At 40.1% G+C, this 576,716-nt stretch overlaps 1 protein-coding gene across 3 annotated transcripts; it reads right to left on the bottom strand.

The window, feature by feature from the left end:
* Positions 1-90,442: 90,442 nt before the first annotated feature.
* rbfox3a (RNA binding fox-1 homolog 3a) lies at positions 90,443-567,954 on the bottom strand. 3 transcript variants are annotated; one of them, XM_072242701.1, is made up of 14 exons: positions 567,832-567,954; positions 259,687-259,935; positions 207,508-207,648; positions 177,590-177,643; positions 171,166-171,258; positions 158,151-158,211; positions 150,086-150,139; positions 132,877-133,009; positions 127,325-127,364; positions 117,916-117,980; positions 100,726-100,804; positions 100,119-100,196; positions 99,369-99,441; positions 90,443-91,522 (listed from the first exon to the last, which is right to left on the bottom strand). In XM_072242701.1, exons 1-14 carry the CDS (start codon positions 567,919-567,921, stop codon positions 91,509-91,511), a joined length of 1,224 nt encoding a protein of 407 aa, XP_072098802.1. In that variant the 5' UTR covers positions 567,922-567,954; the 3' UTR covers positions 90,443-91,508. The 3 variants fall into 3 exon arrangements, with proteins under 3 accessions (XP_072098802.1, XP_072098800.1, XP_072098801.1); XM_072242699.1 differs by lacking the exons at positions 100,119-100,196; positions 171,166-171,258; XM_072242700.1 differs by lacking the exons at positions 90,443-91,522; positions 99,369-99,441; positions 100,119-100,196; positions 171,166-171,258 and adding an exon at positions 97,253-97,428.
* Positions 567,955-576,716: the final 8,762 nt, after the last annotated feature.

Raw genomic sequence — 576,716 nt, 5'->3', positions numbered from 1 at the left:
TCCTTGGCTCTGGTCCAAGCTGAACTGTTATTCTGCCTAGTCCCTTCTGCACTTGGATCATCGCCCTCCATACCCCACCCCTCCATCCATGTACCTATCGAAATTACTCAAGCTTTGTAATCAAACCTGCATCTACCACTTCCACTGGCAGAAATATTATTAGTTGGTCCTTATCACATTTCTCTTTATTGAATATTGCTGTGTGACGGTTAGCTGCACACCTACGGTAACTACAATTTCAAAAGTATTTAACTGTCTTTAAAATATTTGGGATAAAGTTGGCTACATAAAGTTAGACTTTTGTTTTTCCACCTGCATGTCAATCTTTAGTAATATAATCCAAAGACAAGGGTCCAGTCAGTTTCAATTCTCTGTCGGCTCTCTCAACCTCTGTCGCTGATTTCACACACCAGTTCATTGTCTGAGGTTGAAGCAGAGAGTTTGTGACTTTGGTGATTTACTTAACACTAAGCTGAGCTTCTATCTCTACATCCACTTCTCATGCGGCACTTATTTCTGTCACCTCATCATTTCTATCATTCTCATGTTTGTCCTCACCTGGCATGCCTATTCAAAAGGGCCTATGCGCCTTCTATTGTCGGTAAACTATTCCCATATATCAAATTCTGTCCTGCATCATTCACCTCCAGCCACTCACTTTTCTCAGCCCTTTGGGATTGTAGCTATATAATCCATTGTATTATAGTAACTTCTGTGCTCTCCTATCTTGTGTCTCCCCTTGAAAACTTTATAAGTTTGATTCTGGCTTTTTGTTTGAGCACCTACTTTGCCCAGCAGTGATGGCCAGCTTTCAGCTGTCTCTGCGTCTGCACTTCTTTCTTCTTCAAGGCTTCCGGTAAATTCTACTTCTTTTCCCCAGTTTTTGGAGATCCTCCATAATATTTCTGCCACTTGCTCAGTACTAACTTTTGTCTGATTTCACAAATGCTTCCTCTCGATTCACAATTACCAGATCAGATTAGAATGTTATACTTTTATTGCCGGGACTTGGGTCAAAACCCACAGAAAATAAAAGACAATGAAGTTTTACTTGTGTTCCTTTGAGGATCTGGAGAAACAGTCTGCTGTTCTCTGAGTTTGAGTCCAGCACAGATGGCTTTTTTTGTACCTGCAGTGTGACGTGTGACAGAATATTAAAACAGTATTGTTTACTATTGAGGATCCAAATCCAAACATGGCTTAACAGGGGACGATGATTGTCTTAGCTGTTAACAAGCAGACAAGGAATGAATCTAGCAACAATGGGCACAGTGAAACATTGTTTGCTACATCTGTAGTTAGAGACCAAAACTGGGATAAACACAAGCTCAAAGACAATGCTCTTCATACAAAAACAAAATAGTGGTTCATATTGATGCTGGTTATTTTAAGTCCACTTGGACAGTTTCTGATTACAGGGTCTTGCGATTGGCCATCAATAACTCCCAAATTAATGAACAACCTTTAATTACCATTTACTGGCGGTTTGTCAAATTTCATTTCATAAATCGCTTGTACTGCACTTTTCCAAATTAACTCAGCTGAGAGTCATTCTCTGACTGCTATCAAAGCCAGCAATTACGCATTTTACAGATTAATTTCTTGTCAAACACATGCCGATGAGTTTTATTCTCTCCTAGGACACTTCAATCTATTAACTGCAGCTTTAGGCACACACAATTAAGTCCAGTTCCTATGCTGAAGGTCTCCAAAGCATGTCGCTGTGCACCAAAGCCACTCAGTCATAGAGCCACCATCTCCCAGGAGTTTTTCTTATGAACAGAAAAATCAATTAGAAAGTAACCTGGCTAAGCTGATTCTTCACTTATTAATGGTTCCACATTTTTAACCGCTTACTGACCGTTATTTGTCCTACAGTGTGCTGTGTTTATGTTATTCATGGATATCAGAGTACATTACACACGTTGCATTCACTGACTGGTTATTGACATTAAAATTAGAGCTCAGTTATAATAAGTTGACAGATTGGTACTTGTAGTTGAAGTTCTTAGCTAGGTTATATCTGCTATTAACATCAGTTTAAACTAATGAAGACATGTCTCAATTAATAATTTCTTACACTCCCTGGATGAGGTAAATGGGCTGTATTATGCCAGAACTGACCTACAACATGCATCGTTTTTGTGCCTCATCTACTGCCCATGGGTCTGTGGTTCCAGGTGAGCCGATCACAGCCAGACCTCAAGCTGCAAGAAGTCCCAAAATGCTCAGATAGCCTATTGATATCTCATCAGTTTTTTGAGTTGCTTTAAATATTTCTAATAATATGAGACATTAAAAATGTTCAAATATTAAACCACATTTTAAAAAAATGCTTACAAAATAATGTTATATAGGTAGAAGATAGGCCACAAACAAGTTTTCAGGTGGATGGGTTTGTGTAACTTAGGTCAGCAATTGACAAGTGTATCGGACTCCAACACTTAGGACCTTTGTTTCCACACCTGGAGTTGGTGGAAAGTCTAAATTCACCCTGACTTCTGTGTTGCAATGCTTGCTTTGATGAGAATGAACAAATTTTCAGACTGTCCTTCCTTAACTAGATATCATGTGTGTGTATAGATATATATAGATATTAGATTAGATTAGATTATGAGGACACGCAGTCCTCTTTTATTGTCATTTAGTAATGCATGCATTAAGAAATGATACAACTTGTTCCTCCAGAATGATATCACAGAAACACAAGACAAACCAAGACTAAAAAAAACTGACAAAGACCACATAATTATAACATATAGTTCAAAACAGTGCAAGCAATACCGTAATTTGATAGAAGAACAGACCATGGGCACGGTAAAAAAAATCTCAAAGTCTCTCGAAATTCTCATCGTCTCATGCAGACGGTTGAAGGAAGAAAACTCTTCCTGCCATGAGTTCCAGCGCTGCAAACTTGCCGATGCAGCATCCTGGAAGCACCCCGACCACAGTATGACTCCGAGTCCATCCGAAAACTTCGAGCCTCCGACCAGCTCACCGACACCGAGCACCGAGCACCATCTCCGCCGAGCGCTTTGACCCTGGCCCCGGCAACAGGCAATAGGCAAAGCCGAGGATTTGGGGCCTTCCCCTCCAGAGATTCTCGATCACACAGTAGCAGCAGCAGCGAAGCAGGCATTTCAGAAGTTTCTCCAGATGTTCCTCTGTTCTTCTCATGGCTGTCTCCATCAAATCAGGATTGTGCACGGCATCCTACTTCACAAATATGGTATCAATTTTTCAATATCAATAGGATATTTGTGTCCTACTTGAATCTATTCTTGTTATGCATATTATACATATAGTATGATTAATTTATATATGTTGCTTTAATGAAATTGCCTTCCCAATCAGCTTATTAACACTTTGGCTGCTGGAATAAGTGTCAGGGATTCCTTAGATAATCTGTCATAGATTAAGCATAGATTACAATAGGCCCCAATTCTAAGGAATCCCTGACACTTATTCCAGCAGCCAAAGTGTTAATAAACTGATTGGGAAGGCAATTTCTCAGCTCAGGAGAAGTGTAAATTTTAGATGATGTAGTGAATAGACAAACAAGGGTAGTATATAAGATTAAAATGGAAACAGAAATTTCATTAAAATTTAAATATTAAAAACATTTAACCCATTATATTTTGAAATTTTTATGCATAGAAATTACATTTAATCCACATCTACAAAATTATTCTTTCTGACTATACTTTGTGAATGAGCACTGAATCATTGACAACTCCATGATTTCCATGGTAAATTACATATGCATAGAAGTCACTAAGTTGTTGCCAGTTTCTCGGCTCTTCACTCAACCCTGAAACATCGGGATCGTAAAGGTGCATACGCCTGGATGCTCTTTATTGGTTACATCTCGGCATTTGATACTACCTTCCCCTCAAAACTAAATAAAAAAGCTTCAAGACCTTAGCCTCAAAACCTCCTTGTGCAATTGGATCCTGGATTTTCTCACTTACAGACCCCAGTCAATACGGATTGGTGACAATATCTCCTCCTCAATCTCCATCAGCATAGAGTGAAACTCAATATCAGCAAGATTATTGACTTCAGGAGGAAACTAGAGGTTCATGGACCAGTCCTCATCAGAGGATCAAAGATGGAGAGGGTCAGCAGCTTTAAGTTCCTCATGTTATAATTTCAGAGGATCTGTCCTGCGCTCAGCACATAAGTGTAATTAATAAGAAAGCACAGAAGCACCTCAACTTCCTTAGGAATTTGCAAAAACTCAGCATTATATCTAAAACTTTGAGAAACTTCTATAGATGTGTGGTAGAGAGTATATTGACTGGTTGTCTCATGGTCTAGTGTGGAAACACCAATGCCCTTGAATGGAAAATCCTGCAAAAAGTGGTGGATATGGCCCAGTCCATCAGGTAGAGCTACTCCCCACCATTGAGCACATCTACATGGAGTGCTGTTGCAGGAAAGCAGCATCCATCATCAAAGACTCCCAGTAAGCAGACCATACTCTCTTCTCACTGCTGCCATCAGGAATAAGGTCCAGGAGCTTCAGGACCCATAACAGCAGGTTCAGAAACATTTATTACCCCTCAACCACCAGGCTCGTCAATCAGCGGGGATAACTTCACAGAACTTCACTCACCCATCACTGAACTGTTCTCACAATTTATGGACTCACTTTCAAGGACTCTTCATTTTAGGTTCTTGGTATTTATTACTTATCAAGTCAAGTCAAATTTATTGTCATTTAACTATACAGATGTATACGGTTAAAAGAGGCAATGTTTCTCCAAACCAGGGTGTAAAGCACAGTTGTACACACAACACACACAACCAATCAGTAAGGATAACATATAAGTAAAGATAAAATCTACAAATAGATTATACATAAATTAAAATGCATAGATTAAATATGGTAAGGTACAGAAGAAATTAACCCGTGACACTTTGTATGTGATGTGGCAGGGAGTTCAGAAGGCTTGAGGGAAGAAATGGCAAACCCATCCTGACCCTTCTCCTTTTTATGCGTCAGAGTCTCTGCCCTATGATAGAAAGTCAAAGAGGATGCTGGATGGATGGGTGGGATCCTTAGTGATACTAAGGGCCCTACATACACAGCACTCCTGATAAATCTCCCCGATGGATGGTGATGGACCCTGATAATCCTCTCAGCCATTCTCACAGTCCTTTGTCGAGACTTAGTTATTATAATTATTTCTTTTTTCTTTTGTATTTGCACAGTTTGTTGACATTTGCACATTGAGCATGGTCTTTTGTTGATTCTATTACATTTCCTGGATTTACTGGGTATACTTGCAAGAAAACGAATGCTCGGGTTGTATATACTGATATAGGATACTGTCTATAATTTGATAATAAATTTACTTTGAACTTTGAGCTTCACAATACAATGACAACAAAACGAGTAGTTGTTCAAAATGGAGTCCTGACCTATCCTGTCCCTGGAATGGTGTCACTAATTATTTTCATTCATCTAACCACTGAATCCCTGCTCTCAATGTGAGGGCGGAATCTCAAGCTGCCTCTTCATTGCCCAGCCTTCTGCCACTATTACCACCTCTCCTCAGAAACTCTTTTAGGTGGAAGTAGGAGATCCAAAAGCAACGATGGAAGATGAATAGGAGAACTCTCCAACAACAGCTCTCAAATGTCACCAGCACAACAGAAGACCTGGTGAATAATTTCATTGCAGATATAGCCCCTCCATTTCCCAACTCTTCAGATGGAATTCATTGACTGTGAAGTGTTTTGTTCAACTTCAGAACAGTTGATATTAAAAGCTATAGGCATTCAGGTTTCAAAGACTATGTTGTAACCATTAACTAAATAAATGGATTCATTTTGCTATTAAGATAAGTTAATTTATGTCTCAAATTCAGCTGTTGCCTTATATGACAGTTTTTGCAATAGAAACATGCATAATAAGTTGTCCTTCTAAAACAACGGCAGTGAAATTTACATGTTGAAGTCACAATGACTAACATCTGAAATTGATACAACTGTGGAACTATGCCAGAATTGATAAAAGGTTGTGAATATCTTCAAAAGGCTCAAAGTTCAAGGCAAATTCATTAGTAACATACATGCAGTTTATGTCACTATATACTATTTTTGGATTCATTTTCTTCCAGGCGTTTACAGGAAAATAATAAAAAATGCAACAGAATTTATGAAAGATTATAAAAAGAGTGACAAACAACCAATGTGGAAAACAGAACAAATTGCGAAAATAATTTTAAAAAAGTAAATAAATAATACCGAGTTGTAGAGTGCTTGAATGTCTATAGATTGTGGAGTCAGTTCAGTGTTGAGGTGAGTGAAGCTATCCACACTCATTCAGGAGCCTGATAGCTGTAGGGTAGTAACTGTTCCTAAACCTGGTGACACAGGACCTAAGCGTCCCGTAGCTCCAGCCCGATGGTAGAATTGAGAAGAGAGCATAGCTTGGATTATGGGGGTCCTTGATAATGGATGCTGCTTTCTTGTGGCAGCTTTCCTTGTAAGATGCTGAATGATGGGGAGGGTTCTTTGCATCAAGGATATGCCCTCTTCTCATCACCACCACCAGGGAGGAAGTCCAGGAGCCTGAAGACCCACACTCGGTAAGTTATGAACAGCTTCATCTCCTCTGCTATCAGATTTCTGAATGGTCCATGAATCCACGGACAATACCTTGTTACTATTCTTCAGAATTATTTCTTTATTTATCTTCATTGTATAATTTGTTATGCCTGCGCTGTACTGCCGCCACAAAACTACAATTTTCATTCCTTATGTTAGTGACAATAAACCTGATTCTGATTCTAAACTAAGACCCATCCTTTGAGTCAAAGCTCCTTGTCAGCTATTTATATTTTGGCCTGCTTGCAGTAGTAATAGATTACACCTTCACAAATTGACGTTAAATGAATGACCTTTTCTGTTTTATTTTCAGAACAATGGGATTGTCTATTAAAATCACCATCTTTTCAACGATGTGTCTTGCATTAATGCAATATCCTGATTGCCTGTGCACAATGGGAATCTGCGTATGAGCACCAACTTGCAGTGCACACTCTGAAGCATATAGAAAGCTAACCACTCAGCTGCTGTCAGAATGGCGAACACATATTTGTCTGGCTTGGCTGCCTCATTGACTTTCTGGCATTCCTGCATGAGACCAATTTAAAAATGGGAATTACGTATAACTATACTGGCTTGTAAAGGTTTTATCACAGATTTAAGGCTACTTAACCTTAATAATAAATTTAGCAAGACAATTGTTCCAACTGTAGAGAAACAGGTGGTTGGAGGTTCTTTTGTATTAATAAACATGTATTATAAAAATATTAATAAACATAAGTATTATAAGTTCCAAAAGGCACAGATTCAAGTCAGGTGGAAGATTCTTTCACTCATTGAGGGTGAAACAGATATTAAGGTAAAGGTCACCTAATGAAACTCTCTGAGTACTTTACACTCATTACTGGCCATGATCAGCCACCTTATTATTTTGTTTGGTCTTTGTGTTTTCCATTTCCATTCACTACATTTCCTGCCATCATCGAGATCCTCACTTCCGACTCCTGTCTTTTCAGTTCTCTGGCTCCTGTTACCGTTAGACTTGGTAATTCCAGTGTGCTACCGGGTTGGCCTTCCTTGCTCTACTCTTTCGCTTCCTGAGGACATCCTAATCTCTATTGTCTTTGTCTAGTTTGTTCCAAATCTTGTTCATCGACTAACTGACTTACTGCAGCTCAATTTTTCAGTTTCAGAAAGCTCACCCTTGTTTTTAAATCCCTCCATAGTGACTCATTTCCTTGCTAGAGTTTCTTCTAGCCTTATAGCACTCTGATATAGCTGTGTTATTCTATTTCTGGATTCTTGATCAGACTTCAGACTTAATGGCTCCACCATCATTGACTGTACATTATCTTCCAGATCTTTAAGCTTTGGAAATCCCTTTCTAAATCTCTATGTCTCTCCAACCTCTGATTTGGCTTTCATTGCACTCAGTACCTACATCTTTGACCAATATTTTGGTCATCTGCCAAGTTATTTCCTTATGTAGTTTTGGAGACATTCTCTCTCAGTGAACAAGGAACCTTTCTGAACCTTGCTTCATCCTATGACAATTAATTGGATGTCATCATGTCTACATCCCATTTATATTGTAGAACAGACTTCATAGGCTGCTGAATTAGATTAAACCCACCACATGCACCAATTCATCACTGTGCATACCCCTTGCTCAGCATTCACATTTTTTGGGTAACATTCCTGTGGATTAACTATGGACATCGTGTTAGTTTAGCAATGCTACAGGAAAAGATTTTTTTGTCCTATTGCCACCCTATATTATTTCTTAAAATTCGCTGCAGCATATACAGTACATGTAAATGTTATAGTCAAGTTACCAGATAAAGAAATACAGAAAATTAAAAGCAAACAGTAGCAGCAGGGCATGTGTGTGATCCTGTTTCCCTGCCTCATTCATCCCTATCTCCCCTGTCCTGGTGGGTGGACATGATAGGTTCTCATCTATTGCAGTCATGGGAATTTAATTCCAAGGATGATAGATGAATGGAGGTTGATGAGGCAGGATATAGGAACAAATGTGTTTTCCAAAGTCTTACTTTAATTGCCTCAAAGGGAAGAATTTTAAAGATCTTTTGTCTTTGATGATGGATTAGATATGTAAAAAACACATTTGTATACCAGGGCTTATATTAAGAAAAGTTTTCCTTGCAATATGTCAAACGTGTGGTCTGCCTTCAAAGAAGTAAGCCAAGCTCTAGTGCACTCGCTTAAAACCAGTACTATTTTGTTATGTTACAGATCTATTCAATCCAGACCCAGTCCAGAGTTTTCAACTGACCTCAGGTGAACAAGCGGATTAACGCATGCAAGGCTAAATATTTTACCAAGGCACTTCCCAGGGCCTTTCAGTTTAGTTGTGGTCAATGATGCATAAGGCAAGGCCTAGTCTCTCAGCCAAAGACTGTGCTTACCGAAGCAATGTGAATACCTGCCTCTTACATTACAGTATGATTGGACTTAGAATCAGAATCAGAATCAGGTTTAATATCACTGGCATATGTTATGAAATTTGTTATGAAATATGAGAAGGAGGGAGAAGAAAATGGTGACACGACGCAGCGCGCGGCCGTTCCGAATGAATATCGTATGTGTTAACTAGGGGGCCGTGCACAATCCGGATTTGATGTAGACAGCCGTGAGAAGCACGGAGGAACACCTGGAGAAACTTCTGAAATGCCCACTTCGCTGCCGCTGCTACTGTGCGATCGAGAATCTCCGGAGGGGAAGGCCCCAAATCCTCGGCTTTGCCTATTGCCTGTTGCCAGGGCCGAGGTCGAAGCGCTCGGCAGAGACGGTGCTCGGTGTCGGAGAGCTGGTCGGAGGCTCGGAGTTTTCGGACGGACTCGGAGTTGGACTGTGGTCAGATGCTTCCAGTATGTTGCATCGGCAAGTTGGCGGCGCTGGAGGGTCACCGTCTGTGTGAGATGATGGGACTTTCGAGAGACTTTGAGACTTTTACCGTGCCATGGTCTGTTCTTATCAAATTACGGTATTGCTTTACACTGTTGTAACTATATGTTACAATTATGTGGTTTTTGTTAGTCTTAAAGTCGGTTTGTCATGTGTTTCTGTGATATCATTCTGGAAAAACATTGTATCATTTCTTAATGCATGTGTTACTAAATGACTGTAAAAGAGGACTGCGCGTCCTCATAATCTAATCTAATAACCTAATATAACTTAGTGGCAACAGTACAATGCAATACATGATTATGTCGAAAAAAAGTAGATCAATTACAGTAAGTGTATGTATATTAAATATTTAAATTAAAAATAGTTCGAAAACAGAAATAATTTTAAAAAGTGAGTTAGTGTTCATGGGTTCAATGTCCATTTAGGAATCGGATGGCAGAGGGGAAGAAGCTGTTCCTGAATCACTGAGTGTGTGCCTTCAGGCTTCTGTACCTCCTACCCGATGGTAACAGTGAGAAAAGGACATATGCTGGGTGATGGGGGCACAACTCAATGGAGTCAGGCTGTACTGATATTTCATGAGGTATCATTAGGGAACAACATCACCTATCAGGCAAGCACTTTACCACACAGCCAGGTTTAGCAGGGAGATCTTCCTGGGGCAATGAACATTCAAACTGAATATAGACAAAATACCAAGGGCTAATAATTTGAAGAAAAATTACAAAACTAATTTCTGAGCATTGTGCTTGGGTTGATTCAGTGTGTATTTCATACCATATTCCGTATACAACCTTGAGATTTGTCTTCTTGCAGGCAGCCTAGCATAACAAAACAAAGAAACATAATTTAACCCACCAAAAAAAAATCCCACACAACGAAGTCTGTCAAACATCCAACATGTGAAAAAGCTGTAGCTGGCCCAGGAACCTGATGACTGCAGGCCCCAACCATGGAGCCAGTTTGATGCTGCAGTCGGTCCAGGAGCCCGATGACTGCAGGCCACAGCCTCAAAGTCAGTTCGTGCTGAGGTGAGTGCCGATGGCTGCAGGCCACAGCCCCAGAGGCAATTCAGTGCTGAGGTGAGTGCCGACGGCTGCAGGCCACAGCCTCGAAGTCAGTTCATGCTGAGGTGAGTGCCGACGGCTGCAGGCCACGGGCCCAGAGTCAATTCGGTGCGTAATTGAGTGCCGACGGCTGCAGGCCACAGCCCTGGAATCAATTCAATGCTGAGGTGAGTGCCAATGACTGCTGGTCACAGTAGGGTTGCCAACTTTCTCATACCCAAATAAGGGACAAAAGTAGCAGTCAAATACAGGACACTTGTGTTTACCCCGAGAAAGACTACCATGTCCATGAAGCCTTGCGCGGGCACCTGTGTGCGCATGCGTGTACGTGTCGATTTTTTTCTACAAATCAGTTTTGGTTTAATCTTCCTGATTCTGCTTTTACTACATGTTAGTGTTGTTCTAGGTTTTATGTGTTATTTGGTATGATTTGGTAGGTTATTTTTTGGGTCTGGGAACGCTAAAAAATTTTTCCCATATAAATTAATGGTAATTGCTTCTTTGCTTTACGCCATTTCGGTTTACGAATGGTTTCATAGGAACGCTCTACCTTAGTGGGGGAAATACAGGATAAGGGTGGTTCCGTATGGGGCAAACCAATTTAGCCCAATATACGGGATGTCCCAGCTAATACGGGACAGTTGGCAACCCTACAGGCCACAGCCACAGAGTCAGTTCAGCGTTGAGGTGAGAAAAGCCTCACAGAGAAGTGAGCTGAACACCTGAGACCGCCTGCAGAATCACTCCGTTGTCACCTCTTTGGGTGAAGAGCAAGGCTTACACGTGGACTGTGCGCTGGGGGGGGGGTATCAGATGCTGTGCGTTGGTGGACACTAGGTCAACCATCACTAACTTCCGACTGCGTGTCCTCTCCTGCACAGCCCAGTCATCCCCGCCTGGGTGGTAACGATGACCGTCCAGCTGGCTACGGTCACCGGCGACTGTGCGACAATGCAAGGGAAGAAGGGGCTGCACATTGCCGTGGGGAGAAACACAGCGGAGCTCGAGGTGTGGTTTGCTGACATCCGAGAGTCCTGCATCATTGGCCTGGACCCGCTGTCCCGCTGGGGGTCCCGTGGGGATGTGCCAGGGGCAACACTCTACCTTGGTGCTGAAGCCGTGGCTCTCTGGCAGGGCAGCCCCAGAAAGCAGAGCCGGTGGGAGCAGTGACAACCACCACCGGTCTCACAGCAGCCGGCCGCAGTACAGCACACCCCACTGTGGCCCAACACAACACAGTGGAACCAGGGGCAAGCGGTGGTGGCAGCGCTTCAGGTGAGCTAGACCTCCCCACCATTGACCTGCAGCGGCACAGCAAGCAGGTGAGCGATCCTGTTACGGCCCGGGTGTAGGGGATGGCTGAGCATGGGACCAAAGCCCCATGCTCTCAGTGGGGCACGCTGGAGAGGCGCGGCGGGTTGCTGTTCCAGCATTTCCCGACAATGGCAGACACCTCCAGCAGCTGGTGGTCCCCTGGTGCTGCGGTTAGCGCACGGGCTAGTGGGGGCCGGCCATTTGGGGATCGCAAGGATGTTTGGCAAGCTGCGCGAACACTTCTGCTGGCTTGGGTACAGGCAGGACGTCCATGCTCTGCTGTGATGCTTCCACATCCCAGAAGAGGCACCCGTGCAGCAGTACCTGATGTGGGCCCCAGTATGAGTGTACTGCTCCACGTGGAAGAGGAACTATCCCTCAGGTTTGGAAGTCGTTGGAAGGGGCCAGGAGAGGTGCTCGACTGCATCTCCGATGTGGGATACTGGGTGCAGTTGCCTGAGTCGTGCTGTACTGGGACCAGCTGGCATCATATCGGCCTCAGCACTGCCAACCCAGCGAGGCTGAAGGAAGGAAGTGACACTCCGTGTGCCCTGCCTCTTGCCTCTTCAAACCTCCCATGGGGTGGAGCGGCGGGAGGTACGGACACCACCGGGTCTTTTGGACTTTGTTGTGGACACTGTGGTTGCTGGGGACGGCTGACCCCTCAGGTCGGGGGCAGTGTAGTGCTCTAGGGGTCAACAGCCCACCCCAGCATTCCTAGTGGCCAGCGTTATTTATTGTTCTTGTTCTAAAATGTTTCCATGTGATTATGGTGGATGTTCAAGTTCATTTATTGTTACATTTTAGCTTGGATTATACAGTTATTTGCGTGTGTGTTTGTGGATCACCCTGACTGTAACCAGGGTGTGTGATCGCCATCTCCTCCATCTGTACGTGAATGAGGGAGTTCAGTCCCCGGGTCAGAGTGCTTGGTCTGCCTTCGAGCTTGTCGCAATAAAATCGGCAGTCAGATCCCTCCTGTACGCCCGGAATGTCGTCTCCACGCCCCGCTGCCCACGGGAGGATTGCAGTGAGGGGGAGTCTGTGACCCACCTCTTTGCAGACTGTCAGTTCGCAGAGAGGGTGCAGAGGAGGATGGACGGGCTGGTGTCACATTTCATCCCCAGCAGCTGCGTAACAGAGGACTCTCTGATCTACGGGCTGTTCCCGGGGACGCACACGGAGACCAACATCCAGTGCTGCCGGCAGATCATCAACTCGGTGAAAGACGCTCTTTGGTCGGCCCGAAACTTGATGATCTACCAGCACATGGAGATGTCCGTGGGAGAATGCTACCGACTGGCACATTCTCGGCTGCAGGAGTACGTGCTGAGGGACGCACTGAAACTTGGTGCCGCCACCGCAAGGGCCCGGTGGGGAAGGACCACAGTTTAGGGTTCTTCTTGCGCGGGAGTGGGAGGGAGTATACCCCTCAACAATGGTGTGGAAAGAGAAAACAACAGAGTGCCACGTGGGTGGCTAAAAGTGTGGAAATGTAAAACATGTAATGGAAACATCTGTGAAGGATTGAGAGTCATTGAATGGTTTATCGTATATAATTTTATTTTTGAATAAAGTATATCTTGAAATAAAAAAAGTCAGCAGTAGAGCTAAACAAGTTTCTCTCGCCATCATGGACCAAAGGCTCATCACACTATAATTAATGGTTAGTAGTTTTGTTTGCTGCCCACAAATACCACTGTTTGTCACCAGCGCCATCTTGCTTCACTATCCGCCATCTTGATTCACCATTTAAGAGCTGCATGTTGTTGTAAATTATAACTTTGGACTCTTGATGAAGCAAAGGTCTGACAGGTAAGCAAGGAAGAATTCTATATATAAAAAAAAAAAGAGTATAATGAACCTGAAACGATGTTATTTAGAACTGGAGCAAAGCAACTTATAATTCACTGTTTGAAATATCAAAGTTCTTAGAAAAACAGCAGAGAATACATTAATGAGGATTTAAGATGAACCTTAAATATTCAGTATAACTAGAAATATTTGAAAAATCTCCACTACTTAGATATTGACATGGTTACTGCATCAGCTTCCTACACAGTTCAGTGATCAGATCATTTTGGAAACAGAAAACCATCATGGAATATGTTCAGTAAATAGCTGCTATTCCACTTTACCTTTGAAAGCAAAGTTGGCTTTAAAATCTGCTGTCTGTGTAATAGGCTGCAGGATGTGATGGAAAGTCATCGGTACAGGAAAGCAATGTTGTGGAAAACAAATAAAACAGTAGATATTGGAGTCGGAAACAAAAACAGAAAGGCTGGAAGAAATTGAACATTCTGAGATGTTGACTGATTTTGGTTCCCACAGATGCTGCTTGACTGGCTGAGTTCTTCCAGCTCTGCTTTTTCTTAAATCTAAGAAACAGGCTGCAGCATGTTTAAGCCGGGGTGGAAATTCAGAGTAATTTCTGACTTTTCTAATCAAAGTGAAACTCCCAAATCTTAAGGAAAATTAATTCTAAGGAGGACTTAGAAGATTATGAGAGAAAACTGGCGGGCAACATAAAAACTGACTGTAAAAACTTTTATAGATATGTGAAAAGAAAAAGATTGGTTAAGACAAATGTAGGTTCCCTACAGACAGAAACAGGTGAATTGATTACGGGGAGCAAGGACATGGCAGACCAATTGAATAACTGCTTTGGTTCTGTCTTCACTAAGGAGGACATAAATAATCTTCCGGAAATAGTAGGGGACAGAGGGTCCAGTGAGATGGAGGAACTGAGGGAAATACATGTTAGTAGGGAAGTGGTGTTAGGTACATTGAAGGAATTAAAGGCAGATAAATCCCCAGGGCCAGATGGTCTGCATCCCGAGTGCTTAAGGAAGTAGCCCAAGAAATAGTGGAAGCATTAGTGATAATTTTTCAAAACTCTTTAGATTCTGGACTAGTTCCTGAGGATTGGAGGGTGGCTAATGTAATTCCACTTTTTAAAAAAGGAGGGAGAAATAAACCAGGGAATTATAGACCGGTTAGCCTAACATCGGTGGTGGGGAAACTGCTGGAGTCAGTTATCAAAGATGTGATAACAGCACATTTGGAAAGTGGTGAAATCATCGGACAAAGTCAGCATGGATTTGTGAAAGGAAAATCATGTCTGACAAATCTCATAGAATTTTTTGAGGATGTAACTAGTAGAGTGGATAGGGGAGAACCAGTGGATAGGGTATATTTGGATTTTCAAAAGGCTTTTGACAAGGTCCCACACAGGAGATTAGTGTGCAAACTTAAAGCACACAGTATTGGGGGTAAGGTATTGATGTGGATAGAGAATTGGTTGGCAGACAGGAAGCAAAGAGTGGGAATAAATGGGACCTTTTCAGAATGGCAGGCAGTGACTAGTGGGGTACCGCAAGGCTCAGTGCTGGGACCCCAGTTGTTTACAATATATATTAATGACTTGGATGAGGGAATTAAATGCAGCATCTCCAAGTTTGTGGATGACACGAAGCTGGGTGGCAGTGTTAGCTGTGAGGAGGATGCTAAGAGGATGCAGGGTGACTTGGATAGGTTAGGTGAGTGGGCAAATTCATGGCAGATGAAATTTAATGTGGATAAATTTGAAGTTATCCACTTTGGTGGCAAAAACAGGAAAACAGATTATTATCTGAATGGTGGCCGATTAGGAAAAGGGGAGGTGCAACAACACCTGGGTGTCATTATACACCAGTCATTGAAAGTGGGCATGCAGGTACAGCAGGTGGTGAAAAAGGCGAATGGTATGCTGGCATTTATAGCAAGAGGATTCAAGTACAGGAGCAGGGAGGTACTACTGCAGTTGTACAAGGCCTTGGTGAGACCACACCTGGAGTATTGTGTGCAGTTTTGGTCCCCTAATCTGAGGAAAGACATCCTTGCCATAGAGGGAGTACAAAGAAGGTTCACCAGATTGATTCTTGGGATGGCAGGACTTTCATATGATGAAAGACTGGATGAACTAGGCTTATACTCGTTGGAATTTAGAAGATTGAGGGGGTATCTTATTGAAACGTATAAAATTCTAAAGGGATTGGACAGGCTAGATGCAGGAAGATTGTTCCCGATGTTGGGGAAGTCCAGAATGAGGGGTCACAGTTTGAGGATAAAGGGGAAGCCTTTTAGGACCGAGATTAGGAAAAACTTCTTCACACAGAGAGTGATGAATCTGTGGAATTCTCTGCCACAGGAAACAGTTGAGGCCAGTTCATTGGCTATATTTAAGAGCGAGTTAGATATGGCCCTTGTGGCTAAAGGGATCAGGGGGTATGGAGGGAAGGCTGGTGCAGGGTTCTGAGTTGGATGATCAGCCATGATCATGCTGAATGGTGGTACAGGCTCGAAGGGCTGAATGGCCTACTCCTGCACCTATTTTCTATGTTTCTATGTTTCTCAATCCTGTTGAAAAATTTGAAGGATGCATTTAATGCTTAAAGATTGACATCAGTGCAACATGGGAATGGCTCTTACTGGCAAATCTTAAATCAAGGTGCAAGCCACAGAATAAATCTAGTGCAGTGTCAAGCCACATTTGTAAGGACTAAGGGCATCTATTTGATCCTGCATACTCTTTCAAGATAGCTCTTCCCTCCTTCACATACACTGAAACTTGCATTTCTGGTTCCAGTTAGGTTAGGAAGAGTTTGTTAAATACTCCCTAGAAGCGTGTCAAAAGACAGAGAAAAAAAGAGATCAAAATTACCCTCTTTTATTTGTGTATATTTTCCTTTCATGGATGAAATAAAGCAAAATACGAAATTATTGCATTCCATTATTGTCCTCAAGTGGATATCAGTGAAACAAACAAATTTAAACAAAATTGCTAAAGTTCTATCTAATACCCAATACAAAATGTAACTAAACACTGACTCCATTGTGAGTGGCAATGGTATTTCTGATGAAAAGGCAGGCATAGCTGCAGCCCATGTAAGTGCCCATGGCTACCCATCGAGTTTGGAGAAAGTGGGAGGAGCTGAAGGAAAAATTGTTCAGGATGAGGACCAGTTCTGCCAGATAGAGGAGGGTGATGCTGAAGGGGGTTTGATAGGTTCCTTTTTTTCAAGAAAGAAGCGGAGAGCTTTGAGGCCTTCCCGATGGGCGTTAGAAGTGTATAGGGGCTGAACATCCATGGTGAAGATGAGGCATCCAGGGCCAGGGAACTGAAAGTTACTGAGACGATCGAGGGCATGAGAACTGTCGCAGATGTAGGTGGGAAGATACTGAACCAAGGGGGATAGAATGGAATCGAGATATGAGGACATGAGTTCAGCAGGGCAGGAGCAGGCAGAGACAATAGGGCCACCCAGAATGTCCAGTTTGTAGATCTCGGGTAGGAGGTAGAAGCAAGCAGTATGGGGTAAGGGATCTACGGCTTTGGTGGCAGTGGTTGGGTATTTCTCCAGATGAGGTCAGGAACAATGTGAAGGTGTGCAGGGCTGAGGAAAGGAACCTGAGAGTGTGGAGCCCATACAGCTGATCAGACAGTTGTCAGTATTGCAGTGATTAAGATCAGGGATGTTATGAGCACTGGAGGAGCACCAATATCTCAGCACTGCAGTGGTGGAGGAGTTTGCAGCAATGGTGAAGGGAAAGACAATGAAAGGAATGAAATGCAGGATATAAATATCAAGGGTCAAATGTCTAGGCAGGCCAATCAGCATGGGGTGCTGGGTAAGTGAGTCTTGGTATGAGTTAGATATTGTAACTGACTGTTGGATTATTTTAATCTTAGGGTGTATGGGGTGTCAGGGAGGGGTAGCACCTCTGGTGGGGGAACATGTCGCATCCTTTTCAGGGCGGTTAGTCCACCTTTGGTCCCCACCTGGCACTCAGCTCTCACCTGTGGCTCCCCGTAGCTGTTTGCATGCGACAGCGGCCACACCCCGGGCAACGGCTTCAACAAGCCGGCTAAACCAGTTGAGGGTGGCCGATGGGTCTCAAACCCTCGGTGAGATAGGGAGTTGTCTATCCCAGCATGTGAAGACAGACTCCGGTGGATTGAGCGGACGAGACCTATGGAAGGTCCAACGGTCAAGAAGGCAGTCTCTGCAAGCTTCGTGGAACGTGTAGAGCAGGACAAGACACAGAAGACGTCCCGGTCATCCACTGCGCCTAGTCCCATCTCCAGCCGTCTAGACTCTGTCTTGCCACTGGATCCAGATGGGAATTGGGAAGAGAGAGTGAGGCTGACGCTGCGCAACTCTCCCTCACTTAAGTCCAAATCACGCGCTAGTCTTGACACCATCATAATGGTGTCGAGGTCCTCATCGATGTCAACGATGGACGAACAACCATTTTAATCTTATGGAAGATGAAAAATAGGAGCAGATAAGCTGAGTCAGACTATGTTGGATATCGGAGGGACTGGAAATAATTTCCTACTCTCCGGTAATATGCTTTTGAATTGTATAGCTGCACTTAAATAACATTTTCATGCTCTCAAGACATCCCGAGATATATTTCACATTCAAGTATGCACATGGATCTGGTAGGCGCAGGGGCATCTGGTCAGGCAGGGCTGGGCAGCTTCTTTTCAACCTGCTTCAACAGAGTCCAGTGCAGAGACAGATGCAAACCGTTCCAGGAAGAGGTGTCTGCAGCTGCCAAGGAAGTGTGTACCACCAGGGTGGTAGGAATGGGGCAACAGGGAGCTTGGACAAGGTGGAAGGGTGTGCTGAAACGGAAGATCTCCTGGTCCAACATCTGGCAGGCAGAATCCCAGTGCATCGAGTTCATGATCCAGGCCGTGCACAGTGTCTTTCCTAGCCCAATGAATCCTTTTGCTTGGGTCAAAAGTGGAGCACCATCAGGTCCTCTCTGCCCTGGCAGAGGGACCATGGAGCACATCCCCAGCAGCTGCCCAAAAGTCTTGGCACTATGAACAGGTGCTGAAAGCAGAGGCAGAAAATATCTGCTCAGCCATTAACAACAGTAAGCACCTCTGCCAACCTAGAAAGCCCATAGCCTTTGTTGAAGCTGGAGACCAACCACAGCCTCAGCCCAGATCACCAGCAGGTTGCTCGCCACGGCGTCTGACTAACAACTGAAAGTTGATCTTGGCAAGCAGTTAAGGTTCCCTGAGTTCATTGCACCATCATCATTGAGGACTATCATGGCCATTCTGTCTGATCCAGACTTCCCAAGGGAGGCATTCAAGCACAAGCCTACCAAATACCAGGAACTGGTGGAGCAGTGTCAAAGACAGGGGTGGAAGGCACATTGTGAGCCTATAGAGGTGGGGTGTAGAGATTTTGCTGGATCTTCACTCTGCAGAACCTACTCTTTCCTTGGCATTACAGGGGCTACAAAGAGGAGGGCCATCAGTACCATTTCAGAGGTTGCTAAGCGAGCCTCCAGATGGTTATGGGTCAAGAGATATGACCCATGGACCAATGCTGCTGGGACACAAGCCAGGGCCGGATCAACCCTGGCCAGGTCACCTGAGGAAATGTGTCTGATGTTGAAAGATCCAAAGCACCCATGACATCGCTGGCATCCTCTTCACGGCTGGCTGGGCAACTTCTGTTTAATTTTCCTCACACTGAATAGTGGTGAACCCAGTTGCAGAGAAAAGTCACACAAAATCAGAGGGAAAAAAATCCATCAGGGCTTTACTGGATTCCTTAGCAGGCAAGGCACAAGCAGATGGTTCAAAACCTCACAAAGTCAAAATCCCAAAAAAATAACTAGAGTTTTTGAAACTCGAGAGTCTTACAAAGAAAGACTAGGTTTCAATTTCAAAAAAAAAGATTTAAAGACTAAACAAAGAACCAAGGGACTGGAAACTTATATAAGGCTACAAACAAGACACAGGTGATAACACTGAACTAATAATTAGCCTAATAGGCCCGTGGGCACAGTGGGGTTGGCCTACTCATCTCTGCCTCCCTCTGGTGGCCAGTTCGAGGTGTGACAGTCCTAGGATGTATCTCAGCATCATGAGAGGCAGCTGGTTTTGTAAAGTGAGACATTCTGATTCTCAATTTGTCCACAGAATCAGAATCAGATTTATATTCACTGATTTAAAGTGTGTTGTGAAATTTGTTGTTTCGTGGCAGCAGTACAGTGCGATACAAAATAAATTACTAGAAGTTACAATAATGAATATAGAAAAGATAAATATTGCAAGAAGGGAGTAAAATAATGTGGGTTCATAGGTTCATGGACCATTGAAAATCTGATGGTGGAGGGAAAGAAGCTGTTCCTAAAACGTTGAAGATGCATCTTCAGGTTCCTGTACCTCCTCTTTGATTGTAGTAATGAGAAGACAATGTCTCAGATGGTGTAGTTCCTTATGATGGAGGCTGCCATCTTTTGAAGCTGCCCTCCATTATGGAGAAGCTAGTGTCCATGATGGATCTGGTTGAATCTATAACCACTATGTTTTTTTTCTGTCCTGTGCATCGGGGTCTCCATACCAGGTGGGAACGCACCCACCGAGGTCAAACCAGGAGAAATATGTCAAAAGATGAATGTTTTTTAGAGGTTGGTTGTACAACGATTGGTCAGGACGTTTGCAGCAAATTTACCTGCTCTTTGCCTAATGCAAACAAAACATACCTAAATGAGCTCTAACATTTAATATCTCTTTTGAAAGATGCCATCTCCAACAGTGCAGCATTTCTTCGTCACAGTGTTGAGGAGTCCACTAGATTACTTGCTCAACTTTCTGGAATGACAACAGACTCAGAGGCTCCTGACCTAGAGGCTGATGCCATTGAGCTAAGGCTAACTGTGTGTGAACTCTACTAATGTCAAGACGAACTTAAAAAATAAGTACGTGTCATAAAATAACTTTCCGGTACCTACTTTAGGAGCCACAGTAAGTTAAATAAATAAAAGCAAAATACTACAAAGAGGCTGAGTGAGTGGGGCCAAATTTTGGCAGGTGAAGTCCAATGTTGAGAAAGTTTCTTTCTTTTGACATCAAGAGTTGTGGAAGAACAAATAAATGGCTTTGGTGCTCATGTACTCATATCACTAAAAGCTATTGCGCAGGTATGAAAAGAAATCAAAAACTTTAATAGATTGTTGACTGTTATCTCAAACTGGCTGAAATAGCAAAATGTCAGAATGATGTATCACAGTTGCAGAGAGCATTGGTCAGGCCCCATCTGGAGTATTGCTTGTGCTTTACTGCACGTTACACCAAAGATATATTGGTTTTGGAGGGGCATAGTTAAGATTTACCAGGACCCACAGGAATCAGCTATGAGGTTAGGTTGCAAAAGCATGCATTATGCTTTCATGAGTCTAGATGGTTGAGAGGTAATCTTATCAAGAAATGATCTCTTCTGGCAGAGGTATTTAGAACTAAGTCTTACAATTAGAAGTGGGTAGGTTCAGTTGTAAGTGAAGTCAGGAAACAATATTTTTCATACAAACAGAGTGTGAAACATTTTGAAATTCTTTCCCCAGAATGGCCACAGATGCAAGGTCAGTTGAGTTTATCCAAAGCCTTGATTGACAATTATACGTGAGGTGAAAATGTTAAGAGATATTACAGATAGATGGGAATTAAATGCAAAAAATGCTGGCTGCTGGTGTCGTGGCATTCGTACCAGACTTCGAGGCAAGTGGCCCCGGGTTCAGATGCTTTCCATCCGTGCTGAGTTGAGCATTGAGCTAGCAACTCAGTATCGTAAAAATCAGACAAATGCTAAAGAAACGGGAAGGTTGCAGTCTGATGCGCCACAAGGTGCGAAGAGGAACAACCACAACAACAACAACAAATGCAAGAAGGCCATTTTCTAAAAGAATGGGTGAAGAGGCTTGAGGAGCCAACAACCTTATCTTTATCCCTGAGTGTTATTGTTCCTATCTATAACAGTAATGTCAAATGGATATAAATTAGCTACAAATCTGTTGTAGTACCCGTGTTCTCATTAAAATTAACTTTGTCTGAGAATGTATGAGCAATCCGACTACAAGTAACTCTTTTATTCATGCGTGCATTTGTGTAAAAAGTTGCCGAGGGACTAGCATTCATGATGTAGCATGATATCAGGATTACAAGGTACAGGGAAGAAAATGAGAATATTCAACATTATTAATGGGCTGATGATTATGTTAGTTCTTTAAAGTTTGAAAATTCGGGGAAATATGATACTGAGGTGGATACATAATATTCCATCTTGAAGTCTTAGGAAGAAGTAGAAGTATTAATGTTCTGTTAACTCTAGTACGTGGTAAAGTACTGAACATTTTCATTATAGAACAAACTCAGAATATGGAAACAAATGAAAAGAAAGAAGTAAAAACTGGGGATACTGGAAATCTGAAGTGAAGGAGGTACATTGCCATGTTCACTGAGTATTTTCAGTGACTCCTATTTTATTTAAGAGTTAGTTAAAAGAAGGTATTTGATTTATAGTATAAATCTGAAAACAGAAAGGAGAGCATGCAAATAAAACTTAGAAAATAAATGAATAGATATTATATATTTGAGAACAAAGCATTGTTTATATCTGCAAACCAGTCTTCTCCATTGTTACAAACAAGAGTTCTTCCAGCATGATGTTGTACTATTTCTCTATTGTTGTATACGTGATGTCCTTTCTCTGCCTTTACTTAAGTGCATGACACTATCTAGTACGGCGGTAAATTGTAATATATTTTCCATCAAAGTTTAATTCAGTCTGAATCGAGGGCTGACATTATTGCTGACAGCCATTGACATTTTAGTTAATTTTCAATTCTTTGGAAATAGTTGAAATTTTGAGTGAATTTGAAAAAGTCTGTCTTTGGCAGTTTACATTTACTTAATTGTGTGTGATAGATTTGACTCCATGGTTCTGTTGTCAGATTTTCACTTGTAATTAATTAGGCGCACCCTGAACAATGACATTTTAATTAAAACTGAACTGGGGGGAAAGAAGAAGAAAAAAAAATCCAGCTGAGACCTTTACAAAAGGTTTCAGTAGAAGATATGTGACACACTTTATGTTTGAGAGCTAAGGATTTGCTTCCCTTAAACTAGGTAACAGGTAAAGTATTTAAGTATAGTATACAGGAGTAGCAGTAACTGGATCAAAATATTATTAACCATATGATTGCTGAAACTGTCCAATAGAAAGAAGTCGTCAGTTATATTTTGTACTCAGTAATCTCAGTAAGTTAGTGCAGGCAAATAAAAAGCTTCTATTTTCACCTGTGCTAGTGTCTCTGAAAGTGGCTTGGTGTCAAATTTTGTTTGATGATACTCCTTTAAAGTGCTTTAGGTTGTTTCACTATAAATGTAACTTGTCAGCTTCTGCATTCCTACTTTCACTGTGTACATATATATATATATATATATACACACACACACACACACACATATACATATACACATACACACACATATATACATACACACACACACATATATATATTCCATGTTGTTCAGTCTTGTCCAATGAAAAGCTGGAGAAATCCCAGGACTTGAAAGAGCAGATAGAAAGGATGTGGAAGGTTAAAGCCGGAGTAATCTCGGTGGTGATAGGAGCACTTGGAGCTGTGACACCTGGAAAGGGAGGGTGGCTCCAACAAATCCCAGGAACAACATCTGAGATCTCAGTCCAGAAGACACACTGCTAGGAACAGCAAGGACACTGTGCCAAGCCCTCAAGCTCCCAGGCCTCTGGTAGAGGACCTGAGATTGAGGGAAAAATAAATGTACACACCACCCATAAGGCGAAAAAATATATATATATACAGAATATATAAAACAAAATTATGGGTATCTCAACTTCTTGCCCGATGATGGATGTTCAGTTTGAATAGCCTATGACTTTTTATGACCTTCACTCAGTTACACAGTGCATGTTGCTATTTGCAGCTCATCTGAAAGTCCACAAAATCTCTGCAGCTGCAAGAACAATGCATTTCTACTCATTGTCCTGCATAACATCTCTTTGCAGATATTGTGAATATATTTTCATAATGCATTGACTTTCAAGAGTCAGATTAATTGAAAGTTTGCCAACGTTATGCAGAGGCTTGCCAATCAGGTGAAATTCAGACAATAAAGGCAATGTTGCAAGTATGCTCACGGCAGTCTAAAATGAAATTTAGATGATGACTGTTGCTTCAAAGTGCTAATGTCTGCCCTGAGGTAATCAGTAGATTGTTCCTGAACAAGATAATGATTTATTTTTTGTGTTTGTCTGGTAACATACAAATGATGCAAAGCTTCAGAGTTCAAAATGTGTTAATTAATGTATTATAGATAGATATATATGAAAATGGTTTATAGTTGTGAATTATGTGATTGTTAGGCACTTTCTGCTGTGAAGACCCATCAGAGTATTCATCAAATGGTACTAAGTAATTACTTGCTCTGTTTTTATTTGCTCTCATTTGTGATTTCCCAACGCAACTAATGCTGATTGGCCTACAGTTTAAGAACATAGAGCATGGAAAGAAAAGCAGAAATAGGATTCTTCAGCCTTTCATCATTATCACAGCTGGTCCTCAACTTCCGCACTACCTTTCCACCTATAATTGCCTGCATTCCTTGTGTCTCTTGGAGTAAGATGATCAATCTTGAATGTACGTAATCCTTGAACGTCTCAGCCCTTTAGAGAATCAATAAAGCAATACCAACTCCGATAGATAGGTCATGACGAACTCACGTCTCTGCAGACAGATACTTTACTCCCAGCAGAAGGAAAATCGGCCAGCCGCTGGTGGGCTTCAAAGACAACATCAAAATCAGCCTGAAGAAATTCAACATTACATCTAAAACCTGGGAAGAAATTGTACTCAACAGATACATCTGGGGGAAGTCTGTTCACGAAGGAGCTGCGCTACCTGAGAATGACCTCTGCTGTGCCGTAGAGAACAAGTGACAGCTGTGAAAGGAGAAAGTGAACAACCAAAAGACCAGACCACTATCTGTAACCGCTCTTGCCCTCACTGCACCAGAATATGTGGATCCCCGATCGGCCTCTACAGCTACCTGAGGACCCAGCAATTGACAACCCCTTTGAAGAGCACCATATTTGATACAAGTGATCACACTACTACTACTACTTCAGAGAATGGAGATTTCTGAAAGTTGTCAATGCCCATCTCAGTTCAAAATATTGGCCCAGACCTCTTACTGCCACCCCACTCCCAAACTTTTCAGGAGAAAGACAGCATTTACCACTTACATTGTCCAGCCTTCTCTGAATCTTACATTTTGCTGAAATTGCCTCAGAGTTCCCAAATTTTCAGAGAGTTTTTGCACATCATGCTTGATGTGTTCTCATGAACAACCCTTTCACTACAGGAAGAAACGTAATGATGCTTTGCTGTACCACCTCTGCACTTCTTCACTGGGGCGGGAGACAGAACTCCAGGTTTGGTTTCACTAACACGCTCACAGTTGCAGCAAATCATTCTCATTTTGATATTCTAGCATCCTGGCTGAAAAGGTTAACAATATTCCATTTTACAGCTTAATTTCTTGCTAATATGTTAACCTTCTGTGTCCCATGTGCAACACCACTGAAATCTCTCTGAATCCCATTACTTAATAGTGTCTTGTCATGTATAAAAAGATCACTTTCCATTGTGCTTACAAAACTAACCTCGCCTTGCCTTATTGATGGACCTGTCCCCATTCCTTCTTCTGGCCAATTCATTATCCCATTTAAACCTGGTCCCTTCACTGGAACTCTTATTTCAATACTGAGATCTTCAACATCAATCTTTGTGACTCATCGGTAGTTACAGGATGAAAAAGACCTGTGTAACCCCACTCTTTCTGTCCTTTCGCAGTCAACACTATCTTGACCTCTGAGCCTTTACTTATACAACAATCCTTCACTTTATGCATTACATCAAATGTATGACAGAGTAGAAGGCCTCATTATTCATTTTTTCCACTATTTATTTACTTTTCAGAATCACAATCGGGTTTATTGACATATGGGTAAGTAGCCCCACTGCCTTGTGGGCAGCCTTGGGAGAGACAAGGGAGTAAACCCAGACAGCAAATCCAGAGAGAAGCCCCTAAGGTGGCTGAATGTCACTGAACATCCTTCTGGCAGCTCCTGCAGCCAAGCTGGTGCCAAACGTATTGCTTCATAAGCTTTCCTTTGGACTACACTAGTGAGGCCGAGAGAGGGACCTTGACGATACCTTCCGTCCAGCCTTATTATGATCGTCATCACCCATTGTCCTTCGAGACAGATGGATGCCAACCACCACTTTCACATATGTCATAAAGTGTATTGTTTTGTGGCAACAATACTGTACAAGATATAAAAATTATTCTAAATCACAATAATAAATAAACACAGTAAATAGCTCAAAGGAGAACTATGGGTTCATGGACTATTCAGAAATCTGACGGTAGAGGAGAAGAAGCTGTTCTTAAAACATCGAGTATGGGCCTTCAGGCTCTCCGATGGTAGTGATGAGAAAAGACCGTGCCTTCGATGGTGAGGGTCCTCAATGATGGATGCTGCCATCCTGAGGCACAGCCTTTTGAAGATATCCTTGATAGTGGGGAGGCTTGTGCCCGTGATGGACCTGGCTGAGCCCACAGCCCTCTGCAGCCTTTTGAAACCCTGTGCATTGGAGCCTCCATAGCAGGTAGTGAGGCAACCAGTCAGAATGCTCTCCATTGCACATTTATTGAAATTTTCTAGCTAACATTTGGTACGTTATACTCCTTGGTGACATTCCAAATCTCCTCAAACTCCTAATGAAGTATAGCTGCAGGTGTGCCTTCTTCATCATTGCATCAGTACCTTGGGCATTGAACAGACCCATTCTGCACCTTACAGTAATTTTTACATCTTGCACTGGAGCAACACATTTAATAACTTATGTTAGTAATAATAAACTTGACTCTGATTCTGATTCAGCCCAACAAAAGATGCCAGTATTTCTGCTTTACTTTAGCCTCCTATTCTCCTTCATCTAACCTATCAGTGTAACCCCATTATTCGCCTCATCAAATGTTTTTGAAAATCCAGATATACTACATCCACACCTGCCATTATCCTGCTCAGAACAGTTTCAAAAAGGCAAATACAAGTAGTCAACACACTAATTTTCCTTTCATAAAAGAATGCCCAACTCTACCAAATCGAATAATAATATTTTGATAGACTTTCTACCACTTCCTTAGGAATAAATTCCAGATAACTGCTCTGTTGTTTCCTACATTCTGTTTCTCTCAATGTTTGCATAGCAGTGTTATATTGCTGCTTCCTAATCCACAGGGATTTCTCTAGTTTCATGAAGATCTTGGACAATCTCTATTAAGCAACTTTGAATGTCTGATGTTGCCCTACCTTTGGTCCATTTCTGGTTCTCTTCTTATTCCACTAGAACGTGTTTATAGACCAGACCACTCAGTTGAGGATGTAGATAGTTTGTGCCTTCATTACATTGTTCAACATTTGGACTCACCCAACATCTATGTGAGGATCTTATTTGTGGGTTTTAGCTTCGCCTTCAACACTATTGTTCTGAAAATTCTCCACAGCAAGCAAACTTAACTGGCTGTACCTTACAGCATCTGTCAGTGGATTACAGGCTTCCTGACAGGAAGGAAGCAGTATTTGAGGCTGGGCTCCTACTTCTCCAATCCAATGTCTTTAAGCACAGGCTCTCTCCAGGGCTGTGTTCTTTCACACTTCCTGATCTCACTTCATACCTATGACTATACCCCCACAGACAAATCCATTAAAATCCTAAAGTTCATGGATGCCATGACTGAAGTTGGTCTTATCCCTAATAATGATGTGAACTGCTGTCAAAGACAGCCCCTCTTGCAGTATGGTGTGCTCATTAAAAACTTGAAGTTTAAGGCTATAAGAGAGTGGAAATGAGTGAATCTAGCACTTTGCTGTCTCCAAGCATTTAATCAGGTTGGGATCTTGATGAAGCGTCTCGGCCAGAAACATCCACTGTTTTCTCTTTTCCATAGATGTTGCTTGGCCTGCTGAGTTCCTCCAGATGTTTCTGTGTAATACACACACATACCTTGATAATAAATATATTTTGAAACTTTTAATTTTGTTTAATCTCTGCAATGACCTCCTACCTGTCCCTCCTTCTCTTGGAAATTAATGGTCAGGCTGTGTCTGTGGTCAATTCATTCAAATTACCAATACATTGAAGTGGGACAAGCACGTTATGCTCATCACCAGGAGAGCCCAGCATAGACTGTTCTTTCTGCAGCACCTTAGGAAATCTAACAAATCTGGCTGTATTCTGATGAATATCTACTCAGCCATCACCAAGAATGTTGTGACCATCTCTATTACTGTTTGGTTTCCTGTCAGCGTCTCCCGCTGCAAGGCCAGCTTGCAGCGAATGGTCCACTCAGCAGAGAAGATCATAGGCTGTCAACGACAGACATTAAAAGACCTATTCATTGCCAGAGCGAAGAAAAGAGGAATTACTGCTGACTCCACCCACCCTAGCAGTCACCTGTTCACCAAATTGCCATCAGGGAGATGCTACAAGTCCATCACCACCAGGACCACACACCATCTCCGAGGCTTCTTTCCTGTAGCTATCCAGCTTCTCAACAAAGCTCACTCAGGTGCAATACCCTGACTGTCACTACACAATGGCCTTTCCTGCTCTCCTTTTCTGTTGATAACTATTTAGTCTGTTGATATGTTGACATTTATTTAAGTGTAAAGTGCTGTAAGGTTTCACTGCTAATGTAATAGCTGCTCTGTAATGTTCCACTGCTAAGGGTTTCTCTGCAGCAGCAATGTTTGGGTTATGACGAGAGATAAACAGGCCATGGAATGTGTGTTAGCCAATGAGCGGGATGTTGTTCTTTCTAGTGGGTCTGGGAGCAGGGATTTTGTGGATTTTGTCAGCAAGAGATGAAGAGGGAAGATGCGTGTGGAAAGAGCTGGGAGACCACTGGACGGAGTGGACGAGGAGCGAGGGTCCGAAGGTAGGCAACGCTCGGAGGTGGTCGATGGCCTTAGCAGTGAGCTCCAACGTGCACATTTGACTTTTTTTCTTAAAATGGGCCCTTTTTCTTTTTATTTTCTTTACTAACCCTGTATTCAGTTTAAGATTTATAAAGTTCTATCATTTAATTGCATATGGTGTACTGTCTGATATTTTGCAGTTCAGGTTTGTAACCGGGCAACACATCACGCAGCATCCACACAAACGAGATTTCACAGTTTGGCGGGGCCAGAGGCTGTCTTCCCCTAGACAAACACATGCTGGCCGAACCTGACGGTTGCATTAGTTTGATTATTGATGTTTGCACATGCAACCGTTTTGCTAATTTTTGGTTGCTCGTGGTTTTGCCTTGAAAATTGTTGGTTGCTACTGTGTTGTCCATTACGGTATTGCCCTATGTTTTATGCTTGGCACCGAACCACAATCAATTCTGGTTTGATTCACATTTTGGCAATAACATGATTCTGATTCTGAACAGATATAATTTATGTGCACTTAATTTTAAAACCCTCGATACATGTTGGCCATCCTTCCAGGGAGATGGCCATGTAGTAGTCTCATGATAAGATTTTGTGTCAGCTAATTAATTTCTAGACTTTGAGTTTTAAACAAGGTCTGCTTCTGTGAATCATTGTAAAGACATGGAGAGAGGAACATACAACTGCAACACCCTGAAACAATAACCTTTGCCTAATCAGTCAGTCCCTCATGAATCCACACTTAGTTAGAAACATAGAAACATAGAAAATAGGTGCAGGAGTAGGCCATTCAGCCCTTTGAGCCTGCACCGCCATTTATTATGATCATGGCTGATCATCCAACTCAGAACACCGCCCCAGCCTTCCCTCCATACCCCTTGATCCCCGTAGCCACAAGGGCCATATCTAACTCCCTCTTAAATATAGCCAATGTACTGGCCTCAACTGCTTCCTGTGGCAGAGAATTCCACAGATTCACCACTCTCTGAGTGAAGAAGTTTTTCCTAATCTCGGTCCTAAAAGGCTTCCCCTTTATCCTCAAACTGTGACCCCTTGTTCTGGACTTCCCCAACATCGGGAACAATCTTCCTGCATCTAGCCTGTCCAATCCCTTTAGGATTTTATACGTTTCAATCAGATCCCCCCTCAATCTTCTAAATTCCAACGAGTACAAGCCCAGTTCATCCAGTCTTTCTTCATATGAAAGTCCTGCCATCCCAGCAATCAATCTGGTGAACCTTCTTTGTACTCCCTCTATGGCAAGGATGTCTTTCCTCAGATTAGGGGACCAAAACTGCACACAATACTCCAGGTGTGGTCTCACCAAGGCCTTGTACAACTGCAGTAGTACCTCCCTGCTCCTGTACTTGAATCCTCTTGCTATAAATGCCAGCATACCATTTGCCTTTTTCACCGCCTGCTGTACCTGCATGCCCACTTTCAATGACTGGTGTATAATGACACCCAGGTCTCGTTGCACCTCCCCTTTTCCTAATCGGCCACCATCCAGATAATAATCTGTTTTCCTATTTTTGCTACCAAAGTGGATAACTTCACATTTATCCACATTAAATTGCCTCTGCCATGAATTTGCCCACTCACCCAACCTATCCAAGTCACTCTGCATCCTCTTAGCATCCTCCTCACAGCTAACACTGCCACCCAGCTTCCTGTCATCCGCAAACTTGGAGATGCTGCATTTAATTCCCTCATCCAAGTCATTAATATATATTGTAAACAACTGGGGTCCCAGCACTGAGCCTTGCGGTACCCCACTAGTCACCGCCTGCCATTCTGAAAAGGTCCCGTTTATTCCCACTCTTTGCTTCCTGTCTGCTAACCAATTCTCCATCCACATCAATACCTTACCCCCAATACCATGTGCTTTAAGTTCTATATTTTTCTTTCATAAATTAATAATGATCCGGGGAACAAATGTTAGGCAGTTACTGAAGTAATTAGGTGATGATTGTGCTAATCATTTTCTTTGGGGGCTGTTTGGAAGTTTAACGTTAAACTGTAGCTTGTAGCATAATCTTACAGACTTGAGCCACATCGAGACACAACATTGTCAGTCTGTGGAAACAGGTTATAATGGAGGAAAACCTAATCAGTTCTTTCAATGGGACTTACAAAAAGCTATTAGAAGTTAGAAACCTGCTGTTCCGTTGAGTTGCTGACCTTCTACTTATTTAAGAATTGAACCACGATTTAATTATTTTCCTACTTTGTTTTGCTCCGTAAACCGCATGCGAATAAAGGAAACTTTACCGATAAGCCAATGAAAATCTCCAAAGAAGTTGAAAAGGCTGATACCAACTTTATTAATTTCCTGTTACGATCATTGCCCCATCTCTTGAAATAATCAGTTCTTGTAATTAATACGTACTTGCATTTATGTCCCTTTTGATTCATTTGGCCATGTGCAATTATGCTTTACGTTACATCTCTTCTGCCTCACTTGACTTTTCTTCAGTTCTCTTCTCTCCTCACCGTTACCTCTTTCCCCTTCACCACACTGATATAAGACCAATTATTTCACCAATTTTCCAGTTCTGACAGAAGGAACATTATCTGCGATTATCATCCCATAGCTTCTGCATGACTTGCCGTATGTTTCATAATCTTCTACGGGTGTCATTGTCGAGTAACAGTTAGTGAAATGCTATTATGGTGCTAGTGATCAGTAATTGAGGTTCAATTCCCACTGTTGTCTCTAAGGGGCTTTGATAGACACGTGATAAATATCGCTAATATTTATCTCTGTCTTCTATTTTTATTTTAGAGTTCCAACGTCTGCAGTAATTTTCCTTTGAATATTTGCTGATAGACAGATGGAGTTACATTTAACAACAGTATCTTCCTATGGTTATGTTATTTTAGAGTTTTAAAAGCTACTTCACAATTATTGTCAAAAGAAAATCATTTGCCAACAAATTAATTCCAAGCTGGTATCACTTAATGCCCAGTTTAATAGTGTCAGCTCATTGTGCTGTGCCTCAACATTCATTACTTGATTTTGGTGGATTGAATTTTGGAGTCAGAATAAAATGTGCTGACTTCATCATGTAATACATTTAGTGCTACCAACCAGGGATCAATTTCTAAGCCTTTGTCCTTTAACACAACCTCAAATCAGCGCCAAGAAGAGACTGTTCAAAATCAAAAGAATGTTTATCGGAAGAATGAAACCTTTCATCACTTTTCTTTGGCTGGATTGAGACATCAGCTTTTCTAATGCAAAGGTCATCCTTTGACAAAAATGTTTTTTTTATAATCAATTATTATAGGATCTAATGAGAGGGTTGTGAAATGTACAATTTATGCTGCTCTAACAAAACAAAATACAGACCACTTGCTGGTTTTGAAAGTTTTCTGGCTGCTTTAGAAAAGGCTTGGGCTAGTATTCAAACAGTCAAGATGCAGTTGTGTTTGAAGTATAACAATCAAATGTTTTTGTGGATATTTTTATCCCTTTAGGATCACATATTTACTTTGGGTTTGAACTAAAACTCTTTTGATTTTTGTGTTTTAACCTAGTCCTTTCATTGCCTTTAATCTCAGAATTCCACTGAGTGTTTATAAATTACTAAAGATGTAATTTTTTCTCTCTTTCAACTATTGGTTCTGTTTCAATGAGGTGCCTGCAGCACAGTTTATTTATTAAATAGATATTTAAAAAATGTGTATAGCTTATTTATGAACAATGCTTACACCAAAATATTCAGTTTCACTCCGATGCTCGTTTGAAATGTGCAGTATATTATCGGAGACTTGACACACCCCAGTGCTGGTGACAGTAAAATTGTGAAGAAAATGAAAGCGATACAGCTACTGATGTTTTTGTTTATAAATCCCTTTAACTCTGGGTTTTAATTTAACATGCTCAGGATGGATGAACTGGACCTGCTCTAGGAATGACTAAACCAAGTAAAGAGAAAATCCGAAGTAACACACGCAAAATGCTGGAGGAACTCAGCAGACCAGGGCACATCCATGGAAATGAATTGGGCTGAGACCCTATTTCAGGACAGAAGAGGGGTCTCAGCTTGAAACTTTGATCGTTTATTCCATTCCATAGATGCTTCCTGACTTGCTGAGTTCCTCCAGTATTTTGAATGAAATGCATCGTTTGTGTCAAAGGACGTGGTGGGGGCAGCTTGCAACTGTTGCTGTGCTTCTGGTGGAAGTATAACATGTCCACAACTTACTAACCCTTTGGAGTTTGGGAGGAAACCCAAGTCTCCACAGGGAGAATATACAAACTTCTTACCAATCGCGGAACGATTGAACCTGGGTTGCTCGTGCTGTAACTGGGTTATGCAAACTGCTAAGTTACTGTGCTAGTTGGTCTGTAGCAAAATCAAACAAGTAACAACAAGATCACAATGGAGACACGGAAAACCACAAATGCTGGAATCTGGAGCAACAAAAACGGTCTTCTGGAGGAATTGAGTGTAGCAGTTGTAATGCAGCATTCTGACCCTTTCCCCCATAGCCACTGGGCTCACTGAGTTCCTCCAGCATGTTGCTTGGTTTAACAGGCTGACAATTATTCAACTACATCAGGAAGCCCTCATATTACATAGAAACATAGAAAATAGGTGCAGGAGTAGGCCATTTGGCCCTTCGAGCCTGCACCGCCATTTATTATGATCATGGCTGATCATCCAACTCAGAACCCCGCCCCAGCCTTCCCTCCATACCCCCTGACCCCCGTAGCCACAAGGGCCATATCTAACTCCCTCTTAAATATAGCCAATGAACTGGCCTCAACTGTTTCCTGTGGCAGAGAATTCCACAGATTCACCACTCTCTGTGTGAAGAAGTTTTTCCTAATCTCGGTCCTAAAAGGCTTCCCCTCTATCCTCAAACTGTGGCCCCTCGTTCTGGACTTCCCCAACATCGGGAACAATCTTCCTGCATCTAGCCTGTCCAATCCCTTTAGGATCTTATACGTTTCAATCAGATCCCCCCTCAATCTTCTAAATTCCAACGAGTACAAGCCCAGTTCATCCAGTCTTTCTTCATATGAAAGTCCTGCCATCCCAAGAATCAATCTGGTGAACCTTCTTTGTACTCCCTCTATGGCAAGGATGTCTTTCCTCAGATTAGGGGACTAAAACTGCACACAGTACTCCAGGTGTGGTCTCACCAAGGCCTTGTACAACTGCAGTAGTACCTCCCTGCTCCTGTACTCGAATCCTCTCGCTATAAATGCCAGCATACCATTTGCCTTTTTCACCGCCTGCTGTACCTGCATGCCCACTTTCAATGACTGGTGTATAATGACACCCAGGTCTCGTTGCACCTCCCCTTTTCCTAATCGCCACCATTCAGATAATAATCTGTTTTCCTATTTTTGCCACCAAAGTGCATAACTTCACATTTATCCACATTAAATTGCATCTGCCATGAATTTGCCCACTCACCCAACCTATCCAAGTCACCCTGCATCCTCTTAGCATCCTCCTCACAGCTAACACTGCCACCCAGCTTCCTGTCATCCGCAAACTTGGAGATGCTGCATTTAATTCCCTCATCCAAGTCATTAATATATATTGTAAACAACTGGGGTCCCAGCACTGAGCCTTGCAGTACCCCACTAGTCACCGCCTGCCATTCTGAAAAGGTCCCGTTTATTCCCACTCTTTGCTTCCTGTCTGCTAACCAATTCTCCACCCACACCAATACCTTACCCCCAATACCGTGTGCTTTAAGTTTGCACACTAATCTCCTGTGTGGGACCTTGTCAAAAGCCTTTTGAAAATCCAAATATACCACATCCACTGGTTCTCCCCTATCCACTCTACTAGTTACATCCTCAAAAAATTCTATGAGATTCGTCAGACATGATTTTCCTTTCACAAATCCATGCTGACTTTGTCCGATCATTTCACCGCTTTCCAAATGTGCTGTTATCACATCCTTGATAACTGACTCCAGCAGTTTCCCCACCACCGACGTTAGGCTAACCAGTCTATAATTCCGCGGTTTCTCTCTCCTTCCTTTTTTAAAAAGTGGAGTTACATTAGCCACCCTCCAATCCTCAGGAACTAGTCCAGAATCTAACGAGTTTTGAAAAATTATCACTAATGCATCCACTATTTCTTGGGCTACTTCCTTAAGCACTCTAGGATGCAGACCATCTGGCCCTGGGGATTTATCTGCCTTCAATCCCTTCAATTTACTTAACACCACTTCCCTACTAACATGTATTTCCCTCAGTTCCTCCATCTCACTGGACCCTCTGTCCCCTACTATTTCCGGAAGATTATTTATGTCCTCCTTAGTGAAGACAGAACCAAAGTAATTATTCAATTGGTCTGCCATGTCCTTGCTCCCCATAATCAATTCACCTGTTTCTGTCTGCAGGGGACCTACATTTGTCTTTACCAGTCTTTTCCTTTTTACATATCTATAAAAGCTTTTACAGTCTGTTTTTATGTTCCCTGCCAGTTTTCTCTCATAATCTTTTTTCCCCTTCCTAATTAAGCCCTTTGTCCTCCTCTGCTGAACTCTGAATTTCTCCCAGTCCTCAGGTGAGCCACTTTCTCTGGCTAATTTGTATGCTTCTTCTTTGGAATTGATACTATCCCTAATTTCTCTTGTCAGCCACGGGTGCACTACCTTCCTTGATTTATTCTTTTGCCAAACTGGGATGAACAATTGTTGTAGTTCATCCATGCAACCTTTAAATGCTTGCCATTGCATATCCACCGTCAATCCTTTAAGTGCCATTTGCCAGTCTATCTTAGCTAATTCACGTCTCATACCTTCAAAGTTACCCCTCTTTAAGTTCAGAACCTTTGTTTCTGAATTAACTATGTCACTCTCCATCTTAATGAAGCATTCCACCATATTATGGTCACTCTTACCCAAGGGGCCTCTCACGACAAGATTGCTAATTAACCCTTCCTCATTGCTCAAAACCCAGTCCAGAATAGCCATATTATTTCAGTTTTCTCCATCTTTGAATTAGTTTTAACATTTGCAGTTCTTCGTTTCTAAATTTTGCTTTAGATAAAGGCAGCTGATAATTTATGCACAGCAGCATGTTTCTGGTAGAGGAAATTTAGTATGTATATATCTTGCTTTGTATTTCCAGGCAAGTAACCAATCTAAAGAATGAAGACATGAGCAGGGAAATCTTCCATTCCAAATTGATCTGACGATGGCAGGTAAACCTAAAATGATATTGTGTTAGGACAGGAAATTGTCTAATACCCCCTAAACTTTCAATGGAGACTTACTGAAAAAGAATGTATTAGACACAATTCAAGCACAATGCAACCTCTTTCGATATGGAAACAGTTAATCATTTCCAGCAGTCAGAAATCAGGAACATCTTTTGAAATTTTCTTATGATTGTTGGCAGGAAGTTGGGTGGGCAGGTTGGAGGGACCCTTTCAGCAGCGAACAGGTGGTAGTTGATATCTAAGAGTTCAGCCTGAAGATGTGACATAAGAGTTAATTTCATAAAAGTGCACAAAGGCTTGCAAAGCTGCAGAGTTATACCAAAGCCAGTCTAGGAGAACCAATCTAGGCAGAATAAGGGAAATACAGTTAGACAATAGACAATAGGTGCAGGAGTAGGCCATTCGGCCCTTTGAGCCAGCACCGCCATTCACTGTGATCATGGCTGATCATCCATTATCAGTATCCAGTTCCTGCCTTAAATAGACAATAAAGATTTGAAGCTGCTTAGATATCGTAAGCACTAAAGATAGTAATATGGGATGATAAAGAAAGGGCCTTCATTTGGGGAAAAGTGCACATGATATTAATTAGGGAAGTATCACTAAAAACAGTCTGCAATAAAGAAGGCTTGAAGGTTCTTAGAGTGGACGGGATGAACCATGCAGAGACAGGGACAGCAGCATATTCAGAGTAATATTTGAAAGCTATATATCTTGTCCCAAATGACATTAATTCTGTTGAGAAAAGAACCACCACACGTGTCCCAAATACGGTACAAGAATAACCAGTAGCATTTCAACCTTACTCCTGAGCAACAAATAATGTCCCTCTGAAGCAAGCCATCAATTGGTAGGCACAGCAGTCATGAACTTTATCATGCTCTCTGGTTGTACAACAAGGCTATTCAAAAAGGAAGTGCTCACTGAAGGCAGAAAAGCCAAATAATCAAGATGATGTGATTTCATAATGGACTAGATGGATGTTACACTTGCACTTGGAAGATATACAGTATTGCAGATGGAACTAATAAAGGGACATTATGACAGGATCATGAAGATTGCTTTAATGCAATCAATTACTTCAGCTGCATAACTCGTAGATGATTTTGCAAATGTTTACAAAACAGTGAGAAACAGAAATGCAGGAGGGCATACTGAGGTAGCTGAACGATGAGCTCGGTAATGTGTGTAATGTATGGATCTATTTCTTTTACCACAATGACTCCCATTAGCACTACTTATTGACTGATAACTTACCATGCGCATTGATCTGTTGTTTTTTCTCTCTCTCTGCAAAGTGAAAATACCAGTTAACGGCACCTCCGTGTGCGTGCTTTTATTTGATTATGTAGTTGCACAGATACAACAAATTGGCGACGAGTACAAACCTGAATGTCAGTGAATATCACCAACTGCACTGACAGTTATGAGATGAATGAGTCCGGAGGAAGAGAGAGACACAGTGAAGGGAAAGATTGAATCAGTACGGGGAAGGTCATCACGGACACTAACAAAGGGATGTGTGAGTAATAGTGCACGGTACACAGTGAAAGTGAAAATTAAGTGACGACGGACTTAGTCGGGAAAGTTGATGAATTTAAAAGTGCTAATGGGGACTGCGAGTAACCTGGCCTCCACAGTTGCCTGTAGTAACAAATTCCACAAATTCACCACCCTCTGTTCAAAAGAAATTTCTCCGCATCTTGGTTTTACATGGACTCCACTCTATCCTGAGGCTATTCCCTCTTGTCCTAGACTCCCCCATCATGGGAAACATCCTTTCCACATCCACTCTGTCTAGGCCTTTCAACATTTGAAAGGTTTCAATGAATTCCCCCCTCATCCTTCTAAATTCCAGCAAGTACTGGCACAGAGCCAAAAACCATTCCACGTATGATAACCCTTTCATTCCCAGAATCATCCTTATGCACCTCTTCTGAACCCTCTCCAATGCTAGCACATCTTTTCTTAGATAAGGAGCCCAAAACTGTTCACAATACTCAAAGTGAGGCCTCACTAGTGCCTTATAAAGCTTCAAAATCACATCCTTGCTCTTACATTCTTGAAATAAGTGCAAACATTGCATTTGCCTTCCTCACCATCCACTCAACCTGCAAGTTAGCCTTAAGAGTATTCTGCACAAGGACTGTCAAGTGCCTTTGTAACTCAGATTTTTAGATTTCTCCCTCCTTAGAAAATGTTTTTCACATTTATTTCTACTACCAAGGTGCATGACAACGTATTTTCCAACATTGTATTTCATTTGCCACTTTCTTGCCCATTCTCCTAAACTGTCTAAGTCCTTCTGCATCCTACCTGTTTCCTCAACACTACCTGCACCTCCACCAATCTTCATATCATCTGCAAACTTGGCACCAAAACCATCTATTCCATCATCTAATTAATTGATATACAGTGTAAAAAGAAACAGTCCCAACAGTCACCGGCAGCCAACCAGAAAAGGATCTTTTAATTCCCACTTGTTGCCTCCTACCAATCAGCCAATGCTCTCACCATGCTAGTAACTTTCCTGTAACTTAGTGACCAGTCTCATGTGTGGCACCTTGTCAAAGGCCTTCTGAAAATCCAAATATATAACATCCTCTGCACCTCCTTTATCTATCCTACTTGTAATATCCTCAAAGAATTCCAACAGGTTCATTAGGCAAGATTTTCGCTTAAGGAAACCATGCTGACCTTATCCTAGCTTGTCCTATGTCACCAAGTACTCTCTAACCTCATCTTTAACAATTGACCACAATATCATCCCAACCACTGAGGTCAGGCTAACTGGCCTATAATGTACTTTCTTTTGCCTTCTTAAAGAGTGGAGTGATATTTACAATTTTTCAGTCCTCCGGAACCATGCCAGACTCCAATGATTCTTGATAGATCATTACTAATGTCTCCACAATCTCTACTGGTTCCTCTTTCAGAATCCTAGGGTACAGTTCATCTGGTCCAGGTGACTTATGTACCTTTACATCTTTCAGCTTTTTGAGCACCTTCTCCCTTGTAATAGTAACTGTACTCACGTCTCTTCCCTCACACTCTTCAACACCTGTCACACTGTCACCTCGTAGGCATTCAACAAATTCACTCTCTTGAGATCCTTTACTAACCTGATCTTCTCAATCTACCTGCATGCTAAAATCTCCCGTGACTATCATAACATTGCCCTTTTGACAAGCCTTTTCGATTTCCCATTGTATTCTGTAGTCCATGTCCCAGTTACTGCTTGGTGTATTCTGTAGTCCACATCCCAGCTACTATTTGCATTACATTGCAGACTGCACAAAATTTCCCAATACTGTGTCTTTGGAGTTGGACTTTCTGATGCATTAAGGGACAGGCTTGTATGTGGTATGCATAGTCAAGCACCAAAAAGAGGCTACTGTTAGAAAGAAACCTAATCTTAGAACAGGCATTGTCCATTGCAGTATCATTGGAGACAGCAGAAAAGGACGCATCAGAACTACAGAAAAAGAGCTTAGAACTTGAAGCAAACAAAACGTCCCTGAATTGTGAAAAAGGTCAAAAATGTTATTGATGTAGCAAATCCTCCCATGATGCAAATGACTGTTGGTTCAAAGAAAAAGTTTACAGAAGGTGTCATATACAAGGCCCCATAGAGAGACTGTGCAAGTCAGACAAAAAGCACAACCAAAGAGAAAAACCACACAGAGCGAAAATTTTCTAACACAAAACTAATCAAATGCACAAACTGACTGAATGTGAAACTGAATCAGACAGCGCAGATTCTGAGAAAGGAGCATTGTCATGCCTAGAACTGCATAGCATTACTCAAGCAGATCGTGAAATCATATGGATCACAACAGGTGCGCCTGGTGTAAAAATGAAAATGGAGCTGGATACAGGGTCAGCTTTTTCTGTAATTTCTGAGGCAGACTACAACAGACTGTTTTCTAAGCTACCGTTAGAAAAGATCTCAGTGATGCTAAAGACTTACACAGGCAAAAATGCATCTCCCAAAGACAAAATGAAAATAAATATGACATACGGAGGCAAAGCACAGCAGTTAGAACTTTATATGTTGAAAAGTGAAGGGCCAGCACTTTTCAGATGTGAATGGTTAAGAAAAATCCAACTAGATTGGCACACAATCAAAGCTCTCAATGTGGCATTCATAGGCAACTGCAGCCCCTATAGTAGCATTAACCAGAGACTGTCAAAGCTGCTTTACGCTAATGAGAAGGTGTTTGAGAAGGGTTTTGGTAAATTAAAAGACATGAAGGCCAACATTGAACTGGATGAAGATTCCATAAAGCGCATCCAGTGCCTTACACACTACGTCCTAAAGTGGCGGCTGAACTTCAGAGCTTGGAGACATCTAGCATTTTCTCCAAGGTTGAGTGGAGCAATTAGGCCATGCCCATTGTCCCAGTAATCAAGGAAGGGAACGCTGGAGCTGTTCACATGTTTGGGGACACAAAGTGAACATCAACCCTGTGCTGCATACTGTGCAGTATCCCCGCCACAAATTGAAGACATTACTGCATCTCTGGCAGGCGGGGAGAGGTTTTTAAAGATTGACTTGTCTCAAGCCTATCTGAAAATGGAGATTGAGGAGTCAAGCAGGAATTCCTCATAATCAACACTCACAAGGGACTGTTCCAGTATAATCTTCTCATCTTTGGGATTGCATCAGCTCCAACAATTTGGCAAAGAGCAATGGACCAAGGGCTCCAAGATGTCCCAGCAACACAATGTTACCTTGATGACATCATTGTGACTGGCGAGAATGATGAAGAGCACCTCCAGGACCTGGGTAAAATGCTTACCAGGCTGAATGCGTATGGTCAAAGGGAGAGAAAAGTGAGTTTTCCAAGAATGAAATCTCATATTATAGACATGTCATTGACAAGCATGGGTTACATAAGTCACAAGAGAAGATTGAAGCTGTGCTCCAGGCACCCAAACTGGAAAATGTGTCACAACTCAGGTCATACTTGGGCCTTGTAAACTGCTACCACCTGTTCCTCCCTAACATTGCTACAGTACCACACCCATTGAATACACTGTTACAGACGGGAGAAAAGTGCGAATGGTCAGAAAAATGTGAAAGTGCGTTCAAGGAAACAAAGAGACTATTAACATCAGATGAATTGCTCACCCATTATGACTCATCTCTGCCCATCAGACTGGTGTGTGATGTATCCGCTTATGGCACTGGTGCCACTGTCTGATGGCACTTGCTTCAGGATCCCTGACTAGCGCAGAACTCAACTATGCACACATTGACCAAGAGGCCCTTAGTCTAGTATGGGGAATAAAGAAGTTCCACCACTACCCCTACAGACAAAAGTTTACTCTAGTGACAGACCAACAGCCCCTTGTTTCCGCTTTCAACCCCAGGTAGGGAATCCCAGTGATGTCACTACCTGGTTGCAACGTTGGGCACTTTTCCTAGGAGTCCACTCTTATGACATAGAGTTCAAGGGTACCAAACAACACAGCAACACAGACGGCTTGTCACGTCTTCCACTGTGGCAACTGTAGAAGAAAAGTCTTCATTCTGTGACCCAGCATTGGTGTTCTTCATAGCAATGGTAGACCAGTTGCCAGTAACAAATTCTGAAATACAAAAAGAAACAAGGCATGACCTGACATTGTCAAAACTGCATGAAATCACCATGCAAGGATGGCCAACTCATAGTAACCCCATGTTTCCAGAGTATTCAGTGAGACAGGATCAACTGTCGGTATGTCAAAAATGCAGATGTATTGATTTTGTATTGTGGTTCCCTCTAAGTGCGCACTGAAGTGTTAGAAAATCTGCATGAAGGCCACGTAGGTAGAGCCAAGATGAAAAGTCTCGCCCGGAGCTAGATTGAAGACTTGACCAAAAGCTGCTCAGGATGCAAAATGCACCCCCACAGGCACCTGTTGGAGTGGGCGTCTTCACCATGGCAAAGAGTGCATATTGACTTTGCTGGGCCATTCATGGACTCCACGTTCCTGATTGCTGTGGATGCTCATTCAAAGTGGCCAGAGGTCATACCAATGAAGTCAATCACCTCAGAAAAGACTGTTTCAGCTCTGAGGGCTATCTTCTCCCGAAGTGGCTTACCGGAACAAATTGTGAGTGACACCGTAACAAATTGTGAGTGACAATAGACCACAATACACGTCAGAAGAGTTTAGACGATTCATGAGGAAAAATGGCATCAAGTATTTCAAGTCAGTTCCTCACCACCCAGCAATGAGAGGGTTAGTTGAGCCTTCAGGAAGTCTATTAAAGCTATGGAAAAGGAGGACATTTCTCTACAGCACAAGGTGGACAATTTCCTTTTTGTGTATCGGAACTCTGTTCACATGACGACAAATCAAACACCTGCAGTGCTGTTCATGAGATCTTGCATAGACCTTCTGAAACCAGATTTACAGAGGGATGTGCAGAATAAACAGTTTAGCTAGTTGCCAAGCAAATCTGCAAGGAGATTCAAGGTCGGACAGGAAGTTCTAGCGCATGATTACCGAGAAGACAAGTGAACACCTGGTAGGATAGCTACAAGAACTGTACCACTGAGGTTGGAGATCAGACATGGAGACATCATGTGGACTGGATACTGGATACTCAGCCAAAGAACACACCTGAGTTGACCGCATCCGACAAGACGGACACATTGCATCCACCGGACTTACCCCAGTCAGGACACCGGCTACCGAGAACGTTGTCTTTGACAAGACACCTACCAGACCTGATGCCACTCCATAGGTCCAGTGGTGGTGTCCTGAAACTAACAGAGCACCTCACAAAAGACTGAATCTTTAGTATAGTGAATATATTTATGGACAGTTATTATGAAAGCACGTTTATTTGAATATAGTTTGTTAAAGGGAAATTGAATGTTTTGTTACATATACAGTTATATGTTACATTAATCTAAAGGGGAAGGAAGTTTAATGTATGGATCTATTTCTTTTAGTGCAATGGCTCCTCTTAGCATTACTTACTGACTGATAATTTACCCTTGCATATTGATCTGTTGTTCTCTCTCTCACTGCAAAGTGAGTATACCAGTTAACCTTACCTCTGTGTACATGGTTTTATTTAATTGATATACAGTTGCACAGACACATCAGTGTGGCCCTCCACTGGTCAGGGTCGACCATGGATATCGTGTCTGGTACGCAAGCCAGGGCAGTATGATATGCAGAGGAAGCTGTTGCCCGTGCAGCAGGCTCCCCTTCTCCACACAGCAAAGCAATGGCCAAGACTGATACAGTTTGACACCACTGGTGTTGCAGGAGTTGTCAGTCAGCATTGAACTCAACATTGGACTGCCTTAGGGACTCCAGCTCCATATCTTTTCCTCAGGTTTTACTCCTGCAGCCTTCCCCAAGGGTGGGTATAACCGCAAGGCAGCGGAGGTCTGAGATCAGAGTTTTTACTTCTCCTTGGTGAGCTGCCAACCTGCTGATGAGCCCCATCTGCTGAAGTGACTGGTTTTAAGGCACCAGTAACCTGCCTTTGCCCCTTCTCCTGTCAGTAGAGAGGGTTCCGCCGGGCTTAGTAGCTAAGCCACACATGAAGGCCGGGAGCTGGACTTGGTTGTCAGAGGCTATTTGAGGTGCACACCATTGGGAGCATTTAATTGGTAGTGGGAGCTTCTTCCCATTACTTCCTCCGGCTATAACAACCTTAAGGAATGAGGCTTTGTAGTTGTAATCTATCTAACATCTGCTGGCATTGGGGTCGGAGTCAGGGAAGGCGAAAGCATTGTCAGAATGATACCAGGCAGTGGTGACTCAACAGATACCTCACTCCAAAACTGTGAGGTGATGATGGAAGAGGGTGTTCTACAAGAGAAGAACAGAGGAAGAGGATCTGGAAGGACAGTCCATTTGCACAGAGTATTGTTCAGCAGTCTTAGGTACTCTAGATTTTTTATATGGTTTCAGATCGTATGGCCTCCACCGAGCACCGATCTCAACGTCACCGAGGCTGCCAGGGATTACCTGGAGGGACAGAAGCAAGCAAAACAACCAAGATCTGCTGAAGAACTGTGGCAATTTCTCTGAGATGCTTGGAACAACCTACCAACCGATTTTCTTATAAAACTGCTTGGCCATCTACCTATGAAAATTGATGTAGTTTTAATGACGAAGTGTGGTCACACCATATATATTGATTTGATTTATTTTTTTTTAACTTGTTACTGCTCTTGATAGTAAATTTTTTGATATTTAGAAACTTCTCATTTCATTATTTTTGAAAAGCATCTTTGCTTTACAGATTTTCTTTTACCTAGACCGAAGACTTGCACAGTACCGTGTCTCGAAGACATTGTACTAAAGTAAAGCAGGCAGAGACTGGACATATTTCAGATCCGTGTTGGGATGTAACATGTTGCTTATATTTGATCGATGGACCTTCAGGAATTGAAACTTGCTCTCTGTATATTGAAACAAATACTTCAATGCAGAGTGTTATTGTCTTTGAAGAAGCTTCCATAAGATGTCTGTTGCTGTAAAACATGTTGTTTTGAACAGAGTACATCCTTCCATTTAATTACTATGAATTATCAACAATCTTTTAGTATCTTGGAGAGAAATACTGAGAGATCATCTATAATGCCAATCCACAGAATAACAGTTACATTAAATTCAGTTTCATAACTTGCCCACAGGGGTGTTTTAACTGATAAGTTACCCATTGCTAATGCAAATCACCAGCCAACTAATGTACTTAAATAGCTCTATCACTGACAATACTTTCTTGTTAATTAATTAAAGGTTAAAAGAACTCATAAAACAATAAGTAACAATGTACTTACTGATGTATGATCTATTTGTCAAGGTTGCAACCATGAAAACAACCTTTGATAATGAAAAATGAACATTTCAATAATTTAATATTGAACATTGTCAGGTAACATACTGCTAAGGTTAGCAATTATCCCCATGAATTTGCTTGGTGGCATCTTTCACTAGTATGTCATTTCCAAAACAATTTATATCTATGAATTTTGCTAAATAATTCAGGGCAAAAACATCATGTTTTGCAGAGAGATTTTTTTCTGTTCAAATTTTATGTCCAATACATGCTGAGATGAGCCTCCCCAATTTAATTTAACCAGTCTTAATAGCTAACAGGCATTAAAACATTCATCCAAGTTGCTCAGGATCCATTTTTATACCATCAGCCACAGTCCTCAGAAGAGAAACTGTGGATAATTTATTTCACACTGGTAATATGTTTTTAATATACTGTGCCACACTTCCTTTTCTTCCAAGGATGTTGTTTTTTAATCAGATTGCAAACATACTTTGAAGGCAGAGTAATCTTTTCTTGAAGGAATAAGAGACGAGTTTAACTAAATGGACGAGCAAGCAGCACAGGCTAAATCAAAAGCATTAGTAATAGTGTTGGGGCACAAAGAGGTGGGTTGTTGTCTTGTTACCCATGGTCTCTCCCTATGAGGAATCTCTGATCTGCCTTTCATGAAGCATTTATCAGAGAACAACTGGTTTCACAGGGACCATTTAGATTGGTCAACAATGAACATCTTCTAGCAGCAGGCTCCACAGACACGAATAATTAGTTCCTAAATATTAAATACCTCAAGTCACTTTCGTCCATTATTGTTTCCTGCAGCATTTAAAGTGAATATATTAAAAAAACCAACAGCAACCATTTTACCTTTTTATTATCTAAAGTTTATATTTACGTGAAGCATTGCTGCAGAAAAACAGCATCCACCATCAAAGATCCTCACCACCCAGGCCATGCTCTTTTCTTGCTGCTGCCATCAGGTAGAACGTACACATGCCTCAGGACTTGCACCACCAAGTTCAAGAACAGTTACTACCCCACAACCATCAGGCTCTTGAATAAAAGGGGATAACTACAGTCACTTAAGGACTCTTTTATCTTGTTAGTTCATGCTCATTATTAATTGCTATTTATTTATTATCCGCATTTGTACAGTTGGTGAGGTTTACAGTTTACAGATCCTGTTTACAGTGATACGCTGAGTATGCCTGCAGGAAAAGAATCTCAGGGTTGTATGTGGTGACACGTATGTACTCTGATAATAAATTTTACTTTGAGTGTTGAACAAAATTTATCTAAGCCTAGTGAGTGATTTAGTTAGTGTTCATTTTTCAATCACAGAACGGGGAAAACCAATTTGATCCAGAATACATTGGATTCATTAGTTTAGTGATCATTTGAAGGTGAAGGAAAACGTTGTAAAATTAATGTGGACATTTCTGTGTGCTGTTCCCATTAGCACATAAGCACATCCGCTTCTGTTGCTTACGATACAACCATTGTATGTGCTGCTTGTGTCTGGCTGCCCGAGGGATTGTTCCAGTAAGGGCAGCAAACTTCTATGAGTACTGCATAGCAAATTATTAACAGCTGTGTACAACTGAGCTGAACCTTTCAGAAACAATACAGGTCTCAGTTCAGTGCCTGTTTCTTAGTGCAAACCCACCATAAAATCATTTCAATTATCTTTTTAGGAGAACTTCACTGTGTTTTGCAAAGGACATAAATGGGTAAATCACAGTGATGGTTGAACACAGCTAAACAAAAAAGGATGAAATCTATTGTCCAGCATCTTTTTTTATTTTAGTAATCCAATGTGTGGAAAGGATCGTTCAACAAGTACAGTAGTCCATCAAAGAAAATGCTTCTTCGCGTAGTCTGTGACTGTAGACTTTGATATTACAGAGGATTACTTTGGCTACAAGCTATCATGATGCATTGGTCAAAGTTCATGAATGGTCTTTGCTCGGTTCCTTTTGAGAGCCCGTAAACACTGGAGTGGAAGGTCAAAGTGTAACAAATGAATGTTATTCCACAGAAGTTTTAAGAAAATGCAGCTGTTGTCATGCCAACGAGTTTGAAAATGATGTGCTTTTTTTTACAACAGGCAAAAGCAGTGTACAGTTGCAGTATGGGAAGGAACTTCTCTGTCTTTCTACTAGTATTGAATACTCTGTGTGCACCAAATGCTTCAGCGAGCATCTGGAACCCCCAGTTGGCCAAATATTTTAATTCTGATTCCCATTCCTGTTCTGACATATAAGTCCATGGCCTCCTCTTTTACAAAGGCCACCTGGCCTCACTGATCACCTTCTAGCTATACTTCTTTCCCACCGCCCCCACCTTTTTATTCTATCCAGTCCTCAAGAAAGGTCTCGGCCCGAAATGTTGCCTATTTATTCATTTCCTCCAGCATTTTGTGTGTGTTGCTTTGGATTTCTAGCATTTTCGGACTTTCTCATGTTTATGTTTTAAGCTGCTACTCTAGCTCTTCAGGGCAAGTAAATACATGCAAAGCTTTTGCTCTCCACTTTACCAAAAACTACCATGTAGGTGTTGAAAGCACTCACAGAAGAGATCCCATCGGTTCGCTGGGACTCCTGAGAATAAGGCCAAGCCTTAGCAGCCATCTTTTGTCAGTGTGATACAATAGTGTGCTATGCTCACGTATTCCATAATGCCTAATCATCATAATTTCTTTGCCTCTGTTTCAGATTCTTGGATTGTGTTCATGTATTGTCTTCAGATGAGTAATTTATTTTCAAAACATTTTGCTGATGTACTTCTTTACAATTCACAGCATCAATACAGTCTAATCAACAAACACATATCATTCACTTTGTACCTCCTGTACCTTATAAAGTAGCCACCGAGTGTATGTTTGTGGTCATCTGCTGTGTAGCCCATCCACTTCAAGATTTGACATGTTGTGCATTCAGAGATGCTCTTCCATATACCGCTGTTGTTTCATGTGGTTATCTGAGCTAATGTCATCTTCCTGTCAGCTTGAACCAGTCTGCACATTCTTCTCTGATCTCTCTCATTAACAAGGTATTTTCACCCACAGAACTGCCACTCACCGGATTTTTTTTGGAGTTTTTCACACCATTCTCTGTACGCTCTAGAGACTGGTATACGTGAAAGTGCCAGGAGTTCAGCAGTTTCTGAGATACTCAAGCCACCCAATCTGGCACCAACAATCATTCCACAGTCAAAGCCAACTAAGGTCACGTTTCTTCCCAATTCTGTCATTTAGTCTGAACAACCAAACTTCTAAACGAGGAGCTCCCAACCTTTTATTTAATATATGTCATGGACCCCTGCAATTAACCCTGGTCGAGACCAATACAGCATGCTTTTATGCACTGTGTTTCTGCCACATGATTGGCTAATTAGATATTTGCATTAACAAACAGGTGTACCTAATAAAGTGGTCGCTGTGTGTAGGTAAAGAAGCAATAGCCATTTGATCTGTGGAAGATCCTGCTCTATCAGAGCGTTGAAGTCATCCATACCAAAAGAAACCATATCGAACAGGACTGGATATTTGGGTGACTGGTTAATAAATGCAGTTGAACAATTGGATTGGCTAGAGGTCATATCTTCTGAATCTAAACTGTTGGTAATTTCAGAAGGAAGAATTAATGATTGGTGAGAACTATTGGCTCACTGTCAGCATGATGAAGGGTCTGTCTACTTTGCCACTGTTAGACAAAGTTCTGCACTCACTGCTTCTACCCCACAGAAATGTAGATGTGGAAAAGTAGCAACTGGGCACAGGCAGGAGTTACCCGAAAGCTCATGCTTAAGGGCTTCACTGAATGTGAACTTTAATGAGATTGATGATTAGTAGTTCTGGTTCAGGTTCTCAAAGGACATGCAAATCTCATAAAAAATACAGTAGTCTCTGAAGTGCTCATAAAATAGATCCCGGTACTTTGTGTGTGTTTTAGTTCACCTCTGAACTGAAGAAATAAAATCAGGTCTCAGACTTACAGTTACTTCTTTGACATTACCATTTATTATTTATTCAACGATTGTGCTATACTCAAACACGTTGAATCATTTTATAGATCTCATGATTCTCATAATATGCATTTGTCTGCATAGGAACAAAAGAAAGCATCAGCAAAATTCAGGAACAAGCTTAGAATGCATAGGAAATGCTTAGTTGATATTTGGGAGGCATTTTCTAGAATATTCTAAGATATCTCACTCTACTGCCATAAATAAATAAATAGGCATGCGTTAGTCTCGTGAGACCATGGATTTGTGCCTTGGAAGGTTTCCAGGGCACAGGCCTGGGCGAGGTTGTATGGAAGACCAGCAGTTGCCCATGCTGCAAGTCTTCCCTCTCCACGCCACCGATATTGTCCAAGGGAAGGGCATTAGGACCCATACAGCTTAGCACCGGTGTTGTCGCAGAGCAATGTGTGGTTAAGTGCCTTGCTCAAGGACATACACGTTGCCTCAGCCAAGGCTCGAACTAGCGACCTTCAAATCACTAGATGAACGCCTTAGCCATTTGGCCACGTGCCCACTGCCATATTCTTGCTGAATGTATTTGTTTTAAGGAGACTTGGAGCTTCTTTGGGATTTGAAAATGTTTCATTTCTAAATAATGCTGTAACATATTAATCAAGAATTTGATTAATTTGAATTAATTTGATGGAAGACACCAGCAGTATGGTGGAAGTTCCAGGTGTCAGGGTTCATGAAGTGTGTGAAGTTACCATTACTAGGAGAAGGTTCTTGGGAAACTGAAAGGTCTGAAGGTAGATAAGTCACTAGGACCAGATGGAATGCACCCCAGGGTTCTGAAAGAGGTGTCTGAAGAGATTGTGGAGGCATTAGTAATGATCTTTCAAGAATCACTAGAAGACTGGAAGATTGCAAATGTCACTCCACTCTTCAAGAAGGGAGAGGGGCAGAAGAAAGGAAACTATAGGCTAGTTAGTCTGAACTCAGTGGTTGGAGTCAATTATTAAGGATGAGATCTCAGGGTACTTGGAGGCACATGATAAAATAGGCCATGGTTTCCTCAAGGGAAAATTTTGCCTGACAAATCTGTTGGAATTCTTTGAAGAAATAATAAGCGGGGAGACAGCTGATATTGTGTACTTGGATTTTCAGAAGGCTTTTGACAAGGTGCCATACATGAGGCTGATTAACAAGCTACAAGCCTTGGTATTACAGGAAAGATTCTAGAATGTATAAAGCAGTGGCTGACTGGCAGGGCGCAAAGAGTGGGAATAAAGAGAGCCTTTTCTGGTTGGCTGCTAGTGACTAGTGGTATTCCACGGGAGTCTGTGTAGGAACCGATTCTTTTTAAGTCATATGTCAATGATTTAGATGATGGAATTGATGGCTTAGTTGTAAATTGGCAGACAATATGAAGATGGGCGGAAGGGAAGGTAGTTTTGAGGAAGTAGAGAGGCTACAGAAGGATTAGACAGATTAGGAGAATGGGCAAAGAAGTGACAGATGGAATATAGTGCCAGGAAGTGTATGGTCATGAACTTTGGTAGAAGAAATGAAAGGGGTGACTATTTTCTAGAAGGAGAGAAAATATAAAAATCTTTGGAGTCCTTTTTGAATCCATGGCGAGGAAGGCAAATGATAGAAAGGATGTGCTGAAACTGGAAAGGGTTCAAAGGATGTTCATGAAAATGATTCCAGGATTAAACGGTTTGCCAAATGAAAAGCATTTGGTGACTCTGGGCCTGTATTCACTGGAATTCAGAAGAATGGAGGGTGACCTCATTGAAACCTATAGAATAGTGAAAAGCCTTGATAGAGTGGATGTGGAGAGGATGTTTCCAATGGTGGGAGTGTCTAAGACCAGAGAACACAGCCTCAGAATAGAGGGCATCCTTTTAGAAAGGAGATGAAGAGTAATTTCTTTAGCCAGAGAGTAGTGAATCGGAGGAATACATTGCCACAGGCAGCTGTGGAGGCCAAGTCTTTATGTATATTTAAGGCAGAGGTTGATAGATTCTTGATTGGTCAGGGCATGAAGGAATATGGGGGCAAGTAGGAGATTGGGGCTGAGAGAAAAATGAACCAGCCATGATGAAATGACGAGCAGACTCTGTGGGCCAAATGGCCTCATTTTGCTCCTATATCTTATGGTCTTAACTAAAAATATTCTGTTTACACATCATAATCCAATCATTCTTTTGCAATCGACTATGTTGTTAGCTTGGACTTTTTATATTGCAGTTTTATTGGACCTCACATTAATAGATGTTATTGCTTAAACACTCTGACTCCTGTCACTCATTTGAAATACCTTTAAGTATTAATAGAAATGTCTAAGCTAAATGTAAAAATTTAGAACCCCTACTTTACTAAGAATTGACAGGGGTGAAAGTAATTTAAGTTTCTTATTGGTACAGTTGTATCAGTTAACATTGTTGATTTAGTCCCTATATGACTTATTTATTTATTGATTAATTGATTCTGCTGGGCACCTTTTTCTAACCAATAGTTCATACTTTCACCTTTGAATGGGTACTGAACATGAGCTCATTATTGCACTAGGACACTGCTTGAGGCACATATGTTTACAAAAACATATTTAAATTCGAGGCTTCATCAGGATGTGTGTGGCGCGTGGCCAAGTGGTTAAGGTGTTGGACTAGTGATCTGAAGGTTGTGAGTTCGAGCCCCAGCTGAGGTGGTGTGTTGTGTCCTTGAGCAAGGCATTGCTCTACACACTGTTCCAGTCCACCCAGCTGAAAATGGGTACCGCCAAAATGCTGGGGGTTAACCTTGCAATAGACTGGCGTCCTATCCGGGCGGGAGTCTCGTACTCTCAGTCACTTCATGCCACGGAATCTGGCATAACCACCGGCCTGATGAGCCTATAAGGCTCAGGACAGACTTTAACTTCATCAGGATGAGGCAATGCTGTTCCTATCAATGTTCAGCCACAAACTGATGCCGTAAAGGCCGTAAAGGAGATCAATGTCTTAAGGCTCTTTTTTCCTTCACTTCAATCTTAATATATTCACAAGCTCTTCTTTCACCTCTACTCCCTTCCACACTTTCTAACGAATCATGCGGACAGAAATCCTTCTCTGCTACTCATGCTCTATCAACTCACCATAGATGGGCCGGACCAAAACACCATCATTGCAATAACGAGAAGTGTATTCTAATGGGATAACATGAAAATATTCTGTTAATAAGCATTTTAAATCAATGCAGTGCAGCAATGGCATTGCGTCTTTGTTAGAGTTTTGATTGACACTTCAGTGCCCAAAAGTCATTGAACCTGGGAATAAACATGAGAGTTGCAGGCAATTGTTTTGGTTTCTTCCACTTTATTATTCAGCTCTCTGTTACTGGAGCAAGCCCAAAATCAATGGGCCACAAAACCCATACATGGCTTGTAACCTCAGTTAGAAGATTCTGATAGAAAGTACTATCAGAATTCAAATTGATTCATTATGTTGAGGTGAAAGAACAATTCTATTTAACTAATTACTATCTAATATACTATTTCTTCTTTGTAATGTTCTTTCTTAATGTATTTATTTTACGTTTGATCTGAAAAATATAATTTGTCAGTTCAGTCCCTTTGTAGGTAGGTAGATCAGGAGAGATGCTTATGGCTTCTCCAGGAGGTACAATCCCATTGTGAGGGTGCACCGGGACAAAGGCTGGAATTAAGAACCTGAGGAGACCTGAACAGCGCAGGGAATCCAGGGTCTTAATCCCAGAAACTGGGAGCTCTTGGAAAGGCAGCCTGTTGGGTTTAACTGTACAATATTCGCTGCTTTCACCTCTCCCAGGACTTTGTGCTGCTGAATGCTATCTTTGACTATGCGAACACTGCTTATATTGAACACCCCCCTCCCCTGGTGGCAAAGTTGACATGTTGGTCGAGGTTTCGCAGGACTCCTTGATACTATGATCTGAATGTGACATAGGTAATTTGTTTATTACTTATTGAGATACAGCGTGGAATGGGCTCTTCCAGTCCTTTGAGCCACGCCGCCCGCAACCCCCAATTTAACCCTAGCCTAATCACGGGTCAATTTACAATGACCAATTAACCTACCAACTGGTACGTCTTTGGACTACAGGATGAAACCAGAGCACCTAGAGGAAATTCACATGGTCACGGGGAGAATGTACAAAGTCCTTACAGGTGGCGATGGGTATTATAAACAGCTAGGACCCAATACAGATGCCTGTGGCACCAACATATCACAAACTCAAATGGAAAATGATCCATTCATTCCTTCTCTTTATTTACTCGTACTTTCTGTTATCTGATCCATTTGAACCGATGATCTATCTACCAGTTTTATATGGTGAATCAATTCCCTTACAATGCATGGGGTACATGCTGCTTTGTATAGCGCAGAACTGGATAACACATAAAATAAGCGTTGTTTTCATAATCCTTCAGTAGCGTATGTTTGTTTCTTCCTTTAAAGGTACCAAGTGTGACTACTGCTGCATAAATTCATGCAGATCAGTTCCAGGAATTCCCAGGTCCTGACTTCGCTATTTGTATAATGTTTGGAATTTGATAGCTGGGATCCCAAGAGCCACCCCTTGTGGAGGGTTTGAGTATGGTTACACTGTGTACCTGTCGACTCCGTACGGCTTTCATATTTGGTACTTCCCTAACTCCTAGAACTCCCAGAACTCCCCCAATCCTTCCCCTTCTTTCAAAGGTTGGGTCTATTGACTTGGTCTGGTCTGACCTCATGTTCAGTCATCTGATGACCAACATGTCACAGTTGTTCTGATGTTGGATCCCAATTGACTCAAGAATGCAGTTTGGATCCTAGTATGTCCAGTATTTTACATTCTAGAGGAAGTTTGCCTTTAATGCAGCAGCCAGAAGTTCCAAAACCCGAGTTAAGTTACAACTCCCAAAAAAGGAAGAGACCTGCACAAGCAGAGTCCCAGCCAAAGGGTTTCAGCTACTTTCCTGGCTGCATGATAGGATTTTGCTGTGAGTGTTTATAAAGCGTCATTATATGAACTAATAAAAGTTTCAAAAAATCTTCAGTATTTTCAATTCAGGTGAGCACAATGTCACACCCAGCCACTAAAATTTGACACTATAGAATAGAGTTTAATTAAATTATATCAAAATGCGTTCTCCATTTTAAATTTCTGACCAAAAGATACAACTCCAGAGATAATGTATGCTCATGGCTTCTGCAGCAAGCATACAAATTTTAGAATTAGTGAAAGGACAGAGTTGACTACTTTTTATTGACAGCATCACAATGAGTCACTTTCACAGCATTTCTTGTTCTTCCTGATTACAACAATAACCCCTCTGATCTCTCACATGCTCACTGTTGTGGAAAATTCCATTTTTCTACCTAAGTAAGCATGGGGAGGGGCAAGAATGCAACAGTAATGAGAGAATCTGTAATAACAAGAGGAAAACATCAACTGACATGACAGGGAAAATTTTGCCAGCTTGTTTGAGAGAAATTCTCCAAAGACAGGCAGAGAACAATTAAAACTCTCCAAATACGTCAATGATTGTATTTATTGTGCAGTTAAAAATAAAATCAAACTGAGATGTTGAAATTTGATTTTTGAATGACAGATTTTACTGAAGTCAAATGCTTCTTCGTCAGGAGCCTAACTAGGCCCTCAAGAGACCATGGAACAACTCTGTATCATATTGATTAACCAAGCTGATCGGACGATTGTCTAGAATCCCTTTCTCTTGATTGAACTACCTCGAGAGCTTGACCAAAACATTTCAACAATTCATTCATTTCCTGTCATTCTATAACATGATTATGTAAGCACCACTAAGAAGATAATAGGATATTTCTGATTTGTATGCTCTTAGTTTGAACAGAAGGGAAAGTGCTGACAATTGATGGATTCAATGATTTTACATAAATTACTGAACGACTTTTTTCCTAAGGCGAAAATGGCTAATACGAAGGTGCACTATTTTAAGGTGATTGGAGGAAAGTTATAGTTGTGAAATCAGAAGTAAGTTTTTTTTTACAGAGAGGGAGGTGGATGCATGGAATACCCTGCCAGGGGTGACGGTAGGGGCAGGTACATTAGGATCATTTAATAAGTTGAATGATCTTTTTGCAATATTACAGATGGCCAGGTATGATGTTGTGGCCATCACTGAATCGTGGCTGAAGGATGGTTGTAGTTGGGAAGTGAATGTCTAAGGTTACACAATATATCAGAGGGATAGGAAGGTAGGCAGAGGGCGTGGTGTGGCTCTACTGGTAAAGAATGGCATCAAATCAATGGAAAGGTGTGACATAGGATCGGAAGATGTTGAATCCTTGTGGGTTGAGTTAAGAAACTGCAAGGGTAAAAGGATGTTGATGGCAGTTATATACAGGCCTCCCCAAAATGGCTGGGAGGTGAACCACAGATTGCAACAAGAAATAGAAAAGGTGAGTCAAAAGGGCAATGTTATGGTAGTCATGGGAAATTTTAACATGCAGGTCGATTGGGAAATCAGGTTGGTAATGGACCTCAAGAGAATGAGTTTGTTGAATGCCTAAGAGATGGCTCTTTAGAGCAGTTTGTCGTAGAGCCTACTAGGGGATCAACTTTAATGGATTGGGTGTTATAGAATAGTACAGCACAGTACAGGCCCTTTAGCCCACAATGTTGTGCCGACCCTCAAACCCCGCCTCCCATATAAGCCCCCACCTTAAATTCCTCCATATACCTGTCTAGTTGTCTCTTAAAATTCACTAGTGTATCTGCCTCCTTCACTGACTCAGACAATGCATTCCATGCACCAATCACTCTCTGAGTAAAAAACCTTCCTCTAATATCCCCCTTGAAGTTCCCACTCCTTACCTTAACGCCATGTCCTCTTGTATTGAGCAGTGGTGCCCTGGGGAAGAGACACTGGCTATCCACTCTATCTATTCCTCTTAATATCTTGTACACCTCTATCATGTCTCCTCTCATCCTTCTTCTCTCCAAAGAGTAAAGCCCTAGCTCCCTTAATCTCTGATCATAATGCATACTCTCTAAACCAGGCAGCATTCTGGTAAATCTCCTCTGTACCCTTTCCAATGCTTCCACATCCTTCCTACAGTGAGGCAACCAGAACTGGACACAGTACTCCAAGTGTGGCCTAACCAGAGTTTTATAGAGCTGCATCATTACATCGCGACTCTTAAACTGTCTCCCTCGACTTATGAAAGCTAACATCCCATAAGCTTTCTTAACTACCCTATCCACTTGTGAGGCAAATTTCAGGGATCTGTGGACATGTACCCCCAGATCCCTCTGCTCCTCCACACTACCAAGTATCCTGCCATTTACTTTGTACTCTGCCTTGGAGTTTGTCCTTCCAAAGTGTACCACCTCACACTTCTCTGGGTTGAACTCCATCTGCCACTTCTCAGCCCACTTCTGCATCCTATCAATGTCTCTCTGCAATCTTCAACAATCCTCTACACTATCTACAACACCACCAACCTTTGTGTCATCTGCAAACTTGCCAACCCACTCTTCTATCCCGACATCCAAGTCGTTAATAAAAATCACAAAAAGTAGAGGTCCCAGAACAGATCCTTGTGGGACACCACTAGTCACAATCCTCCAATCTGAATGTACTCCCTCCACCATGACCCTCTGCCTTCCGCAGGCAAGCCAATTCTGAATCCACCTGGCCGAACTTCCCTGGATCCCATGCATTCTGACTTTCTGAATAAGCCTACCATGTGGAACCTTGTCAAATGCCTTACTAAAATCCATATAGATCACATCCACTACACTACCCTCATCTACATGCCTGGTCACCTCCTCAAAGAAATCTATCAGGCTTGTTAGACACGATCTGCCCTTCACAAAACCATGCTGACTGTCCCTGATCAGACCATGATTCTCTAAATGCCCAGAGATCCTATCTCTAAGAATCTTTTCCAACAGCTTTCCCACCACAGACGTAAGGCTCACTGGTCTATAATTACCCGGACTATCCCTACTACCTTTTTTGAACAAGGGGACAACATTCACCTCCCTCCAATCCTCCAGTACCATTCCCGTCGACAACAAGGACAGAAAGATCCTAGCCAGAGGCTCAGCAATCTCTTCCTTCGCCTCGTGGAGCAGTCTGGGGAATATTCTGTCAGGCCCCGGAGACTTATCCGTCCTAATGTATTTTAGCAACTCCAACACTTCCTCTCCCTTAATATCAACATGCTCCAGAACATCAACCTCACTCATATTGTCCTCACAATTATCAAGTTCCCTCTCATTGGTGAATACTGAAGAGAAGTATTCACTGAAGACCTCGCTCACTTCTACAGCCTCCAGGCACATCTTCCCACCTTTATCTCTAATCGGTCCTACCTTCACTCCTGTCATCCTTTTTTTCTTCACATAATTGAAGAATGCCTTGGGGTTTTCCTTTACCCTACTCGCCAAGGCCTTCTCACGCTCCCTTCTTGCTCTTCTCAGTCCCTTCTTAAGCTCCTTTCTTGCTTCCCTATATTTCTCAATAGACCCATCTGATCCTTGCTTCCTAAACCTCATGTATGCTGCCTTCTTCCACCTGACTAGATTTTCCACCTCACTTGTCACCCATGGTTCCGTCACCCTACCATTCTTTATCTTCTTCACCGGGACAAGTTTATCCCTAACATCCTGCAAGAGATCTCTAAACATCGACCACATGTCCATAGTAAATTTCCCTGCAAAAACATCATACCAATTCACACCCACAAGTTCTAGCCTTATAGCCTCATAATTTTCCCTTCCCCAATTAAAAATTTTCCTGTCCTCTCTGATTCTATCCTTTTCCAGGATAATGCTAAAGGCCAGGGAGCGGTGGTCACTGTCCCCCAGATGCTCACCACTGAGAGATCTGGGACCTGACCTGGTTCATTACCAAGTACTAGATCTAGTGTGGCATTCCCCCTAGTCGGTCTGTCCACATACTGTGACAGGAGTCCGTCCTGGACACATTTAACAAACTCTGCCCCATCTAAACCCTTGGAACTAATCAGGTGCCAATCAATATTAGGGAAGTTAAAGTCACCCATGATAACAACCCTGTTATTTTTGCACTTTTCCAAAATCTGCCTCCCAATCTGCTCCTCTGTATCTCTGCTGCTACCAGGGGGCCTATAGAATACCCCCAGTAGAGTAACTGCTCCCTTCCTGTTCCTGACTTCCACCCATACTGACTCAAAAGAGGATCCTGTAGCTGGAATAGTATCCCTGACCAGTAATGCCACCCCTCCTCCCCTTTTTCCGCCGTCTCTATCCTTTTTAAAGCACTGAAATCCAGGAATATTGAGAATCCATTCCAGCCCTGGTGCCAGCCAAGTCTCTATAATGTAATGAACTGGAGGCGATTAGGGAGCTTAAAGTAAAAGAACCCTTAGGAACCAGTGATCGCAATATGATTGAGTTCAACTTGAAATTTGATAGGGAGAAAGTAAAGTCTGGTGTAGTAGTATTTCAGTGGAGGAGGGGAAATTACAGTGGTATGAGAGAGGAATTGGCCAAAATAAATTGGAAGGAGCTGCTGGCAGGGATGTCAGCAGAGCAGCAATGGTGTGCGTTTCTGGGAAAAATGAGGAAGATGCAGGACATGTGTATTCCAAAAATGAAGAAATACTCAAGTGGTAAAATAGTACAACCATGGCTGACAAGGGATGTCAAAGCTATTGTAAGAGCAAAAGAAAGGGCATACAACAAAGCAAAAATTAGTCGGAAGATAGAGGACTGGGAAGTTTTTAAAAACCTACACAAAGCAACTAAAAAAGCATTAGAACAGAAAAGATGAAATATGAAAGTAAGCTAGCAAATAGTATCAAAGTAGATAGTAAAAGTTTTTCAAAGTATGTTAAAAATAAAAGAGGAATGAGAGTGGATATAGGACCACTAGAAAATGAGGAAGGACAATAATAACGGGGGACAAGGAAATGGCTGATGAATTAAATGAGTATTTTGCATCAGTCTTCACTGTGGAAGACAGTAGCAGTATGCTTGATGTTGTAGTGTGTGAAGGAAGAGGAGTGGATGCCGCTGCTGTTACAAGAGAGAAGGTGCTCAAAAAGCTGAAAGACCTAATGGTACATAAGTCACCCAGACCAGAGGAACTGCACCCTAGGGTTCTGAAAGAGGTAGCATTAACGATTGTGGTGGCATTCGAAATGATCTTTCAAAAATCATTGGACTTTGGCCTGGTGCCAGAGGACTGCAAAATTGCAAATGTTACTCTACTCTTTAAGAACGGAGGAAGGCAGCAGAAAGGAGATTATAGACCAGTTAGCCTGACCTCACTGGTTGGGAAAATATTGGAGTCAATTATTAAGGATGAGGTGATGGAATACTTGGTGACACAGAACAAGAAAGCACAAAGTCAGTGTAGTTTTCTTCAGGGAAAATCCTGCCTGACAGACCTATTGGAATTCTTTGAGGAGATTACAAGTAGAATAGATAAAGGGGCTGCAGTGGATGTTGCATACTTGGACTTTCAAAAGGCCTTTGGCAAGGTGCCACACATGAGGCTACTTACTAAGTTAAGAGCCCATGGTATTACAGGAAATTTGCTAACATGGTTAGAGCATTGGCTGATTGGTTAGGAGGCAGCAAGTAGGAATAAAAGGATCTTTTTCTGGTTGGCTGCCAGTGACTAGCAGTGTTCTGCAGGGTTCGGTGTTGGGACCACTCCTTTTTATGCTGTTTATAAATAATTTAGATGATGAAATAGATGGCTTTGTTGCTGAGTTTGCAGATGATACGAAGATTGGTGAAGGGGCAGGTAGTGTTGAGGAATCAGGTAGGATGAAGAAGGACACAGACAGATTAGGAGAACGGGTAAGAAAGTGGCAAATGAAATACAATGTTGGAAAATGCATGGTCATGCACTTTGGTAGTAAAAATAAATGTGCAGACTATTTTCTACACGGGGAGAAAATCCAGGAATCTGAGATGCAGAGGGACTTGATTTACTTGCAGGTTGAGTCAGTGGTGAGGAAGGCAAATGCAATGTTAACATTCATTTCAAGACGTCTAGAATACAAGAAGAAGGATATGATGCTGAAGCTTCATAAGGCACTGGTGAGGCCTCACCTTGAGTACTGTGAACAGTTTTGGGCCCCTCATCTTAGAAAAGATGTGCAGGCATTGGAGAGGGTCCAGAGGAGGTTAACAAGGATGATTCCAGGAATGAAAGGGTTATCATAAGAGGAACGTTTGATGGCTTAGGGTCTGTACTTACTGGAATTCAGAAGGAAGAAGAGGGATCTCATTGCAACCTTTCGAATGTTGAGAGGCCTAGACAGAGTAGATGTGGAAAGGATGTTTCCCATGGTGGGAGAGTCTAGGACAAAAGGGCATAGCCTCAGGATAGAGGGGCGCCCTTTCAAAACAGAGATGAGGAGAGATTTCTTTAGCCAAAGGGTGGTGAATTTGTGGAATTTGTTGTCACATACAGCTGTGGAGGCCAGGTCATTGGTTGTGAGTTTGAGATTGTTAGGTTTTTGATTGGACATGGCATCAAAGGTTATGGGGAGAAGGCCGGGAACTGGGGTTGAGGAGGAGATAGAAGAAAAGGATCGGCCATGATTGAATGGCGGAGCAGAATCAATGGGCCAGATTGCCTAATTCTGCTCCTATGTCTTGTGGTCTTATGGTCTTTAAGAGACTTTTAGATAGGTACATAGATGACAGAAAACTGGAGGGCTCTGATTGATTGATCTTAGAGTAGTTTAAAAGGTTGGCACAACATTGTGGGCCGAAGGGCCTGTATTGTGCTGTAGTGTTCTATGTTCTACTGGCTATTTCTCAAACAGAAAGGAAGCAGGTAATAAGGATATAATTTAATCCTTACAGAAGAAGGAAACAAAGGGATATACATACAAAATGAATGCAAGCTGTTTATACTCACATAATATGCATAATTGGAAAAGGTTGGCCATAATTGGGATGGGCTTTCTCGATCCAGGGCTCTCTGCACAATAAAGGTGCTCTTGCAAACCTGCGCGAAACTAAGTTCCAGGTTTTTAACCTCACTTTCAGCCACCTGGTGACCAGTATGTCACGATTACTCTGATGCTGGCTCCCAAATGACTCTGGACTGCTGTTTGGGTCCTGATATATCCAGTATTCCACCTTCTGGAGCAGGGGTTCCAAACCATTTTTTTATCCCATGGATCCCTACCATTAATTGAGGGGTCCGTGGACCCAGGGCTAGAACCCCGTTCCAGAGGAAGCTTGCCTTTTATGTAGCAGGAGAAGTTCCAATCCTCCCAAAAATGGCACAGACCCACATAAGCTGAGTCCCAACTACGTCCTGACAGTTTCAGCTACTTTTCTGACCGCATCCTGGGAGTCTGGCTCCACTATTTATGAAACATAATTATACAAATACAGTATATGTAGAGAAGTATATATGTACACATTGAAATCAGGAATTTGGTCACCTGGAGGGAATCATGAGGTTAAAGTGCTACCAGCTGCCCTACCCCTCGCTAATGGATGGCGTGTCTTTGGGACATATTTCAGTAGAACTCATGATGAGTTGGTTGGGTGTATTCTGAAGATAGAAGCCCTGAAACAATGGCACACCAGTGACAGGGTGTTGGATGCTGAGAGGAATTTCAACTAAATGGTTTGACATGGCTTTGCTAATGGTGAGGATCATGCTGGCTGTTGTACTATCCATACCAGTGGGGAAACAAACACAGAAACATAGAATATTTCAGCATAGTTACAGGCTCTTTTGCCCACAGTGTTTTGCCAATCTTTTAGCCTACTCTAAGATCAATCTAACACTTCCTTCCCACATAGCCCTCTACTTTTCTGTCATCCATGTGCAGAAGAGACTCTTAAATGTCCCTAGTGAACCTGCCTCTACTACCTCCCCCCTCAGAGCATTCCATGCGTCCGTCAACATGTGTAAAAAAATTACCTCTGACATTCCCCCTATACAATCACCTTAAATTTATGCCCCCTTCTGTCAGTCATTTCTGCCCTGGGAAAAAGTCTATGGCTGTGCCTTCAATCTACAGCATGCCTCTAATCATCTTGTGCACCTCTATCAAGTCACCTTTATCTAGTCACTTCTTATCCTCTTTCATCCACGTGCTTCTCTGGCTTTGGGAAATCTGCACAATGATCTCTTTTTCAATTGCTGACCATCATGGCACTAGTGTGTCTGATCCAGCTCAGGTTCTAGCAACCCCTCCTGTTCCGCCAACCCATACTTGCTCCCAAATCCTTGCCTATGTCTTCCCCTGCTACCTGGATATTGATGGTCAGCAAACTTATTCCATTGAATATCAAGAAAGATTATTTCCCTCTATAATTATTATTATCCTGCAGTTAACTAGTGTCTAGGACTTGCTACAAGCTGGCATGAACTCATTTTCTGAGAATCTTATTTTGCAAAAAACAGCTGAAGCTGTTTATGAATACAATGAATACATTAAATGTATTCAAGGTGAGATAGATTTTGTTCTCAAGGCCAGAAGAATCATGGGACATAGCAGTATGCCAGAAGACTAAATTTAGATGATCCACTATGCTCCTATTGAAGGGGAAAGAAGTTTTCAGGAGTTTTCCTGATTCTATTTTCTGTTTCTGTGAATGAATATTTCTGAAGAATGAATTAATAGTTATGTCTCTAGTCATGTTTAATAAATAGTAACTGTTTCACTGCATAGTCAAACTAAGATGGATAACAGCAACGTATGCTCAGTGGCCACTTTATTATGTACCTGCGACATCTAATAAAGTGACCATGAGTGTACATTTGTGGTCCTCTGTTGCTGTAGCCCATCCACTTCAAGGTTTAATGTGTTGTGTGCTCAGAGATACTCTTCTGCACACCACTGTTGTAATGCGTGGTTATTTGAGTTGCTATCGCCTTCCTGACCAGTCTGACCATTCTCCTCTGATCTCTCTCATTAACAAGACTTTGTTTTTGCCTACAGAACTACCACTCACTGGATATTTTGGGTTTTTTCTTTGTACCATTCTCTGTAAACTCTGTTGTGAGTGAAATTCCCAGGAGTTCAGCAGTTTCAGAGATATTACCCAGTCTGATGCCAAAAATCATTCCACGGTCCAAGTCACTTCGATCACATTTCTTCCACACTCTGCTGCTTGGTGTGAACAAGAACTAGCCGTGTCTGCTTGACTTTATGCATTGAGTTGCTGCCACATGATTGGCTGATTAGATATTTGGACTAATGAGCAGGTATACAGGTGCACGTACTCAAGAGGCCACTGACTGTATGCGGTATAGCCAACAAAACCTATTTGATCCTGCAGGCCGTGAGTTCCACTTTAGCTGTAGAAGGGGAGCCCTGCACTTGCTGGTGCTCTCTTCTGAGATCCGCTTCAGTCATCGAGTAAGCGCCAAAGCTCCGGAGTGTGAGAAATACTCCTGGAAGAGACCTCACCCTTCTCAGATTTGATGCAATTACTATCCGGCCAGTGACTGACCTGAGGACTCCGCTGCAGATTTTGCATCAGTTTTGCACCTTGAATTGCTTCTCCATGAAATAGCTGTACAGCTCTACTCGTGTACTCACTGAATTGACTTGCACGGATCTTTCAGTGACTAAGATAGTTGTTTATGCTGTTGTGTTTGCCAGCTGTATGCACGAGGGAAATCTCAGACTGTCAAGAGCATGGGATGAAAACCCTAGTCTTTAAGCTGGCTTAATTTCAAAGAAATATCAAACATTTATAGTGGTTCAATTTGAGACTTCTGTTTTGCCATCCCTAAACAGCAATAGGGAATTTATCAGTACAGGATATCAGCAGCTTGAAGTAATGAAATTACAAAACAACAAAAGACAGCTGCACTTGAACAGAATTTGCCTGCAGCATTTTATTTCAGTCCTTATTATTTCCATTTGTTAATTTTTTTTTAGGATTTAAAAGATGAACTTGTTTCAAATAAGGTCAAATGAGATTAGTGGCCGCTAAATAGTTTACGCTACATGACAAATGTTTGTGGTGATGCTAAAGTGGACTGAGAGTAGAATTAGGTTTGAAATGCTTTAATCCTGGGCTAGAAGTTTGTGAACCTTACACAACACAGAGGCGATCACAACAGTAGTGATCTCCTAGTTTAAGATAGCTATACTTGCTGGTTTAAGTGACGACTTCCTGGTAGCCAATGAAACAAAAGAAGTGACTAAATACTTCTTTATTCACACTTTTTCTGGTAAGCAATTAGTGCAGACCGTGGCCTGTGATCTCCTTGTTGGAGTCGAGCTGAATCATTTAGCCTCTTTGCAATGTGGCTGGAGTCTCGTTGGGGTATGATGGTTGCAGCATGTCTGGGCTGGAGTCGCTGGAGCGGATCTGGAGGCAATTTGATGCAGCGGAGCTGAGGCAAGATGAGGAACGGTCCAAGATTTGATTGACTTAAGAGCCGAGCCGAATTGGAAAGTGGGTACAAGCCGTATCAAGGTGGCAGAGACTGAGCCTGTGGGGGAAGGAACGACTCAAGGTTTGAATGATCTAAGTGCCCGGCCAGATTGAAATGGTTGGGGTGTTGGGATCGATGGCGAGAAATAGGCTTGCTGCTTCTTGGGGTTTGCCTGACTCTGTGCTGGACCCAGATTGTGGCTTGCAACTATGGGACTTCTGGATCATCTGCAGTGATACCTGGTGTTGTGAACCTCAGTTCTGAACGCTGTTCGCTTGCTTTTATTGTTTGTGCAATTTGTTATTTTTCTATCTCTCTGCACACTGGGTGCTTGGACAGTGTTCTTTTGTTTTTAATGGGTTCTATTGGGGTATGTTGTTTCGCGGCTGCCTGTAAGGAGACAAATCTCAAGGTTACATACATACAGTCATGGAAACACTAACTAAGTAAACCAGAGTGACTTGGCGTTTCGTTTTAAGAATTTATTAACATGATATCACGGAGAGTCTGCAGCAGTCTCCACCGCCACCAGAACTCTAATTTTTAGCTTATACTGAGCTCATATCTGTACAGCAAGACAAACAACTTCACATAACTTTGTTTGGCATCCCACCGTCAGTACCTGATCAATCGTTTAAAAGACATGTCAATTATCTTTCCGCGTGAGTCTAACGGTTCTTTCTGCTTCCTGTTATCAGGACTCATAATTTACCCCCTGAGATATCCTCCCTCCTGGATCCAGGGGCCTAATATCTTATTTATTGGAGTTCCTGGTACTGTGCTTATCGTCCAAGGTTATTCTCAACACGCATCAGCAGTCTTAAGCCCAGCTCTCCAGAATGGTCAAGTATCCCATCTTCCACTAGTTTTAACCATTTCTACCACACATACTTTGACAATAAAATGTACTTTGAACCTTGAACATGATTGCAAGTTTGAACATTACACAACACGCACTCGGTGGCCACTTTATTAGGTACACCTGTACGCCCACGCATTAATGCAGATATCTAAGCAGCCAATCATGTGACAGCAAATCAATGTATCAAAGCATGCAGACCTGGTCAAGAGGTTCAGTTGTTATTCAGACCAAACATCATATTGGGAATGAAATGTGATCTCAGTGACTTTGACCATGGAATGAGTCCACAAGATCCACAGAGAAGATCTCGGGCCAGCCATTAGCCTAATAGTTTGAGTATCGCAGGAGCTACTGACCACGTGGAATTTTCAAGCACAACATTCTCTAGAGTTTATAGAGAATGATGCAAAAATTTAAAAAAAATAATCCACTGAGTGGCAGTTCTGTGGGCAAAAAATGCATATTAATGAGAGAGGTCAGAGGAGAATGGTTAGACTGGTTCAAACTGACAGGAAAGTGACAGTAACTCAAGTAACCATGTGTTACAACAGTGGTGTGCAGAGGAGCATGTGAATGCACTTGAAATGAATGGGCTACAGTGGCAGACAGCCACAAACTTACACTCAGTGGCAACTTTATAAGGGACAGGAGGTACCTAATAAAGTGGCCACTGAATGATCATAACATATTTACAAGTTGTTGGCTGCTTCGTGAATGCAAAGAATTTTGCAAATGGAGAATAATGCTTGACCCTGTACTATTTAGTCCAGACTACTAAGGATCAATTTCTACAAAAGGATTTTAATCCAAAAGGTAGACTTTTTTTGTATTATTTATACACACACACACACACACACACACACACACACACACACACACACACACATACACACACTAAAGCATTATATTCAGCAGAGTATCCTGCAAATATCTCACTCCATACCAATATTTGTACATTGGTTACACTGGACAACAAATTTTTTCAAAAGTGTTGCTTCCTCAGAATTTTTTTTTTGTTTTTGATAGACTGCTTGAAGATGAACACAAATATAATTTCAGATTACTTGTATCATGTAGGAATTTGGAGAAACAACAAATTAACTTTTGTTGAATATAATGTGTTTAATTGCATAATGGTGCTGATGCTTTACAATAGTTAAAAATATTTTGTTGACGATTTTCATTTGTACTCAGTGTCTAAGGCTTCTCACTTAAGTGTCCAATAATAATTCGCCAGCATTGACGGATTCCCGTTGCCCTCATATCTTTTCTCCATGATTGCAATGTCCTGGTAAAACCTTTCACCACGCTCGTCACTAACAGCACCAAGATTTCCAGGGAAGAAGTCTAAGTGGGAATGCAGAAAATGAATCTTTAGTGACATGTTGCATTTCATGGTTTTATATGCTTGAAGCATGCTTTCAACCCGTTGCATGTAGTTTGGTGCTCTGTAGATGCCGTGAAAAATTTCAACAACTTCCTTGAATGCCTTCCACGTGATTTTCTCCGGTCCCACCAGAAATTCTTCAAGTTGTCTGTCATTGATGACGTGTTTGATTTGTGGACCAACAAAAATTCTTTCCTTAATCTTGGCATCAGTTATTCTGGGAAGCATCTGTCTCAAATATTAAAATCCTTCATAGAAATTTTTGTGCCTGATGATAGCAAATTCCATCCTTACAGTCCTGAACACAATAATTAGTACTAAAACCTGTCCTGCCATGTGGCAGCCGTGCTGCCTAAGCATGCCCAAGCACGCCTGGACAAGATAGGAAACTTTACAGCTTACATTGTAGGCAACATTTTAATTGACTTGAATTATGAATTGAAATAATAAACATGTTTATTTAAAAATGGTGTGTGATAGGGAAATTTCATAGTGATTTTCATGATCAGTAGCCCAAAATTCATAAAATACACCTAAAGGTATTCAGGAAGCAAAATCTTTGTTTCCAGTTATATATGCTTGAAGCATGCTTTCAACCAGCTGCATGCAGTTTGGTGCTTTGTAGATGCCAAGAAAAATTTCAACAACTCTCTTGAATGCCTTCCATGTGATTTTCTTCGGTCCCACTAGAAATTCTTCACATTGCCTGTCATTGATGACCTGTGATAACTTTAGTGAAGTTAGAAGTCAAGAAAAGTTTATGACATGGTTAGAATTGTGTGTACTGACACATGGCCTTGACATTGGTTGCAGTGTCACACTACCAAGGCTGAACAGAGGTTGGCTCAGAATAGGGGCACCCCCAGAATGGGTATCTGGCCTTCTGAGCGGGGAAGAGGATTTTCAATAAATGCCAGTCACATATGTTGTCCTGAGGTATGCCCAAGACTTTTATTTTTCAGAAAAGTATGAAACAAAAGAGGAAGATCATCAATTTGTCGCATTCCATGCTAAATCCATATGTAACTTTCCTGTTAAATTCAAGGAACAAAGGGCTTTTAATTTTAGTTTATCAGATTGAAGAACTTAGCTGCAAGCTGCAAAAAACTCTTTCAGTTTTTGGTGACCAGCATCAGCCTCAGGTGCATTCAAGTTAGATGTAGGAGAGTACAGCTTCCTTCACACGGGAGGATTCAATAACCAGTTGCAGCTGGAAGAGTGATCCTTTGAATGTTAAATTTTCTTTGCCTGCTTCCTGTTACTAAATAGCTCATTATATAATTACCTTGTTAGTGCTCAGGATGACTTTCCAGGATCAAGAACACTCATGGAGTCTGTGATAGAAGGGGACATTGATGCATTATATACAGAGAAATGTCATGCCAGGGAGTTGGCCCACTCCTGCCTGTGCTGTGGGCTGCTGCATTGAGAATCTGGGTGTTATGAAATGCTACATGTGGGGAAGCAATCTCAGGGGTTGTCTTGGGTAGGTGGGGGAATGTGGAGTGGCCAATCAGTGATGAGGGAATGTGGTGTGGCCAGTCAGTGATGGGGGAATGTGGTGTGGCCAATCAGTGGTGGGGAAATGTGGTGTGGCCAATCAGTGATGAGAAGTGGGGGCTTCAGCGTTGTGCATTGGCGGGGACAGTGAGTGTGGGCTTTGTTGGCAACCAGTAGCATCCGTTCCATGCTGCTCACATCCAATGGTTTCTCTCTTCAACCACTGTTTGATGTGACAGAAATCCCAGCTATTTTCCCAGCTTGGATATTTCTCTAGAGTTACAAATGGAGTTTGTGACAGTGGTAAAGGGGTGAATACTGAGCACATAGTCTCGAAAAGCTGCTGGTAAGCTTGTTGCCCTAAAGAGATCTCTGGGCTTGGGAACGACCATAGGATCAGTCCCTCATCACATAGCCAAATAAGTGCCAATGCCCAGCAATCACGCACATTCACCCATCAGCCAGTACAACGCCTAACTTCACATCAAAGCACTGAATGGCTACACCACTCACCTTTGCTCAGCTAACACAAGCAATCTCTCCACATCAAGCTGGAGCACAAACCAGTCTTAGATGTGTGCCAGGGACTTATGTCAGTTCATGCTGCACAGGGAATGGTAGGTTCCTGGAACATACTGCAAGGAGAGATGGTGGAAACAGGTACCATAGCAACATTTAAAAGACATTTAGATAGACATAGAATCACATAGGGAATAGAGGCAAATGCACCAAGGAATTGGTTAGATAAGAACCATAGATATGGGGGCTGAAGGGCCTCTACCTATTCCGTAATGTTCTATCTTCTATGTTTAATAGTTACACAATTATTTGAGCCTGCTATGTCTTTTTTATCCAAGAGAAGCATGATATTTTGGAGATACGGTGCAATGATAGATTTATGACCATCGATTATAAAAATGAATACAAATGGTGCCAGTCATAATTTCCAGCCCTTTTTTGTCAGTGGTGGGTGGTATAACGGTTATCAACCAGAATCTGTATGAAGTTAATGCATGCTGTCTCTTAAAGGCTATTAATTGTGATATTATATTGTTAGATGAATGAATTAATAATAATTAATTATAAGGAAATAACAGTGTATTCAGTCTATATGGATTAAACACTGCAATACTAGAATGAATATATGTGAGTACAGAGTATCATTGCTATTGTTTTACAATTACAGATGTTATTACATTTACAAATATTGTTTATTAATGCAATCTTTGGATAAGGGGTTTAATGTAACCAGGGGGTTTTTGCTCCTACTGAAGAAGAAGAAGGCCCTTAACTCTGAGTGGAGTCATCGGGACGCTGTCATGATGGTGTTTTTTTAGCAGGCTTTCTTATTTTTACGAGGCCAAATTGCCAGCTGGACGCTCAACCCAGCATGGATGGAAAGCGTGCAAGGAAGCCGGCTGGATTCGAACTCTGGAGCCTTCACTCCGAAGTCTGGCACTGATGCCACTACGCCACCAGCCGGCCACTGTTAGAGAAGGACACATAAACATTTACTTAGCATGACACCTATCCAGTGAAAACAGTAAGAAATTGGGCCTGCTAATACTCTGACCTGTTACCTCTTCTCACCTACCTATTACTTCTCCTGGGTCCCCTCCTCTTTCCCTTTCTTCTCTGGTCCACTCTCCTTTCCTAGCAGATCCCTTCTTCTCCAGCACTTGACCTTTCTCATTCACCTGGCTTCAGCTATGACCTTCCAGCTAGTCTCCTGCCCCCCCCCCCACCTGTTTATTCTGGCACCTTCTCTCTTCCTTCTCAGTCCTGAAGAAGGGTCTTGGCCTGAATTGTCGACTATCTATTCATTTCCATAGATTCCTCCTGGCTTGCTGAGTTCCTCCAGCATTGTGTGTGCGCTGCTTTGGATTTCCAGCATCTACAGACCTCCTCATGCTTATGGCCTGCTAATACCTGTTTTCAGAATACTATGAGTCCCCTAACCGCTTGAAGGCAGTAGTTGTGGAGACTATGTTCACTTGTGAGAGAACTGAATGGCTGCCGCATTGAGTGCAGCAAATAGCTCATAGCATAATCAAAACAAGATGCACAAGCAATCCAAGGACCTCTTAGCCTCTAAGATTGACCTCCCAGGATCAGCTTCCCTTGTAATTTGCCTTTCTGTACTCACCAGGTCATACCCTCTCTAGCTTTCCCCTGCAATGTTCTCTAATTTTTCTACTACCTATATGCCAGAAGGTAGTGGACTCTCAGCTTGGGAATATATTCAGGGCTATGGCTAATAGATTTTTGGAAGTCAATGAAATCCAGGACTGCATGGATTAGGAGGAAAAACAGACATTCAGCAGATTTAGCCACAGCATAACGAAATAACAGAGCAGGTCTGAAGGGGTTTTAAACTATTCCTCTTATTTCCAAAGTTCTATGACATGCTGTACCTCCACATATGACCACACCAGGCTCATTTTGACTGGGGCCCAGTTTTTTTTCTCTCAATTCTTTATTCTGCTCTTCAACTGACTACCTACTTTTTCTTCCGGGTTTCTGTCTGAGCTGACAAGACCAACAGCTTCCTCTCCCTCCATACTTAGTGAGAGAGAACAGTTAGAATTAGTGTTAACGTTATCACCTTCGCTCTATATCTGCCATTTTTTGCTCTTTCCCTCAAAAACTAAACCTTGTCTCCAATGTTCCCTCTAATTTGTAATGGCCAGTGTGCACAAAAATCTTGTGCTGTGCTATTTTTTGCTCAATGACAACAACATGAATGCACTGAATTTTATATATAGAGGTATTCATTTCAACAGCTAGCAAAACAGTCAATAAGAACTTCGATCTCCTGTGGGCTTGATTGTTTTTGCTCTTGTTCTTCTGCACTCTCACAAAACATTCATAGTAGGCCTGTAGTGGGTCATAAAGGATTGTCTCACCGGAGCTTTTGCACACTGTCCAAATATGATTTGCTTGCTAAATGACAATTCAAAAAGTCAACTTTCCAAATATCACTCCACTTCTTCCCACTTGCAAGTTCTCCAGCAAATTTTGCATCGTGACAATACATGTAGGTTACAACAGTTTTTGTATTGTACATAAATAATTCTCGTGGCTGCATATTCCTGAGCTCATGAGCTTTTGGTGTTTCATTAAACCATTCCACTTTAAATGAACTAGCAGTGGTGCTTCACGCTCTTTGCTTCTTTGGAATTCGACACAGTGAATCAATAATTTCATGAATAAAACCAATATTAATTGGCCAGTTCTAAAACCTGCAGACAAATCATCATAAGCTCCACGTTGTCAACACTGTCCGCATCAGAAACCGGAAAATGAAATGTGATTGTGTACGATCGTGAAATATACTTAGCATGCCAACGAGGTAGAGGGTGACACCTTTTTGTGTGCAGTTTAAATTCCTTTGTGCACTAGTAGCAAAAGATGTGTGCGTGCGCTCCTTAGAGGGAACACTTCTTGACTCCATTATTGAAAACTGTCATTCCATTATCTGCATGTCCTTCTCCAGTTTGTGAATATTTGTGAAAGAACTTTTCTTGAAATAAGTACTGAGAAAAATAATGCTTTTCTATTTAGTCCCCCTCATTAACACAGTCTTCCTGTGACTTCCTGAAACTCCTAACAATGGAGATTGTTAAAGGCTGAATCAAACAACTTAGCAAATCATAAAATGATGTGCTAGAGACATTACCTTGTAAAATTGGCAAATTGGTTTATTATTGTTCCATGTACCTAGGTGCAGTGAAAAACTTGTCTTGCATACTGTTCATATAGATCAGTTCATTACAATAGTGCATTGAAATAAAACATCCAGTGCAGAATAAGATGTTACGGTTACAGTTAGAAAGCTTCGTGCAGCTAGACAATAAGGAGCAAATTCATAATGAGGTAAGATTATCAATCACAGTGATATTATAGGTATGATACTATGAACTCCACCAGTCCAAAAGAAATATTCCAAGAAACTGCAGGAATCACAATGAATCTGACAGGAATAATAGAAGCAAACTCCACCAATCCCTGCAACAATGTTTGAACAAATACAAAGAAACTATAGCATTGAAAGGAGAACCATATGTGGCAATTTGCATTTTCCAAGGATGCAAGGAGGAGCATGTTTTGGGTATCTGAATCTGGAAATGAGATTTTGTGCTCCAGAAAGGTTGTTACATAAAATAAGGGTTTACCGAGCTTGGGAAGACGGAACTGGTTAAGGCACAGAAGGCAGTGAGTCAGAGTAAATTAGCTACTTTCAGTTCAGCAAACAGTCACCAGTTGAGCACACAAGGATCAGAGCTGGGTCCTCAGCTATTAACAACTTATATTAAAGAGCTGGATGAAAAGGTCTCTGGCAATGAGTCTAGCACTGTGGCTCAGAAGGGAAGGAAAAGGGGAGAAGGGGACTGCAGAAGAGATGGGAACTCAATATTTAGAGGAGTGGACACGAGGTTCTGTAGACGTGAAAGAGACATCTGGATTGTATGTTGTCTCCCAGGGGCCAATGTCAGGGACCTCTTGGTTTGGATCCATGCATTCTAAAGCGGGATGGTGAACGGCCAGAGGTCTTGGTACATATTGGCACCAATGACATAGGTAGGAAAAGGGAGGAGGTCCTGAACAAAGAATCTAGGGAATTAAGTAGAATGCTGAAAAGCAGGACTTCCAGCGTAGAAATCTTTAGATTGGTGCCTCTGCCATGCACTAGTGAGGGTAAGAATAGGATGAGTGCATGGCTGAGGAACAGATGCGGAGAGCAGGGCTTCAGATTTCTGGATCATTGGAATCTCTTCTGGGGAAGGTATGACCTACACAAAAGGGATTGGTTACAACTGAACCCGAGAGGGACCAATATCCTTGCAGGCAAGTTTGCAAAGCTGTTGGAAAGAGTTTAAAACAAGGGTTCCCAAACTTTATTATGCTATGGACCCCATCATTAATTGAGGAGTCCATGGGCCCGAGGTTGGGAACCCGTGGCTTAAAATAACTTGGCAGAAGAATGATAGGGCTGAGGGTGGGCTAATTGGTATACAAATGGATACAGTGTGTAGTGTGTCTGTGAGAAAGGACGGGCAGTTGATAGGGCAAAATTGCAGTCAGTGGAATGAGTTGCATTGTAACAAAGAATCATAGGGTAGTACAACACAGTAAAAGACCCTTTGGCCCATCTATTCTATGCCAAAATGATTTAAACTGTCAACTCTGATTGACCTGGACCAGGACCATAGCCCTCCATATCCCTACTATCCATGTACCTATCCAAACGTTGAAATCGAGCTTGCATGCACCATTTGTTCATTCTACACTGTCATAATCCTCTGAGTGAAGAGGTCTTCCTTCATGGTCCCCTTAAACTTCTCACCTTTCACTTTTAACCCATGAACTCTGGTTGTAGTTGCACCCAACCTCAGTGGAAAATGCTTGCTTGTATTTATCCTGCCAAAACCCCTCATAATTTTGTATACCTCTAGCAAATCTCCCCTTAATCTTCTACGTTCTAAAGAAAGCAGTGCTAACCTATTCAACCTTTCCTTATAACTCAGGTCCCCCAGACTCGGCAACATCCATGTAAATTTCTTTATGACCTTATCTAACTGTGACACCACTTTCAACTAATTATGGACCTGTATTCCCAGATCCCTTTGTTTTACCACACTCCTTAATGCCTTACTATTCACTGTGTAAGACCTACCCTGATTGGTCCTAGCAAAGTGCAAAACCTCGCACTTGTCTGCATTAAATTCCATTTGCCTTACTTTCAGCCCATTTTCCGGCTGATGCAGATAACTCCGCAAGCCATGACACTGTCCACTACACCCCCAATCTTGGTGTCATCCACAGAGATAACCACATTATCATCCAGATGATTGATATAGATGACAAACAACAAAGGACACAGCACCGATCCCTGTGGCACACTACTAGTCACAGGCCTCCATTCAGCTTTGTAGGAGCAGCCCTCTACTACTACTATCTGGCTTCTGCCACAAAGTCAATCTTTAATCAAATTTACTACCTCATTCTGAGTGCTGAGCAAATGAACTTTCTTGACCAGCTGCTCTTGTCAAATGTCTTACTAAAGTCTATGTGGACACCATCAACCACCTTGCCTTCATCCACTTTCCTAGTAACTTCCTTGAAAAACTCTATAAGATAGGTTGGACAAGACCTACCATGTACAAAGCCATGCTGACTATATCCCTAATCAGTCCATATCTGTCCAAATACCTATATATCTGGGCCCTTGGAATACTTTCTAATAACTTTCCCACAACTGTTGTCAGACTCTCTGGACTATAATTTCCTAGTTTATGTTTAGAGCCTTTTTTAAAACAGAGAAAAACATTGGTTATCCTCCAATCCTCTGGTACCTCTCCTGTCACTAAAGATATTTTAAACATTTCTGCTAGGGCCCCAACAATTTCTGTACTTGCCTCCCATAGGATCCGAGAGAGCATCTGGCCAGGCCCTGGGCATTTATCCATCTTGATTTGCCTCAGGGTAGCAAACACCTCCTCCTCTGTAATCTGTACAGGGTCCATGAACTTGGTTCTGCTTTGCCTTACTTCTATAGACTCTGTGCCTGTCTCTTGAGTAAATACAGATGCAAATAATTCATTTAAGATCTCCTCCATCTGTTCTGGCTCCACACATGGATTACCATTCTGGTCTTCCAGAGGACCAGTTTTGTCCCTTGCAATCCTTTTACTCTTAATATACCTGTAAAATCCCTTAGGATTCTCCTTTACCTTGTCTGCTAGAGCAACTTCATGGCTTCTTTTAGCCTTCCTAATTTCTTTCTTAAGTATTATCTTGCATTTCTTGCACTTCATAAGGACCTCATTTGTTCCTACTGGCCTATAAATGTTATGTACCTCCTTCTTTCTTTTAACCAGGGCCTCAATATCTCTTGAAAACCACGATTCCTACACTTGTTATCTTTACCTTTTATTCTGACAGGCACATACAAGCTTTGTACTCTCAATATTTTGTTTTTGAATGCATCCTACTTTCCAAGTACACCTTTGTCAGAAAACAGTCTGTCCAAATCCACACGCCAGATCGCTTCTGATATCATCAAAAATGGCCTTTCTCCAATTGAGAATCTCAACCCACGTACCAATCTACCTTTTTGCATATTTACTTTGAAACGAATGGCGTTGTGGTCACATGGGGACAAAATCTAAAAGGGCAATGAATACAGAAGAAAGGACATTGTAGGACAGTTAGCCTGACCTCAGCGCTTGGGAAGATGTTGGAGTCGATAGTTAAGGATGAGGTCTCAGGCAACTGGAGGCTCATGATAAAATAGGCCAAAGTCAGCATAGTTTCCTTAAGGGAAAACCTTGCCTGCCAAATCTAGTGGAACTCTTTACGGAAATAATAAGCAGGATAGACAAAGGAGAATTGGTGGATGTTATGTACTTGGATTTTCAGAAGGCCTTTGATAAGGTGCCAAACATGAGGCTAATAAAACAACGTAAGAGCCCATGGTATTACAGGAAAGATCATAGCATGGATAGAGCTGATTGGCAGGAGGCAAAGAATGGGGATGAAGAGAACCTTTTCTGGTTGTCTGCCTGTGACTAGTGGTGTCCTACAGGGTTCAGTGTTGGGACTGCTTCATTTTACATTATAGGTCAATTGTTTGGATGATGGAATTGTTGGCTTTGTGGCCAAGCTTGTGGATGTATGGTTATAGGTGCTGGGACAGGTACTGTTGAGGAACCAAGGAGATTGCAGAAGGACCTAGACAGATCAGGAGTATTGGCAAAGAATTGGCAGATGGAATACACTGTTGGGAAGTGTCTGGTCATGCACTTCTGTAGAAGGAGAAAAAGAATAGCCTATTGTCTAAGTGGGGAGAAAATTTAAAAATCCGAGGTGCAAAGGGACTTCGCACTTCTTGTGCAGGGTTTCTTAAAGGTTAACTTGCAGGTTGGGTTGTTGGTGAGGAAAGCAAATCCAATGTCCGCAGTCATCTTGAGAAGACTAGAATATAACAGCAAGATTGTATTGCTAAGGCCTTATAAGGCACTGGTGAGGCCACGCTGAGTGTGTTGTGAGCAGTTTTGGGCCGCTTGTCTAAGAAAGGATGTGCTGACAGTGGAGAGGGTTCAGAATAGCTTCACTAGATTGATGCCAGGAATGAAAGGGTTATTGTTTGACAAGCATTTGATGGCTCTGGGCCTGTACTTGCTGGTCCCTTCAAAAGTGGACAATTGAAACAAAAAAGAACAAGTATTTTTCAGTAGCAAGCAGGAGAGTTGAATAGATTAAAAGGAATGCCTCTGACTGGATGGAGTCCAAGGAAGTCTGGACAAAGCAGTCTTTCAAAGCCATCCAGTTAAAAGTTGAACATGGACAGTCAGGGAAAGAGAACAAACAGGTTGGAGCTGAAAAAGGCAGAACAGAGCTGTGGTAGGAAATCTGAAAGTATGTAAAGTCCATTCTATTGTGTTCAGCATTGAATGCTGAAGTTTGTTTTGTGTCTAGATGGAAGATGAGGTACTGGGTGCTAACTGTTCCTTGGATTTCCTGGAACAGAATTGAAGACATAAGATAGCGAGGTTAGGGTGGGACTAGCACATGGGTAATATAGGCAAGAGGTAATGTATGGAATGTTGGGTAGGGACGTGAGCCACTTTCCCACCCAAATGATGTAGACAACCTTTGAGAGGGTGTTGGATCTCAGCAGTTCAATAATGTGGGAAATTGCACATCTATTCACTTTAATAACAAGAATAATGATGAAAAGTCACTGAACTTTGGTTAATGCAGTAAATAGGGTGTACTGGGAATACAGAATGTGAAATGAAGGTACAGTGAATAAATAGAAAGGCAAATATGATGTTTATCTTTTGTACAAGGGGATTGGAGTATGAATAAGGAAGCCCTGCCACTGTTGTTCAGGGTACTGGAGAGTTGACATCTGGAGTATAATGTGCAATTTTGATCTGCACATCTGGGAAAGCATATTCTTGCTCTCAAAAGATTTATTCCTGGGAAGAATGAATTGTCCTATGAGGAGGGAGTGAGGGGAATTCTTGCATGATCAGTGGAATTCAGAAGGTGAGAGGTAATCTCATTGAGTTATCCTGAAAGATGTTATCAGCCCCCCTTTCCTTCACCATTCTCCATCCCCCATTTCCTCTCTCATTTTATCCCCTTGCCTGCCCATTGCCTCCCTCTGGTACGCCTCCCTTTTCTTTCTTCCATGGTCATCTGTCCTCCCTTATCAGACTCCCCCTTCTCCAGCCCTGTATCTCTTTCACCAATCAACTTCCCAGCTCTTTACTACATCCTTCCACCTCTCGGTTTCACCTATCACCTTGTGTTTCTCTCACCCCTCCCCCACCTTTTAAATCTATTCCTCATCTTTTTTTCTCCAGTTCTGCTGAAGGGTCTCTGCCCAAAACATCGACTGTAGATGCTGCCTGGCCTGCTGAGTTCCTTCAGCATCTTATGCAAGTTACCTGACCGCTGCTTACTCCAGAAAAAGTCCAGAAGCGGTGATGTAGTCTCAGGACAAAAGCTTTTTCCATTCAGGACTGAGTTGGAAGCAAGTTATTTGTGCAGACGTTTGTAAATCTTTGAAATTTTCTACCCAGACCCTGTGGGTGCTGAATCATTTAAGGCTGAGTTGATTGATTTTTGCACACTGAGGGATTCTGCAGATGTGATCAAGTGGAAAAGTAGATGCAGTGGAAGATGAGGATGAAGGGGAGCTCATGGGACCAGCAATAAAACGAGCAGCAGTGCGGAACCACGCCAAGAAGAACCTGAAACAATCAACGCAATTCACCATTCACCAGCAGGCCACACCTTTATCTGTCTTCGGTCATTGACCATTATAATGATCAATTGCAATTCCAATTTCCATTTTGCACAATGGAAATTTAATCTCTACAAATTAAAAATTTGAAACCAAATTTGTAAATGAAATCCCACAATACCGCATGCAGTGATTTTTTTTTTTAACTTCATGACTGATTTCCACGTGCTTTTGCTTGTCTTGGTTCACTTACCTCTCGCAGTGTCTGCACCAAGGTCCATGGAAAGCTGCTGACTTTAGTGGAAAAGGCGGCAGTGGGACTTGGAGGATGGCCTCGAGCCGTTCTGTGTCCGGGCAGCCTTGCCACAGGCTGCACAACATTGACCTGAGGTGGTTGCAGCTTGGCTGGTGGGCTGAACAGGTGGAGTGCCTTGATGGTGTGATGAATGCATCTTCCCTGAGATATAGCAGGAGATTCCTACTCCACTGTCATGATTCCAGCATGGTGTCACATCAAAATGAGCTCTCTCTTGCTTGGAAACTCTGAAAGATCTAACTCACCTGTCAATGTGAAAGCAACTCGAGTCTGTTCTATAACCTCAGACTTTAGATGGGTATTGCTTATGTTTACATTGGCTATCAAGTGCTGCTTTGGAAAGGAGTGGATTTCACTTTCACACTGAAATGCTGACCCACAGGCGCTGTGCAAAGCCTTGTGCTAAGCTGGTTCCCACATCATACTTGGTACAACACCAGCTTTCTACCAGGCTTTCAACTGGGGCAAGAATTTCAATGTGTATCTGTCGGCTTTCTTCAGTAGTCCTGATAAGCAAAGCCTCTACCTTAATCCTTTCAGTGTGCTTGTTAATTCCCCTGTTCAGGCTGCTGTGTCTCAGCACAATCCCGGCCTGTCACAACCCTAATCTAGAAATAAAATGATACAAAACTGTTGGCTTTTAGAGTCATCGAGTCATAGAGAAGTACAGCAGAGAAACAGGCCACTTGGTCCATCTAGTCCATGCCTAAACCATTTAAACTGTCTATTCCATCGACCTGCAACAGGACCATAATGCTCAATATCTCGACTATCTATGTACCCGTCCAAATTTCTCCTAAACATTGAAATCGAGATCATGTGCACCACTTGTGCTGGTGGCTCATTCCCCACTCCCATGACCCTCTAAGTGAAAAAGTTTTTCCTCATGTTCCCCTTAAACTTCTCACCTTTCCCCCTTAGCCCATGGAGTCAGGTTGTAGTCCAAATGAACCTGAGTGGAAAAAGCATGCTTGAATTTACCTTATCTATACCCCTCATAATTTTGCATACCTCTATCAAATCTCTTTTCAATATTCTACCTTCTAAAGAATTCAGTCTTAACCTATTTGATGTTTCGTTATAGCTCAGGTTCTCCAAACCTGGCACCATCCTTGTAAATTTTCTCTGTACTCTTTCAACCTTGTTTACATCTTTACTATAGGTAGGTGACCAAAACTGCACACAATACTCCAAATTAGTCCTCACCAATGTTTTATACAACTTCAACATAACAACTCATCTCCTTTACTCAACACATTGATTTATGAAGGTCGATGTGCCAAAAGCTTTCTTTATGATCCTATCTACTTGTGACACCACTTTCAATGAATTATGGACCTATATTCCGAGATACCTTTGTTCTACCACACTCCTCAGTGCCCTACCATTCACTGTGTATGACCTACCCCTGTTGATCCTACCAACGAGCAAAACCTTTGCACTTGTCAGCATTAAATTCCATCTGTCATTTTTTCAGTCCAGTATTGCAGCTGATGCAGATCACTCTACAAGCCACGATAGCCTTCTTTACTGTCCACTAAACCATAAATTTACAGATCCGGTTATCCACATTATCATCCAGATCATTGATTTAGATGACAAGCAACAAAGGACCCAGCACTGATCTCTGTGGCACACCACTAGTCACAGGCCTCCAGTCAGAGAGGCAACCCTCTACTACTTCTCTTACACTTCTCTCACAAAGCCAATGTCTAATCCAATTTACTACCTCAACATGAATGCTGAGCAACTGAACCTTCCTGACCAGCCACCCATGTGGGACCTTATCAAATGTCTTACTAAAGTCCATGTAGACAATATCCACTGCCTTGCCTTCATCCACTTTCCCAGTAACATCCTTGAAAAACTCTATAAGATTGGTTGGATATGACCTACTATGCACAAGCCATGTAGACTATCCTTAATCTGTCCATGTCTATCCATATATATATTTATACACACACACACACATTATATATCATTATATATATATATATATATATATATACACACACACACATTATATATATAGCCCCTTAGAATACCTTCCAATATCTTTCCCACAACTGATGTCACACTCACTGGCCTATAATTTCCTGGTTTATGTTTACAGCCTTTTTTAAACAGTGGAACAACATTGGCTATCCTCCAATCTCCTGGTACCTCCCCTCCGGTAAGGACGATTTAAATTTCTCTGCCAGGGCCCCAACAATTTCTTCACTTGACTCCCATAGGGTCTGAGGGAAATCCTTGTCAGGTTCTGGGATTTATCCACCTTGATTTCCCTCAGGGTAGCAGAAACCTCCTCCTTTGTAATCTGTACAATGTCCATGAAATTGGTTCCACTTTGCCTTACTTCTATGGATTCTGTGTCCATCCCCTGAGTAAATACAGATGCAAAGAATTCACTTAGATCTTTTCTATCTCTTTTGGCTCTACACATGGATTACCATTCTGGTCTTCCAGAGGACCAATTTTGTCCCTTGCAATCCTTCTGCTCTTAACGTACCTGTAAAATCCCTTAGGATTCTCCTTCACATTGTCTGCTAGAGCAACTTCATGCCTTCTTTTAGTCTTCCTGGTTTCTTTCTTAGGCATTCTCTTGCATTTCTTATACCCCAAAAGCACCTTATTTGTTCCTACTTGCCTATACCTGCTATGCACCTCCTTTTTTCTCTTAACCAGGGCCTCAATATCTCTTGAAAACCAATATCTCTTGAAAATCTTTTGTGGGAAATCAAGTGACTATGTGACTTTATCTCTGTGAAGTCTTGCCGTTCCTCCTTTATCTGAACGGGTTGTAGTTCTCGGGTATTTAAACAAAAAAAAAAGCACACTTGTATAATATCTTAGAGCAGAAGCTCAGCCAGGATTGGGGAGAAGGAGTGATGGTTGGGAGAGGTTGTAGAAAGGCAAAAAAAGAATATCATCCTCTTCATGAGAGTAGTCAGGATATGTGGAAGAATAGATATGAGAAGTAGATTGGCCAATAGGCTATCAGTCATATTTCCAGCATCTTCACATTTCCTACAGTGATACAAATAGGACTATGTCCTGCATTTGCAAGGAAGATTAACTGTCTTGTTTGAGTTTATGGGTCTGGCAATTAGCTGGGTTCTAGGCACTCAGGTCTGTCATCTGATGGACTGGTTCCAAGGCTAGCATCATCTTGGCCATTTTCCCTGTAGAATTAATAGACACCACTGGAACCAACTGACCTCGACTTCAGTGACAAATCAAGTCTTTGGACCTCATTTAATCTTTCTGGCTAAAGTCCAGGTCCAGGCCAATACCCAGCTCTAGATCAGTACAGCTTGTCACTGTGCAACACAAGAGTATTGATGGGAACAGGTTGCTAGGTGGTATTATCTGCAAGTTCAAAGAGCTCTTATCAAAGACACACTGAACCTTAAAATTATTTGAATTACCCCTATCTCCAGTTTTGACTCTTGTCAGAGGAAAATACATGTACATGAGCTTGTGCAATTCCTGGATAAAGATGATGCTGTGAATTACAGTGAGTGTGGAGGGGAAGTAATTTCCAGAACTCTTTGACTTGGTGGAGTGGGAAATGTTTCATTTCTAAGCAGAAGCTTTAAACAGCTAACTTTAAAAAAATGTACCCTTTGTGTATTTTTCCTGAGTTTAACTCTGAATGTAACAATACACGTTTTGAATAATTCAGTACCTTCAGAAGCATGTGAGTTGCAAATTCCATATTATATTTTCATTTTCCTCTTTAACTTCTTTAATATCAATTCATACAACATCTAAAGTTACAGGAGAGAGTATAAATTGCTATTTCTAGAATCTTCTGTCATACAATAAAACCTGTTTTGGGCCCACCTACCATATATCGCATATCATTGAAATACCATTATCTTCAATGTCTTCTGTTTCATCTATGGGTATCCAAATGAAAATCATCTGCTGTCTATTGTCTGATTCTTCATAGGAATCATCAGCATAGGACCATCACCTGATATAGTTTTCATACGGACATTCATTCCATTTTTGAGCAATAAGATGAGATTCCAATATGGCAGTGTGTGTGCTCACTCTCAGCTTCCAGATGTCACTTAGTATGTGCCTGGGGCTCTCCCCATCACTAACTTCTTCTTCTCCGTCTTGTTTTACGGTGGTTGGCACCCAGCTTCATGGTGCATTACCACCACCTTCTGCTCTGGAGTGTGCAATAGACTTGCATTCTAAATCCCTTCACCCAATCTCACATACACACATACCCTAACCTACACTTTACCCTCCCATATTTGGCCATCCTAGTACCCTATTCCTGCTAATCCATCATATCCTATTAAAAAAACCCTGTACTCCTTAAGAAAGCTAAAAATACCCTGACCTGTGCTCTCTCACCCATGCCCAGCAACCCTTTTAATGTGAATTCCTGCACCCCCAATTCCCTTAGGTTAATTCTCATCATCTCTCTCTGTATCCCATACTTCCTGAAACTCAGAATTACATGTTCTACTGACTCCTCTTCCTGATATTCCTCACACAATCCTGTCTGGTGTTTCCCTATCATTTTCAATGTTTTGTTTAATGCACAGTGTCCCAGCCTTAACCTAGTCCACACAGTTTCCTCTCTTCTGTATCCACTACCTACCCTAGTACCTGCAGCACTCTTTTGTACTTGATGTAAATGCCTCCCTTTCCCCTCCCTGTCCCATCTTTCTTGCCATATTTGGTTGATTTTTTTCCCCCAGATTACACACTTAACCTCTGCTTTACTGATATTAATGTGCATTTCTATATTTTCTTCCTTTAATACCCTCTTTGCCAACTCATCCATCCTCTCATTCCCCTTCACTCCTACATGTGCTGGAAACCATAGAAATTTTACCTGACCTCCCTGATTTGCAATTCTTGTGACTGATTGAAGGACTTCATAAAGTACATCTTGTCGACTGTTTGAATGAAAAGTCCTTAAACTTGCTAGAGCTGAGGATGAATCTGAGCATATCAACACTTTGACGTCTGGCTTTCTCCACCCATCGCAACGCAACCAACACTGCCAGCATCTTCACTGTATACATCCCTAACTTATTAGATGTTCTTCTGCTGATTCCAATTTCTCTTGCTAGTATAGCCACCCAAACCCTATCACTCCTGTTACAGGTTCTTTAGCACCATCCGTATAAATCTGAGTATAATCACTATACTTTTCCATTACATGACAGTTAAATGCACTTACCAAATCAATTTTATATTTGCCTTTCCTTTTTACACCTAACAAATGCCAGTCTGTGCCAGGCCATACAAGCTTCCATGGAGCTACAACTGGATAAACTACTGAAGGACTTATCCTTAGATTAAACACTCCACATTCTTTAGCAATATCATTCCCTACCCAACTGAAGTTATCCCTCTGAAACCTCCCATTTTCCCAGCACTCCTGCAACACTCCTTTTGCAGGGTGAGAATCATTGTGCCTGTACAAATTAGCCCAGTAGTTTGCCATCAATTGCATCCTTCTTAGTTCCAAAAGCATTACCCCATTTCTACCTGTAGGGCTGATACTGGTGATGTTTTAAAAGCCCCAATGCACACTCTCAAAGCCTGAGCCTGAATCACATCCAGTTTCCTTTTAAGAGACCTAGCTGCTGATCCATATGCTATATTTCCATAGTCCAACACAGGATTTACTAAAGCCACATACATTCTCTTCAACACTGAACAACGTGCTCCCCATTCCCTACCAGTCAAACATCTCATCACATTTATTACTTTTTTATATTTCTCCTCAACTTTCCTGATATGGTCTGCCCATGTTAATCCTGAATCAAATATAACTCTCAGAAATTTAAATGATCCAACTCTTTCTAATTCAATCCCATACATCCTTAACTTCCTCCCTACCTCAATTTTTTTCCTGGTGAAAAATACAGTTTGAGTTTTTTCTACTGAAAATCTACATCTTCAATCATAACCCTACTCTACCACTTCATCAATTGCTTCTTGTAGTTTCCTGATTATATGCTCCATGTTCCTGACTCTTTTCTACAAGGTCCCATCATCCACAAACAGTGACCTACCTACATCCACATCACTAACTTTTTACATCTGGGCCATTTTGAACCTAGTCTGTGAGGGACTGCAAGATGCATCACACTTGGGACAATTAGTGTTTGCAGGAGCAAGGGAATTGGGGGATTGCTTGATCACGTCATGCAAAAGATGACGTTTCATCTCAGCCTGCTGCCTGTCATGTCCCTGGTTTCACAAAATCATACAGAGCAGAAACAGATTCTTTTGCACGTCAATTGTGAGATGGCCACTTAGCATCCACTTACCTTAATTCAACAGTCAACTCTTCCCACCTCCCCCACCCACCAATTCTCCCATTCACCCCACACACTTGAAAAAATTTATTGTGGTAAATTAACCAATTACCCTAAAAGGGATGAATAAATTAAGCCCCAAAAATGAGGGTGGAGGTTAATATGCACTTGTTCAGTGGTCCAGCGATTGCACACTAAGACTGTGGTGCTGGTTGTTTTCAATGGTTTATGTTTCCTACAGTGACACAGATTATAGTGCATTAATTTTATGGGAGTTAAACAAAGGTCTAATAAGCAGACAGACTATACAGCCTTGTTTATTGTTGCATATATCATGAGCAGCTAATGATTTTTAAGGATTTCATGCCACCTCTTAAAGGGAAAGTGAAATGCAGCTGTAGAAACACTTTTGCAAAGTAATCAGGACGATAGACTTCAAGCAATGGCTTAAACTTGTAATAGTCTAAGACAAAACTGAGGAGAATTATCCGCAAAGGATAATTCCGGACTGCCAGATGGGAACCTATATTCTCCTCCTTCTTGAGCTTGTCTGACTTTGCATGACTTCTCTCCATTGTCCTGCCCGTGCTCGCATCCGGAGAAAGGTCTACCGGGCAAGATGCTTTCTAGAAGAAATTTTCTTCAAATAAAGTTTTAAAATAAATTCTTACGCAAGTATTGATGCTTGTATGGATTACCCAAACTGTAGTGAAATCTTGGGTTACGTCAACTGGCAACTGAAGATAGAGTTTGTGAAATAACTTACTGCTTTTGCTTCATTCTGTTCGATAGTATGTTCGGCTATGTGAGATTAAGTTGGCATTCAGTGGCAATATGCTGTGCGAGTGATAACACTTGAATGTCAGGTCAGTGTTGGCACCATAATTTACAGACTCACTTTCAGGGACTTTACAATTTATGTTCTCAGTATTATTTTTTTTATTAGCACAGTTTGTATTACTTTGCACATTGGTTGCTTGCTAGGCTTTATCTGTTTATGCATAGTCCTTCAAAAATTTCATAGTATTCCTGTAAATGCCTGCAATAAAATGAATCTCAGGGTATCATATGGTAACATACAGTATATGTACTTTGAGCATAAATTGACTTGACTTTGACTTTGAGTGCCTGCTCTGCCCAGGATGTGTATTTTTTAAATTTGTGTTTCAGGGTGCAGGGCTTATGAGCAAGGCTGTCAATTTTTGTCCATCTAATTTTGTCCTCGAAAAGTGCTGGAGAATTGATGAAGATACTTCCCAAGGGCCTGGGTAGGGTGATATATTTCCAATCGAAAATGGAGTGAGAATCGGAGGCAAAAATATATGTGCTAGTGCTTGCATGTGCCTGCTGCCCTTTTCTCCCTGATGGTGATGGTCAGGAGTTTGGCAGGAGCCTATAAAGTAACGAGAGTGTGTGCTGCAGATTGTAAACACTGCAGCAATGGGGGTGCAGAGAATGATTGTTTAACCTGCTGAATATAGTATCAAGCAAGGAAACTATCTTGTCCTGGATCACATTGAACTTCTTGGGTACTTATGGAGCAGTGCCCACCCAATCATTTACAGTTGGTGGAAAGGCACTGGAATAGCAGCAGTTGAAGTATTTACCACGAGATTCTCTATCTCTGACCTGCTGTCATTGCCACAGTGATTACAAGGCTTGGTTTGGTTGAGTATCTGGTCAATGATGACCTCAAGGAAACTGATGGTGGGACAGTCAGGACTAGTCATACCATTGAATATCAAGAGTAACTCATTGCCTGTCCCACGTGTGATGTGAATGTTACTTTCCTCTTTACAGCCCTTGTCTGAGAGTTGATTATGCAACGTTCAGAGAGAAGCTGCTTCATTTGCTGGGGAGTTATGAATGGAATTGATTATCGCAGAGTCATAGGGGAAATGCTGATCTGAGACAAGGATGGCCACTGATGAAGCACAAGAAAATGCTTGGGTGCAGGACACAGTCTTCCAAAACACCTGAGCAATGTCCTGGGATGATGCAAACTCTTTAACTACCAGGCTCCTGACCAGCATGGATAACTTCACTCATCTCAACATTGAACTGATTCCACAACCCATGGGCTCACTTTCAAGGATTCTACAGCTCTGTTTTATTGATTTATTTACAGAACTGTGCAAAAGTCTTGGGCACATATTATATAACTAGGGTGCCAAGACCTTTGCATAGTACGCTGGTGATTTTATGTATTGCACTGTACTGCTATTACAAACAAAAATACAGATTTCATGACATATGTGTTTGATGTTAATCCTGATTCTGATATGGGTCCCTATTGTGGGCTGAGAGTGGTAAGGGGGCAGGGAGAGGGGAATCATGGTTGGGAAAAAGGGGTGGAGAGAAGGGAGGAAGTGGGAAAGCACCAGAGAGATATTCTGAAATGATCAATAAATCAGTTGTTTGGAACCGAATGTCCTTGCCTGGTGTTTCAGGGCTTGTTGTGTCTGCACCCTGTGCCACCCCCCCCCCCCCCAAACCCTTGGCACTCCTTCTCTGTCACCTATCCCACACCCCTCCTGTGGTACCCCCTCCTCACCGTTCCCAATATCCTTTACTTCTGCCAGATTTAGAAACTTGCTCTTCGCTCCATGTTGACAAATATAGTACTGTGCACAAGTCTGTACCCCCACCTATATATATGTACCTAAGACTTTTGCATCGTACTGTATCTATTTGCACAGTTTATCTTCTTTTGCAAATGGTTGTTTGTCAGTCCTTGTTTGTGTGTAGTTTTTCATTGATTCCATTGTATTACTTTGTTCTACTGTGAATGCATGCAAGAAAATGGATCTCACGGTAGTAAATATACCTTGATAATAAACTTACATTGAATTTGTGGGCACGTAGCCAAGTGGTTAAGGCATTGGACTAGCAACCTGAAGGTTGTGAGTTCGAGCCCCAGCCAAGGTAGTGTGTGTGTCCTTGAGCAAGGCACTTAATCACAAAGTGCTCTGCGATGACACTGGTGCCAAGCTGTATGGGTCTTAATGCCCTTCCCTTGGACAACATCGGTGTCGTGGAGAGGGGAGACTTGCAGCATGGGCAACTGCTGGTCTTCCATACAACCTTGCCCAGGCCTACGCCCTGGAGAGCGAAGACTTTCCAGACGTCTCCATGGTCTCGCAAGACTGACGGATGCCTTCAACATTGAATTTGAACTTTCAGTAAGGTGGCACCCTCAATAAATGTGCATCTGCATCATAATGACTCAAATTTCAAACATTAGTTTGCTGTGCACTTCTACTGAATTTATGCACCAGAGGCTCATTTATTCCCCAAAAGTATTTTAATTTATAACCACATAATGTTTCTCCAGCTGCACTGAATCTGTTCTTCAAAAAAAGAATCCTGCAGTCTTTCATTCTCTGTGAGGACGGCACAAACCTCTTTATATCCATGGAAGTACTTTGTGAAATGCTGGTGTGGTGCAAGGAAGCACTGTGGATAATTTGTGCACAGCAACCACCTGCAATATATAGGTCCTCTGTTTAATTGTGATGTTGATTGAGGTATTGATAATGGTCAGCCCAGCATGAAGAGCTTCCCTGCTCTTCACTGAGCTAGTGCTGTGAGATTTTTCATATCCACCTGACAGCAGGTTGGGTCTCAGTGAATCCGCTTTAAATGGGATTTCATTTGGAATATTTCTCCAAACGTACAATAAGTGAAGCAGAGCTCACCAGTGCTGCAGAAAAAAAAGCTTTTCATGTGATCATAGATTTTATTTTACAGTATGAGATGTGAAATTTTGTTGAGTTGCTTTGTATAATATGATTTGAAATTCCAGCCATTAGTTCTACTAGAATATTAGGTTATTGAGAGAATATGGATTTGCAGTATATTTTGATTGCAAATGTAAAATATTACAATATAATTTCAAAAAAATATTGTAATTAATTCTTAAAATGAATTGAATCAAGTAAAATTTTAGAAAAGTTGTGCTTTCCTTTGTGTTTATAATTTCTTGTTGTATCTGTTTCATGGCCAATATCATTAAAAAAATCAGTACACACTCTCTGCAGGGATCAATCCTTTCTCAAATATCAGAATGGCAATAAACCCTGAGATGATGAGGTCTTCACTTCAAACAATCTTTAGGGACAACTTTAGATCTTTGTTGTCTTTGTCATTCTAAAAATTAATTGCATATTACTCAATGAATCAACAAAGAGCAGCTCACTTTAACTTCTGCAATATCAGTGAACTTTCCAAGTTTTTTTTCCTATTAGGAAAACATAAATAAGCCATAAACCTTATATAAACAATAGGAACTGAGAATTGGAGGATCACTGCATTCTGTATTCTTCGTCACTGATAGACTATTTCTTATTTAGGCTGAAGTGCACTCCATCATTAATTGGCTCCCTATTGTTGCAATTACATAAATACATTTACATGCTACAGGATGTTCATAACAATGTTTCAGAACATACTATTACATGATGGAAGATAATACCAAAGGCTTTTTCAGATATATAAAGTGTAAAAGAGAGGCGAGAGTAGATATTGGACTGCAAGAAAATTACGCTGGAGAGGTAGTAATGGGGGACAAGGAAATGGTGGACAAACTGAATAAGTATTTTGCATCAGTCTTCACAGTGGAATACATTAACAATTCGTGAGTGTCAGGGGACAGGAATGAGTGCAGCTGCTATTACTAGGAAGAAGGTGTTTGAGAAGCTGAAAGGTCTGAAAGTAGATACGCAAGTCACTTGGACCAGATTGTATACACCCCAGAGTTCTGAAAGAGGTGGCTGAAGAGATTGTGGATGTGTTAGCATTGATCTTTCAAGAATCAATAATTCCTGCCATGGTTCTGGAGGACTGGAAAATTACAAATGTCACTCTACTCTTCAAAATCGGAGGAACTTAAATAGATTAGGAGAATGGGCATACAAGTGGTAGATGGAATACAGTGTCAAGAAGTGTATGGTCATGCACTTTGGTAGAAGGAATACAAGCATAGACCATTTTCTAAACGGGCAGGAAATTCAAAAATCTGATGTGCAAAAGGACTTGGGAGTCCTTGTGTGGGATTCCCTAAAGGTTGCCTTGCAGATTGAGTCAGTGGTTAGGAAGACAAATGCAATGTTAGCATTTATTTCAAGAGGACTGGAATATAAAACCAGGGATGTAATGCTGAGGGTTTATAAGGTACTGGGGAAGCAGCACTTGGAGTATTGTGAGCTGTTTTGGACCCCTTATCTACTAAAGAATGTGCTGACATTGGAAAAATTTCAAGTGAGTTTCACGAGAATGATTCTGAGATTCTGTATTCACTGGAATTTAGAAGAATGAGGGAGGATCTCATTGAAATGTATTGACTGTTGAAAGGCCTAGATACTGTGGATGTGGAGAGGATGTTTCCTATGGTGGGGCAGTCTAAGACCAGAGGGCATAGTCTCAGAATAGAGGGTTGTCTGTTTAGAATGGAGATGAGGAGGAATTTCTTTAACCAGAGGGAGGTGAATCAGTATAATTCATTGCCACAGGCAGCTGTGGAGGCAAGGTCATTGGATATATTTAAGGCAGAGGTTGATAAGATTCTTGATTAGTCAGGCTGTGAAAGGTTACGAGAAGGCAACAGAATGGGGTTGAAAGCCATGATCAAATGGTGGAGCAGACTTAATGACTGAATGGCCTAATTCTGCTCCTATAATTAAGCAATCACATACTTTCAAGATGTTTCTCACTTTAATGAAAGAGCCTATACTCTAGAGTCAAAGACTAATATATTGAATAGAAAGCTTTTATCAACCACCATTCATAACTAACAGGTACCCTGACTTCTCCTGTTTCATCTTCTCAGTCTGCTTACCTATATCTTGTTGGGTAAGATAACTGATATGCCCCTCCCTCCCCATTCTTCAAAATATGTGCAAAAATCTCATGTAATCTTACTGCTTTCTAAATATCGTTCTCCATGGTTACCATGTTATGTATTGATAAGTCATTCACCTTTGACCTCTCAGCGACAGGAGATTCATGGAATAATTTTACATTGTGTTTTATTCTAAATGTATCAATATTGGACTGTGTGGCCTATCAAAGCTTCTAATGCTATCAAAATAACATTCAGAACAGTTGCTGTTGTTGAAGAAAGAAACAACCTTTATTAAGGATATTGTTAATTGAGTCACGTTAGAAGCTTACAGAATGACAGAAAAAGGAAGGCAGAGATCTAAACTACAGCTCTCTAATCAGCAGGTATCTACCAGAGCAGCAGCAGAGAGCAAGAAATTAGGAATCAACAGCATATAGACAGTTAAAAGCACATGAGGTACTAACAGGATATTAAACAACATGCAGTTCCAGGACTGAGAGGGGAATTGAAGGAATAAGGGTTGAGCAAAGTTATCTTTAGAATTAAGCAAAATATTCTCTATGACAGATGGAATTGCAGACTGCATGTTTTGGAAAAATGATGATATTGTGCAGTTAATTGAGTGATAAGCTAAAGGCCAGGCAAAGCTAGGGTTCCTCAAGCCAAGAGGATATTATAAATCCAAGTATGGGTCCTTGAACTAAAACTAGGAGATCAGAAACTCAGTGGCATAATAACCTTCTCAGGCCAGGACACAACACAGTGCCAAGGGCTGATCAGTGGGATAGTTCCACGGTTCACTAGGACACCACTGAGAGAAGATTTAGGCAAAAAGGGGGGATGGGGAAAGGAAAAAAAAAGGCCTCTAAGTCCTGAAACATCAGGCTGTTTTAAAATCTTTTACAACACAACCTGTTTCCAGTCTAGGACAGTGGATGTCCTAAAAAGGGATTTTTGTTCTTTTTTGGAATTTTTATGTTTTATTTTTGCTCAACTCTTTGCCACTATTTTGTTGAGAGCTGTCAGTCCTTCTTGTTCCCATTGAAGGCAACATGAATGAATCAGTGCATAACAAAAATGCATTTTGGACTGGGCAATAACACTGTTACTGTCCCAGAGGCATTCATGTTTGGTTCAATAGGAGGGAAGATCAGGATGTGTTATAATCTATTGCACAAGGGTGGCAGCTAAAGGGCTATTTACAAGTGGAATTATAAAAAGGAGGAGTTTGAGCGTACACATGGTATACAACGTACAATTCTTTTCCATATGGCAGTACTTGCGTACGTTCCACATCTTGTTTGCTGTAGGTGTGGCACAAGGTTCTGTATTCCCAGAATCCGGAGATGTCAGCTTCTGAGCCCTTCATTAAGTACAGTGCACCTGTGTCATGCCAGAGTCACTAGAAGATTAAGGAAAGAACTTGCACTATTTGGCTTGGTGACAGTTGTGATAAATACTTTAGACAACAGATCTTTATTAGATTGGAATAGCAATCTATCCCCAAAGTAACATGAAATCATTAATAATTCATCCTGTTTCAATGTTTCAAGATTGGTGATGTATGTGTGTGTGTGTATATATATATCTATACATTCTGTGTATATTTTTTTCCACATAAGGGATAGGAATATGCATCAAAGAGACTTCTTTTAACCAGCTGCATCCAGTGGACCTTACTGAATATTTTTAAGTTACATCAAGGTTAAGTTCACATGGAAAATAGAGATCCACAAATGGTGCATCTCAAATCAAGTCCCTCTATATTTTTGAGCGAGATCACGTTTTCAGAATTTATTGTGCTCTTCATGAGTTACAGTAGTCAAAGCCGGTTTGAAACTGACTGAATTCACTGTTCTTTAAGTTCCAAACAGCAAATTTATTTGAATCAGCACTTAGGTGCAACCTCACTGTACCTCCCAGCTACCGTTAGACAAAAGAACAACAGTATGCTGTTCCCAACACCAACTTCTGCCTGGGATTAATTGAACCCTAGACCTAAACATGAACAGACATTGTTTTAGCACACTACAATACATTGACCTCCATCTACAGAGTTGTTATATATTATTTTTAATAATGTAACTAAAACCAGGACATAGTAACTGTAGTCTTCTATATATAATTTTCTTTGTAGATTTACTGGTTTATACATTCTAAAGACAACAGAGAAGTTGCCCTAGAAGGGAATTTTAGCTACCAAGGACAAATAAATTCATATTAAAAATTGCAAATTGCAAGTAAATTAGAGGGGTGTTTTGTAACCCCATTTTCATTGCAGTTGCCTTTGAACACTTTACAGCAAGTAGATGTGACTGTAGTTTATCAAAGTGCTTAGCAAAGAAGTGTTTAAAGCAAACATATCTCAACATATTTATAGGAAATAGATATACAGTAAACTTTTTTTTAAAAAATAGCTTGAAGATGTAAATGGAATGCCAGTAAGGAAAGACTAATATCATAGACCCTAGTAGACTTATTATATTAGACTAAATCTATTAACAAGAATGATGAATTTCTGTACAAATCTGTTCCAATAAAACTATTTTTGTCCCATAATGAGAAAGGGAAAAACAAGTTTACAACAGAAATTTCAGTTACCTTTCTTTGTCATTTTTTGTAGCCTTTGCTATTTGCAACATTTCTGAAAAGGTCAATTAACTTTGGTGAATTTGACAAATTAAATCACACACTAGGATGCTTTTACTTCTTGCGAAGTTATAAAGGCAAACTTTATTGTTTGCTATGACACAATGGGGCAGTAATTTTATATTATACAGATATAATGTTGATGTATGTGAAAGGGATCAGGATGAATGGTGTGCTGATCAGTGGACTGAAATGTTAACACAGTTAATATTTGAGCAATTAGGCAAGATGTTCCTTGTATTACATTGTCCTTGTGTAAATGCCTTTCAAGTATGTGCAGGTACTTTGCCAAAAATTTGCAAATGTTTTCAGAAGATCAAATTATTAATAGATCTAGTTATGGTCAGATAATGGTATAATTACCCCTTTTTTAATGCAAATATGGGCATTTCTTCCAAAATGTGACACAATGTATGCCAACAGTCAGCCATCTGATTTGATACTTTCTCCATGAATAAGGATGCATGGAATATGCTCTTGCCACATAACTCTGATCAACACTCAAGGACAATAACTCATCTTAATACCAGACTTCTCTAAATACATTTTACATGGGTTTAGGTTCATAATTTAAAAACACTGTAGAGATTTTTTTTCTGTTTGGGATATACAAATATAAATAAAGAAATTGATTAAAAGTGCTAATTATGCTGTTAACATCGAAGAGTGTGATCATTAATTAGCCATGACTTCTCTCTACATCAGATTCTGAAGAGTTGGTTTGAAGACTGATAGTTTAACATGGGAACTCCTTGTGAAATATGTTCACTAATTTTATCTTAAGTCATGTATTGTTAAAAGAGCACGAAGAATGCACAATCATCCCGCAAATCTGAAAGTTGATTAAAAAATGTGTAGCCAATCAATCATTACATGTGGTATCATTACAGATGTACATGATTTGCTTTGGATATTTGCCGAGTAATTTAAATTTTGTCTCACCTGTGGCTGGCACTGAGAAAAGGCTCCTTACAGAAACACATCAGAGATTTTCCCAATTGCTTTAGTTACTGTTGTGAGTCGCTGACAAAGGACTTAAGGTCAGCTCACTGGGCCTTGTGTCATTGTGATGGGAACTCACATCCATTGAAACTGAAGTTGAAAAGGGATTTCTGAAACTTTTGCAGTGGGGGTATGGAGTTCTATCTCATGCCACAGATCATTTGTCCACTCCTGCAATGGTCATACTCTGGTATGATCACAAACATTGGGCTTGTATGTATGTGTATGTGTGTGTGTGTGTGTGTGTGTATATACATATATATATATATATATATATATATATATATTTGGTGGCATTGAGCAGCATATATGTGATAGTCATGATTATAATGCACCACACTGTGTGCACAAAAATGTAGAATCTGGGCATAAATATTCTTAACAGTGGGATTACTTTAAACTTCTAGCTAAAGTGTAAATCTAATGTATTGGTTTCCTGTTATACCCTCAGTTAATTCTCCTTTCCTGACTGAGTTGCATAAGAGGCAGCCAATTCAATATTGCCTGTTTTACAGTATTGGCCATGATCAATACGCGGGAAGATAAGACAATGATGGTGTAGCTCTGAGTACCATGCATATAAAAACATGTGGGTATAGACACATTGCTTCAAAAGTAGGTATTGATATGTTAGGGATAAAACATGAAAACTGTAAGTGTGGCAAGAGCTGAAAAAAAATCAGCTGAGCTGCTGTTGAAGCCCATTGAGTCTTGGCATCAAGATAAAAAAGCTGGAAAATAAGTTTAATTCAGCAATAGAATTATATTATGTTTAAGAATATATGGAAGAGCAAATCCTAAGTGTGAAGTAAATTTGTCAGAGATAATTTTAAAAGGTAATTAAAAATCCTGTTGATTGTTTTCCTGGTTTTAATTCCCCCATCCCCCACAAGCACACTTTGATGCTATCAAGTGGAATTTACAGCTACCAAATATATTCTACAGCACACAATTCACATAATATTTCATAAGTAAACATTTATAAAGATGATAGCTATTTACTCTTCCCCAAAAAGTATAAACAGTGCCTTTTTAAAGCTATTTTGCTTTTTTTTTTGTATTATAAAAATGATCCATGGAATACTTATGTGCACATATTGAAAGTGTATAAAAGGATGATTACGTTTCTTACTAAGTCTGTTCCTACTTATTTTTATCTGTGTATATGAAGACAATCATATGCTACTAATCATAATAAATACTCAGTTTTAAATACTTGAGTCAGATTGACCTATAATATGCCATACTGCAATGGTTTTTGGAATATATTTTAACAGAATATATTTTGGCAGTAAAAAAAAGTAAATTCAAAACCCAAAATAAACTACACACAAATTTTAGAAATCTGTGTGGCAAGCAAAACACAACATATATTAGAACAGCTCCTTAATACTGATTATGCTGCTTTCATCTGACTACAAAACCTACACAGCATTCAGAACAGACTCCACTCCTGCAAATCCTCAGAGATGTCAGATCTTGATAACATTACACAAAACAAAATAAAACGTGATTCCAATTTTTTGGTTCATTCACGCAGTCACAATCTCATTTCGTACTTAATAATCTAATCTCTTTACACAATTCACATTTTAGGAACCCTCCTTGGAGACAATAAATGATTAAAAATATATAAAAATCCTGCTCTGGAAAAGGTTGGGATTTTTGCTACTCCAGACAGACCTTGCAGAACTACTTTTTAATATAAAAAACAATACTTAAGACTAAGGGTATAAAATTCCAAATATGAAAGACCTGTTTTTAGCTTTCTTCCTATTTGAAATATTATTTTTTTAACATAATAATTATGGTCATAATATTAATCGCTTTAAAAGAAACAATATGTAGCTAATTTCTTTTCCAAGTGTTTTATCCACTACTTTTTAATAAACATGCCCATTACAAATGTTTGAAGTCTCGACTTAAGGTGATAAAGTGCTTATAAGGCAGATGCCTTCCATTTAGTAAATTGCAGTTGCATTGAATTTTTATAAGTTAGGCATTAATATTTGCATAATTGCTTGCTGTGAATAAGGGCCCAAAACTTCTGATCTTTAAAATTCATGTCTAACAAATCCCCCTGTGTTAGCTCAGCTGAGCAAGTCATATAATTACCTAACGTAAAGGATTGTATTATATATTTTACTGTATTATTATGTTAGCATATTAGAAACTTTTATGCATAATTTGAATTCCTTTAAAATAGTTAACTATACTGAAATATTAAAGTAAAAAGAATTACATTTCTTTTGAGTTGTTTTTGACCAGCAACTGAACCAACTTCAATTGCTGGGGATGGCCTTTTTATTAAATTTTGCTATTAGCAACTCCAGAATGAGCTGAGGAAATGTGATGACAATTAATGAGGTGATAGCTTAGGAGACATATATGGTGCGTTGAAGTAAATGAGGTTGGTTTCATTTGTAAAGCAGCGAGGAAAAGAGGAATGGAATGCACAACAAGTGGCAAAGCTGGGCTTGAGAGCAATGTTTCTTCCCTATCAGGCTACATTGTTCAAAATACCCTTTAAGCCCTGTGAAAATCTTTTCAGAAATGATTATGTCAGTGACGTGTCCCTGAAGTTGACTTTTACCTGTTTTCCCTGCCCTTGGTAACAGAGTGTTGTCTTTTGACTTCAAGTGGAACATAGCTGCAACACAGAAAGCCAACACTATCACTGAGTTGGGATTCCTCTCTAAACTTGCTCGATACGGTGAGAAATGTTTACCCTATGCCTCCACAGAAGAGGATTAAATGAAAATTTCACAATGTCAACTGGAGGTTTTCTTTTGTTCAGGGAGTGTGTAGTATTTTACCTTTTGATTTATAATGAGAATCTATCCTTGCACTGTAGCTGCAGTTAAAGAAGTTAGACTGGAGCTGTCTACAAGAATAAACTGTTTCCTTTCTCTATCAATCAAATGAGATGCAAAAATGAATACAATGGAAGGCTTTAAAAAGGCTCACTTCACACAATTATGGTTATGAGGGGCACGTTTCAATCACTGCTCTGGTTGATACTTCAATCCACCAGCCACAAGTGATGAGTTTTGTCAGGTTTCTTGCACTGGCTAGCTTTTAGGTGCTGATCATGTAATGATCTGCAGTGGGATTAGATGAGGAAAGATTAAATGTTGTGCAGTTTTTAACTTTCTGACTATCACCTTAAAGCTTTCATACAAACTTGTCTTCATTTAATTTAACTTAAAATCAACCATCCTGCAAATCTGACAGTCACTTAAAAAAAAGGGGGAAAAGTTTGGCCTAGGTCCAGAGAGATTTCTGGCTGGTGCAAATCTGCGAAATTGGCACAGCTGCCAATTTCAAAAGAAAACAATGCAGCTGTCCAGTCTTTTTTTTTCTGTTGTTTTAAGTTTACACATCAGAAATTTTCTTCAAAGTATATTATACTGAGCAAAACTCAAGAAAAAATTGCAGTAACCACAGATAAAACATGTAATAAACACAAAAAAACATCTGAGGTAAAAATATCATGTTAACCAAGAGAGCATCAGCACAAAACATTTCTGCATGTCGTGCCGAACCCCCCACAGTTTCTGAGAAGACGTTTCTAGCCCTGCTGGGTTTTAGTGTGTCTCTGAGTTTCTCTTGCTAGTACGGGGTGAAGCGACTGTACCCTCCTCTGTACAGGCTAGCCTGCAACATCAAAGATGAAAAAAAAATCAAATAAATATTTTTTAATGTACGAAATGCTACAACAAAAACAAGCCACAAATCTAATTAAGAGAATGAAGGGAGAAAAATCATCTTAATTAATGAAAGCTTTTAGCTAGCAGCTGCTCCGGAGATATGCAAGATTTGAAACCACACGCACGCCACCTCGGCAAATTTAAATCATTTGTCTAAACGAAGGCATTGCGCTGATGAAGCTCAAGGGAGTGGCAGCCTTTTCTTCCCTCTCTCTCTCTGCAAAACAGTTACAGAGGGCTTTGCTGCAATCACCATTCATTAATCTTAATGTTTTCCTTTTTTTTTGTTGAGGCTTTCAAAATGGAAAATTGAATTTTTTTTTCATCTGTGATGTTGGCTGCAAAGCTAGCTAAAAACCACGTGCATCGGTAAAAGTATCCACTAGATTGACTGTGAGAACTGAGATAGAGGAGGAGAGACAGAGGAAGAGACACACTTACAGAGAAAGGAAACAGCAGGAAAGAGAAGCAGCCTATATGTATATGAATTTGCCCCTGACATTAATGGTAACTGTGAAAAAAATATAAAGCCTAATCCCTAGGTCTTCATACACTGATCAGCTAAATATATCTGTATATCTCCTTATTATTTAAAAATACCTTACATTTTAATTAATTCCCTAGTTGCCTTCCCTTCCAATGTGGCCTGCTTACTGATGTACTGGGTATTAGGGGCCCTCACTTCCAGCTTAGCTCGCCTATCAATGGCACAGTTTTGGGTTGGAATTGAAAATTTTGAGTGCTTTATATTTTTGCCTTGCTGTGGTGAGCAGTCCCACTTGACTTTCAGTTGAAAGAACTCATCACTGACAAGTAGGCTGGATGGAGAGTTCACCCATTATTTTGTAAAGATATCTTCCAAAAAAATTATATCAGAATTTTTCCCATTCTAAACATAATTGCTGCAAATCTATATTATGAACATAGTACCAATGATGAGTTGCACCTAAATATGATAAGTAATGAGAAGTGAAATGAATAAGTATGCAGAAAAACATTCCAAACCAAAAGTTGCTAAATTTAGAGCAATTATATCTGTAGTTTAGGAGAAGCCATTTTGCCCACTCAAAAGTTTAGTAAATAGAACTATTTTCTGTTAGTGCTCTTGCTTCTTCTATGACATCATCAAACACTGTGTTAGGAGAGAAGTGTTGGTTAGGTCAGCTGTGAGGGATATTGCCTAGGTGGGGACAGTAAACTTTCACCTCTCACATGCACTTGTGAAACAGTAGAAATAACTGACCAGCCATAGTTTGCAGAATCAATTTAATTCATTTCTGACCTTCATGTTTCATTTGAACATGAAGCAGAACCAAGTCATGTGACAGTAATGTTAAATCCAAATAAATGCCGTAATCGCTCGCATTTGGGTTTTGAGCATTTGCATATTTCCACGTACTTGAGACCCTGAATGGTTGATCACGTGAGGTTATGTAGCTCACCTGTTCCCCTGGTAAAAGAATGAAGATTCTTCTTGGTGGCAACAACTCTAGTTTCCAAATCTACACACACAGTTTTGAATTATATCACTGGAGATCCAACCTGCCTAGATATTTGCACGCATTTCACTTCTGCAAGCGCAGCATTCTGAGATATTCAGTAGTCTACTTATTGTCCAGTATAAGCAATTGCTTGCTGCTTTATCTGGGCAGAGAGCTTGGAATTCAATGGGATTTGTGGGACTTTCCCGTAGCCTAAAGACAAAGGGCCTAATTATTCCATAAAAACGACTGAACTGTCATAGTCGCACAAAATTGAGAGTTCTTCAAATTTGACTTTGTTGGACTTAAAAGCAAAACTGATCCAAACCGGAGAAAGTTCTGATTGGATTTTGGTTTGATTTAATCCGTTTGGATTTTGGGTTCAGTTCAATGCTTTTTTCCCTACCTGGTAAGCCAACCAAGGACTGGCATTGACGGCATTCCTGGAGATATCTCTGAGATGAACCGTCCCACTCTCTCTAACGAGGAGGATGCCATGGTTGCAGGAAGTTAACATGGGGGAGGAAAGAAAATGGGGGAAAATGAGTGGGGAACAAGAGATTCTCTAATTGGACATGTTGAAATTACAAGACAAAGCAGGCAGGAGCTAAGAAACTTTCTGCTACTAATGATTAATAGAAATAATATAGAGAAGATCATTCAATGATGTCAGAGACGAGAGAGGACCAAGATTACGTTAGCTAGTCTTTTAGCAGCTAGCAGATTGTTTAATACCAGATTTCTCCCAAACTACATACTTTTTGGGTGCATCAGAATGTCTTATAATTACCTTTTTGCATCAAATCAATAGCTCATAAGAGTTTACAAAGCTATTACTATAAAAGCCTAGGCACAAATCCCCTGTTCAGGTTTAATATTTCACTTCCATTATTTTGTTGTATTCTTTTACCTATATTGAAATATGTGTGTTGTTTTGCTACATGTGTGGTCTTTTAAAGTGTGGGATACATTATCTGTCACCCCACTGCACTAGAATAGCATCTGTTGAAATGGCACCTTTGTCATGGGATATGAATAGCTTTCTCATGACATAAAAAAAATTCTTAACTGCTATCGGTATGTAAATGTTTCAACGTAATTATATTTAACATTTGAATAAATGTAACACTAGTTTATGAATCTATATTATGATTACCTGGTTGGTATAAACAAAACACACATTGGGCGTCAGTGAGGGGATGTAGTTTCTCCCAGTGCTTTCCTGTGTATATCTCTGCGGATAAACGTAGATATGTGACTTGGGCATCCTTTATGAAACAGATCTACAGATAGACAACCGCAGCCATTTTACCAGCAGAGATTTGTTTTTCCTTTTATCTGTAGGTTTGGTTCATATGTGTTTAGAGTCATGGACATCTATGGGTACACTACTATACTCTAGTAACTATTACAGAAACCAATGGCGTCTTCAGTCTAAAAGCAAAGAAGGGCTCCACAAACATGTGCTAAAGTGTGTTTCTCCTCGGTTTAAGGTTGAAGCAGTTTTAATTAAAGAGCTTGAGTTTTAGGGATGGTGTTTTACTTAAGATTAAGGCTGGATTTAAAATTTGAAGAGGTTCAGCTCTTTGTGCACAGAGGTTCTTACACTGCAATAAAAGTACAGCCTACTGTATGCACCCCTGTAAGTGTGTGCCTATGTGGGGATTTACATGCAAAGACACACGCTCACAAAGTACACGCCTGTGCTTTGTTATCAGTGCAGAATGCCAATCTTGACAGTAAGAGGGGTTATTAATGCTTACCATGGTGCCAACGCTGTACGTTGCAGCTGGTGCAATCGTGTGGTGGTACGGGTCTGCAGCTGCATAGACTCTGCCATAACTGGAAAACAAGGAGACATACTTTCAATTTAAATCCAGTTGAAGAGTCACCAATTAACTCATTTTAGGTAAGCCAAGAGTAGGACAAGGTACTCCCATTTTGATAACACTATGGTCACTTAAATATGATAACATATTCAGAGAGTCAGCCTACGACAAGGTTTTACAATCTACATACGAGCTGCTACTTTTCGAAGGTTGAAGTAAAAGTATGAGTACAATATTTCAAAGTATTTTTGTCAGGTAGAAGTAAAAGCAAAAATTCTTTAGACGCAGCAGTTAATATTTGGCATTGTACCCTAACTCTATGTACCCCGTAGTTAAAAATCACATACAGCTCAGATACATTGCTTGGCTATCTCCTCAATTGAAATCATGCAACAGTTCTGAACTAGATCTGTTCTTTTCTAAATTCAAAGTGTAGTTATTTTGTTTGTTAATTGGTTTCATATATAATTATAATATTTCTCAAGTAAGTACACCAGAGGCATGAAGAATTTTACCACAGAGCTCCAAGCACTGCTATAATACAGTAATCAAATTCAAGTGGTTAAGTATCAACTTTCTACTAGAGGGCACACCAGTGCAGAATTAGCGACTGAAGATTATTCCATGCGTGTATGGTCTGCCATTGAATGCTATCACTGGATTGTTTCTCATTGAGCTTGCTAATCTTCTGTTACTTCAACTAAAAGTAGTTGGTATATAAGCCACATTTTCAAAAAGTGCCACATCTTTCAGAAACCTGATTCTTTAAATTTTAAAAGGAGTTAAAATTTTCAAGAATCACATGCATGTGTGTGTGCGCGTGCACACACACACACACACACACACACACACACTTGGACATTTTCTCCTCAGTGGTTGCATGATCAAACTTAATAGGATTTGTCATGAGAAAAAGGTGCCCTCACATCCATCTACACCACAGGCATTTCAAGCACAAATACCTGGCTAATAATTGCTTGCACAGCAAATCCTATTTGTGTCACTATTGCATTAGGGTTTGAGTGAGTGACTGTTTCAAGGAGACTTTGAACAGTTGGACATGAGAGTTTGGTCACTTTGATGGCCTTACATTTTGTAAACTCCGGTGGAAACAATGCAAAGTCCATTTCATTTTATATCTAACCTAGTCATTGCCATAAATAATAATCCCAAACATGATCAACTCTAATTAAACCAGAAAAAACTTTTTGAGGCAGTCACAGGAAAGAAAAAAAAAACAAAGTCTTGCTTTTGCTACGATGCCATTATAAATCATTGAACTGGCCCGGCATGAATAAGACCTGAAAATGTGATGATAGAGCATAGAATCAAGCTGGCTTATTTATTTATTGAGATACGGCACAGAATAGACCCTTCCAGCCCACTGAGTTGCACCAGCCAGCAATCCTCTGATTTAATCCTAGCCCAATCATGGGACAAGTTACAATGACCAATTAACCTACCAACTGGCACATCTTTGGACTGTGGGAGGAAATCGGAGCAAATCTGCGCGCAGTCACAGGGAAAACACAGTGGCAGGAATAGAACCCGAGTCGCTGGTACTGTAAAGCATTGTGCAAGCCACTGTGCTACTGTGCTGCCCAGCATGGAGTTCAGTCCTGAGAGACACATGCTGGGTTCATGGGCTTTGTCATAGATGCTGTAATTTAACACTTGTGTGCCGATATAATATGAAGGAGATAAACTGTCCATCATTATCAAAAGCCATTTAAATGTACACGCCATATAGAAGAGGCAGATAGCTTGAAAAAGTGGGGAAATACGCGTAAAAATAAAATTTTGAAAGTGGAAGCAATATATGAAACAATTCAAGAATACATCAAGGATAACCTGGGAGCCAATTACATGTTTTACCTGGTTGCTAGGAATTTCACTGTTAAAGGAAAACCATATTGGAAAAACTACAAAGAAAATCTGAATCTGTCCATAGAAATCACATCATGAATTCAGTGCTGACGAAGCCAGACCGACATATAATCAAACAAGGAAATATTTATTTCAGTCATCCATCCAAACTTTCAGAAACACTTTGACTGCTGTAGAAATGAATGTTACTCAGAATTAAATACTAATGCTAATTTTTCCTCTCCGGTGAGCCATTCGCATTTGGTAAAATGATCAGCAGTGATGTAAAATGAAATGGGTTGAAAGAAACTTGCATTTAAATTCCTTTCTGAATATCCGAAGCTGTAGCTTTTAACCAGCTGCTGTAATATTCAAATACAGCAGCCAATTTGCTCTCAGCATGCTCCCAACAGAGCAACAATAGTGGCTAGTTACTGTGACATTAATTTACAGTTAAGCATTGCTGAGATTTATTTTGCACTCTGCTTTACACCTTAACCCTCCTCACTCGCTGTGTAGGATATAATGTATATGAGAACTCAGACATGACCAATAGACCCTGGGTGCTATTTCTTTCCCCGTCAAAATTAACCCACAAGGGTTAAGCCTTATGAGCTTTGCTGGAGACATAATATTCTAAAAGGGATGGGGAGATAAGATTTGAGGCAGACATAGTAAAGTCTCTGAAATAATCCCAGGTGTTAGTAGTGCCAGTTCCTCTTTAAGCTTTGAGTCTGATGTTCCTCTTTCCCTCAATTTTGAACTTGGACTCTGAGATTAATAGTCTAACCAGCTGTTTCTCTCAAATGTAACATGCATACATTTGAGGGAGCGATTGACCAGCAATGTACAATGTGTAAAACAGAGATTCAATAGATCTTGTTCTTATGCAACACACACACAAAATGCTGGAGGAACTCAGCAGGTCAGACAGCATCTGTGGAAATGAATAAACAGTTGATGTTTTGGGCCGACAACCTTCTTCAGGACTGAAAAGGAAGGAGGAAGCCCCCCAGAGTAAAAAGGTGGTGGGGTATAGATGCTTGCTGGAAGGTCATGGTGAAGCTAGATGACTGGGAAAAGTAAAGGGCTGGAGAAGAAGGAATTTGCTGGGAGAGGAGAGTGGACCATAGGAGAAAGAGAAGGAGGAGGGGACCTAGGGGGAAGTGGAAGGCAGATGAGAGGAGTAAATGGCTAGAGTGGGGAAAAGTGGAAGAGGGGAGGGGGACGGAATTTTTTTATTGGAAGGAGAAATCTTGTTTCTATGATCCTTTCTGTTCTGCCTACCAGGGGAATGTGGAAACAGCACCCTAAATTACTTGAGCATCTAGGTAACACACTTGTGAACTGTACTTTCAAACCTATATCAGAAATGACCAGGATTTTTTCACGTTCAGTCTTAGAAATATGCAGAATGAACTGCTGTTATCCAGACTGGTCACCTCTGGATGCCCGGACAACAAAGAGAAGCACGTCTGCCTGTGAAATCATTCCAGGGGCAGTTTGTTGGAAGTTAATTGTAAGTGTGAATCTGGAGACTACGAGACTGGGCTCCCAGTGAGAGCCCATGACCATTGAAACACACTGTCAAATGAAGAGTAACTACCTATGGGAAGCTTTGGAGAGAGACATTGGGATCTATTAAGCCAAGCGAAGAGTTTTCAGTTTCAGGAAAGCAAGGCAAGAGAAGGGATGAAAATAAATTAGATTGAAATGGAAAATAAGTGTAAATATTTATTCAAATTTGCATTGTTACTGAATCCTAATAAACGTGATGAACTGTATACAGTTTACGAACCATCATTTAATAAAACTTCTTCCCCCATTCTCTTGTCTTGGTGGTTGAATAGTTGTGTTATGAGCAGCTATGCACTGTTTAGGCCTTGTGTGTTCAGCTTTGCAGTTGCTTAAAGAGCTTAAAGAATTTATCTTTTCATTACGTTCTTGTTATGAGCTAATAAATAATTTTTAATCATACATTTGTTTCAAACCTATTTAAAAATTACAGCCTCGCCTTTAGCAAGGCTGCTCTGGTAGTTTCTCTTTTGACAGTCTCCTCTGACATATATTAATAAAATGAATGTTTGCTGGAAAGGCTCATGCCATCAGTTATAACTGAATCCCGCAGTTTCATCTTCTTTTGGCCAAAGAAAAACTTTTTAAAACTGCAAATGTATTGATCTGTGTGATTGCCAACAAACATCCAACATCTCAGATACTTCGTTAAAGTGACAGACTGCAAATGAGGTCTGTGTGCTGCAGATAACAAGGCTGCAGTGAGTAACAAAGCAGACTTAACCAGGAAAGGGAGAATTCTGAGAGAATCAAGTTGATCGTGCTGCAAATGATGTAATACCTTAAATGATATATCCGTTTAAATCTGACATCTTTCCACTAGAGGCTTTCTATGAAAGGACAAATGTCTGGGACATTTCAAAAGCCAGAAAGCATCTATCTTTGAATAAATTCACATGCTTTTCATCTGGGAGAATCCTTTAAAACTACACATACTACAAATTGACAAACTAATTCAGTGATGCAAACAGTGATTAGATCCCCTGAAGGAAGATGGCTGTCTTAAAAGGGAAAAAAAAACTGAAACATGCTAAAGAAAATGTCGAACATAGTAAACGTAATTTCCCGGTCTCTTTATATGCAGCATCTTGTCCAGAGCTGTATGGATATTCTGAAAAACAATAGACATGAAGTATTTACAGTGTTTAACAAACTGGAACTGAGATAAAATTGATTGACTACAATTTCCTGACTTACAATTTTCTTTTTCCTTTTTAAGCAGGAACATAATATTTGCTCTTTCTAGTGGTTTCAGTTTAGAAAAGTTTTGGAGAAGTATGGTAGTTATCATTGCCTTCCATACTCTGATAAATGAATGTGGGATTCATTTTTACTTCTATTAGCTGTTCAAAATATGTTCCTTCAGTAGTGACTGATTTGCTTTCCGCAGGCATTCCTTCTTTGCTGTTTTCACCTTCCACTTTTCCCTTGGGCAGTTATGTCAAATCTGAAATCTTCAGCATCATTACTGAGCTAGTTTTTACTTTTCATTCCAGATTTATTTAATTGACTGAATTTAAATTAGTGGAGTTTAGTTCCAAGTTTCTGTAAAGCAACCAGCCCAGTGACATCATCAGTTTGTTTCTGTACACTGAGCTATTTTGGCGAAGATATGGTTCAGTCATATTGGTAACGCAAAGAAACATATCAACCAAGGCCGGTGAATGGGGTTAAGGTGGATAATAAATCAGCCATGATGGAATGGTGGAGCCAACTTTATGGGCTGAATGGCCTAATTGTATTCCTATGTCTTATGGTCATTCTGGGACCCTGATTTGTGAAAAAAGATCATTTCTTCAGCTGGGACATTGGCATTGCAGTTCTGTTCACTGTTATAATGGTAAATCACTGAGGGTCAAAAAAATGGCCTTGGAACTATACTGGGTCTTCTCCAAAACAATTTTCAATAGGATGACAATTGTCAGTTCTTTGACCAAGTGGAGTGAAACACTCTACATCAGTATCATATCATAAACTCACATGTATCATAATGAAAATCAACCTAAAAAGGGAAATATGTACATGATGCAAAAAGAAGACTCTGACTATTGTCAGTTATGATTTTTTTTTCAAACCAGGACAAACTCCACCCAGTGTTTAATCCAATTTATTTAGCAAATCTTGAAAGTTAATGAGGTGTCCAAAAATACAGATACAGTACTGTGCAAATATCTTAGGCACACACACACGCCTAAGACTTTTACACAGTACTGTAATTGTATAGAGGAGAGTGGGTTTGTAAATCCGGTGGGAGCAAAGAATTTTGAGAATGGCGAGGGTAAAGCATTGCAGGAAGGATGTGGGACAGGGGGCATAGAAGGAGTGCCACGGGTGGGAGTGGTGTCTCAGCCCTATGGCAAGGACTTTTGATTCCATACAACTGGTTTATTGATCTTTACAGAATGTCTCTCTGGTGCTTCCCAATCCATCCCCTCTCCCTTCCCCTTTCCCAACTATGATTCTTTTCTCCCTGTCCCCTTCTCACTCTCAGTCCACAATAGTGAAGCATATCAGAATCAGATTTAACATCACTCACACACATCATGAAAGTTGTTTTTTTGTGGCAGAAGTATAATGCAATACATAAAATTATTATAGTACTCTGCAAAAGTCTTAGGCGCCCTAGCTATATATACGTGCATATGCCGAGACAAACGTTGGTGCATTTTATAAAGAATTTATGGAAATTCTTGATATGCCATAACCAACAAGACAGGACCAGAGATGGAAAATTGAATTGAGCTGGATACCTATGTTCATTCAGCATGAACAGTGAAGTGAAAGGCTTCCTCCCATTGAGTCCTATGCACCTGGCCATTTAAAGCTGTGTGTTTTATATAGGAGTATGGACAAAGGCACTGTATTAGTCATCCCCACAGCTTCCACAGTCTACTTGAGCAGGTCCCATTTTCCTGCATTTGGTCCATAGCTTTACCTATATGATAAAGAGTCCATAACAACAGTCACATTGGAAGATTATAACCTCAGCTTTAATAATTCCATTGTCACATGTCAGCTAAAACACTTAAATAGTCCAGAAATTTCCTGTCATCCTTCACCAAGAACTGGCATTGCTGTTTTCTCCAGTAAGTCTGAACCTATGAAGCAATTGAAATTGAAGATTCACCTAAGTTTCATAAAGTGAGCTGAAGAATTAGGTTTGAAAATATTTTTTTAAACACACCCACTCCACCCACTTCTCCTGCTGGAACATTCAAATCCCAAGCAACGATGTAGGAGAAAAGATTTCTCTAGGGATCAGCATTAGCTTTTGATTCCACACTGATTTAAAATGAAGCTTCACTTGCAATGTTCTCATTTGTAGTTTGGTGTCTGCTTATGGCACATAAAATGTTGCACAGAGGTAAAGTTTGCTACTTACATTAAGGGATGCAGAGGCATCAAGGTAAGGAAAGGTTTGGCCACCAAAGAAGGAACTTTTCAATCAAATAAGACCATAAGATATCAGAGCAGAATTAGGCTCTCTTAGCCCCAGTCTCCTGCCTTTTTCCCATCTCCCTTCATACCCTTGCATAGTGATCACTCACTGCCAAAAAACTTGTGCTTGGTCATTCCACTGTTGATAAAGTCTGGCAAAATCACTGGTTTGATCTTTATGATCCTGCTGCCCCCAGGGCATATAGAAAACATAGAAACATAGAAAATAGGTGGAGTAGGCCATTCGGCCCTTCGAGCCTGTACCGCCATTCAGTATGATCATGGCTGATCACCCAACTCAGAACCCTGTACCTGCCTTCTCTCCATACCCCCTGATCCCTTTAGCCACAAGGGCCATATCTAACTCCCTCTTAAATATAGCCAATGAACTGGCCTCAACTGTTTCTTGTGGCAGAGAATTCCACAGATTCACCACTCTCTGTGTGAAGAAGTTTTTCCTAATCTCGGTCCTAAAAGGCTTCCCCTTTATCCTCAAACTGTGACCCCTCATTCTGGACTTCCCCAACATCGGGAACAATCTTCCTGCATCTAGCCTGTCCAATCCCTTTAGGATTTTATACGCTTCAATTAGATCCCCCCTCAATCTTCTAAATTCCAACGAGTATAAGCCCAGTCGATTCAGTCTTTCATCATATGAAAGTCCTGCCATCTCAGGAATCAATCTGGTGAACCTCATAGACAGAGATGTCGGGGACAGAACTCTTTCCACTGGCCTTCCAACATGGCACACTTTCACTGATGATGCACAGCAAAGAAGGCATGGGCAAGTAGTTCTTGATGGCCTTGAAACCACAACAGAAGGGCAACATTTTCTAATACTCAATTGGTGGATCAGTTTTCATTGGCCTAATCCTCAGTCTTTCTCTTAACCGTAAAGGTATGAAGCAAGCTATCAGAAAACAAATATGGGAAGTATAACACAGAAACAGATCAGGAAAATCAAAAAAAAGCTGTAAATCTGAAATAGAAAATGTTGGAAACACTCAGCACATTTGGCAGCATGGTTTTCTATTGTTTGCTCTTTCTTAATTTTGAGAAAGGTCTTTAATTTGTTTCACTTTCTACAGATGCTACCTGACCTGCTGAGTGCTTCCAGCAGTGTTTTTATTGCAGAAGGTGTCTATTTGACCAGTGTTAATGTTTATTCTTTGCGATAATCTTGATCTATCCTGTTTCATTTAATCCTACCAGCAAAACCCTTTCATCCTCTATATTCCCCATTTTTCTTTTTACCTTACTTTATTATAAAAGCATCTGTAGCTCCTAGAATGAGGCTGGTCTTCCTGCTTTTATTTTGATCTCCAAACTACATTTGTTCTTTGAACAGAAACCAGGATAAGAAAGAATGGACAGAACCCAAGCCCATCCACAAGCTTTGGACCTGATGCCCCAGACAAAAGAATTTCACAGCACAATTCACATTACCAACAGATATCAAGCATATGGCTGACAAGAGAAATTAGGGATAGTATCAATTCCAAAGAAGAAGCATACAAATTAGCCAGAAAAAGTGGCTCACCTGAGGACTGGGAGAAATTCAGAGTTCAGCAGAGGAGGACAAAGGGCTTAATTAGGAAGGGGAAAAAAGATTATGAGAGAAAACTGGCAGGGAACATAAAAACTGACTGTAAAAGCTTTTATAGATATGTAAAAAGGAAAAGACTGGTAAAGACAAATGTAGGTCCCCTACAGACAGAAACAGGTGAATTGATTATGGGGAGCAAGGACATGGCAGACCAATTGAATAATTACTTTGGTTCTGTCTTCACTAAGGAGGACATAAATAATCTTCCAGAAATAGTAGGGGACAGAGGGTCCAGTGAGATGGAGGAACTGAGCGAAATACATGTTAGTAGGGAAGTGGTGTTGGGTAAATTGAAGGGATTAAAGGCAGATAAATCCCCAGGGCCAGATGGTCTGCATCCCAGAGTGCTTAAGGAAGTAGCCCAAGAAATAGTGGATGCATTAGTGATAATTTTTCAAAACTCGTTAGATTCTGGACTAGTTCCTGAGGATTGGAGGGTGGCTAATGTAACCCCACTTTTTAAAAAAGGAGGGAGAGAGAAACCGGGGAATTATAGACTGGTTAGCCTAACGTCGGTGGTGGGGAAACTGCTGGAGTCAGTTATCAAAGATGTGATAACAGCACATTTAGAAAGCGGTGAAATGATCGGACAAAGTCAGCATGGATTTGTGAAAGGAAAATCATGTCTGACAAATCTCATAGAATTTTTTGAGGATGTAACTAGTAAAGTGGATAGGGGAGAACCAGTGGATGTGGTATATTTGGATTTTCAAAAGGCTTTTGACAAGGTCCCACACAGGAGATTAGTGTGCAAACTTAAAGCACACGGTATTGGGGGTAAGGTATTGGTGTGGGTGGAGAATTGGTTAGCAGACAGGAAGCAAAGAGTGGGAATAAACGGGACCTTTTCAGAATGGCAGGCAGTGACTAGTGGGGTACCGCAAGGCTCAGTGCTGGGACCCCAGCTGTTTACAATATATATTAATGACTTGGATGAGGGAATTAAATGCAGCATCTCCAAGTTTGCGGATGACACGAAGTTGGGCGGCAGTGTTAGCTGTGAGGAGGATGCTAAGAGGATGCAGGGTGACTTGGATAGGTTGGGTGAGTGGGCAAATTCATGGCAGATGCAATTTAATGTGGACAAATGTGAAGTTATCCACTTTGGTGGCAAAAATAGGAAAACAGATTATTATCTGAATGGTGGCCGATTAGGAAAAGGGGAGGTACAACGAGACCTGGGTGTCATTATACACCAGTCATTGAAAGTGGGCATGCAGGTACAGCAGGCGGTGAAAAAGGCGAGTGGTATGCTGGCATTTATAGCGAGAGGATTCGAGTACAGGAGCAGGGAGGTACTACTGCAGTTGTACAAGGCCTTGGTGAGACCACACCTGGAGTATTGTGTGCAGTTTTGGTCCCCTAATCTGAGGAAAGACATCCTTGCCATAGAGGGAGTACAAAGAAGGTTCACCAGATTGATTCCTGGGATGGCAGGACTTTCATATGAAGAAAGACTTTATGAACTGGGCTTGTACTCGTTGGAATTTAGAAGATTGAGGGGGGATCTGATTGAAACGTATAAAATCCTAAAGGGATTGGACAGGCTAGATGCAGGAAGATTGTTCCTGATGTTGGGGAAGTCTAGAACGAGGGGTCACAGTTTGAGGATAAAGGGGAAGCCTTTTAGGACCGAGATTAGGAAAAACTTCTTCACACAGAGAGTGGTGAATCTGTGGAATTCTCTGCCACAGGAAACAGTTGAGGCCAGTTCATTGGCTATATTTAAGAGGGAGTTAGATATGGCCCTTGTGGCTACGGGGATCAGGGGGTATGGAGGGAAGGCTGGTGCAGGGTTCTGAGTTGGATGATCAGCCATGATCATAATAAATGGCGGTGCAGGCTCAAAGGGCCGAATGGCCTACTCCTGCACCTATTTTCTATGTTTCTATAATATTTAAAGCTGGATAACTGACAACCATGCAGTTTTGTAAATAAGGTGGACTTTAAATATGAACACTGGATAAAACCAGGGATGCCCATCCCTTGTGGTCAGAGTAATTTAAAAGATATTCAGCTTTTTGGCAGTTGGTAGCTGACTTGCAATTGAATATCTCACACTTGGGATTTACACAATGCTGACAGTTCTACTCTGGAGATCTAGTGAGATTGTCGGTCAGTATCTCAGCACTATCACCATCGAATCTTTCAGTTAGCAGCTCTCCAGCTCACCCTTCCACCTGTACGATTGGTTTGTACTTTGCTACATCAGCCTAAGCAACAGCCAACTGTTAGTCAACCTTTTGAAATCTACAAAATAGTGTGAAACCCTGGAAATTCAAATAGGCCTCTGCCCTACTTTAGGCTTGTTGCTAATGAAGTTGAAGGAAATTTTATTCGTTTAGGAACTTAAATTTTGATGCAGGTGTAGAAATGCATTCCCAATCAGTACAACTAAATGTGTTCCATAACTGTATCAGTTAGATCTCTGAGGACCTAACCCGGTCCCAACATATCGATGCAGTTATAAAGAATGCAAGACAGTGGCTAAACTTCATTAGGAGTTTGAAGAGATTTGGTATGTCAACAAATACACTAAAAACTTCTATAGATGTAGTGTGGAGAGCATTCTGACAGGCTGCATCACTGTCTGGTATGGGGCGGCGGGGGGGTGGGGGCGGGGTGTGCTACTGCACAGGACCGAAAGAAGCTGCAGAGGGTTGTAAATTTAGTCGGCTCCTAGCCTACAAAGAACCCAGGACATCTTCAAGGAGGGGTGTCTCAGAAAGGCAGCGTCCATTATTAAGGACCTCCAGCACCCAGGACATGCCCTTTTCTCACTGTTACCATCAGGTAGGAGGTACAGAAGCCTAAAGCCACACACTCAGCGATTCAGAAACAGCTTCATCCCCTCTGCCATCCAATTCTTAAATCGACATTGAACCCATGAACACTACCCCACTTTTTTAGAATATATTATTTCTGTTTTTTTGCATGATTTTTAATCTATTCAATATACAAATACTGTAATTGATTTATTTATTACTATTAATGTTTTCTTCTATATTATGTATTGCATTGAACTGATGCTGATGTTAACAAATTTCACGACACATGCCGATGACAATAAACCTAATTGTCATTCTGATTCTGAGTTTGTGAATAACAGTGTGAATTTCATTGGTAGAAAATTATGCGCCAAAGTGCCTATAGTGCATATAGTTTTTAACTGGTGGTGAAGATTCTTGATTTTTTTTCCATATTTTGTTTCCAGTGCGTAAACGAGAAAGAATCTGCGAGGAAAATGGACTCCCCAAAAGAGGCAAACTGGGAGAAAATACATATTTTAAATTCATTTGATTGGATCTGAATGTCACCCACAAGGCCAGTATTTATTATTCTTCCATGTTTTCCCTTAAGAAGCTGGTGATGAGCTACCTCACTGAACTGGTGCAATATTTGCATTGAAGGACCCCACTGAATTGTTAGATAGAGAGTATCAGGATCTCGTGCCAGTGATGGTGAAGGCACACTAGTGTAATTCTATGTCACTGTGACCTGATGACAGAGCTGCAAGTGTTCCCAAGTTCCGCAGCTTTGTCTGTCTTGGTGCTGGAGAAAGAGTGTGAGTAATTGAAGTGTATACTATGGATAATGCACAATGCACTGTGCTGGAAGCTGATGTTCCAACCAGCACATTGGAAGAGATGTGCTGGTGGCACGTGAGCTTCTCTTCTAAAGGGATGTGTCTGTTTCTGGATGGTTCAAGAGTCTTGGCTGGTTTTTTTGGAGTTGTGCTCATCCAACCAAATGGAAAGTTTTCGATCACACGCCTGACTTGCTCTGTATATTATTGAAAGGCTTTGAAGTCTTACAACAGGCTGCAGGATACCCAACTTCTTACCTACTCCTGTGGTTACAGTTTTTGTGTGAAAAATCCTGAATCTGATGATGGGTCTTTTAGCCCCAGTAACGCCATAGATCGTCAAGGGTGGGCAGTTAGTCTCCCTCTTGCTGGAGAAGGCTATTATCTGATACTTACGTGGTGTGAATGTTACTTGCCATCACCACTTAACTGAATGCAGACAAGTTCCTGTTGCAAACCTCCATGGACTCAGGCTACGTCCACACTAAACCGGATAATTTTGAAAACGCTAGTTTCGCGTAAAAACAATAGGCGTCCACACCAGGCGTTTTTCAAAATATCTCCGTCCCCATTAGAACGGATACTTGGGCGAACCTCCTCCTACTGAGCATGCACAGGACACACAGAAAACAAGCAAGGAGGAAACGGTATACTAGGTGCGCATTTGTCCAGTTACAGACTAGAAAAACTTAAAAGAAAATTTCCAAACAAAAGACCTGGTGCGTGTTCGTCCAGAAACATTTCCTACAGCCATAGTCTCTTCACCGATGAAAGGGACGACAGCTACAACTACATGCAATAAGGCTTGTTACTGGGCAAAAGTGAAATTTGCTGTTACCTTATTTGTTTGTCTTTACTTTTGCCATGTCTTTGTGTATTATTTTGCTGTATTTAACATGTGCAATAAAACGAGTTACTGGGCAAAAGTGACAATTGTATCTATTGAACGTTTGCACAAGCAATACATTAATAATGTTATACGAGCGTGGCAGTGGACAAACCCAAGTGCAGAACACGGGCGTGGAATCGGTTTCCAGGAGAGCCTTTACCCGAAGTCTTGGGTTTGGAGAGAATCCAGGAGCGATGCCAGACTGAGAACTAACAGTCCTAGGAACCATGAAACGAGGTTACTCACACCGGAGTCGACCAACGAACTGGCAGCTCCTTGTTGTGATCACAGGGTCTGTATCCTGCATTTTCTGATGGAAAGCAGGTGTGTGTAGTTAGTGGAACCTGGGAATGATTGGAAATTAAATGAGGGGATTGTGGCCCAATTCCTGAGGTAAATAGTAAGGTGGGGGATTGCCAGAAAGGACCATGACAAATAAAGCGCCTTGTTAAATATATAAAACATGTCTGCATCAGTGTTATCTTGTATTTCCATACAATGTTACATTAGGTTGTTACACATCTATTGTCAGATATTGTTGTTGTGGTGTTGGAGGTTGTGTTCAAGAAAACAATGAAATGCCGCGCTGCCACCATTTGTTTTGGCACGTCATGACAGTGGTTTTAAAAATAGCCGGTTACTCTGTACACACTACAACGGCTAAACAGCATTTTCAGATTTAAACACTCTGGAGAGTGTTGCAGAAAAGCTCCGTTTTCGGGGAAGGAAAACGTCGTTTCAGTGTGGACGGAGGGTCAAAACGAAGAGAAAGAGCTTTGGTTACGGATTTATCCGGTCTAGTGTGAACGTAGCCTTAATTTCTTGCTGATGCAAATAGATCTTTGGGCAATTATCACTGAAAGCCCCACAACTTATGATGGAAATGGTGTCTAGAACACGACCCTGAGGGACTTACACATTCACCTCCCCCTGTGCGAGGTGTGACTTCAGCCTTTGCAGCATTTTCACCTTAATGCTCACTGACCACAGTTAGTCAGTCAAAAAGATGCCTTAATGCTATAGGTACTCAATCTCCTGTCACCTTGAGAGTTCAGCTGTTTAGAACACATTTAGAATATGTCTGCGACAAAGTCTGGAGTCAAAACATGGTCCTGATAAAATCCAAACTCAGCCAATTATTGGTGAGTATGGACAGTTTGGCAGCATTGCTGACAACATCTTCCACCACCTTGATAATCATTGTGAATAAATTCATTGATAATTTGCTAGATTTTATTTGCCCTGCCTTTAATGGACATGAGCAATTTTCCACATTGTTGGTAGATAACAGTGTTGTAACTACACCGGAGAGAGAAGCACAGCTAGCACTTGAGAATGTCTTCAGAACTAATAATGGAACATTGTCTTATCCTACAACCTTCACTGTATCTAGTGCTGTGTTCCATTTCTTGATGTAACATAACTGAACTGACTGAAAACTTTCGGGACTTGGGAAGCTGAGAAGGAACATTTGGATGAAGATGGAGGTGAATTCTTCAGACTGGTTTTTGACTCAGACAAGCTGGGCCCTGCCATCATTGAAATGGAGATGTTCTTGGAGCTTCCTCCTCCTATGCAAGGCTTCATTGTCCAGAACCATTCAAGACCAGGTCTTTTATCTGGAGGCTCAGTTCTTTTTACTGCATGCTGCTCTTGCTGGATCACTTTACCGGGGTGAGACATCATTTTCAGGTATGCCTGAAATCGAATCAGGTTTGGTATCCTCGCTTGATAGTACTGGAAGTGAGAGGAATACGCCAGACCAGGAGGTTACAGATTGTGATAGAATACAAGACAGGTGTTCTGGTTCGGGCATGAGGGAGATGGTGAAGGTCACTGTGTTCCTCCAGCTCCCATCTTCTCCATCTATAGAGATCTTCACCACAGCGTTCAAGTGTCGGTACTTTGGAATACCTCCTTACATCTTAATATGAAAATGGTCCAGATTCTTTTAGAAAAGACAGGTCTCTTTACCTTTGAAAATCAAGCCCTGAAATGTATCAGTGACATTAGTGTGGCACATAGAGTCATAGAACACTACAGCGTAGAAACAGACCCTTTGCCCTATCTAGTCTATGCAGAATGATTAATCTGTCTTGTCCTATCAACCTGCACTTAGCTCATAGCCCACCATACCCCTCCTACCCACGCTATCCAATTTTCTCTTAAATGTTGAAATTGAGCCCACGTGCACCAATTGCGCAGGCAGCTTATTCTACGCTCTCGCTAGCCCCTGAGTGAAGAAGTTCTCCCTTCCTACTGGTGTCTCAGTCTAAAACATATAGTTGGAATATTTGTTAACGTAGCTCACTTGGCAAAGTGTAAATCAAAGCTGCAGGATCAGACTCAAACACACTGTGGAGTGAATCACGAGGCACTAAACCTTCTCAGGATTGAGATGACCATGATGCTCTGCTTAGGTTCTAATCCAGCTGCTTATGACAAATACACGCTGTTGTGGGAGGCCTCTGCTACCCGCCACACGTACTGGGAAACCATGGGCTAACTGCCACTACTTGTAGCGCATTAAAATTCACAGCTGGAATATTGCAAACAATAGCACCTACTTATCAGTGGTCAGTGCTACAGACTGCTTATGGGATGCCTCCATTCATATAACCTACAAGCAATACCTTTTTGATCTGCTCCAGCCTACAGTTCCTCATCTATCTGACACTAATTTTAATGGCCATAATGATTTCAGTATCATTCCCATACTCACAGCACGATACTTTTTCAGCAGAGATTGAAATATCAAACTTTTGCCTATCTCTATATTGTGATCCAATTATGAGGCCCTGAAGCATACACAGAAATTTACAATTGTTAGATTTTGGAGGGGCTCATATGGGTGCCCTCAACTCTTCAAGGCACTCAGTAACATTGTGTCTCTATCTTGGATGATTATTGAGAGATTTGTGCTTGCCCAACCACCCTTGAATATATCCCTATATGAACTCATAAAATAGCTTATTCAGAGCAGCACAGTAGAGTAGTGGTTAGCACAACACTTTGCAGTACAGGAGACCCGGGTCCAATTCCTACTGCTGCCTATAAGTTATCCCGTGACTGCGCGGGTTTCCTCCAGGTTCTCTGGTTTCCTCCCAGAGTCCGAAGCTGTACCGGTTGGCGAGTTAATTGGCCATTGTAAATTGTGCCGTGATTGGGCTCGGATTAAATAAGGTGATTGCTGGGTGACGTGGCTCGAAGAGCTGAAAAGACCTATTCCATACTATATCCCAATAAATAAATAAATAATAATTTTGCTCAATTCTGTTCTTATTTATAAGGAAATATATATTTTCATTAGATACAGTTCAGAGAGGGTGGACTAGAGTGGAATAGTCTGATGAGGAACAGGTGCATAGCAGGGTCTATATTCATTGGAGATTAGAAGAATGACATGTCCAGTTCTTAGAGGGCTTAACACGTTAACTGCAGGGAAGATGCTTCCTCTTGTGGGAGAGTCGAAGATAAGTGGGCAGAGTCTCAGAATAAGGAGGAGCCTAGAACTGAGATGAATTTTTCTCTCTAGTGGGTTTGAATTCCTTGCTGCAGAAAACCTCCAGTGGCTAAATCATGAAATATCTTCCTGGCTAAAGGAGGTTTTCAATCAATAAAGGAATCAAGAATTATTGGGAGGGAGCAGGAAAGTGGACTTGAGGAAAGTAAGACTAGTCATGATGTTATTGAATGTTGATGCAGACTCAAGGGGTCAAATGTCTACTTTTGTTCCGACTTCTTATGATCATACAATCAACTTGATAATAAATTTAAATCTTAACCCACAATGAGGAATGAATGGGTCAGTGGTTCCTAGTTTAAATAAATCCATTGTTACCTTAACATCATACAATAAACCTTAATTTGTTTACAATCATGCTTATATACACCAATATATAACCAACATTACTTTTGAACATGACTTTTTCCTGAGATTTTAAGGTGTGCAGAATCCAGGAAATTAAAATGCATTTAATAAACATTTGGCAAATAAAATAAAAACCAGGCCAGTAATAATATTGTAAACTTCACGGTAGGCAGGACTCAATGTTGTCATGGAGGCTTTGAGACCAATGTAAGAGGTGAATGAAGAGACAATTTCCACAACAAGAAGAAATGAGCCGAAAAGTTAAGCAGAGAGTCTGCTTTAGCTGGTCATACCTGTCACTGTACGCTGCGGCCGCAGCTGCTGCGGGCTGGGCATATCTGTATGCTGCGTAGCCTCCCTGCAACAGAAAGAAGAGCTCCGTCACATTCTATGTGTAATGGACTGGTACTGCCATAAATGATGTTTGCTCTGGAATGCAGAGGCGGTGAAATGTTCAGAAGTGTGGAGCAGCTTTAAGCAGTAGGAACTAGTGAGGCAGTGAACTGATAGTCACTACCTATAACTTCAAGAGCCAGTCAAAGCACTCTTGTGGCCATTTACTGTGATTCACTAGGTCATTATCAGTGTTAAAAGTGAGGCCAGGACAAATTCCCCATGAAAAGAATCCTGCTTCTTTAAGTAAGTGCCATGTACTAAAATGATGCGTAATTTCAAACTGCTTCAATAGGACGAAGATCATTAATGCGAAAAGTCTGTGAGACATGTTCACTGATATCTTGACATGACCGGCCACTGTAGTTAATTATCTATCCACATTCTCAGATGACAAGAAAATACAAGCAGACACTTTAGAAAACAAACAGAGTTAATCCTTGCCTGTAGAATGCTAAACCCACTTACTTCCCCTAGTGAATTACCTTGGCTTATGAAGATTAAAATCTATGTAAACACTGAAATCTAGCATCAGGGAATGTTTCGCTTTGTTAATTATTTGGGACTTTTCTAATTACTACACTATTTTTCAAGGACTTGCTTGGGATTTATTAACCTCATCTCCTTGTAAACTCTGACAGTGCTGAATTTCTTCCTTTTGCAAAGTTCCAAAAGAAGCTTTTAGCAGTGGTAAGATTTGTAGTTCTTTCAGATTCTTTTTCATCCTTGATGTAAAAAATAATCGTGTTATGGATTTGGTGCTGCTGCTTGGTGCTCAGCTTGAACTGCAGTTGTAGAGCTCTTAACTAACACATAGATGTGTTTATAAGTGAGACACGGGAGAATTGACGTGCCCTGTAACTATCCATCTTGCCCTCTCCAATACATTAATTGCTAACACTAGACTGAAGAAAACAATTTAAATGTTTTGTGGCACAGCTACAATCATGTTGCTGTCAGCTCTACCAATGCTGAAAATACCACAGAACCTGGCCTTGCTAGCTTGATGGAATAATGCTGCTGATATCGATAACAGTGAAAATAAGCCAGGGGATAATGTACTCGGTGTCAACTGTAGGGAAGACAGTGTGGTTGGGTTCACATTCTTCTTGTGACTTCTGTGACTACTGGGGACACTTGATGGAAGTAAAGCCTTCCCATTTATCAGGTGGTTCTATACGAGAATCATTAGCAGTGGGAATCCATTGGTGACGGAGATGCTTTTCTACAAAGGAAGCGGCTCGGTGTTGTTTTGAACAAAAGGACGAATTATATTGCGTCGTCAAAATTCCGGCAGTTAGAATTCACTACGGATTATGACAGGGATATGTGCTCGGACCCGGAATACTTGAATGGACATGCGTGGACTGCATTGCTGAAGCTTTGGGTGGGGGTTTGGGGGGGGGAGGTGACCTGGGAAAGTGTTTCGTGTCTCAGCAGTGCACGTTTTAAGGGAATCAGGCAGTACTGAGACTTGGATGAAAGATGCAGAGAATATGGCATTGACAGATCGATCTGAAATCTCAATACAGCTAAACCCCTCACCATGTAACGCACGGTGTTAATTAAAACACTGGGATGCAGCCTGGGCCCCTGGCATCATGCCATCCTATTCACTGTTGAAGCAGCAAATGAATGAATGGACTGGGTATTGCCGGGTCCCACTGAGGGCTGCCTATCTAATAAAGTCATCCCCTCCCTCCCCCTTATGGGAGTTTTTGGCTCATTAACATTCAGATGGGATTTTTTTTAAATATTAACCTAGAAATTAAATTAAAAGGTAAGAGAAATCATGCTGAAGATAGCTTCAATTATACAGCTCTTCAAATAAATCTCTCATAAACCTTTCACAAGGATCTTAAATGATTCCTAAACAGCGGCCCTCCTCCCGAAGGTTAATGGTTGTTTCTTCACAATCTACTGCAGACAATAAATCTAAGGTAATTTCCTCTTGGTACACTGATAATCTGGGTTCAGACCCCAATTCACAGCATATATAGCTACTTCTCTATGTCTCACTATCACTCTGTCTCTGTCTCTCCCTGAATGAGAGTTCCCTTTTAAAATACAAATTGTCCAAGAATGTTTTGGAATCTTTACTTGCTATAAAAGCAGTTAAAGTCTCACATTGCGATACTTTGTTGCTGTGGATTCCTTCTTCCACAGAAACTGAGTGGAAAAGCTTGAAACTTAATTCACTTTGCAACCTTGTTAGTCCTGAAAGGAAGAAATTGTTTGGATCAACACATCCAGGTCACAGCGGTCACGTAACCAGATGATATCATCCATTTCTCTCTGGGTGTTAATACGTTAAGCAGCCCTTCTGATTAATATAATTTTCATGTTTAACTGATTTCTTTTGTCTCTATTAATAATGTTCCAAATACTCACAGACAGTTTCTGTACCTGGAGACACCACTGTGAATTAAGTTATTTGGCCCCTCAGGCCGTGTACCACCATCCAGTTAGATTACAGCCAATTCATCTTAAAGTCTCTGAGGAACAGTAATCTGGTGAATGCTTTGGGAGCTGGTTACTGTCATGCACTGGTGTACATGACATCAGGATAAATGCCAGATGTACCTCACTGTAGAAGCGGATTGGGAAATTCAACCAAAGCAAAGAGTTAACCTACAAAATACACCATTAATCTCAAACATCTGTTGCATTTAGGTCACCTGACGTGTGTAACAGGGATGCAAATTGGTCACAGAGTGTAAATGTTCAGGACGTTTTAGGCGCAAGTATAATTTACATCTGGTGTAAATATATATACCTGATATACCTAAATCAGGTATACCTAAAGTCCCTTTACTTTCGGTGGTCGTCTTTTGTTTCATGTATCTATCAAAGTGGCTTGTCCCAAGTTATGGAGCCTCCTGTAACTATTCCCTTGATTGCACTTGTTCAGGGCTCTCTTCAAATCGCTAGATGACTTTGCCTACGAAACGCTGGAGAAACTCAACAGGTCAGGGCTCCTGAAGAAGGATCTCAGCTCAAAACGCCGACTGCTTATTCCTTTGCAACGATGCTGCCTGACCTGCTGAATTCCTCCAGCATTTTGTATGTTCTACTCTGGGTCTGCAGAATCTCTTCTGCGTATATGACTTTGCTCAATCCTTCTAGGAATTGATCAGTATTTTATCTCTCCTTGAATATATCTGAATAGCATAAAAATAAGCCACATTAAAAATCTATAAACTTCTTGAATTTGAGGTTCTTGAAAGTGTGCCTGACATGTCATAATTAAGAAAGTTTATTTTTTCTCCTAAGAACAGAGAGGTGCAAAGAGAGAAACTCTCTTGAGGTTTCATGCAGTAAATGCACAATACAATGACGTATTAGTGTTGAGCTTGTTGTTGAAATTCTGTTCCATTGAAATCATGGAAATGAACATTGGAAGTGGAGTAAAATGCACTAAATGCTACCACATCATGTATTAAGCATACGTACCCGAGGCCAGATTTTGTGACATCAGTGCTTTCTTTGGGCAAAGCAAAATTTTAAGTCCACAGAAATTTCACCAAACATTGTTAGAAGGATGGACACCTTCTATTTTATAACTCCCACGTTGTATCGAATGAAGTATGTCAAATCTAACATTCCATGCCCAATATAATGCAATTGTATGTTAAAAACTTCCAAGAACGCACAAATATTAAAGTTATGTACTTCAGCAACGTTTTGACCAGGGATTAATGGATGAAACCTTATTGAGAAACACAAGCTGATTCATTTATTGCACCATTGAAAACTGTATGGATAAATATCAGACACACTTTGATATCCAAGTTTAGGAATTTACTGTGGGGAGCATAATCAGTAATTTACATCAGAAATCACACCAAATTTCTGTCATTTTCCCAGAATCATAAAGCCAAATACGAAATGAGACTATTTGGCCCAACATGCCACACCTATATTTCATTCCCAATCTTGTAGGAAAGTGCAGTAACATTACAGTCAGTACTGTAAACAACTTTGCCCAAGGGAGGTGGAGAATTTGGACCATATTTCTTCCAGAATAAAAATTAAAGTTTGAAGCCATCTGATCCATTAGTCACGGACATTAGGCACAGCTTGTTTAAGAACCTGCGATTGGAGAGGCTTCCCAATTTTTCATGTCATTCTCACCGATGTCATTAAGATACATTCATAGGAACATGACACAATGCAAGACCTAGATCCATTCTAGGAAAACAGCAGAAGCAGAAACCAGAAATATGACTTTGATACCTGCATGCCGAAAATTTTAGGCTAGTTTTTAAAGAGGGCTCTGAACAAATGTACTTCTATTAAAATTCACATGTGCAGCTCTTTAGACTGGGGGAGTGGGGTGGGTGAAACTATTACTGTATAGTAAACCTTGGTGTGTACAAAGGCACTGAATTTGGGCATCTGAGCCCTGAGACACTTGCATTCAAGGCACAAAATAACCATCTGGCATACATGAGGGCTGAAATTCAGAACTAGTTTAATTAAGCACATACTGGCACATTTGTACTCATTTCCTTATCTTTTTTTATGTTGGAATTTACTTTAAGCCCTGCTGCCTATTTTTATTGGATGTACCAAGCAGAATGTACATCCATTTGTCCCTGGACTCCTTCATCATGTTTACACAACAGTTTTCATTCTTAATTAATTAATTTGTTTACAACCATTAACTTGCTGTTTTATATGACGTTTTACAGCATGGAAATGCGGGCATCTCTTTAATGCTGATGTGGTAAAAGAACTCAGTGCTTCACGAGCCAGCCTGAATGTGAATGGCAGCCCTTTGGGATATTGTGCTGTAGTGCAGCCCGAGGATACTTATTTCCATGAAACCATCATAGTATAAATACTGGCTGCAATGGAAGGCAGTGGCTTACCTAATAGACCCAAACTTAAAAATATATTTCACATTATAAAGTTGTGCAATAATTAAAGGTGGTCTTTACCCCTCTTCCCCACCCCCACCCCTATCCCCCAAGCCATCAGACTGTAGATTGCATATTGTGTGGCATAATGTACCAGCAAACCTTGCCCGGTGTCTCAAAAGGAGACACTGATGTCAACCGCAGATGTTCGAGATCTCTTTTTTGCCTACATCATTGACACTGTAGACAGCACAGCCTACAGCCCAATGTCACAGCCATAACCACCCTCCCATCTCCTCTCCCACTCTGACACACACATACACAACCGTGCTTCCCCCCCATACACACACACAACACACACACGCGTGCGCGTGCGCGTCCTGGAATTGCTTAAGCGATGGTGATATCTATTTACTTAAAGAAGTGCGTTTGTAGGTAAACTCATTTTGCCTTATAGTCCATGGTAATGATGAATATCTGACATGAACTGGACAACTGATGTCTCAACTCACGATAGTAGGATTAATTCTTACAGCAAAATGAGAAAGGCTGCTTAAGACAGTAAAATGTAAGTTAATGGCGACTGAAGCAAAATGAATTTGAAAGCAAAACTCTGACTTTACTGCAATCTGAAATAAAAACCATAAATTCAGAACCACTCAGCAGTTCAGGCAGCATTTGTGGAAAGTGAAACATAGTTTTAAGGTGAGAACCATTTATGGGATGAAGGCTCATTGCCTGAAACTTTCCAATAAAAGTTCATCAACCTGAAATGTAATCTCTGACTATCTCCTCATAGATGCGATCCAACTTGCTGTGTTTCCAGAAGTTTTGGTTTTTTGTTTTGTAAAAAAAAATATTGACAGGTTTTGTGAATTCCTGTACGCTAGTCACCAGCAGTCACTGCAACTATAGCTGAATCTGAAAGCTCCCTATTACCTTTTTAGTCGAATACACCTGTTTTGTGCATGTAGTTTGGTGTTCTGATCATGGCTAATGAATAACAATGAGGCAATCAAACAAACCATGAAGAATGAAGGCAAAAAGATTTAATAACTGGGTAATTAAAAGCTTTGTGAAAAATAATTGCAAATCTGCTCTAAAGACAGATCAACAATTTTTGCTAGACATTTTCAAAGTCTTCCCCAGTCAAGTAAGACGGTGAAGGTTTCTGCAAATTTGTGAAGAGAGGCATAAAAGGATGCAGAGTGCTAAAGCAAGCAAACTTTACACGTCTATTAAGTCCAAGAAATCTAACAGACTAGAGTTTCCTGAACTTGAGCTTGGATGTTGAGCATGGAGGAAAATTACATTTCAAAGATTGTACTTCCAACAAAGAATTCTTTTTTCCTTGGATTTTCCATTTGTTGGAGTTGAAGAGTATACCTGCTTTCCTAGCTGGAGAGGGAAGTCCTTACTTAGCCATTGTGATCTGGTAATACCAAGCACTGCTAAAAAAAAGTTCTTGGACAACCTTGCTGCATAAAATAGACTCAGTATTCATTGTCTTTAAATTTCAGAAGTTTAAAAGACTAGTACAAAATCTTATCCAACAATGCCATGAGATTCAATACTTTTGGGCAGTGTAAAAAGAACTGCACAATAATATTGATTGAGTTCTTCAGAATTAACACCAGCTTCAATGCAGTTGAAAACTACAACACTTGACATAAATCTGCTGGGTTCTGACCATTTCCAATCATGCTGCAACCTGGGGCTAAGGTCATTCATTTTTAACCAATGTCAGTTTTATCATTGTAATCACAGTGTTAGCACGACACCGACATGAAAAACATATTGTAACTACACCAGGAGAGCTACAGTAATAACTCAACCTTTAGTACTATCTTATAAACTTTTATTCTAGAACATGGGCCTGCCAGTGGTGTAGTGACATCAGCATAAGACTTTGAGGGAGAAGGTCCTAAGTTCAAGTCTGGTTGGGGCAGCAGCAGCTGCATGGAAGACAGGCCTGGGAAAACCCTATGGACAACTACACTTTCCATGGGGTCATCATGAGTCAATGAAAACTCTACAGCACTCAATAACAATTCCAGAACATAAAAATTACTGATATTAGTTATATTTCAGTTACAGTGCCTATAAAAAGTATTCACCACCGCCCCCCCAGAAGCTTTCATGTTTTGTTTTACATCTTTGAATCACAGTGGATTTAATTTGACTTTTTTTGAGACTGATCAATAGAAAAATACTCTTTCGTGTCAGAGTGAGATGGATCTCTACAAAGTGATCGAAATTAATTACAAATATAAAACAGAATAATCAATTGCATAAGTATTCACCCCTATTAACATGACACACCAAATCATCACTGGTGTAGCCAATTGGCTTTAAAGTCACATAATTAGTTAAATGGAGATCACCTGTGTGCAATCAAGATCTTCCAATGATTGTAGTAAAAATACACCTGTATCCAGAAGGTCCAACTGCTGGTGAGTCAGTAACCTGGCAAAAACTACACCATGAAGACAAAAGAACACTCCAAGCAACTCTGCAAAAAAGGTTACTGAAATCACAAGTCAGGAGCTGGATACAAGAAAGTTTCCAAGTTACTGAATATCAGCTGGAGTACAGTTAAGTCAATCATCAAGAAATGGAAAAATATGGCAGAGCTGTAAGTCTGCCTAGAGCATGCCGGCCTCAAAAACTGAGTGACCATGCAAGTAGGGGACTAGTGAGGGAGGCCACCAAAAGACTTATGACCACTCTGGAAGAGTTACAAGTTTCAGTGGCTGAGATGGGAGAGACTACACATACAACTTTTGCCCAGGTGCTTCACCAGTCACAGCTTTACAGAAGAGTGGCAAAGAGAAAACCACTGTTGGGGGGGAGAAAACTCACATGAAATCTTGACTAGAATTTGCCAGAAGGCATGTGGGAGACTCTGAAGTCTATGGTCTGATGAAACCAAAATTGAGCTTTTATCCCTCAGACTAAACACTATGTTTGGCGTAAGCCAAATATTGCACATCATCAAAAACACACCATTCCTACCATGAAGCATGGTGGTGGCTGCATCATGCTGTGGGGATGCTTCACTGCAGCAGGCTCTGGAAGGCTTGTGAAGGCAGGGGGTAAAATGAATGCAGCAAAATACAGGGAAACACTGGAGGAAAACCTGAGGCAGTCTGCAAGAGAACTGCGACTTGCTTTCCAGCAAGACAATGACCCCAAACATAAAACCAAAGTTGCATGGGAATGACTTAAAAATGACTAAGTTAATGTCCTGGAGTGGCCAAGTCAGAGTCCAGACCTCAATCCAACTGAGAATTAGTGCCTGGACTTGAAAAGGGCTGTTCACTCATGATTCTCATGCAATCTGACAGAGCTTGAGCAGTTTTGTAAAGGAGGATGGGGAAAAATTGCAGTGTCCAGATGTGCAAAGCTGATAGAGACCTATCCACACAGACTTAAGACTGTAATTGCTGCCAAAAGTGCATCTACTAAATACTGACTTGAAGGGGGTGAATACTTATGCAATCAATTATTTTGTGGTTTATATCTGTAATTAATTTAGATCACTTGTAGAGATCTGTTTTCACTTTGACACAAAAGAGTCTCTTCTGTTGATTAGTGTCAAAAAAGCCAAATTAAATCCACTGTGATTCAATGTTCTAAAACAATAAAACATGAAAAGGGAGGGGGTAAATAATTTTTATAGGCACTGTATGTTTGGTAGTAATTTCTGGTTCTATACATGTTAAATGTTTAACCCATTACCTAGTAGTGGTACTTGTATGCAGGAACAAACATGTTGTATGTTGAAGAATTTTCATTGATGCATTCGACTCCACACTAATCCTGGAACTAGCTGTTATTAGGAAATGCTTTTGCTAAAATTCTTTCATTTGTAAATTTATTAAAAAGACAGCCGTCTCTCATTTCATTACTACAAGATCGTGATAGTTCAAGTTCTAATTTGTAACTTCAAATGTTCTTGTTGAGGATTTATTTTGGCTTGGCTAACCTGCAACCAATGTACTCTAAGTTACTCAATAGGATACATTTGTTTAAAATGATTCCCTCTCAGCTTGATAACTGTTAATTTTCACTGGGTTTTTAATATTTGTTAATACTGGATTGAATTTCACTTCAGTTGGGTGCTTGCCAAAGTAATTTCTCATTGGAGCGATATTGTCTTTTTCCAAATATCAGGTGTATTAAATGAGTCGAACTGAGAACCACATGTCAACTTTAATACTGATCAAATACCCTCCTCCTCAAGAAGGCAAACTTACTGATGTCTTAGCGTATGCATGATTTGACTTCAACACACATATCCAAATGAATTCCCATAATCTCAATTTCACCTGTGCGACTAGACTGCGTTGCAGCCAAAATTACGCAACTCCAATAATAGTGACAATAGTCAGATGAGACTTTTGCTAACCAGTTGACAACATTTGGATTTTTAAACAATACTCACGTAAATTTCTGCCCCATAAAACCCATCCTGGTACACAACTCTGAAAAATAATAGGAACAGCATGAATTATCTTTTGCATTTTTGATTATAAAATGACACTCATCAACCTGGTTTGATCACAGAGTAATTTTCTACTAATGAGCAACAGCCATCAGTTGCAGTCTCTGCTCTACATTCACACCAAACCGACAAGAAGTAACAACCCTTTGTCATGTGAAACATGTTCAAATTGAACTTTTCTTAATATATACTGTCCCCAGAAGGCATGTAGAGTTCAAAATGATCAAGTATCTGAGATTTATATAGATATATATATAGTTTTCAACCTGTTGCGGATGTGATAACCAATGCCAAAAAAAAGGTCTCATGTTGGCAGCTCTTGACTGGAGATTGACATTCTCCAGGCTGTGTAGGAGCCTCTGCTCTTGTAGTTGCTCTGCACAGTGAGAAGATTTCTGAGGTTTTCACAGAGATGTCACTGCTTAAATCTTGAGAGCCTGAAGGTACTTTTTAATCAAGGATCTCCCACAACAACCCATACCACTCCTACTATCATCCTCAAAAATAAAACTCTCTAAATCTCAGATAGGTTCCACTAATTCATGGTTGTACTGCTGTACAATGAAGCAGTTTGCACTGGAATGGTGCTTTGACAGTGAAGCAGAAATAAAAAGCTCTCCCAGCTCAAAGTCCAGGATTGTTGATATCCAAACTGTTGTGAATTTGTGATGAGATGAGGTTTGTGTTGGTAAATTCTATTTCTTCTGTATTCTTCCTATTTGCATTATGATATTTAAGACTCATGGAGAGAAGCGGGGGTGGTGTCGGTGCAAGGTCATTTTGTATGACGGAAATTTTATACAAGGAATTCACCTCCTGAAAACAGCAAATCGTTAACTGAAAGCTCAACTCCCAGGACACTGTGCAATGAATATATTATTTGTCGAATTCAGCTACTAATGATTTTCTTTACAGATATTGTTAAGCTTTAGATTATATATGGAACATGAATAATAAACATAGATGATCTTAAGAGTTTGTTGGGGTCTGTAAGCATTTCTTTTATTCCTTGATAAGATAGTTGTTGTTCAAAAAATTGTTAACATTAATTTCCTTTCATGCAAACCCAATGTGAATTTGTCTGTACTTGGATTGATAAATATTTTAAAGAACTGCATAATTTAATTTTTCAAGGAAAAACAGAAATGAATCATGGTATTGTGGTCAATTATTAGTGGTTCAATTACAGACACCAACGATCGGTTGTTAATCTCTCAGTCAGCAGAATCAACATGCCACTTAATATGTGAAGTGAAAACTGAAAATGTGAGGAATGCTTGGGAGGTCAGGCAGTTTCAAGAGAAAAAAACATTTCAGAGGAAATGACTCTTCCTCAGAACTTAAAATGAAGGACAATTGAAACAGTGACTCTGTTTCTCTCCACAGATGTTCTTGACCTGCTGAAGATTCCCCGTATTTCCATTTTTATTCAATCATCCATTTGTCATTTAACCTCTCCACCACTGTGGATGAGATGTACTTTAATTTTTCATATCTTTTCTGTTCACACAATCAGTTCCAATTTCTAACCTTTCTTATCAAAGTTTCAATCCTAGTTTCGATTCTGAATGGCATAACTCTAATTTTATTTTGCCCTGTTGTTCTGAATTCATCCACCATCGTTAATAGTTTCTCTGTACCCAGCCCATGGAACCTACTTGTTATTTTATGCATGCCACTCAGATCGTGGCTAACCAAGCAAATAACAAATCAAATATATACCAGCTATTGCTATAATTTAACACTTCTGGCATTCTAATCAGTCAGTTCTGTTGTGTGTCCCCTTCAAGGCCAATAATTCTTTCCAGTGACTTGAGAACCAGCAATGCTACAGAACAAGGCTTAATACATGTTCAGTTCCAGATCAACGTTCCTTTACTTCTATTGATTATTTTTATACTTGTGCACTTTGTCTTGTAGAGTTGCCTTCCTGAACATCTAAATGACTTGTCCCACCATATCTCCTAATCTCTCATCATTGAGAAAATATCCCAATTTCTTTTTCAAGCTTTACTCCTCCTGAAGTTATTAGCATAAAAGATTAAGAAGAAATATAACATTATTAAATAAATCTACAAGTAGAGAGATTTTTTTTTGTCCCGGAGGGGGAATAAAAACAATGAAGCATAACCTTTAAAAAATGGCTATACATTGGGAGAAATTATTTCTTCACATAAACTATTGTGCAAATTCCTCATGTCTCTGCCCCTATCTCAAGCTCAAGCAAGTTATCGTGATTAGTTATATTGAAAAGTTCAGAAAACTCAGTATCATAATTATGTTAAAGTAAGGTTACTCTTCCTTTCTTTTTTTTCTGTTTTTTTTGGGTAGGGGTATGTTACGGGGGGTAGGGTTAAGGGGAGGGGGGAGGGTAGATATTATTCTATGTAATTAAATTTGAAAATTGAATTAAAAAAAATTTTTAAAACGTAAGGTTACTCAGGTTTCTGTATCCATGACTTAACTGAATCCGAGATATACATGAATTATGTATGGCTATTTCTGTAGAGATCGCCTTTCGGATTGCCCAGGTGTTCAGTCACTCTTTCCCTGATAAAAGGTTCAAGTAACCTACTGCTTTATCGACTGGTCTACAGTTATCCTGCCCTCTTTAACCAACAGCCGTTCTGGCAAATATCTGATCAAGTAATACAATTTCTGAATTGAGGGCACTTAAAGTGTAGTGACTATTTGTTCTATTACTTTGGGGTGGAAAGAGTCAGTTCCTGGAATATTGTACATCTGAATCCTATTGTTCTTTTCATTACCATTTTATTGAGATGAATATTGTGATGCCCCACTCCTTTGGTCACTTTAAGTTCCTTTCAGGTTAGTATTTTGCTTCCGGACAGTGACAAAGGATCCACAATCCCTGATGAAAGGTTTAAAACCAAGCGTCAACAATTCCCTTCTCCCCACAGGTGCTGCTTGACTCCAGCAGATGTTTGTTGATCCACAGTACTTGTTTGATAGTTCTCTATTGTTCATTATATTCTTAACTCCTGTTGTAGTTGTCATATTTACTTTTCGCCTGACCTACTCTGCATCTCTCAATAGATATTTAAAATAATTTGTTGTTAGCTTTACACATTCTTCTTTTTCACACCCCACGTTATTTGTTTTGCACCTTTTCATTGGTTTTAATTCTGCCCTCCACACCCCCACATTACCAGTCTGTTGGACTTCATTTTGCTTTGCATTTATACAATATTCTGTTCAATCTGTCAGGCCTCTCTAATTACACACAGTGTACAACAGCATCTAGACCCCCTTAGATACTATTGTCATAGTCATGGAACACTACAACACAGAAAATGGCCCTTTCGCCCATCTAGTTCATGCCAAACCATTAATCTGCCTCATCTAAAAATGCCACATATGTACTTCCCTGGTCTGGAAGCAGAGGGCCAACCTTGCTGGCCCTTCACATCCGGTATTCCAGCCAATGCAATGAATTCCTGCTGTTTTAGCAGCCTGCTAAGCCCTGCTCCCCAGTACAGCCCTTTGGAAAAGCGACAAATATTTGTTTCAATGTTTCAGATTTCACTGGTATTCAGTAAGATTTAGAAACCATTAAAATTTAAGTATTTTTAAAAATAAAAATAACTACTTTAAATAATATGCAAATTAATTTTAAACACCTCTAAACAATGTTCCCTCTAAGATGTGCACATGCACACATCTTTTGTCACTCACGCACAAATGAAATTAAACTGCGCACACAAGGTTGTCTCCCTCTACCTCGTTGGCACGTTAAGTATATTTCATGATTGTACACAATCACGTTTCCTCTTTCAGTTTCTAATGCAGACGGTGTTGACAACGTGGAGTTTGTGATGAATTGTCTGCAGAATTTAGAACTGACTTATTTATACTGTTTTTATTGAAGAAATTATTCAGTGTACATATGTTGTCATCACTGGGCAAAAAAACTGCACAGCACAAAGATTTTCGCGCACACTGGTCATTACAAATTAGAGGGAACATTGCCTCTAAAATACTCAAATAATGACAACCATTAAACTAAAGAGAAATTATACTTTCTCTTGACCTCTTGATTTTTGGGTCACCTTGTACAGTAATTGAATGGGTGGAAACGTGCTTAATTACAACCACCAACATTGACTTGGGGTTCACTTTAAGAGGCTGGTCTGACGTGATGATGCAATTACATGAAGTTTTTTTTATCACACCTTATGTTCTGTGTTTGGAAGACAATAAAGTTTCCCTTAAACATCAAACACCTCACCTCTGCCATTTTACTTATGAAAACCTACAACTTCATCACGATTAAAATCAATGAGCTTTGGATCCTGCGTGAGATGTGACTCACAGATGTGGCGATGTACCTGCAGGATGGGAAACTCAGCAAAACTGGGCTCCAGTACTTGGATATACACAGTCCAGAGGAGTTTAGTGCTGAAGTGAACTCTCAGAACCAACCTCACAAAGATATCTGTCAATATCTGTCAATAAGCCTGTAACTTCCGTGTGTGACTGCACATGCGAGAAAATCCTGGACTCACTGTCACTTAACTAGCTAAATGCTCAGAACCACTGGCATTAGCCAGCAAGATCTGGACAATTAATTAAGCACATTTATAGAGAAAAATAAGAACTTCAAACATAAATTGAGGACAAATAATTTTCCTATTAAAACTTTAATTAAAATGCTATCCAATTATCCATCTCTGCTGTGTAAAACAAACAATCTTTCAAAAGCAAATTTGTCCTCTGTTTCATATTAACTAGCTTATAACAGCTCACTTCCACCTTGTTACTGAACCATTTGCATTATTTTCTCAGCAGCTATTTCTTTATTGGCAGCAATATGTGTTGATTATGCTTTTCTTTAAATTAGGAAGAATCATTTCTAAAGGTTGTCCATCTCTGAAAGGGCACAGAAATACAAAAGTGAACTATTATAGCCTTCACTTTATGAGGATTTCAACTTCTGAGCCATACCCTGGGTTAATGATTGGAGTGGAGGGGCAATCTTTAAGTCTGTTCCTTGTAAACAATTTCACTACAATTACCATTTTGTGAAAACCTTTCCCCAACGTGCCAGAATTTTCATTATGTTTTACAGTTTCAAAGTCAAACAGTTCACATTAATAAGAACAGAACAATGCAAAAGGGAATGTCTTTCTGCAGAATCATGTACAGACTACTTATAGAATTTGCTTGTAATTCCTGTCAATTATACTTGGTGCTAGAGCATAACACCATCCACATATCAAAACACACACACACAGATCCACAGCATGTCTTACCATTACACTAATGGCACACAAAGCAAATGCAAATGGCATTTTATACTGGATCAGTTGCAGCTTGCTTGGAACAGCCTCATAACACTTTGCAAATCTATTATTTCATAAAATGTTAAAGAATTAAAATTCCCAGAATATATTTTGCTTTGGACTGCTGACAAAGGACAATAAAATACCAAAGCTTTAATAAGCGCAGAATGACTCTGTATTGATACTTACGCTCCATATGTGGGGATAGGTGGAGGTGGGGGTGCAGCGCGGAAGGTGTTGTAAACAGCACGACCTCGCCCCCGTAAATGAGCTCCTCTGTAAGCTACAGCTGCTCCAGCTGCTGGGTACGGAAAACCAGTCACTAGAGACAAAGAGGAAAATCAGGTTTACCAGTGGGCCATACATTCATTACAGCTCAATTAGAAGCTAAATTGATTAACAGCTTCATGAAAGTACTTGTTTGATTGAGCCCATTATGTAGCATATTGCAGACAAAGAAAAATATCCCAAACAAAATCATTCTTCATACTTACACCTTTCTAGCACTACTCATGTATAGAGAAACCTCTAAAGCATGCGTTGCCAACCTTTTTTATACCATGGACCCCTACCATTAATGGAGGGGTCCGTGAATCCCAAGATGGGAACCACTGATCAAAAGGCTTTAGAGTAAAGTAACGGAGAACATCCAGGAAAGGGAAAGGCAAAAGGGGGGAGGTGGAGGGAGGATTGAAAGTACAACTGAAGGGAAAGAATTTTAAGTGGATTCAAAAAGAGTTAGTTATTGTACAGGAGCATTCCAGATTGTGTAGGGATAAGGTGAATAGGTGCAGAGGCTGTGAGATATGGGGAGGTGAAGGATCAGGGGATTGTTTGTGGAGGGGATGGTAGGGAGATTTTTGGTGGAGGGGAAGGTGGGGGGATTTTTGTGGGAGGTGAAGGATGAGGAGATTTTTGGGGGAAGTGAAGGTTGAGTGGATTGTTGGGGGAGGTGAAGGATGAGGGGAATATTGAGGAGGTGAAGGATGAGGAAATTGTTGGTGGAGGGGAAGGTAGGGGCATTGTTGGTGGAGGGGAAGGATGAGGAGATTGTTGGAGGAGGTGAAGGATGAGGGGAATATTGAGGAGGTGAAGGATGAGGAAATTGTTGGTGGAGGGGAAGGTAGGGGCATTGTTGGTGGAGGGGAAGGATGAGGAGATTGTTGGAGGAGGTGAGGGATGAGGGGAATATTGGGGAGGTGAAGGATGAGGAAATTGTTGGTGGAGGGGAAGGTAGGGGGATTTTTGTGGGAGGTGAAGGATGAGGAGATTTTTGGGGGAAGTGAAGGTTGAGTGGATTGTTGGGGGAGGTGAAGGATGAGGGGATTGTTGGTGGAGGGGAAGATAGGGGGATTGTTGGTGAGGAGGAAGGTAAGGGAATTTTGTGGGGGATGAAGGTTGAGGGGATTTTTGGTAGAGGAGAAGGCTAAGGGGATTAACGAATCTCGGGGTTGTATGCCACATACATATTTTGATAATGAACGTAATGAATCTTTCAATCTTTGAATGTACCAAAATACAGTGAATAGCTTGTATTGCATACTGCTCATCCAGATCTAATCATTGCACAGAGTATTGAAACGAGTAGAACGATTATAATAGAAGTGGTCAGTAGTTATGCAGGGACACCTGGAGGACTCTAGTCTCCTTACTGCGGAAAGGATGACATGTCATGGAAGGAATGCAGCAAAGATTCACTTGGTTCAATGGCAACTTTGCTGCATTGTGATTGTAACTGGGACTGTATTCTCTAGAGTTTAGAAGAACAAGGGGAGATTGAAGCTGACAAAATTCTTCAATGGTTTGACAGGCTGGATTCAGGGAGGATGTTTCCACGGTCAAGGAGTCTAGGAACAGGTGTCTCAGATTTAGAATAAGGGGTGGGCCATCTGGGAATGTGATGAGGAGACATTTCTTCACTCAGAGCATGAAGAAGCTTTGGAATTCTGTACCCAGTGGGGTATTAGAGGCTTGGATATTGTGTTCATTCAAAAAATGATCAGCAGGTCTCTGAGGGTGATGGGAATCAAAGGATATGGGGATATTGTATGAAAATGGCACTGGGATAGATGAATAGCAATAATCAATAAATTTGTGGAGCAAGTTCAAAGGTCTAAACTTTAATTTTTTTATTTATTTAGCGATGTCGTGCAGAGTAGACCCTTCCAGTACTTTCAGCCACGCTGCCCCAGCAACCCCCAGACTAACGTGATTAACCCTAACCTAATCACGGGACAACTTACAATGACCAAGTAACCGACCCAGTACGTTTCTGGGATGTGGGGGGAAACTGGAGCCCCCAGAGGAAACCCACCCATTCCATGGGGAGGACGTACAAAGATGCCTTACACAACGGCACCTGAATTGAATGTGCAAATTCTGGAATGTGCCAAGCTGTAACAGCATCATGCTGATGGCTTCATCCTGCCCCCAATTCCAATATTTGTATGTATAATCTTACAAGGAGTGAGTAGCGCAGGGACGAGGGGTACTGTATAATGAGAGGGCAGGGTTCTGGGGTGTGGAAGGTGCAGGCTATGAAGAGTGGGTGAAGTGAAGTTCTTGCTGGTTTGGGGAAACAGGTGAGGGGTTAAAGAGGAGCCTGCTGGCTTAGAGAACAACTAATAATGGTGGAAGGCTGGGGTAAGCTGGTGCCTAACATGGTGCAAAGCGGAGAAGACTGCTACGGTGATTGAGGTAAGGATGAGATTTCTCCTATTAATCTTCTATAATATGGGGGGAACAAAACAGAATTTGTGTAATATTAGTTGAAATCCATCCTTGATAGATGGCATGAACAGCAAGTCCAAGAGCTGTTTTCCTGCTGTACAATTCTTTGATACAAGGAAATAAATGTACTGACCAGGGCATGGCTGACAGAAACCTTGGTCTCAACAGTGTGAGATGCTTTCGTTGCCCAAGATATCTATCTAGTGGCAAGCGAGGTTTCATTGAAAAATTTTATCTTGAAATAATAAAGGCAGAAATCAGAATTTTGGGAACAATAGGGTTAATGAGCTTGTTGGGGAAGTGGAAGAAAGATCTGCAGTAACACATGGAATGATGGGAATGACCTCCACTCCACACACCTCAGCACAAAGTGGCAGATCGGAAGTCCAAAGAGTTAGCGGTGGTGATTTTGTAGCTACAATTGTAAAAACTTTGTACATCAGATAAAACTGTATGATAAAAAGGAAAGTGATTCAAATCTCTCTTGCTCAGAATATAAGCCGTGAAGCTATCTGAAATATCCCTGCAAAGACTCAAATGATGGAAAATGCAATTAGTCTTTCGAAGCTGACTCTTTCTACCACCTCCAACCACACTCAACCCATTCATATAATAACTACCAATAAACACTTGATTAATACCACACCACTACAGAATAGTCCACTCCAGTGTTGAATCCAGATGCAGAACCCATCTACTGTCCAGTGAAATCTCATCAGGAAGACCCTGAACAGGTAACAGAACAGGTAACAAAATAAAACAATTTTGCTCTGTTTTATGCAGAAGGCAAGAAGTAACAGTGGAAGAACAAGGAAGAGTTTTTGCTTATCTCCTGATTTACTAGCACCTTCAACATTGACCTTCCCCACTATTGGATATTGTGGGCAAGCGGGGCACTTAACACCATTCAAAGAACGTGGGAGAACAGTTCCTAGGGATGTGATTGAATCCCCTTTGAATGGTTTTAAGGTTAAGGGAAATAATTTACATGAATGTGAAACTTGGATAAGTCTCAAGTAATAGTATAACAGTCTGAGCCGGAAACCAAATTGAATAATTACAGACATTAATGAGCAATGTTAAATGGAGCCCTTTGCAAACCTTCTGGCCTATAATATTAAAAAGAACTAATCAGTATGAAACATGTAGTAATAAACTTACGTAGAACTGGTGCCAGGATCTTAAGGGCTATATTGTTGGTCATGAAGGGAAGGACCTAGTGTTGGATATATATCGCAGATACAACTAGCAATGAAAACCAATGATAATTGACAAAGATATTGAAGAAAGCAACACTGCACACTGCCTAATGAAGCATTCAACTCAGCGCCAGTGTCTGAGAGTAAACTTGTTCACCCTTACAGACCAGAGCATAAGTAGCAGACAACTGACAGGAATGGGCTACTGTTATTGGCAAGTTATAATTCACTCAAGGAATAAAATACAAATTGTTCTATGGCGTGAACTGCATTCTCAAACACATTTAATAATTCTGAACTCAGTAGTGATTAATGAATAGAAGATGAGACTGAAATATTTTTTGATATGTATTAGACCTCAGCACACTGGAGGTCACCAATACAACATCCTGCTGCTTGTTCTGTCATTTAAAATAGAACTTGTTCCACAGTTATTGCAGTCACTTTTGCTGCCCGATAGTTCATTATTGTATTTCAATATAAGTAAAAATTGGAAGATGAATAATAGATAAACTTGGATGGTGCAATGTATTCTCACTCTTTCAAATTCAGCCCAGAATTTATCACAAAAAAATTGCTGTATTTTTTGCCTGTCACTGTCCTAAGTGGCATCAGTTTAATGGCCTGAATCCAACCCTTACTGGTTAAGGAGAAAGGGTACTATTTGATAATCTCACTCAGAGATCAGAGTTTGGCTGCAGGGAGGCTGGGGGAAATGACTGTACCGAAGAGCTTTATTCTGTACCTAACCATGTTGCTTTTGACCTAGAAGTGTTTTCCATAGACACTTGCAGCTGAGCTCATTTAAAAGATACTTCTGGAGTGAGAAATGATATTGAGAGGAAAATCATCTAATTTCTGTTGATGGCTTCTGGACATATGATGTTGGGTTAATGCTCCAGCAGTGATCTTGTTTCTTCTGTGCTTAAGAACACTCAATGGATTCCTTACAATGAGAGTGGCTATTGACCTAATGGCAATGGCACTGATGTGAAACCTTGTTGCAAAATCTATTTAAAATCTATTTGTATCAATATTTTCCTTCACTACTATAATAGAATCATAGTCATATAGCACAGATAGAGGCCCTTCTGCCCATTATGTCCAGGCAGACCTTTCTGTCTGTCTGTATTGATCTCATTAAGACAGAATCCTTACACGTCTTAAAATGCCTTATGTAGGCCATTCCGAACACTGACCTTGAAGAGAAAATTAGTTCGCAATCATAGTTGTGTGAACTCTACTAATTATTATTTCTAGAAATGTCATAGACTTTTAAAACATATTACAATTTTGAATGAAATAGTGGCTGGACAAAATTATTGTCCATTCTAGTGAGAATGAACTAAGTTCAAGTTCAACTTTACTTATCATTCATCCATACATGAAATATAGCCGAATGAAACATTATTCATCTGGGGCCAATGTGCAAATCATACACAGCACAACACAGCACTAGGCACATATAGCATATATAAGATAGCAAGTAAACATACACTTACACAAAAATAAATATAGCCTAAGTCCCTGAGTGATATGTTTTATAAATTGATGGTGCTGCGGTGCCATTGGCAAGAAAATGTAGTTCTAGGCAGTCTGCCAATAAATGTAGGCCTGCACACATGCAATTTAGCTCATCATTTCACTGACTGAACACTCGAGGGTAGCACTGATGGGAGGGGCCAACCCAGAACTGAGCATGGACACCATGCAACACTGCCTCTGGCATCTCTTCTCCTAAACTGTAGCAACAGGCAAGCTCACGGCTTGAGGCCTAATCCACACTTCAACCAAGGCCACACAGCTGTCCTGCCGTCTGTCTCATCAATAAACAAGGGAAACAGATTTGCAGCATTTTACGTGATTGCTGTCCAACAGGGTCTTCTTATTGCAAGAGAAATGTCCAAGGCAAGCACTCATTGTTACAGTACATGACGCCTTTGTGCAGCAACTCTGATGCTTCTGGTGCCTTCCTGTAGCAGGCAGTAACATGGTCAGCAGTGAGTCCAGCTCCTCTGCCTACGAGCAACTCGCCGATGGACTAGACCTGCAGTACTTAAAGTTCTTAATGTCCAGCATTATTTTGCAGTCGTAAAAAAGACATGTAAAAGAAACACCCTAGAAGGGACGCTGCATTCGAATATGCTGCTATGTTACTGGAATCATTAGCTTTAAAAATCAAAAACACTGGAGTAACGGGTACCACTAGTGCAAGGCAGTTTCTTGTAGAGGGCACTGGCAAGATTTGAAAATCCAAATTTGATAGCATTATCAACAGAGAATGAATCCTCTGGAGAAACAGCGGCATTGCTATTAGATCAATAGCCATTCTCATTGAAAGGAATCCATTGAGTGTTCCTCTGGTAGCAGATATTATTTATTATTTTTTAATTTTATGAAACTGTAGGCCAAATATCTTTGAAAGTCCACCATTATGGAAATGAAATCCCATATTTCCCAATGGATCTCACATGAGAAAGGTCTTGGGAGGGAGCTCCCACATAGTTTTTCTCGCCAGAATCTCACTAAATATTTATATAGGCATCCGTTAGTCTCGTGAGACCATGGATTTGTGCCTTGGAAGGTTTCCAGGTTGAGCAAGGTTGTATGGAAGACCGACAGTTGCCCATGCTGCAAGTCTCCCCTCTGCACGCCATGATGTTGTCCAAGGGAAGGGCATTAGGGCCGATACAGCTTGGCACCGGTGTCGTCGCAGAGCAATGTGTGATTAAGTGCCTTGCTCAAGGACACAACACGTTCCCTTGGCTGGGGCTCGAACTAGCGACCTTCAGATCACTAGACCGATGCCTTAACCACTTGGCCACGCGCCAACACACTAAACGCTAGGACCTTAGTAAAAGCATATTGATGACATTATATGGTGTCTTGGACCATACCAAATACCTTCTTCACCATCTCCTACACTGCCGCTTTCAGGAACTTGTAGCCCAAGATCCCTCCGTTCATCAACACTCCCTGGTGTCCTATCATTTACTGTTTGCCGTCCCAAAATACATCACCACGCAGATCAGGATCAGAATCACTTTATTGCCAGTATGTGAAACATACCGGACTTGATTGTGATTCAGTACCAAGAGTAAAACACAGGAAGATATCATAGCCGACAACAAAATAACAAACATCAATTTACAATGCAACAGTGCAAACAGACATGAGTAATCAACAATTAGCATAAATGCCAATAATCAATAAGTAAATGTGAACTTATAAACAGACTAAGTAATTCTAATCAGAAGAAAGAAAGCAGGAAAGACCATTCAATGGATGTTGTGTAGGGGCAGCTAGGGTATTGCACCTGACTGAGTTTTGTTGAGAATCTGCATTGCTACGGGAAAGAAGCTTTGGAGATGACATGTGGTCCTGGTGGTGATGAACTTGTAGCATCTCCCTGATGGCAATTTGGTAAACAGGTGACTACCAGGGTGGGTTAAGTCAGCAGTAATATTTCCAACTCTTTCCTTTGCTCTGGTGATGAACAGGCCTTTTGATGTCAGCATTAAATTCCATTTGCTATTGTTCTGTCCAAATTTCCGGCTGATCTCTATCACGCTGTAGACCTAAACAACCTTCCTCACTATCTGCAACATTGGCAATTTTTGTGTTATCTGCAGATCTTCTTATTATAATTTGCATATTCACATCCAAGATTTTAATAAACATCACAAACATAAAGGATCCCAGCACCAATCCTTGTGTCACACAACTGGTGACAGTCTTCCAATCAGAGAAGTAAGTCCCCACCACCACTTGATGCCACCTATTAGAAACCAATTTTAGATTCAACTTGTCCGCATGCCAAGTCATCCCATGGGCTCCAATCTCTTGATCTAGTCCACCAAGTAGGACCTTTTCAAAGGCATTAGTAAAGTTCATGCAGACAACATTTACTGCAATCTCCTCATCAAAACTCTTAGTTATGTTCTCAAAAGAGTCAATCATGTTTGTAAGATTGTATTTATCATAAACAAAGCCATGCTAATCCATTCCTGTCATTCCAAGTGAAGATAAATTCTGTCCCTTAATTTCTCTCCCAATATACAAAGTGCACTAGCAGCACCCAAGGTTAGGATAGATCTAGTGTGCCTGGCAGTAGTGTAAAGCTGGTTTGTACTAACTTTAGCACAATAATGCTGCTCTTGTCCCTAAAGCAAATTTAAATATATATATATTTTTTTCTTAATTCCTCAGATTTACAAACTAGTTAATGGTAAAATTCTGTCCTCCCTTCACCTAACATCACTTGAAGAAATTGTAGGTTAATTGTGTGAAGATATGAGGAATAAACAGGTTCAAGTGCAACAGTATCTGTGGAATAATCTACCAGTTAGTCTGGGTTAGGAAGGGGTAGGAAGGGTCACACCAGTGCAAAACCAGGTGCAAAGGGCATTTATCAGTGGCATGGATGTCTTTCTCCTTCTTGGAGTGAAGGTAACTTCAGAATTAAGCTTTTATTCTGCTTGCTGATTATGGATCAGTCCAAAGGCACTAGCTGATTCTAGCTATCTCTAATGCAGGCAAGATGAAACTAGTAATGTTTGCAAGGGAACAAACTTTCTGCAAGGCAAACAGTAAATAGTAGGGCCCCAAATGGTGTTGATAAACAAAGGGATTCTGGGATACAAGTCCTTGAAAGTGGCAGCAAGAAGAACAAGGTAATGAAGAAGGCATGTGGGAGATATTATCAGTGTGCTTTGAAAATGAAGCAAAAGTAGAAATTCAGAATTTAGACCTAATTTTAATAAAGTTCTCGAGTCTAGTGAGATTTTTTTGGGGGAAAATAGCTCTATGAGAGCTTCTCCCAAGTCCTTTCCCATGTGAGGTCCACTGGAAAATGGTTTACCTGATGCTTCATGAAATTTACAAATGTTTACAGAAGAGTGGAGGGGTGCTGAACCATCAGTGCGTGTCAGGGGCCTGTAGGGTGTGAAGTAGTATGGATGGCAGTTGTGCAGTAACGGGACAGCAGGTATATAAGAATGTTATCACTTGCAGTTCCTCTCCAAGCCATATCCTTTTCCAATTCTGAAATATGTCTGTACTAGGTACTGTCCCAGATAGACCAGATGAGGGTGAAGAGAAGTCATAAAGTGGTTGCAGTAGATGCAAAGGCATAAATGACTTGATTTGTGAGCCAGCAACCGGGCGGCCTATCAAGGAACTACTGGAATAGACATAGAAGGATAATTGAGGTGAAATTTTACAGCTTTGGCTTCTCCAGCCATGGTTGGAGGCAGTGTCCTAATAAGGGAGGAAGGTGTGAAAGTTAAGCACCAAAACAGGAAGCAACCAAAGTGGTGCCCAGTTCTCTGACTTGTCTGGCAACCAGTTCATAGAGCTAGTGAAGACAGCATCTAGGTCAGACAAACGTTTGGCCGCAGCCACCATTGCCAGTCATGCACACAGAGGGTTTATTAGGGGGCCAGCAATGTGATATGTTAGTGGACACAGTTTCTTCGGTATTAATAACTGAAGACGAGAAGGAGTACACAAAATTGTGAGGGGCATGGATGGGGCAGCTGGTGCCCTAGCTTTGGTGGCCGAGGCAAGGCGAGGAGAGACCCAAGGTTTGGATGATTTAAATGCTGGGCTAGATTGAAATGGTCGGGGTGTCGGAGTCAGAGGTGAGAGATGGGCTGGTTCAGCTTGCTGCTCCATGGGTCTGCTCGAATCTGTGTGGGACTGAGGGTATGGCCTGCAACTTGTGAACATCTAGATGGGTTGCAGTGATGCCTGGCATTGTGAACTTCAATTCTGAATGCTATTCCTTTGCTTTATTTTTGCACAATTTGCTTTTTTATCTCTCTCTCTGCACACTGTGTGTTTGACAATCTTCTTTTGTTTTTAATGGGTTCTTTTGGGTTTCTTTGTTTTGTGACTGCCTGTTAGGAGACGAATCTTAAGGTTGTACAAAGTATGCATACTTTGATAATAAATGCACCTTGAACTTTCTGAACTTTCAATCTAAAACATAGATTTAGGGTAAGTGGTAGGAGGTTCAGAGGGGATCTGAAGGAAAAGTCTTCTCTACCATACATGTGGTGGAGGCTGGCACTCAAACAAATATCTCAATGAGTACTTCTGGCAGCAAGATGTAGAAAGCTATGGACTAAGTGCTGTTCAGTGTGATAGTCAGATGTAGATGTAGATACAGATTAGAACAGACAAGTAGTTGATTCTCAACATGGACTTGGTGGGCTGAAAGACCTGCTTCTGAGGGGAATAACTTCTTTGATAATTGAGAAATGCAAATGTTTAATGAAGAATAAATAAAAATAAACTTCAGCTTTCCAGCCGAGAAAACTGAGTTAACTGATTCTTGGTGTCATATTAAAATCATTTGGTGCTGTTATCCTTCACCTTAATAGCTTTCCTAAATGGAGCATTCACTGTGCAGTAAACATCACTACAGAAAATGGAAGAAATATGATCAGTTTTCCCTTGAGCCTGGGATAACTTGAAGGAAGTCACCATTAAGAGGAAGGCAGCAGTTTGCGTGCACTGATAAATGGCCTAGTGCTTGTTTAAGCAAAATTCAATATCCTGGGTTTTGGAGGAAGTACTGCAACCTAACCTGTAGCCATCATGAAAAAGGGAACTTCTTTTCAACTTTCTGTACAGCCAGGAAGATTGGAGTGTTCCCTCACTTCTCCTAGCTCTCTTGATTTATCGCAGCCTGCTGCCCACAGATATCTCAACCTTTCTTTCCCTGTGACTCCCACATTCTTTACACAACTAAGAACAAGTTGTGGCACGTCTGTTATCCCAGTATTCAAATGATTTGTATATGTTGACCGATACTTCCCTTCTCAATCTTTACAAAGCTGGCCATCGCTGGGTAATGAATACCGGACTTTTGGACATCCATTACAAATGAACAAGCTCCCAAAATATTATTAAATTCCAAGGTATGATCTTTAATACATATGTTCATTCCTACAAATGACAGAACTCGTTTCATCTCACTCTCTACTTTTAGTAACTATTTTTTCTTATCAGCACTTTTGATGCCATTCATTACAATACCGTAGAAGTCTGGTTATTATATCAAATGTCTTTTTGAGTATTTTCTGACAAGGACAAAATTGACTAAAGTAGTTCTGTCAAAATAGAATCTGTTCATTACTCAGGGACGGCCCTTAATGCATGTTAGTTTTGTGGTTTTAGAAGAATGTCTTCCCATGTTTAAGGGTTTATGTAAATATGAGGTATTATGGATGATGTAAAAAATCAGAAACTTATAGCAGATCAGGCAGCAGCCATGGAGAGAGAAAAATGGAGCTAATATTTCAAGTCAATGACATCCCTTCAGAATCAATCAGTCACTTGAAAAGATTTATTTCAGAAATTAACCACCTTAAACGTAAAACAATTTAAGGTAGTTAATTTCTGAATTAAATGTTTTTATTTTATTCTTCTGATATCTGCTAACTCTAATTTTCAGAGTATGACCTTGTGAAGATGGCTATAGGAGACCATTTGGCACTGACCATTCCGCAAAACTGTTTATCCTATGCAAATATTGAATGGTTACTTTTAATCAGGTGCACATCATGAGAAATAGAGAACCTAAGGTTGCACATTGAATATATATATTGTGACCACTTTAAAGGATTAGATCATTATATTCTGAAATTGTTGAAAGCTACTATTTTGAGTAATCTTGATGTGGATTTCGTTCTGTGTGGCAGTAGATTTTACACTGAATGTGTCACATTGAGTTCAGCTCACATCAGCTGGACCAACTGATCCAATCCTTAAATTCATTTTAATGCCTCTGTTTCTGGCAACCTTGAAACAGCTACAACAGTCAAAACTATTTCTGTGAGTCAATCACACAGATTAAAAGCAATTTAAACAAAGAGCGAAACATTTCACACATGAAGAGTTCCATACACGCATCTTGCGGGCACTAGCACATTTGTACAGGCAGAACTTCGTTTCAGCTTTCCCAGAATTTGCATAACTCCTTAAGTCAGCCGATAAGATGAGTGCTTTAAATTTTTAACTCTCTTTTTTGAATTTCCATTCCAAATTCTTTCTACAAGGAGATTCGTTTAGAGTGCCTACTCTAAGAAATGGTCCTGGGTTTCCCCAGCTATCTTGGCTTCATGCTTCTTTGCCTCTGCCTTGTCTCTTCATGGCAAAGTTTGCTTGCAGATGCTTTTCAAATACGTGTATGTCATCCCCAATGTCAAATAAAGGACTCATGATTAAAATGCATTTCATAAGCTTACAATATTCCTATGTCCTTTTTAGTCAATGATCCACAATTTTTAAGTATAATTGATGTCATAATGAAGAGTAATGCAGCAGCAAATTTTGAAACAGCAAGATGCAGCAAAAAGCAAGGACCAAATAATATGCTTTTTCTGTACTTTTGAGATTTGATAGCTGGAAATCTCCCATTGAAATAGTGCTTTGCAACCTTTATATTTCTACTTGACAAGGAAGGTGATACATCTGTTTAACGCCATTTAAAAGATGGGACTCTTCAAAAATGCCGTGGATTGTCAATTCAGTTTTGTCTGCCTTTGCCCTGGACTGGAGTAAGGCTCTTGGTATTGACCTCATGATTTTGTTGCTGAGATCACTATTACTAGTGAGTGGCTTCAAAGTCTTTGACCTATCAACCCGACCTACTCAGGACACACCTGATTGTGACCTCCAGAGTTTGGAGCCCAGGGCAAGGGCACATCTTAGCATACGGTTCAATCACCATTGCGGATAAATTGCTGGAACCCGTTTGCCTCAGCACAGCAGAACTTTGCCTTAGAGTGCCTCAAACCCCTCAGGCTCCTTGGATTTCAAATTCTAACTTGGAAATATTCTTTTCTTTTCCCTCCCTGGAAGAAGGCCCCATGTATCATATGACCGCATGGACGCTGGCGTGCCTCTTTTCCATCAGTATGTTGAGGAAGCACTCTATCCTGGCATCTGCTGAAGGGTAAGTGTGAAAGAAACACGTCTGGTTAGGAATTCCTTATTCTTTGCTGTAGCTTGCTGGTTAATGGTGGTAAGTTCAATCTTTTATAGGCAGCGTAGAAAGACCAGAAATTTGGCACATAAAGTCTGAAATTGAGCACCACAGATTTTCTTTAGGAACAAAAAGAATCACTATGGAATCAGGCCTCAGTGATTTGACCATCTCTGGAGATGTAAAAGCAACAAAAATGGTACCTATGTATTACACTAACCCATCACCCTTCAATTTCTCTAACAATGTTTAAAATCCTCATTAAACTAGTGCACCTGTCCTAATCATGGTAATATAATTGGGCCAAAATCAAAGCGATCCTAACCGCCTTGGCCCCTGTATCTGGAGATGGCAGGATGCTGTTTCGGTGTAGCCTAACGTGAGGAGTTAACAGCTTGGGATCCAACACACATTTTGATGATGGACTATCGCATCTTTCACATCAAGCACTGCTTATATTTCCCTCTGGCACTGAACTGATAAGTTCATGCATTAGCAGAAACATGTACTGACCAGGGTACTAACGACTGTACATGTGTTGGGTGTTCTGGCCTCCAATAACACTTTGAGCACCACTGATTCTGCATGGAAGTATTCAGCTTATGGTGCATTCTGTATGTGTCTGCAACATATGGAGAAACTAATGCTTGCAGTTAATGTGTATTGTGCAATTAAGGTAATGTGAGTCAGTGTAGCTGAAATCACCGGATTGATGCTGATCAATCCCATTTATCTCAGTATTGCACAGGAGGTATATTTCAACCTTACACTCTGTCCTATTGTTGGGCACTTATTGTTCCAGACATTCTCATTCTCAATTTTGTTTTTATCTGTTTTCAGGGTAGAATTGTTTGGACGGGAACACACTCAATCATAATTACCTCATTGCAACCAATAATAAATGAATGAGCTATTACAGCTGTGCTGATTATTCAATTAAAATGCTAATCAACAGAAGATTAAACAGTGGATTAATCATCTTCTCTTTGAATCAGTCACACATTTGATCTGATATTGTTCTATGGAAGATGGCTGACATTAGTGTAACAGAAATAAAGAGCAACCTTTCCAATGTACTTTCAGCATTGGGTTAATTGACTAATTGATAACATACTGCACAATAATTATTGGTCCAAATGTTTAGTTAATCTTCCACTATTACAGATGAACCAGTACACAGCTGGACAATAATGGGCTCATGTGGGATAATGGGCATAAAGGGAGACACCATTACAGAATACATAAAACTGTTAGGTTTATGTGAGAAAGGGGTAAAAAAGAAAGAATTGGGCATACTATGCTTAATCATTCCTTATATCTTGTTGGGAAACATCATTCTGGGTTGTGTAGGTTCTGTCATCATTATGAAACAGTTGGACACATACTATTAGAGTGTGAAGCACATAAGGTTGAAATAAATCAAATGCAGGCTTCAATACCATCTTTGGGAGCTGATCGTTTTCATTTAAAAACTTAAATATTAAGTTATGGGAGTGACTTTAATTTAAGTCACAGTATTGCCTTTCACTACTTACAATCTGCGGGGCTTTTTGGGGTCATTTAGCTTTCATTTGTAAAAGAAGTAGTAAGGGTTGTATTCCCAATTCTCTGCACCACACTCTAGTCCATTTGGTGGTGGTAATGCAATTTAAGTTGGACTGCGAACGGCCATTAAATGTCAGAAGAAGCTAGGCAATAGTAATGAGAACAGATTGATCAGATCTGGGGAGGGGGAGTGGCATTAGAGGTTGAACTCAGCAACCCTGAGTCATGGAGGGGAAAGCCCTCACCTTCACTGTACTGTACAACCATTTGTACATACTGTCATTGGGCTAGATCGTTATGAGTGAGTAGATAAGTAGCCCAGTGTCACGTACTGTCAAGACTCTCAAAGTAATTGGACAAGGTAGTGGAAGACAAATTGCATGCTTCGTTATCCAACAAGGAATCAATGCCTGATGGACAGCAGACAAGCAGAAATATTGGCAAAAGAAGAATGAAAGAAAGGGGTATTTGACCAAGGTCCCCACTTCTGACTCTGTTGGAAGCATCAAAATGCAGCAACATCCCCTTAAGTTAGGGTTAGTCAACGTTTAGTATTGAGTGAAAGTTAGTCTGAGGTTGCCGAAAGCACCTCTGGAAACAAACCTCAGCAAGTAATCAGAGGTAGAGTAACCAGTTAAAGTTCCCTCAGGTAGATAATTCTAGCAACACAGTAAGTGTGATCAAAAGGATTTTCTAAGAGATATTGACAAGCAGAACATTTTAGGAATGCATCTCCAAAGTTGCTGCAAATTCAGCAACTGCAGAATATCTTACCCCTTAAAGGTGCATTGGTCTAGTTAATTTAAGTACAAGAACTTCTTCCAATGTAACCACTCAATGTATCTTTAGAGAGGATCCCTGATACTTCTGTAGTTATCTACATCCCTTCAAAATGTCTTAAAGTGATACACAAACTAACTCATAAAACTGGAGACCCAAAAGTGGAAGCCCATTTATGGCTAACTGCAAACAATAAAAGCATATTTATATAGCCTATTAAACATGGGAAAACTGCCTAAGAAACATTACTGAAGCTTTATCAAAACAAAATCTGCTCCAAGCTACAAGGAGTACTAGGACAGAAAACTACTCACGCACAAAAAGGCAAACAGTATTGAATCATCATCTTTAAGGAGGACAGAGAAGTAAAAAAAGGTTTGGAAATGAATTCTAAATTCAGCTCTGAGGCTACAGAATGTGCTGTCACCAGCAGTGGACTGATTAACAGCAATGAAGAGGGCAAAACGGGGGGAACTGGAGATACCTTGGAGAGATGAAGGACTGAAGGATGTTGGAGAGATATAATGAAGGATGAAGCTATGGGGAGAATTGAAAACAAATCCAAGGATTAGAATTATGAAGTTGCTTAATTAATGTACATTAGTTAACATTAGGGAACTATGAAAGTGGAGTTAGCAACAAGGGGATGTAAATTATATATAAATTAATTTGACATTTCCACCGAATAATTCCTTACTAGAGATGAGCTCCCAAGATTTTCAATGACAGGTTTTGACAGGCAGATTTGTTCTCCTTGAGATTTTATACAGGCAACAGTGGTCAAGTCTTAAACAGCTAGATAATGGCACTGAAGATATAAATTGAACCCCACCATAGCAACTGGAGATATAATTTCTAATAATTAAATAATTATATAATTAAAAAGTAGACAGGTTACAATGAAATTATCCGAATGTAATAAAATCTCATCTGTTCTGGATTATATATGACTCCAAACACACCTAAATGGTTAACTACTGAATTCATTCGGGAACTAGTAAAGGTCAATAAATGACCTTGCCAGCAACCACCAATTTTGCCTGAACAAATAAATAAAAAGAATAAATGTGTCTGGAGAAATGGCTTTAAATGGACTTTACCCACTGCACCAAGATCTTCAGAAAAGAAATGTTCTCTGTTGATATTTTATTCAATTTTAACATGATTTTTACAAGAAATTCTTAAAAAAGATGTAATTAAAATAGAGATGATTTTATTCTTTATCCTATATTGCCCACCAAGTAGATCATACATTTTGTAAGCTGGGTAAGAATTCAATAATATTTGAACATCGTTGCGGTGATCTGTTTTCAAATAACCCGACTTTCAAAGTACCTCCTGCATGCAAGGATCGGTCGGTGCTTCATTTTGAATTCATGGAACTATCTGAAAGTCGACAAGCAGATCATTGGATGCTGGTTACAGCAGGTTTAAAAGCTATACTCAGGAGTTTTTAAATCAATTTCTAACTGTGAGAAGGCTTCAGTAAGCAAAACAAGGAGATATTTATGTAAAATATTCGGCGGAAAATTGGACTATGCGGGGCAGAAGAAAAGGGATATAGTCCGTTTAAACAGGTTACTGGTCCATTTGTCATTGTGCTGAGGCAGATTTGTCTATAATAAAACTAAGCCTGGGGATGAATGAAGGGAGACTTACTTGTCATTGCCTTTGGATTTACTGTAACTGATAGCACTGAATTCCAGGATAGAGAGCCTGCTGATAAACAGTGATTAATTACTGTCTATCCAGTTTATTTCTTTTGAAAGTATATTAAATCCTTCTATAATTATTTGTGAATATATCCAAAGAATGTGGCCAGGCAAAGACGGCTATTTACTGCCTCTCCAGGGAAGGCTGAACATATGCCAGCGTTTAGACTTGGCAAACTGCAGCAGTACGGTTAGGGAAGAGCAAAGATTTGTGGTAAATTAATCAAGTGAGCTCGACAGACTGCCTTGCTTTGAAGCGAAGGCGGCATCCATTAAAGATGATTTGGTACAGAATCAGGAAAAGGAAATAAAAATGAAAAATGAGCTCTTTTTGTCACCTGCTTTCATTTCAATCATTCTGTTTCTTCTTTTCATACTGCTTTCCTGCAAGTTTCTTTATTGCTTTCACTTATTTTCTGACTTGTAAAATTATTTACCTGCATAAAACTCTGGGCCGTAGACAGCTCCGACGACTGGATTTAATTTCCAGCCTGAAAGAAGAGACAGGTCTGATGTGAAACAGCTTTGCAGTGGCAAACTTCATTCATCATAGCTAACCCCAGTGCTTAGCGCTTGCATTCATTCACAACTGAATAACCACTTCTACGCACCCAGGGCTGCTAATTACAATGGTGATGTAGCTTTGTGTTTGTATTTATCTATTTTTTGGAATACATAATCTATGTAGCTCAAAAAAGTTAAACAGCTCTGAAGACAAATAGAGGAGGAGATTTAGGAAAATAACAGTTAAGTTAACAAGATGAAGTAAAAATGAGTATAAACACATGAAGGTCATTTAGAAAAGGGGTTCCCAACCTGGGCTCCATGGACCCCTTGCTTAATAGTATTGGTCCATGGCATAAAAAAGGTTGGGAACCCCTAATTTAGAAGAAAACTATAAATCTTTAACACACAAGTATGAACACAGCCATTTATAGCTACTACATAACACAAACTTAATTCCGACTTCAGCACATGACCCTTTGTTCTGGATGTCTGCTCTGCTCCCATTTCATTTACTGTGTATACATTTAACCTGAACCAATACCTATCAGGGGGGAGGTGGCCTCTGTTCACTCGTTGCTGCAAAGCCATCAAACCCTTTTCTTAAATGGGATGTTCTATAAATTTTAAAAAAGCAGAGAATATCTCTTTACCTCTCCATGGAGACATAGGGAGTGTTTAAACATTATTGCAACAGTATTTATTTAAAAGAGAATCAATCTGCTTTTCAATTAGCCATGAAAGAAAATTGACCCGAATATTTCATTATTATTGAAAGTGCAGTGCAAGCCATGACATTAATATCCAACTGTTATTTTTAATGCATTTAAAATAATGCTGATCTGAAACTGCATATAGATAAGCGAAGAAAATGAAAACTCTCGATGCTGGCACATTTCAATGGAGTAACTAATTTTGATTAATAAGATTAAAATTAAAAACTTTTAAGGAAAATTGCAGAATCATAATATAAACTGCACGTGTAAGGAAAACTACTTGCAACACAAACACATTGGTGAAATAAAGTGCAACTGTCCACAGCTAACACGAATGCTAATGTCAAGTATCCTGCATGCAATGTTTTTGCTGCACTGGCTAATTGAAAAAGTGTTATATTTCTGTGTGATTTATCTTAACAATTACTGAGGAATTTCAGCAGCAAAATTGATATAAAATTATATGATGTATCATGTACTATATCATTTACATGCTTAAATTTGAGCTGTAAGAAGAAATTTAGTTTTATTAGTAAGAAACAGTAAAGTGATTATAATTTAATGGATTCTTCAAACCAGTGAAATTCTGAATTAGTATAATTCCCTTAATACATTCAAGACACCCAATAGATAACTAAACTCTTAGTTAGGTATTTGGATGCAACTCCTAAATACGTAATTAAAATATATTTTATGAATCAGCTGTTGAGCTTTTTAAATGCAACAATCTAAGCAACATATACAATTTTTTGTTTTCAGCTGGCAATTTTTGCTTGTGATAAACTCTTGAATAAGATTAAATTCTCTTGCAAAAATCAGCATCTCAGCACCAATTTTCTGATATTCTAAGCTATTTAATACTTGATTCAAATGGAGAGACCAAAATTTAGAGATGAAGGCATTATGTTTCCAGTTGACTATGTTCCTTCGCATTATATCAATTGAAGCATGGTGACGATTACACCTCAAAGTCAATTCTACCACTTGCTTCGAACGAAACAAACAAAAAGATAACTGTTTGTCTACCAGGATATAAGTGAAGGCATTCAAAATTCAGACACTAGCCACTAAGATTCTATTCACAGAACTCAATTTAGAAATATTTAATGAACCTAATTAGGGTGAAACAACAAACTTGAGATTGTTCTAATTTGAATTAATTAATAAGAAAAATATTTTATTACGTTTCATGGCATGAAACAACAATGACAAATGGAACGAAATATCATTAATGTTCAAAAGACTCTCTTGTCACTGGTAGCTGGAAGATTGCCAATTATCATAGTTTTCCATTGACAGTGGGAGTGGAAGGAAAGCTTTGGCACTTATTGTGAAGGACTCAGTAATCACAAGTTCTAAAGATCCTGGATTTTCAGGAACTCCTGTTCCACTAGTGTCCTTCAGAAGTTACTGGTTTCAGATTTGTACAGCCCATACAAGGCAATGTTACATTAGTCATGGGGGATATCGATATGCAGGTAGATTAGGAAAATCAGGTTGGTGTTGGATCCCCAGAGAGGGAATTTGTAGAATGCCTATGACATGGCTTTCTAGAGCAGCTTATGGTTGATCCCACTACGGGAAAAGGCAATTCTGGGCTGGGTGTTGTATAATGAACCAGTTTTGATTATGTTTAAGGTAAAGGAACCCTTAGGAGGAAGTGATCATAATATAATAGAATTCACCCTGCAGTTCAGAAGGAGAAGATACAGTCTGCTATATCAGTACTGAAGTGGAGTAAAGGAAACTACAGAGGTATGTGAGAAGAGCTGGCCAAAGTGAATTGGAAAGGGACACTATCAAGGATGTGGTAGAACGGCAATGACAGGAGTTTCTAGAGGCTTTTGGAAGGTGCGGGATAGATACATCCCAAAGATGATTAAGTATTCTAAAGGGTGGGTGAGGCCACCATGTTTGACAAGAGGAGTCAAAGACAGCATAAGAGGAACAGTGAGGGCAAAAATGATATAGCAAATACTAGTGGGAAGTTAGAGGATTGGGAAAATTTTAAAAACCAAGAGAAAACAACTAAAAAAACACCAAAAGAGAAAAGATTAAATCTGAAGGTAAGCTAGCAATAAAATAAAAGAGGATACCAAAAGTTTTGTTCAGATATACTGTATAAAGACAAAAAGAAAGGCGAGAATGTATATTAGGACCGCTGGAAAACGACGCTGGAATGGGGGAACAAATAAATAAAAACTTAATAAGTATTTTACATCAGTCTTCACTATGGAAGACACTAGCTGAATGCTAGAAATTCAGAAGTGTTCATTGTCAGAAGTTAGTGTAGTTGTTATTATTAAGGGGAAGGTGCCTGAAGGAGGTCAGATGGTTGATAAGACATCTGGACTACATGGACCACACGCCAGACTTCTGAAAGAGGTAGCTGAAGAGATTATGGAGGCATTAGTAATGATCTTTCAAGGGCCACTAGAGTCTGGAATGGTTCCGGAGAAATGGAAAGTTGTGAATGTCATTCCAAGAAAGGAGGGAGGCAGGAAGCCTGATTTCGGTGGTTAAGAAGATAAGACTATAAGACCATAAGACATAGGAGCAGAATTAGGCCATCTGGCCCATCAAGTCTGCTCCACCATTCGATAATGGCTGATCCTTTTTTCTATCTCCTCCTCAACCCCAGTTCCCGGCCTTCTCCCCATAACCTTTGATGCCCATGTCCAACCAAGAACCTATCAATCTTTGCCTTAAATACACCTAACGACCTGGCCTCCACAGCTGCATGTGGCAACAAATTCACCACCCTTTCGCTAAAGAAATTTCTCCACATCTCTGTTTCGAAAGGGCGCCCCTCTATCCTGAGGCTATGCACACTTGTCCTAGACTGCCCAAGATGTTGGAGTCCATTATTAAGGGAGAGTTTTCAGGTTACTTGGAGGGGCGTGATAAAATAGGCCAAAGTCAGAATGGTTTCCTTAAGGGGAAATCTTGTCTGACAAACTTGTTGGAATTCTTTGAGGAAATAACAAGCAGGATAGACAAAAGAAAGTCAATGGATGCCGTTTACTTAGATTTTTAGAAGGCCTTTATCAAGGTGATGCACATGAGACTAGCTAAAAAGATAAGAGCCCATGGTATTACAGGAAAGATAATAGCATGAATAGAAGACTGGCTGAGTGGCAGGAGGCAAGGAATGGGAATAAATGGGGCCTGTTCTGACTGGTTGCCGTTGACTAGTGGTGTTCTGCAGGGGTTGGTATTGGGATTGGCTCTTTTCACATTATATGTCAACAATTTGGATGATGAAATTGATGGCTTTATGTCCAAGTTTGCAGATGATACCATGATAGGTTGAAGGGCAGGTAATGTTAAGAAAGTGTGATGCTTGCGATAGACTTAGACAGATTGGGAGAATGGACAAAGAATTGGCGAATGGAGTATAGTGTAGGAAGTATATGGTCATGCACTTTGGTAGAAGAAATAAAGACATAGACATTTTCTAAATTGGCAAAAAAATTCAAAAATCAGAGGTGGATTTGGAGCCCTTTGCAGGATTTCATAAAGGTTATCTTTCAGGTTGAGTTGGTGGTAAGGAAGGCAAATGCAATGTTAGCGTTCATTTCAAGAGGACTAGACTATAAGAGCAAGGATGTGATGCTGAAGATTTATAAGGCATTGATCAGACTGCACTTGGAGTATAATGAGCAGTTTTGGGCCCCTTATCTAAGAAAAGATTTGCTGGCATTGGAGAAGGAGATGTTCCAGGAATGAAAGGGTTAACATATGAGGAGTGCTTGATGGCTCTGGGCCTGTACACAGTAGAGTTTGGAAGAAGAGGGTGGATCTCATTTAAACATACCAAATATTGAACGGCCTACATAGCGTGGATGTGGAGAAGATGCTTGCTACAGAAGGTGACTTTAGGATTACAGGACACACCTTCGTAATAGAGGGGCATCCATTTAGAACAGAGACAAGGAGAAATGTCTTCAGCCAGAGTGTGGTGAATTTGTGGAATTCGTTGCCATGGATGGCTGTGGAGGCCAAGAGCGGAGTTTGGGCAAGTTCTTAATTAGTCATGGCATCAAACGTTACAGGAAGAAGGCAGGAGAATAGGGTTGAGGGGGATAATAAATCAGCCATGATGGAATGGTGGTTCAGGCTCAATGGGCGAGTGGCCTAATTCTGCTCCTTTGTCTTACGTCATATGCCGACCTCTATCTGTTACCTCAGCCACTGCTCTGCACTGTAAATAGTTTAAGACACTATTTATAATGCTGTTTACAATGTAAGTAGATGTTGATATTTGTGTATATGCACATTTTAGTCTAAATCCATACTTTAACATCTAACGTTATTTTTATATAATTCTTTATTCTTTACAATTGTTGAATATCATTCGTTTTGCATGTCTTGCCAACACACCACAGCAAGTTCCTAATGCATGTTATTTATATGGTGCATAAAGTTGAACCTTTTTTTTCTTCATACTCTACACCTATTTGAAGACGTGTTCCAAGCAATTGGAATTGTACTCACTTAAGCACTTTAGACTTCTTTTAACTTAAAATTCCCATGAAAACAACTATTATTATTAAACAGCAAAGCACACATTTTACCTCAAATTTTAAAATTTATTTGCACTATTAGTAAAAAGCAAAACACTGAGAAATTGAACTACTTAAAAATCACTTGTATCATAAAATTACACCATGAGATTATGGTGCACACTCTTAATGCATTCCCTTAATGCATTCCTTTCTCTTTGCTGTTTTATTGACAGCATTAACCATTATTTTAAATAGGCTGACACCTCCTCCAAAGATGTAGAGAGGGGAATTGTGGATGTGCAAGTTAAAACACATCCCAAAGCAGAACTGGTAACACAATTGAAGTTAAACAGCTTTTTTTGTTCTCTAATCTCTTTAGTCTGCAAAATATACATTTTCAAGAAAATGATTGGGAAGAAGCAGCAAAAAAAAAGCTCAAGGAGGAACAATTTATTGATTTTAAACGCATGACTTATTTGCGGGAGGGCTTCATGATTGTAAAGAAGGGGAAGTCTCTCAAAGTCAAATGCTTAATCTGATCCCATTTTATGGATTTCACTTGCTTGCTTGCTTCAGCAGTGAGGCTGCATAACTCAAAACTAGACCCCTAAATACATCATGGACTTGTGAAGGAAGCTGCTCTCTCTAGCTGTAGTTACACTGCTAGAGGTCTGGCCATTTCTGCAAAAGCAGTGGAGGTAGGGGCTTAGTGATGACGTGTAGTGGCATTGCTGTTACTGACATGAACCTTTTGCAGGAAACCCAGCAGAAAACCCTCTTCATGCAGATACAAGGGGTGTCAATGTACCAAAGTGACACAGGCTGTTTATTTAGCAGAATGTATTGCTTAGTTTAGTCATTTATTAGTCAATATTGAGAATGATCTTGGTTGTAGATACTTAATCTTGTAGAAACAGTCTCTACAACTAATCTGTTAATTTTCAACACATGAACATACAAGGACTAATCTTTAAATAGATAAACCCAAGCTCCTAATTAATACGAGGAGAGGTTTTATCAGGTATCACTGTCAAAAGTTTAAGAATTAATCCACAACTTCTTTGGAGTTGCTGATAATAATAATAAGGCATCCGTTCGTCTTGTGAGACCATGGATCTGCGCCTAGAAAGTCTTCACTCTCCAGGGCGCAGGCCTGGGCAAGGTTGTATGGAAGACTGGCAGTTGCCCATGCTGCAAGTCTCCCTTCTATACGATACCGATGTTGTCCAAGGGAAGGGCAAGGGCCGATACAGCTTGGCACCAGTGTTGTCGCAGAGCACTGTTAAGTGCCTTGCTCAAGGACAGAACACACTGCCTTGGCTGGGGCTCGAACTCACAACCTTCAGATCGCTAGTCAAATGCCTTAACCACTTGGCCACGTGCTAAGGAGTTGCTGATAATCCTTTGGAACATGGCAGTTTAAATAGTTTGGCACAGACTAGATAGACCGAAGGTCTGGTTTCTCTGCTGTATTTTTCTATGGCTCTATGATTTTAATACCCAAAGAGTTTGTGAATTTGTGATTTTTTTTCATTTTGCAGCTAATCACAGTAGCATAGTGCTTTACAGTGCCAGTGACCCAGGAACAATTCCTGCCGCTGTCTGCAGGGAGCTTGTACATTCTCTCCATGACCGCATGCTTTCCTCTGGGTGTGCCGGTTTTCTCCCAAATTCTAAAGATATGGGGGGTTAGTTGGTTAATTGGTCTAATGGGTGGAAATGGGTGTGCACACTCATCAAGCTGGAAAGGCCTGTCACTGTGCTGCTTCTCTAAATAATAAATAAATATAAATATGTATTAAAATAAATTTATGTTCTCATTTTATTTAATAACATTTCTAACATCTATTCTTCTATAAAATCTGATTTTCTTTGTAGGTTTATTGTGAAGGCCTGAAGATAGCAAGCACTGACATGTTAGAACAATCTGATCAGGAGTATATCTAATTTGGATATAGTGCAGTTTGATTGTTAACTATGCAACGGACAGTCCCAAGCACAGATGGGAAAAAAAGGAGGTTTGGGCATGGGGCTAGGAGCCCCATCTCTAAAGACCTGGAACTACAGAGTTGCGAACAGAAGCTCCAAAGACCTCATTCCTGGGAGAGGAAGGATACATCAAGATGTTGGGCCACATCTTGGAACAACTTGATGCACTGGCCCAGGACAGAGGGTTCTGGCAAGCTGCTGTTGGCAGCCTACGTCCTGAGTGGGGCGATGGACTTAAGAAGAAGGAGACGTAGTTTAACTATTATTGCTAAGTACTTCTCACAGGTTTGAAAGTACCATAATCAAAATAATAACCCATTAACTTGTTGCTGCAGAAACTAATCTGTCAATGTTTAGACCTGTAATTTTCCTTGTACACTTATGCTTGGATATTCAAGGTTAATTTGATATAAAACAGGCAGCTCTTACCTCTGACCATCAACTATTTTTACATTTATTTAGCAAACAGATAATTGAACTATTGCACAGGCCAGAGCTTTTAGCTATGATTCTTCCGTACTTTCCCATTTTTTAAATAAATCTGTGAAACAAAACTGATTCACTTAATTTGTTTTTGCACCTACATAAATATTGTTTGCCAACGTATGCTCCATATCTAATTCAAAGTAGAATATTTAGCCTTGATTATACCCTTCACTGAGGTGACTCTATTTTTAATACTATTTCCTAAATCACAATCTGGTTGTATTTATCATTACGGTCAATGTTTTTTTTCCCTGTAAAAATAATTCAATCATTGGGTCAGCATCTGCTGGTTGCCTTACCATTTGTATATTGATTGGGGGTCTTTTTGTTCGTCATTACTCTTGCTGTTGCATTGTTTACCTGTGATTAAACAGTGAAACAAATCACATTCAGGAAATAATAGGACTTTCTTGATGTAAATCATACCATGCTGGATAACCTGCAGTTGATCGCGCACTAAAAAAATTCAAGAACTTTGGAATTATCTCTATTCAGTCATGTGAAATAATAATCTCATATTAATTATTTCACAGAGGACTGTAGCAACTTGTGTGAGTCCCATGATCTTGCTGTAGGCACTGTGCATTCTGCAGAACACTGCCAGGTTGTAGCAGCTCATTTGAAGCTAAAGCACTATATATTAATCATGATATATAATCGCATAATATAACAACATCCTTGAAAGAATGTTATTAGCTATAATCCACAGATGGCTTTTGTTGAATTGAGTTTTATCTCTCCATTTAAGCTGTTGTTTGAACCCATAGATTAGTTACAAGCATCCTGGTGTCTATGATTGCCTTGACTCTGAATATTAAGTGAACCATCTCAGTAATTGCACTAATACCTATGTTAAAATAGCAGGTAAAAAACTTCATGTCATTTATTTATATGCAATACTGCACAGCCCATTTTCACCTCATTTCTTTTGGCAGTGTAAGCAAGGCATAGATGACCTGTTCCTTTGATTTGGGACAGCATTACATACCAAGGTAATGTGTACCAAGAAGGGGCTTGTGATATAAGTATAAATCATGCTCAATTTGTCCTGTGCTGCTTTTCAATTCCATCTTCAGTAAATATTGTCTGTTATATCTGAGTAATACAGTATGTCCAAGTTCTCACTTCACTCATTGTACTAGTTCATAATCCCAAGATCCCAAATTCCATGATAACCTATTGGATGATAGCTTTGTGGAAACATCTTCCCGTGCTGTGAACCGATGCCCACTTGGGGGGGGGGGGGAAGTAATTCTGCCTTGATTTCATGGTTCACTCATTGTCCCCAATACCAAGACATAACAGGCAAAGACAATGAACCTGAAAAACTTACAAAATGAATCACTAAGACAATGTGAAAAAAACGAAAAGAGATTGAGAGAAGCTTTTAACAGGTCAATTTACATGCCTAGCTCATGTTACAGGAATAAATCCAGTGTTCTAAACAGTCAGCCGCAGTGTGGAAACTTACATACAGTGTTAATACCTGGAGAGTCCACATCTCCATTTTTCAGCATCATTGGCACTTTCTGATATTTGAATAGATTTGGCAACAAATGCTTTAAAATTACAATGTAGGTGTACATAACCTTTGATTTATTGCAATAAATCAATCTTGAAAAATGACTACACTTTTTGATCTGTTAAACTGGCTGGACAACACAGATGAGACATTATTATTTTAAATCTGATTTATAAAGAAACACAATTTCCTCAAATGTACTTTGTTCAAGTCCATCCTGTTAAGTTCATGACAATGATGGTGGTTTCTGTCTTAGTATGTAGTTCTGCAATCCTACGCATAATGCATTTGGATTCACATTTATGCAGTTTATTATTGACCTCAATTTTCACCTTTGCAAATGGAAATCCTCAATGATGCTCATTTAGATGCAGCAACTGAATGTGTCATGGTCCATTACAAAATAGTAAAGCCTGCTCTCTTTAAATGCAATCCTTCACGGCTTTCCACGACTTATATTTAATTATTAAGATCTGATAGCATTGTACAAAATGAATTAAGGGTTAAAGTCTTAATGACCATATTTCTGTAGTTCTTGTTTCAATTTTTTGGTTAGCATCATTCCTATTATATTCCCTGATCTTTTGATTTTATGCATCATTGATGCCAATTTACTGCTTCAATCCTTTCAAAGAAAGATATCTTGTCTTAGCTGGGATGCAGCTGTTGCCACCTGGGCCAATCTTCATTGTCCACTCACAGTTGCCCTTGAAAAAGCAGTGGTGAGCTCTAGTTTTGAGGTCTGCCAAAATGAATGTGCCCTTACTGGATTGATATGTAGGATGTTCCAGGACTTCAACTTAGCATTGCTGAACAGATGACAGTACATGCTCTAGTCAAACTGTGTGTGACTTGAAAACAATGTTAAGGTTTCCTTGTGCTTGCTCTCTAGTCCTTCTAAATACACAGTTTACAAGATCTTGTGGCAGAAGTTCCAATGAGTTGTTGCAGTACATTCTATTGTAAGCAAATGTTGAAAGCAGGCTACAAAAGTGCCAAAAGAGACTGGAAGGTAAAGTGCTGAAGAAAAAGCTGTTTGGTCCCTTTGAGTGTTCAACCTGCATACACCAAGCAAATTCTGGGTATTCCAACAGCTCCTGACTCAAGCAGTGAAGGTAGTGGTAAGGCCTAATTAGTTCAGAAGAAACAGTTTCTCCTTTCATTGGGCTGGTCCAGATTCTGGTTAATAGTCACAATGAAAATAGATCTGCCTATGGCACTTCCATTGATTACCATGAGAAGGTGGTAAGCCTCTTTCTTCTTGTCGCTCATACAAGCAAAAATGCTCCTTTCTACTTATCATCCTAAGCACATGGTTTGTTTCATTATTTAAACAATTAAAACTAAAGTTCCATCAATTTAATCTGAAATTAATTATAAGGTACATAAGGGTGAACCTAAATAGACTCTAATTTTTCATTCACCAAATTAACGGGAAGGCAAATGCCTCTTGATGTTTGCCTTGTCTCAGTCTCAGGCTCATTAAAAGTAGACTTCAAGAGATCAGCAGGGCTTGATGATTCACACAAGGTCGGAGTACATATTAAAGAGAAAAGATTTTCACTCAATGACTTTCAAGTACTACCTTACAAATTATGATTATTAGTTACATAATGAGAACCTGGTAGGCACGGTGTATTTGTTTCAACTTGTGGTGGATACTAAGCCTTGGTGGCACTATTCCATGGCATCATTAGTGTGATCCATCAAAGGTCAATGTCCAGGTGACATTGGCATTGGTTGCACAATTTCACAATTATTCAGTCACTGTGACATATCTGGCCCTGGAAGTCCCCATTTCAGGGAGCTAACTAATCTCACAGTAGGGCATTGATTGGGCTTCCTGGATGTGGTACTTTATCATTTCTGCTGTAGTTCTGAGGGAATGCAAGCAGCATGGGAAAAGTGCACATTGCTCTCCCTCAGGATAACAGCAACACAAATTGTAGCCCATTTCTTTGGCATACTTGATTTCCTGTGAGCTGTCAGCTCAGTCAATAAGTTAATCTAAGAAAATACCAACAGAGTTTCAGATATTAAAGGGATCAAGGAAAATGGTGGCTAGTACAGGAAAGTGGTGCTGAGATAAAAAGATAACCAATTGAAGACAGGGCACAGAGGGCTAACTGTCTTCTCCTGCTTTGACTTCTGATGTTCTACTGGATACTAATTTGACAGGGGGATGTAAACCAGAGTGATAGTGCTGAAGATGAGGTAGTTGGTTTACAAACAGGGGCAATGTGTAGTGAGACTCCTAGCAAGGAGAGGCTGATGGAAGGGCAAAGTTGCAGTCAACAGGATGAATTGCAATGTAAAAGGCGGTCAAAATCGAAAAGGGAGAATACAGAACTGAAGGTGTTATATTTGAATGTGTACCGTATATGGAATAAGGTATATGAACTTGTAGCACAGTTACAGATTGGCGGGGATGATGTTGTAGGCATCACTGAATCATGGCTGAAAGAAGATTATAACTGGGAGCTTAATGTCCAAGGATACACATTGTATCGAAAGGACAGGCAGGAAGGCAGAAAGGTGACATTGATCTGTTGGTGAAAAATGAAATCAAATCATTAGAAAGAGGTGACATAGGGTCAGAAGGTGTTGAATCATTGTGGATAGAGCTAAAGAACTGCAAGGGTAAAAGGACTCTGATGGGAGTTATATACAGAGCCCCAAACAGTAGCAAGGAGATGGTCTACAAATTATATCAGGAGATAGAAAATACATTCCAAAAGGGCAATGTTACAAAGTCATGGAAAATTTCAATATGCAGGTAGATTGGGAAAATAAGGTTGGTGCTGGATCTCAAGAGAGGGATTTTCTAGACTGCCTTCAAGATGGCTTTTTAGAGCAGCTTAGGGGTTGAGATGACTAGGGATGGTGCCGTGAACCCTAAGGGGCAAGTGATCATAATATGATTGAATTCACCCTGAAATTTGAGAAGGAGAAGCTAAAGTCAGATGTATCAGTATTACAGTAGTGTATGGGAATTACAGAGGTATGAGAGAGGAATTGGCCAGAATTAGTTGGAAAAGAACAATGGTAAGGATGATGGCAGAGCAGCAATGGTTGGAATTTCTGGAAGCCATTTGGAAGGCACAGGATATATCCATCCTAAAGAGGAAGAAGTATTCTAACAGCAAGATGACACAACTGTAGCTAACAAGAGAAATCAAAGCCAACATAAAAATTAAAGGGAGGGTATATAATACAACTAAATTTAGTGGGAAGTTAGAGAGTTGGGAAGCTTTTAAAAACCAACAGAAGGCAACTAAAAATCATTAAGCAGATAAAGATGGAATATGAAAGTATGCTAGCCAATAATATTAAAGAGGATACCAAAAGTTTCTTCAGATACATAAAGTGTAAAAGGGAGATGAGGGTGGATATTGGACCATTGGAATGTGACACTGGAGAGGTAGTAATGAGGACAAGGAAATGGCTGATGGACTGTATCAATATTTTGCATGTCTTCACTGTGGAAGACACTAGCAGTATGGTGGAAGTTCCAGATGCCAGGGGTAATTAAGTGTGTGAACTTACCATTACTAGGGTGAAATTTCTTGGGAAACTGAAAGGTCTGAAGGTAGATAAGTCACCTGGACCAGATGGTGTACATCCCAGGGTTCTGAAAGAGGTGGCTGAATTGATTGTGGAGGCATTAGTAATGCTCTTCCAAGAATCACTGAGTTCCGGAATGGCTCCAGAAGGCTGGAAAATTGCAAATGTCACTCTGCTCTTCAAGAAGGAAGAGAGGCAGAAGAAAGGAAAAAATAGGCCAGTTAGTCTGACCTCAGTGGTTTGGAAGATGTTGGAGTCGATTGTTAAGGATGTAGTTTTGGGATGCTTGGAGGCACATGATAAAATAGGCTATAGTCAGCATGATTTCCTCAAGGGAGAACCTTGTCTGACAAATCTGTTGGAATTGTTTGAAGGAATAACAAGCAGGAGAGTCAAAGGAGAATCGGTTGATGTTGTGTACTTGGATTTTCAGAAGGCCTTTGACTAGGTGCCACACATGAGGCTGCTTAACGAGCTACGAGACCATGGTATTACAGGAAAATTCTAGAATGGATAAAGCAGTGGCTAATTGGCGGGAATGCAAGAGTGAGAATAAAGGGAGCCTTTTCTGACTGGCTGCTGGTGACTCGTGGTGTTCCACAGGGGTCTGTGTTGGGACTGATTCTTTTTACGTTATATGTCAATGATTTGGATGATGGAATTGAATGGCTTTGTTGCAAAGTTTGCAGGCAATATGAAGATAGGTGGAGGGGTAGGTAGTTTTGAGGAAGTAGAGAGGCTACAGATGGACTTAGACAGATTAGGAGAACGGGCAAAGTAGTAGCAGATGGAGTACAGCGTTGGGAAGTGTATGGTCATGCACTTTGGTAGAAGAAATGAAGAGTAGACTATTTTCTAAATGGAGAGAAAATATAATAAACTGAGGCACGAGGTGACTTGAGAGTCCTTGTGCCTGATTCCCTATAGGTTAATTTGCAGGTTGAGTTTATGGTGAAGAAGGCAAAGGCAATGTTAGCATTCTTTTCAAGAGGATTAGAATATACTGTAAAAGCAAGGATGTAATGTTGAGACTTTGTAAAGCACTGGTGAGGCCTCACCTGGAGTACTGTGAGCAGTTTTGTGCCTCTTATCTGAGAAGGGACATTTTAAAACTGGAGAGGGTTCAAAGGAGGCTCACAAAAATGATTCCAGGCTTGAGCAGTCTGTTATATGAAGAACAGCTGATGGCTCAGGGGCTGCTATTCACTAGAATTCTGAAGAATGAGGAGTGACCTAACTGAACCCTATCAAATGGTTAAAGACCTTGATAGAGTGGATGTGGAGAGGATGTTTCCTATGGTGGGAGAGTCTAAGACCAGAGGGCTCAGCCTCAGAACAGAAGGGTGTCTGTTTAGAACAGAGATGAGGAGGAATTTCTTTTGCCAGAGAGTGGTGAATCTGTGGAATTCGTTGCCACAGACAGCTGTGGAGGCCATGTCTTTATGTATATTTAAGGCAGAGGGTGACTGATTCTTGATTGGTCAGGATGTGAAGAGGTACAAGGACAGGCAGGAGACTGGGGCTGAGAGGGAAAATGGTTTAGTCATGATGAAATTGCAGAACAGTCTTGATGGGACAAATGGCCTAATTCTGTTCCTATATCTTATGGTCTTATGGATTCCCAGCCAACCTTTAGAGTGGAGAGAAAAGGAGAGTGGCATGTTTTTGTATGCAAGTGGAAGATAACAGGTGTGGGTGCCTTGTACTGGCTGGGCTATTTGTTCCTCTGCATGATTTCTGGCCTTCTCCTGCAGCAACTGTAGGTGTCATGGTTAATTACAAAATAGTAAAGCCTCCTCTTATTAAGTGTCACCCTTCACAGCCCTCTACAACTTACATGGTACACAAATGGCAGAAAACTCATTGGAACTATTAGAAGTTTCAGCAGAGGGCTAATGCCCTGGCCTCCAGGCATTCACTGGACGCCTTCAGCCACTTCCAAGAGTCAAAGCACAGGGAGGTCTTTAAACAGCAGACATACAAATGAAATGGAGATGCAAGACACCACAGGTACTGGATTCTGGACCAAAAAACAAACCACTGGAGGAACTCAGCTGGTCAGGCAGCATCTGTGGAGACAGAGGGATAGGTGGTGTTTTGGTTCAAGATCCTGTATTGTGCTCATGAGTTTACTAATTTACTACTGACCATTTACCTGGCAGTGGCAGATCGTCTCCATTAATATTGCTCACAGTTCTCTTGCTCCACATATTTTTTTCGAGATTGATTTAGAATTGCTAGAGAACCAAGGGGCTGAAAGGGGGATTTTGTTTCCAAAGCACATTCAGGCCAATATTTCTCTATTATATGGGGAGTTGCTTAGCTGGGAATAGGGAAACTGGGGAGGAAGATCAGTAGAAGGCAAACTTTGTGTGTGATATGAATACTGGAATCATGATCCCACTTCCATTAACTTCCATCTGTCGAGCAATTCCAAATATATTACCAACACCACAAATATCTTTAAAATATTGGGGTTGAAAAGTTGATTGCATGGAAAGTTGTGTGCATCTTTTTTGGTGCTGTGGGTTGTAGTCATGCCTCACTGGATAACTTGAAAAAGAAATGTGATATTGGTGAAAGCAAGGTTAAAAATAAACTCTTGAGGACACCTACAGAAAAGTCACCTACATGTCTCCCAACACCTGCACAGCTCATAGATCATTGGATGCACGTCAGACTTTAAGGAACACTCTGTTTGGGAGAGTTTGTCCAACACCATAAATGGCACCAATGGAAGAGATGTAACACTGATGGAATGAGGGTGAAATGGCAATTCTCTGTTGTTTGCAAACCTCTCCGAGTTATACCAGGCCAATCGACCTCTGTGCTACTGATTGCATTGATGTGCAAAGATGACCTATTCATGTGGTACTTGTGGACAAAAATGAAATTCAAAGTGGCAAAATTTTGGGCAAAACATCAAATTCCAATGGGAGCTTAAACTTTGTGTCTCATTGTTGACATATCAAATGTTTAGTTCCACTGTGAGTGAAAAATGCAGGCTATAAGTTGCTCCGTTAAAAACCAGTTTCTTTTGGTGAATGTGAAAATGCCTATTGTGCACTAGGTGATGTCATTAGATGTGCATCTGATGCCAAGCAAACATTAGGATGATTAGGTGAATCAAGTTCAGAAGGGCCCATTCCAATTTTCTGATGATTCGAACCTATTGAGATATGATTGCAATCATAATCTAACATTTGAAGTAACTTTTATGAGCAAGTCATGCATAAAAAGCACATGCCAGTAAGTTCAGCTTCTGACACATAGTTTCAAAATCAACACAGTTGCTTTAAACATTAACCAGCGATGAGAAAAAAGAACAATTTTTGCGTTCAGAGCTAATTTGCAAAAGTGTCCCTGAATTATGCATTAATTAAAATCAAAACACTTTGGGGAATTAGCCTTCCATAAGCATGAAGGATTTTTAATTATTTTGAAGTCCGGTCTATAAGCTGAATTTCATGAATATAGTTCTCTTACATTGTGGACTGCTTGCATAAACTAGTGACAGTGATAGCTGACAAAGCTTATCTTGTCACAATAGATTATGGTGCAAATGAGAGACAGATGGAATCTTGGGCATATCTTACAGTACTATTGAGAGACGGCATTAAACAGTTATATATCGCTGCTTTCTAAAGGTTTTATACTGAATTCATTACCACCAGTTGCTCCTAGAAAAAAATCCTTGCATCCTCTATGAATCAAACCATACGTTTAAATGCCTGGTATTTAAATATGTCAAATACAACATCTAAGGATCAAGAAAATAAAACTTTGCCAGTTTAGTTAGGTTTGTTGGAAGATATTATATGCTATAGCTTGTGATTTCTTCTAATTTGGTCATTGAAATAATAAGCAATGCATTAGCATGAAGCTATTGCTATAGTCAGTATAATTTATTTACTTTTACCAAATAAAGGAACAGCAATGAGTAGAAATAATACATTTATAAATCTTTAAAAAAATATGAAAGATAATAAGGGAATCTCTATACTACTCTGAAAAATATGTGCCCTTGAAACACGGTCACTGATTTTACATGCTACCATTTAAAAAGCTACCACTTAAAGCTCCTGATTAGCTGATGACATTTCTGATGTCTTCAATCTAATCATTGGTCTTGTGCAACGCCTCCGAACCAGTGCTCCAAATTCCTTTGAAGATACCAACAAGAAGAAATTATGAAGCTGCGTTTCTCATCACTTTATCGGGGCTGTCACATATTCTCAAGATTCAAGGTGATGTTTGTCTAGACCACGATAGTTGCTAAACAAACCAGTACATTAAACAGCCCACCAGGGTTCTTATAATGGACTAGATAACATGATCCATTGATCACTTACAAAGACTTTAAAGCAAAGGATCAAAAAGCAACAAGCATATTAATATTAATATATTCCAATATTCTTGCATGTCATTTCCACATGCATATAACAAACTACTCCAATATAATCTAGGCAGAATACCAAACCATATGTAATCTCTAGAGAGGAGGTGTTGTGCTCCTTAATCTTTTATTGTTTTGAGTGTCTGTTGTACCAAAGTGTTTTCGCATTCTTTACACTCAATTCACCTGCGAACTGATCAGAACATTTGTACTATTCTAATTAATTAAGTGGGAGTTCTTGGTTTACCAGGACATCTATGGTTCTTATTTTGTTATTGTAAATGGCCTCAGGGATCTTTCTTTAATATAACATAAAGGCACATTGGATTTATAGAACCAAAACTAGCTATTCATTCCATTTGAACTTTAACCATGCTTCTGATCTGTACAAGCCTCTGTTTAACCCTGTTAACTGAGTTCTGATGAAGGGTCTTGGCCCGAAGTGTTGACGGTTTACTCTTTTCCATAGATGCTGCCTGACCTGCTGAGTCGCTCCAGCATTTGGTGTGTGTTGATTGGATTTCCAGCATCTGCAGATTTTCTCTTGTTTTTAACATTTCCTTCTCTTACTTTTTCCCTTGTATACTTACCTAGTTTCACCTACCCACATTCTTCCTAAGAGTGACTTATATGGTATTAGGTTCCAAATATCAACAAAGCTATAGGTTAAAAACAAAGGTTCCACTGTATTCCTTTTTTGATTTATTAGTGACTATTAAATTTTCATGTCACCAACTTTCACCTTCCTCAGGTGGAACCATCTTTTTCATGCCTAGCCTATCAAAGTAATTTTAATTTAAAAATTTTAAAATTTCAATTTTAAAAGCCATTGTTCTGTTGGGAAAAAAACTACTCTTCTAAAGGAGAGGGCCCCAGCTAGAGTGGCAGTTGTAAAAATAGCCTGTTCATTAAAAATGATAACGACAGCCCACTTATTAACTGTCTGCATTTTTCTCATTAAGTGGGTGGAAATCCTTTAACTTCTGGGATAGGTGCCTAAGGATACACTACCTTTTCGTAGTATAGTTCCAGTGGTGGTCAAGCGCCAATAATCTATTGGAGAAGAGTTTACCTCTCCCTGCATGTATGGAACCAGATTGGTGGCAGGAGGAGGGAATTAGCTATCTTATTCATGGGAGATTGGCAAACCAGAGCATATATGGAATAATTGAATTTTTCATGAATGATTCAATTTGTGACAACTGTACGACCTTTTTCATTCAATAAAAGGTGAAAGGATATAAAAAGAAATTAAGAATTTGATTGATGTGGAACATTTTATTCTCCTCCACAAACAATAAAACGTTAAGAAAACAGGATTTAGGTATTCAGTGATTGTGATAGCAAAATGTTCCATAATGATATATGTTTCAATTAACATTTTATGCTTTGATGTGAGATAAAATGTTGAACTGAAATGCATTATTTTAGTAACAAATGGAAAAGTTAAAAAGAAACAAATTACATCTTCTTGACATCTTTGAAAAATAAAACTTCCCAATAAAGGCAGCAGTGGAGATCTTAGAGCAGGGGTCGGCAACCTTTTTGCCTCTGTGGGCCAGATAAATGCCATAACAAACTTGAAATATGGGAATTATCCATTTAAATACCTCCAGTTATGTTTGGACTCAAATTAATGAATAACGCATGCTAGAAAATCATTTGTGTTTAAGGTTGCCTACCCCAGTTTAGAGTAACCACGAAATAGTTTCACTGTAAAGCACCTGCCTCCCACTATATTAAGCAAGGCTTTTCTTAGAAAATGCTTACCATGAAAATAAGCGAAAGGAGGAAGTGATATATTGCTTATGGCATGAACTTTGTAAATGAGAAGAGTTATCGGAAAGCGCACAGAAATGGCATGGATTTGTGAAGTTGGACTGAAGAGCCTAGGCAGTGTATTTCAGGTACTGAGCACTGAATCAGAATCATTACTCACTCTAGACCACTCAAGAATTGAAAAGCCTGTTGTGCACTTGAGAAATTCAGAGGACAAATTTCACTCTTTGCAAAGTCAATGAAATCTGCTGAAATGGGTGCATTCAGCTATTGCAGCCTTATCCCCAATGTGTGCTCAACATGCTGATACCCCATTGACTGAAAAGTGTATTTGGAACATACTTAGTGAAGTTAGACCATAGGACAATAAGATATAGGAACAGAAGTAGACCATTTTCCCCATTGAGTTTGCTCTGCCATTTTATCATGGCCGATCCAATTTTCCTCTCAGTTCCAATCTCCTGCCTTCTCCCCATATCCCTTCATGCCCTGACTAATTGAGAATCTACTTTAATTATACTCAAACACTTGTAGCAATGAATTCCACAGTTTATCCACTCTCTGGCTAAAGAAATTCCTCCTCATGTGAAACCTTTATATGAAAATTTTCCCAAAGTATTCTTATTTAAAATGAGGAAAGAAATCAAAGATTATTCAGGTTACATATAAATTGTAACATAATCTATTCAAACTTCAAAATCTAAATGTTGATTTATGACGACACCACGGCTGTTGTGTTTTATTTTCTCATGCCTACAGCTTTGACAAATGAGTAATTTTATATTTATGCTTGTCAATAGTTCTGAGCAGTGTTATGACTCCAACTCTGATAACTTGAACGATAAAGTATACAGTTTTATAATAAATATTTAAAATAACTTTGGTACCTTAACTTGGTTGTTCACTCTGAGTAGCTGCACATACTGGTCAATATCATTTGAAGCAGTATGGATTTCAATAAAAACTGCTATGATTTAGCAAATAACATAAGAGACCATGTTTATTTTAATCTTAAGGGCGTCTCATAGTTAAGTATACTTTCTGTGGTGTCAACACCCATACATTGTAGATGCATGTAGCACATTGCACATATCTCATTTCTGCAATTGTTTTAATCTATCATTAATGGCAAGGATACTGTTCCGTTGTATTTCAGAAGTCTCCAGCACTGTGATGCAGTAAAGGAAACAGCCCTAAAGCCCCAGGCGTTTATAATTTTCATGCTTGCACCTAAGCCTGGCAAATTTCAAGTTGAAGAAAATGAGTATTCTTCTTAGGCTGCAGAATTGAAGGCTAATTCCCACAGGATTCATTTAATATCTGAGTTCATTAATGAACTGTAAAGTGGACACAGAAACTAATGGGAATGAGCAGCAACAAAACATTACAGTAAAGATAGCTTTGAACAATTGCAGAAGTACGTTCTTTGTGGAAAAAGCTTCCCTCATACTGTTAACTGAATCATCACTTGCTCCATCATCTCAGCAAAGCAAGTGGCTGAGTTAGATGAAATCACATTTTTTTTTTGGAAATCAAGGCAGTGGGCATTTCAATTGTCCCCAGCACAGGAAGGGTTTGAACACAGTCCGAAATGACATCACCATAAATAGTAAAAGGACAAAGTGGCTATATTTTGTTTTGATAATGCATATTTTTAATTCCATAGACTTGATTCCTATTAGCATCAGTAGTTTACAAAAATTGAATAATACCTTGTCCATATGAAATTCAGATTTTCCAGAATTTAACATTCAGATATACCATGGGGAATGGTATTTTATTAAATCACAGTTACTTGACTAGTAAGTCATTATCAGCAGAATCATATACTTTTCTTTACATTGATCACCTTTAATACTACAGCATCCTCAGCAAAGAAAGAATAAGGAAGACCACTGTGACTCCTTTCCTCTGTTAAGTCACCTGTTTCACACAACATATGAAGATATGGAAGATGAGAGAGGAAGAAGTGGAAAACACACACTAACCGACCAATGGAAAATGATGAAGTGGACAATCAAAGGAGGGAAAAGAGAAAGAATTGGACCTGCACCTCTATTTTACGGCCTTCTACGATTGTTCCATTTAATTTCTCCCGTGCCCTGTCCGCGTCAGCACTGGTTTCAAAAGTTACGAAACCAAATCCCTGCATGCAGGTAAGAGAAAAGGAAAAGAGAGACATGCATATGATTATACAGAAAATAAGACTGTCTCCTGATGTGCCAAGTACACCAGCTAGAACAGCAAGGTTATAAATTCAATCTACAGAAGCACAGAACGACCAGGCCTCAGAGAATGAAAAGATAGGAAATCTCAGAGTGAAAGAGATGGGTCGACCAATTGAAAACATATAACTAGGTCATTCACACATTTGCAGTAATTATGCCTGCTGAGGTCCTTGTACTGGATAATTATTTCTACTACAGGTAAAAGTAGGACCATTGGAGTATGTAAGGAGCCAACTTGGAGTGGGATGATTTTCAGCCCAACCCCTGCTCAGAAGTTTCCTAACACTGCAGTCCTTCCCTTGGAACGTAACCAGAGAAATAAATTCTGATATGTAACAGCATAGTATTTAGTTTGGTTATTTATGAACTGAAATATAATCACATCAAGCTTTGGGGCATTTTGCAAATTTCAACAGTGATCATACGATATCAACAGTTTCCAACTCCCAGATTTTTTCATCCATTGAAACTATATAAAATTAGGGAAAATTATAGAGAAACTATATAAAATTAAATTTAAAAAAATGATGTAAATTTAATTTATCAAATATGAATTGAATTAAACAGGCTATTATTTGGTAGAGATAGGCCATTAGATAGCTGAAAGACTTGAGGAAACATGATTCTGTAAGATCTTATTTCCTATTTTGTAATAGCATTCTACATTGTGTGTGGCCCAGCCATGGAAGAACATAGGCAGAAGTGAAATTATATTTTGTCTTAGATTGGGTACCAGATAAATTCATAGCTCCCATTGCTTTTTATACCCTTGGCAATACTAGCTCAGCTGAGTACCTCTGTGTTTGAAAGTATGAACGAAGGAGAGACTCAACAGGCAAGCCTGTGTGTCAGTTTCATCCACAAGTACAGGGTGAAGCCTCACCATGGACATTGTCTGCGAATCACAACAAAGTGTGGGCTACAGTTCTGAACAAAAAAGGAATTGAGTTTAAACTTATCATGCTGCTCGGATCAAAATCTTTCAGGGAACTGACTGCAGATGATAGTTCTCCACCTTTGTAAAGGCTTGAGGAGCATATCCTGTCTGGCGCACTGTATGAATGGAAGAATGACAATAGTTCAGCCCGCTAAAGAAGCCTAGTGTTGAATCACTTGAGAGGATATTGGCTTTGTGAAACCCAAAACTTGACAACAGTGATGAGGAAAGCCAAGGGCTCTCCACAGTTCTCACTTCACTGCAAATAATTTCAATCCCCTCCTCTCCCCCCCACCCCGCACTAAATATACCCCACACCACCAGACTTTTTCAGGCCATTTCAATGAGCTGAACAGTTGCTAATTAGTGCTGTAAGCAAAGAGATTTTGAAAACTTCACAGAATTGAGATATATTTATTTTTAACCATGCTATTGATGTTCCTAAATGCTGAAAGTACCATGCCATTTGACCACCTACTTTATATTGTTACTTCTACCTTTGTTGTTATATTTTAAATCAGCCTTACATGTATAGATTTAATCACCCTGTAGTTGCCAATATTATCAAGGAAAGGATAATGTCACTTTTGATAATAGGTATCATTATTAATGGGGGACAACGCAGGACTAAATCTGATATGTTGCTTGTAGGATCTTGTAATGTCTTTACAAATTGAACTTTAGGACAGCATCAAGTCCAATTTAAGATATGAAATCTCATCTCTGTCTTGTGATATGAAAAAACATTAAAACTGGCAAGGAACACACAAAAATTGCTAAAGGAACTAAGCAAACCTTCAGCCCAAATTGTGGACTGCTTATTCATTTCCAGAGAAGTTGCCCAACTATTGAGTTCCTCCAGCATTTTGTGTGTGTTGTTTTGGATTTCCAGCATCTGCAGACTTTCTCAGATTTCATACTGGTGAGGGCTGCTGTTTTCCATGGGTTTTGGCAAAGGGAGAACTAAAACTAGTTAATTAAGGTTTCCACTTAACAGTCAGGGTTGAAATATAGCAACAACAACAATGGCTTTTGTATGCTTCTTTAAAAAGGTGGAAGAAGTTAAAGATGGGAGTTACCAGGGTTTATTTTAAATCTTTTCTTTGGTGTTATCACTAGATTTGCTTTTATAATCAGCTGAGTGAACTTCAGTTGACAAGATGGTAAAATGATGGACTGGGATCAGTTAGTTCCTCTGTCACATCATGGGTAGATAATACAAAATGTTTTAAGTATTAGGCTTTAAAAGGCAATTGGATAATTTTGTTATTACTTGGAAATGGTACACAATATTGGATTAGGACAACCTTTCAGAAAATCTGACACAGAACTGTTCAGCAATATGCATGTGAGACAAGTGGCTGCTCTTCTGCATAGAGTCTTCCATGCTTTCCTTGAAAATAGTACTAACGGTTCAGTTTGTCCGCTGAACAAATGCCATAATCTAACCAAATATCCTGTAGTCTTGAGCACATGACTACAAGCTCCCAGAACTTCATCTTTGTTTATGATGCTTATAAAGTTGCACTGTCCACTTTGCGTGACTTTGATAAGTTAATGAGGCTTCAAGATCACAACTGCATTCCATAGTGAAAAGTAACATTGTTTCAATGTTAACCTGTAGAAATTAGAATGGCATACTTAAAATCTCTATATATTTAAATACAATTAGCTCATCCCTTCAGTAATCAATCTAATATATTTTTGTAACCAGGTTCTGCTGTACTGTGAGTTTTATCATCAGAGAGTACAAGTAAAATTATATCAGATTTGCACAAATAGAAAAGAAACAAGGTCATTCGAAAAATAGTTGAGTTAAGACTTTTAAAAATATATTCCAGTATTCATAATTACATCATAGATTAAGATGTAATTATGCATAGTGCATTTCCTGTGTATAAGAAGGTTTGTATCCTTTTTGCAAATTAAATTGTTCGAACAAGTTTAGTCCTTCAAGCATTGTGCTAATCTTTTCAAGGGATTTTTTTAACTGGAAAGCGTAGTTCACATAGCTTTCATCTACTTAGTGGACTTTTAGGTTTTTATTTCTGATCATCATCTGTTGATGCATGGTTTATGTTGACACAAATAAATTAGATTAGTTCTCAGTGACTATTTCTTTTGGGAGGTATACAACATGAACATAACAGTTAGATCAGAAAGTAACAATTACTTTGTACCAAAGATACTATGTGTTTATCTTGAAAACAGCAATCACCTATTTCTTTCTTTCTTTTTCAATCTTTTTATTAATTTCACCTATTTCAGTGGAATTGTGAATTTGGAAGTTCTCTCAAGCTGATTCTAATTGTGCAGGGTAAGAAAGTTCAGGGTGGAAACTAGGTGGTCTGTGGTGAAAATCAGTGGCACATTAGGGAAGTAAGTGCACAGGACTTTGTCAGATAGCAGCAATCATATAAAGCGATGAATCAGGTTGATTAATTGCACATGCACACTGAGGCCCTGTTCTCAGTCATCCTTGCTCTGCTCAAAGGATGTTATAACTTCTATGCTGACTGTTTGGAACATCAATCATATTATTAGAAATAAAGTGGGCCAGTATTAAAATAAAAATGTAGGAGTCAATGGATCTAATAGATCCAATCTAGATCACACATTGTGCAGGCTAAATATGTTATTTATAAATTCTGAACTCGTTGTTTAGAAAATTGTGTTTGAAAAGTACTAACAGTTTTTTCAATGTACTGTCAAAAACTCTCAAGAATATAAAAAGGAATCTTATATTCATTTTGTGTGCTTTAGGGACATGCTGCAATAGTTTTCCAATTAATTCATGATTTAAAATAGATGCTGGTTGATTACAAACACATGGGCATCTTGCAACAAATGGAAAACTCACTCAAAAGGAGAGGAGATTGAACCAAAGTGTAAAAAATTATGAGAGGCCTGGACAGAGTGAGAAAACAGGACATATTAGTAGAGAGATCTGTGCTAGTGGCAAAGATGCAAATGAAAGGTAAAAGGATTTGAGGCAACTTGAAGGGAAGTTCTTTCACTCAAAGGATGTGGAACACCACCACATGAATGAGTGGTTGAACCTGCAGCATTCAATACATTTAAAGTGTATTATGATAAGTACTTGATTTGCCATTACCAACAAGAAATAGAATGTAGGATATGTCATTAATGCATTTTTTACCATCATGAAATGGTGAGATGAATGGCTTCCTTCTGGTGACATTTTTTTATGATTCCATTAAGTTGTAAGTTATTATATTGTCCCAGGGTTGGCAAAAGGCATACTAAAACTTTAGATATGTTCAAATGGTCCTGGAATATTGCAGTTAAGTCTTACTATATTGGGACCAGAAAGATTGCAGCCTTTTGATTTCTGTTCTTGCATATTATAGACACTGGTTCATTGGTTAACAGGCAATCATCCTTGAGACATAAAGATTTATACACAATGAGTATCTTTTTCATTGTGATAGTTATGCCACCAGCAAAGGGACTAGTTGTTGGCCCATTATCTATTAAAACTCAGTATGTTTTCCTCATGTTTAAAACTGAAAACTGTTTGTCACATTGTGGCATGAATTTCTGAAAACAACTATTGGAGCACAGTGAAAAAATTAACATATAGATGGAGTAGTACTTGATTAGAGTCGTGTACGACTGGTGAAAAGATCTCATCGCAAAGTCGCTGTAGTTAGGAAACAGTGCTGACAATGACAATACTTAGAAATAGCAAAATAGCAGAAATATTTGTAATAGCTGGCATAATAAAGTGATAGCAGAAGTAATCATGAAAATGGATAAGAGGATAGTGAAATAACACCAAAGTTGAAGTAGTTATGAAGGAATATTTGGGGAGAGAATTTAATAAAATAGAGATAATGCTAACTGTCGTTTTGTACTACCACTACAAGTTCAGCTCTCTCATTCCCAATGCAATCTGGGTCTAGGACCGATGCATTGGAATCAGCATGGTAAACACTAATGGATACTAGTTTCCTGGAATGCAAGACAAATAAAAGAACAATTAAAATCTCTAATCCTTGAATAGACTTTTCCCTTGTGACTCCAGCCAGTCCTCCACTTTACCACTCCACCATGGTGACCACAGGGTGAGTGATCAATCGTAATCATCAGCTTCCAGTTTGACCTGCTCTATCACTCTGTGTCCTACTGCTGGGCTAGAGTGAGTTTGGTTTGGTATTGATGCCAAACCATGTCCCGTTCCTATTAGCAGCACTGGTTTGTCTTTTTAATCCTTCTAAGCCTACTCTTTTGCACATTAACCCACTAAACCTGCTGCTTCATCCACTGATCTATTAAAACCTGTTGTTTTTGAATTAATCCTCTTTCCCTTCTGCTTCACATAGTAATCCTCTAGCCCTGCTATTTCACACATTTTAAACCTGCTGTTTTGCCCCACAACTCTTTAAAGATAACAGACCAACTTGAAGAGCACTCGAGGTCCGTGATGCTGCACATTCTCAGATGATCGTCTATGTAATTTTTCATTAGAATGTGATCAGACTCATTTAATTTCCAAGGATAGAGCAAATTTTGGTATGTGTGAACTTTAGCATTATTGGTTTAATTTTATGATGTGAATATATATGAACAATTAAAAGCAAAAAAGAGAATTAATTAATCCAAGGAACTGCTGCATTTCTTTTAATCGTCCAATTTAGGCTATTTTCAGGTTTGCAATGATATCACTCCTGCATATCATTCAGGGATCACTGAGTCCAGCTCACTGACATCATTCTCCCCATTTTTAAGGACAAATATCTTGAAGGGAATGTGATGCAATATTTAGAAATTAGAAATTGCTCATGACACCTTTGAAGGAGATATCATGTTGATGTTTCAGTCTGTAATAGTACAAAGCGGGATGCAACTACTGACTTATTGCAATTTTAACTCTATACAGTGATTAAGCTTCTTTACATTATGTACCTTGGAAGATCATCTAAGACAGTTTTCACAATTATGTTTTCAATGGGCATCACTGAAATACTCAGTGGATGGTTAAAATGGAGCACAGAATCCATAACCAAATGGAGATTTATGTTTATATATTTGATTCCCAATTGAACGCATTGGTCATTTATTTTACAGTGCACACATAATCCTGAGGAAATTATTGATACAGCAAAACTACCTGCTATATACACATGTACATGTAGTCATTCCAATAGAAATTCTATCTAGTATGAAGAATTACTTTATACTATAATGTATTATGTGCCTAATAGTTCTGTTCAATATACTCAAAACACATGCACAGTCTTAAAATTACTGAAATAGTTTGCATGAATTAAATTAAATGTATTGCTTACCTTGGATCCCCGTTCATTAAAAATTATTTCAACGTCTAAAATTTTACCAAATTGCTGTTAAGAGACAAGAGAGACAGTTATTAGAAATATTATACTAAAAATCACATTGTACAAACTTCAGAAGCAACTCTTCTCATACAGAGCTGAAAAGCTTCCTTGCAAACCTATCTTTTGTGCTGAAGGTAAGCAGAAAATTTAGTCTGTACAGGAAATTTCAACATGGAAGCATCGTGTGAGGAGAGGTATTGCACCTCATTAAACCATATCTCAGTATTCAGTTCTGTTCTGTTTAATAATAGGTTTGAAGATGAATTATATTGATAATAGGAGCATCTCTGCAAAACAGAAGTAAAGTGGTGTAAATTTCTCTTAAAATTTGTCAGGTAATTATTTATTTGTTCATTTAATTAAAGCAGAATGACTTAATTTTTTTTAAATTTTCAGGATAAACCATAAAAACCTTTTAATTATTAAGAATGTAAAATGTATTCCATATGAATGTATACATTTGGGTTATATTTATGAGCTTACTTTAAATTAGAAGAGAAGGTGTTTGCATGAGTCTTTTATAAGATTAAAATTAAAAGATTTAAATCCATGAGATAAACAAGATTTAAAGAAAAGTACCCCAAAATTTGTCTAGACAAGTGAAAAATACTATACGATCCAGGCGTAATTATAATCTTAAGTCACTTAATCGGCCTCAAAACATTAGAAAGTAACTCTCAGTCAAATATGGGGCAATTTTTTTAAGGAAGAAAATCAACAGAGCGCAAACATGATGGCAACAAGTGAGATAAGGAAAGCACACTCTCAGGAGCTGATAGAACATAATTATACGAGCTTGTGCTCGTAGATGAGACATAATCATTCAATCCACCTCATGTCCATCCATTACTAATTGGGTATGGTTTTAGCCATAAGACCATTTGGAAGAGTATGTGTGGAATAATGAATACCAAGGCAGACTGTTGATGTTTAAGTGGTTCTATAAAATAACAGTTAATTTCAAAGAAATCTGTAGGGTTTAAACCAATGAAGGTTTCCTTTTCTAGCTGATATCTAATGCATGAACATACAATTTTGAGAGTTACTTTTATTTATGAAAAAGCTTGGTGTTATATTCAGTAAGGCACTAATAAAGAACAACAAGTACAAAACATAAATGGAGCATTAAGCATGTGATACAGAAATGAAAAACACAGGGCAATAACTAGCTCCAGATGGAGATATTGGGTTTTGGTTCTTGCTGCACGTACAATATACTGCAATAATGCAGCTTGCAGATGTTATTATAAAGAGATCGAGATGCTGGTGTTCGAGTAAGTTGCTTTGAGTAAGTTGAGTAACTTAATCATATTTAAGTAAATTGTTTAGTTTGTGGAAACTCTATTAACAGTTGCAACAAAGTGTGACAGAGTCTCTACGCTCAAGGCTTTTTATTTCCAAGGTTTCTCTGCTCCCTGGGTCTTTCTTAAAAGCAATCTGCAGATCCAGCCATTGTGATCCAAGTTTAACTCCAATCTCTCCCTTGACCCAGCTTTTGTGACCTCTGGGTAATTCTCCAAACAACCTCCCTACTTCCATGCATGTTTTTTTTCCTGAGGTTAAAAATTACCTCATTTTGTTGGATCTGAAATACCACTGCATTTCAGAAATGAAATATATAATACTAATATGCTGCTAAGGATATTTCTCCTGAAGTAATTTTATCCAGGTAGTCTCATTAAACAAACATTAATGTACTGTGCTCATAACCGAGCATTGCGAGGAAGAGTGATTAAAAGACATAATCTTTTTTTATTTCCTTAGTTTTTATACCTAATTACAGAATATTGTTCTCTGTAAATTAATTTTCAGTGCCAGTATTTTATCGACATTTTATAGTCTCCAGAACTGCTTCTGTATTTTTTAAATTTAATTTTCTAATATACTGCGAGGTAAGAATGCTTAATATTTCATCATGAATAAACCTTTTAGTTAAAGGTACAACAAACAGACTTTACAGAAAACACAGTAATATTGCATTTGGAACTCCTGAATACACTTTCATTACTGAATACTGTTTTGTTTTCCCACATCAAACACATCATTAATACCTTCACTAATAAGTTCCTGCAGATGATTAATTGTGTTGATTAAACAAATCAGAGAAGTGAAAAGAGCAACAGATCATATCTCTAATTTGAGAAATTTGTGAATTTCTGAGTGAATGAATGAAACAGTCTTGTTTTTGGCTGGAATTAATGCTGCTGCCAGAGTTCTTATCTAATGATTACAGTACAGGATTCAACAACTACTTCTGATAAAGTGAATACAAATGTGGCAGAAAAATGTTAGCCCATAAAACGGTAACAGCTTCCAGAACTACTTTTGCACTCAATTACATTTGCACCTTTTGCCATTTTTATTACAATAGTATAGGAAGTGATTCCACAACAGAAAAACAAGGATTTCTGGAAATATGCTGTGAAACAGATTAGTTAAAAATAAATTTCCCACATTGAAGATCTTTACCCATTTATTGATGTTAAATGGGTGATCCATATTCAAGATGCCCAGGTATTAGTCCTAATCCCAAATTCCAGGGGTTAGTTTTTTTTAACCCAAACCCAAATATATAAACCAGAGGCACAATGGCTGCAAAATAACTTGTTATGAATTGATTGCTTCACAAAAGGGAATGGTTCAGGCCTTCACCATATATAAATCAATGGTCACTGGTCCAGTTTTGGAATTTGTTGAATGTGAACACCTCAAGAACCCAATGGCTATCCCTAATTCATTTTAAGAAGGTTGGGGTGAGGTGGCTTGAATTGCTGGAGCTTTCCTGGTGAAGGTACTCACATGTGCTATTGCAAGAAGTCAACAGGTCAGAATTTGGCATTGTTTGCTTTGCTGTTGAAACATTTACAGAAATATAGTTCACCTGGCCACGATGGTATTAGAATTGTTTTCTTCCTCCTGTAGTTGATACCAAATTCCTTCTCCTAGGACCTACCGGCAAGGCAGGTAATGGGGAACTGTGTTCTCCCGTGTCTGCTGAGAGGACAGTCAGTGCTGGGAAATCATCATCCCACACATCCAGGTAATGTTACATCTCAAAGATCTGGCCTCCACTGCAAAATTTGGACTCAAAAATGAATGCAAACTCAGGCTGTATCAGGTAGCAAGCCAAACATCACAACACTGCCATTATTATATCTTGCAGCATTTTTAGGCCATTTAGATTTTGGTTCTTAAAATAACAAGTTGAGCAGCAATTTTTTTGGGAAAATATATTTAAATAGTTTGATAGTTTCACATGTAAATGTTGAAAGAAACTTATTAGTTCCTCCCCCCGCCACCCTTATAGGGCTTTGCACAGGTAGTTACAATGTTGGAATAAAAACAGGGAAAAGGACTTATACGTGGGAAGCAAGGTTGGTGAAGAAATATTGCACAAGGCTTTGACGACAGTAAATCTCATCAAACAACCAAATCTTTGCCGTCTTCCAAAAATACAGAAGAAATAGGCCTTTACAAACATAAAACTCATTGATCCATTCAGACAGGTTCTTTTTGCTAAAACAAAAACAACTTTTGTTTTCTGTAACATTAATATTTTTCCTCTCCCTCCTCATTTTGTTTTTGAGGGCATCATTCTTCTGTCCAATTACTGTGTTATGTTTTAAATCTTAATGAACCCTTTGAGACAAGTTGAAATACTCATTGCAATCTCGCGTCTTTTCTGTCAGGACATAATAAGGGCTTTTATCATAAATGGCTAATTACTACGAAACTTGCATTTTAATTGCTGTGAAAAGTCCATGAATTCTATTTTCTGCTAGAGTAGCAGTAGGCTGAATGTGCTTAGTTGACACATAAGAACACAGCAGTGAAGAGACAGAAACCTCTGAGCCTCATTCTTAATGATTGCTATTGTCAAAATGCAGCTTGCAGATTGTTTAAGTGAGGTCCATTACAATTTCTTTTAAAGAAATGAAACCAATCAACCATTTCATGGTAACTGGAAAGGAATGTTTCCGAAGTAAAGGTTGGTTAGGTCATTTTATTACCAGACAATCCTTTTAGATACACATCAGGCCAAGTGGCAGCAGATTCATTTTTCTCTGATTGAAGATTGGTGTCATATGAATCTTTATGGGCACTAGTTTTTAAAATGTAGCTTTAACAGAAAGGATAATTGCATTGAACTATCAAATAAATTGTCATCTGTATGCCAAAGTGTAAACTATCAGCTGGGTGTAATGCAACATTGACGCTCCACACAGTCATTTAACAAAGTTACACAGGGGATGAATGGAAACTCAGCATTCTCCATTAAGAGATGTATCAAGAACATATCCAGTAAACATCTGTGAACATTTACCCAAGCCCTCGTAGGTGGACTTAACACTGCAGCAGCTGAGTTGTGGGACAGGTAACTAATCCCAACAACAATATGTACTGAATATGACCTCCTCCAAAAAACATGAAAGGTTCTAATCAGATCAGAACTACTAGATGTAGCCACTGTGGTTATGACAGACAAATGGTGTTTTGGCAGTTCCACAGAATATGGCAACTCTGATAAAATATAGAACACATCCCGGCCTGAAACAACAACTGTTCATTCCTCTCCATAGATCTTGTCTGATCTGCTGTGTTCCTCCACCTTTTTGTGTGTTTTTCTGAGCACATAACAACACCTGTTCCTCTAAAAATGTGGTTGTACCATTGCAGAAATATATTCCCTTTCCTTAAGAGCATAAAATCAAATCTGGACTTATTTCTCCAATTCCCACTCATGAAGGAAGTACCATGCAGTAGTGAAATTAGCAATAGGCACCACAGATTGGCCCTGGATGGTTTCCCTTCCATAACATGAGTACAAAACTAATGGCCAGGAAAGAACTTATCTGTCCATCAAACTTCTATGATATCTGCAGCACCATAACCGGACATTTCCAATTCCCCATCCCTAATGCACTGAAGGTAACAACAGGAGGGGAAAATCCCGAGCACATAGGGAATCAACATTCTCTTATTCCCTCAGCTGGTGTGAACAAGCCTTGGAGATCATAGAGATCTGTTACTCTAACTTTATAAATGGAATCATTGCCCAGATTGAGAATGATTCCAACTTTCTCTGGAGAATTGCAAAAAATCAGTACCTCCATCCCAGAGATTCATCATTTCCTGAAATGCTGCCTAACATTTAATCCATTCTAATCCTCAAATCAAGCTGTTAGTCCCTCTTCAATTCATATGAAGGAAATGAAGATCTTCCTCATCTCCTGGATGGTTGTAAATAGTCTTGGCATCAGCAGCACAGATCACAGTTCAACTCTTTGTACTATAATGATCTTAATTTCAGCAACTAATATTTGTTTCTATGTATTACAATCTAAACAGAGAGCATAGAGAAGAAAATATATCACACTAGTGCAAAGGGAGGAATACTATGGCTTTGATTAGTCCTGGGTGATGGAAAAATAAGAAGATATTAGTCCTGATGAAAGGTCTTGGCCCAAAATGTTGATTGTTAATTCCTCTCCTTAGATGCTGCCTGGCCTGCTGAGTTCCACCAGTATGTTGTGTGTGTTACTCTGGATTTCCAGCATTTTGCAGAATCTCGTGTTTATGATATGAGGGGCCATTAAGGGAGTAGGCCAAGGCTGAGGCTGAACAACTGTCAGTTGTGCTAAGAAGGTTTATAAATGCAGCTAACTCATGAAGTCCAGAATGATCAATCCCTAAAACTGTGCCCAGCTGGAAAGATTGTACAATTTCCAAACATTTACCTTTGACCTAATAAAGATCACTTTTCCCACACCGAACCAATGTACACTTTCTTCATTGTGACTACCACTTTTTGAATTTATTCCCCCGTGGTAACAACCAAGCTGCGTAATTTTCTTAAAATAGAAGAGGTGTGAATCAAATACTTTTCAGTGAAAAAATTCATAGAGTTTTCAAATGAACTGGCAGATAAACCACACACAGTCACAGAATTTAAAGTATTTTGATGCTTTTCACTGTGCAGTGGTGTCATGCAAGATATATCCATGTACATACATATATCATACATCAAAAATCTGCCAGCTTCTTAGTTCATGATAAATTCATATAGTCACATTAAACTTGCTGCCGTCATATCTATGCCTGCTGGTGTGGTCTCGTGTCATCAGTAAAGGAATGAAGCAATTACAGTTCCACAAGTTCACAAAGGCCAGTGTTGTCCAATATTTTACTGAGGCAGTCCCTTGGGATTGAGGATGACTTACACCCACATCAGTTTTGTGAGTTCTGAGGTGACTACTGAGGCTGATATATGTAGAAACTTCAGGCTCTTCAACCAATGGAGCAGGAGGTAGCTGAGGAGGCAGATGTTTCAGTAGTTTGCTTGTGTCAAGATTTAAGAGACAGCTCTGTAAGCAGCAACATTCTTTTAAATATAGCCTAAGTCCTTTGTAGGCAGCCTTTTCATTCAGTTTCCCTGAACTATTTTCTAAAGCTTCCACCGATGTGATAATATCTGTCAGAATCAGAATCAAGTTTAATATCACAGGCTTATGTCATGAGATTTGTTATTTTGTGGCAGTAGTACATTACAATACATAATAATTAAAAATATAAATTACAATACGAAATATATATAAAATATTAATTAAGTAGTACACCAAGAGAGCAAAAAAGATTAGTAAGGTAGTGTCCATGTGTTCATTGTGCATTCTGAAATCTGATGGAGTAGGGGAAGAAACTTTTGCAGAGATGTTGGATGTGTGTCTTTAGGTTTCTGCAACTCCTCCTTGATGGTAACAATGAGAAGAGGGCATGTCTTGGGTGATGGGTGCCCGTAATGATGGATGCTGCCTTTTAAGGTATTGCCTTTTGAAGGTGTCCTCGATGCTGGGGAGGCTGGTGCCCATGATGAAGCTGTCCAAATTTACAACTCTCTGCAGTATCTTCCAATCTTCTGCGGTGGCCCCTCCATTCCAGATGGTGATGCGACCAGTTAGAGTGCTCTCCAGGGTATAGCTGTAGTACCTTGTGAGTTTTTAGTGATGTACCAAGTCCCTTCAAACTCCGAATGAAATGCAGCCGCTGAGCTGTCTTATTTACTTAGTTAGCAATACAGTGCAGAGTATGATGTTCCAGCCCTTCAAACCTCGCCGCCCCAACAATCTCACAACCCTGATTAAACCTATGCCAATCACGGAACGATTTACAATCACCAATTAACCTACCCCGTGTGTCTTTGGACTAAAGGAGGAAAGCAGAGTAGCTGGGGAAACACACGCATTCCACGGGGTGGATGTACAGAGGCTCCTTACAGAATAGCGCCAGCATTTAACTCCGGACTTTGGAACACACTGAGCTGTAATAGTGTCACACTAACCGCCATGCTACTGTGGCACCCATCCCTCTGTAATTGCATCAATATGTTGGACCCAGGATAGATCTCCAGAGATGTTGACACCCAGGAACTTGAAAGTGCTCACCCTTTCCACTGCTTACTCCTCCACGAGGACTGCTGTGTGTTCTCTCGATTTCCCCCTCCTGAACTCTACAATCAATTCTTTGGTCTAACTAACACTGAGCGGCAAGATTGTTGTGTGACACCACTCAACCAGCTGATCTATCTTGCTCCTGTACGCCTCTTCATCACCATCTGAAATACTGCCAACAATAGTTGTGCCATCAGCAAATTTATGGACAGTGTTTGAGCTGTGCGTAGCCACACAGTCATAGGTGTAAAGAGAGTTGAGCGGTAGGCTAAGCAAGCAGTGTTGACGTGCACCAGTTTTCATTGTTAGCAAGGAGGAGATGTTATTTCGACCCACACTGACTGTGGTCTCCTGACGTGGAAGTCAAGGATCCAGTTGCAGAGGGAGGTAATGAGGTCCAGGTTTTGGAGCTTGTTGATCAGAACTGAGGGTATGATTGTGCTGAATGCTGAGCCGTAATCAATAAACAGCAGCCTGTCAAAGGTATTGCTGTTGTCAAGGTGATCTAAGGCTGAGTAGAGAGCCAATAGGATTGTATCTACTGTAGCCCTATAGGGACAAAAGGCAAACTGCAGCTGGTCCAGTCCTTGATTAGGCACAGGTGATGATTCTGGCCATGTCCAACCTCTCAGAGCACTTCATCACAGTAGATGCGAGTGCAAACCAGGTGATAGTCTTTGAGGTAGCTTACCCTGTTCTTCTTGGGTACTGGTATGATTGTCACCCTTTTGAAACAGGTGGGAATGTCCAACTGCTGCAGTGAGGGATTGAACTGAAGATTTGCCCATTATTCTGATCTGCAAGACATTATCTGAAAGTATGTTGGAATACAGTTTCAAAGAACTTTGAAAAGACATTGGGCATGTAGTTGTAGTGGAATGGTTTGCAAAGTTAAGCAGGCAAAGTTAAGCAGGAAAATTTGCGTTGAACTATATGTCAGGTCTTTGAAAGACCATCACAGCACTACAGGAATGATAGTCAGTGTTGTAAAGTCTTTTGTCTAGATATTCAGCCCTGTTTGTAATAGCATTAAGTATACTACTCAGACGCATCAGTATGTTTCTGAGTTTCATTCCCCGGAAATCAGTTTTAAAAGAATGTTAGCACCATTGAGCAGAGATGAGTTTATAGGCATGTGATTCTAAATACTGCTACATCTGTTTCTCCTCCTATCTTGAAACTTCACTGGAGCAACAGCAGATCTGGTACGGAGATGCCAATCGACTAGCTTCTTGGCCTTTGTCAGTTCGACACTGAAGTAGGTGTTGGGAAGGATGCTGGGATGACTACTGTCTTTCCTTTTACTTCTCGCAGAAGTCAATGACCTTCGCTCAGCATTTCACTGGAGCTGCCTGGCGATCATCAAACACTCAGCAACGCAACAGATCATTGGTGCAAGATTCATGTCTCATTATTTCATAGCAACACACATGTTCCTCACGGTGCTGCTTCACAGTAAGAGTTGTTAAATTATGGAACAGGCTGCAGCCTTGTGCAGCAAAATGAGATTTAGTTGACACTTTCAAAGGATTCTGTACTCAAACGGCTCTGAGGAGAGATGAGCTTGCTGACAAGGAAGACAAAAATGAATTTTGTTCTGAATAACCTTCCTGTTATCTGACCCACACCTTTCCGGTCAAACAGGAAGCCAATAACCAACTGGCCTTTAGATGGTTGACTGGTGGAGTGCGGAAAATGACTTCTTTTGTGCAAAGTAAAATTTGCCTTTATTAGTGGAGCTCAGCATCCCCCATTCTGCCACTCCCCTCTGTACAGTTAGGTTTCTAATTGGCTGACCTGTAAAAATAATCTTACCCCTTTATCCTTTCAAACACGTTAAGCACCTTTATTAGATTGCTCTTAACCTTCTCTGCTCTGGTGGCCACAGTTCTATTCTTCAAATCTCTCATAATTGCATCCGCTCATTCCTGGAGTTATCCATCTTTGAGATGTAACATTAAATTGGAGACATATTGGTCCTCTTAGGTAGAGATTAAATACTCCCTGCATTACTGAAGAACAGGCGAGCTGCCCTAGTATCTTGGTCGAAAGGGCAGGAGCATGACAATTAGCACGTTGAGCCTGTTCTGCTGCTCAGTTAACCCATGGACGATTATTACCTCTGCTGCATTTGTAGGAAAGTAACATCAGCAGAAGAGAAGCCCATATTTATCCACACCACCAACCCTCTAAAGCAGATTAACTCATCATTTATCTCATTGCCTTGTATTGGATTGAGTACAAATTGGCTAATGTGTCTGCCTAGTAAACAACAGCAAATGCACTTTAAGAGTAATTAATTGGTTGCAAGATGAAAGATACTATTAAAGTAAGTTTGTTCTTTACTAAATATATTGTACATCACAATTATTTTTCCCTTTAATATCCATTGTAAAGTGGTGTGTTTTCAGCACATCACATATCCCTATAGTATGTCCAGGCCAGTCTCTGTGAGAGCAGAAAATCCAATAGGCATGATTCTCAAATACATAGCTTTCACCAGCAAATTTTTGTTTTGTTTCAGACAACAATCGAAATGCTGCCCAGTTGTTCATATCGAAGAGGTTTGACTTTGTCAGAATCAGCGGGAAGCAGAAAGCAAAAAGGCCAAGATGCAAATTCTAATGGCCGGTCCCAGAAATTAAACATTTCATACTTCACAGCTCCTCCAGCTACTTAACTCTGCTCACTTCTGTTGACTTTGGCAACTGATGCACTACATCATGAATGGTTTACACTACCAGTGGCTCTAAGAATTCAAGAAATAGAAGTTCTATGACTCCGCGACTCTAAGTTGCACGGTTAATCATGGCCCCTAAAGGTGCATCATTATCTAGCACAGTCAAAGTTGATCCTCTATCTCATGTCCACTTGCCAGCCAGATGACCCCCATATCTAGATTCTCCAGGTGCCCAGAAATTTATCAATCTCAACCATGTATGTAAAGAGTTGGAGAAAAAGGACAAAGCTGAAATTATCAACACAAGAGATTCTTCAGATGCTGGAAATCCAGAGTGACACACATAGCAACACATATAAAAGTTGCTGGTGAATGCAGCAGGCCAGGCAGCATCTCTAGGAAGAGGTACAGTTGACGTTTCGGGCCAGGACCCTTCGTCAGGACCAACTGAAAGAGGAGCTAGTAAGATATTTGAAAGTGGGAGGGGGAGGGGGAGATCCAAAATGATCGGAGAAGACAGGAGGGGGAGGGATGGAGCCAACAGCTGGACAGTTGACTGGCAAAAGGGATATGAGAGGATCATGGGACAGGAGGCCTAGGGAGAATGAAAAGGGGGAGGGGGGTAAGCCCAGAGGATGGGCAAGGGCTATAGTGAGAGGGACAGAGGGAGAAAAAGGGGAGAGGGAAAAAGAATGTGTGTATATAAATAAATAAATAACAGATGGGGTACAAGGGGGAGGTGGGGCATTAGCGGAAGTTTGAGAAATCAATGTTCATGCCATCAGGTTGGAGGCTACCCAGACGGAATATAAGGTGTTGTTCCTCCAACCTGAGTGTGGCTTCATCTTTACTGTAGAGGAGGCCTATCCATTATTTATTTATTTATTTACAGCATCTCATATTCTCTCTGGACAGCCTCCAATCTGATGGTATGAACATCCATTTCTCTAACTTCCAGTAACCACTCCACCCCACCATCCCCTTCTCTTGTTTTCCTTTCCCCAGTCTCTTAACCCTTCACCACCTCACCTGTCCATCATCTCACTCTAGTGTCCCTCCTCCTTCCCTTTCTTCCATGGTCCTCTCTCCTCCCCAAACAGATTTTTTCTTCTTCAGCCCCCTTTATATTTTCCATGTAACGTTCTTAATTCATTCCCCTTACCTGGCTTTACCTATCACCTTCTAGCTTGTGCTCCTTCCCCCCCGCCCATCTTCTTTTCCTATCTTCTTCCCCCTTCCTTTCCAGTCCTGATGAAATGTCGACTATTTATTCCTTTCCACAGAAGCTGCCTGACCTGCTGGGTTACTCCAGCACTTTGTGTGTGTGACTCAAGAAGCTGAAGTTACCAATTTGTGATAATTTGGGTCTGTTTGGACGACTGAACAGATTATGACAGCAGTCAAAAAAAAGTTATTTTGTGATGTAAGGGATGTAGATTTTGGAAGCAAAAATTTCAGGAACTTCCATTTTGGGGGGACAGACTTTGTGGAGGCAGAAGTTTGGGTTGGCAGATTTCAGAGAGACAGGATTTGAGCAGATGATTTCAGTAAGTGTTTGGGAGGGTAATTTCAAGGAGACGCATTTCTGGGATTAGAATCAGAATCAGATTTATTGTCACTGACAGGGCAACTTGTTTTGTTTTGCGGCAGCAGTACAGTGCAAGACATAAATATTACAGTAAGTTACAAAAATAGATAAGTACTGCAAAAGACAAATATTGTGATGGCGTTCAAAGGTTCATGGACCATTGAGAAATCTGATGGCAGAGGGGAAGAAGTTGTTCTTAAAGTATTGATGGTAGTAATATCCTGTCAATAACTTCTGCCCACATTGTCACAATAGATTTTGACTGAAATCATGGTGAAAATTATCATGGAATCTACACTTTGAGATCTTTAAATAATAGAGTTATAGAATGACCACAGCATGGAAAGAAGCCATTCAGCCCATTGCATCTATGCTGGTTGTCTATCAGACCACCTTACTAGATCCAGCCTGGCCTATTTCCCACAGCCATGCCAACATTTTCTCACTATATTTTATTCAATTTCTTCTTGGATGCCACAAAAGATCCTTCCTCAGCACAAAACTACTTCCTCATATCACTATCAATGTTCTTCCTCTATAGTTTATACCTTCAGTCTTCAAGCCATCTACCAATGGGAACAATCTCTCACTGAACTCTCTATCCAGACCCCTCTTCATTTCGTACAATTTTTCAAATCTTCTCCTAGTCTTCTCTTTCCTACTGATACAATTCCCTGCTTCTTTATTCTATCCTTCTAGCTACAGCCTGTCACTCCATATGTATAAATCTTATTTGCAGCCTCCCTAATGTCTTCCCATCCTACCTCTAATGTGGTCACCAGAATTGAATACAAGACTTCAACTGAGGCTGGGAAATTATTGAGACTCAGTATGACTTCCCATCGAACGGTACCTCACAGGAACAGACCGTTTGGCTCTTTATTTGTGCCAAACTCATTAAACTAGTAATTAGACACCTAATTAAGCTGATTCCAACCCAATGTCCAAATCCCTCTGCACTTTCATGTACCTATCTAAGAACAAAAGTTTTCAAGGCTATGGAAAGGAGGTCATACTGGTCTCGCTCTCCTCCATGTCTTTATCCTTGGTAAATACCAACACAGGGTATTCATTTATGTCTTTGTCCAATCATCTGCCTCCAGGAACATGCTTTCTCCTTTACCCTTGAGTGGTTCTAACCAGCTCCTAGTTAACCTCTTGCTCTAGCTGTACGTATTGAATGCCTTGGAATTTTTCTTAATCCCACTTCGCTGCCTTTATATCCCATGCTTCTATTGAAATGAAAGAGAATTGTGTAATTGTAGTTATTGTACAGCTTATGGACCATCCCTAAGTGTATCCTTTTGCATTGCATCCTGGGTAATTTGCTGAGTATGAGGTCTGAAAGCCAACTGGACGCCAGTTATAAAATCCGATTAATCAAAGCCGTTAAAACAATTCTGTTTGTCCATAAAAAATGTTAGTATATTTTATTAATATCATTTTAAAAATAGATGTCACTTTGCTCTAGAAACTTTAGAAAGAACGTGTATGTCAGCGGTAAGACAAAGGGAACCACGCCTTGTCTGTCTGTAATAGGAAAGAGACACGGAACAGATTTCCCTCAAGCCCCCCTCCTCCTGCAGAGGTGGTAGGGTAAACGTCGAGAGGAAAAATTGAAGAAGATTAATATGGTCTCCTTTATATAGTTAATCAGGATTCAAATAGATATTGAAAAAGCCTAAAATAAGAGGCCTCTGCTCAGATCACATTTTTGCCTCAAGGAGTAGGTAAAAGGGCTCATTATTTCATGATGCCTAGAATTACAGAATGAAAAAAGGATATATTTCCTTTTCTACGCCATCAGCACATTGAGTGAAATGTGCAGTGTGGATTTGAATGGATAACTGTAACATCTTCCGATTTTCATGTGTGCACTCTTCCCCAGGCCAGGAATACTGACACTACAGAAGCAAAGGTTGAAATTGGAGTGTGGACACCATCTTCAAAAGAACTCATTTTCAATATGTGCATGCTGTGAGTCATTAGACATCTTGCTGCATAAGATAAACTACTGCTAATAAAACGCAGGGTCAATTCTGTGATGGTGGGTTAAAATAGAGTCATCGAGCACTGTTGTTCTGCCTAGTTCCACTGACCTGCGCCTAGAGCATAGATATCCATACCCTTCCTATCTACATCCAAACTTCTCTTAAATGTTGAAATCGAACCCACATCCACCACTTCCACTGGCAGCTTGTTCCACACTCTCAACACATTCTGAGTGAAGAAGGTCCTCCTCGGGCACATTGGCCTTCATAAGCCACAGTATTGACCACAGGAGATGGGATGTTATATGACATTCTATAAGACATTAGGTGAGGCGTAATGTGGAGCGCTGTGTGCAATTTTGATCGCCTACCTACAGGAAAGATGGAAATAAGGTTGAAGGAGTACAGAGGAGATTTACAAGGATGTTGCTGGAGCTGGTGGATCTGAGTTATAAGGAAAGATTGAATAGGTTAGGACTTTATTCCTTGGAATGTAGAAGACTGAGAGGAGATTTGATAAAGGTAAACATCCTTATGAGGGTTACAGATAAGGTGCAAGCAGGGTTTTTCCATTGAGGTTGGATGGAACTACAATCCAAGGTCATGGGTTAAGGGTGAAAGGTGAAATGTTCGAGGAAAACTCCTTCACTTCGAGGGTCATGAGAGCATGAAACAAGCTGGCAGCAAGCAAGTTCAATTTCAACATTTAAGGGAAGTCTTGGTAGGTATACCAAGGTAGGGATGTGGAGGGCTACGTCCTGGTGCAGGTTGATGGGAAGTTTAAAAGCAGTTTAAATGGTTTGGCACAGACTACATAGGCGGAATGCCCTGTTTCTGTGCTGTACTCCTCTATGACACAGGTTCCCTTTAAATATTTCACCTTTCATCCTTAACTTATGGCCTCTAGTTGAAGTTTCACCCAACCTCAGTGGAAAAAGCCTGCTTGTATTAACCCTATCTACATTCCTAAAAAATGCTCAGCTCCACCCCCGCGTTTTTATTTCCAGTGATCTTCAGCAGATAAATAGTGAACAAGAGAAAATCTGCAGATGCTGGAAATCCCAAGCATCACACACAAAATGCTGGAAAGAACTCAGCAGGCCAGGCAGCATCTGCGGAAAGAGTACAGTTGATGTTTCAGGCCCAGACCCTTCAGCAGGACTGCGTAAGGTGATAAATAGTGAAAACTGGTTGGATAAATAGCAAAGAAAGCATTTAATTCGAACTAACAATAGTGGACAGATCTACATACTGCATGTCGAAGGCAAAATTGCTCAGAGCACCTTAAAGAGTTAGAGCAGAATATTAGTTAAGATGGGACTCTACTTGCTGGTGTACAAAAAAGAAAGTTGTGTATGTGAACAATAGGTTTAACTTTCGTATGCTTACTAATTATAATGATTCCAGAATAATACCTTTATGCAAACACAAGGTTGAAATATTTGCCAGAAATGAAAAGTTGGTAATCTGGTTTTCACTGTACTGATGTACAGTGAGAAACTTTGTTTTGCATGCCATCCATACAGATCATTTCATTACAAACAAGAAAAAACCTGCAGATGCTGGAAGTCCAAGCAACACACACAAAATGCTGGAGGAACTCAGCAGGCCAGGCAGCGTCTGGGAAAGGAGTACAGTCGGGCCAAACCCCCTCAGCAGGATATCAGTTTGTCACAGTTCATCGAAGTAGGACCAGGGAAAACAACAACAGAGTGCAGAATAATGTGTTGCAGTTGCAGAGAAAGCGCAGTGCAGGCAGATGATAAGCCATAATGAGGTAGGTTATGAGGTTAAGGGTTCACTTTCTTGTACTAGGGAACTATTAAGTCGTCTTATAACAGTGGACAGAAGCTGTCCTTGAACCTGGTGGTACGCATTTTCAGGCTTTTGTAGCTTCTGAACTAAGAAGAAAGAAGTAAGGCACATGAGAGCAATCCTTTCTTCCAAAACTATCCTATCTCATTCTAGATTCTCTCATGAAGAACATCCTTACGGCATTCACTCTGTCAAGCACTCATAGATACTTTTATATTTCAATAAAATCATCTCACGTTGTTATGAACTTCATTGACTAAAGGCTCAACCTGTTGAACCTTTCTTCATAAGGCAATCTCTTCATTAATGAAAGTTGCAGCAAGGCAGGGGTTATAATGGTTTGCTGACAGAATAGACACTACACAGTCTTAAGCCGAATAGAACATTTGAGAGTTGGACTCTCCTTTGTACGGTCTTTTCTGTGTCTGGAAAGTCACTAAGGCAACAGTCAAGATGATAAGCTGACAGAGACAGCATGCAGACATACTGTAATTCAGTCATCTGGGTTGAACACAGCCCTTGAAAGCCTAATTCTCTTTTGTACAGCCTCTGCTGTTCAAGCCTGGGGACCAAGGTCAGTTGGCATACTACGACAAGATAAGGATTCAAACAAAGGAAGCAAGGCACACTCTAACTATTGGACAGTTACTTTTACTAGCTCCAAGGTATTATTGACCATTTACTCAAACACGAGAAAATCTGCAGATGCTGGAAATTGAAGCAACACACACAAAATGCTGGTGGAACGCAGCAGGCCAGGCAACATCTATAGGAAGAAGTACAGTCAACGTTTCGGGTCGAGGCTCTTCGTCAGGACTAACAGAAAAAAGAGATAGTAAGAGATTTGAAAGTTGGAGGGGGAGGGGGAGATCCGAAATGATAGGAGAAGACAGGAGGGGGAGGGATGGAGCTAAGAGCTGGGAAGTTGATTGGCAAAAGGGATACAAGGCTGGAGAAGGGGGAGTATCATGGGACGGAAGGCCTTGGAAGAAAGAAACGGGGAGGGCAGCACCAGCGAAAGATGGAAAACAAGCAAGGAGTTATTGTGAGAGGGAAAGAGAGAAAATAAATAAATAAATAAATAAATAAATAGATAGATAGATACATAGATAGATAGATAAATAAGGGATGGGGTAAGAAGGGGAGGAGAGGCATTAACAGAAGTTAGAGAAATCAATGTTCATGCCATCAGGTTGGAGGCTACCCAGATGGAATGTAAGGTGTTGTTCCTCCAACCTGAGTGTGGCTTCATCTTTACAGTAGAGGAGGCCATGAAAAGACATTAACTTCCGTTAATGCCCCTCCTCCCCTTCTTACCCCATCCCTTATTAATGTTAATTAATTAATTCATTCATTTATTCTCTCTTTCCCTCTCACAATAACTCCTTGCCTGTTCTCCATCTTCCTCTGGTGCTCCCCTCCCCCTTTCTTCCTTCCAAGGCCAGGCCTTGATACTTGAAACCCCTGGAGCCAGGATTTGATACTGCCCCTTCTCCAGCCTTGTATCCCTTTTGCCATTCAACTTCCCAGCTCTTGGCTTCATCCCTCCCCCTCCTGTCTTCTCCTATCATTTCAGGTCTCCGTCTCCCCCTCCCACTTTCAAATCTCTTACTATCTCTTTTTTCCATTAGTCCTGACGAAGGGCCTCAACCCAAAATGTTGATTGTACTTCTTCCTATAGATGCTGCCTGGCCTGCTGTATTGACCATTAACTTGTAGTTTTTATTGGCTAGTAACACCTGTAATTTTGTAGTGTGATTGGTGATTGATTAAACAAATCAGGAATTTGAACATACACAAGGTTTTCATCTGTCAATATCTGTATCCAACTGTTCAGCTCTGTATAAAAATGGCATTAATGTATTCAAATTTCAGAACAGTTTGGTGACAGGGTCCAGGCTGTTCTCCTTGTACACAAGGAAATAAAGTGTGATTGAGGAACAAGTGCGGCTTACCAGAGCCCAGTTAACTGGTGACGGCATATGCCAGGAATCAACGTGGTGAACCTTCTTTAAACTACTCCAATGCAAGTATAAATGAGTTAAAGGAGATCGAAGCTGTGTATGCCAGATACGAATGTAGCAAGAATTCACTTCTTCAGAATCCATATCCTTTGCAAGAAAGGGAGACACCTTGTTTTCCAAATGACTTGCAGCACCTGCCTGGAAACTATTTTATGTACGAGAGGGCCCAGATCCTGAGGATCCAGTAGCACTGATCTGTGGCCTCTCTCCGTTTTAACAACAGTTAGTTTTCTATTCTTCCCACTGTTTTTCTGTCTTTCTTACTGTTCATGTTGGTCAACTTCTGAGGTCTACACCAACACAAAGGTCAGTCTTTAGCCATTTCAGATTTATTCACATGATGCTCTTCAATAACCTGCTCAGTAATGCTCAACTGGGCTTTGCCTGGAACGTTCACCTCCAGTCCTCATTGTAGTTCTGGTCCATATGCACAAAATGGAGCTGAATTCCAGAGGTGAGTAGAAAGTGTTTGCTTTTAACATGGAGGCTGCATTTGGCTGAGTGTGCCACTAAGGATCTTTATGGAAACTAAATTCTTTGGGAGTCAAATGGGAAAACTCTCCTCTCGTTCAGACTCAGAATCAGGTTTAATATCACTGGCATGCGTCGTGAAATTTGTTGAACTCATACTTGCTGAAGTTGAAGTCATATCTCACATAAGGATTTTGGTTGTTCAGTGATGTTCATTTCAGACTCAGTGCGAGTTCTTCACAGCAATATTTCATGCGAAATAATTTTCACTGCTTCATCAATAACATTCACTAAGGTCAGAAGTAGGAAAGCTCATTAATTACAGTGTTCAATTTCATTCATGGTCTGCACTGTTTAATTCCTTCTATTTCCTTATGATACAGAAGGAGACCATATGGTCCACCATGTCTATGAAGGCTTAAAGAGCATTCATTCCCATTAGTCTTATTAACCCCATTTATTTTCTTGTAACATGTTTCCTCCAAAGCCTATTAATTTCCCTTTATTGCTTGCCCCACAAACTAGTGTAAGTGATACTTTACAGAAGCCAATTAACCTCCCACCAGGTCCTTGGGATGTGGGAGGGAGAATGTCAGGAAGAAGGTGCAAACTCCACATAGACAGCACCGGAGGTCATGATGTGTGGAGCTGTGTAGCAAGGTCAAAAACTTAACTAAACTGAACAATTAAGAGCCATAGTGATCAAAGTTTCAGTGTCCTGCTGTGAGTGATTCTTCTCTTGCTCCTCTGAAGTATATTTATAACCAATGAGGCTCAAGTCAGTAGTGTGATGGAATGCTCTCCATCGGCTTGGCTTCCAAAAGTACCAAGGAAGCCCAATACCATCCAGAGCAGAACTTGTTGCTTGACTGACAAGTTGTTCACAACACTCAACAATTGCTTCTTCCACCATTATGGTGACAGTGATCATCTGTAAAACGTACTGCAGCAATGCGTTTAAAGGTCAAAGTAAATTTATCATCAAAGTACAAACACGTCACCATATACAACCCCTGTGTTTAATTTGCTTGTGGGCATACTCAGTACATAGAAGAAACATAAGAGAATCAATGAAAGACTGCTCCCAATGGGGCAGATAAACAACCAATGTGCAAAAGACAACAAACGTGCAAAGCCAAAAGTGAAACAAACAAATAAATAAATAAGCAATAAATAACAAGATCATGAGATGAGGTGTCCTTGAAAGTAAGTCCATAAGCTCAGTAATGGGGCAAGTCAAGTTGAATGAAGTTATCCCTACTGGTTCAGAAGCCTGATGGTTGAAGGGTAATAACTGTTCCTGAACCCGGAAGTGTGAGCCCTGAGGCTCCTGTACTTTCTTCCTGATGGCAGCAGTGAGTAGAGAGCGTGACTTGAATGGTAGGGGTCCCTGATGATGGATGCTGTTGTCCTGTGATAGTGGTCCGTGTAGATGTGCTCAATGGAGGGGAAGGCTTTACCCATGATGGACTGGGCTGTACCCACTACATTGCCATTCAAGGGCACTGGCGTTTCCATACCAGGCTGTGATGCAACCAGTCAATATACTCTCCACCACACATGTATGGAAGGTTGTCAAAGTTTTAGATGTCATGCAGACTCCTAAAGAAGTACAGGCACTGCTGAGCTTTCTTCATAATTGCACTTGTGTGTTGGGCCCAGTGGATGTCCTCTAAAGAGATAACACCAGGAATTTAAAGTTGCTGTCTCCCTCCACCTTTGATCCCCCAATGAGATGTGTCTCATGGACGTCTGGTTTCCTAATTCTGAAGTCAATAATCATCTCCTCGGGCTTGCTGACATTGAGTGAGAGGTTGTTGTTGTGGCACCACTCAGATAGATTTTCAGTCTCCCTCCTGTATGCTGATTCATCACTAGCTTTGATTTGGCCAACGACAGGGGTGTCATTAGCATACTTCAATATGGCATTGGAGCTGTGCTTAGCCACACAGTCATAAGTATAAAGCGAGTAGAGAAGGGGCTAAGCACCTGGTTTGTAGTGCACCTTTGCTGATGGAGATGTTGTTGCCAATCTGAACTGACTGAGGTCTGCAAGTGAGGAAATCAAGGATCCAATTACACAAGGAGGTATTGAGGCCAAAGTCGTGAAGCTTATTGATTAGCTTTGAAGGGATAATTGTATTCAATGGCGAGCTGTAGTCGATAAAGAGCATCCTGATGTATGCATGATTGCTGTCTAGATGTTCCTGGGTTGAGTGAAGAGCCAATGAAACGACATCTGCTGTCAAGAATTCTTCAAGTGCACCTCCCAAATCTCTATCTACTTGGACAAGAACTCAGGTTTGGGATAATGACACTAGCTTTAAGTCCCCAAGGGAAGTCCTAGCCTGATATGTGAACACATCACTCTATCCTTCAGTGTTTCTGAGTGATAATTCCAGCTTTACCCAGTAGAAATGTGCTGTACATTCTCCACATGGACTGTAGTGTTTTAGGGAAGAGCAGAGCACCACACTTTAAGGGCAGGTAGGAATGGCCATTAAACACCAGCAATGACCATATCCCTGGAGTGGAGAAAGGAAAGAGCAATGTAATGTATAATTTATGAAAAATTATTTAGTAGCTGGAAAAACGTGGTATTTGTTACTGATATATAAAACATGCTGTTTATATTTCCCTGAAATATTTTTATTGCTACCTGACAGCTTCCTCTTGAGGATTACTACAACATTGAATATGATTTATCATAGTGCCCATATTTACTTTTATGTAGTATTTTCAGCTAATAGCGCCTTCAGTCAGCCCGATGAAATATTTATATTAAAACCAATTATTATTCTAGATACTGCGCAGAAATAAGCCAAATATAAAAGCTACTTTAGTGTATTTTAAATCAGTCTGTAGTAAATGTTTCTAAAAATTAGCAATGATTTACAAGAAGAATTATTATTCCATGAATCTGTAAATGTACCCATAGCATAACAGCCTTTTGGGCTAAAATTTTCTGCATTAATTTGTTAAGGAAAAAAAAATCTGTTTCTAGCAATGAAACAACATACATGGAGCAACTTTAGTCTAACCAGCCTAGAGGGGAATGAACGAGATTGGATAAAAAACTGGTTTTACTCTCCATTGAAATCACCGGAAGGTAACGATAAACTGGATCCAGTAACAATGTTCCACATGATCCCATGGGTTTTCTGAGAGATGGATCAGGCTAAAATTGTCCCCAACTGATCTAGCTATACTGCATACTTGATTATATAGAATGAGATATCCAATAAAGAGGTTAGTTTGGGAAACTACTGACTATGGAGTAGACAGGCAAAACATAACAGCCTGAGCTGTGCATTCCACCCAAACAGAGGGGCAGAATCATTGTTTGCGGTTGCTGGCGTTCAGCCGTGCTCTCATCAGTAAATCCTGGACACACAGTTTATTTGCGACATGCTGGGTGACAACCATCTGTCAATGCCTCTATCACTCTGCTCAGTCCTTGAACTCCACACGGAGCCCAGCAGCAGACATGCTGGGTCTCCCCAACAATACACCGAAGAATCTGCCTCTCCTCTCCTGTGCCAGCCAGATCTGTCATATGATCAGAGACCCTATTCATTTGAATCTGAACCCTTGGCCCTGTAGAATAGATAAGTAAGTTCAGTTATTTATTTTTTGTATACTTACATTATATTCTTAGCATTTTAATATGTTTTATATTTATTTTAGAAATATCAATTATTTAAAATGATAGTTATTAATAAAAGTTCTGAATATTAGTGGTATTAAAATGCTGTCACAAAGCCACTAACTATTCTGACAGGAGATGAGGCCTACCTCTAGCTTTGATTCCTGTCTAAATTTCTCAAGAGCTTCTGGGGTGCAGTAGTACACTGGCTGAGGCTTACTTGCTGCTGATTCCTCACTACACTTCAGCGCACACCTCCTGGATGTGGAGGATAAGCTCATTTTAGCTCCTTCTTCTGGCCTATGGAAGTGTAAGTGAGTGGGCCCAGGTTGCTAGTGACGAGCTGTGTCTAAGCTCAATTCTGCCCATTCCATTGATTTCAAGAGGAAACCTAGTGTCGGTGTTTATTTGTTCGTCCACCCTCAGAAGAACATCCTGGGTGTGAAAAAAACAGTGTTCGTAGCTTGCCCATTTATAGCTCAAGTCCCTTTGGGCTTGTACTTATTGGCTTTGAGATGCAGGGATTACTCAAATGCACAGTTTACTTTTGCTTGTAACGAAAAACGAAATGTGACACTGACATGACATGATATGGCACGATTTATATCCTAACATCCTCCAGGTAAGTATGTGATACAGGTTTGCCACTTAATATTTTGAGAATATATTGGCTCTTTGACTGAAAATGCATGAGAAACACATCAGTTTTTTGCAATTGAACCACGAGGAATCTGCATACATCATTTGATGAACTTTGGATTTGTATTCAAATTAGAAAGAGAGGCTTAGAAAAAAAGGGTGAACATATTTTAAATAATTTTCTATGAGAGGGTCATGATTTTTTTTTGGATATTAGGACATGGCTGGTTACAACCATTACAAGGACAGCTACATGCAAACTCAATCCTAGTGGTTGCTGGGAGCAGGGAAAGACTAATGACATTCGAGTGTAGTACATATACTTCGTAATTGAAAGTCCAAAAATTTGCATATATTTGAATTTTATCTTTGCCATTTACCAATGGTAATGAATATCCATTAACCCAAAAAGCGATGGTTATTTCTCTGAGAATAATCTATGCAAATTCACACATTTCTCATGGATAAGCACGGACGTTTATAGCTTTAGAATGGGGCCCTCCATGTGAGAATTGGGATTCTAACCATTCGTAACAGCAGATAATATATAGACTCCAAAGTGTGATAAAGATTTATCTATTACAGTACATGGCTAAAATTTGCTACAATTATGTTAGTAGGGAAGAGGTCTCTTCAAGGTTGTTGGCTTTTTATTTCATTTTTTAGACATTACATTTTCAGGTGCTAACTTTTGCCCAGCACTGAATCACTTGTTTTAATGCTGGTGGATACATGAGATTGAAGTAGTAATAATGGTGTGATAACATTCATCATAACACCTCAGCGACAGGCGAATTTAACTCATGTCAGTTCCCAGCAGGCTTCTAATGTTACTGAGTGAGCACCATATAGTTCTAAATATCAGCAGCAGCTACAGTAATGGAGTGAGAGGTCTGGCATGGTATTTATCTGATTGCGGGTTTGCAAGCATGCATACTCCTCTGATCACATTTTGTATGAAGCTTCTTGCTTTATGTTTCTGGAGGAAACCTGTAAGGATGCTTTAATTTTAACATTTAATGGAGAATTCTCTCACAGAAGTGGCAATGTCAGCAGGACTGTATCCTTGTCATTAAGATGAAATTATCAAGAAACTTGCTCGGTGTCAGTGCCAGGTAAGTCACCATTCTACCAGAAATCCTACCAGAGTGTAAATTCTGGGCCAAACCTTGTAACACTCAGCAAACTGGTATTTGTTTCTTTCAACTGAGCAGGTTTTTTGTTCCAAAAAAAAGTTTTTCATCACTGGACACCTCTTACCACTCTGCAAGTGCTAATTTTCTATTTTAATAAGGCATACTCCAGGGTTAACCAAATATTGAACCTCTCAAGAAAGTTAAATGTCTTGAAAGTCCCTCACATTCAGGAACATTCAAAATATGTTATAGAAGCAAAAGAAAAAGAAATTAGTTTGTACAGTTAAGCAGGACCACAAATGCAAAACGCTGGAGGAACTCGGCATGTCAGGCAGTATCTATGGAAATAAATAATCAGATGATGATTTGTGCTGAGTCCCTTCTTCAGGACTGGAAAGGAAAGGGGACGAAGGTTGGGGAGAGGGGAAGGAGTAGAAGGTGATAGGTGATGTCAGCTGTGTGGGGGAGTGGGGTGTGAAGTTAGAAACTGGGAGGTGATAGGATGAAAAGGAAGGGGGAACTGAGAGGAAAGGAGAGTGGGCCGTGGGCGAAAGGGAAGGAGGAGGGGCACCGGGGGAGGTGATAGGCAGGTGAGGAGAAGAGAAGAGGTAAGAGAGGGCCAGAGTGGGGAATTGAAGAAGAGGGAAGGGAGAGAGGGAAACATTACTAGGTTGGTAAACAAATGGTAAATTTGTCTTTAAACAATTAAATATACTTAAGCAGTTGCAATCAACTTAATTTAATTTTGTAAATCACCAAACACTTATTGAGGCCCCTTGCAGCAGGTCAACTGAACAGACTCACTGGCAGCGTGCTGAATCTCAGCGTAACTGATGCGGAATGGCAGCATCCTAGCGCCATGCTTCTCACTTCTGAAGGAGGCTAATGTCAGAATTAAGCTGGGGAGTCAACAACAAAGAGTGGCCAGCATGTATGGGGCCTTCACCAAATCTCAGGATGCCAAACGATCGGACATAGGACATTAGGTCCCAGAAATTCAGTATGAAACTGTCAGCATTTCTGACTAACTTCTGCTGTGGTATATCCTTAAAGTATTCATATCAACTGCACTAGACAAACCCTATCTTTATATACGGATTTAGATATTTTGGAGCATGTCTGATAATTCAAAATGACTTTGTTTAGGTTCTCAAATGCCCTGTACTCAATTCTGCCTTAAAATCATTATTAAATAATTGTAATTGAAAATCAATGTCTTAGTTATTGTATAAGAATTAGAATATGTCCTAATATGGTCAGAAAGGGTCATCAGCATATTAATGTTGAATTACACAAAATCTTGACGATGCTGAGAAAAATCTCTGAATTTTAAAACTGTCCATTTTCCCTAACTTAATGCTTCCTGCTTTCATGGTTAAAGGTGAGAATAGCACACAGTTGGGGAACAGGTGATTTCAGGGGAATTAGATCTTTCCAGGAGATACAATTAACTGCATATGAGAACAGACTTGTTCAATGAATTGAAAAAACAGGCTTTACAAGATGTTGGACAGGAGGAAATTGAAGAGGCGTGTAGATCACTATGCAAACCAAATGTTATGTACAATATTAGTCATACATTAACATGCCCATGCACTCTAATTGTGCACAACTGCTGAATAATTCATTTCTTAATTATACAGCACCCAAAGGGCATATCGCAAGATAATTATGGATGAGGAAGATTATTTGCCAATATTAGTTCTTGTGCCCAGGTGTGCAATGAAGATTCCCCAATCCCAGTGCAACATCTAAATGCTTGTTAAACACAAATACTGAATTTTGACTTCAATGCCTTACAGGGAAATTCATTTTACGTTTTTGTGTTAAGAACTTATTGACATGTTAAAGTTATATTTGACCAGCTGAACCCAGGTTCCCCGTCCCAATTTCTAAAATTAAAACTATATCTGCTATACTAGCTTTTGTGCTCCTCTTTTAGATTGCTTCTCAGATTTAAAGCAAACCAGTATGCTTGGAGCATGCTGAAAGGGGCGCCACAGTGATTAGCGAGATGGTATTACAGTCAGGGTATCAGAGTTCAGAGTTTGATTCCAGTGCCACCTGTAAGGAGTTTGTATGTTCTCCTTGTGACTGGACGGGTTTCCTCTGGGTGCTCTGATTTCCTCCCACAGTTCCAAGATGTACCGGTTAGTAAGTCAAATGGTCATTGTAAATTGTCCTGTGATCAAGGGGAATTGAGTATAGGAGCAAAGAGGTCCTTCTGCAGTTGTACAGGGCCCTGGTGAGACCACAGCTGGAATATTGTGTACAGTTTTGGTCTCCAAATTTGAGGAAGAACATTATGGCTATTGAGGGAGTGCAGCGTAGGTTCACGAGGTTAATTCCCGGGATGGTGGGACTGTCATATGTTGAAAGATTGGAGCAACTGGGGTTGTATACACTGGAATTTAGAAGGATGAGAGGGGACCTGATTGAAACATATAAGATTATTAGGGGATTGGACAAGCTAGAGGCAGGAAACAAGTTCCTGATGTTGGGGGAGTCCAGATCCAGAGGCCACAGTTTAAGAATAAGGGGTAGACAATTTAGAACGGAGTTAAGGAAAAACTTTTTCACACAGAGGGTTGTGGTTCTGTGGAATGCTCTGCCTCAGAAGGCAGTGGAAGCCAATTCTCTGGATTCTTTCAAGAAAGCGTTAGATAGAGCTCTTAAAGACAGCGGAGTGAAGGGATATGGGGAAAAGGCAGGAAAAGGGTACTGATTGTGGATGATCAGCCATGATCACAGTGCATGGTGGTGCTGGCTTGAAGGGCTGAATGGCCTACTCCTGCACCTATTGTCTATTGATCAGGCGAGGGTTAAGTAGGTTGGTAGCCGTGTGGCACGGTTCGTTGGGCTGGAAGGGTCTGTTCCACACCATATCTCGAACTAAATAAATAAATACTGCATAGTACCAGTTACTTGCCTCATACAGTACTGGATATGGCTGCTTCAACTGACTGGAATCTTTGCTACATTATGGATGGCTAACTGTGTCTAAGTGGCTGACTTCAGTCACAGTTTCATCATGCAGATTCTCCATAACGTCCAGGTTAGTGCTTTAGATTCACCCTCTGGGGCAATTAACTCTGTGACCAGTTCATCATTATACTGCTGCATCACCCTTTCCTCTAATTCCCGTCGGAATGCGAGTAAGCCTCTACTTAGTGAGGCTTAAGCCTCCGCAGCTTCTGAGAGTGCTTTGCTGATGCAAACAGAAATTGTCTGTTTCTTGTACAACTGATGTCGATTGTGAATCAGAGTCCTGGATTAACGCTGCGTGTACCTGCGCAAGTCTTCAGGATGTCCTCAGGACATGCCTTTGACAAGGTTTCAGACTCCCTAACAGTCACATTTTGTTTTGCTTTTCATTAATTTGCTGACACTTAATGCAGGCTTTGAGCAAGATTCGGAGCCACAGCAATAATGGGCAATAAGTCTGTTGACTGCTCTTGTTTATTATCAGTCACTTTTTTATTCAAATTAATACCCAGAGGAGAGGATACCTCATAATCTCCAGATTCAATATAACGTGTTGTTATTAGATTCTGCTGGGAAAGGACAAACATTAAGTCTGGCTTCAAGTTTATAAATAATTTAGCTCAGTTGTCAGCCATCTGACCTGTGGGAGAGGCAAACTGCTACGAGCAGATAAAATGTTGCATTCTCCAAAGCGTTACCTCTTTGTAATTTGAGGCAATTCTTTGAGTACAATTACACTGTGCAATGGACCCATTTGTTAACAACGTCATATCTCTTCTTATTGACCAGAGTTGTTGTGACTCATGCACCTGAGCCAGGAAGATAAGAAATGGCATGGCCTCGTCCCTTCACCCTGAACGTTCTGGCATATATCTTGTGTGTGAGCTCCTTTCACAAGGGAGCTTCTGTAGGTCACTGAAAAAATTGTACCGGTCATCTGAAGGAAAAGAGCAGCCATAAATGGATTTAATGCTAAAATATTGAAATGAGAAATTAATAAAAGTATATATTGATGGGCTTGCTAAAGATTCTTGTATGCTACCAGCATAAACCAAGTGGGCCAAAAGGCGCATTGTGTATTTGATTACACTATGTGTATTTCTAAATAAATAAGACCGTAAGACACAGGAGCAGAATTAGGCCATTTGGCCCATCGAGTCTGCTCTGCTATTCAATCACAGCTGATCCTTTTTCTTTCCCCTCCTCAGCCCCGCTCCCCGACCTGCTCTCCATAATCTTTGATGCTATGGCCGATGAAGAACCTATCAATCTCCACCTTAAATACACCCAACGACCTGGCCTCCGCAGCTGTCTGTGTAACAGATTCCATAAATTCACCACCCTCTGGCTAAAGGAATTTCTCTGTATCTCTGTTTTAAATGGACACCCCTCTGTCCTGAGGCTGTGCTCTCTTGTCCTCAATGGGAAACATCCTTTCCACATCTACTCTGTCCAGGCCTTTCAACATTCAAAAGGTTTCAATGAGATCCCCCCCTCATCCTTTTAAATTCCAGTGACTACAGGCTCAGAGCTATCAAACTTTCCTCATATGATAGCCCTTTCATTCCTGGAATCATCCTTGTGAACCTTCTCTGAATCCTCTTCAATGCCAGCACATCTTACCTTAGATAAGGAGCCCAAAACTGTTCACAATACTCAAGGTGAGACCTCACCAGTGCCTTATAAAGCCTCAGCATCACATCCCTGCTCTTATTTATAGACCTAAGTAAATGCAGGAAAAATGATCTAGTGTCCATTCATCTTTGTTTCTAAGTAAGAACTGGAATTCGATTCCAGATTCCATATTCACAGTGGGATGGTGGAAACCTGATTAGTTGAAGAGTAACCAGTCAGGAGCGACAGACTATGGGGGTATAAGTACCACTGGACTAGACATGCCCAGGCATCATCTCTGATGAAGTTGGCAAGCTTGTCATCGAAACATCAGTTAACATCGATACCTGCACCCGGCTGGAAGCCCGAGGAGAGTTTATTCATCAGATAAATGTATCCTCTGTTTCTTGTGTTAAATGTACAATGCAGTTGCAGATATTTCCATTTTAAGTATTGATATATACAATACTTTATCCAGAATATTTCTTACTGAGAAAAGACAGAAATAATGAGGGTGTGGGGCAAGGTTTAGCACGGCAAGATGGGCATGAATGGTAGACACAGTTTTACAAGGACATTGGTTTGGGCTACTTGATTGGAGACTCATTAAATGCAGGCAATGCCAGAGAGTCCTCACTTAGTGCAGTGCGGCTTCCTAACATCCTTTTAAAAGTCTTATCCTCCCTTCCATGCAATTGAAGCAAAAGGAAATCGAACAAAAGCCCTTCTCCACAAGTTCATTACAGCAACTACTGCCAAAGGAATGAATGCAGCACAAAGAAGGCACTTGCTTGAAGTGGTCATTAAGTGAGAGCTGTGCTAATTCGGAAGCGAGTTTTCACAGGAAAAGAATCTTTCACCAGAATCTCAGCATGTTGATGACCGCAGGCCAATCGTATCAAGCTTGGTATACAAGACCAAATTTCATCGGAAGCCCTGGCCAAACAGAAATAATAGCATAGTGGATATTACCTGTCAAGTTTCAAGTTTCCAGCGCCATGTGTAACAATAGCTGCAGGAGAATGGCTAAGAAACTTCATTAATAGACCCATTAATTAGAAAATCCACCCATCTATTCTTTTTGTATCATGGTTCTGCAATGTAAATTTAGATCTCTGTAAAAATCATTCAGTTAGGTGTTCGGGGCATTTAGTTCAACAAATGTAAGTTATGTCCTTGTATTTTTAAACGAGATGAACACTTCTGTGATATTTGAAAATAAATTATTAATATTTCAATTTTTTGCATAAGGGAACAGGAAGTCAGATTCACGAGACAGCCATTTCTGGACAGGAAGCATCTGTTTCTTGATTCAGTCAATGATTTTCACTACCAAGCAAGCCACCTTCTGCAACTGAACTATGCACCGCTTGAGAGAGAGGGTTTGGGTATAAATGAGCAGGGACATGGTGCTGGACGTGCTTTAACTTCATGTAGTTCAAAGTGACAGCCCTACTAGAGGCAGGTGTCCTGTTCCAAGTTGAATTAAAACAATAGTTTTAAGCACATTTTCATTCTGTAAATTGGCAGCTGAACAATTGCCAAACGAAGTAATATAGCTTCTTCAAAGCACATGATTTGAAAGATTGGAGTTAAATACAAAATCCTTAATTAAAGCTGCATTTGAAGTGTGCTGCAATTGCTGCAATAAATTGCTACCATCTCTTTCTCCTGTAAAATTACAGTCAATCAACTATTCTGTAAACTATTAAGTCAATAGAGATGGTGCTGCCTGGTTCCAATTCATTTGATTTAGAATGGCAAATGAGAGTGAATATACTTAACATAGCTGAGCTCGAAGTTACTGAACTCAAGGATTAAAAACTCTGCACCTACCCCAAACATTTGTCGCAGGTCAGGGTCTCTGAATCGGAAGGGAATGTTAGAGACATGTAACCTTTTGGGCTGCTGTTTCTCTGTGGTGTCTGATGACTGTAGCTGCTGTGACGAATCTGTCTGTGCGGCTTCATCTGTCTGCTGAGAGAACAGCAAAGGGAAAAGATAAAAACAATAGGTAAGTCACACACAAAGCATGGCAAAAATAGAAGCCTGCTTAGGTCAGGTCAGACATTCTCATTCTGTTAATACAATGGAACTTGTACAGTGTGGTATCACCCAAGGGAATGCAGAAAAGGGCAACAAGTTCAGATTACCCATAAACTAGCTCCATATGTCATAATAGGTTTTATAAGGAATAACTTTATATGCAAAGTACAGGAAAATAGCGTCCAACCCACCAACTTGGAATCATTTACTTTTTTTTTTGAGGTCATAAATTGGCTGAACTGGTGGAATCACTCGCTGGTTGCTCCTTGCCAGCAAAGCAAATCCCTTATCGGGAACTGTGAGTGAGGAATTAGTGGAGCATTTGGTCAACTAAGTGGCAAGATATCTCTGGCTGAGTGAGACCTAAGGATGTGAGAGAGTCTCTGGCTTAGTATGGGCACTTGGATGAGGTGGAGTATCATGTTCAAATATGAAGTGGCCTTGCATGTTCAATTATGAAGTATAAAGGAGTTTCTTGTTGAAATTATCTAGGATACCTTTCTAAAATGTTACTTGCATGAATGTTTTGCAACCTGTAAAGTACTTCTGGAGTGTGCAGTCATTAAATATATCCAAGGTTGTAACTGATTGGTGAAGATCATTAGGGTGTTCTTGTTCCTGATCTACATATTGAGAGAGATTGTGAGAGATACCATCTCTCACTGCTCCCCATCTGTAATTTCTTCGGCTCTTCAACTTTTCGACCACACTTTGACTCAGACTCGCTATCACAGCCATATATCCTTTCTTGGAACGTGCCTCCGTCGCCAACTTACTCCAGTTGGCTTTAGGATTCGTTTCCAAGCCTCTCAATTTGGACCTTCTGAGGATCCCAGGTACTCACATTTTATTGACTCTGCCTCTCGCCGCTTCTCCCGTCAAGCTCTGAAGGCGACTCTCTCCGCCATCAGGAGGTACTTGGTGTCCCTATCCCAGACCCTTCACACCTTCGGGACACTTTCTTCGCCGTCTGTAATGGTCCTACCCGTTATTTCATCCTCCGTCGGATTCACGCCTGCAATCGCCGTTTTTTTGACTTTGTCATGTTAGGCAAAGATCGCAAGATCCTACATCTACGGACTCCAGAGCCTGCCGGCCCCGACGCTAGCAGGCATGAACTTCAGAGTGCGGCCCCTGCCACTGATCTCGGCGGCTCCAACACCTCAGGGCATATTCAAAACCCGGCCTCCAGCAATGACCATGGACACCTTCACAGCGATTGCGCAACCACCAACTGCGACGCCAGCCTTGAACTCCAGGCCGGGTCTTTATGTGCTGCTGTTGTGACTCCCGTCTCCCCTTCCCCCACCACCACTCCGCAGCCCCGTCTTCCTTAGATCCCACCGTCAACTCCTGGGCCCTCAGAGGCTCCATCTTCCTCTCACCCCAACCCTCCCCTCTCTATTGACACCCCCAGCCTCCCCCCTCCCCCCTCTGATCCCAGCTTTCATCCGTGCCGGGTCTTTACCATCCCCTCCGACCTTCAACTGTCGGAGGCAGAACGCTCTGTCCTCAGTAAGGGCCTCACCTTTGTCCCCCTTCGCCCACAACTCAGCGAGTTCCACGTTCGCCATGATGCGGAACTCTTCTTCTGCTGTCTCCATCTCTGAGCCTACTTCTTCGGCAAGGACTCTTCCACCCCCACCGATGACCCCTTCTCCTGTCTTCAACCCTCCTCCTCTTCATGGACACCTCGCTCTGGTCTTCTGCCTGCTCTGGATCTCTTTATCGCTAATTGCCGACGGGACATCAACCGCCTCGACTTCACCGCACCTTGTCCCCATTCCAACCTCACTCCTTCCGAACGCTCTGCTCTCCACTCCCTCCGCACTAATCCTAACCTTATTATTAAACCCGCCGATAAGGGGGGTGCTGTTGTAGTCTGGCGTACTGACCTCTACCTTGCCGAGGTACAGCGACAACTCGCGGATACCTCCTCTTATTTACCCCTCGATCGTGACCCCACTGAGGAGCACCAGGCCATTGTCTCCCACACCATCACCGACTTTATCTGCTCAGGGGATCTCCCATCCACTGCTACCAACCTTATAGTTCCCACACCCTGCACCTCCCGTTTCTACCTCCTACCCAAGATCCACAAACCTGTCTGTCCTGGCCGACCTATTGTCTCAGCTTGCTCCTGCCCCACCGAACTCATTTCTGCATACCTCGACACTGTTTTATCACCCCTTGTTCAATCCCTTCCGACCTATGTTTGTGACACTTCTCACGCTCTTAAACTTTTCGATGATTTTAAGTTCCCTGGCCCTCACCGCTTTATTTTCACCATGGATGTCCAGTCCTTATATACTTCCCTCCCCCATCAGGAAGGTCTCAAAGTTCTACGCTTCTTTTTGGATTCCAGACCTAATCAGTTCCCCTCTACCATCACTCTGCTCCGTCTAGCGGAATTAGTCCTTACTCTTAATAATTTCTCCTTTGGCTCCTCCCACTTCCTCCAAACTAAAGGTGTAGCTATGGGCACCCATATGGGTCCTAGCTATGCCTGCCTTTTTGTTGGGTTTGTGGAACAATCTATGTTCCGTGCCTTTTCTGGTATCTGTCCCCCACTTTTCCTTCACTACATCGACGACTGCATTGGCGCTGCTTCCTGCACGCATGCAGAACTCGTTGACTTTATTAACTTTGCCTCCAACTTTCACCCTGCCCTCAAGTTTACCTGGTCCATTTCTGACACCTCCCTCCCCTTTCTAGATCTTTCTGTCTCTGTCTCTGGAGACAGCTTATCCACTGATGTCTACTATAAGCCTACTGACTCTCACAGCTATCTGGACTATTCCTCTTCTCACTCTGTCCCTTGCAAAAACGCCATCTCCTTCTCGCAATTCCTCCGTCTCCGCCGCATCTGCTCTCAGGATGAGGCTTTTCATTCTAGGACGAGGGAGATGTCTTCATTTTTTAAAGAAAGGGGCTTCCCTTCCTCCACTATCAACTCTGCTCTTAAACGCATCTCCCCCATTTCACGTACATCTGCTCTCACTCCATCCTCCCGCCACCCCACTAGGAATAGGGTTCCCCTGGTCCTCACCTACCACCCCACCAGCCTCCGGGTCCAACATATTATTCTCCGTAACTTCCGCCACCTCCAACGGGATCCCACCACTAAGCACATCTTTCCCTCCCCACCCCCCTGCATTCCGCAGGGATCGCTCCCTACACAACTCCCTTGTCCATTCGTCCCCCCCCATCCCTCCCCACTGATCTCCCTCCTGGCACTTATCTGTGTAAGCGGAACAAGTGTTACACATGCCCTTACACTTCCTCCCTTACCACCATTCAGGGCCCCAAACAGTCCTTCCAGGTGAGGCAACACTTCACCTGTGAGTCGACTGGGGTATCACTGCGTCCGGTGCTCCCGATGTGGCCTTCTATATATTGGCGAGACCCGACACAGACCGGGAGACCGCTTTGCTGAACATCTACGCTCTGCCCGCCAGAGAAAGCAGGATCTCCCAGTGGCCACACATTTTAATTCCACATCCCATTCCCATTCTGACATGTCTATCCATGGCCTCCTCTACTGTAAAGATGAAGCCACACTCAGGTTGGAGGAACAACACCTTATATTCCGTCTGGGTAGCCTCCAACCTGATGGCATGAACATCGACTTCTCTAACTTCCGCTAGGCCCCACCTCCCCCTCGTACCCCATCTGTTACTTATTTTTATGCACACATTCTTTCTCTCACTCTCCTTTTTCTCCCTCTGTCCCTCTGAATATACCTCTTGCCCATCCTCTGGGTCCCCCCCCCACTTGTCTTTCTTCGCGGACCTCCTGTCCCATGATCCTTGCGTATCCCCTTTTGCCAATCACCTGTCCAGCTCTTGGCTCCATCCCTCCCCCTCCTGTCTTCTCCTATCATTTTGGATCTCCTCCTCCCCCTCCAACTTTCAAATCCCTTACTCACTCTTCCTTCAGTTAGTCCTGACGAAGGGTCTCGGCCTGAAACGTCGACTGCACCTCTTCCTACAGATGCTGCCTGGCCTGCTGCGTTCACCAGCAACTTTGATGTGTGTTGCTACATATTGTGACATTACTTTTCATGTCTTTCATGATAACTCACTCACTGGCCACTTTATTAGGTATACCCATGCACTTGGTCAGTAATGCAGATATCTAATCAGCCAATCATGTGGCAGCAACTCAATGCATAAAGCATGCAGACTTGTTCAAAAGGTTCAGTTGCTGTTCAGACCAAATATCAGAATGGGGAAGAAATGTGATCTAAGTGACTTTGACCGTGGAATGATTGTTGGTGTTAGACAGGGCGGTTTGAGTATCTCAGAAAACTGTTGATCTTCTGGGATTTCCATGCACAACAATTTCTAAGGTTTACAGAGAATGGTGTGAAGAACAAAAAAAAAATTCAGTGAATGGCGGTTCTCTGTGGAAAACGACTTGTTATTGAAAGAGGTCAGAGGAGAATGATTAATCTGGTGCTAGTGGACAGGGAGGTTAAAATAACTCAGTTAACAAAGCATTACAATAGTGGTGTGCAGAAGAGCATCTCTGAATGCACAACAGTTCGAACCTTGAAGTGGATGGGCTACAGCAGCAGAAGACTATGAACATACACTCAAAGGCTAATTTATTAGATATAGGAGGTACCTAATAAAGTGGCCGCTCAGTAAATATGTCTTCACCCACAACCTGGCATTGCCACTGTGTTGGTTTTGCATTTGTTTGCAGGAATAATTTGCAGAAATACCCTGTAGTATTTCAGACCTACAGATCTAGTTGCTGCATACACACAGAAATATATATGTGAGTGATATTACAATCTTGCATTGCTATTTTGCAAACATTAAACAAACTTTCTGATTCCTGAATCTGTGTCGTGATGTAATTCAATATTCTTTAGCTTCTAAAGCCTCAATCAATAAGTAAACACATATTTTGCAAAATCCTAGTGTATTTTTATTCCTGGCAGCATCTATAGGAAGAAGTACAGTCGATGTTTTGGGTCGAGACCTTTTGTCAGGACTAATGGAAAAAGAGATAGTATGAGATTTGGAAGTGGGAGGGGGCGGGGGAGACCCGAAATGATAGGAGAAGACAGGAGGGGGAGGGACAGCTAAAAGCTGAGAAGTTGATTGGCAAAAGGGATACAAGGCTGGAGAAAGGGGAGTATTATGGGATGGAAAGCCTTGGAAGAAAGAAAAGGGGAGGGGAGCACCAGAGGAAGATGGAGAACATGCAGGGAATTATTGTGAGAGAAAAGAGAGAAAATAAATAAATAAATAAGGGATGGGGTAAGAAGGGGAGGTGGGGCATTAACGGAACTTAGAGAAATCAATGGTCATACCATCAGGTTGGAGGCTACCCAGACGGAATATAAGGTGTTGTTCCTCCAACCTGAGTGTGGCTTCATCTCAACAGTAGAGGAGGCCATGAATTGACATATCAGAATGGGAATGGGACATGGAATTAAAAGGTGTGGCCACTGGGAGATCCTGCTTCCTCTGGCGGACAGAGAGTAGGTGTTCAGAAATTTTTTCTTTCTCTCTTTCCCTCTCACAATAACTCTTTGCCTGTTCTCCATCTTCCTGTGGTGATTCCCTGCCCCTTTCTTTCTTCCAAGGCCTTCCATCCTATGATACTCCCCCTTCTCCAGCCTTGTATCCCTTTTGCCAATCAACTTCCCAGCTCTTAGCTTCATCCCTCCCCCTCCTGTCTTCTCCTATCATTTCGGATCTCCCCCTCCCCCTCCCACTTTCAAATCTCTTACTATCTCTTTTTCCCGTTAGCCCTGACGAAGGGTCTCAACCCGAAATGTTGACTGTACTTCTTCCTATAGATGGTGCCTGGCCTGCTGTGTTCCACTGGCATTTTGTGTGTGTTGCTTGAATTTCCAACATCTGCAGATTTTCCTGTGTTTTTTATTTTTATTCCTACCTTCTTTGAAAATAAAGAGAATTCTCGAGCCAGGACTTATCTGCAAGATAGAACAAATAATTTTGGGGGAACTGGCAATATTAGTGCCAATAAGGACCGGGCACATAACGTTCTACGTACACCGATGAGTCAGGTACATTGAAGGATTTTCCAGGGGTAGAGTGTTTGGCAGGGTGGCCAGGTGTCTCCAATCCCACTCCAACCTCTGTTAAGAAACTGGGAAGCACTTCGTTGAATATTCCAGCCCAGAAAGTTGGCCGCTTATGACCGCTGTGATTACATGAAAATAATTGTTCCATTTTCAACCAGGATGCAAAGACATGTGACTTTGACTTACCAGAAGTTGATGGAAAGAATTAGGAATATTCTGAAGAAATAGGATCTAGTGCCTTCCTGGAGTATATGAGGAATAAGCTCTTCTTGGGCTTCCAGCAGGGTGCAGGTATCGATTATAACTGACGTTTTGACGCCAAACCCAGACATCATCCCTGAAGAAGATGGCAGAGTTTGTCATCGAAACATCGGTTATAATCGATACCTGTACCTGGCTGGAAGCCCGAGAAGAGTTTATTTGTTCTAAAGAAGTACTTTTTTTCTGGTGACCACACTCAACAAGTTAAATTGTCATTCATTTACTGGTCTGTCTTCCTGGTTGAAATTATTTATGTGCCCAAAACAAAATGTTGCTCCCCAGTTCCTAAGTATATGACATAATTGTCATTTTTGATGCATTTCCATACTTTAACATTGTGCAGAATGTTTCATAAATGGTAGAGAAATGTGTGGCCAGCTGGTGGCGTAGTGGCATCAGCGCCGGACTTCGGAGCGAAGGCTCCCAAGTTCGAATCCAGCCGGCTCCCTTGCATGCTTTCCATCCGTGCTGGGTTGAGCATTGAGCCTCGTAAATTTGGCCTCGTAAAAATAAGAAAGCCTGCTGAAAAAACACCGTCATGACAGCACCCCAACAACTCTACTCAGAGTTAAAGGCTTTATATATACATACTAGAGAAATGTGACTATGTAATTATTATACCTTATGCAATAGCTGTGTCCTTTAGAACAACATGACAACACCAACATAAATATTGCTTTACTTAGGGACCATGCATAGTCACAACCAGATGTACCATGTGATCAGGACTCATACTGCTGTTCTCATACCTTCCTCCATCATTTCTTTGGGAAAAGCAGAACAAATTAACCAGTAAAGCATAACTGTACCACATATTACTCGTATAAGGTCAATCTTCCACAATTATAATGCTAATATCTTTAGCATTCATGTTGTGGAAATCACTACTTCTAACTAATGAACCATGCCCAAAAAAACTTCCACATAATCAAACATAAAGGAACAGTACCTAGAACATTGTACAGTACTGCACAGGATATCGTGCCAAACTAATTAAACTAGTAATTAAATGCCTAACCAAATTAATCCTTCTGCCTTCATTAACCCTTTCTGCCTACTGAGTTGAGAGATCCATATTGAAACCAGGCAGAAGCTTCAGATCACTGCGTTCCCTCTCTATAATCTCCTTTGGCATTTCTAATTTCTGACAATTCACATCTAATCATCTCCAGATTTCAGTTCTCCAACAATAGCAGCTATGACCAACTCCCAAAGCCCCAAACTCTGGAATTCTCTCCCAAAGCCTCTCTTGTCCAATCCTCACATATTCTTTGGGATTCTCCTGAAAACCTCCCTCTTTGACCAAGTTTTTTAAGATTCAAGATTGCTTAATGACATTTCCGTTACACAAGCATAAAGGAGAAAGAAATAATTGTTACTCTGGATCCAATACAGCACAACAAAACTCACAATAAAATAAAGAACACGATAATTAAAAAAAACCCACAATAAATATAAATACATACGAGAGCTTACATACATAGATTGATCATATGCTCATAAAGTGATGCTTGGTACAGTAGTGTCGGAACATGAGGTGACTGAATGGAAATGATAATGTAGTGGTGGTGGGGAATGTTGTGGGATGAGATAGTGGGTGAAGGTATTGAGCAAATGGATATCAGGGGATCGTCAAAGGTTCATACTTCGTGGTTTTTTTTTAGTGATGAGCAAGGTCTGGCCCTTGTGCTATACTGCTCAGTCACATAATACTGATGCACGGTAACGTGAGAAAGCCTGGATTAATTGTAAGATGATAAGAGGCTTAGACAGAGTGGACAGCCAGAGACTTCTACTCAGGGCAGAAATAACTGATGGGGGGGGGAAGGGGAAGTGGAAAACACAATTTTAATGCGATTGGAGTAAAGCACCGTGTACAGGGGGATGTCAGAGGTAAGATTTTTACACAGAGAGTAGTAAGTGCATGGAATGCCTTGTGGTAGTGGTAGGGGCAGATACATTAGAGATAGTTAAGAAACTCTTAGATAGGGATATACTGCAGATGATAGAAAAAATGAAGGGCTACATAGAAGAGAAGGATTAGGTTGATTTCAGAGTAGGTTAAAATGGTGGCATAACATTGTGGGCTGAAGGGCCTGTACTGTTCTATGTTCTATTATATCATATTATCAACAGAATCTGATTTACCCTGTGTTCCCAGTGGCCTGGATTTTGACAGGTCTTGTCAGCAAATGCAGAAGGACTGAATTTACAGCCAAGCTCTACTTGTGATTTCCTTGCTGTTGCGAGACTCTGTGTGGAGTCAAACAATGGAGCAAACGTTTATTTACGCCGGGAATCTGCTCCCATACGCTGCACCAGGTTAAAGCTGCTGCAGTATCTCAAACTGCATTCATCTCAATGGGGTTTCAAACAAGAGAAGTCAGAATGCCAGTTGTAATTTGATTATCAATGCATCTTTCAGTATCCCTAATTAGCTAATAGTGTTCTTGAAGCATTTTTATTCAATTTCACCTTTTAATATTTGAGGTAAGTTTAGATTGTTTGTTTTACTTTTAATATTGCTAAATGTTGCTAAATATTAGAGATAATCAGAATTGCTGTTAGCTTTGTCAGACTGTCCAACCACAGTCCCTGTTTATGTTGTCTGAGGGCCTATCACTGCTCAGGGCCTTGTTGATCAATTCTGGAACAGCAAAATAGCAAGGCCAGCAGGTAAAGGTGATGGGCACTAAAAGAAAATCCTAAAAATTGCCATAATACTCAGGATCGGTTAATAAGGAGAGTAAGAACATTATAAACACATAAGATTCTGCAGATGCTGGAAATCCAGAGGAACACATACAAAATGCTGGAGGAACTCAGGAGTTCAGGTAGCATCTATGGAAATGAATAAACAGTTGACGTTTCAGTCTGAGACCCTGTTTCAGGACTGGAAAGAAAGGGAGAAGATGGCAGAATGAAACGGTGGCGGGGAGAGGGAGTAAGCTAGCTAGAAGATGATAGATGAAGCCAGGTGTGTGGGAAAAGTAAAGGGCTTGAGAGGAAGTAATCTGATAGGAGAGGAGAGTGGACCACGGCAGAAAGGAGATTGGTAAGAGGCCAGAGTGGGAAATAGTAGATGAGGGAAAGGGGAGGGAATTTCTTTAGCTGGAAGGAAAAATCGACGTTCATGTCACCAGGTTGGTGGCTATCTAGACAGAATATTAGGAGTTGCTCTTCCACCCAGAGAGTGGCCTCACTGTGACAAAAGAGGAGGCCATGGATTGACATATCATAATGGGCTTGGGGATAGGAATTAAAATGCTTGACCTCTAGGAAATTCTACTTTTGGTGTATGGAGTGGAGGTGCTCGACAAAGCAGCTCCAGTGTAGGGGAGGTTGTTTCCGGAGCACCGGATACAATAGACATCCCCAAAAGATTCACAGCTGAACTATTACCTTACCTGGAACAACTGCTTGGGGCCCTGAATGCAGGTGAGGGAGGAGGTGAAAAGGCAGGTGTGGCACTTTGGCTGTTTGCAGGGATAAGCACCATGAAGGAGATTAGGGTAGGGGGATGAATGGCCAAGGGAATTACTGAGGGAGTGATCCCTGTGGAAAGTGGAGAGGGGAGAGATAGTGAAGTTGTGTTAGATGGTAGGATCCTATTGAAAATAGTGGAGGCTGATGTGTTGGATGCAGAGGCTTGTGGCATTTGTAGGTGAAGAATAAAGGAACTCTATTCCTGGTAAGGTGGCAGGAAGATAGGGTGAGTGCAGATGTCCAAGAAATGGAGGAGATGCAGGTGAGGGCAACAGCAATGGTGGAGGAAGGAAAACCCAGTTGCTTGAAGAAGGAGGACATGTCCTGGAAAGGAAGCCCTCATCCTGGGAACAGATATGGCAGAGACAAAGTAACTGAGAAAAGAGAATACCATTTTTATGGAGACAGCGTGGGAAGAAATATTGCCATGGGAATTGGTAGGTTTACAAAAGATGTCGGTAGATAAATTGTCTCCAGAGATGGAGACAGAGAGTTTGAGAGAGGGGAGAGAAGTATCAGAAATGGATCAAGTAAATTTAAGGGCAGTTTGGAAGTCGGACATAAAGTTGATGAAATTGATGAGCTCAGCATGGGTGCATGAAGCAGCGCCAATGCAGTCATCAACGAAGCAAAGGAAGAGTTGTGGAGCATTACTGGGAAGGCTTGGAACATGGACTGTTCAATGAACAGGCATGCATAGCTGAGGCACATGTGAGTGCTCATGCTACCCCTTGAGTCTGAAAAGAACATTAGCTGGCCATTGTCAGCACCAAATGGGACTTCTTCAAAGAGATTTCTTGCATTGAAAAAAAAGATTCTAGTGTGCTAGAAAAGCCAACAATAGCAGATACTCAAAAGCGGAAATAAGTAAAAAAAGAAAATGCGGGAGATTCTCAGTAGATCAGACTACTTCTGTGGGAAACAAGCAGATTCAACATTTCAGGCTGAAGATTTTCCACTGTTGACTGCTCCTCTCACCATAGATGCTGCCTGATAACACTGGGCATGCTTCCTGAAAAGAAACAATGTAAAGGTCTTAGGGGAATATAATCAGGTTAAGAGAATGGACAAGGACAAAGTAGATAGAATATGGAAAAATATGACATCACCCACTTTGGAATCAAAAACAGAAATGTGGGGTATTTTTACATTTTAAGAATTTGAAAGGTTGTTCACAAATCATTGAACATTAACATGCAAGTATAGCAGCTAGAAGGCAAAACTAATGAAGTTGCTACTGAGTGTATGTTCGTGTGTTTCTGCTGCTGTAGTCCTTCCACTTAAATGTTCAACATGTTGTGTTCAGCTGTTGTAATGCGTGGTTATTTGAGTTAGTCTTACCTTCCTGTCAGCTTGAACCAGTTTGGCCATTCTCTTCAGAGCTCTCTCATTAACAAGACATTTTCACCCATAGAATTGCTGCTCATCGGATGTATTTTGTTTTTTGCATTATTTTCTCTAAACTCTAGAGACTGTTGTGTATGAAAGTTCCAGGAGATCTGCAGTTTCTGAGATACTGAAACCACCCTGTCTGGCACCAACAGTCATTCCATGGTCAAAGTCATTTAGATCACATTTCCTCCTCATTCTGCTGTTTCTCTGAACAGCTTCTGAACTTCTTGACCATATCTGTGTGCTTTTATGCATCGAGTTTCTGCCACATGAATGGCTGATTAGATATTTGCATTAACAAGCAAGTGTACAAAAGTATCTAATAAAGTGGCCATTGAGTGTATATACTGGCTTTTATTGAAGGAGGATTTGAGCATAAGAATGGAGGTATCTTGCTCCAATTATAAAGAGACCTGATGAGATCTCAGCTGGAATATTGTGTAAAGGTCTGGTCTTCCTACCAAAGAAAGAAAATTCTTGCAACTAAGGGAGCTCAGCAAAGGCTCACTGGATTGATGTCTGGGATGGTAAATTTGTCATATGAAAAGAGATTAAGGAAACTGGCTTTATAGTCTCTGGTGTTTAGTAGAACGAGAGATAATCCCTTTAAAATGTACATAATTCTTAAGGAGTTTGACAGGTTGGATACAATTACAATGAGTCCCTTGGATGGGATGTTTAGAATCAAATATTACAGTCCTAGAATAAGGATCCGACCTAAGAGGAAATACCTTCACCCAGAACACTAGAGAACTTTGGAATATACTACTTAAGTGGGCTATGGATGTTTAGTTGATAGATAGATGGATGGAATGATAGATACTTTATTGATCCCAAAGGAACTTACAGTGTCACAATAGCATTACAAATGCAGATATATAAATATACAAATGCTAGGAGTGAAGTAAGAAAAAATTTTTAAAAACTTACCTCAAACAGTTTAATAGGAGGGGGTCATCACTTCCCTGGTTGACTCATTATAAAGCCTAATGGCCAAGGGTAAGAATGACCTCATACAGCACTCTTTGGAGCAATGCTGTTGTCCTAGTCTATGACTAAAAGTGCTCCTCTGTTCAGTCAAGGTGGCATGTAGAGGGTGAGAAACATTGCCCAGAATTGCCAGCATTTTCCGTAGAGTTCTTTGTTCTATCACAGCCTCCAACGTGTCCAGCTTGACTCTCAACAGAGCCAGCCTTTCTAATCAGTTTATTAAGTCTGTTGGTATCACCTGTGTTGATGCCATTTCCCTAGCACACCACCACATAGAAGATTGTTCTGGCAACAACAGACTGGTAGAACATGTGAAGGAGAGGACTGCATACTCCAAAGGACCTCAGTCTCCTCAGGAAATTGAGGCGACTCTGGCCCTTCTTGTACACAGCCTCTGTGTTGATGCTCCACTCAAGTCTGTCATCCAGATGCACCCCCAGGTACTTGTAGGTCCTCACCACATCCACATCCTCACCATCAATAGTAACAGGGAGCAGTGCAGGCTTAGTCTTCCTAAACTCCATCACCATCTCCTCTGTCTTACAGATGATGAACTGCAGATGATTCAGCTTGCACCATTTGACAAAGTCCTCCACCAGGGCCCTGTATTCATCCTCCCATCCTCCCTTTATACACCCAACTATTGCTGAGTCATCAGATAATTTCTGCAGACAACATGACTCAGTGTTGTATCTAAAGTCCGGGGTATACAGGGTAAACAAGAAGAGAGCCAGTGCAGTCCTGTGGGGCCCCAGTGCTGCTTATAGCCATGTCTGACACACAACTCTGAAGCCACAAAAGCTGTGGTCTGCCAGTCAGGTAGTCCATTATCCAGGATAAAATGGAAGTGCCAACCTGCATTGAATGGAGTTTTCCCCCCAGCAATGAGGGCTGTATGGTATTGAAGGCACTTAAGAATCAACAACATGACCCTCACAGTGCTGCCCTGCTTATCCAAATAGGAGTAGGCTTTGTTCGGCAGATAGATGATAGCATCATCGACTCCAATGTGCTCCTGGAAGGCAAACTGCAGCGGATTGAGTGCTGATCTGACCAAGGGTCGGAGGTGAGCTAGGACCAGCCTCTCTCAGGTCTTCATGATGTGTGAGGTCAGGGCCACTGGACGGTAGTTACTCAAGACTTTCAGTTGTCCCTTCTTGGGTACTGGGACCACATACGATGGTTTCCACACAGTCATCACCCTTTCCAGGCTGAGACTCAAATTGAAAATATGCTGGAGAACTCCGCACAGCTGCTCAGCACACTCCTTCAGGAGCTTGGGGTTCACACCTTCTGATCTCAATGCTCAATCTCAGTCTGAGTTTCGCCAGAGCCCTTCTCACCGGCTCGGTAGTGAAGGTGAGTCGGTGATGTCTGGGAAGTTGGTGCAAGGTGGGGGCTGAGGGAGGTGAAGATCAAGACGATAGCAGTTGGTATGTGGAGTTGTGGATAGTAGGTGCAAGGCAAGGAGGGGATGTAGAAAGTGGTAGCCTGTGTTGTTCATCCACATGTTGAGCTGGAGAGGGGAGGAGGGTGGAGGGGAGGTGTTGGTGCTGAGGGAGCATTGGGTGCCTCGGCACATGGACTGGTGTGCTGAGGGGGGTGTGGACAGGAGGGCAATGGTCAAACCTATTGAACAATTGGGTTAACTCATTAGCCCATTCATGGCTGCATTGCGAGGCTCTACAGTGAGGCTGATTGAAGCCAGTGATGTTCTTCATGCCTCTCCACACCTTCCGTGTGCCACTCTGCCCAAACTTGTTCTCCAGCTCTCTCCTGTATTCCTCTTTAGCCACCTTCATCTTCTCCTTTAGCTCCCTCTGAACTGCCTCCTGATCTAAAGGGTCTCTTTTTTGTGGTTGAGAAGAGCTTTTAGATCACTGGTGACCCATGGTTTGTTGTAAGGGAAGCAGTGAACAGTCCTTGTATTACAGTGTCCACCACAGAAGTTGATGTAGCCAGTGATGCAAACAGTAAGTCTGTTAATGTCCTCCCCATATGGTTCACAAAGCATATTCTAGCCAGTAACCTCAAAGCAGCCCTTCAAGGCCTCGGTGGCCTCTGGAAACAATTTCTTTACTATCCTGGTGGTAGCTGGATTTTGCAGTACTTTGGGCTTTTACAAGGGAATGAGGTGAACCAGACTGTGATCTGATCTTCCAAATGGGGGGAGTGCTTTAGAGATGTAGACATCGTTAATATTTGCATATAAGAGATCCAATGTTTTATTAGAATCTGTGTGAGACAGATCAATAGATTTTCAGATATTAAAGGAATCAGCCTATGGGATCAGTACAGGAAAGTGGCACTGAGGTAAAATATGAGCAGTGCAGTTATTTAGTGGTAGAGTAGGTATAGGAGTCTAAATAGTCCACTCCTGCTTGTAGTTCTTATGTTCTGCTGACCTTTTCAAGCATCTTCAGTTTTAAAATCACAGACTCCTATTAGACAACCGCAAAATTTGTTACTATTGCTAACCAGAAACTACTCTGCAAAGTTTTACAGCAGTAGAAAATCTCACAGCAATTTTTGACCTTCCTGAATTGTTTAGTTTAATTTATTTTCTTCACTTTAAAAAGTCCTCCGCTGTCAGTTTTGGTATTTTGTCGACCATCACTCGAGTACCGTTTGCAAACAAAGGACTCATGTCGCGTAAATCCTGATTGTTACAATCAGTCTTTGGAGGTGTTTATCTCTTTCACTCTACAGTTCGGAATTTGAGTCGCAGACTGCTTAGCAGATTGGATAGTTTAATTTTCCTTCTACCGACATGATGCTGTTCAGAATTCAAACTGAGTGCTGCCGTGACAGCTGAGAGAAAACAAAACCATCCACAATGTTCCAGCTGCCAGTAACTTCAGTGCATCTGAATGCGCAGAGCGGAATACAGCTAATGGCTAATGCCATCACGCACGCTTGGTGTCATTGACAAAAGATGCATTCCCCCCTCCAAGACTTTCTCGGGCCAGAACGTAAGGCAGAGTTTGTAAAAGGTGCTCTTGGAAGTACTTACTAAAGAGAGTGAAATGGCAAAATGAACAATGCTGCCCTAGCACATTTCATAACCAGTGCACTTTCCACTTAATCAAAGAGCAATTGTGGTTTTATTCATTCTCCAAAAGATGGCAATAAAAAAAATTCTGATAATTAGTCTTAGGTGTTGGTTGTGTGGTAAATATTCACCCTTGCTCCTGGCATGGATGTTCTACTTTCACTGATAAAGCAAATGCAAACCTCTGTGGCAGCTGCACTCCCTCACCTGAAACTCAGCATATTGAACAGGGCTATGTTCCCTTTTAAGTTAGGTATGCTCACACTCTTGATTGGGATTCACATTCACAAACACCTAATTCAGAAGTGAGACTGTTAGCTGACACTGGCTTTCTGTATTCATAAGCATGATGAACCTGATCACTTGCTACTAGCTACAATTTCTAGACCAATGAAACTTCAGGAGTTAAGTTAACTCTGATTATAACCTCAAAGTCCAGAAAGATATAGATAGGAATATTTTTACAAACAGTATTTCTGTGGAAGTGACAATGCGATGGATCATTCTGAATTCTAAATTTACCACCTGCAATATCCACCAGTCTACAGTCAATTGTTTTGGGTTGCTGAAAGCGTGTGGACTTTCCACGATTCAACATGGCAGTATGGAATCTGAGATGAGCTGAACAATAAAGAAGAGCTGTTGAACTTCTGGTAGAAGTTACGTATTACCTGGCTCAGTATGTTCACTTTAAACACCTAAAAATGTGAAGCATGGTAATTCAGTCGGAACATCAGCACTTCACTACGTTAGCTAGAAATGAAAGATAATTGACTAATTCAAGGAGGAAGCTTGAATTTCATGACAAAGTGGGTCTGAGGGCGAAACAAGTTTGAGATTGTCTTCAGAATTTGTACTTTAAAGCTAGCGCACCAAAATCAAAATGGAGAACATAGGCTTTTGAACTGAGATAACAAGATTCAATTTATGTTGAAGGAACATCATTTTAAAGGAGAGATTCTCTTATTGGATATGAAACAAGAAGACAATTATAAATAATACACATCCTTTGGGAAACTTAAAATTATTGCCAGGGTTGGTGGGACTAAAGGAGGGAGGCTAAGAACAACGTTTCAATTGAGCAACTGCCATCAAAGCAAACTTGAATTTGCTGGACCAGAACCTATAAGTTTAAAATATATAATTACCTGCATTTACCTTAATGCATTTTGGCTTGTGGCAATTGCTGTTTTGTTCCATTGCTAATTCAAGTAAAGTAGACAAATGTATTAACTTGTTATGGGGAGCTATTTCATCAAGCATTGAGTGAAAATCAACTAACCATCTAACCTAGCACAGCAGGAAAAGTTATAGCAGATGCTGCAATTGGGCACTGTGAAACAAGCTCTTACGTTTTGTCTCTTGTAAAACTTCCACAGTGCAGGCTGATCTAATTTTACCATTTCTAATTACCACTCTGGCAGAATCGTTAATCTCTGCCCATTTAGCTCTTTTTACACTTTATTGGAAACTACTTCAACCCATTTCAAAGCAAAAAGGTTGTAATAAATAAAGGCAACGTCATTATCCTAAGCAGAGTGGATGGAAGGATATTCTGAGAACTTGCATTAAAGCAGGCAGGAAGATATCATACCAAAACGTAAGGCAACATGGCCAAAAAGCACGAAGCAAAATTGATATTAAATTGTATACAATGAGAAGAGAAATGGGAATAAACAGAAAAAGGGCCAAAATATGAAAGATAAATCAAAGTCACATATGCTGAGATAAAAGGTTATAGAGGTCAATGGCTTTGGCTCAGTGCAGTATTGCCTCTTGGCCAACTAATTCAGGACTGGCTTTATGTCAAACAATCCTGCTCTCCTTACAACCTTGCAAGATTCACAGATTTAACCAAATCCCTATTAAATGTTCCAAATAAACCTGCATTCACTTCTACCATCAGCCACATTTTTTAGACCCGGAAGCTTGTCAGTGTCACACTTTCCATTTTTTTTGCCACTCGCCTCATTTCAAAACCCCAAGTATTTGATCCCTCTACCAATGGGAACAGTTCCTCAATTTCTATCCTTTATGACCTTAAATATTTCAGTTTCACTTCATTGCAGCCTTCTCTGTTGCAAGAAGAACAACTCCAGCTTCTCTCGTGTGACCACATAAACAAAATCCCTCATCCTAGGAGTCATTTCCATAAATCCCCTCTATGCATTCTTCAAAGCATTTTCAGCTTTCCTAAAGTGGGGTGCACAGAGCTGCACACAATACTGTAACTGTGGCTGAACCAATATTTTATAAAGATTCATTGTATTTCTGGTAACCATTTCACCCTCTATCCTATCCTTCTTCTGACTTATTTATTTATTTAGCGATAAAGTGCGGAGCCACGCCATTCCAGCAACCCCACCATCCCGATTAACCTTAGGCTAATCACAGGACCAATTAACCTAACCTGTACGTCTTTGGACCATGAGAAGAAATGGAGCACCTGGGGAAAACCCACTCATTCCACAGGGAGGACGTACAGAAACTTTCCAGAACGGCACTGGAATCATGCTCCAAACTCTGGAAGGCTCCGCGCTGTAATAGCGTCGCCCTATCCGCTACGCTGCCATGGTCCTCTTGCAGACACCCCTTTCTTCCTAAACATTGCCCTCTCTAGCCCCCTATCAGTTTCTCTCTCCACAACTCCCCTCCCCCTCATTGTTCCTATCTTCCCTCCAACCTTTCTTTATTTGGATCCATTCTTAGCCTTCCTTCCTTTCAGGATTCCAAAACTGGTGGCCCTTTGTCGTCTTCCCCTATCACCTCTTAGCTTCTATTGCTACCTGCACCCTTCCTTCCTCTACCTGACTCCATCTACCAACCAATCCCTCATCAGCTGGATCCACCTGTTATTTTCCTGCTTTTTCCCCATTTCTCCCCTTCCCCTTTGGGTACTCTTTCACCTCTACTCCAGTTGAAGGGTCCCAATCTAAAATGTCTACTGCCCCGTTTTCTCTTCACAGATGTTCTGAACTGCTGAGTTCATCCAACAGCTTGTTTTTCTGCTTCATTATGACTTCAATGCTCATATGCTCTTGGGCTTTATTTGTAGAACCCAGATACCAGCTGCTATTTAATCTTTTTGCACCCATTTTAGAATTGTGCCCTGCCATTGTCATTGTTAAAGTGGGGGGCGGGTGGGCAGGGGAAGGAGTACAAACTGGCAATAATAGGTGAGATCAGGTGAGGGGGAAGATGGTTGGATGGAGGGAAGAATTAGGCTTCTTCTCCCTCCACCTTCTTCTTCTGACTTCTTTCCCTTTCCTTTCCAGTCCTGATAAAAGGTCTTGGCCCAAAATGTTAACTGTTTGGTCCTCTCCATTCATGCTGATTTCCTCCAGCATTTTGTGTGTATTGTTCTGGATTCCCAGCATCTGCAGAATCTTTTGTGTTTAGGTTAGCAGGGTTGACCATCAATACCTAAGTCCATAAGGATACATCAGTCAGGTTGGATCTGTGACAGGTCTTTTGTTCCTATTCTGTAGAGCAGTTAGAGATGGGATATTAATCCTGTAATGCTGACCATGTCCAAATCCAGAAACTCCTGCCTTATAAAGCATCAATGCAAGATAGGTATTTTATCACAGGGAGAAAATATAGTCTGGCAATTGGACAGAACAGCAGACATGGCCATGTTTTATGAAGTGTTATTACAATCTACACTATTCTCTTATATCTCCAAGAGTCCAGGATAGTAAGGTGCAAAGCCAAAATCCTTCTGCAACCAAAAAGCCTAGAGCAACATAGGAGGTCACATCACTTGGCAAATGATGGTGTGAACTCTGCAAATGAACGGAGGAGATACAGTACAAGTCTCCATCATGAGACTCTACATCTCCTCTCTGAGCCAGAGCCCCGAGTCCACTGGAAAGTTGAGGCCCAGTGTCTGCAAGTGCATGAGTCCACTGGAGGCTGGAGTCCAGAGTCAACCTGTCCTGGGTTGGGGTTGGGGTTGGGGTTGAGATTGGGATTGGGGTTGTGTGTGTGTGTGTGTGTGTGTGTGTGTGTGTGTGTGTGATTTGCTGTTGTTGTTTGTTTTGTTGCTTGTTGTGTTCTGTTTTGCCGTGCTGTGCATTGTTCCGCTGAGCTGCGTGGGCATGCTACGTTGGCACTAGAATACGTGGCAACACTTGAGGGTTGGCCCCAGCACATCCTTAGGTTGCGTTGGTTTTTAATACAAACGATACATTTCACCGTGTGTCTGAATCTGAATCTCTTGTTTAACTAAGACACCTCACTACCATTTAGGGCCCCAAACAGTCCTTCCAGATGAAGCAATGCTTCACCTGTGAGTGTGTTCGGGTCATCTACTCTATCTGGTGCTCCCGATGTGACCTCCTGTATACGCAGCATTAGAAATAAAGTGGATGACTTTGCTGCACAGCTGCAGGTTAAAAGGTATGACATTGTGGCCATCACCGAGTCATGGCTAAATGATGGATATGATTGGGAGCTGAATATCCAAGGATACACAGTGTATAGGAAAGATAGGAAGGTAGGTAAAGGAGGTGGCGTGGCCCTGATGGTAAGTAACGATATCAAATCAATAGAAAGAAGGGACATAGGATCAGAAGAGGTAGAATCCTTATGGGTAGAATTAAGAAATGGCAAGGGTAAAAAGACACTAATAACAGTTATATACAGGCCTCCAAACAGCAGCCGGGATGTGACTACAAGTTGCAGCTGGAAACAGAAAAAGCATGTCAGAAGGAAAATGTCAAGATAATTATGGGGGATTTTAATATGAAAGTGGATTGGGAAAGTCAGGAAGGTAATGGATCTCAGGAGAGGGAGTTTGTAGAATGCCTACAGGATGGCTTTTTGGAGCAGCTTGTCCAGAAGCCCACCAGGGGACCGGCTGTTTTGGATTGGGTGCTGTGTAACGAGGCGATTAGGGAGCTGGAGGTAAAGGAACCCCTTGGAAGTAGTGATCATAATATGATTGAGTTCACTTTCAAATTTGAAAAGGAGAAGCTGGTATCAGGTGTATCGATATTTCAGTGGAACAGGGGAAATTACAGTGGTAAGAGAGAGGAACTGGCCCAAGTCGATTGGAAAAGTAAGCTAAATGGAGGGACGGCAGAGCAGAATTGGATGAAATTCCTACAAGAAATAAGGAAAATGCAGGAAAAATATATTCCAAGAAAAAAGAAAATCATGAATGGAAAAATGGCACAAATGTGGCTAACGAGAGAGGTTAAGGCAAAAATAAAAGCAAAAGAAATGGCGTAAAAGGAAGCAAAAATTAGTGGGAAAAATGAGGACTGGAAGACTTTTAAAAACTGACAGGAGGAAACTAAGGAAGTCATTAGGAAAGAAAAGATTAATTATGAAAGGAAGTTGGCGATTAACATAAAAAAGGATACTAAGTTTTTTTAAATATATGAAGAGTAAAAGAGTGACAAGGGCAGATACGGGACCAATTGAAAATGATGCTGGAGAAATTATAATGGATAACAAAGAGATGGCGGAGGAACTGAATGAGTATTTTGCATCAGTCTTCACAGTGGAAGACATGAGCAATATACCTGATAGCCAGAGGTATCAGGGAATAGAATTAGGTACACTCAAGATTACTAGAGAGAAAGTGCTTGGGAAGTTAAGTGGACTAAGAATAGATAAGTCTCCTGTTCCGGTTGAGGTGCACCCAAGGGTTCTGAAGGAGGTGGCTTTGGAGATTGTGGAAGCATTGGAAATGATCTTCCAGGAATCAATAGACTCTGGCACGGTTCCGGAGGACTGGAAGGTCGCAAATGAAGTTCCGCTATTTGGGAAAGGAAGGAGGCAGCAAAAAGAAAATTACAGATCTATTAGTCTGACATTGGTAGTTGGAAAGATATTGGAGTCAATCCTCAAGGACGAGGTTATGAAATACCTCGAGGTGCATGACAAGATAGGCCGAAGCCAGCATGGTTTCATGAAGGGAAGATCCTGCCTCACCAACATATTGGAATTTTTTGAGGTAATCTCGAATAAGATTGACAAGGGAGAGGCTGTGGATGTTGTGTATTTGGATTTTCAAAAGGCCTTCGATAAGGTGCCGCATATGAGGCTGCTTAATAAGATGAGAGCCCATGGAATTATAGGAAAGATATTGATATGGGTGGAGCATTACCTGATAGGCAGAAAGCAAAGGATGGGAATAAAGGGATCCTATTCTGATTGGTTGCCGGTTACTAGTGGTGTTCCGCAGGGGTCGATGTTGGGGCCGCTTCTTTTTATGATGTATATCGATGATTTGGATTATGGATTAAATAGTTTTCTGACTAAGTTTGCGGATGACACCAAGATAGGTGGAGGAGTGGGAAATGTTGAAGAAACGGAAAGGTTGCAGAGACACTTAGTCAGTTTGGGAGAGTGGGCAAAGAAATGGCAGCTGAGATACAACGTTGACAAATGTACGGTTGTACATTTTGGAAGAAGAAATAATCAGGTAGATTATTATTTAGATGGGAAGAAAATTCAAAAATCAGAAGTGCAAAGGGACTTGGGGGTCCTCGTGCAGGATACCCTAAAGGTTAACCACAAGTTGGATCGGCGGTTGGCATTCATTTCAAGAGGAATAGTGTACAAGAGTAAGGAGGTGTTCATGAGGCTCTATGGGGCATTAGTGAGACCTCATTTGGAATACTGTGTGCAGTTTTGGGCCCCCTATCTTAGAAAGGATGTACTGATGTTGGAGAGAGCTCAGAGAAGATTTACGAGGATGATTCCTGGAATGCAGGGCGTTTGTCGGCTCTTGGACTGTATTCATTAGAGTATAGAAGATTGAGAGGGGATCTCATAGAAAGATTTCGAATGTTGAAAGGGTTGGACAGAGTAGATGTGGAAAGGTTGTTTCCCTTGGTGGGTGAGTCCAGGACAAGAGGCCATAGTCTTAGAATTAGAGGGTACCCAGTTAAAACAGAGATGAGGAGAAACTTTTTTAGCCAGAGGGTCGTGGATTTGTGGAATTCGTTGCCAAACACAGCTGTGGAGGCCCAATCATTGAGGGTGTTTAAGGAGGAGATTGACAGGTATCTAATTAGTCAGGGTATCAAGGGATATGGGGAAAAAGCCGGAAATTGGAACTAGATGGGTGAATAGTTTAGCTCATGGGGGAGCTGCGGAGTAGACTCGTTGGGCCGAATGGCCTACTTCTGCTCCTTTGTCTTGTGATATCAGTGAGACCTGATGAAGACTGGGCGACTGCTTCACCGAGCACCTACACTCCATCCATCAGAAGAAGCAGGATCTCCCAGTGGCCACCCATCTTAATTCCACTTCCCATTCTCATTCCAATATGTCAATCTGTGGCCTCCTCCACTGTCATGATGAGGCCACACTCAAGCTGGAGGAACAACACATATTTTGTCTGGGTAGCCTCCAACCTGATGGCATGAGCATTGATTTCTCAAACTTCTGGTCATGCCCTTTACCCTCCTTCACCATTCCCCGTTCCCATTTCCCTCTCTCACGTTATTTCTTTACCTGTCCATCACCTCCCTCTGGTGCTCTTCCCCTTTTTCTTTCTTCCATGGCCTTCTGTTCTCTCCTATCAGATTCCCCCTTCTCCAGCCCTATAATCTTTCACCAATCAACTTCCCAGCTCTTTACTTCACCCCTTCCCTCTCCACTCCCAGTTTAACCTATAACCTTGTGTTTCCCCAGTTCTGATGAAGGGTCTCTGCCTAAAATGTCAGCTCGTCTCTGCCTGGCCTGCTGAGTTCCTCCAGCATTTTGCTTGGATTTCCAGCATCTGCAGATTTTCTCTTGTCTGTCTCCCAAGGTATACACTGGGTGATAATAAGGGGGAAAGATCAGAAATGAGTGCTGGCAGTGTAGAATTCGCAAAGGCAAAATCCTTCCCTTGCATATATCTTTCCCTTGTGCAATAACAACCACAGTGAAAAGACTTCATTTTCTAATTACTTGCATGACCAGGAAAGTAGTCTGGGGAAGTAAATGAAGCAATTGTATCTTAATCAATCCAAACAAATCCACTGTGGGAGGCTAGGCAAAAATATATACTTGATAATGCAAATTACTAAAAATAAAAGGGCAAATTTAGAACTCCCACACTTCCACAGGGAGTCACACTTGAAGGAAGTGTGGAACAAATACACCATAAGACTTCAGCACTGGATCTCGTGTCTGAGCTCTTAATACAGCCTCCTGTTCCGAATGTAACTGCTCCATTTATTTTAATCAATGCGTGTGGAGCGAAAAAGTACAGGCAAACTCTTATAAAGTGATAGGCAGATATCATACCTATAGTTTACCTGCAGGGCTAGCATTTCCAGCATTGGTCGTGCGTGAAGTGCCACTGCACCAGAGCAACAGTGCTTCTCGAGGTCGCTGTCACTGACTGATGGGGAAACTGTTGATGCACTTTGACTGCTACGGTAGGGATTTTGCCCAACCTGTGCATAATGCCTGGGAAGATCTGCGAGTGTTTATTGATTCCTTCTATTGATTTAGTAAGAACAGACAGTCGAAGTGCAATATTTTCCACCCCAAGGGACCATAAAGGTAGGCAAAGGATAAGGCAACCAAAGATAATAGAAGGCATAACATTATAAGTATTCAACTCAGTGAATAATAAAATACATAATGACTATAAATGGTCACTCCAATACAAGTTTAGTTAAAAGGAACAATTGCCTATCTGCTCAATGACAAAGTGCTTTTGATCCATTTTTCTTTCCACTGATCTGAGGAGCCTCTGTTCTTTCCAGCTCAGTAGCCTTCTAGGGAACACATGGCAGAACATCTGGCATTTTCAACAAACACTAGAGTCCATATTATCTGTAGATTATCAGTTTAATTAAACAATTCGGGAATTATCTTTGGCAAAACAAGTGAAGCAGCACATAAGGTCTGCGTAATGGGTGTACCGTTGGAGACCCAGGGAAATGATGATCATCATTCAAACATAGTCCAGAGGGAAGGACTGTCAGATACTGCAACAGTGCATGAGATGCTTTAAACATGATCAGAATGTATGACTGTGAATGAGGGAAGGGTTTATTTCTATGGCTAAATTCTATTTAATTATTTATTTTATTTACTTAGAGATACAGCGCAGAATGGGCCATTCCGGCCCTTCGAGCTGCATCACCCTGCAACCCCTGACGGCTTTATTTAACCCTAACCTAATCACGGGGCAATTTACAATGACCGATTAACATACTAACCGGGATGTCTTTGGACTCTGGGAGAAAGCCAGAGCTCCTGGAGGAAATCCATGCAGTCAAGGGAGGAATGTACAAACTCCTTACAGAGGACTCCGGGAATGAACTTTGAACTCTGACATCCTGTACCTAACCTTCAGGTAGGCCAGCCTACAAGGTAATATGCATACAGTGGGACCTCTCAACATATATTAGCAAAATATGGTTATAACTCAAATGCAGTTTGTCTACACACACTTACAATACCAACTAATGTAGAATTTACAGCAGATAGACTGTCAAACTGACAATGAAATAAGCCTTCTTTCTCATTATTTCATATTATCCTATAAAATATCTATGTTCCCCTTTCTCCCTCAGGCACCCTAACTCGCTTTCTCTCACTAGCATCCTACTTACAACTTAATATACAACAGTTACAATAATTAATTGGGAGAAGGGGTGGAGATACGTCTCTACCAAAGGAGATGTAAGGTGGGCCTTCCTTCCCTCCGCGAGCCTGCAGGACACTTTCGGACAAGGTGTAGCATTGGCTTAGCAACCCTCCCCCCTGTCCGATCAGGGTCACGTAAAGCCATGGTCGCAGGCACTGGATGGTCGTATGAACAGCTGGTGCACGTCACAAGTCCCGGCTATGCAACCACTGACGCCAGGCAGACAAACTCCGAAGAATATTGATAACGGATGGGGGTCACCTTCCTTGAAAAGACACTGCCTAGAAGAAGGCAATGGCAAACCACTTCTGTTGAAAATTTTGCCATGAACAATGATAGTCAAAGATCACGATTGCCCACGTCATACATCATGGCACATAATAATAATGACGAATTACAATAAGTAAACAACTGGTGAAGATCTATGATTGTTCCAGCTTGCCACTGATTGGTAACCTTTTTAAATTACTTGTATAATGTTTGGGACAGGATCTTGCAACATTTTCCTATGTATATCAAGATATAAACTTTTCCCTCATGAACTAGGAATAGAATACAAATGTTTATGAGTACTATCATTGACTCAGCCACCACCAATGATTCTGAGTGCCTTGGGCCCTGACTCATGTAAGCATGAGGAATGTTGAGTCTACCGTGGGCCTAATGGCTATGTCAGGACCAAATATTAATTCAAAACAAAAATGTGGCAACCCACTGAAGATCAGGCTCATTTTGGCGTAAGACTTTTTAAAAAATTTGTAAACTAGGGTAAGAATACTCTGATTAATATGGAAATGTGTCTTGGGTCTTTACATTTGAGGTGAGCTGAGCATGGACCTTCTTGGGTTCAGGACCAATTCTGTGGCTCTGTTTCCTGTTCACACAGAATACAAATAAGGCCATATTCCATTCCTTCACTCGTAACAGGAATGCAAAAGGTTGAAACATTAATGAAATGTCACCTGTTTTTTTTTAACAAATTGAAAGGTTAACTTTTAAGAGGTGAATAACAGGCTCCAATTAAACATTACCTTCTCAGATATCAATAAATATGCCTTATTGAGCCAATTCTTCTTCATCTAACCATCCAATTTGCACAATAAATAGAGTATTAAGTCTGGAGTTAACCCAATGTCTGCTGGAGACCAGGTCACTCGATTAATGAACTATTTATTTGTCCTCTGGCGTGTACTGAGAGGACATCTGTCTTCTGTATGGGTAGAGGAAGCAACAGGAGGACAAATACAGGCCCTAGTTAGCTTAGTAGATAGGGTAACATTTCAAGTCAAAGATTTAGAACTGCATAACATCAGAGATAACTTAATTACCATCACTAATAATTGTTCTCAAGCATTTTATGAAGTAATTTTAGTTTTTTTGTGTGCTACATTTCTTTTGAAAATCTCTGAAGGTGTCATTATACAGGTTTACACTCCTCTTCACTAAGACAGCACACTTTGTGCTCCTGCTGAGCACTGCATCCAGCCATCTGGGGAAATGTATGTGTCGGAAATAATTCAGAAGATGTGAGGCTCAGGTAGTTGATGTAGTTGAGTTGTTCTCCAATCTTGGGAATTTACTTGCAAACGTTTCGTTACCATGTGAGGTGACATTGTCAGTGCATTGTTGATTCTGGTGTGTCCTCCCGATTATTCAGAAGACATATCACAATCAACAGCACACTGTGATATCTCCTTGCATGGTGATGAAGTGTTTGCAAGTACATTCTCAAGATCAGAGAACAACTCAAATGTATGCGTTTGTGCCCTGAACATTTCCACTTCCAGTAGGTTAAATACTGAGAAAGCATCATTAGTTGTGAGAAATATATTCCTAATTGTTGCTAACCAGTGTGTTTTTTTTAAAAACAAACCACTTTAGTACTTCCACAACATTGGCAGAGACAAGTTAACAGTTACTCTGCAGTGCCCCAACACCTTTCTTTCATGTGAATCTGCCAATTGGCTATTCAAAGGCACCTGAGGTTTTCTGTATCTTCCCCACATTGGTCAACTTATGATGATGAAAACTAGGTAAATCTTGACTAGCCATTTGGTTTGAATCATCTGAAGATGGATGGGCAAATGTTTTGGATTAAGAAACATGTCAAGGCAAAGTCTGATGTCTGGGGATGTTGATTGTGCTGGTGAGGAGGCCACTAACCCTGGCTGAGGATATGGGGTTGGTCAGGTCAGGAGACACTTGAGTGGTGCAGAGGGAAATCTGATTGGGTGAGAAGTGTTGCAGAGGGTTAGGGTCAGGCGGTCACCCAGAAGGGTCTGGTTGGATGGTTAGTGTGTGAAGGAATGTGCCATTTCAGGAGAGTGGTAGGTTGGAAGATAGTGGGGGTGGTTCTAGTACATTAATCAGTGAATCAGTAAGGAACTCGGTGAATGGGATCATTAGCTTGTGGGAGTTGGAGCTAGTACAATAGAGTACGGGTAATATGATGGGAGAATCTGAAGAAGAGCCAATACATAAAATACTAAATGGTCCAACTTGACTTGGGATCCCACAGCTGGACTATTGAGAAAGCAGAATCCCCTTCAAGTCATACAGACTCAACCTCAGCAGAGGGTTGTAGAAATGGCAGGTCACTTCAAAACAAATCCTGGAGGTGACAACAGGATTTGCACTGATGGTCATTTGAGGTCAATATGGGAATATCCAAAGTTCTCCATGCATTGTGTGTGAGATACAAAGAAGAAGAATCCAGTGCAAAACTCTGGTATAAATACCAGATTTTTGTTCACGTTTTCTATTTCATACAAATTATATCATGCATTACAAAAAAAAAAGATGCCATGCCATCTAATATCTATGCTATCTGGTTAAAAACTGGATGGAGTGGATTTCCGAGCCATTTGCACCTCAAAAGTTGAGGGTTTCCCCTTGCACTTTTTAACATATGTTTGCTCATTGTGATTAATCCATTCACTTTCTGGCAGAGCACAATTTTTAACTCTTTTTCCCAGGATGTGGCAACTGTTGGAAATCTGGTCGAGACATTTATAAATTTGAATTGGAGAGAAAGCTTTACATTCAAGCGGTTCAGAATAATTGTGAGTGGTTGGTAAGTTTGCAGATGCTAAAATAAGATAAATGCCTGCAGCAAGTGAGGCAAGGAAACAGCACAGTCTGCCTCGATTGACAGAGAATGTAGGTGTTGCTGGCATCATCAGTATTTATCACCCTGCTCTAATTGCCATGTTGAACTTGACGCTTGATAGGTCATATCCGAGGGCAAGTCAGAGTCAACTACATTATAGGGACTGGGAGCTTGTATACCCTGGGAATAAAGATGGAAGATCTTCTTCCCTAGAAAGGACATCCCTTCCCTGGAGTACATTAGTGAACCTGATATTTGTGATAATCTGCCTGTTTCATGACTACCATCACTAATCTGGTGGACAGCTGGCACAGACATTGTTGGCCAAATGGTTTCCTTCTGTGCTGTAACCATTCTATGATTCTATGATAAATCTCTGCATCAGTAGTCCAGGTATCTGAATACTAGCCCAATAACTTTACCATAACACTATCATATCCCCATTAATGAAAATAAATAGAATTATAAACTCTCAGTGCATAGAAGTGGCTATTCAGACCTGCGTATGTTATATTGCTCTGGAAGAGGAGGAGGATGATAGTCCCTATTCTCCTCCTTCCTTTCCAGATCCTTCTTTTATTTTCTTTTTATTTCAAAGGCATTGTTGTAATTTATCACAAAGTGGTTGTTGAAACTGGTACAGATAAATAATCCAAACCAAAGAACAGAGGGGGTTTTTGATCTTCTTTTAACGACTTTATGTATTATTTTCAGTCCCAACTAACAGGTTCACTAAACATTTCAGCTTTGCCTGAAAGACGGTGAAATCTGCACATAATTGTATCAAGGACTGGAATTGCATGATCCCAGCGCAACACACACAAAATGCTGGAGGAACTCAGCAGGCCAGTTTGCACCTATGGAGAGGATTAAACAGTCTACGTTTTGGGCCGATACCCTTTATCATAGGTTCATCGTGTGTTCCTCTCGATTTCCAGCAGCTGTGGAATCTCTTGGTTTTGATTTGCACTGACCCTATATCCATTAAAAGAAAATGATTTCCATTCAAGCAACACTTGCTCTGCTCTCAGAAGTGCTGTAAGGTGTTTTGGAGTATAACTCCTGATACCAATTTTTTTCACTGCTATTGATTTTTTGAGGACCAGCACAACACAAAGGGCTGAATGATCTCTTTTGGTGTATCTGATTAAAATGGCCAGTACTTTTATGTTGTGAAATCAACCAAAGAAGAGTACCTTGGATTATAAATCCAACCTTGCTTTCTTGTTCAAGAGGCAAACTAGGAATCAGATTCACAACTTTCTAAGCCACTGACTAGAGCCACAGCTGAAATACATCGTATATAATTATTAAGTACATGTACTGTGTATATAATTAATATGCCACAGCCAGGCATTCCACATGTAACAACACATGAATTTTCTTTGATTTTAGAGTACAGGAGCTTTCATGGCTGTCAAGTACAGAGGCAGGGCTTCACCAGCACAGTCAGCCGGAGTAACTTATTCCTTCTGTTTCTCTGAGTTGGGCCAGGTATGAAACAAATTTAAGAAGTTGCTCTCAGTCGCTGTTCCCTGCCAGTGTTGTGGAGGTTTAAACCATCACTTCCAAGAGAGAACCATAACTCCACTTCAAAGAATTTAAACACCTTATAACAAGATATATATTTTTTTTACCTATTTGGTTGTTTGTTTTCTGGTAAAACTAGTATTTTAATGATTCTGCTGGGAGCATTGCCAATTAAATATCACAGGTAGTTTGAAAATTGCAGTTGTAGATGTCTTTCAACCCATTCCTTTCTTCCCCTCAATGTCCTGAACTGGTACTAATGCTTTGTGACGGCCTAGAGGGAACTAGTAGAACAGTGGAGAGACAGAATTATGCAAAAATACTGGCTGTACATCTTTTTGCATATTATTTTAAATGATTGAGCTGACCAGCTGCTACAGATGTGTAGGCGGATCACAATGCCAGGTCTGCGTCACTTCTGGTTTATTCTGGGTGGGATCTTGCAAGGTTAATGCAGCCGTAAGCGTTTAGGGATTCGATGTGACATTTTTTTTGAAAAATTGAAATGATTAAAATAAAGTTTTTTTTTAAAGTAACCAATATTAATTTAGCTTCACATTGCAAGCATCGCAAAGAAAACTGTGTTATACTGTCACAAGGCTGCTTTGATTATAAACTTGAATCGGGCAGAGCCTGCTGAACCAAGGAGGATGTGCCTCCAAATCTGTTCTTCAATGTGCCTAGGGCATGTTATATTTATTTTTTCAGCAGTAATGATGCAAGCAATGGCTTTTGTTATAAGCTCTTCCTTCTCAAAGAACAGACATCCAGAACCATAATGGATGGCAGACATTTTATGGTTAATATAGACTGACTGAAATGTTATTTAACAATCAATAATTCATTTAGAAGCGAGGGATTCCAGCAAACTATTTTACCAGCTTCATTTCACTGAAACTTAATTGAATTTCATCCAGTTTGTTCATTCCCTTGGAGTACTAGCCAAAGCTGGCTGAAATGGTTAATGTCATTACTGGAGTTCGCCGGCTAATAGTTAATCTCCAGATTCAACATGGTAAACCCCACAATTACTGAGAGCAAGCTGACTGGTCATCGTAGCAAGAGGTGTATTTAAAGGCTTAATCATACCTGCTTAGAACTGACTGTATGGTCCATTCATAGACTTGGGAAATAACCAATTAAAACACCTAAGATGGGAAAATTTTGTCAAATGATTTGCTGACTGCTGAGAACCATTCCAATGGTCATTGATATGAATTGTTAACTTCATTTTTCTTTCCACAGATGCTGCCGGATTTGTGGGTATTTCCAGCATTTTCTATTTTCAATTCAGAATTCTAGCATTTGGTTCTTTTTGTTGTTCAGTCTGTTCATAGATTGACGCATAATAAATTAGTCAAAAGCTAGGTAGAGTGGAAAATTTAATTATGAGTATTGGACAAAAATTGCTCCAGTAAATTTAAGAACATAGAACAATGAAGATGCATATATCAGGGTGCTCAGCATTCAATATTATCATCCCCTCAAAACTAATCAATAAACTTCAAGACCTTCGCCTCAATACCTCTTTGTGCAATTGGATCCTCAATTTCCTCACTTGCAGATTCCAGTCAGTTTGGATTGGCAACAATGTCTCCTCCACAATATCCATCAGCACAGGTGCACCACGAGGCTGTGTGCATATCCTCCTGCTCTACTCACTTTATGCTTATGACTGTGAATCTAAGCGCAACTCCAATGACATATTTAAGTTTGCTGATGATACGACTCTGTTTGGCTGAATCAAAAGTGGTGATGAATCACGGTATAGGAGAGAGATTGGAAATCTGGCTGAGTGGTGCCACAACAACAACCTCTCACTCAACATCAGTATGACCAAGGAGCTGATTACTGACTGCAGGGGAAGGAAACCGGAGGTCCACAAGCCAGTCCTCATTGAGGATCAGAAGTGGAGAAGGTCAGCAACTTTAAATTCCTCGGTGTTATCATTCCTGGCGATCTGTCCTAGGCCCAGTATATAAGTGCTATTACAAAGAAAGCACGCCAGCACCTCTGCTTTCTTAGAAGTTTGTGAAGATTCAGAATGTCATCAAAAACTTTATCGAACTTCTATAGATGTGTGGTAGAGAGTATATTGACTGGCTGCATCACAGCCTGATATGGAAACACCAATATTCTTGAATGGAATATCCTACAAAAAGTAGTGGATATGGCCCAGTACATCACAGGTATAGCCTTCTCCACCATTGAGTACATCTACATGGAACGTTGTCATACCAAAGCAGCATCCATTATCAAGGACCCCCATCATCCAGACCATGCTTTCTTCTCACTGCTACCATCAAGAAGCAGGTACAGGAGCCTTAGCTCCACACCACCGGGTTCAGGAACAGTTACTACCCCTCAATCATCAGGCTCTTGAACCAGAGGGATAACTTTACTCTACTTCACCCACCCCATTGCTGAACTGTTCTCACAACCTATGGACTCACTTTCAAGGACTTTTCATCTCAGCTTCTTGGAATTTATTGCTAATTTCTTTATTATTATTATATTTTTCTATATTATCATGTATTGCATTGTACTGCTGCTGCTAAGTTAACAAATTTCATGGCATTTCACGGAGAAGAGAAGATGGTAGCTCGACGCAGTGCGCAGTGGCCACTCGGGTGATGAATATCCGTTATCTGTCAAGTAGGATGCCATGCACAATCCTGATTTGATGGAGACGGACGTGAGAGCACTGAAGAATATCTGGTGAAACTTCTGTAATGCCTGCTTTGCTACCACTGCTACTGTGTGATCCAGAATCTCTGGAGGGGAAGGCCCCGAGTCCTCGGCTTTGCTTGTTGCTCGGCGGCCAGGGCGGGGTCGAAGCGCTCGGCAGAGATGATGGTCAGTGCTTGATGTCGGAGGCTCAAAGTTTTCGGACAGACTCAGAGTCGGCTGTGGTCGGGTGCTTCCAATGGTGCTGCATCGGCAAGTTTGCGGCGCTGGAGGTTTATGGCAGGGAGAGTTTCTCCTTCTACCGTCTACGTGAGACGATGGGCTATCGGGACTTGGAGACTTTTTTTTTACTGTGCCCATGGTCTGCTCTTTATCAAATTACAGTATTGCTTTGCACTGTTGTAACTATATGTTATAATTATGTGGTTTTTGTTAGTTTTCATCTTGGTCTGTCCTGTGTTTCTGTGATATCATACTGGAGGAACATTGTATCATTTCTTAATGCATGCATTTCTAAATGACAATAAACGTGGACTGAGTGTCCTCCTAATCTAATCTAATCTAATTTGCTGGTGATATTAAATCTGATTCTGATTGTATTTGCACAATGGTCGTTTGTCCACCCTGTTGGGGGCAGTCTTTCATTGATTCTATTGTGTTTCTTGTACTTACTGTGAATGTCTGTACGGAAGTGAATCTCAGGGTAGTAAATGGTGACATATATATTTTTATAATAAACTTACATTGAACTTTGAATAGTGCAGCACAGTATGGGTCTTTCAGTCCACATTGCTGTGCTGACCTGTTAATCTACTCCAAGATCAATCTAACTATTCCCTCCCACATAGCCCTCCATTTTTCTTTCATCCACGTACCTGTCTAAGAGTCTCTTAAATATGTATCTACCTCAACTACCACCCCTGGCAGTGCATTCCACACACCTACCACTCTCTATGTAAAAAAAACTAATTCTGATGCCCCCCCCAACTTTCATCCAACCACCTTAAAATTATGCCCTCTCATATTAGCCATTGCCACCCTAGCAAAAAGGCGCTGGCTGTCCATCCTATCTATGCCTCTTAACAACTTATGTATGCCTCTTAATGACTTAGCACCTCTATCATGTCATTTATCATCCCCCGCCTCACTCCAAAGAGAACAGCCCTAGCTTGCTCAACCTTTCCTCACAGGACATGCTCTCCAATCAAGGCAGCAACCAGGTAACTCTACTCTGCACCCTCTCTAAAGCTTCCACATCCTGCCTGAAATGAGGTGACTAGAACTAAACACAATACTCCAAAGGAAGGTTGAACACTGTTTATTGGACTTGTTTATTTAACATTGATGATATTTAATGTCACTACAGAGTAGAATTGGGGTATTTTTGACCTGGATGAACAGGGTAAGTAACTGCACCTCCCAATTCAATCAAATTGAAGGATTATGTGATCGAACTTCACTCAATTTCAATTGCCCCATCATTGAACTGTTTCCACTTTCAGGGACTCTTCATCTCATGTTCTCGATATTTATTGCTATTTATTATTGTTATTATTTTCCTTTTTTCTCTTTTTCTTTTTGTATTTTCACAGTATGTTTTTTTTTGCATATTGGTTGTTGCCCATCCTGTTGAGTGCAGTCTTTCATTAGTCCTATTGTGTTTCTTGTATCTATTGTGATCGCAGCTAGAAAATGAATCTCAGGGTTGTCTACGGTGACATATATGTAATTTAATAATAAACTTACTTTGAACTTTGAATTTAACTGTGAAAGTCTGAGGAGGAAATGCCAGGTAGAACAGGGAAATTCAACATTAACTCAGGGAGGTAAAGTGAGCATAACAAGAATGAGAAAAATAAACCATGAGGTAAAATTTAAGCAAAGCATTTAACATCTCCGATAAACTTAAAGTCAAAGAAATGTGACTCCCATTTTGTAACAGTTAACACATGGTGTCAGAAGCATTGAATTAATAATTATCATGTCATTATACAGGTAACTCAGCTGAAGTGACTCAACTTGTCTTAACTTTCCATGTTGAGTTTGCTTTGAATGCACAGTGCAAGTACAGGAACTTCTTGCTGCCCTGTAAATGGTGACCTGCATTCACAAAGCTAAACGCTAGAGTGGCAAACCTATGACAGTAATTTTTTTTTTTGCATTTTGCATTCTGCCTTTGCCTGTCATTGTTGAGGTATACAAATGGTGAACAACACTTGCCTCAAAGTTGTGACAGTAAACTTTGGACCCTTATGCATATTACTCTTCAAATTTAAGTAGAACAGAATCATAGACAAATTTATGACACAGAGTGAGGTTATTTGACACAAGAAGTCATTACTGGTAGAAAAGTAACCTTACCCTACCTTCCTGTTTTTGCTCCACATCCCCACAGATGTTGGCTTTCCAACTGCCCTTCCAACTACTTTTTATGTACAATGACCTTTCTTTCTTCTCTCACCCTTTTAGACAGTGAATTCCAAATCCAACTCACCCTCCACATGATGATCATTTTTGTTATTTCCCCTCGAATCCAGTTACCAAATATTTTAAATCTGTGTCCACTGTTTTACTAAGAGAAATAGAACAATCAGGTTTATCCTAAGCTCCTCCTAATATTTTTACACACTCTCTCCACCTCCTCTGTTCAAAAGCCAAAAATCTCAGCTTGTACAACCTTTTCTCAAAGCTACGAGTTTCTGGCCAGATTCTCATAAATGAAAATACAAAAGGCAGAAGATGCTGGAAAATTGTACAAATTACTAGCAGAACTCAAGGTGTCAGGTAGCATTTGTAGAGGGAAACGGACAGTCAACATTTCAGGTTGGGGCCTTTCATCTGGACCAGTCCATAAATCATCTCAGAACCTCTCTTGTATTTTTATTTATTGAGATATGTCACAGAATAGGCCCTTCCAGCCCTACAACCGCGCTGCCAGCAATCCCTTGATTTCACCCTAGCCTAATCACAGGACAATTTACAATGAGCAATTAACCTACCAACCGGTACACCTTTGGACTGTGGAAGGAAACCAGAGCACTCGGAGGAAACCCTTGTGGTCACTGGGAAAATGCACAAATTCCTTACGGGCACCACTGGGAATTGAACCTGTGTCACTGGTACTGTAAAGCATTGTGCTAACCATTATGCTACCGTGCCACCCTAATTGTGTCTTCCCTGTAACACAGTGATCAGAAGTACACGTGGAACTCAAGCTGTAGCAAGTGATGTGCACGGTGTCCCTGCTACTACTTGCTCCCTTGAATTGTCAATACTTCAGCTAATAACAGGCATCATGTAAAAACTTCATTGATCTGAATTACTACCTTTCAGAATCAGAATCAGATTTATTATCCCTGACTTAGATGACATGAAAATTGTTAGTTTGTGACAGCAGTAAAGAGCAATGACATAAAATTGTATAGATTACAAAAATAAGTAAACAAATAGTACAAAATAAGGAATAAGGAGGTAATGTTCATGGGTTTATGGACCATTCAGAAATCTGATGCCAGAGGGGAAAGGAACTATTTCTGAATTGTTGAATGTGAGTCTTCAGTCTCCTGTACCTTCTCCCTGATGGGAGTGACAAGAAGAGGGCATGTCCTTGATGGTGAGAGTCCTTAGTGATGGATATGCCCTTCTTGAGGAATTGCTTGTTGAAGATATCCGCAAAGGTGAGGAAGGTTGTGCCTGTGATGGAGCTACCTGAGTATCCGACCTTCTGCAGCCTCTTGTGATTTCAGGTGCATTGGAGCCTCTATGCTACAGTTCAGATTTATTTATCACATGTACATTAAAACACACAGTGAAAGGCTTCATTTGCGTTAACGACTCAGGGATGTGCAGCTTGCAAATGTCTTACACGTTCCGGCGACAGCTTAGCATGCCCATGATGCTTGGCAGAACAACAGAGAACATATCAAAGCAGAACACAACAAACAACAGCAAAGCAAGCCCTTTTCTTCTCTCCCACCCATCCAAACACACGGACAGTGGTCTAACTGCAGGACAGACCAAAGTCTCCAGTCTCCAACTATCAGTCTTCGATTTCTGATTGACCTTCAGTCTCTGATCTTCGGTATTAACCCCTGATCTAGATGATCATGGGGTATTGAGCTCCAGGTGCAGCAACTGACTGGCCCTTGTGCCTCCTGTTTGCACAGGCATCCGATCCTGGTTGGCCTTCGAGTGCGGAGTGGAGGCATAGACTCCAGACATCCTTCACCACCCATTCACGTGGCTGGCCTTCGAGCACCGGGCGGAGGTGTCCTTCGTCACACATCTGCATAGCTGGACGTTGAATGTGGGGTGGAGGACTAACCTCTAACTTCTCCACATCCCTCTCCCTAAACCCTAATCTGACCTCTAACTCTCCACATCACCATCCCTACTACCTCCCTTTTTGTCCCTGAAACCATCCAGACGAACTTAAAACAACAATTAAGCCTGAGTCACAATCTCGATGCAAACTGCGCTTGGTGCCATCTTGACACCTGTGATGTAACCGATCAGAATACCTTCCACCATACATCTAATTTCTCAGGGTCTTTGGTGACATAAAGAATCTTGTCTAATTCCTAACCAAGTAGGGCTGCTGATGTGCCTTCTTCATGACTGCGTCAGTGTGTTAGGCCCTTAAGGATCTGTGGGAATGCTCCAAGATCCCTCAGTTCCTCTGCACCATTGTTCTTCCTTTTATTAAATGTTCCTTTGTTTTGTAAATTCCCTGACTTTGCACCTTCCCAAATGCATTATAATTCATAACAAAGTCAACCTTGGAGACGTAAGAGACTGCGAATGCTGGAATCTGGAGCAACAAACAAACCGCTGAAGGAAGCCAGCAAGGTTGGGCAGCATGAAGCAGGAGGGGGGAAAGAATTGTCCATGTTTTGTGTTGAGAATCAGATCTGCATCAGGACTGAGAGTAGGGAGGGAAGAGAGAAGGTTTCAAGAGGAGAGGGAGAGGGATGAGATGGAGGACCAAAGGTGATCGATGGACCAAGAAGGGTGAGGGATGACAAGTAGAAGGAGCCAGGTGGGGAAGAGGGAGGGGTGGAGTCGGGAGACAGAGGCAGGTTGTGATAGGAGGAAGCAGATGGGGGGTGGAAAGAAAGGGCATTTAGAGTGGTGGGGGGTGCTGAAGTTGGAGCGAGAGGCTGGAGGAGCACAAACAGGCAATCTGCTAAGCTCCTCCAGCAATTTGTTTTTAACTCTGGTTACTTCTTTAATAGATGACTGCTGTAAACAGTAAGTTTCATTTCCTGTGGTTTGGCTGAAAGATTTAATGGATGACTCTCATGATCATAAAACCTGCATCAGCTCATCCTGACATTTTGGTTGTCAATACATTTGAAATTTACAGACTCATGTCGAAAGCTATCTGCTCATTATCCATCTGCTGTGACATGGCTTCCAAAATCTTTGAAACATAATAGTCTTGCTTGTATTTTAGGGAACAGTAATTTTGAGAGCACAAGCTGACACAAGTGCATTTTAAAGATTGTTTAAATTTGCAGCAAACCAGGAAAAAAAAATTATAAATCAAAAGAAAATGCGAATTTTTACTGGGCTCGCTATTCAACATTATGCTAGCCTTTGGGATGCAGGAAGCCAGCATGCATACACTTTAAACCCATGGGAAGCTGAACACTTATTGGATGTTATTCATCATGGATTGTCATGTTATCAGTGCCAGTGAACCTTAATCCAGAAGGCTGCCTGTACCTCCCCTGCACCAGGGACTAACATGCCCTGTTGTTCCCTGATAGCATCACAACAATCCTTTAACCGTATTAGTCTCTCAAATGATATGGAGCCTGCCCGATCTATGTGCTGGAAAGCCACTAATACAGCACTCCTGCCTGCTCTGTCTTTATCAGGAAATTGTTCTGAAGTGCTATCCTCTGCAGATTTCCCCACTGAAATGTTGGTAGCTGCAATTCAGCACATAATTGAAGCCATCAGTGTGGCTATCATTCAAGCTGATACATTCCAGCTGATTAAAGTGAGTGGCTCTTAACCTAAAATGATTTTAAAACCCTTCAAAAAGCCCCTCCTGTCAAAAGAGGCAGCAAACTTCCTAGCCGATGCAGCTCCTCGGCGCTATTAACATAAAATCGACAAAACTGAATTTAGCCTTCAAAGAGATTCTGTGTTTTTTCTCTCTTTTCCAAAAGCTGAAAAACTAATAGTAACACACACAAGACGCTAGAGGAAGTCAACAGGTTAGTCAGCATCCACGGGGAGGAATAAAGAGGCAATGTTTTGGGCTGAGACCCTTCATCAGGACTGGAAAGGAAAGTGGCACAAGATAGAATAAGAAGTTGGGGGAGGGAAGGGTACAAGCTGGCAGGTGATAGGTGAAGCCAAGTGACGGGGAAGGTAGTTAGATGGAGGAAGAGAGGAGGAAGTGAAAAGCTTGGAGGTGATAACTGGAAAAGGTAAAAGGCTGTAAAAATATGATGGTGAATAATGGTGATAAATTCTCCTTAATTAACTAAGATAAGGAAATAAAAAGACATCAAGTATCCAAATATTTGGGCAGCTTTCTTAAACAAAGAATTATAGTAATTATAAATATTTAGGGAATTAAGTCTTTTGACCAAGTATTTCAGATGATTGGTAAGAAAATTAAATGTTACAAATTCATTGTCCCAGTGAAGACAGGATTAGGAGCTTGGACTTTGATAATGGCTATCATTCTTTCTTCATTACTTTATTTGACTAGCCTCAGCCACAGGTTACCTGGGTGGAGCGAAATGGGAGACTGGGTCAAAGCATGCTGAAATTTAATATTGACTCACATTTACTGACAAAATCTTTTTAACAGTTTGTATGTCAAAACTGAAAATATGTGGGATTTGTGTGTCAAGAAATATCTTCAAAATAAGACTTCTTTAAATCTTTTGAACAAGTATTTCACAGGTAATTTTCTTCATTCAGTAGCAAAATACCACAGATGGTGGAAATATTCAGTTGGACCACAGCATCAAATGAAAGGCCACTGACCTCATATGTTAGCCCTATTTCTCTCCCTCCACAGATGCAGATAGGCCTATTGTGAATTTCCAACAATTCCTGCTATAATTCAAAACTCTGTGTGAGCAAGATCAGATCAGATAATATGATTTTTCCCACTCTTACCTTCAGCTCCTTCCAAACAGAATAAATTATTACCTGCTACAGAGTTATAGCTCATTTGACTATTTTCCTTTTTCAGAGAGACTAAACTGCCAACAGTCATGGATTCAAGGCCACCTTACATCATGATTTTGGTTCTTTTTCCCTCAGGTAATATGGTCATATAAATAATATTAAAGGTAAGTGGACTGATGCAATGATGAAAAAACAAATTGAAATAAACTGCATTTAAGTTTCCAACTATTTTTCTCCCAAGCAGGCTGCTAAGTTACAGAACAAAGAGTGTTTTCGAAAGTTGTAAATTTACAAATTTAAAAATAATTTTTAGAGGATTTCTGTTTGCTTTGGGCATATTGTCACTGTGACACTCAATGCTGTTCCCTCAAATCCATTGTCAATGGATTCCAGGAAAGTCTGAATAAGGATATTGCTAAATGGGCAGAGGTGGATGATTGGAAATCACTGCAGTCATCAGGGACTCTTTTTGAAACAAACATTGAATGAATCATTACCAAATAAGGACTGCCACAAGAAAAAAACAAGGGGTATAAAACTGTGGTCTATTGTGTGTTTTAAACATGCAATGTATATGCATTGAATTCCACTTCAGAAATCTGATTCAATTAAAGTTAATAGGGACAAAATTGGAAAATGTTAAACCTTTCCAGTCTTTTGCTTCATTCAATCATAGTTACTATATATTTAATTTTAGTTATATTGGACAAAGACTGAGCTCAAAATTGTCCACATGTATGGCTCATTGTCTGGTACAAATTAAAATTAAATCACTAATTAATTACCTTCAGATATTGGAAATCAGAACTTAAGGAATATAGAGTCTCTATTCTGCCACAGATATTCCTCTTATTCTGCTCACCCTTCCACTTCTTTACCATTTGAAATATTTTTGATTTTTAATCTTCCAGAGTTGCGATGGAATGTCACAGCATAGAAATGTAAAACTTTTTTTTCTCCATAAATACTGCCAGAACATTTCCAATATTTTCTATTCTTATTTCAAATCGAAGTTAATACTTCAAGTTTAAACAAATAGGGAAATAATAAACTCTATTTTCTTTATTGCCAAGTTGACTATGTTTCAGGGCCTGAACGAGCGCTCTCAATGATTGCTGGATGTGGGACTTGTCTATGAAGGATCCAAGTCCCTCAGGAGCCAAAAGGGGGATAGGAAAGATCCAGAAATAGAATGACGTTATTTTTACTGTGCACACGAATAGAAGAAGTTAAAATCCTAAACCCAGGATCATTAATCACTGGATGTTGGTGGGAAGGAAAACTGCTGAACATTACCTCCCTGTTGCAGTTTCTCGGAGGCACAAGTGACTGCAGATACACGCACCCAAAGCTTGGCCTGTCTCCCAGACTCTACAGATGCTGCTGACTTCTTTCAGCAGTTTGTTATTTTTTGCCCAGGTTTTTACTTTGTTGGGTTTTGATAAGGTGTGTGATCTGCCCACTTGTTTTTTTTTTATATATCTTCTGCATTCATTCTCTGTGCGTTGAATATCAGTGTTAAAGAAAAACATCCAATCCATCGTCTCCCTTTGTGCTTGCAGTCAAGTTATTCATCCATAAATTTGGTCATTATTGGACCAGACTGTGAATCTCTTCCAAAGAGCAGAATACACTAGACTTTGGTGTATCTCAGGGGTTCCCGACCTTTTTTATGCCATGGATCCCTACCATTAACCGAGTGGTCCATGGACCCCAGGTTGGGTACCCCTGGTGTGTCTGATTTTTCATTTTGCTACTGAACTGAGCATTTAAACTCAGAGGAAGAGCTTAGGTATGAGCACATGTTTTGTTCCTGGTCTATCAGCTTTATACCAATTGTAGCTAGATGTGACTGGGACCACCACCAGCTTGTTTGAAAAAATACCTTCTTTCCTTAATCTAATTACAATATCAGCTAAAAGAGTTTTATATAAATGTATTCTCTTGTCAAATGATACTATTGAAAAACTATTTTAATTGCTTGTAGGTATTTCCAATTATCAGAGACATTTAGAAGTCTGGAAAGGCTTTTGATAACCCAAGCTGTAAAGAGTCCAGAGATGGAGCCTTAGAATCCACATCCTGAAACCCAGTCGCTGCTCGTGGAAACCTGGCCTTGAACTTGAATTGCTCCATAAATCTTTGTAAGGTTAGTGTGACCACAGAATCACCAGCAGAGTAAGCATAAAGTTGGAGAGTAAGCATAAAGTCATAGAATCAAAGAGCATGGAAAACAGGCCCTTCGGTCCAATAGGTCCCTGCTGACCTGGTTGTCTGAGTAGACCAGGCCCTTCCACCCCTTCGAGCCACACTGTCCCAGCAAACTCCCAACAAACCCGACAAACCCTAACCTAATCTCAGGAATAAATATCAGAAATAAATGAATTGTATGCAAAATAAACATAAAAGTTATGAATAACAGTAGTACAAAACACCCCATCCCTAATTTATTTATTTATTATTTAATTTTTTTTTTCCCTCTCTTTCCCTCTCACAATAACTCCTTGCCTGTTCTCCATCTTCCTCTGGTGCTCCCCTCCCCCTTTCTTTCTCCCTAGGCCTCCCGTCCCATGATACTCCCCCTTCTCCAGCCTTGTATCCTTTTTGCCATTCAACTTCCCAGCTCTTGGCTTCATCCCTCCCTCTCCTGTCTTCTCCTATCATTTCAGGCCTCCCCCTCTCCCTCCCACTTTCAAATCTCTTACTATCTCTTTTTTCCGTTAGTCCTGACGAAGGGTCTCGACCCTAAATGTCGACTATACTTCTTCCTATAGATACTGCCTGGCCTGCTGCATTCCACCAGCATTTTTTGTGTGTGTGTGTTACAAAATAATAAGATCACTAGGTTAGTTTAGGTTATGATGCGTACTAGCCTCTGTGGTATCCAAGATATCTTCAAGGAGCAGTGCCTTAGGAAGGTACATCATTAAAGATCCCCACCACCCAAGACATGCCCTCCTTCCATTGATGCCATCGAGAAGGAGGTACAGAAGCCAGAAGGCACACAATCAGCGGTTCAGGAACAGCACCTTTCCCTCTCACAAACAAGAGAGGGAAATCTGAGCAACACACGCAAAATGATGGAGGAACTCTCAGCAGGCCAGGCAGCATCTAGGAACGTTGCAGGGTTTTGGCCCGAAATGTTGACTGTACTCTTTTCCTGGATGCTGCCTGCCCTGTTGAGTTCCTCCAGCATTTTGTATGTGTTGCCCTTTTTCCCCCTACCATCTGATTTCTAAATGGACATTGAACCCACCAACATTACCTCACTACATTTTATTAGTTTTTTTTCTGCAATACATACTTTAACTTAACTATCTAATAGCGAGATATATAAATTACTGTAATTAAGTTTTTGTTCTCTATATTCATTTATTATAGATTTCATTTTACTGCTCCTGTTAAGTTAACAAATTTCATGACATATGCTGGTGATATTGAACTTGATTCTGATTCTGAACATCTACACTGTAAAGGCATTGACCTTTCTTTTATTTACAAAATATTCATACCTCAGAATAGAGCAATATTGAATATTTAATGTGTTATATCACATCACACTCATCTCGACTAACCATCCCCTGTTACTGATGCATATGTTTGACAACAGCTTTAGGTAAGGCTGGATACACAGTTAAACAACAGAATCCAGAGGCTGGTGTCTGAGATGGTATCTGTAACACACACAGAAAGTATATCTTGCTCTCTGGTGCCATATTCAACTGTACTGAACTCCACAAATGTTCTGTATTTACATATTGGACACAGCCAAATTAGTGACCACTTTTAAAGTCTTCAGCATTCCAGCAGAAGTATCCAGTTGATTACTGAAAAATAACATCATTCCCGCTCCCCTAGCACTTTGGGTTGGCATTCCTTCACTATTATTTTCAGGGATATTAATGATATTAAATATTTGTTTTTTATTTCAATTCCCTTTCTCTCTCACTATTCTTCGGCTGGTTTAGTTTAAAAGGCTGTTGCTCTGTTCACAGTGATCCCAGATGCCCTGTAGAGGGCACCAGGCCTTTGTTTGTCCTGTTGACAGCAACTTTGTTTTCCAAAACCCCACAGAAAGTGCAAGAGCAGGTTCAATTCTATCAAATGACAAGTGTCATTCACAGTACCATCTGTCCCAATTTACTAAACTGATAACATTTCTATTCTTAAGCAACAAATTGCACCGTATAAAATCCATGTCAGAAACCAAGGAGTCTGTATATACTCTTCGCTTTCCAATGAAAGTTCATTCCCTATCCAATCAAAATCAAGTTTAATATCACTGCCGTATGTCGTGAAACTTGCTGTTTTGCAGCAGCAGCACATTGCAATACATAATAATAAAAAATATAAATACAATTAAGCATACATATTTGGTCTTAGATCAAATTAAGTAAATAGTGCAAAAAGAGGAAAAATAGTGAGGTAGTATTCATGGGTTCACTGTCTATTCAGAAATCCGATGGTGGAGGGGAAGAGGCTGTTCCTGAAATGTTGAGTGTGTGTCTTCAGGCTCCTGTACCTCCTCCTTCATGGTAGCAATGAGAAGAGGGCATGTCCTGGGTGATGGCGATCCTTAATGATCCATGCTACTTTCTTGAGGAATCGCCTCAGTGCTAGGGAGACTAGTGTCCATGATGGAACTGGCCGAGTTCACAGACTTCTGCAGCTTTTTCCAATGGCATCTGCATACCAATGGTGAATGCAACCAGCCAATGCTCCCCGTGGTACATCTGTAGAAATTTGCGAGTGTCATTGGTAACATACCAATTCTCCTCAAACTGCTAATGAAATATAACAACTGTCATGCCTTCTGTGTAATTGCATCAATATTTTGGGCCCAGGATAGACCTTCATAGATGTTGACACCCAGGAACACAAAACTGCTCATCCTTTCCACTGCTGATCCCTCCATGAGGACTGGAGACAGCAGTGCTTTCATCTGCTAGATGGCATGTCCTAAATCTTGTCTTTTTCTCCCCCAAAACCTCCTTAAGCAATTTACGGAATATATTTTCCTAAGGAACACAAGATATCATGACATAATTTCTCTGTTTTGATCATAATGCAAATTTAAACCAGATTTGGTTGTGGTATGGGAATATGTATTTTGCATTCTGATATTTTTTTCTAACAGCTTATTAATAAAAGTGCAGACATCTCTTGATAAAGGAGATATGTACAAGCGTACTGCAACTGAGATGTTTCCTACATCGCTCCAATCTCTCACATCACTTACAGTATTAGGTTTGCTTTATTAAGCACTAAATTTCTAGAATTTAATATCATATCCTTTGCATGTTTAAGATGGGAAGCTGGTAGCTTACAATATTAAGAAATCCAGTTTCTGGCTTATTTCCTGATGAATGTTTTAGCTGTTAGAAGAGGGATAATGAGAAGCATTGATAGGTGTGTTATTAACAGACAGTTGCCACCTTTAAAGGAAGTTTGACAGTTTTGTTAATCGTAATCTGATAGTATTGGCAGTTGAGACTGGTTTATTAGCACTTCCCATCCATTTTAAATTTCCACCGTCCAGCACATTGACATGAAACAATCTCCTTCCGCAGCAGGCTCTCCTTTCTGACATAAAGATTAAATCTTTGATACTACCTCCCTTCAGTTCACCCATTCCAGGAAAGAACTGGTCACTTAAATACACGAGATTCTGCAGATGCCGGAAAACCAGAATGACACACACAAGGTGCTGGAACTCAGCAGGCCAGGCAGCAACTATGGAGGGGAATAAACAGGCACTGCTTCAGGCTGTTTCATCAACTGCTTCATCAGTCCTTCCAGCATTTTGTGTGTTTTGCTCCGGGATTGGTCATTTTTCTAGGTCCTTCCCATACCACCCTGGAACTAGATCACAGGCAATACACAGGCGTCCTCTAATTTGATGAGACCAAGCCCAGACTAGGCGACTGCTTTATCGAGCATTGACAGTCCGGCTCATGTGGACACCTTGAGCTCTGGTGGCTATCTATTTTGATTCCCATCCCCACTGCCACATGGACCTGTCTGTTCTTTGCTTCCTCCACTGCCAGGGTGAGGCCAAATGCAACCTATTCCATCTGGGTAGTCTACAAATGAGATGGCATGAACACTGAATTTTATATTTTCAGGCAACCTGCTCCCCTCTCTGTCCTTTTCTCTGGTCCACTCAGTTCTTGCTGCACACTCCCAAACCCACACCCCTTTTCCAACACCCGGTTCAGCCAATTTCTTTCCTCTACTCCATGCGCCCATAATTCCCATTCTCCCCACTCTGGGTCCACTTCCACTGTTTGTATTTGTTCACTCCTCTTCCCTTATTTGGTTCCAAGACCCACTTTCCTTTCCTGTAAGATTCCACCGTCTATCACCCTTAGTTGTCTCCATCTCCTACCCTCCAACTCCTGTCAATATTCCACTCTTCCCTCATCCATCTGGCAATCATCTCTCCTGGCCTGGATCCACCTATTGCCTGCCACCTCTGGCCCCAACCCCATCCATCACCTCTTTGTAACACCCCTCTACACTCTTTCAGCCTAGCTGAAGGGTTTCTATCTGAGACCTTGACTGTCTAATTTTTTCCAGAGATGCTGCCGACCCAATGAGTTCCACCAGCAATTTGTTTTCTTGCTCCAGGTTCCAGCATCTGCAGTCTCTTTGTCTCCAATACACAAGAGTGGTTTGGTTTGGACTGGATGTTAAGTAGATTTATAGTGTTACGGTGTTTCCAATAAACTGATAACAAGGGGTCATCGGAGTTCATGCGTAAACTTGGGAGAAAAATAGATTGGCGAATGGATTTTAGAATTGAGTTGCACTTAAGAGTTGCATATTAAAAAAGATTGAATGTTCACATTACCAATAAAAGGGACCACAGACTTTTGAGTCATACTACAGCTCACAAGCTTTCTTAGCCATTAGACAGAATGTCTAGGGAAGTTAAACGATTTACTGTTTCACTTCAATTGCACATCATATATTCATAGCCATCATGGTGAGGAAAGATATTTTTTCAATGGATACATTGTGAGGTGTTCACATTGTGTATACTTGGGGAGGCGGATCAACTGATTAGCGGACCTGCTGTTGGAGGGTTTGAGAGGTGCAGCTGACACAGATGCTACCTCACAACTTCAGTGACCTGGGCTCAATCTGACCTCCAGTGCTGTCTGCATGGGGTCTGCAAGTTCTCCCTGTGACTCCTTAAGTCTCCTCCAGGTGCTCTTCTCCAGTTTCCTTCCCATATCGCACAAATATGTTGATCGGCATGTTAATTAGCCATTGTAGTAAACTGTATATAGCGACAGAAACTGGAAGGAGTTGGTGGCGTTGTGGGACGAATGAGCAAATGATTGGGGAAAATGGCTGTTTGACGGTCAGCACCAACTTGAGGGGCTGAAAGGTCATGTTTCCTGGTGTCATGGATTCTTGATTACCTGACCGGCAGACCACAGTACGTGTGATTACAATACTGTGTGTCCGACAGAGTGATCAGCAGCACTGGGGCTCCACAGGGGACTGTCTTGTCTCCCTTTCTCTTCACCATCTACACCTCGGACTTCAACTACTGTACAGAGTCTTACCATCTTCAGAAGTTTTCTGATGACTCTGCCATAGTCAGATGCATCAACAAGGGAGATGAGGCTGAGTACAGGGCTACGGTAGGAAACTTTGTCACATGGTGTGAGCAGAATTATCTGCAGCTTAATGTGAAAAAGACTAAGGAGCTGGTGGTGGATCTGAGGAGGGCTGAGGCACCGGTGACCCCTGTAGCCATCCAGGGGGTTAGTGTGGACATGGTGGAGGATTAGAAATACCTGGGGATACGAATTGACAATAAACTGGACTGGTCAAAGAACACTAAGGCTGTCTACAAGAAGGGTCAGAGCCGTCTCTATTTCCTGAGGAGACTGAGGTCCTTTAACATCTGTTGGACGGTGCTGAGGATGTTCTACGAGTCTGTGGTGACCAGTGCTATCATGTTTGCTGTTGTGTGCTGGGGCAGCAGGCTGAGGGTAGCAGACACCAACAGAATCAACAAACTCATTCGTAAGGCCAGTGATGCTGTGGGGGTGGAACTGGACTCTCTGACGGTGGTGTCTGAATAGAGGATGCTGTCCAAGTTGTATGCCATCTTGGACAATGTCTCCCATCCACTACATAATGTACTAGTTGGGCACAGGAGTACATTCAGCCAGAGACTCATTCCACCGAGATGCAACACTGAGCATCATAGGAAGTCATTCCTGCCTGTGGCCATCAAACTTTACAACGTCTCCCTTGGAGGGTCAAACACCCTGAGGCAATAGGCTGGTCCTGGACTTATTTCCTGGCATAATTTACATATTACTATTTAATTATTTATGGTTTTATATTGATATATTTATACTCTACTCTTGGTTGGGGCAACTGTAACGAAAATCAATTTCCCTCGGGATCAATAAAGTATGACTATGACTATGACTATGTATGATTCTATGAAGTCACACTTTGGGCTCCTAGAGGCACATTAAAAGGTAATAAGGAAACAGTACTATATTCAAGGCCAAACAGGAAGTAGAGAGGAGACACAAAAGTGCAGGCTTGGAAGGAAAACTCAAAGAGTTAAAATATTTTCCATTTGAAATTCACTGGAAAGGACGATAATGTTTAAAACAAGTGCAAATAGGGTGTGTGGTTTCCTTTTTTTTTAAACCAGGAGTATTGGGATTGAATTCAGGAGGTGAAATCTCCTTTCAATACTATTTTATCTTCTTAGTTGTTACTTGTAGAATAAAGCAACTTATTTGGCTCTGTACACCAGAAGTTTTGTCTGCCTTTAATTGTGGATAACCATATGCAGGTAAATATGACAGGTCAATATCCAGATCACAAGATTCCCTTGGGTAATTTGGGAAGATGCCTGAATAAACAATGTTTAAAGGGACTATCCCACTGGCCAACAACATTACACAGTGTAAAACACATCTGAAATATGTAAAACAGACACTGGAAGAATTGTTATTGTCAGGACAACAGTTTTAAGAATATGCAATGCAACAATTGATATTATTTTAGGAGCTGTATCAATTATTTCACCTTAGAGGGAATCCTTTAAGCAACAATCATTCAGACTCCTGAACCAGCGTAGGTAACTTCACTCACCTCAACAATAAACTGATTCCACAACCTATGGCCTCACTTTTAAGGACTTAACAACTCATGTTCCCAGTATTATTTTATTTTATGTATTTATGTGTCTTTTTTATATTTGCATAGCTTTTCTTGTTTTACATGTTTTTTTGTCAGTCTTTGTGTGTAGTTTTTCACTGATTCTATTGTTTTTCTTTGCTCTACTGTGAATGCCTGCAAGAAAATGTATTTCTTGGTCATGTATGGTGTTATATACATACTTCTATAATAAAGTTACTTTGAACTTTGAAGAGAAGAAAATAGATACTAGGAAAGGAAATTTGCGTAGATAACCCAATAAAAATTGTGATAACACAGCCATCTTGGATCAAATGACTTTCTTTTGCATTGCAATTGTTAAGTTCCCATAATTGCTGTAGTTTCATCCTAACAATGTATTGAACAAGGCTTCTGCTACCGACAAGGGAATTGGAAATATTGTCTAAACTTGTAAGTATGCATAACTGCTCTCAGGGCATGTAACCTCAAGGGTCATTTTATACTCAATTCCAGCCAATTTATTATTCATTGACAAAGTTTTAGGATTTTATTTTACAAGAAAAAGTGTTCAATTCATTAGAAAAACCTGCTAGAGTTTATTTCTGTAAAACACTTCTTTATTTGACCTGTTAAGTGTTATGGCATCTTTAGAAACGAATCCTTAATATGCCCAACACTGTTAACTATAAAGAGCCTATTCTTTGAGAACCCTTATTAATGGAAATAAAACCTTCGTCCTCAAAAATATATATCAGGCTCATCAGTTATTTGTACAATATTTGAATTTCCTTCGCTATCAAGTATGGTAGTATTGTTTATACAAATGCATTTTCAACTAATTGCTAAAATACTGTTTTGGAAATAACTAACAGTAAAATAGTTATTCACATTTTAAATTAACATTACTGTAGTTTAAAAAATCATATCTTACAAATTGCAGTGTATGCAAAACCCTCAACAAGGCACAGTAGTTTCATGAATCCCCTGTGTTCACTTGGCTCTTGTTGGCTGAGATACTGCAGCATTGCAAGCATTATGTAGTGGACATTTAACACTATCTGCAGAGCTGTGAGTCTGAACCGGGTGGGATATGGTGATGCGTGTTTTTGTTGGATGGAAAGAATAAAACAAGCATCTAAAAAGTGTTGCATTTGGTAAGTGGGTCCATTAATTTTTAGTATTGTTAAAAGGCCGAAAAGAGTATTTTGTCTTTCTGTTTTGCCTATAGTACTTAGTGTTTTGTTTACTTCCTTTGGAGTTTGCAAAGATTTAGCATGACATCTAAAATTTTGACAAACTTCCTTGGATGTCTGGTGGAGGGTATATTGACTGGCTGCATCACAGCTTGGTATGGAAACACCAAAGCCCTTGAATGGAAAATCCTCCAAAAAGCAGTGGATACAGTCCGGTCCATCACGGGTAATGCCCTCCCCACCAGTGATCACATTTACATGAAACACTGTTGCAGGAAAGCACCATCCATCTTCAGGGATTCCCACCACCCAGGACATGCTCCCATCTCACTGCTGCCATCAAGAAGGCGGCACAGAAGTCTCAGGACAGTTATTACCCCTGGTTTAGGAACAGTTATTACCCCTCAACCATCAGGCTCTTGAACCAAAGGGGATAACTTCATTCAACTTCACTGGACCAATCACTGAAATGTTCCCACAACCTATGGACTCACTTTCAAGGGCTATTTACCTCATATTCTCAATATTTATTGCTTGCTTGCTTGCTTATTTATTTATTTATTTATTAATTATTTTGTTCTTTTAGCATTTGCAGAGTTTGTTGCCTGTTGCACACTAGTTGAATGCCTAGTTGGTGTGGTCTTTTGCTGATTCTATTATGGATTTATTGAGTATGCCCACAAGAAAATGAATCTCAGCTGGCATGTGTCGACTTTGATAATAAATTTACTTCGACTTTAGTACCTCTACTTGCGTCTCTTGAGGATTGTGAATATCAGGACAATTTTAGGTGCACCACACATTATCATAAAAACTGAAACATCCCACAACTATTTAAGAATACGTAGAATTGCTTTCATTATTTTCAAGTGTTTATCAACATAAGATTTATATCACTGTAAGTGGGGCTCAATCTTAAAAGTTTACCATGATCAAACTCTATGTTAAGGTGAAGAGTGGATTACTCCTGTCACACTGTTCCTTCCAAATAGATAATCTGCTCTTTTACAATTGATAGAAGTGGAAAGCAGAGTCTTAAAAAGTATACAATGACTCAGAGTGGTGCGACCTATACTGTGATTGTTGCTGCATATAAGGGATCACTGCCTGCTTTACTCAGTGCCAGGATACTCCAGTCATTTTGTTGTGTACTTCTCTGTCATTGGTGCCAAAGACTATGTGCAAGGGCAGGATTATTTTTAGTGTGTGAATGCATTCAGCACGCTGGTAAATGCAGATGGTTTACCAACTGGTAGCATGAGCCACCGCCAAGTGCAACTCAGGCTGTATTGGCATAAGCTGACTGCAAGTCGGAGCTCCACTTGTCTTACCCTGAAAGCGAAGCACAATCCCGACATGCTAGAAGTACCTGGCATACATTTCATCACCTTTCCCATTATTATTGTGTGGTCTTCAACAGACAGCAACCTAAAACTGAGTCATGTGCCTCAAGGTCATTCTCACCTTGAACCACCTTCATATATGCTTTGAAAGTATCACAATCAACAATGCAGTTCAGACTGTTCCAGCCTTTTTGGCATTGGCAGGTGTCAAAATGTAAGTGGTTTTGTTTAAAAACTGCCCTGCACCAATTCTCTTTATACAAGATGTTTACTTAAGTTTCAAAATAAAACTAAATTCTTAAAGATTTTTCCTCATGTGGCACTTCCCATTCAAACACTAGTCTGTTAATTGTAACATAATTAAAAGACCTTAAGGCATCAGAGCAGGGTTACGTCACTCCATCCATTGAGTAGGCTCCACCATCCAATCAAAGCTAATTGATTATCCCTCTCAACCCCATTCTTCTCCTTGTAACCTCTGATGCCTTATTAATCAACAATCTATCAAACTCTGCTTTAAACATACCCAATGGCTTGGCTTTCACAGTTGTCTGTGGTAATGAATTCCATAGATTCACTACTGTCTGGCTGAAGAAATTTCTCCTCATTTCCGTTCTAAAGGTATGTCCTACTCTGGTCCTAGAATCCCCACTATAGGATACATCTTCTTCACATCCATTCTTTCATCTCAACCTTTCAATAGTTGACAGGTTTCATTGAGGGCTATTAACCTCAATATTTTTGGAATTGTCAATTTGCAATTGTGATATGGAATATTGAAGTAAATTGCATTAAATAATGTTACTTTGGTAGAATATTAACAATTATTTTCTACACAAAGCGGTTTTGTCTTTGCATTTCCTACTTCTGTTTCCAATCACTGTTGGCTGCATTCATGTAGAAGGTGTAAGGGTTGAGCACTTACCGGTACTGTGGATGCGCCCGTTAAGGACTGTGTGTTTGCATCAGTGCACGGCTGGTCGGAATGCGTCTGCGTGGGTGTGTAGATGGTCATGGCGTGCTCTGGTACCGTGGTCTGTCCGGTGTAGTCCTGAGTAGGGTGTGGGTGCGCTGGAGCATATTCAGCGGGGATTCCGTTCTGCGGTGTGGGGTACTGGGCCGGGGGATAGGGCTGTGCCATTGCTTCTGGGGGTGCTGTGGCTTCTTGGTTACCCTGAAACAACACAATAATAAAGTCTGTCAGCATTCATACATATAATTCCATATAAAGAAATGTATGATTCACCATAGCCATTTGCAGGGAGATTAGGAAAAAAACATATGTAATATTTCAAACCATAAATTTCCCAAGTGACAAGCGGAACAAAAGTACTTGTGGGATCTCACAGTAGCTGTGGCCTGACAATTCTTATTGTCGAACATAGGTGGAATTTAATAATTACAAAAATATATGTATACACTACTCTCGGGAACAGTACCCTTTGTACAACACATCATTAACACACAGCATTTCAGCAGATCGGAACTGCAATGCTTAGGAAAATACCAGAGATCAATTAATTGATAAATACTTGATTATAGCCCGTGATTGAGCACTGCAGTTTTGTCAGCATTTCCAGCTGTTGCATTGATAGGTTAAATCAGAAAACCAGCTGAATATTCTGATAACAGGCCCTCGGCTCCCCACTGACAGGGATCAGTCACTCAGGCTCTTCACATACAGAGAACAAGAGCTTGCACAATTTCAAGCAGAGCTGTTTTATCACACTGCCAATCATTGCATTCGCTTTGTCACAGTGCCCCTTGCACACAGAGTTGTCACAAAGGTATCCTTCCAAAGTATTTCATTTCCTTTAATGCTCTTCCAGTATTTAGCTCAGAGCAATGATTTAAAAAAAATCACTATTATTTTATATACAGTCAGGTATTAAAAGTAGGGTCATTGGCTGGCAAGATGTTGAATCATTCAAAGGTAAGCATGGACTCAAATATTACATACTGACACCTCTGAGAAACACCACAGGGTCCACTGGCAATAATGACTTATTGCTAAGCATGCTTGCATCAGACGCTGCAGAAAATACCCAAGGTTTAGAGCTTGTGAAAGCCAGGTCCTGTGGATACAAAGTAACTGAACAAGTTCTCTGAATGAGTTTGAACTCTTGCTTTATACTCAGAATAGCCAAAATGTTGATGGCATTAATGTACACATGGTCCCTCCATTGACTTGAATGGTGAAGCACCTTCAATAATTCCAAAAGACTGAAGTAGGGTAAATACTGAAAGGCTTTTATTCGCAGTAAAATACGACCTCCATGCTGAGTGTCTGCCCCCAGACTGAGGAGGAGGGGCAAGGCGAAATCACCTTTATTCAGGGGTCTGTGGGAGGAGCCACAGGGGCAGTCAGCAGAGGGGTGTGTCCAGATAGTTAACCCAGTTACAACATATATATGGTTTACCACAAATGGCTCCTGTGGTCTCCTACTTAGAATATTTCTGAATGTCTCAGTTGATTCTTTTCTGTGTGCTCATGCTCAACAGCAAGTGGATAGACTTGATGTAGTATTAGCTCCAAGTATAAATAGAGGCTATAGGCAGCACTGTTGTCATTGCATCGTTCCTTCAGTTTTGCCAATCAGATAATGCGCTCAAGACTCTGGAGAGTGGCTTGAAACTGCTATCAGGTGACCTCGATGGGAGTGCTGCCTCTCAGCCTTATCCTTCATACTTTTCAATATCAAAGCCCATAAGCAATCTGTGCAAATTGAGTAACATTATCTTAGCATTGTTTATGAAAAAGGATCTATTAGTGCCTCCTATCTTCAAAATATACATTGACATTATGCGAGACTCGCTTAAGGAGCTTATCAGGAAAGTTAGCCAAATAGCTCCATCAGCAGTTTTTTTTTTCTAATACCCTGAAATACTTTGTTACAGGTAGAACATCTATGTCTCTTTGGCAGGATGGATATAATATCTCCGCAATATCAGGAAAGTCCTGGGTTCATTCCTTCTCTGTTGAAGTTAATTTATCTTGGTTGGGCAGCACTGGGATGAAACCACTGACGAAATTTCCTTGCGTTAGAGAGGGAAAAGTAAACTATTCATGCTTCTTCCTTTTGGATGACCTGCTGAGTGGAGATTTTTATCTGCTTACACTAATAGATCAAAGACATCTCTCCAAATTGTTCCATGGCTTTGCCCCACCTTCTCTTCTGTAACCTTCAGATATCTACATATAATCCACAAAATCTGATCTCTTTAGCATCTTTAATTTTAATCATCATCAGTAATTTCTCCTACTGTGAATGGCCTTGAAATCTCTCTCTCTTTCTCTCTCTCCTTTTTTCATTTAAGACAGTCCTTAATGCCCACATCTTTAATCAGACTTTAGGTCTGATGTGTTGTGGATTTAATATTTAATAATTTGAGTGATAATGTAAATGCATTGTTTGATTGAGCATCTTTTGTTGTTTACATATTGCATTGAGGGATATAAGTAAAAGTACATAAATGATATGCATGCACCTCGCTTAAAGTAAAAATAAAATTAGACTTGCATTCCTAGCTTTCTTGTTTTCCTTTTAATTAGTTTTTATGTTTTGTAGTTACAAAACATAACAGTGTCGATGAGGTATTTTTAAAAATCAACCTGAAATGACTAGGTACCTATTGAAGTGCAGCAAGATATTCACGGTTTTAAGAAGCACAGCAAGAAACGGCCAAGTGCAACACAGCAGCACAGCAAGGTTTTTCCTTCTTCTTCGCAAGGCGAGAAATTCATTCGAATTAAAAAAAGGCAGAAAATGGAAGAATTCACAGGTTCATAAACAGTGAGCACTAGGTGATGATGATCATTAAGAAAAGAGCAGAAATGGCACATTGGAAAGATTGACACGTTTGATTACACAATAGATAACTGGTTTAAGTGTACTGAACTAATTGAGCAGTATTTGTAAATCAGATTGAATAGCCAATGAGAAACAATTACCAATTTTGGGTCAGTGCTTTGAATTTAAAGGCATACAGTTTGCTTAGCAGTTTAACTGCTCCAACCAAACCAGGCAAAATGAGCTTCGCTGATATTGTGAAAGCAATGTTGGAACATTTAGAACTGAAGCCAGTGTTGATTGTAGGTACTCTAGGTTTCATAAATGGAATCAAAAGGAAGAGGAGTCCATTTCAGCGTTTGTGGCTGAATTGAAGAGAATTTCTCAGCATTGACAGTTCAGTAATGGGTTTAATGCTGCACTGAGAGATCGCTTAGTTTGTGGAATCTTACAAGAAAGCATACAAAAATCGCTCCTACCTAAAGCACAACTTACATTTAAAAGAGCTGTTGAAATGGCTGTATCAATGGAAACAGCAGGCAGAGACACAATTCACTTGTATTAAGGAATGAAAGTGAGTGTGAACAAAATTGCAATTTCTAAACAGTAACTGGCTTGGCCAAACAAATTGGTGTTACTGTTGTGGCAAGGGCTCATGTACACAAGACCAATGCAGGTTTAAAGGTGAAACTTGCAGAAAATGCCACGAAGAAGAACATATACAAAGAGCATGTTGGGCAAACAAAAATAAATTCACTGCATAGCGAAAAGAAAAGGCTATAAATAAATAAAAAAAATCATCAAGTTGCAGTTTCTAAAAGAGTTCTAACTTGCGTGCTGTTGATGAAAAATCTGATTATGATTAGAGTGACACTGGACTGAGTAGACTTGAGATTTACAATGCAAAAACAATAGATAAGCCATATGGCTTACACCAGAAGTAAACAGTAAAAAAATTAAAATGGAATTGGACAGTGACTTGGCTGTTTCAGTCATTCCACAAAATCAGTTTGAATGGCATTTCAAAGATACAGAACTGAAGCCTACAGGTATCTAACTAAGAATTTATATTGGAGAAAAGATTAACTCTTGTGGGAATGACATTTTGTAACAGTAAAATACAACAACCAACAATCCACACTAGGCTTTTATGTGGTAAAAGCAGAAGGGCGATCATTGTGGTAACATGATTTGACTGAGACAACTACAACTTGATTGGAGATCCACCCACCATTTGTATGCCCCATCCCCTGTAAAATTGCCAACTGAAAGCAAATTAAGAAAGGTCCTGGAGAATGCTACAACTGTGTCTATGCAGTATACCGTGAACTGTTGCCTAACAGAGGGAAAACAATTTATGGTCCAACCTCTGTAGCTCTGGTTGGAAAGCATATTGGACCAAGGAAGGGCCGTGCTGCTCAGAGGAATCATCAAAGTGATGAACGCAGTGATCTGACTACAACAGTTTTTGTAAGCAACGTATCTGAGAAAGCTTCTGAAATGATAATTGGTCAGTTCATTGTGAAATGTGGCTCAGGTTTAAGCTGGAGGGGAGTTCAAGAACTTTCAGGAAAGTTGCAAGCATTCAGTTTGTGTGAGTATAAAGAATCAGAATCAACTCTGTGAATTAAAATTATTGCACAAACTTCAAGTGAGAGACAGAAAGCTGCTTGTAAAAGTAGATGCAAAGACCAAAGCCCAGATGGATGAATGGAAGGCCAAAAATAAAGGAATCAATGGAGATACGAAAACAGAGGATTCGTCAAATGATGTTATGGATGAGAAAGCAACAGCAGAAATCAGATTGTAAAGGGAGCAAAAGAAGGATTAATAAAAGAATACTTTAGTGAACTAAATGCACCTTCCCAAGATAAAGATGCACATCCTGGAAAGAAGAGAAAAGAAATGAAAGAGGACATAAGAGCCATGGAAATAGAATAGGATGAAGAAAAGCTAATTTCTTGAGAAATTAGCAAATTCAGGGATAATCACAGGAAACAAGAAGAAATAAAAAGCTGGAATGACAACATGAGTAGATTCAGGACTGTGAGTAAGACCATGATAGGGATCAAGAGTGGGATAAATAGAGAGAAAAAGGCCAGGATATGAAGAGAAGCAAGGATTGAAGTAGATAATGAAGGAAAACCCAAGAAAAAGAGAAGAGAGGTGTCCATGGCTGTCAGAGCCACCTCCAGCAGACTCAGAATCAATGTCTACAACCACCATGGAGGAGGACCCAGAACCTGTGATTTTCTACAAAGCCACAAGTCTCACCTGCCAAGCAGAGTGACTTTTCTTGTCAGGAAAGACGTAATCCCACAAGAGTAAGAAATCTTCCATAGAGATTAAATCTTTAGGCCTAAATTAAGTATATATATATATATATATATATATATATATATACACATACACATTCTATATTGAGCTGGAGTGTATAGCTATGAAAGGAGAGGAAAGAGTGTTGTGTATTTAATATTTTAGTACTATTTGAGTAAAATTGTAAATATATTGTTTGATTAAGCATTTTTTGTTGTTTACCTAATGCAATGCGAGTTATATGTAAAAGTATGGAAATGGCATACGTCACTACGTCTCCACGTGAAACATGCACGCCTCACTCTTAGGGTTAAAAACAAAATACATGAGTTATCCTTGACTCCCCCTTGTTTTTATTTTGATTAGCTTTGTGGTTTAGATTCACAAAACATAACAAGCTGCATTTTGATCTCCTCATGTTCCTCAGTGTCAAATTTGATGGTGGCTTGGAATGATTTGCTCAACAGAAAAGTTGCCCTACAGATATAAATTGTTTTGATCATTGATGTTACCCCAAAACTGTATTCAAGAAAATGCAGAGAATTTTTCTAATTTCCAACAACTGAAAAGAAAAAAATATTAGTGATAATATAATGCTTCAATCAGTATCTACTCAAGAAGGAATTGGTTGGGTGGAGATGTTTACAGTCTCTCTCCCTGCACACATATAAAAACTGGCACTCTGGAAAAATTCTGGAGGACTGGCACAGTTTGTGAAACTATTTTCAGGCATGCACCACTGACTTCAAAGGAGGTGAAAACAATTCCTAAGATATTTTCCAGTAATACTTGGGAAAGGACTGAAAATTGAGTGGATTTTTACCATATTAATGTATGCACTGAAAGAAAAAATTGTACAAATTAGTTAAGAGTTGATATTCCACAGACCCTTGCTGACCAAAGACAAAAGTGACTATGATCTGTGGTTTGTAATAAACCAGGTCTGAATAAACAGCCTTATGAATATTGTTAAATAACCTTCCTTCATTAATGTTCATTGGCAAACCATGTTGTTTTACACTGTTGTACAATTACAAATTAAAAAATCCTGCCAAGGCCAGGAATGCCAGTAAACAAACAATTTTGACTCATGAATTAGGCAAATATGCCATTATCTAAACAAGTGTGTCCTCACCAATATAAACACGGATCCCTGCTAATGACGAAAGTCATGAAGTTGTCTTTGTCTTACTTCGTCATGGCAATGTTAAGCATTCAGTGAGCTAGTTGTAGCCAAAAGGAGAGAAATCTTGAGGCAAAATAACCCATTTCAGGTTGCCATGTGTAAAGGTGTTTCAAGTAGTTTGCATTATTAGCAGCATATATTTACTGGTGAGATATAAAGAGTGCTGCATGCCCTAATCTAATGCATCTTAACTTAATTATTCAGATTTACTGCTATGACCAGCAGAATTCAGAACATGATCAATATGGTGTGGAGCTTAAAAAAGAAAAGGGCAAAAACAAACGGGCTTGAGAAAGAAATCATGTAGAAGTGTTTACAACCATTATACAATAAATCAAAATTAAGCCATTAATGGTTTTATCCCAATGTTCTATTTAACTTAATGTTTCTGATGTGATTAAAAAGGTAAGGAGGTGCGTAGGAAATATCAGCAGCTTAAAGACATATTTGTCCAAAAATTACAATAGCTGTAATGTGAGCACACATTCTGCAAATGACAAACAATACTATATAGCCTTAAAAAGATGCTAAGGTGACCAAACACCAAGGAAACAGTTGTAGAGACTTCCAATTTTTGATAAGCTTCTACAGCAATTTTTCCTTGATTGACAATATAAAAAAAAGCAACAACGTCCATCAGAGCTTCTAGAAAACAACCATAAAACTAATTTGTGTTGACAAGCACATGGTAAATGTCTTGTTTCCGTATGTGGCAGCTATGTCTATAGCAAACAAATCACAGTTTTACTGTAATTTTGAACAATTTTATAGTTAAAATAGAAAAACTTCATCTCCCTGGTGCACTCCTGTACTACAGAGTACAGTACAATATTCTAGAGTAACACTCAGAAGGTCAGGCAGTATCTATGGACAGGTAGAAACAGTTGACATTTTGGGCCGAGACCCTTTATCAGGACTCAGGACATTTTGGATTTCAAGCATTTGCAGAATCTCGTCTTTATAGCAAAGTATGCTAGCTCATTCACTTTCTTTTTCAGTGAATGGTTAACCTTCTTCCGGTTGGTGAGCTTGCTTAGTATTGTTATGGTCCTTTCAGCTTTCCCATGACGCTGATCCCAATAGGTTCTGAGGAACTGGTGCACGTAGAAACATTGTGCCACCATTGTATTGCACTAAGAATTTGTTATTGCTGGGATCGGGTAAGTACTCCGCCAAAGGAGAACCTTGTCATATTTTGCATTAAAACATATTTATTAATAAAAGGAATAAAATTGTGAGTCTAAAAGAAAATCAATTAAAAGAAAGAAGTTGCTTTGTTACATATAGATCTTTAAAACGTTAGCCAAGAATATCCCTTAATCAGTTGATTAAAGAGTAAATCAACATAACATGCATTCTGTGGTTTAGAATAAAGTATGAAACTGTAAGGAAATAAAGACTTGCAGTCATATTGCCCCTTTCCTGACCGTCCAAAGTGCTTTAGAGGTAATGAAACATCATTGAAGTGTGGTCAATGTTGTAATACAACTCATGGAAAACAACCTGTCATGAAACAGTGATGTAGTAGCTTCCAGATAACCTGTCTTCAGCTGTGTGCACCAAACATGTGAAAAAGGGTGGTGAATCTGTGGAACTCTTTGCCACAGACCAGGTCACTGGGTGTATTTAAGGCAGGGTGATTGGTTCTTGACTAGTCAGGGCATGAGAGGTTATTGGGAGAAGGCAGGAGAAAGGGGTTGAGAAGGAAATGAACCATCCATGATGAGATGGCGGAGCAGATACGATGGGCTGAATGGTCTAGTTCTGCTCCTATGTCTTATGGTCTTATGGAAGAAATTACTGCTGCATGTTCCGTTGACTTCTGTATTGGGTTTGATAAAGTCATCGAATCATGTGCAGCACAAAAACAGGTCTTTAGGCCCAAGAAGTCCATGACAACCACAGTATTCTCTCTGCTTGTCCCAGTTGCCTCCCTTGGCTCTTAACCCACTACGGCCCTTGCCTCTATGTACTTATCCAAATGCGTCTTAAATGATGCAGTTGTATTTTTCTTGACCCTTTCCTCTGGCAGCTTATTCTAGGCCAGCAGTCCCCAACCACCGGGCCGCAAAGCATGTGCTACTGGGCCACGAGGAAACAATGTGAGTCAGCTGCACCTTTCCTCATTCCCTGTCACGCACTGTTGAACTTGAACATAGGGTTGCCAACTGTCCCATGTTTGCTGGGACATCCCATTTATTGGGCTAAATTCGTTTGTCCCACAGGGATCGCCCTTGTCCCGTATTTCCTCCGCTAAGGTAGAGCGTTCCTATGAAACCTTTTGTGCCGAAATGGCGTGAAGCGAAGAAGCAATTACCATTAATTTATATGGGAAAAATTTTTGAGCGTTCCCAGAACCAAAAAATAACCTAACAAATCATACCAAATAACACATAAAACCAAAAATAAATAACACTAACATATAGTAAAAGCAGGAATGATATGATAAATACACAGCCTATATAAAGTTGAAATAATGTATGTACAGTATAGTCGGGAAGATGAAGGCAAAACCAACTTGTGGGAGAAAAATTCGGCACGTACGCACATGCGCACATCACATGCGCATGTCACGCATGCGCACACAGGTGCCCGTGCAAGGCTTCATGGTCATGGTAGTCTTTCTTGGGGTAAAGTGTCCCGGGATTTGACTGCTACTTTTGTCCTTTATTTGGGAGTGAGAAAGTTGGCAACCCTAACTGTAAAAGACATGTTGAGGTGAGTTTAACCCTACCTGAACACCGCCCCCCCCCCACTCCCCCCGGTTGGCCGGTCCGCAAGAATATTGTCAATATTAAACCGGTCCGCAGTGCAAAAAAGGTTGGGGACCCCTGTTCTAGGTACTCACTGCCCTCTGTGTAAAGAAGTTACCTCTCAGGTCTCTCTCAAATCTCTCCTTTCTTATTTTGCACCTGTGCCCTCTAGCTTTGGACTCACCAACACTGAGGAAAAGATTATTACTGTCCACCTTATCCACACCCTGCCCCATGATTTTATAAGCTTCTATGAGATCACTCCTGATTCTCCAGCACTCCAGGGAATAAAGATTCAGCATGACCAACATCTCCCTATAACTTAGGCCTTCTAGTCTGGACAGCATGCTTGTAAATCTCTTCTGCACTCTCTTCAGCTTGACAACATCTTTCTTCCAACAGGCTGACCATTCCTGGACACAATACTCCAAACACAGCCTCACCAATGACTTATATAACTGCAACATAATGACCCTACCACTAAACTCCATGCCCTGACTGAAGTAGGCCACCATGCTAAAAGCCTCTTCACCAACTTGCCTACTTGTGCGATCGCTTTCAATGAATCGTCTGCTTGTACTCCTCGGTCCCTCTGTTGAACAACACTTGTCAGTACCCTGCCAATCACTACATAGAAGACCTACCCTGGTATGAATGTCTCTAACTGATTCAGCTCTTTTTGAAATTCATTGTAACCCAAATCACTATCAACAAGAACCATTAATCTAGAATCATCAGCAAATTTTCAAATCATGCCATGTACATTCATATTCAAATTATTGACATAAATAACGAATAACAGACACAGACCTCCATTCAAAGAATTGACCTTCAACCATTGCCCCCTAATTTTTATCACTAAGCCAATTCTGAATCCACCAAATATTGGTGACAACTAAGGATAACCTTCTACTCTTCTTCTCTATATTACCCTAGAATTCTTTATGTTCATCTGAGGGAATACTAAATAACATCACCTCCCACAATGCAGCATTTCCTCTGTACCAGACAAGACTTCCGACCTGATATTTTCTGCTCAAGTGCTACAATGAGATTTGAATTCACAACCTTCTGATACAGAGGTGAGTGCACCACCATGGCTGTAAAACAAAGCTGACTGAACTGAACTATTCCCTAAAGAAGAGAAATCTTGTGGTCTTGAAGTTAATGTACTAGTGAGAGTTTTGTAGTTCAAAATTGATCTTTCCTTATCTGCTGTAGGCATCTGAATGCGCTGTTGCTCTGTGTTCTTTTTTGCCTTTACTCCAGTTTACCATTTTGAATTATGTAGGTCTTTGAAATTCATTACATTACCTGTTCACCACTTTTTGTGCTGGTTGGCTTCCTGCTTATTTACCCCTCATCTTTCTGTCAATTCACTTATCCTGAACTTGGATTAGATTATCCCATACCTGCATTCTAATTACTTTGCTGACGAAGAGTTCACGTCACAAACCCTACATGCTTAAGAGCTGACATTGGATTTCAGAGCAATTATAGGCAGAGAGAGGCCATTCAGTCCACTGAGTTTGTGCTGGATGATGAAACATTGATATTATAGCACTGGGAACAGACAGTCTGTCTAAATGTGACCTGCATTACTGGTTTTACAGGTGAAGAGCATCTCGGATAGTTGCATCACAGCCTAGTGTGAAGAATTACAAGAAGCTGTAGAGGGTGTAGACTCAGCTCTCTGCATCACGGGCATAATGAAATCTTTAAGAGGCAGTGCTTCAAGAAGGTAGCATCCCTCACTAAGGACCCTTATTATCTGGGAAATACACTCTTCTCATATTACTACCATTGAGGAAGAAGTAAGGAGCCTGAAGACCCACACTCGTCGATTCAGAAACAGCACCTTCCCCTCTGACATTAGCTTTCTGACTAGCTAGGGAACATTATTTCATTCTGCAACACTTACAAAACGCTGGAGGATCTCAGCAGGTCAGGTAGCAACTATGGAAATGAATAGATAGTTTGGCATTTCGGACCAAGACTGAGAATAAAGGGAAAAAGATGCCAGAATAAAATGGTTGGGGGGGGGGGGGAGGGGAAGGAGGTTAGCTGGAAGGTGATAGGTAAAGCCAGGTAGGCGGGAAAAGTCGAAGAGTTGGAGGGCAGCAGATATCACAGAGGGGCAGCAGTGAGAGGGAATTTCACTGAACTCCCATCGAAGAGAAGATTTAAACTTCTTCAGGCTAGGTATACTTAGTCCTTTTTTGCATTATTTATTTATCTTTGCAATTTATAGCAATTTGATGTCTTTGCACTGCAGTGCTGCTGCAAAATGACAACTTCACATTATGTAAGTCAGTGATAATAAATCTGATTCCCATTCTGACATTGCAGAGAAAAATACAAAATGAAATATTAATATAGAAATCAGATATGCTCTTAATTTCTTTCATTCTCTGGCAATAATGACTTATATGTATAATATTTGACAATGCCCTGAAAAGTTCCCTGAGTGGTCAGACTTCGTTTCTCTACACAGCAGGAAATTGAAAGTTAAATGGGAAGTGGATTTCGTGCCCAAAGTGGATTTAATTTCACTGATGAAGAACAGTTTTATGGTTCCCTTCCAATTTAAAAATAAATTACATAAATGCTAAAGCGTAGAGTGTAGGTTGTCAAAGTTCAGCACAGAATAACCAGAAAAAGTACAAAACTAGTCACATGTGGAGCATGCCAGCTAAGTGCAATTTACTGTGGTCAGATCATTTCCATAATTATTTACAGCATTAACCTTGTGAATGAAGCAATCCAAGTATGTGTGGGGCAGGAGAAGGAAGACTGGAAAATCCCAGTAGAAATAAAAAAAAAGCAGGATAAAGTTAATTCCAGCTGAAAGGCCACGATAGGAGAAAACAAATCTTGCAGCTTTTACAAAGACTGAAATTCATCCTGTGGATGAATTCATCTGTATTAAACAGCCAAAAATGGAGCATAAGCAAATCCAACGTGGAAGCAGAACAGGATCTGTGGATAGCTCAGCAGCTGGCCTTGATTCACAGCCTCACAGGTCTGATTATCCATTAACATGAGGTTCCTGTTTGCACACAAGGCATCCTCAGCACAGGTTGGTCATCCGGAATGCCTGGAGTAAGCCTCACACCTCAAAGTTAAGGCTGAAGTGACCTTCATGGCCACCGGTGTTGCTGAGCCTGTTGTGCAGAGTTCGGCTCATGGCCAGGCTGCAGCATATGGCACAGCTCTGTCACTTCCTCCCCAGAGAAATGGAGCCTACGCACACAGGCTTTCTCGGAAAAGTCCAAGGACATGTGGGTCTGCTTACAGCAATGGGTGGCCGGGCATCCCTCCATAGTCCCACTGCTACTTTTTGAATGAAAAAGAGTAAGATTTCCAAATCTGGTGACTTCTCAGGCAGGGTCATAGACAACGTTGATCCATTGAACTGTTCCCACAACCTATAGCCTCACCTCATCTCATGCCCTCGATACTGTATTTATTGCTTATGTATTTACTATTATCATTAATACTTCTTTATTTTTGTATTTGCAGTTTGTTGTCTTTTGCACATTGATTGTTCGTACATCCTGTTGGATACAGTCTTTCATTGACTCTGTTGTGTTTCTTGTAGTTACTGTGAATACCCACAAGAAAATTAATCTCAGGGTTGTATACGGTGACATACCGTATATGGCTTTGATAATAAATTTACTTTGAACTTTGATCCTCAGATGAAACTGAGGATTAAAGTTCAAAGTTCCTCAGATAAAACTCTCTCCTATGAGTTGCCGTCAGTTCCTTGTGGACTTTACGTGCCAGGTTTAAAAAGTGACCAGGACCTGTCGAGACTTGTCTTGTGCGGTGGGAGGTCACAGAGTGTGTTGGAGACAGCTCCTTGTTGTCTTTACGTGGAAGGTTTAAAAAGAGCTTGGGACCTTTTGGAAATTTTCAGTGGGCTGTAATCATAACAATCGGGGCCAGTAAAAAGAAGCGGGGTGTAAACGGAGCAGCCTTTGTTGGAGTCAATAGTCTGGCTTGACGGGCTTATTTAAGAACAGGCTGAGGCTGGAACTTAAGCTTGAGAAGTTAGAGGTACAACAAATGTAGGCGGGATGGTAGTTCAGGAGGTGGAATGCTCCTCCTGTGAGATGTGGGATCTCAAGGGTATCTGACAGTCTCCCTGATGACAGTGCACCCAACTGCAGTTCCTGATTAACGATGTCATGGAGCTGGAGCTGGAGCTGAACGCACTCAGGACCATCCAGGAGGCTGAAAACTTCATCGATGAGACTTTCACCAGAGTGTTGGCTTCAGATAGTAAATACAAAATACTCTGCAGATGCTGAGGTCAAAGCAACACTCACAGCACGCTGGAGGAACTCAGCAGGTCGGGCAGCATCCGTAGAAATGATCAGTCAACGTTTCGGGCCGGAACCCTTCGTCAGGACTGTAGAGGGAAGGGGCAGAGGCTCTATAAAGAAGGTGGGGGGAGGGTGGGAAGGAGAAGGCTGGTAGGTTCCAGGTGAAAAACCAGTAAGGGGAAAGATAAAGGGGTGGGGGAGGGGAAGCAGGGAGAGGATAGGCAGGAAAGGTGTAGAAGGAATGGGGAAAACACAATGGGTAGTAGAAGGAGGTGGAACCATGAGGGAGGTGATAGGCAGCTAGGGGAGGGGGCAGAGTGAAATAGGGATAGAGGAAGGGAGGGGGAGGGAATTACTGGAAGTTGGAGAATTCTATGTTCATACCAAGGGGCTGGAGACTACCTAGACAGTATATGAGGTGTTGCTCCTCCAACCTGAGTTTGGCTTCATCATGGCAGTAGAGGAGGCCATATATGGGCATATCCAAATGGGAATGTGAGGCAGAGTTGAAGTGGGTGGCTACCGAGAGATCCTGTCTGTTGTGGCGGACGGAGCGGAGGTGCTCGACGAAGCGGTCCCCCAATCTGCGTCGGGTTTCACTAATGTACAGGAGGCCACACCGGGAGCACCGGATGCAATAGATGACCCCAACAGACTCACAAGTGAAGTGTTGCCTCACCTGGAAGGACTGTTTGGAGCCCTGAATGGTGGCAAGAGAGGAGGTGTAGGGACAGATGTAGCACTTACGCTTACAGGGATAAGTGCCGGGTGGGAGATCCGTGGGGAGGGACGTGTGGATCAGGGAGTCGCGGAGGGACCAGTTCCTGCGGAAAGCGGAGAGGGGTGTAGAGGGAAAGATAGTAGTAGTAGTCATACTTTATTGATCGACTTTATTGATCGAAAGATGTGCTTAGTGGTGGGGTCCTGTTGAAGGTGGCGGAAGTTGCGGAGGATAATGTGCTGGATCCAGAGGCTGGTGGAACAAGTGAGGACAAGTGGAACTCTGTTCCTGTTGTGGTGGCGGGAGGATGGGGTGAGGTCCGAAGTGCGGGAAATGGAGGAGATGCGGGTGAGGGCATGATTGATGATGGCAGAAGGGAAACCACGATCCTTAAAGAAAGTGGACATTTGAGATGTCCTGGAACGGAAAACCTCATCCTGGGAGCAGATGTGGCAGAGACGGAGGAACTGGGAATAGGGAATGGCATTTTTGCATGTGGCGGGGTGGGAAGAGGTATAGTCAAGGTAGTTATGAGAGTCAGTGGGCTTGTAGATGTCAGTGGACAGTCTGTCTCCAAAGATGGAGACCGAGAGGTTGAGAAAGGGGATAGTAGATGGGTGACCAGCAGCAGAATTAAGGGGAGTAAGCAGTCAGCACAGGGTCTCACTGTGGCCATTCCCCTCAGCAACAAGTGCACCCCGTTGAATTCTACTGGGAGCAGGAATGACCTGTTAGGGTACAACAGCAAAAGCCAGGCCAGTGGCACTATGGCCAACTCTGAGGTTCAGCAGGGAAGGGTAAAGTCTGGCAGGGCGATAGTGATAAGGAGACTCGATAGTTAGGACGATGGTTAGGAGACTCTGCGGCCATAAAAAAAGATGCCAGGATGGTGTGTTCCCTCCCATGAGTTAGGGTCTGGGATGTCTCAGAGCAGCTGCAGAAGATTCTCAAGAGTGAAGGTGGGCTAGAGGTTGTGATGCACATTGGCACCAATGACAAAAGTAGAAAGGAGGAAGAGGTCCTGTGCAGTGAGTATAGGGAGTTAGGGAAGAGGCTGAAGAGCAGGACCTCGAAGGTAGTAACCTCAGGATTACTCCCAGTACCATATGCTAGTCAGGACAAGAATAGAGTGATAGCACAGATGAATGAGTGGCTGAGGAAGTGGTGCAGGGGAAGGCTTTCAGTTTTCTGGATCACTGGGATCTCTTCTGGGGAAAAAAGGGCCTGTGCAAAAAAGATCGGTTACACCCGAATCCGACGGGGACCAATATCCTTGTGGACGAGCTTGTTAGAGCTGTTGGGCAGGATTTAAACTAACCTGGCAGGAGGATGGGAACCGGAGAGATAGGAGTGAGGATGGGGTAAATTGGTATACATGTCAATGCATTGTGCAGTGAGACTGTGAGGATGGTCAGACAGATGATAGGGTATAATTGCAGTCAGTGAGATGGCATGGGGGCAAAATCAAAAAGGGTGATGAATACAGGACTGAACGTGTTATACTTGAATGCACGCAGTATACAGAATAAGGTAGATGAACCGAGTGCAGTTAAGAGGTTGGAAGGTATGACATTGAGGGCATCACTGAGTTGTGGCTGAAACAGCATCACAGTGAGGAGTTTAACATCCAAGGACACACATTTTATCAAATGGATAGGAAGATAGGTAGAGGGGGTGGGATAGGTCTGTTGGCAAAATATTAAATCAAATCCTTAGGAAGAGGTGACATAGGATTGGAAGATGTAGAATCCTTGTGGGTAGAGTTAAGACATTGCAAGGGTAATAAGACCCTGATGGCAGTTATATACAGGCCTCTGAACGGTAGTCAGGATGTAGGATATAAATTACAGAAAAGGCATGCAATAAGGGCAATGTTATGATAGTCATAGGGATTTCAATACACAGATAGATTGGGAAAAATCTGGTTGTTGCTTGATCCCAAGAGAGGGAATTTGTAGAATGCCTAGGAGATGGGTTTTTAAAGCAGCTTGTAGTTGAGCCTATTAGGGGAATGGTAATACTGGCATTGCATAATGAATCAGATTTTATTAGGAAGCTTAAGGTACAGGAACCCTTAAGAGATAGTGATCATAATATGATAGAATTCACTTTGCAGTTTGAGATGAAGAACATAAAGTCAGATGAATCAGTATTACAATGGAGTAATGTGAATTACAGAGGGCAAAGTTAATCTCTACAGGACACGAGCAGGAATAATGGCAGAGCAACAATAGCAGTAGTTTCTAGGGGGAATTTGGAAGGTGCAGGATAGATAGATGCCAAAGATGAAGAAGCACACTTAAGTGCTGAACCACACAATCAAAGACCTTGAATGTGGTGTCTACCTGAAGTATGGACTTGATGGATCACTCCTCGACCTGTGTCATCTGAGTGCCTGAACAAAGATAGCAACAAATTCATCCTTGAAGCCCTGTACACCAACAACTGCGCTCCGAGGGCACACACTGAGTCTGACTTTTAACTAATGGTCAACAAGTTTGCTGAAGCCTCACATATCTTTGGATTTAGTGACAGCCTAAGCAAGATAGAAGTCCTATTTCAACCTGCTCCTGGATCAGCTGCTACAACCCCCTCTATAACTATTGAGGGAACAAGACTGAGAACAGTGGAAGAATTCAAGTAGCTCCCCAGAATCACTGGACAGAGAAGTCTGCGCTAGGATTTGCAAGGCCGGCCAGTGCCTTGGTCGACTACGATTGCAGCACAATATCTCCCTGTCCTCAAAACTGAAGGTGTACAAAGCTGTTCTCCTCAGCAGTCTCCTGTATGGATATGAAATCTGGACCATTTACAGAAGACACCTCAAAATACTAGAAGGATTCCATATGTGTAGTGTGAGGTCAATCCTCAGTATCTGTTGGCAGGTCTGAGTCACAAACCTGCTACGGTAGGAAACTTCGTCACATGGTGTGAGCAGAATTACCTGCAGCTTAATGTGAAAAAGACTAAGGAGCTGGTGGTGGACCTGAGGAGGGCTAAGGCACCAGTGACCCCTGTTTCCATCCAGGGGGTCAGTGTGGACATGGTGGAGGATTACAAATACCTGGGGTTATGAATTGACAATAAACTGGACTGGTTAAAGAACACTGAGGCTGTCTACAAGAAGGGTCAGAGTCGTCTCTATTTCCTGAGGAGACTGAGGTCCTTTAACATCTGCCGGACGATGCTGAGGATGTTCTATGAGTCTGTGGTGACCAGTGCTATCATGTTTGCTATTGTGTGCTGGGGCAGCAGGCTGAGGGTAGCAGACACCAACAGAATCAACAAACTCATTCGCAAGGCCAGTGATGCTATAGGGATGGAACTGGACTCTCTCACGGTGGTGTCTGAAAAGAGGATGCTGTCCAAGTTGCACGCCATCTTGGACAATGTCTCCCATCCACTACATAATGTACTGGTTGGGCACAGGAGTACATTCAGCCAGAGACTCATTCCACCGAGATGAAACACAGAGCGTCATAGGAAGTCATTCCTGCCTGTGGCCATCAAACTTTACAACTCCTCCCTTGGAGGGTCAAACACCCTGAGGCAATAGGCTGGTCCTGGGCTTATTTCCTGGCATAATTTACATATTACTATTTAATTATTTATAGTTTTATATTGTTATATTTATACTCTGTTCTTGGTTGGTGCAACTGTAACGAAACCAAATTTCCCTCGAGATCAATAAAGTATGACTATGGCTATGACTATGACTAAACCTGGAAGCCCTCGACATGGCAGGGACCACGAGTGTTGAGGACATGATTGTAGAAGCATAGCATCAGTGGACAGAGTGTGTCATACACATGAATGATTCCCAAATCCCCAGGCAGCTTCTATATGATGAGCTTTTGCTGGGCAATAGGAATCAAGGTACAGGTTCAAAGACTGTGTGAGAGCACATGCTGGGCTTTTATTAAAATGGCTAGAACAGAATGCGTAAGACCGGATTGGCTGACATACATTGGTTAGAACTGCTCACAACAACTTGAAGGAGAAAAGCCGAGCAGTACTAATTTCTTCCTGACAAAGAAGCAAAGGGTCCACTCACAACTCAGACTCAGTAGTTCCTCACGAACACAAAACAGAATGCACAAGTCGAACTGGTATCGTCCAGTATGATGGACAACCATTCGTTCTAAAAGGAGGAAGATGCAACCGTAGCTGAGAAGAGAAGTCAAAGATTGCATGAAAGCAAAAATTAATGGGAAGTTAGAGGATTGGGAAGCCTTTAAAGACCATCAGAAGGCAACTTAAAAAGCCATAAGAGAAAAGATGAAATATGAAGGTAATCTAGCCAATAATATAAAAAAGGATACCTGAAGATTTTTTTCAGACAATTAAAGAGTTAAAGAGAGGTGAGTGTGGATATCAGACCCTAGAGAGGAAGTAATGGGGGACAAAGAAATGGCAGTCGAACTTAATAAGTATTTGTGTCAGTCTTCACTGAGGAAGCCACTTGCAGTATGCCAGAAGTTTGAGATAGTCAGGGGGCAGAAGTGAAGTGTAGTTGCTATTACTAAGAAGTGCTTGGCAAACTGAAAGATCTGAATGTAGATAAATCACCTGGGCCAGATGAACTACACCCCAGGGTTCTGAAAGAGGTATCTGAAGAGATTGTGGAGGCATTAGTAATGATCTTTCAAGAATCACTAGATTCTGGAATGGTTTCGGGGCACTGGAAAATTGCTCTGGAGGCAGAAGAAAGGAAATTATAGTCCAGTTAGCCCGACTTCAATGGTTGTGAAGATGCTGGAGTCCACTATTAAGGATGAGGTTCGGGCTACTTAAAGGTACATGATAAAGTATGTCTAAGTCGGCACGGTTTCCTTATGGGGAAATTTTGCCTGACAAATCTGTTGTAATTTTTTGGGGAAATAACAGGCAGTATAGACAGAAGAGAGTCAGTAGATATTGCTTACTTGGGTTTTCAGAAGGCTTGTAACAAGGTGCCACACGTGAGGCTGCTTAACAAGATAAGAACCCATGGTGTTACAGGAAAGATTCTAACATGGATAGAAGATTGGCTGATTGGCTGGAGGCAAAGAGTCAGAATAAAGGAGGCCTATTCTAGCTGGCTGCTGGGAACTAATAGTATGTTGCAGGGGTCAGTTTTGGGACAACTTTTGATATGTCAATAATTTGGATGACAGAATTGATGTCTTTGTAGCCAAGCTTGCAGACGATAAGTGGAGGGCCAGGTAGCGCTGAGGAAGTAGAGAGTATGCAGAAGGACTAAGATAGATTGGGAGTATGGGCAAAGAAGTGGCAGATAGAAATAAATGTAGACAAGTGCACTTTAATAGAAGGAGTAAAAGCATAGACTATTTTCTAAACAGGTAGAAAATCCAGAAATCAAAGATGCAAAGGGACTTGGGGGTCCTTGAGCAGGATTCTCCAAAGGTTAACTTGCAGGTTAAGTTGGTGGTAAGGAAGGTAAATGCAATGTTAGCATTCATTTTTAGAGGACTAGAATATATGTCAGATCAAGTATGTAATGCTGAGGCTTTATAAGACATTGATCGGACCACATTTGGAGCTGCTTTGGGCCCCTTATCTAAGAACATATGTGCTGACATTTCCAGAGGAGGTCCAGAGGATGATTCTGGGTATAAATCCTATGGAGAGTGTTTGATAGCTCGCAGGAGTTTAAAATAAAGGGGAGGGATCTCATTGAAGCCTATGAAATATTGAAAGGCCAAGACAGGGTCGATGTGGAGAGGATGTTCCCTATGGCAGGGGAGTGTAGGACACAGATTCATAGTAGAGGGACGTCCATTTAGAACAGAAACGGGAAGGAATTTCTTTAGTTAGAGGGCGATGAATCTGTGGAATTCATCTTCGTGGATGGCTGTGGAGGCCAAGTCATTGGGTATATTTAAAGCAGAGGTTGATAGGTTCTTGATTAGTCAGAGCATCAAAGGTTTTGGGGAGAAGGCAGGAGAATGGGATTGAGAGGGATAATACATCAGCCATGTTGGAATGGTGTAGCAGACTCAATGGGCCAAATTACCCCATTCTGTTCCGATGGCTTATGGTTTTATATCTTACCAGTGATCTCAGAAAACATAGTATCTACTACACAGGAACAAACTGCTTGGGCCATCAGGCTCCAGATCACATCTTAATCTGAATGAACCTCCTCCCACCACAACTCGGCCCATCTTCAACAAATCTGGTTAGTCCTTTCTTCCCTGTGTTTATACACTTATTAGTGCCTGGTTTAATTTTATTGCTTTAAAGGTCTTTGGCGATCATCTTTACATCAAAGCAAGGATTTATCTATCAGTGAGTCAATTGCAAAAGTCCATATTTTTGATATTCAGATAGGATGAACTGTTAACTCAGAACAGAAATCGAAGCTGCTCTGCCGACTCTGCACGACTGGGTAAAGGCCATATTGATTTACCGTTTAGAATTTGCACACCCCTTTGATTGAGAAAAATCTCACAGCTCTATAACGTTAACAAAATATGCAAGAACCTGAGGCAGAAGCCTTTTAACTCACTAAATGATTAAAAATAACATTACCCCACAAGACTTATAAAGCATCCTTCATAACCTCTACTTAATCTTTCTCCATGTTTTACATTAAAAAATTACTGCAATAGACATGCTGATCAGAACCAAAGGCTAAGAATTAGCAATGATGTTCAAATAACGCTGTTTGCTCTCATTAGATGAGCTCTCACCTCTCTGTCATGGGAGCTTCCTGCACTTTCAAAATGTCTTGTAGAAGGGCACAACTTATTTCAGTCCATTCTTCTGTCCTGTTACCACCCACCACCACTAATTTACAGTGCTATACAGTGACTAAATTTGCAGCTGATGCATTCTGTTGGGAAAATTTGATCTGTGGTGTGCCATTTAGATAATGAGAGGAATTAATAAGTAAGCTGCTGTGATATAGATGTTTTACCAGTGGTATTAGCATTGTATGCACTGTAGCTCAATCACTTTGCTACTGAAATTGCTAATTTTTAAATTTATAGCAAAGAGGGGAATAAAATACTTCGTATTACAGTGACAACAGTGAGTACCAACTGCTTTCCTGGAGCTATGAGTAAGCAGGGTTCAATCACAACTAATTCATCTCCCTGGAGAGTGGCTGAGTTAGATCCCAAGAGTAATCTAAGCCATAGCAGGGAAGTTGCATCTGATGTATACTAGTTAACCTTTAGGGACTATGCATACCAGAACATTGGCGCCTAGGATGGGGTCTCACCCACCACAGTGTATGTTTATTTCAGAACACACGTGCAAGTACATATGTGACGAGTTTACTGTTAGAGGTATACATTTTGAAACTTTGTCTTTCAGCATATGGCTATTTCAGAACACAGGTGCAATTACACATGTGTTGAGTTTCCTGTTAGAAGTGTACATTTTGAAACTTGGTCTTTCAGATTCCACCTGCGCCCCCCCCCCACATATTGTTCATTGAGACATACAGTGGATAAACAGCCTCTTCTGTCCATTGCACCCATGTCAACAATTGTACTTATCCATACTCATCCAATTTACCCCCATATGCAGACATCCCACCCTGCAAAAACTCATTTCAGGGAGGTAGCTCCATCAATTTGCGGGAGACTCCTGGAACTTCCGGGAGAGGTGGGATGTCTGCAATAGAGTAGCTCCTTAGCAGCTAGCCAGCTGGTTTAAATAACATTAGCTATGCTAATGAATGAATGACACCTGTTAAACTCACCTCAACATGTCTTTTACAGTCTTAACCCACCATGGGCAATAGAAAAGTCACTGTTGCAAACAGTGCAGCGAGCAAGACTGTCATTATTTTTGACCCCTATTAGGCAGGGGTACACTTTAGGGTAGTCTGGGGTGACGTATGTTTTATATTTTCTTCTTTGGAACACTCTGCCATGGCACGCGCTTGCTCTCTCTCTCTCTCTCTCACACTTGCTCGCTCTCTCTCGCGCTCGCTCGCTTTCTCTCTCAAAAAATTGATTTCTGGGACATTTTATATAATTTGTGGGCATCAGGAAGCCACTATTAATATGCGGGAGACTCCCGGAACTTCCGGGAGAGGTGGGATGTCTGCATGACCCTTATCCATCTGCACCTCATCTTGCCTATGTCTATTTGGATCCTACCTTGGGAACAGATACCTTGCTGCTCTCCTTTCTAGAGAACGAAGACTGAAAATGACAGTAAATGAGCTTTATGGAATCTTTTAAATATAGGTGAATTTTCCCCTGGTGTGTTGTGAAGTTTGCTGTTTGTGTACTTTTGTCCTGTTGCATCCTCTGATGGGAAGAGCTGAGCTGGTGAGCAGTTCCATTCCAAATGGTTAGTAACCTGGGGGTATGGAGCGTCTGCTGTCTGCATCTGTGGCAAATACCCTGTGGCTACTTTTAATGCTTTCAGAGACAAGGCTTTTTGTTATTTCAATAAGGCCGCATGATGTAATTGACCTGTCATTGACAAGTTGGAGATGCTGCTCCTTTGTAATGTTACGCATTTTAGCACCAGATGCTTACCTCAGCTTACCTGTTGATTGAAGGTGCAAGGCTTCAGAGTCATAGAACACTACAGCACAAAAACAGGCCCTTTGACCCATCTAGTCCATGTGGAACAATTATTCTACATAGTCCCATTGACTGACATCCGGATCATAACTCTCCATGTACTTCCCATTTATGTACCTATCCAAATTTCTCTTAAGTGTTGAAATCGACACCGCATCCACAACTTCCCCTTAAACATCTCACCCTTCACCCTTAACCCATGACCTCTAGTTCTAGTTTCACCAAACCTCAGTGGAAAAAGCCTGCTTGCATTTACCCAATGTATACCGCTCATAATTTTGTATACCTCTAACAAATCTCCTCCCTTTCTCCTAAGCTCTAAGGAATCAAGTCCTAACCTGTTCAACTTTCCCTATAACTCAGGTTCTCAAGTCCCAGCAACATCCTTATAAATTTTGTCTGCACTCTTTTAATCTTATTGATATCTTTCCTGTAGGTAGGTGACCAAAACTGGACACAAAATTCCAAATTAGGACTCATCAATGTCCTATTCAAATTCAATATAACATCCCAAATAAGGATCTTAGTAAAATTTTACGAACTGTCTCTTGTAGATGACTGTCGCCTTTCTCACAGAGCCAAATGCATTTATCATTTAGGTTCCTGCAACTCTATAGCCTGATTGCAGGCTAACCCCATGAATAGCTTCAATCCCATTCAGCTTGGCCGATGCACACTTTCCTCAGCTCTGCTATTGTGAAAGTGGTTCACTCACCAGGTAGTAATAATGAGTACAGTACTGTGCAAAAATCTTAGGCACATATATATAGCTGGGGTGCCTAAGACCTTTGCATAGTACTGTGGTAATTTTATGTATTACACTGTACTGCTGCCACACAAAAAACATAATGACTTATATGAGTGATGACAAACCTGATTCTGATATGGGTCTTTATTGTAGACTGAGAGTGGAAACAAGGCAGGGAGAGAGGAGTCATTCTTGGAGGAAGCGGAAGGGAGAGGCGAGGGAGCGGGAAGCACCAGAAAGACATTCTGTAATGATCAATAAATCAATTGTTTGGAATTTAATGACCTTGCCTGGTGTCTGCACTTGCGCAGCTTCTGCCTCCTGTTCTAAACACCTCCTGTGGCTCTCCACCCTCACCAATCCCAACATTCTTTGCTCCCACCAGATTTACAAACTCGCTCTCCGCTCCTCATTGACAAATACAGAACTGTGCGAAAGTATTAGGTATCCTAGCTATTTTTATGAGCCTAAGACTTTTGCACTGTGCTGTATGTTTTGAGCAATGTCTCTTTCTAGTTTTAGCTTCAAGATCTTGCTGACTGAAGAGACTCCACAGAAAATTCTGAGTGTTCAACCACACTTTGTTGGTTGCTGTGGAGATATTGCATGCTCTATTTTGCATCTGTTAATATTCTCATGCATAACGTTGTCCAACTTCACAACCCCCATCTTTCAAACTGTCCCCATCCAGAGTGGTTTGTTCAACAGAGCTCAAGGGTTTATGCTGTCTGGGAACAACACCTTTTCCACCCACGTTCCTTAATCAGGCGTTACTTTTGTGTTTAAATACAACATCAATTGAGTTTGAGATATGATGATCTGTTCCATGAAAATTATTTCCTGAATCCCCTCCCTCTCCCAGTATATATATAGTTCAATTGAGGACTAGAATATAAAAAGCAAGGATGTAATGCTGAGGCTTGATAACATTGGCCAGATTGCACTAGGAATATTGTTAGCAGTTTTGGGCTCCTTATCTGAGAAAAGACATGTTGGCATTGGAAAGGGTCCAGAGGAGGTTCATGAGAATTATTTCAGGAATGAAAGGGTTAATGTATGAGGAGCATTTGATGGCTCCAGGCCTGTACTTGCTGGACTTTAAAAGAATGGGTGGCGGATCTCCTTGAAACCTATTGAATATTGAAAAGCCTATAGTGGAGAGGATGTTTCCTATAGTTGGGGAGTCTAGGACCAAAGAGTACAGCCTCAGAATAGAATGGTGTCCCTTTAGAACAGAGACGAGGAGGAATTTCTTCAGCCAAAGGGTGATGGATCTGTGGAATTCATTGCCACAGACAGTTATGGAGGCCTAGTCACTGGGCATATTTAAAGCAGAAATTGATAGGTTCTTGATTAGTAAAGGCATCGAAGGTTACGGGGAGAAGGCAGGATAGTATGGTTGAGAAGGATAATAAATCAGCCATAATGAAACGGCGGAGCAGACTCAATGGGCATGGCCTAATTCTTCTCCTGTGTCTCTGGTCTTATAGTGGAATTTGCTTTACTGTGTGTTTTTCTCTGAAACCTTGCTACCGTTTTATCTGCCAATTTTATTTTTTGAGGAGTTGGTTGGGAAAATATCTTTGAAATAGAAAACATTGAAACAGCTCCACAGATTTTGGATCATTTACTTAATGAAATGTAGAGTTTAAATTTGTGCTCAGCCCCTACAATTCTGTAAACTGTTGTGTTAATAGTGTAGTTGCTGTATGGAGTTTGAACATGTGAGAACATCCTCCTCACCATCCTACCATCCCACCAAGCTTCCTTCAGAACTCTGTGCAAGCAGGCATTGCTTGGCCATTTCAATTAGATTTTCCCCATTGTTACAGAGTCGTCCCTTATATAACAGTGCAAGCCCGCAGCTGAATTAACAAATGTTTGACTTTTTATACGATTTATGCAGCTTGAGAAGTATTACAGGTTTATCACTGCGGTGAGCTGTGGCTCTTCAGTGTGATTACCACTAATGAGATTATATTATCCAGTTGCTCAATTTCCAGAACATTCATCCCAGTGATTTCATTTGTAGTCTGTTAATCTTGACATTGACAAAGTGGTTATATTTCCACAATTTCTGGGAGATTAAGAATTTCAAGTCCATTTTTGGACTCAGTAGCTCCACCTACACTATTTTCTCGATGGACTTCTAGTGAAACGGAGCGCATTAAGTATGCCTTTCTCTTTGATTGTTTACAATGGTTTATAGTCTTCAGAATGAATCTGCTGACTATGCCTGGTATGCATTTACAAACTCCAGTTTATTAATAATGTTAGTGTAATTTATTCTTAGATGGTTTTATTGTAAAATAGATTTTTTTTTCATTACCTGCCTTAGTTTTGAGCTCGGGCCCATATCCAATACATACACGTCACCCCTCAAGACCGGAATTCTATTGACTAAATGCAAGGAATGTAAACACTAAAAACACAGATGGGGCTCACTTGGAGGTTTTTACTTAAGGAGCTCACAGTAGCTGGGTTAGGCTCTTAAATATAATGTCATGCAAGTATTCTCCTGTGAATGTTTGTTTTGTTCTCTTCCATTGTACAGCACTTATAAGCCTCATATCCTGATTTGTTTTGTCAGTAGTCTCCATTCACTGGCTCTAATTAGCATAATTAACTTTTAGTTGAATAAGTCATTCAGGTAGGAAAGCACATGCTACTCCTTCGCAGGGGACTGTGTTGCAATAGTTTATATAAAGTTCATCTGGAAGTACCTGAAGTGAGGTTCAGCAGCTCAGTGTGGGTGACTGACCCTGGCCTTTGCTGAGGGTGACTCAAATGGGAGCTATCACTGAGTCAAACAGTTGAAGGTTCAAATCCCACTCAAGTGATTTAAGCACAAAAAAAAATCCAAGCTAATACTTGAGCAAATCACTGGTGGTTTGCCGCATTCTTGAAGATGCTTATTTTGAATAAGTTGTTAAAGTTGGATGTAAAACATCCCCACAGCTCAGCCTGGGGAAGGTCACTGGGGAGTTATCTTTTGTGACCTGGTCAATAGTAATCCCTCAATCAACAATCCTAAACCAAATGTTCAATTGCTGCTTGTGGGAGTTTGCATTCTTCCAATTGATGATTGAATTGTCTACACTGTAACATGACTACATTTCAAAACTACTTCATTAGCTGTAAAGTCAGGTTCATGATATCTGCAAATGGACACGAAGAGTGCCAGCACATTGCAAGCCTTTCTTTCTGTAAAACAATATGACTACAAAGGAAAACACGAGGAATTCTGCGGATGCTGGAAATTCAAGCAACACACATCAAAGTTGCTGATGAACGCAGCAGGCCAGGCAGCATCTCTAGGAAGAGGTACAGTCGCTGTTTCGGGCCGAGACCCTTCGTCAGGACTAATTGAAGAAAGAGCTAGTAAGAGATTTGAAAGCTGATTACAAAGGATCCATTTTTCAGTGTTATGAAACTGGCATCTCAAATCAACCACTTTTATGAACTTGCCTAGTATCAAGAACAGCTGAAACAGAAGTGTCCTTTCCCATCAGATTCCTTCTTTACTCCTTCCACCTATCACCTCCCAGCTTCTTACATCATCCCCCCTCCCCATCCACCCACATTCCCCCTCACCTGGTCTCACCTATCACCTGCCAACTTGTACTCCTTTCCTTCCCCCAACCATCTTATTCTGGCTTCTTTCCCCTTGTTTTCCAGTCGTGATGAAAGGTCTTGACCTAAAATGTTGACAGTTTATTCCCCTCCATAGATGCTGCCTGACCTGTTGAGTTCCTCCAGCATTTTGTGTTTGTTGATTCGGATCCGGAGAATCTCTCATGTTTAAGATGATATACCTGCTACAACTGCATAACCTACGGGGCAGAGATAGTTATTCAAGGATTTCCAATGGATAGTACATTCATCGATCAATGAATGTGACCAGTGATTGAAACCTAACTTGTTGTCCATTAATATACACAGATGTGGCTACTCTCAGGGTGGAGCAGCAATATCTTATATTCTGTGTAGGTAGCCTCTTCTTCCAGTACTCCCCTTTCCATCTTCTTCTATTTCTAATTTTGGTCATGTGTCTCTTCTCAGCTGCCTTTCACCACCCCCTGGGCCTCTCCTCCTTCCCTTTCTCTCATGATCCATTCTTCTCTCCTATCAGATTCCTTCTTCTCCAGCCCTTTGCTTTTTCCACCTATCACCTCCCAGCTTCTTACTTCATTCCCCCCTTCCCCACTCACCAATCACCTTCTAGCTTGTGCTCCTTCCCCTCTCCCCGCTTCTTATTCTGGCTTCTTGCACCTTCCTTTCCAGTCCTGATGATGAAGGTCGGCTCAAAATCCCGAATGCTTATTCATTTCCCTGGATGCTGCCTGACCTGCTGAGTTCCTCCAACATTTTGTGTGTGTTGCTCAGGATTTCCAGCATCTGCAGGATCGCTTGTGTAGAAAGATTTCTAATTTTTGCAGTGTCAAGGATTAATGTTGGAAAAGCATTTATTAAAATACAAATGATATTGTCAGAAAGAATACAAATTGAATGGAGAATGAGCTGAAAAATAGCACCTATAATGTAAATGCTATAAATTTGTCTCCAGTGTATTTACTCCAACTCAGTACCCTGCTGGTTATGAGGCTTAGCTACATATATGTGGCACAGTAAAGTTTGTAGAATCATCACAAACTACTTCTCTGATGGGATGCTGGAGCAAGGTTTAAAAAATTTGAAAAAAGCCTTCAGAGTTTCAGGAAATTCAGATCTGTATTTGCACTGAATTAGGGACTTCCTTTGAACAACTGAGAAAGGGATTGAGACACAGTTTCTGCTTAAACCAGCATTTCCCTAAGTCACACCTGTTGTACTTCAGGATTGTTAAAGCACAATGTGTTTTGTGTGTGACATGTACACGTGGTCTCATGTGGATACATACATTTGTTTATCTATGTCTCATCTTTCACCATGAATTACAACATCAAAGACAGAAAATGGTAACACACACATTGGATAAAAAGGGAGTGGGCTAGCATTTTGCACAAACATTCATTTTTCAGATCTGAATTTCAATTTTGTGTTTTCCTGCATTTTCTCTGCTTTATTTCTGATTTTCATCATTTGCATTATTTTCATTTTCTTCTCGGCTGTCAGGTATGTGAATTGGTATATGAACTGAATTTCGGTGGATATACATACTGTGTACACACACTTAATAAAATGTTTGACCATAAGATCATATGACATAGAAGCAGAAATACGCCATCAGGTGGCTGTGGAGCCAAGTCTTGGATATATTTAAAGCAGAGGTTGATAGGTTCTTGATTAGTAAAGGGGTCAAAGGTTACATGGAAAAGGCAGGAGTATGGGGTTGAGAGGGAAAACAAATCAGCCAGGATTGACTATGAGTTGTTATTGTTTCTTTTTTCATTTCATATCTGCTCAATTTGTATCTGTAATCGTTGTTTATTTCTGTCCAGTAAACCGCACTGGAGTAGGCCGAAGTCTTAAGCAGACTCCAATCTGAAAGCAGTCCTCTATTTTGTACAAGACTGCTCTACTTCATCATAAATCATTCAACTCCTTGTACTCTACAAGACTGCATCAAATTTCTGATTACTAGTCCTCATTGAGCTTTGCACCTTTTATTTAATTTTCCAAGTCTCTTTTGAAGGTCAAGGTCTTTCCCTTTAGATCTTAACTAATAATTTGAAACGTTCCATCATCCATTTAAAGATGGCTTCTTAATCTGTGGCCCACGTCACAAAACAACATTAAAGTGCCCGATGGACACCCTCTCCTACACCACTTGGAAGACTGTGACAAGTGGAATGGTTTATTACTGGAGTGTTCAGAGTAAGCTTCACTAAGTTATCAACCTAAAAATGCTAGATTGCTCAGTAGGTCAGATAGCATATATATAAAAAGAAAGCTAACCTCTTATTGGGTCATTGATGTGAGGCATTGACTTTGTTTCTCCCTTCACAGATGCTGCCCACCCTGCTGAGTATTTCTAGTATTTTCTGTTTGAATTTCTTATTTCCAACCTCTGCGATATTTATCTTAGATTCACTAATATGTTACTATTCCATTGAACAACAACTCTGACCTGCTGTCAGTTTTTTTAACTTGATAAGCAAAACAACATTGCAAATGCTTAGAAAACCTGGTGTCTATACTTTACAGCCTGCTTCCCTGTGGTAAACCATGTATATATGTTGTAACTCGGTTACCTGTCTAGACACACCCCTCTGCTGACGGTCCCTGTGGCTCCTCCCACAGGTCCCTGTATAAAGGTGTTCGCCTTGCCCCTCCCCCTCAGTCCGGGGGCAGACACTCACTGTGGAGGTCGTATTGTACAGCGAATAAAAGCCTTTCAGTATTTTACCAAACCTCAGTCTTTTGGAGTAATTGAAGGTGCTTCATTCCCATCATACAATATCCTTTGATTACCACCGCACAGCCTTAATCACAAGTAACAAATACCGTTTGTAGATGTTCTAGGCTTTTGAGGCTTGTATCCATGAAATAGTTAAAGGAGAGGTGTTTCTGAATGTATCAACAGTGTACTACAGGGAAATCACTACCAACAGGGGCTTAATCTAGCATGACAGCCCGGGGGAGGGGTTGAGATAGACCACAACTTGTCATTACAATGTGTTACAATCCAGCTCTTCACTGGCAAGCCAACACCGTTCAAATTGGGCCCTGCTGGGAAGCCAGAAATGAAAGAAGAGGAAATATCCTGCACTGGGGACTGAACAGAAGGAATGGAGTCCTGACTGGGATTAACTCTATTTCATGCAGCTGGCAACACAGACACAGGCCTCTCCGAGGCCAAATCCTGGCAAAGGCAGGCAACAAGGATCTCTGGAGCCAAGGTTGCATTTCCCAGCAGCCCCCGCTCATGTTTTAACTACAAAATACGTGCAGAAAGCTCACGGGAAGAATTGATGAACTGAGCGGATTGCTGAACAAAAGGCTGTACTTTGAAGGAAAACAGTAAGAAATAAGGCAATTTAGTCAGAGCAGAAATTTAGCTTCTGTGCACTGAGTAGTTTGAGCTTCTGGAGTTCCCTGAGGTCTGACTATCACAGTTTGAACTGTATTAATGGATGATCCTACAGTAATTGCACACTCAGCTCTCAGGGCATGGGTTAAAGATCCTCAACAGTGAAAGCTAGTTAACTGGAACAGAAGTGACTCCTCATGAGCTGGCGGGGTGAGCAGCGTAGAGGGATCAAGATGTGTCGCCAGGGCAAGGAACACTACAATTTGTTGTGACTGTTTTTTTTTAAAACAAGAAGACTCTTTAAAATGAAGTATTATAGATTTGGAGCATAGTTATTTCTGATGGTGAAAACGGAACTTCCAATGGTGCTTCTTGATGAGTATGTGCAATGTGTGAATGTATTACAACTGAGCTGGTCTTTGGGCATAAATATAGACACAGAAGGTGTCTGCGAATGGTGAGCTTTTACATTTAATGTGCCTGAGTGATACAGTGGGCATGCTTGTGGTAGGAGTGTACTTCATAAAAGGCCCTCTCAGCATCACATCCCAATCAGAAAGAGATCCTGGGAAACATGAACCATTTCACTTATCTTGGATCCCACATCATAATGAAGGTAGACATCGATGATGAAGTTCACCATCTACATCAGTGCATAAGCATAGTCTTCAATTGTTTGAAAGTGTTTCTAGTTCCAACCCTCCAACCCTGTATTATCCATTCCTTCTGTTCAGTCCCCAGTGGTGAATCTGTGGAATTCTCTGCCCCAGGAAACAGTTGATTGGCTATATTTAAGAGGGAGTTAGATATGGCCCTTGTGGCTAGGGGGATCAGAGGGTATGGAAGGAGGGCTGGTGCAGGGTTCTGAGTTGGATGATCAGCCATGATCATAATAAATGGTGGTGCAGGCTCGAAGGGCCGAATGGCCTACTCCTGCACCTATTTTCTATGTTTCTAGTCTACTGGGCGGCAGTGGTCCCCACCATCCTGAATGCTTTTCAACGCACAGGAGAGGTGCCACCAACACCATTGTTGCAAAACTCTCCAAATGCATTAAAAGGATAAGCAAAGCTATCACTGACTTCTCCTGGGTCATCATGACCAGCACTGAGGCCACTATTTATAAACATTTGGTTCCAATCGGCAGGCCATGGTCACTACATGGCCATCATCATTCTCAGAAAACTCGCTATTCCAAGTTCCACACATAAAATGCTAGAGGAACTCTGCAGGTCAGTCAGCATCTATGGAAAAGTGTAAACAGTTGACATTTCGGGCCGAGACCCTTCCTCAGGATTGAGAAGGAAAGGGGAAGATGCCAGAATAAATTGGTGGGGGGAGGAGAAAGAGGCTAGTTGGAAGGTGATAGATGAGGTCAGGTGGGTGGGAAAGGCCAAGGGCGGGAGAAGAAAGAGTCTGCTAGGAAAAGAGCGTGGGCAATAGGAGAAAGGAAAGGAAAGAGGGGATCCAGGGGGAAGTATTAGGCAGGTGAGAAGAAGTAAAAGGCCGAAGTAGGGAACAGAGGAAGGGGGTGGGGGAATTTTCTCACCGGAAGGAGAAATCGATATTCATGCAATTAGGTTTATGGGTACCCAGATGGAATATAAGGTGTTGCTCCTCTGTCCCGCAGGTGGCCTCATCTTTGTACAAGAGCAAGCCATGGATTGACACATCAGAATGGGAATTCAAATGCTTGGCTGCCGGGAAATCGCGCTTGTGGCAGATGGTGCAGAGGTGCTGAACGAAGAGGTCCCCCAACTTGCGGCGCATCTCACTAAGTTTCTATGAATCGGAGATTGCCAGGTGGAGAAAGGAAACAGTGTAACGAATTCCTCACAATTGACTCATGGGAATGTTTCTTCTTGAAGAACTGTAATACGCCCAGCAACATGTGGTATAATTAGTACTCAAAATGGAGAAGGAGTATTCTGGGTGGCACTGGGAGTTAAGAGTTCACCCAACTGGAGGAAACTGAGCTCCCACCAACTGCTTTCTTGTGTCTGTCAGGCACCTTGTGGTAAAACCCATGACTCCCACACTGATATTATCAATAATCTCTGCACCTTACAGGGGCGTCTAGAGAAGAGAAGAAATGTACTTAAAACTACGAAATTGCTGGGGCAGGGAGTCGAAGTTTATTAGAAAAGCTCAATAACGGTCTGTGAGTAACTGTTTCCAAAGACACATGTGAAGTGGTATATATACTCATTGAGCCATAACTTCATTCCTCATGCTCCAGGATATTTTGACATCCTCATATTGGCGCCAATTTCAGCAGCCACAAAGTCCCAGCTCCATATAAGCACATAAAACTAAGATGGAACTATTCAATCTGCTTTAGTAATAGTCAACTTTAGCCACATATCTTCAGCATTTGACTGGATTGACTTTTTGACTGATATACTCCAAAGTAGCTGCAGACAAATGATTGGCTTCTTACTTATGACTGATTAAGGATTTTCTGCCAATAAAATAGTTACAAAGTAACATATAGAGAGCATCATCTTCTGACCCCACCCCACTTTTAACAGGCTTGCTAGTTTGAAATTTCCTTTCAGCGTGGAAGTAAATATTCAGTATTAAGCTGAAGTAAATACTCACTATACAGTATTAAGCTATGGAGAGAAGGAGGATGAGAGGAGACATGATAGAGGTGTACAAGATAATAAGAGGAATAGATAGAGTGGATAGTCAGCGCCTCTTCCCCAGGGCACCACTGCTCAATACAAGAGGACATGGCTTTAAGGTAAGGGGTGGGAAGTTCAAGGGGGATATTAGAGGAAGGTTTTTTACTCAGAGAGTGGTTGGTGTGTGGAATGCGCTGCTTGAGTCAGTGGTGGAGGCAGATACACTAGTGAAGTTTAAGAGACTACTAGACAGGTATATGGAGGAATTTAAGGTGGGGGCTTATATGGGAGGCAGGGTTTGAGGGTCGGCACAACATTGTGGGCCGAAGGGCCTGTACTGTGCTGTACTATTCTATGTTCTCTATGTTTCCCATATTGCAGAGAGTGTAGAACCGGATGGTAAAGGTTGGTTGTCCTTGCTTTATAATGTCACAGAAATGGAATTCATCGAAACGACTCTGCACATGATGTAAATTGGTAAATCACTGTCACATGCATCCAGACACAGTGTAGAACTTATCTTGCATACCGTTCATACAGATTAAAACAATACAGGCTAAGACAATAACAGAATGGAGAATAAAGTGTACCAATTATAAATGAAGTAATGAACGGAGCTGCAGAGAGTAGCTTGCAATGAGTAGCCATGCTCTGGTGACTTCATAATGTCACATGAATGGAATTCATATAGCGAGCTCCATGCATGATGTCTTCCCAAATAATTGGGTAGTTATAGAGAATCGAACATGGCAACAGGATAGTTCCTTATAAAACATGTGTTTTTGTAAGTCTGTTTGTAAGTAAAATAGAAAGTGGGGCGATCCCAGCTGCAATAAGCTTGTTAACTGACTCTGGGGACATTTCAGATTACCGAATTCAAATATGGTTTATTGTCTCTTAAAGACTCATCCCTGGAAGAGTCTCTCTTTCCCAAGTGTCTCTATCCAAAAAGGACTAAATGCAGAAGCAACAACCACCAGAGAAATATAGAGTTACACAAACCCTCTTGACCATTAAAATCTCATTATATTTTGTTAAATTATGCAGAAATCATGAGATATTAAAACAAAACGGTGATTAGCAAGATTACTATATTTGATGGAAAAATAAATGTTCCTTAACTATCAATCACACCAGTGATGTGAATCATAGTTGAAGTCTATTTTATTAATTATATTGTTGAAATGAGGTGCAAAATACTTGAAAAATCTGGGGTGATCATGAAGGTGCAGGGATATTGATCCTAGGTTTGTGTCAGGACCACTAACGTTAATTGAATTTGTCTTCTTCACATGAGGAACCTGGGCACTATCAGTTTTGCACTTTACACAGATGCAGGAATAACCATTATAATGATCTTGTTCTCATTCCTGGTTTGGCTCCGTTGATTTATATTGAAATAAAGTTTGGCTTTCCAAACTCTTACATTTAAAATGAGACAGAGTTCTCGCACTCAAGTATGAAACCATATCGGGCTAATTTTTGTTTTCATAACGCAAATTTGGACATAGTGAAATCAGATATTGCCATCTATCACTGCTATACACTGGATTTTTATTCTGATTTATGCCATCTACTCGATTCACCAGTTTTCATACTGTCTCATCCTCTTTTACACACCTTAATGTTGCTTTCAATCCAATGGTAATTCCCTAATATTTTACCATCATCCGGCATGGGTATTGTGAAACAAAAGGCATGTTTCCTTGATGTAGCAGTCCAATGCTCTATCTCATTCCAGAGCACACTATCTGATGACTCAGTCACATCCCAGCTAAACACAGAATGAGTGTATGATTTTCTCTTGACAAAATACTCAATAGCTGTCTTACTGAGAGGCAATAGTCACCCTTTTCAAACCACTATAACCCACTTCATAAGAACATTCCTCACTGAGGAATCCAAATTCAATCTTTGCATTCTCTGAACATTATCCCCAATGCCCCTTCGTTATAAATCAGCTCTGCTCCTGATATTCTTCTTGATGAATTCTATTACCCATAACACCAAAATCTTCTACTAATCTACAGGAAGTCAGCTCCATTTTAGGTACTAGCCTCCAAGGTACTCAAGACATCTTCAAGGAGTGGTGCCTCAGAAAGGCAGCATTTATCATTAAGCGGCCCCACTCCTTGTTATCATCAGGAAGGAGGTACAGAAGCTTGAAGGCACACACTCAGCAATACTGGAAGTTTCTTCCCCTCTGCCATATGCCAGTGATATTAAACCTGATTCTGATTCTAAGGTCATTAATAATGTCTTCTGTAATTGCATTAAACTTTCACTTTCATTAATGTAGTTGACCACACAATTTTCTCAATGGACATTTCTCTGTAATCGATCAACAAAGCATCATGTTCATATGGTTCAACCATACCAACTGCTCGGACACTCTGAAATATTCTTTTCCTGCTGTACGCACTCATTTGACAGAAGAACGGTATTGGGGAATTAATTTCACACTTAATTTTTGCCTCTTAAGATTTCTTAATTCATCATCACCAACAGTATATCTACATCTTAATGGGTGTGCTGGAAAACAATGTCCAATGCTTGAAAACCTATTTTTATTTTTCCTGCTTTTCTACTGATATTAGGAATCTCGTGCCAAATATTAAGTTATCGTTTTATGGAGGAGAAAAGTGTATTGACATCCGGGGCATTTTGCTTTAAACATTCTCCAAAGAAACAACAATTTACTGTAACTGACCAAAATTGGTGTCCATGTAACTGAATTTCAGGGCATAACCATTACTGTTGTTTGCTTGACGCAAGGAACAAAGAACAAATTTCCACCCTCATAATGTTGTTAATTAACTGCCTGTCCATTCTTACACATTTTCCCTTGTATTACAAATGTTCAGGTGTGTAAGAAGTATCAATGATTCAATATATTGAATGTTTTCAAAAAATCCATCTACTTCATCAATTCCTTACCTTTTCAATTGACAGATTCTTCAAATATCTCCATTCAATTTGTCAAGCATGATGCACACTCTATAAAACTGTTTCTTGTTTAACCTATCCAGTTGCAAATGATTATGATGTTTACCTTGCTTTATGGCTCCTATGGGCCTGGAATTCTGACATGTCAATGGAACTGAGAAAAGGTGAGATATTTGCCTGTACATTTGATGGCACCCTGAAATGTAAAGCTAATTTAACTGGGAGGGATATGCGTTAGGCTGACATGTGCAAAGGCTTAGAGTTGACAAGAGCGTGGGAAGTTTGTGGGGTATAGTCAGGACCCTGAAAGACTCAGAAATGTGGCGACAAGATGCAACTGCAGAGCAGTGATGGTTCATGCACGGTAGTGTAGTGGTTAGCATAACAGTTTACAATGACAGCTGTAAGATCAGGGTTCAATTCCTGCCACTGTCTGTAAGGAGATTGTATATTCTCCCCACGACCATGTGGGTTTCCCCCGGGTTCTTGGGTTTCCTTCCACATCTTCCACATTGTAAGACGTACAAGTTAGGGTTGGTAAGTAATGAGAACGCTACGTTGGCACTGAGAGCATTGGCGACATTTGTGAGCTGTCCCCAGCATTTCACTGGGTGGTTTCAATGTTTCGAAGTACGTGTGATAAACAAAGCTAATATTTAAGATCTTTTCTTTAATCTTTAAGGCTGGTAGCTATTCCCAATCCACATTAATAAGTTAAGTGACAGAAGCAGGAGTAATATGTTCATATCTGCTGACATTACAAAGCTGAGCAGTGTGAGCTGATACTCTAAAGCATTTAAAAGATAGTCAATTACTGGCTAACAGAAGTGGTCGATAAAACAAATTTGATGCCACATGCTCAGAACAGTTGTTAACAGCAAACGTGCATGTTCAAAATAAGGGATCAGCCAACCAGCATATAACCTAAAGGTATCAGGAAGCATAATGGTATATCTTCAACTCTGCAGTCATTGCAGGAGTCATGCTATCACAATGTAGGCAATGCTATAACTAGATAATTTTATTCTTAGAAAACATGAAACCTGCATGCAGCTCAAGCTCTCTAATTACAGAAAAAAACTCTTGTCCAACAACACATCAAGGCTGAACTCCCCCATGATAACTCATGCACTTTCCTCAGTGCTTACCCTTCACCGACTTGTTTCTTGGAGTTAATCTATCACTATCCAGCTCGAATTTATACCATAGCTCATCACAGTTCCTGTGAATTCCATATTGAAAATTAGGAATTACTTCAAACACTCTTCTGTGTGGCACAGAGGAAAAAGGGCCTTTCTAGATGAGCTAAAATTAAAATCCAGATCCAATAATGAATGAAAATTTTAGAACCAACAGTTCAGTTATGTCCTTTTAACACGGAATTCTACTCCTACTGACCAGTCATGGTGTCTCACAGCATATAATTCTAAATGGACACAAAGCCTCCAATCATTTCAAGATTACACTTGAATCCTCTAATAATAAACCTTGGTGAGTGTAATGGTGGCCTCAACTTCCTTTCAGATCATTATGGTCTTAAAGTGTTGAGTTCGTTTAGCTTTTCCTGCTTTAGGCCCATTTAAGGTAATTAACATAATGGAGGACCTGTTAGTAACAGAACTAACTAAATACCATCTTCAAATTCCAGCTTGTTAACCAACACAAGTCCTTTACTGTGCTTGCATACTTGGCCCTATTGGCAGCCAGCACTCCAACCTGCTGAGATATGCATGCCACGGGTTTATCCGTTTGAAACCATAGCGACAGGTTGCATGTTATTCTCCCACTTTTCCCAAGACAATATGCTTGATATAAAAGAGACGGCACAATCATGCACCATACTTGGATCTGTCAAGTACTATACAGTTGGTCTGACAACTGGGAAGACGGCAGTTCCTGTCAGTGTCTCCCTTCATTTACTGTCAAGTGCTTTTTCTCCTTTGTTTGGCTAACCAAAGATGGTGTTTGAAGAGGAGAACAATGCAATCACTGAATAAACTGGAGCAAAGCTAACCCTGTCATCCTTCATAAGTATAATACAACAATCTCAGCTCAATCAGCGACAGGCAGCAACTTTGTATAAATTAAACACATATACTTACACTTCTGGAAATGCACTGTATGACTGATATATGCATATATAAAATAAAGGTTATTAAAATTGTACTGGCAGATTACTGGTAATATGATATGACATTAATGTAGAATACAAATGTGAATGGAGTTACCAGTGGACAATACTGTTAACACATTCAGATTCAAGCTGGGAAATTGTGTTTATAAATTGTTCCTGTTACAACCCAAATCAAATTATCTGTATGCATTTGAATTGCTCTCTCCCTCTCAGCTCAGGGGCTGTGGTTGCTTCACGCAATTAAAGCCTCTGTGATTCTTTTGTTGTAAAATAGCATGACACAGTGCAGCAATATTTCATTTTGAAAGACCGTGCCACAGGAGAACTATAAAACATAACAAAAATCACTAAAGCCTCCCAGAGTTGCTTGGTAAGGAATTTTTAACTGGCTTCATATTGATGCCACTTCCTAGACTTGCCTGAGCTCCACATTGCAAGCCAATGCCTTGGGTTTTAAGACATAAAAAATTTATGGCAATAAACATTTGAAAACCTCTGGACTGATGTATCACAATCAGTATTTCATTAGAGTGATGGCATCCATTTTGTTCATACACAGTAGTTTGTACAGAGAGCAAAAGCCATGCTCGGGAAAAATCTGCAATAAGTTAACTAGTCCCTCACCAAGCAAGTGGAAGTATTGGCCAAAAATAAAAGGAGGTGCTGGATCATCAACTGTGCTACACCCTCAGGTAAAGGTGTTTCCTAGCACCCAGCAATTTTGCAAAATCCCAGTATTACAAAAAAAGTACAGAGAAAGGCCAATAGTCACTAATGATTAAAAGAACTTTGTAAGATGTTTCTCAAGGAGCCCATACCAATCATAGAACACTCCAACACAGAAACAGGCCCTTTGGCCCATCCAGCCTGTACCAAACCACTAATCGGCCTAGTTCCATCGACTCGCACCCGTACCATAGCCCTCCGTCCTCCTCCCATTCATGTATCTACACAAATTTCCTTTAAATGTTGAAATCAAACCCACATCCACCACTTGCACGAGCAGCTTGTTCCACCCTCTCACCCTGCTCTGAATGAAGAACATCCCCTCAAGTTCCCCTTAAACACTTCACCTTTCATCCATAACCCATGATCTCTAGTTGTAGTTTCACCCAACCTCACTGGAAAAAAACCTGCTTGCATTTACCCTATCTGCCATATCCCCTTCATTATTTTGTACACCTCTATCAAATCTCCCCCTAATCTTTTACATTCTACAGAACAAAATCTGAACCTATTCAAACTTTCCCTATTACTCAGGTGCCAAAGTCCCAGTAATATCAATTTTCTACGCACTTTCAATTTATTTACATCCTTCCTGCAGGTCGGTGACCAAAACTGGACACAAATTAGGCCTCACCAACATCTTATACAACTTCAAAACAACATCACATCTACTGTACTCAGTATATTGATTTATGAAGGCTAATGGGCAAAAAGCTTTCTTTATGACCCTATCTACCCGTGACACCACTTTCAAGGAATTATGGATCTATATTCCCAGATCTCTCTGTTCTACCGCATTCCTCGGTGCCCTACTGTTCACCAAGTAAGACCTACCCTGGTTGGTAATCCCAAAGTGCAACACCTCACACTTGTCTGCATTAAATTCTGTCTACCATTTTGAAGCCCATTTGTCCAGCTGGTCCAGATCCTGCTGCAAACTTTGATAGTCTTCCTTGATGTCTACTACACTTCCAATCATGGTGTCATCTGCAGAGCTGGTGGATCAGTTTACCACATTATCATCCAGATGGTTGATATAGATGGCAAAGCACAATGGACTCAGCACCGATCGTTGCGGCACACCGCCAGACACCAGTCAGAGAGGCAACCATCTTCTATCACTCTTTGGCTTCTCCCATGAAAACAATGTCCAATCCAATTTACTAACATATCCTGAGTGCCAAGCAACTGAACCTTCTCGACCAGCTGAAGTACATGTAGATAACATCCACTACCTTGCCTTCATCCACCTTCCTGGTAACATGATTGGCTAATTACAACCTAAACTCTGTACTCTCAAAATTTCACTTATGAAGGCCTCCCACCTAGCAAGTACACCTTTGTCAGAAAACAACCTGTCCCAATCAACACTTGCCAAATTATTTTCGATGCAATGAAAACTGACCTTTCTCCAGTTTAGAATTTCAACCCAAGCACTAGACTTATCCTTTTCCATAATTACCTTGGAACTACTGGTGTTATGATCATTTTGATGCAAAGTGTTTCCCCGACACAAACTTCTGTCACCTGCCGTGTCTTATTCCCTAATACGAGGTCGATCTAGTATTATACTCTCTTTAGTTGGACTTTCTATGTACTTTCCTGAATACATTTAGCAAATTCTTTCTCATCCAGCCCTTTTACAGTGTGTAAATTCCAGTCAATATGTGAAAAGCTAAAATCACTTACTACCACAACCTTATGTTTCTTTCAACAGTCTGGGATCAATCTACAAACTTGCTCCGCTAAATCCCATGGACTGTTGTGTGGTCTATGATATAATCCTATTAATGTGGTAATACCTTTCCTATTCCTCAACTCTACCCATAAAGCCTCAGAAGATGAGCTCTCCAGTCTGTCCTGTCTGAGCACTGCTATGAAATTTTCCATGACTAGTAATGTTATCCCTCCCTCCATTTGTTCTGTGTTGAACATTTAAATAAATAACAGTACATTTTTTGACTATTTAGGCATGCAAGGAATCATGCTGGTATTTGCTGATAATGTAAAAATAAGTATTGGCTCTAAAAATAATGAGCTTGCAACTACCTCACAAATATATAATGTCATCATAACTACTAAAAAAAATTAAAATATAGCTGTGGCAAGCTTGGCCAGCACATATTTCAATCTCTGTTTTGTCTTTATTCCTACAGCTTCTGGCAACATTTCAGTTACTTTCTTGCCACTCTTCTGCATTCATAGTTTTTAGGAAGTCACAAATCAGTAGATTTTCAACCAATAAGCACACCTTTGCTTCTCACATTAACTGTGCTATCATACAGTTCTGTAATGAAAGAGCTCAGACTTTGTTTGCATTTTTAATGAAGGCACTTGCACACAAAAAGAAATTAAATTTTGTTTTAGCATTAAATTTGCGCAATTAGCAAAAAGATGTTTAACACTAGTATATTTGCCTGCTAAACATATTTATCTCAACTAAATTAACTCATTTTGTTTATATGAGGAACAGGTTAGTGGCTGGAAGAACAATTGGTCTTGACATGAATTAGCAGAAAATGGACAAACAGTGCATGTCTCAAGGTACGACAATGAGTGCAGAAAATTTCTCCGGCAGTTAGTGCAATGCCTTACAGCACCAGCGATCACCGATTTCCGTTCAATTTCTGCCACTGTCTGTAAAGAGAATATATCTTCTCCCTCTGACTGAGTGGGTTTCCTCTCACATTTCAAAGACATATGGGGTAGGGTTAGGAAGTTGAGGGCATTCTATATTGGTGCCAGAAGCACGTCAACACTAGTGGCCTGCCTCCAGCAGATCAGACTGCGTACAAACAAGAGAAAATCTGCAGATGCTGGAAATCAAAGTAATACGCTCAAAATGCTAGAGGAACTCAGCAAGCCAGGCAGCATCTGTGGAAGAGAGTAAACCGTCAATGTTTCAGGCTGAGAGCCTTCTGTCTGGGCCCAAAACGTTGACTGTTCATTCTTTTCCACAGATGCTACCTGGCCTGCTGAGTTCCTTCAGCATACTGTGTGTGTTATATCGGACTGTGTAGGTCGTCAACACAAAAGGCACTTTTCACTCTATGTTTCGATGTAAGTGTGACAAATAAAGCTAATCGTTAATCTTTAATTTTTATTTCTAACATTCTCAGTTATTTTCATGTTGCCAAGGCATGCAATAGTTTAATTTTGTGCTTGCAAACAGAAAATTTCCCTGGGTGCTGGACAAATTATAATATTTGACATTTTTCTCTTTTAGATGGGATATCTGCAGTGTCAACACTGACTGTTGATCTTATCTTTATACGCCACTGTATGCACCTGTGCATTGGACATCTTCCTTTCACTTTAACCAAAATAGAAGGGAAGCAGAAAAGGTAGCAGGCTTAAATGCAGTGTTCTGTGTTCTAGAACTTGCTTTGTAAACTGCTCAAGGTGAAAGTTATTGCTTCCTCTTATGTCTATAAGAGAGCTCTGCAAACTGAAATGAGGTTAGACAATTTCAAAAGAATTTCTGACAGACAATGGTCCAGAACTTGACAGTGAATGAACAGATTCCATCAGAGAGGCTACAAGGATTACTTATGAGGGAAATCTTTTCATCTGGTTGAGAGTGTGAATTTTTCCCTACGTTTAAGCAGTGAACATCTGATTTGGAAGTTGTTATACTGATGCAAATTCCTCAACTTGACATCCCCAAATCTCTTTAACTTTTCAATAAACCTTTGCCCCCCCGCATCTCCAAAGTCAAAAACATTTTGAAAGGTGTGAAGAGAGATCTGACAGAAAAGTCTTGAAATGCTGCGGGTACAGTACTTCTGCAGAGAAAAAAAATACATTTTAATGACATTTTGATTTATCTTCTTTGACTTCATTTTTAAAAAGAACTTAACAGAAAAAATATCTGGGGCAATATTACCTTCTGGTCCCTGTACACAGGCAGATCTTTAGTGAGCGCCTGTTTCTACTTGAGGAGTTTTATAATTCCTTTGTGTCTGACTGTTTGCCTCTTGACAGCAGATTTTATAACTTTTATTAATTAGGACTGTCAGCCAGCTTGTCATTAGGACTATCTTTTTATTCAGGGCCCATTAAGCTGTTCTAATTCCTTGCTGCTCCCATCCCTTATACCAGATCTACAACACTCTCTCTACCTTCACATTAACATAATGATATTTGTGTTCATTATTTGCCAAAAATCTGACGGGTAGAGCAAGAAGCTTTGACTCACCTGAGCAGGGAAACAGCAGGGAGATTAAGAGAAACAGAATTCCATTTACAACACAGTATCCCTTTACAACAACCGGGCTGCGGATGTGCATCCAAAAAGCCTGCAGCAGACACACGTGGCACTTTATTTGCAACATTCAATCCATCTCTGAGAAAAATGGGCATTTTAATAGACATAGGTGAACTTCACAAGACAGGCATGGGCTTGAAGTCATGATACAGAGGCATTTGTAATGACATCAGTACCAGTTTAAAGCCTGTACGCCACCAGTTACAGATCCATCTCGTAAAGCTCTTCATTGAATACTTCATGGTTTTAATAATTGGACCAGAAGAAAACAAAACAATACAAATATAAATCTAAGTTAATTATCCTGACTGTATTTTCTTCTAAACTATTTGTGGTGTAATAGCAATGACTGTTGTTAAAGCCTTATCCTTTCAGCTATATCCTCCCTCTTATCACAGTCTTCACAGAGAGATAAAATGCAATACAACACAGCAGATTATTTATCAGGATTGATGATTTGGTTAAACTCTCATCCTTTCAGCTTCATCAACCCCTGATCCTGATTAATCCAGTGTAATATAGTACAGCAGGTTTGACACTGAACTAAATCCTCACTCTTTCAGCCTCATCATGTCTGGTAATTGGTACGGTACAGGTACAAATACCCAATTACGTGATATGAACTGATCTCGAACCTCAGTACAGCTCCCCTCTCATTCTAATTGTCAATGCTGCTACCAGGCTGGTCAGCAGTAGGCCCCCTGAGGATTCTATCAGAGAGAGCAACTGTCCCTTTTCCTGCGTGCCACGATTTCAGTCTCTGATAATTCAATAATTCCAGTCCTTGTCTTTGTTTCAATGCATCCTCTGCTGGCATTTCTCCTTAATTACTTTCATCTTTGCTCATCAGTCTACACTGAGGAGTTTTGCACAAAACACAGACGCTGGGGTCAGGCAAGAGCTGTTGAGCAGCTTCATTAAGAGCATACATTCACTGTACCTGTCGCAAGCAGAGACTATCGACTAACTCACAGCAAAGAAAAACTGTCAGTTCCCAAAATGATTCAGGATCAATAAGTTGGGTTTCTACGTGGAAAGCTGAGACATGAAGTGACCATTATCACTTTCCGATGATAGTCCAGGTTCTGGTGTATGTTTCTCTAAACTACACTGCATTCAGTTATTAATACAGCAATCTTTTGGTCATAGTTAGGGCTCCAAGGCATAAAACATCCTTTTCTGAAGAAAGTGAATACTCTGCAAATTTTTCAGCTTCACTTTGCAATTCATTCAGGGTCTTATATAAACTAGAAAAAAGACTTGAAATGGATCTAGTGAAATTACAAAATTGAAATGAAACAGGGCTCCTCTCCTCTCCTCGATGAGCACTGATGACATGTGGTGGAGTTAAAATTGCAGAACCATAGGTAAAATCATTGCTTACAGATCCTGGGGGTGGGAGGCAGAGACATGGGAATACATTTTTAACACCGAGCACGCTGTCCCGAAACATCACAGAATGACATGCCAATTCTTAGCAGGATGCCTCAGAGGTCAGTAAATCGACACAATAAAATTTTATTTTAGTTTGGCACTGCTTTATACATCATGGTCTGTTCTTTCACAGGGTTGGTCATTCAGACCTTTGAGACCATGACCCAATGGTTTTCAGTCTGGTCAGTTGGTAATTATTTTGAATAGCTTTCTTGTAGACTCATTAAGAAGGCAACCTTCCTACTGTTCACTTATATAAATGAGGCAGCTATCCTTTCATTTTCCCAACAAAATCTGAGTACAAAAGCAGGCGTCTGCAGTTAGGCATAAACAAAAGGCAGACTGAACATTTTAATTTGTTGCAACACATGGTAAATGCTAATGATCCAGGCAGAAATGTCAGTGTAATGTTGAATGAAAAGGCACACTGCTGAGGTGTTGTTTGTTGAATATAAGCACCACCTACTTGGGCGATCAGGTTCAAGCCTGTGCATTACTATTTGTAGAAGAAAGGTGAAATCTTTGGTAACTTCACAACAGTTCTCTCTTCATCACCAGGGAAACCAGAGCTCCATGAGCCAGTACTCATTGGAGGATCAGAGGTGGTGAGGGTCAGTAACTTTAAATTCCCGGGTGTCACTATCTCAGAGAACCTGTCCTGGAGCCATCGTATAAATGTAATTGCAAAGAAAATATGGCAGCACCTCTACTTCCTCAGAAGCCTGCGGAGTTTCAGTCATCAAAAACCTTGGTAAACATCTACAGTAGTGTGGTGGAAGGTGTGTTGACTGGCTGCGTTATGGCCTGGTATGGGAACACCAAAGTCTTTAAGTGGAAAATCCTACAGAAGTTAGTGGATTTTGCGCAATATATCACGGGTAAAACCCTCCCAATCATTCAGCACATCTACATGAAACATTGCATAGAAAAGCAGCATCCATCATCACAGGTCCTCACCAGCCAGGCCCTGCTTTTTTTTTCGCTGCTGCCATCAGGTAGAAGGTACAAGTGCCTCAGGACTCTCACCACAAGCTCAAGAACAGTTACCACCTCTCAACCATCAGGCTCTTGAATAAAAGGGCATAACTGCACTCATTCTATTTCTGGAGTTCCCACAACCAATGGTAACTAAATTTAAGGACTCTTTTACCTTGTTATTTCATACCCATTATTTATTGCTATTTATTTATATTTGCATTTGGACAGTTTGTTGTTCATTGATCCTGTTCCAGATTTTTTAGATTACTGTTTACAGTAATAGATTTGCTAGGTATGCCCGCAGAAAAAGAATCTCAGGGTTATACGTGGTGGCATATATGTAATCTGATAATAAATTTTACTTTACTTTAGAAAGAAAAGCCAAATGGCCACTCATTACATGCTACTTGTGAGACCTTGTTCTGTACAAAATGGGCACTGTGCTTCCACACAGATCAATGGCAGTGAAATTCAGTGCTCTACGGTAGCCGGAGAAATCACCCTTCAGTAGGTGCTCATGAGCTGCATTCTTAAAATGTTTTAGCAGTAAACAGGTGGAGAAGCATGGACAACCGGCTGCCAATGAAATGAAAAATCCATCTGACTTTGAATTTGGTAATTAGAATGCCGTCATTTTTTTAGGTTTGATCAATTATCTAATTCAACTTTGATGCTTTCTTATAAAGTCATCAGATAGATGGATACCAGAAAAATGCCTATAGACTAGTATGTGGACTAGTAACACATTAAGGAACCAAATGTCTCATTGGGCCTGTTAAAAGAGGCTTTCTTTGAAGTTGTTTCACTTAGCTGATTAAATACTACAGTCTTTCTGGTGAAGGTGCTCCCATAGTTGGGAATTCTAAGGTTTAATCTCAACAACAATGGAGGAATGGTGAAATAATTCCAGCAGTTACTCCAGGTGATGGAGTTCTTCAGCCCTTGTACTTCTTGGTAGTGGAGGTCTCTGCTCTGCAAGGTTGTTGACAGTGAGCAATTGCAGTTAAGATACTAAGGCAGAGATCAAAAGAAAAAAATCAACTATGGATAGGCAGAGAGATTTAGATAGAGAGTTCCATTGCCTAAGCCTTGAGGTGCATTCATACTATGAAGTAATTAGATTCCAAAATGATCAAGAGGCTGTCATTGTTGGTGTACAAATATCTTGGAGTTGTATAAACCTGGTAACAGTTTACATAATTAGAGAAATGTGAAGCCTTTGCTTAGCTAATGCTCAAAGTGAGTCAGGGTAATGGGTGCGTGAGATCTAGTTTGAGTGAGGGCATGTTCAATTCCCACCTGCTTCAAAGGGCAACAATCATACCAGCGCTCAAGAAGAACAGGGTGAGCTGCCTCAATGACAGTTGCCCAATGGCACTCACATCTACTGTGATTAATTCCTTTCAGAGGTTGCTCATGACTAGAACCAACTCCTCCTTAAGCAAGGACCTGGACTCACTGCAATTTGCCTATCACCACAATAGATCTATAGTGTACGCAGTCTCACTGACTCTCCACTTGGCCTTGGGTCACCTGGACAATAGCAATACCTACATCAGGCCGCTGTTTATTGACTACCCATCATCCAGGACCAGGACATGCCCTCTCCTCATTGCTGCCATCAAGGATGAGGTAGAGGAGCCTGAAGACACACAATCAACATTTCAGGAACAGTTTCTTCCCCTCTGCCATCAGTTTTCTGAATGGACAAAGAACACATAAATACTATCTCGGTATTTTTCCTCCCTTTTTGCACTAGTTAATAATTTAATTTCATTTTTTTTATATATATTTAAGGTAATTTAAAGTTTTTTATTATTATGTATTGCAAAGTACTGCTGCCGCAAAATGACAAACTTCATGACATATGCCAGTGATATTAAACCTGCTTCTGGAATTTTAGATGAACTCAGTTTACAAAAAGGGTAGGATTTAGATGATGTGGGACGTAAGGGATCTATAGCTCCTGCACGTTGGTAGTTGCAAAAAGAGGGCATGGCCTGGATCGTGGGGGTCTTAAATGATGGGTGTTACGTTTTTGTGGCAGTGCTCCATGTAAATGTCCTCCATGGTATGGAAGGATTGGCCTGTGATGCGTGCAATGCTCTTCTGAACTTTATAAGTTATATAGATGTGATTATGTGTGACCAAAAATGAGAGAGAATATTGCTTCATTTTCATTGATAATTGGTAATCAATGGGTTATTTCAAGACATTGAAAACCACTGAAGGGTTTTTATCCACTACCTGAATTGCAGAAATGCTGTGAAGCATTGCAGAGGCCCCAGGTGCTGCTGACTTTCAGGGCAATTAATCAGAACTTGTACATTCACACAGCGTTACCAAAGTAGAGAAGAACTGCATTCAGCAGAAAAGCCCATACTTCACTTCCATTTCTTCCTGCTCACTTTTGACCATTGTCCTTTCATAATCAGGAGCTTCCTAATTATTTTCTGAGCATGGTACTGAGGAAAATTCAATTACATTAGCTTAATAAATAATGGGCTATTTTGTACTTAACCTTTTCCACTTCTCACGTTTATGTCCCAGTGACCCCCTTGGTTGCATTACTTTCTTGAGACCCCCTTCAGTCCCGATCCATTGTTGAAAGAATCCACAGAGTGACCAACCAGTGGTGACTGAGAATCTGGCGGTGAATCCTGGGCCTGTGCCAACAGATCCCCCTATGGCTATCCAATAGCTTTCACTGTTTTCAAATGTGTTTGATGGTCAGAGACACTTAGAAATAGCTGAAACACATATGAATAGTCAAAAAGAATTAAAGTTATTTTTAAAACTAAGGGTTAAAATATTCATGTTAAAACACTCTTATCTCGTGAAAATGACATTAAAAAACTTACAGTTTTTAAGAAAGGATAAAATATATTTAGTTTCACACTTAATTAAAATGAATGGGAATGCCAACACTTTATAAGTTGCTGGTGAACGCAGCAGGCCAGGCAGCATTTCTAGGAAGAGGTACAGTTGAGGTTTCGGGCCAAGACCCTTTGACAGGACTAACGTTAGTCCTGACGAAGGGTCTCAGCCCGAAACGTCGACTGTACCTCTTCCTAGAGATGCTGCCTGGCCTGCTGCGTTCACCAGCAACTTTTATGTGCATTACTTGAAATTCCAGCATCTGCAGATTTCCTCATGTATGCCAACACTTTATTCCACTTTAATAAAGGCAAACACTGTAAGAAACTGAACAGGAGTTGCTGGAAAAGCTTAACACGTCAGGTAGAGTGAATGGGAAGAGATGCAGAGTTTATATTCCAGGTAAACAGGGAAGTCTTAAACTTAAGTGAAAAACTGACTTTAAGTGCAATTATCTGATGATGGTGGTTTTAATGGGAAATGTTCAGTCAATCACAATATGTCTGTTGCCATGAACTTTTAATGCTCCTCACACTGTGACATATCTTGGAAGAACACTGAAAAGCATTGATCCATAAATCACCACACAAAATGCTGGAGGAACAAAACAGGTCAGGCAGCATCTATGGAGAGGAATCAACAGTTGACGTAAGTGTCTCAGCCTGAAATGTCAACTGTTTATTCCTCTCCATAGATGCTGTCTGACCTGCTGAATTCTTCCAGTATTTTGCACATGTGACAAAGCGTGGATTCAGCTATGAAAGTGAACCGTGTATTATTAGAGAAGAACCTGGTTTCTTGGTGAGACCGAGGAAGAGCATTACAAACCCAGGCAGTAAGGTGAGCTGGTGAGTGATCAGTGCATCGTGGACAAGCAACAGAAACATAGCTCAGCCCCATTCATGTCCCATTGGCAGAACCCTCAATTGAAACTAGCCTGTAAAGACACACAACAGAAATGTGCTCTTGTCGGCTAGCTATTTGGTGGGTGTGAAAATGAAACTGGTTGGAGTTTTCAGGGATGGGAATAAACAGGGTGGAGCTGAAGTAGGGTTGGTTTGATCACCAGGGTTGTGACTGAGGCAGCTAAGGACAACATTTGCCTTAGCTTCTGTTTCTCTAGGTCTCCCAGCTACCTTCGGTGGTCCTTCAACTGATCAACCTCAGTCATGCAAGTGAAGAAATCAAGGATCCAGTTAATCAAGGAGGTACTGAGGCCTAGGACTTGAAGCTTATTGATTAGTTTTGAGGGGATGCTGGTATTGAATGCTGAGCTGTAATCAATAAAGAGCATCCTGATGTATGCACCTTTATTGTCCAGATGTTCCAGGCTTGAGTGAAATGGCATCTGCTGTTGACCTGTTGTGGCATTAGGAAAACTGGAGTGGATCCAAGTTGTTTCTCTGGCAGGTATTGACATGTTTCAGCACCAACCTCTCAAAGCACATCACAGTGGATGTAGGTGCTACTCAATGATAGCCATTAAGGCAGGTTACCATGATTTTCTTAGGCACTGATATAATTGAAGCCTGCTTGAAGGAAGTAGGTACCTCAGACTGCCGAAGTGAGAGGTTAAAGATATCAGTGAACACTCCAGCCAGTTGTTTAGCATAGGTTTTTGGTACTCAGTCAGGTACCCCATCAGGGCTGGTGCTCTCCATGGGTTCACCCTCCTGAGGGATGCTCTCACGCCAGGCTCAAAGACAAATCACAGGATTGTCGGAGTTTGTGAAGGTGCTTCCATCTTTTGATAGTCAAAACGAGCATAAATGGCATTCAGCTCATCTGGGAGTAAAGCCCTGCTGTCCCCTGTGTCACTCAGTTTCACTTTGTAGGAGGGGATACTGTTCAAGCCCTGCTGTCAAGTAGGAAAACAAGCCCCTTTCCTCCCTCCTACCCACCCACTCACATCGACAGTCCTCCACTGCCAGACCTCCGGGGCCTCTAGTTTTCAAAATGCAGGCTTTGGCCAATGGGCTTCAACATGGAGGTCCCATTTACAACATCCTGACGAACTGGGTATTTTAAAATCATGAACAACTTACTGACGCCAATCATCATGAAGTGCTTTGAACGGTTGATAATGGTACAAATAAAAAACTCCATTCCCGGCACATCGGAGACTCACTAACATGCCTAGTGACAGAACCGCTCGATGACAGATACCATAGCATCTGTCATGTATGTCAGAATGCTGTTTCTGCATTTCAGTTTGGCATTCAAAACTATTGTCCCATAGAGCTTGGTGAACAAAATCTTTTTCCTCAATGTGCAACTGGTTGTTGGACCTCCCAACGAACAGACCTCAGATAGTCAGGATGCACAGCCCTCCTCTTCCCTCGCCATCACCCTCAACATGGATGCCACCCAGGGCTGTGTGCTGAGCCCACTGCTGTACCTTCTGCTCGCAAGGGACTGCATGGCCAAACACCCGAGCAATCCCACTGTCAAGTTCACCGATGACCCGGCAGTGGTGGGGCTCATCACCAACAACGGTGAGACCTAAGGAGAGGAGGCAGGGAAGCTCGAGGCCTTGTGCCAGGCAAATAACCTCTTTCTTCATGTCAACAAGAGAAAGGAGGTGGTTATTGGCTTCAGAAAAACTTGTACCACTCCCCCACCCCTTTACATTGGCAGCACAGCAGTGGAAATTGCAAGCCGGTTGAAAACCTGGGAGCGCACATCACATGCAACCTCTCACGGTCCCAGAGCACATCCTACACAGCCAAGAAAGCTCACCGATGACTCTACTTTCTGAGGAGGCTGAAGAGAGCTGGACTTCATACACCCATACGCATGTCATTCTACAGATACGAAGTAGAGAGCATCCTGACAAGCTGCATCACTGCTTGGTAAGGAAACTGCCCCGCGGCAGACAGGAAGGCTCTGAAATGGGTAGCCAAAACTGCCCAACGCACCACCGGCACCAGCCTCCCCTCCATCAAGGACACGTATACAGAAAGGTGCCCAATAAGGGCCAGTAACATCATGAAGGATCCCACCCATCCCGCCCATGGACTGTCTGTCCCACTCTCATCAGGGAGGAGGCTACATAGTATCAACATCAGAACCATTAGACTCAAAACTGTCCAGCTCTTGGCTGCATCCCTCCCCCTCCTGTCTTCTTCTATCATTTTGGATCTCCCCCTCCCCCTCCCACTTTCAAATCTCTTACTAGCTCTTCTTTCAGTTAGTCCTGACGAAGGGTCTCGGCCCGAAACGTCGACCGTACCTCTTCCTAGAGATGCTGCCTGGCCTGCTGCGTTCACCAGCAACTTTGATGTGTGTTGCTTGAATTTCCAGCATCTGCAGATTTCCTCATGTTTGAGACTCAAAGACAGTTACTTTCCCCAAGCAGTAAAGCTGATTAACAACTCTACCCACTAACTCCACCACTACTTCATTACTTCCTATCAGTCACCTTATGTACAGCTGGTGTCACTTTATGAACATACAATCCATGTATGTAAGCTATCTTATGTATTTGTATTTACTGTATGTTTTTATTATTATTGTGCTCTTTATCATTTGTGGGGTTTTTTGTGCTGCATCAGATCCAGAGTTACAACTGTTTTGTTCTCCTTTACACTTGTGTACTGGAAATGACATGAAACAACCTTGAATCTTAAATGGCAAAAAACACACTTATAGCACAGGGGTGAACTACCCCAGAAAGACATCCCCTGAAGATATGGCAGATAAACTATGTGACATTAAGGTGTTGTAATTATTCATGGGATGATACAAACATGATTATAGCACAGAAAGAAAACTTAATTGCTAAACTTAATTGTCGAACTCAATCCTTAGTAATGCACACAAAATGTTAGAGGAACTCAGCAGGTCAGGCAGCATCTACGGAAATGAATGAACAGTCGATGTTTCAGGCTGAGACCTTTCTACAGGACTGGAAAGGAAGGGGAAGTTGCCAGAATAAAAAGGTGAGAGGAGGGGAAGGAGGATTGCTAGAAGGTGATGGGTGAAGCTAGGGGTTAAATGGCTGGAGAGGAAGAAATCTGATAGGAGGCGAGAGTGGACGAGAGGAGAAAGGGAAGGAAGAGGGCACCCGGGGGAAGTGATGGGCAGGTGAGAAGAGCTAAGAAGCCAGATTGGGGAATAGAAAAAGAGCGGAGAAGAAGGGAATTTTTTAAAAAAACTTTTGTTTTAATAACAGCAGCCTGACATTCACTGTACTCATTAGTAAAATACACATGATAAATTACAGCATATAGTAATGGTATTGCTATTTGGCACGAGAGTGAGAAGTGAGAGTAGGTTGATAACTGGATTGCTCATCAGGCAAATTATCCTAATTGTCCATAATTATGTCATATCATAATACAATGCCTATGTAGCAAAATGATGCTTTCAGACCCTTTGACATGAGTCTCATTTCTTCACAGAAAGAAAAATTGAATGAAGGTTGTACGAGGAAGGCCAAGCTGCTGGCCTCTGCCATTTGAATCAGGCCCTTGGCCACGTGCATCAAAGGAACATTACAGACCAACAATAGACTGTGAGGATGCAGATATTTATAAGAAAAACACAAGAGTGGCAATGAAGCAGAAGGCAGTGATGAAGTACACACGCTTGTGAATACGAATTTGCTTTAGAATCTACTTCTTCCGTTGTCCATCGAAATCCGATGACGGCATCCACTCCTTTAACGGTGAGATCTTTGATGACTATACAGTCCCATCCTGGACCCACAAGCTCTATTGCAGGTGGGACATGTATATGTAGCAGTGTGGGCAACCATGGCTGCATTTCTCCTGGCTCTCTTCTGCTGTCTTCTGGTTGTTCTTTCCATCTCCAGAATATGAACCCTGTCCCTACACAGCTGTTGCCAAGTGATATGGTCAGCAGCAAACTCCTCCAGATCCTCGGGTCTGATCTTGCACTTCCTTAAAGCATTCTTCATCTGATCCTTATAGTGCTTCTTCGGCCTTCCAGCTGAGCATCAACCGTGATGTAGCTGGTCGTATAACACTCTGCAGGGTAGCCGACATGGGGGCATCCTTATCACGTGCCCCAGCCACTGCAGCTGGCGCTGGGTGATCATGGCCTCAATATTTCTGCAGTTGGTCTTTACAAGTATTTCAGTGTGAGGCACCCGCTCACGCCAGTTAATTCCCAGGATGCGCTGGAGGCAGCTTATGTGGAAGCGCTCCAAGGACTTGATGTGACGGCTGTAGGTTATCCAAGCTTCACAGCTATAAAGTGGTGACACAGACCGCTTGGTATACGGTGACCTTTGTGGAGGGACGAAGGGTCCTGTTCTGAAAGACTCTACACCGAAGTCTCCCAAAGGCAGCTGATGCCTGTTTAATGCGGCTCTGGATGTCATTGTCAATGCTGCTATCCTCAGAGAGAATGCTCCCCAGATATTCAAAAGGTGGCACTACTGACAGCTTTTCATCACCAACAGAGAAGGCAGGTAGAGTGGGTGGGACATTGGTACTCCACTGGCAAACCATTCTGTCTTGGCGGTATTGACAGTCAGCCCCAACCTGCTGTACACTCTCACCGCCACAGCAAGGACAGTCTGAAGATCCTCCGGAGTATGGGCCACAAGAGCACAGTCGTTTGCATACTGCACCTCCAGGACCCACTCTCTACGGAGTTTGGTGGTTGCGTGAAGCCGCCTGATGCCAAAGAGGTTGCCATCTAATCTGACGTCCACTGCCACACCGCTGCTGTCTTCAATCTCGTTGTGGAGAAGCTTGGCTTTAGAATCACAGCAAGTATAACAGCAGATGTATTGAAAGGAATGTTTGCATTCTTGTATATACAAAAGATGATCTCTGCAGAAAGTAACATGCAACATCAGTTGTTTGCATTGTAGTGTGGCAACAAACATCTAACTATGTTGTGATATTTTCAGTAGATGACAATGACCACCTTAGACTGGAGAATGCACAATGAAAACTGCATAATGCATCGATATTGAGTAAACTATTTTATTACAGGAGGTTTTCATATGGACTCACAATTCTCTGCGTAGATTGATGGACATCATAAAGAGATGCCCTCTGGTAGTTGCATGCCTACAGTACCACAGGACTAGCCAGCTGGCATTCACTTCAGTAGTTTCTGTGTGCCATCATATGACTCTGCACAAATAACAGCTGCTGATGGTGGTAGTATTAAGCCTGCAGCGAGCACACCAAATGATGGCTCTGGCATGGATGTGGTCTTCACCAAGGTTAGTTCCAGATACACACAGTGGACCGCCTGTAGTCTCTGCCGGACCTCAGTTGGCACTGTAGCCAGCACTAGTGCTATTTCCTTAACTGGGGTAACAGTTAATGGATTCACAACCACCAACGAGGAAAAGAGTTTGGCTCACAAAAGGAACTTTAAGAATCTAATTTCATAAACAGACTCAAACTGAACTGTGCAAAGAAGCACAACTATTTACATTAGACATTTCCATTGTTTTCTTATTGTGCAGAAAAGGTTTCTGTAAACTAAACAAATAAAGTGACTTATTCTGATGTTCATTTGGATCTACCCTTATGGACACTCCACCAAGGGTCAGAGTGCAGCAGGTTTACATGGGCACCTAATTTGTTCATTTCTTTTACCCACCTGTTGGCACAGAACATTACCTATAATGCCAGTTACAATATTTTTAAATTTTCAGTAGATTTAAAAATTCAAAGTTGTTACGACCTGTCACGTGTTCTGACCAGACCATAGCAGACAGCACAGAATAGATGAAGAGCTATCAGCTGGATTGTTGCCTCATTCATAGATTAACCCTGCTCCCAGCCCAGTATCCAATCCACTACAGCAACGTCAGTGATGGCAAATGGAATGTATCTCCTGTTGACAGCTTAGCCCTAAGCATTCTTAACCAGAATGTGATTCTTCAAAAATATTTGCATAGACAAATTGCATGCTGGGTTAATTAAACTTTATCAATTTTAATTAAAGAATAAGGGCCCCCCTTCACGTTTTCCTGAAATATATTATTAATGAATTAACCATTGAACCCAAAAGTTTCTAAGCCATGCAAATTCTGTTTATTTTAAATAAAGGCAGCTTTGAACTTCTGTCCCATTATTTTGACTGATTTATTTAGGAAGCTAAGTATAACAGTATTTCCATTTAATAAAAATATATTTGCTATGTACTTTTTGAATATGCTCATACACTTCTCTTTGATATGTAGTTCACTCATATTTCAGTAACAAATTTACTGAGTGTTACTTCCAAGTCACAGTCACAGTGATCTTTGCTTCAGTTGAATTGGAGTGTATGAAACTAACCTGAAAGGGAAAGAATGGTTTGTTTGAAGAAAAGTAATATCATTTTTGTCCCTTTAATTTAATTCTAGATGTCTTTGTACTTCATCATAAAACATATCATTATCACTAAAAAGAAAGTCCATATCATTATCTATTGACTGCTAATGCATTTTTCTGTTAAGAAATGTATTCAGCTGACTTTTCTAATGCATTTTTCTGTTAAGAAATGTATTCAGCTGACTTTCATGACTGAACAAAAGATAGAAGCAGATTTTGGTATTTAAGATGTAACTTACAAATGTGGTGCTTTAATCCTAACTTTAGCATTGTTGGATTCTAGAGTTCCCAGACTTGTAACACATTTTGAACAGAAAATGGCAAGAGTCCTGTTTTATAACAGGATGCACGCTTGAAATCTTCTGTTTTTGGTGATTGTTATTAAGGATGGCAGAACTGACAACACTTTTCAAAAGCAGTACAAAAGTGTGTTCATTTCTCAGCCTATGTTTGAGATAAGTGCTTAGGGCCAAGGAAGCATACATGACTTGTAAACCATCAGTGAATGTCAATTGCATATAAAGGCAAAATCAGAGGGTGGGATCAAGGGAGGAATAAACAGGCAACAGTTTTTTTTTAGAAAATGTGATTGCATCTGGCAAAGCATAAAATCTGGGCACGTTATTTTCATTCACCAGGGAGTCAAACACAGATAAATCAATCGTAGCAGCCAAAAAAAGTCTCTATCATTGTAACTCCCTATACTCAATTCACCATTATGCAAAAGATTCAGAAGCACTGGAGAAATCAACTTACAAGTTTGACACTAGGATGCCACCATCAGCATGGACTGGATTGGTTGTGAGACACAAGAGAATTCAGATGCTGGAATCTGGAGCTATGCAGACAGTGCCGGAGCAATTCAGGGGGTCAGGCAGCATCTATGCAGGGAAATTGACAGTCAGATCGAAACCCTTCATCTGGATTAGCTTGCAGCCTTTTCTCCATGAAAGGGAAGTTTGAGAGATAACCCGAAGGTCACTGAGAATATGAATGGGTTTTACATCTTGCAGATCTGTTCCAAATAGGAAGCCACTAAAATATCAAATCAGAATGCAAGGGAAACTGCTCTCAGTATCCTTTGGCTTCTGGAAGTCAGTAGCACAGTAAGCAGCGAAGGCAAACTGTACAGCTGCATTCAATGGAAAGCCAGGTAAACACAAGGAAGAAGGAAACAAAATAATGTTATGAAAAGGTTAGGCTGGACAGTGGAAGAAGGAATTTGTTGAGCATAATGGACCATCTGATTATTTTTCTGCTGTGAAGTTTACACAATTCTCTTATAAATGTCTTTTCTAACATTCCCTATCAAGTTTAAGACTTCAACTATAAACGATTATGAGCAAAACATGCCTCAAATTCACTGTAAAAACTTTCTGCGTGCCGTACGGAGTCCATGTTAGAATTACAAAATGTCACAAAGTATTGATAAGTTGGAGTCACAAAGCATTGCTTGGAGAAGGGAAAGCTGCCTTTACATTTTTACTAATACATTCATCTGTCACTCTGAGCTACTTTTCAGAGCATCACCAAGCTGAAAGATCATCGATTAACAAGACTTGGTATAGGGGTCTTCTGCATGCAATATATGCTGATACGGAATAAAATCTTCATTGTATGGCAAAAGCCAATTAATCTAGCTCCCAAAGGTAGAATATAAGATCATAATAGCGGATGTTTGCCAAATTCCATATAAAGTAGGGTGCAGAAGGAGCTGCATAGGTTAGGAATCAAGATCCAAGTACTTAACTTGTCTTGGCTGCTGATATTAACCAGTGCCTCTGTAGAGATGGAAAATAGGATTCCTGATTAAAAATACCTGGTTTTTGGTGCTTGGTTTATATTTTTCATGCATTGCATATATGCTTTCCAACAAAAATGAGACCATACCCTTTTTGTCCAAAAGGGGATTACCAAGTTAAGATAAATCAAGATCAGCAAAATAACATAATTTCTAAAAAAAAACAGATAAAGGAGTGATTTAATGGCTGTAATCTAATTTTGAAATTCCAATTATGAATATAATCCACTGTTAATCTTTATGATGTCACCTGAACCTCCTTCATTAGATTAGAGCTGTGCAAATCATTCACAGACATCCATCATTATTGCCTATATAATACACAATCAACATAATTTAATTCAATATTTGTGGACCATAAACCATTTAATACACTGCATGCAGATCAAGAAACTGCTTCTCCAACACATCAGCAATTTTGAAATGGTGTTTTGGATAAGAATTTTGGATAAGAATCCACAGCCTCTAAAAATGCTAATATATGACACACAGCAGTGTGCAAAGCTTGTATAATGTTTGAGGCCTTATTTTTACAATCTAGAGGTATTAAAGCTAATTAATTTATGTCTTTAAAGACATTGAATTGCTTGATTGCATTCCCTCCTACCACTCACCTGAAATTCTTAGCTTAAACTTTGCCTGTGAGTATATTCAGTGGCTGAAGGTAAAACTGAGAGTGTGCTTGACATAAGTAAGTTTTAGCACAGACTTGCCATAAAACACCACATGCTTTCTGGATTATGCATTATAAATGAATAATGTCAAATTCCAGTACAATCATATTCCACAAATATTGAATTAGCAAATCTGAATCTATAGGATTAATGTAGAACAACTTTTATTTTAAAATGTTTAAAGTTGAAGCTCAATAACAATAACATTAAGCGTCTCCTAAATCATTCCATGGTTCTGTTGTACCACCCATCTCTGATATACCTTTTGTCTTACTCCCTTGAAGATTTTCATCTAAAATTCCTCTTGTACTTTAATCCACACATTAATCTTTAAATATTTAACTGTTGACACTAAAACATACAAATATGAATTTGTAATTTTGATTGTTAATAATCACATGGAATGAAACCTTGTGTAGCCTGGAGCCCACAGACCTTGCAACAACTTATTCAGAGAGTATTAGCTTTCATGTGTATCTTTCAAGAGGGTGAACCCTCGCAAAGCATCAGTCTCCGTTGATGTTCCTGACTGAGCATTCTAACTGGCTGCATTACCTTCTGGTATAGAGCAGCCACTGCTCAAGATCAGCAAAAACTGCAGAAGGTAGCAAACTCTGCCAGATACATCACAGGCACTAGCCTCCCCAGTATCGCGGACATTTTCAAAAGGCGGCCATCCATCATTAAAGGGGAGAGGGAACATCGACTCAGACCATGAGAGGCCTGTGTCAGGCATTTTCATGCCTTACAAGGCGCAGACTGGAAGTCTGTGTGGGGCGCCACTCCTCGCACAGACACTAGAGCAATGTGTGATTAAGTGTTCTGCTCAAGGACACAAACACGCTGCCACAGCTGAGGCTCGAACTAGCGACCTTCAAATCACTAGATGAACGCCTTAACCACTTGGCCACGTGCCCAACATCCATCACCAAGGACTCCCATTATCCAGAACATGCCCTCTTCTCATTGCTACCACCACGGACAGGGTACAGGAGCCTGAAGACACACACTCAACTTTTTAGAAAGAGCCACTTTCCCCTCTGCCATCAGATTTCTGAATGGACAATGAATTAACCCACCAACCCATGAACACTACACACTACCTCACTATTTTTTGATTTCTTTTTGCACAATTTATTTAAATATATATTATAAACATATATATATATATTTCTGTGTGTGTGTGAGTGTGTGTGTGTGTTAGATGCAGCAAAATTTAGTTTAAAGTTCAATCGAATCTTCAAAGTACAGAATATTCAGAAATAATTTATTCAGAACAAATGTTTGTACGGCCAGAACAGAGTCAAGAGCTGCTTCTTGAACCTGGCATGATAGTTTTAAACTGGACAGTTGATACAAGTTAAGTCGGAGACACTCTGTCATAAATCAGAGCGAGATCCCAGAGAAATGATGTAAATAACTATTCCTCCAGCATTTCCTATCACCATTCTTCTAAGTTAGAAAAAGTTTATTGGAAGGACCAGAGCATAAATTCCAGCCATGTAAACCATTGTAATTCCTCCTCATATAGGCAGTGCAGATACCCATGGCCACTTGCTGTTGCTTTCATTTTCAACTTAAATCAGATGCGATGAAGCAATATTCAGATAGTTCTGCTTCAGAAGTGTCTATGTAATAAAAACAACAGACCAAGTCCATCTCTATAGAAATAAAGTATTGAGGTCAGATTACACCATCAATTCAGTGATAAAACATTTTGGCTTGGAGTGTTGCTATATCAAATTATTTTGCTTTGGGAAAAAGGCGAATTTAAATTCAATACTCAATGCTATGAGTATTAAAGCAGGATTTCTACTCTGCAGAGATGTAGACTTGAACTAATGGGCATTTGATAATTATTTATGAATGATCACGAGTGTCGTTCTGATCTTTGAAGAGCAAAATAAACTGCAGATCCCAGAAAACTGAATTCAAAATAAAACTGGTGGAATACTGAGCAGGCCAGGGAGGGTCTGGGGAGAGACAAACGGGGTGAACATTTCAGATCCATGATCTCAGATCAGAACTGTGAAGTATTTCCAGCATTTTCTGTTTTTATTACAGTTTGAATTTTAATATTTTCCTTTATTATTTTCTCCACCAGAAAGATACCTAACAAGATAGATTACAAAGGGAAAAATAATCATTTGATATTTAACATATCATTGGTCCATCTTGATTTATGTTGCAATATGATAAGTAGAAGTAAATTAGTTACATTATATTTGCATAAAGTTGATCAAGGGGTCTGACCAGCTTCCCTTAATTTAAAAGCTACATAAAGTAAGTAGATGTCGATAAATTCTTTCATTTTACTGAACTTAAATAGCAGGAGAAAAGAAAGCACTGATAGGGTGCTACTGTTAAAATTTTCAGCACATGATATTACCAGCTAAGATTTAAACAAATTGTTATAATTCACCTTTCAATAATAATGGGCACTTTGTTATTAAATGTTATGTAGAAGTTCAAATTTTGTCAGGAGAATAATTTTTTTTAATTATCCAGGAAGTAGCCCAAAATCCTTCATCCATTAATTATACATTCCCCAGCTATTCCTTGAATTTATCTGTTTTTCTAAAAAAAATGATAGTGCTGGCTGTAATGCAATTTCTATACCTTCTGCAACCATTACCCGAGATAATGCAGAAATCATTTACCCCATTAAGAGTTGAATCATATAGTTTACAAGGATGACACAAAGCACTTGCTGGTATGTTCTGCTTTTCATAACCACAGACTATTGACAAACATCATGACAACTACGTTCTGATCACGTGAAATTTGTCTCTCATCCATAAGAAAATTACACATTCCTTAAAGATTTATGAATACATGGTGCAAAACTACTGTCACGGTTTCAACAATTAAAGGGTATTGTGGAGATAAAGGTTGGAAATAACGCCCTCCTTCATGCAAGCCTGTTTAATGTTCACATCAGTGTACACTGCGGTGCTATCACTGTTAGTCCTAATTTGCTGGCAAACAGAGCTATTTAACCAATTTATCACTTAATAGGCAGGATACTGGCAGGGTTTGTCTATCCATTTACAAAGCTGCTTTAATCGTATACATGTATTCCGAACATGAGGTATGTATAGACGCATATTAAAAATGAATATCAGTGTATACAGTGTGTTGTAATGAACATCAAAACATATGTGTGTTTATTATAACAGACTTGTCACACATCCAAATGCATCCACAAAGAATTATCTGCTGAACAGATAATTTCATTGCATATTCGAGTCTGAGATATACGGAAAGTTGCTGCATATATTCTTGTACGCCTAGCTCCATAGATAGATGTCCGCAAAGGATATTGCCTTGCACTTAGATCCCCGATAAGCTCATGTTCATAGTCACTGCTTCAGAATTACAGGTTTGCTCCTCTTTCTGGCTCCAATACTGGTCGCTAATGGATCATGCATCAGTCCCCTATCCTTCACAATTTTCTCAGCATTAAACAAAATGTCATTGCTGGAAATCTGAAGTAAGGACACATGAATACAAAAAAGAAATAGAAACAGGAATATGCCACCAGGCTCCTAAAGCTTATCATGCCGTTCAGTATGATCAGGACTGATCTATGATGGCCTTAACTTCTCTTCTATCCTGTTCCCCAGAACCCTCAATTTTTCAAACATTTATCCATCTCCACCTTTAATATAGCTAATGATCAAATCTCCACCACTCTTGAACTCCAGCAATTCACTCCCCTCTGAAAAAAGGAATTCTAAACACCCCCATGTGAAATGGCCAATTCTTTATTTAGTAGCTATATCCTATTGTTTGTGACTTCCCCACTGGCTGAAGCATTTTAACGTCTGTCCTTTCAATCTCTCTTATGAACTTAAATGTTTGAATGAGGTTACCCCTTGATTCTTCAAAACTCCAAGGAATACAATCCTGAACACTGGGTTCCGGCCCGAAACGTCGACTGATCGTTTCCACGGATGCTGCCCGACCTGCTGAGTTCCTCCAGCGTGTTGTGAGTGTTGCTTTGACCCCAGCAGCTGCAGATTATTTTGTGTCTTTAATCTTGAACACTCTTGTGTCTCTCATCCAAGGGATCAGCCTGGTGAATCTCCTTCAGAACTACTACCTACTAGAGCAAAAGTCAAAGAGCAACACAGAATGGATACACGCCCTTTGCTACTTTTTAGATAAAAGAATTAAAGTGGGTACAGTATTCTAACTGCAACCTCAATGTAACAAAGTCTTAACTCCAATCCCTGTGCAATAAATGTCAACATGACATTTGTCTTCTTAACTACCTGTTGCATCTTCCTGCTAACCTATTGTGATCTATGCATAAGACAATAGACATAGGAGCTGAATTAGGCCATTTGGCCCATCGAGTCTGCTCTGCTATTCTGTTGTGGTTAATTTATTAACACTTTCAACCCCATTCTCCTGCCTGCTCCCTGCAACCTTTAACACCCTTACTAATCAAGAACCTGACAACCTCTGCTTTAAGGATGTCCAATGACTATCTTCTACAGCTGTCTGTGACAATGAGTTCCATAGATTCATCACCCTCTGACTAGAAAAATCCCTCCACATCTCTCTTCTAAAGGGACATCCTTGAATTCTGAGGCTGCGCCCACTACTGGAAACATCCTTCCCATGTCGACTCTGTCTAGATGTTCCCAACCGTTTTTATGCCAATGCGCTATACAATTAAGCAATGGGTCCACAGACCCCAGGTTGGGAATCCTAGATCTCAGCCTTTCAATATTTGGTCGGCCTTAATGAGATCCCCCCTCATTCTTCTAAGTTTCAGCAAGTGCTGGTTTAGAGCCATCAATTACTCCTCACAGTGGAAGGCCTAGATCCCTCTGAACATTACTCATTTGCAATAAAAATAAATGAATTAATAGTAGAAAATACTGCAGGTGCTTTGCCAAAAGAGAAACAGAGCAAATGTTTCAGGTCATCAGAAGGATTGTCAACCTAAAACATTAACTCTCTTTCCTGACGAAGGGTCTCGGCCTGAAACGTCGACTGCACCTCTTCCTACAGATGCTGCCTGGCCTGCTGCGTTCACCAGCAACTTTTATGTGTGTAACTCTCTTTCCTGCTGCTTCTCTTTGCTACTTGCTTTCAATACCTAACGCAAAATTATATTTTTCGACTGCACCTCCTATTCTCCATTGCAACATTCTATTTATCTTATTTTCCTCCTCACTACTACCACTACACCCACACCATTCTTAAAGCCTTTCTTTTCCATAAAGATTTTCAACATTATCACATGTTTCAAGACAGTCTGCTGCAACTCAGATTCAATCCTTTTGATTTACAAATGCTGAAAACGAAAGTAAACCCTTCAGCAGGAAACCATCTGTGCCTCACCTTTGTTCTTATCATCCATCATTTTTGGACCACTGTGTTTGTTCAATCTTCTGTGCACCACACACCTGGCCCACAGTTTGCTCGCATCCATCTTCTGATCCTTTCTCAGATCATCCGATGCTCTGCCTTTAGTTCTGCTCCTTGAGTCTGCAGCAAAGGGACATTACCCCCAGTCCAAATTCCCACCATGGAAATAGGGGAATTTCATTGTACCCTAGACATCTAATTGAGGTTTCACCGCAGTTGGGAAGGTTTTACAGCTATCATGGGATAATAATACCTACTTGACCATGAAATAACCTCAGAAACCATGCTTCCTGAGTGACAAATGAAAGACCAGATTTCCACAGTCCATTAGTTTTCTCCCCCCACTTTCAGCAGCGTGTTAAATCTTTCATTCTATGCTGGAAACCTGACTCAACCTTTGAGTTGCCACCAGATTTCTGCACAACACCTGCATGCACGATTCCTGCAGGGGGCATACACTCAGTGGCCACTTTATTAGGAGCAGTGCCCGCGGCCTTCAGCTGCTGCTGCCCATTCACTTCAAGGTTCAACCTGTTGTGCACTCAGGGATGCTCTTCTGCGCAGCCCTGTTGTAGCATGTGGTTACTTGAGTCTCCTGAGATATTCAGACCATCTATTTGGCACCTACAATCATTCCTCGGTCAAAGTAACGTGGAGCGCATTTCTACCACGTTCTGATACTTGGCTTGAGCTACAACTGAACCTCTTGACAATGTCTACATGCTTTTATGCTGATTAGATATTTGCATTAATGAGCAAGTGAATAGATGTACCTAATAAAGTGGTCACTGAGCATATTCGTAAATATGCATGTATATTGGGTCACAATTTAATACATAAGTTCAGTCATTCTGCTCCCCTACTCAATTATTTTATTGTCAGACTTATGGGTTAGCATCATAAATGATACCCTATTGTATTAACTCTATAATAGTCAACGCACTTACCAAATAAGACATAAGACAAAAAAAAACAATTAGGCCATTCAGCCCATCAAGTCTGCTTGTTCATTCGTAAACACAAAATAATCTGCAGATGCTGGGGTCAAAGCAACACTCACAACACGCTGGAGGCTGCTGAATTCCTCCAGCGTGTTGTGAGTGCTGCTTGTTCATTCCATCATCTCTGATTTATTATCCCTTTCAGTCCCATTTTCCTGTCTTTTCCCTGTAACCTTTGACATCCTCTGCACATCCACTCTATCCAGACCTTCCGATATTTGGTAGGTTTCAATGAGATCTGCCCTCATTCTTCTAAATTCCAGTGACTACAAGCCCAGAGCCTCAAACATTCTTGTGAGCCTCCTCTGGACCCTCGCCAATACCAGTATACTGTATCTTTTCTTAGATAATGGGCCAAAAACTGCTCATAATACTTCAAGTTTGGTCTGACCAATGCTTTACAAAGCCTCATCAGGGCATCCTTGCTCTTATATTCAAGTTCTCGTCTAAATGAATACTAACATTGCATTTGCGTTTTTTACCACTGACTCAACTTGCAAGTTAACTATTAGGGAATCTATCATAATCTACCATAAATCAAGAGGAGGAGGAGAAGATGGCGGCGCGATGCAGTGCATGCGGCCTCCCCGGTGATGAATATCTGTTATCTGTCAAGTAGGATGCTGTGCACAATTCTGATTTGATGGAGGCAGATGTGAGAGCACGGAGGAACACCTGGTGAAACTTCTGAAATGCCTGTTTCGCTGCCGCCACCTCCGGAGGGGAAGGCCCCGAATTCTCGGCTTTGCTTGTTGCTCGGCGGCCGGGGTTGAAGCACTCGGCAGAGATGGTGCTTGGTGCTCAGTTTCGGAGAGGTGGTCGGAGGCTCGAAGTTTTCGGACGGACTCAGAGTCAGAATGTGGTCGGGTGCTTCCAGGATGCTGCATTGGCAAGTTTGCAGCACTGGAAGCTCATGGCAGGGAGAGTTTCTCCCTTCTACCGTCTGCGTGAGATGTTGGGGCTCTCGGGACTTTGAGACTTTTTTTTTACCGTGCCCATGGTCTGCTCTTATCAAATTACAGTATTGCTTTGCACTGTTGTAACTATATGTTATAATTATGTGGTTTTTGTCAGTTTTAGTCTTGGTCTGTCTTGTTTTTCTGTGATATCATACCGGAGGGACATTGTATCATTTTTTAATGCATGCATTTCTAAATGACAATAAACGAGGACTGACTGTCCTCATAATCTAATCTAATCTACACGAAGACTTAAAAATCTCTTTGCACTCTGATTTTTGAATTTCCTCATCGTCTAGAAAATAGTCTATGCCTTTACTGCTTCTATCAATTTCCCTACACTATATTCCATCTGCCAATTCTTTACCTATTCTCCAAATCTACCCAAGTGCTACTACAGACTCCCTGTCTTCTCCACACTACCTGTCCCTCCAGCTATCTTCATATCATCCATAATCTTGGCTACAAAGCCATCAATTCTGTTATCCAAATCATTGATATATAATGTAAAAAGAAGCAGTCCCTGCAGAGCACTAGTAGTTACTGGCAACCAGCCAGAAAAGGCCTACTTTATTCCCACTCTCTGCCTCCTGCCAGTCAGGCAATTTTCTATCCATGCTCATATCTTCCCTATAATACCATGGGTTCTTATCATGTTCAGCAGCCTCATGTGCAGCACTTTGTTTATGGCCTTCTGAAAATTCAAATAAGCAACATCCACTAGCTCTCCTTTGTCTATCTTGCCTGTTTTTCCTCAAAAAAAATTCAAGCAGATTTTTCATGCAAGATTTCCCCTTGAGGGAAAACCCTGCTGGCTTTGTCCTATTTTATCATGTATCTCCAAGTACCCTGAAATGTCATCGTCGTCCTTAATAATTGAGTCCAACATCTTGCCTATCACTGAAGTCAAGCTAACTGGCCTATAATTTCTTTTCTTCTGCCTCTCTCCCTTCTTAAAGAGTGGAGTGACTTTACAATTTTGCTGTCCTCCAGAACCATTCATGTATCTAGTGATTCATGAACAATCATTTCTAATGCCTCTTTCAGAATACCTGTGGTGCAGTCCATCTGGTCATGGTGACTTATCTACCTTTAGACCTTCCAGTTTCCCAAGCACATTCTTCTTATTAATAGCAAATACACTCATTTCTGCCCCCTGACAATCCCGAATTTCTGGCATACTGCTAGTGCCTTTCACAGTGAAGACTAACAGAAAATATTTAATAAGTTCTTCCTCCATTTCTTTGTCATGCATTACTACCTCTCCAGTGTCATTTTCCAGTAGCTTGATATCCACTTTCACTTTGCTTTTACTACTACTACATCGACTCAGGCCTCAGGGGCTAGCGTCAGCGTCGCTTTTACTCTTTATATATTTGCAAAAACCTTTGTTATCCTCTATAATAATATTGACTCACTTACTTTTATATTTCATTTTTTCTCTCCTTTTAGCTTCTTTGTTGCCTTCTGTTGGTTTTTAAAAGCTTCCCAGTTCTCTAACTTCCCACTAATTTTTCAAAGTTCAATGGTCTCTATTATATGCGACTGCCATTCTGCCATCATCCCTGCTACTGTCCCCTTCCAATCAAATTTAGCCAGCTCCTCTCTCATGCCTCTGTAAATCCCTTTACTCCACTGTAATACTGACACATCTGACTTCATCTTCTCTCTCTTAAACTGCAGAGTGAATTCTATCATATTACACGACCACTATCTCCTAAGGGTTCCTGTACCCTAAACTCCCAAATCAAATCTGGTTCGTCACACAACAATTGATGCAATTACAATGAAGGCATGGCAGCGACCATATTTCATTAGGAGCTTGAGGAGAATTGGTCTGCCACAAAATACACTTGCAAAGGGCTTGCATCCCTGTCTAGTATGGAGGAAAATTGTATGGCAGCAGAAAATTGTAAATTCAGCCAGCTTCATCAGGGCAGTAGCCTCCCCAGTATCCAGGACCCCTTCAAAAGTCAGTGCCTCAAAAAGGTGGCCAAAATCATTAAGGAATCACCCAGGATATGCTCTTTTCTTATTGCTACCATAAACAAGGAGATAGAGGAGCCTAAAGATACACACTTAATGTATCCCCCCTACATCCCCTCCGCTATTAGGTTTCTGAATGGACAATGAACCCATGAACATTTCCTCAGTACTTTTCGCTCTCATTTTGCACTACTTATTTAATTTATTTTTAATATTTACTTCTTATTGTAATTTATAGTTTTTATTACTGGGTACTACAATGTACTACTGCAGCAAAACAACAAATTTCACAAGATATGATGGTGATATTAAACCTGATTCTAATTCTGATTCAACACACAACCTAGAATTGCTCTTCCCCGAGCGGGTTCAACCACAAGCTGCTCTAAAATGCCATTTCATAGGCATTCGACAATTTCCTCTCTTGGGATCTAGCACCAACCTAGTTTTCCCATTTTACCTGCATATTGAAATTCCCCATCCCCCCAAATAGGAATGGCGACATCCACTTGAACAAGCATGCATTCTAGATATAGCTTACCATTCAATGTTTTTTAAATAAAACATTAAAATGGTAAAAAGACATCACATATACATTTTCCTATCAGCATGCGATAGAAAGAAAATAGATTCATGTGGTTTATTCTTCAATGGATGTATTAGTCTGACAAAGGGTGACACCAAACAAAAAGTCCTTTTGACTTAGCTGATGATCCCTCTGAAATGCAACATTTTTGCATTGAATTCCAGCATTGCTTTTATTTTTTTATCCTATATTCTACTTCTTTTTTAAATAGATCTCATATAGTTATGAACAAGAGAGATATACAAAGAAAGCAATACCATGTGAATTCTAGTATAATTTTAAAACAGTGTCTCTGAACTAACATAAGAGCAACAATAACAATAAGAACTTGTACCCTGGGGGAATGCACTTACATAGGTTGCAACAATATGCCTCCAGGATGACATGAATTTGAACACTATTATTTATCAATATCTCTAACTTTTGCATGATTACTTCAATGACATTTCCTTCTTGTGCAACATTTAATATTTAATGTGCATTTGAAGCTTTTGTAGTTCAATAACCTTTATCTATACACTGTTTATTCAAGGGTTTACATTCACATTTCCATATATATTTTATGAAGTCATCATAGGTTGCACATTGCACATTTTGATTACAAGGTACTTTGTTGATGCAATAGAATTCCATGGTGCACAAGAGTTTATGCATGTAACAATGTGGATTTATGAATTGATTTAATTTGTTTGATCTTCATCCCAGATCCTGGCAATCTGGCTGTGGAAGCTAATTACTTATGATCCTATTATTTGCTTCTACCCATCCTTCCTTTCCATTGACCCTCTGTGTTAGGTTGCCTTCTCAGCCTGTGGGGCTAAGGGAGGGTTATGTTTCCAGCACTGGACTGATGGCTGCAGGGTGTTACTCTAACTCTTGGCAAAAAAAAAAGAAGCAAACCTCAGTGAAGTGAGGTATGTGGCAAAGGAGCTGTAGGTGCGCATAAAGCCGTTGTCCCTCGGAGTGTGGTAATACAATTCCAACTGCTGGTTTCAAAACAGTAGAAATTTATGTGTTATGTACATTTCAGGATCATAATCATGTCTATTATCACTGACATACAACTTAACATTTTGTTTTTCTGCAGCAGTAGCACAGTGGAATACATAAAAGAATTACTATAGGTTACAAGAAGAAACATAATAATAAATAAATAAAAAGTGCAAAATAGAGCAATAGAGGCGGTGTTCCAGAAGCTGATCAGAAATCTGATGGTGGCGGGGAAGAAGCTGAATGCATGTCTTCAGGCTCCTGTACTTTCTCCTTGGTGGTAGCAATGATGGGTGCCATCTCCTCAAGGCACTGGCTTTAGCAGGTGTCCTCGACGCTGGAATGACCAGTGCTCACGTTGAAGATGGCTGAGTCGACAATCCTCTGCAGCTTTTTTCGATCCTGTGCATTGAGCCTCCATTCCAGGTAATGATTCAACCAGTCAGAATGCTCTCCGCAGTACATCTGTAGAAACTTGCTAAAGTCTTTGCTGACATACCAAATTTCTTTAAACTATTAATGAAGTATGGTGGCTGGCATACCTTCTTCAAAGTTACAACAATATACTGGGCCTAGGGTAGATCCTTTGAGATGTTGATGCCCAGGAAGGTGAACCTCCTCATCCTTTCCACTGCTCACCCCTTGATGAGGAACTGGCATGTGTTCTCCCAATTTTCCCATTCTGAAGTCTACAATCAATTCCTTGGTCTTATGGATGTTGAGTATAAGATTGTTGTTGTGACACAACTCAATCAGCTGATCTATCTCACTCCTGCATGCCTTCTTATTGCCATCTGCGATTCTACCAAAAACAATGCTACCATTGCCGAGTTTATAGATTGAGTTTAGGCTGTGCCTAGCCACACTGCCATGAGTGTAGAGAGACTACAGGGAGAGAGTTTTGTTTCACAGTGAGTGGACCCAAAAAAAAATTAACATGGTTCTGTAACATTGCTCCCATTTCTTTGACTGTTAGCTATAAACATTTTTAAATTATTCATTCAAGAATGTGGGTGTGACTGGAAAGGACAACATTTGTTGACCATCCCTAATTGACTCTGAATTTAGCCACATGCCTTTTCGATTCTACAGAAAAGTCCGAGGATCATCTGTCCCAATGTGTGAGTAATCATGCCTGCTTTGAAGACTGCTGTCTTAATCCCAGAGGGCAAAAGTTGTGGGAATGCCTTTAAACCTTGTGTTCTGGATGGCTTTGGAGGTACCAGGGATTTGCTGTGACCTGGGTTCTCCCAGATTAAGTGACCTCCCTGTTGCCAGCTGATTGCATAGAGTCCAGGTCGGGTGTTTCTATTATTTCAGTGCCAGAAGGTGGGATTGAGGCAAGGGATGTAATAAATGAGCATTCACTCTTTCCTTCACCTTCCCAAAGCTCTCTGGGGATATAGCCATGCAGGCTGTGGTTGTCCACCACATGTGCCTCAAGTCAGTACAGAGAGACGTCACGGAAGAAGTAGGCTGTGTCAACTGGCCTGTTTTAAGTTGTTTATTCGTTTTGTCATGTAAGGCACTTGGAGGCATCTTTCAGTCAACCCTGTGGCATTCTGGTTATTTCCTTAAGTTCCGAAGAGGTAATAAATCAAAAATACATCAAGATTGGATTAAACTGCTGGCAGGTCATGACATCAATGAAAGTCTGAATAACCTTTCTCAAAGCTTCTTTAAAATACTGTCAACCATAATTTAAGAAAAGAACATTCGCCATAGAAGAGATTTTGTTCAGGCAGTTTCAGCAGTTTGACCACTACTGAAAGGATGTGTAGTATCAAACTATCAGTTATTCCAAAGAGATACAAAATATTACGTTTTATATTAGCTTCCAATGATGACTTCAAGTAACCACAAGTAGTCATTAATTTATGGCGTTCCAGCAATAAAACTTCCCAGAAATCTCAGTGTAATCTTGTTATAATCTGACTTTGGTACAACATTTCTAATAAGTTCTCCAGAGTAATTGTAAGATCTGACGTGAAGTTTTGCCTATTGTATTGGCCATTAAATTTAGTGTAGGTCTTTATTCAATGGCTAAAAAATCCAATTTTCTCCTTTTAGTAGAGGTTTAGCAGTAAAATCACATTTAATCCATACTTGTATTTGCTTTCTAACCCAATGGGAAATTGTTAGCTAAGCTAATTACTGAACGAGACAATATGTCTTTTGTCTCTAGGCTCTGGATTTGAATTGATAATTTGAACAATATGAAACTAAATAAGCTGGAATAATCTATTTTTTTTATTATTCATTCACAGGAATCTGGCATCAACAGCATGGAGATATTAACTGTGAATTCCCTCTTGCCCCTTAACCGAGGAGCGAATTAACAGAAAACCACACTGTGAACCCAGTGCAATACCGAGGTCAGACTGGGTATTGGTGGCAAATTTCTTCCCTTAAGGATATTAATGAACTAGATGAGTTTTTACTGATGAACTGAATCAATCTTGATCCACTCTTTTTACCTTCAAGTTTATTTATTGTACAATGAAATTCCACTCTTGCCATGAAGGGAATTTAAACCTCCACCTCTAAACTAATGTCCCAGATTCTGGTCCAACAGCTTAACCACTCTGTCACTATGTTTCTAATTGTCTATTTAGTATTGTCCTACAATTTAACCCTGGCATCAACTGGCAACATGAAAATGTTTGGAGAAATTAGAACATGTAATTAAAGGCTGATCATGTCTCATACAATGTATCAGAGCACAAGGCAAACAAGTGGTCATACAGAGGCACATTACACAGACTGGTCTGCATTGTTTTAAACTAACTATAAAAAGAAATAGGCTTAGAAATATTAAAGATATTAGTATTTCTGGCCATTGCCCTGGTAATCTGGGAGAAATGCAACTATTTGCCTAAGAGTCCACTGGGAGGGGTGTAGACAAAGATCACCCTGTACAGCTTAACATTGAATATACATCTGGAGTCTCAACTATTGAATAAAAGCACCTCCTACTTGTGCTCCAACTGTTCAACTTGAGCTTCCAATTAAGACAATATGAATTTTTGAACAGCCTAGTTCAAATCGAAATCAAAACCTATTTTATGTAAAGTCTGAAGACTGTTTAACTGTCACTTGAATTATGCTGCTCTCAATGGGACGATACTGAGTTGGGATACTAGATGGAGATGTACCGACAAGTAACAAGAAAATATCACCTCCAGGAGAAAAGGGAGAAGCTGACAAGAAGCAGCAAGAATGAGCATATTTTGTGAAACATGGATTTGGATGGGTGAGATTCACTACCTCTGAACTGGGCTACTGGACCAAAACACTGCTTTAAAATGAATACAATGAATAAATAAAACATCTTTTCCCTATTACTGCAGCTACTGGTGCAAGAAATCCAATGTATAATGAGGGTACGCACTCACTGAATGGATTAACAACAAAAGAAACCTTCCAAACGGCACAGGAGTGTGGCAAATGCTTGCGAAGGCACAGAACTAGTAAGGTAGTCCCCAAATACCACAGAAACTGTTTATCAATTTAAACACCAGAATTTCACATTCATTTCTTACGCTTTACTCCAAAGAACTTGTTTTAGATTTGTAGGATATCATTGTTTATGAAATAGTTACAAAGAGGTGTTACAGATGACGGACAAGTCCTCAGTTCCACCTAAACCTTAATTCCTTAGTAGAGAGGAGCGCCTCAAAACATGGCAACAGGGCAATGTAAATTCATATAAAATAATGCTAGGAACCAGAATTAAATTGCTACTGACCGTATAGATTAATACAGTCTAGAGGCAGTTTTAATGTAATTGTCTTATATTGGCCAAAGATATTGCTGTAAGCAGTTTTTTTTCAGAATTGTAACCAAATAACGCAAACATCCTTTATAAACTGAGGTACAAGATTTTTCTGAATTTTTCGTATTTAGTCTGAAAAGGAAAAAGATTGTGCCCGATCAACGTCTTCCTGCAAAAAAAGTGTGAAAGGATTTTGACTTGTTATTTGCTTCACATTTTCCTTCTGGACACAAACACAGGAATCAGTGGCCCTTTAATTGCTTGAGAGAGGGCAGTTAACCAAATCCATGGTGATTGGAGGCTAGTGGAATAAAGTTTCAAGGGTTAGCAACATTTTCCTATACCCTATCAAATTATATAAGTTACTACTATTTAGAATTGACTGCATTCGATCTGATAGGGTTAATGACTCTATAACTCGAAATTGCTATTAACTTTGTGAGCTATTACAATTTATCATGTTGACACACAGGGTTTCTGTTCTGAGCTTGTTACGTATCACTACTAAAGAATAGTTTCAAAATATTTTATTTTGATTTTTTTCCTTTTGTTTAAATCCAATTGACATGAAGCACCTCAGAGTCTCTGGTCACCATCGCTTAGTGCAGATGGGATACATTTTCCTGAAGTAAATTAGTTTTTTGCCTTGCAGAAGATAATTTGGGCACTAACATACTGATATGCAGTGAAGCTTATGTTCATGTCACCAGGAATTAATCCAGAAGAAAAAGCAAAGAGCCGGTATCATCTGTCAGGTGAGCATTGTCTGAGCTGCTAACCTTTTGAGGAAAGGAGTACTGCAATAAGAAAATGTTTACTGACCGTGATGACTTAATATTTAATTTCCATCCACTCGATCTTGAAATTTTATCTCCATACCTTCACATTCATCCTCTTAGTTTCCTCCAAACTCATCAACTTGTGAAAACTCTAATCTCCAGTCTACAGTGTACCTTGTGAACAGTCATGTAAAAAATAATTTATCTAACACTTTCCTTTTTAACAATCTTTCATTGGTCCCAAAGGAAGCAGCATTAAAAGATCTATTATAACTTTGTCGAATTTTTCTGATTTTAAGCCTCCTTAAAATTAAATTCTTCTTTTATTTTCACAATAAAATACATGAAATTATTTTAAATTGGTATTCTATCACTATTTTCTATTGCATTATTTAACATGTTTGATTTGAAATAAGGAAAATGAATATAATTGAGAAGAAGGCAGCACTGATTTGTTAAACTTGTGGGGGGTAAAATGAAAGTTATGCATGAAAGTTGGAGAAAGAGCAGGAAGTGCCAAGATAGAAACATACTCTATTTTAGACTGCACAATGCACCTGCAGTATTGACAACTATATCATCAGTTCATAACCCATTTGTTAGACCTTGAAGAAATAAAGGGTACAGGTTCAGGTGTAGCAAGCTAGAAAAAGCACTTGCACATGAAACGGCCTACTTAAAATTAGTGCTGCCATGATGCAGTTACATCTATAAAATGGGGCTACTTTTAGCCACGGAATGACAACTTTCACTTTTACCTGGATTAGTGAAATGTGATTATAATGGAAGAATTAAATATAGAAACTATACTTCTCCAATTCTACAAAGGAATATTTTGTACTTTCACCTCACCAGCACAATATTCCACAAAGATAAAGATAAAGATCTGTTTCATTTGTCACACGTACATCAAACCATGCAGTGAAATGAGTTGTTACACATCAACAACCAACATAGTCCAAGAACGAGCCGGGGCAGCCTGCAAGTGTTGCCATGTTTCTGATGCCAACAACTTATTAACCCTGACCTGTATGTCATTGGAATGTGGGAGGAAACCAGAGCACCCACAGGAAACATATGCAGTCATGGGGAGAACGTGCAACCTCCTTACAGACAGTGGTGGGAATTGAACTCCTACCATTGGCACTGTAAAGCACTGCGCTAACCGCAATGCTACCGTGCTGCCCCAATTGAAGAGCTAGAAACTCTGAGATAAGGTTTGATACAAAATATGAAAAAATATGGAATAATATTTTGTCCTTTTGCTGGCCAAGTTCCGCTATATATGATTCAATGTACAAAAAAATTTAATATGTTCTAAATATATGCTTTATACATATATCAGATCTGGGTAGTTCTGTTGAGACAATTCAATGAAAAAATGGTGTTCTTTTGCAACATTGTTAAATGATCAGCTTACTTAACTTAAATACAAACATCAAACAAGTCAACAAATTCAGATATCTTGGCAGCCTAATAACAAGTAATGGCAGTTGTGATGCAGATATCAAATACAGAATAGCAATGGCGAAAGAAGTTTTCCAAAAAAATGAAGACCATATTAACAGACAGAAAGATGAGCACGCACACTAAAAACAGAATATTGCAGTGCTACATTTATTCTATCCTGACTTATGGAAGTGAATGCTAGACCATTTCTCCAGCAATGGAAAAGAGACTAGAAGCAGCTGAATTATGGTTCTAAAGGAGAATGTTAAAAATATCATAGACCACACACACATCAAATGAAGAAGTTCTCAGAAGCCAAGCAGTTCGATCCCTCATACCAACAATAAGAGAAAGACAACTCAGATTCCTAGGACACATCATGCGGAAAGATGAACTAGAAAAACTCATACTCTCTGGAAAGATTGAGGGGAGCAAACCTAGAGGAAGACCTCGGCTAATGTACATCAAAAGCATAGCCAGGTGGTTACACATCGAGGGAATGGAAGTCATCCAAAGAACGAAGGATAGATCTATATGGAAAACCACGGTCACCAACGTCTGCATCGGATATGGTACCTAGACAGACAGATTTAACTGATACATGAGGGGTGATTGATAAGTTCGTGGCCTAAGGTAGAAGGAGATGAGTTATTAACTTCAAACTTTCTGCATAATCACTCAAAGAGTTGAACTGCATGTGCATGTAACAAGAGCTGTATAACTCATCTCCTTCTACCTTAGGCCACAAACTTATCAATCACCCCTGCTGTGGACACGTTCTGGAGGTCCAAGATCCGTATGATCACGACCGCTGGACTAAGTGTGTAAATGTAGGCGAGGACTATGTTGAAAGATAAATATGCTAGGTTTCTAATATTGACTCCTTCTACATTAGGCCACGAACTTATCAATCACCCCTCGTACGTCTTATTTTTCCATGGCTTGAATCCATTCAAAGATAGAAGCGCACATTAAATGTTTTGTTACAAAGTAAGTTTTACTCCAGATAATTTATAATAATAATAAAAAATTATCTGCTCTTTTATGCTTATTTGGTTGTGTAAAAATGATTAAATAGGCTGAGCCATAAATATTATTCATTAGTTATTTTAACATGCAAGGATTATACAAGATGGAACCCCTTGAACCATGAAGTTCAAATATAAAAGAGTAAGTTTATGTTAACTAATTGAGATTCTTGTGGAGTGATGCTGGTTTCACAGCAACCAGAGTGCAGGTCTGTGTACTTATAATGTACTCACTCCTGGCCCCGAAAGGGAATCTTAAATGATTCAGTTTGACCCTGTTATACCTCTAAACAGATGTACATCTGCTTTCATACCAAGCAAATTCAGTGGTCATTTAAAAAGTAGCTCACTGTCAGGGATGTCTGAAACAACACACGATTCTCCTCAAAGTATCATCTCACAGGCATGCTGCTGATAGCATATGTACCCCAGATTAGGTTTGACCAGCTGTCTCCAAGGAGTGCTGTCCTTAGGAACCACCTGCTCTAAAACTTCACATCTGAAAGATGCTAAGAACTTAAGAAGGAGTGATAATGGAAAAAGTTGCTAAAACATTGCTGGCTTAGCTGAGTGTAATTGGACTACAATGCCAGTTTACATACTATATGTCACATTTCATGGCAACAATGCAAGGAGTAGACAGCGGCAAAGTTCCCTCTAATTTGTAATGACCAGTGTGCACAAAATTCTTGTGCATGCAATTTTTTGCCCAGTGACAATATGTGCACACTGAATTCTTAAGTGGAAGTAAACATTAAGCTATTCTCAGGATAATTATCTACCAGGTCCAGTTTGTTGTTTATTGTTTAAAAGACAGAGTGAATCAATAACTTCTTCAATAAAAGCAGTACAAATAAGCCCATTCTAGAATCTGCAAACAAATCATCATAAATTTCACATTGTCAGCACTGTCCACACCAGAAATCGGGAAAAAGAAATGTGATTGTGTATGATCGTGAAAGGTACTTAAGATGCCAACAAAGTAGAGGGTGAAAAACTTTTGTGCACAGTTTAAATTCCTTTGTGCGCTAGTAACAAAAGATGTGCGTACACACCTTAGAGGGAACATTTGGTCACCAGAGTGTGGGGTTGGGGAGGAGTCAGGGATTAATATAATGATAAATAGGGACAATTCCAATATGTCTCGCCCAAATGTCTCAGCAGATCTAGAGCCATAAATAACTTGGTGTCTCTTTGCAGCATTTGCCGTCTTTTCTTTATGATTCCAGAAAAGTGCAAAGTTGTCTATTGTAGGGGGCAGAACTTTGGCCTAGAATCTGGTTCTGTTTCTAATGGCCCTAATTCTGATTGGGGAATGAGTCATATGCCCACTTGCTATGTGTTAAGACAGAAAGTTGGAACATACTTAACCTCACCTCGAATTTCATCTACCAGGCCACACAACAAGACTTAAATTTAAGCCTACCCCAACACATCAGTGAAGGAGATATTGATTCAGAATGCAATAAAAACTTCCAAATCTACAAGCCTTCATTCCCTGAGCAGGTTGCCACTCTGATTTCTGTCCACATATTGAGTGAGTTTCATGAGGAACGTGTGATCTACTCTGATCACAGAAGTAATCCCATTGGTGTGATTTAAGGCAGAACAGAACCTATGACATTTTAGTGGTTCCAACACATTTCCAGTAATTCAGCCCTCATCCCAGTAAGAGTACAATTTCTTCCCCACTGCCATCAAGTTCTTGAACCAGCCTAAAAAACCCTAACACTGCCTTAGATTATAATTCTTTTTTCTCTCAACTTGCACCAATGTCATAACAGTTGGTTTATTTTGTTGTGCGAGTTATGTATAATTTATTTTAGGTCTGCATTGACTTCAACAGGTACATTTAATGCTAGAGAAATGTATACAATATACACCCTTAAATTCTTTTTCTTTGTTTGTGTTGTAATGTACTGTGCTGTTGCTGCAAAACTCTAACATTCATGGCATTTATTATATTGGTATATCTTAAACTTGAATCTGAATATTCGTCATAGTATTTCAAGAAGGATTGCTAAAGTTACAGGTGTAAGATAATCACTTTTGGCAACTCCACAACTGGAACAAATTAAGAAACAAGGAAAAGAAAGAAACAAAATCAAAACAAAGAGGCAACAAATGATAAGAAAGGAACAAAAACAGAAACATTGCAGAGGCAGAAATGTTCCTGTCACCTGTTTCTTGTTATGTCTGTTAGATCTGTGAGAATTGGATGTAAATCTGCCCTCAAATGTTACCATCTTATTTTATGGCCTGCATCAGGGGCTAATAAGAGGGAACAAAAATAAGAGTTCACACAATTTGTTTTTCACTGCCTGTCCTCCAGTGACCTTACTGAAACAATAGAAACAATTTATTGCTGGGCGAGGAACTGTAGACAAAACTTGTCCCAGAATTGTGAGATATTAAGTGGGACATTTGAGGGGTAGTTTGGGAAGGTGGTTGAGGGTTGGGGAAGAGTGCAGGATAGGATGCCTCAGGAATGGTAAAGGGAGTAGAAACTACAATCAAAATGGAAATATTAAAGGTTTATCTTCAGTCTTATGGTCTTGATTCTGCCATAAGACTTCCATATGTAGGCGATCATTGAGGAAGGACTAAATGAAATCATTACTTTTCAGCAGATGGTGCCTGCAACAGGGAAAGTAGATCTCAAGTCAAGGTGCATAAATAAACCAGCGAAGCATACTGCATCTGTTGATGCTACCAAAAAACAAACAGACCTACAGAAATGGTTCCGTGATAGATCTCAAATACTTTACCAGTAAAGATGCTTAAAATTTATTCAGCTGACCACACAGTGACTAATTCTACCAGAATCTGGCCTAAAGCTATTTTTTTTTTTACTTTGGTCGTGATACATTACAAAGCATCAGATATCTTGGACGATGAAAGATATTCCCTGAATAACCAACAAAAGCAAACATGGAGGGTGAATGTCAGGTGGGTGATGCATTCTGAAGCAGCTGAATGGAGTAATATAGATTGCCTTAAGCTAACTCAAACAAATAAAATATGACTACACGAAATCCTCTTCAGTGAATTTCATTCTTTCTTTATCAGAAGGATGGTTGCTCAGACCAGCATCATCCTCAGTGCATCAGTGCCTGGTTTAAATGCAGTAAGACTTGCAGTTGGTAAATAATCAGGTCATTTTCACAGCCTGCCTGTCTTGTTTCCATTAGGTAAGAAAGATTAAAATTATCCCTCCACGGTCAACACAGCTGGGTCCCAGAGTTATGAATATGATGGTCACTAAGTATTCATTTTTAGACACAGGATTTGAAACTAGGTTAGCGTTTTGCAGTGCAAGTACCATTCACTTTGAGTACTAACAGGTGAAAGAGTATTCGGGCTGTCCCATCATTAAACATGATTTATCAAAGCTCTTCCAGGTACATGAAAGGCACTTAACTCCCAAGTCCTGTAGAGATCATGGGCTGCAACAAGCTTTTACAAGTGAAGGAATGTCTATAACCCATTGCCGGTGAGATACTCTCATCATTAAATGTGTATATGACTGTGAGCAAATGAGCCGTAATATGAATTCTGATGTATGGTATATTACTGACACCCAGGAGTGTGCTGCTATCAGCAACTTTTCAGAAGTTACATTATGAGAGCAATTTTACAATCACATTTTACATCGTCCATGAATATGCTGGGGAAATAATGACGGGTTCACAGCCAATGCCATCATTAGCATGTCCAAAACCCAGCAATCTGTGGCGGGGAAGAGATGCGCTGTGAGCTGTGAATTGCAAATTGCCACAAACTGCGAGACACTTCTTGCCATTTGCCTTTCAAATCTGGAGCTAACCATTAACACGGAGAAAAACGATGGATTACAAATTAACCAAATGCAAGTTAAACTCCTGCAATAAGTTAAGAATGGGCACTTAACAATGCCCCTGTTCAACAACTTCTGCCCAGTCGTAGGTCAGTCTTACAACAATAGCATTTAGTTTCAGCCCATTCAGAGGAGCTGATTAAATTTCACTAATAGTACAAAAAGATCCTAAAATTAATTTAATTGACAACTTACGTTTCTTAAACATGCATTGACTTCTGAGTAACATATATATACCATCCACATCTATGCTCTTCTACAAACCTAAAGAAAAAGCATTATAATCTTAACTGAATTTTACAGCACCACCATTCTGGTATGTTAGCAGCCGAGCATCGGACTGTGAGAGCTACTGAGAGGATCACTGGGGTCTCCCTACCGTTCTTCGGGTACATTTATCAGGGCTGCTGCATATGCAGGGCCCTTGGTATTACCAAGGATCCCACCCATCTATCCAGCACCCCCTTTGACTTTCTACCATCAGGCAGGAGACTTTGATGCACAAAAACAAGAATGATCAGGATGCGAAACAGTTCCTTCCCTCAGGCCTTTAGGCTTCTGAACTCCTTGCTGCATCGCATTCGAAGTGTCACCAATCAATCTGTTCTGTACCCTACAATATTTAATTTACACACTTTGTTCATTTATGCATAATTCACCTTCTTGTCCTTACTTTCCTAAGTTATTGTGTGTTATATCTGTGTAATGCTTACTACTGTGCTTTACACCCTGGAGCTTTGCCTCACTTGATGGTATGCATGTATATGTTCAAATGACTATAACCTTGATTTGACTGGATATTAGTGAAATGTTGTTGAGGTCAAGAATTAATTTATATGTGACTCTGAACTTACATGTTGACTACGGTTCATTGCAGGAATGGGACCCACACTCGGCATCCCACAAATCGCCGTTATTCGATATACCAAGTACGCAGTCTAGGAGATTAGCTCGCCTTCGGAGTTTCGTGATTTCGTAGCTCTGGAGGTGGGTGGACTCAGTGCTTCTGCAGGGGAGTACACGGAAGATCGAAAGCAGCCAGCTGGCTGCTGGCTGTGTCCCCAGAGACCCGAGTTCTTTGGGCACAGAGCTCGGAAAAAGAGACGCAACAGACTTTTAACCTCTTAAATCAGCAGGTCATTTTGTTATGTCTCTCCTCTCACTGTGAAACAGAGACACCCCTTTTTCCCTTATTAGGGAGAGAGAGAGAGCCTGTAGAATGTTGAATTACCAGGTGAACGAGTAGTCTTTGGGGTACTGCAAGTCTGTGTCTTATTGATGCTTTGCTGCACATTTGAGTGCTCAGTTGGGGGTGCTGATTTTTTTACTGGTGGGGGTAGGGGGATCATTGTTTCGCTGCTGCTTATGCATGGGAGGAGCTGGGGGAGGTTTTGGGGTTCTAACATTTAACTGTCATTCATTCTCTGGGGCACTCCTCTGTTTTTGTGGATGGTTGCGAAGAAAAAGAATTTCAGCATGTATATTGTATACATTTCTCTGACATTAAATGTACCTTTGAAACCCTTGAATCTTTGAACCAGTTTTCCAACAGTTGCACTTTTTATATGTTTTTACAGCAATTACATACACCAAATATCCAAATATTTTTCTTATATTATACAATGTATATAATCCCAGCATGGAAGCTGAAATATAAATTTTGATGGCAGAACATAACAAATCATGCTTATACTGTCTTGGAAACAACAAAATGTCCCAACAAATGTCACAGCAATATTTTCAAACACAAATTGACATTCTCATATTAGATCACCTGATCAAAAGATAAGTTTTAATGGGTATCCTAAAAGAAAAAGGGAGGTGGCAAAGTGGACATTATAAAAGGATTAAAACAATGGAGGATTTGCTGAGGCATTGTTTAACTAGGAAAGCAGGCTGGCCAATTAATGAAAGAACTGGGCTTGATACAGGTGAGGCCATAAACTTTGGGTAACCACACACTTTTAAAGATTGACATGAATGAGGTCACCAAGTGGTGCGAATGGCACGATGTGAACAGCCCCAGTGGTTTTTATTATTAAAGCCATAACTGCACACAGAAAGAGAATGATGAGCATTTTGTTTGAACAAAATTATGTTTGTATCACGGTAATGAAAATAACATGATGATATATTCTACCACAGTTTATCGCATCACTTCCCGACTGATAAAAAACATACATAAAGGATCTACAAAATCTATTGACAAGTGTCAAATCCAATCTGCTGGCTAGTTTTATGACTATTGAACAGAAGCAGAGATAGCATATAAATACAAAAGAAAATCATTTTGTGGGGAAAAGCTAATAATTGGTGTATTGAATAGGTCAGAGAATTCAAACGTTGAATCTATGAAATTCATGGAGTGTCAGATTTATGCAGTTCTTTTCTGATAAAAATGCTTTATAGACATCAACAGTTTAGAATCAGAAATGGAGCTCTTTTTAACTTTTGCTATCCTGTATCAACAACTTGGGAGAAGTACAAATCAAACGCAGAATCAATGATCCTCTGCTCCAAAGTATCGCGACTCTGTCTTGGAGAAATCAAGGTAAGTCTTACATTTCTCATACCATCTGTCCTCCTCGTCTCCCTCACAGAGTCAGCCAGCTTAGAGCTAACTAATAGTGAATTATCTACATTTAGAGCTATAAACCTACAGGCTGGAAACTAGAATTTGTTCCCCTGAGTCATTTTACTCATTACAGTCTCCAGGGAGAGAAAACAGCCACTGCATCAGTTGAAGGCGTGATCTGAACCCGAGAGCTCCAAGATAATCAGCACGTCTTGCAGCCTGGACTGTGCCGAAATGATGGAGCTTGGGTCAATACTTAGGCAGACATGCAATTTCAAGGATAGCTAGTAAATTTGCTGATTTTGCTGCTTTTTGGTGTTTTTGCACTTCACTGCCTCTGAGTAACATTGCTCAGTACTGGAATACACTGATTGAAATCAGACAGGTGAAAAGTAAAGAGCCCTGCTTTATGGAGGCCAGAGTGGATTCCATTAAAATATCTGTGAATGAAAACTCATCAAACAACAACAGTTAACTGTCAATAACAGAAGTTCACCTTACAAGGTTTAACTTGTTCCTGATCAATCTTTACTCAAGGTCCACTCTGCTCTTAACGCAAATTGTTGTACTTTCTGCCCTCATACTTCAACTTCCAGTGGTAGTTTTGAAACGGCTTTGAAGGTACCTGTTTAAATATTATCTTTCTGAGGCCCACAGATTTTCTTTTATATTTTATTTGATTCTGTGGAGTGTTCTTAAGAGACCTCAATTGTTACTTCACAAAATTCAATGCCTAAAATCTGAGGCAAGCACTTGGACCATGATTAATAAAATCAGTTAATAGTGAATGAGCTGAGCGTTCACTATACTGATTTCCGGACCAGCTATAAATGGGGAATTTAACTGTGCTATGTATTCATGCTTAGGAATTCCATGTTAGGTGCCATTTAATATTCCTCCCAGTTTTCATCCATCACCGTCCATATGGTTTCTTATCATTGTAAATTGTTCCAGTTCTTTGATCTTCAATCTACAATTCATCATGAATAACATCATGAATATTAATGACCCACAGGTGTTAATTTATAGGAATAAGATGGCTGAATTATTAGGTGTTAACAATAGATTATAATGATCTCATATTCATTTCAGAAATCACTAAAATACTTAGTACTAAAATTACCTCATTTCCAGTATATATTTATGCATGAGAAGAAAATTTTGGGAGGATGCTGAAATGCAGAGATTAGAGTGTTTAGAAAGGAGCAGATTAAAGTTTGTTTAAACAATATTACCATTACTTACTTTGTTGGAATTGTAACTGGCTTGTGTTCAAAGCAACATCAAGTTCCACTGGGAATCCGGGACCCTGAACTTCTTTTTGCTGCATTGCAACATTTCTTTTGAAGTTCACTCACAATCTTGCTGAAAGTGTAGTTTTAAGATACAAAGTCAGTGGTGCTATTCCAGCAGCTTTACTGCACATTTAAAACAGTCCAGGGATTAATATCATTTTCCTTCAGCTATATGCATGCACTGCACCTTGCAAAATGATTGGAGAACAGCACAGTGTGCAAATGAAGCACCAAGTGGCTCTGTTTGCTAATCTGGAACATAGCAATTGCAGCTCAACCGTTCCGTTGGGACACTCTGACCGGCTTCTTTGAGGAGTCAATCAAGGCTTTCAAAAGAGAATTGGATGGGCATTAAAAGGCAAATAATTTATAGGTCTGTGGAGGGGGGAGTGCAGTGGGGTGAATAATGAGGATTAGGTCTGATGGGATTGGTCTTGAAAGAACCCATACAGACTTGATGGGATCAATGGCCTCTTTCTGTGTAATGATCCCATGATTATTTTCTAATATAATATTCCCAACAGGAAGCCTTGCTAGGTCATGTCACCAGGTCACTTCTTAGTCGGCAACTAATTTGATAGGTCGATTAACCCGAAATGGGTCTGGAATTGAGGCGCGCAACAACTAAAGGAAAAGAGAATGAGTGAGCAAGGAATAATTATAGTTAGTAAGCTTAGATTGAGTTTTAATTGTTGTTCGGGCATTAGTAGGCAAGCTCTATGTGTGTAAAGGTCCATGCAAGGTAAAAGTATAATTCAGGATTTGGGTGGCATGGTAGTGTGGCATTTAGTACAGCTGCCTCACAGCAAGGAAGACACGTTTGCTTCTGACCACAGGTGCAGTCTACGTAGAGTTGAGATGTTCTTTCTGTGACCGGGGTTTACTCCAGGTGCTCTGGTTTCCTCTCAATTACTTTGTCTCTTTTCACTTACCTTTATGTAGTTTATTGGCAAAGGGGAGTTGAAGGGCATGTGTGAAAGAGAATACTCTGCAGGGTTCAGAGAAATGTGATGAGGAGGAATAGGATCGATGGGATTGCTCCCCTTGGAGTTGTCTTAGACCCAATGTCCAAAAGACCACCAGCTACAGCATTATAAATGTGAAATAGACATAAACAAAAAGGCACAGAATTTGCCGTGACTTAACCATTAAAAGCATTCAGAAATTAATAAAGTGCAGAAGTCGGATATCTGTAATAAAAACTAAGATTGCTGGAAGAATTTAACAAGATCTTCAATGGGAAATATTAACTGTTTTTCTTTCCATAGGTGTAGGCCTGCTTTTATTACAGTGAGAAGTGTGTTTACCAGAATAAGGCAACAGGAAAGATCCACATAGATTTCACAGACCCAATGGGTGTCCTCTCCTACTTGTAAAAAAGCATGGAAGCAAGACAATCCAGGAATGCTTTAGGGAGATGCTAGTTCATTGTTTGTTTCTTAGGAAAGGTGTCCTGGACAGTGTGTAAAATTGTGCTCTTGATGAAAACAATAGACACAAACTCATTCTCTAAAGGAGAATGAGTTGCTTCAACTCAGTCTGATATCCCCTGTTAAGGGCTTTATATTTGTTTTTCCTTATTAATGTGTCTGTCACTAAAACATAACCACTGCAAGTCCAATTCTCTCAGCTTCCAATTATTTTTAAAGAAATCAAAATAGAGGTCTGGAAAGAACTAAAGAGTATATTAAAGAGCCAACTATCGTTTTGGCAGTGGAGAAGTTTCTGTAATAGACAGCAGATTCAGTGAGTCAGACTCCATTGAATACATATTGTAGATATCTCTTCATACACTGTGGGAAGAGCGCATCATTAGGGTAAGAGAAGGCAGAAGTCCACAGGCTTTATTACGGCCCGAGGGTCATGGGTGCCCTGAAATTGGAGCCTGAGTTGGACAAGGGAAGAGGAAGATCACATAATGAGATTAGGGTCTTGAGTGAGCAATGTCTGGAAGTTGGGGTCTCCAGAGGTTCACGGACTGGGGCTTCAGTTAGTGACCAGCGAATGGTAGAGAGGCAGTGGAAGTGGTGAAACTCTGGTGTTGGATTCCGAGGTCAGATCGGATCCTAGTGGGTTTCTCTAGAAGTGGTCGCTAAAAGTTGGATTTGGCCTAGAGAATGGAACAATTTAAAAAGACTGGCATTGGGTGGGTTCCCAATGTTGCTCGAGGGCTTGATCTAGCTGGACCGCTTTACGTGATCCTGCCTACCCTAATGCTGTCAGGCAGCCCCTGGGGTGACACAGTAGTATAGCTAACAAAGCCACTACCTCACCACACTGGAACCCAGATATGTGCCTCTCGATGACTCTGAAAACACAATGCCTGCCCTTTCTTGGAACAATCTGATCCAATATCCTGGACAAACTTCCAAGGTTTCATGAGGTTGACATCATCCCGTGCCTTACTGATCCTAACTTCGTATCACTAACATTCAAACAACATGTGACACAGTCAAATCATGGAAAAATGTGATTCTTTTTATTATTTTATTTAGAGATATACCATGGTAATAGACTAGCCCAACCCAATAAAACAGTGCTGTCAATTACACCCATGCCACTAATTACCCTACTAACCCAAATGTGGTAGAAAACCAGTACACATGGAGGAAATCCATGCAGTCATGGAGCAAACCTACAAACACCTTACAGACAGCAGCAGAAATGAACATGGGTCACTGCCACAGTAATTGTGTTACCCTAACCCGCTACACTACAGTGCTGCACCCAAATTACATCCAGAAATGAGCATAATCTCTATTCTTCTCAGGAATAAATGAGTTGGAAACTTGTAGCAGTGTATATAACATATTCTGCACCTGACTTATGCACTTTACACCCAGATCACGGATGCCCAATTGGTGGTCCCAGTTTTCCCATCTTTCACTTCTATCAACTTGAAAATGTTCAGGGAAATTCTGGCAATAAGATGTAATATTACCTTATCACTAGATACAGTGAGCCTCGTGCTGTGTGCATTATTACTGAGGGAAAAATGCCAATATAATTTTGCAAGTATTACAAGGCAACACTTAAAGTAGTGTATTGAACTATTAAAATGTTTGATACTGTCATTAAACCTGCACTAGAGAAAGAGCAGCACTTGCAAACATTGTTAAGTGACACAGGGTACTTCCAGGCAGAGCTTTTGCTGCATTCTGGACTCCGCCATGGAAAAAAAACTTGCTTCATAAACAAATTGACAAAATTCACTTAACATCCTGCAGACCCTTTTTATTTTACTCAATTTACAAATATAAAGCAAGGATAAAAATCAGAGGCTGTTTAAATTAAATGTCCCTAATTAATGAATGTCCCTAATTAATGAACAGTTTTAATGCATGGCTTCTTTTAATCCTACAGCAGACTACAAGATCAGCAGAATTCACACTACATTTTCCTTTGATGATTTGATGATTAAATTGCAAGTCCTGCAGATAATACTGGAGGCTGATTAAACTTCATCTGATATTGTATGGTATTACATTTCATACCTTTACTTGAACATAGTTACAGATAAGTAAAACATTTGAATTTTTTTGCTTCTTATAAAGAAGCTCATATGATACATACACAAATCCTACAGGATTTCAACACCTCGAACCTGCGATTATTTTGCCTCAAGGTACTCAGGCACACTGCGATATCCTTTAAATCTTTTAAAGAATAACCTCATTTTCAGCAGTTCATCTTAAATATTTTTTGATGTAATGTTGGAGTCACAGAGGTAATCTAATCTCAAAGAATAAAATACAGCTCTCATTTGTATCTCTCGGACCCAGTCAGCGCTTAAATTACACTGGCTTTTTGAGTTGTTAAACTGTGCATGCTTGGTTGGGAATTGTGCACAACACAATTTAGTTGCTTCTTATTGTTTGGTAGCATACAGTATCACCTTGGAGACTCAGTTTTTTTTCAATCTCTGACAATATTCATCAGCATTGCATCAGTCAGATACAAGGGACTTTGCAGAAGGGAGATCTATTTCAGATAACATCACTTCACAGTCACAGAACTTGTGGTGGTTTTAAAATCTTGGGTAATAATTGCACAGGCGTTATCCCACTCCTCCTCAGGAAACACTTTCTTAATGCTGGCTAGGACATGGAATTTTAAAATGGTTGATTTTTTTTCTCTTGGAGTATACCTTGAATTTTGGAAAGAAGACAAGTGATTTCAATCCCACAACCTTTTTAAAAGGATTTCCTGAATTGCATTTCTAGCAATAAATTATATTTACACCTCACATGTAAGGTAGTGAATTATCCAAAAAGACTTTGATACTGAGGTGATATTAGATTTGATCAATGTATGGTTTAAGTATATCGTAAGGAGCAGAGAAGTAGAGGAGGGATGCTTTAGCAAAGGATTTTCAGAAATTAGAAGAATGATGGCAAAGTGATTAACATTGGAGATGCCTGAAAGGACAGAACTGGAAGAATTCAAATATTTGAGTGACGCTGGGCTGGAGAATGTTGCTTAGATAACAAAGGGCACGGAGGAATTTGAAAAGAAGGATGAGAATTTTAAAATAAAGGTTTTGCTTAATGGTGTTAATAGAGATCACCAGAGGTGATGGAGGCCTGGTGTGCATTGAGCCATGGACCACAGAGTTAACATTGACCGAATGCTTCCAAAGGGCAGCAGTATATTGGAAAAATCCAACTGAAGCTCATGAGCAACGTGGGAACCATCAAGGAAGTGGAAACAGATAGTCGTAATAAAAAAATGTATATATGACCAAAGCACATCAAGAGGTGAAAAGCATTGAGGAAGACGTGGTTTAACCTCATTCTTCCTCACTGTTGCCAGGGAGAGGCTTGGAGTTAATAAAAAGGATGGTGCAGAGACTGCTAAGAACTGCACAAATATTGAGAAGATTGTAACAAGTTGCTCAGAAAGAACTCCAGCTGATGGCGAGTGGAGTAATGGAAACATTTATAAGGAAATCAAGAGTATGGGGTTAATGAGGAATGTGATGCCGAAGAAAAGGTCAGCCATGATCTTATTGGGTAGTAGAGCAGACACACAGGGCTGAATGGTCAATTACTGCTTTTATTTCTTATGTGAAGTTGTTATATTCTTATCATGGAGTGAGAATATATTGGAAGACAATGACCATCAAATTCTAGTGATAGACAATCAGCAGACTTATTATACGTTCGTAGTTAGATCAAGCAGTACCACTATCCTATTAAAACAAAACTGCTTTGGTACCTTTCACTGCAAGGTGCTTGAGTTGGTTGAAGTGCATGATATTCAGGAGTATAAAATATATCCTTTTTTGGGACTGTTTTGGGTTAGTATTTCTGACTATTTTTCCAAAGAAAAGATTGTTTAAAACAATGACTTTTAATGTTGCATTCTTTAAAAATTGATTAAAAAACAAAAAAGGAGTGATTAATATGTTACTTGGAAATTGCTTTCAGCAGAATGTATACAATAAAGAAATCATTAGCTCAGCAAGGTAATTGGAAAACATCTCCTACCCATTGTGTTGAAAAGTCCTTTGATCCCTGTCAGTCTGAGAAAGGGAGAAATTAAAGAGAGACAGACAGGGGCATGGCTTTGTGAAAGAGGAAGGCTGGGAGAGAAGTCAAATTTAATGAAGCATAGAAACAAGGAGGATTTAAACCCAGGCTGAGATTAGAAATTCTACAGGTGGGCTGGTAACCACCTTGATTAAGTAAATTAAGGTGACTCAGGAATGTATTGTGAATAGTGAATGTTCTTTATTTTGTACTTTTATGTTAACGTTATAGGAATTGAGTTAGCCCAATCCTCAACAGCTGATCTGCATATTCATCTAAATGAATTGAGCAACTGAGCAGGTTATAGAGTCATGGAGGGGTATGGCATGGAGAAACAGGGCTTTAGTCCACTGAGTCCACACCAAACATCAGCCAGTTGTTATACCAATCTGACATTAATCCCAAATTTAATCTTTTCCATATTATTATCACCCCCTTCACCTACACATCAGGGGCAATTTACATTGGTCAAGTAACCTACCGACCAGCATATCTTTGGGATGTTGGAGGAAACCCAGGCACTCACAGGGAGAATGTGCAAACTCCACAGGCTGTTCAGCTTATGATGTTGTGCCGTTCTTGATGCCACTTTGTACTAAATCTCCTTCACCTGCATATCTGGTGAAGGGTCTTGGCCAACATGTCATCTGCTTGTTTCCCACTACAGATGCTGCCTGACTTGCTGAGTCTTCCCTCCAGTATTTTGTGTGTGAACCTTAAAAACACATGCTCTGGTGTTTGACCTTTCTATCCTGGGGTAAAGATTCTGACTGCCTGCTCTGTCTATGCCCCTTATAATTTTAAAGACCTACCTCTATCAGGTTTCCCTTTAGCCTTCAATGCTCTATGGAGATCAACTCAAATCCGTTCAACTTTCTTTATATTTCACAGGGGGGCCCTGTATTATCTGTCTCCTCCCCTTTTGCTCCCTGATGGACAGCCATTTATCTATAGCCTACATGTGAGGTATGACCTCCTCACCAAAACTTTCATCTATGGACTCCTCAGCCTTCTGGATGATCCTGAGTTCATCAACTTGTACTTCCAGTTCCTTGACCTGGTTTGTCAGGAACTGTAGCAGTAGATGTAGTCAATAGGGAGATGGCAAGATTCCCTGACTTTCCATGTCTCGCAGGAGGAACATTCCACTGCCCTGGTGGCCATTTTGTCTACAAAAGTCAAAACTCTGTCTGGATCTGGCAGAGGCAGAATGACTTTCCGCTGCCTGACCTACTTAAACGAAAATGTCCTTCTGCACATATCCCTCCCTCATGATCCCTCTTTTAATCAATTTATAAATATCAAAAGTTGAACACTCTTGTTTCTTCAACAACAGTTTGGACTGAAACTGTTTCAAGATTGAGCCCAGCTAAAGGCTTTCATTTGTACAGAACCATTCATAATTTCATAATGTACCAAAGTGCTGACCTTCTAGAAGTCGAATTACTGCTATGATGTTGTAAACACCTAGATGATTTCTGCATAGTAAGCTCCCAAAAGCAACATTTTAATACAACCACACAATATGCTTTGCTTGCACAGTGTGATGCTTTCATTTACATTTACCCAAGATCTCAGAAGAAGTTTAAAACGTCATTTGAAAGACAGCATATATCCCAGCAAAGCTAGTGCTGTCAGCACTGCGGTGGAATCTCAGCCTATACCTGGATGCTCAGGCTCTCTGCAGGAGATAGGGATGGGATGAATAACCATAGAACCAGCAGTCATACAACCACACTGAATGACAAACTTCTAATCCATTGGCTTGTTTGAGTTTGAACACCTTGAAGCGGTTTGGCAATTTTCTCTCTGCCAATTATATTAATCTCAAACAGACTATAATTCAGAAATGCTCCAAGATAGAGCAAAGAATACCACTTGCTCTGAATTTGGATGTCAACATCAGTTATAAGATGCTGGACAGGTTTGATTCATTCACTGTAATCAGTAATGAAATATTAGTGATAGAGATTTTCTTCAAAATAATTCCAAATTTGATGGTGAAAATACACCCAGTCAATGCTAATTTTATTCAAAAATGTGTTTCTAGAAAGCCATAGACGGGTATTTTGTTCTTTTAAATAATATATATTCACTCAACACTGGGCTACTTTTATCTTTTCTACAATTCAGACACATTGATCTCTGTACAAAGATACATTGATGAAGTAAGTCTATATGATGCTTTGATTTGCACTGGTACATAATGATTGGGTCGTTAATGTTACAAAGCTAATAAGTGATTTAAATCCAAGTGTAGCCACTGATTAAGTTTGAAAGTACTTTGATTAAATCTGGTTTTCATCTTAGTGACTATCATTCCAGCACTTCAATCATCCTCGACTCTTTAACCAAGTAATCTACAGAGATGGGCATTGACTACTGCTTCCCCAGGTACAATGGTGATGGGAGGAGATGAAATTGAGGGGAGCTGGAGGTACAGCTTCTTAAGATTATCTGTTCAACCTCCACGTAATAGACTGCTTAAACTGTGCTTTGAAACACAGGAAATCTGACTTCGGTGTTAATAAAATTAAATTATTGAGTAACTTATGAAAATGAAGCCCAAACAATCGCCTCCAAGCCAGAGTGCAGAGTTAGCAGAAGCCAAAATTTAGAGGGAAGAGATGAGCAGAAAAGCTGTTACTGAGCCACCTTCAAATGATGCTTTCAGTTCCCTGTGGGGATCTACCATGGTCTGCAGTCATTCTTAATTTCTTTGATTCAGACCATTTTTAAACACATCAGCTTTTAACCCTAATTGCATCAGCACCAACTATATATTTGCCAAATCCAGAAAAGTAGTTTGTTTAACTATAAAATGAAACAAAAAGTTGAGAATTATAAAATGAACAAAAATGATAAAAAAAATTTAGTAACTCAGTGGGATTAGATCTTCCAAATTTTGATTGTTAATTCAGAAACCGAGAAAGGTGTACACTGGATGTAACCAAGTGTGGATACCAAAAGACAATATACTCTAAATTTAAAAGCTCAAAGTAAATTTATTATCAAAGTATATATGTTTGGCCGATTTAGATTCTGGGCCAGATGGATTGAAAAGGCAGGGACCAAAGGCAAGGGTTGGGCCAGTTCTGTTTGCTGCTCCACAACATTTACTCCACTCTGCGTCGAACTGAGGCTAGGGCTGAGGTCTGCTCCGGCTGCTCCAGGTTCCCTGAATGTGGACTCGCTTTAGTTCTGAATGCTATTTACTTAATTTTATTGTTTGCACAATTTGATTATTTTTCTCTCCGCACATTGGGTGTTTCACGGCCTTTTTTTATGGGCTCTTTTGGGTTTCTTTGTTTTCTGGCTGCCTGTAAAGGGACAAATCTCAAGGTTGTATAATGTATACATACGCTGACAACAAATGTACCTTAAAGTTTGCTACATTATCATGTACCACCCTGAGAATCATTTTGCAGTGGCAAGTGCAATGGAATCAAGGAAAAACTACACACAATCAAAGACGGACAAACAACCAATGTTGAAAAGAAGACAAGCTATGCAGATACAAAAAAATGTAACAGATAGTGGTGTACATGGAAAGTATTGCTGTCTAGAGGAAGCACGATGGCACTTGCCTCCGACTCTCCCCATCAGCAAATCAGCTTAACCTCTCTCATAAGTTATAGAAGCGTTTAAATTTTACTGGCACATCATTGCCGGTGCTGTCAAGTGATGGATATGGGGCACATTCAGCTGATTACTCCTGATGCCAGAAATAACTGGAAAGCTTTGCAGAAAGCTGACTAAAAAACTACTCATAAATTAGCACTAATGTATGCATCAGTTAAATGCACTAAAAGTAGCAATGGATGAACTGAGTGCTGGCATGAGGCCTGGTAAGGGACAGAGAAATTCTGGAATCAGTGAATGGAGCGGAAAATTTAAAACTCCAAAGATGAACAGTGAAACAAATTTACAGAGGGTGGCAACTGCGTAAATATTTAAATATCTGCATTGGTCTCCAGGGCATGTAACCCCTCTGGCTAAATAGATAATGGAACATGTATGTGTTACTCATCAGAAAAGCAACAGCAGTATTATCATTTCTCCTGTCCCATAGCTGGTTTGCTGAACTATACTTGCAGTTGGTTTATCACCAACAGGAATACAGCAATTATTGTGCTCTGGATTCCAGATAAATGACTGATCACCTCACCTATCCCAAGGGGCAAACAGTACGTCCAGTTTTGTCAGAATCATACACTTTGATTAACATGTGTTTGTCTGCTGGGATTCGCAAACAAAAAAATCCCTGTGAATCTGAACCTACAGCTCACAGATTCAACTATACCTTCCTAAAACAGCCAGAAAGCATTCTGTAATTTCATCATCAACATCACCTTTATTCTGTCAAGGGATTGCAAATCCTGCAATAGTTATTTTTACTAATGTTTTCTAACCACACACAAAAGGGTTTTCTCTTTCTCTTACAACGTACTGTTAACTTGGGGCACCTTCCAGCCCTTTGAGCTGCCCAGCCCAATTTAACCCTAACCTAATGACAGGGCAAGTTACAAAGACCAATTAACCTACTAACCAGTATATCTTTGGACTGTGAGAAGAAACCAGAGGACCTGGGGTAAACTCATGCACTCCCTGGGGAGACGTACAGATTCCTTACAAGTGACATTGGAATTGAACTCTGAACTCTGACGCTCTGAGCTGTAATAGCATTGCGCTAACCTCTACAGTACTGTGGCACCCATGTTGAATCGCTATAGAAACCTGCTCAGACCACCCTTAGGATATAGTTGTTAGTTCTGATGGCCTCATTATAGGAAGGATGTGGGAAGCTTTAGAGAGAGAGAGCAGAGGAGATGTACCAGGATGCTGCATGGATTAGAGAGCATACCTTATGAAGCTGAGCAAACTAGAGCATTTCTCTTTGGAACAAAGGAGGATGAGTGGACACTTGAAAGAGGAGTATCAGAAACATGAATTAAATGGATAGCTAGAAACTTTTTCCTAGGGCGGAAATAGCTAATACACCCTCTAAACTGTGTGGATACATGGTTGCTCAGTAACTGAAATGCTCTCATAGTCTTTGTTGTTGTGCAGCTGGAATTTTTTTGTAGATAATTTTAATATAATTTTGAAATTATGTTAATAAAATTTCAAAATTATGCTAATATAATTTTGAGATCTATGTTAATATAATTGTGAAATATCCTGTAATTAGTTATGTGTTAATGAATATAATCAATAAATTTTTAAAATAATAAATGTACCACAACCTTTATTTTGAAACATTTTAGAGCTTCAACATTTTTGCATAATCAATGTTTCAACTTGTAACACTGTTACAAATTGCAACAATAAACACAGAACAGAAGTCTGTAGCTCATTGTTAATAAACCGCTGGCTTGCTGAATGCCAATGTCGTTTAAAGTGCCATGCAATTTTCAGGCTGTTTAAAAATTTCTTGCTTAGAGCAATGGTGGGTCCACAGAGCTATAGAATAAATTAGAAGGAACGTTGACTGGGGCACAATTTTAAGGTCAGTGGAGTATAGGGTGATGTCAAAGGTAAGTGTTTTTTTACATAGTGAGATGTAAGTGCATGTAACACCCTACTGGGGGCAAGGAGTGGTAGACGAAGATACATCAGAGGCATTTAAGAAATACTTAGATAAGCACATGGATGATTGAAAAAATGGAGTTAAGGGCTAGATTGATCTTAGAGTGGGTTAAAGTTTGGCACGACATCATGGGCCAAATGGCCTGTACTGTGCTGGAGTGTTCTATGTTCTATGTTCTAAATAAATTTGCAATAAAAGACCTTGCATTTAAAGCAGGCTGCTCTGAATGTATTTTGGACGCTTTAGTAAAAGTGTCAAACTTCTTTCTGGCACAATTGAATCTGAAGTTGAGTCTTTCCTGCTGAGCTGGGTAGGTGGTGTTTGACTCTGACAAGGCTGGTTACATTCTGTGAATGCAGAAGACATTTTGCCAATAGTACCACAGTACCATTTTTCAGTAGGATGTCATTTGGCAGTCAATGGGAAAATGAGTTGAGTTAGTTTGTAAATGAATATAAGCAAATCCTAAAATTGTTCCTCCTTTAAAAAAATATATATTTTAATTAAATAAGTATTGTTTTAGGTCTTCATTAGTCTTCCAGTACTTCATTGAAATGTTGTTTGAGCTGATGACTGGTTTCTCAAATTGCCCTTTTATTACGTAATATAATAAATTTCAAATAAAGTAAGTGCGCCCCAGCAGACAGGATTGTTAAGGACACTTTGTTGGATGTTATTGATCTCTGAAAATATCTGTGGTAAAAAACATGTACACTTGCTTGCATATTGCAAAGCGGTGAAAGCTGTTAACTTTAAAAAAAGAACAAGGATATTCTCTCACTTAATATTTGACAGATAAACCAATGCTCTGAAGCAAAGCATTGGTGTGGATCTGCACAACAATTACTCGATCTGAAATAGGATTTTATGACTGTGGTTTCTGATATTTTAGTTACAGGGTATGTTTTTTCATGAATATTAAAGCTGACACAACTGCACATAGCCTGTGTAATATTTATTGGAGAAAACAAAAAACATCATATTTAAAATATATAGACTTTAGGACTGTTCTGTTGAAGAATTGCCCAACACAGCGTGCTTACAATTGTAAATAATAGATTGTCTCATTGAAGTGCATTTCCTATTTGTTGTAGGTGTGTGATTGGTAAGTTCTCAATGGGTAATAAATGAGGAATTTGAAGACAAGAACTGTTGGATGCCAACACAGCTCCACAAATTATATAAAAATTTACCCTGTAGATTGCAACAAAGCACTAACAAGTGCAGGTCGTCAATCAGGCAACCCAGCAAATGGGTCACTGAAGATTTTTTTCTCATTGTGCTGATATTTCAGACTCACAAGTTCTGCTCAGGATCACTTTGCAAAATACTTCTAATTCCTTTTGAGCAATCAGAGAGGCTCAAAGTGCTTTCCTTGCAACTTGAGCTACAAATGGAAGAAGATACCGCCAAATTTATTTTCTGCTCTAAATTCTGATTGTCAAAAACTTTTGGATATGGCCCGAGTGTGAAGAGAGACACACTAAAGCAGGTCAAGAGTTCACTGAATTTAATGAGAACTGTTGCAGAATTTAAAGGAAAAGAAAAACGATAAACTCGGGGCCAACAGTGCCTTTAACTAAAAACTCTCAAGCTGAAAGTTAACACCAACACTGCGGCTGCAAACAATAACTATTACTAAATGAATACTGCTCCTTGCCTGCGTCAGCTGAAACGGTGTCATTTTTCCCATGCAAAAATGGGTGTAAGAAGGGAATGTAAATGTTGCTGCGCTTTTGGCCAAATTTTGACAAGACTCAGATGGAAAAAAGGAAGTTCAATACCACCATAATGGAATGCTAATAAGCTGGAACGTGCACACTCATGGGCGTGATTGTTGAACCTGTTACGCCATTTGCATACACAGAGTGCATAGACTGTGTGGTTGTGACACTGGTAGACATATTAATTAAGTACAGTATGTTAAGTTGGTCAAAGATTTTGGAAATCAGTCAGTGAGGACAGTACATATTTCCGCATGGTGATAGTGGAAAGAAAATTCTGGAAGGGAGGATACTTCTTTCAGCCATTCAGATCATGTCTGATCTGCATTTTAGTACTATAGACATCAAAAGTATCTTTCATTTAAAATATATTACTAATGTAAAGAAAAACCCAAACCACAGCGATGCAATTGGATATTGAGCCATATAATAAAGAAATATTAGCAAACTATTTTTCAAATGGAAAATTCTTAGCTATCAACTTAAGGAAGGAAAGAACGGTTGTAAACTAAAGGTGTACAATATTGTGGGGGTTTGGTAGTTGAAAATATGGTCCCCAATGGCAAGCTGTTTAATAGAGGGAACCCATGAGGCATTAGACAAAAGAGAAAAGAAGAAACTCTCATGGCAGTAAACCTAGAGGAGGTTCCTATAAGAGGGAAGGGAAGGTCATGGAGGGTGTTGGAAATAATAATGATAATCTTAAACTTCCAGTGCAGCTGGACCCCAGAACTAATATAGGAATAACCAGTAAAAAGGACATGCTTCAAGATCGCGTACAGCCTGCAGAACTTTGGATGAGCTCGGCGTTAGTGGTGAGCGGAAAGTGAATGAGGAATCAGGAGAGGCAAATCTAGAAGTGATGAAGGAAACGATGGGCAATCAGCTTTTGAGCAGTGCTATGGTGGAGAAAAAAAAGGTGATACATAGCTTTAAGCCCCATGGTTTTGTATCCTTTACTTTACCTGCCTGAAACCTGTCAATATCACTTCTGGGTTTGTAATTAACCTGCTCCTAAGGTGATGCGCTATCAATTACTCCAAGAGACTGGAAGTAGAGTAAATACTGAAAGGCTTTTATTAACAGTAAATGGTCCAATGTCCATGCTGAGTATCTGCCCTGGACTGAGAGGAGCAGCAGTGGCACAATCGCCTTTATTCAGGGATCTGTGGGAGGAGCCACAGGAGCAGTTAGTCTCTACCAAAGGAGGAATCAGGCACTCCTTCCCTCCACTAGCCTGCAAGTGGTTACCCTTGGGCAAGGTGCAGCAACTGCTTAGACAACACCCCCCCAACCCCGATCAGGGTTATGAGAGCAGGTGAAGGATGGTCACACGAGCAGCTGGTGCATATGGTAAATCCTGGTTATGCGACCTCTGGTGCCAGGCACACAATCTCTGAAGAGTATTAATAATGGCTGGGGTGACCCATCTTGTAAAGATACTGCTCAGAGGAAAGAAATGGTGAACCACTCCAAAGAAAAAAATGCCAAGAACAACCATGGTCATAGACCATGATTACCTGTGTTATAGGAAATGGCACATAATGATGATGCGGATGATATTGAAACCTCAAAACACAGAGTAAATTGCATTTTTGTGTCAATGGCCAACAGAATCCGAGGATGAGCTGGGAGTAGCCTACAAGGGTTGCCATGCTTTTGATGCCAACATAGCATGCCCACAACTGACTAACCTTAACCTGCACATCTTTGGAATGTGGAGGAAACCATAACTCCTGGAAAAAGCCCACACACTGGGAGAATGTACAAACTCCTTACAGGCAGTGGCGGGAATCGAACCCTGATCACTAGCACTATACTTTCACTAGCCTTGTGTGAAGACTATTCATGAAATGAACAGCCATAACTTCAAGGTCCTGTTTCTCATTAGAACAGCACATCAGAGAAAATAGCTTCTCTTTATCTTTTATTCTCATTTCTTCAATTATTTTTATTATTATAATTGGATTATCATCATAAACCCAAGAGAGTTTATAGGGAACTTATTTACTGACTTTGAGGCTCTGCAGATCACTCTGGTGTTAAAAAGTCTAAATTTTTTTGTGGCTTTTCAGAATTTAACCTTATTGCTCCCATCAGTTTTGTCAAAAAATACAAGTACTTAAAATATTATTAACATTCATCTTATTTAATGCTGTAAAGATTTGCATCTTTTGCAACCTCCAAAGGATGTTCAGTCCTTAAAGGGTTGAAGGATTCTGATTAAGGAACCATAAAACAATGTGCTGACATCCTTGGCAACCAGCCCCCAAACAGGCATGAGTGATGACTTCTGCCCAGTGCAGTAACCAACATCTAGTGCCTGATGAATGGTCTGTGTTACTGCGAGTGGCTGAAACACACACAGTGTGTATGTGAGGCTCAACTGCTGGGTATGGCAGAGATCTATTTACACAGCCTAGTCAGCATGATTTATTAACTCTACAGTGTCTAAAGCATTTCTTACCTGCTGGGAAACCATTTTTCCAGAAACTAGACTCCCACAAAACATTCTACTGTTTGGAAGCACACGGAGGAAAATAAGCAAAATGTGAAACAGTGCCTAATTACAGGGAACAATGAAGAAAACTTAATTCTTCAATCACGATAGAATGGACGAGGTGCTACAATCGCAAATGTATACATAATGAAGAAATTTGCTAAGTTTACTACTAACAGTGAAGCCATTCCCAGCATTGACACTTTAGACTGTCTCTGATGATTATTGATTCGTGCCCAAACACTAGTATCATTTTTTTTGGGGGGGGGGACAGTTTAAAGGGATATTACACTACACTGAATAATTGGACAGACTGAAGTTAGAGCACATGTACTTCTAAGGAATTTTTACTGTATGTTTACTGCACTCTTTATTAAGCTCCACTGTGTCACACATTGTCTTTATGAACACATAGAAACAGAATGTGACTCGGATCAGTGTATTATAGTTTAAAATATGGTCAGAAGTTACCAAGATCTAATAGTTTTAATTCTAGTGGTGGATATCTATGGCAGAGGTAAGCATCAATACTTAAAAGATTATCATCACTAAGTGCCTGTATTAATTAGAGCTAAATTTCAATCTTAAAATGAGCTAGTGGTTCTGTCACTTCTTGCAATGCCTCTTCTGATCTCGTTAGTTAACTTGACCTTTAACTGTTATATGGAGACCAATTTTATAACCATTGACTATTCTGTGGTGCAGTGATGCTTGGAGAAAAGAGGACATGATTATCTTTCTCACCCATGCCAGTCAGCAATTGCATCTGAAAGAACGGAGTCCTAGCTAATATGTAATTTGAGGTTGGCGTAAAGCTGAAGAGTCATATATAAAGTTTACATGTATTGTGTATTTAGTATTTCAGAAAGAATTGAGTAATATTGTAAATATATTCTTTGAAATATCATTCTTTGTTTATTTATATAATACATTGCAGCTTATATGTAAAAGTATATGAATGGCATACATCATCATGTCATAGTCATAGTCACAGTCATAGTCATACTTTATTGATCCTGGGGGAAATTGTTTTCTGCTACAGTTGCACCATAAATAATTAAATAGTAATAAACCATAAATAGTTAAATAGTAATATGTAAATTATGCCAGGAAGTAAGTCCAGGACCAGCCTATTGGCTCAGGGTGTCTGACCCTCCAAGGGAGGTGTTGTAAAGTTTGATGTCAGTACATCACATGTATATAGTAGTTGTATTTTTTATATATATATATATATATATATATACACACACATACATATATATAGATGACTAGAGTAAATATGTTAAATATTTGAGTTGAGTTGCATTCTATATTGAATTGGAGTTTAAAACAAAACAGGGAGGAGTGTGGTCTATTTCATATTTCAGTAATATTTGAGTACTCTTGTAAATACATTATTTGATTAAGCATTCTTTGCTGTTTACATAATGTGGGTCAAATGTAAAAGTATGTGAGTGGCAAACATCATTACTTACACCCCCCCATGTTATACATGCATGCCACATTTAAAGTAAAAAAAAGGAAACTAAGACAAGTTTTCCTGGGCTCCCCTCTTTTAGCTTTCCACTAGTTTTATGTTTTGGAGTTACCAAACAGAATAGCATAACCTCTTGGTTCGGCACAGCCAAGCTTGGTGTTGAACCCATGGGAAGCAAAGGAGTCAGATTCACTCCAATATGTTTCTGATAGCACACGATGCAAAAATGGATGGCAGGAACACATGGACCTAAAAGAAGATACTGTTGGCAATATCCTTCCAGGAAAATGGTATACTTAGCCTTTTAGTTGACAGAGTGTACCAACTTTTCAGGCTGGTAATTTCAAACTGCAGGAATTGAAGAAACTCAACCAATTCATGAACTCCGCAGCCCCGTGATTTTAGTTTCTGAAGCCAATGTGAGGGTGAACCCACGGAAAGCATCCAGCCCAGTTGGGGATCCTGGGCGACTATTACCTGTGTTGGTCAACTGGCTGGAGAGCTCACCGATATCTTCAACCTCTCACTTTGGCACTCTGGGGTACTCCCCTGCTTCAAGCAGGCTTCAATTATACCAGTGCCTAAGAAGAATGTGGTAACCTGCCTTGAAGACTATCGTCTTGTAGCACTTTCATCCACTGTGATCTGGTGCTTTGACAGGCTGGTAATGAAACATAACAACCCCTGGCTGAGAAGTGATTTGGATCTGCTCCAACTTGCCGACCGTCACAACAGGTCAACAGTAGATACCATTTCACTGGTAACAGCTCCTCCACAAAATCTACCAGCACAGGTGCACCTCAAGGCTGTGTGCTTAACCCCCTGATCTACTTGCTTTATACATTTGACTGCGTGGCTAAGCACAGCTATAATACCATCTTTAAGCTTGCTGATGACACAACTGGCAAAGGCCAAATCTAAAGTGGTGACAAATCAGCAGTTTGGATGGAAATTGAAAACCTGGCTGAATGTTGCCACAACAAAACCTTTCAATCAATATCAGCAAGACCAAGGAGCTGATTATTGACTTCAGGAGGAGGAAACCTCATCATGGAGGACTGAGGTGGAGAGGGTCAGCAACTTTACATTCCTCTGTGTTATCATTTCAGGGGATCTGTCCTGGGTCTAACATGTAAGTGCCACTATGAAGAAAGCACAGAAGCACTTCCACTTCATTAGAAGTTTGCTAAGATTCGGCATGACACCTAAAACTTTAGCAAACTTCTATAGATGTGTGGTGGAGGCTATATTGACTGGTTGCATCGCGGCCTGGTATGAAAACACCAATGCCTTTGAATGGAAAATCCTGCAAAAGCAAGTGGGTATGGCCCAGTCATTCATCATTAGGGATCTCCACCATCCAGGCCATGCTCACCTCTTACAGCTGCTATCAGGGGGAAGGTACAGGAGCCTCAGGACCCACACAGATACAGACACAGCATGGACTAGGCCCTTCCAGTCCTTTAGGCCATGCTGCCCAGCAATCCTTCAATTTTAATGCGGGCCTAATTATGGGACAATTTACAATGACCAATTAACCTACCAATCGGTAGGCCTTTGGACTGTGGGAGGAAACTAGAACACCCAGAGGAAACTCACGCAGTCACATGGAGAACGTACAAACTCCTTACAGACAGTAGCTGGAATTGAACTCGAGTTGCCTGTACTGTAATTCGTTGTGCTGACCACTATGCGACCATGTTAATTAATTAATTTATTTATTTGGCATTTGCTTTTTGTTTCTGTTGCACATTTTTGTTTGTCCTGTTGCGTGTGCGCTTTCATTAATTCCAGTGTTTTTCTTGGATTTATTGTGTACGCTTGCAAGAAAATGAATCTCAGATATGTATATGGTGATATGTATGTACTTTGATAATAAATTTACTTTGAACTTTGAACTTAGATGGCAAAAATCTGGTCGTTCTCCATCTAATGTGGAAGTCCTAGGCTAACTGACAAATCTAGAATGCTTGTTCGATCAGTTTGCTCCACAGTTCAACTACATACAGTGGAGCGCAGTCTCTTTGTGAATGCCAACTCTATTGCCAGGCCTTTCCTCTTGCATACTACAACAGGTTTATGCCTAAAGCAGGGTCATGACCTGTTGATTTGAGTAAAGTTTTTGGTTGTGATTCAGGAGAGAACAGGGAAGTAATGGTTTTGTTATAACTTGATATTCTTAACAGCTGTACACATAAGACGTTTTGGTTAATTTTCAATATGTTTTATTGATTCAAATCCTAAAAGTTCTTTTCAATATTAATAGTCTTAAAACCTCTGAGCATTAGCCATAATTAAAATGATTAAACTTTTCTCATTGTTTTACAATTTAGACTGGCTACTTTTGCACTCGAAGTTTGTTTCAAGGGACTGGAGCCTTCAGTGTGCTGCCATAGCACAGGAGACATCCCTCGAGTCTGGAACGCTTCATGCAGCAGAGATGATCCATTGCACCCAGACCCAGCAGTGGCCAACTCATTACGTAATGGTTCTTATCTGGTTGCTGTCAGTTTCAATGGTTGGATTCATAAAACCTGTAACTACATAGATTTTGATTCTGTTTTATTGAGGAAAATTGCAAACCAACCCCATTCTAAAACTGTTCCAAGCTCCAAAATGAAAAAGAAGTCTTGGAGCATCTGTATTTTTGGTTCAACTAACTTGTTAATTGGCATCTCCCTTTGCTAAGAGTATCGGGAACTGGGTTTAATTTTTTTTAATTATATTTAAATTGAAAAGGTTCTTTATTCTTTACCTATTAAGAATTTTAGACCAGAACCTTCTGAAACTGGTCATGGGCAGATGTAAGTGTTTGAATCTATGAGTCCATTAATGGAATATCACTTGAAAGACAGTGTGTCTGGTTATTTAACAAGACTGCCACATCTCCTCCCTTACAAGAAAGACTAACCTTTAAAAGATATATTATTGGCTGCATAGTACTGAAGGAGTTGAAGAAACATTAGCCATCTTCCTATATAATGAACCTCCCACTCTGCTCTTGAAAGGAGTTTGTTAACCAGGAGAACATTTGTTCTTGTTTAAGTAGAATCTTACCTAACTTTGTGTAGGCCATCAATACTTTACACCCAGCATGTGACCAGTTTTGTATTCTCTTGTCAGCTAAATTTAGTCAAAGAGGCTTTAAATACTCTGAGAATTTAGAGCTGGATAATGCCATTGGAAGAAACACAAGAAGCCATTTTGTTTTTTTTGTCATTAGACAGTGATGTTAAACCATGAGAGAAACTATTGAACTCTATAGAAGTTATAGGGGATAAATTAGAAACTGGAACAGTCCGAGCTGTAAATGAATTGTCTGTGGCATAGCCCAGTGAGTAAAAGCATGTACTACTTTCTTCTGTAAAATGGAGAATATATCATTGGGGCAGAATGAGTGAATATACGATTGTCATATTACTGTCATGATGTATATGATTTGGTCCTTTCTCTTGAGAAACTGTCTGAGACTTTATTCTCTCAGGTTTGCGGCACTTTAAATTCCAATACATCCATTAATGTATCAATTAAGTTCAGGATGTGCAGAATGGTTTTCAATGTATGATTGGTCTAAGTGGCATCCCAACAACAGGAAATCATTCTTGAGGAGAGCAAAATCCAGGTGGGAAGGAAAGTTATAGAAAGGAGTGTGGTCAATGGTCAACTGGGAGCTTAAGAGAGAAGAACAAGGGACAAACACCATTAACACACATAAAAGCTGCGATCTTTAATTTTTGTTGAACAGCCTTTAACATCTTGTCTGCTGAAGGATATCCAAATCTGGGTGCTAAAGCTTCACTGTAGTCTGAGTTTAATAAAGATAAATTAAAAAAAAGATCTGGTGTCTAGGGCTCATGCCTAATTCTAATTTGTAATTAACAAACAAGATATAATGAATAGGATAAACCAAATTAACAAATAATTCACCTTTGATGAGAAAGCCCTTATCTAAACTTGCAGCTTTATGCAAGCCCTGATAGTAGATATTGGACTGAAGTGAAATCTGAACCATCACAGACTCGATCTGGATAAGCCTGGGACATCGGTAGTTTATTTCTAACGTGAACAACTACAGAGGGACAGCTACAAAGCAACGCAAAAGATAAGGAATAAATACACAAACAAACAGTAATTAAATTGAATTGGGAATGTAACAGAGCCGTTTGGTGCTACTATGTGCAAGGAAATAATGGGACCAGTTGTAGAATCCACGTCTCTTATCGTCACCTCTATAGGGAGAGTTGCTCAACGTGGTGAAACCACAGAAGAGAATACTGTCAATATCCATGTGCGAACCCAGCCCAAATAGGAGGGGGTAGCAAACAGTTCTGTATTACTTAAAAATGCAGAAGTGACTAACTCAATGGAGAAAGCTTTACCTTTAAAAAAAATCATTTAATCAATTTAATCTCCATTTTTAAACAATGACAATGGGAAAATTAATACAGCAAATTTCACAGCCTAATGTCAAGCCAAAATCTATCACAGCTAATCAGGTATTTTAACACTGGTGTAATGGACTTCAGGACTAGAGGGTCCTAAATGGGACTAATGCTTACGGAACTGGTGGTATGGACATTCAGAGCAATAATCATTGTAAAACTAAGGATTACTTCCTTGATCCTCTTTAAAATTACTCCTTGGGAACTTTTAGGTTCACTGAGAAAGCAGATGGGCCCTCGATTTAATTTATTTTATCTGAGTACTTGAATGCCAACCTACGCTGTTGTGTTCAGCTGTCTGGAAAAGGACTTGATCTCACAATCTTGGGATTCAAAAGTTAGTTTCCTACCAAGTGAGCCATAGCCTGTTGGGTCAAACGCAATCAAAGACAGCCTTGGAAATTATTGAAGGAAAGATTGTGCAAGAGGGGACAGGGTTAATACTGGCAAAGTTTATGTCAGGCCTTTCTGAAGAGGATGTATGGTCTTCTAAAGCCATGATACCATGGTCTTGAAGACCATGATATAATGCTCTTCATTTACAACTCCTGGGGTGGGCAGTTGACACAAGTGAAAATCAAATGATGCTGGAAATCTAAAATAAAACCAGAAAATGCTGGAAGCGCTCAGTAGGTAAGACTGTCTCTGTGAGAAGAAAAATACTCTTTACATTTCAGTGTGAATACCTTTTGTCTGATTACAGGAAAATTAAAATTGTGTAAGAAAATGCATCTCCAAGGGTTTCTGCTGTCATTTAAATGGTGTCTGCTGGATTCCAAGTTCATCTCTAAGAACGTGAATACAGTTGGGCATACAGCCGTGAACCTTTGCTGCAGCCATCATGATCCTGAAAGATGACTGATGTCAGCTGATAAACAGACCAGCAGAAACTGGGGCACTTTGGGAGGTGTTAGGGGGAAAACAATGGCATTTTCCGAGGTCACGAAAAAGACTTGCATTTATACAGCATTTGCTGCAAAACCTTCATAAAATATCAGCTTTTTTAAGGATTATAGAGTCAAGGCTGGCTAAATTTAATAACATGTTGTACAGAATGAGAGAGTAAAGGGGGAAAAAAAGAAAATGGCCAACACAGTAACATAGCAATTAGTGCAATTGCTTTACGTTGTCAGCAATCTCCAACTGGGGCCCCATACTTGCTGCTGTTCTGTAAAGAGATTGTGCATTCTCCCAGGGACCGCATGGGTTTCCTCCGAGCCCTAAAGTTTCCTCCTACATTCCAAAGACGTGCGGTTATGGTTAGCTTGTAGTGGGCATGTCATATTGGCGCCAGAAGGGTGGTGACTCTTGCAGGCTGCCCCTCAGGCTCTGTCGATGCATGAGTGCCACATTTGGTGTACGTAAGTGTGACAAAATAGAGCTGATCTTTACTATTGAAATCTGAAAATAATCTAGGCTTTCTCCAATAATATTAGAGAACAGTAATATGTATTTCTTTCAGCAGTGAACGAAACTGCTTTTGCAAACTGGAACACCCTGAGTGTCTCCAGTTCTATCTGTGACAATCTGAGACTAGCCATTCGAGAAGTCCAGAGAAGATCATGTAGTATCGCAGGAACCTGCATCAATCCTATGTTCAAAAGGGTGCAGATGCTGAACAACCAAATTAAAGAAACAGCCTGAATTAATAGTCAGGCACCGCTGTTAGTGAAACTGCTCTTGGAGGAGAACATTATCCAAGACGTACCACATATTGGATATTACACACCCCACCATAGTCTACACACAGAGAAAAGAAACTCAAGGAAGTCTTTCATACACATACAGCATGAGACGAGAGGAAACGAGTCGGTGAGTGCTTAAGGAGTTACTAAATCATGAATTGTGGAAGATAATAAAGAAGATTAGAACTGCTCCTCAGTGCTGGATTGGTCCAAATGGGACTAGTTGCTACCAAACTGGTGATATTAATAGTCAGATTGATATGGACAAATTGTAATGACTCATGAGTATTTAATACCAGGAATGCAACATCATTGGCAAGGCAAACTCTTATTGTTCATCCCTGATTATTCCTGTGAAGGTGATAGATTTTTAAGGTTCAAAAGTCAAGTTTATTTGAATCACGTACATTGAAAATATGCAGTGAAATATGCCATTTGCATTAACAACCAGCACAACTGAAGGTGGTGCTGTGGGCAGTTCACAAGTGTTCCCTCACATTCCAGTGCCAAGGCAGCCTGGCCATAATGTTTGGCAGAAAAATGTACAACACAACAAAACTGAATGTAACAAGCAACAAAACAACAACAGCAAAACAAGCTCCATTCCTCCCACCCACCCATGCATATGCACACTCCTCTAACCCCAAGACAGGCCATATCCTTCTGCCTCCAGCCCATAGTAGACTCCTGGGTTCTCACCTTCTTGACCCACTGGAGCACTCCTACAGTGCTGTTACCCAGAGTGTTACAGATTCTAAAGGATCAACGATGAAGGAACCAACACATATTTCCAAGTCAAGATAGTGTGTGACTTAGAAAATTGTGGGAGGTGGCATACAGACATACCAACTGCCTTGTCCTTCAAGGTGGTATAAGGACCAATGAAGAAGTGTTTGGAAATTATAACAGAGTATGTCAAAGATGGATTGTTAACTGCAGAAAAGTGTAGATAGTCCATCTGATCTGTGCTTTGTAGATGATATAATGGCTTTAGAAATTTGAGAGATGCATTGGTTGACCCAATACAAACAATTTCTGGCCTGGTCTTGTATTTACTTTATTTAAGTAGGCAATCAATTTTGATACTGACACATCCTTGAAATATTTATAATGGAGATGATGATGGTAAAGCCATTGAATACCAAGGACTAATTAGGCCCTTTCTTTGTGAAGGTGATTATGGCTCAACACATATGCCATGAATGTCACTTGCCACCTACCAGCCCAATCACAAATACTGTCTTGGTCTTGCTGCATATTGGCATAGATTGCTTCATTATCTGAGGTGTTACAAATGGAACAGAATACTGCAACAACGAGCAAACATCTCTACTTCTGACCACATGTTGGAGGAAAAGGCATTGATTAAGTAGTTGAAGAACTAGGATACTGATGCTCTGGGTCTACGAGGATCATCCAGCAACTCTCCTATACTTCTGTGATCTGTGTATGACTCTACGTGTGGAGTTTCTTTCTTAGGCTCACATTAACATCAATTATATTTGATGTCATATTCACTCTAATGTCACTTGGATGTAATGACAGACATTCCAATTCACCCCTACAATTTAACTCCTTTGTCCTTATTTGAACAAATTTTGTAGTCCTTTCTGTCCTCCTCTTGCATCCAAAATGGACACTGCCAACAAGATTATAAGAGTGTGAGAATCAGAAGCTGGAGTAGCTCATGTGGCCCATTCAGTCTGCTCCACCATTCAATCCAATTAGAGTTGATTGTGGGCTTCATCTAGTTTACTGCTTCAGATTCGACCTGGATTCAATTCCCACCGCTGCCTGTAAGGATTTTGTATGTTCTCCCTATGACCATGTGGGTTTCCTCTGGTGCTCTGGTTTCCTCCCACAAGGGCCTGTTCTGAGCAGTATCTCAATAAATAAAGAAAAAACAAATTCCCTTGATATCCAGAAATCTATGATTATGTAAAATATCCTGAGATTTCTTTTCAGCCATGTATGACTTAGCTTTCTGAGGTCCTTCTCCTATGAACGCTGAATGGTCCCACTTTCCTTGTGGAAGTGAAGTGCAAAGCACTTTTGCATGACAATGAGATGTGTAGTTATGTTCCTGGAAAGATGAAGATAAGATCATACCATCTGGGTTTGGTGAAACATAGTGGATTATAATTTACGTATCTTTAGATCAAAAGAGCAGGAAAACAAATTACTAAATGAATCACTAAATGATAGGCTTCCTGTGGACAGAAAATCATTAAGACATGGATGATGGTTCATAAGCCACTTCCTTCTTTTGTTATAGATTGCTTCATGTTTTGATCATAGCTGTAAGATAGCCAAGGCTTCTATGTTTCTAGCATTCTTTAATACCTCACATTACTGTATATATTTTTCCAAGGAAGGAAGATAAAACTAATAGGTAAATCAAGCTAAATCTACAATCATTTTATGGGGTCAACAGCACCAAGCCAAAAGCAGTTCTGTTATAATCTGGCTTAGACTTTGTATAGCTGCCAGAAAATCATGTGTTAGGAATAGCACAGGCTATAACTACTACTCAGCCAAAGCTTTTTTTTATCTATGTTCTTTCACAAAACATTTCAGATGTACAATTCAGAAGATCTGAAAGCGTGTATTAATTCTGACCAGTAAACACTTCATTTTGGATTCTTCCTGCCCAGTCAAATAACAGAGATTCCATTCTGCAGTCGTCAATCTTTTCTAACTTTAGCTGGGCAAGTACATGAGCAATTACTATGATAGTGACCAAACAGCATATTATTTTATTGAACAGACTTTAGCTGATGTGAACACTACCTGCTTGACTGGTGATTTTATAAGGACATTATTGCACTATGACAGCAAATTTTACTCATTTCCTGATGCAACACAAACAAAGTTGCCAGTTGTGATTTGCATACACAACGCACTCTTTCTTGGATCCAAATCGTTTAGCCACTGAAAGTGGAATGTTATGGTAAGTGAGTCATTAGTCACTGGAAGACACTCGCTTTATATATAAGAAACCATTTCACATAAAACATACTGTACAGAAATAAAAAGGTTATATTTTGAATTTGCAAAACTTACGCATTTATATATTGTCTGTCAATGCAAGAATCTTGTGGCATTACTAAAAGGGGGATTTGCAAGCCCCAGAGAAAAAAGCAATGAAATGTTCATTGTATTCACTCAAATGTGGGTGTTGCAGGAAAGGCTGTTATTTATGGCCCAAACCTAACTGCTCATGGTGAGCCATTCTCTCTGCAGCCATTGTGTTGAAGCTACTCCTATTATGCTGTGCTGCAAGGAATTCCAAAGTTGGCTGGAGTTACGCAGGTGACTGATGTTATCCCCAAGGAGCAAAAGGAACAGAGTACCTGAGTTAAGATTAAGTAACCAAAAAGCAAAACAAAATTATCACATCAAGGAAGGAACAGATAAGTTTGGAAAGCTGGAACTACGAAGGAAATATTATCACTGACAGTTGTTTTGCAGCAACAGTATTGTGGAGGCATAAAAAGTCACTATTAGTTACAAAAATAATTGATGCAAAAATCAAATAATGAACTAGTGCTCAAGGACTGTTCAAAAATTTGATTGCGAAGAGGTATAAACTGTTCCTAAAAGGTTAAGTGTGGGTCTTCAAGGCTCTCAGACCTCCTCCCTATGGTAGTGATGTGAAGAGGTTATCTTCTGAAAACGAGTTAGCCCAGGCTACTGATGGTTAGGTTACAATATCAGCGTACAGATCTTACAGGCGGTATCTGCCTGGCAAAACAAGGAGATAACGGGCAATCAGGTTGAGAAAGTATTCTAATCATTATAAGAAAATAAGTGTAATATTGACTGATTCAACAGGAATTGTACCGAGCTGGTTTATCATTGGGGTTACTGAGATCCTAATTGCAAGAGGCAACATGAGGGGAAAATGTTTTGGCAGGTGACAAAGACCATCAAAAGGCAAAATTATCAGCAGCAGGGATTTCAGTTACTTATCTGACAAAACACAAATGGGGGAAAATAAGGTGACTTATATTTTTCTGAATGTGGCGCAGCATTTTTTCCTCCATTTGTCAGCCACAGTCCACCTTTTACAAATTATACACTGCTACAAACAAAACTGAAGAGACTTGACCTTGAAACAATAACTTTATGTAACACATACAAAATGATGTTGGAACTGAGCAGGTCAGGCAGCTTTTATGGAAAGGAATAAGCAGTCGATGTTTTGGACTGAGACACTTCATTGTGACCTTCATCACTACCTCTGTTTCTCTTTCCAAGGATGCTGCTTGATCTGCTGAGCATTTCCAGCATATTTTGTTTTATTTCGAATTTTCATGTCTGCGTTCCTTTTATTTTCACTGTTTAACATTGACTGATAAAATGCTATGTTTGTGAGGGTACAAATGCAAGTCAATGGGAAAAAAAACAGACTTTAATAAGGTACACTTCCAGAAAATGCAAAGTGTTTGCATTTAGCATCATAGCATCATAGTTGAAAGATTTGTAGTGAATATGTAAAACCATTGAAGGAAATACAATGAATTTGTTGTCAATATTCACTCTGACAGAATGAAATAATTTTATAAAGCAACATGTTGGTGTTAAAAGTTGTTTCACATTTGTGCTAGAAATAAAAGTAAAAGATGTAATATGACAGACAAATGAAAAGCACAAGTGAAAATAAGGGACAAAATCACCACAAGAAGCAAAGAGAACTATTGATTCCTAAAACTGAGACAATACCATCAATAATGACCAATTATATTTAAGATAAATGAATGGTAAAGAATCTATTGGTAACTTTCAAAAGACAGTTGACTCCAGGGATGAATGTTATTCATTATTTTGCATCTCTCATTCACATGAAGAAAATCCCTTGCTGGATAATTCTGCATGAGAACCAAGGAAGAGAAACTATTGGTTTAAATAGTCCAGTACATATCAAACAACTTCACAGCTGGTGACTTACATTTAACTGTAGCTCCTTCAGCACTCAGGCTAACATGACAACCATTGCGCAGTATAGAGTTTGAAAATCATGGTTTTTACAGTGGTGTTAAACAGCAATTGATCCTGCAATCAATAACTGACTTAATCACTTGTACTGCCGAGTTTTTATGTTTATGTGGAAGAATATAACAAAACTTAGGTTTGCTAAATTTAGATGAACTTTAAGCATTGGAAGTGGCCAGTGGGTTTGTGGGGGAAGGGTGTAGTGGTGATGGTCAGAAGGGCTCCTCGATCTGTACCGATTAGGCAGCAAGGAATGTCTTTGAAATAATTTTAAAGTATTTAAAGGGATGATTTCGAACAGCTTACTGAAAAGCATAACTTCTCAGAGAATAATTGGCAGAGATTCAGATAATAGAGGTCATGCTCAACTAACCTGTTGAGAATTTTCAATGGTTTTGCAGATATTGTGGACAAGTGGAAGGTGTTTTAAACTTGGACTTGCAGTAAGCTTTTGACAGGATAATTAATGGCTGCAAAATATAATTACTATTGATCAGAGTGAAACAAAAATATAATCAAATATTGAAAAGGGGCCCTGCAAGTACATAATAATACAATCAACACACATCAAAGTTGCTGGTGGACGCAGCAGGCCAGGCAGCATCTCTAGGAAGAGATACAGTCGACGTTTCGGGCCGAGACCCTTCGTCAGGACTAACTGAAGGAAGAGCTAGTAAGAGATTTGAAAGTGGGAGGGGGAGGGGGAGATCCAAAATGATAGGAGAAGACAGGAGGGGGAGGGATGGAGCCAAGAGCTGGACAGTTGATTGGCAAAAGGGATATGAGAGGATCATGGGACAGGAGGCCCAGGGAGAAGGGGGGGACGGAACCCAGAGGATGGGCAAGGGTATAGTCAGAGGGACAGGGGGAGAAAAAGGAGAGAGAGAGAAAGAATGTGTGTATATAAATAAATAACGGATGGGGTACGAGGGGGAGGTGGGGCATTGGCGGAAGTTTGAGAAGTCAATGGTCATGCTATCAGGTTGGAGGCTACTCAGACGGAATATAAGGTGTTGTTCCTTACTAGCTCTTCCTTCAGTTAGTCCTGACGAAGGGTCTCGGCCCGAAACGTCGACTGTACCTCTTCCTAGAGATGCCGCCTGGCCTGTTCACCGGCAACTTTGATGTGTGTTGCTTGAATTTCCGGCATCTGCAGAATTCCTCGTGTTTGTGATAATAATACAATGTTGTTTTTTAAATCTAGGTTAAAGCCATGGGAAAAAAAATGTGATTTTGTGCCAGATAGAAGTCCAGCCTTAAGTTGGAAAATGGTAGCTACTGTTAAAAAGGCATTCTGCATTCTGCATAGTGGTAACCCTGGGATCCTAGGAATGAGTCTTGAGGTTTTGAAAACATTCCATGGACATTAGATGGGGCATCACAAACCAACAGCTGCAATCTGGGACAGACAATATTCAATGGAGGGGCTCGCAAAGTTAAGCTGGAGTAGGAAAACACCATTCAAATACCATTGCCTTGAAACCTAAATGCATGTAGGGACAATTTCGATTTGAGCCCCCCTAAAAGACTAAAGAAGGCTGCACACAAACCTGCATTTGTGTATAATTTGCCCCAAAAGATGCAACACAATAGTCTGTTTAAGCCCTGATAATTTATCACAGCCGCAGCACTTTCTGCTTTGCAACCAGTTCTTAAGGTCATACACCCCCCACCCCCTTACAGTTCCTGCTGCCATAGTGAAAAGAGAGATTGGATAAAGGATGGGGGAAAAAAAACCTATATTCTTTGGGAATGAAAATGGAGAGCTGGTGAATGACACAGAATTCAAGAGGGAAAACCTACACAGAAAGGGACAATACAGCTTTGATATCAACTATATTTGTTGCATTGATATCTGTAGGAGAATAAACACAAATGTACACCCTCACAGACAGAGAATGGACAGTTGTTATTTTTCATAACTCTCCTTTATAAGCTCAAGCCTATGTTTGTATAATAAAGAAAGGTTATTTACTTCATGTTCTCTTATTAAAATAGAAACGCCATGAATAGAGGGAGACCAACCAGACAGGCATGTATAGTGTATTTAATATTTCAGTAATATTTGAGTATACATTGTAAATATATTGTTCAATTAAGCATTCTTTGTTTGTTTACATAGTTAATTATGGATTATATGTATATAAGAAGAAAGTGAATGGCGTATGCCACTATGCACCAAGCCGCACGTTGAGCGCCTCACTACAGTAAAATGAGGTAGACAAATTATCCCGGGCTGCAGTCTTTCTCTTTCAATTAATTTCTGGAGTTATAAAACATAAATGTGGTGATGAGTAAGTTTTAAACCAAACCAGGGACAATTACTTACCCATTGAAATGCAGCACATTTTTCTTCGGAGGCAAGAGAGACAAGCGAGTTAAAAAGAAAAGGCAGAAAACAGAAAATTAACAAGCAATGTGTATGGCACAGGTTCATAAACAGTGAGTACTGGGTGATAATAATAACATTTTTAAAAAGCAGAAATGGCTGGCTACATTGGAAAGGTAGATGTGTTTAATTGCACAACAGATAACTGGATGATGTATACTGAACAGATTTTAAAGCAAATGGAATAGCTGATAAGAAACAAGTGCCAGTGTTGCTGAGTGTAATAGGTGGAAAAGAATACAGTTTGCTTAGGAGTTTGACTACTCCAACTAAACCAGCCAAAATGAGCCTTCCTGAAAGTAATGTAGGAACATTTAGAACTGATTGCAGATGTTTTAGGTTTCATAAGCAGATTCATAAGGAAGCAGAGTCCATTTCTGTCTACATGGCTTAATTGAAGAAATTGTCTGAGCATTATCAGTTCAATGATAGACTTACTGATTCATTGAGAGATTATTTAGATGAATTTGCCCTTGATGGAGCTTTCCTTTTGTGGGAATTGAGAGTTGTCATACCATCCATGTTAAGAACTAAAGTGTGGGAGGAACTGCATGTTGGCCTTCCAGGCATGGCCATAATGAAAGCGTTGGCTCGAAGCTTTGACTGGTGACCTAGGATAGATCAGCAGTTCGAGCAGCTCACCATGCAATGTTTGGGATATCAGCACATCCAGAAGATACCAAGAGCAGTGCCTCTCCATCCACAGGAATGGCCCACATTGCTCTGCCAGAGGATTCATGTGGATTTTGCCAGACCATTCACAGGCACAAATTTCTTAGTAATACTGGTGCAGCTACAAAATGGCCAGAAGTGTTCCCAATAGCCTCATACTCTGTTTCTGTTTTCAGCAGCCTCTTTGCAGGGAAGAGTTTTTCCAGAACACTTAGTCAGAGACAATGGACCATAGCTTGTTGCAGAACAGTTTCAGTCATTCCTGAAAATGAATGGAATAAGACATATTACATCTGCTCCAAACTACCCAACTACAAATGGTTTGGTGGAAAGGTTTGTTCTGAGTCTAAAGAGCACATTGTGAGCAATGTCAGCAAAACACACTACACTGACACTGAATAAGAAGCGTGCCAATTTCCTCTCTGCATATCACAATGCAGCACACTCCACAACCAACATATCCCTATCTGTGCTGTTCCTGGGTTGCCCTTGCGCTCACACTTGGATCTCCTCAAACCCAATCTCAGAGGGAGTATGCAGGACAAATTGAGGGCTCCTCAATCAAGGAGGTTCAATGTTTCACTCTTGGCCAAGCAGTCCTGGTGAGTGACTGCAGAGGTAATCAAAAGTGGATACTTGGAAAGATTAAGGACAGAACTGGACCACTCTCCTACAGACAGGAGTTTGGAGATGACACATCGACCAGCTGGAGAGTGCAGAGTAAATTGTTGGAGAAGAAAGCTGTCCAGAGCTGTCAAAATCACTACTTGTAGTCCCAGAGTCAAAACCTACAACCACCACAGATGAGGCCCCAGGACCTGAGATTGTTTCACAGCCGTAAGTCTCAGCTGCCAAGCAGAGTGACCACCCCTCTCCATCCCAGTCAGGATAAATGTCATCCCACAAGAGTAAGAATGATTAAATCTTTTGGCCTGAATGGACAATTTAGAATTTACTATGCTGACGTTATATGTGTGTGTGTGTGTATATATATATATATATATATATGGAATCAAGACTTCTTGGATTCAAGACTTTGCTGGAGCTCCTGGATCTCATGGGTAGAGTAGTCCCTGAAGCATCATTAAATATTCCCTCAGCAATTAAGCTCTCAAAAAAACTCTTCGATTGCTTGAGCACAGTCTGAGCACTTCAAGAGATATGCATGCCTCTTGAAGTGCCTTGTTGTGAGCTTAGTGGCCCTTCGAGTGGCATTACAACATAATACTCAATGGATTGTGCTCCTTGTTTTCACTGATCTGCCAAATAATTACTGTTTACTGGGCTTCATGTATTGAATGTACTTGAAGAAAGCTTCAAGTGTGTGTGTGTTTGTACAATGAAAGACATTGCTATCTGTGAATCTGTTCCAAGGGGAAACATTTGGAAGTGCCTAGTTAGATTTCAGGAATGGCATGATTTTATCTCGAAAAGATTGTGCATGTGATACACTTCAGGTTAATTTCGGACCAGAGTGTTAAAATAAATAGCACTATGTGATTCACTTTCTAGACACATTTCTTGTCCTTTGCATGATCTGCCCTATCATATCATCCTCTAATAGGCTTGAGCATTTGATTCAGTGCCAGTCTATGTAGCCACGCCTGCGACTATTGAGTTACCCATCGCAGTCCTTGTTGAATACCCAATGGAGTTCAGTTATAAGTTTGCCTGTTGAGGCCTCCGCCATTGTTGGAAACTGATGATCGAAATGATCACTTGTGCTGATAATATAATTTCCTTTATTTCACTGGCAATCAACATGAAAACTTGTGTTGACATGTCTCAACTGTGTCCCCCTAAATGACATAACAGAGGAACATTACCAAAGGTTTGCGTGCCAACCGCCTGGAGAAATGAGAACTCTTAAAAATGAGTTTGTCTCTAACACAAATGACTTGAACAATGAAACATCCCAGCCACAGCATCTCCGAGGTAACCTTACCAGCACTAACTGGCAAAGAGTTCCATGACAATGAAAAACATTGTTAATATACCATTGGTGTTACTTGCTATCCAGCATTAATTGGGATTTAGCTTCTCTGCTACTCCCCCTGGAACATTACAACCTTCCACTACTGCAAGTAATAGAGAGGAATTAATTGCTTAAAATCATGTCATTAAAACATCCTATTGCCACACATCACAGCACTAATGTTATTTCGCAGGACTACAAAAGTAATCAGTTTCTGCCCCCGATATCTAATTCATTTTGAGCATGGCATTTCAGACATTGTGACTGTTTTTCAAAATACAATGAGTCTCAAAACAGTAATTTAATTCTGTTAACTTCACCTGTGCCATGAAAAGCTCCAAATTAAGGAACTTGCACAAACCCTGTTTATTTTAGATATAAATAATTAATATATGGCTTGTATTTATATTAATACCTAGAATGATACAGATCTTCTATTAGATTCTGTTTGCACTAGAACCCACAGCAGTACACAGCACCAATTAAGCAATAATAATGTACTTACCCAGGGTAAATCAACAGTTTCTTTGGTATCCTGACTGGAACTGAGCTTCAATTAGGCTACACTCACAATGGTGTACACTAGAAATCAGATTCAATTATACCTTGTTTACAGTAACACCTAGAGTAATATAAAGCTTTGAGGGATCTTAATCATACATCTACACATATAAATTCAGCTGGCCAGTCTTCGTAGTGCTGGATAGCTCAACTAATATGTGCGGGAAACAGGGAGGAAGGGCAACCCTGTGGAGTTACATGCTTAGAACCTCAACATCACCAGCAGCTGACCTCAAGCCTGGGGTAGGGATGAGATTGACATGCATCTCCTGTTGAAATGCCCCTTTGTACAAAAGGTCTGGAGAGCACAAAGCTGTTTTTTTATTCCTGTTCATCTCCAGCAGCTCAAGAACATGGCAGACTGTGCACAGCTGGCCTCCACCACAGATTTATGTTGTGAAAACACATAGGGTTTAAAGTACTTTGGCAGGTCTACACTAACTCCTACAAAGTGAGGGGGGAGGGGATTAAACTAACTTAGCAGGTGGATAGGATCCAGAGTGACAGGGCTGAGGATGGGGCATTTGGTATATAAGTAGATGCAGTGTGCAATGAGACTGTAATGAAGGACAGGCAGAGGACAGGGAAAAATTGCTCTCAGTGGGAATGAGATGACTTGTAACATGGGGGGACAATTGAAAAGGGTGGTGCGTACAGGACTGAAAGTGTTATATTTGAATGTATGCAGTATACTGAATAAGTTAGATGATCTTGTAGCGCAGTTAGAGATCAGAAGGTGTGACGATGAGGGCATCACTGAGTCGTGGCTGAGAGAATATCATAGTTGGGAGCTTAACATCCAAGGATACACATTGTACTGAAAGGACAGACATGTGGCCAGAGAGGGTGGTGTGGCTCTGTCAGTAGAAAATGAAATCAAATCCTTAGAAAGAGGTGACGTAGGCTCCGAAGACGTCGAATCCTTGTGGGTGCAGTTTGGAAACTGCACAAGTAAAATGACCCTGATGGGAGTTATATACAAGCCTCCAAATTGAACAGTAGACAGGATGTGGGATATAAATTGCAATGAAGGATTTAAAAGCATGTGAAAAGTGCAATGCTACAATTGTCATGGGAAATTTCAATATGCAGGTAGATTGAGAATTCCAAGAGTAGAATTTGTAGAATGCCTACAAGATCACTTGTTAGAGCAGCTTGTGGCTGAACCCACTAGGGAAAAGGCAATTCTGGATTGGGTGTTGTGTAATGAACCAGATTTGATTAGGGAGTTTAAAGTAAAGGAACCATTAGGAAGCAGTGATCATAATATGATAGAATTCACCCTGTAATTTGAAAGGGAGATTAAGTCAGAAATAAATATTACAGTGGAGTAAAGGAAATAGCAGAGGCATGAGAGAGGAGCTGGCGAAAGGTGATTGGAAGGCGACACTAGCAGTGGTGACGTCAGAACAGCAATGGCTGCAATTTCTTTGTTCAATTTGGAATGCACAGGATAGATACATCCCAAAGATGAAGAAGCATTCTAAAGGGAGGATGAGGCAAACTTGGCTGACAAGGGAAGACAAAGAAAGTATAAAAGGAAAAGAGATGACATATAACAAAAATCATTGGGAAGTTAGAGGATTGGGAAGCTTTTAAAAACCAACAGAAGGCAACTAAAAGAGTCGTAAGGAGAGAAAAAATGAAAAGCCAATAATATCAAAGAGGACACAAAGGATTTTTTCAGATATATAGAGTAAAAGAGAGGTTGGAAAATTGCACTGGAGAGGTAGTAATGGGAGACAAAGAAATGGCAGACAAACATAATAAATAGCTTATGTCAGTCTTCACTATGTAAGACACCAGCAGTAGGCCAGAAATTTGAGAAGGTCAGGAGGCAAAAGTTAATGTTGTTGCTAGTACGAAGGAGAAGGTGACGGGCAAGATGAAAGGTCTGAAGGTAGATAAGTCACCTGGGGCAGATGACTACACCCTAGGGTCTGCTCCCTCTTAGCTGCGTGGGTGCATGGCAACCTAATAATAGAAATGCCCCTGTGCACATAGCCTTTGTTGTCATACAGCTGGAATTCTCTTTTACATAATATAAATATAATTTGGAAATTGTGTTAATATATCTTTTGTAATGTCAATATAGTTTTGAAATCTACACGTTCATATTACTGTGAAATACCCTATAATTAATTATACCCTGTAATTAATTATGATAATAAATATGATCCATAGATATTCAAAATAATAAATATAACCCAACCTTTACTTTGAAACATTTTAGACACTCAACATTTTTACCTTGTCAATTTTTCAAGTTACAACACTGTTACAAATTGTAACAATAAATACAGAATGGAAGTCGATAGCTCATTGCTAGTAAACTACTGGTCCGCTGAATACCAATGCCATCTAGTCAAAATATTTTACTTTTGCCATTGTGCCTGTCAGTTGTTTTGACTGCCTAACATTGTTTACTTTGGTTGTGAGTTATGGTTTATATTTGTTTGAAGTGCATATTACAAAATAAAGTATTTAAAGTGCTGTGCAGTTTTCCAGCAATGTAAAAATTTTCTGCTCAGAGAAATGTCTGTGCAGTTGTAAAAAAAAAGAGGAAACGTTGACCCAAATGCTCTGAAAGAGGTAGTTGAAGAGATTGGGGTGACATTAGTAATGATCTTTCAAGAATCACTAGATTCTGGAAAATTGCACTCCACAGACGGAAGGGAGGTAGAAGAAAAGAAATTATTGGTCCGTTAGCCTAACTTCAGTGGTTGGGAAGATGTTGGAGTCCATTATTAAGGATGAGTTTCCCCCACAGAGGCAGTTAATAAAATAGGCCAAAGCCGGCTTGCTTCCCTCAAGGGGAAACCTTTCCTGTCAAACCTTGCCTGACAGGAGACAGCGTGGGAATAAAGGGGGCCTTTTCTTGTTGGGTGCAAGTGACTAGTCGTATCTGCACGGGATGGTATTAGGACTGCTTCTATTCACATTACGTCAATGATTTGGATGATGGAATTGATGGCTTGTGACCAAGATGGTGAACAATATGAAGATAGGTGGAGGAGCAGACAGTTTTAAGGAAGTAGGGAGTCTGCAGTAGGGCTTGGGCAGATTGGGAGAATAGGCAAAGAAGTGGCAGATGAAATACAGTGCAGGGAAGTGTATGGTCAAACATTTTGGGAGATGGATTAAAAGCGTGGACTATTTGTTAAACAAGAAGAAAATTCAAAAATCAGAGTTGCAAAGGTACTTGGGAGTTTCTGTGCAGGATCTCACAAAGGTTAACTTGCAGGTTAAGTCGGTGGTAAGGAAGGCAAAAGCAATATTAGCATTCATTTTGAGAGACCAAAAATATTAGAGAAAGCATGTAATGCTGAGGCTTTATTAGGCATTGGCCAAACTGTATTGTGAGCAGTTTTGGGCTCCTTATCTAAGAAAAAGATGTGCTGGCATTGGAGAGAGTCCAGAGAGGTTTCACGAGCATGATTCCAGGAATGAAATTGTTAACATATGAGGAGCATTTGATGGCTCTGGGCCTATACTCACTGGAGTTTAGAAGAATGAGGGGGGATCTTACTGAAGCCTATCGATTACTGAAAGTCCAAGATAGAGTCAATATGGAGAGACGCAAACAACAGGAATTCTGCAGATGCTGGAAATTCAAGCAACACACATAAAAGTTGCTGGTGAACGCAACAGGCCAGGCAGCATCTCTAGGAAGAGGTGCAGTCGATGTTTCAGGCCGAGACCCTTCGTCAGGACACTGTCGAAGGGTTTCGGCCTGAAACGTCGACTGCACCTCTTCCTAGAGATGCCGCCTGGCCTGCTGCGTTCACCAGCAACTTTTATGTGTGTTGCGTCAATATGGAGAGGATGTTTCCTATAGTGAGTGAGTCTAGGATCAGGGGACACAGCCTCAGAATAGATGGATGCCCATTGACAACAAAGACAAGGAGGAACTTCTTCAGTCAAAGAGTGCCGAATCTGTGGAATTCATTGCCAGATATGGGTGTGGAGGCCAAGCAGCTGAGTATATTTAAAGCAGAGGTTGATAGGCTTTTGATTAGTCAGGGCATCAACGATTATGGGGAGAAAGGAGACAATTGGAGTTGAGAGGGATAATAAATCAGACACGATGGAATGGTGTAGAGACTGGAGGGCCAAATTCTTCTCCTATGTCTTATTGTCTTTTGGTCTAAGTGCTGACTAAGACCACCATTTCAGTGAAAAAGGCCACACTGCCTGCTCAGGGAGCTTGCTGCTGTGTTCTTCTCCACTGTCTACATCCACCCTGAGCAGTATTGCCAAGGACACGATGAGAGAGTTTTTCACTATAATTAGCTCCCTACAGAACAAGTATCTGTATGGTTTCTTCATAATTGCAGGAAACTTCAATCATGTTATTTATTGTGGGTTTTTTTTGTTTTATTATGTTTTTCTACTAATTGTCAGTTTTTTTATGCTGCATCAGATCTGAAGTCACAATCATTTCACTTTCCTTAACTCTAATCTACTGAAGAATGACAATAAAATTTTCTTAATCTTGAACAGTCTGCCCAACATCTCTAGGAAGAGGTACAGTCGACGTTTCGGGCCAAGACCCTTCGTCAGGAAGGATCTCGGCCCGAAACGTCGACTGTACCTCTTCCTAGAGATGCTGCCTGGCCTGCTGCATTCACCAGCAACTTTGATGCGTGTTGTTTGAATTTCCAGCATCTGCAGATTTCTTCGTGTTTGCTGCCCAAAATCTGTTGGTTTTCTTGAAGAAGGGCTCACTCACAACTGAGCGTTGCTGACCTTTACACTCCAGGGACCACAGCTACATGGTGCAAGATGCACTTGAGCAACTCATATGAAAATCACTGGGCAGGAGCCACAACATAGAATCATCCCAGCAATGGCATACAATGAACAGGAGGAAGGGAACAGAGTTGGTGGAATGTTCCACATAAAAAGTGAGAATGCTCAATATAAAGATTTGTTTTCAAAGATTAGCTCCATTTGTCACACGTGCATCGAAACACAGTGTGAAATATATTGTTTTGTGTCAATGACCAACATAGTCTGAGGATTGTGCTGGGTAGCCCATAAGTGTCACCATACTCCAGCTGCTAACACTGCTTGGGCCAAATTTACTAACCCTAGCTCATACGTCTTTGGAATATGGGATTATATTGGTAACACCCAGGGGAGATTGCGACAGTCGCATGGAGATCGTACAAACTCCTTACAGAGAGCGCTGGAATTGTAACTGGGTCGCTGGTGCTGTAATAACGTTACATGAACTGCTACACTACTTTGTAATGTCTTTGTAAGCTCACCTCTGTCCCAGGATACTGACAGACTTTTACCACTGTACCATTGACAGCATACTCACCAACTGCATCTCAATGTGGTATGGCAGTTGTCCCATATCAGACCGCAAAGCATTCCAGCGTGTGGTGAAAACTGCTCCGCGGATTATCGGCACCCAATTGCCCACCATTGAGAACACCTACCATAAACGCTGCCTGGGCATAAAGCATTATCAAGGATGCATCTCACCCTAACCATGGACTTTTTACTCTCCTCCCATCCGGTAGGTGCTACACGAGCCTCCGCTCCCGCACCAGCAGGCACAGGAAGAGCTTCTTCCCTGAGGCTGTGACACTGCTGAATCTCTCATCACAGCAGTATTGCATCTGTATTGTACTGTCTCAGTACCTTTATATTTGTGTGTTGCAGCACTTTTTTTATTCGCAGTTATTTTGTGAATGACACTATTCTTTGCATTTCTGGTCAGATGCTAATTTCATAGGCATTGTATCTGTACTCGGCACAATGACAATAAAGTTGAATCTAATCTAATCTAATATACAATAGCATTGATTGTAAATATTTAAAACATTACTTGTGTTTGTATGAATACTGGATATTCATCTTCTAGGTGTTTTGATGCAGTAAATTATTTAATACTCCAAAAGAGACCCATGAAATACTCAATGAAAAATGCACAATCATCAAGCATTCTAAACATTCTGCATGATGTTTTAGACATCTGAATAATATTAAATACTGATTAGGTTTTAAAACATGATTTTTTTGTTTGGAAGTTGCCAATATGTGAGGATGCAGAATTAGGCTGAAGAGAAGCAAGTTTGTTGTAAAATATCAGGCAAAGGCCAAGATTGCAATTACCGATGTGAAAAAAATCATAGTCACCAATTCCGCAGCAATTCTACTGCAAGAACCAAAGCGTGAACCATCAGAGGCACCTATTCTTTCATTCTGTGTACTTGACAATGCATTGCTGATGAAAAGAGCAAGTTTTATGTTGAGAATGTCATTTGTTACTCCTTGAAGATTTCACTACTTTTCTTCCTCGCGTAATAGATAGAAATTGTCTGAAATGGGATAAGAAAGTCCAAGAGGCAAGGAAACAAGCAAAGAATATTCAAAGCTAAATTTTAAATATTTTACACTGTATTCCTTATTTCACAATAAGGGGCACAACAAGCTATCAATTGTACCTGCTTTCTCTAATAGAATAAGCCCTTCTCTGCAGATTAGGTTTTACCTTTTGAAATACGTGTGTTTTGGATGCAGTCTGATGTCATCAGTCTCTGTAAATCATTTACACTGCAATACAATAAGGCTATCAGATAACGTTTTGTTTTACTTCCAGAGCACAATCATAGAAAAGATCAAATTCTACAAACTTCCAGCTTTGTTTTGATACTCCAGATTATAACCCAGATTATTTAAATATGGACTTGATAAAAAGGTTTACAATGAACCACTAGTGGGGTAGTACACTGTACCATGGTGGCAGTTGCATGGTGACAAATACTTTTATCAATATTGTTCAGGTTGGTTTTGTTCTATCATTTAGGGTCCTGATAAAGAATTATGGAGAAACACTTTTAGGGTCAGAAAATGGAGTGTGCTACCCTGAGAAGTTGGTTATGACAAATGAAGGACAAAGAAATATCAATTATTAAAATAATTGACATCTCTTCAAGTCATCCTCAGCCTTGAAGACTACCTTGCACTTTTAAAATAAGTTTGTACCAAGGTATTTGATTCACCTGAGTAGATATACATGGTCAGAGTAGATTTTTTAAAAAATACTTACAAAAGCCACAGACAGGGAGCAGTGGGTGTCTGCAGATCAACACAATGGCCTTCATATGAGAACTGGTCAAAAAATAGTTCAGCATTGTAAATAAAAGAACAAGGAAGATTGCTTTGAACCACGGGGCCAGAAAGGTAACTGCAGGAGATCCCTAGTAGATGGGAAAAACAAAGGCTTAAAGTAATGTTTCTCAGCTATTTAACCTGAATGAGTGGGTAGAACAACTCAGTGAATTCCTTCACTGAATGGCAAAATTTTTTCCTACATATGTTTCACCTTCAACAACATCCTCATCAGATTGATGGCTTTTATTAATAGATCAGCACAACAGTACAAATGCTTATGCCATTCATTCTGTCATAATCTAACTGTCTTGTCAATACACTACATTTATGTTACTCCTTATATTACCTCGAAGCTCTGGTGATACATCAAAGTACAAAACCTTTATCTCTTCACAAATGACGATCTAGATATCAATAATGCACTGCAAAAAACATTAGACCATAACCAAGTCTGATGACAGCTATTGTTCCAAACACCCGGATAGACACGGATACAGTAAATGGAATAGAGCTGTCATAACATAAACACTTACATGGCAATTCCAGTGAACAAGAGATGGAAAAGAAAGATTAAAGGGATCACAGCCTGAGATACCACGAGAAAAGAAAGAGTCTCTTGAGGCTAGTCTTCAAAGTGGCCTGTAGTATTCAATGTCTAAGACAGTTCTGGATCAGAAGTTGAACTATTTGGAAATTGCTCTTTCATGAAACACTAGTATAAGCACAAAAGAGAGAATGGAGCACATGCATTATATACTCTAATTGTGAAGCAATTTCAAATTTTCTGACCTTAATCTGCCATGTTGAGCAAGATTGTGAAATGCAACAAGTGAAAATATTGTCCGCATGGTGTTCACTGGAGTCATATAATGCACAATTATAGAAGGAAATTGTATGTAGAATTCTCAAATGTTTGGCTTTTCAGTGAACAGACTGAGGTACACCTCTCTAATATATTTTGTGAGCTAGGTTGATCAATTGATGATAGAGTGCTGAACAGACTATTGTAATTTTACAGGAGACTCCACTAAACTAAAAAAATTGAGTGAGCTTTTCATGAACCTTCTATGCTATAGGTGAGACTTCATATTAAAATCCATTAGAAGTTTCAACAAAAGCTGATGTTGTTTCTTTCCTCCAAATAGAGAATCAACATTAAGGACCATATTGGCACACCAGAAGAAATGTGCAATTTATAATTCTAGTGGTGTAGATAATAGAACCATTCAAAATGCTTCTCTAAATTTGCAGGTGGTAAAGTTAATTGAGTTTGACCCTCATTAATATGATCATTTTCTTGTTTTAATACACTGATATAAAATACATATAATATGCTACAGTCAATATTTGCAAATGACATTAATAATTTCGAAAGTAGCTTTGAGTACAACTTGCCAAAAAATTAGCATTTGGTAATTAAGCATTAGGGGTACCTATCATCCACTCCTACCACCAGGTTCTGTACCTTCATTTTGAAAAAGGCAGTGAAGTTAGTCAGAAGGGTACTGAAGTATTTTCTGAAAAGTAATGCCTAATGCAACATCAGACCATAGGAGATGCAGATTTAATGGTCAATGTTTGATTGATGCTATAGCAGTGGAACTGGACTACCACCTTTTGTATTCAGACAATAAAGCTCACAAATCTAAGTTCAAATTAGTTACTCCCTAGTCTTCATTAGTCTGCTATCCACACCATGCATTATTCCTCTGACACCGTCATAGAAATCACCAATTAACAATGTAAACAAACCAGAAGGTAGGGCAGACACAAATGTTTTATCAGAGAACAGCTGACTAGTGCTAAATAGCAATCAAAAATACCTACTTATTAGCTGCAGACCTCCAGGATACACCCGTGCAATGGGTACACCTTTATGGATTGCAACTCACCAGCCAAAATATTGACAAGACCGCAGCCATGAAATCACCTGGGCAGCTCAGTACAAATTGTTAAGAGTCTTGCATTTAAGCAAGAATCCCAAACTTGTTGCAAATCTGCAGAGGAATTCCAACAGTTCTTTGCAGAACAGCTAGTAAAACCAGCAACATGTGGAACAATGTCAATCAACCTGGAAAATGGATTTGATGCTGATACTGCCAAGTTGGAGATCATTGCTCCAACCAAATTGTCCACTTAATGTTCCAATAGCATTAGATAACAGAAACCCGTGACCCCATGGGTTTCCTCCAGGTGCTCCAGTTTCCTCCAACATTTCAAAGACATATGGTCAGGGTTTGAGAGTTGTGGCCATGCTACATTGGTATCGGAAGCATGGTGACACTTGTGGGTTACACCAAACACAGTCCTCGGAGTTTGTTAATCATTGACTGTATGAATCAGAATCAGGTTTAATATCACTGGCATATGTGATGAAATTTGCTGTTTTGTGCCAGCAGTATATTGTAACAATAGTAACAAAAACTATAAATTACAATAAGAGGGATCTATAAATAATTAAATTAAATAAAAAGTGCAAAATAGAGAGAGCAAAAATATATTGTGGCAGTGCACATGGGTTCACTGGCCAGTCAGAAATCTGATGGTGGAGAGGAAGAAACCATTCATAACACATTGAGTGTGTGACTTCAGGCTCCTGTACCTCTTCCTTGATGGTAGCAATGAGAAGAGGGCAATTCCTTAATGATGGATGCTGCCTCTTTGAGGTATCGCCATTTGAAGGTGTCCTCGAAACTGGGGAGGCTGTTGCCCATAATGGAGCAGGCTGAGTTTACGGCTCTCTGTGGATTTTTTTACAATCCCGTGCAGTGGCCCCTCCTACCCAACAGTGAGGCAATCTGTCAGAATGCTCTACGCGGTACATCAGTAGAAATTTGCAGGAGTCTTTGGTGACATACCGACCCTCTTCACACTCATAATGAAGTAAACCTGCTGTTTTGCCTTCTTTGTAATCGCATCAATATTTTTGCCCCAGGATAGATCTTCACAGATGTTGACACCCTGGAACTTGAAACTGCTCACATTTTCCATTGCTAATCCCTTGAAGAGAACTGGTTTGTATTCCCTCGACTTCCTCTTCCTGAAGTCCAAATCAATTCTTTGGTCTTACTGATATTGAGTGCAAGGTGGTTGTCGCGACACCACTCAACCAGCTGACCTACCTCACGCCTGTATGCCTCCTCATCACTGTCTGAAATTCTGCCCACAATAGGTATATCATTGGCAAATTTATAGACAGTGTTGTGAGCTGTGCCTAGCCACACAGTCGTGGGTGTAGAGAGTGTAGAGCTAAGCACACATTCTTGAGACGCACCAGTGTTGATTGTCAGTGAGGAGGAGATTTTACTTCCGATCTGCATTAACTGTGGAGTCCTGATGAGGAAGTCAGGGATTCAGTTGCAGAGGGAGGTACAGAGGCCTAGGTTTTGGAGCTTGTTGATTAGAACTGAGGGTATAATTGAGTTGAACACTGATCTGTCGTCAATAAACAGCAGCCTGACATGGGTATTGCTATTGTTGATGTGATCCAAGGCCGAGTGGAGAGCCAGTGAGTTTGCATCTACTGTAGACCTATTGTGGCAAAAGACAAATTGCAGCTTGTCCAGGTCCTTGCTTAGGCTGGAGATGATTCTAGCCATGACCAACCTCTCACAGCACTTCTCAGTAGATGTGGGTGCCACTGAGCAACAGCTATTGAAGCAACTCACCCTGCTTTTCTTGGGCACTGGTATTGTTGCCCTTTAGAAGCAGGTGGGAACCTCTGACTGAGGTACTGAGAGATTAAACATGTCCTTGAGCACTCCCACCTGTTGTTTGGCACAGGTTTTCAGTGCCCTACCAGGTACACCATGAGGGTCTGACACCTTGCAAGGGTTCAGCTCTCGAAAGAAGTTCAGACATCAGTCTCCGAGACAGAGATCACAGGGTCACCACATGCATCTGCCCGCTTTCTTGGAGATGAGATATCTCTCCTACTATGCAACTTATCCTCCGGCGCTTCAAATGCAGTATGTTTGGCACTTGCATTCACCCATGTTGTACCATTCTCCTGTTCACTTCCGTCATGTGCTACAGTCGCAATGCTCCAATGCATTAAGAAATGCACCTGGCAACTCAGTACTGTGACCCAACCCGCTCTGCAATATGCACTTTGCATATTGGCCAAAGTCAATTAACAAGTTAAATTAACAAGCAGTAAGGGATATTATTATTGCTACAGCATCAAGTAATTGTGATGAACAGAAGCTTGAATTTAGCCAAAAAAAAATGCACCACACTCAGTAACACCTCACAATCTCTATACCCACTTTTGAAGTCCTGGAATTTTGCCTTTCAAGCTTCTTCTGTATATTAACCATGAAAGATATGATCTGATTAGAACCAACCCCTGGATTCCAAGATGTCCTTATTCCACTCTGGCACAATAGCTAACTTCGGACTTACAGTTAAAACCAATGTGTAATAATATCCTCCAATATGACAACCACTCTAGTTTAGATACATTTCCAAATGCCAATGAGCAAAAAGACAATATGGTCTGTCAGGTAATTTTGTTTTTCCTCTCGGCCGGCCAAGCTTCACTCCATTGATTCACAATAGCTCTGTGCTGATCTCAGCAAATTCCTTGACTCACCTCAAGGCACCTTCACTTTCCACCGAATTATCTCAGCAGAGTTGGTCCTTCAAGACCTGTGAGGTACATACCCTTCTCTGTCAATAACTGTACACTCAGGATCCATCTCAAGCAATTTCCTGCCAGTCCACCATATGACATCCATATCAGTATTTTGTAAATTATTCAAAAAGCAAAAATAAACAAGCTACCTAATTAGATGCACCATTTTCTGCTTAAGCACATCTTATCATGAGGGACAAGAACTTCCACTGTATAGGATATTTGGTTAGATCTATTCACCAGATAAATTTTTCATTCAACAGAGCTCATCTCACACAGGCAGCTTTTCTCTGTCAGGAAAATAGCTAAGGACATCCAAAATGAATTTTAATACCCATTGATTCCAAGAAAACCAAGATATTAACCAGTTCAATTTCAGATGTGTATTTAAGGATCTTGTTAAACTATTTGAGAGACAGAGATATAGAAAGAGAGACAGAGATAGAGCGACAGAGACTGAAAGACAGACAGAGACACACATAGAGGGACAGAAAGAGAGGGGGTGGGGAGACAGGGAGAGGAGAGACAGAGAGAGGGAGAGAGACAGTCAGAGGGAGGGAAAGAGAGAGAGAAACAGGCAGAGAGTCAGAGAGAGAGAGACAGGGAGAGACAGAGAGACATTGAGAGAGACAGGAAGAGAGAAAGAGACAGAGAGAGAGACAGGCAGAGACACAGAGAGATGAAGAGATAGACAGAGAGAGAGGAAGAAAGAAAGAGAGATGGAAAGAGAGAGACACAGGGAGAGACAGACAGTCAGAGAAAGATAGGGAGAGGGAGACATTGAGAGGAACAGGGAGACTGGGAAAGAGAAAAAGACAGCGACAGAGATGGAGAGAGCGACAGAAAGTGGGACACAGATCAAGTGAGAAAGAGAGAGAGGGAGACAGAGACAGAATGACAAAGAGAGAGACAGACAGAGAGAGTGAAAAGACATGATTATATGGTATCTTTCACAGCCACAGTTCAACCCAAAACACTTAACAGCAAAGCACTTTTCTAGTTGCTGTTGTAAGGTGGAAATCACTGTAGCCAAACTTTCAGCTCAGAGAAACAATAATTAAATAATATTAAATGACACCTCTTGGGAACACAACAGCAACCAACTATCCTTCTTTGAATCAGGCCAAAGAACATATGAAATAGGAGCAGAAGTAGGCCATCTGACCTGTTGAGCCTGATCCACCATTCAATAAGAACAGCTGATCTGGCCATGCACTCATCTCAACCTATCTGCCTTTCACCCATAACCCTGAGTACCCCTACAATGCAAAAATCTCTCTAACTGTGTTTTAAGTAAATTTAATAAGGTGTCTTCTACTGCTTCCCTGGGGAGAGAATTTCACAGACTCACTACCTTCTGGGAAAAACAGTTTCTCTTCATCTCTGTCCCAAATCAATTCCCCCAAATCTTAATGCTATGTCCCCTCATTTGGCTTACCAATGGAAACAACTTCCTGCCTCTATCTTATCTCTTCCTTTCATAACTTTAGATGCAACTTTAAGGTTCCTTCTCATTCTTCTGAATTCCAGTAAGTACTATCCCAGATGACTCAATCTCCCCTCATAGGCTGACCCTTCTCATCTCCAGAATCAATCTGATGAATCTCTTCTGCAATACCTCTATCAGTATATCTTTCATCAAGTAGGGAGACTAGAACTGCATGTTGTACTTCAGATGCAGCCTCACCAATACCCTATACGGGTTGCAGATAACCTCCCTGTTCCAATCCCTCTCGGAATGAAGGCCAAAATTCTATTTGCCTTCTTGATAACCGGTTGCTCCTGCAAACTAACCTTTAGTGGTTCACACACAAGCAATTCTAAATCCCTCTGCACAACAGCATGGCACAATCTTTCACCATTTAAATAATAACCCAACCTTCTAATGTTATGAGGCGCTCCCAATCATGCCAGCTTCCGGGATTTAGACACTCGAACTCTCCAGAGTATAGTTAGCTGGCACAGTCCCTTTACGGGTTCCAGATGGTCCCGCTAATTGGCAATCATGTTTTGGGCGCTAAGATTTCAGTATTCAAAGAGCACCTGAACTGACGTTTGGTGCTCAATCATAAGCCCTACTTGTGAGTTTGCCTAGTGTTTGTTTCGTGCTCAGTTCTCGATCCAAGATCCAGTCTGATACTGTGTCTCCATCCTCGCTTTGAATACTCCAGCATTTGGATCCAAATTATCCTCATCAAGCACTCTCATCCGATGTGGATGAACCTACATTTATTAGTGTTGTACTCCATCTGCCAGAACCCTGCCCACTCACTTAACCTATCCATATCTCACTGCAGACTCTCCTCATCCTCTGCACACTTTGCTTTTCCACTCAATGTCATCAGCAAAGTTAGACATGTTACACTCAGTTCCCACTTTCAAAGTATTAATGTATATTTGAATTTTCTGCACTGTACTTGGGAAGAAAATGGTGTCTGATTTAACATCTCATTTCAAGATAATACCAAAGCGTGGCAACTCTTTGTGAGCTGGCTTCAGCCAATTCACTCATCACATTTATTAGAATGGTTCTATACTCTTAAGTCTCAATTTTAAGACTAAGTATTATTCTGTAGTTGTAATATATTCTGTATTGTTTTTCTTCTTACTACATTGAATGCAATTATGTGTGGAATGATTTTGCATGTCTCTGGTTGGCATGCAAAACAAAAGCTTTTCACTGTACCTTGGTACATGAGATAGTAATAAATCAATACCAATATCAATGCCCTGTAGTTATTAAGAATTCCCTCTGTACTGTACTGGAGTATCAGTCTAAGATTTGGCGCTCAACTCTATAATAGGTGGAGATGGAAGCCCATAAGCTTTTGATTCAGAGACGTACGTTGACAACACTTAAAAAGCACGTGAACAGGTACATAGATATGAAAAGTTTACAGGAATATGAGGCAAACTCAGGGAAATGGGACTAGCTTAGATGGGCATCTTGGTTGCCATGGATGAGTTAGGCTGAAGGGCCTGTTCTCTTGCTGTCTGTCTCTTTGTATCTTGACAGTCACTAACTAAACTACAGTGGAATGTTAATAATACCTAAAATGATTTGAGTAAACAATACATTTTAAAGTTGTTCTTGACACCTGTGCTAAAGTGTGATATGGCGATGGATACACATTGTACTCCAAAGTCAAAGCAATGAATTTTGGAGGCACTGTATAATGTGTGTATGGTATGTTGCCCAGATAGCTTTAGCATTCAAAAAACTTGTTTCTCCCGTGATGTTTCAATGTCATTTCATATAGGGACAGAATTAAGTTCCCCTCATTATAATTCACAAAAACAAAAATGTCCTCGAAGTCTGCATACAGTAGGGGACACAACCTGGTCCATCAAGGGTACAGCCCTCCTCACAATTGAAAGCAACAAGATGAGGAACTACCTCCCAAAGGTGGCATCTAAATCAAGGATCCCCTCGTCCAGATCATGTCTTTTTCTTGCTGCTACCATTGGGTAGGAGGTACAGAAGCCCAGAATTCCACACTGCTAGCTACTTTGCTACAACTGTCAGGTTCTTGGCCTGATATGCACAACCATGATCCAACCTCAAGACAACACTACAGACCACCTCTTACACTGCCACGTCCCTGTGTTTTTTTTTGCACAAATGCCTTCTTTTGCAGTCCTTTTCTTCACTCTTTTGTATTAAATGCATCCTGCGTGTCGTCTGAACCAATGCCTCTGTGGTACTGCTGCAAACACATTGTAGCTGTACCTCACTGTATTTGTGAATATGACAAAACACATTAGTGTTACCATCGGGAAGGAGGTACAGAAACCTGAAGGCACACACTCGACGATTCAGGAACAGCTTCTTCTGTTCTGCCATCTGATTTCTAAATGGACATTGAACCCTTGAACACTTCCTCACTACTTTTTTATTTTTGTATTTTTGTACTATTTATTTTAATTTAACTACTTAAGAACTTTCTACAGGGGCACAATTGAGAGCATCCTGACTGGCTGCATCACTGCCTTGTATGGGAACTGTACTTCCCTCAATCACAGGACTCTGCAGAGACTGGTGCGGACAGCCCAGTGCATCTGTAGATGTGAACTTCCCACTATTCAGGACACTTACAAAGACAGGTGCGTAAAAAAGGCCCGAAGGATCATTGGAGACCCGAGTCACCCCAACCGCAATCTGTTCCAGCTGCTACCATCTGGGAAGCGGTACCGCAGGATAAAAGCCAGGAACAACAGGCTCCTAGACAGCTTCTTCCACAGGCCATCAGACTGATTAATTCATGCTGATGCAACTGTATTTCTATGTTATATCGTCTGTCTTGTTGTACATACTATTTATTATAAATTACTATAAATTGCACATTGCACATTTAGACGGAGAAGTAACGTAAAGATATTTACTCCTCATGTATACAAAGGATGTAGGTAATAAAGTCAATTCAATTCAATTCAATCCAATCATGTGTTTCATTGTACTGCTGTTGTAAAGCTAACATACTTCACGATATATGGTGGTGATATTAAACCTGGTTCTGTTCTGATGAATTTCTAAGATGGTAAACAGAACAAAAATATACCTGCAATGGTGAAAGGATTATACTTTTTACACAGTGGGACAAGAATATGTGGCCCCACCCAGCAGTATTCTAACTGGATTTTCAAGGCCTTCTCCCTGTATTTTCCACAGGTATTGCTGACTTGGTGTCGAACCTTTCACAGAATCCAACCATGGGTGACTTGTCTCAGACAGTGAATTAGAAGCACTCCTCTTATCAAAAAAGGCTATTTCAAGGTGCAGACCTGACTTGAACAGTTTGTATCAGTACTATTGAAAAAGCAATAAAAGGTTAGAATATGCTGGTCAGGAGAACACAGTTTGGAGCTTATTGTGTTCATAGTTTTGAAATACAGTCAAAGTCGACAAAAATTGGACAACACAACTTTCAAATCAGAGGAAGGTGGCACTGTAAATAAAAATACAATCTAAAAAGACTGACACTTCCATTTTTCAACCTTGCCTGGTAAAGGTTAATTATTTCTAACGTGGTGAGTGATGGCAAAGGATCGCAGCAGCCTTATATCAATCTGGCACAGGCTGGTACTGCTAAGAGGTTTCAGTGTAGTGCATTATGATCACAAGTCTACAGAAAAATCAATTTTTAATTGAGTGTATTATTTGAGAGGCCCAAGCTGTCCATCATATCCTGCTAATGGAATTTCCATCCATCTCTACTGCTGACACAAGCAGGATTCCACCTCATCTACCACCCGTGTTTAATCACCCGGCTCACACTTTACTGAAAAGGAAATTAACCCTTTAGGCACACTTGTGTAAGGAGACCTGCAAGCAACAAATATCTGCTATCTGCAACCATCTGAAACTGTCTGGTACAGCTGGCTGTGACGCAACAGGATCATTTGTGGTTATGGTTCCACCCATAACAAGCTCAAGCACCTCTCTCCATTCCACATTAGAATAAATTTGTGTCTTGATAAGCTAATCAATTTTGTAATCCTTTCGCCACGAAGTGCATAAACCAAGTGGTTAGAAGATTTTCATATGGCAGGGATTCAACTTATCTGTCAAATTTTATACTTCAATCACCTACGGTGGGTTGGTTTTGTACATACAGATACTTTCTTTTTTGTTTTATGTGGTTAATTCTCAAGCTAAGGATTAATGTCTCATATTTGCTATAATAGCTCCCTATCCCAGTAACGCAATATAATTCTGTTTTGTTGAGAAGCTATTCCTATCTTTCTAACTGCTTTGGTTTCTTATTTTAATATAAGATTTCAAGATAAGCATCTTGGAGAACTGAGAATGAGAATGAGAAACATTGAAAAGGGCAAGTCTCATTGTGTGTGAGTTTCACTTGGGCCAATAAAAATCTGTTAGATTTAGGTGCAGCAGACATGTGGGAGCTGCCACTGTGAGAGTGGACAGGACTGGAGTCGGGAACAGAGGTTTTGGCTCAAGAGGCTTTGGCATTAAAGAGGTGGAGGCTAACATAATTTTCTGGTGATGCTTTCTCCTTCTTCCCTTATTATTGCACAAGTAAAACAGCAGGAATAGATCTCAGGGCAGTGGTGTGCACGACATTGGAAGTCAGTGGGACCCTCTAGGGTTTCTGATGACTATACCCGCAAGAAGTGCATCTGGCTGCAGCGACTTGCAGACTGTGTTAGGGAAAGGGAGATGCAGCTGGACAACCTGTGGATCATTCAAGGGACTGTGAGGAGTTGATAGGTAGCAGCTACTGGAAGGCAGTCACACCTAAAATGCAGGAGGCAGGTAGCTGGATAACTGCCAGGAGAAGGAAAGAGAATAAGATTTCAGATTAGCTTCATTTGTCACTTGTACATCATAACATAGAGTGAAACGTGCCATGTGGAGTCACATCAAATCAGTAAGGTTTGTGCTGGAGGCAGCCCACAAGTGTTGCTATGATTCTGGCACGAACATAGCATGCCCACAACTTAGTAATTACCCTGAGTATGTCGTTTTCAAATGTGAGAGGGAACTGGAGCACCCAGAGGAAGCCCGTGTCATGAGCAGACTGCACAAGCTCCTTACAGACAGTGCTGGAAATGAATCCCAGTCTTACGGCTGGTGCTATAATAGTGTTACACTAACTGTTGTGCTACTGTGCTGCGAAGCAGGGCAGAGTATCCTTACGACTGATACCCTCATTACCACTTTGGGTATTTTGGGGGATGACCTACCGGGGAAAGGCACAGCAACCCAGTCTCTGGCACTGACTCTGGAGCTGTGGCTCAGAAGGGAAGGGGGAAGAAGGGTAGAGCAGTGATGATAAGGGATTGAGTAGTTAAGGGAACAGACACGAGGTTCTGTGGATGTGAAAGAGATTTTACTGTCACAAGGGTTGGTTTGGCCGCCGGATGTTGTGGGGTTTAGATGGTTCAAAAGGCACAGGGAGGGAGGTAGGTAAAAGAGTGGCATAACTCAGCAGGGAGGGTATCACAGCTGCAGAAATCGAAGGTGTCGTGGAGGGATTATCCACTGGGTCAGTGTGAGTGGAAGTCAGAAACAGGAAGAGAACAATCAGTCTATTGGGAGTATTCTATGCCTACCCCAACAGCTCCCATTCCCCAATAGCAACAGGGCCACCGAGAAGCAGATAAGTAAACAAGTTTTGGAAATGTACTAAAATAGCCTGCATCTTGGGCATGACATGTTGGTGCCAAAAGCCTGGCGACACTTGAAGGCTGCCCCCAGCAGAACCATTGCTGATTTGCTTTGATGCAAACAACACATTTCACTGTATGTTTTGACGTGAAAAATAAAGTGCATCTTTAACAGGGTTGTTGTCATGGGGGCATTCAATTTCCCTAATATTGGCATCTCTTTAGTGCAAAGTCAAAGTAAAAGGAAATCTTATTATCAAAATGCGTACATGTCACTGTATACTACCTTGAGATTCATTTTCTTGTGGGCATTTACAGGAAATTAAAGAAATACAATAGAATTTATGAAAAATAATACATACGTATACATAAAGACTGACAAACAACCAATATGCTAAAGAAGATAAAGTGTGCAAATAAAAAAGTAATATGTAAGTATACCACGCCCCAACCAACGTGACAGGCACCATAATAAACGTGCTACTAACTACAATTTGGACAGAAAATAGATACATGGCTCCTACAGGCTTCCAAGGCAAATCCTGTTCTAAAATACTGCGTCACAAACGTGAGAAAATCTGCTGGAAATCCAAGCAACACGCACAAAATGCTGGAGGAACTCAGCAGGCCAGGCAGCATCGACAGAAAACAGTAAACAGTCAGCATTTCGGGCCGAGACTGTTTTCAGGACTGGGAAAAAAGATGAACGGTCAGAATAAAAAGGTGGGGGGAGGGGAAGATGAAGTACAAGGTAGTAGGTGATAGGTAAAACCGGGAGGGGGGCATTTTGTAAAGAGCTGGGGAGTTGATTGGTGAAAGAGGTAAAGGGCTGGAGGAGGGGGAATCTGATAGGAGAGGGTAGAAGACCATGGAGGAAAGGGAAGGGGGTGGAACACCAGAGGGAGATGATGGGCAGGTATGGAGATAAGGTGAGAGGGAAGTGGGAATGGGGAATGGTGAAGGACTGGGAGGGGGCATTTACCAAATGTTCGAGAAATCAATGTTTATGCCATCAGTTTGGAGGCTACCCAAATGGAAAATAAGGTGTTTCACCTCCAACCTGAGCGTGGCCTCATCTCGGCAGTAGAGGAGGCTATGGACTGACATGTCTGAATGGGAATGGGAAGTAGAATTGAACTGGGTTGCTACCAGGAGATCCCGCTTTTTCTGGCGGACAGAGTGTAGGTGCCTGGTGAAGCAGTCTCTCAATTTACGTTGGTTTTCACCGATATACAGGAGGCCACACTAGGAGCACTGGATACAGTAGATGATCTCAACAGACTCACAGGTGAAGTATTACCTCACCAGGAAGGACTGTTTGGGGCTCTTAATGGTAATGAGGGAGGAGGTGTAGGGGCAGGTATGGCACTGGCTCTGCTTGCAAGTAGGAGAGGGATCAGCGGGAAGGGACAAATGGACAATCGAGTCGCGTAGAGAGCAATCCCTGCAGAAAGTAGAAAGTAGGAGGCAGGGGAAGATGTGCTTGGTGGTGGAGTCCCGTTGGAGATGCCGGAAGTTACGAAGAATTATGTGCTGTACACAGAGGCAGGTGGGGTGGTAGGTGAGGACAACTGGAACCCTTTCCCTGGTGGAATGGTGGAAGGATGGGGTGAGGGCAGACTTGTGCGAAATGGAAGAGATGCAGTTGAGGGCAGCAAGGGAATTTACACGAATGCTGCCCAGATTCGAGAACGTGTCTTATAAGGAAAGGTTGAGCGAGTGAGGCCTTTTTTCTTTGGAGCAAAGGAGAATGAGAGGATGGTAAGAGGCATCAATAAGAGTGTACAGCCAGCACTTCTTTTTCCCCGGGGCATACATTTTTGGTGATTGGAGGAAATATAGAGGGGATGTCATTGGTAGGTTTTCTACACAGAATGGTAAGTCCATGGAACACAGTACTGTATTGGTGGTGGTGGAGGAAGACACATTAGGGGCATTTAAGAAACTGCTAGATAAGCACATGCAGTAGACGAAAGAAAAATTGACTTTGTGGGTGAGAATGGCTAGTTTGATTGTGGAATAAGATAACAAGTAGGCACAACATCATTGGGCCAAATGGCCTGTACTGTGCTGTAATGTTCAATGTTCTATGCTTAATCCAGACAGCAGAGAAGAACAAAAAAAATATTGTGAGAGGCATAAATTTGCAGTCAGAAATCAAGGGATGGATGTGGCACTCTCAGGTTTTTCTTCACATGTTCAGGAAAAACAATTTCTAGCTTGGCTCAGCAGAGTCTAGTCCAACACATTGTATTAGTTTCTGAAATACATGGTTTTTCACTTCAAGCTCACTCAATTGTGAAATAAACCCACTCTTTTATTGTCCTTCAAAGTTATTCAGTTAATACAAAAGAAACTGTGTCTTTTGGTTGGCCAGCTTGAAGTACGATGTGTTTGGAAACCAGAATCAGAATCAGGTTTATTGTCACTGACACACGTCGTGAAATTTGTTGTTTTGTGGCAGCAGTACAGTGCAATGCAAAACAAAAAGATTCTATAAATTACAATAAGAAATACAGTCAGTGGTCACTTTATTAGATCTCTCCTGTACCGAATAAAGTGGGCACTGAGTGTATGTTCATGGTCCTTTGCTGCTGTAGCCCATCCATATTAAGGTTCAATGTGCAGCACATTCAGAGATTCCGTTCTACACACCTCTGTTGCAATATGTGGTTGTCTCAGTTACTGTTGTCTTCCTGTCAGCTTGAACAAGTCTGGCCATTCTCCTCTGACCTTTCTCATTAACAAGGATTTTTGTCCACAGAACTGCCGCTCATTGGATTTTTTTTGTTTTTCACATCATTCTCTGTAAACTCTGGAGACTGTTGTGTGTGACAATTCCAGGAGATCAGCAGTTTCTGAGATACTCAAACCTCACTGCCTGCCACCAACAATCATTCCAAGGTCAAAGTCACTCAGGGCAAATTTCTTCGGCATTCTGATGTTCAGTCTGAACAACTGAACCTCTTGACCATGTCTACATGCTTTAAAGCACTGAATTGCTGCCACATGATTGGCTGATTAGATATTTGCATTAACAAGCTGGCGTACAGCTACACCTAATAAAGTGGCCACTGAGTGCACGTTCATAAAATTGAATAAGTAGTGTAACCAACAGCATTAGTTAGGAATTTCCATTCAAACCTCTGAGATATCCACTTAAGTAATTTCTATTTGCCTCCTACAGAGCAAATGCTTTCTGGTCATAAGGTACATGTTATAGTATTTACCCAATCTCAAAGAACTTGGGGGGTGGCTACTCAGAACAAAACTATGGTTGTTAAATGTGGAATGGAGTTTAGGAACTGTTAATTACTCAATAGCAATTCAACTTAAGAATTAATACCTAGGATCACCTCACCTGTGATGGCATTGGTTTACTGAATCCTAATCCCTACTTACAGACTTAACTCTCTGGATCCTCCAGATCCTGTAAAAGTCTGGCCAATAGCCAGTAGTCTACTGGGTTACTGCAGACTTATTCAGTACAAACATTAGGTAAGCCTGCTATTAGAATTGTTCTAATCTCCCAATCTACATTTTACTGACATTGTCTCTCCCACCTGCCATGGAGGAAAATTACTGCTGAATCTCTCAACATATCCCTTCTAAGCAGGTGACGAACAGTGCGATTCACCGTAAAATGTGAATATGCAATCACTAGTTTTCTGTTTGCACCATTGCATCTGATGGCTTGTTCCAACAATCTGCAGGGCAACCTCTTACTGCAACAAATAGTCTCTGGAAAAATCACTCAAATACCGTTGTCAATACTGGTCTTCCATTAACTGCAAGTAAATAACTTAGCAACAAATTTAATAATGATATTAATAATGCATAGAAATTGCTTATTTCAGGTTACTGCTCTATACAATGTATGGCAGCTCAAGTGTATGGTCATGCACTTTCGTAGAAGGAATGGAAGTGTTGACTATTTTCTAAATGGGGCTAAAATTCAAAAATCGGAGCTGTAAAGGGACTTGTGAGTCCTCAGCCAGGATTCCCTAAAGGTTAACTTGCAGGATGGGTCTGTGGTGAGGAAAGCAAATGCATTTACTTTGAGAGGACTAGAATATAAAAACAAGGATGTAATGTTGGGGCTTTATGAGGCACTGGTGAGGCCTCACTTGGAATATTGTGAGCAGATTTGGGCCATTTATCTAAGAAAGGATACGCTGTTGATGGGAAGGGTTCAAAGGAGGTTCACGAAAATGATTCCAGGAATGAAAGGCTTGTCATATGATGAGCATTTGATGGCTCTAGACCTGTACTTGCTGGAATCTAGAAGAATTGGGGGGGGGGGGGGGGGAATCGCATTGAAACCTTTCAAATGTTGAAAGGCATAGATAGAGTGGAGATGGTGAAGATGTCTCCTATAGTGAGGGAGTCTAGGACCAGAGGGCACAACTTCAGAGTAGAAGGATGTCCATTTAGAACAGAGAAGTGGAGGAATTTCTTTAGTCAGAGTGCGGTCAATCTGTGGAATTTGTTGCCACAGGTGACTGTGGAGTTCAGGTCACTGGATGTATTTAAGGTGGAGGTTAATAGGTTCTTGATTAGTCAGGGTGTGAAAGGTTACATAGGGAAGGCAGGAGAATGGGGTTGAGTGGGAAACAGATCAGCCAAGATCAAACGGCAAAGCAGACTCAATGGGCTCGATTTGCACCTATGTCTTACGGTCATAAGTGTTTCTACGTAGCTGTTTCCCTTCGGTTCCAGTAATTTCATCAGAAGACTGGCAGAAAACCTATTTAGAAAAAGTAAGCTACTGACTAATTATGCTTCTATTAATTAACTTTCTTTAGGCTTCATAAACTTACTTACAAATCAATATACTCTAACAGTTGGAGGACCTTTAGGGAGTGTGCCAGTGTTTAACATTTTATCCTCTGCAGTCACTTCAGTGTATTTGTTGACTGACTGATATAGACAATAGTCAGTAGACAATAGGTGCAGGAGTAGGCCATTCAGCCCTTCGAGCCAGCACCACCATTCACTGTGATCATAGCTGATCATCCACAATCAGTACCCTTTTCCTGCCTTCTCCCCATATCCCTTCACTCGGCTATCTTTAAGAGCTCTATCTAACTCTTTCTTGAAAGAATCCAGAGAATTGGCCTCCACTGCCTTCTGAGGCAGAGCATTCCACAGAACCACAACCCTCTGTGTGAAAAAGTTTTTCCTCAACTCCGTTCTAAATTGTCTACCCCTTATTCTTAAACTGTAGCCTTTGGTTTTGGACTCCCCCAACATCGGGAACATGTTTCCTGCCTCTAGCATGTCTAATCCCATAATAAGCTTATATGCTTCATCAGATCCCCTCTCATCCTTCTAAATTCCAGTGTATACAACCCCAGTCGCTCCAATCTTTTAACATATGACAGTCCCTCCATCCCGGGAATTAACCTCGTGAACCTACGCTGCACTCTCTCAATAGCTAGAATGTCCTTCATCAAATTTGGAGACCAAAACTATACACAATATTCCAGGTGTGGTCTCACCAGGGCCCTGTACAACTGCAGAAAGACCTCTTTGCTCCTATACTCAATTCCCCTTGTAATGAAGGCCAGCATGCCATTAGCTTTCTTCACTGCCAGCTGTACCTGCATGCTTACCTTCAGTGACTGATGAACAAGGATCTCGTTGTAATTCCCCTTTTTTCCTAACTTGACACCACTCAGATAGTAATCTGCTTCCCCGTTCTTGCTACCAAAGTGGATAACCTCATATTTATCCACATTAAACGGCATCTGCCCACTCACCCAACCTGTCCAAGTCACCCTGCATTCTCATAACATCCTCCTCACATTTCACACTGCCACCCAGCTTTGTGTCATCTGCAAATTTGCTAATGTTACTTTTAATCCCTTCATCTAAATCATTAATGTATCTTGTAAATAGCTGCGATCCCAGCACTGAGCCTTGCGGTACCCCACTAGTCACTGCCTGCCATTCTGAAAAGGACCCATTAATCCCTACTCTTTGTTTCCTGTCTGCCAACCAATTTTCTATCCATGTCAGTACCCTACCCCAATACCATTTGCTCTAATTTTGCACACTAACCTCCTATGTGGGACCTTATCAAAGTCTTTCTGAAAGTCCAGGTACACTACATCCACTGGCTTTCCCATGTCCATTTTCATGGTTACATTCTCAAAAAATTCCAGAAGATTAGTCAAGTATGATTTCCCCTTCGTAAATCCATGCTGACTCGGACCTATCCTGCCACTGCAATCCAAATATGCTGCTATTACATCTTTTATAATTGATTCCAGCATCTTCCCCGCCACTGATGTCAGACTAACTGGTCTGTAATTGCCTGTTTTCTCTCTCCCTCCTTTCTTAAAAAGTGGGATAACATTAGCTACCCTCCAATCCACAGGAACTGATCCTGAATCTATAGAACATTGGAAAATGATTACCAATGCGTCCATGATTTCTAGAGCCACCTCCTTAAGTACCCTGGGATGCAGACTATCAGGCCCTGGGGATTTATGATATGTTACTTCTGTTACTGTATGTTTAACAAACAAGAACTTTGTTGCTGGAACAACGTTTTCTATTAGAAAGCTGACAACCTCCTTTAAGAGTTGAGGCACTGACTCAATATTTATGAAATGGTCCTTGGGTGAGCATTAAAAATTTTTGATAGTTCCTCAAACAGACAGATCTGAAAACTACTGTTTTTAAGTCACAGGCAGATTGGGATAATTTAAGATACAACAGAAGTTTTGCATTCCTTCTGTAATGCACTACTGATTTTAAGTAGCTAATCTTTGTGCCATTTTTCAGATGTAAAATTTAACAATAGTCAATTATGCAGTTTCAGAGTTACTTCAAATATTGTTGTTTAACAGACACCCATGCATAATAATTATAGCATTCAACTTTAAGATTAAAATGATTCTTTATAGCTGCTATTTCTCTGAGATCAAATGGTTTAAAGAAAAATGATTCAAAGCTGCATGCTTGGTACCACATTCAGTTCAGTACACAATGAAGCATCAAAATTTCATGACCTCTCCGAGTCTACCATTGTTAGGTGATCAGTCTGCAAATTCAGACTGGGTCAGAACTGTTTGAAACAGGATGAATTACAGCAGCTCCTTTAGTCCCAAATTGCACAGGACAGCAGTTAAACAAATTCTGAAATATTAATGAAGTCTCAGACCATGGGAAAAGCATACAAGTGATGAATTCAAAAGATATACTCTTAAAAAATGGTTGTTTTGGATGGACTAGGTTAGAAGCAATTGTTTTATGGACTGCCTCTAATGAAATAGGATATATAATCTGACTAGCTGAATCTACAGGAAAAGGAGGTGCAAAATTGGAGGCTGAGCTCAGGTTTTCAATTTAATTGAAGCAAACTACCCACAGTCCACATTTTAATTCTTCAAAATTTGATTTCCTTGCACCAGGAATCAGCTCATACCTTTAAATTTTAACAGCTTTAATGCAATATACTCCTTCTTCCTTTCTTTAAAAAGCAGACATTACACATTATAAAATGATATTTGCTTTTATGAAATATATTAACATACTGAAAAATGCAATGAATAGTATTTGATATTTGGAGATCATCAACCCCATGATTTTGATTTCAATGTTGTATCCTTGAAGAGATTGCAAAATACAGATCAGATTTAGCTATCCAAGTTGCATCAATGTACCCAGTTCCTGCACAACTCAAAGAACAGAAATGATTCTGAAGTGACCAATCCATCATTGAATTGTGGAATGACTTCTCAGCACAACTGACCTAAAGTGCCACTTCATTGTTCATTTAGGAATCACCCTTCCATGGAGGAATAGTATGCCATTAAAGAGCTTTCAGTAACATTTATCCAACATGGTCTAACCTCTCGGCAAAGTACATTTTGAAAGGATTCTGCAATGCACTTGAGTATTTTGCAGCTGTATTAGTGTATGGGACAGAAAAAAAAATCAGCTAATCGTGTACAACTGACCTCATCTAACCCGAGGTCTAGACAGCATTTCAGCAACTCATTAAAGGAGCAATTTTACAAAAATTGCTGTAAGTCAACAAGGCCTTTCTGAATTTATTAGTGACATTTTCAGGGGGATATGCTTGAAATACTGTTGACAGAAACCTAATTACAATTATTTTGTATCAAATCAGTATGATATATTCAAAGATTTAACCAAAGATTTTGACTGTACCAGCATCAGAACTATAATCAACATTAAATCCGCCTAGCTGATGCTTTTTCTCAAGAATATCTTTTATAGAAGTTTTGACCTGTAGTTTCCCACTACTGTAGTTTATCACAAAGATCTTAATGTTGTTTTCCAGGGATATCTAGAATGGTAACAACACTTTGGCCATGTACCACGATATACAAGGCACTTTGCACATTGATTTCAAAAGGTCACAAAGCAATCTAAATTGATGCTCAGGTATCAGTGACTGAGAATTCTACTGAGATCTTCAGGGGAGATGGCAGTCACCCAAAACAGATGTAAAGTGTTGGCCTGCTAATGGAAATACCATGCCTGTTTTTCCTGAGAAAGAAAAATCCGATAATCTCTATTTTAAAAAAACAGTTGACAAGCACAATGAACTTGTTACACAATAAATGTGAAGTAATCTGTATGGTAAATGGGCAAAATTATAGCTGCAACTTTTGACTAGATAAGAGCCAGGATTGAAACACAGCAGTACAAGCTTCGTGCCTTTGATCATTTGCGTCCATAGAACCATGTCAATTGGGACAATGCGTCTGTTTTCAGATTTTTCTGGAGAATGGAAATAGAATTATATTAAAAAATTGTGGGTTTTAAGCTTCTGAATGGTTATAAGTGTTAAAAACTCTAACAACTGAGTTCTTTCCCTTCCAAAAACAATGACTGCTGACTTATATTCAGAGTGTTCAAACATTTTTATGTTTCCAGCAATGAGCAGGGATTGTTGGCTCCACTTTACAGACTAGCAGCAGCATACGATTTTGATCATTCTACATGATACCTTATTGATTTATGAAAAATATAACCAACACATCAGACAAGGCTACATTTGCTTAACTTCAATTTAGATATGAATGAGTTGAAAACAAACCACAGCTGAGCAAACATTCCCTTAAGAAATATATTCATCTATCAATTGTTGTCAACTGCACGTGAACAACTCGAGTAACCTTAATGATGCTGCAGTTACGATGCCATAGTTGGTCCAACCGTCACTGCAGGAACAACACTGCACATCAAAGGGTAATCATAAAAATAGGATTAAAAAAAGAGTGGGTGATTGAGACACAGAAACAAAAGATGGACAGTTAGACAAATGGGTTGAAAAGGAGGGAGGTAAAAGAAATAGTTTGTATACCATATAGTTCTTATTAGTCCTATTTCTGGAAATTTGATTTGATTTCTAAGTATTGATATTTTTGAACAAATATATTTGACATGAAGCTCCTGGGGAATTAGCCTTTTTTTCACGCTGAATTTATTCTGTATTATGGGTAGTCAGATCATTACTCTGAATGTTTGCCTTGCCTTCCAGCTGACAGTTATTTTTGTGGCTTGCTTTACAAACTAAATTGTAACCCTTCCATTGCTCTTGACCAACACAGTTGACATTATGCCGGAATGAGAAACTTGCCTGATTTCTCTGGCCTTCCTGCTAATTCATAGTAATGACTCATCTGGATTTAAAGGGATAAGGGGCGCCATGGTAGTGTAGCAGTTAGCATGACGTGACTGCAACTCGGGGCATTCCGGAGTTCAAGTTCAATTCCAGTGCCGTCTGTAAGGAGTCTGCACGTTCTCCACGTGAGTGCTCCAGCGTCCTCCCACAGTCCAAATCCAAACCGGTTAGTAGGTTAATTGGTCATTGAAACTGGTCCTGTGATTAGGCTAGTGTTAAATAGGTGGGTTGCCCATTGGTTGGAAGGGCCTGATCCTTGCTGTCATTCTAAATAAATAAATCAAATAAATAAAATCTATGAAGAATGGACCATAATGTTTTCCTTATTCATTTCTTCCTGGTGTCACTGGTAAGGTCAGAATTTATTCCTGGTCCCTGCTTGCGACAGAGAAGGAGGCAGAGAACATCCTTCTTGCATGACAGAAGTTCTCTGGATGAAAGTACAACAACCGTGGTGTTGAACAGGGAATTCCAGAACTTAACCACAGTGAAGGAGTGGTAATATATTTCCAAATCAGGATGTTTGGGGATCTGGAGGCCAGGCTGCGGGTAATAGTTGCTCTTTGCAAATTGCAATGAAATAAAGCAATCAGTTCAAGCAGCTACATCTACACTCTGTCCTTTTTCTGTTTTACACTTCTGCCGCCAATATCCAGACCGACTTCAACAATTTCTCTCAATTTCTATTTGCAACCACATCACCACAATTATACAGAAAGGGAGCAGCTATTCTTGGATGTTGTTGAACAATTCCATTAGCATCTTTCTTGCTCAGCCTCTTTTCTCATGCGCTGTTGGCAATAGATCTTGATGCTCTCTCAAATGCTCTCCTTGATCTCCTTTCGTTGTTGAGTTACAGTGTCAGCAAATCTTTCTATACAAATTGCATTGCACGTATCACTCATTTTGGCATTTTTTTTTGTTGCCCTGACTCTCCATTGACATAAAGACAGCTGGTATTTGTACAATGGAGTGTAACGTCAGTACTGAAAAGAAATATAACAGTTAAAACAAATCTACAAAATCCCAGTTATTCTAATACCAGGGATTTGGTAGATTTGGTTGAATATACCTGGATATTCTAATCCCTGTTATGTTTTCACCATTCCTTCAGACTCTCCCCTTTCTGAGGAAGAATGCAAGGCCTTACCTTTGTTCCTCTATGCCCACACCTCAGTGAAGTCCACACCTGCTATGACCCTGAGCTCTTCTTCCATTATCTCTGTCTGTGAGCCCATTATTCTTTGGCAAGAATTCCCCACCTCACACTGGTGACCTCTTCTGCTGTCTCCAATTTCCCTTCTCTTCTTGGACACCCTGCTCTGATCTTCTGCCTGCTCTGAATCTTTTCATCTCTAATTGCTGACAAGACATCAAATGGCTCAACTTCAATATCCTCTCTCCTCCTTGACCCTTACCCCCTCAGAATGCTTCCACTCTCTCTGCCTCAATCCTAACCTTACCATTAAACCTGCAGGCAAAGGGGGTGCTGTTGTAGTGTGGTGGACTGACCTCTGTCTTGTTGAGGCGAGGTGACAAATGTCAGATACCTCATCTTATCACCCCTTGAAAAGGTCCCCATTCTGACCATCAGAAGATGGTCTTCAATACCATCAAAATGCACATCAACTCCAGAGAATGCCCATCCACTGTCACCAAAGTCATTGTTCCCTTACCCGCACTGCTTGCTTCTACCTCTAACCCAGGGTCCACACACCTGACTGTCCAGGCAGGCCCATTGTTTCTGACTGCCTCTGCCCATGGAACATGTATCCTCATACCTCGACTCCATTCTATCCAATTTGGCGCAGTCCCTTCCAAGGTAGTCCCTTACAGTGCACATGCTCTCAATCTCCCCATCAACTTTCAATTCCCTGGCCCTGACTGCCTCATTTTCACCATGGATGTCCAGTCCCTATATATTTCTATTCCTTATCAAGAAGGCCTTAAAGCTCTCTGCTCCTTTCTCAACAAAATACCCAATCAGTTCCCCTCCACCAATACCCTCCTCTGTCTGGCAAAGCTGGTCTTCACCCTCACCAATTTCTCCTTTGGCTCCTCTCACTCTCTCCAGATTCAAGGGTAGCCATGGGAACCTGCATGGGCCCCAGCTATGCCTGCCTTTTCGTTGGCTACATAGAACAGTCCATGTTCCAAGCCTTCATGGTAATGTTCTTCCAGAGCTACGTTCATGACTGCATTGGTGTTGCTTCACGCACCCATGCTGAGCTTGTCCTTTTCAACTTTGCTTCCAACTTCCATCCTGGCCTTAAATTCACTTGGTCCATTTCTGTCACCTCACTCTTCTTTCTTGTCTATATCTCTGGAGAAAAAACTGTCTACTGACATCTTTTCTAAACTTACTGATTCCCACCGTTATCTTGACCATACCTTTCCCCACCCTGTCTCCTGTAAAAATGCTACTCTGTTTTCTCAGTTCCTTCATCTCTGCTATATCTCTTCCATTGATGTTGCCCTCGCTCGCATCTCCTTCATTTCCCGGACCTCCGCGCTCACCCCAGCTTCCCACCACCTTAACAAAGGTAGAGTTCCTCTTGTCTTCAACCACCACCCCACGAGCCTCCGTATCCAACACATCATTCTCTGCAACTTTCGCCATCTTCAATCGGATCTTATCACCAACCACAGCTTTACCTCCTCCCCCCCCCACCATTCTCTGCTTTCTGTAGGGATCACTCCCTCAATGATTCCCCTGTTCATTCATCCCTCCCCACTAATCTCCCTCTTGACACATTTCCCTGCAAATGACTGAAATGCTACACTTGCCCATTTACTTCCTTCCATACCTCCATTCAGGGCCCAGGTGAAGCAACACTTCACCTGCAAATCTGTTGCAGTCATCTATTGTATCCCACGCTCCCGATGTGGCCCTCTAATTGATGAGACCTGGCGTAAATTGGGGACCGCCTTGTCAAGCACCTCTGCTCCATTTCCTAGAGGCTATCTATTTTAGTTCCAATTCTCGCTCTCATTTTGACATGTCAGTGCTTGGTATTCTTTTCTGCCATGATGAGATCACTCTCAGAGTGGAGGAGCCACACTTTATATTCTGTCTAGGTAGCCTCTTGGAGATCCAGGAGATATTGATGGCATGAACAATATCCTTCCGGTAAAAAAAATTCCCTCCTCTTTCTCCTTTCTTCTTTTCCCCACTCTGGCATCTTAGCTCTTCTCCTCACCTGCCTATCACCTCTTCCTGAATCCCTTTTCTCCTATGGTCCACTTTCCTATCAAATTCTTTCCTCTCCAGCTCTTTACCTTTCTTACACACTGGCTTCACCTATCACCTTCTAGCTAGTCCTCCTTCTCCTCGCCCCAAATTTTTATTCTGGCTTCTTCCTCCTTCCTTTCCAGTCCTGAAGAAGAGTCTTGGCCCAAAATGTTGAGTGTTTATTCACTTCCATAGATGCTGCCTGACCAGGTGTGTTCTTCCAGCATTTTGTACATATAAATCTACCAAATATACTTTCTGGATTGGATTGAAATTAATTTTTTAAAGTGATGAACAGGTTTCATTCAGCGGTTCTATAAATGTCAGAAAAAAATTGGTATTGGTGATTCAATATTTTTCCAGCTGATGAGTAGACTGAGAAATTTGTTTATAAATTAGATTCTTCTTACCCACCATCGCATGCACAACTTACACCCTCATCTCAGGATTTAATTGCAGTGCTTTTCAATCCTTATTCTTCAATCAGTTGTGAGATCCAATCTATCAGTTCAAGTATAACAGTTTATATCAGACATCAGGCAACTAGCAACTAAGGATTCTAACTCAGTATCAAATATATTTTAGGGAGTAAGGAATAGCTAATTTAACATAGTTATGATTGAAGTTAAAAGATTCAAAGTGTGAATAATAAACTTAAAAGCAATGGGGTCTGAGTAAAACTGCTGTGAGATGCCATGTAAGTACACAGTTATCAAAGGCAACAAGTTTACACAAAAAACCCAAATAATGCACACAAAGTGAGAGCTTTAGAACCAAAGTGAGTAGATGGGACTTAAATACACATCAGTCTCAAATGAATGTCAAAACAATTTGAGAAACTCAAAGGTCTTCTTCTATACCCACCTTGTTTCAAAGGGTCACATCCCCAACTTTTCTTAGTACTGTAAATTATGTGCTAATGAGATTTAAATCACAACCATTTGATACAATTTTAGTTTGTTAAGCAAGTGCATCAAGTTCATATAAAAATGATATCAAAATCAGAATCAGATTTTAATATCATCGGCAGATGTCATGAAACTTGTCTCTGTGGCAGCAGTACATTGCAATATATAATAATAGAGAGAAAACGTGAATTACAATAAGTATACGCAGCTGTGGCTCTCGGCTGCAGCAGACTGAAATGGGAATAATTGATGATTTCCATTGGAGCTGCTTGCATGAGTCACCGTCTTGATGGCACCCCGGAAGTAGTGTGCACTCAACTCACAATATCTAAAGAGTCAGATACTTGAATCTGAAATTGAGCTGAACAAAGTTCTTGTAACCAAATGTCAGAAGCAGGGTATACATTGTTCCTTAATGCTTTTGAGAAAATGTTACAAATTATGGAAACTTTGGGACGTCAGACATATTTTTCTTTGGAATTACTGAAGGATATTGATGATCCTTGCTCTGCAAGTTTTACACAAGTTTGTAGCAAAAAAAACTTTTCTGTCATGTTTTCCTGTGATCACTCGCACAGCATCTAAAACCTCTGTGTATACTTAGAAGTCTGTATATCTCAGCAAACAACTGCTATACGAAACCTTTCATGGGCTGACCATGGATTTATTTCCAGGCAATGATATTTTTGCATAAATAATTAATGTTTTATAGAGTAAATTTTCTACTAGTCTCAATTTCAGGTGAGTTTTCCATGCAGATGTTGCGCCAGCAGTATTGGAGACATTTTTATTTCAGTTATAGCATCCCAGAAATGATGCTAATTGAGAGCTGTCCATGCCAGGGAAACGGAGCCTTCTAACTTACTCCCATTTCTCAGCTCACAACCATTTTTCTGAAGATTTTGGCTCTACATTCAGGTAACCTTTAAATTCCCTGAGAGCTTCCTATCCATCACATTTTCACAAAATCTGTTCAAGAACATTGCTGCTTTTTGAGTGAAATAATTTTTCTGCAACCTCTTACTAATCTTTCAAACAATCATGAATGAACAAAACAGGTTGAAATAAGGGAATAAATGAAGCACCATTTACTTTAATATGGACCTTTCTGCTCTTATTAGGTGAATAAATGTTTCTAACTCATAAGGTAAGGTACTTTTTTACTTTTCTTAAAGAAGCTAGAATTTCAAAGCTGTATTCATAATAAGAAATTGTAATACTGAAGAGCATGGATACTCTAGAGAAAAGCCTCTTAAGTACCTTCAGGACATTATACCTTCAGGATATACTCAACCATATCACTGACTTCTTCTCCAAGAAAGGTCTCTGTATCAACTAAATTCTGAATGCTGTTGACAGTATGAGCTCTGTGATTGTAGTATTTAAATTGGGCAAAGGTTAAGATTATTTTCAGACTTGGTAGATGTTTTCATTTAATATTTTGCAGTCTTACAACATTAAAGACATTTTTTTAATCACTGTATAAGCATAATATAATAATTTGTAATTTGAAAATTTCATGTGACTATGACATAATCAATTAATGAACTTTTGGTTTTATTGTGTTGCTTTGTTAACAAATAATGTTTTCATCTCAATGGCATTTTAATGGATCTTTACTTTCTGAAGCTATCCAAGTATATTGTGCATACATTTGGGTAGCTTTAGTATTGATATACTGTATATTGAATAGAGTCCAAGTAGGGTCATAATTTTCCAGTGGTGGATTTCTCCATCAATTAGTCAAAATAAATAGGTTAATATCTTATTAGAACAGCAGGCAGAGGAACTGAAAACAACTAAGAACTGATCGGAAGATATTTCCTTTAGCCTTAGCTACTTTCAATCTGGAGTTACAATTCTTGGCTCTCTAAAGCAGTTTTCTTGCCTGAAGTGCTTTCCCATGTTGCACATACATAAAAATATTCTTGATTTATCAACATTCTTCCTGATAAAAGAGCAAAAGGTCAAAATTTGTAGTGTACAAAATGGAACAGTGAGATAAAAACCGGTTCTCTCATACCCTTTATATTAATCCTGATTTTAATTATGTGCATTAAAAATCCAGGACCTCATTGATTGCAATATTTGGTCAGAATCTTTTTTAAAAAACCTGCTATAATTAAATGTGACAATGTTACACGTCCTTTACAGCAGACAAGGCGACTATTAATATTCAATAAGAGGCTATGCAAAATATCATATTTTGATAAAGCTGTCTGATGGATTCCTGCTTCAGTGATGACTGCTAAAGAGGAAAGGAAATAGAAAGAAGCAAAGATGAAAATAAGGCAAGAGGGAAGATGAAATAGATGAATGCATTTATTTTGAAATCCTTGTTAGTTGCACTTTATTTTTCAAAGCGTCTGTCAGAGTTTTCTAGTCATTTAGACTGCTGTGTGTGGAGAATGCAACCTGTCTGGCTGTGACAATCACAATGCACTCACTTCGATCTCACACACTAATGAGTGTCAACTTGAAAAAGCCCATTGAAGGGGCAGAAAATTACTCTCCAAGAAGGAATTGACTGATTCACATCATTTCTTGAGGAACCAGTGACCTGTGAATATTTCATTACAGAAAATCGTGCTGTACATATGAAAACAGCTGCCGGTGCTGTACCACAGTTACTGAGACTGCAAGCATTGGAAACCCACACAGAGACTCACAGACAATTCACCAGATGCATTTGCTAGTGCATACATATAGATTGACATGAAAACAGCCAGGTAAAGTCGCAAGAGAATACACACTGAATCATAAATGTACAGAAAAGCACAGAATAAAAAATATTGACAGGAGGATATTGGGGATACAGACTGAAAACTCTATACAGATTGATTGAGTCCAACTGTACAAAATCTTGGTGATATTTACACAGATAAAGGATAAAGCTGGGCACAGGGTGTGAAATAACTGCATGGACCAATGTGGTACAGCTGGGTGCACACAATTACAACCAGGACCATTCCCCTATCTCCACCATTTTCAAACATGGCATTCTGAATGCCTGTACATTTAATTCCTTTTGGAAAAAAAGCCACAGTGAGTTCTAGCTGATACTATGTCATGCAATGAACAAGTGGCTGAGTAAATTATTCATATTAGACAATATGTCAGCATGGTCAGGGAATCTTGTTCAAGCCTCACATGTAGCCAGATGTGCCTAGGCCAGAATGTGTCCCTTGCTAAGTTTTTGCTGGTACACATTAAACACAGGCAGAACAGAGGGGCACCATTAATGGACTGAACAATCAGCTGGGGACCCTGATTTACATATCTATCAATACATTAAGCAACACAATGGCTCTTGCTTATTCATCATGTTATAGAAACAAAGACAATCATCTACCTTCTCATTATATAAAAACATCTGTGAGGGAAGCATATAAATATGTGCAGGAAGTGCCCTAGGTTGGTCTTATATTGTATCGGATTCAGGCACATTGTAATAAGAAACACCTTAGGTCAAATGGTATCCCACTCTAGTGTTCTGTGGATTTGTGTGTTGCATTGGAAAGTGATACCTCCAATGGTACATTATTGCTCGTTTGGATTAATGCTTAAGTCCCACCATAACTGTCTGCTTACTCACTGGAGAACTATCGTGACTGGATTTGTCTAATACTGATGGGGCTAAATTCAACAATTTCTGAATAAAGGCACAAGGCTGAGGTTTGCTCGAAAATTAAAGCCGTAAAATATCAACCCATTCGTGTCTCATCATGCACTAGAAACTTCCAAATTTTGAAATCAAAAATGTCACCTAACTCCTTGCAGAACCACAACTACAAATCAATGTGAAACTGCATGATGATCTCCTTAAATAGCAGTCAGGATGATTTGGGTATGAGAGTACGGGGGCATTGTTACGACTGCTGAATGCATGTTTAAGAGATATTATGATCTTCTATCTGTATATACTTTCAGCTGTTTCTCATTGAATACACATTGCCCAGCAAAGACATGGTGTAATGTGTGGGTGCATCATTGACTCCCTCTTGCATCCCTAAGTGCAGTTTACTTCAATGGAAGTTATTGCTAATGATTCCAATTATGCCCTCAGAATTTCTTCTCCCTCACCATAAATACTATACTTCATGATGGAGAATTTTCCTGCTACTGCACAGCACAGAAAAGGTTTTATTTATTTTTATTTTGGTGCTTACTGGAAAGCCTGATTTACTTGCAGAGAAAAAAACTTTAGATAGTTGACAAAAGACAGATCCACTCACATGTTAAAACACACAAAATGCTGGAGGAACTTAGTCCTGATGAAGGGTCTCAGCCTGAAATGTCGACTGTTTATTCCTTTCCACAGATGCTGCCTGACCTGCTGAGTTCCTCCAGAATTTTGTGTGTTTTACCTTGGATTTCAAGCATCTGCACATTTTCTCATGTTTGTGATTCCACTCACATGTGTTCAGTAACTTTCACTACACTAAAATGTAATAAAGAATTGTTAAGGATATTTTAATTGGGTTAGATAATTGCAATCTCATCCCACCGTACAATACTTGTCCTGCATTATTTCATTCAGATAATTCATTAAAACCCACTGCATTGTGCAGATAACACCACAAATCTTGAACAGTTTTATTGCATGGTACTGAAAGATGGTGCAACAAAATGAAAATCACCAGTACCTTATAGAGATGACAGAGTTCCACGTTTATTTTTCAACTATATAGTGAAATATAAGGGGGTATTGCTGTCCTAATGCAGTTTTTTTGTGGGAGGTATTGGTAGCAGAAGATGGAAATCAACTTCAGTTAAAAAAAAATCCACCACAAAGGAGAAGGATGCTAGTGCACAGTACTAAACTAAATTTTTAAAATTAATGTAAATTCATACAGCATACACATGGGAAAAGCAAATATAATGAACATGCAGCCTCATAGATTGTACAGCACGATGTGTTAGTCACAGTGAAATTAATTAACTATAAGTGGAATTGTTCTTAATTTCAAGAGAGTTTGAGAATAAGAGTGGAGGTGTCTTGCTTCAATTTTGTTGAGCACTGGCGAGAATCCATTGGAAGTATTGTATTACAGGTCTGATTTCTCTACACAAGAAAGAGCAGATTTGTGAATGGGCCAGTATTTAGAGGATTGGTTCCTGAGATATTTAGTTTATTATACAGGGACAGATCAACCAGAATGGTCCCTCAGTTCAGAAGAGTGAGAGGTGATTTCATTCATATATTCAAAATCCTTTTCGTGTATATTTCTGCAGAGTTAATGCCTCCAAGGGCCGGAGTTTTTATAAGGGGTTGGGATGGGTCACAGTCTTAAAATAAGGGGTCACCATTAAGGACGTAAATGAGAAGAAAATACTCCATCTCGAAGTCCTGTGGGTAGCGGATCTTTGGAATTCTGTCCATGAGAGTGTTTTGGAGGACCAGTCCCTGAACAGAATCAAATTTTAGTCAATGAGCTTTAAATATTAAGGGATTCAAGGTAAATGCTTGGGTACTGAAAATCAGAGATGAGGTTAAAAAATGAATCTGATTGCAACCAATGGTGAAACAGATACAAGAGGTAGAATGGTCTACTCCTGCTTCTAATTTTTTTATGTTCGTAGGTGACAGCGTTGTGTCGAAAATGCGGATTGCCTACAGAGAATGGTGCATACACAGCGTACAACTGATAGAGTGCCACACAGCATGCATTGAGATTCACAGAGACTCATTGGAAACAGGTGGGTACAGCATTTACAATGTAGGGTGGTACAGTGTTAAAATCACAAGAGGCAAAATCCCTGCAGGTTTATCTGAAAACTGTTTGGCATTCTACTGTAATGACAGGTTGCAAGTTACACTCATATTCATGTGGGAACAGCTTGTCACAGTAGTGATGGACATATCATTAACCTACATACACATAATAGTCTCATATGGATTATATATATATAAATAAAAAGTCAAATATATACAGCTACAGAAATGCCACATTTTATACATAGCATTTGTACACAAAGTGTATTTGTCTTTCCACTGCTGTTTGTATATGTATATATGCAAGTGACTTTAATCAACCTACCATGATAATGCTCAGACACACTGGTCCATTTGCTCTCAAACCAATGTAAAAAAACATGGTTGAAAGCTGATACGTTTAACAAGAGGTTATTGTTTTTTTACATAGCAGGTACACAATGCAATTAAAACATGCAAGAGTTATGACATCAAGACTGTGATACTGAGGCTGTCCTAATCAGAAGCTACATGGGAATGACTGTTTTGTCAGAACTTGGAGTTAGATGTTTTGCTGTGCTGCTAATGATCATTAAAAGTGAAATGGATTGCACTTAGGACTGCTTTGGGACCAAGCTGCTTTCATGTCTGCTGAGTTACAACAATTTAGGTTCACTTGTTAGAGACTTATTTTTGCTTCATGTAAAGTGCCCTAGGGCAGGGACAGCATCATTAGCTGATTGTTCCCAGCCCTGCTTTTCAGTTAGGGAACTGAGCCAGCACAGTGTGAATCTGACTCCAGTCAGCCATTATTAGCCTCCGAGCTGAATCCCAACTCTAAAAGGTCAAGTCTGCATTTTGATTAAGAGGGAATTTAACTACTTAGAGCTCTCTGAAGACCAGAGATAGTACTTTCGGACAGGCAGGTTCTTCAGATGCTGGGAATCAGAGCAACACATACAAAATGCCAGAGGAACACAGCAGGTCAGGCAGCATCTATGGACAGGAATAAACAATTGATGCTTCGGGCTAAGACCTTTCGTCCAGCATTTTGTGTGTAATGACAAGTTAAGTGTTTTGCAATGTCAGTAATCTATCATGTCAGTAACTGGAAGGCAATTTACTTCACTTTTAATATAAAACTCAAAAGGAGTTCCAGTTATCAGGACAAACTATATTGACTTAGTTTTCCTCAGAGGAGAGAAGTTGAGGGGTTTCTGGTAAGGCATACAAAATTATGAGTGCCATAAATGTGGAAGATGGGCAAAATTCTTTATCTGAAACAGATATGAGGTTTATAAGTGGTAAAAGATTGACAGGACATCTGCCCTATCAATGCCACTCAATCTTTTTTGCACCCAGAAAGTAGATAAATCTGAAAAACACATTGCCTAACTGGGCAGTGAAGCAAGTATTCCCACAACCCTTAAGTAGTATTTGGATGAGCACTTGAATTGCTGAGACATAGAGGACTAAGGATCAAGGGCTGGTAAAAGGGATTAGCATGAAAGGGTACTAGATAGTCAGCACAGATAGGGTGAGATGTACCACTTGTTTCTGTGCTATATGACTTTATAACTAATATGAAATTCATTGCTAAAGTAAAGAAGTACTGTGGCAGGTCTAACAGCAGCTGGTCAACATAAAGAAGTTTCAAGCTGCTAGAGTTGTCCATTCCTGTCAGAACAAATGAATTATCTTCCTCAATAAACACATTATTATGGTAACCATATTCTACTAATATGTCTATCTTGTATTTGAGATCATTTGCATTTTGAAACCCAGCAGTCAAATGTGGGGGATTCAAGGAATCCCATAGTCAGTTAAAGTAGACTGTATTTATTTTTATTGCATGATCGAAATTTGACCCTGCTTTTACGAGACATTCTATCTTTAAATGTTTTATTGAAGATCTAGTGTTTACATCTATCATGCCCTGAAGGTCTTGCTCTGTCAAATTCTGCCAATGCATCTTGGCTTTTCAATCCCAAACAATGTGGCAAAAGGTCAAAAGATTGTAAAGTTTAAGATGAGAAGAGTGCAGAGGTCAGCTGTTAAGTAATTCACTGTGTAATTTCTGTAAAAGAGCATTCATTAGTGCCCATTCTCCATAAAGCCAGGACAAGACTTAGCAGAAGGTACCTGATGACCACTCTATTGCTCAAATCTTACACAGAATGAGGTTGGAAAACACAATACTTTTATAAGACTGTCTGATTAGATTAATGAAGTATGATTTTGCGATTAATATCAGTACAGGGAATAATGCTCTAATATCCAGTGTTAAACATTTGTATGTCACAAATGTTATCAGTACAAGTGATGTCTGGTGACTTTTTTTAATCAAATGCTTGTCAATCAAGGAAATTTCTTTCTGTCCGACATAATTCCTTGAATGTTTTTGGGGTTGCATTATTGCCGGTTCAGTAACTGCAGCTGGGCATTTCCTCTGTAGATGATTATCATGTTCTAAATCTAGGGAATAATCGGTAACACCCAAGAATAAACTATAATGAATGAAACCTATGATTATTGTATTCATTCTCCACTCTTCACTGAGATAATTGTATATCACTGAAAATGGGTTAAGACCACAATCAAGTCTTTGTACATAGACAAAGAAAGTGATGGTTCAAAAGAAAATTATAAGATCAATAGCATTTAACTATAACATGATTGCCAGTGTGCTGTGATGGTTTACAAACTGGTAAGTATGGTTGAGCATCTTTTTACATCTGTGAAGTGCTTCTAAAGTTTCATTAAGTAATCTAACAAATGACAATGCCATGTGCCTCATTCTAACCAAGGCTTGGGATTCTAGCTTCGACATCTTCATCAGTCTGCATAAAACGGACATAGAACCCTACTTAATGAAAAAGGATTATAAATTCTTCATTTCCTATTTTTGCTGCCCATTTCTCTGGTGAGGTGACATGCTATGCCAAGTGCTCTGAGCCTATCACTGTCCTCACTATGGTGTGGTGGTGTCGCATTTATTTGTTTGCGAAGTAGAATAATTTTTAGCGACTTAGTTGACTGCCTGTGATTTTACAAATATGCCTTCCTCAATAGCTGTACTTCGCACTGCTCAGAAATGAACAAGAGATTGGTTGACTACAAAAAAAGCTCAGTCCTCCTGAACTAATACGTGCTTTCATTGTACAAAGGTTGTGACACTTAATAATTGTGCAATGGAGTAAATCTGAATATTCTTCTGTAAAACCACAGAGGTGAAACAGGGAGTATAAAGATGGATGGAGCAGTTCCTTTCCATTTATAAGTGTGAGGAATCTAGGTACAAAGAGTTAATGAATATATCCTTCAATGGAAAATATATTTCATAAATGATCATCCAAAGAAAGAAATCTAATATCTACTGCTAACAGCACTTATCGAAAATGAAAGGTATATATACTGAGGTACAATGTTTTCCTGTAGTTGATGTATTTGGACATTGTTAGAAAATGAGACAACTAAGTCAAGTTAAATTATAGCTGTTAACTTCCATTTCTTCTGTAATTTAGCAGTACATGAAAGAGTCAGCTCCAAGGCTAAGGTAGCATATTAAAAGAGCTAATATTAACTATTAATCACATTAAAGCCAGGCATCAATAGGTGACTGTATTGCAAGAGTACTTACTGGCAATTTTGCAGGTTATAAACTGTGGCCACAACTTGTAGATATCTAAACAGATAGCATTATGCTGGCACCACTACAAATAATTCGATGTGACCTCAATAATCTAAGATGTCTGTATAATCATAGGACGAGGAGCTTCATTTGGAATGGAGCCAAATGCTTCCTTAAGTGAATGAATTAATTAATAATCATTATGGCTGAAGATTCACCTTCTAACAGCTCAGCACTAGTGAGGAATTGTGTTGTTTTGCTGTTCTGGAGATTTTGAGATACTGCTAGATCACATGATCCTTCAAAAAAACACACACACACACACACACACACACGTTTGAAACAGCAAACCTTTGCGAAACTAATCCCATGAGTGTTTACAACAAATCCAGAGATAGAAACAGGAATGCAAACAAGTATATTTTGCCAAAATGCAAAATTGAAAAATCTTCAGTGCTGGAAATCTGTAATATCACCAAGTGCTGCAAATACTCAGGAAGTCAAGCAGCACTTGAGACTGATTTGAAACATTAACAGATAAACTCTCTATCCTACTGAGTAGTTAGAGCAGTATTTGTCTTTATTTAAGAACTTTCCTCTTGTCTGAAAGGACTTTACACATTAATACAAACTCTGGGCTATTTTAGTTCTTTTTTAATCCCCAGATGACAAAAAATGCCATGGGTTGAGAAAACATTTGTAAAGTATTTGAAATAATATTTCCCAAAGTTTCAAATAAGGTTGTAAATTAGAATTCAGAATCTAAGATAATTCAATGATATGTTTGAAAATAAATTTTATTTCAAATGTAATTTTGCTGGTTAAAATTTATTCATTATTTCTTTAAAGGAGAAGTTATAGCCAAAAGCAACAGTCAAGTATATCTCTGGATATTCTCAGAAGATAACAGTTCCAAGGAAGGGAAGCCAATCAGCCCTCACCAATTCATCTGTTTAATGAAATTGCAATTATCCCTTTTATAACACTGAATAGCTTTTGAACTAATTACAGTTTAATTTCTATCTGGAAATTTCTCCCACAGATTGATCATTTTCTGAATGAAGCACTTCCTAATAGATTTTATTAATTTTACTTTGCAGAATAGAAATTCATTTTCAATCATTTACATAGAACCCACAAACAGATTCTAGGAGCCTCCATTATATTCCCCCTCAAATCCATTGGGTTCAAATTTTGTTTGTGTCTTTTAGTTCCACTCCAGTGCTTTAATTCATGGAAAAAAAACTTCTGGCTAATAGTCTTCCACATTTGTATTTCTTTTCCAATTCTTGGGTATCTTCTTCACAGCCAAAAGTTGCCCACATCTGTCCAGCCTTACCTCTTAACTCAGTACTCTTAGACACTGGAGATTAATTAACCATGTGACTCCTCTCAGCAAAACTCTTAGAAATATTTATGAGTTTTATCAGGCTTTGATTACGTGAATTGGATGTATTGCTCAAGGTGTTATTTGACTGTGCAATTTGATTATTACCTCCACTGAATTGCATTCAGTGTTTTAGCAAAGTTGTTGAACATCCCATTAACTTGGCAATTTGCTACATTGCATTGGTTGGGTGAACATGTTTGAGACTTGACAAGTGATTAGTAAATGCTTGGGAGGAAGTAGGAGGCTTCATATCCTTAGTTTCCGAAAATTCTTCAATAGCTTTTAGATCCATTGTCGATTAACCAATTGACTTTAATTGCTATCATTTGTCATTACTACACAAATATGAACATGGTGGTTAGTCTAAGATCTTTCTTCATCTAAGCAATTCACAAGTTTAATGTCACCTTTCAAGTGTCACAGAGTGATAGAGTCTTACAAAACAGAAATAGGCTCCTCGGCCCACTATCTCCATACGTGATTTTATCAATAGCATTTCAAGTGCTCATCTAGATGCATCATAGAATGTTGTGAATGATCTGCAACTACCATCCATGCAGGTAGTGGCATTCCAAATTTGAATCACCAACAAGGATGTCTCTAGTTCCCTTCTAATCCTTTACCTTAAACCTGTTCCCTCTCGGTTTAAGATACCTTTGCTATGGGAAAGAATATCCAACTTCCGCATGCTCTGAAGTTATTTTCAACTCCATCTTTAGCTAGTGCAATATTGTTTATGGTATACGCATGCTGCTGAGGTTGAATGAGAGAAAATTCATCTTGCTCAACACAGAGTTGCTCAAATTATCAGAGATGAGTGAAAATTGAATTGTCCTACAGTACAGTATAAAACAATCATCAGCTCACTCAAATGCACTCAACATTCATGGCTTGTAGCAGTACAGGATTCCGTACAAATCTTCAAACATAAACTAAAATCTGATCAGGCAGCTGTTTGATTATTCGATCATGCAAACATTTGTTAGACACTAATGGAAACTGAGTGACTGGTCAAATTGCCCTTATGCTTGTAATCCCAATTCCATTAAATCTGTTATCTATGGTGTATCAGCCCTAAAAGATTTAAAGACTGAAACCTGGAGATGTAATCCTTCAAATGTTAGCAGATCATGCTGTTCCTATCTAGATGTTTGCTAAGGCAGCTTTATTTGTTAAAAAGCTCCCACATATATGTTTGTCTGTGATGTGCATAGATCACTATGTACCAGAAATTTATGATTAAATTACAAAAATATGGCTTGCCTGATGAAGTAGCCAGGTGTACATAAAATCTTGGGGTTTACAGCTTTAAGGAAATAACAAATCAAATTACATTTTATTCTGCAAACATGAGGAAATCTGCAGATGCTGGAAATTCAAGCAAAACACACAAAATGCTGGTGGAATGCAGCAGGCCAGGCAGCATCTATAGAAAGAAGTACAGTCGATGTTTTGGGCCGAGACCCTTCGTCAGGACTAACTGAATGAAGAGACAGTAAGAGATTTGAAAGTGGGAGGGGAGGGGGATATATGAAATGAAAGAAGACAGGAGGGGGAGGGATGGTGCTAAGAGCTGGAAAGTTGATTGGCAAAAGGGATACAAGACTGGAGAAGGGAGAGGATCCAGGACAGGAGGCTTAGGGAGAAAAAAAGGGGGAGGGAAGCACCAGAAGAAAGTGGAGAGCAGGCAAGGAGTTATTGTGAGAGGGACAGAGAGAGCAAAGCGTTTTTCCTTTTTTCCTCTCTCTCTGTCCCTCTCACAATAATTCCTTGCCTGCTCTCCATCTTCCTCTGGTGCTCCCCTCCCCCTTTCTTTCTCCTTAGGCCTCCTGTCCCGTTATCCTCCCCCTTCTCTAGCCTTGTATCCCTTTTGCCAATCAACTTTCCAGCTCTTAGCTCCATCCCTCCCCCTCCTGTCTTCTTCGATGATTTCGTATCCTCCCCCTCCCACTGCCACTTTCAAATCTCTTACTATCTCTTCTTTCACTGAGTCCTGACGAAGGGTCTCGGCCCAAAACGTCGACTGTACTTCTTCCTATAGATGCTGCCTGGTCTGCTGCGTTCCACCAGGATTTTGTGTGTGTTGCTTACATTTTATTCTGTTTCATTTCTAAGTTTAGTACTGCAAAAGAAAAGCACTGTCCTCAATAGGCTAAAGGGGAATTTCAACGTGATGTAAAATTTATACAAGATTACAATTTCCTAAGCCTTAAGAATTATTTTTCTGAATTATGTTAATCACATAGCAATACCTTAATAAAGTACACAAATACCAAGTAATTAACAAATGAATTTAAGACAGAATTTCAATAATGATGAATTAGTTGAACATGAGCTCCCATTGTCTGTTGCTAATTAGTTCAGCACAGGTGGAATCAGATACACTTCCTTTCAAATTTGCAAGCAATAATCTTAACCCCACTTTCTTTAAGGCTTTACTAAAGTGTGTCTCTCATTTATCATGTTCACTTCCTTTGACACTCTTAAATAATGTTTTAGCCCCACAGTAATTTGTTATTTTAGACTGGCCTCAAGAACCTTTCTATCAGGTTGAAGTTAACTCAGTTCTTGCACAATTGTTCTTGCACTGATTGTACTTATTGGAGGAGACCACCCAGCTGAGACCAATTCACAGTCCTTCATTATGTTCTTAAGTTACATTATTGGTCTTTCATTCAAGTATGCTACTGGTTTCATATCAATATGCTATTAAAATCAGATATGCATTGCCAGAAAGTCCTAATACAGAGGCAGCAAAAGATATTTCTCAGATGGTATTAACAAAATACAAATTGAATATACTCAATTGATTTGAATTTCAAATGAACATTATGACCGATTTTATGTTGGTGCTTTTGAACCAACTAATAATAAGACCTTAAAACATAGGAGCAGAATTAGGCTATTCAGCCCATCAACCCTGCTCTGATGACTCAGACAAAAAAAAAATCAGGAAGGCAAATGGTTATTATTTTGTATCCTTAGGAAATGATCAATTTGATTTTACTTTCTGATTTGGAAATATAACAATCTGAAGCTAAGTGACAATATTACCAAAAAAGAAATGAGGGAAAGGCTTAAACAATTTGATGGGCAGGAGTCCGTCATGTGATGGGAGTTCAGCAAAGGTCAATGAAACTGAACTTAAAGGGTTATATTCAGCTCAGTAAGTAAATATGCACCGAGAGTACAGTAATTCAGATTTACGAATTATGACTTCAAGTGGCTTAGAAATTAATCATCAGTGAAATGAGAAAGAGAAATAACTTATACAGATCTTGCAGGGAGAAAGATGCATATACACAGTAAATGAATAATAAACATTAGTGGTCAAAAAGGGCAAGGGGCATAGCAGCAATCAAAATATTTTTTCAATGGTAGAAACCGAATAGTCTCTTAAAAATAATGGGAAAATGTTAAAATACCAAAGATGTCCTGTTAGAAAATGGCCATACAATACCCTTAAACAAAACAATTATTATTTTCAAGTGGAAGAACTCCTTAGAAATTTAAGGATATTCGACATATTATTGAAAAATCGGACACACTTCCACAGATGTACCGGGGACAGCTTTCTGGCTAGTTGCATCATGGATTGGTATGGAAACTCCAGTTCACAAGTACACCAGAGGCTATAGAGAATTGTGGACCCAACCAGTTCTACCATGGGTACAGCTCTCTCCATTGTTGAAGGCATCTATAAAAGGTGATATCCCAGAAAGGTAACATCCATCATCAAAGGCCATGCCCTCTTCTCAATGCTGCCATCAGGAATGATTTAGGGGCCTGAAGATCCACAGCTCAGGCTTCGACAACAGCTTCTTCCTCACTGTCTGAACTGACCTGCAAGCCCCTAACACTATAGAATATATAAATAAACTCAAGAGATTCTGCCATTGCTGGAAATCTAGATGAAGAAACACAAAATTCTGGAGGAACTCAGCAGGTCAGGCAGCATCAGTGGAGAAGAACAAACAGCCAATGTTTCAGGCCGAGACACAAAATCAGGACTGGAAAGGAATCGGGGAGATGCAAGAGTAAGAGAGTGAGAGGGGTGGAAGTATAGGCTAGAAAGTAACAGGTGAAACTAGGTGAGGGACAAGATAAGTCGCTGGGCGATGGGGACGGTGAGAAGCTGGGAGGTGATGGGTGGAAGGGGTAGAAAACTGATGGGAGAGGAGAGTGAACCATGGGAGAAAGAGAAGGCGAGGCACCAGAGGGTGGTGATGGCAAGTGAGGAGAAAAGAAGGGATGTGAGGGGAACCAGAATGGGGAAATTGAAAATGGAGAGAAGGGGGAGGGAGGAGCCAGGATGGAGAGTTGATAAAAGAGAGAAGGGGGAGGGGTGAGAAATTAATTATTAGAAGTTAGAGAAATCGATGCAAATGCCATCAGGTTGGAGGCTACTTAAGTTATGTAAAATTTATGTGAATTTAAATCTGTGTTAACTTATGTATGTCATATCTGTAATGTATTGTGCTGCTTCTGTAAAAAGCTAACATTCATGACAGTAAATCCTGTGTGCACAATATATGCCTATGACAATGAACTTAAATTTGAATGAAGGTCTGAGTTAAAAATCGAAGACAAGTTAAGTGAGTTCAAAAAGTAACATATCAACTGAAATACAATATGTATCCTGGAATAAATAAATGGAAATGTATATGGCTGCTAATGTGTTGATGATCCATCAGCAGTTAAAAACTAGGTTAGACAGTAGAAGATTAAAAACAAGTAAGTATTTTTTTTAATTTTTCAAAATAGATGACAATTGCAAATATATTAAACTTACATCAAACCATGAAAAGTAATAGAATCAATTAGTATAAGTAAATATAGGGATTATGTGTCTGATTATAAAGTAATAAGCTGTAGCCAATTTGGTTTTTGAAAGGCGGCATCCTGCCCGAACAACTCCTCTGCCATTAATGAGGATCTGACTTGTAAGTGAACTGAGCAAGAGCATACAGCATGGTGGGTTTTGAATTTCACACTGCATTTGTTGCAGAAAGAGCTACTTGTTAAGAGTTGGTCTTTTTTTTTCATCCATTGCCAGATAGGGTTCTTCAGAGATAAATTGCTTGGACACTTTTATTTTAAGTTAAACTTGGAAATCCAAAGCAAACAGGCTAATTTTACAGACAATAAGAAACAAGCAAGGGCTGTTGGATACAAGGAATTAGACTGAAAACAAGTTTGATACAATATATAAATGAGTGTATCAATTACATATGAAAGTTATAATGGACAGGTGCTCAGGAGAAGGGGTAAATGAAGGTTCCATGAATGATGCAACATGGGCATGAGTGAAGTTATGAAAGAACTTGCAGACTCAACCACATTCAACAATGCTGACAGGCAATCAACAAAGAAAAGGGTTCGTCTCACAAAACTCTTCCTTGCTAAAAAGAGTGACAGTGGAAAAGATACACCCTGATGAAGGGTCTCAGCCCAAAATGTCAGCGGTTTATTCCTTCCCACAGATGCTGCCTGACCTGCTGAGTTTCTCCAGCTTTTTGTTTGTGTTACTTTGGATTTCCAGATTTCCAGCATCTGTAGAATCTCTCGTGTTTATAGTGGAAAAGATGTTGGATTCAATAAAGAACCAGACTAATTCACAGGATGGGTTGGAAGCTGTAAAGTCTGTTTGGGTGAATAAGCTCAGAAGGGTTGAATGGCCTTCCTTATCTTTATCTATCTTGATAACTCTGTGCCTTTAACCAGTTGTGATAGAACTAATTATTCAGGTGTCTTCTAGACAGAGCATGTAGCTCATGTCTGTATCTTCTAAAGTTCACATGGTAAATTGCTGCTGACATTTCAACTTCCCTATATTGTATTTAGATACCAAACAACTTTCTAAGTAGTTTGCAATTAGTAATTCCTTCAAATACATTCTTCCCAGCTATATATGGTTTTCTGTTAAGGTGGCACAAGTTTTTTGATAATCAATTCTGTTCTTTGTTTGTTTTAGAATATATTCTTACAACTATTATTTTTATTTGCATGACCAGTACTCACATTATATATGTTCTTTAAATCTAATATTTTTGTTTACTCTTTTTAAATCTAGTAAATAAATAACATTCCGCAGATAAAATGGCAAGAAGAAATTTTTATTTTTGGCATTATCTTCATAAATAAATTGAACACTCTTCTGTGCTCTGTCTTGCTTTTGTTCCTATTAGAAATATCCTTGGGAAATGTGCAGCCTGGCAACATGTTTTACCTGATGGTTACGTTTCATAACTCGGGCTGTGAGATTATGTATTTATGAAAGGCAAGGATAATGTAGCGAAAATATCTAAAAGAGGTATCTGCTACATTCAAAAAGCATGTTATAGGCTGCAAGTTAGGCCTTTATCTTATATTTGGAGGTTGTTAGCCAGAGCCTACTTGAATTTAGGAATCCTAAATATTTTCAATGAAAATCCACTTACCTTTCTCTGGCAATTGAGAAGAAAATTATGAGTAAGGATTAGCCCATTTATGGATCAGCCCATTTCTGACTTCCACATCCATGCATGGCAGTGCAGAAGTCAGAAATGGACTGGAGATCAGAACCTGTAGCCTTGGCCTCCAGCTCCCCTCAGAACACAGCGCACTCTGCAGGCAGAGCCCAAGACTGCTGGGTTGAGAAGCAAGATAAATTACATTTGATTGGGCTTGCTTAACTGTGTGGAAAAAACAATAAGTGAAGATAAGAGATTTTGTTACCATTTTAATGAATTCATATTAATCGGCGAGGACTAGGCTGAGGCTGCGGGGTCGCCTGCTGCAGCCGACCGGGAGAGGAGATGCTGTGGTGGTGTGGGAGAGCCCCTGCAGGGTGGGCTGGAATCTGTACTCGGGTTGGGGGCTGGTCACTCCCATTGGTGTTGCCCTCTGGTGTTTACATGGTGGAAGAACAAGCTGACCAGGACAGCTTATCATCAATTCTACAGTCATGCCACTCTGGGACTTAGTTGGGCTATATTAATATACTTTTCCTTTGTGGCTATGTTTTTCTGAAATCATAACAAGATGTGCTATCTGTGCTATGTGCAGAGTGTTATGTGCTGTCGGTAATGTGTTTTGCACCCTGGCCCCAGAGGAGCACCATTTCATTTGGGTATAATCATGTATGATTGAATGATAATTAAACTTGAATTGAATTTATTCCTGAAATTTTAATAACTTTTAATTATTTAAATTTATTTCAACTGTTCTTAAATTTCTCTGATTATCAGAGCCATTAATATGAAAGACATGTTAGAAGGCAGACATTCAGGATGTACTGACAGAAATCAAACAAAAACGCAGAAGTACGGAATCTTGAACAAAAGAGATTACCGTTTTTATTCTGTCATCTGAGGCCTGCTTGCAGCTTACAAACTGTTTTGCCTTCTGGGATAGTTGTGATGGCAAAGCCACCAGCTTACTTGGATCTGTGGGACTATTAAAGATTTGGAGGCCACATGGATGGTCTGGTCTAAGGTACAAGTATAAAACATGGGACAGATCTATCATCATCCAGCCCATTCTTATTCAAAGCCATCATACTGGTCTGGATATGCAACACAGTCAGAAGTACTAAACTATAGACTTGTTGAATGCTCCACATGTTCAGCATTAACAGATTGATTGGACCCCTGGTTATGTATGCTTCACCTTTGTCTCCTCGGAGGGTCACAAATATTGACCAACACAGAGAAATAAATCATTGCATACTTTTACAATTCTCCACATAAACATTATCTATTATAGTTATTCCGCTCAGACAATATTATCCTCCCTCACAATGCTGAAGGACCCGGGTCAAGTTAAGGTATTGATTTAAATTTTTCTCTTCCAGTTCCCACTTTTCCTTTGCTTTTTCTCCCCATTGCTAGGGGACTGTTTCTTCTTCCAGATGTCTCTTTTTTTTTGTAATATTTTAAAGACAGCCTTCTTCAGCAAGCTGCTTTCCAACAGACTAGCTGTACACTCTTCTTTCCCATGGCAGTTGTTTGATTTTTATAATCTGACCTGCTTTCTTTCATTTCCTTTGATTCACCCAACATGTAATGTATCATACCATGGGATAAGCAGAGACTTCATGATACCTACTGTTCTACTCTCAACTTACTGCCAGCAATCTCTGAAGTGATTTCTACATACCTCAGCTTCCATTGTTCCCTTTCTCCTCATGGGGAGACACATATTTAGTATGCAGCTCCTTTATTGCTACCAGGCAAAAATCAGAAAAATCATATTGATGTGTGGGAAAGTACAAGTGTCTCACTTCCTGAGAAAACCTCTAGAAGTCAGATATATTGTACCATTTTCTTGAAAATGTCTTCTATTTCATTACTTATGTTGCATGTCCTAATCTCATCCCATTTTCAGAGGTCAAACTTGGCCTCACTATTCTGCCCAGCTCATTTAATTCTGATACAAGATCTAGTATTACAAGACCATTGTAATCTGTTCATAATGCAGGCAAATAACCACTTCCTTCCTTTTTCATTAGATTAAACAAGACCCATTAGCTGTTTCCCGCAGCATTTCATTGATGCTGAATGGGAAATTTCTCGGTTAGCTAACAGCTAAAGAAATTTAGCACTGAATTATATATTGAACTGTGGCATTCTTTTGAAATTGGATGATATCTGGTCTCACTAAATTTACAAGGGTGATGAAATCATTTTAAAACACCATAAGGAATTTAAAAGGCCAAGAAGTGTCATGAACACATAATTTCACCTTCCAATATTGATCACATTTATTGAAAAAATAAGGAATAACATTTAACTTGCGACATTTTATATATATATATATATATATATATATATATATATATACACACACACATCTACAAAAGAATAACATGATGGACTATGCCTTTTATTCTTTATATCAAATAATATTTAGAGATTTATTTAAAATAAAATAAAGCTGTAATGCTGGACTGTAATAGAAAACATAGAAAATAGGTGCAGGAGTAGGCCATTCGGCCCTTTGAGCCTGCAGCACCATTCAGTATGATCATGGCTGATCATCCAACTCAGAACCCTGTACCTGCCTTCTCTCCATACCCACTGATCCCTTTAGCCACAAGGGCCAGATCTAACTCCCTCTTAAATATAGCCAATGAACTGGCCTCAACTGTTTCCTGTGGCAGAGAATTCCAGAGGTTCACCACTCTCTGTGTGAAGAAGTTCTTCCTCATCTCGGTCCTAAAAGGCTTCCCCTTTATCCTCAAACTGTGACCCCTCGTTCTGGATTCCCCAACCTCAGGAACAATCTTCCTGCATCTAGCCTGTCCAATCTCTTTAGGATTTTATACGTTTTAATAAGATCCCCCCTCAATCTTCTAAATTCCAGCGAGTATAAGCCTAGTCGATCCAGTCTTGGATCCAGTAATGCTGGACTTGCAATGGTGACATGAGAGAAAGAATGTGGTGGAGCCAATTCAACTCCCCACCCCTACTCCATCATGAATATGTCTACTGATTTATCTTCTTATACTGCCTCATATATCTTGATTCCCTTAATATCCTAATTTTTTTTTGATTTCTAAGAATTCCATGAGATTTAAACCCTCACAGCATTAAATAAGTTGTTGGGCAAGTTTGATAGTTCTGTGCTTCACATAAGCATGCGAATGTACTCCAGATGATTCCTGTGAATTTGATGGAACTCCATTCGCCCTCCATCAAAAGCCCTCGAATTCAAGGGTTCCCATCCTTTTTTATGCCATGGGCCAACACCATCAGCAAGGAGTCTGTGAACCCCAGGCTGGAACCTTGCACTAATTTATGGAAATCTGCCTGGTTATTGTTTAGCTATCTATATTCTGCTATTGGTAGCTTGAAAGATGTCATGGTCACTAAGTTAGCAGTACATCTTTATATTTCTTCTGGCTGCTTCCTAGAATGGTGATCCCTGTGTGGATGGATGGCACTCAATGAGGGTGAACTTGAAGAACAGATAACACTTTATGAAATGAAACATGTCTGGATGCCGAACCTCTTGCACTCTTTCTAAGTTTTCCTGATGGATTGGAACTTCAGGTAAGGCTGCTTATCTTACCTTGAGACCTGGAGGAAGACTTAGTTGAAGAATATCTCGTGTTACAAGCATCAAGTGTTATGGGGAGAAAACATGAGAATGGGATTCAGAGAGAAAATAAACCAGACATGATCAAGTGACAGAACACACTTGATGGGCAAAATGGCCTAATTCTGCTCCTATGTCTTATGGTCTTACAGTATATTCCCAGCTAATTACTTTCAGGGACTCCTGGTCACTTTAATCAAGCCAATTCTGGCTCTTTGGATGAAGCTGCTAAGAACCTCCTTGCATGTGCTGATTAAGGTGGCCTAGGTAGCAGTCTAAATGCAGTGGATCCTTTGTGGTTCTTATTGTTTGGGGTTGTCAGTAATGTGTGTGAGGTGCTGCTTCAGAAAAGAAGACTTTGTGGCAACTGTGAGACCTCCAAAATTGATTCTGAGAAGTAAGGGAGAAACATCATCCAATATACATCTGAGTCTATCAAATAAGAAACTATAAAACATAGGAGAAGAATTAGGCGATTCAGTCCATCGAGTCTGCTCCAACATTCCATTATGGCCGATCCTGGATCCCACTCAACCCCATACACCTGCCTTCCCGTCATATCATTTGATGCCCTGACTGATCAGGAAACTATCAACTTCTGCCTTATACATACCCATAGACTTTCTCTGCCGCAGTCTGTGGCAGAGCGTTCCACAGCTTCACTACTCTCTGGCTAAAAAAATTCCTCTTTACCTCTGTCCTAAAAGATCACCTTTCAATTTTGAGGTTGTACTCTCTAGTTCTGGATACCCCCACCAAAGGAAACATCCTCTCCACTTCCACCCTGTCCAGTCCTTTCAACATTTGATAGGTTTCAATGAGATGCATTCTTCTAAATTCCAGTGAGTACAGGCACAAAGCTGCCAAACACTCCTCATATGTTAACCCCTTCATTCCGGAATCATCCTTGCGAACTTACGCTGTACTCTCCAATGACAACACATACTTTCTGAGATATGGAGCCCCAAACTGCTGACAATATGACTATGGGACACCCTTGTCTAGTTTGGTTGTCTGCAGAAACCCATCTCAATCTCTGTCATTTTCATGATTACATACAAGCTGTAATTTCAACTGACAGGTCCAGAACAGAGCCGATCCCATTACAGAATGGTATCAATCAAGGCTACATCCATTTCCCAACATTTTCCTCAGTCCCCAGAGACTAGGCTACATACTTACCATCAGCAAAACACTTCCATCAATCTGTCACAGCTGTCCATCACCATGTTCCAACAATAAAGGGCCTTATGATGAGACTCTGGAACATGGGGGCTAATTCCATATCTGGGAGCTGCTTCTCACCAAAGGGAGACATTATTAATAAAATTCACAATGGCTTTCAGTGTGCCAACATAGCCTTGGGTTGTCTGAAGAAAAGAGTCTTAAGAGCAAGATTTCAGATCTGCTACAGTGCTCATGATCTCCTGGGTAGCAGTGAACTGCCCTCCCATATGCTCCAATGACTTGGAGCAGATGCCTGTACTGTCCTACTGCAACCCACTACCCCTGGCATAAAGGTCCTCATTACATTCAGCCAGATCTATTGGGCAGGTCCCATCATTCACATGCCTGACACCTGTAACATAGCACTATTCCCAGCTCCACCATTTATACCAAGAGATTACCAGATAGGAACAAGAGAAAATCTGCAGATGCTGGAAATCCGAGCAACACACACACACACACAATGCTGGAGGAACTCTGCAGGCCAGGCAGCATTGTGGAAAAAAGTACAGTACAGTGAACATTTCAGGCTAACTCCCTTTGGCACAGCATTACCAGGTAGACAACGGAATACAAAAACTCAAGTATGTTTTCAAAGCCAGCTTGAATTAATGTAACATTCCCACCAAATCCTGAGAATCCTTCCGTGGCATAGCCAAGTATTCACTGCATATTCAGTAAAACATTGCAAGGGAGGGGGTACTTACAGCTGTAAGAATGTAAGTAAATAAAGACACAAATTTAATTCAAGTTGATGAGTGAAAAGTGAAAGGCTTAATAAAACTGCCTCGGTCCTTAAGCACACTGCAGTATTGTGTAAAAATTAATTATGCAAATTATTGCTTTCACTGATGATTACTGCAAAGGCAGAGACAGATAATGTGTTTACTTAAGTTATTTACTTGAAAGCATTCTCCCCCTCAGATATCATAATGGCATAATCTTGAAGAAAGGATAGATTTTAACTCTTCAGCAATAAATTGCATTCACTATAATATAAATTGTCACTGCAGTTTTCTATCATATAACCATTTATTCACAATGTGTGGAATTGTAACTGTAATTGTAAGAGAAAACTGAATTACAATTATAAAAAAAAATTATCACCTGAATATATTTTGTCAATGGCCAGTTGTTACGTGCTCGGATCTAATACTGTACAGATCATGGAAAGCTTCCGTTATGGACTCCATCTGTGTTGGCTTAGCCATCCTCAGGAGGGTTAATGATGGGAAGCACTACAAATGGACGCTCTCTCTGCAGAATACAGAAAGGTTCCCCTTGCTGATTGTTATCTAGTAATTTCCTGCTGCCCACTGCATGTTCAGATATATGTAAGGTCTGAGCTCTGATACTCTTCCAGGTGAATTGCCTGCCACTCTTTTGAGGTTCTTGGCCCATTTTAAGACTATAATTGACTGAAACCTGGATTTCAGCATTAAAGCAAAATCAACAGACATCACTTGTATTAATTCATAGCAATTTTTGTTTTCAAAATCTATATCACAAATCTCACCATTAGTATGTCTATATAAATATATGAAAATGTGAGAAGATGATATGTATGTACCTGTAAAGCATTGTCTTCAATTATTTTCTTTATCAAATTAACATGCATGAAAGTGGCAATGCAGAATCCTACAGAATGGGTTCACAGTCCAGGAATCTGATACATCACTTGGTGTAGAGACCTAGCGATGTATCAGACTTTGAAGTAAATCAAAAATTTGAATTCTATTATTTTTGGTTGTGTGAAGTAAGAGATAAAGAGAAATAACCACAGAAGTTGGTTTCCATTTAATATGAATGCCTACTGTGTGTTAGAGTGATCTCAGCCTCTATTGCCAAGGAGAGATAATAGGACTATTAATATTTTGCAAGTATTCTGTATAGCTGCCTTCTTCATTCTCACATCTAAAGAGCTGCCAATGATTTTCTAAGCCATTGTTGACTAAGGGGATGCTCAGTAGTGAAGGACATAAGTTGTAAATATGGCAGTACTTCTCATCAGAGGGAAATTAGTTACTTTTGCTATTCACTCTCAGCTGTCATTTTCTATCCAATTATTGCATTGAACCAAGTCAGGAAAAAGCCCTGCATGTGGATTACGTCTGAGTTTATACAGGAAAGTGGCCTTTAGTATTATAAATATGGCGGGGGTGGGGGGGGGGGCACCAGTCCCTGTGGTCCTAAAGTAGAAGTGTAGCCACATTACCATGTTGAAAACTCGGTCACTATTTCTGTCCATGCCTATGCTTGTTGGCTTGCGTTTTAAAATCGGGCCTGTTTATAACTTCTGCCCCATTGAATTCTACCCTGGCAAGTGACTTCTATGTATTTATATGTTTTTCAGCTGTTCCAAATATCTCAGAGGCATTCAAAAACAGTGATACGCCTTTCAGTATTTATGAACTCAGGATCATTGTGCGTTGTCTGACTGTAGATTATCAGCAGGATAACAACACTGGGTGGGAGCGAAAAGGAGAGAAATCCAGCCCATTAATTCATATACATGTCCGACAAGGAACAACTGCCTAAAGTAATGTTCCTATATCCTATAATTTCACTACAGATACTGAATAAACAGTGAGATGGTGAGAGGACGATGGATTCTGCCAGGAATGATTCATCCATCCCAGATGTTGAATGCTAATTCAGCATAATAAATTTACTTCCAATAATTCAATTCAAGTTTAATAGTCATTCAACAATTCATCAATACTCAAGGATACAGCAAAACGAGACTGCGTTACTCCAGGCTCAAGATGCAAAACATAGCACCAACAGTCACACACAGCACAACACAATCATAGCACATATAAGATGGAAATATACAGCCATTCAATAAATGAGTCCAAACTCAGGCCATTGAACATCGCCAAAACCTGCAGACAACCACAACAGAGCTTGTCTTCTGCCAAGCGCACACTGAGGGCAGCACCAACTCCAGCCTGGACATTGTGCTACTCTGCTGCCTGAGGGCAATTGTTTCTTGCAGGATGTGATGTAAGAGGCATTGTTCTCTAAAGTGATGACTAGCAGGTTCTTCTTGACAAGAGATCATCCCCTGGGAACTAGCTGCTCCCTTTGTTGCAAATCCACTTCCTGGATCTCACACTAAAGACCAAGATGAATCTACTGGCATGTGTCTTGGACTTACCAACTGTAAGCTTCAACAAAACATGCCACCAGAGGATACTGGTGATAAAAATCACCACCAATCTACAGAAGTTATAATGCAGAAGGCAGGAAGTGATACACCCACACAAAGATCAGCATCACTCTTCCAGGAAGAGCTATCAAATGTTTTGTCATTACAGCTGTAAGCCTTGTGAATTTGAAAAAGAGATGACTGCATCAACTGCCAAATATCAAACTTTTCAATAATGGTAACTAGGGATGTCCATTATGTACTCATATTTCTGTGAGTCAGACATTCAACTCATTATCACGACATGTGGAGCCTGAAAGAATTATTACGATAAATTCTGGAAAAGCCACTAAAACATACAACCTTAGTAAAACAAATTAGTCAGTAGAGTTGCACATAGTCTTTTAAATCTATTTCAGTATTTGTAAAATAATTCATTTTGAAGCTGTTATGTATTGTAATTCCAGAAACTAATCGAAAGAAAGACATAGGACCCGGGGGAACTTGCGTAATAGGTTTTTCTTCTTTTAGTGAGGCGCTCACATGTGACATGGTGGCATAATGATGTATGCCATTCACGTAATTTTACATAAAACCCCTAATGAATTTTATAAATAAACAAAGAATGCTTAATCAAACATATTAACAATATTAGTCAAGTATTACTGAAATATTAAATACACAACACTCTGCCCTGCTTAGCTATGAACTCTAACTTAACACAGAATGTATCTCAACTCAAATACTGTATGTATACATATATCTATCTCAGGTGCCTAAAACGTTTGCATATTACTGTATTTGTCTATGTGGAGTGGGGAGTAAATCTGTGAATCTGGGGGGAAGAAAGGATTTTGGAAATAGTGAGTGTGGAGCCCTGCAGGAGCAGTGTGGGACAGATGCAAAGAAGGAGCGCTGGGGCATGGGTTCAAGCACACCCAGCCCTGAGACACCAGAAAAGGAATTAGATTCGGAACAATTAGTTTATTGATTGTTATAAGGATGTTTCTCTGGTGCTTCCTTCTCCCTCCCCTATCTCTCCCCCTTTTTCCAACCATAACACCCCTCTCCCTGCCCCCTTCCTATTCTCAGTCCACAACAGTGATCCATATCAGAATCAGGTTTATCATCACTCACATTTGTCACGAAATTTGATTTTTGAAGCAACAGCAGTACAGGGCAATACGTAAAATTACTAAAGTACTGTGCAAAAATCATAGGCAGCCAGCTATATATATGTGCCTAAAACTTTCGCACAGTGCTGTATATATACAGTCCCTGGCACTCAGGCTTGGTCACTTGTCTCACACCCTTCTCCCCTTGCCAATCTGAACATTCTTTGCTCCTGCCAGATTTACAAACTCGCTCACTGCTCCACCTTGACAAATACATTACTGTGCAAAAGTCTTAGGCACCCTAGCTATACATATATGTGCAGAAAAGCTTACGAAAGGTTCTAAAAACTAGGTAATTATAGAGATCTAGAAAATTATAAGGCTAGCAGGAAGGAGCTTAAGAATGAAATTAGCAAAGACAGAAGGGGAAGGAAAACTCCAAGGCATTCTATAAGCAGATGAAGAGCAAGAGGATAAGATGTGAGAGAATAGGACTAATCAAGTGTGACAGTGGAAAAGTGTGTATGGAACCGGAGGAGGTAGCAGAGATACTTAATGAATACTTTGCTTCAGTATTCACTACGGAAAAGGACCTTGACGATTGTAGGGATGACTTACAGCAGACAGAAAAGCTTGAGCATATAAGTCACTGGGACCAGGCTGATATACCCCAGAATACTGTGGGAAACGAGGGAGGAGATTGCTGAGCCTTTTGCAATGATCTTTGCATCATCAATGGGGACGGGAGAGGTTCTGGAGAATTGGAGGGTTGCAGATATTGTTCCCTTATTTAACAAAGGGAGTAGAGATAGCCCAGGAAATTATAGACCAGTGAATCTTACTTCAGTGGTTGGTAAGTTGATGGAGAAGTTAGATAGATAGATAGATAGATAGATAGATAGACATACTTTATTGATCCCGAGGGAAATTGGGTTTCATTACAGCTGCACCAACCAAGAATAGAGCATAAATAGAGCAATACAAAAACCACGAACAATCAAACAACAATATACAAACTATGCCAGATGGAAATAAGTCCAGGACCAGCCTATTGGCTCAGGGTGTCTGACCATCCACGGGAGGAGCTGCAAAATTTGATGGCCAAGTTCAAAGTTCTGAGAGACAGGATTTATGAACATTTGGAGAGGCATAATATGATTAGGATGAGACAGCATAGCTTTGTCAAAGGCAGATTGTGCCTTACGAGCCTGATTGAATTTTTTCAGGATGTGACTAAACACATTAATGAAGTAGATTTAGTGTATATGGATTTCAGCAAGGCATTTGATAAAGTACCCCATGGAAGGCTTATTGAGAAAGTAGGGAGGCATGGGTTCCAAGGGGATCTTGCTTTGTGGATACAGAACTGGCTTGCACACAGAAAGCAAAGAGTGGTTGTAGACAGGTCATATTCTGCTTGGAGGTTGGTAACCAGTGGTGTGCCTCAGGGATCTGTTCTGAGACCCCTTCTCTTCCTGATTTTTATAAGTGACCTGGATGAGGAAGTGGAGGGATGGGTTAGTAAAGTTGCTGATGACACAAAGTTTGGGGGTGCTGTGGATAGTGTGGAGAGCTGTCAGAAGTTTCAGCGGGACATCAGTAGGAAGCAAAACTGGGCTGAGAATTGGTAGATGTAGTTCAACCCAGATAAGTGTGAGATGATTCATTTTGGTAGGTCAAATGTGATGACAGAATATAGTATTAATGGTAAGACTCTTGGCAGTGTGGAGGATCAGAGGGATCTTGGGGTCTGTGTCCATAGGACACTCAAAGCTGCTACGCAGGTTGACTCTGTAGTTAAGAAGGCATATGGTGCATTGGCCTTCATCAATATGGGATTGAGTTCAAGAGCCGAGAGGTAACGTTACAGCTATATAGGACCCTGGTCAGACCCCACTTGGCGTACTGTGCTTGGTTCTGGTCACCTCACTAAGGATGTGGAAACCATAGAAAGGGTGCTGAGGAGATCTACAAGGATGTTGCCTGGATTGGGGAGCATGCCTCATGAGAATAGGTTGTGTGAACTTGGTCTTTTCTCCTTGGAGCGACCGAGGATGAGAGGTGACCTGATAGAGATGTATAAGATAATGAGAGACATTGATTGTGTGGATAGTCAGAGGCTTTTTCCCAGGGCTGAAATGGCTAACATGAGAGGGCACAGTTTAAAGTGCTTGGAAGTAGGTACAGTGGAGATGTCAGGGTTAAGTTTTTTTTACACAAAGAGTGGTGAGTGCGTGGAATGGGCTGCCGGCAGCAGTGGTGGAGTCGGATACAATAGGGTCTTTTAGGAGACTCCTGGATAGGTACATGGAGCTTAGAAAAATAGAGAGCTATGGGTAACCCGAGATAATTTCTAAAGTAAGTACATGTTCAGCACGGCATTGTGGGCCGAAGGTCCTGTATTGTTCTGTAGGTTTTCTATGTTTCTATATGTATAGTATACTACTTAGTCCATGGTGATGGTAGAAGTTGACTCTGGGACTGCAGGAAGTGGTTCTAACAGCCTCGGATACTTTTCTTCTTTGACAATTGACTCTGCTCTCCACAACTGATCAATGAGTTGTCTCCAGGTAACATAAAAAGCAATGTCCACTGTGCAGGAGGAGAGTGGTCCAGTTCTGTCCCGAATCTTTCCAAGAACCCACTTTTGATCACCTCTGTAGTCCCTCGTCAGGATGACTTGTGCAGTAGTGAAACATTGAAGCTCCTTGTTTCAGAAGCCCCCAATTTGTCTCAGCAGTTTGCTCAGCAAACTCCTTCTGAGATTGGGTTTGAGGAGATTCAAGCGGGAGCACATGGAATGACCCAGGAACAACATAACTGGATAGCTGTTGGTTGTGGAGCATGCGCATTGCAATATGCAAGAGGGAAATTGGTGAGCTTCTGATTCAATGTTAGCATGTTGCTCGCAGTGACTCTGGAAAAAACTTTCCGTTGAGCCATTTGAATCTGGGTGGTATGGTGCAGATGTAATATGTTTTATTCCATTCATTTTCAGGAATGACTGAAGCCGTTCTGCAACAAACTGCGGTGCATTGTCAATGATTATGTGTTTTGAAACATCAGTCCTCCAGAAGAGGCTTATCTTTGCGAGCACTTCTGGTCACTTTGTCGCAGTATCCAGCGCTACCAAGAAATATGTGCCCATGAACGGACTAGCAAAATCCACCACATGAATCCTCTGCCAGGGCAATGCAGGCTATTCCCAGGGATGGAGAGGCGCTGCTCTTGGCATCTCCTGGAAATGTTAGCATCCCAAGCAGTGAATGGCACAGTGAAAGCTGCTTGATCTGCTGATCTATCCCAGGCCTTCAGACAAAGGTTTGAGCCAATGCTTTCATTTTGACCATGCCTAGATGACTGGCATGTCGCTCTGTCAGCACTTCAGTTCTCAGCTTGGATGGTACAACAAATCTGAATCCCCACATAAAACAACACCCCTGTCAAGGGTAAGTTTATCCTGGTGCTGGTAAAAATAAGGGAACTAGAATTTCTGCTGCACATTCCAGCCATTTTGGGTGGTCATGTAGACCTGAGACAGTGTGGAGTCTTTTCTGGTTTCCCTTTGGACCATCTCCACCATAATAAGAAAACTTTTGATTTGCATTAGGTACAATACATCAACAGGAGTTTCCTCTTTTCTACATCTTTCAGATACTCCTTTTCCAAGGGTAAATAGGACAATCCAAAAGCATTTCCATGATTAGGTCTTCTCTTGAATTCTATCTTGGAATTGTGTCTTCCAAGAAACAGAACCCATCTTTGCACTCATGCTGTTGTTCTTAGTGGAACAAGCTTCTGTGGATTAAAAATGTACTATGTTGGTTGACAATCAGCAATGAGGGTAAATTCTCTCCCATACAGGAACCTCTTAAAACATTTTACATCCCAAGCCAGACTCAAGGCCTCTCTGTCAATCTGTGCGTAATTTCCCTCTGTACTGGTATGGGAATGTGATGCAAAGACTATGGGTATTCACTTCCATCACTCATAATATGTGACATGACTGCATCTACACCATAAGATGAGGCAGCATTGAAAAGCATCACTGAACAATGTAGATTATAATGTGTCAGTACAATGTCAGAAGTCTTTATTTCCTTTATCTTTTGTAAAGCCAACACACACTGCTTTATCCATTGCCATTTTTTCTGTAATTATGAGTTCAGAGGGTGGAGCTCAGTGGAAGGGTTTGGCAGGAGCCTGTTATAGTCATTGACAAATCTGAAAAAGGACCACAACTGTGACACGTCCTTTCACCTTAGGGCATCCAATACTGCTTGAAATTTCTCAGCACACTTGTCTAAATCTTGTGCATTAATGGGCTGATCACAGTAAGTGATGCTTGATTTGAAGAATTCACACTTGTCAGGTCATGCTCTGAGACCAAAATCTTGTAATTTTTTTTTTTAGCACTGTCCAGAGATTTTGGAGATATTCCTTGTCATCCTCACCTGTAACAATGATGTCATCCAGGTAACACTAAGTGGCTGGGCAGCCTTGTAGCACCTGGTCCATAGTTTTACACCAGAGTGCAAGTAGAGATACTAATCCAAAATTAAGCTCATTATATCAATAAAGCCCTTTGAGAGTGTTTATGGTGAGAAGAACTTTGGATTCTTCTTCCATCTCCATCTGTAGATAGGCCTCAATTAAGTCCACTTTGCTGAACTGCTTCCCTCCGGTAAGGTTTGCAAAGGTATTCTCTATCCTGGGCAGAGGATATCGATCTACTTTCAGTACTGGGTTGATGGGGACCCTAAAATCAACACAGATCCTGACAAACCCAGCCTTTTTGGCTACTGGGACCACTGGCATTGCCCATGACCTCCACTAAATCTTGTAAAAAATTCCTTCAGCCTCCATGACGAGCTTTGTAAAACTTAGGTGTAGAATTTTTATTTAACACTATTTCACCATTGATATATTTGAATTTTCCAACATCACTCTTAAACACTGTTGTGCCATCATCCAATACCATTCTTAGTTCGCTTTCAGTTGACTGTATTGCAGGAGACCTGGCATGCAAATGGTGAATGGAGCACCAATCAAGTTGGAGTTAGCTCAGCAAATCACAGTCCCACAATACTGGCCCTTCTGTTTATACCACATACAAGCCCAATGTGGCTTGTTAGTTGCTGTATTTCACCGTTATGAATGTCATTCCCAAAGTGTTATCTTTTCTCCAGTACAAGTTCTTAGTTGTATATCTGCAGGCTTTAATTTTGTAGTTTTGAAATGGGATTCACTCATTTTGTGAAAGAGCCTAGCCAGTATCCAATTTAATTATAATTAATTTACCATTCACTTCTGGTGTAAGCTATATTGCTTGTCTCTTATTAGCTTTCACATTGTTAATCTCAAGGCTACTGAGTACTGTGTCACTGTGTCACTCTTATTGTTAGCGGATGTTACATTAACAGCATCAACACTGTTTTTGAAACTGCAACTTGACTTTTTATCTTTTTCTCTTCCCTATGTACTCCATATATTTTTGTCTGCCGAACATGCTATTTGTACGTGTCCTACTTTGTTGCATTTTCTGCAAGTTTTGTCTTTAAACTTGCATTGGTCTAGTGTATGTGAGTTCCTGCACAATGGGAACAAAATTTGCTTGGCCAGGCAGATTTCTGCTTAGACATCGAAATTTTGTTTACACTCACTTCCATTGCTGATGGCAACTCAATTGCATCTCTGGCTACTGTTTGTATTTTACAGCGATATCAACTGCTCTTTTAAATGTGAGTTGTGCTTCAGTTAGGAGCCATCTTTAAATGCTTTCTTGTAAGATTCTACAAACTAAACAATCTCTCAGCGTATCATTAAGCCCATCACTGAGCTGATAATACTCAGACAATTTCTTCAATTCAGCCACCTGAGTTGAAGTGGACTTCCTTTCCATTTGATTCCACTTATGAAACAAATTGTTCCGCAATCATCAATGGTTTTGATTCTAAATGTTCTGGCATTACAATCATGATATCAGCAAAGGTAATTTCAGCTGGTTTGGTTGGAGCAGTTACATTTCTAAGTAAACTGTATGCTTTTCCACCTATGGCACACATCAACACTGGCAGTCTTTTCTTATTGGCTATTTCTTTTGCTTTAAAATATTGCACAATTCATTCAGGGTACAGCATCCACTTATCTGTTGTGCATCAAATGTGTCTATTTTTCTGATGTAACCTGCCATTTCTGCTTATTTATTTATTTATTTATTTATTTATTCTTATTATCAACTGATACTCACTGTTTATGAACCTGTGAACTACATCTGTTTTCTGTCTTCGTTTTTTAACTTGCACATTTTTCTCCCCTTCCAAAGAAAAAATGTGCCGTGCTTTTTTTTTAAACTTGAATATCTCTCTTCCCTTCCAAAGAGAAAACATGTTTGCCTTCAATAGTTAGATAGTTTTGTCAGGTTCGTTTTTAAGACTCCCTGTCACCATTGTTTCTTTTTTTTAACTCCAGAAACGAATTGAAAGAAAAACACAGGAGCCTAGAGAACCTGTATACATACTTTTTCTTCTTTTAGTGAGATGTTTATATATGGTGGTGGTGTAATAACGTATGCCATTCACGTGCTTCACACATATGTCTCATAATGAATTATGTAAACAAAGAATGTTTAATCAAAAACAATATATTTACAATATTACTCTAATAATACTGAAATATTAAATACACTACGGAAGCCTTTCAATGAATGACTCAGGAGTTAGATTACTACATATAGCACATTTTCATAAAGTCTGCTCTTGTTGCCGACATTGATGAACGTACGATTACAGATCCTTGCCTTCACCTCTCGCACTGACAACTTAATATTCAGGAATATTTTATTTGGCAATGTGTAACACAATGAATATACAAATAACCTCATATTTTCTTTTCTCTGCTTTATATCTGCCACCAATGAGTTTAATACATTATAATGACTTTCATGAATGCAAATTTAAAAAGTTTGAGTTTGATATGTGCTTCCAATTGTTCCTTTCCACACTTCTGCATTCATGTACTATTAGGATACAATAAAAATGTTAATCCCCTTCACAGCAATGGTGGTACAATTTTACAGTCAGACATAGAACTGACTCCACAGACACCACTTGCATTTGGCACTGCACATCAAATCAGGGCTGCATTTAAAAGATGTTGAGGCGCTTAGGGAAAATGTTGGTCTTAAAAGTAACTTGTTACTATCTCTTTGCCATGGATTTGAAACAATAACTCTGCCCTTCTTTCCAAGGATGCCCCCTGACCTGCTGAATGTTTCCAGCATTCTCTGTTCTCATGGTGCTTTTTACTATTTTCATATCCAGATATTACACAGGGCTTTCTGTATATTAAATTGAAGCATTATTATTTTTAATGCTATGTGAGCATGAATACTCAAACTTGTATCTTTGGGAATTTACTAGTGTAGGTGCTGAAAAAGTGAAATGGAAAAGAAAAAATGTTGGAAAAATCCCAATGCATAATCTCAAGGAACAGAACTTTTCTTTTCACTTTACAGAATATGGCCTTCTGGATTTGATAAATTTACCAATTTTAGAAAACTTTTCAGCTATTTCCATTTACACCTTCTCAAGAGTGACCTATTACTTTACTATTTTATTGCCTTCGTCTTTTGTCTTGTACCAGAATCCATTTTGTTATTTAATTTCTCCTGTCATTGACCTGGCTTGAGCGAGATGAAGGTTTTGCGGAGTGGACCAAATGATTCTGATTCTGATTCTGACTGTGCTGTATATCTAAATCTAAATCTACATTCCTCAGCGGCAAAATAAATTTGACAAATCCCCTTTGACCCTCACCAATTTTTATCAATGCGACATAAAGTAATCCTATCAAAATGCATCGTGACTTAGCATAGCAACTGTGTGACAACATGGAACTGCAGAGAGTTGTGGTCATAGCTGCAGACTCTCTGTCTACACTTGTCATTGCATTGATAAAGCAGCCAGCTACTCCTCCCATTGGGCAGAAGATACAAAAGTCAGAAACCTTCTACCACCAGGTTCAGGGACTGCTTCTATCGCACTGTTGTAAGACTACTGGGCAGGTTGCTAGTTCAATAAGGCACACTCTTGACCTTGCAGTCTACCTCATAATGACTTTGCCTACCTTATTGTCTACCTGAACTGCACTTTGTAACTGTAACAATTTATTCTGCTATTGTTTTATCATGCAATGTTGTAAAGAGTTGATCTTTGTGAACAATATGCATGACAGGTTTTCACTGTACCTTGGTACGTGACAATAATGAACCAACTTTATTAAAATGTTACTGTTTGCGTTCTCTACTCTGTACATATGGTGTTAGCTGCATGCAGCCACTTAATGCACACTTCATTTTACAACACAAAACTGCAAAAAGACATTTGAGTGTATCTTAAAATTAGGAAATGCAGCACCAAATTCAGAACATCTGTCCTAAGATTTGGAAACTGCTGATTAAATCTGATAAACTATCACCAGAAAACATTAATAATCTATTCAGTCGTGAAAAGCTGAAATTAACAATCTTTCTTACTGGGAGCTTAACTGCTGGAATAAGGTGTAAATTGAAGATCCCTTCTTTTTGTGAAGTCTTTTAACTTCTTGCCACGCCTGTAGAAGTGAAGTATAAATCTTGAAATTGATGTAAATGGCACGTGGGTGCATTCAAAAGGACCTTGATCACACTTTTAGCACTAAGTTTGATTTTCATTGTTCTCATGCCAGCGAACTATGATTCACATGTTGGCACCAGCTCAGATCAGTTTAAGTGAGAGGAACTCAGAGACCTGGACTCAACAGCCCTTTAAATCAATAGAAACCATAACGATAATACAGGAAGTCAGTAAGCTTCACTCTGCATATCCTTCTATGGATGCCACATCCCCTCCTCTCCGCAGGCAATATAAATACACATTTCTCGTTTATACTGACTCATACCTAAAAATAGCAATGCTATCATGTGTACATGTCCTGCGGACAATTTCTTTTTGGTCATTAAACAATACCCCGGTTTATGTGCATTGATAAAGCTCTGCAGGCAAACTACATTTGCATTTCTGCTGAGTTGCCATGGGGAGAAGTAAGGAAAGGGACTCAGAAGAAAGGCGCTAAATATCTTCAAGGCATATGGAGGTAAATAACTGATAGCGGGGAAGGAAAAATAGAAGGATGATTGGAACGCGCCTTCCCCAATGCAGTTGAAACTCTTATCTGTCAAGTTAGTCCCTGTTTGCCAGATTTTCAGATTCTGCTCCTGCCACATTCATATTTCTCCGAGTCAGCTGCTCACCCGCTATGTTCTACTCTCCTATCACTCCTGTCCTCAAGAACACTCACTGGTTTCTGAACCTCCACGACAGTGAGTCCCAGACTGTATCCCTCAGCTGTATTCATCTGCAGCCTAACCTCTTCCCATTCAACCCCCTTTAAACTCATGTTCCTCTAGTGTGAAATTAAAGGTTATTAAAACCAGTGGTTTCTAATTCACCTGTCACCTTAGCAGTGACGATGAAAATTGACTCTTTGTGTTTTAGTCACTGGCGCAAACTACAAGCCTTACTTCACAAAATTACACAGTTTCACAGTTAAAGACCTAATTTTAGAAATCACAAACACAAGAGATCCTGCAGATGCTGGAATTCCAGAGCAACACACACAAAGGGCAGGAGGAACTCAACAACTCAGGCAGCATCTATGGAGAGGAATAAACAGTTGACGTTTTGGGCCGAGACCCTTCATCGGGGCTGGAAAGGAAGGAGGAAGAAGCCAGAATAAGAAAGCGGTGGGAGGGGAAGGAGTACAAGCTAGCAGGTTATACCGTAAGTGAAACCCGGTGAGGGAGAAGTTGAGTGGGTGGGGGGGTGGGAATGAAGTGAGAAGCTGGGAGGTGATAGGTGGAAGAAGAAGGAATCTGATAGGAGAGGAAAGTGGGCCATGGAAGAAAGGGAAGGAGGAGCCTAAGGAACCTAAGGGAGGTGATGAGCAGGTGAAAAGAAGGGGTATGAGAGGAGCCAGAATGGGGAATGGGAAAAGAGAGAAAGTAGGGGTGAAAGAAGGACTGTTTATTCCTCCCCACTGATGCTACGTGACCTGCTGAGTTCCTCCAGCATTTTGCATGTGTTGCATTAGAAATCTTTAAACAAATTTATTTCTTTTGATCTTTACATTAAAGCATTTTCCAATTATGATGTGCAGTCTTTAAAACTTAAAGACCACATAAGCGAAGCTGAGTAGCAAGTGTGAAGATCTACCAGTCTATATTATATAGACAGCTGTCACCTGATAATGATATCACTATTCTACTGGGGAACTTGAACAGGTAGAGAGACATCTCTCAGGTAATCACAACTGCTTATTTTAATTTTTATTTGGTCAATAAGAAAGTGTAAGAAAGCTGGACAAGTGAGGTGTGATCAATTATTTGATGTTCTAATGAAAATAGACTGCATTACCTCCATCCTTTCATGCCTTCTGTCACCATCCATGTTGCCAGATGGCCCAATTTTTGTGGTTACTTCCATTGAGCAGGGAACCAAGCCTAAAATGCAGTTTAGCTTTCAAGCTGCAACACAATTAAGCAGGAGCATCAGAACTGAAGACTGAGACTGGGAAAGCTGAGCCCGTCTCAGAAGTCAGTATGCAAACGGTGTTATTCCTGAATGATTTATCGATAGCTGCTGGAGGATTAGAGGGATTTTACTGCCTCAACTGCCTCCCTGATGAACAAATCAAAGTGTTTGATTCTAGTGATGCAGAAAGTAAACAGTAGCCACTTGTTTTCTCTCATGAAATCCCTGAGGCTAAGACCCAGCAAAGCTGAGTGAATCTTGCATGTTCACAGTTAAACCAAGATCTAGAATTGAGAGATGGGAAAGAAATGGGCGAGCAGGCCCCACATGAAAAATCAGCTCTGCGAGCTAGCTTGTTCCAAACAAATGCAAAAATCTGTCATAACAACTTATTTATTGTCATTTGACAGCTGAAGGGGCAACAGCACCTTTAGGCTGTTCAGGTGGCCTCTCATTAAAAGCATGGCAAGACAATAAAGCATTAAGTGATTTGTTCATTGTAAATCACCGAATAAATCTGTCAAAACAAGGCAGTATTTGGGTCAGGAAATAAAGTGGAAGTGATGCACACATCGCAGAACTGATAGCTCAACTTTTCACAAAACATTTGTTTTCCATATCCACAAGTATTTCACAGCACTGACAACTTCTTTCTCTTGCCATTTTTATATGCAGCTGTCATTCTAGGTGATCCACAGTCATTTTCCATTCAGTGCAGATAGGTTTTCTACAAAACTATGACTGGGTGCCCTCTTCTTAATGAGGGGATTATTTGGCATTACATTTCTCACGTTTCCCTGTTTCACTCCCAGACCATCTACCATCTGCTAACACAGTTTGTTTTCTGACTGTTGGGAAGCGTGCACAGGGATGGGGAAGGATTAGTGCTTCTTATCTCTTCATTCCTCTCTGCAGAGGTTCAAGAACTTTGCTGTAAATGCATATGTAAACCAGAACACACTAACATTGGCAAATTGGTTACAAGGGAGAAGAAATCTCTGCCTCACCATTACAATGAAGTGATTGAACGCTGTTGTATTTAAAATATTATACCATGCTTTTGAAAGCACAATTGTAAGTGCCAGTGATAAACATCCACAGAAGATGTATGTTAGATAATTCCCTCTTTTTATACCTTGCCAACATACGAGGCACTGGCTAAAAATTTGCTGTCAGAAATTATAAGAAGTGGCTAGAAACACTAATGCAGGTCAAATAACATCCAGAGAGAAAGTGAGAGTGAGAGAGTTAAAGTTTCAAGCCTTTCATAATTTTGATGTAAAGTTATTGACCTGAAATGTTAACTGATTCTCTCTTCACAGATGACGCCTACTGTTTTAAATATTTCTATCTTTTTTTTAGTTATACTGTGCAGTTCCAGAATCCACAGTATTTTGTATTTAAAATTTGCTGTCACAGCTTAACATAAATTGATTACATTCTGCAATTGGCATTAAAACCACTGTTTCAAAGTATTTTGTCATGGTCACTGGATCTATGTTTGTGGTCTTCTGTTGCTGTAGCCCATCCACTTCAAGATTCAACATGTTGTGTGCTCAGAGGCACTCTTCTGCACATAATGTGTGGTTATTTGAGTAACTGTCACCTTCCTGTCAGTTTGATCAAATGTCGGCATTCTCCTCTGACCTCTCTCATTAACAAAGCACTTTCACCCACAGAACTGTCGTTCACTCAATTTTTTTTTTGTCTTTTGCACCATTCTCTGAAACTGTAGAGACTGTTGTGCATGAAAATCCCACACACACCATTCTTTGCAAACTCTAGAGATTATTGTGCCTGAAAATCCCAGGTCAGCAGTTTCTGAGATACTCAAACAACACTGTCTGGCACCCACAATCATTCAAGGTCAAAGTCACTTAGATCAAATTTATTCCCCATTCCGATGTTTAGTCTGAACAACAACTGAACCTCTTGACCAATCTGCAAGCTTCTATGGATTGAGTTGCTGTCACATGATTGGCTTATTTGCTATTTACATTAATGACCAGGTGTACAAGTGCACCTAATAAAGCGGCCACTGCATGTAGTTTCGGCTGCCTATGTCAGAAATATATCTGGACAAAGAAAGAGGAATTAATAACACTGGTCTAATAAGACTTTTCCCACATAAAAATTGTATTCGCCCAAACAGATGTAATGATAATTATTTTAAAGTACACATGTACCAATGGCAGGATTGAACAAATGGGTAACACTATTATCTAACCAGCTTGTTCTGCTTGGCTGGAGCATGAGGGAAAAGGGATTTTCAGAAGCTGTAGAAACTTATGCCAAGACGCTGAAAATTCTCTCTATATGCAACATTTTGCACTTATGGTGCAAGGAATATTATTTACATAAACTGAGCAATCATGAATTAATATCAAAACAAACACAGGGCTGGAATATATAATGCCACTAAATTTGCATGCATTGCTCCTTCCAACAAATGCGCTTTTCAGAATATTTCAATATTAAGTATTCAGGCAAGTTCACGAAAAACAATGCAGCCTTCCTGGCTTTGCTGCTCTCCCTATAAAAGGAATCAGGTCTACTGAACCTACATAATTATATAGAATTATGTGGACTTGTCACATTCAAATTGAATTTATTTAACATACAGTAAGTTTCTTGTCAAATCTAATAGAATTTGTCTCTCCTTGGAAAAGGGCTATGGTCGTGAAACCATTTTTGTGTTCATTGTTCACAACCAGTTACCGAAAGCTTCAAACATTATTCCAAGTAGAACTCTTCAAGATCCTAGGAGAATTGGAATCGCCACTAAAGCACTGCATTATCATCTCTGAAACTCCAGTGTTTTGCAATGGGTGGTGTAAGCAATTACTGGGCTTTTAAGTGATGGAAATATTTGGTAGCATACCCAAATATGTCGCACTTTGCTCCAATAACATGGTAAAATCATTGGTATAGTGACAAAGAAAGTTTATAACAAGCAACACATACAAAATGCTGAAGGAACTCAGCAGGCCAGGCAGCATCTAGGAAAAGAGTACAGTCGACGTTTCGGTCTGAAATGTCGATTGTACCCTTTTCCTAGATGCTGCCTGGCCTGCTGAATTCCTCCAGCATTTTGCGTGTTATGCTCAGATTTCCAGCATCTGCAGATTTTATCTTGTTTGTGAAAGTTTATAATAATGTTGCCAGGATGTGAGGACGTGAGTTGTAGGGAAAGGTGAATAAGTTAGGTCTTTATTCACCAGAGCGCAGGAGAATGAGGGGAGATTTGATAGAAGTATACAAAATTATCAGGGGTAGACTACGTGCAAGCAGGCTTTTCCTGGATGGGCGAGGTGAGAACTAGAGATCATAGGTTAAGGGTGAAAAGTGAAATATTTAAGGAGAGCCTGAGGGGCAGCTTCTTCACTCAGAGACGGTGCAGGTATGGAGTGAGCTGTCGGCATAAGTGATAGATGTGGGTTTGATTGCAACATCTAAGAGAAGTTTAGATATGGAAATGAATGGAAGGGTATGGAGAGTTGAGATCCAGGTGCGGGTCGATCAGACTAGGCAGAATAACAGCTTGGCAAGACTAGATGAGTTGAAGGGCCTGTTTCTGTGCTCTAGTGCTCTATGACTCCATGACAGTGTAAGAGGAACCTTCTTAGGATTTATTTATAGTAAAACATTTGACAATTTCTATGGGTTTGCAGTGTGTAAACATCTTACATATTATTTCCCATTCATATTTTTGGAGTTCAGTCCATACTAGTTTCGAAAACAGCAGGCCTTTGATGAAATCTCATAGTCAACCACCTTTCCTTCAGCTCAGATTCTCAAAGATTAAATTTCAGCTGACTTGACTTTTATCAGATTTTAAACGTTGTTATGGGGCAAGTGTTGTCTTCAGCTGGTTTTGGGGCACATCCAACAGAGTTTAATTGTGGAGCTGGTTCATCTGCTTATGTCTCAGCTGAACGGAGACTATGTTCTTTTTATTACTTAAGGAACTCGAGGATTCTACAGGTGGTTTTCCTCCACGAAGCAGACAAGGGCTGTCTGAGGTAGCAAAAGGCTGATGTAATTTCATTGTTACACTTCATTCGCACTTGATGCAAGAACTGCCAGCATTCAGTGCCAGCTAACCTGGAGCTTGTTGACTGAGGGTGTGAGGGTGTGTTGGGAGATTCAGCTGCTTCTCTGTGGCACCAAGAAATAATAGAAGGGAAAAGTAGTAAGCCCAGGGTGTATGTGATCAGGGAATAATTTTTCATACAAAATAGTCAGAAACCATTTCATCCTCTATTCCAAGTCACAGAGTAATCCCATCAGTCCCTTCTCCCACTAATATTCTCCACACCTTCCCAACAACATCCCTCCCCCAGATTCTGCCACCAATCCGCCCACTAGGGGAAATTTTACTGTGGCCCATTGACCTAAAAACCCACATGCCTTACCATTGTTTTTGGAGGAAACACAGGACCCAGGGGAAACCCATGCTGTCCTCGTGAAAAGTCAATACAGACAGGTGAAGGCTGGGATCGAACTCGGGTTACTGGAGCTGAGAGTCAACAGCTCTGTGAGTCGCACCACTGCATCGTCCACAACTGACCAAAAGCAACTTTTTTCCTGACTGGACTATGTGGAATGTGATACTATGTGGAATGTTAAGTCTTTAATAACAATTCGTTACGCCAAACAAGCAATAAGGATGCAGTCATTTGCCTTGTATGTCTGCGTTACCTGCTAAAGGAGAGGTGGTCCATCTGTTATGGCATTGGTTCCTGACAATGGTGCAGAGGAAATCAGGTGTTACTGCAGTGGTGCTAAAACGTGCCGCACTTTTGCCTTGTAACTTTAATGTCTAGAACACCATGCTATTCAGAGATGATGGCAGTGGAAATGCAGCCCTGGTGAGAGCACTGGAGGACCACGGGCAATCTGCTTGAAAAGAAAATGACTGCAGGTGAGGAGACTCTGTGTGAGATCAGCAAAGTACGGCCTTAACAGAAGGCACGATGAAAGATTTTCGATGACTCCACTAAAGTTAGAGAACACACTGCTATTACTTCATCCAGGAGACTTTTAAATTTTCTCCTTATCACACTACCTTCTGCTTGACATGTCCTTTCACTCTTATTCTAGGCAATTATTTCCAGTTGCTTGATGCACACACGTGACATTCGACCCACATTGGCTTACATGCCACTGGAGAGTTCGAAACAATTATAGGGTCTCTGCTCATAAAAAAATAACAGAAGTGCTCCAAAGAAGCATAACTTTCCTCAACTTTCACATCATTTCCCTGAAGGGAAGCCACCCTGCAGATCTAGGAATGAGCGCATACGGAGATGGGGATGTGGGATAACCAGCCCCAGCCAGGCACTCCCCTCTCTAACCAAATAGCAACTAACCACAGTAACAGATAGCATTACTTTTAAATGGGAACAAACATGGAATGAATATCTGGACAACTACACCTGGCACAATTTGAATGTAAAAAAAAAAGGTTAAAGCTTTTACTTGCACAGGGATTTCAAAAGTAGCTGGAATGAAAGATTTGCCCTACATGACCAGTGGTCCGATTGCATTGGACAACTCCTATAGATCTATCCTGAATACCAAATCACTGTGTCACCATTGTGCCTTGGTGAAATAATGTTTTATTTGCGGAATTCCTTAGAATAGATTACGTGGCAAGTGACATTGACTTGGTTATTCCAGTGAAAGGGGCTGAATATTCAATAGAAGAATTCTTTTCTTAATTGTGTAAACTGTGTTGCTGTACACTGAAGCTTACACCACAATATAGACAGTATGTGCTTTTGTTCTTCTTGTAACATGGATTCATTTATTGAATGTATTGATAAGATACCTTGACTGGACAACACTCACAGCTTGAGGCTACTGTGGCCTTCATATCTTTAAGCAATACTGTATGTCGATATATAGGAATTGCACGTAACATAATTTAGTTATAGAAATGTAATTAAGTTATATTGCTGAATTAATTAAAAAACATTGTCTGACTTAAAGACAAGAAGCACAAAATGGAGGAAAAGTAATATTTGTTTTTACCAAATGGTGGTAACTTGCAGCAGTGAGGAAGGATATTTGTTCCTAGAGGGGAAAACAGCTTAAGCTATATAAACTCCTTTTAAATCACACCATTAAATCATATCTATGGAGGAACTATGGTTTATTTTTCAATAGACATTCCTTTGCAAATTACAGGTCGCTGTTTCAATCCAGGAGCATGACCTTTTAAATCAAAATTATTCATTTACAGATCGTGAGGGGCAATGCAATGCCTTCATTGTTTTCCCTGCCTCTTAAGTTCAAGAGCCATGAGGTAACGTTGCAGCTCTGTAAAACTGTGGTTATGCTACACTTGGAATGTTGTGTTCAGTTCTGGTGGCCTCATTACAGGAAGGATGTGGAAGCTTTAGAGAGGGCGCGGAACAGATTTACCAGGATGCTGCCTGGATTACAATATGTGTCTCTGAGGAAAGGCTGAGCAAGCAAGGGCTTTTCTCATTGGTGTGAAGGAAGACGAGAGGGAAATTTTTTTTTAGAGGTGTATAAGATACAGGAGGCATAGAAAAACTGGATAGCCAGCACTTTTTTTTCCAAGGGCAGCAATGGCTAATACTAGAGGACATACTTTCTAGAGGTGATTGGAGGAAAGTATGGGGCATGTTAGAGGAAAGTTTTATTACTCTGAGTAGTAAGTGCATGGAATACACTGCTGCAGTGATGGTAGAGGTGGATACATTAGGGAGATGTAAATGATTTTTAGATGGGCACATCGATGAAAGAAATATGGACAGCTATGTGGGAGGGGTTAGATTGATCCTGGAGTAGGTTAGAAGCTTGCCACAATATCATGGGCTGAAAGGCCTGTACTGTGCTGAACTATTTTGTGTTCTGTGTTCTTTCTGGCCCTGAAGTCTGGATGTAATCAAGAGAGTATCTGAGTCGCTCATTGGCAGACTAAGGAGGATCAGAAAGAAAGAGTGAACCATAGATGTTTAAAATGGCACTCTTGTAGTTCCAGACCATGGCACTAGATCAATGGTTGGGATCTCTGGTTGCAAGTCTAATAACTTAGCCATTGCAATACACAGATGGCAAGTCCCAAAGTGGCTGAGAGAGAGGCCAGAAACTCTCAGAGCAGCTGTGAGTCCCAGGGAACAATCCTGATATCCCAGCAGCATTACGAAAGCAGTCCAAAACCACTAGAGTAGCCCAGAGCTTGAGGAATAGGCACAGGTCAGATGACCTCCTCCATGGCATTAAAGTATCAGTGCTGTGGGATCTGCAGTTTCGGCAATTAGTTACTGCTCTTCTGTGTCATGCAGCCTGGCTCAAGCTCCATTTCACTCATAGCTGGACGGAGGTTGCCTTTATCCCTTGGTGCAGGAGCCAGAGAATTGCTGGGTAGGCACAGAACGTATCTTCCATTCCACTGTTAATTTACATGAGAGGATAAATTTAAGAACTATGCTGTGTAAAGAAAATAGCAGCACTACAATTGGGACAGAATTCCCAATCATAAAAAAGCAAAATCAAAGGTTCAAAGGTTCAAAGATTCATTTAAAATCAAAGTATGTATGCAGTATGCAACTCTGAGATTTGTCTTCTCGAGATAGCCACAAAACAAAGAAAACCATGGAAGTTGTTCAAAGAGAAACAGCAAACCCACTCCCCCCACACAAAAAAAAAGAATGGCAACATGATCATCAAATCCCAAAACCTCCCTCCACCCACACAAAATGCAACAAGAACATCATGTTGTCAGAAACAACACATGAAGATAAGTAGTTGGGGAATGGACTGTAAACTGTGCCACGATTCCTTTCACCAGCCTCCAACATTAAAGCATTCCAAGCAGAAGCAAAGGGTGACTTGGGAATACTCTATAAAATGGTTAAGAATCTCAAGTATAATCTCTAAAGCATTCAGAATACCAAATACTCTGTGGGTAGCAACAGAGTGTGTCAGCCAATACTTCTTTTCAAAGTCACCTAATATCAAAGTGGGTGCCCAATACCTTCCTGTTTAAAATGACAGTCAGGTTTTTGGCAAAAGGTTTGGAATTTGAGAGAGTGTGGCTCTCAACTCTCCGTCCGCTCATGTTTCTGTGGTTGATGCTGCAGAAACCGTGCCAGCAACCACAAAGAAAGATGAGGGAGGCAGTGCCAATCTCGGCTCTGAACAAGTTGCAAATGTTCCAGCTCTAAACTCTGTTCGCGGGAAGTATAATGTTGAATGGCATAATGTGCCTTGTATGATGTGAAAACAGCATTTCATCTACACAGCAACAGTCGTCTGTACATCAGATCTGTACATATTCTCTCCCACTGCACCTTGTGTTTAAATCCACCATTCGAGCTCTCAAAATAAACTTGGCCTGGACCTCAAAAATGTCAACAGAGAGAGAGAGCAGTGAAGCGCCTCCACATAAACACATGCTGTTCCTACTGTAATATTAACCCTCTGAGGGCAGCAATTGAAGCATTGCATCAAATTAACATTTACACCAATAATCTTAAACACTGCACATTTTGCTTTCAGTTTGGATTGAACATTCGGTTGAGAATTAAAGAAATCCCTTGGCTGTTGGCTAACTATTTCTCTCCTTTTTTATAGCAGTTTCCATGAATAATTTACAGTATATTGAGTTAGTAAAGATTAGGTTATTAGTAAATATGTTCAGTTCACTTCAGTAAATAACACATATACCAAATTCTTGACCAAACTGTCATGGAAGTTTGATTTTGATATTAGTCAGATCAGTTATAGTCAGTTCTGCATCCTCAGACCTTATTAAGGGGCCAATGTTGTTTGTTAACTGCCAAATAACAGACTATAAGTGCTTTGATGTGAAAATAGTGTTACATCATCAAACTGATGCATGAAACATGCTTTATCCCCTTTTTTAAAACGCAGTTCATTTTTTGAGTTCTCATTCATCTATGTTTGCATCCTAATACGCTTCTGTTTTTACACATGCAATAATGATTGGATCAATTATTAATAAATACAGTTCATTCTTTCCCAAACCTATTGTTCAGGGCTGAATTCTGCTGCGCTCCAAACTAGCAAAGGATATTCAGTTGTCATAAGAACAAATTGCTTTGAAAACCGTTCTCCACATTTTTATGCATAATAGAACTTGCAGACTTAATAAAATATTACAGAGAACATCTGATGATAAGATTCAAACTCAAAAATAAGGTGCAACACCAGACACTGCACAGGTCAGTGATGGTCACTCGCACAATTGCTGCCATCCTGTTAGTCCCCTATGTGTACTTGGGTCTGAGTTATGATGATTGTGTGGCCATGACTGGTAATTTCACTGCCCACAGGATCAATATTTCACACATGTGGAAATGAAAATGATAATTCAGACGTGTGAAATAACACAGTCAGCAGCAACGTTCGGAGTTCCAGGATTCATTTAAAGATACATTTCAGGCTTTGCCAGGGGCAGCGCAGCTAGAAAAGTCATCATTTATTCTGTAGGCACTCTTGGTATTCCTGCTGTCCCTGAAGGCGGATATAAATATTATATTACATGCATGAAAATATATAACAACTCTACATCCTCAGACCTTATTAAAGGGCCAATGTTGTTTGTTAACTGCCAGCTAACAGACTATAAGTGCTATGATATGAATATAGTGTTACATCATCAAACAGATCTATTAATCATCCTCAGCCCTCCTTTTTTTTTAACTTAGTTCATTTTTTGAGTTCTCATTTATCTATGCTTGTATCCTAATATATTTCCGTTTGCACACATGGAATAATAATGGGATACTCTGCCCAAAAGGTCATTCATTCATTCACTTTCAAATCTCTTAAATCAACTAACCTGCCCACCAAACAACTGCGCCTCATATTGTACGTATTTAATTTCTTTCAAACTTGCATCAAAACATTCCAAAGTTTCTTATGAATCCGTCAAAAAACGCAACAAAACCATTTCCGAACATCGGAGACTTGGAGTGACACTTCCTCTCTGTGCTGGAAATTTAGCCAATCTGAGGGCTGCTTGAAACAATAGCAATGGCTCAGTAATTGTGCTTAAAAAACGAGCAGGATATTATCTTGCTCAAGTTTCAAACCCTTATGAATTTTGTGTCCATAACATATATTGACCATAGAATTTTCTAGTAATTAATTGCAAATTATTTCTCAATAAAGTTGCAGAAATGCACCACGATCATTAATCTTTCAGATTAACTTTCATCATACATTAATTACGTATGGCACACTGAAACCCAGAGTCCAAGATGAGTGCCACTGCAGCACAAAAATAGGCTCCAAACAGAGTACAAAATCCCAAATATATGTATATATTATAAAATACAATAGATAACTTATAATAATTTCAAGACAATAATTAATTGAGGGGTTCAGACGACGCTTATGAACTTCCTGAACGCTTTCCTGAAGTTTATAATGTTATTTATGCATTTTGATTCTTATTTTTTTAGCTAGCTGCCCAAGTGTAGATATTATGTCACCTCTGATGTTCTTAATGCCAACGTCCTACTTATAGAGCCATCCAGGAAAATGGATTCATGCCCATCGTGAGACAAAGGAAATGAAGGAAGAAATATAGTTTTGAAAAAATTCTCTATTACACCTGTTAGCATCAAAATCCTCTTCTAGATAAGATGGGTGATAAGGTGGAGGACTTACCACATAATTCACCATCCTGTATGGTGTTCATAGAGGGTAGTCATATTGAAATAGACAGGAAAGCGCAACAGCAGTTAATCTGTCTTCATTACAACCATGTTTGTGATAGAGTAGCAGCAACCCTTCTTTGCAGAGCATTATAAGTAGTGAGCCAAATAGCATGTTAGCCTTTGTTGCCAAGATGGGGATATACAAAAGTGATGAATATTTGCTGCAAGCTCATCTGGTTCTACCAAAATTGTATTTAAACTGCACTAAACTTTGCATAGCACCATATAGCATATACTTCACCAGGTTCATTTTAGATTCTCCATATTAATTTTGGGATGAGGCAGCTGTCCTATGAGACAATAACACACTTATCTATATTCATTAGAGGGTGGAGGAATGGGAAGCTGTTGTGTATGTAGCCTGGTTACACAACAATGCTATTAATAAAAATGCTGGAGACGGGAGCTAAGGTTCATGGTTCTTTACTGGCAGAAACCGAACTCAGCACACACATACAGATCAATACATGCCTAATAGCGCATGAAACGGCGTGTCCCTACAACACAAAGTAATCCCTTATTATACTGTAGGCCATACAGTACACTCCTCCCCTTTTATTTTAATAGTGTATCAACTGTTTTTTTTTACTGGGTCACTACGCTAAATAAATATGTCTACCCTTAACATACAAACACCTACCATTTGTTTACTTAGTAACTTAATAATATCAAATCATAACAAAGTAACATAATAATATCAAATTATAACAAGCCTTGTTTTACTTTTGGTCTAAGACCCACCTATAACTCAAGTCTTTGGGGGAGGGGTCTTCTCGGCCTCTCCGGGTAACGTCTGTCAATAAATCTGTTTGTTTTAACATAGATTTCCATATAAAACTCATGAAAAGTCAACCTCTGAGCATAGGGAGTTAAGAAGATGTGCGAAGAATTCTAGGCGGCAGATCACCTCTGTATAATAAAGACTCCTCTGTGCAGCTGTCCTAGAAATATATGCACCTTTGTGCTATCACTTGTCTTCCTTACCCATATCTCATTTGATCCAACTGAGCTAATTACACACCAATCTTCGTATTTTCCTTAGATTCCAAATAGATAGCCTGACCTTTATGATACCATCTCTTATCGCAATATAACTTTCTATCTTCTATTTGTGCCTCATATCTTTGTGCTGGTGATTCAGCAGGAGTGCAGGAGAAGACGGAGATGCTGGTCTTTTCAGAGATATAAGCTTATTGAGAGTTTGCAGATCTTCCATTATCTGTTCATCTGTTAACAAGTAATTTAACTGCACAGGTGCAGGTTTTCATCTTTCGTCTGTAATTGGAACAGGGTCATTAGGTCTCCTCCTTAGTTTCCTAGTCATTATTGGCTTTACTCCCATAGAATCTCCTGTGAGTTCCATTGTTAGCCTCTCATTCTCAATCATCTTTTTCTTTTCTTCTCACTCAATCTTTTTATCTTCAAATTCCTTCACTGCTGCTTTCTTCTCTTTAATATAATTCCTTTCCACTTGTTCTGTCTCCAGTTGCAGAAAAAGCTCAGCATTTCATATTCTTTCCTTGTATTGTTGATCTAGTTTCTTCATCCTTTTCTGATACTCCTGCAAAGTGCCTTCCTGTAACTGCCGTCTTTTGAGAGATGTCAATTTCTCCTGGTACATCTGCTCTTTTACTTCCAGGTAGTCTTCATCATCCTGTTTATTGGCAATATCTGTCTCCCTTGCATCCTCTGTATCTTCATCCGATTCACGGCCACGGATACTGTGTTCGGCCTCATCGTCGACGCTGTCTAGCCCCTCCTCGTCATGGTAATAGTCAACAATGGGTGAGAAAAGAACTGCGGACATCTTCCCCACGGAGCTGCCCTCCTTTGTTGACATATCTAGTGCCTTCATGGTTTGCCAATCCAACTGGATTTTCCTGAGCCATTCACGTCCCAGCACCGGTGGTCCTCCATTTTACAGTACACAGAGGTTCAGCTGCTGTGTTTTGTCTCTGTAGGTCACTGTCACTTTAATTTTACCTTTGGGATGCACTTTCTGTCCTGTGTAAGTCTTTAGCATAAGTTTAGTTCGTTTCAGAGGTATATGAGAAAACAGTCGTTTGTAGTCGTGTACAGAGATCACTGTTAAAGCTGAGCCTGTGTCCAACTCCATTTTCAGTCTCACGCCTGCTACTTGTGGAGTGATCCTTTTTACTCTTCGATCATCTGTCTCTTTCACGCTGTAAAGTTGCAGACAGGACAATTCACTTTCGTCTGAGTCGTTTTCATCAGAGCTGCTTTCTTCCATTTTATGTACATTGTTGTGTTTTCCTTTCTGCGGTTTCTTGTTTCTCTGTATTTTTGTCCTTTTTCTGCTGCTTATTAGCTTTGCATACTCTCCCAATGTGGCCCTGTTTGCCACAGTTTCTGCATTCTTTGTCTTTAAACCAACAGTCATCAGGGTCATGTGACATGTTCCCACAACGGTAACATTTCTGTCCTTCATTTCTGTTCAGTGACATTTTATTTGTAGCATATTCCAGCAATTTTTGTTGTATCTCTGAAACACCCCGCGCTGCTGTTTCCATTGCTATTGCAATGTTGAGCGCCTTCTCTAATGTAAGGTCTTTTTCACCCAGGAGCTTCTTCTGTGTGGTTTCACAGTGCATGCCACACACTAACCTGTCCCTCAATACGTCCGATAGACTAGCTCCAAATTGACAATGTTCTGATAATTTGCGCAATTCAGCACATTATTCAGAAATGCTTTCATTTTTGCTCTGATTTCGTTTGTGAAATTTAAATCTTTCAGCAATGACCAGTGGTTTGGAGTTTAAATGCTGTTGGAGAATGTCTACTATTTGCTTGAACTTTTTGTCAGCTGGCATATCAGGGGTTAACAAGCTCCGTAGCAGGCCGTATGTTTTTGCTCCCATAATACTGAGTAAGATGCTGGCTTTCTTTTCATCCTTAACACTGTTAGCCTCACAATATAATTCCACTCTCTCAATGTAAGTTGCCCAGTCTTCAATGCCACTATCAAATGCTGTAACGATTCCAATCATCATCATCTTTGTTGTGTTTATTAAGCCCCATTTTTCCCCTGTTTTCTTTTTGACTCACGTGTCCATCTTGCTAGCGCCACGAGATTTGTGTGTCACTCCTTTTTATCTCCCTTCTGGGGCAGGCAGACCCTCAGCCCCTGGGGGTCAGCGCTGGCTGTGGTCTCGGCTGGATGTGCTGCGGCTCCGTCTCCCGGCGTTCCTGACCCCGGCTGTGCTCCTTTTTCCTTTCGGACATGCGGCCTCGCTCTACCTCCTTCTCCTGCTCCTTGGCTTGTTCCTTGCGCTCTTCTTCCGAGTGCCAACGGAAAACACAGCGTTCCGATACAATGTAGGTTCATTAACCTCGTCGCTAATTTGTCGTGTATGTGGCCTGGTTACACAACAACGCTATTAATAAAAAAGCTGGAGACGGGAGCTAAGGTTCATGGTTCTTTACTGGCAGAAACCAAACTCGGCACACACGCACAGATCAATATGCACCTAACAGTGCATGCTCAATATGTACCTAACAACACACGCAACGACGTGTCCCTACAACATAAAGTAGACCCTCATTATACTGTAGGCCATACAGTACAGAGGCAAACTGAGATCCTGAGAGGGACTGGGTGGGTAGATGCTGAAAGAATGTTTTCATTAGCTGCAGAGTCTAGAACTTGGGAGCATTGTCTCACGACCTCTTAGGAGCAAAATAAGTGGAAATAATTTTACACTAAGGGTGGAGTCCTTGAAATTTTTTTACACAAGCAGGTTGTGGGTGCACAATTGCTGAATATATTCAAAACTGGGTGCCACACTAATGTAGCGGTTAGCATGATGCTATTACAACTTGGGGCGTTCTGGAGTTACCAATTCAATTCTAGCGCCAACTGTAAAGAATCTGTGCATTCTCCCCGTGAATCACGTGGATTTCCTCCAGGTGCTCCTGTTTCCTCCCACTTTCACAAGACATACCGGTTAATAGTTGAATTGGTTATTGAAAAACATATTTGTATCCCATTAATTTGTGTAGGCACATGGCCAAGTGGTTAAGGCATTCGACTAGCGATCAGAAGGTCATGTGTCCGAGCCCCAGCCAAGGCACAGTGCTCTGTGACGACACTGGTACCAAGCTGTATTGGCCCTTGCCCTTCCCTTGGACAACATCGATGTTGTGGAGAGAAGAGACTTGCAGCATGGGCAACTGCCGGTCTTCCATACAACCTTGCCCAGGCCTGCGCCCTGGAGAGTGAAGACTTTCCAGGCGCAGATCCATGGTCTCGCAAGACTAACGGATGCCTTTACTCCCATTAAGATATATATTTGGCCAGGATTTGGATGAATATTGAATAGGCCAGGTCATATGGCCTATTCCTACTCTTTCTTGTGCATATTTGAAAGAAAAAAGTAAACAAAGTAGGTTTAACTAATAGCAGAATCTAAATTCTTGCACTTCTATAAACCCAAAGAAACCCAAACACTTGCAGCCACTAATTTATTAAAAATAAATTCAGTGTTAAAAAGGTGAAATAGGGTGCTGGTACAAATGAGAGAGCATGAAATCAAGTTTGTGCCTGAGCCAAATAAAAGGAATATTTAAATCTAAGAGTTTAAATTCAACTGCCGAGGCTCTCGTGAGAATAATACTTCTTTAGCAATGCTTGTAATTTGTAAGAGGCTTTTTGTTATCCATTTTGAAAATAATTAATTTGTGAAACTTTTTAGTTGAATGGGTCTGCAAGGCATAACTAATTATTCCTCAAACAAATGAAAAATGTCAAAATTCAATTTTGTTAAACATGAACAGAATGTTTGCCACTGGAGATGCAGCAGCGTTTTGACCTGGAGAAAGCAGAGACACTCAGATTTCTGTTATTCCCCTGTCACGGTTATTACAAAGCACCTAGAATTGTGATATGGTGACGGCAAAGGCGTTAAAAGAACTTTATGAGATCTGTTCATTTCAACAAAAGAGGTCATATTTCCAGGGACAATTACATGATTCTTGGTATTCTGCCATATTATCTGACTAAACCTGTATTATGATTGTAATTTATTTTAAGGTTATTGTACCATCAAGAAATTGTCAGGCCCTCCTTGACTAAAACTGAATTAATTAATGGACCTTATCTGCATTAGATTTCTTGGTTAATCATGAGTTATAACTCATATTTGCCTGGTACATGTCAGCCTTGACTCTCAGCTTGGGCTGGGGGAAACACGGAAACAGATGGTCTGAAATCCACAGAAGTGTAAAATATGCTATGCCTCTCACCAGGGTCTAACTGCCAGCTGCAGCCAGGCTACTGCTCCATATGCAGACCATCACTGACCATCTGTAAAGGGTGAGTAGGGCAGAATAAGTACCTGTTTACTTGACAGTAACACTGCTGACTGCCTCCCATGCCAACTAAACCATGAGCGGAAACCTCTATTTCCGTGATTCCGCTTTCCAAAAAAAAACATTATTAATTAATCCAAGGGAAGGAGTGGAAGGATTTTTTAGCACAAACCAAAATGACATTGAAATTTTGATCTGAATCCAAGAATACTGTCAATGCAGAAATGATTCAGTAGATTATACTAATAACGCAAATGAACACTTAAATGAAGATAGATTTGAGGGTGTTTGTGCATCAGGCCTGCCACAAGAAGACTGTGCAAAAGTTAGTAAATAATAAACACAAGAAATTCTGCGGATGCTGGAAATCCAAAGCGATACACACAAAATGTTGGAGGAACTCAGCAGGTCAGGCAGCGTCCATGGAAAAGAGTAAACAGTCAACATTTTGGGCCGAGACCCTTCTTCAGGACAATAAGTAATAAAATAAATTCTGTTGGTAATATGTGTAACATTATTTTTTAAAAAAAACATACCAATATCAACGCAGTTTATCTCAAATAATGTTCTTGTATTTTTAAGTGCATTCTGTCTTGTGCACTGAGTCATACTGCTCCTTTTTCCAATGTTAGTCAATTCGGGAGAGTACCCGCTATCCCAGTGAGTTACCCTGGCCAATAGGCAGTTGTCATTATTACAGACGCTTCTTAGAATTTAGTACTAATTTTCACAGACTGATGCCTGAAGGAGCATCTGGCTCCATATTCTACACCTTCACCATCTGTAATGAATCTAATACAAATGTAACTATCTCCAACTGCTGGTCCAACCAGATGGCCCTCACTGCTACACCAGATGAAGAAAATGCTGACTGTGACGTTTTAAGTGAATGAGATTAATTTCTCCTGAACTGTATCACCTTAATTCCATAAGTAAATCACAAGGATTGCATCTTATATTGTACCTTTAAAACGTATCCTAATAGATATGTTAAGGTAGATGTCAGGACTAGTGTAAACAGGCAAGAGCTAAGTAATAGATAAGATGGGACACATAGTTTGAAGTGTGAGTATTATAATGCTAGGAGTATTATGGGTAAAGTCCATGGAAGTATGATGTGGCCATTACAGAGACTTGGTTGAGAGAGAGACTGCAATGGATCCTTAATGTCCCAGGGTTTCGATGTTTTAGAAAAGACAGAGAGGAAGGTAAAAGAGGTGGGGGAGTTGCACAACAAATCTGGAACAATATCACAGCTGCACTCTGAGGGGATATAATGGAGGGCTAGTCCACTGAGTCTATTTGGGTAGAACTCAAAAATAAGAAGGGTGCAATCGTTTTGATGGGATTATATTGCAGACAATGCCCCCTCCCCAGAGCCACCGGGATATTGAGGAACAGGTTTGCAGACACAGATAGAGTAGACAGACAATATCTTTTTCCAATCGTTGAAATGTTCAATACCAGAGGGCATGCATTTATGGTGAGAGAGGGTAATTTCAAATCAGATGTGAGGGGAAAATTTTTTTTAAACATAGAGTGGTGGGTGCCTTCAGTGCGATGCCTGGGGTGGTGGTAGAGGCAGACACATTAGAGACTTTCAAGTTGATGTTTAGATAGACACATGACTGTGAGGAAAATGGAAACTGTGTCGGCAGAAGAGATTAGCCATTTGTTTATTAATGTAATTGGTTCGGCACAGCACTGTAGACCATGTTCATGTGCTATACTGTTCTATGTACTGTGTTCTACTTCATTATCAAGAACTGATAGACAAAATTAACGTGACCTCACTGTTAACTGAAATTCAAGGAATAGATTTTCATTATTGGTTAAAAAGGAGCACTCTCAATCAATATGCGGCCACAGACACTTATTGCCAGCTTTTCTATTATCATTTTAAACACCCACATATGTATAAGAAATGGTTAATATATTTCTGTCATGCTGGAAGAGGTATTCTTTCACTATAACAGTGCATCTCAATGCTCCTTAGCCCGTATTCTAGTCATTGTCAGGTAGACATTTTTCCTCATTGCACAACATACAAAATGGTGTCTTGTGCATGCAATACTTTGTTTCTGATATTCTTATCCGATGAAGTCCGTTTCTGTAACCTCACTCTGCCAGTCAAAATTTCATCCATGTCTTTGTTTCCTTGAGATTACTTTATGAAAATACTTCAGTTGGCTTGTGTAATTCTGCTCTCTATTACAACAGATAATCCAAAACCTTGCTATCCACAGCATAACTCTATCAGGACTTGTTCAGCCATTGTGCAAATATTCAGTGACTTATCAAGGACACTGATTAACCTTTACCTTGGTTTCACAATTCTTATCCTCACTTTCAAATTCCCCAACAGTGCTCTTTCTCTTCCTGCCGTCCCATCCCTTTAAGTCCTGTAGCGCTTCAGGATACCTGAGCACTTTCTTGAATGGTATCTTAACTTACCCATGGTTAGTTGCATTATCATTTATTACTTTGTTTCCAACTGTTAAAGTCTCAAGTTCTGAAATTCTTTGCTCAAACCGTTTTGCCTTCCTACTTTTTAAGAGATACCCAGAACTGGTAAGGTAAATGTGTCCTTGTCAAAGTATGTATATCTTATCATATCCTGCATTAGGATTCATTTTCTTGCTGGCATTTACAGGAAAATAAAGAAGTACAATAGAATTTGTGAAAAACTATACAAAAAAAGGACAAACATCCAATGCACAAAAGAGGACAAATGATAAAGTTAATACATAGAAAGTAAACAAATAATATTGAGATGTGGTGTGCTTTAAGGTGAGCCTCTAGGTTGTGGAGTGATTTCAGGCTTTTCCTGAACCTGCTGGTGTGATATCTAAGGTTCCTGTACCTCCTGCCCAAAGGTAGTAGGCAAGAAGAGAGCATGATGCTATGGTACTGGGTTGAAGTTCCTTGCAGGAAGCTAACCTATGTCAATTCACTTCAAGAGTAGCACGTCAATCAGTAGAACATGCACAGATTGGAAGTTATCCTCTATTTTAAGCATAATAAACCTGGACATCACAATGCTTCTGAAACACAACCCTTTTGCCTTAAATAGAATCAAATTTTAGAAACAGCATTTATGTTATTTCATCTCATATTTCATACATATAAACAGAGAAAACATTTCTATCCTGCCACGGCTAATATGCGATGCATTAAATATGTTGTTTATATGTTCACAAAAGAGAGAAAAAATGTTCAGAGTAATGTGTCCACCGAGGGTGAAGTAAAGGGAGTGCGCATATCTTACTGCTGCTGGAGGGTGTATCAGGAATAGTTCCCATCTGTGCTTGTAGAAAGCTCATCTCCCACTTTGTACTAATCAATTTGGAATTTCTACAGTAAAAGAGTACTAGTGTTAGATTTTGGATGGATTTTAAATTAGTTCGTTCTTTTAAAACAAAAATTCTTATAAATACCTATTTACATTCAATGGCTACTTTATTACAAACGTTTGTAGGTATACATGTAGACCTGCGCATTAATGTAACTATCTAACTTCCCAATCATGTGGAAGCAAGTCAGTACATAAAAGCATGCAGACGTGGTCATGAGGTTCAGTTGTTGATCCGACCAAACGTCAGAATGAGGAAGAAGTGTGATGTAAGTGACTTCGACTGCGGAATGATTGTTGGTGCCAAATGGGGTGATTTAAGTATCTCAGAAACTGCTGACCTCCTGGGATTTTCATGCACAGCAGTCTCTTGATAGAGAATGGTGTGACAAACAAAACAAAACAGTGAGCGGCAATTCTGTGGGCGAAAACACATTGTGAATGAGAGAGGTCAAAGGAGAGGGGCCAGATTGTTTCAAGCTGACAGGAAAGTGACATTAACTCAAATAATCATGCATTACAACCCCGTGGTATGCAGAACAGCATCTCTGAACACAACAGGTCAAACGCTGAAGTGGATGGTCTACAGCAGCAAAAGACCATGAACATATACTCAGTGGCCACATTGTTAGGCCCACTCCTGTGCTTAATAAAGTGGCCACTTGGTGTATATTTCCATGAATTATTGTGCTTCACACAGTCTTCCAATACAAACTCTAACTTCATTTAAAATTGATCACAAACTTAAGGAGACTGGATTTGTATATAGTTGCTAGTCAGTTCATGGCAATAGAAAAAGGATAACAAATAAAATTGTAAAGTCTTAGGAAGTAAATGTTAAGAAATGTGAAATTATGAGATAAACGTGACTGATGAGGCCATTGTGTGAACTGAGGACTCGACCATAAATGGGGGAGCAGGCACCTGATATCAGGCAAATGAGCAGTTTGAAGGTGTCGGTCTTCTTACACCATTTATGCAGGGCTAAGTGCTGCTAAGGCTTGTGCTCAAGGTGATCAGTACCATCTCTAATGCTCTGTTTCCAGCTTGAGTGGTCGTGGGACAAATATTCCCTAGAGGATGTTGCATTTTTTTCCCAAACAGGTTTTGAGTACATCCGTGAAACTTTCTTTCAGTCTGCCTGGTAATCTTGCTTCCTGATGTACCTGGGAACAGTATCTATCTATCTATCTTGGGAACCTTGAGCTCTTGCCTGGGTCTTCGACTGCTTCTTCTCAGTGGCTGACGGGTTCTGTCATGAATTGCAACCCAGTGCAAAGTGGCAGAAGTAGCAAAGTATGGATTCTATCCATTTCAGGCAGAGCAGACATGATCTTCGCCAGGCAACAGCTACTAAAGAAATTCAGGGAGCAAGCAGCAGCTGCTATTCATCCTCCTGTTGATGAAACCTTCACAGTTGAATGGACAGCTTGGTATATAATAGGCTTTTTAAATGGTACAGGATAAGAAAGTAGCTGAACTTATGAGTCATAAAACTATATGTATGATCAGAAGCAAAAACTAGATGATATTTTTGTCATCATCCTTTTTCAGTTTTCCTTTGCTTCCATGCTCAACTTCTTCGGCATGTTCAAAACGCAATTGTGCACATCCTGTTTTCAATTGTCCTATTTGTCTATCACTTATACCTTCACTGATGATCATTGACTGCACCAATCTCTTGTTCTGATGTTTAAATCCAGGAATGGATTTGCCCCTTCCACTAAACTATCTCAAATTCCTAAATGTACCTTCTGTGTTTTTCTTGGACAGTTTCCAAATATCATATTCCAGTCTCCTACAACTGTCAGCAATTCCTCAGTCATCTTGGATTAAACCCTCTCTGAACCTCATGCCTCCTCAGCTCCCTTCAAATGTTCTTAAACACATTCTGTTGAATAAGCCATGGTAATTTTCCACAATATCTACGTATTTCTCCAGTCGTGTATCCATCTCTCTTTACAATGGAACATCTATGAAGCTCCATGAGAAAGCTTTCTAGATCAAACACACGATCACCATGAACAAATTTTGCTAGCAGGAATGGCTGGAGTTGTCTAAGTAGTTATTACATTTTTTTCCAACAAGTTAAATGGCTTATTGTAAATCTGAGACCACGTATTGTTTTATTTAACAAATTCTACCTTCTCTGTATTTTCTTGGCAGCAGGAAGAGAGAGATGGAGCAAAGGGAGACAAAGAAAAAGATAGAGAGAGAGATAAAGAGAGAGAGCAAGAGAAAGAAACAGGGAGAGAGACACACAGCAGAGAGATAGAGAGAAAAAGAGAAAGAACGATAGAGAGAGAAAGACAAAGAGTGAGAGAGAGAGAGAGAAACTCTGAAGATCTCACCTTAGCTGCTCAGGAATTATCATCTCATCACTAGGTAGAATATCATGATTGCCAGCTCAGCACAGGTCAGATGACAATTATTATCATCCAGGAGGAGGAGAACTCTATTACTAAAGAGCTTCAGACTTTATTTATTAGAGATCAGTTTGTATCAGTCTGTCCATTAAACCTGGGCAGTTAAAAGCAGTATTAGGCTGCACCAACCTCTACATTAAATATATAGAGATGAAACCAATTCTGCTCCAAATGAACTCTCAAATCCTGTGTGTAAAATCTTTTAATTTAATTCCTGTGCTGTTCCTTTTCCCATTGAAGATGCTGACAGAAAGATGTCTGGCTTTAGTCTGTGGGGGGTGCTACTACCTTCAGAGGGGGATCTCTGGGAGAGATTTGAAATGCTTACAACTAATCAATACAAAAAGAATGAACCTGAACCTCTTCATTTCTAATGCTGTGGAAATATGTCAATACAGGGATTAAAGTGATCTGTCTTATTGATTCCCAAAGGACAAGGCTCCCCCTGAGGTGCTATCACAACTCCAACAGCACTGCAGTAATGTGTTTGCCTTCTCAACCATAAAAACTACAAATTACTGCTCTGAGGGGAACAGACTGCCCCCAGAGCAGGCAGGCAGATTACTGAGCTATTTACCTGAATCACTGTTGGTTGCAGGCACCAAGCAGTAATGTGGAAAAAGAACTAGGCAATTGTGTGTATAAAGAAGGTGGAAAACAGGAGAGAAGTGGTTTGGGGTATTGCAAATAGAACAAATCAAAATGAGACAGAGAAAAAAAAAAGATAGAAACGTTAGTAAGAGAAGACAAAATATATCCCAAATACAATGAGTATGGTTTCTTTCCATAGGTTTTTATTAGAAGTTCAATTGAACTGCTGCTCGAAAATAAACACCTTTGTGCTTCTCATTTGAAGGAAAATCTAGAAACTGAAAAGTTGGACAAGTAAAAATAATTTATAATTTAATTAATAAATATACTTTGTATTTCCTATGAATTTGAATGTTGTGTAAATAATTATCCGTAACAAAGATGTTGAAGGGAAATTTGAAGGTCAATTTATGTGCAAGTCCTTAAAAGTTGTGGAAGTTTTAGAAGTCGGGCTGGATCTGCAAGGAAACAAGCATTGAAAAGGAAGAAGAGTTAAAGGGGCAAAATGAATAACTAGTTGTACAAAAACATGTGTTTTATCTTATTTTCTCTAAGGTGGGAAAGGTCTTTTTTTTAAAGCCAGAAGGCCATAGCCCTACGAATGAAGAACAGATTAGCATAGGTAATTCTCCAGACAGTAAAAAGGAAAGCAATGATCATCAGCCACCACAGTTTCCTGGGTGCTAGGGGCTCGAGTTGGCCTCTTGAAGAAAGCATGTAACATCCACATGAAAGCTTCTCTGCCTACTGGCTCACAAGATAGAAGAAACCCAAATTATTCCAACAGAACTTATTTAACCTAATATTAGGGGCAAGGAGAATGATTGGCACTAAAATTAAGAACATAGCTGGAATTATTTTATAACTCCCTTCTCCAAAGGGGTCTACTTATATTTTTGAAAATAGTTCCTCTTTCACATCATCCAATTAAATGTATTTTGGACATTTAAAAAACATAACCAGAATCATTTTCAAACTGCAGTGAGAAATGCTCCCATACAGTAACCAGTTTTGACAGGTGTTAACAATGTCAACTCATCTGCGACTGTTTTGATCCTTTCCTCCCAATTGAAATGATGGAAAAGATATGAAAGCACAGGAGTGTTTTGATAACTATCCTCACTTATGGTCCCTGGGCTTTGAGCTGACTATTTTCGCCAGTTTAGACCTTGCTTCCCGAGATGTAGGCAGGTCACCAAATAATGTCAATCCAGGATAGAACAATTTAGTATTGCGGAGACTGACAACATTGCCAATCATGTAAGCAGATTAAAACCAAAATATAGTAAAGAAGTATCTCACCAATGAGCAAAGTGAGACTTAAGAAATGCAGTATGTGTACGACAATATATTTGTGAGATATAGATAGGGAGAGGAAAAAAACGCTCACTACTCGTAAATTAGGATTCCAAAGGAAAATAAGAAAGCCCTGAGTTTGTGCAGGCTGTCTGACAGCATAAATGGATGAACAATCTCTGATCCAGCAAAACATGTACAGCACATGGATAGAAATGCATCCTTATGTTAACTTGTCATTTTTCAAATCCAGATGCTGGTATATCTGTTTGAATCAAATTTGTCATCATGCCATCTACATCTAAAGGAATCTCATCTACCAGTTCATAAATTCAATGATCTTTCATTTCTAATGCTTGCTGCAAACACACAGCCACAGATCATCCATAAAGTGATAAACTTCTTAGCTAGCAGAGTTTTTTTGGAACCATATTGTAGACTCTTTCCATAACAGGGAAAGAACGGAGCAGCCAACACATGAAACCAGTGAAAAGAGACATTTTTCTGCATTATATCTCTGCCTACCATGAGGCTATATACTAAACATAATTCATCTGCACAAGACCATCCTTATATTTTTGTCCATGTTTGCTGATCAGAATAAGGCAGATATGAAGCATTCTGACCTCCAGGAATGCAGTGGACAAACCTGCAACTCAATGCATGCACTCAATCGGAACATTTTAAGAAAAATAGATGGACTTATACTTCCAACACATCTTTCACATTACCTAACTATTATAATTTAGCAATATCAGCAGTCTATGCATGCATAGCAAGCTCCCTCAAATAGTGTGATGATTAAATAATCTACTTCAGTGATATTGTTTGATGGTGTACATGAAGTAACTGGTAGTTACACTTAATGAGAGACTGGACAAGGGAGAAGTGGATAGAAGGGTTGTGCAGATAGATTAGGGGAAGAAAGGGAGGAGATGCATAAACGGACTGGTTGTACTGAAAGGCCTACAGTATTTATACACTGTAATAGAATATTTACCCAGCTATTAGTGATATTCCCTTGCTCTACTTTGAAGGCAACAGAATCATTTTGTCCACCTGAGAGAGATGATGAAGTTTGCTTTATCCAAAAAGTGCACCTTTGACAGTGAAGCACTCTCTCACGACTACAATGGACCACTTGTCTAGATACTCATTCTCAGTTTTGGAGTGGAACTTGAACACTTAAACTTGTGATTCAGAAACAAGAGTACTAGGGAAAAAGACTGAACCATGGCTTAAAAATAGTGAAAGAAGAAATTTTATTAAAACTCTCCAGCTGGAGGAGGAAGCTGACAATATCACAAACCAGCTTATGCAGATCAATCTTCATAACATGCCATCCCCATGAAAGAAAAATTGTAATTATCATTTAATCACATGTATTTAAACAAAAAAATCAGCAGTTATCCAATGAATGATGAACTCATCACATGAGAGACAGGATCAAAAAATTAATTAAAATTGCTGAGGCATATCAGCTATATAGGCCCTGATTGGCAGGCGTGTTAAAACTCCATACAAAAAGGCTCGAGTGCACAATGTTATTTATGTATCGCAACATTCTACTAAACCCACAATTCAATATACTTATGGGAAGAATCTACATAACGTCCCTGTCCCTATAGCGTTAGTGAATCATTTGATGTCATCACTTCGGGGGATACATTCTGGATTTTTGCAGCTTATCACTAAATTAACATTAAAATAATTGGGAGCCGCCATATGTCTTAATAATTTGCCATAGGAATTGTTTCAGTTCTTAATTCTCTGACTTTTTAAGCTACTAAATATTAATGAAAGTATTCATTTTCTGCTTTTACTAATTATAGGCTTGTTAGAACTGCAAATTTTAAAAAGTCGTGATCCCTGACACATTTGGTTGCATTGGACCCTAGTCGACTCTGGCTTCCTTCACTAGAACGGGATTAGCCAAGTGCCAAAGTAAGATTAAATGAGGTATATCACAGAATCTCACAGTTCATAAAAAGGCCATTTGGCTCATTGAATCTATGCTTCTTTATTCAATAATCTGCTTAGTTATTCTTATTTGTTCTGGTTTTCTTCTTCAAAATTTTCAATAATTCTATTTTGTTGGTACATAACTGCATGAATGATCAAAAACCCACTGCTAGAGGCATAAGCTTATAAATTTTGCTTATTTTCATTACTAACTAATCTGCAATAACTTTATGTAGAATCACACATTATATCTCAATAAATAAATAAAGTATTTTTCCGCTGCACATCTTTTAGTCTGTAAATAAGTCAAACATGACGACAGATTTTAGTATTAAGTTGGCAACTGAGCTTAGAGAACAAGACATAAGTCTGGTGGCAGTCTACCAGCATAAAATTCCATACAGCTTGTGGGATATGATTGTTGAATTTTAGTCATAACAAAACTATACTGATTTGTAGTGACTGCATGTGCTTAGTTCATGAAACGTTTACTGTGTAGGTTTTTGCAAATAAAACAAAGTGAGGCATTATATGTTTAAGAAAAACACTGTAACTAATTTCATCGAATTCCAAAACCAGAACACAAAGCGCGCTAAAAAACCCTTAACATAATTATGTAATCACGTCAGACCCACCTCTTAAAGTAAATCCCAACTCAATGACAGTGGTTGGGAATTATGTGCATATCCACCAGTTACATTACTCTGCATATTTCTCGGCTAGATGGAGTGGGAAGTGAACAATATCAGAAAATGGAAGTAAAAGTTCCAAATGGGCACTCAGGAAATTGCAAAAGCAGAGGAGTGGAGAAACAGGGCTGTGAATAGGTTTAAATGACTGGATCCTTTCGAAGACGAAGGGTTAAGTGAGTCTGAGAGTATAAATCTAAACAGGTTCCTCAAAAGATTCAACACAACTCATGTCAAACCAAATCAAAAGATCCACAGATATGAATTTCAAAACATGAGGCACAAATCAGAGGTGCATATTGATGATTTGTTTAGAAGGCTCAGAAGTACAGCCCACGACTACAAAATCAAGGAAACAGATAAAAGGCAGGGGACCATCACTATCGCCATACAAAAAAGGTCTTGATCAGGAAAAAGGTCGCCTTTATAGTAAACATAAAATGTCCGGCAAGAGAATATAAAGTCACAAGTAGTCAGATAAAGATTTTCATTACTCAGATGGCCACTTCCAGGTCCGTCATGGGAATGCGCACAGTTAGTCAGTAGAAATGAAATGATACAAACCAGTAGAAATGAAATGATTACAAACCAATGAGGTATATGCAAAGTGAAAATAAGAGCATGGAGGAAATGCCAAAAAAAGTGTAAACAGATAAATTGAAAAGAAACAAAATCTGAAAATTTATAGCATGGAAGATGAGAAGGAGCTTGAGAACACAATAGATTTTGGAACTATATGGCTGCATGGAATGACTGAATATAGCAATTCCCAGAGAAGTGAAATCTACTATTCTGGTCAACAAACAGTTGAGAAATGTTTAAACCCACAATCACTTGCCTCAATCTTCTCAATACAGAAACACATTGTAACATGACACAACTTGGACTTACTAAAAGATATTCCCTCAAAACCTGCAAGAAGTGCATCTGAAGGAAAATATCTTGGAATGAAGTAATGCCATGGTGATGGTGTTTAAAGGAGGTACATGGCACCAAACCAAAGAGGTACACAAAGGATAAGAAATTACTTGCGTACTCTACGTTACAGAATTGGAAGGACCTGCCAATCTGGGCTTGAGCAACAATGAGAAATACAGCTGATCTTAGAAAGCTGCACAATGGAGGAAGCAACCCCTCTTCCAATCAAAAAGTCATCTGAATCAGGATTAGGTTCAATATGACTGAAATATGTTGTGAAATTTGTTGTTTTGTGACAGCAGTACAATGAAACATAAAACAAACTATAAATTACAACAAATGTATATAATTTTTAAAATTTTAACTAAATAGGTAGTCCAAGTAGAGAGCAAAAATAGTGAGGTAGTGTCCATGGGTTGGTTCATTGTCCATTCAGAAATCTGACGGCGAGGAAGAAGCTGGTCCTAAAATATTGTGTGTCTTCAGGCTCCTGTACCTCACTGATGGTAGCAAGGAGAAGAGGGTATATCTTAGATGATGGGGGTGCTTATGATGATGCCACCTTTTGAAGCATCTTCCACAAAAAAGCTGAACTGGATATACTCAGAAACTTTGTGGGAACAGTAGGATGCTTCGAAGATTTTGAATACTACACGAAAGTTGACTCTAAAGTGAAACCAGTGATCCAACCATTGCAAACAGTATCAATCAAAATGGAGCAAAAGGGGGCTACAACCAGTGTCTGTTAACCCACCATACTGGTGAATTCCATTGTGGTGAGCGAAAAGTTTGGTAGGATATGCCTGACCCCAAAAGAATTGGATAAGGTGGTCAAAAACACAGCTACTTCACCCCAACTCTGGGAGAAATCTGGGAAAAAATTGGCAGTGATCATGACTGTAGCAATAGTGCCTAACCAACCTACTGGAATGTAAAGCTCGATGAGGAATTCTCACCACTCATAAAGTTCAGCACATTATTTAGATGATACGTATTCCAACATATATCTTTTGACCTAGACCAGGCCAAGATATGTTTCTTCAGAAAATATATGAGGCTTACAGACAACACAAGACAGGTGACATTCAGATCTATAGAATGAATGGCAAAAGGGGCAATTATCATCTTCATGAGAAAAGAACAAGAAAAGCAGGGTTTAAGCTACCCAATGAGAAAGAATGCAATTCGTTTGACTGGTATTCATATCACATGCAGTTTCAGTAAACCCAAATAAAGTCAAAGCTGACTCTGAGATGAAAGTACCAAAGCAAAAAATGAACAGAGAATCATTCGAAGGCGTTGAATATTCTCATTTTCATGTGCAAAAATGGATAACAAATCTGGGAGAACTGATGAAACAAGATGGTGAAACAAAGGCCACAAACCATGAAACAACTAAGGTAAGCCAGCCTTACTATAGCAAGAAAAAGAAAACCATTTTCCAGAAACTTCTGTTCAAAGCCCAGGAATAAAATGCATCAAAAACACTCTTTGCAACAAAGAAATACCAGTTGTTTATAGATGCAAGAAGTTCCATACCAGTTTTTATGGGGAATGTTCTCTAGTGATTCCTAGGACAAATCAATAAGGAAAATCTATGAGGAGTTCCAGGTAAGGGGTGGGAAGTTCAAGGGGGATATTAGAGGAAGGTTTTTTACTCAGAGAGTGGTTGGTGCGTGGAATGCACTGCCTGAGTCAGTGGTGGAGGCAGATACACTAGTGAAATAAAAGAGACTACTAGACAGGTATATGTAGGAATTTAAGGTGGGGGGGGTTATATGGGAGACAGCGTTTAAGGGTCAGCACAACATTGTGGGCCGAAGGGCCTGTACTGTGCTATACTATTCTATGTTCTATGTTCAATACAATGAAGATTATCCTTGAGACTACAGAATTATGATTTTGCTCTGACATATACAGTAAGAAAGGAAATAATGCATGTGCCAGCCCTATTCCACCTGTAGCAAAAGGCCAAAATATCATGATAGAATTCTGGTGTAAGGGTATACCGCCTACTAAACACTGAACAAACAAAGTTGATAAAAGTCAGAAAAGAGACAGTCAAAAGCAAGAACTTGCAGATGTTCTCAGCAGGTGGTTCTTGGATGGCCCACAGTAATGGAAACAAATGCAGTCAGCAATAACATATTACTAGAGAACACTTTATGATGTTTAGTGGTTGGATCTAGAATCACCATACCCAAAACAAAAATGAGAAGGTGAGAAGAATTTTAACAGCATGCAAACTTTTACCTTTCACCCGTAACTCACGACCTCCAGTTCTCCTCTCACCGAGCCTAAACGGAAAAAGGCCAACTTGCATTTACCTCATAAATGAGGTTTACCAGTGTGCTCTCATCCCCACACAACCAAAGGGAATGCCATTATATGGAAATATGTTTGAACAGCCAAAAGACTCCTATAAAACACAGAAGGAAAGCGGAATGCAAAGATTGACTTAATGTCTCTCCAAGCTGTTGGAAGATCACCAGCTAAGCTTCTGAATAGCAGGATGTATGACATTATTTTGTCAAAGAATATATATTTCCCACAAAACGAAGTTGGAAGTGTGGACTCTTGACCTCAGAATCTACCCCATTATGATCTTGTGCCTTATTGTCTATTTACATACACTGTACTTTCTCTACAACTGTAACTTTATTCTGCACTTTGTTATTGGCTTATCTCGCAATAGCCCAATGCACTTTTGTAGTGCATTGATCTATGTGAATAGCAGGCAGGATGATACAGTCGAGACTGCACCACATAACTCTCAAACACACTCCATTCTGTGGAGAAATCATGCATCTTCCAGCAGCAAGTTACATGGACACAAACACAAACACCATGTAGCCATATATTTCAGCCTAATATTGTATTTAGAAATAAATTTATCGGAACAACTATTCCTTTTGAAAATTATTTCAGATCATATGTCATTATCTATAATGATTGCCCACTTAATTATCGATTTTTATTATGGATTAAAATCCATAATTGGAAAATTATTATGGAATGGGCCAGCACGGTAGCAGTGTGGTTTACAGTACCAGAAACTCAGGTTCAATTCCCGCCACTGCCTATAAGGAGTTTCATGTTCTCTCCGTGACTGCGTGGGTTTCCTCTAGGTGCCCCGGTTTCCTCTCACAATTGAAAGATGTGCCGGCTGGTAGGTTAATTGGTCATTGTAAATTTTCCTGTGATAAGATGAGGATTAAGTTGGGCGATTGCTGCATGGTGTGGCTCAAAGACCTGGAAGGGCTTATTCCATGCTGTAAACAACTATGAAAAATCTTTGCAGATTAGAAATTCATATTTGTTTGTCACTCTTTGTCGATCCTAGTTACACAAAATGTAGATTTGCTTGAGGAAGTGGAATAAAAGTGAACGATATGTGATCTAGCAGTAAAACTGTTCCCTTGTGCTTCTGACTGTTCAAATTCCACACTATAAGTACAGGCAGCGGTAACAAATCCATCAAGTAATAACTGATTGGCCTGTAAAATAAAGTAGGCTTAGTTTTAGGCATTGTGGGGTCTACCACATATTTTAAGAAAAGAATTGTTCTCTTTGTAACCTTCTGGCAGACAACTATAATGCAGTCAAGGTTGAGCGATGTAAAGTATAACAAAGAAGGTGAACTCAGGGTCAAATACATTAATAATCTAAAATGATCGTCAGTAAAGGTTTCATAGCATGTAGAGATCATAAAAGAATCTATTTATCTATTTTGCTATACAGCGAGGAGTAGACCCTCCAAGACCTTTGATCCACACTGCGCCAGCAACCCCTGACAAAGACGATTAACCCTATCCTAATCATGGGACAATTTAACATTCCTGGTACATCTTTGCAGTGTGGGTGGAACTGGAGGACCCGGAGAGTGTCCATGTATTCCACGGGGAGGATGTACAGAAATTCATTTCATGATGGTGCTGGAATTGAACTTCGGTGTCCAGAACGCCCCAAGTTGTAATAGCATCTTGCTATCCTCTATGCAACCATGGTGCCCACCGTATAATAGTTCAAGGTATCAACGAAACGTAGATTATACCAATGAAGGGGCCCATATTTAAGAACAATAAATGCCCTGGTCTCCTTACCCAAGGTAGAATATACTTTAGAGCTCTGTGAAAATCCAATAACTTAAATCCTGGAAGGAGAGGTATGTCCTATGACGAGATGTTGAGAGGAATGAACCTGTGCTCTCTGAGGTTGCGAAGGATAAGAACCGATCATAAAATTTTTAAGTGGATTGGGAATATCAGTGTTGATAGGTTATCTGCCTTGTTATTTATGATATAAAAACATGTCACTCATTCCCATGCCCCAGTGAGTGTACATCGATCGACTTCTTAGAGTTATTTAGAAGTGAGGACAGACATAGACGCTGGGTGGGCCTGCAGGCCTACTCAAAAATTGCCCACATGTGTGTATTTGTGAAATATACATTTATTCAGCCCTCCCTTCCTTATCACTGAGAACCAGAGGCATGGACTCTGAATCAGGGCTCGACTGAGGGTGTTAAATTTTTGAAATGATTCACTCCAAGTCCTGGGCATGCTTGACTAATGAGTTTAGTGAAAATGGAAATCTGCAGGTTTTGGAGGCCGGATAGCCCAAGGTCCATGAAGATAGGAGTGGTAAAATGGTGCTGAAGTAGATCAGGCTCAAGAATAAGAAACCTATGGAAGGAGCTGCTAAGCATACAGATATTATACACAAGTACACACACTACTATACAATTACTGATTACCGAGAGAGCCTTATATCCCTGCTTGTCTTCCACCTCATTGGTGCTCAAGTTGAAATATGACCACCAGTGGTATTGGAAATCACTTTCAAAATGAAAATTCAACCTGAGAACCAGAGCTGTCAGGCTGGGTAACAGCTTCTTCACCCAGGCTGTTAATTGAATTGAATTGACTTTATTACTTACATCCTTCACATACACGAGGAGTAAAAATCTTTACGTTACATCTCTGTCTAAATATGCAATGTGCAATTTATAGTAATTTGTAATAAATAGTATGTACAACAGGACCATCAATATAACATAGAAATACAATTGTATAAGTGTGAATTAAGTCTTCCTAACAACAAGCTGTCATCTAGGACACAAATACAACTTGTCTGAATGCCCTGTCGTAGACCCCTCCCCATTCACTGACACATTCTCATTCGGCACTGGTTACTCTTCATCTTTTTTTGCTGTTGTTTCACATGCTTATACAACAGTTTGTTTTACTACAGTGGTGCAAGTAACATTATACCATCTTAAGCACCTCACACTTCACGTCAACCTGCCAGTCTTGGGGCCATGCCACTCAGGGACTGTGCTAATATTATTTGATGACTGTATGTTCTGGATCATAACTATATGTGCTGACTACACAGTTTGTGTCGTGTTTTGTCTTGGCCCTAGAGGAACGACATTTCATTTAGCAGTATACATGTACATGGCTGAATGACAACAAACTTGAACTTGAAAATGTAGGGTTCAAGAAGTGTGTGCCATGCTCCATACAGGACCAGATGATAGCAGAACAGCAGGGGTTTGAACTGATGTGTTGATAGTAGGATCATTCAGCTCTGTCCATTGCATACTGTTTAGTCCAATGTTGTAATTTCTCTGGGTTTTTAGGCAGAACTAATCCTGGCATGCTACATTCTCATGATCTCCTGGCTTGATTGCAACAGTGATATGCCAAACACTGAGGTTACAGATTGTAAGAGTGCACGTTTCTGCAGCTGGTGATGGTTCACAGTGCTTCAAGGGCATCCAGCTTTCAGTCGCTAGATCCGTTCCATGCCTGTCCCTCCAGCACGCTAGTTGTGTAACATAACACAGTGAAAGCTGTCCTTGCACTGAAATGGCACTTTGCTTCTGAAAGAATCTGTCTAATGGTTACTTCTACCAATGACGCTTAAAAACAGATTTAACTGCAATAAGCAGATGAAAGACAATGTGAATAAATGATTTCTTCTTTGTGTTAATGTACATACTTCCTACCACAGACCTATTCTGGTAGCTGTGCCTTTCAGAACTCGCCAGCTTCACGTGGTGATGGGCATTGATGACCCTCTCCTGGGAATATATTGTGAGGGAGGATTTAGTACCTTTTCCATATGGCTTGGTTTTGTGTATTTATTAGGCTGATGGTTGACTATACTGTGAAAATCTTTCCAAATGTTGACACCAATGCCTGATGATAGTGAGGAGGACCTTGTAAAGCTGACTGGGCTGAGGCAACTTTGCTATATTTGAATCGGGTGCCTAGACTGACGCCAAATAATCCATCTGGCCTTATTCTTGTTGTGAACACATTTTCTGTTGAGTTTCTGTACCACTGAGAATTTCTTCTGAAAAATATAGTCCTTGTTCTTTGCACATCTCGTGGGTATTAAAACAATTAAAAATACTGCTAGATTCTTTAACAATTGAATGTACACAAACTCAACATGCAAGTAATTCATTCAAATAATTTAGAGAGCTTTAAAGTTGAAATAGTCCAATGTCAGGGCATTGAGATCTACTACAATAGATTCAGCTTGTTAGTGCTCCTGGGAAATTACACAAAAATTCACTGAGTCCACATTTCTGAATGTATGTTAGCCGAACATTTATGCTCACACATTGGAATGATCAAATTCCTATTTTTGTGTCTAACAAATTGGTGATATAATTATCCTGATCCCTACATCTGGTTGGCTACAATTTATTCATTGTAGTCAGAATGAGTATCTTTGAAAGTGCAGTCAGATAGATGGAGTATAATACATCAACCTTTCTTAAAAAAAAGCAATTAAGGACAAATAATAAATCAAAATATAAAACAAATTTAGTAAAGGCCAAGTGATAGAGCTGAAATGCTTGAATAATTATGAATAAGAGACAGATACATTAAAATGACATTTTAGCCTTTCCATCGAGACCTGAAAGGACTCAGTGATACCATGGCTTTTTGCCTATCTGAATTTATAATAACTGGCCCTGATTACACTAGGAGGCTGAAATTTGGCAAAGTGATCGTATTTTGCTAGAATGAATACGTTGTTACCTTCCAGGCTGCTCTGGGACAGCTGACACATTGTGCAGCAGCTGATGATGTCCCTGGTTTGAATTTAAGGTACCGAGGGTCCCTCACCACTGCAGCATCTATCACCTATCAACAAGTAGAGCTTGTGAAAGACAAGGGTAAGTGACCTCTCACCCACAGGCTGGTGCTAGGAAGGCAGACCTTCAAAAATTCAAAGCAGACTGGTCGCACTGGGGCAAAATGTAAATCAACCGAAACTCATCTGTTTACTAAAGCTCAAAATGTACTAAGAAGTCTGCTTCTCATAAATGGTTTGCAGCTCATTGACAGAGCTGAAAATACTTCCTGCATCCAGAATATCTGAGAAATATAAAGACCTCATTATTGTTTTAGGCCAGTTCAGCTGATTTTAAATTACCTATTGCTTCCTCTACTGAAATTTCTCTACAAGTATTAATGATGTCCTGGTCAGTGTTTGCTCAGTGGTTGAGTGTACCATTCATAACAACGTGATTAATCTTATAGACAGAGATGTGAAAAAGACATGTTATAGACATGGATACAATAGAACCCCAGGGGTTAATGTATCACCATTAATCTCACCATACAAAACTGTTTTAACCTCAGTATTAATGTGCAGTAAATACAGAAATCTATGAGAAGAATCAATGTGACCAAGACTATGAAGCAACAGTATCACATTATTTTAGAAAAATTCTGTTGGTTATCTTTATTTGCACAAATTCTATTCACAAAACTCCTTTAAGAAAAATAAATGGCAGTATTGAATTTTGAATAAATAAGCCACTTTCTATTTCCAATTTTTTCAGATTTTATTATGCATGCTTTATACATCGACATATATTTTCAAATTTTTAATTGCCCTACCCTTCTATTATTATTTCTGTAACCTTCTTCAGACACATACCACATTCCACCCCCTAACCACCCAGTCTTGAAGAACTCAGTGTTTGACCATCTACCATGCCTTGCTGCCAATTGTATAGCCTCTGGAATTCCCTCTAAATGCTCCTGAGCACCCTTCTCTCCTTTCTTGAAAATAAATACAGCTTTGACTAAGTTTTTCATTAACTGACCAAAAATGGCTCTGCGTCAAATACTCCTTTGAAAATTTTTGGTAGGTTTTACTGAGGAATCAGTAAGTTTTACTGAGGAAGAAAGATATATTAATACACTTTTCTGTTGTTGCTGACAGTTAAGACATGTTTCTTCACACTCTGCTGATTATTTTCATGTTTGTTGCTTTTCTTAGAAAATGAAAATTATGTTGGGAAATCAAACATGGTCCACAAGAGACCGAGATCCTGGAATTTGGAGTTGTTCAAGGAACTCAGTGGGTTAGACAGCATCAGCAGAGGGAAATAGTCATCTGACATTCCAGGCTAAAACTCTTCATCCGGTCTGGGAGGAAATAGTGGAGAGCATATGACATGTCTGGGTGTAGGTGGGAAGGGATTGGATGGTGGGGAATGAGAAAGAGTTGAGGTATGAGAGGATAAGTTCAGAGGGGCAAGGGCAGTTGGTATACAAGAGCTAATGTAAAACTTGGTTAAACCGGTATGTATCTTCAGGTGTAAACAGGCTAAAGAAAACAATCGGTGCTGGAGCTGAGTTTTCAGTTACCTAAAACCCTTCATTTACTGAATATATCTCCTGTTTGTACACAGGAACTACAGGAAATTGAATGCTTCAGTTCATAATGTCAGTGGTCCTCTAATTGAAAGTGATAGGGAAAGAAGCATGGGAAAAAATACTCTTTGGTCCACTGAAAGACTGCGCAGCCTAGCTGACAGAGCTGCTGACGGATATATTCAACATCCCTCTGGAACAATCCATTGTCCCCTCTGTCTTCAGGGCAGCAACCATCATTCCAGTGCCAAGGAAGGCGACAGTAACCTGCCTAAATGACTATTGTCTGGTGGCATTAACATTAACTATCGGCTGGCCATAGAGCACATTAAAGCCTTTTCCCCAGCTACATTAGACCCTTTACAGTTTGCTTATCACTCAAATTGACCCACTGATGATGCAATAGTCTCTGCCCTCCATTCTGTCCTGTCCCACCTAGAAAGTGGGATCTCATATACTAGGCTGCTGCTTATAGACTTCAGTTCCGTGATCAACACCATTATACCCCAGAAATTGGGTCTCCTCATTGGGTCTCCGCACCTCCCTTTGCAATTGGAGACTAGAGTTCTTAACAGTAAGGCCACAGTCACTCCGTGTGGGCAGCAATGTCTCTAGTCCCATTACGTTGAGCGCTGGCACTCCCCTAGGCTGTGTGCTCAGTCCGCTGCTGTTCACACTGCTGATGCCTGGCTATGTCGCAGGATCCAGCTCAAACCGTGTCATCAAGTTTGCGGATGACACAACAGTGGTCGCCCTTATCAAGAATGATGACGAGACGGAATATGGAGAGGACGTGCAGCAGCTGGTGGATTGGTGTGAGAAGAACAACCTAGGCCTGAATGGGGAGAAGACAAAGGAAATCATTGCGGACTTCAGGAAGGTGCAGACGAACCGTCCCCCTCTGTGAACGCATGGCTCCCCTGTAGAGAGAGTTAAGTGCACCATGTTCCTGGGAGCTCACATCACTCACGGATGACCTCATCTGGTCCCACAATATCACCTCTCTGAACAAGAAAGCACAGCAGTGCCTCCATTTCCTAAGAAGATTGAGGCAAGGAAGGCCTCCAATCCCCACCCCCCATCTTAACTGTGTTTTACAGGAGCATCTTTGAGAGCATCCTGGCAAGTTGCATCTTCATCTGGTATGGGAGCAGTTGAGCATCGGATCAGAAGTCACTACAAAGGACTGTGAGAACAGCTGAGAGGATCATAGGGGTCTCTCTACCATCCAGCGGGGACATTTATCAGGAGCGCTGCGTACGCAGGGCCCTTAGTATTATTAAGGATCCCACCCATCCATCCAGCATCCTCTTTGAGTTTCTACCATCAGGCAGGAGACTACGATGCATAAAAACAAAAAGGGTCAGGATGAGAAACAGTTTCTTTTCCTCAGCCATTAGGTTTCTGAACTCTCTGCCACTTCAAAGTGTCACTGGTTAATCTGTTCTATACCTTACAATATTGAACATTAATGCACATTAGTTTGTTACTTAAGTGTGATTCATCTCTAGATTTTATCTTTATCTTCATAATATCATGTATTGTGTGTTTTATGTGTACCTCCGTGCTTTACATCCTGGTTCGGAGAAAAGTTCTTTGTTTATGTACACATTTTTTGATTATATATGTTATGTACTTGTATGTAGTTAAATGACAATATACTTGACTTGAATCTGTTCCAAAAGTCAACCAGTCTTTTACACTAATCCTACATTCATCCCTTTTTTCTTTATGTTTTCCCCCACAATTCTCAGCAATCCTTCCAAATTCTACCATTCAGTAACAGAAAAAGGGTAATTTATATTGGCAACCCTGCCATCCGTGATTCCTGAACATCAATCTATATTTGATCAACAATTCTGAATAGACACAATAATAGTGTCTGCACATTCTCTTCAGTAAGGCAGGTATTACTCAACCAGAGAATGGTGAATTGGATTCAAAATCAAGTTTATTATCACTGACATATACCCAATGGCCACTTTTATCAGATACACCTGTACACCTGCACACCTGCTCATTAATGCAAATATCTAGTCAGCCAATCATGTGGCAGCAACTCAATACATAAAAGAATGCAGACATGGTCAAGAGATTCAGTTGTTCAGACTAAATATCAGAATGAGAAAGAAATGTGACCTAAGTGACTTTGACTCAGAAATGATTGTTGGTGCCAGATGGGGTAGCTTGAGTATCTCAGAAACTGCATATCTCCTGGGAATTTCAAGCACAGCAGTCTCTAGAGTTTACAGAGAACAATGCAAACAAATCATCCACTGAGCTGCAGTACTGTGGGTGAAAATGCCTTGTTAATGAGAGAGGTCAGAGGAGAATGACCTTACTGATTCAGGCTGACAGGAAGGCAACAATAACTCATATAACTACACGTTACAACAGTGCTCTGCAGAAGAGCATTTCTGAGTGCACAACATGTCGAATCTTGAAGCGGATGGGGTACAGCAGCAGAAGACCATGGACACATACTCAGTGGCCACTATATTAGGTATAGGAGGTACCTAATAAAGTGGCCCCCGAGTTTATGCTGTGATACTTGTTGTTTCACAGCAGTAGTACAGTGAAAGACACAAATTTATTCTAAGTTACAAAAAATATATATATTGCAAAAGTTGAATAATGAGGTAGTGTTCATGGGCTCATGGACCCATGAGGAGACTCTATTCTATCTAAACACTGCTAATTATACAGTTATTCTGCCATTCTAGTTAAGTCAGTCTGAGAAGAGGTGACAGTTGGTAAGGTGGGGAAAGAAGCAGAATGATTAAGGGATGGCAGCGGTCTTTAGCGCTTGAGCTAAGAAAAGTATTCTTATCATCTGGACAATGACGGATGTACATTTTATTTAAAACAGTGGTAACCCCAGAGCCCTGCTGTATTTATTGCCACTCAAGTTTGCACGTGGATTCCTAAATAGATATTACATCCATTATTTCAACAAGCAAAGGTCTTTAAATCCATTTTAGACATGAAACCTTGCCACATCTTTTGATCCCATTTTGGATTTTACTAACAGATGGTAACCTTCCACGAAAAAGAGTACATTTTCATTATGCTAGAAAGATGAAAAATGCAACAGCAAAATTAAGAAGGCAGATCTAAGTTGAACTTGATAGTAATACCTAACTTTACATTCTTTCATCTCCCCAGGATATGATTGGTTATTCCACATCTGGTGCTCGGTGTGTTCTATTATTCAACTGCATTACTATAAAAGCGTATTAAAACTTTTGAGCTCAATAGTTCCAAAGTCACCAACCAACCAAAATGGTTTAAGATTTTTCACATATCATTTTAGTTGTGAAGTTGTTTCAAGGATGATTAGGAATTTGCTCCCAATTGCTCTTCTTTTTACATTATACTGATAGGAAGAACATTTATGTACCTGATCAAATCTTTAAGCTATGGAAAAGTATTTCAAAACCAATTAATAATTTTGAAGTACAATTGATAACCAACTGCAAGATGTCACAGGTAACAATGGGATTACCTTAGATATTAAATAATAAATTCACCACTCCTCTTTAACTAACATCTCAAGATTTTGTTTTATGATCTCCTGCAAAGGTATTTTAGAATTTGATTTAAAATCTCTGCTGAAGAATGCAGAACTTCTTCTCAGGCAGAAGTCTAGAGGCACATTTAAAATTGGTGCATCAATTGAATCAAGTTCCAAGTGAGCTGTGATTTCATGACGAGCAACACACACAAAACGCCGACATTTCGGGTGAAGAACCTTCATCAAGACTGGGAAAAAAGATGACTGGGGGGAGAGGAGGAAGAACCACAAGGTGATTGGTAAAACCGGCGGGGGGTGTTGGGGAGGGGAAGGGATGAAGTAAAGAGCTGGGAAGTAGATCACAGCTCATTTCTTCACCCCATCCACTCTGCTCGTTTCACCTATTACCTTGTGGTTCTTCCTCCCTTCCTCCCCTCCTCCTCCCCCCCCCACCTTCTTATTTTGATTCCTGATCTTTTTTTCCAGTCCTGATGAAGAGACTTGGGCTGGAACGTTGACTGTACTCTTTTGCATAGATGCTGCCTGGCCTCCTAAGTTCCTCCAGCATTTTGTGTGCATTGCTTGGGTTTCCAGCATCTGCAAATTTTCTCCTGTTTGTGATTTCGTTAGATGGCCTGAACAGAAGTCCAAAAAAAAGATTTAGTTTGCTTTGGATTTCACAACTCAACATTTCCGTAACCTCCTGAGCTAAAATCTAATTGTTTACGAAGTTGTAATTTTCATTTAATTAAATAGGGAATCCTGGCAGGATGGATTAGATACTGTAGTGTATTGTCTCTGTTTGAGTCCTCTACCCAATTATGCGGGGTCAACATCTTGAAGTTATATTTGCCCTATCTGTAATTTCTGTTGGAAAACTCCAGTGGATTTCTGAGAAATTTATTAAGCTTTACTTCACACTGTTGTATTTATTTTGAAGTCTGTGTGAACCCCAAGCTAATCTTACACTACTTCAGTTTAATTTAGGTGACAGTGGTGCAGAATAGAAACAGTTTAACTTTGACAAAAACTGTGTGGGTTCATAGACTTATAAATAAATATTGGTCAGAAAGCACTTTCTTGAATTATGGAAGTTTACAATTTGACATCACTTAGCAACTCATTAATAAAAACATACACAAAGTCCCTATGGACCCTCTTCTCAAACGTGATTCTAAATTGCCTCCCATTGCTGATTTGTTGATTGATTAATAATTTGCAAGTGCGATTTTGACAAGTTTTATGCTCCAATGGGAGAATGTGATGATTCAATGATTTACCTCAGAGTGACACATCTGCCCTGAAAGAAGACCTGCAACAGATTATTATTGGCTGAAAGCCATCTATTAGTCACAAGTGGGCACTGTATATGTATATTCATAAACAAACCCAGACAGATCCTGGTTATGGATTTATCTACGAAAGGAACGAGAACAAACCACCCTTCTAAAATCATAACTTTAATAAGTTACTGAACGAAATGTACCCATTTGCCACTGGATTGTGATCTAAATTTCGCCACTGGTGTCTATACTTTTACTTGTAAATTGGTGGCTACTAACTGTAGAGCTTAAAAATTACACTCCTAAAACTCAAATATTAATGCAACAACACTGTACTTATTAAAAGGGATACCAAAGTGTGCAACATGATACAAGGCATATCCATGATGAGATAGAAAGATTAGTTGCACCTCTTTTAAATCATTCTTAAAGGGAAGGCTCAAAATACGTACACCAAGAGGCCACTTTAATAGCTATCTCCTATACCCAATAAAGTGGCCACTGAGTGTTTTTTTTTGTGTGGTCTTCTGCTGCTGTAACCCATTTATTTCAAGGTTTGAAGTGTTGTCCATTCAGGGATGCTCTTCTTCACATGACTATTGTAACAGGTGATCATCTGAGTTACGATTGTTTTCCTGTCAGCTTGAACCAGTCTGGCCATTCTCCTCTGACCTCTCTCATTAACAAGGCATTTTCACCACAGAACTGCTGCTCACTGGATTTTTTTTGTTTGTTTTCTGCATCATTCTTTGTAAACTTTAGAGACTGTTGTGAGTGAAAATCCCAGGAGATCACTAGTTTCTGAGATACTCTAACCACCAAGTCTGGCACCAACAATCATTCCATGATCAAAGTCACTTAGATTACATTTCTTCTCAATTTGATGCTTGGTCTGAACAACAATTGAACCTCTTGACCATACCTGCATGCTTTTATACACTGAAGTATTGCTGCCACATGATTAGCTGATTAGTGATTTGCATTACTGACCAGGTGTACAGGTGTACCCATTAAAGTGGCCACTGAGTGTACGCTTATGTGGTACCACTTTCATTCTTATCCTCACTTCTCAATTATTCTTGCATTCAATGTGCAAGGGAGCAAAATATTTTATGCAGACCTCCCTTTAATATATTTAGTGATGGTTGAATACCCATCAGAATGAAATGGGTTAGGAAGAAACTCCAGAATTACAGTAAAGTATATTGATGGAGCAAAATAAATTAAATTCAGATTGTTCATTGCTCTTGTATGGGATTAAAGTCTATATTATACCTTGAAAAGGATGTTAATTTAAATTGGCCACAACTTTGTATTAAGTTCAAGAAAGATTACAGAAATAATACTGTAATTAGCAGTTTATCAAAATGAAAGATGGTTAATAAATACACTTTTAATTGTGATCTTAATTATTTAACATGCATGCTGTTCATAGACAGTGATTTAAATAGCAGGATGAAAATGTTCATTTTCTACAAACCATTCCAACACAAGGTCACTAACTCACTGGAAACAGTTGTAAAACCTTTAAGCAGTATACTGTGTGGAAGTGGTTGGATTCATCGTCACCAGGTTTGAAACAACACAGAGTCTAATCGAATCAGTGAGCTCAAGAGAAAAATAAAAAATAAACCTGAGTTAATAACAATATGAAAAAGGAATTGAGGTAAATCAGTGATATTATATTCTGCAGTATATCACTATCCCAGCACTTTCACAGAAACGTCTATTGGGGAAAAATCTACCCAGAGAGTTCAAGTGAAATCAGCGATTTATTCAATTTTTACTCACATAATTAAGGTGAAGATCTTTCTCTGGTTTATTACTTGAATACCTTAAATTTTAATTTCTCCTGTGTTGGAGGTCTGGGTTTGGGAAATTGTACTGCTGAGCAAGGTGAAACACATTAATATCTCTCTTTGAAGGGTTGTGTAATAAAATGCAACAGAATTTCTCTCTTAGCAAGGAAAAAAAATTCAGTATTTCTCTATCACATTACTTTTGAAAGAAAATGAAAGAAATTCTATGGCAACAAATGAAAACATATGTTATATCAAGCCTGCTCTATTCGATCTTTAAGACTATTGTATTCCTTTAAATATAAAACATGTTTTTTAAAATTCACCTTGAATAAATTGGGTATATTTTTGTTAAATTCAGTGTGATTTTTTTTCACTAGAGTATAGATGTTAAGGAGAAGGAGTAGTTAAAATAGGAAGATGAGGTGGTCATGGTGAAGATGTATACAATGAGATTAGTACTGGTAAATAACTGACACAAATGTAATGGGCTGAAAGTCTTCCTTCTTTGCTATAAATCTTCCTGCTCCAAAGGTATCATATTGCCAATTAACACCAGTGTTTTGTCTAGATCTCCAGTTTGTTCTTCTTCCTGGTAAAATTTATGTAATTGTTTAACATTTTTAGAAAGCTGAATCCTAATTTCAGCACATCTCCCCACTTTCAGAGGGAAGAATATCATGTTCATGCAAAGAAAGATCAGATTAGATGAGATGAAGATACCAAGCAGTCAAATTTGGTTTATTCCATACTCGTAAGGTGGAACTGCATCCAAATTTCTGGCATGGATTCAAATTCTATGGAGTTCTTCATTTACTCATGGTGAACTACAGGAGGAATATTGATTAAAAGGCATTTGGTTTAACTGCTGCTCTCTACAGTGCAGTATTTGCCCTTTTATATCCTCATAAACGATCAAAATAATAATTACATTAAATGCAAAAGTGATTGATAAGCATCACTCATTTACCGCAGATGCACAATCTAGTTTCCCTGTTGTTCATAAAAAATATATGCTGCTATTTTTGTTTTATCACAGCTTCAAACATGACAGGATATACTGATTATTGGAGAGTGTAAGGATTTTTACTAAGTGTACTATTACAATGAAAGAAAAAGACAATGAAATTCCTCCATCACATTTCTTCATATATTCTCAATCACTTAAGACAAAGAGCAAATAAGTCAGGCGCACATTCATTTGAACTCTCATAGAACATGGGTGATGATATTGAGAAAAATTCCAGTTTCTGCGGTGGACTATAAATTATCGGAACTGGCTATGTCATTAATAAATGCTGTCAATTTATAACATCCCAAAATGCTTTACAGCCAATGAAGTACTTCTTGAAGAGGAACCACAGTTGCAATATAGGAAACTCAGCATGCAATTTGTGCATAGCAAACTTTCATAGACATCAATATGATAATGAAGACACTGTCATCTATTGCATTTTTTCATCTGATAATAAATTTAAAATGGTCAAACGAACACAGACACACTCTCTTAAAGCAAAGTTCAGTGTTTATCAGTACAGTGCTCAGCTACACTTTCCAAATGTACTAACAATCATTTCATTAAGGGATTTTTTCTCGAGTCTGCATTTCGTGACCTCCAAACAAATTTCATTTCTAAAGAATTTCCAAAATAATTCCAATAAAGACCTAGCTTTCACTTGGTAAACATTTGATACTGTACTAGTTCAAGTATTCTGTAATACAACTGAATAACTTATTTTGTCTATAAAACTAATAGGAAAACAATTAGATACTTAACATCAGACTCTGCTCTGGCCAAGAACAGTTTGCATGTGCAAACAATAATTTATTCTAAATTCCTGTCTTCCTTCCAGGTTTCATCTCTTCTAAATTTCAAGCATGTAAATATTTTGCTGATAGCAACAGATTACCTAGATTCAAAGGCTGTTCTGGGCCTGAATGCCCGTTAAGGCCAGCAAAATGTAACCATCTCTAGCCAAGTGATCAACCATAATATCGACCATGGATCTAAAACTAAAATGTTCTGTCATGAAATGACTTTTCTATATCTCATTCTGAGATGCTCACATTGCATTTAATGCAAACGTTGGTGGATTAGTAACCAACTACAAAGCTGCAACATTCCCTTGCCTTGCTATCATTCAGCTTCTAGTTCTTGAGCTGAATTCTCACTCAGCTGCCTGAGGTGGAATATCCAGAATGAAGGTGATTGCAATTTGCCCATTTAGCGCAGCTGGCTGCTAATTGGAGTCAAGCTCAGGATAACAGAAGCAGGATACTAAGCTCTTTGCAAAACTGCTGAGCTCTCATACTGCCCTTTCTTATTATTTAGTGGAGCAGAAGGAGAAATATTTAAAAAAAACTGTGGTATTTAATCCAGTGAATGCATGTGCATCCACGTGACTGTCAGGCAGTTCCTGGTGCACAAGGAGCAGTGGAGTGTGTAATGTCTAAGCTGTTCATAAACTCTATAATACAGTATCAAGGTGTATCTTAGGCCATACATTATAAATGAGAAGTGAATTACTTTCTCCATTACTAATGGATGACTAGGGGATTGGCAGCTCGGTGCTGGGCTCTGCCAGCAGGGCTCTCACTGAATGATAGCCTCACTAACTCACCTTAGAAATCGCTCCGCGTGACAGACACCGCACATTCAGCACTAGCTGACTTATTTCTTCCTTAAATTATTGGATTTTAAAAAGGCAACGACTGCCTAAGGTGAGGAATTCAACTTTCTGCTCCATAGCAGTAGACACTAAAATTAGATTGGAATTTGAGTAAAAAGTGGAACAGACTTTTTAATGCATCAGAAGATACGTATTGTTTATCATGCTTACATTTTAAAACACAATTTCAATTTGGCCATAAAAACTGGAATTATAAAACTAGAGCTCTGTCTGTGATAATGCAGCACTCATTTGTTCATTGATTAGAGAATCTCTATTCAAACTTAAAACTTGCTGACTAGTTACACTTACAAGACATCTATATATCTATTTATATATATCAAAGCCCAAACACTTCAAGTCTTAAAAACAAAACAATCACAGTTGCACCTGATTCAATGCCAGAAATTGTTCTCAATGAAAGGCCAAGTTATATATGAACTTTATTTATCACAAATCAACACACTCCATTCAAATTGTCTCATGACTTAGTATAGCAGAAGCAACCGTCCACTTTGTACTGCGGTAATATTGCATTTGGAGATCAGATCTGAGCTGAAATTGGCTGAAATCTGACCTGTGAAATGCAGTACATATCAGCAGGTTTATTCATGATGAATCAGTGCCAGTGTAACCGTGACCACCTCAGAGATTGATTTCAAACTGGTACGGATTCAGTTATGCATCAATTTAATCTGACCGTGAATTAGCATTCTACCTTGAAACGCTGCATTTAGTCTATTTCTCCTCTTTCCCATTATTGCCACCATTCGGTCTTCAACATATAAAAAGCAGACAGAACAGAAATCCCAGACCACCAAAAACCAGGAAACTGCCTCCGGTTATTGCAGTGCTTGGCGCTGAAAAGGCATTATCACTATAGATTAGCAAAAGGAAGCAGATCACAAACAGTCCAAGTACACCAGCTTAAATTTCTTGCACTTTCTTCTTTCAAACTGAATGCAAGCATTTAAAATAAGTTTAAAAGTACCTATACCGAGGTCCCCGCTCAGCTGTAAGTGCAGTTACACAGTATTAATGTAATTTAATGCTGATCAGGCAGTGGTAGGTTTATGCCTTGGCAGGACACTTGCCAAATAATGGGCACTTAGGGGATAAGAATAGGTGCAACTTGTTCTCCACATGTACATTGCCTCTCAGTCATAAAAAAGCATTTTCTACTGGTACAATATAACATTCCTGGTTCCAACACCAGCCATCCAGGTGCCCTGAATTATAGGTATTGTTATGCTTAGAAGCTGGGATGAGCCCAACAACGTTTGACTCAGATATCTAGTAAACTTCGATGGGGGAAAATCTTAAACTGTTCATCTTGACTGGCGTTGGATTTGACCTTGAAAATGAAAAGATGATGTGATATAGAGCACTGGGCCCTTTTTTGATATTACGATGTTCATACTAATTAAAAGCAGATTAATAAATGACTTTTAGCATCTCAGGCATGTTTCAGCTACTTGCTTACATCTCTTAAGAAGTGTTCTTGGAGCCCGTCCTTATTTGTTGAACTGCATACAATTTGTATTTGGCGTGGCATGATAGTGTAATGGATAGGGTAATGCCACAATAGCGCAAGTGACCCATGTTCAATACTGGCACTGTCTGCAAGGTACTTGTACCTTATTTCCGCGACCATATCGGCTTCCTCTGGGTGCTCCAGTTTCCTCCCTCATTCCAAAGCTGTACGGGTTATTAGGTAAATTGGTCACACGTATGTAATTATGTGGCATAAGCTCATTGGGCTTAAGGGCCTGTAACCATGTTGTACCTCCAAACAAAATAACAAATAATTTCAGGGGGAAGGGGACGGTGACGAGTCCTGTATACATTCTGGGAGAAGAAGTTGTGGTGGTGGAGGAGTACAAATACTTGGGTGTTCACCTTGACACCAGACTTGACTGGAAAACCAACATAATGGGTGTTTACAAGAAGGGGATGAGCAGACTCTATTTTCTAAGGAAGGTGAGACCCTTCAATGTGTGCAGCAGGATGTTGATCAGTCTGTTTTAGCAAGTGCAGTCTTCTTTGCTGCTTTATATTGGGGGAACAGCATCAGCGCCGGTGATGCAAAAAGACTAAATAAACTCATCAGAAAGCCTGGATCCGTCCTTGGCTACAACCTGGATTGTTTTGAGTTAGTGGTGGAGAGGAGGTCACTAAACAAGCTGATATTCATTATGGACAATCAGGCACACCCTCTCCATGACCTACTGAATAAGTAGCAGAGCACCCTTTTGAACAGGCTCATTCAGCTCCACTGTCAGGAGGATCGTTACAGAAAATCTTTCCTACCAAATGCAATAAGCATATACAACAATTCATATCAACAGGTGAACACACATCTGTGCAACAGGTGAACACACATCTGTGCAACAGGTGAACACATATCATAGTACAATAGTCTCTGCCTTATTATTTTGTACATTATTACTGCACATTGGTACACTGCTTTTCATATTTTCACTACTTTTACACTATTATTATTCTGTATTTATCATTAGTTAAGCACACTGCTAAGTGTGTTCTTAAATAATTTTAAATGAATTTCCCACACAGGATCAATAAAGTATTATTATTATTATTAAGATTTGGTTTCAATGAAACATAGAAAAAACACCTAAGGTGGTGATCTGGTTTAATGTTATCTGTAAGAATGCCAGAAAATGCAAACCAGTAAATTGAGTCTGGTATTCACGTCAAGTATTTAGAAATTCCAATCACCTCATTTTCTATAACAGGAATGACAGTCTAGTGTAAAGCAATTCTTAATTAGGGTCTTTTATAATTTTTTATCTGTGAATAATTTCCTCCAGACTAGTCTTTTGAGTAGGTCTATCTCTTCTCATCACCTCTACTGTGCTGATAGTGCTTTATTGATAATATTATTACAAAATCCTAAGTTTATCTGATCACCTCAAAGTCTATGCATCAGAAATAAATTGTTGAAATCAATATGAAATTTTCAATTCTATTCAGCTTTAGTGCAGATGCTGGCTTCCTCTTTGCTCTCAGGGGCTGCTAAACAATGATAAAGAGAACACATTAAATGGAAACACCAGTTTGTACTAAAAAATCTATGAAACTGTAATTTGTTCAATGAAGATTACTTTCATAAGTAGACTGAGGTCAACAGACTTGCAATTTACATAATTGTTCGAATTGCCAGCTGAAGGAGAAGAACTGGGATTCAACAGACAACCCTCTCTGTCCCTACCATTGGAAAAAAGACTGAAAAAATGACTTCAATCTGTGATAATGAGGGCTATACTGTTGGAAACAAAAGAATCACGTAAAGAATAAAGAGGAAGGAGTAACACTGAAATGTGCAGAAGACAGCAAGCTGAAAACATACATGGTATTTTGAAAGGTTCTGAAAAGGCCTCTTACCAGAGCAGGTAGCAATAGGGTCAAAAAGCCAGCTGGGGCTCGGAGGTGCTGTTTGATTAAATTCAAATTGCTTAAAACCTATTGACCTAAAAAGTAGATTGCAACCAAATCTCAATTATGTGCAGATCGTTCGGTAGTATGGGAAACTGCTGCACCACTTTGGTGACCATTTTATTAACACTTGGGGCTGGGTGCTTAAGTTCAATTTTTAGTTATCCTGATATTGATTTTCAGCTCCTTAATTTCTAAACAAAATTGTGAGTCTAGCACGACTTCAATTTTATTTATTGTTTTGTCAGCCTACTCATGCAAAGTAATATCTCCATCCTCTCTCAATGAGCTGTGCAAGTTCTTGAATCTGGTGTTCGGTTAAAAAGTTGAATTTTCACCATTTGTCCAAACAGGCTGCAGATCCTGGTACAGTGGGCATCCCCTCAATGGTCACTTTATTAGCTACACCTGTACACCTGCAGATTAGTGTAAATATCTAATCAGTCAATCATGTGGCAGCAACTCAATGCATTAAAGCATGGTCAAGAAGTTCAGTGGATGTTCAGACCAAACATCAGATTAGGAAATAAATATGATCAAAGCGACTTTGACCATGGGATGATTATTGGTGCCAGATGGGATGGTTTGAGTCCTGGGATTTTCACACAGTCACTAGAGTTTACAGAGAATGGTGCAAAAAAACAAAAACAAAAAAATCCAGAGAGCAGCAGTGCTATGGGCAAAAATGTCTTGAGGTCAAAGGAAAATGGCCAGACTGGTTCAAGCTGATAGGAAGACAACAGTAACTCAAATAACCATGTATTACAATATTGGCGTCAAAGTCAAAATATATTTATTATCAAGGTATGTATGTATATTTTATAGAAACTTGAGATTCACCTCCTTAGGGCTAGCTACAAAACAAAGAAACCCAGTAGAACCCATTAAAACAAAAGAAATCTGTCAAACACCCAACGTGCAATTGAAAAGGAAATAAAAGAAAAGCATCTCTGAATGCATAACATGTGGAACCTTGAAGTGAACCACAGCAGCAGAAGACCACAAATGTACACTCAGTGGCCACTTTTTTCAGTACAGGAGGTACCTAATAAAGTGACCACTGAGCTATATTGCTAACAGTGGAGTTAATGCACAATTAGCTCTCTGAACAAGGGTGCTTGGCTGGTGTTTGTTGGGGCTGATTGTTATAGCTCCTTCCACAGCTGGGGACAAGTTATGTCGAGTGCTTCATGTATTTACAGACAATGAAATATCCCTATTGGCACTGGACACCAATAGAATCCAAGTTTTTTTTTTCAGTACCAGGAAAAGAAGACTGCCAATGGCAGAAAAACAAGCAAGAAAGGCTGTAAAATAGTGGTCAGATGGGAAAAGCAATAAGCAGTAAAGATTCTCTTGAAATGCTTTTTAAATGGAGAGTTTGAATCCTGGCCCACAGAGGACATGATTACAACTGCATGGATGGAATGACCTATGACTTTTAATGCAAATTATCGCACTGGCTTAGTAATGATGCTGCCTGTTTCACAAAACATTAAATATTGGGCATGGATTGCTAATTCATCGCCTTCTGTCCATAAAGCTGTTTTCCAAATTGGTGTGACTCTGAAATTGTGCTACAAACACATGTCAGATGATGAAAGTGCTGTTCAGTGTAAAGTTTCTCACTCACTTACGAATCCCTCACTATAACAAATGGCTTTATAAGCATTTTTGGAAGATATTTTCCATCAAAGAGAAGAAATAATGTTCCCAAAACAGATCTCTGTCACAAAGAGGTGATTTGCTGGTCTCCCTGATTGTAGAGACTTATCAAACATATATCTGAAGAAAACCGAACACAGCAAGGAACACTGCTGCGGCACATCTCTGACATATAGTTTAGTTCTAAGCACTCGGTCAAGTCCCATTCTCCACTCAAAATGAGCATTAGTTGCTCATTTTTTCCCCCCAAGGCCCATTACTATTTCATTCACAGCAGCAATGCATATTCATAAAACCAAGGTATTCTGCAGATGCTGGAGACCTAGAGCGACACAAAATGCTTTGAGAACTCAGCAGGTCAGGCAGCATTTATGGAGAAGAATAAACCGTTGATGTTTTGGGCCAAAACCCTTCATAATGCTACTAACATGATACCTTGAGTGTTCTAAAATATTTATTTACTTAGAAATAGAGCACAGAGCAGGGCCTTCCGGCCCAGCAACCCACCTATTTGACATTAGTCTAATCATATGATAATTTATAATGAGCAATTAATCTACTAAACAGTACATCTTTGGATTGTAGGAGGAAACCAGAGAATGCGGAGAAAACTCTCATGATCCTGGGAAGAAATTGCAAACTCCTGACAGATGGAGCCAGAATTTAATTCTGAACTCCACAACGCTCTGAACAGGAATACACTAACTGCCATACTACTATGGAATCCCAAGGCATCTGAAACAAAAGCTGACACCATTGAAACAGAAAGTGCTAAACACGATTCCAGATGACCAAAAGATGGGCTGGGGTGATTCATTTTAAGGAATGTCGAAAGGAGACTGGAGAATTGGAGAGGACCAGGCCAAAAAATTGGGCCAAGGCACCTGATTCGCCCACCAAGAATGATTCAGTAATTAAAAACAGCATCCTGATGAAGAGAGTAACTGCTTAGTGATCCAATCACAAACAAGTCACCCAGTCCTGAGAGATTCAGTCCTTCTGAAGGGTTTCGGCCCTAAATGTTGACTGTATTATTTTCCTAGATGCTGCTTGGCCTGCTGAGTTCCTCCAGCATTTTGTGTGTTTTAACTGCTTAGTGAGTTAAAAGGCCTAGAAGGAAACCACATATGTAGGTAGGAATAAGGCTATAAAGAATATTGTAAATAAGATAAGAATGTTGTAAATAGGATAACTGTGAGTTTGGACAAAGGGGGTAATGTTTTGGATGATCTCAAAGTTATGAAAAATAATGCATGGAAGGAAAGCCAGGTACCGTACTGTACTGTGCAAATGTCTTAGGTATACAGTATATACCAATGTAAAGTGGAGAGTGAGTTTGTAAATCTGGCGGAACAAAGTATGTTGGGAATGGCGAGAGTGGGGCATAGTGGGAGGGCTGTGGGACAAGTGGCAGAGGAGTGCCATGGGCATGGGGTGGCACAGGTGCAGACACACCCAGTCCTGAGACACCAGGCAAGGTCATTTAATTCCAAACAATTGGGTTATTGATCATTACAGAATGTCTCTCTGGTGTTTCCTTCTCCCACCCCCACCTTTCCCTTTTCCCAACCATGATTCCCTCTGCCTGCCCTCTTCCCACCCTCAGTCCATAATAGAGACCTATATCAGAACCAAGTTTATCATCACTCACACATGTCATGAAATTTGCTTTTTTTTTGCTGCAGTAGTACAGTCCAATAAATGAAATTACTACTGTACAATGAGGAAGTCTAGGTATATATACTGTATGTGTGAGAATGGTTAACCTACAGATAATAAGGTTGTGAATGATGATTTTGGCAGCTGATAAGGTGAGCACAGAGATGAGAAACTGGAGATGCCCATGGCTAGATCCTTGAGGCTACCAGCAGCAGAATGTGAAGTCATGGATTGTTTGAAGGTATCAGGATTGACAGGACTTGAAACAGTTAACTGCAGGGAGAGATGGGATTCTTGAGGGAGAAAGGTGGGAGATGAGAGGTAGGATCTACACATCAAACAATTAATATAGGTCAAAAACTTTAAAGACGATTAATCGACCTTTGTAACAATGGCAATTATGGTTTTGATAAGAGCTACTTCAAGTCCTGGCTGGAGGAACTCAAACACGGGAGCTGTGGGAAAAGTGGACAAGGACTAGGAAGGCAATAGGATCTCCAAGGCTATTGCAGAAGACGGGGAGGCTGGAAATGGGAAGGTGGTTTCCGAGAGTATGCAAATATTCCTCAAGTAAACTCTTCTTTTGCGATCTGATTGTCTACCCTGAATGCTGCAAGCAACTAAATTTGACTTGAATACTAAATCAAATTTGGCTGCATGTTTGGTGCACAGATTTGTGTGGGGAGAGGGGGATTTGGGAGCCGACGTTCTTGTTGTGTTTCGTGGAGGGGGAGTGGGGTTTGGAGTTGACGATTGTATTGTCATTCTTTTTTTGTGCAGGGCAGGTGGGTTTGCGACTTCCATGGATTTTCTTTGTTTTGTGGCTATCTGAGAATCTCAGAGTTGCATAATGCATACATACTTTGATGAAAAATGAACCTTTTTTTTGAATAACTTCATTCACCATGCAGGCATTACTTCAGTTAATGGATCTTTGTTCCAAAATAATGACTCGGGCCTCTGTTCAGGAATGCATCAGATAAGAGAATCACTGTTCTAACCTTCCATAGATAAACTCTATTTTCTTCCCAAACTGTGGTTCCAGACTGATAAACAATACATTTTTGAGAATTGATAGAGTAGTATTTCTGGAAAGGATGCCCTATTTATCTGATTTTGGCATTGATAGTCACCAAACATACAATCTTTTATTTATTTATTGACATACTTTTCCTTCCGGCCCTTCGAGCCACCCCACCTAGCCACCCACCTATCTAACCCTAGTCTAGGGGTTCCTAACCTTTTTTATGCCATGGACCTCTGCTATTAACTGACGGTTCCTTGGTCCCTAGGTTGGGAACCCTTGCCCGAGCCTAATCATGGATCAATTTACAATGACCTATTAACCTACCAACTGGTATGTCCTTGCTTGTGGGAGGAAACTCACACGGTCAAGTGGAGAACGTAGATGCCCCTTTATCTTTAAAAACTGGGGAGCAAGCACACGACTTGCTGATCCTTTTTTGAGTTGACCCAATTTATAATTCCTCATCTCCCTGCAGAATGGGCTTAACGAATGATACAAGTAAATTCAATCTCAGAAAAGGTTTGGTCATTGAGCATGTGTATATATATAGCTAGGGTGCCTAAGGCTTCTGCACGATACTGTATCCGTCAAGATGGAGTGTTAAATCTGGTGCGAGCAAAGGATGTTGGAAGTGGTGAGGGTACAGCACCGCGAAAGGGGTGTGGGACAGGTGGCAGAGAAGGAGTGCCAGGGGAGAGTAGGTGGCGCAGGTGCAAACACACCCAGCCCTGAGAAACCAGGCAAGGTCGTTTGATTCCAAACAATTGATTTATTGATCTTCACAGAATGTCTCTCTGGTGCTTCCTGCTCCTTCCCCTCTCCCTTCTCCTTTTCCCAACCATGATTCACCTCTCCATGTCCCGTTCCCACTCTCAGTCCACAACAGAGACCCATATCAGGATCAGATTTATCATCACTCACATACGTCACAAAATTAGTTTTCTTTTTAAATTTTGCAGCAGCCGTACTGAGTAATATATAAAATTACTAAAATACTGTGCGAAAGTCTTAGGCACCCTAGCTAAATATATATGTGCCTAAGACTTTTGCACAGTGTTGTATATACAGATAAGAACAGGCCCACTATAATATTAGTAACTAGCAGAAGGTAATTCTCCTGCTATAGAAACAGATAGAGATAATAGAAGTACCAGAGTAAACCTGTGTTGCTTCTGTTAGCCAGAAAAGAGCTGCTTTCAAGTTGTACTCCTTCTATAAAATTTTGCATGTAATGTTCTGTTAAATACGGCAAGCACAGTTAACAATTCAGATCCAGAATGTAGTACATCAGAAAGAATCAACATCACCAACATGAGTGGTGTTGCTGATTCTGCTCACTAAATTGTTCTTAAAAACAAAGTTATTAAGGTTTAAGAGAATTACTCGTGCTGCCCGTGTGAAGTGCTGGCCATGGTTTAGAAGAAATCGATAATTTCTCTGCATTAATGTAAGAGATAATGGCTCCTGTCTGATAAATCTCACTCTACGTTTATTGTGATACCCTGATCCTAATCAGCATGAGGCTCAGTTACTGACATCATTGATTTTGAGGCTCAAGGATTCATAGTATCATGCCGACAAAGGACAGAAATCCCAAAGCATTTCAGACATGTAATCTTTCTCTTTAAACTTGTGCACTAAGCCTTGTCCAATCCCCACTTACAAACAATCCTATTGAAAGTTATATATAAAAAAAACAAATATGGTGTCCAGGAAGGTCAGCTAAGTTTTGGGTTACTCATCAAATTTCTGCTCACAATTATTGTGAAGGAGTGCACAAAGGCAATTAATAAATAATTAATATTTTCAACTAGAGATTGATTCTATTTTATCTACGAACACCAGGCAATAAATTGTGTGGAAGTCTCTTCCACATGGTAAGTTCGGAGATCCAGTGCAAATGTCTTTCTATTGTTCCTAGCAATGAGCTGGACTGAATTGAAGGCATACAGCCTCCAAAACCAAGCAGATATACTTTATGAAAATAGAGCTACAGTTGGATGTATGATAATTACAAACCCTGCTAACCTTCCATAAAAATATTGATTATTAGATCCTTATGTATAATGTATGTTGTACAGCACATTTCTAAACTCCCATTTCTGAAAATGTTTCATTTTCATCTGTCTCATCTTTAAGTACACTTACTGCATACACACATCTTGGGCTACACATTGCTTTGCTATATATTCAGGGCAAAAAAATAGCACTATGAATCACCCTAACATTGTTTTTCAAAGTCTTGTAAAGATTTAGGTTGTCAATTGCAAAGTTAAGAGAAAACTATCGTCAGGTCTCTCAATGTAATGACAGGTAGTGTCCATTCCAGCATCGTGTTCTTCAGTGCAAACTCTTCCATTTAGCTCGGTAGATGTGATTCTCTATAGCCAGTTCTCCTAGTTAGACTTCTCTAAAGTGTAATCACGCTATGTTACAAGCAATACTCTTCTAGCTACAGCAGAGGGTTGCTACTAAACCGATGAATGCTGCAGGAATGTTTGGGCAGGGTGACTGCTCCCAGAGGGTCAGACCTGGATAGTGGAAGGTAGCTATGAGGAGACACAGAAAGGAGATGGCCAGTAAGACTGGCGGGAAGATTTCTGTAAGGTCCTGAGTACAGCCCAGGAATGGCAGCATTTTGGAGAAGCCTGCAATGGAAGCTTGCTTTACCTGCTCCTGTGGCATAAAGGAAAATTAGCTTAACGTTTTTTTCTTGCTACATGCAGTCTTTGGGCAGCAGTGTGGCAAACTGCAGAATGTGGCTGACAGCAACAACTGCAGCACGGAATGAACCTCAAGATCGGAAGGTAAGAGTGATCATGATCTTGACCTCCGCCATGTCAGATGTAGGACGATAGTCATTACATTGAACATTCAGAGGATACTACTCTCCATAGAATTGAAAGGAGAGTAGACATGGGATGTGATAAAATCCATACTGAGACTGTTATAATTTCTAAGAACAACGTTACTGGATTATTGCTATGCTGAAGACCATAAGCAAGTTACAGCACAATGCTGGAGAATCTGAATGTGATCCAGTGAGGTTTTTTTTTAATACTACAGGCTTGTTCATGTCCTTTCATATTGCCTTGATAATTTCCTTTTCAAAAGTAGGATATTACACAAAACATTTTTATATATCCCACAGAAACATTTTGTAAGCAATATATAAACTCCAGCTCAGAAAGCGCTGGGGAAAGCTTAAATTAAACATATAAATAATGGGGACAAATGCCATTAAATAGAGAATCTGTTTCCTGAGAAAAAATAAGACATGAATATTGAATTCAAATGCTGTCAAAATTTTAGTAATAGGAATTCAGTCGATCATTGCAAAATGTAAAGTACACTTGTAAATATGAACATTCTGTCCTCTTTTTCTCTTATGGAATAAAGGCAGGCCAGTAGATTCCAAACTGAAAAATCCTATCAGTCCCATTCCCCCTCCTCTTTCTGTTGCCTACAGCTTAAGAGAGTCATAGAGTCGTACGGCACAGAAAAAGTCCTTCGGCCCATCTCATACATACAAACCAAAATGCCAGTTTAAGTTAATCCTGTTTATTCTCTTACATATGCCCATCAACCCATAATTCCCATTTTTACTTTATCATTTACCGATGACTAGGAATAAATTATAGTTGCTAAGTTACCAGTATCTCTTTTGGATGTGACAGGAAACCCACACAGTCAAGGCAAGAACATGCAAACTTGAAGCAAACAGCACTTGAACTCAGACCTGGGGGCCCAGAGCTGTGAGACAGCAGCATTAACTGCTGTGCCACCAAGCTTGTGGTAATCACCTCTCCCTAGGATGTTATTAATCTCAGGGCACACTTTAGTGTTTCACTCATCTCTATACTGAATGCTTCAAGTTTAAGAGGACTTCACAATCAACCCAGATATATCCTGCTTTAATGTACCTCTGCATGCACTTACTAGCATGAGTCAACAGGTAAGAAATTCAGATGGTTTTTATATTCTCTGCTGTAGATTCCTGGGGTCATTTGTGGTCAGACAAGTGAGATACCATCTCTTTGGCTCAGCTGATCTATGTGAATGGAGATTACCAGTCTACTTTCAGCTCTTGGATCTGTTGTATCTCCAGATTGCCTTTCTGGCTACTTTCTCTTCCCAGTAAACAGAGCTATGATTGAAATTCTCACTTAGATGTCAAGAGAAGCAAAATCAAAGTAATCCCCCAATATTGCTAAGTTCTAGTAATGAAGTCTTTTTTTTATCTCTCTTAATGAAAAGCATTACAGAATCAGTCAAGTCCTTTGCTTCTAATTGTGTTAGAGCATGTTCTAATTATTCTTTCAAGCCTTCCTCCTCTTTGTGAGAGGAAGAACTTTTGACCCCTTTCTCGTGATGTTTCACAAAGTCAAAGGTGTTTATTAAAAAAGATTGGACTGAAAATTAATTAAATGTGATGGAAAGAAAGCCTATACCCCTTGAAATGCAGACCGTGCTTTTTGTCGAAGACTCGGATCATTAACTTTACTATGATGAAATCAATGCATTCATTGAAAATAAACAGCTATTCCTGAATTCCAAAAGCATGGAAAGAAATTCAGAGTGATTTGTTTTGACTGCATCCTGAGCAAAATGAAAGGATAGGTAAACTGTGAAACTCTATCAGCATAGGCACTTATTATTTTAAATAGTACTTTGCTTGTCTGTTTTCAATGGAAAGGCTATCAATAAAGGAATAAGATTGAGATCATTGAAACAAGATGGATACCAAAGTTTTTTAACAATAGACTGTGCAGGAATTAGCTGCTATTACTCTTCCTAAAGGCACAGATTGTCCAGTAGCTGACAGTGTCTGTCATGCTCAGTGTTACCAATATTTAGCTTTGCTGTCTTGTGAATATACCATCTGTAGGGTGGGGCTTTAATCATTGCACACGTCAGCCTATAGGATGTCAATCAGCTGCTGACAAAGAAATGTGTGCAATGCCATCCGGGTCCAGAACCTCTGGCAGACAAAAAAATCAGATGAGTTGTTACAGGGGCAGGCAAGGGGCAGTTTTGTCATGGCAAGATTATTTCCAAGAAAGTAGAGATGAACTGTTCACTCCATGGCTACTTTAATCGGAAACTTGTACACCTGCTCGTTAATGCAAATATCCAATCAGCCAATCATTGAGCAGCAACTCAATGCATAAGTTCATACAGACATGATCCAGAAGTCCAGTTGTTCAAACCAAACATCAGAATGGGGACGAAATGTGACCTAAGTGGCCTTGATTATCTAATGATTGTTGTTGCCAGAGGGGATGGTTTGAGTATGTCAGAAACTGCTGACCTCCTGGCATTTTAACACACGACAGACTCTAGAGTTTACAAAGAATGGTGCGAGAAACCAAAAACATCCAGGGAGTAGCAATTCTGTGGGCGAAAATGCCTCGTTAATGAGAGAGGTCAGAGAATAATGGTCAGACTAGTTCAAGCTGAAGGAGGATGACAGTAACTCAAATAACCACATGTTACAATAGTGGTGTGCAGAACAGCATTTCTGAATGCACAACACATTGAAACTTGAAGTGGATGTGCTACACTGGGTTCCACCTAGTTCCTAATAAAGTGGCCACTGACAGTTTTATTTTAGCTTATCTCAATAAGCTAAAATATATTATAACTTATCTCATGCCTCATGCTGCACAGAACAACGCATATCATTTTTGAAAGAAGGCTCCAAGTCAAGGGTGTACAGCGCAGGCTCACGATCAAGCATACTTTCTTCAGCCAATGATTGGTGTGTCAAGGCTGACCTGGACGGGAAAGGCAGTTTCCCAGAGCAAATAGCTTTCACAACATTGCGTCCAGATATAATCGTATGGTCTGACACCAGTAGAGAAGTGGTTATTGGTGAACTCACAGTCCCCTGGGAAGACAACATCGATGAAGCCCATGAGCGCAAGTTAACCAAGTATGCAGAATTAAGATCAGAGTGCAGAGACAGAGGGTGGAAGGTCTCATGCTATCCATTCGAAGTAGGCTGCCATGGGTTTATTGCGTTCACTCTCCAGAAGTGGCTGCGTGACCTTGGCTTTACTAGAAGAGAGTCAACCAGTAGGGCAGTAGCTGAGGCAGCAGAGAAAGGATCAGCATGGGTGTGGACCAAGTATGTCCAGAGGGGCAGATAGTCAGACAGTGTATACATATCTTGCAAACCCTTCAGTAGTTGCATAGACACCTGAAGAGTAGACTATCTGTTGGATGGAAGTGACCAACAACTCTGATAGAGGCAGATGCCAAGTTTTTAAGCTCACCAGTGGGAGGTGGTGCTTTAGCACTGCTGGCCCACCACCACGAGGGACTCTTGATCATAAGCGGGCCGAAACTCCTGAAGACAGGTGGCAGATCAACTGATGATCCCACAGAACAGTTAACACCTTAGTCCACGTGTATTTTGTGACTCTAGCATAAAGTAACAAGACATAGCATTGCAAGGAAATGCTGCTTTCTTGGATGCTATCGTCAGTGAAACACTTTGATCGAGTTGGGAGGCCAACACAGATTATTAATTTTCATTCATGAAATGTCACAGAAGTTACTCTTCATTAAACAGAAATGCTTATATGAAATATAAATATATCAACTCAGGAACTTCCTGTCCTAAGAATTGTTAGCTCCTAATTCCTATGACTAAGATACCATCTTCCTCAAAACTCTTAAAACACCCCCTAATGAGATGAATTCCTTTACAGGTTTTGTAATTCCCTTAAATGTACATTTGTTAAAATCAAAGATTGCCAGTTTACGATAGTCTTCAATATTTTTAGAAAAGGTCTGCAGTGAAAATGATTCAGTAAAACCTTGAGTTCACGACTGTTACGTGTTGTAAAGGCTCGCTTGAAACCATTATAGAACATTTTGAATGCTGGCTTGTCTCTATGGAAGCAGACAAGAACAATAAATGGAACTGTAAAATAAAAATTTTCAATTGCTAAGCAAATGAATAAAAAGACAGGTCTAGCCTTAAATGCTGAATGTTGTATTTGAAAATTAGTATTGTTGAATCATGTCTGTCTTTTTTTTATTATCATCTGGGGGACAGAGGGTTTCTCTTCCATGTTAAGCTCCACTTAAATGTTCTGGCTGAGAATCTAGGGGTGGGAACAAATTTAGTTTGCTTCTCCTCTCACTTAAGAGTTGTACTCATGCCCTCTGCCCGAGCAATCAGTTTAAATTAAACAGCTTGCTTACATTTACATTATCTATGACTGCCATTTTGAAGATCATTGTAAAACAATTTACTTTGAGCCTTTCAACTGCTGATAAAAGAATTTTTATAAAATGATGTTTGAAACAACAATAGCATCTGCACAAGAGATTCTTCAACATACAATATTTTGTTAGGTGCATGAAGAAAGGCAGAAGCAGATGATTTCTATAAATCTGGTTGCCTGCTTACAATGCTTGTTTGGATTTCTACCTGTAACCAGCATCCCAGGTTTAGTGAGGAAAGACGATGCTGATAAATGTCACCATCAAGGATAATGCTTTAAGGATTCTTCCTAAGGCAGGGAATGAGGAAATGAATGTAATTGTTTTCCAAAGGAAAAGGGAAAAAGACTGGTTTCTGATGGTGGAAATCAGGGTGTGGGAAATAATGCTGACTGAAGTCAGAGGTTTGTAATCTGTGGTCAGGGTTAACATAAAGACTGCTAAAATGAAATGCAGAATAGCTTTGGGCAATTTGAAGGATATAGAGCTTAAAGTTGACTTTACAGGGCTCAGGGAACCAGTAGGGTTTGGTATAATCAGAACAATATCCAGATTGTTAAGAGATGAGGGTATGGATAAAGTCTTCAACCTCACTTAGAGAAAGACAATACAACAAGTATTGACTCAGAAATGAGATAAAGGTGTGAATCCAGGTAGAAAAGCTGAGATACAGCAAGTTGGAATATCACTGGATTTAACCCAAGTAGTAATCTGGAAGGATGATAAGATTTTGGAATAACCATCGGAATAATAATTTTGCTGCTGCTATCGGGAAGAAGGTACATGAGCTTTTGGTCCCACACCACCAGGTTCAGGAATAGTTATTACCCTCCAACCATCAGGCTTCTGAACGAGTGTGAACAACTTCACTCAACACTGAAATGATTTCACAACCTGTGGACTCACTTTCAAGGACTCTACAACTTGTTCTCATTATTATTTATTTACTTACAGTACTTATTAGTTATTATTATTATTACACTGAATTCTCATTAATTCAGTGTAATTTGGTTAATTCTGGTTAATCAGTTAATCAGGGTAGCACTTATTCCAAGTTCAAGTTTAACTGTCACTCAACCATACACGAATACCCATGAATACAGCCAAACAAAACCGCTCTCCTCCAGGGCCAAGGTGCAAAACACAGTACCAACAGTCATACACAGCACAAGGCTCATATAGCACATATAAGATATCAGTAAACATACGGTGTCAAAAAAAATGTTAGTGCAAGCCTGCAGCAGTCTGTAGATGAACACAATCCAGCTTGTATTCCACCGAGTGAACACAGGTGTGCAGCACCAACGCCAGCATAGACACCACGCCACACCACCTCTAGCCACCAACTTTGACGCCTCTCTCCTGGGTGGCTGCAAACAGGTGAAACCGCGGCGCGACACCTTGCGCACGCTACAACCCAGAGCTCGCAGCTCCCCCGCCATCGGTCCTTCCAATGAACCAGTGAAGTGGACTTGCAGCATTCCTCATTACCGATGTCCAACAGGGTCTTGTGATTACAAGAAAAATGACGAAAACAATCACTCGCTGTTAGACCGCACACCGTCTTCAGGGACGGACTCTGATGTCTTTCTGTAGTGGACAGCAACACAGTTCACACCAAGCCCTGCTCCTCCAGCTCCTCCACCAACAAGCAACACACAGATGAGGTAGACTCACAACACTTGATGTTCTTGATGTCCAATAGTGTCTTACAATGATAAAACAGATGTTTAAAGAAGACCAGTGGATGTGGTATATTTGGATTTTCAAAAGGCTTTTGACAAGGTCCCACACAGGAGATTAGTGTGCAAACTTAAAGCACACGGTACTGGGGGGAAGGTATTGATGTGGATAGAGAATTGGTTGGCAGACAGGAAGCAAAGAGTGGGAATAAATGGGACCTTTTCAGAATGGCAGGCAGTGACTAGTGGGGTACCGCAAGGCTCAGTGCTGGGACCCCAGTTGTTTACAATATATATTAATGACTTAGACGAGGAAACTAAATGCAGCATCTCCAGGTTTGTGGATGACACGAAGCTGGGCAGCAGTGTTAGCTGTGAGGAGGATGCTAAGAGGATGCAGGGTGACTTGGATAGGTTAGGTGAGTGGGCAAATTCATGGCAGATGCAATTTAATGTGGATAAATGTGAGGTTATCCACTTAGGTGGCAAGAACAGGAAAACAGATTATTATCTGAATGGTGGCCGATTAGGAAAAGGGGAGGTGCAACAAGACCTGGGTGTCATTGTACACCAGTTATAGAAAGTTGGCATGCAGGTACAGCAGGCAGTGAAAAAGGCGAATGGTATGCTGGCATTCATAGCAAGAGGATTCGAGAACAGGAGCAGAGAGGTTCTACTGCAGTTGTACAAGGCCTTGGTGAGACCACACCTAGAGTATTGTGTGCAGTTTTGGTCCCCTAATCTGAGGAAAGACATTCTTGCTATAGAGGGGGTACAAAGAAGGGTCACCAGATTTATTCCTGGGATGGCAGGACTTTCATATGATGAAAGACTGGATCGACTAGGCTTATACTCTCTGGAATTTAGAAGATTAAGGGGGGATCTGATTGAAACCTATAAAATTCTAAAGGGATTGGACAGGCTAGATGCAGGAAGATTGTTCCCAATGTTGGGGAAGTCCAGAACGAGTGGTCACAGTTTGAGGATAAAGGGGAAGCCTTTTAGGACCGAGATGAGGAAAAACTTCTTCACACAGAGAGTGGTGAATCTGTGGAATTCTCTGCCACAGGAAACAGTTGAGGCCAGTTCATTGGCTATATTTAAGAGGGAGTTAGATAAGGCCCTTGTGGCTAAAGGGATCAGGGGGTATGGAGAGAAGGCAGGTATAGGGTTTTGAGTTTGATGATCAGCCGTGATTGTAATGAGTGGCGGTGCAGGCTCGAAGGGCCGAAAGGCCTACTCCTGCACCTATTTTCTATGTTTCTATGTTTCTTAAAAACCTATGGTTGGCCCGGTAGAGGCTGCTATATCTGCGCTCGCCACCATCTTAACAGAATCCCTTTGGGATAACTCTTAAAGTACAAAAACTAATTGAGAAAATAGCTGAGATTCCCTTAGTTTATTTGAGGCACTATGCCACTGAATTGGTACAGGAGACTATTGCAGAAGTTTCCAACTGGCGTTAGTTGCATGCATTTGTGTGACTGTTAAACATTGCATTGTGCTTGGAGCGAACAGTTTTAAATAGCGTCAGTTGCATGTGTTTATGTTCAAGAAGCAGTGATTTTTGTCTCTGACAGTTGGCAAGAAATAAGCAGGAGGCAATTCGGAACCGTTTCGCTCACAGCAGTTTCAAACATTCAGGTTGGAGATACCAGATACAGCTGTGAATGAAAATGAAATGATTTCACTACTTCAACAAGTTAGGGACTACAAAAAATTTTAAGGTATCGGCAGACATCTTGAATGTTACAATGAAAATAAAGATTTGGAGGATGCAATGATCAAAATTATTGTATGAAGGCAGTCCATTATATGCACTAGAAGTCTGAGCTGATTCTGTTCATTTATAAGCCAATCAAAATACACAACAGTGTATGCTGGATGAATTCCTCTGCCAATAATTATTAGTTTTATAGTTCTGCAGTAGTATTACTAGTGTTCAAATTTGTTCTGTATTTCTTATAAATACATAATTTGTTACTCAATTAAATGGTGGTTTGTCTTTTTTATACATTTTAAAATTATTTCCATGAAACATTGGCTAATTGGGGATATGTCCCAATGAACTGGAATCCACTGCATTTTGCTTTTTTTTGTATTTACACAGTTCGTCTTTTGCACAATGTTGTTTGTCATTCTCTGTGTGTAGTTTTTCATTGATTCTTTTGTATTTCTTTGCTCTACTATGAACACCTGCAACAAAATGAATCTCAGGGTATTATATGGTGACATATACTTTGATAATAAATTGACTCTGATCTTTGAATAGAGATATGCTGTATGTAAACTCCTGCACTTGCAAGGATGGCTTCTGTTTTCTGATACTGAACTGCAAGAAATTAGGATTTAATACCAGAGTAGCATTATAAGAGCCGTATAAGTGAAGATGCAGATTATGATATTTAAGTTAGAAGTTTCACCTGATTCTGCACAGTTTGCTTGTTTGAGTTAATTGGACATGTTTTTGGGTTTACATTGTACTCTCAAGTGTGCCCAGCTTCAGAATCTGCAATTGAGGTATTCAGGGCAACCAAAAAGTTAAATATAACTCATCACTGCCATCAGTTCAAATTGGACTTGCATGGCTGTTGTCTTTTGGAGGCTATGGAGAACAAAGATTTTTCTTCCTCTGGAAACCAAACGAGAATATCTGATTTAACTGTAAGGAGGTACAGCAGCCTATCGCTCAGTCACCGTGGAATGTAGAGCATCTGCTGAGGTCAATAAACATTTTCCTTATGATCTGTGCGACAAGGACTTGATAGGAAAACTTTAATTGATTGCTCTCAGTTAGAGACAGCAGATGAATCCTGGGGAGATCAAAAACATCTGCTCTGAGGCAGAAATTACATTGGTGCCTCATGTTTCAGGAAGTAGATATCATTTTTTAAAATCACACATGTGGCTAAGAACAAAAAAAAATCATTGCAGGAAAGCTTTGTGTTTTTGGTCTTTCTGTAAATTCAGCAGCACTTTCTCCTCCTAACTTAGAATAACGAGTTCTCATAAAACTGTTCAGAACTGTGCCGGGAATGGGCTCTGCACAAGGACTTTTGATGGATGTTGGAAGTGACGTTATCATACAGCAGGAGAAGAAAATAACTGTAAATAGGTTGAGAGAGAAATGCTGAGAGATAATCTTAGATTGAAATTCTCACTGGCTCTCGGAGTAGAACAATAGTGTTCACATGAATAGTTATTGAAGCCATTCCACATTAGCACCCCAGGGCTGCTCAGAATCATGGGAATGAGGAGATAAAAGTTCACAGCTCTGTTTTGATTTTATGATAATGTTGTAGTGGATGGGGCAGAACAAGGCACAGATGGAGGACTGTGAATAAATATGGTGAATACCTTAAAGTTCTGGTAATAAAACACAAATGATTTGCCTTCTGTTGCTGTTATTCCCGTGCTAAAAATCACATTTCCTCTTCTTTTTCTCATCAGTTTTGACCACAATTTCCCTCCTTAAGGACTCATTGTGGGAGTATATCTCCACAGGCAGCAGTCATCCTATGATACTTCACCTTATCAACTATTATTCAATGTGCATCTTGACAATGAGTGCTCGGCATGCTATTTACCAGTGGGTTGAATCAAACATTCAGCTCAATCCTCACACAGTGGCACTGTTATGAGATCAGTTTTTTTCCCCCAATCTCTAGGTCAGCGGTACTGAGGCCAAATATAATACTCATAAGCTGATTCTCCACAATAAATCCGAGCCTCTTTTTCTCTACATTTTTCACCCAGTCACTTGATAAAACATCATTGAAAAAACGAGGGAGGGCAGCACCTTTCTCTGAAAGAAAGCAACCTCTACTTCACAGCCCTCAGTGTGACATCAACTTGATGTGGAAATAAAACAGTAAAATGGATGCTTAATTAAAAATCAGAGAAGAGATTAATCAGAATGAAAAGCAAACTATCGTAAACAACCTTCCATTGTTGACAGTTTAACTGGAAAGAACTTGCAACAAGACTTCAAAATGTTTGCTTGAGAAACAAATGCAAAGATGCAGAGTTTTCCTGCATGAATTTGCCCTGTGATAGTTTTAAAGGATTGAAAGCCAACCTTCCATCCATTTTTTTTTTATCTAGCATTGCTTCTGCTTTTGCCCCTCTTATCAGTCTGATGTCAGTATGATTTACCTTGATATGGTTCTTGAGTTTTTTTCAGCTGGCCTTTCCAAAGGCACAGCAGAGAATGCATCAAGCAGGTAAACAGCGTGTTTCCTTATGTGTCAAGTTACTGGTTGAATAATGCAATGACAGTTTCTGATTTAATGTGCCATGTGAGTTTATCTCAGTACAGTGTCAGATTTGGCTTCAACAACCCTGACTGGTAGTCCATACAACTTGGAAACCAGCACCTCAAATACAGAATGAACTCTGACACTAGCATTACCTAGATGGATGGACTGATTGCTTTAGGACTGTAGAGCAAATATTCAGATAATTTATTCAAAGTTCAAAGTAAATTTATTATCAAAGTACACATATGTCACCGTAAACTTCCCCAAGACACATTTTCTTGCAGTCATTCACAGTAGAACAAAGAAGTATACTTTATACTTTATTGTTGCCAAACAATTGATACTAGAACGTACAATCATCACAGCGATATTTGATTCTGCACTTCCCACTCCCTGGATTACAAATTGATAGTAAATATTAAAAATTTAAATTATAAATCATAAATAGAAAATAGAAAAATGGAAAGTAAGGTAGTGCAATAAAACCGAGAGGCAGGTCCGGATATTTGGAGGGTACGGCCCAGATCCGGGTCAGGATCCGTTCAGCAGTCTCATCACAGTTGGAAAGAAGCTGTTCCCAAATCAGGCCATACGAGTCTTCAAGCCCCTGAGCCTTCCCCCGGAAGGAAGAGGGACGAAAAGTGTGTTGGCTGGGCGGGTCGTGTCCTTGATTACCTTGGCAGCACTGCTCCGACAGCGTGTGTGTAAAGTGAGTCCAAAGACGGAAGATTTTTTTTGTGATGTGCTGCGCCGTGTTCACGATCTTCTGCAGCTTCTTCCGGTCTTGGACAAGACAGCTTCCATACCAGGTTGTGATGCACCCTAGAAGAATGCTTTCTACGGTGCAGTATAGCAGAATCAATGAAAATCTACACACAAAGACTGACAAACAACCAAATATATAGGATGCATTTATTTTTTGAGTTCCCTTAATCATCCCTTTTGCATCAACTTTCACCTTGTCTGGTGGTCTCAAAGATTTATCCGTGAGCAAACAATGATAGCAGCAGTTTGAGGTACCAGCAGTGATTTTGAGTTGTCATGTTAGGTCACTCAGGACAAAGGTATAGACATAGAAACACCAGCCACAACTCTTCACAAGAACAGGGAGTCACTTGGTCCAGGAGGTCCCTGTATGAATAGGTAAGGTGAGGACTGTCACAACTCTTACAGAGAAGAGTGAGGCTTTGCAAGTAGAGTATAGCCAATGGTCTGAATATGAGTAGTTATGTGCAGAGTGGATCCCATTGGAAGGGAATTTCAATGAGAATTACACTTTTAATGAGTCAAACAGTGTGGTTATTAAACTAAAGAACCATTGAAGTAATGGCAAACTGCATTCTCTTGTGTGACTTCATCCGTCTGGCAGAACAGCATCAGAAAATGAAGGGACAAAATGACTGCTCAGACTCACATTGGCCATATTGATTGATATAATCAGGTATGGGAACTTTTCAGCTCATATGTTAGATTGAATGGAAAGGTTTTCAAAGTACCAGACTAGAAATTGATGCTAATGGTGAAAACATACTCGACTAACAGAAATATATTCAGGATCATACACTGTTAGCAAACCTTCCAAAGCCACAAAAGCAAAAGATCTTTAATTTAGTGAAGCTATGCAGAAGGTAGAGTTATAGTCCAAAACCACCAGAAATTATGGCAAAACCAAATCTGGAAAAGCAATTTGCAGTCATGCAAAACTGTCAGCAGGGAGACTACCTGGATGAAGGACATGTCTTAGCTCTGTAGCTTTGCTATTTTCTAAAACCATGTGCTATGTGAAATCATTTTGGATGAACCAACAAGTAATTTTGATTAAGGTTATTAAAGACATAGAAAACTATACTATTCACAGAATCACAGAAAAGTACAGCACAGAAACAGGCCATTTGGCCCATCTGGTCCATGCTGAAATAATTTTGCACCCATCGATCTGCACCGAGACTATAGCCTTCCATACCCCTACCATCCATGTACCTATCCAAACTTCCCTTAAATGTTGAAATCAAGCTCGCATGCACCACTTCTGCTGACAGCTCATTTTACACTCTCACAAGCCTCTGACTGAAGAAGTTCAAGATTCAAGATTCAAAGATTCAAAAAACTTTATTGTCATTCTAACCGTACATCAGCTCTGCAGGGCAGAATGAGACAGTGTTTCCCAGGAGCAGTGCAATCATAACATAACAAACGCAACACTAAATAATAAACATAACAATAAATAGTAAAACACAACAGCCACATGTCAGTTAAATCAGTTTTAAGTGTCCAGTGCAAGTTAAAAGTGTCCAAAGTAGAGTCAGGTAGAGCAGCTATTTAGCAGTCTGACTGCCTGTGGGAGGAAGCTGTTTAGTAGCCTTGTGGTTTTAGTTTTGATGCTCCTGTAACATTTGCCTGATGTCAGAAGAACAAACAGTTCATGGAGAGGGTGTGAGGGGTCTTTAATAGTGTACCGTGTCTTCTGGAGGCATCGACTCTGAAAGAGGTCTTGGACAGAAGGTAGGGAGACCCCAATAACCTTCTCTGCTCCCCTAACCACCCTCTGCAAGGCTTTTTTGTCGACAGCACTGCAGCTGGAGTACCAGGTTGTGAAGCTAAAGGTCAGCACACTCTCAACCATGCCTCTGTAGAATGTAGTTAAGATGTTAGTGGGGAGTGATGCTTGTTTAAGCTTCCTCAGAAAGTGCAATCTCTGCTGGGCCCGTTTCACAATCCCAGTGGTGTTCCTGGACCAGGTGAGATTGTCCGAGAACTGCACCCCAAGGAACTTGATGTTTTCCACTCTCTTCACTGTGGAGCCGCTGATGCTGAGGGGTGTGTGCTCAGGCTGAGACCGTCTGAAATCGACGATCATCTCCTTGGTTTTTGTGACATTAAGCATCAAGTTGTTATCCCTGCACCAGCTCTCTAGGTGTTTGACCTCCTCCCTGTACATTGTTTCATCATTTTTGCTGATGAGCCCCACCACTGTGGTATCATCAACAAATTTAATGATCAGGTTCTCCTTGAATCTGGCTGCACAATCATGTGTTAGCAGTGTAAACAGCAATGGGCTAAGCACACAGCCTTGTGGGGATCCAGTGCTCAGCGTGATGGAGTCAGGGATGTTCCTGCCAACACGGACTGACTGTGGTCTCTCTATCAAGAAATCCAGAATCCAGCGACACATGGCAGGGCTAAGGCCAAGCAGCGACAGTTTCTCCACTAGTCTCTGCGGGATGATGGTATTGAACGCTGAACTGAAATCAATGTACAGGATTCTGGCATAAGTGTCTTTGTTGTCCAAGTGAGAGAGAACTGTGTGCAGTGTGATGGATATTGCGTCCTCTGTAAAGCGATTTGGACGATAAGCAAACTGTAGAGGATCCAGTGATGAGGGGAGGCTGGCTGTGGTATGAGGCTTGACAAGCCATTCAAAACATTTCATCACTATAGGGATCAGGGCAATGGGACGGTAATCATTCAGACAGGCTACAACTGATTTCTTTGCTACAGGGATGATTGTGGAGGTTTTGAAGCATCTGGGGACAATGGTTTGACTAAGGGAGATGTTGAAAATGTCTGTCAGGACATCTGCTAATACATCAGCACATTCCTTGAGCACACGTCCAGGGATGTTGTTGGGACCTCCCGCTTTCCGTGGGTTGACCCTGGCAAGGGTCCTCCGTGTCTGCTCTGGATCAGTGATTGGAGCTGGCTGGTCAGACGGTAAAAAGGGACTGGCTCTCCCCCTTGCTGTAGTGTTTGATGCTTCGAAGCGTGCAAAGAAATTGTTAAGCCCGTCTGGAAGAGAGGCATCATTGTCATCAGTTTTCTGCCTGATCTTGTCATCTATCAGAGCTTTAATTCCCTGCCACATCCGTCTGGTGTCACCTGTGTCACAGAAGTGTCCATGCATTTTGCCCGCGTAGGCCCTTTTCGCTTTCCTGATCCCTAGTGAAGTTTCCCCTCAAGTTCCCCTTAAACATTTTATCTTTCACCCTTAACCCCTGACCTCTAGTTGTAGTCCCACCCAACCTCAGTGGAAAAAGCCAGCTTACATTTACTCTATCTATATCCTTCATAATTTTGCATATCTCTCAAATCTCCTCTCAATCTTTCATGTTCTAAGGAATAAAGTCCTACCTTTTCAAAATTTCCTTATAATGCAGGTCCTCCAGACCCGACACCATCCTTATAAATTTTCTCTGTACTCTTTCAACTTAACTTACATCTTTCCTGTAGATAGCTGACTAAAACTGCACACAATACTTCAGATTAGGCCTCACCAATATCTTAAACAACTTCAACATAACATCCCATCTCCTGAACTGAATACTTTGATTTATGAAGGTCAATGTTTGTTTGTCATATATATTAACGATCTGGATGATGGGATGGTAAATTGGATTAGTAAGTATGCAGATGATACTAAGATAGGTGGAGTTGTGGATAATGAAGCAGATTTTCAAAGCTTGTAGAGAGATTTAGGCAAGTTAGAAGAGTGGGCTGAAAGATTGCAGATGGAGTTTAATGCTGATAAATGTGAGGTGCTACATTTTGGTAGGACTAATCAATATAGGACATACATGGTAAATGGCAGGGCATTAAAGAATGCTGTAGAACAGAGGGATCTAGGAAGAATGGTGCATAGTTCCCTGAAGGTGGAATCTCATGTGGATAGGGTGGTGAAGAAAGTTTTTGGTATGCTGGCCTTTATAAATCAGAGCATTGAGTATAGGAGTTGAGATGTAATGTTGAAATTGTACAAGGCATTGGTAAGGCCAAATTTGGAGTATTGTGTACAGTTTTGGTCACCAAATTGTAGGAAAGATGTCAACAAAATAGAGAGAGTACAGAGAAGGTTTTCTAGAATGTTACCTAGGTTTTATTACCTAAGTTACAGAGAAAGGTTGAACAAGTTGGGTCTTTATTCTTTGGAATGTAGAAGGTTGAGGGGGACTTGATAGAGGTATTTAAAATTATGAGGGGGATAGATAGAGTTGACGAGGATAGGCTTTTTCCATTGAGAGTGGTGGAGATTCAAACAAGAGGACATGAGTTGAGAGTTAAAGGGCAAAAGTTTAGGGGTAACATGAGGGGGAACTTCTTTACTCAGAGAATGGTAGCTGTGTGGAATGAGCTTCCAGCAGAAGTGGTTGAGGCAGGTTCGATGTTGTTATTTAAAGTTAAATTGGATAGCTATATGGACAGGAAAGGAATGGAGGGTTATGGGCTGAGTGCAGGTCGGTGGGACTAGGTGAGAGTAAGAGTTTGGCATGGACTAGCAGAGCCAAGATGGCCTGTTTCCATGCTGTAATTGTTATATGGTTATATGGTTAATGTGCCAAAAGCTTTCTTTACAGCCCTATCTACCTGTAACACCACTTCCAACCAATTATGGACCTGCATTCTCAGATCTCTCTGTTTTACCACAGTCCTTAGTGCCCTACTGTTCACTGTGTAAAACCTACCTTGGTTAGTTCTACAAAAGTACAATACCTTGCACTTGTCAGCATTAAATTCCATCTGCCATTTTTCAGCCCATTTTTCTAGCTGGTCCAGGTCCCTTTGCAAGCCATGATAGCCATCCTCACTGTCCACGACACTCCCAATCTTGGAGACGGCATTGTGGAATGCTAAATAACTTTGTTTAGTGCATTTAATTGAAGTTCCAGAGCAAAATGTTGTAATTCCAAAATACATCAGTGGCAATAATGTGAATTGCTATTATCAATATAATGGATCCACCCACCATATTGAGGTCATTTCAAAATGGAAAAATGTTTTAATTATCAGGAAAAAAAATGACTGCACGTTTTCAACAGGTAAGCCTATACCCCAGAGAGTTGGTAAAAGCAACTCTCTAATTCATTTGCGAGGATGTTATCACGGTATAAATCCACAGAGAGCAAGTCAACACAATATCAAAGCCAGCATGGTAAATGAAGTAAAAACAGCATCAGCAGTGGCAAAAGGTGGAAGGCAACATTTTGTGTCAAGACTGTGTCAGGACTCAATGGACATAAATAATGGAGACTTATGTTTTATAGTCTTCATGAAACTACTGGCAAAGTTAGAAAGCAGAACAATTTTAAGTCAGTGTATAGACATGGCAGGAGATTGTTCCAATATTTTCCCGAAGGGTCTTAAAAATCCAGGTTAACAAAGATTATGATAAGGTGGACATGGGGCAAGGGCAGGTGCTCTGCCAAGTATACAGTATATAGAATCTGGTAGGAGATGGTGCATATTGTCTCCTTGGTCATGAGAATAGAGCAATTGACGGGATCAATATGTCTGCACTGCCATCAATGACTCAAATGCAGATAATCTCATGACAAGACGGATGCAGATGCACATTAATATGGTTACCAATATGTGTTAGTGTCAAACTGTCTCTCACCAAAGGCAAAGGGTGACAAAGAGCATGAGGAGTCAACTCAAACCCTGGCAGGAGCTTGTGCGATTCAGGAGAACATGACCTTAACCCTGGAGGTCATGTGCAGTTCCTCACTGGTGGTCATGTATAATGATATTTGTGCTTCCTGATCCAGGTGACAACAGCTGTGGAAGGAGACAAAGAGGCCGCAGTACATCTTCCTGTTGTTCCAGTTAAAGATTCGATCACCGCGAAAGAGGAGGATTTTGGTTATCTTTACAAGCAGCAATGTACTACTCAAAAAGTGGTAGTCATTGGGAAGTGAGAAACGGTTCATGAGGAGATCGCTACTCTTGGTGGATACTGAACTACTGCCCATGAGTAGCCCATGTTCTTTATGAGCAGAGGGATTTACATGTCAGAACCTAGCAGTTCTCCACAAAGATGCTGACCATCTATACAAGAGGAGAAATGCTATATATTGGCAGATCACTTTCCAACAGGACCAGAGGGCTTATGTAAAGGAACTGGTCTGTCTCCTGTGGGAGCAGTAAAATTTTCTCTTCCTCACAGCAGATCATGCAGAGAGTTGACTCTGTGGCTGAGCGTAAAGGAAGCAGGGATTAGAGCCTATAATTCAAGTCCTACTGTCCGTCAGATCCCAGTTGAAAGGTTGAAGCCATGGCTTGATGCCATCAGATTATTGGATCATTGTCCACACTGTCACCTGTGGATCCAACCAGTTCAGGACAGTGTACTTGCACCCCATGACAGCATCAACCCATCTCTTTTCCTAGCCTCTCAGGCCAAATTTCACTGTGCCCACAGCTAGCCATCCCAGACTGCTTCTTCATTTGATCCAGGGCAGGAGGCCAAGGCCAGCCCATGCAGGGCAAGAATTTCTTCTGGTTCTTGCAGGACATCTGTGAGAACTCAAAGGAAATGGTCAGAGCATTCCAGCAGCCAGACTGTAGCATCACAGGAGACTCTGGTACATGGTGTTAGGACATCAAGATACATGCTCAAGGTCAACAAATGGGGGGGGGGGGGGAACTAAAGCAAGAAAGTATGCAGATAAATCGAACAATTATTGATTTATATAGTATTTGATATAGTCCTATTACTATATAAATGATTGTCTAGACACCAGCACTGTGTCCTCGTTGAGGAAAAATCACACCCTTCATTATCGAGAGATATGTGAGACAGCAAAGCTGCAGACCCTGTCATTCCTCATCCAGAGAGCTCGTTAATGTTGTTTAGGTTTGGCTAATGTGATTCAACATAATTTTGATTGCAGTTAGACATTGGCTGATGGTTTCGCCTCTTCAGCGGACCACATGACCGTGAAATAATCAGACTCGTGCTTAGCTGCCATCTTATTCTGGCAATGGGTGTGCGTGGCTTTGAACGCCATGTTGTTAAGTATCCCACAGGCAGTGTTTCAAGTTAGCCTTGCTTTTACGATACCCATCACGTTCCACCTCTGAGGCAGAGGTTCCCATGAGAGGTAAAGAAATATGAATAAAGTTGACTGGTAGATTAAACATCTGCTCAATATTAACATTTTCCAGGAGCAAAAAAAAACAAGCATTTTTATGCAAATTTTTGGAAGTGACAGGAATAAGAGAGCATTAAAATGATTGCTTGCGACAATGCAATGTTCAGATCCAGTTGCTGTAAGGTGAGTGAAACACTATGCATTTGCCATAGGTCATTCATCAGTTGCGTCCGACTATGTCCCTTGAAATACATGTGTGTTGCAAAAGTCAAAATCAAATTTAATTGGATTCTCATGAGAGAGCTCGCATTGCCGAGTAACTGTGCACTTCACTGCAATGAAATCTTAGCCCATCAATGTATCTCCAAACCCACTGAATGCAAACCTGATTAACGCATTGTTCTGTGTATTACCCTCAGCTGCTGCAGCTAAAATGCTGACTAGGCACCATTGACGTTACGCTTGGTCCAAGGGGAGGTCAAGATCTCAAACAAGGTTTATACCAGCCTAATGTAACTGACGTGTAAAATGTGGATTTTGTTCTGGGGTCAGAGTTTGCTAATTTAAGTGCAGCTCATCAGGGAACAGAAACTCATTTAGGTTGGCAAATTACGCATGAGTGTACCACAAGCAAAGCAGTGTCACAGATACATTGGTATTAAGGACTGTAGTGTGGAGAGAGTCACAGTCTGGACTAGGGAGTTATGAAAAGGCTGTTATGAAAAGCTTGTATTCAAGAAGGAATCTCTTATATTCCGTACAAACAATACCCCAGCCCCCGCTGCTCTGCTGTGAATAACCGTGTTGCTGCCCATTCGGGAATCTCTCAGAAGCTTTCACTGTCCTCCTGGTTCCCTTGTCCCTGAAGGCCTTCAGGATGGGCCTCATGGTCCCGAGGCTCTGGGGCTGCAGACTACTTTCCCTCTGTTGTCTTCAGATGGCTTGTTTGTGTGGTACGCACGATGAGGCTTCTGCACCTGCTGGAGTATGCTGCAGGGCACTCACTGACTGATACTCGTATCTTACGTTTGTGAGATCAAAGCAGTTTTTAATCATCGTTCTGATCTTTACATGGCTGTAATTCAGTAAGCGCTCAGCTGCTGTACATGCACCTGAACTTCAAGGGAAGGGAAGTTGACGAAAAGGCCCCAGTGATCTATTTATTTATTGAGATACTCTGCCCAGCAACCCCCGATTTAATCCTAGCCTAATCATGGGACCATTTACAATGACCAATTCAGTTCCCAACAAGTGCATCTATGAACTGTCGGAAAAAAACGGAGTACCCGGAGGAAACCCACACGGTTATGGGCGAGAACGTACAAACTCCTCACCGACAGCCGCAGGAATAGAACACAGGTCGCTGGTACCATAATGCGTTGTGCTAACCTCTACACTACCGTGCCACCTGTTGAGGGCAGTGCTTTAAGAGGGTTGCTGCTCTCTCAGAAAATCAAGTATACCAGAACCTGAGATGACAACTGATCCTTACTGAAGTCATAGAGGATAAAACAGTTTCTTCATGACAACAGCAGGTGCATGGCCTCTCCAATGATGCGATGAGACATGGCAGGATTCTGGGATATCTCTGGCCATTTGATTAAGGCTGAATGTAAGAAAATAAAGATAAGTTGGTCTTGACATGGACAGAGAGAACAATCCAGGCATGAAGGTGGCTGATGGTTTTCTAGCATAATGTTCTTACTCAGTGATGTCTGCCTTGTAGAACCTGAACCTGTGACTCTGCTGTTGATCAGCAGGTAAGGTGTGTCATTTGTGGACAATCTTCACTGAAGAGCATCTGTTTGCTCCTTCCTCATATCTCTAGCCCATGCTTTCAGTGTTGCCACAGACTTTACTACTGGGTACCTTTTAAACAAATACCATTATGTAAGTGTCCGCGATGCAGGTGAAAGTCAGGAATGCAGTGTGATCACATATAGAAGTGCCTTGTTCAGTTTTGCAATTCATACTGAAATGATTGCAAGCACAACCCACTCCTGGTAAGGTTGATACCTTCGTGAATTAATTCCTGAAACAATGACTGCTAATCAATCCATTTTCTGGGCTGCTGCGTTAAGTTCTAAAGACATATTCCAGGACCCCTCCAAAGGTAGTAAAGATTATAATAGACTTATTCATGAAAAACGAATCTATTTTTTTGATCTGTCCCATATGAATTGAACAACCAGATGGAGGAAGGGTTAGAAAAAAATAATGAGATGGAGTTCTTGTGAAGACAAGCCAGAGTTACTGGGCAATACCAATGGTAAACAAAGTGTTTAATGATATGGTGATTACGAGGTACTATTGAACCAGGCAGTTGATTACAAACATTACTCATTATCTACCCCAGAACATCTATATGTAGCAGCCAAATTTTTCACCAAACTCGATCTGCCAGATATAAATGCTCAGTTCAGTGTGGATAAGGAAACTCCATAGTTATTAACTATTATGATACAAGGTCTGTGGTTGCACACAAAATTACCTTATGGAATGAAGTTATCTCAAAAGACCTTCAAGCTGCAAGGATAAGATACTACAAGATATAGATCATTGTTCATACAATCTAAAGATGTACTTATAGGTACGGAAAGATGAAGCCTTCCAAGGTTTCAAAAGCAAAATTAAAAAGAAGCAATTGATTATTTGTACAGAAGAAAATTTAATTTCAATGTTCATTTTTCACATCTGATACCAGGGCCAGCATTTATTTTTCATTCCTAACTACTCTTTAAGAAAGTGGTGGTGAGCAATGATAATGAAGGTCTGGTAATATATTGTATCATGGAAGCAGCTTCACTTGTCTGGTGCGTGAGGCTGAAGACACTGACTATGAATACGCACATTAATCATTTACTTACAAACAGTAAAGCATTCAACTAAGCATTTCCTCCAAGTTGCACAAACTACAAAACTATATATTCTACAAATAGATACAGTTAAAGGTGTGCACGGAGCATACCTCCCCAGTGATTCTGTGAGCCACACCCTTGGGACAAAGGGAAAGAGAGAGAACCTCTCACACATGTTACTCTTTATACTCGGTGTGTTTGAAACCGGACATTATGTGCTATGGCATGGAAGCCAACCAATGGGAAGAGTGGCTGCAGTTTGTATATGAAACAATCAAAAATTGACATGGTGGAATCGACTTTCAACTGGCAGTAAGCCATACCCCCGCACTACAGGTATGCTACCTGAAGGTGAACCCACCAATACTGCTATTCCCATGTACCAGCTACCCTTGTCCTTCTTGGGGGTAGCGGTCACAGGTGCCATTGAGTAACCCAGGTGAACAATTGCCGTGCACTTTATGGCTGGTAGCACTGCAGCCACTGTGTCCCAGTAGTGGAGGGAATTAGAATCTGGACTGGCAATAAGTTGCCTATCATGTACACTATTTTGTCTAGGTGCTTAGCTTCTTCAACGTTGTTGGTGCTGGACACAGACAGGTAAGTGGAGACTGGTTTAGCACAGTCCCGATTTGTTGCCATAGATGTTGAAATGACTTTGAAGTATCAAAAGGTGAGTCACTTGCCACACAATTCCTAGTATCTGACCTATTCTTGAAGCCCTGGTATTTTTATGACTGACTCAGTTGACCTTCTGGTCAACAGTGACCAGCAGAATATTGATGTTGGGGTACATGACATTGGTAATGCATTTGATAACCACAGGGAGGTGGTCAGATTCTCTCTTGTTGGAGATGTTCGTTTACTGACACTTCTAAATCATGAATGTAACCTGCCATTTATCAAGGTTGTCTAGGTCTCACTGCATGCCTGTGCTGCTTGATTTGATGAGGATTTGCAGATAGAATTCAACATTCTGCAAAGATGGAAGGATGGCTACTGATGATAGCTGGGTACAGAACTCTGCCTTGATGAACTTCTGCTCTGAATTTCCTTCAAAATTGTAATGGATTTTAATAGAATCAAAGGGTTAACAAAAATGAATAGCAACTGTAAAGGCAAAGAAGCAGGAAAATATTCAAAATTGCACAACCAAGTCATTGAAGAGATCTTTGCAAAGTAGGGAATAGTCAAGAAGACCTCTCCAAAGATTAAAAATTTGACATTATGTGAAAGGGATTGATAACTATAATGTTCACAGATAGTCACTTGATCTGAATCAACATGTTGGATTCTATGCAACAGAATTTAGATCCGTTTTCTCATGTCATGGCTTAGCAACAAAGTCAGTCTCAGATGATAGTCTTCAGTTTCACTCATTAATATTTGAGTACTTTATGAAACAAAATGTTATGAAGCACAAGCTTAATTTACTGTTCCATGCACCATCAAACAGTATACGGAGAGATCAGTGAGAATTTGCAAAAAACACTGAAGAAACAAATATTACAGGAACACTTGAGTCTAAGTATGAAACATCGATGAGCAAACTTTTTGCTAAATTATAGAATGACAGTATATTCCACAGCAGGTTATACTCATGCTGTGATTTGAATGCATAAAAGACTCAGAATACAACTTTGCTCAGATACGCCAAATCTTAAGGGGAAAGTAGAAAAGCAACAGTTGAGGTAAAACCAAAATAATGACTCAATGTACAGAGACATGATGAATGCTTGCATCGACACCACGAAAGACACTAGCATTTGACACTGGAATGTTATGCAGTACAGAAAGATACCTTGTGAAAATAGCAGGTAGATTTAAAAGAGCTATAGATAAAGCATTGCTAAATATATAGACTAACACATAACAAAATTCTGGAGGATCTCAGTAGGTTAGGGCAGCATCTATGGAGAGGGGTAAAGAGTCGACATTTTAGGATGAGATCCTTCAACGTGATACTTCTGTCCAAAATGCTGACTCATTATTCTTCTCCATAGATGCAGCCTGAGCTCCTGAGCTCTTCCAGCATTTTGTGTGTGTTACTCTTCTCCAGCATCTGTAGAATTGTTTGTATTAATTGATAAATACAGTAGATTTTGATTAATTTGGCCATTGGTTAATCGGGGCAGCTGCTATTTGGGACAACTCAAAAAAAAACTATATGGAGAAAATAGTAGGATTCCTTAATTTATTTTGGACACTATGCCACTTAATTGGGGCAGGAGACCATTTGCAAACAGTTTCTAACTAATGTCAGATGTGTGCACTTACCACACCATGCTTAGAGCAATCAGTTTTTAAACTACATCAGTTGCGTGTGCTTGTTTTCAACAAGCAATGACGTTTGTCACTGATAATTGGTGAGAAATAAGCAGTAAGACAATTCAAAACTGTTTTGCTCACTGTGGTTTCAAGTATTCAGCCTCGGAGATGCCAGAAATGGCCTGGAGTGGAAATGAAACTGTTTCACTACTTCAACAGGAATTACAAAGATATAAACAATTACCTTGAATGTTACAATGAAAAAAGAGGATTTGGAGGAGGCAATCATTCTAAAACATTGTATGAAGGCATTCCATTATCTGCAGTGATTTTCTTCATTTGCAGTCAATCAAAAGAACACAGCAGATGAATTATTCCAATGATAAATATTAAAAACTAATATACCGTTTTATAGTACTATAAAAGTATCGGTAGTGTTCCAATTTGTTCTGTATGTCATTTAAATACATACATTGTTACTAATTTAAACAGTAGTTTGTCTTTTTTCCTTTTAACGAGTCCATGAAACATAGGCTAATTGGGCAGCGAGTTAATTGGGCCAAATGTCCCTATGTGTTCCAATTAACCAGAATTCACTGTATATATTGTATAAGCGACTGTTGAAAAGTTCTGTTATCATGAGTGTACTCCAGAAATTGATCACGGGTAGAAACTGTAGAAGTAACGATACAAGATTTGACTGAATTATGTCAGGAAATTAATACAGTACAAAAGGCACATGTTCCTTTCAGAAGATCAAAAGTGCTCAGAAAATCTGTAGGGAAGTTAAATCTGTAAATAATGCAAATCAGTTTTGGTCTTCAAAAAGAGGAAGACACAGCAGTGTATGCAAACATGAGAAAATCTGCAGATGCTGGAAATTCAAGCAACACACACAAAATGCTGGTGGAACACAGCAGGCCAGGCAGCATCTATGGGAAGAAGTACAGTCGACGATTCGGGTCGAGACCCTTCATCAGCACTCATGGAAAAATGAGATAGTAAGAGATTGGAAAGTGGGAGGGGGAGGGGGAGACTTGAAATGATAGGAGAAGTCAGGAGGGGGAGGGATGAAGCCAAGAGCTGGGAAGTTGATTGGCAAAAGGGATACAAGGCTGGAGAAGGGGGAGTATCATGGGACGGAAGGCCTTGGAAGAAAGAAAGGGAGAGGGGAGCACCAGAGGAAGATGGAGAACAGGCAAGGGGTATTTGTGAGAGGGAGAGAGAGAGAGAAAAAATTATATATATATAATAAATTAGGGACAGGGTAAGAAGTGTATGCAAATGCGTAATATTTATATGACAAATGCAGACATGACCAGTTGAGGGGAGTGGAATTAACAGAATACGCATGTTTAAGATGTTCTCCATTCTGCTCAGCAACTCATTATATTTCTGGCACTAGAAAAGATATAGATTGTTTTCCATAATGTTTGTGGCTATGTTCATTCTGCAACATGCTCTTTCTCCAGCAGTGAGGACGTTATTGCACATATTTCATCTTCTATCTGCCCCTTATTTCCAACAATGATTCCTCTCTTTGTGGTTTTTCTCTGTCTCCAACTGGAAGATTCTGCTAACATCCATTATAAACCCAGATAACAGCCACTGACTGAAGTATATTTCCATTGTGTCTCCCACTATCTTCTATCTCTTGCACCAGAGTCTCCAAAATTATCTTCATTTTCTTCTCCTATATTATCTTCCCATTATTCAGATCCCTGTTTTGACCCTGCTTCTCTTATTATCTGCAGATTCCTGGGATTTAGCTTGTGCCTCATCACCCTCTGCAGTCTCTGTCTTTACTGGAGCTACCAATGATGTTACTGCCACCCATAAGATAAACACGCACTTAACAAACATTGCCTCTGCCTCACACTTCCTTCACCCCTTTTTTCAAATGCAGTGAAAACAAAACCTACCTAGTTAATACTAGTCACAGTTCTACATATCCTTTGGTGACAAATTTCTCATTCAAATGATATATTTTCACTAATCTTGTATGCTACACTTGTTACTCATGGTGCGGAGTCTCATGGGGGGAACAGTTTAGCGACTACTTGTCAGAAACCTCCATTTTGTTGGTAAATGTGATTTAATCACTTTAGCTTTCTGTTGCGTATTTCAACTCCCCTTCTGGCTTCTCTCTGATGGACTGCACACCATGTTCCAACTGAAATCTGTTCATGCCCAGTGAAATGTTTAGTTTTTGTTGGGTTCTGTACATCTTTGGCAAGGGCAGTATTTTATTGCCTATATCCAGTTACTCTTGAGAAAGTGCGGTGAGCTGCCAAGTTGAAGTGCTGAGTACTTCTGCTTAAGAGTAATATATGATTATTATTTATATGTGTGTGTGTGTGTGTGTGTGGTGTGTGTGTGTGTGGTGTGTGTGTGTTTGTGTGTGTGTGTGTATAAATTTTTTTCTCTCTCTTTCCCGCTCACAAATACTCCTTGCCTGTTCTCAAATTTCCTCTGGTGCTTAAGGTATTCCCACAATGTTGGTTAGTTAGTTTCAGGATTTAGCCTTAGATTAGAGTAGATTAGATTCAACTTTGCTGTCATTGTGCAGAGTACAGATACAAAGCCAATGAAGGAACAGGGACACACAGAACCGTGCAAAAGACTTAGGCACTCATATATAGTTAGGGTGCCTATGACTTGTGCACAGTACTCAAAGCTGTTTTTTATTGTTTCCTGCCTGGGTTATTTTTCATTTTGAAGCACTTGGTGGAAAGACATCCACCTCCATCTTCTTTTTATTTGCTCTTGAAACGGCAATATCTGTAAACCTTAAGTTTTTGTTAATATTGGTAAACATTTACTAGCTGCACTACAATGCAAAGGTCTTAGGCACCCTAGCTATATATATGTGCCTAAGAATTTCCAGTTAGGTTAGTGTGGGATTTGGAGGAGAACCTGCAGGCCATGGTAACCACATATGCCTGCTACCCTTGTCCTTCTTCATGATCGTGACTTTGGGAAATGCTGTTAGGCTGGACTAGGTAAGTAGTCACAGTGCAATTTGTCGATGGTGCTCATTGTAATCTCGGTGCATTCTTTAGGGTGGTACCAGTCCTACGTCCTGCATGACGTTGAACTTATGGAGTGCTACCTGGGTTTTCTCCAGCTGCTCTGGTTTCCCCCCAAAGTCCAAAGAGTTATTTGGTCATTGTAAATGGTCCTGTGATTAGGTTATGATTAAATCAGGGTTGTTAGGGGTTGCCAGGTGGTGTGGCTCAAAGCACTGGAAGAGCCTATTCCACGCTGTATCTCTAAATAAAATAAAATAAAATAAATTGGTAGACAATGTATTTATTGCCCCTCGCTAGGAAAGAGTTGGATGTGAAGGAGCATCTAGGAGGTGCAGAGGTCTAAAGGAAAGAACTGAAGGCATAAAGCTTGACAAACCCCCTATAGATGTACAGTAGAGAGTACTCTGACAGGTTACATTGTGGCCTGGTATGGAATCATCAATGTCCAAGAATGGAAAAGCTTATGAAAATCAATGGATACTGCCCAGTCCACCAACATTGAGTACAACAACAAGTAGTGCTACCTCAAGGAAGCAGCATCCAACATCAAGGACTCCCACCATCTTGGCCATGTTCTCTTCTTACTGTTTCCGTCAGGAAAGGGGTACAGGAGCCAGAGGTCCCACACTACCAGGTGGGATTACCCTACAACAATCAGGCTCCTGACCAGCGTGGATAACTCCACTCAACACTGAGCTGATTCCACAAACTCTGGACTCACTTTCAAGAACTCTATAACTCCTGTTCTCAGTATATTTATTTATTTATTTATTTATTTGTACTTGTACAGTTTGTCTTTTGCACATTGGTTGTTTGTCAGTCTTTGTGTGCAATTTTTTCATTGATTCTATTGTATTTCTTTATTCTACTGTGAATGCCTGCAAGAAAATAAACCTCAGGGCAGTATATGGTGACATATTTGACTTCGATGATAAATTTACTTTGACCTTTGACAGTGTTTTTGTCATTAAAGTTACGATGTAGAAGAAACCAAAACTGGAGGAGGGCAACTATCTCGGTGGGGGTGGGGGCAGACTGAGAAGAGACCATCACAGCTTTAGATTTATTGAGGCTGACATTTATTTGTTGAAGTAGATGTGGGCACGTGGCCAAGTGGTTAAGGCATTGGACTAGCGATCTGAAGGTCGTGAGTTTGAGCCCCAGCTGAGGAGACGTGTTGTGTCCTTGAGCAAGGCACTTAATCACACAGTGCTCTGCGACGACACTGGTGCCAAGCTGTATGGGTCCTAATGCCCTTCCCTTGGGCAACATTGATGTCATGGAGAGGGGAAAGTTGCAGCATGGGCAACTGCTGGTCTTCCATACAACCTTGCCCAGGAGACTTTCCAGGCGCAGATCCATGGGCTCGCAAACTAATGGATGCCTTTAGACACTTATTGCTAAGCAAAATACAGTATATAAAGAAAGTTTAATATGAGGGAAAATGCAGTTTAATAATTCACTGGAATTACAAAAAAAAAATCCACCACTAAGGGTTGACTAGTCTGAAGAGCAATGAAAGTGAGCTCCTGATTATGTGCTGATTGTTTACTCTACGTCAATGTAATTAGCTGTTCTAAAGGATATAAATATTCTCTATCCTGTATGACAAGGATTGGTAACATAAACTACTGGTTTTTAAGTTTACACAGAGAGCACAAAACTCCCTTAACTCCTAACTAATGATTTCAAGTTGGCATTTCATATTATTAAATGTGACTCATGTGAATTTACTGTAACTTCAGCTACTGCAGTATAAAACATTTTAAGGGTTCCAGCTAATTGCATTTAATGGAGGATTTGCAAACTTCCTTATGACAACCATTGAAAGTCCTAAGTAAGTGGTCATTAGGGATTAACACCAGATGTAAGGAGCAGTTAGAAACTTTAATGCAAGTGAAAAGAAGAAAAAAAGGTAAACATTTCTGTGCCTAACCAGCTGAAGCAAATATTTTGGGATTATGGCAAATAGATTCTTCTCATCCTGAAAGCCGAAGTCAAAGAGAGAGAAGATTGAAGGATTCAACTATCCAGGTGAGGAAATCTTGAGAAAAAAATATCAATTACAGATTATTGGACTTAATTATGTTTAACACTGTATGTAATTAATTATATAAATCACTATTCTGTATTATTGATTGGCCCTTGTCATATCAGTGCCTGATATGTATGAATAAATGGTGTTATTATATGTTTGTATATTATGATGAGATAATCAAATTAGCATAAATAACTTACACAGTGTTTCCTCTCTTGTGCTGTTGATGACAGCTGACAGAGCAGAAATTGGAAATGCCCTTGCTACTTCTGCATCCAGGGCACTGGTTATGCATGAGACTAGTCATCTGCCTCAGAGCTGGATCCACTTGCATCTTTTCATGTGCATGTTGGACAAAATGATTTTTACTATATGGGTATGTATCGAAGTACCTCATCCCATTTTCCGATGAAGCCCAGCCCTTTGAGAAACTGGACTGAAACCTCAGGTCATGATTCACTTTAGTCCAGATTGTCAGTTCCCAGTCATCAGTTTAATCTGTGCGTATCATTTACCTGAGGTGTAGGGTTCATTATTACCTTCCTAGCAGAGACTGGATCAAAAGGGAGTGACCTATGACTTTATTCTCCAATTCTTGTTAAAGAGTAAACCATGCAGCAAGTACAAGACTATTAGTAATATAAAAGGACCATGGAGGGTCATAGATTTCATGAACATTGACCCATTCTTCTGTCTACATGCAACACTGACAGAGACTATAGCTTCTCACCATTGTGGATAAATGGAGACACATTGGACAAGGCTCAATTGGAATTCCCTACAGTATGTGGAGAGTTTCAGTAAAAGTCCAGAGGACCATATCTTTGACCCTCTTAAAGTTTCTTAACTCTCCCAACATACTGCAACGCAGCAATATTGATATGGCATGCACATAGCATACATGATAGATGAGTAGTCAGATTTAAGAGGCTGGCACCATATCAATAATAAGGTTTCATTTAATTTAATGGGATTTCACACCTAAGCAAGCACAGGTAAGCGGTTTACAGGTCAAGGAAGGTAAAGCTGGAAACTAATAATCCATCAGCAGAGCTGACGATGAAAGCAGCATTGAAAGGGGAAGGCCATGTTGAATGGAGTGACGAAAAAGACAGAGGACCACTAATGAAATCCAAAGGAGTCTTCATAGGATGGATGTAGGGAGGTTGTCTTCTCTTGAATGAAAAAAGGGGTTTTACTATGGTAAAACCTGAGGTGAAATTATTTTTTCTTAGAAGGCTGTGAGTCTTTGTAACTATCTTCTTCAAAAGATGGTCCAAGTACTTTGTAGAATCTTTGATTGCTTTTCATGCAGAGGTATCTGACTCTTGACGCATAGGGATGATTGCAAGTTTGACAGGAATGTAAACTGAGGTTATAATCAAATCAGCCATAGCCTTGTTAAATGGCAAAGAAGGCTTGAAGGACCTAATGGTCTATTTCTGTGCCTGATTTGTAAGTCCGTGCTTTTATAACGGTCAGTTTCACTTCAATGGTGTTAGATTGGATCTAATCTAATAAGAGTAGCTGGACTGCTTACCATAATGAGACCTAGAATCTGTTCCTTTTGACATGGCAATTGTTACAAGGTTTGGACTAGAACGATATTGAGCAAAAAGACAGAAGGATATATTTTTTTTCTGGCTGTGGTCCTAAAGGCAAAAGATGAAAGAGAACCCTTAATTGTTCTCATTCTTTTTCACTGAATGATAATTCGATACGGCAACATTTTCTTCAACATTTCCTTATCCCTTCTCTGTTTTAGCGTTAGTGAGACTAATTTTCCATTTTGTGCAACATCAGGTAGTTGTTCTTAAATCAGAGATATAACCCGCCCTCTGATCTATTTGGCTCTCTACCATACTGCACAGTATACTGATTCACAGGGCCATTAGGGAGGACACAGCTTCTGTCTGAATGTCAGTTAATTGGAATCAGAAATACCTCAAATAAAATCCTTGACCTTAGTCAATGCATTTAGCTAATCCATGGTATTACTGACTACATTCTGCACTGATGTTTGAGTCAGTGTTCCTTGACATATACAGTTTCAGGGCACATTATAAAAAAAATCTGCTTAAATACTGCAAGGAGTATTGTTTTGGTGTCATGCTACTTTGTAGTATGAACAGGAACTTCTCCTGTGTGATTTTTTACATAATGTGTATTAGTTAACTAACAGAGGCTATGCCATTCCTTAAGGGAAGGAAGTCTGTGATTGACATTTGGAGCCAATGAGATGATCTCCTGAAAAGAATGTGTAGGTTAATGGGAAGATGGGCACACCAAAATTTATCAAAATATTGTAAATGCACAAAAAGTATGGGCTTATTTTAAACTCAAAAAGAGGCAAGTTAATCTAAAACTAGCTGTTCTATGTAAAGACTATGTAAGTACAATTGATGGCTCGATATTACCAATGGGCTAATTCTCTAAAAAAAAACCCTCCTCTAGGAGATCCCAGTCCTTTCAAAGTAAGTACAATTCTGAGGGTTGCGTGCTGATTAAAACATATATATCTTAATGGGGGTAAGGATTACATTTTCTTCATTTCCAACAGCCTAAAAATATTGTTTAATTTGCAATCAGAAGGTTAATGTGATTTGCCAAAGCCATCACGTGCCTGAGCAGCGAACAGCATCTAGTCTAATGGGCAATCTCCAGCTGATTACATATTCAGCAATTCTGTGGAAATTAGATTTTATTAATTTAATTCAGCTGAAAAGCAGTGTGCCATAATAAAATGAAATTTGTAACTCTTGCACAGTTAAATTAGCTAAATAGAGAGGAAGGAGATGGCAGAGGATTGACCCTAATCCCTTAAACGCTAATCAGGAGGCGAACTCTGCTGCTTACCAAGCTGAGGGTGAAATGTAGGACCACATCAGGTGAGCTGACACAGGCCATGGGTTTCTGTATGGGATAGCCTCTTGATGTCACATATAAATGTTCACAAAGCTTCTGTAAATAACTTGAGGTACATGTATGTAGCAGCGAAATTCTGAAAGAAAGAATCTCTTGTGTCTACCAATTAACTTGTTTAGTTTAAAGCAAATTCTTTGGTTCCAATTAGAGCCAAATTAATCAGGCACTTTGCACTGTAAACTGTGTGCTAGTTTTTAAATTGCAGCTGGAGATTCATTGGCACAACATGTTTAAATCTAATAAAGGTAGTTTCCTTTAAAATTCAGGAAGTTAATATTTGTGCACAGTTTATGTTAAGGTTAGGGTTTTCATGTTTTTTGCATGTAGATCAGTTTTATCCATTAGGTCAATGAGCACTAACTTTAGTTCAGTAATGTGGGAGTTGTGCTTGCTATCAGAATCCCAGGGACAAGGAGCAGAGAGTGCTGGTGAACACGAAGCTTAACCTAACCTACCCTGCATTACAAAACCTAAACAGCTTCATAATAAATGGTACTAAAAAGAGCTTCTGAACTCTGTTATTGCACTTTATGTACTCAGGGATCAATGGAATGCCTGGAAACAGCTGAGTTATATAATACACACCTTGTAAAATACATGTGACAGGTTGATGGCATTCAAAGCAAAGATATCTATATTAGAATATAAATAAAAGAAAAATTATATATATATATATATTGAAATAAAATCTGCCACAGGACATGCAGGATCTATTTTACTTACTCACTTTATCCTTCCATTAATATATTAAATATAATATGTCACCATACAGTTCCCAAGTGGTTAAGGTGTCGGTCTAGTGATCTGAAGGTCGCTAGTTTGAGCCTCAGCTGAGGTAGCATGTTGCGTCCTTGAGCAAGGCATTTAACCACACATTGCTCTGCGATGACACCAGTGCCAAGCTGTATCGGCCCTAGTGCCCTTCCCTTGGACAACATTGGTGGCATGGAGAGGGGAGACTTGCAGCATGGGCAACTGCCAGTCTTCCATACAACCTTCCCTAGACCTGCACCCTGGAAACCTTCCAAGGCGCCAATCCATGGTCTCACAAGACTAACGGATGCCTATATACAGTTCCCACACAAGATACAGCAGACATCACACAACCTTACAGGGTAACCTTCAAAGGGCAATGGATACAGGGCTTGGAATGCCACACAGTGCCAGTTTCAGGGTGGCTGATATCCACAAGGAAACTTGATTCCTGACACTGGTGGGTTTTGCCCTTTCATCAGCTTCTACAAAGCTCTCCCGTATGAGATCAGTACTGGTGATAATGTGCAAAAATCAAGCTGTGTAATTTCCATCGAGACATAGAACGCTACAACATAGCCCATCTAGTCCATGTGGAACTATTATTTTGCCTAGTCCCATTAACCTGCACCGGGAACTTAGCCTTCCATACCCCTCCCATCAACATCACTATCCAAGTTGCTCTTAAATGTTGAAACCGACCCCGCATCTATCACTTGCACAGACAGTTCATTCCACGCTATCACCATCCTCTGAGTGAAAGCATCCCCGCCTCATGATCCTCTCAATACAACTGTTTTTACTTGTACAGAAGAACAAAGTTTTACTCACCATGTTTCCCCTGGAAATATGCTCTTTGAAGGGTGCTCACTGAGACCAGTGACCTCCCATGATCACAGACCGATATTGCTGGACTGCTTTGCCCATGGAGGTCAATGTCTGTGTGAATTTACCCTTAGAGTCATTCCTTGATTTCTGCTGTATCTCACAGCTGCATTATAGATGTTGTCTACAAAATAATCCATACTAATCCTATGAACCCTATTAAGCCTATATGAGTTGTCAGAGTGGACAAAGGGATTTGCTTCCATTGCAGAGTTCCCCAAAGTGCAGGAATTCATGAACTGTATTCATGACCTAAAAGAGACCTCCAGGACACTCACCCACCAGCAGTGCCTGGCTTCACCCCTGGAGGACCTCCATAACTCACTTGCACAAAATACATGCCTCTGATGGGAATTGCATTTAGTGTTTCTAGTTCTTTTTGACTCATCAGACCCATCACTGCAGCATCCATTCATTCAGTCACAACAGCTCCCAATAGTTGGAGGAATGTTCATCTTAGTTTTTCACAAGAAAATCCAATCGTGCTGCCCTCTGAACCTGGCAATTGAAAATCTCTATCTTTATGGACTTTCAAGTCAGCTTAAGGTTGACCCACAATTTCGTTTTAACACCATTAAAAGCTGGTAAAGCATTACTAAACCAGTGACTCGACATGAGTCACCAGAATTAGTTTTAACTAAAACAATTTGAAATTGGGTCTTAAGGGATGTAGTTCCAGCTTATGCACCAAACAGCATGAACCATTACCCATGTAAAGCAGCTATCACATGGCTTACACTGAGAAACACCAAATTAGGTAAAGTCATATTCACGAACCACACATCTGGCAATGATTTATTGATCAGTTTCCAGACAGCCATATTCTGTGTAACATCAAATACCATTAGACATCAGAACAGAATTAGGTCATTCAGCCCATTGAGACTGCTCCACCATTCTATGATGGCTGATATATTATTCCCCTCAACCTCATTCTCCTGCCTTCTCCCAGTAATCTTTGACACACTGACTTAATCAAGAACTTAACAACTCCAGCTTTAAATATATTCAATGACTTGGTCTCCACTGCTGTCAATGGCAGTGAATTCCACAGATTCACCACCCTCTGGCGAAAGAAATTCGTCCTCATATCTGTCCTTACTTATCACCCCATGAGCCTTCACATTCAACACATTATTCTCTGCAACGTCCACCACTTCGAAAGGTACCTCCAAACATATCCTTACCTTCCTCCCCCCTGCTTTCCACAGTGATCGCTCCCTCTGTGATTCCCTTGTCCGTTCATCCCCCCCCCCCACTAATCTCCCCCCGGCACTTAACCCTGCAAGTAGTCAAAGTGCTATACTGACCTATTTGCCTTCTCCCTCAACTCCATTCAGGGCCCCAAACAGCCCTTCCAGGTGTGGCAACACTTTATCCATGAATCTGTTGGGGTCATCTATTGTGTCTGGTGCTGTCTATTTGATCTCCTCTACATTGCTGAGACCCGTTGTAAATTGGGGCCCACCTCCTCTCCATTCGCCAAAAGCAGAGCTTCTTAGTGACCAAAAATTTTAATCCTGATTTCTATTCCCGTTCCGACATGTCATTCCAGGGTCTTCTCTTATGCCATGATGAGGCCACCTAGCTATAATCTTTCACCTCCCTCCACCTTTTTATTGTGGTGTCTTCCTCCTTCCTTTCAAGACCTGAAGAAAGACCTCGGCCCAAAACATTGACTGTTTATTCATTTCCATAGATGTTGCCTGACCTGCTAAGTTCCAACGGCATTTTATGTGTGTTGCTTTGGATTTCCAGCATCTGCAGAATTTCTCATGTTTATGATTTCCTTCTTATTTCTGTTCTAAGGAGACATCCTTGTATTCTGAGATTGTGCCCTCCAATCCTAGACTCCCCCACTACAGAAAACAGCAAAACATTCTCTTCACATCCACTCTATCTAGGCCTTTCAATATTCAGTGGTTTTGAATAAGATCCCGCCCCCCCCCACCACATTTCATCTTAAAGCCAGTGAGTACAAGCCCAGAGCCATCAAACATTCCTCATACATTAACACTTCCATGACAAGATCATTCTTGTGAACCTTCTTTGGATCCTTTCCAATGCAAGCACATCCTTTCTTAAGTACAGGGCCCAAAACTGCTCATCATATTCCAAGTGTGGTCCGACCAATGCCTTATACTGCATCAGCATTCCATCCTTGCTTTTATATTCTAGTCCTCTCTAAATGAATGGTAACATTGCATCTAGCATCTTAATGACTCAACCTACAAGCTAACCTTTAGGGAATACTTCACAAGGACTCCCAACTCCCTTTAAACCTCTTATTTCTGAATTTGCTCCATGTTTAGAGAATAGTCTATGCATTGTTACATTTATTGACCAAAGGCTTATGTTGCTGTACACTGATCCTGATTGTCTGTTGCATTCTGGTTTGATAGGTGGGGAAGTGTCAGTGAATGGAGGCTGGATGGGACACAGTACTACAAGTGGTTAGGTCTCCACATTCTCCTTGTAATACCATTCAGGTAATTTCAATCACAACATATATATTGCATCCTGAATATCTGAAAATTCTGCTTTAAAAATTACTACATCACTCCTGACTTAAGATAAATAACATTTACCTGCAATAAACACTGGAACTCTTGAATGCTCTTTTGCATGCTGTTTTGAGAAATAATTGAGTGTAACAATAGTTTTTACAGGCAAGCGAACTTTGCCAAAGCTGAATGGATGCCTAGAATTACACAGAGGATGCCTTTTAAATCTGTAGGTAATAAATTGGTACTAAAGTGGTTTTATGAATACATCTTAAAAAGACAACTTCAAATGGAAGCATGTGCCTTTACCTGGCACTAATTTAACATGCCAATAATTATAATTTTTTCTCCTTTAAAAATGGCTTTGTACTATTTCACCTTTGTTATTTTGCTAAAGATAAATTAGGGATGGATGTATACTGGTAATAAGATCCTTCCCACATATAAGAGTCTGTCAGTCCTGTATGTTAATTAGTTACATCATCAGACAATCCTCTTACAACTAAAATGCACTATTCTCATTTTGAGTGGGCCTTATCGCTAAATAAACATATTCTAACATACACCATTAAGAAGCCAGGCCTACCATTTTAGATATAGTGGCACTCCCTTTCTTTGGTGAAATGACACCGGCAGTTCAAACACCACAAGAGGATAAAGTGTATTTTGGTGTCCTTATTGTTTCAGTGGGATGTTCACATTTTGTCAATTATTGCCCATGTATTTCGGTTATTGTTTTTTAAAGCTTAAATCTATTTCTATTTGTGTGCGATGTTGGAGGTTATGGATCACCTTTGACATGGTGAAACAAACACACACATCTGCTGTTTCTTCAATGATACATGTAATCATCTTGTACCTGATGGTTGAGAATGAAAACCTGGCTACTTAACAGTGAGCTGCCTTTGAGTCAATGAAATGTCCATCAATGATTTGCAGCTGCATCATAAATATGGCATTAGTGTAAGTCAGGTTCCCTTTATACTTTTTACTGTGGGCAGTAAGTAAGTCTGGAATTGGAATTGAAATTGGTTTATTATTGTCACATTTACCGAGATACAGTGAAAAGCTTTTCTTGCATACTATTCATACAGATCAGATCATCACACAGTGCATTGAGGTAGAGTGTCAGAGTCTTAGACTGAATTTGAAAGAAATTCCGAAAGAAATGGAATTGACCTGACTCTTCAGTCTCTGGTATTCAAGATATTTGTACAAATAGTCATGTGTATCTCAGATTTCACAGCAGTTTTTAGTGACATGAGCAACAGGAAAACAGAGAAATATTGCCTGTTATAATACTGTACCTCTTATTAACAGAAGGGATTAACTACTGCAGTCAGTTGCCAGCATAAATTGCTACCCTGAAAACTGAGTGATTTGAAGTGTACAACACTATTACTTACACAAACACGAGGAAACACTATTACTTATTACAATTAGAAAGGATGGAACTTGCACACCAGTTCTTAATACTCAAATTAAAAGTTAACTATGAAGAGGCTGATTCTTAGAAGAATTCATGATCCCATGTTGACCACTCATAGTAATTAGGAAATGCAATAAAAGTCTTTTGCCCAGCCAGTCTGAGCTAAACTGTGTATTCAAACATGATTTACCCACCTGTGTCCAATACCAGTTCTTTTCTTTTCCACTATCTAACTTGTGTCAGATGTTAACATTGTTATTGATTCAACAGATAATCCTGGATTTGAATCTCACAACCTCAAAGCTCCCTGAATAAATAAAGAAAAGATTTTTCTTATTCTCAGTTCTAAATTTCTTATATAGGATCTCTTAGATCCACAGCCTCCATTCTTAACTGTTCCACAACCGGAACACAATTTGCTTCTTCTTATTTATCTTCTTATTTTATAAACCTACTTACATCCCTGTTTTGTTTGATGCAAAGCAATCCCATTTTCCATACTGTCAGTATATTTGAATTTCTATGAACCTGATAAATCTGAATAGGTCTGCATTTTCTCTCCCTTGAAGCCCTTAAAAAGCAAGCAAACCAAAATTGCACACAGACGCTCAACAAATAAAGCTCAATGTTGGGCTAAGATTAGCCCTGGCTTCTGTATTCTGCAAATTTTGTGACAAAACCTATAGCTTTATTATTTTTCTTATAGCATTATTAACTTTAATGCCTTGTGTTTGAATATCAAATAGCTCTGCTCTTCCACAGAAATGACCTCACTTCCATACAGAATTAATTAATGCTATTTTAACGAAGTAAATAACTTACTATGTTCTGACATTGAATACCACTTTCCATGTTTATCTGATTTTCTCATCTTATCAATAGCCCATTAGAATTGTCCTATTTTGTAATATATTCAAATCTGGACACTACTCTTTACAGATCTAATTATTTTAATGTTCTCCTGGCTCATCTCCATCACATGTCCACCATAAATTTCAGTCTCCACAACACCGTGCAGTCTGTTTCCCATTCCACACAAAATTCTACTCACTCATCATTGTTCATCAACATTGCCTTTCAAGGCCTCAAATATGAAAAAGTGCTGTAGTTAAAAATCAGAAAAGTATCTTCTCCTAGGCAGTTAATCTGATCAACCATTCAAGCCAGCCACCCTCACCCTCACCCCCTCTATCTGTCACTGCACTGCACCGTACTTTAAAATGCCTTTTATAATGCTGTTTACATTGCAGATACATGCTGATACTTATGTGTTTATCGACAGTTTAGTGCATATCCATACTTGAAACTCTAATCTTATTCTTCTATCATTCTTTATTCTTTATAATTGGTTATGTCATTGTTTACTGCTGCATGTTGTGACAACACACCACAGCACATTTCTAATTCAAGTATATGGTGAGTAAAGTTGATAATGTTGAAAAAGTTAGAAGTTGAAAATTTGAATATGCCCGACATTCCATCACTCCACAGTGTACATCTTTGATCTTTGTCTCCTCCTATGGGATAGTCATTTCCTTAGATTCTGGTCCACTTCTGCAGCTCTTTTGGCACTCATTAATAGTCACGCATTCAACCACCTGGGCCTTACCATACCCCCCACTTCCCTTTTACTCCTCATTTCCTTGCTACTTAGCAATTGTCTGAGTTGTGTGTCTACTTGGTTGCTTCCACTATCGGAGGAAAAGAACACAAGTGGCAAGCTGAGATGTGTTTAGATGAAACCCTGCATGTATAAGAAATTGCCCAATTCACTGTCAGCACTGATCCTGCAAGAATGTTTTCTGAAAAAAACCTTGAATGAATCCACTGCTTCAGTGGTATTATTCAATAATAAATCAATCAGTCATAAAGAGATTCAAAACATGTCATTCAGCTAACATTTAATGAATACACTGTGTGATATACGAAAGATGTTTTTATAATTACTGTGTTACTCTGTGATATCCAACACTTAATCTGCTGTATGTAAGTTAAAGGGGAAAATGTGATGATCGATCAAGTTCACTTGCCTCTATTGGGGTAATGTCTTCTCTTTGTCTTTATCTAAATCCCAGCAAGAAAATGGCCACTCAACATTGCTGAACAAGTTAGACCTCTCTGAATGAATTAGTGTACTTTGTAACATAATGAATTCTAGCTGAACAATCTTAGAATAGCATTAATATTTCCAAGTGCTCTAGAACTTTACGTGACGAAGTTTGTAACCATTAACTAATCAGGATAATGGAAGATGTATCAAAGTTTGCTTCCTAACATGGCAAGCACTGCTCAACACCTAGTTAAAGTTAGAGAACTTTGCATTCCAGAGGCTTCTGGACTGGAGGGAACGAGTTATCAGGAGTAGATTTTAAGGGCTTGAGTTATCAAGAAAGCTTGGATAGGCTAGACTCGCTTCCTTTGGATCAAAGGAGCGCGGGCATGGTTAATGGTTAGCGTAAAGCTGTCACAGCGCCAGGAGTAAGAGCCCTGCTGCTGTTTGGAAGGAATTTACACGTTCTCCCCGTTACTGCACGGGTTTCCTCCAAGTGTTCCGGCTCCTTCCACATTCCAAAGACATACGGTTAGGGCTAGTGAAGTTGAGGGCACTCTGTGTTGCACAGGAAGCATGGTGACACTTCTGAACTGCCTAGTATAATCTTCTCTCATCTGATTTGATGCAAACAATGCACTTGGCCATAAGTTTCAATGTACATGCGGCAAATAAAGCTCATCTTTATTTTATCTTATGAGGTAATACAGGTTCAGTATATCAAATTATGAGAGGCATAGATCAATAGGGTGGATAGCCAGTGCCTATTCCCCATGATAAAGGTGTTGAAGACTGGAGGGGATGGGTTTAAAGAGATCTGAGGAATAAATGCTTCCCATACAGAATAGATGGTATATGGCATGATGGAGTGGTGGGGGCAGGAACAGGATCATTTAAGAAGTATCTAGAGAGGTACTTGAAGGAAAAGAGCACAGAGGGATATGAAATGAATGCAAGCAAGTGATATTTGTCTGGGTAGGTATCATGGTCAGCACTGACATGACGGGCTGCCTCTAAGCTGCACAACTTTATAACTCCATGGCTCAATAATTGCAGGGCATCACTGACAATGCATTGGGACATTGTATCCCATGCCTCTTTGGATTATCCACTTTAAGAGTGCTTTGTGCCAGGCACAATGCTGGTTGTGTCCCACTGCCAGCACCCTGCCCCTAATCTGTTAAGGACTGTGTGGAGGCTGTCTGTGCATCAACCTTCTCACGTTAAACAAAGTCACGCACAGGTGTTTTCTATTTCTGTGGATCCTGGATTGGCCTCTACAGCCACAAGAAGACCCAGCAATAGACAACCTCTTAGGAGCACATCATTGTCAAGGCAAGTGTTCTCACTACTACTACTAAAGGCCATATTTTGAATGCAGTAGGCCAATAGGCTTTGCAAGCAAAGGGAAGAAACACAAAGGTTGACTGCAGCCATACACAAGCAGCAATTTGCAAGATTACATGTGTAAAATAAATATGACAAAGGAATTCAACATTCAAGGGGTTAACTTTCAGAACACATGAGATCTGTGATATCAGTTAAGAATTTACAGACATAAAATGCTTTTATTAAAATCCACTAATATCTAAATAGTCATCTAATATTTTATCACATCGCCTTAGTTTCCATAACACAAGAAAAATGCCAACTTACATTCGTCTTATTCCTCTCACCACTTGAAACAGTTTTTACCTCACTGTGTTAGTGCAACTTTTTGTTCTGTGTAGATATCTGGTGTAGTATGCAGCTGTTCATACAAGCCCCATTAATAGGAAAATCAATAGGGTTGGTTTATTTGTCAATCAAATTTACTTCTTGTTGATAAATCTAACCAATCCATAATGTAATCCATTTTATATGGCTGTGTTTGAAAAACTGGTTTTATGGTGTCAAAAGATTTGTCAGTATAGATTATCCATCACGCAGTTTATCAATTAGTTCCATGATTAGTATCTACGATACTATGCAGATGCAGCCACTGCATCTGGTAAGCAAATGACTAAATTGGTTCGTTGACTACATTTCATTAGTTTGGGTGTTTTCTAACCTGATCACCTGAGAAAAGGTGACAACAAATTGACCACAATTCATTTTCGTTCATTTTCCACGTACTGTATGTGGCGTCCATGATTTATTCAGTGAGAGATAACTTTCACTCTGCCTGAAAAATATATTTGTAGATCAATGAATCTACTAAACATGCATTATTTAATTTTGAAAAGCCTGAGCTAATTATGCAATTATTGTCAAAAATGGGAAGTGCAACACGCAAAAGACCCACATGAACTCTATCACCCTCCAGTTCCCTCAATTTACACACATTACTGACTTAGATAGATATCATATGCCATATGCCATGGGTCTTATAACCTTTATCTTTCTTGGGTGAAGCTCCTGGAACCTTTCAACTAATTGTCCCATGGGGATGCCTCAATCTCGGAGCTGCATTTGATAAGCAGACTGCTGAGGAAGAATGCCTGGCCCACAACCTTCACTGGCTTTTCTTTCTGCAGATGCTGCTTGAGTTGTTGAGTTCTTCCAATATTTCCTGCTTTAGTTTCAGTTTCCAGCTTCGACTGTTTTTTATTGGAGGAAAATGGATAGATGATGTTTCAGTTGAAACCTATCATCTAGACTTTCTGAGTTCAGGTGAAAGGTTAGGACCCCAAAATGTCTATTGTCCATTTTTCTTCATAAGACCATAAGGCATAGAAGTAGAACTAGGCAGTTTGGCCCCTTGAGTCTGCTAGGCCATTAGATCATGGCTGATTTATTATCCCTCTCAACCTCAAGCTAACTAGCCTTCCCTCCCTTTTTAAAGAGTGGAGTGATATTGGGGATTTTCCTGTTCTCTGGAGCCATTCTTGACTTTAAAATCTCTTCAGACACCTTTTTCACAAGCCTGGGGGTAAAGTCCATCCAGTCCAGGTAACTTACCTACCTTTGGACCTTTTAGCTTCCCAAGCACCTTCTCCTTAGTAACAGCAACTATACCCACTTGAGCTCCCCTGACTCGCACAGACTTCTGGAATGTTGATGGTGTCTTCCACAGAGAAGACTGATGCAAAGTACTTACTCTGTATCTTTCTGCTCTGTTGTTCCCATTACTACTTCTCCGGCGTTATTTTTCCAGCAGTTCGATGTGCCCTCTCTCTTACACTTCTTGTCTGAGGGAAGTTTTGGTATCCTCTTTTATATTATTGGTTAGCTTACCTTCATATTTCATTTGTTCTCCTCTTAATTCCTTCTTTAGTTGTCTTCAGTTGGTTTTTAAAATCTTCCCAATCCTCTTGCTTCCTGCTAACTTTTACAATATTGTATGTTCTCTTGTTTTGCTTTTGTGCTCCCTTTGACTTCCCCTGTCAGGCACGGTTTCCTCATCCTCCCTTTAGAATGTTCCTTTTTAGGTGAAATGATCCTGCTTCTTCTGAACTACTCCCAGAGAGCTCTGCCATTGCCACTATACGATCATCCCTGCTTGGATCCTCTTCCATCCACTTTGGCCAACGCCTTTCTCATTTCTCTTTAATTACCTTTACTCAACTGTAATACAGATAAATTCTGATTTTGCACTATTTTAATTTAACTATTTAATCTACATATATATATACTTAGTGTACTTGATTTACTTATTTTTTCTCTATTATCATGTATTGCATTGAACGGCTGGCGCTAAGTTAACAAATTTCACGACATCTGCCGGTGATATTAAACCTGATTCTGATTCCAGTTTTAGCTTCTCTCTCTCTCAAACTTCACAGTGAGTTCTATTACATTTTGATCACTACCCCCAAAGGGTTCCTATATCTTAACCTCCCTGGTCAAATCTGGTTCATTACATAACACCAAATTCAAAACTGCCATTTCTCCTGTAGTTGAACCACACGTGGCTCTAAAAAGCCATCCTATAGGCATTCTAAGAATATATTACTCCCTTGATATCCAGTGCCATTCCAACTTTCCCAGTCTACCTTCATACTGAAATCCCCATGATCACAGAAACATTATCTTTTATACATGCCTTTTCTATCTATTGTTGTAACTTATACCCCACATTCTGGCTATTACGTGGAGATCTGTATACAACTTCCACCATGGCTCTTTTACTCTTGCAGTTTCTTTACTCTACCTACATGGAATCTACATCTTCTGATCCTGTGTAAGTTCTTGCTAAAGATTTAATTTCATAGATGCTCCCTGTCATGCTGAGTTCATCCGGCATCTCGGATATTGCTCCAGATTCTAGCATCTGCAGTCTCTTAAATCCACAGCTGTTTTTTTTTGATTTTCAAGCGAAATACTAAGCTGGTTCTTGAACCACTGCAGTGGTTTAAAAGGTCAAATCGAAATGGGTAACAGATGCCTTCCTTGCCATAGATGCCAGAGTCCAAAGCATGAATAAGAACATATCAATAGAATTATAATCTCAAAAATAGTTCATCCAAATGCTGAACCAGACTATTTAAGTTACAGAGACGCTCAATAATATCAGACATAAATTTAAAGCAGACTTCACATCGTTAGATATCAAACGCATTTGCTGAGATGGTAGCTGGTTCCAACAGTAGAGATTTGGGCACTCATCCAGCTCGGATGATCTCCAAAGACCAACAGATTCCTCTCATCTAATTATCTATTATTTCATTTTAGACCTTTACAGAAACAAAACTATTACCATAAAAGAATGAATGACAGGCCCAGCTGACTGATAGATCACTACCTCAGTCTAAAACCGGAAATTAGAATTCTCGTCTGCAGAAATATGAAAACTGTTGCATCATTAGAAGATACGCAAGGGAGAATGAAAGAAAAGTCTCAAAACTCAACGGTTGGTTGAGAACTGTGCTCAGAATGAAATAAACACTGTATCCAATGTTCATTCAGTTTATTTCAATTATTTTTCTGATAAGTCAACTGGAAGACCATTATTGTTGAACATTACTTTTGAATAACCAGCTGCACGTGGTCAGCTAACAAAATACAGGTCAACATCAAGGAAGCAACAACAAGGCAAGAAGTTCAGTTCTTGACCTTTATCCTGTATATAGCTAGCTAGAATTAAGCCCATAAGTAGAGTTTTTAAAATTTATCTTTTTGAAGGTGTGCACCAGTGGTAAATCAGAGTTTATTATCCATCCTTAACAGTCCTAGGTAGCAGTCAGCCATCTCACAGATATGTGGTATGTGTGTATATATATTTATGTGCTACACTAAATTGCATTAGACAATCCCAAAAATGAGGCAGCATAAAGATTGTACAAACACTTGTCAAAGGATCTTAGTAATAACCTCTGAATGAGCTAAACATAGAATAATAAATATAATACTGCAGTTTGCAATCTGAAGTAGTACTCAATGGATTATCACAATGTCATCTTGCCTTTAGGAACTCAGTTTTAATTTAGTCCGTTTTTTGGATGTAAACGTTCTCTTTTCATCCTTAAGTTTGTACGTAATGTGAAATATACTTGGGCTATACAACCAGGAGTGAAATTCCTGACAAAATTGCCTACAAAGAATGATTTCCACTGTTTCACAAGAAACGTAAGAAAGTTTGCAGATGCTGGAAAAACACACAAAATGCTAGAGGAACTTAGGAGGCCAGGCAACATCTATGGAAAAGAGTAAACAGTCAACGATTTGGGCTGAGACCCTTCATCAGAACACTTCAGGACATCCTGATGAAAGATCTGAACCCGAAATGTTGACTGTTTATTCTTTTCCACAGATGCTGCCTGACTTGCTGAGTTCCTCCAACATTTTGTGTGTGCTGCCACTGTTTGTTTCTTGCTTGAAGGTGAGTTCATTATATATCAGTTGTGAATACTGAAACTAAATATCAAAAATCTTGGCAGATTACCAGAATACCATAATATATAGGAGCAGAATCAAGCCATTTGGCCTATTGAGTCGTTTTGCCATTTCATCATTGCTTATCCATTTCCCTCTCAGCCCCAATCTCCTGCCTTCTCCCTGGAACCCTTCATGCCCTGACTAATCAAGAACCTCTGCCTTAAATATATCCAAAGACTTGGCCTCCACAGACGCCCGTGGTGATGAATTCCACAGATACACCACTCTCTGTCTAAAGAAATTTCCCCAATCTCCTTTTGAAATGTACATCCTTCTATTCTGAGGCTGTGCCCTCTTGTGCCAGAACCGCCCACTACAGGAAGCATCCTCTGCACATCCATTCTATCGAGGCCTTTCAACACTTGATAGCTTTCAATGAAACTCCACACCCCCATTTGTCTGAATTCCAGTGAGTACAGGCCCAGAGCCATCAAATGTTCCTCTTTTGGTAACCCTTTCATTCCTGGAATCATTCTTCCGAACCCTCTCCTTTGCCAGCAAATCCTTTCTTAAATAAGGTGCCCAAAACTGCTCACAATACTCCAAGATAGTGACGTCTTACTCATATTAACAAGCAAAACAGCCCAAAATATGAATTTAAGTAAGCCCATGCAAAGTAAAGTACAAATGATAATATGAACCACATGAGTGAAATTTAGATATCTTGAAAAGGTTACCTAAAACCAAATTTAGATTACAGTGTGTAACACAATTTTTAATATTTACTAATTCGCATTACATTCATAATTTGAGCCATTTTAAAATTAAGAATTACCACATCAGTTTGTACTACTCTGCAGGGAGTTTCATTCCAACAGTGCTGTGAGCTAGAGTGTTTACAAGACAGAATTAACCTTATTTGTGACATCATTACCATATACTATCAAGGTGCAATTTGCAGTAGGTTACAAGGAAATTCTGTGCTCGTTGTATGTTATTATCTCTTATCCCAAGGGAATAGCTACTAATTTCATTTCCTGCACTATCAACTTGTACGATAAATGTGTAATATCACAGATGCACACATAACATGAGGGCTTGTTTATTGTAGGAAAAAACTGAAGATTCAAACAAGAAACATACAACTTCTACAACAAAGAATGACAATAGATTTTTCATTCATTTCTTAATTCTGGGTGCTATTTCACTAACAAAAACTTCCTAGTTTTTGTTTTATGTACTCTTAAATACCTTTTTTTTGCGAAAAGACTCCTTCATGATGAATCACCACATAATGTATATAGCACACAATATCTTGGCCACTACAACATACAAACCAGTTTGATTGTACAATTCCAGTCAAGTCCATTGTCTGTTTTTTTTCTGACTTGCTAAGTAAGCTATAACACAATACTAGTTCTTCCCTTTTAACACTGGTCGATTTGAGTAATCTGCTATTTGAATTGAAGTATTGCATAGCAAAGGTTTGGAGAAGCTTATTTTGTTAATACCTTTGTCATTCCAGAAGTGCCTTTTGTGACTCAGTTTTACTCACATAATGAAGGAATAAAGCAAGCTGAAGCACAAAAATAACCAATTTGTCATTCTTTCTGGCTCTACAGAAATTCTGATCTAAGCATAATCCAGCTTCAAGTGTGAAATTTCCAGGAAAATATGGAATATATTTCCAACATTCAGCTGGAGTGCAAACCTATCTCTAAGGATATAAATGTACTGCATTGTTCTTCAGAAGTTTCTCTCGTAAATTCATCTCATTAACTGCCAGAAAAAAAAAACTTGCAGTTCCCAAAGGAGGAGCCATCAAAAAAACTTAACCTTAAAAATGCAAAGAATTTTGCATCAACCCCAGATCACAGGAAGGTACTTTGTCTCTTGGAAAGAAAATCTTACTGCCCAGTGATGTGAATATGATGGGGAAAGAAAGCTAATCAATACTGAATGAGGAGGTGCCATCGTCAGGGATTTTAATGTGTCAAGATTCATTTAACTGTCGAGTGTTAAGATGACAAAGTGTATCATTATTCACAGATAGCCTTGTAGACCCCAGTTCAGTTTTTCATCAGATGAGACCAGTCAGATTAGGAATAGAACTCCTCTTTGCATTGGACAATGTAACAATTACAGTTAGACCAGATAAAAATGATCTACAAAAACTGCAAAATGCAATTCTAACTGCAACTGAATAGATGTTTCTTTTCCTTCGCTTGAATATAGTATTACTGCTTTTGCTTTATATGAAATTCTGCAGATCATCTTAATTGCCACTACAATGCTGATCTACCTCAGTTTAAACAAGAAAAGATACACAGAGCTATATTGTTCAATAGCTCGATTTAATATCAGAGAATGTAAACAATATACAACCTGAAATTCTTGTTCTTCGCAGACACCCGCGAAAACAGAGTGCCACAATGAGTGACAGTAAAAAGGTTAGACTACCAAAGCCCCCCCCACTCCCCCTCCCACGCACAAGCAGCAGCAAAGCAATGACGCTCCCCCACCCCCTACTAATTTTAGGGAAAAAGCATCAACACCCTCCACCCACCAAGCAAGCAATGACAAAGCCCCCAAGAATGACCACGATCTGCTAATCATTCACTCAGCAATTCAGCATATTGTTGGCTACATCTAAGGAAATTATGTTTTTTTTTAACTGTCACTAGTTATCGGGCATAATACAAACAGAATTTGATTCTCAACCATTGGGAGGGAAACTATACCTATGCCAGAAGCATCCATCAGGTGGAACGGAATAATGGTAACCACACCCTGTAATTCATTCTCTTCAGTGCACAGAAAACAGAAAGTTGATTCCTTCCAAATAACTCCTCACAGCAGCTGCACTCCAATCAATCTTCATAAATTGAAACTCATGTGTGAAAACTATGAATTATGCACTCAGTGTCCTTCCCCAAGTAAACCCCATGTAGTAAACACATTTTTGTAAAAAATGTCTTGATGATCCAGGTCAAGGTTAAATACAGTAACAGGATGAAGCAAAAGATAATTGAATAACATATAATTAAGTTAAAACCATGTAACATTGGGCAGAGAGGGAATTAAGCAATGAAATGGAATTGAACTTTCCTGACATTAAGGTTGAATATGAACACAGTACTGTAGTTCAGGACATCTGTGCTGGAATGATACATTCAGGGGATTGGTTTATAGCAGGATATTACCAGAGGGAAATCTGGGGAAATGGGTACAATGTATATACAGTGGGGCAGCAATTATGTGGCAATGAAAAAATAATTATAATATAATTACATGTTGATAGGGCAGCAATAGTATCACATATAATGAAGCAAGAATTCCATTTCCTTCAGTTGCGGAGATTCCCTTGGATTACAGAATTGGTTGTTTGAATAATTTTCCATCATAATGAGAGTTGTGTTATGATGTTGTTGTTGGCAGGCCTCAGTCATTATACCATTGTTAGGAGTTAGACGCACCCTGTGCAGTCTTTATCATTTCCATTCATAATTAGGGCTAATTAATTTATGCAAATACGGGTTAATTTTCTCTTAATAAGAAGTTTCAGGCAAATATTGCTATGTCAATGTCTCAATTTCATGAAATTTTGTATACAAATTAGTATCAATATTTATCTTGCCTTTTTAATGAAAGAATCATTTGCATGTTAATGAGGTCTAATTAGCACTAATTAAGAGCAGAGCCTGAGAGAGAACAGACTGAGAATCAGGGCCCAACACAAACTGTGTACAAAGAGACAATATCCTCTTTGCCGAAATATTAAGTTCTGGGGTATCTTTATCCAGCGAAATGTTCCTAGTTAATATGAAAATAAGTGTACTATGATCATCTGATTGTTAATCAACATGTTTTTGTAGAGCTGATACACATCCAGTCACTTCGAAAGTAAAGTGCGCATTGAGTATGTTTGTGTGTGTTATTTGCCTTGGTATGCTGTGACTCATCTGGCAAACCTAGCAAATTCAAAGTTGAAGTAATGAAACGTCATCTGCTTAGCAACACGGAACTCTCATTCACAGCACGTATAGAGCATATCCTAGGATATCCTAGGACATTGTTAATTACTTATATTTTTAGCCTTAAGAATGAAACTGAAGCAGTATACTAAAATGTATACAAGTGGGGAAAAAAAAAACTTTTAGTTATTAGCCTCCTAAAGAGGATGAAACTGCAAATACGACGGATTTGTTTTAAACAACAAGCAAGATTGATGTGAGCTTTGGCAAGATTAATTTTAAATCTTAGCAGGGATGTTGTAGATAAACGGAATTATCTTTTTTAAGTGTTGCAAATAGTAACATTTAACTAGTTACTTCATTATTTTGAAAGGGAGTTAACTCTTATATTTTTGCACTGAGTTTTGCACCAACCCTAATCTGCTCCAACCACCACAGCTAAGTTACATAAATGAACCACAGCTGAAAGATCACATACTGCACTGACTTATTTGAAAATTCTCATGGCAATAGAGATTTATGGCAAATAAGGACACCATTCAGCCTAAACACCCAACAAAGTTGAAAGTAATGGTCTAAGCTCTTTACTATGTACAATTATTCTTCACTGAGTTGATAAAGCCAAACTCATATAGGCATCAGGATCTAACATCAGACAGGCTGTATTTCTGCCATTTACTTCTTCAATCCCCCGTGTCGACGACACTACAAAAACCTTGAGGAAGAGTGTTTCTTTTCCACAGAATATTTTTTTCCATTTTAATTAATGCAGTGGTAAAGAGAGGTGGGAAAATAAATTTTAATTTCTATATCAATTCTTTACATGGGTACCAGAACTATGCATCAATATGCTAAGTATTTTATAAAGGCATGCATATTAATTCAGCTTTGGATATTTTGTATTTTATAAACAACTGCTGAACAAAGTCAATTTTTCATGACAGAGCAGTACAAATTGCAGTTCTCTGATGATCCAACAAAAAGTCACACACTCAAATAAAATGTGGACCATGATAATGCTATCTTAAAAAGTAGAATACCAAGAAAAAAACCGCCCTTCAAGGAAGATGATGGCATTTCATCCAAGGTGGCACCTTTAAAGTTAAAGGATTAAGCAGCCCTGGAGCATGGAGAACTGGATGTCAAAACAACAAAAGAAGAGTTTCATGCAGGCAGCCATGAGCATGAGCTTGCCAGGCCATTTTATACGAACCAATATCATTGGTGGATCCGAAATCATATTTATACCAAACATAAAGATAGCTGATTTTCTTTCTAAATACGATTAGTGAGCCAGATGGGTGTTTTATAACATTCAGTTGTTTCATAGACCCCATTACCAATATTACCTTTTTATTCCAAATGTACTTAATTACTGGTACAGTATTTAAATATCTGGCTGCTGTGGTGAGATTCAAACTGATATCTCTGAATCAATAACCCATGTCTCTGGATATCAGTCCAATAACTTTACCATTACTCTACCAAATGGGTTATGCACTAACAACTCAAATAACTGGATTGGTTCAGAATGCCGGTGTGAATTTCCATTCCATGGCAAGTTGAGATAACACCAGTATGGTGGTGTTTACAAGGAACAGAGCATTAAGCACACAAAGCACATGCATGTCTATCAAATAATTGTCTAATTGACTGCTGAGGGCAGTTATTGACTAATAAAATAAAATGTTTCCTCCTGGGAAAGTCCTGAATCCCAACCCTCAAAACAATTCCATACATTTTTTCTGTTCCGTGCCTATGTGTGCAATTCAATTCAAATTCCACTTACCACCAGAAGAATTTAGGAGAATTTTAAGGAACTACTGCAAGACTATTATTTAATTTTATTGCTGGAGAAGGAGTTGATTAAGTAAAATCATGCCTGAAACAATTAGTATCCACTGGGAAGAATCAACTACACCAAGTAGAGATACATCCTCTTAAAAACAAATCAGATTTGATCTCAACAGAGAAATTACCTTCCTGCACTATCAATTGATCAAAACTAACCCTTCTTAATTAGAAACAGAATTGTATAACATTCAATTTAGCCAGAATATTGAATTCTGGACCATAGGCATTTTTAACCTTTTCCAAGCAATTAAGAGTCAGGAACAAAGACAATTGCTAAAGATACAGAATAATGTGATAACATAAGGGACTGATTCAAGTGTCCTGCGAAAGTTGCTCGCTTGAAGAGCCACTTTATTAGATACACCTGTACATCTGCCCGTTAATGCAAATATCTAATCAGCCAATCATGTGGCAGCCACTCAGTGGATAAAAGCATGCAGACTTGGTCAAAAGGCTCTGATGTCATTCAGAAAAAACATCTTAATAGGGAAGAAATGCGATCTAAATGACTTTGACTGCAGAATGTTGGTGCCAAATGGGGTGGTTTGAGTATCTCAGAAACTGCTGATCTCTGAGGATTTTCAAGCACATTAGTTCTAGAGTTTACAGAGAATGGTGCAGAAAGCAAAAAAAGAGCATCTCTGAATGCACAACACATTGAACCTTAAAGACCACAAACAAACACTCAGCAGCCTCTTTGTTAGTTAGAGGAGGTAGTTAATAAAGTGGCCACTGAGTGTACTGCATGTACAGACTAATAAAGTAGCTTTGTGAAAAAAATTGAAGCACAAAACAGCAATAACAACTCTATTACTTGTGGTTCCTCTCCATGCCTTGTGGTGCATTGGCTGGCAACCTTGCCGCTCCTTTAGCACTCGGCTGCTTTTCACGAGGCCGAGTTGCTAGCATGGTTCTCAACCCAGTGCGGACAGAAAGCATGCAAGGAGCCGGTCAGATAAGAACCCAGGACCACTCCCCTCGAAGACTGGTGCAGATGCTGCTATGCCACTGGCTGGCCTTCTGTAATACTTACAGATTGAAATTTCAAGTAAGTCACAGAATCAACCCGGTTTTTCCTTCCGTAGTTTTTTTTTGGTGTTATAATTGTGAAGCATATCATTTTTGGGGATAGCTTTACAAGGTGAGCATGGGGAGAATATTTCCTCTCTTGGGAGAGTCTTACTATTTAAAAATAAAGGATCCCCCAGTTCAGACAGGTGTGACAGTTATTTTTTTTCTATGGAACTCTCTACCTCAAACTGAGATGGAAAATGTTTTCAAGGTAATGGTTAAGTCAATCACTGCTGAGTAAAGGGTCATCTGGAGCAGGTGGGAATATAAAGCTGAGGTTACAATCAGACCAATCGTGATCATATTGAATGGTGAAGCAGATTTGAGGGGCATTGTGGCCGACTCCTTTTCTTAATATTATTTTTTCGTGTATTCCTCTTTCCTCTCTCAACTAAAGCAGAATTCTAACTGTTACATCTCAACATTGGGATCCTAACCAATACTGTCATACTCAGTGAGGCAGTATGACATGTGGAGATTGTGTACCCAATTTAATCCGTAAAAATAAATACTCTTGTATCAAGTTTTTGCTGCATCCACTGTACAGCAACAAAACTGACAGCAAATCAAGTTCACTCTTATTTCAATGATCAGATTTGTAAACCTACTTTCCGAGTACGGAAAAGTTGGAAAGGTGATCAATAGGCACCATTCCTCTGCTCTAGGAAGATTATTAGATTAGATTATCAGATTATGAGGACACACAGTCCTCTTTTATTGTCATTTAGTAATGCATGCATTAAGAAATGATACAACGTTCCTCCAGAATGATATCACAGAAACACAAGACAAACCAAGACTAAAAAAACTGACAAAAACCACATAATTATAAAATATAGTTACAACAGTGCAAAGCAATACCGTAATTTGATAAAGAACAGACCATGGGCACGGTAAAAAAATTGGATGGTAACAGAAAAACCTGACTATGTAACATACTTTCATTAACATTTAAAATGATATAACTAATGTTAACAGCAAGTGGAGTTACATGAACTGGTGTTAGGTGTAATATTTCCAATGCACAAATAACCATTAGGGATCTAGCACTGGAAATGGTGACACACAATGGCTGGAATAAGTAGCTCCTGCACCAAAGCCTGATGGAAGTTAAGATACAAGAGGCTACAGATGTTGGAATCTGGACCAACGGACCATAGGATGCACAAACCAGTGAGTCAGGCAGCATCTACAGAGGGAAACAGGCAATTAGCGTTTCCAGTTGAGACCCTACAGTCCAGAGATGGAAATTAAGCTTCATTAATATTTGCTCAAAATGTGACAAACACCTCTGCAAATTTCTAGCTGGAAGCCCATGGACAAAATGGACATCAATATTGGGCCATTGTCTAAAACTTAATCACATTTCTTCTTTACCAATCTGTTATTCCTCAAACATAATATTCAAACACATCCCATCTGCTTTAGTTCAACTTGATATCTCTTACATTGAACATTCTGCTTTGTGTTTTCTCCTGCTGTTGGGTAACTTGTCCAAGCTCCAGAACACAACCCAAGAGGCTATTCATTGTGATTACTCCACGATAGCACCACTGGCTATTCAACCGCTATGACCAAGCCTAATTTTGCGCTCAATGTCTACAAATTTTATCTTCAGAAGTAAGTATGTAGCAAGTAAAAGTAAATTTGAAATCATTCATTTTGTCCCTTCCTTAGACCAGATGCATGGAGATCTCTGATAATATCCCAATAGTTGTTTACCCATTCTAGATGCAGGAGCCAGGATCTTAACCTTCCTGCACAATACAGTTAAGATACATCATGAAGTCTGTGCTTCCATTATTAAAGCCTTAAAAAATAGGATTAATCCAACACTCTTTCGTATTGGCTTTGTATAATATCCCACCAACTTATCTCTGTAAAAATGCTTGAATTCCATTTGCTGGAGTGGTCAGATATTTTTTAACAATGCATAAATTTATAATACCATATTTAAGCTAAATCTTTCAACACCTGCACTGATTAGACATTTACAAAATGCACCTTCCATAATTAACCTTGTTCAAAATAGTGACACATTTGATTCATGTCTGGGTAACACAGAAACTCAAAGGGGTTCCCCCTACGGCTTCATGGCACTGTGTCAAAATGGCTGAAAGTCAAATTGCCTTGAACTTTAAAAGGAGAAAGCTATCAAGTCAAAACCTTTGCAGTGTGGAAGTCGCAGGGGTGATCTACGAATGCCATACCTTGAGGTCCAAGAGGATAATTGGTTGATATGATATGTTTGATTAATGTTTAATTTTCTTATTCACTGTTTACACTGATTAAATCAATGTTCTACATTTTAATAAAACAAGTATTTAAAAAGGAGAGGAAATTGGAAGCTAAAAATATTACTGCCCATTTTCTGACAGCATAGAATTAATTTATGTCAAAAATGTCAATAACAAAGAGGCTGGGAGTGCCAAATTTACATTAAATTTCAGCTGGTTGTTAACATGTTGAAAAAAGGTCTTAAATAAAACTTGATACATTTCTCACCCAAAATCTCTGGCGAGCATGGCAAAGCTGTCAGTGCCATGAAGTTACACCCCATGAAAATGTATCCAGTTTTTGTATTTCCATAATTTGCATTATGCTTTTTCTCTCTCATTTGCTACTTTGCTTTATGGGTGGCACGGTAGCATCAGGGGTCAACAGGGTAGCTTAGCAGTCTGCGTAAAGCTTCATAGCACCAGTGATTAGGGTTCAATTTCTGCCACTGTTCGTAAGGAGTTCTCCCTGCGACCATGTGTATTTCCTCCAGGTGCTCCAGTTTCCTCCCATGTTACAAAGATGTATAGTCTAGTAAGTTGTGGGCATGCTATGTTGGCGCTGGAAGTATGGGGAATGCTAGCGGGCAGCCGCCAACACACTGCCAGACTTTGTTGGTCATTGATGCAAGTACTCATTTCACTGTATGTTTCGACATACATGTGACAAATAAAGCTAATCTTTAATCTTGATATTTATAATTTGTAATTGTGAGTCCAGTATATTCAGAATACCCAACAGTTTACAGAAATATGTTTGTGAGGCGTTTTACCTTCACATTTCTTTACTGTGTCTACGGCTTCATGAGTCCTTCACATTTCGGACTGTGCCTACTGAACGTCTGGTGGGGCTCAGTAATGTAAAGTTTGGATGAAAATGAACTCGGACTGCAGATGGAATGACAATCGAACTTTAGCTGCAAAGGGTCAGTCTGATTAAGGCTAGAAGACTGCAGCCCAATCCTGGCTATTTTATTTTCATGTCCATTTGCGGTCTGGTTGAGCAATTATGGAAAAATTGTTTGCAAGTACCCCACTGATGCATCAGCACCTTTCACAACCAATTGACCACAGCTTCCGGTTTTATTGGGCCTTGACAGTTGCAATCAAGTTGATCTGTTCTCTCTTAAGGCTTCACATCTTACAGAAAGCGAACATGTCATTGAAAGGCACTGAAGAATGACACATAAAGAAAGAATTTGAAAAAAAAATCCATTGTGTTTCAACCAGCCCTAAATTATGTGTACTATCGTCTGGTTCACTTGAAAACCTATTGGGATTGTCTGCTTTAGCAACCTTTCCTGGTAACTTATAGCTCAAGTCTTATTACAACCCTTGAGTTAAAATGTTACCACAGTTACTTTCCCATTTCTTTCTTTAATTAGAAATTTTTGTGCACACCAGAGTGAAATGTGTGCTGGAAGACAGGGAATTTTTATTCAAAAGTCAGATACATCTCAAATAAAACTGTCAATACCTTGCCAACCAAAGTTCAGAAAGTTACCCTCTACTGTTTTAGGCTGCTGTAGCCAGTTTTCCTTTTGGTCTCTCTGAATAAGATTGGCAATTTATGCCAAATTAAAGATTTTATTTTCAGTAGACTACACATTTATTATATGCAAAGTACACACAACAGTTAGGTACAATCAATCTTCTATTTATTGGCTAAGCTTATTTTGAAACCAAATCTCAGAGCTATAAAAGCCACGTTTACAGTGACAACCCCATTAAATATCCTCTGAAGAGTTTTCTTTCTTCCCTCCAGAGCAAAAGCTTTTCTTGATCAATTTTATAATCTTGAAAGCACTAATTAGGATTTTTGGTATTGCTCTGTTTTTTGGAAATGATAACTATGAATTGTAAGGTACAGTCTGTAACACATAAAATATCATCTTATTGTCCCTTGCAACAGAGTCCATGCCAACTTTCAATATCGCCTGCTTACTTCCTTTCTCAATCCCCTTCTCCTACTACCCATCTACAATAAGATCATTTTCCAGTGACCAATTAACATGACAAGTAGCAAGCCTTTGGGCTATGGGAAGAAACCAAAACACGTGAGGAAACCTAGAGGCACAGAAAGAACATGCAAACTCCACCCCCCCCCACCACCACCTCTGGCCAGGATTAGACCCACGTCTCGGGGGCCGTGAGGTAGCAGCTCTACTAACTACACCACTACGTTACATGACCTTCACGAAAAGATGGAGAGAGCAAGAAGAAAATTATAAGTCGGTACGCCTGATACTACTCATGGTGAAAGTACCAGGGCCTATTAAATAAGTGGTAACAGGAGATTTAGGAAATCACAATATAATAAGGCAGAGTCAGCATACTTTAGAACATAGAACATAGAAATCGACAGCACATTACAGGCCCTTCGGCCCACAATGTTGTGCCGACCACGTAACCTACTCAAGAAACTGCCTAGAATTTCCTTACCGCATAGCCCTCTATTTTTCTAAGCTCCATGTACCTACCTAAGAGCATCTTCAAAGACCCTATTGAATCCTATTTTCCCTGTTCTTCCTACATTGTCGGTAACCACATAGATCATGGCGGCTGTATCTTTCCCCCCTCCCACTCCAAATTCCTCTGCAGGTCGGGTGAGATGTCCCAAACCTGAGCACCAGGCAGACAAAATGGCCTTCAGGATTCTCGATCCTTGAAACAAAGCGATTTGTGTCTACACCCTGACTATACTATCCCCAATTACCACTACATTTCTCTTCTCTCACTCCTCTTGAATGGCTCCCTGAACCCCCAGTGGTGCCAGAGTTTGGCTGCTCATCCTTCCTACAACCCCCTCTCTTACCCTCATAGGGAGCAACAATCTCAGACCTGTCGGTCAAGCTCAAGGGCTGAGTCTCCTCCAGCACTGCTTCTGGAGTCCCCTGACCCGCCTCACTCTCAGTTACACCCTCGTGAGCCCAGGCTGCGGGCTGATTCTGAAGTTAATCTAATGGGTGTGTCTGCCTCCTGAAACACAGAGTCTACATAATTCTCCTGATGCATCACAGTGCTCAAAGCTCAGGTGCCAGGTTATCAATTTTGGGAAAGGTGTAGCACCTGTTTTGCCTCCCTGATCAGGGTCACGTGAAGCCATGGGAGCAGCTGGTGCATATCACAAGTCCTGGTTAAGCTACCACTGACGTTTTTTTTTGGGTATATCACCAGCAGGGGAGGCAATAATAGTAATAAAAGAAAGGGAAGGTGCATCATATCTAAACTTGAAAAACCTTTTCTGCAAGTGAGTGGTTCTTGGGTTTGGGGTAATCTGCAAACAAGACTGCAGGATTGGTTAAAGGAAAATAAATGGGGATTGGGCATGAACACATTATTTTCAAGTTGGAAGATTATTAATCTTGGGGGTTGTCACAAGGGTAAGACTGGGCTCCAATGATTTTACTGACCTGGGTAAAAGGACTTCCTATTATGTGTTACATTTGTTATTATTCATTATAAATACCGAGGTGTAAAAAAGATGCCAAGAGTCTGAAAGGGAATATCTATTCATATTAAATGAGTGAACAAGATGAGAACAGAATAGTATAGACAAATGCAAAGTTAACTGTAAGTGTGTCCAGAATAATGCTTAGAGGCCACATACCAATATATATTTTTGTTCAATGGGTCCTTGCATGTAAAGTACGGAATTTTAACAAGCAGGCTGAACAGTTATGCAGGTAAAATGGCATGTTGGTTTTTATTGCAAAAGCTTGGATGACAGGAATAAGGAAGTCTTGCTCCAAGGGCTTAGGATATTTGCGATTCTTCAGCATGGTATCCAAGGGTACTCAACAAAGTTCGCCAAGAATGAAAATTTTTTTTGGACCAAAATGAAATGAGGATTGACTGGGAAAAGTGTTGAGCTCAAGTTGACCTTATTGGCTGCTGGACTAGCCCAAGGCGCCAAAATGGCCGCCTCCAGCTGTCCTACATTATGTTTTGATTCCAATTTCCTTATTGTTACCTCATACAGGTTTTCTAAGTGCAATCTGAAAAATAAATATATCCTGTGGTTGGATGAAAAGGACTGCCTGAAATGCCTATACTTTTCTATCTATCTACATATTTTCTCGACAGATGCACAACAGGTCTGTATTGTCTTGTAAGATCATAAAATGAGCAGGCATTATTAGTTTTAGAGAGAACGTTAAAGCAGACTGTGGAAATAATGGAAGTGGAAAAAATACCCTCTCTTTTAATAATGTAGCAATCATTATAAAGCCCAGTAATGCAGCTTAGCAACCTTTATATTGTGCACTGTCTTTGGCCTTCTGATTAATGAATGAAGTGCACAGTACAATATGCCCTTCACTGTAACACAGTTTTCAGATTGCTCCTGAAGGGAGTATTATAGAGAGGGGTTAGTGTATTGATACATGCTCTGCTGTTGCAAATCATTTGTGAGGCAATGGAACAATTACTTTCTGCATGACCAGCAGTCTGAAAGCAGCCATGTGTGCTTTTCTGTGAGAAGGACTGACTGTATGGTATTATTCAGGTCACAGAAAACCTAAACAACACAGTATTTAGCAGCACTTAAATGGTTAGTCAACTACTTTTGCAGAAATCACTGCACTTCACAAACAGTTACATGCAAGATTTAATAAAAGAGAGAGAGAGATTTAAATAAAATCAGTGTGGGTCCAGCAATGCTAATTCAGTCGGAGATCCTGTCTGTGGTGTACAAGAGCTGAGATCCTTTGCACGAGTGGCAAGATGGACAACAATAACACTGAGAAAAAAAGAATGGAATAAATGGACACAATTGAGGGAATTAAGGGTCAAGTACAGGGTTAAAGAAAGAGAGGAAAAATATTAAACAGGAGGAATGAATCCCCACTCTGACCTCTTGCCTCTTCTCTCCTGCGTGTCACCTCCCCCTAGTGCCCCACCTCATTCCCTTTTCCCTGTGGTCCACTTTCATCTCCTCTCAGATTCCTTCCTCTTCAGACCCTTACCTTTACCACCCCACCTCGCTTCACCTATCACCTTCTACCTATCCGCTACCTCCACATTTTTATTCTGGCATTTTCCACCTTTCTTTCCAGTCCTGAAGAAGGGTCTTGCCCAACATGTCAACTGTTTGTTCATCTCCATGGATGCTGCCTAACCTGTCGAGTTCCTCCTGCATTTTGGGTGTGCGTGTGTGTTGGTCACGGAAGTGTTAATTGCAGAGATGGGGAAAGATGCACACTGAGAAAAGGGAGGATGCTCATTGCAGTGATGACAAAAGGAAGTGGGTAAGTATAAAGAGGAAAGAAAAGGGGAATGGGCACCTATGAAGCGAAAAGGTATGATGTTGATCACTGGGAATGGAAAGTAAGGCAATAAGCCAAACATGAAAAGGAAAGGGACAGCCAATCATGATTACAGGTTTGAGAAAAGAGAGAAACAAAAGCCAACTGGGAGTGCCAAACAGAGTGAAAAATAAATATCAGAGCCAGACTGTGCCAACATTAAGAAGTAGAGGCAAGTCAATGGAAGTTTAAGACAAGCAGCATAAAGTAAATTCATCAGCTTGAATTTCAGGAAGTATCACAATAAATGGAACAAAGACAAAAAAGGCTAGTCGAAGCATAGAAAAATGAAATAAAACCATCAAAATAAACTAAAGGAAATTATTGATAACTACAGTTATGTCCAGCGGGGAAGAAAAGAGCAAAAACTTGGGGGAAAGGTGACCCATTCTAGATGGGGCAATGAGATAAGAGGCAGGAACAACAGAAATGATGTTTTACACAGGGGGAGAAAAGTGCCAGCATAAAATAAGGAAAGGGTTAAAAGCACTTGTATCGTCAGAAGGAAAATACGTGCTACTAAGGAGTAAGTGATGACTATGGGATTAACAGCTATGGGTGAAAAGAATGTGGTGTGTTCCAGAACTAATAGGCTAGAAGGGGTGAGAAGTTTTTGGGCTGGAACTGAGACGAAAATCAATGAACAAATACGGAAGAGGAGTTGGGGTGGGAGGCGGGCAAAAAGCCAAAGAAACTTTAACTGTTGTGAAATAAAGGGGAACTCCAAGTTAAAAAGAGGACTGAGATAGGTTTAAGGAAGAAGACCGAGTAACAGGCCTGTGCAAATGAGTGTGGAGAAGATGGTCCTACTGCTGAGTTGAAAGAGATACAGTCTGTGTGCTAGATTCTGGGGGTGTGTTACAACAGAAACTAGAAGGGAAGTTCTGGATACAGTAAGACATGGCAATTGTAATTTTTGGGGAAGTAACATTCTGGTTTGTCTGTGAAAAATTCAACTGTCATATTATTTATTACTTTCGTGCAGGGGTTCTCAAACTGGAGTCCATGGACTCCTCAGTTATGGTAAGACTCTATGGAATAAAAAAAGGTTGGGAACCCATGCTTTAGTAGATTAATGTCTATTAATTATGAATCTTTACAGTTTTTAATTAGAATGCATAATATTTTATGTAAAGATTCCTAGGGGATCCGGCCCCTGGTCACATGAAAATGAAGCACCAGTGTTTGTGCCTTCAACATTTGACAATTAATTGTTTTCCCTCCAGTATACAGTAAGCGACTAAACGCTGGCTCTATCCAGCGCTAAAGTTACAAAGCTCATGTTTTCATACGCCATAGGCTTATAATCAGAGACATTTCAAAGCAGTAAGCAGTTTCTGGGAGTTACCAAGGGTTTCTGCCAGGTTTTTCTGGTGACAAATGAAAATGACTTAAAGCTAATGGCAGAATGGAGAGGAAGTTTCTGACTGATTAGATTCTGTTGGCTTTAATCGAGCAACCTTCTGGTTTAAGGGAAATCAAACAAAAATTGAAATGGTGATACTTGGATGGGATGAAAATTTCGATTTGGAACCATGCTCAGCTTTAACAGAGTGCTGCTAGACATTGCATATGCCTGCCAGTCTGGGCAACAAAGTCTGCCAAATCTGAATCAAATTATTTTGTCATTTTGAATCTGCATTTTACTTTGTTATAATTCTTGACTACAAGTGTTAATGAAAACTGACTGCCATTTAAAACTTTCTGCATTAGAATTGGCTTCATTTATTTTGCCTTACATTGTTCAAAGATTCCTTTACTAGTGCACACAATGTTTCAGTGCTTCTGTATTCGTTCCTCATTCAACCTTCCATGCATATTTAAATGGGTGTCACTTGCATATAAGAACATACAGTATACACGCTGTAAACCTGACACTATTCATTTTCCCCCAAGCATTTTTATGCCATTCATAAAAATCACAACATTCTTTCAAAATACTGTATTGAGCATTTCTAAATCAAAAGTCACTTCAAATAATTCAGTTATAAAGCTATACTGATGTGCAAATTGAAATTCTCCAAAGGTCCAGTACTGTAAAATATATACTGTTGAACTTTTTTAATTTGACAGTATCTTTGTAGTCCAAAATTGGTACAGTAATGGCCAGAAGATTGCTAATACAGTGTATATTCCCTCTTAAAACCATTTTACAACAATGCTCTTCAGAGTTTAGCTTTTGCTGTAACTCATAGATTAAAAAAAAATTTATGTGGCATTTTATTCAGTCATAGTTATTCAAAGTCAGTTTTTTTTTATAAATCAATTCTGATTGCTTTAGAAACTCAGTATACAACACACACCGGCAGCAGTACACTTCAGACTGAAGGGACTGTGCGACTTGCACTCAGGGAAGGATACACCAGAAGCAAACACCAAAGTCTTGCAAGTAACATTAAAGAAGTCTAGCAGGACAGATTGAATTTTTGTGACTCATGAAATCTACCGATACTGCAATGCAACACACACACACACACACACACACACACACACACACACACACACACACACACACACACACACACAGAGGAATAGTGCTTTTTTTCTAGCATAGGGCCTCAATTAGAATTGCCTCAAATCTAATCTTCTATTTGTTTTGTTGATATAGGGATATCCCCCGTAGAGCACTGAGAGGAATGGGTGCAGCATTGCTTTTCAAGATCAGTTAAAAACATCTATTGAATCAAAAGAAACCCAAATCAAGTGCAAATATATTGGTCCAACTTAAATTTGCACTTCTTTCATCTTATTTTTTTTCTCTTGCAAGTACATGATGTTTTCCGGCAGGAATTCATTAATTGCCAAGGCTGTAATGCAAAAAAAATGTGTGCATATTGATGTTGATTGATTTCAGGGTTTGAAAACTGATGTGAAATTGATTAGGGGATTATTGTTTTGCTGAAAGTGTGAATGCAACAAGCCATATGATTTGAATAGAAGGATTAATTTGAAATGTCAAAAATCTTGATGCCTTTGGGACCCCCATGATTGTATTAGTGGCATCACCGCAAATCCCATAGTGTTGCAGAAACAAACACAGATATGGTTTTCGTATCACTATTGGGTTTTATTCTGCTTTAGTCAAATGAATGATATTTAAACAGTTTGCTTTCCCCGATCACCTCATTTCTTCCCCTTTGCCTTTGGATCTTTTTACTGATGCCACAGTTTAATGTCTTCAAAGCAAACAACAACAGGAAGTCTTTAAAACAGTTCACATATTTCTTCATTTAAATTCACTATCCAGGGTTTTCTGTGTATTCCTAGTGGCCAACACTACTGAGAATTGCAAAAGTATGCAGAAATATAGAATATTTAATGATTAGCAGTATTTTCTGAATAAACTAATAAAGGAGCTCAAAGGATTACTTTTTGTGAGTAGCTATAGTAACCAAGGTTCTGCCCCAGGCTTTACTTCATCATCTACATTTTACAAAGTCTTGCATGCTGGAAAAGTGTGATGGAAAGCAATTTTTATTTTACTAACTGCAGCATTTTCCAGTAACATAGCTACAGGGTGCTCCATCGATTGACCATGAGATATGCAAACGATTCCACAAGTGACCTCACTTCATAACCCATGAGAATGGAAGTTCTGCGCAGTCCAGTTAGGTCAAGTCATGAGCATAATAGCTTCTGTGCCCCTATAATGAACATTCCAGCTTCCCACGCTGGAAAACAGCTCTCAAAATCTTTTCTTTCTGGAACAGACTTTCAACAATTTATTTTGATGTTGTGAAATTTTTATGAGCACTTATTTTAATTAACAAAAAAAAATAAAAGTGCTGAGCATCTCTGTGGAGGCAACACAGAAAGGAGTTTTATTAAGTGAAGCTGTCAAACATGTTCCATTGCTATGGGGTAATATTAGGCCAGTGAGTACTGATGCATGCTATCCTATTCAGTGCATGTTACTCAGTGGTTGACAGGACATCTTTCATGGTATCACTGGTGCAGAGATGTCAGGAAAACATCCAGTAAATGACCCAACAAGAGGGTTCTGTATTTCCTCAGTGAATAGTTTATTTATCTACTGGTAAATACTGGCTTTCTTAAAAAAAAATTGAGTAAATTCTTACGCCTGCACTTGCTTCTGTACGGGTGGGGGAACTATTGGAAAGGGCAAAAGGATAGATGCCGTAATCACCCTTTTGTGGCCACAGATTCTCACAGGAATATATATGATGCAACAGCTGAGAACCAGCAAGAGAGAGTTCCATTCAATAAATGAAAATAGCCTTCCTTGCCTTCGTGTTTTTTTTTAGAAAATTTAAAATTTATTGTAGAAATATTCAAAAATCAGCTTTACATTTGTTATCTACATGATAGGTTTTGTATTTCAAATCCGTTACATCGTTTGTATACCTAAATGACATGTCATGTAGCAGAATGTCACTGACTGAACAGGAATAAGGTAACAGCTGTTTGAACAGTGGGGAGTGACATCCCAGTGGCAATTCAATTGCACTCGAATACAGGTTTGGACAAATAAAGGTACAAAAGGCTAAAGTGTTCCACACAGTTTCAATGTTATCTTTACTTCAAACTAAATTGATGCATTTTCATCAAAAAGCTCCCGCCTGCTTCAGTTGAAAACTTTTTTCATGTTCTGTTTCCCTCCCGCCATGTTTTATTGTTTTGATATGTCATCTTAATTCTTTATCGTTTCTGCAACTTTTACATTCGTGCAGCCCCTCTTTCCAGTAAGTCTTGTTCATTATCACCTGCTACAATGAGTGTTCTATAACAGCCAAATATAACACAAATAATTTTGGAAGTGAGGTTTGGTTATGCTTTAACAATTAAAATACCAAGACCTGCACAAGATTGCCAAGGCTCTATATCAAATACCATGCCTCTCTCCAAAATAACATTGCTATTCTTTTTTACTGAACTTAACTCTCCCATAAGCAATAATTATCACAAAACACTGATTTTCCCCAATATGTTGCCCAGTCTTTAGTCTGGGGTTTAAGAATTTAGATAATCATCTCTGTATTATCAATCATTAAATTATAAAGCTTTTATCTCTCATCACATTTCACTTTAAAATCTATAAACAAAGTTAGGGGAACATCATGCACAGAAGCATAATGAAGGCAGAAATACAGAAGCATAAACATCCCGACTAGTACAATAATGACTTAAATAACTACTACTAAACTCATAGAGCTGACGTACTAACAAGTGCTTTACGGGGAAAGGAAAAGGCAGTTTTTAAACAGTTTGTAAAAACTAAAAGAAAATCTTTTACATTGAAGCACTGTCATCAGTGCTGTCATATTTAATTCTTGTTGATTTATAATTTTTATAAATCCTGGCGCCATGCTGAGTTTATCACATATTTAAGAACAAGTGCTCTCGGAATACAAAGGGTTAAGTAATGATGGAATGATCGCTTGGTATGGCATTGTGGAGAGAGAAAGATGGATGCGAGTCCTGTCTAGAAGCACTTAATTTATAGAAGAATTAAACTAGCTGAGCAGATGGAAGAAGATACATGAAGACACAGGCAGCAGCAGCCTTTCCATCCCAGACCATAAATTAGTCTGATAAATGGGAAATTTATGACCTTAAAATATCTACCATCACCTATCATTTCCCTGGTGCTGTCACTGTAATGCTATGAAATGCAATGGGAACTGCAGACAAGGAAGGGAACTCACACTACACCAGAGGATTCCTCATGGAAAAGCCCAGGTATTTGACAGCACAGCTGCAGATAAACAGTTGAGTTCATACAGCCCATTCACAACACCGAGATCTGCTTGTGTTTTCTGCATTAAAAAAAAATCTGCTCTCTGATAATAGCAAAAACATCCCAGATCAAGCACAGGGAAGATGCGAGCAGTCCTCTGTGGTGACGGGTTGTTAAGACAGACGATGTAATTTTTTTTCCGCTCTCGCTCTCTCGCTGTCCGTACAGCACAGAGTACGATGCCCAACATCTCCCCCCCCCACCCACATAGTGCTTCCAACGCAACAAAAGACTTGACCCCATAAAGCAAGGGCAAGACAAAGGAGCTCATTTCAATGAGGCACTTACCTCCTGGAGAAAGAGAAAGGCTGGAGTGCAGGGGATGGTATGAGGGAGCATAGCGGAGTTGGACAGCAGGATGCAGCCGGAGTTTGCCATTGAGCAGAGCCTGTATCGGGACGGCGCGCGTGTGTATTGTGTGTGTGTGTGTATGTGTGTGTGTGCGTGTGTGTATGTGTGTGTATCTCTGGAGCTCTCTCGCGCTTGATCTCGTCCTCTCTCCCGTTCAACTACTTAAACTGCATTCATAAAGTGCTGTTCTGCGCTCTGTTTTGAAGCCGACTGATCAACGCAACGAATGCATTCATATTCAAAGAAAGGGGGTTTCTAAAGCAGAAAATGTTTGCGCGGTGCAGGGGTTATTGTACATTCACAATCAAGTGGAAAGAGATATTCATGAAAATCAGCAGTTTGTTAGTATCATTAAATAGTATTCAATAATGAAAGTTAAGTTATATTTTTTGGGACTATTTGAACTTTAAGAATTTCAAGCTCTTCTTATCAGTGCCATGCACGCACAATCTTGCACCATTGGAGACATCGTTATGCCTAATTTAATATTTTTTTGAGGAGCAATTTTTGTGTGCTGCCCTGTGTTCAGCATATACAGAACTGGTTCACCCTAAGTTACAGATTGATTAGGATTGCAGCATTGGGAGATTTGCAGAAAGTATCATTATCTAATCAATAATCATTTTACCAACAGAATGATTATTATTCAGACATAATTGACAGATTGCATTAAGCCACAAAGTTTTGCATTTTTAACTTTCTCAGGTCGCCTTGACCCTCTAGTCTTGGGAGATACCCAACACTTAGCTGCTGAGTATGTCTGGCCTTCTGCACCTGAACGGGATGATGGTCAACTGTTGCCTAACCCTTCCTTATCCTTCCCTATTCTGATAAGGTGTGAGTCAGGAGAAAAGAGGAATTAAACAACCAAAAAAAAAATTGGAAGTATTTATGTTCTATGCAACCGAGGCTGAACCCTGCATAACCTCAGAACTCTAAGCAGCCAAGGAAGCATTTCATAAATGATGTAGTCACAAAGATGTTTGTGGGCCTAGGCTGTTATTTGGCTGAGACCTTACTGGTGAGCCTCATCACCCGTTGGTGGAGGAAGGTTCTCCTCACATTTTTCTCTAACCCCACCTTCACCTCAACCCCAACCCCAACCCCATGTCACTGACATGCAGAATCACGAGATACCCAAGGACCATGGCTTCACATCTGGACAACGTTTGAGTGGTTTTGGAAAGGGCGGTGGGGAAAGAACATAAACTCAAAAAATACTACACTTCCTGCTGTAAAATGACAGAGTAGCTCTGTCATTTTCCCACTGGATTTTTGACTGAAGACTGGGCCAGGTATGATGTTTTACAGCTTCCAGAGTATATAAGCCAGCATGTAATACATCTAAAACAATCTGTGGGAATGAACTATAGACAGGGATCTTAAAAATGATAAGAGTACATATTTATATCAATTCATGTAAAATAACAGCTTCAATATTAGGATGGGCGTATTTTTTCTCTTTGATGATTTTATAGGCTGTTGTCCTATCAGAGGATTCCCAAAAATCTCACTTGAAATATTTTAGGCTTCTTGGATGAGATTATGGCAGATTTCAGCCATCCACTGGGATTAGTGCTTCTGCCCATCCATAGCATGCGCTATGATCAAGCTAGGAACTCCCTGAATTGTGTATCAATGCGCCTTTCATATAAGCCCATAAGACATAGGAGCAGAATTAGGCCATTCAGCCCATCGAGTTGACTCTATCATTCTATCATGGTTGATTTATTATCCCTCTCAACCCCGTTCTCCTGCCTTCTGCCCATAACCTTTGACGCCCTGATTAATCAAGAACTTATCAACCTCTGCTTTAGATATATTCAATTACTTGTCCTCACAGCCATTTATGGCAATGAATTAACATATTCATCACCTTCTGGCTAAAGAAATTCCTCCACATCTCTATTCTAAATGGATGTCCCACTATTTTGAAGCTGTGCCCTCTGGTCCTAGACTCACCCGCTATAGGAAACAACTTCTCTGCATCCACTCTATCGAGACATTTTAATGTTCAATATGTTTCAATGAGATTCCAACCCCCCCCCCCCATTCTTCTAAATTCCAGTGGGTGCAGGCCCAGAACCATCAAACACTTCTCATATGTTAACCCTTTCATTCTCAGAGTCATTCTTGTGAACCTCCTCTGGACCCTGTCCAATGCCAGCACATATTTCCTAGACAAAGGGCCCAAAACTGCTCACAACACTCCAAGTGCCTTCTGACCAATGCCTTATAAAGCCTCAGCATTACATCTTCGGTCTAACATCCTCAAGAATGCCAATATTGAGTTCCTTACCACTGAGTCAACCTGCAAGTTAATCTTTCGGGAATCCTGCACAAGAACTCCCAAGTTCCTTATGTGGTTTGCTGAGAAGGGCAGGGCATTCCAGCCAGACAAAGGGCAGAAGTGTATCTTGCTAGGTTACGATATTGGTTGTGATCTCCAAAGATAAAAAAAAGGGCAATTGTTTTATTTGGGGGATACAATGCTTTGAATAATTGCAAGTGTATTTTCTTCCGCTTTCTGAACTGGATTTCTGGGGCATCAACCTGCAAGGTGACCTTTAATACTTTGGAGTACAGCAGTATCACTAAAAGTAAAGAAAATCTTCCTTCCAGCGAACAGAACAATCACAGACTGGGCATAGAAGCCCCACATCTTATCACACTTCAGCACTTGCCCCTCGCACTCTGCAGCATGTGAGCATGTATAACATTCCTTGGCTGCATAATCTATAGCTCAGATCTCTCATTTAAATTAGCTATACTTTTTACTGCCTCAGGAAAGCAGCCGAGATAATCAAAGATCCCACCTACTTTGGATATTCTTTCTTCTCCCCTCTTCCATCGGGCAGAAGATACAAAAACTGAAAGCACGTACCACCAGGCTCATGGACAGGTTCTATCCTGATATTGTAAGACTCTTGAATGGACTTTATATACAACAAGATGGACTCTTGGCCTCATCATCTACCTCGTTATGGTCTTGCACTTTATTGTTTACCTGCACTGCACTTTTTCGGTAGCTTTTATACTTAATTCAGTATTGATAATGATCTCCAGCTCTAGGCATTGCGCAGTGATTGGATCTGTATGAAAAGTATACAAGTCAAGCTTTTCATTGTATCCTGGTACACATGACTATAATAAACCAATACCAATGTCAATTCCATGAGGATGGCTTGAAAATATTACATAATTAGCAAATATTACAGAAGAAATTTCCATCCAAGAGCATTATTGTTGGTATCAAAAGGAAGAAGAGAAGGTGGTGCAAGTGAATAGTATCACTGCAAGGTCATGCTAAGTGACGGCTGCCCAGCCTCTCTAATCTAGAAACTTAAGCATATTGGTTCTTGAGTGCACCAGGATCATGCAGGGCATGCCAAGAGGGTAAAACTTCTCCCATGGACTGCAGATGACAGTGTTGTTATCCATTTCTGATCCATGCACATACAAGGAACTGGAGATGCTGGAACGTGGAGCTACATACAAAGTGCTGGAGGAACTCTGTGGGCCAGGCTGTATCTATGGAGGGAAATGGATTAATTGGTGTCTCGGGTCAAGACCCTTCATTTGGTCTCTGTGCATTGCTGCAAATTCCAGCATCCGCCCTGTCTTGTGTCTCTATTTTACTGCTCCACTGTGAGGTCTCTTCAAGGTTTGCCTACTGAAGTTATTCCTCCAGTCCAAGTAAAGGGTCTTGATCTCAAACACCAACAATCCATTTCCCTCCCAAGATGCTGCCTGACCCACTGAGTTATCCAGCCCTTTGAGTGTTGTTCTAATCTATGCATACCTTTTAGACATTCAGGAACCCTGAATATAGATGAAGTTGTTTTGCTCAGTTGGCCTTTGGACCTCAAGAGCTAATTGATTCACTTGTGGCATTGTTTCCAGTAATTTTGCTAACATAGCACGTAAATGAATGTGATTTGAGCACTCCGCTGGACAATAAGTGAACTCATTATGCCTCAGGTTAGCAGTTAAAAAAGAACACCATTGAACATGAGGGACCATGAAGCATTTACTAAGTGCTTTAACAGTGCTAATGATTGTGATAAAAACTTGCTGTGACCACTGAAATAGCTGAAAGAAAACAGAGTAACCCCAGACATCTTGGCTGCAATAAGCACCAGAAAACCACTATGCCTTCTGTGGCACTATTTCTTAAAGATGAAATGCTGGTTCTCCACAGGAAATATTTGGGTCAGCAAATTACACAACCATGACCTATTCATCTCATGCATGGGAGGATATGACAGAATGAGTTAATGCACTGTCTGAAAGTATGAGAACCACCAAAGAAGAGTAGCACAAATTCAGTGACAAGTGAATGCAGTTGAAACTACTCTGCACTCTACAGCACCACATTGTCTTCAGCCAATGAAGTTCGAAGAGTTTCATTGCAATGGTCACAACCGCCAAACATACAGTAGTTTACCTTACGATATCTGGCATCTCAAAGAGATTCATCCAGTGTTTGTGACTGAATCAGCCAGCAGCCAATAAGAACAGCACCCGATCGATCGGTATGGAAAAATGGGTAAGGGCTGGCTAATTTCTCCAGTCAGTGCCATTTGTGCACAATGGTAGGAGCAGAATGAGTGTAATCTTTGTGCCATCACTCAGAATGTTGCACACCATGAATACATACTTGTTTTTACAGTGACCTGAAGTGCCATATACCACTGAAAGCCAGACATCTTACTCTTCCTCCTGTGGCACTCTCCACCATCAGTACTGCCCAGGCAGCTCTATTGTGAATCTGTTAGTGTTTTCTGAAATATCCCCTGCCTGAAAAAAAATGAGATGCCACATACAAGCAGTAAATATTTTCCCAGGAGGTGCACAGTGGCCTTGTATATCACAAGAACTTTATTCCGTGTATCTACACCAAGAGACACCATACATGGCCAAGTGATTTTTGTGAATTACTGATATAGGACTGTAGTGATTTTAGTCAACACTTCAATGCCTTACAAGGAACCAACATGATCAGTATCGTCCCTATCATCGGTGAGCTGTTGATTACTGATAGTCACCCAATAATCACCAGCTGCCTTTCTCGTGAGCTGCTGACAAACATCTGAGGCTCCCGGCATAGAAAGAGAGTATAGTCACCAATCCCCCAAATGTATTTCATTACCAAGAGTGTTGAAGCCAGGATGAATAATGTGCCAGTGATGTGCAGATGATTCTGATGGCATGCTGTGAAACCTCCTCACAAGCTGCATCCTGAAATTCTACCTCCATCTGGTTATCCTTCTCTTGCTTGCTGATGTTGACCTTAATTTTACTATTACACTGTGTCCATCATTTTGGAGACTTTATCTAAGGTATGCTGCTAAGTCATCATCTTTTTTAAGTTACCTGCTTGATATACTATTGTGAGCAATGATTAAGCACTTTACTTTGGCATGAAGCACACTCTAACAACCCCTAATATCATTGATTGGTAACATCATTTAAGGTCAAGGAATCCCTCGGGGCTAATTCAACTGGCCTCTTATCATACAGCCCCGTGTATGGAATGTAGCTGTGTGCAGAATACAAGAGTGACATTCTTGGGTCAGTGATTAAAAAAAACCCTGAGTCCAAAGTGTAGTGCTTAAGTCAAGATTATGGTGGACTACTCCCACTCTAAGAGTCCCATGCAACAATACACGTTGGAAATCATCTTCCCAATACCTGCAAGCACTCTTGTGCAGTCAAACCCTAATATCTGTTTGATAGTCTTTTTGTTTTCTGTTCTAAATAATGCAGGTCATTGACAATACCATTTACTCTACAATAAAGTAATTATTTACTGTACTTACTTTGTCACTTTCATTCATTTTTTATTTTTTATTTCATTTTTATTGGATATCAACAGAAGCACTCACTATTGGCTCCATTCAGATCTTCATCAACCTTAGCATGAATATAACTGCCAGATAAAGCAAGAAAGCCCATCAAAATTTTAAGTCTAACTTGGAGCTAACAGTGAAATCCAAGATGGATGGACCCTGCCTACCTTGTACAACAGGACTAACTTGCATCCTGATGACATCAGGGGCACACACACCATTTTGATCAGACAGCCTCAATCAGCCTGCCTCTATAAGCCTCTGCGTTGTTTGATCACCACAAATGTTGACTGCCAGCCCCAGAAATTTCATCATTTGCTCCAACTCCGGATGTGAGTTGATGCTGGGACATCTGAGTAAAGCACTTAACTCTTGCTAGCATTGATTTTTTGGAAAACTGGGAATGATTTCCCTAATCCCAAACTTGAGTTAAACTCTGGTCTACAATATTTGTCTGCAATGGTGCTCACACTTGCTATAATTATATGTTTTTGATGCCAGTCGTAGTGTAATAGTTTCTGGACCAAAAACCCAGTATAAAAATTAACTTCTCTGGACAAAGTGAAAGAACAACATATTGTGAGATACATTAGAAGTGAATGAGATTCTGCACTGCCTCTGTGTGTTTGATGCCCTTCTTTCTCTTCCCTACTCTGTTCCTTTTTCAATGCTGATTGCAACCTCAGGAGACCAGTCTTGGCAGACCAATGCAGCTTTATCTACCACGAGACCTCATTTGCATTGACTGATCTTGACCTATTGTCTCTGCGTGCACAAAGAGCTTGATCACATTTTCCTTTCATTCCATTGCGAGACCTGCATGGCAAAGAGCAACACTAAATCAGTGATCAATTATTGCCACTGCTGAGCCATATGGAGGTACATCATTCCTATTTACTCTATCAAAGGTGCCTGAAGGACACCCATAAAGGTGTGGTTGATGAAAACAGAAATTATTGGTGCCAGGCTAACAACAGCTCCTGAGCACAAAATACTTATTGGATCTCAGAATTTTGCACTTTTATTTGGTTTCCAATTGAGTAGAAACTAGCAATGACTTTAAAATTGGACTCCAACCTCTATCTCGCAAATGCAAGCACTCATGAGAATCTTTCAGCTACATTTATGGCCTGTATGGATGAGGGTATCCCTGCCAAAGATACTTGTTATGTGGTCAGTGGCAGCAGTATTCAGGGAAATGAGGAAGTTCCTGTATCCAGGACTGAGGGGCCCCAGTGACTTTGCCACCATCTCATACTCCAACAGTCTTCCCTGGAGAGCAACTTTAAGGCAACTGTATACTTGAGACTGAGGAATTGCACTATAGATTCCTACCAGATGGCCACTCATTAACCTCTACAATTGATGTTCTTTCAACATTGGGATCACACCAGACAGGTCCTAGGTAAAAGCTAAATCATCAATGTGAAACACGCCAATGGTTCTCTACTGTCTGCAGTGTCTACACCTCTAAGACACTTAAAACTGTATGGTTCCCTCATATGCAAGGACTTGCTTGCGATCTATGACACTGTATTAACCTGGTCTTAAAGTCATAGTACAGCACAGAAAGAGGCAAATTGACTCAGCACATATACAAGGACCTTCTGGTCCATGTACACTGACTTTGTTTGCTGTCATTATGTCTGTAGATTTCCATGACCTGTCTGTTTAAGTGTTTATCTAAACTACTCTTTGTGTAAAATACTTTCTCATCAAATCTGCATTTAAGCTCCTTCTTCCTTCCTTAAAATTTATTTTAAAAATATTTTTAATACCCTGACCATGGGAAAATGATTCAGGCTATCTGCCTCATCTCTGCTTCTGTGAGATCAGCTCTTAGTCTTCTTTGCTTCAGTGTAAACAAACCCAGCCCATCCAATCTCTTCCAATAGCCGGAGTTCTTCAATCCAAACAACATCCTGGTCAACCTTCTCTGTACTCTCGCCATCGTAAATGCTTCCTCTCTATAGTGTGGCAACCAGAATTGCACACAATGCCCTATGAGTAGCTGAACCAGTGCAGCATAACTTTCCAACTCTCATATGTATTGCATTGAACTGCTGCTGCTAAGTTAACAAATTTCATGATGCATGCCAGTGATAATAAACCTGATTCTGATTCCTGACCTATGAGGGCAAGCATACTCCATGTCTTCTTCATTGCCCTGTATTCCCCTGTTGCCACTTTCAGGTAACTATGGACTTCAACCCATAAGTCCATCTGTTCATCAACATTCCTTAGTGCCCTACTATTTACTATACATGTCCTACACTTCCAAAATGTTTCACCTCACAATTGTCAGGATTAAATTCCAACTGCCAATGTTCCAACCAACTTTCCATCTGATCTCTATCACACTATACTTTTAAACAATCTTCCTCACTATTTATAATTCCACCAGTCATTGCTCCTATATTTACAGTAATATCATTAATATACAGTATATCACATATAACAAGTGTCCTAACACTAATCTCTCTGGTGAGCCACTGGTCATAAACGTTCAACTGGAAAAGCACTGCAACCATCTGTTTCCTACTATTATGCCAATTTTGGATCCAATTAGCCAGTTTCCCTTAACTTTCTGGACTTGACAACCATTTGGGACCAAGTCAAATACCTTATTAAAGACCACTATCTTCCTGCCTTTAACAATCCATTCCATTTCATTATCACCTCAAAAAATTCAGTCAGGTTAGCGAGGCAGAACTTCCTCTGTACAAAGCTATGCTAGCAAGCTCTAATCAATCACTGTCTTTCCAGATGTATATGAATCCTATCTCTTTGTATTTTCTCCAACCTTTTTCCTATCACTAATTTAAGGCACATTGCTTGTATTTGTGTGGATTAGCCCTGCTGCTCTTTTTAATAAATAAAGGAACAACATTAACTATTACCCAGACTTCTTCACCTGAATCAATAAGCCTTTACGTTCATGATATGTGTTTTTGGACCATTTATAAGAAT

This window comes from Mobula birostris, chromosome 24 (genome assembly GCF_030028105.1).
Source record: "Mobula birostris isolate sMobBir1 chromosome 24, sMobBir1.hap1, whole genome shotgun sequence".
Classification (NCBI taxonomy): domain Eukaryota; kingdom Metazoa; phylum Chordata; class Chondrichthyes; order Myliobatiformes; family Myliobatidae; genus Mobula; species Mobula birostris.
This window is presented reverse-complemented; position numbering and strand designations above follow the sequence as displayed.

Excerpts from the sequence above, each read along its gene's own strand:
- rbfox3a (XM_072242701.1), bottom strand. The coding sequence starts at position 567,921 with ATGGCAAACTCCGGCTGCATCCTGCTGTCCAACTCCGCTATGCTCCCT. Across the intron at positions 127,365-132,876 it reads CCTATCCCCACATATGGAGC|AGTTGTGTACCAGGATGGGT; the intron begins GTAAGTATCAAT and ends ATTATTTTTCAG. Across the intron at positions 100,805-117,915 it reads GCCGCAGCGTACAGTGACAG|TTATGGCAGAGTCTATGCAG; the intron begins GTATGACCAGCT and ends CTTGTTTTCCAG.